At 47.3% G+C, this 410598-nt stretch overlaps 4 protein-coding genes and 2 long non-coding RNA genes across 9 annotated transcripts; 3 read left to right on the forward strand and 3 right to left on the reverse strand.

Annotated features, from left to right (window-relative positions):
• Positions 1 to 672: 672 nt before the first annotated feature.
• On the reverse strand, positions 673 to 10946 carry LOC149358300 (uncharacterized). Its single transcript, XM_089570336.1, has 3 exons — positions 10304 to 10946; positions 7191 to 7890; positions 673 to 1946 (listed from the first exon to the last, which is right to left on the reverse strand). Exons 1-3 carry the CDS (start codon positions 10489 to 10491, stop codon positions 1611 to 1613), a joined length of 1224 nt encoding a protein of 407 aa, XP_089426462.1. The 5' UTR covers positions 10492 to 10946; the 3' UTR covers positions 673 to 1610.
• Positions 10947 to 35056: 24110 nt separating this feature from the next.
• Positions 35057 to 345871, forward strand: LOC149358301 (uncharacterized). Of its 4 annotated transcripts, none has more exons than XM_089570340.1 (12): positions 35057 to 35850; positions 142077 to 142241; positions 306664 to 306791; positions 325759 to 325884; positions 328045 to 328230; positions 329708 to 329870; positions 331558 to 331729; positions 332913 to 333018; positions 335087 to 335312; positions 336223 to 336354; positions 336853 to 339541; positions 340269 to 345871. In XM_089570340.1, exons 1-11 carry the CDS (start codon positions 35583 to 35585, stop codon positions 339510 to 339512), a joined length of 4332 nt encoding a protein of 1443 aa, XP_089426466.1. In that variant the 5' UTR covers positions 35057 to 35582; the 3' UTR covers positions 339513 to 339541; positions 340269 to 345871. The 4 variants fall into 4 exon arrangements, with proteins under 4 accessions (XP_089426466.1, XP_089426467.1, XP_089426465.1 ...); XM_089570341.1 differs by having other exon boundaries at positions 332913 to 333015; positions 340286 to 345871; XM_089570339.1 differs by having other exon boundaries at positions 35058 to 35850; positions 340286 to 345871.
• On the forward strand, positions 68151 to 75598 carry LOC149358302 (uncharacterized). Its single transcript, XR_016288650.1, has 2 exons — positions 68151 to 68555; positions 69289 to 75598. It is a non-coding gene; the product is annotated as an uncharacterized LOC149358302 (long non-coding RNA).
• Positions 80790 to 98305, reverse strand: LOC149358303 (uncharacterized). The gene is made up of 3 exons (XR_016288651.1): positions 97965 to 98305; positions 82559 to 82631; positions 80790 to 81126 (listed from the first exon to the last, which is right to left on the reverse strand). It is a non-coding gene; the product is annotated as an uncharacterized LOC149358303 (long non-coding RNA).
• Positions 112775 to 127225, reverse strand: LOC149358304 (zinc finger BED domain-containing protein 4-like). The gene is made up of 4 exons (XM_089570338.1): positions 126825 to 127225; positions 123781 to 124140; positions 119798 to 120259; positions 112775 to 115492 (listed from the first exon to the last, which is right to left on the reverse strand). The coding sequence occupies exons 1-4, from the start codon at positions 126993 to 126995 to the stop codon at positions 114575 to 114577; spliced, it is 1911 nt and encodes a 636-aa protein (XP_089426464.1). The 5' UTR covers positions 126996 to 127225; the 3' UTR covers positions 112775 to 114574.
• A 58203-nt stretch (positions 345872 to 404074) lies between the features above and the next one.
• On the forward strand, positions 404075 to 405411 carry LOC149358305 (uncharacterized). Its single transcript, XM_089568815.1, has one exon. It carries the CDS (start codon positions 404083 to 404085, stop codon positions 405409 to 405411), a length of 1329 nt encoding a protein of 442 aa, XP_089424941.1. The 5' UTR covers positions 404075 to 404082.
• Positions 405412 to 410598: the final 5187 nt, after the last annotated feature.

Here is a 410598-nt window from a genome sequence, read left to right on the forward strand (position 1 = left end):
CATGTATAGTCGTATACAACTTAAGTCTGCAGTGAAGCTCCGCCCACATTCAGCCTCCGCACACAGAATTCTTACACGACGAAAAAGTAGTCCACTACTTAAACGTTTCTTGTTACCTAGACAAGAAGCTTATCACAAGAAAAAAATTATGAGCTGTAGAATTTCGATACGTGGATTGTTCTATATAGCCAAACATTAAAAAGCTGATTTCGTTTACTGTTGCTATTGAGCAGCGGAGTAATACAAGATGCCGCAGACTGCGGCCCAATGTTAGCAACTGCTGTTTCTTTAAGTTGTATCCTACTATAGGGCTCATAGGAAAATAAGGACATGCCTTTGCTTTGTTTGAGGACTACGCGCTCGGTTTACCGAAGCAGCAATCACTGACAGATTACATGTTTCAATGCTGTTGAATTCCATGCTTCATTTCCGTTTAGTGTCTGGGTAGAGCAACTGTTGTGGTAGGAAGCCACATGGACCCAAAAGCACCTCGCCTGCCTTTGTAAGTCACCATCTGCAGACAAAATCATCTATTCTCAAGGCTACATTTGTAAAAATGCTCTAACTCATACTTGCCGCGTCAAATTGCGAGAACTCTGGAACACATAGTACTATAACAACAAAACGAATTCTCACGGGTTATCAAAATACTGAATCATATGCAAAATGGAAAAAGAGGAGCACCAGGATATTTATTTTTTATGTCCAACAACCCAAAGAACTCCAAAGCAATTATTGCAGATTGCATTTGCTTTAGAAGCTTGAGCAACGTCTTATAAGATAGTAAAAATATAGGCATTAAAACGCTTCCACTGGATAAAATGAAATAAGTGAAGATACATGTACCTCCTTAAAACAATGCACTGAACTAACAGTTGTCACAAGCCTGCCTTTGTACGTTGACATAGATAAAGGGAAATGCATTGGTTTCATACTTGTCATTGGTGTCAATGGGAAATGCATTGGTTTCATACCTAGTTATGCACTAATGAGAAGTATGTCCGTAAGTGCTAAGTTAAAGGTGTCTATAAGATAGTAAAAATATAGGCATTAAAATGCTTCCAGTGGATAAAATGAAATAAGTGGAGATACACTGAAGCTCGTTAAAACAATGCACTGAATTAACAGTTATAGCAAGCATGCCTCTGTACATTGAAATAGATAAGGGGAAATGCATTGCTTTCGCACCTAGTCTTATGCACTCACGAGAAGTATGTCCCTAAGTGCCAAGTGTCTATAAGATAGTAAAAATATAGGCATTAGAATACTTCCATGTCAAATGGATGAAATGAAATAAGTAGAGATACAGTGAAGCTCATTAAAACAATGCACTGAATTAATAGTTGTCATAACAAGCATGCCTCTGCACATTGAAACAGATCAGAGGAAATGCATTAATTTCATATTGTTTATGATTTGGATCTCATGCTTGCAGTTTACTGGTCTGTCCATAGGTGCCAAGTTAAAAGGCATGATAATTTCAATGTAACGAACACTTGAAACTTCTGAAAACAAGCAATTATTAATACAGTGCATAGCTGCAGTAAAGCCAGCACTGGTGAGCTACAGTTTGTCAAGTCAATATGTGATAAAAATAAGTGATCGCGTCCCTAATCCAAAGAACGCTGCAAACTGCCGTAGGTTCTTATAACGTCTAGCAAAACAGCTAGGTCCCTATTCATGACAGTAACTCGCCGAGCAAATCGAGCCATCATGTTGGAGCCTTCCAAGAGAGCCACAATCACGGTTTCACTGGCCTCGTGAAGCGCCTGAAGGGCGAGCTTTTGCATCTTGAACTCTTCACCGGTGATTCTCCACAGTATCTCACGCACAACTCTAGCGAATGGCAGCCTTGGGATGATAATCTGCGTAGACTTCTGTTGACGGATAATATCTTGGAGCACTCTGTACCCTGTACGTTTCCTCACCGGTTTCTTCGACGCATCCTGCAAAAAGGGTAAATGAGTAAACACATGAGCACGAATCCTCCAAATTCCTCATGAATGTGAGAGCCAAAGAGTAAAATGCATTTATGACCTCTGGATCGCAGAACTTAAAGGTCAATTGGTGCGCGACACAACAGCAGAAAGAGGTAAAGAAGGTATATTGTGTGCTTACAATAGTTGGATTCTACCATGAGTCTGCTAAAGCATAGGGTGAGCTCATTTTAGGGCAGCATATTACCACTCCAGACTAGCATTTCCAGAACTGCAGGAAGCATTTCTTGTGAAATTCATGTTGTCTGCATTAATTGTAGTGTGCGTTTGGTTTAGTCAGGTGCAGACGTGTCATACCTTCTGGTTTTGGGGAGCTCACACTACTAAATTTCTGGCCAGCCGTCTTGAACTGCTACCCTTCTCATACATTCGTTGAGTATTCTTAGTCATCTTGGTAAACGAATGCCTGCATGAGCATGGACACCAACATAACCATGTACACACCTCTCAAAAGTTTACTTAACAAGATATGATTTGTTTGCGTTTGTTTTATGGGGTTGAATGTCTCAAAGCAACAGAGGCTATGAAGGATGCAATTGTGGAAAGCTCCGGATAATTTCGACGGCCTGAGTTCCTTTAATGTGCACTCACATCATACCGTACATGGGCCTCCAGCATTTCACTAAACAAGGTATGAGCACTAGAGAGGCATGCGGTGTGTGATATCACAAAAGAAACGAAAGCTTTAGGGCACTCTTTATAATGTGGGAGAAGTGAAACTTCAGCTGGTTTGCTAATGTGTGAATATACATAAGAAGTGCTGTTTGCCTACAAAAATTTATTAGGACAAAGGCAACTGCTAGTTCGTGTATGTGTCACTCGTGACCAGAAAGTGCATTTATTATTGTAATAAAGATTTGTGCTCAATTCTTTAGGCCTGCAGTTTGCAACTGTCTCGTCAATGTCATTCCATGACCTTCATCTTTACTTCATTCCCTGCATGTCTGCCTTCATTATACTTTTGTAATAATGCGTCAGTATTTATTGCAGACATTTTTATTCCATAATAATTTGTCAAGAAATTACATTAGAATGTTAGGAAAGGTTGTCCGTTGTAATGGTTTATGCTTTTTGGGGGTTTAATGTCCCAAAGTGTCTCGGGCTTTGAGGGATGCCATAGTGAAGGGCTCCGGAAATTTCGACCACCTGGGGTTCTGTAACGTGCACTGACATCGCACAGTACACGGGCTTCTAGAATATTGTTTGTGTATGTGCAGAGTATCCTTTACAGCAGAATACCAACACTGATCATGAAATAAAAAAATATTGGCTGTGGTTTACGAATGGCCATCCCGAGTAGAATTGTGGAAGCAACGGCGCGGCAATCGCAGCAGCGGTGGCATCTCAGGGGGGCACTTAGACTGTCTAAAGTGCGTAGCGACAAAAGCGTTTTCCACACCACTTTGACTGCCTCTGTGGCACTGGTGATGTCACCACTAGATGATGTCGCACACAATGAATGACAAATTACCAATTAATGGCTAATTACTGGTTAATTACTATATACTAATTAACTGCTAATTAATTGCGCTTAAGCTTCGCCTTTAGGAGTGGAACGTGACAGCGTGTTGTAGCGCTGCCGGGAGTCCACGGAACGCAACCACCCGTTCAGCGCGATGCCTTCCCCTTTGAATGCAACGCTTTTTGAGGAAAGGAAATGGCGCAGTAATTCTCTGTCATCTCAGTGCGCACCACAGGAGTGAAAGAAGAAAGAGTTCTCTGTCATCTCGGTGCGTACAGGAAGGGAGGAAGTCGGAGTGAAAGAAGAAAGAGGAGCACTCTGCGAAATCGCGCACACCCAGCGTAGTGTTGCTTCCACAACAAGAAGTTTGCAGTTCTTCAGAGGGAAGAGTGTTATCATAAGGAGTATAGAAATATATATCATACAAACACAGAAGCTTGCATAATAAGTATGTAGACAGACTAATGCTCCAAAACTAGGCAGCAATCAAGCAAGGCTATTTTTGTTCCACCTTAAGAGCAAAGTTGTGAATGATCAACAGAAAACTTTAACAAGTGAAAATTTAATGCAGTTGAGATTGAGTGAATTCAGGACAATTCAAATTTTTCACTAAAAAATTTTCCAGATTTTTCATGCAAATGATATGTGGCCTAAAAAACATGTTGCAGGTCAGTTAGACCACTGCAGGAAATTCTTGAGAGAGCAATTATGCTATGCCTGATTTTCTTCCCACAGAGTCGACTTTCATTGACACGTAGCAGAGGCATTTGTCGAGTTGTGTTGGGATGGGATGGGTTTAGTGGCGCATAAGCATCTAAGGCTATCATGCGCCAGGACAGGAAAATTATTTTGTGCAGAGTTTTATAAAAATGTGAAAAATATCGGTGGTATAGAGGACCTAAAAAGTTCATTCATACTACGTAGTAATCATGGGAAAGAAATTTTAGAAATGTCTAGAAGTGAAAGCTTTAAAAAGGTCAGGTAACCTCAGCGGCCATCCTTGACAGGGCAAGGATCCTGAGGCTTCCAAACAATTAAATAAAAACCTCAGCTTTCTCAGGAATGAGAAAGTGGCTGAGATGTATACAAAAAAAAAAAAAATCAAACGAAGCAGTGGGTCAGAAGAGGTTTTCAAGAAAACCTGCTTTTCTTAAGAAGCCTACAACACATGACACTTCAACATACGCATTATCACTTTAGAACAGTGATGAGAGAAAAGGAATGCATTCTTTATAAAACTGAGTAAAATGCTTAGTTTTTAAAGTTTCGCCCATGAGAATAAAATGTGATTAACTGTCAGCTCATGTCGACATTTTTCACAAACAGGCTTCTTTTGTTTTGCCAGTAGGAAGCTGTGTGTAAGGTGTGTGTCCAATGCAAAGAAGACTTAAAAAATTAATTCTATATAATGTTTCTGGCGCCTACAGGTCTTCCATTAACCCAAGACGGGCTTTACAAAGTGTAGCTTGTCATTAACTTCATTGTCCAATGAAGTCTGCTATTTTCCTCTCAGTGTATATTGCACAAACTTCAGTTTTTATGACGTACATTTACTTGTTTGTTACGGGCACGTGCGGTACATGCATCAGTGCTCTCGTTCCTGCCGATTCCCATGCTAGGGACCGAGCAGAACTTCGTTGTAAGTCCTTGTTGTTGTAAGCTTTTATTACATTATGTATTATGCCTCCTATTGTGGGTTTAACTGCATTTCTGGAGTTTAGTGATGTAACTACGCTGAAGGAGTCTGTGTAGATAACACATTTCTCAATGTTTTTCCTCATTATTTTTTCAATTGCAACAGCAATGGCATAACATTCTGCCATAAAACTGACAAGCACTGAGGTAGCCTGACTATTTTTTTCCATATCCGTCGCATTAAAGAACTCCCAATGCAGAATGCCATTTTAAAGTCATCTGTGTAAAAATTTGTTATTCTTGTATTTTCCTTCACTGCCAAAAACTCTTGCAGTATATATTTTTGTGGGGTTTGCTTTTTGTGAATGTGTGTCAACATAAAGTCGCATACAGAAGGGAAGATGTACAAAGGTGGCAGTGGGCAGGGTCTCTGGGAAATATAGGGCAGCGTGTTCAGGGTACCCAGTTCTTGGCATTCTTCTTCACAGTGGAGGAAGAGTGGTCAGATGCTTCGGGTTTGACATAACAGTTACGGGCACGTGCGGTACATGCATCAGTGCTCTCGTTCCTGCCGATTCCCATGCTAGGGACCGAGCAGAACTTCGTTGTAAGTCCTTGTTGTTGTAAGCTTTTATTACATTATGTATTATGCCTCCTATTGTGGGTTTAACTGCATTTCTGGAGTTTAGTGATGTTTAGTTGTTTGGACAGGCACTTGGTAGCTCTGGTGTAGCAGAGCTGTTTTGGTAGTGAACGGGTTTTTATGACCTATTGTGCGTGTTAGCATGGTTCTATCTGCGAGGGGTGGTTCATTGTATTCTACGTAGAGACTATTTGTGCGTGATGTTCTGTATGCTGCACCTGAAGGGCACAGACCTGAGTTAAGTACTGGGTCCAATCTCTCTAGGTAGGATGGCCTAGCGAAACCGTACACTATGCACCCATAATCTAGGCAGGACCATACTAGAACACAATAAATGAGCAAAAGGCATGTCCTATCAGGCCCCCACCATTTCCGTGAAAGAACCTTTAGGACATTTAAGGACCGAGAAGCTTTCTTCAAATTGTTTATGTGTGGAAGGAATAAGAGTTTTATCGAAAGTTGCACTCAGAAATTTGTGTTCCTCTTTTACTGGTAATACGGTTTCACCTAGGTGTAGGTTGGGAGTGTTCTGTAAGTCTCGTTCGAGGGAGAACGTAACGACCACTGTTTCCGTCGGAGAAAATTGGATGTGGATAACAGAGGCATTTTTCAACTCACGATAGTGTAGGGTACTTTAGAACATAGATATAACAAAATAATGCTTGTTTTTGGCTGCTGTCACTTCTCTAAAAGCACGAAAGAAAATAAATATTACAATACTGCATTTAACAACTATCATTTGTCACAGCATAAGAAGAAGATACGATGAACAAATTCCAGTTGTATTATAAATCAGCATATTTAAAAACTTTTCAAGACAACACCTCTGGATCAGTTACTACACGATGGCATAAGCATATGTTATGTATGGCTAGATTTCTTTTTCTTGCCACCCAAAGCCAGTGTGCATAGCATCCTTCCAATTATTGTGCTGTTCATGCCATGCAACCACAGCAAAAGCCAAGAGCCCACATATCCCCTCCTATACTGAACCAGAATAGCAGTCAAGCTGATCAGGGTTTTGATGTTCTTTGTTGTTTAGCACTTAAGTCAGTTCAAATTGTACTGATCCGTAAAACCTTCGTCGCATAAGGGTGCAAACATAGTTCGAAACAGAAGTGGTGGAGGTCCGTTTTGGTAACAGGTGAGCATTAGGACTATGACAGTTATCACGACACAAACTACAGCTATCAGCAACTGCTCTACATTTCGCTGTTCATATGCCCATCCACAAGCATGCAAACATCTAAGTGTCAGTGGAAGTTTCCAACCACAAAGCAATAACTTGTGCAGGAAGCACAAGTGCTGGCGTATAACGCAACACCACGACTCAGCATTTTAAAAATACTTTCTTGCTGAGCAGCAGAAGATGTACAACTGTTCATCTACTTCTTGTATTTCAAAGAGCCAGATTTTATCAGCCTGTCTGTGCAGTATAAACGTGTGTACTTGCCTGTTTTCTCGGGCTCTCAGCAGGTGCCCGGAAGCCATTAGTTTGGCGTTCCCGGCGCCTGCGAACAGACTCTGCTCTGGGTGCACTCCCTTCGACACCCTGAACACTCCGCGATGCTGCAGCCACTGAGGCACGAGTAATGCGACGAGGCACCGATGCTGCTTCTTCATGATGAGGAGACCCCTGAAGTTGTCTCTGAGGTGTTTCGGGTGACTGCAGACCCGAAGCATCGTGCCTTCTGGGCCCCTTGGGTGACTCTGGCTCACGTGCACTCTTGTCGACACCATGCTCCGATGTCGGCACAGGTGAGGCAGACGTTCTTTCACGAAGGTCTGCAGTGCTTCGTTCACGACGCAGGGACTTCTGTGGCGACTTACCAGGTGTTGCAGTTGGCTGCAAGCCGGAAACATCGACGTGCCTGTCAGGAGACCGTGCCTTCAGTGAACTCTCCCAGGGATTGCGAAGCCATAGACTGGTGCCTTCAAGACCAGGTGCCTGCCGAGGTGTTCCTGTGGCACTGCCAATAGGGGTGCTGTAATCTGATTCTGTTGAACTCCGTGACCGTGCCTTTTCTTCAGACCTGCCAGGAAAAGCCTTCTTTGCAGGCACTTCTTGGGAAGAGCTCACTTCCGGCGGTTGTTTCCTCTTTGTGCTCTCAGTGGATGGCTCAGGTTCCTTGCGGCTTCTCGCCCAGAAACTTCTGCATGTGAAAAATATGAATTGTGTATATTCTCGCGTGAAATTAAAAAGCAGCTACAAAAGTATTGTACCCATCATAATGCATGCCTTAATTTTACAGGGCTGCTCAGGGGCAGATTTATTGATTACTTTTGGAGAGGGCAGTTGGGCGGGGGCCCCATTTGAACCAAGTATTTCTTCAACTTCTTTCATTAAAAAAATGGAGTTCTGCATGGTTTCCCTACGTAAAATTTCTTGTTTCGGGGTGCACAAATGCGCCCTTGGGGCTGCTGGTGCTTGCAATGCATCACAAGCTCATGGACCCAAAGTTTTAAAACTCAGATTTATACTACATGGTATGAGCCTGCGAAAACAACACAAACAAATGAAAAAGATCCGACAACTGAGCGATGGGAAGAAATACTGTCCAGCTCGGACCTAAAAGTTCAGCAGAAACTGAACAAAGAGGCTAAAGTGGCTGCAAGATCCAATGGACTCTTCGACTGGGATGGACCAACCACCAATTTTCGTCCAAATTAAATGGTTTCATCAGCATCATCATTGCAGAGGTGGAATTTAGCAGTAATTTTTGTTTTATATGTTTTATTGAGCACTTGCCTGCATCGGCAAGAAATTATCGTGTGCTGCGATGCAGGACTAAAAAAGGTGGTTTTGCAAACGATGTACTGGCAGCGCCAGCTATTGACAGTGGCAGAATAATAAAAGCAGACGAATGCGAGACGTAAAACTAAGAGTGCTCACCAACCTTTCGGTGGCAAAAGATGGCGCCACTAGTACAGCTGCTGCGCAGCAGTCTTCTTTGGTTTGGTGGGGTTTAACGTCCCAAAGCGACTCAGGCTTGGTCCACCACCGGCAGATATGATGCAGACTTTCGATTAACTCTCACCAATTCAGGCAAGTGCCCAATCAAAATGTAGTATAAAATAAAATTGCAAATGCCACCTGCAGATCTGCGCGAAATTTTAGCACGAACAAGCCAGCGGTTCAGCCGGGAGAATTTTTCTAAGATTTTCTCTAACCAACGCAACACCACAGCTAGAGGAAGCAGCAGTAAACTGCTTGAAGACCAGCCGTCCAAGAATAGTCAAGCTGCGACAAGCTATCAGAGGTCACTTGCACACCTCTCCACTATTTCTGCAACCCATGCATGCCGACAAGCCTGAGACTAATATATGTTACTTCAGATGAAATAATGCAGTCTGCATGATACATGCTAATAAATAACTAGGCAAGTGCCCCAGAGCATCTCCAATAATCGTGCATTGTTCAACCTCTGCCTCTGACCTGCTATCGAAACACATGGCGAACAAATGAGTTTATAAACCGTGTTTTTTGTGCCGCTGTCCGATACAAAAGCACTGCAGACATCGGTATACAAAAAAAAAAAAGTTAGGCTGCAATTCGACTTGGCCGAACCAAGTTAACTGTAGCAAGCTGCGGCGCGAAGCTCTCGGTTATATACAACTCTCGACGCTGACGTCACACCCACACCATCACGCCACAATCACGTGGTATCACGCGAAGGTCACGTGACTTCTTCCACGCCACCACACCAACTGTAAGGTCAAAGGGCATGGGTCAAAGTCAAAGGGTGGTCCACTGAAAGGACCACACATGGCAAGGCATTCAAGCTCGGCGGCTAGGCACGCGAAGTGTGAGTTGGGTATCTTAGTGTAACTTAATTTCGCTTCAAAAAACATAAAAATGCGTTCGATGTATAGAGCTGATTGGCAGTTGGGTATCTTAGTGTAGTTTAATTTCGCTTCAAAAAACAAAAATGCGTTCGATGTATAGAGCTGATTGGCAGTAAGTACGACAGACGCCGCTGTATATAAGGGTGCAGACTGTGCACGGATGAAGACGCCCAAAGATGCGCGCCATGCATGCTGTTCGCTGCAAAGGTGAGCGAATTCGCAGTCGCCGCGCGCCCTTCCACAGGAACAGTGACGGCGCAAGGGGGAGGCGAGCTAGGGGTGGCGTTCGTTACCCCGAAAACTGCCCAGCCGCACCACATCCACTGAGGCACCATGCCTGCTTAACATTTAATTCGTAACCCGCCCCCTGCACTACACATTCTTCTCCACGCCACCCCAGTACAAATTTTCTGGCGCCGTTCTTGCACACGAAGCATATGCATGCAGTTGCGCGCCATATTCGTGACTTTCAAAGAGCTACAAGCACGCTGCCATAAAGCAATGCGTCTCCTAGTGCCCATGCATCATTAGTAGCCGCGTAGCCGCTATTTCCGTTCGCTGCTGCCCTACTGCGAGGCAGGAGCGCCAGAGGTATCGTTTTTTCGTGCCTCAGTCTGACATTATACGCAATGGCAACAGAAAGAGTTCTCGAACGTCGCAATTGCGACAATGGGCGTTTCAGACGGGCACAAACGCGTTCAATCAGCGCACGGTGCTTACCCCGTTCTTACAGGTTGTTCGTGAGGCGGCTCCTCAGCGCGACGACGGGACTGGTCACTGAGGCTGCCTCTCAAAAAGTTCGAGCCAAGGGACGAGCCAGACGACGTCGAATACTGTCTAGTCCTCGCCCATGCTGTGAGCGGACGCCACTGATTTGGCGGGCTCGACGACGTGGAGCTCGAGCTCATGGCGCCGCTGTCGCGCCCGCGCACGGCTGGGATGGCTTCGCTGCTTTACCGCCGTACTGTCCCGCAGTAGTACGCACATCAAGCTCTCATATCGGAGCACACGAACCGTCACCACAGCACCACATATAGTATTGCAGTCTCACCGGTGTCGCAGTCACTACATCTATTCAAAGCGGCGCGGGCAGCGCGGGATCAGCACAGAATGACGACCCCGGATTGGCTCTCTAAAGCTAGACGTCACGATAACCGCACTTTTTCAAAACAGAGTATTGATTTTAGCTTGTTACTTCTAACTAACTATTTTTGAACAGAAAAATTGACAATCGCTGTTAAAAAAAAAAGGCAGCCACTGCAACGGCAACTGGGCCGCACACGAGTTCGCCTGTGTGCAAGTGGCGCCGCCGTGACCATGAGCTGATTAACGGGTCACTCTTGCAGGAGCGGTTAGGCGGGCGGGCAGGGGATGACTGTGGTGGTGGAGTGATATTTATGCAGCGCCACGTTCTTGAAAAAAAAATCTTGCATTAGTGATAGCGTTCTTCGGCAAACAAGAAGGAAGAGACACAAACTATGACCATCAAATTAGAAACTGCTAGGTTGTAAAGGAGAGAACGGTTATAGGTTATAGGTTGTAAAGGAGAGAACGAAGGCGGAACGCAATAATAAAAACGGTCGATTGGATGTATCTATCGGTAAAAAAAATTGGCTTGGGCTTAGCTGAGGTTAAGCCTGGATATCTCGAAGCGAAAAGCTGCGGTGATGCTTATGGTTTAGCTTATAGTTATGCTTTATGATTTAGCCTATGGATATGCTTACGGTTCAGCTTATGGTGATGCTTTATGGTTTATGAGTAGTAGCAAGATGATCAGCCATAAACATTGCGATTGTCTTTGCTGCGTCGTTTAGCGAGACGTTCTTCTCGTTGTTAGGACAGGCCCATACCTCCAAGGCTACGGCCGCTTATCTGTTTTTTTTTTTAAAGCCAGCTTCCGCTCCGGCGGACGCGGTTGTTGCGACGCGCGTCTTTTCTCTCTTTTCTCTTTCGTCTTATCTTTCAACTCTCTTCTATCTGCACGTGGCAGCGGTGGTGGCTCGGCTTGAGCCGGTCGGCAGGCCCGTGCCTTTTCCTTTTCATCCTTCTCTCAGTCGAAACAATGGGTGTCTCGGACGCTCGTTGAGCTTTCAGCCTTTCATTTCTTCGCTCCTTTTCAGCCAACTATAAATTCCCGTGGTATCACTTCTGTATCGGTACTATCAATCTCTTCTCCTTCCATGTTGAATGCGCACGCCTATTCTCTGGCAAGCGGTTATATAGCTGGCCTCCGCAATGAACACGCGATTGCAGCGAACGTTAAACGATGGCGCATAGCGCGCGGCAGCGGGCACCTGTTCTGTTGTGTGTTGTTGCGACTGAGAGAAGGATGAAAAGGAAATTGCACGGGCCTGCCTACTGGCTCGAGCCAAGCCACCACCGCTGCCACGTGCAGATAGAGGAGAGTTAAGAGATCAGAGGAAAGAGAAAAAGGAAAGAAAAGACGCGCGTCGCAGCAACAACTGCGTCCGCCGGAGCGGACGCTGCTGAAAAAACAGATAAGCGGCCGAAGCCGCGCTCGCCGAAGCGAGGACAGTACATGTGCAGTTCAGTCTGGGGGTCACTGGGGAGGGGCTTCAGCTGCAGGAGTTCTGATTTATTTGGAGAGCAACGGAGGTCTGTGTTTGCTAAATGAGTGGCGGTGATGTCTATGGCAGATTGCAGGATATCCTGGGCTGTTCCAAGGGATCTTCCCGTTGTCCAGAGGGTTATATCATCTGCGTATATGGCTGTGTGGAGCCCTGGGATAGCAGCAAGGGCCTTTGCCAGTGGCGCTAGGGAAATGTTAAAAAGTAAGGGTGACAGAACCGCCCCTTGTGGGGTACCCCGGTTAGGCAGGGGGAAAGGCTCGGAGGCAATATCCCCAAGGTGGAGTTCTGCCGTGCGTCCCTGAAGGAAGGCCCGAATATACTGCCATATGCGGGTGCCGCATCCCGTGGTGGCTACTGTCGTGAGGATATGGTCATGGCTTATTGTGTCGAAAGCCTTATGAATATCCAGGGCCAGTATGGCTCGCGTACTGGCTGTACGGCGCTTGGTGCAAAAGAAGGACTCTTTAAGGGCAAGAAGTACGTCTTGCGCCGAGATTGTTGGGCGGAAGCCGAATTGAACGTTGGAGAGAAAGCCTGTTGTTTCTAGAAACGGTTGCAGGCGATTCAGAATGACATGCTCGAAGAGCTTGCCGATACAGCTCGTTAAGGAGATGGGGCGCAAATTTTGAAGGTTGAGGGGTTTGCCCGGTTTGGGTATAAATCGCATGCTGGCATGGGTCCAGGCTGATGGGAGCGTCCCAGCTTGCCAGTGGTTATTAAAGAGCTCCGTGAGTTCCTGGAGGGAGACTTCGTCCAGATTGAGTAGTGCCTTGTACGTTATGCCATCCGGCCCCGGCGCTGTAGAGCGACGAATACTGAAGAGTGCTCGGCGGATTTCGTTTAAGGTGATGTCGGCATCAAGTTCTGGGTTAGGTGGAGGTAGATTGGGTGGATCTGCTGACTGAAGGAGTGTGAGTATATAAGTGTCCCGTAGTTGGCCAATTACGTCGGTGCCTTTTTGGAGCTCTAGTTGTATTAGAAGTTGTGTGTTTACTTGCGTCTGAGATTTAGTGGTTCTTGGATCTAAGAGAGCGCGTAGGAGGGACCACGTGCGTTTTGTGCTTAATGTACCCTTGAGATCGTTACAAAAGGTTGCCCAGTTTGCGCGGGCTAGCGTGTTCGCGTATTATCCTGCCTCGCGAGTGAGAGCGGCTATGTGGAGTCTCAATTTGCGATTGTGTCGCTGGTGACGCCAACGCTTGAGAAGTCCCTGTCGGGCCTCCCATAGATGAGCCAGATGCGGATCAACCTGCGGTGCCTTAAGGGTATTTTTAATGCTTTTGCTGTTCGCCTGGATGACCTTCACCAGACGGTCTGTCCAGTCAGTGACAGTACGGAGTTCTGTAGAATCAGATGCCAAGTATGAGCGCAAATTTGTCCCAGTCAGTGAGAAGCTGCGAACGAGGGTTGAAAAGCTTGGAATTATAAGCAATAATAGTGGAGACTGGAAAGTGGTCACTTCCAAGGCTGTCTTGGAACACCGTGTGAGACTTAACGATTATGTTCGGTGTGGCCCATGTGAGATCGGGTGTGGTATCGCGGATGACACTTGTGCCAATGCGAGTAGGTACGGTGGGGTTTGTGATCAGGCTAAGGTTGTAATCAGCCATTGCGGTAGAAATGAGGTTACCTTTGGGGGTATCCGATGTGTATCCCCAGGGCGTGTGACGTGCATTAAAATCACCCACCACAAGGAGCTTTGAGGAACGAAAGGAGCCCAGGATGCCCGGAATAACTCTGCCTTTATCTTTAGGATTGCTGTATATGTGAGGCCATATATGTGTGTCCTAGTGAGCTGAGCTCTGTCGCGGTATATTGAGTGCCCTTGCTGTCGGGCGTGTTTGTCGGTGTGCGGTCAAGCACCAGCATGGATGCGAGTGTCAGGATTGCCGTACGTGGTGTAAGGGCTGCCGTGGGATAACTGCGGATATGAATGCGATTTATTTCCGTCTCTTGCAGAGCAATGACATGGGGGGAGGGGGATTTGGGGAGTTTGCGATGTATGAGGCTAGTTGTGTTTGTTTTCGGCGTATGCTGCGACAGTTCCATTGCCACACAATTGTTTCTGTTGGTGTAGTAGATTGACGTCGCCGCCGACCTTTTCGCGTGCTATTGTTCTGTGCCATGTTGCTGGCATGGAGAGACTGGATGAGGACAGGCAGCGGGTTGAACTGCGCGCTGCTTGCGAGGCAATTCCTGATGAGGTACAAGTTCGAAAAGCTTGTTGATGCCGGCTTCATGTTTTTCCAAGCGTGTGCTAATTGTAGCTTCTATCCTGTCAGTCATGGTCTGTATCAACTGTGCCTGGGCTAGTATGAGCTGTTGCTGCATCGCTCCGAGTTGTTCAGCAGCTATAGTGTTGATTATGCTAGTGATTTCTGAGCGAAATTCAGCGGAACGTATGTACTGCTTTCCCGCCTCTTGAGGTGTAATGGGGGGGTCAGTGGTTGGATAAGAGGTAGGAGTGGAGGCTGCTTGGACGGACAACTCACCCTTTTCAGCAGGGCTGGCTCCTTTCTCGGGTGTAGCGTTCCGGAGTGACTGCGTCTCCTGGGTGTCCTGCATGGATGTGGGCTGCGCAATCACTGGCTTTCGATGTACTACAGGCCCGTGGCTCGGTGGCGTCTATCTTGGTACCACTGGGCCCCCGAAGAGGTTGAAGTTGTGCGAAATCGCGTTCTAAATTCTTATGTCCGGCGTTCACGGAGTCCACTGTGTGCTTTTCCGTGTGGTTTTTCGTATCTTGTTTGTCCGATGGTTCTGGGCTCTCGGTCTCCATGGCCTGCTAAAAAGGTGTCTGGGCAGTCGTGGTGGCCACTGGGTTTTCATTCCTCAATGGTGCGAGGGGTGGCCATTGTTCTGTGTTTCGGTTCCAAGGTTTCCTTGGATGGACGGTGAGTGCCTTGTTTGGACCGTTGTTCTGATTCCATTTCGTGGGCAGTGTTGTGCTGCTGCTATATCCTTGAGGTTCTCCCGGCTGGTCGACGGGTTTGGTTCACTTTGGGCCGATGCTCATTCCTGGGTCGATGTTCAGTCTTGTGCTCGTGCTCAGTCTTGTTCTTGTGCGCCGTCTTTTGCTCCTGGTCAGTCCGTTGGCTCTTCTGAACATCTAGAAGAGTGCGCTGTGCAGCAATGTCTCCATAAGGATGGCGTCGGTTTACGGCTTCATCAGCTTTGCTTGTCTTTTCTCCTCTTTTGGTGTAGTTCTGTCTTGCCGGACAGTTCGTGTCAATGGTGGAGTGGTTCGATGTGTCGCAGACGATGCAGTACTTTTTGAAATCGACATGTCCTGGTGGAGGATTGCGTACTCCGCAATTGTAGCACGGTGTCCTGTTTTCAAGCAGCATCCGCAAACCTGCATCACTGGTCGGAATGGTTTGCACCTGTATTCTATGCCGCTGAGGTAGACAAACCGTGGTACTACTTTGCCTTCAAAGGTATATAGGCATGCCCCCTTTGTGCCGAAAGGCCTTGCTTGAATGATGTTTATTGTTTGGGGATACGTTTCCGTGCAGTTTAGTAATTCCTCTTCTGATGGTATCGGTAAGGCGCCGGTAATGATGTCTTTACATGAGTTGTCTGGTGAGGCTGCATAAGCGTTCATTGAATATTCTTTTCCTCCTAGATTGATTGCCTGGATGTTGCATATCTGTTCAGTGAGGTCCGGATCCGGGGTGCTCAGAATTGCGATGTTTTGCTCCGGCTTGATCCTGACCCTGGCCTTATGGGTTAATTGGCGGCTGAGCTTGAATTGCAAAGCAGCAAGAAGTGACCTACCGGAGTTGTTATGCAGCGTCACCCCTCCACGTAGACGTATTACCACCTTGCAGTCATCATGCGGCAGCCTCGGCAATTTGATGGGGCGTGCGGGTCGTGATCTTTCCGCAGGTGTGTGTGCTTCTGCCTCCGTTACAGGTTTGAATCGATTTTTGCGTGCGTCCATCATCCTGAACCATGGCGTAGCCTTCGGGTAAGCATCAGTCATGTCTCGTGTCGTCGAGTTGGAATACGATTTGGAGTACGGGTCCTCCTGAGGCGTCCCGTGCGGTAGGCTCCCCTCCGTTATGTCGGCAGTAGAAATTCCGGGCATGGCGTCCTGGGTTTCCATGTCGACAATTTCGTGGATTCCCTCCGTTGACGTGGACAGCTAGCACGATCCGCTGTGGCTATTGTTGGGTTTTGGCATCCCACCGCTGCCACCACTGTTGGGACTGGGAGTCCGAGCCAGGAAACGGTCGAGGCGACGGTGAGTCAAATGAACTTTATGTACAGTATGTACAAGGGCTTTTACATGATACAAGGGCCAAGAGCACCACGGGCGAGCACAAAGAAGGGCGGCCCCGGCGGCGAGCGTAGCTCCGGCGTGATGGCTCTTCTGCTGCCCGTCTGCTGCTCGGGTTCAGCGCGGCTCCGTTTTTATAGCCGCTGGTAACGGTTACGGCAGCCAGCCGTTCAAATCCTCCAATCACTGGCCACCGTTCAAATTAGACCAATGGTCGAGAGCCGGCGAGCGTCGGAGGAATTCGCACCGACGGAGAGGAGGAGAGGAGGAAGGGTCCGTGTCGGCGCCGCGGCGGCGGGTTGAGTCACGCTGCATGTCGCGACTTGTCTGAGAAAGTCTGGGCCTGCTTTGAGCGTCGGCGAGCGCGCAGCGCTTGTTTAGACAGGCCCGCCAGCGAAATGTGGGCGCCGGCACGACACTGGATGGGAAGGCAGCGGCGTCGGCCATATGATGCGTTGACGTGGAACGCCGCTCCGCCGTGCGCCGCCGAGGGGGGTTAGGCTTAGTGCGGCGACTCCACCTCGGAGGTCTTCGTAAGGTGCTTGTGCAAAATACAGGGTAATCACGGACAAAGGAGTCCTCGTCAAGGTCCCTTGGTTGTTCACCAATGCCGGAGGTAGGAATTTAGGTGATATGAAGGGTAATAGGGAAAATAAAGCCGGACGTTCACAGCGCCCATGTGAAGCGCGTCCGCTTCCAACGTGGTGGTCCCGATGACAAGTGATGGAATCAAGGCGTCCACTGTTCCAGGGGGCCAGTTATGCGCTTTTCCTTTGCTTTCGAAGCTCCTGCTCTTCATCGGTTTCGTAGCTTAAAGCGCGTCTTAGGTGTCTACTGTCCCAGGGGGGAGGGGGGGGCAGTTATCCACCTTTCATTTCCTTTGGTTTATCTGTTGGCAACGTGGCATGGTCTTTGGTTATGAAGATCATTTGAAGGGCAAACTTTCGGCCGCGGTGAAACTGGCTTTACGTAGCGTAGTGCAGCTTTCGCTTCAAAACAATATGCCGCCGGCGGGATCCGAACCCGCCACATCCCGGGTGCAACAAACATGTCTTGCTCCTGCGAACACAAGTGAATGTATGTAGCATGACCGGCCATATGCCTGTTGTAATTCGCGTACCCACTTTTGGCGCTGTTACAGCTGGCGATAGGTACCTGGTACACTAATCGGTTTGTTCTAAGATGATATATACATGGTCTGTTCTGAAAGTAGTAGGACTCATTTTTTTGAACAAAATTTATTCAAGAGAATAGTACAAACGATTACAATTTTTCAACGTAGCACCCTTCCGCGCCTGCACTCTGCTGCCAATGAGTTTTACAGTTTTCGTGCGCCTCCAGGAACGCCTGGACCGGAATGCTGTATAGCTCCCTCGTCACGGCCTGTTGAACCGTGCATGTGTTGTCGTCTTCGTTGTGTCCTCGTCTCGAGCGCTACAGTTTTTCATCATGAGCAACCAACTCGCCCAAACATCCACCCGCCTCTACCGATCCGTGATGTTCCCCCTTGAGCGTCGATTTTATTCTCGGGAATAGAAAAAAGTCTGGCGGGGCCAAGTCGAGGCTGTAGGGGGACTGAGGCAGCGTTGCCGCCATGTGCTGGGCAAAAAATCGTGGTCCTCATTCACATGATGAAGAAGATCCAACCGGTTGGCCTTTTCCTCCTCTGACAACACTCCCGGCACCAACTTCGCGCACGCTTTCCTCATGGATAAGTTTTCGGTCACGATCTAGAAACTTGGATTTGAGGAATGCTCAAGTCATCAGCAATCATTCAGATACTTATTCTACGATCGCTATTACGTAAATGTTTCACTCGCTACACATTTTCGTTGGTCTTGCTGCTCGAAGGGAGTCTGGAGTGGTCGTCTTCCTCCACTCTTTCCTTACCTTCTCAGAACAGCTTGTGCCACTCAAAAAACACCTGATCTACCCATGGAAGCGTCACTGTAGGCCTCCTTAATCATGTTGTGAGTCTCTTTGCCCGTTTTACCAAGATTTACTCAAAATTTTATCGCGTATCGCTGATCCAGTAAACGCACGATGATTCTGCGTGACGAGACGTTTTGACAGGGGTTCACAGTACAAGCGACCTCCTCTCTTCAACAGCCGAGAGCCGACTGCCCATTTTCCCCAGCATTTCCAATATCGCCCTTCAACGATCCTGCACGCGCAAAACCACCTCTCGTCCGCCCGTTCGCCCAGGAAAAAAGCAGTCCTACTACTTTCAGAACAGACCCTGTATGGTGTGTGTGACCCGATGTCACAAAATTCGGCGCATTTTAGGAACAAACAAAGAAAACCGCCGCGCGCACGGCGTCTCGCCGGCGCGAGCCCGACGGGGGTGAGGGAAAGCCCCGCCGAGCGCGTGCCTCTCTCTCCACCGCCGTGGCGTGCGCCGAGGAAATGAGTCATCCCCGCCGAATTCTCTGGAACAGACGAGTCGGTTCTACAGCTGACGGGGGGAAAGGGCGTAGCCTTGCGTGCACTAAGACACGTCCCCCTCGCCAGTCGGCGTCGGCGCCGCTCAAGAACACGCTCGAAACTTCGAGATGCGACCCCCGACCTCTGACCAATGGGGACGCGCGGCCGGTGTGAAGAGGAAAGGGAGACAGCACTGCCAATGCTGCGTGTATGTGCGCGCCTACTCGGGCGCGAACAACAAACAGACGGGAGAGCGAGCCTATAAAAGAAGGCGTTGACCGCTATCAGTCAGTCCGGACCGCCGTTTCAGCTTCGAAGAAGCGCGCCCGTTCGACTCCCGGGAAAACACCACTCGGCCAGCATCGGACCAACGAGGCAACGGTCGCCGGTCTGCGGGACGGCATCGTCATGGAACTCTGGTCGTCGGACTGCCGCAGTGCCCGGTGAACAAATTGTGTTTTGTTTGTTTACCTCTCTCTCTTGCGTTAGTGCACTTTAGGTACAATATTGCCTTTGTATTGCATTCTCTCTCGAGTTTAACTTTGCACGCATTGCATTATTTTATTAATCACTTTGTATGTGTCTGTACTAGTGATTGTGAAACCCTCTGTATCGTCTCAATTGCTGTATAAACTTTGTTTTGTTTTGTAAACCTCTGGCTCCGACCCATTCTCTGGCTTGCGACCAGCGAAAGCTGGGCACCGAACGCCCAAAAACCTCTTGTCACTTGGTAGCTGGTCTCCGCTGAGTTTGCCACGCTGAGTCGAGGGCATCTCCTTCGAGTCCGAGACCGCTACCCCCACACGCTCTAAGGGTGTCTGGGAGCTTCCCACGTAAAGGTGCGCGAAGACTGGGTGACAATATATTCTGGCGTCCACGACAGGACGTTTGGTGTTTGCAAGCACAGAGAACGGAGAAAGAGTCGGAAGGAGTTTACGAATCGTAAACGAGTGTTAGCAGCAGAGCGATATTGTGAGGTGCCGCGCCGAAGCGGTTAGTGATGTTCACCGTGTAGAGGTATTCATTGCCTTGAATGTAGAGTTCGGTCTCCAAATATGAGCTTTAAGGAGCTAAAGGAGCTAGTAGAGGCCGGTCTCCAGATGGGGATGACCGGAGCCGAACTGCGAGAATGGGTGGACCAGGAAAGAGAGAGAGCTCGAGAAGAGAGAGAGAAAGAGAGACAAAGGAAACGTGAAGAAGAACAGAGAGAGCGGAAAAGGCGAGAGGAAGAGGCCGAAAGGGCTTTTGAAAGAGAGATGGCAATCATTCAGAGGAAGATTGCTGAAATGCGGCGTTTGAGGAACGTCAGGGATCCAGTGGAGCCTAACCCCGGAGAGGCCGGGTGGAAGACTAACGAGTCTAATTTGTGGACAACCACGGAAGAGGTTGTATCCAGCTCCACAGGTCAGAATGAGGTTGTGGAACAGCCTATTCCTGCAACTGAAACCACCGAGAGTGAAGAACAGACCAGTGTACCGCTTCCTCAGGAAATTGAAAGTGTAGCAACTGCTGAGGTAGTAAGCACTGAGGACAAGGCCATTCTGACGCTTCATTCGGAGTGCACCTTAAAGAAGTCGCCTGAAGACGACGAAAGAAGTTCGAGCTCTAGCGACAAATCACTGAGCTGCACTCCTGAGGGTGGCAGTAGGGACCGTGAGGAAGAGCGGTCAAATGTCGAAGAGAACGAATGCTCCGACGTAATCATAGCTGAGGAGAGCGCACTCAGAGAAAACACGGAAACCGTTCCGAGTGAACCCTCGAGCAGCGAGGAGAGCTTTCCCGATGAGGAAGGCGAGGATATTTCTGCCTATGAGGAAGACGAGGAAATTCTTCCCGCTGAGGAAGGAGAATGTGCAGTACAAGGAAAGGAACAGACTGGGGAAAAGTCTGCTCACGACTGCACTGCAAGTAACCAACTGATGGAAGGAATCAGTGAGGAGAATGATTCTCCAAACAATCCTGAGCCGAGTTTCGAGTACTGTGCACGAAGCAAGGTCAAGAAGAGAGAAAAGAAGAAAAGAAAAAAGGATTTGGAAGAAGAAAGCTCAGCCCTCGAAGAACAAAAGAGAGCTGAACCAGTGGCTTCATCGCGAGAGAACACCGCGTATAACGCAATTGACAGTGAACCGGGCTTGACCCGAAGGAGAATTCGGAAGGAAGTAAAAAGAAAGAGAAACGAGTCGGACACCACCAAAGCAGGTGAAACCGAAAAGCAGAAGCCCTGGAGAAAATTCAGGAAGAAAATGAACAGAGGCAGAACCAAGCTGAAGACAGCCGAGCCGAATGGGAGCGAGCTGCCCGAACATCGCAGCAAAGTCAGAAAGAAGCTCAGAGGAACGAGCCCAGCCTACAGCAAGGACTCAGTGTGGAGGCGCAAACGAAAACAGAAGAGCGCACACGGAAAAGAGAGCAAACACCTGAAGCGCAGCCGTCGTAAGCGAACTGGCGTTAAATTTGCTCGCAACAGACGCGCTGGCCACAGGAAAAGAAGGGCTCGAAGACTGGCCGCAGAACCAGAGAGGAGTACGAGCAGGAAGCGGAGCCAAAACCGCGTTCGGAAGAGAAGCCTCAGCATGAGGCGGAAGAAGAGTAGAATTCGTGACAGGAGGAAAGGTCAGAGTCGCGTAAGAAAGAGAATTGAAAGTGCGACTGAAAGATTGAAGGAAGCAATCCTGCTCCGAGCCCGCTGTGTCAGCCAAACTTGGAAATATAGGCGAAAGTGTGCCTTGTACTTGCGTGCTCCATGTTTGTAGCCTTGTCTTAATGTATGGCCCGTATCGCGGCGTTCTTTGAAGTGCATTGGAACACTGCATTTTGTTGCGTATGTGAAAACCATCATGGTATTGATATGTATATTCTCACATCTAGTTTGTGAGCGCATGCATGTGCGCGCGAATTGTACCGCCGAAATGTGGCGTGTTTTGGAGTGCAATCTGTCTATTGCACTGTGTTATGTATGTGAAAACATCAAGGTATTGATGTATGTATTTTGGCATTCGCCACTGACTTTGTGAGCGCATGCATGGGCGCGCGAATTTTGTGGTTTGTGAATATTGTTACACAATATTCTTAAAGTAAGGGGCAGTGTCACAAAATTCGGCGCATTTTAGGAACAAACAAAGAAAACCGCCGCGCGCACGGCGTCTCGCCGGCGCGAGCCCGACGGGGGTGAGGGAAAGCCCCGCCGAGCGCGTGCCTCTCTCTCCACCGCCGTGGCGTGCGCCGAGGAAATGAGTCATCCCCGCCGAATTCTCTGGAACAGACGAGTCGGTTCTACAGCTGACGGGGGGAAAGGGCGTAGCCTTGCGTGCACTAAGACACGTCCCCCTCGCCAGTCGGCGTCGGCGCCGCTCAAGAACACGCTCGAAACTTCGAGATGCGACCCCCGACCTCTGACCAATGGGGACGCGCGGCCGGTGTGAAGAGGAAAGGGAGACAGCACTGCCAATGCTGCGTGTATGTGCGCGCCTACTCGGGCGCGAACAACAAACAGACGGGAGAGCGAGCCTATAAAAGAAGGCGTTGACCGCTATCAGTCAGTCCGGACCGCCGTTTCAGCTTCGAAGAAGCGCGCCCGTTCGACTCCCGGGAAAACACCACTCGGCCAGCATCGGACCAACGAGGCAACGGTCGCCGGTCTGCGGGACAGCATCGTCATGGAACTCTGGTCGTCGGACTGCCGCAGTGCCCGGTGAACAAATTGTGTTTTGTTTGTTTACCTCTCTCTCTTGCGTTAGTGCACTTTAGGTACAATATTGCCTTTGTATTGCATTCTCTCTCGAGTTTAACTTTGCACGAATTGCATTGTTTGTTAATCACTTGGTATGTGTTTGTACTAGTGATTGTGTAATCCTCTGTATCGTCTCTTTGCTGTATAAACTTTGTTTTGTTCTGTGAACCTTTGGCTCCGACCCATTCTCTGGCTTGCGACCAGCGAAAGCTGGGCACCGAACGCCCAAAAACCTCTTGTCACTTGGTAGCTGGTCTCCGCTGAGATTGCCACGCTGAGTCGAGGGCATCTCCTTCGAGTCCGAGACCGCTACCCCCACACGCTCTAAGGGTGTCTGGGAGCTTCCCACTTAAAAGTGCGCGAAGTCTGGGTGACACCCGATAGGGAGTGAAATGTGCATGTCGGGATTGGTCCGATGCTTACCATTTATGATGACAAGTTCCGCTTTCTAAGGGGAAAGTTGTAGACCTATTTCGGCAACGGTGGTCTCCAGACTGAATTGCTGTGTAAGCCGTAATGCCGTGTAAGCGAATTGGCCGGGCTACAGGCAAATTTCTAATCCAATTCTGGGCACGCTGACTTAGTTAGCTCTTCGAGGATAACACTGTGGCGAACGGTATCGAACGCTTTGTGCATATCGACGTCCAGTAATACTATTTAGGTAGTGCAGTGCATGCCCTGCGATTCCTGACACACCGCATCAGCCATGATGTAATCGCGAGTGGCTAGGTTAAGGCGAATGACCGCTAGGGCCAGATGGTAACCCGGCCGAACATTTTGTAGCGAAAGCTACACTGGCCACGAACTTGCGATTTCGTTGTGGCGGTGCTCCGAGGAGGCACAGAGACCGACCTTGAGCCGTTGCCTAGCAACCGCCGCAGATGGCGGACGCCGCACGCTCACCGCGCCATCTGGCATGACGTCACACCGCGCGCCTCGACGCAGAGCCGCCGCCGCCGTTTGGTATGACGTCACACTGCTTGCCTCGTCGTTGCGCTCGCCTCCGCTCGCTTCGCCAGCTGTGTCGCATGCCTGCTTTCGCTACGTATATCCTGGCATAGCCGAGCTAAGCTAAGCCTCTGCCACTTCGAGAAGTTTACATAGAGTACAGGTCAGAGAGCCTGGTCGGAGATCGCTAGGAAGATTCGGGGCTTTTCTGGGTTTCGACACTGGGTAAATGATAGAGAGTTTGAGTCCATCAGGAGTATTTTAATGACCTCAATTTGAGGAAGAAATCTGAGCTTCCGCTTCAAAACTCCCCTTCCCTTCTTTGCTTACTTCCTGCCACGTTACTCGATCGTGGTCAGGTGCAGAGCGACAGCAACCCCTGTTTGATAGCAGCGAGCATTAAACTCATGTTGAAAGGGCAACCGAGGTCAAACAGTGGAATGACGTGATGGTTTGTAGGTGTGGACGTTGGGGAAGAAAGGTCAAATGATCCCATTCTCTGCAGGCCGGGGCCAGCTTTCATGTTTATGGTTTAAAGTTTATGTTTAGGGCTCACTCAGGGGTGGGAGACTTTTCCCTTGCCCCTGAGGCTAGGAAAGATGCGCCATAGTCTCTGGAGTCCCGGGATGGTCGCGAGTAGAATGCCAGGCCTCGCCCTGAAGTTGCAGCTGGTAGCCGCGTATTAATTTGAACTAACGCTTGGCTATTTCATGAGATCAAAATGGCGCTTGCCGTGCGACCGGTACCTTTGTAGCAGACGAACCGCTTTTTTGCAGAGACTGGACAAATGTTTGTCCTTTAGCTGAGTAGTGTCATCATACGGGACTGTCTCTTGCACGAGGGTGTGAGCCTGTTTCAGTATATTCAGTAGGCAACCGACTGAGACAAAGGCCATGGTTTTAACACGGAGACGTTTGCGATTAAGCGCCACAAGTATTGGAAGATCACTGCCCCGCAATTGATTGTAGGCTTTCCAGTGTCGATGCAGATGTGTCTTTTTGTGCGTTGTGTAGGCTACAGCCTGACAAGCCTAGCACTCCCCGCCAGCCGTTCCGTCCCACCCTCTTTTCTCCTTATTTATTTATTTATTTATTTATCATCATACCCACAGCGCCATTGGCTGGCATTACAGTGGGGGGGTAGAAGAAAAAGTACACAAATGCCACCGCGTGCAGGTGGTTACAAAAAAAGAAGATAACAATGAGATAGAAAGAACACGGAATTATTATACACAAACAAATGTCACAGCATGGAAGAAAATGAATCATTTGATAATATGGACACTACTTCCTCAGGCAGCTTGTTCCATTCCGAAACCGTTTTGGGGAAAAAAGACATTTTAAAAAGGTCAGTCCGGCACCTGTATTCTTTAACTTTAAGTGAATGATCTCTACGTAAAGACACGTAATCAGGGTTGGCTATATATTTGGTTCTGTCTATTCCAGTTCTAGAATGAAATATATTATGAAATAATTTTAAACGCAGTACTTTCCTACGTTTTTGAAGTGAGTCCCAACCCAAAGATTTTTTCGCGCTCGTTACACTAAAATAACGCCCATAGTTATTGAAAACAAAACGAACGGCCAAATTCTGAACTCTTTCTAGCTTTTGAACGTCAAGCAAGGTTTTCGGATCCCAGACTGTGCAAGCATACTCAAGTATGCTTCTAACATTTGTATTATACAGCAGTTCTTTAGTCTTTAAAGGGAAAAGTTTAGCGTTACGTCGCAGGAAACCTAAAACACGACAGGCTTTGGCAGTAACGAAATCCACGTGACGATGCCAAGACATTGAACTTGTTAAATATACACCAAGATATTTAAATTCCAACACTGAAAGCAGTCTGCTATTATTTATGTTATAAGTGAAAATATGGGGAACCTTCTTTTTAGTGAAACACATATGTACAGATTTTTGTAAGTTAATATGCATTCTCCAGTTCTCACACCACTGGGCCACTTTACACAAATCCTGTTGTAATGCATCGCAGTCACTTTGATCGTTAATAATTCTATACAATACACAATCGTCCGCAAAAAGACGCATGTATGAAGAAATACCTGAAAAGATGTCATTCATGTAAATTATGAACAGTAATGGGCCCAAGACGGATCCCTGAGGCACCCCTGATGTTACAGCCACCTCATGCGATTGTTTCCCGTTGACAACAACACATTGACGCCTAAAGCTCAAATATTCCTTTATCCACCTAATAACGTTCTCATTTATGTTGTACCAGTATAATTTTTGTATTAATAAGGAATGTGATACAACGTCAAAGGCCTTCTTAAAATCTAGAAAAATACAGTCAACAGAATATCCCTTATCTAAAGCACTTGACAGGTCATGTACAAATTCGGTAAGCTGGGTGACACACGAGTAACCACTGCGAAAGCCATGTTGATTAGTATTTAATAATGAATGTATACTAAGATGATTCATAATACTAGTATAAAACACATGCTCTAAAACTTTGCATAATACACTGGTCAAGGACACTGGTCGATAATTTGAAACAACATTCCTAGGTCCCGATTTATGTATAGGTACAACATTAGCAAGCCTCCATTCATCAGGCAAGGAGCCTTCCTGTAATGACTTTGTGAAAAGAATTTGAAGGTACCTTGACAACGCAAAAGCGCAAGAAGAGAGCAGGATCGTGGGTAAGCCGTCCGGACCGGTGGCACTGTTATCTTTTAAGCGTTCTAAGAGCGACACAATTCCTCGCTGATCAAATTCAATGTTCTCCATGGGTTCCGTACAGTTCAAGGCAAGGCGAAAATCGGCAGGGCTATTGCTGTCCTCAGCAGAAAAAACTGAGCTGAAAAATGTGTTAAAGCACTTGGCTTTCTCCAGATTATCATGAACGATACTTCCGTTGTGATCGAGTGGCGGGATAGACAATTCATCCTTTCTGTTTCTTTTTATGTACTGCCAAAATTCTTTAGGGCGATCCTGGATACGCATGTCGAAAGACTGAAAGTAGGTAAATTTAGCCTCTTTGACCGAAGCATTCATATCCTTTGTAATCTTTTTTAACTGATCCATGTTATCTTCCGACGGATTTCTTTTGAAGCGCGCATATAGTTGTTGCCTTTTTTCAACGACTCTGCGCAGCGCTTTTGTGAACCATGGCTTGCTTTTGCTGCGACGTTTCGTCATCACCCATGACGGCACATGCTGCTCACGCAAATCAAATAGTTTGGCTGTCAGTATGCGCCACAGCTCATCAACGCTGAGTGAATCAGACAATGTTTCGTACACATCGACATAGGATTCAAGTGCCCAGGCTATCTCGGGGAAATTTGCCTTTCGGTAACTGTAAATGCGCCGATTGCCACAGTCTTCAAGTTTAACATACTGAAAGTTCATTTCCGCTAAAACACAACTGTGATCACTGATACCGGGCACTACAAGGGTAGAACAAGCTGCCGATGGTTGGTTAGTGAATAATAAATCCAAAACATTGTTGCCACGGGTTGGCTGCAGCACTAATTGGGATAAGCTGAATGAATTGCACAGATTTAACAATTCTTTGCCTACTGCGGAATTGGCTCTAGACGGAAGACATCCTGAGCTCCAGTCTAATTCAGGAATGTTAAAGTCACCTCCAACAACTAAACAGTCAGTTTTAACAGTTTCAATCATATCAGTTAGGTCGCTGATGGGTTCAAGCTGATTTCCAGGTGGCCTGTAAAACGAGCAAACTGATAGTAATTTACCATTTAAAAGTCTAATTTGAGCCCATACTGCCTCACATGTCCCAACATCAATTTCCATCTTACGAGAACTAACTAAGACGTCCACCAGTAAAAATACGCCTCCTCCGTGCCTGTCTCGATCTTTTCGATAGCTGATATAGTTACTCGGAAAAACTTCGCTATCGCTAACATCCCCATCCAGCCATGATTCACATCCGATCACAACGGAAGGTCTCGCCATGTCAATTAGACCATGTAGCTTGTCCACTTTATTCTTAATACTTCTGCAGTTTAGTACTAGAATCGACAAAACAGAGTGATCCGGCTTAACTTGTCAAGAGGCTCGAACTACCTGCCCCTGAGATTCGTCGTAAATGTACTTGACATTATTCAAGTAAAGGACATCGTATTTCAGATGTGCTTTGCCATTGGGTCCCTTGCGAGGTTTGGCGTAGTCCCAAAGCATTTTCCTCTTGTTTCGTACTGGTTCAGAGAAGTCCTCTGAAATGCTAGTAGAACTTCCTTTCAATTTCTTCGCATTTGACAGAACAGCCTCTTTCTCTTTGAATGAACTAAAATTAACAATTATTGGGCGAGTTCCTTCTGAACGGAACCGTCCGAGGCGATGAGCTCTTTCGATTCTGGGGTCTATTCCCAGAGTAGATCTACACAAATCTAGGACAAGTTTTTCAGAAATTGGTTGTGACTCGCGTTCATCCTCGTCCTTAATTCCATAAAAGAGCAGATTGCACCGTCGAGATCGATTTTCAAGATCGTCCACTTTCTTCATCAGAGTCTGCCACTCGGAACGCTGTCTTTCACTACTCGCCCTACAGTCCTCGACAGCAGCCCTCATTTCCTCAAGACCTGCAATCTTTGCTTCTAAATTGGCCATACGGGCATTCAGATCCGACATAGCTGTTTTGTTTTCATCCTGATAACTCTCGATAGTTGCAAGTTTTTCCTTAATTTCTGTCTGGCCTTGCAAAAGCTGCTGCAGGATTGCATCGCTAGGTCCTGGGTTAACTTCTATGTCGCCGCACAAAACCAGAAGCAAAAGGTAAAACGCAGCTCTTCGAAATAAAGAAAAACGACACCTTCTGCGTAACATGGGTCTGTGTGCTACAGAATGAGAAGAAACGCATGCATACAATACAGGGGGTGGAACCGGCAAAGCATACACTAAACATATATTGAAATATGTGTCACTAACCTGCGTGAAAAGCAGTAAATGCGTGAGCGGCAACGCCATTTCGGTATCGCCGGTTCCACGCCCCAACGATGAAGTGACGATTCCCGCCTTTTGCAGAGTGTAGTGGCACGGGCTGTAAAACCATGGTGGGTTGACTGGCACCGCACAATGTCCAAAATCGGCTGCGAGGCACACACAATCGTTGAAGTCGACCGTGGTTAGCACAGGTGAAAGCTTGATGAAGGAACCAGTATCCAGCGTAGACGAATCATGCACAGCAGACAATTCCTCGGCATGAAAGCAGTGACTTGAATAACCAGCGATGAATACCTGCGTGAAAAGCAGTAAATGCGCGAGCGGCAACGCCATTTCGGTATCGCCGGTTCCACGCCCCAACGATGAAGTGACGATTCCCGCCTTTTGTAGAGTGTAGTGGCACGGGCTGTAAAACCATGGTGGGTTGACTGGCACCGCACAATGTCCAAAATCGGCTGCGAGGCACACACAATCGTTGAAGTCGACCGTGGTTAGCACAGGTGAAAGCTTGATGAAGGAACCAGTATCCAGCGTAGACGAATCATGCACAGCAGACAATTCCTCGGCATGAAAGCAGTGACTTGAATAACCAGCGATGAATACCTGCGTGAAAAGCAGTAAATGCGTGAGCGGCAACGCCATTTCGGTATCGCCGGTTCCACGCCCCAACGATGAAGTGACGATTCCCGCCTTTTGTAGAGTGTAGTGGCACGGGCTGTAAAACCATGGTGGGTTGACTGGCACCGCACAATGTCCAAAATCGGCTGCGAGGCACACACAATCGTTGAAGTCGACCGTGGTTAGCACAGGTGAAAGCTTGATGAAGGAACCAGTATCCAGCGTAGACGAATCATGCACAGCAGACAATTCCTCGGCATGAAAGCAGTGACTTGAATAACCAGCGATGAATACCTGCGTGAAAAGCAGTAAATGCGTGAGCGGCAACGCCATTTCGGTATCGCCGGTTCCACGCCCCTCTTACCTCTCCTTGCCCGTCGACTTCCCTCTCCTCGCTTTGCTACCTGCCAACCGAGGCTTCAAACGAACGGACGGTTGTTGTAGCAATAGCTTTACTACGCCAGCCGCTTCGCGAGGTCAGCGTGGTTGCGCGCTGAGCCGTGGCACCACCGCTCCGCCAGCTGTGCGCATGCGCGGAGTGACGTCATAGGCGACAGCTGGTGTGCGCGCCGCTCGCGTCGCCGCTGCGCCGGCGGTGGAGCCAGTGCTGCCAATCCTAGGGATTTTTCTCTAGATCTAGAGAATTCGGGCGTCATTTAGGGGAAAAGGGATTTTTTGTATAATCTAGGGAAATTTCGTTTGCTCGGAGAGTTCTTTTTTTCTCTATCTCAATACAAACTTTTCGTTGTTTTTACTCTACAACTGACGGAGACCCGCACAACACTGCCGCGCGCTCGAGTAAAGCCTGTTTCACATGCAAGTGATAACGCTTTGTTGCTGCGCCGAAAAAGCTTTCGGAGCCATCGCGGCGGCTCCAGCAGTCAGAGCGGCGATGTTCCAACAAGTTAAAAAATTTTCGCCGCGCTGTGCTGCTCAATTTTCAGTTGCTTGCATGCATGTGAACCAGCCTTTACACGGACGTAGTCGGACGTGTATGGTCCCTGACGTGGCCAGTGGCAACTGCTGCTGAGATCTGGCGCGCCACCGCCTTCCCTCAACACGCACGCCCCTTCCTCACGCAGTATTTGGAGCTCGCTGCACGACGTGAAATTCCTATTTAGTAAGCATATCTGCGTGTTTATTTTGATAATTAGGAAAGAACAAGGGTGCCATTTCTTTGATAAAGGAGCTCCAGGTTGGAAATCTTAGCTAGTCTAACTAGGGGAACAATTCCCAGTTCATGCGCCTCGGGGGCTCGGTGGTTATGGCGCTGGGCTGCTGACCCGAAAGACGAGGCTTCGATCCCGGCCTCGGCGGTCGAATTTCGATGGAGGAAAAATTCTAGGGGCCCGTGCACTGTGTGATGTGAGTGCACGTCAAAGAACCCTAGGTGTTCGAAATTTCTGGATCCCTTCACTACGGCATCCCTCATAGCCTGAGTCGCTTTGGGATGTTAATAAACCAAACCAATCAAACTGTTACGTCAGCCACCCTCTAGAGAAATCGCAGTAAATGAACAAGCAGCTTTTATTTCGCAGTTTCTGTACACTCCTCAAGCGACCTCCAGGCATTTTGTACGTGGTATTCTTCGGCTGAAGTCTAAGCCGACTCACCGTGAGGGAAAAAAATTCAGTTAATTCCGCATGCCGATGCATGTTTACCAATATCTTGCGTACAGTGAAAAAAAAAACATACACGATATAGAGCGTTTAATTTGCAATTTCCAAAGAGCGCTACAGTTTGTAGCTTCATTTAGGTTCTTCATTTCAGATCCTTCATTTCAAATTTACAGCTGATTTGCTTACCGACGTCTGGTAATAGGGTAGCTGCATGATAAAACTTGGTACTGAACTACGCATAAATATATATATTATTTATTCACAAAGGAAAATTGGGTCACTGACCAAGTCAAAAAATGAAAAATGACGTTTCGGGTCCCATACGGGGCCCTTGTTCACAATAAGGCTGTCACAGAAGAAGGGATGGTTATATACGCTTCAGAATCTTCTGCAAACTTTTCACGTAGATATGATGTAGCGTGCCCTGATTCTTGTTTAGCGTGTTGGCCGTTGTCTGGATGATTAGGGATTCTAGATGTAGTCTTGCAAATAGGTTTCTTTCCGTCGCCAGGATTTCCACCTCATCCCAGCCTATCTCGTGGCCAGTGGACAGCACGTGCTCTGCAACTGCATTTTTTGCAGCGCGCTTGTTTCTGACGTCGGCCTGGTGCTCCTTAATGCGCCGCTGGAAGTTCCCGGTTTCCCCGATGTAGACGGAGGGGCAGTCGCTGCAAGGTATCCGATAAACAACGCCAGGGAACTTGGGACGTGGTAGCGGGTCCTTCACGTTGACCACATCGGCTCGAAGCTTGCTGGTTGGCACGTGTGCGATGTGCACTCCGTGTTTACGGAAAATCCTAGAAAGGGCCTCGCTGATCTGACGCACGTAGGGAATCGCAGCACGTTTTATCTTTCTTGTCAGCTCTTGTGCTCCTCGTGTGTAGGTGACTTTCTTGGTCACTTTGCTGATAAAATTTCTGGGGTAGCCATTTCGCTCAAGATCCTTCTGAATAAGCGCCATCTCGTTGCCAAGGCTGACCGGGTCGGAACAGATGTTTTTAGCACGGTTGACAAGGGACGCAACCACTGAACGCTTGTGAGCCGTAGGATGAGCGGAGTCAAAATCCAGGTATCTTCCCGTGTGCGTTGCTTTTCGGAAGACGCTGAAGGCTAAGCGATGCGCATCACGTTTGACGAGCACATCCAAGAACGGTATCATGCCGTTCGCTTCCTCTTCCAAAGTGAAATTTATGGATGGCTCTACGGCATTCAGGTGTTCAAGAAAGCTGTGAATATGCTGCTTGTTTAAAATGCAAAAGCAGTCATCAACATACCTCAGAAACACCTTTGGGCGATGAGTGAACGAGTTCAGGGCTTTCTGTTCAATAGACTCCATTGTCAGGTTGGCAGCCGTGACTGAAATTGACGCTCCCATTGCGGTTCCGAAGATCTGCTTGTACACTGTTCCGTTGTACGTAAAGTACGTGTTGGCTAAGCAGAAATGAAGCAATTCGCTGATCTCGCTGACGTTCAACGGCGTGCGATCGGGAAAAGAGGGGTCGTTTTTTAGGAGCTCTTTGCAGGTTTCCACAGCAAGATCGACCGGGACGCTTGTGAACAGGGAACATACATCAAAGGACACGAGCACATCGCTTTCTTCGAGGACGATATCCTTGACTTTTTCAATAAAGTCTTGCGAATTCTTGATGTGCGTCGCTGTTTGTCCCACCAACGGAGCCAACACTTTGTGCAGATATCCAGACAGACGGAAAAGAGGCGACCTGGTGAAATCCACGATTGGCCTTAGCGGAGTTCCACTTTTGTGAATTTTCGGCAAGCCATATATTGCGGGAGCGGATCCATTAGTGCAAAGAACAAGGGCCCCGTATGGGACCCGAAACGTCATTTTTTTTTCATTTTTTGACTTGGTCAGTGACCCAATTTTCCTTTGTGAATAAATAATGCTTCACCCTGACCAGACGGTGTTCCGTCGAACCTTGGACTATGTAAATATATATATTTTTTTCACAATTGAACACTCTGTTTTGTATCTAGGGAAATATATAGGGATTTTTTGTTTGCAAATTTGGGGAGTGCACCCACCCTAGTTAACACTAATTACGGATGAAAATTTCTTCAACACAGCGTCGATGCGCTTTGGCGTCTTATCACTAGATGGCGCTACCGCTACCGCGTGCACGCGTGCCCCTGAGGGACGCTACGGCACAGCCAACCAAAAGTGTCGTGCTTACACTTGTTTCGTTTACCTGACTTTTATGTTACTTTCTCTCCCCCCCCCCCCCCCCACACACACACACACTTTAATGCCATGGCGCTGTGGGTACTGTGATAAATTATGTATGCATGGTTATCGCGTTCGGCTATTGGTCCGAAGGTCACGAGATCGAATCACGGCCGCATTTTGATGGAAGAGAAATGCGAAAATACCCGTGTCCCGTGCGACGTCTTTGCACGTTAAATTACACCGGATAACCGAAGTTTATCCGGAACCGACCACCGCACGCGGCACCGCCACTTATATCCAGTATGCGGATTCGGGATGTTAAACTCCACATACCAACCAGGATCAAAGTGGGATTGTTGGTTTAACATGCACCCGTCCAGCTGGAAGAAATGTGCGCTAAGGTGAAAAAGGAAGAATTGAGCAGAACTTGCGGCAACAAACGCAAACTCATCAGATGCTACTAGTAGACCGGAACACTGTCGACAAGATTCCGTTATCGCGTACGCCGGGAAGAACGGTCGATGCGTGGACGGACGACTGAGCGCGAGAGAGCACGATTACGCACGCAAAACCAAGACCTACTAAACTACAGACCTGCACATATGGCGGGGTCCTATGGAGCAGCGTGTGCCAACTTTCGTTAGCTTATTGCCCGTTGAGGGCGCTCGGTTGACCTGTTCGTCTGCTATCATCATCATCATTGTTTGCCAATTTGAGCAAGATATTTAATACATTTGTTTCGTCTTCCTCTGCTATCTCAACATCAGCATTAAAAATATCCATAATAACGACTTTTTTTGCTCTGGAAGAGTATAAAAAACGTCTTCCTTTTTATCCGCTTTCTTTTCGTCAGCACCACCGTGCCTAGCATAGATAAATGGATGATAATGATTACGTGGACAAACGACAAAACTGCAATGTTTGAAATAAAATGCTGGAGGAGGCCATTTTCTCAACAGGTAAATATTAGCGCCACGCCGCCCGTAATGTTTCTACCCTAGCGGCAAAAGGCATGAACTAGAACATGCGCGCTGGAGAAGGGCCAAGTGTGCAGGTCTGTAGTTCAGTAGGTCTTGCGCAAAACGACCCTGGCAGCAGCAAACTTTCAGCCCACATTCAGCCTTCGCGCATAGAATTCCTCCCCAACGAAAAAGTAGTCCGCTGTTTAAACGTTTTCTGTCACGTAAACAAGAAGCTATCAAAAAAAAATTGAGCTCTAGAATTTTGAAACATGGATTGTTTGATATAGTCAAACATTAAAAAGCTTATTTCGTTTACAGTTGCAACTGACCAGCGGAGTAATACAGGACGCCGTGGACCGCGGCCCAGTGTTAGCAACTGCTCTTTTTTTCTTTTAGGTTGTATCCTACTAGAAAGTAAAATAGATGATCGAAGCATTCCACACGACATCAGGATATTACGTAAAGTAAGCCCGCCAGCACAGAAGAAGGTGAAATAACAACGCAGTCATTTTAACGCGACTGCATTAAAAGCTTTATCGGGAACAAAAAAATGTCGTCATTCATAAGATTCGCCCGTTGGTTGGAGGGAAGTGAGATAAGCGAAGCGGAATGACAGCACATGAATGCACAAACAGCGGCTAATGCTATCACCGAACATATAAGATAATTAGGTGTTCCTGTGAATTTCTTGTGATGTATCAGTTGGCCCGCAGCAACAACCTGTTCAACTACCATCATCGTGACCCTTACCCTAAGCGTGAGCGAGAACTCGCCTTCCTGTTAGCCGCTTCTTTTCATCTCTTAGCACTAACTTAATAGATTACCAAAACATGACCCTGTGGGTTTTCAGGGCTCATATTCCGCGGAGGGTCCTCTGCAGACACAGCTAAGATAGCTACCGAGTGGCGCTCACACATGCGCTCACAAAAGCAACACAAGCGTGGCCGCCGCCTTCATTTGTCTGCAGCGGCGTACGCAAGCCACTGCCGGCCGCTTTGAGCGACGTATAATTTGCTCACGTCAAGAGCGGCGCGCCGCGCACCGGCGAGTCCCGAGTTCTTTCGCTCGCGCACACATACGGCCACAGGCTCCCACTTCGCACAAAACCTTCGTTGAACGTGCACGCAACACTCACAGAAGCGCTCGCGCACGACGCTGGGGCTCGAAAAGAACGAGATCCGGAGCCTATTCGTCGGAGAGCCCACCCGGCTTCACGCCGGTTCGGGCGACAGCAGCTCCGATCTAACGAGCGGGCCGGACCCGCACGTCACCGTACTGTACACCCAACAAAGCGGCAGTTGCGCCGGGTCCCTGCCCTAACGCGAGCGACGACGCAGCAGCGGTTTGAACACGTGAGAGGGCGAGCTGCTGCGACGATGCAGCGCCCCGCTTGTTCCTTCCGGAGCCGGCGCGCGAACGGCGCGCTATCGAAACACCTGCTGCTGCTGCTGCTGCCGCGCTTGTTTCTGCTGTTGCGGCGGCGGCGAACCCAGGCCCGTGTCTCACTCTGTGCGAGGTTGGCTGCGGCAGCGCTTGCGCATTGAACGCCCGGAATACACACGACCAGCACAACTTCTAGGCTACTGTGCTGTGCCTTGCGACGACGAACGTTGCTGTCGACGTCGTCGCGGAGAGAGCGAAGAGAGCCAGCCGCGAGCGGCTGCTCCATGCGTCGTCGGTCGCGCTGGTCCGCCGCTTGCCTGCAGGCAGGATGTGCGACGAAGCCGCCGCCGAGGAGCCCGAGCAGCCTCGACCATCGCAGGAAGATCGGAAACCGCCCCCGCCGCTGTCGCGGGCGCACTCGATCGTCGACGAACTGCTGGACGAGATCAACGTGGGCCTGCAGCAGCAGCAGCACCGGCCAGCGCGCCGCTTCAGCGCCGACAGCGACGCCTGCACCACCGACTGCTCGGTGTTCAGCGCGACCAGCGCCGCGGCCGAAGTCAGGCGCTACTCGAGACAGCAGCTCGCCGCCAAAGGTGAAGTTTGACACCTCCTTTCCTTATCTCCCTTCTTCCTTCGTCTCTGCCACCGGCTTTGATGGTTGCGTTGGAGCTGCGCGATGCGCATATGGTGCCATCTGCTCCGGTTTCGTCTGGTTTGTGCCTGTAATAAAACGCGTAGTGTCACTCGCCCTTTCGTCTTCAAAGAATTTAGGCTTTGAGCAGCGATGATTGTGGTATCGTTGTAGAAGGACCGTTAGATGCACTGCGCTTTCGTGTGGTGTATGTGTGTTTTTGTAGTCGCACTACAACACGTGAGTGCACACGGTAACACGTGCGCTATAGGGTTCCGTCAGTGCGCACAATGTTCTTCCGGCTGTGTGTCCGAGCGCCTAGAGCTCACCCTTCAGTTGGACACTGTCCGTCTGGCTCGTTTTCCGGGTCCTATGGCAGTGTCCCGCGACCCTGCACGCACAGGTATCCCGCAGAGTATTACGGAGAGACGTAGTACGTGATTCGTCTAGCGTACAACGGAAAACTGGCACAACTCGTCGGCTTACGCTGTCAGTGGAGCATTTGTCATTCGCGCTGTTCGCTCTCGCGCGAGCTTGCCGGCCTGTCTGCCATTCGTAGTATACACGTTGCCGCCTGTGTGCGCCACAGCTGGCGAGCGAGGATTTGTTCTTGTTGTCGTGGCTGTTGTTTCAGAGTGATGAATTAAGGTCTTCTGCGGTGGCGACTGAGAGGGCAAGAACGGGGGCCCGACCATCTATGGCTGTCTCCGCGTTAAATCAACACCGATTATTAAAAGAGAGGGGAATTCATGAAAAGTACGCGCTAGGTACTGGTACATGTGCGAGGGGACATGTTGCAGATCCGGGAGCACTACAGGAAAAGAGCGCTTTGACACGGGTCACAAAAAGGCGACACTAATGCAGGGTACTCCGTGTTGTGTTTTATCGCCTGTGGTGCCGCGTGTCAACGTGTTCTTTTCGCATCGTACTCACGAATCTGCGCCAACTAGCACAAAAACACATCGTTGTGAAGTGCGTAAGTGGTTCTCCTTTTTGGCCGGTTATACAGCTATTTCCTTACCCGAGCTTCTATGCATTTCGTCCCTTCTGATACTCGTGTCGTGCGATACTCCGTAACGCGCCGCTGGGGATGTTATGAGAGGTTGGGGTTGTGTGTGGAGAAGTGGTTAGAGGAGCATTAGGAATGACAGCGATGTGGTAACCGTCAGGAAACTTTCGAGCATTATTCAGGGAACCTGTTCCACGCTGCATACTGCATGGTGAGTTGAGGAGAAGGATCTTACGAGAATACGTGTAACAGTCATATAAGAAGCCAGTTTGACTGTTCATACGCTTGATCCGAATCCAATTCGACAAACGCAAGAGAATCTAGCTTCTACCGAAATGTTGAGGAGGATCTCGTTCGTAGGAGGTATACCAGACTGCGTGCATCCGTTACAGGGGTCTTCCTGCTTCCATATCACAGTTCCAGTGAGATGGAAGACGGGTGATGCTCGGTGATACACTCTAGACAGAAAGGAGTAAAGAGAGAGTAAAATGTCCTCTAGCGCACTTCTTTTATAAAAGGAAGTCCGCTAGAGGATAGTTTAGTTTACCCTTTTTGACTCCAAAATAGGCTTATTCGTGTTTAGAGTGTAGATGGGACAGAAACGCTGAGATGGAAGATAGGATGTCAGAGGCCCTCCTGCACTGACGCGTTACCGAGTTCTCCGCAGGGCGTGCACAGGAACGAAACCTATTCTCTTCGGTTTCGGGGGAAACCACGGTCCTGTGAGGGACGCTGTGGAATAGGCCAGACACGCATACTACATGAACTGTTCAGCATATTGAGGCGCACATTATTACCCTTCCAGCGTGAAAGGTAATAACTGTCGACATCGAATGAAACTGAGATACATGGCTTTGTTTTTGAAGGCACCTGTCAATGCTGTACTGGACTGCTCTGGTATACATATCGTCTGGCGCATCACTGTATTGCCGCGAACATTTGTTCTTTTAATGCTCTCATACGCGGACCCTTGCCACGCGAGGCAAGTTACCGTCCGTATGTCACATGACAGATAAGTATGGGACACTCTAAACACGAATTACCCTATATAGGGGTAAAAAAGTGAGTAAGCTGTCCTCTAGCGCAGTCCCTTTTAGAAGCAGGGTATGCTGCCCGAGCCCAATAGAGTAGATCTCCATCACTAATAGTGCGGAATACATGAGGTTGGCTGCGGAAACAAATTGCCTCTTCAAAACATACAAAGTTCTAACAGTTACAAAGATTTTAATCGAAGCTTCAGTTTCCTCTCTCTGCTAACCTCAAGACCTCCGGTGCCGCGTTTAAAGGCTTTCTCCCACTGCGAACAGAATCAAGTTGTTATGCTTTGCACTGAGAATATGCCTTCGGTGCCAAGGGCAAGCATTCCGTATATTTAGTGATCGATTAATCTACTTCGGAAATTGGGCAGCATACCCTGCCCGTAGAAGGGAGTGAGCTAGAGAACAGCTTACTCCCTCAATAGGCTTATTCCTGTTTGGAGTGAAGGAGCTTTGTTCTCAGCCACTGAAAAAAAATTAAAAAAAATGGAGGGGACACTTAAACTCCATCTGAAGGGTATGACGGCATAGCTTTAATGGGTGTAATTCCCATATATGCAGAATTGGTCATTCTCTACTTCACATTCACAGTTCTCTGGGAGTCCTCATACCCCTCCTGGCGCAGTGGTGCAACGGTTAAGCGATGCAGCAATGTCTTGCGGTGGCAGGGGCTCCCAGCGGTAGGCAGGAGCCCAGGTCATTAATTTAACTGGCGTCTGCCCCGATGGCGAGTTTGCTCACAATCCGGTGGGCAGGCTGTGATGACGCCGCAAGGTCACGTGACCTAGGTGACCCACCTGCCTTCTAGGTTGCTTGTCTGGGGATTTTTCGCTTACGGTCAACGACGCCGACGGCTGTCGGTATTTGTTAGCCTCCTAATCTGCATATACGTACAGTCATTATACCTTGAACGGGATGAAAGAAAGCTTTGCCTATTATTTATTTTTAGAGCCCTGAACCACGGCTTATAGACTATAGTACAGTCGAACCTCATTATAACGAAACGGTTTATAACGAAATAATGGATATACCGAAGGAATGATGATTCCTCTTGGCGGTGGCGAAACGCATTTATCATCCATTAAATTGTTACAGAGAGGTGATTGGGGCTGGGCCCTACTGGCCCTTTCCTCTCACAATACTAGGTGGAGCCCCTATTCCGGGGCCCCATTGGCAAGCAACGCCGCCCGCGTCCGTTGAACCAAGGCCTTTTGGGTCTGGAGGTCTTTACAGCAGGTAAGGGTTGCCTTCTAGTCCTCTCTGGTGGAGCTGGTGGGGGGGGGGGGGGGGATATAGCTGGGTCTGACAGGCACGCCCAGACCACGTGGAAGGTGTCAGCCCCCTCCCCACAGAACTGGCACGTGCCATCAAAGGATGTATTGAAATGCTTAATCATCGCACAGTACAGTGTTGGTGAGAATTTTGATGAGGATGCGCTCGTCAGCGCGATCCAGTTCCTTACAAGGGGCCGGGTAGAGCCAGTGCTCCGCCTTGTAGTAATGGGTGATGTATTTGAATGTTAAGGGCCAGATTGTCCTCCTCTTGGAAGCTCGGTCAACACGGGCTGTAACGAAATTACCTCTGTAATAAAGTAACCGCCGGGTACCTTCAACTTCATTATAACGAGGTTCAACTGTATTTGAAGGGCGACAGAGGGTGCTGGGTTCTAATTCCTGTATGGCCTCGAACAAATGGCGAGTTCCACCGCGATTCGAACCCAGTACCTCTTTGCATCAAAGGTGGACACGGTCTCCCGCACATATACCATGATCATGGTTTCGGGACAACTTATAGGATCGACACGTGTACGGCGCGCACCTCCTCTGCGGCCCTGCGTGCCTGCGCCGTCGCTGAAAGAGGTGCGCGCATAAAACGCGTGCGCCGGGAGTCACCTCATTTACCCACTGTCAGCGGGGCAGCGCGCCGTTCTTGTTAGCGCAGCTGCCGGTGACGAGTTGTGCGCGGGCTTTCTCCGAAGAGGCGCCAGGCAGTGCTTCCCGAGCGCCGTGAGATGAAACGCGCGCAGTGTTTGCGGGTTCGGTCTTGTGGGCTGCACCTGAGTGCGCAGTTTTGCAGCGGTGCCCGTCTACGACGCCTTCGCCAAAGTAAGCAAGCGTCCCCGTCACACGCGAAGCTGAATATTTCGTGACGACGCATTGGCCGATGAGGTGCCGTCGTGGCGAAGTGGGCTTGTACCGAATACGCGGTTTGTGTGGTCATACCAACAATGTAGGTTTCCTGAGGACACAGGAATGGGGGCTGTCATGTGGGTCCGTGATGTGGGAACCCTGTGTAGAGGACGTGCGTTGTGTGGTTGTTCTGTGGAGATATAAAGCGGATTTTCTTGCCGTGTGCGGCGAGAAATGGGCGACCGGGAGGGGGACTCTGCGGCGTCTGCAGACAGGAACTCTTCTCTGTCCTGCCATCGCCAAACACTTCGATCCGAACACAGATGGGCGCTGCCCGCACTGTGGAGAGACCTGCGATATCTTTCACATGGTGTGGGCACGTACTCAGATCCTCACCTTCCCCCTTCCCCCACTTCCACCCGAGAGGCATGGGAGACTGCCCTCCTCAACTGCTCCACACTGGAGTCCCAAAGGGCTCTAGTAAAGCGGGCGCGAGACGGGGCCTCGTCGTGCGGTGTCCCGGACTAAGGATACCGACCATGTAGCGGGGTCTTCTGACCCCAAAACTCTCTTTGAGTATTAAAAAAGTTTTTCACCATCACCACCTATGCTGGCCGAAGAGTGATAGAATTGGATTTAAGTGGGCCTAGAAAAATTTCTGGCTCAGTTCAGAAATGTTCTATTGAAGGATCACATCGAAATCTTGCCCCCCTTTTTCCGCGAATAAGGTTTTTAAAAAAAATGCGTGGTGTATATGGGACGGTCTTCCTAGTCGTCCCCTTTAATACTTGCTTCGAGTCAGGATAACTCAGTACAATATTTGTTCGCAAAAATTGATCGTACTTCTCTACGTTCATGGTTGCTCGGCAGCAAGAGACACATTTATTTCCGGCACCCGATTCAGCCTCGTGACGTCAAGAGCGGAAATGACTCCGTGTTCACTGTTTGGAAGTGAATGGCAGCGTATCCTCGCCTAAGAGATCCGAGAAAAAAGAAACAGCTGTCTAGACGCACCGCAGCTTGCTTGCGAGAATGGATTGTGATGCAGGTATCTGTATTTTATATTTTTACCTTTTCTAGCTTGTATGAATGAATGAAAAGCTTTATTATCGGCAAAAACTGTTTGCGTTAAAGCTTTACATTAAAGGCCTGTTTACATTAAAGGTAGCCTCTTTGCCATTAGAATGCGTTAATCTCTCGATGCAGGCCAACTTCAGTTTCTTTCCTCAGTGTCCCTTTTAACCTGCGCCCCTGAAGTTTAGGTGATTTCATGGATGATTTTAAGCTGCCGCTTTCACCTCGCCCCGAAATCTGATAGGATTTTTTTCCCGGAACTATCTTTCGGATGTTAACGTATCTCACTGGCGGAGCACGCAGCGAATTTTTATAGTTCTTTGCGATTTTTAACAGCATCAATACATTCAGCAAGAAGTGCTTACAGGCGGCGTTTGAAAGAGATCTCAGCCTAGGTTGATCCCAACACTCCACATTCCTTCGAATGTCTGTGCCAAAAACGGTACGTCACAGCTCGTTAGGCACAATAAAGCCAAGGAAATCATACACAGCTATGCGATCTAGTCAAAAAAATTCTAAGCACGATTACGGTTCTCTCTAATGGGAAACTTGATCGCAGCTCTGTCGGTGCCCCAGGCGCATTGTTTTGCTTTCCTGGGTCGTCGGCACGTCTGGCGACCACATTAGAGATATTTAGCATACCGGAGACGTACTAGCGGAGACGTATATAACGGATTTAAGTACGGGAGTTGCGCGTGCGCAGTGACAAGGGCGTGGCCGAACCCACGGACAGGCAAACTGGCACTAAAGAGCTGCGCTCTAAAATCAAACCTTCATACTAACCGCACTATATTTCCGTCACTGCGATTTAGCTACAAGCTTCGAGTTGCATATTTCCGGATAGTTGTAAAGCTAGGAAGAAAGCCATTTTCTTCTCTTTTCTTCTTCCAGGAATATATGAAATTTTAGAAAATAACTACAGCGGGCAGTGTAATGAATCACTTTTAGCAAGGAATTATACCTTTGCACGAAAGAAAAATTCCAGAAAACCTTTTCAAGAAGACTAGTGACATTTCGCATGCAGCATCGACCGACACAAACCTTTGCATAAGTCTGACTCTTCACATTCATCACTGCTGGGAAGGAAAATGCTTGCTTGCGCACCTTTTCTCACGTTCAAGTTCGAGTGGACGTACTCAAGTTCTTGCACGCGCTGTCTCGTAAGCCTGTTGCGCAGCTTAGTATGCACATTTCCCTACTGCGACCAGATTGGTTTGCATTATGCTGGAGGTGAGTGAATTCGTAGTCGCGCCCACACGCTATGAAAATGCCGGATCGTTGGACGCCGTCATCATGTGAACGCCTCCATATGCCTTCTTCTTCATCATCATCATCATCAGCCTAGCTAAGCCCACTGAAGGGCAACGGTCTTTCCTATGTCTGTCCAATTAACCCTGTCCTTTGCCAGCTGCGGCGACCGTATCCCTGCAAACTTCTTAATCTCATCCGCCCACCTAAATTTCTGCCGTTTGCTTTCTCTTGGAATCCACCCCATTACCCTAAAGGACCAGCGATTATCTTGCCTTCGCATTACTTGCCTTGCCCAAGCCCGTTTCGTTCTCTTGAATTCGACTAGGATGTCATTAACCCGCGTTTGTTCTCTCCCCCACTCTGCCCGCTTCCGGTATCTTAACGTTTCACCTATCATTTTTCTTTCCATAGCTCACTGTGTTGTCCTTATCTTAAGCTGAACCCTTTTCGTTAGCCTTTAGGTTTCTGTCCCTTAGGTGAGTACCGGTAGGGTACAGCTGTTGTATACTTTTCTCTTGAGGGATATTGGTAAACTGCCGTTTATGATCTGAGAGAGCCTGTCATATGCGCCCCGGCCGATTCTTATTCTTCTAGTTATTTCCCTCTCATGATCCGGCCCTAAGTACACGTATTCCCTTACCACTTCTAGCACCTCGCTACCAACTGTGAACTGCTGTTTCCTTGCGAGACTGTTGAAAATTACTTTGGTCTTCTGCCTGTTAATTTTAAGACCTACCGTTCTGCTCTGCTTGTCTAACCAAGTCGAGTATACCCTTAGAGTATTGGATTCGCTGAACGAATCAAATAGTGCATGTTCGAAATTATTCCAAACGAATCGAATAGTTCTGGTGTGATTGGCACGAAGTTCGAATAGGCCTCAATTCGTTCGACCCGGAATTTCTGACACTTAATAGCTTTATGAGCACGACTTTGCCTATATAGTATCCTGACATCCATGCCACTGACGCCGAACACGGATAACCGTGGTCAGTCCTTGTCTCTAATGCTGTAGCTGATCATCGTACTACGCTTCTACGACGCGGGTGCATTTAAGGCCTTCACTGGAAACCTGAGCAGCGTTTAATGGCCTACCGTTTGCCGAGTTGCGGAGCGCGCATCTCATAGCTGGCTAACCTCGAGCTCGCTATTTACCCGTGTGGTGAAGTTTCCGGCAGCATACTATGTTGAGCAATGCGAACATCTGTGCTGCATGCATCAGTGGCTTTAGGTGCGCAGTACCCTTTCAGACACGACCCTGATATGCCGACGAAACGCGTGGTTTCGCTCGTACCGCGGAAGGGATATTTGCATTCGGCGGAAGAGCATGGTTTTCAAGCGCGTTTACAGTTACGGCTCCCAGCTTGCTTCGTAACCGTAAGCGACATTCGCTACGAAGACCGTTTACTACCAAGGGCAGCGCTACAGCAGTGGTGCGGGCGAAGGCCTTTCTCTCTAGGCTCCGTTTTACTGCATGTCTATTTGGACAATAAGGGTCATAACTATACCACTATTACCAGCCTTTGCCACTTTACGTCGGAGGCCGGGCCGCACCTCCAGACAAAGGCCCGAGGAGGAAGAAGAAATCAAGCACCATCTAATACGGATACTCCTTCCCTATCCTGAATCCTGTTCTTAGGCAAGACACCTCCAGCTAGGTCACCTCTAAATTTGTACAGAATAAACAGCGCATGACCGACCGCCATCGCCTCACGCAGTTCACTATGCATGCTTGATTAGCCCTTCCCACTTTGTCTTTTGCTAATCCTGCACCATGCAGTCTTTTCATGAAGCGGCACAGGCAGACAGAATGAATTTGCAAAGTTCCCGTTTCTGATTTTCTATTCCTCATGTGTAATTTATTGTGGGGATATACCACCAGGGTCAAATGACATGCGAACAGGACAACTGATACGCGAAGTACACATCACGAGCTAGTTGGTTTTCCATCACACGAAAACAGCGCAAACTACACAAAGGACGCAGAACAGAGGACGCAGAAACGCGAACAGAGTCAGACTGATGCAAAGGTTTGAGTCCGATGCTGATGCATGCGAAATGTCACTACTCTATTCTTTTTTTGCTCAGTTGTATAAGTCCTGACCCTTTTTATTTTAATAATTACAAGTGCTAATCACATCGCGCGCTGCACTTATTTTTCAAATTTTCACATTTTTCCGAAAAAAAAAAACACGGTCTGCACAGTAATTCCCGGAAATGTGAGACTCTAAACTTGTGGCTTCCTGGAAAACGAACCATCCGACATCTTGGGAAACAAGCTGGCAGCCAGCCTCATCCATGAATCGCTGTCTGCTGAACCACCAAGAAAAGTCCGTCAAGGTGCCGAGTGATCCTTCAAAAGGACGGTGCTCATTTCAGATGCTTGTAGTTCGGTTTGGCTTTATGAGATTTAACGTCCCAAAGTGACTCAGGCCACGAGGGATGCCGCAGTGTAGGGCTCCAGAATAATTTCGACCTCCTGGGGTTCTTTAACGTGCACTGACATCGCACAGTACACGGGCCTCTAGAATTCCGGCTCCATCGAAATGCCACTGCTGCTGCCAGGATCGAACCCGCATCTGTAGGGTCAAGATTCCTGCGGTTGCGCCCAATCCTGTGACCAATCGTTTAAATAGGCCTGCGGTTTCTGACCGTACTCCATCGTGGATGCTTAAGGCAGGTCTGGCATCGTCCCCAGTGTGTTCTTCGAGTGGCGTGTGCGGCGATTAAGACCATTGTCTTGTGTGCTGCCAACGCGGAGAGTTGTGCAAGAATGCCACAGGGTTCTTTGCAAGGCTTTGTTTGCCCACTCCGTAAACGGACGCATAGAAGAAGAGGGAGGTGGGCTTCCCACTATCTTCTGAAGTTCCTTCCTTCAGTACAGTACACCGAAGTGGACTTTAAACGGTGACGGTTACACCCCACGACTATTGCGGGTGCTTGATGCATGATGGCAGAGATCAGCTAGGTCACAGTGTGCTTCCACCTGTCGTATTTAATCAATGTTTAAGTGTCGCTATACGGTGGAGCAACTGCTGGCAGGAAAATTGCAAGGTCCCCCTCCCCCGCGTGGCTTCAGTCCCGTATTTCGTTCCGTTGTGCGCTGTATCCCGTCGCCTACAATGTTTCACTAGCTCGCCGAAAAGAATATTTTGTAGGATATGTTTTTGTTGGAAAAAACGAGGTCAATGAAACCGCAGATATAATTGAGCTGTTACAAATTGTTTTTCGACGCAATTCACGCGTTGGTGCAGTTGTTATCCAGTGCATTGTGCAAGACAGCGACGGATAGCTCTCACTTGCAGCTGTACCTCCAACTGTGCCTTCGCATCATGAAAAAGAGAAAAGGCCGCAAAATAGCATGCTAAAGTGTTTTGCAGTTTCGTAGCCGCTTTTATTGGGAACCATCTCATCGATGCTATCTCGTGGGCCGGCTGTTTTTTAGGGTTCTTAAAACCATGGCAGTTCAAAAGCATGGTCGGTTTCATTCTCCATTTGCAAGGTTGCCACGTCACCCGTGGCAGTTCAATATTCTGCGTGTCACCTTCCTCTTTTTTAAATCCAGTTTGTAGAACCGAAATGCTCTTCGTTCCAGTTTGTGTCTGCATCGATTTATGCAGAACGATTCAGTTCCAGTTCAGCTGTGGAGTGAAATGCCAAATGCACTTCGAACGGATACATGTTCGTATATGTTTACGTACCACATATAACGAATACAATATGATCTGATCAGTTTATCTCGACAAAGAAAGCTCACCACAAAAAGTGACAAATATATACAGCGATCGGTTTGTTCGGGGTCGGTTAATACATAGCTTGGTCCCAAGAATAAAGCCCGGGATCACTGAAAGGGAAATCCAACCTGTATAAGCTTGCCGTGCTCGGATCACAAGTGTGAAGTAAAAACCAGTTAGATCGCAGTGATTGAAAAAGGCAAGAACGAACTGGTACGAGAAATTAAGGAAGCGCTGGCGATTGACAATTGTGTACAGGCGTGAGTCAGTGCGCCTTCAGTGAATTTGACGAAGACAACGAATTGTTGCCCAGAACATAGACGCAGCAGATTATCATCTTTCTTTAGAAACTTCTTTTTGTCATGTCCCCCTTATGAGCGCTGTCGTTCACGTCAATAAAACTGTTTATAGCGTCAGCGTTGTCCTACGTCCCCTGACATGAGTTTTCGTCTATTTTGTTTCAAGTGCACTAACATGGCATAGTACAACTAGCGCCATCTATTCTCGAGCCAACGCCACGCATGTATAGACGCCGCCAGTTGTACTGTGCGATGTTAGTGTTACCTGTAACATAGTGTTAGTGTATGTTAGCAAAACCTGGCATACCGGCAGTAAATGCGCGGTTTTTCAGTTCATCTCTTGATAACAGCCCGGAAGGACGACGGACAAGGTATCAGAAGGAAACAGGAAGGATGCCGAGCTTATGAGTGGGTGCTGTACTGGCCCTACGAGAGGTGTGTAGGAAGGTGAGCGTGTTATATCGCGCGTGCTTCTTCCGGTGCTAGCATCGAAAGCGATCCTCAACACTCTTCGCGTGTGCTGTAAGAGATGAAGCGTTCTTTTGTTGACATTGTCAAGAGGCCACCAGGCATGTTAACCAGGTCGCGTCACAAAGAGAGATTATATCCCGTTCGAGCGGGATTTTTGTCGCGGAACATCTGCGCTAGCCGCGAATATGTGTTGGTCTAAGTTTGGAAACTGATCTGTTGCAGCAAGCGTAAAAGATCAGAGCGGTTGCTGTGGTGTCAGTGCTGGACCGCACATGCGCGATGATTGTACTATAAATCTCGATCGAAGTAATCCACGTGATCTCGGACACCATTTTGTGGTACAGCGGGTAGCTTCAGCAGTGCGTACCGGATCAGGTGCCGATAATCCTATTCACTCTAAACAGAAAGGAGTAAAAAGGGAGATCCGTATTTTACTCCCGTATAGGCATAATCGCGGTTAGGGAGCCGCCGCGGTGGCTCAGTGGTTACGGCGCTTGGCTGCTGACCCGAAAGACGCGGGTTCAATCCCGGCCGCGGTGGCCGAATTTCGATGAAGGCGAAATTCCAGAGGCCCCTGTGCTGTGCGATGTCAGTGCACGTTAAAGAACCCCAGGTGGTCGAAATTTCCGGAGCCCTCCACTACGGCGTCCCTCATAGCCTAAGTTGCTTTGGGACGTTAAACCCCAGTAAACCAATAAACCAAACTGATGCTCCGCGGCAGGTTGACGATGCACCAAACGGCTGCAGGACGCATTTCGATCCAGCGGATGGATAGTGCACCACTCGTTATTTAGTCGACATTCGCGATAATAAGAAATGGATTGAACGAACTCGCGTCTTTCTGCATCGTGCCCCGATTGCACCAAAATGGCGGCCGTGATGACGTAATTCCAAGCAGTTCAGCAAAACTTGGGCTAGATGGGGCATAACTTTCTTTAGAATTAAATAATAGCGCAGAAAAAAGACACTCACGAAAAAGCAGAGAAAGACAAGGACGCGCTCTAACTCTCATCTGTTGAGAGTTAGCGCGTGTGCTTCTCTTTCTCGGCCATTTCGTGTCTTTTTCTGCGCTATTATTTCATTTCAAGGAGTTCGTTCAGAGCGATGGACAGCACAGGTGAGGCGGTACCGAAAATGCGTCTGATTAAAAAAAAAACTATACCTCGCGTGATGCACCTCATTATGCATTTCCGTTTCCCGAATCTGTTTTCTTCCGCCTGCGGATGTGTGCAAGGTCATCACTCCCGCAAGGGCTGGCTCGCCTTGTGATGGTGGTATACGCGAAACAAGTCGCAGTGCCTCGACTGCTCCATCGTTTGCTGCGATGTGCTCCTGCTTCGAGACAGTCACGTTACGCCCCTTGAGCGCACTTATACCGCAGGTAGCTCACTCTTCAGAGTTCTGGGACGTGCACCAGCCAGGAACATTCACGAGACGCGTGCGCTCGTTAAGAAATCTATTGGTTTGTTTTAATTTATTGGGTTTAAAGTCCCAAAGTGGCTCAGGCTATGAGAGTCGCCGTAGTGAACGGCTCCGGAAATTTCGACCACAGGGGTTCTTCAACGTGCGCTGACGTAGCGCAGCACACGGGCCTCTAGAATTTCGCCTCCATCTAAATTCAACCACCGCGCCCGGGATCGAACCCGCGTCTTTCGGGCCAGCAGCCGTGCACCATAACCACCGAGCCACCGCGGCATTGTGGCTCTCGCGACCCGGCTGCCTGGTATGAGTGTCGCTTGCTGTGTTTTTTGAGCAAAACCGTTTCCAAACTTTTTAATTTCTTTCCCTCGTTTTCTCCTTCCTTTGCACAACATAAGTGGGGCGTAGCGATAGAACTCCCCCTACGCACTTGCGCAAAATTGCTCGCGGGACGTCGTGACCAGACGCGGTGGCTCAGTGGTTATCTTTTGTATTGAGCCTCGAGAGATACGACCACGCGACCTTGGGCTCGGGATCGTACCCCTCGAGGCTAAATAGAAAATCGTCCGTGTGTTGTGCAACATCAGTGCATGCTGCATTGCTGCACTGATGTTGCTTTTGATGCTGCACTGATGCTGCCCTATGTGGTAGAAGTTAGCCACCATGTCGACCCTATGTGGTGGAAGTTAGTCTCCAGCCTTCCACTACGGCGTCCCTGATAACCTACATGCAACTTCGGGACGTTAAGCCCCACATAGTGTATCATTGGTTCGTCCTGTACTGTGTACTTTGCGATGGCAATGCACGTTAAAGACCCAGGTGGTCGAAATTATCCGGAGTCCTCCTCTATACGGCGCCCCTCATAGCCTGAGTTACTTTGGGACGCTGAACCCCATAAACCTAAATATAAACCGATTCGTCCTGAAATGAGCGTTGTTCTGTGCGTCGAAAACAAAAGCGTCGTGCTACATTGCAAATGACACTATACCCTCATTAGTGGCGTACATAGTGTTTGTGAAGCTGTTTTGTCCGTTTAATGTGTGGTTTGTAGATATACGTGTCTGTATAATGTGAAAAAAAAAGGTATGACGTTAAAGGAAATGCGACGAGCTGGAAGACCTTTATCGCGTCGCCATAAAATCGCTTGCGTTTCCGTAAACTTTACTGCGGTCCATACAAGACGGAAATTTCTTTCCACGTCAGACCTCGGTCATATGTCATTACACCGCCGTTATCAGTCACGCAAGTTGAACAAATAGCAAGTGTCGTTCGCTTCTGTACGCAAGGTCATTCGAAATACAGACGCGCTATAAAGTGCACTGGAATAATGTACCGTATACCGCACATAGCGCGACCGAAAGAAATAACAACAAAAGCCAAAAGTTCGCGTGCCCCGAATAGGAAGTTTGTTATTTTACTGTTTCTTTTTCTTGGTGGTGTGGGGGGGGGGGGGGGGAGGCCTTGCTCGATATTTTATTTTTTCATAACACACGTTTGCACCCTTATTATCTAAGTTCATGACATGTTTATACTGTTTAGCGTCCAAATAAAATTTGACTAGCCTTTCACTCATTCATCGGTTGCGTAGGCTTGCACTCAGTTCAGAAAGTATTAGAACCACGCACGTGGGACAGAACTGAAATATTTCAGGTGTACTTGCTGAAGTAAACTGGTCGTCTTGCGACACGCACTCTGTACGTGCCCAGCTTAACTTAGAGACGATCGCTGCACCGTACGAGTACGGCAGACCGTCTTTAGCCTTGCCTGCTGAGTGAGCTGAAAATTATTGGACAGTGGCCATCGCGACCGCCAGCTATAAAAGCTTGTGTAGTCGACCTTTGCAGAAAGCACTTCCTGTGGAGGCGACACCATATTACTCGCTGGACTGTTGTGTGCGCCTGGTGCTAGCACGGTGGAAGCGGCAGAGCATTCTAAACCGGTTTGAAACAGTCCAGGGAGGAGGTGTCTTGACACCCGATGGAAAGGTGTCCACTTCCTGATGGCGTCGTGCCTTCTCGATAGACCGACTGCCGCACACATGCCCTCACCTCAATCGTTTATTGTTATTAACTCGCCCGTCTTTTCTTCTTCCCAGCCGCCGCGGTAGCTCAGTGGTTATGGTGCTCGGCTGCTGACCTGAAACACGCGTGTTCTAACCCGGCCGCGGCAGTCGCATTTCTATGCAGTCGAAATGCCAGAGGCCTGTGTGCTGTCACCCTAGGCGGTCGAAATTCCCGGAGTCCTCCACTACGGCGTCCCTCATAGCATGAGTCGCTTTGGGACGTTAAACCCCTTCAAATCAAATTTCCCTCTCTTACCTGTTCCGGCAGCACAGAGTTGAAACGCTTGTTGCCAGTCGTTCCAGTTACGATGCACATATATCGTCACAGAGGCATATGCAGGACTATATGAGAGTCACGGCTTTCACAGCTGCCGCTGTGTCTGGCTGACATGTATAGTCATTGACTTGAGACATCGAGCTCTGTAATAAAACCTGGCGAAACGTGGTGCTCGATCCACCGACCTCCCGGTACCATTCGCTCAGCTCATTACTTTGGCCTGCGTTATCGAACCGCATTTCTATTTGCTCGTCAATTTACGTGTGGATTTGAATCTTGTTTGCAAATCACTCACCGTTTATTGGACTCTCGGAGGAGAGAGAAAGGAGAACGTAAATGTAGTCACGCGAGGTGATGAATATAAATCAATGGCAATTACGTGCGTAGTAATGAGGATAATGGGCGCTAGCTATGCAGAGAGAGAGTAAACTTTTATTGACTTCAGAAGAATGGTCTGAGGTTGGGCGAGTTGGTGCGTGATGAAACGAACGGCAGCGCAACAAAGACACTGCGCATGTGGTGTCCCTTTCTTGTTAGTGTCCTTGTTGCGCCGCCGTTCATTTCATTTTATTGACTTCAAGGCAGCAAGCTGCCGGGCTAGTTGGCGTTGCATGTTGTGAAGATGTCAGGGAAAAAAAGGGATGAGGGACAGAAGAGAGGACACATAAGACGTTCGCGAGTGCTGCTACCAACTGTTTGTATATAAGCACTGACCTCGAGAGATGGCCAAGCAGAGTGGGCAATATAACAACAGCCAAAGATCACCACAGCAAACTTCAAACGAAAAGAAAAGAGAAAACAGACAAACACTACAAAACACCTGTACGATGAACATAAAGGCAGTCAGAAGTAAAAGGTTGCTGTATGAACAACATTGTCAAAAAGAAAAAAACAGGAAGAAATATTATAAAACACCAGGCGTAGGATTCCAAACAAAGCTCAGATGAGACGGAACAAGCGTTCTTCAAAATCATCAACATCATGCGCGGAAAAGACGAGAGCTGGCAAGCTGCTCCACTGAGTGATGGTGCGAACAAAAAAAAAAAGAGTTTTTAAAGAGGTTTGTACGGGAAAAGTACGGCGTAAGGCTGTGGTCATGAACGTTCCTAGTATACCGGGTTAAGCGTGGGTGCAGGTAGTCCTTGGAAGAGAAATTAAACTGTTGGTGATAAAGTGAAAAAAGAAATTTTAACGTAGCGAGTGCTGTTCTTTTTTCTAAGGATGGAATATTATTTACAGACATGATGGCGGACGGTGAAGCATCCTATGATAACTGTTGAAAATGAACCGGATTGTTTTTCTATGTATCATCTCTAGTGAATGTATATCTTTTTTGAGAAATGGATCCCATGCCACACTAGCATATTCAAGTTTAGGTCGAATGTGTGTGTTGTATGCTAATAGCTTCACGGACTGCGGGGAAGACTAATTTGTGGCGGAGAAAGCCAAGTTTCCTGGCAGTAGCAGCGCAAATTTTGTCGACGTGACTAGTCCAACTAAGGTGCTTAATGTGCTAAGGTGCTTGCCTATAGGCTGTTCTTTTTTATTCGTCCATAGAGAGTTTATAGACTTTATAGACAGAAGTCTGTAAAGTATAGATTATAGTCTATAAAGTATAGTATAGCCTATAAAGTATAGCATTTGTATTGCCTATAGACTGCTCTTTTGGATTTGTCCATAGAGAGTCTGTAGACATTATAGACAGAAGTCTATGGAAAGTCTAAGGACTGTCTAAAAAACTTTTATAACTGGACATGGAGAAAGAAAGGCGGATTTGAGTTCGGGCTTCGTACGTGGCATTCTGTCGCCGCTTTGCTTTTGGCGCAGCGCAACCGCCCGGATATATACGGCTCTTTTCTCGCAGGAGACGTCATCACTGACGTCAAGCAAAGCACCCCTCCGTGCCGCGTACGGTAGTTTCGTTTTTGAGTTCGACGTTTTTGCTTATTTAAAATTATTGTTTGAATATTTTAAAATCTGAAGTTGCATATCATCATCATCATAATCACCATCATCATCCTGACTACGCCCACTGCAGGGCAAAGGCCTCTCCCATGTCTCTTCAATTAACCCTGCCCTTTGCCAGGTGCAGCCACCGTATCCCCGCAAACTTCTTAACTTCTTAATCATAGTCGCATATACTGTGATGAAAAACCCATAAGAAATATAAATGAACTACTAACTGTACGGTAAAAAAGGTGCTGGAGTTTCCCTTTAACGTTCCCTGGAGTTCGTTCAAGTGATATTTGACTGGACTTTTCGGGCCTGAAATGTGCTCGGGCTTGAGACGGGCTTGAGGCCGCACATACAGTGTGTTTCAGGGAAAACTTTAAGTAGTGTTAAAAAATAGGCTTTGGGGGGTGAAAATATGGCTTTTACGGCATAGTATTACTCGTGTTGGTGGACACTGGAAATCCAATGAATTTAAGTAGTAAGCTGGTTAACTAATTTCTGATAACTGACTTTTTAACACTGTTACAGCTAGGCAAATGGTTGCAATTAGAGATTTTTGTAGCCGGTAACTACTAATAACCATATCAGTTTCTAGAATTTTTTAAACGCAGTTATCTTCGTAGCTGTGGCTCGACAAAATTTGGCTACATCGTGCCAAAATACATGCGCTCTCGAAAAGCATGCAGGCAAAGCAACCTTTCCAGTGCACGTAACCATTCAAAAAAGCCCAATTTTGTGGAGTCACAGCACCAAGGGTAATCGCAATTTCGGAATTCTAAAAACTGTGGCTATTAATAACGACCGGCTACAAATCTCTAATTGCAACTAGGCGCCTAGCTTTGATAGTTAAGAAGTTGATTACCAGAAATTAGTTAACCAGCTTACTACTTAAGATGAAAAAATCATATTTCAACCTCAGAAAACCTAGTTTTAAGAATTACTTAGCCTTCCCTGGAACACTCTGTATACGGGCCTACGCCGGGCCGATGTCTAAGAAGCTTGCTTGAGGTATTTTCGCGACAAAGTTGGCGAGAAATATGAAACGGAGCCAGTAACATTGTCAAAAAAAAAAAATGTCTATATAGTGTCCCTTAAAAAAAAATAAAAATTGGTGTCTGCTAGTTGTCTCGTTCCTTCTCTGGGAAAAGGACGAACACATTCGCGGGTTCTCTGGCCTGTCGTCCAAAATGCTATAAAAAGAAAGAAAAAAATCTCGGCGCTGAAAACCGGTCACGAGGGTTCTTGCTTGAACGGAGAAGAACTTCTTAAACTGGTTTTAAACGGCGTTATTTGCCGACAGTACAAAGGCCAACTGAACATGGCATAAGCACGCCTCGCCACGCGGCACTTTGAAGGGGAGCAAGTCTAATGAAGCTTTCCAGCGGTAAAACAGCAGTGCAAAAATTAAAGGTGCACTTAAAGGTGCCCTGAAGAGGAATCTGAACTCGTCTTTTTGCCGCGGGAACTCAATCTGCACGTTCCTAGCATTCTTAGAAGCTTCGATTTATTGCCCTGTGTGGCCGATTTTCCTAATTAAATCGAATTAACGTCCGGCTTCCGCCTTTTTTTTTTTTGAATTCTGCCTCGTACGATGGGCGGAGTCGACCAATGCATGGAGTGCCTTTCACCCAGTCCCGTGGCGGCTTGCCGCTCTGCCATCGGGGGAGTAATACGTAGTAGTCCGTAGTAGGAAATAGTCCGCGCCGATTTTTATTTCTGCGGGCTTATTTTGCGGCTATATTATCTGCGAATGAAACTATTTATTCATGGAAACCTAAAAAAGAAAAAGCGAAAGCAAAGCCTCCACGGAGCTGGCTGAAAGGCACTTCACGCGTTGGTCGACTCCGCCCACCGTACGAGGGAGAATTAAAAAAATGAAGGCGGGAGCCGGACGTTAATTCGATTTAATTAGGGAAATCGGCCACACAGGGCAATAAGTCGCAGTTTCTAAGAATGCTAGGAACGTGTAGATCGAGTTCCCGCGGCAAAAAGACGAGTTCAGAATCCTCTTCAGTGCACCTTTAAGTCTCTACGTGCAAAAGTGCGAAAGCATTTCGAGTTCTGTTGCCTCCTCTGTTACTTAGTAATGTAATTAATCATTAGGGTAATTATTTATCTAGTTAATTAACAAATGAATCAACGAACTAATTAATTATTGGCTAAGTAGTAATTAATTTATCAATATCAATCAATTATTTTCATTACAATTTTACTGTTCTTTCAATTCTATATAAATTGCTACTAATTGACGAATTTTATGAGTTACTTGGAGTGATAAACGTAATTAATTGTCTGGCTATTTAATTAATTACTCCATTCAGTAATTCGGTCACTTAAACTTGCTATTCAAACATTATTAATCTTTACAAATCGTAATTACACTCTTACTGGATGATCGACAATTCATGAGGTCACGCTCTGTCCACACTACGTGTCCAGAGCCCGTGGTGACACATCCTGTCCCACGCCACTCGTGAGGCAAGAAATGCTTTCGCAATAAAACTGCCCTTGTCGTACCCTTAGCGTTGAATCGAGCAGTGTGTCTGTAGCACTGCGAAGGCTGTCAGTAAATGACGTTCCTTGGTGAGATGTTACATTTTGAGAGAAAATGTTTCACTCTTCTCTGCCCAGGCCACAAAATTGTGTTTCGAACGCTTTATAAAACGTCGCTTGCATCAAAACGTGCCTGTTTTCCATGCGTTATCCGACCGAATCAGCAGAAAGCAAGTACGGTGCTTGTGACCTGATATATGAAAGATAGAGCTATCTTTTTTTAATTCGAACACTTGCCATAGGCGTATACTGTGTAGGCAATTTTCATGCAGGAACCCGAGCTGGCTCCTGCTCTTATTGTCCGCCAGCCACTTGGAGAAGTCTTCCTCCCTTGTGCGAGTCCGCGATTCACACTTCCTGTAATGCTGGCGACGCAATATAGTTGAAATCAAGAAAAATGAAAAGACAGGATGCAGGCATATTGGGTTAGGGAATGAACGCGATTGAATTATATGCCCTGTAGTTGAAGTCAAGAAGAGGAAATGGACGTTGCCAGGGTATGTAACGCGAAGCACAGGTTACCGATGGTCCGCGAGAGTAACGGAGAGGATTCCACGAGAAGCCAAACGTAGCAGGAGTCGGGTGGGTAGATGAGAGTGGAAAGTTTACGGGGACATACACGGTGGCTGCAACTGGCGCATTGCTGGATTAATTGGAGAAATGTGAGAGAGGCCTCTGTCCTGCAGAGAACATATATGCATATAGATAGACTCAAGGGCGTCCGCAGAATTTTTTGCAGGGGGGGGGCCCCATTGGTTGTTGGCGCCGGAGGGGGGGGGGGGGGGGCATGTTCGTAGCAAAAAGGCACTATTTGCGGTATGAATTTATTTATTTATATATAAATAAAAAATAAGTGAAATACACACATGAAATAAAAATTACAAACTGCAAATTAAAGTGTGGCTAGGAGAGATACATTGCAGTTTATCAACGAAGAAACAATTAAAATTAATAAAAAATCCAAAAATATACTGTCACTTCGTGGAGAAGAGTGCTCAGTATTGCTGCATACGGGTTCTCGACTCACCCGGATTGATGACCAGCACACAGCACAATATGGTCACAAACACGCAACTACAGTCACTCAGTCAGTCTTCCTTGAACAGCAACTGTAGACTCCACGGATTTTTCTGGGCGAATTGCGTGATTACACGGGTTATAAATTCATTTCTGTGCTTCATTACACGCTCTCGGTGCACACTCGTCACACACATTGATTGGAAAAACGGTTGAACGCGCACGTTGAAAACAAAAGATGTCTATACATACAACGAAAACTTATTTACAAGATAAATGCACGCTCGCAGCTTCATACACCTCGCTCCATCTTCCTCGCGCATCCGCACAGTCGAGCAACCGCACGCACACTGCTCGCCGCTCGTAGTTTTCTCGTCCACTGTCTTGGTTGTTCTCAGCTTCGTTGACAAACGGCCACTAAAAACACCGAAGCACAAATACAGAGGCGCGCACACGTGCAAGGGCTTACTTCCGTGCGACTTCCAAGGGGAAGGGACACTCGCCACTCCGGTAGGAAAATTTGTTTTGTGTGTTTTTATGGGGTTCAGAGCCCCAAAACGACTCAGGTTATGAGGAACGGAGTAGTACAGAGCTCCGGATAATGTCGACCACCTGGGTCTCTTTACCGGGCACTGACCTCGCACAGTACACGGGCGCTGTTGTCATTTGAGGCCCAGCCAGAGGTGACAGGCGAGCCAGGCAGGCGCCATCGGGCTGCGTTGACCAAAGGCGCTGGTTTTCGGAGAAGACGCAAGGGACGCTGGTGTGGGGGCGCCTCTGGAGACTGCGTCGCCGTGAACAAAAGATGCTAATCTCCTTTGCCGAAGATTCTGATAGCGGCGCTTCTACCGCACTGCGCTCTCCCGTGGATCGGAGGCACAGCGAGCGGCGGCGGCGCCAACTGATCGCCCGCTTGCCCATGAGCAGCCCGACAAAGCGGGGGTGGACACGGCTGATTTGTCTTTCCCTCCTGAAGAATTCATCGGTGGCCGGCATAACGAAGGCGAAAACAAGATGCACTGTGCACTGTCTGCCTCCGTGTCGCTATCTGTCTAGAGATCAAAGAAACAGGCACCCATTTCAAGACGGCTTGAAACACATGCTCGCCGGTGCCGCTGTATGTCTGCAACAGGTCGGCCTTCAACAGAGCTAACGATGGCGTGGTTTGAAAACGACATAAAGACGCGTGCCCGGACGCGGCATTTCGCAGATGTGACTCAAAGCGTGGAAGCGGAGCTGCTTTTACCCTTTTGGCTGAGCCCACCACGGCCCCTGGCGTGCGGCCATCACTCACGGTTCGAGGGAGTGATTTTCCAGGGGGGTGCAGCCGCCCCCCCTTGCCCCCCCCCCCTCCGGACGCCCATGGATAGACTCATGATGACGACGAGTGCTGTCCCCCAAGGTTTTATGTTTCGATAAAATGGCATTCGGTCAAATTGTTTCGATGAAGCGGACTTCGATGCGCAAGAAGCCATCCGAACCCGCAACGCAGCCTCGGTTGGCAGCGGGAACTGGAGCGAGTAAGCTTGGTTGGCCTGGGTCGCTTTTCATCGCTTAAATTATCTATCTAGTGAAGCGGCGCAACGGCACAAGGTCAAAGGAAGAGAGGGACAAACACAGCGCTGAACCGACAACAAATGCTTATTCCGGATGCCATCAGCATATATATATATATACTTTAGCACGTTAGAAAAAAACAAAAGAAATAGAGAGGAGCGGAAAGTTTCAAACCCAGTCACTATGCGCATGCAGCTGTATCGCGTGTACATCGATCATATGATATCAGATAGTTGTGCTCTTTCATGTTCATGTTATACAATCTCTCTCTGTTTCTTTTGTTTTCTCTATGGTGCTAAAGTATATATATGCTGATGGCATCCGGAATAAACATTTGTTGTCAGTTCAGCTTTGTGTATGTCCTTTTCTTCCTTGGCCCTGTGCCGTTGCGCTGCTTCACCAGATATGTCAGACCAATTCGCCCACCAGTTCATGTTGTATACAGCTTAAATTGTAACACGAACCACCAGAAAGCACACGCGTGCGTTTCTTTTCCCGGTGCCTGTTTCTCGGCGAACCACAGTAACGAAGGGCACTGTTCCTTCTTGCGGTACATCCTCTTGCATTGCCCAGGGGGCGCTGCGAAAATGGCGCTAAAGAGCGCCCTCTGCCCTCGGCTGGGTAGTACCGGGCTCTGGCGTCTGCTTCGGAAAGCACGTTGGCAGTATGGACCCGCGACTTTCGCTTGTGCTGTGCCATGGCTTACAGCGAATATCGGGCGCCGAAGATTTTTTCAGGGCTGGCGCGCTGTGTAAAGGGAAGAAATTATGCGACGCCAAGTACGTGTACTCTGTTCAAGAAATAAGCGGCGAAGTTTCAGCGCGGTGTCATTCGCAAGTGAAGAGAGTCGCGTACGATGTTGAACTTCAGATAAGGTCTGCACGCTTCGAGATTTAAGCGCACCAACGCGATGAAATACTTGCAATATATGAATTCGCAGCAGCGCTAAACAGACATGTATACGGGACTGCTCGAGCGCACGACAGTACACGCCGCGCCAGCAGCGGTCTTTCTGCATGCCACGAAACGGTGGGCCTCCTGCAGTCTTTGTTCACTGCATCTCGCTAAAGAAGTAGTCATGCCTGCTTTGTAGTGGCCTTCCTTCATTAAATGCTAACATGATGCAATGCATATATGAGCAGCTCGCAGCCGAATAACGCTGCAGCGCTAGCTCGTGCGCTGCGCGCTTCATGTCGCTTTCTTGATGTAGCTTTTCATCCTTAAAACGACATCGCTCGAACACGTTCGCTGTTATCAGTGATGCCGCGCTGCCACATACGTGCTGGTTTGAGGTCGACAATGTGCACATTTCACTCTCGACGCTGGGCTGCTCGTAGTGCGCAGCGAATTCGCACCTAATCAACCCGCCCATTTGTGGTCATTTGCACGCACCTGGCCACATCACCACGTTGCACCGGTCGAATTGTCAATTGTCTCAGTGGCCGGGTCTCTAGTCGTGAACCACCAGCCATGCCTGCTGATATGCCGATTTGCCTTAATAGTGATTATCTGAAGTGAGATGTTGACATGACATATGAATTATACCATCCATTTTTTTGTGCTCTTTGCTGTGTTGTGCATTCCCTTGATATGATATCTGAATTATGCTGTTCGTTTCTCGCCTTTTGCTGCTTGCTCTGTTGCGCATTCCCTACTGTTTGGTGATTGTCATGGTACACTTTTTGCTGCTTGCTTGGTCCAACTGCCTATGTAGGGATGTACTAAACAAGTTGTGTTGTAGAATGCATAAATTCTCATTCGACGCCTGCATATGCGGCTGCTCCCTACATATACATTTTTTGAGAGAGGTAGGCGCCAAAAGAAGACGAACACAAGGAGGATGAGGCCGGCTGTAGACTGCGGGGAAGATTAATTGTAGGTACATATGCGGGATGACTGGCCGAATTGTTTTTCTCGTTACCCACAAAGTGGTGACTGCATATCCTGATGTTCGGCACTGCATCCCACGGTTTGCCGTCCGGACTGCATGTGCAAAAAGAACGAATTTCAGCAACGCGGATAACCAAACAAACATCAAGGCAGGCGAAGCAGCCAGCACAACGCGAAGGTTCGCTTACTCAGTGCGTCGAACTGCAGCTATCCAGCGCGCCCGGCGCTCCGCTTCGTGAGACCTTGAAGGAAAACGGTGGAATTTGATATTGGGATTCAGATCTTCTTGCTCGTGGCAGCCCACGACACAGCAGTAACGACGGTGACGCTTTTTCGAGACTGAGCGAAGTCTCTCGGGCGGATCGGCGTCGCAGATTCCTTCTGCTGCCTGCATTTCGCCCTAAGGCACACGGAGCGTCGGTTTTCTAAAATCTAAGCCACGGCCAGGCCGCGGCGTGGTTGGTCACAAGTGACGAGCCTCGTCGCACTCACATCAGTGCAGAAAAACGTACGAATCGACGCAAAACGCAGGCTAGAAAGGTACGCCGCCACAGCCAGCGCTCACTACTACCCAACCTGGTACTACCCAGCCAGCTTTTCCTTGCTGCCACCAGGCGCCGCCACGTTACCTCAAACTCCAGCGCAAGAGGCCTTGGAGTCCATGGCGCATTGTGAAAACGAGTGGAGGAGGCCTATATTCATGGAGGTAAAAAAACTAGGAGGGAGTGCGCTCAGCCTCTGCAAGCCATCCTCCTCTGACGCCGCTGCCGAGGGCCCTTTTGCGCACTGACTCATGGGAAATAGGCCCTCCTCCACAGTTACCAGACTGCCAGCCAGCGGTGCTTTTTAGTGAACGTCCGTGCTCCGAAGTAGCGCAGCGCAGCGCTGTGGCGGAATGCGTACCGAGCTCGAGGTTGTCTGAAGGCTCCGCGTCTCTGTTGATTACACTCTTGAGTTTTTGGGTGCACTGTAGAAAACTGCGGGTAAACTTTTCATCAAAGGGTGCGGCCGCGACCTCGTCACTGTTCAACTGTGGTTCATAAAGAGAATGGAAAGGAATTCCTTTCGTCGTTATACACACATACGGAGCGTTTATTTCAGCGCATGCTATGGGCGGAGAACTCGAGAGTAGGCGAAGAAACGAGCCTCTAAAAAAGGGTGCAGCGACTTCCAGAGCGCTCACGGCGGACGGACGTGTTGAACGAGCGCTCCGGCGCGCTGCGCAAGATTCTATTTCTCGGGCAGGCGGACTTCGGCCCGCCCATGGGCCCGCCGTTCTCTGCTATTCTCAAGGCACAAGTCGCGCCGAATACGCTCGCGCACATACGCGGTTCCGAGGTGAAATGCAGCAGTGAAGTATTTCTCTCGCTGTCGAGAGAGAGTGCCGGCGGCTTTACGTCTGCCCCTGCGCGGGGTCTCCCAGCCACTGCGCACAATCACTTACAAAAAGAAGTAAACTGTATGTATACATAGCCGCGCGCTTGTAGCGTCCTGTCTCGGACTAATCGCGCGCGCGGCATACTGCACTAGCGGCCGGGGTGGGGCGCCCGGCCGCGTATACCGTCGGAGGTAGCACCCACGGAGCGTTCGTGTCACGCGTGCACTACCTGGCGAAGAGCGAGCGGGAAGTCAAGCCCGCCTGTTCGATGAACGCACAGAGGCTCACCACTGTTCTGTCACGGGTATAGAGGCTAGAATATCACGGGTGCGCGCAGTGCCGCGCGGCCACAGGAGCGCTTCGAGACTGTCCGGGATGATTCCCAGCGCCCTGCAGGCCGCGAGAATCTCGCGACGCGGCACTGCAGAAGCGGCACAGCGAAGGAGCATGTGCTCCAAGTGTCTCCACTGCGCCGCAGTCAGCGCACGCGTCGCTCGGGGATGGTGGCCGCTGCGGCGAGCGAGCAGTTTGCGCTCACCACGGAGCCGTCACTGAACGCAAGCAGATGGTCGCGTAGTTGCTCGTACAGCGAGAGAGCGAAACCGAAATCCAGCTAAGAGCTACCACTGCCTTGTCACGTGAGGGCCTATTTCCCATGATGCTTTCCATTATATTTTTTATGACTAGGCTTCAAGATTGTGACGTCATGGTCCCTCCTAGTTTTTCTTCCTCCATGCCTATATTGCTTCGCATGTACGGGGCATGCGTCTGATCCTTCGGTTTTATTCCCGACTTTCGGTGATGAGCAAATCGCAGTTCTTTCTTGCTTCGTTTAGATGAGTGGCGTTGTAGTCCCTCAATAAAGAAGACATGATGTCCTTTTGCAACAATTAATTTAAGATGTATTCTGTCACATCCGCCATTTCCTTGTGCAGAATGCACATACTCGAACAGAATGCACAACTGACTGCTTGCACAGCTGCCAGGACCGTGCCCATAGGCACGGGACAGGCACGGGCTGGGTCGGGCTCGGGCCTCAAGCCGAGCTTAACGTGTCGTGCAATGCCGGGCTTTATACGAATATAACTTCGCGGGCCTGGGCAGAACTCCGGTTCCGAGCCCCTGCCCGGGTCACTGAATGAGGTCGGGCGATCGTCGCAGGCCAGTACTGCGCATGCTCCGTAACCATGGCAACCGGTCTACACAGGCCATCGTGACTGCAGTGTTTCCGCGCGAACGAGGTGTTTACAGTGCAACGGCATCTGAAATTTCTCGCCCAGAATGTTGTACAACTTCATGCTACCAAGTGCTGCGCGCGGGGCTCCAGTAGGCTTTCGAAAGACCTTGCGCGGTGGTGGTGGTGGTGAAAAACTTTAATCAAAGAGAGCTTGAGGGTTAAAAAAAAAATAACCCTGCTGCATGGTCGGTATCCTTAGTCCGGGACACCGCATGACGAGGCCCCGTCTAGCGCCCGCTTGACCAGAGCCCTTTGGGACTCCAGTGTGGAGCAGTTGAGGAGGGCAATCTCCCATGCCTCTCGGGTGGGGGTGGGGGAGGGGGGAAGGTGAGGATTCTGAGTACATGCCCACACCATGTGAAAGATATCGCAGATCTCTCCACAGTGCGGGCAGCGCCCATCTGTGTTCGGATCGAAGTGTTTTGCTATTGCAGGACAGAGAAGGGTTCCTGTCTGCAGGCGCCGCAGAGTTCGCTCCTCCGCCTTACTCAACCCCTTGGCATGTGCCGGGTAGAGACGGTGGCTGTCGCAATAATAAATTAGGATTTCGCGGAACCGCAGAAGCGGTTTATGAGCTTCTGAGCCATGAGAGCTAGGATGAGGAGCCCGGTGTGTGAGCGCTCGGGCGGCCGCATCAGCGGCCTCATTGCCTCGTAGACCCTGGTGTGGCAGGAGCCCAGATCACTTTTGTGCGAGTTGGATCGGCAGGCCTCACCTCACATGCGTACCTTGCGCGGCGGCCAGTTGAAGGGCCAGGATAATTTGTCACGGAAAACATTTTTCAAGCCGCATGGCATTAAAGCCTCATTGATTATCGACTCCCTCATGCGTTAATCACGCGGTATACGTCTCTCGAACAGCTGCCGTTAACCAGGCTTCGAGCTTCTCTCGCGTGCGCGGTCTCGCCTGAAACAGCTCTGTCGCTGGTAATCAGACGATAAAGCGTGCACTCCGAGCCAGAAAGGGCGAAATGCTATTGCATGCTAAGCACGAATACGCCTGTGTGGGAGTGAAAAAGGAGAGTAAGCTGCCCTCTAGCGCACACCCTTTTTATAAAAGAGAGTGCGCTTGAGGAATTCTTTTTTTACTCCTTTCTGTTTAAAGTATGGGGTTAGCTGTTCGGGGCCTGAATGCGCTGCCACAACCACTAGAGCTTATAAGAGCAACCATTGGTATTGAGCCAATGATGCTGGCGTCGCATGTACGGGGCATGTCAGAGGACTTAGGTATCACACGCAGACATGGGCGTCCGGAGGGGGGGGGGGGCAAGGGGGGGCGGTTGCACCCCCCTGGAAAATCACTCACTCGAACCGTGAGTGATGGCCGCACGCCAGGGGCGGTGGTGCGCTCAGTCAAAAGGGTAAAAGCAGCCCCGCATGGTCACATCTGCGAAATGCCGCGTCCGGGCGCAAGGGCGTCCGCAGAATTTTTTTCAGGGGGGGGGGCCCCATTGGTTGTTGGCGCCGGAGGGGGGGGGGGGGGGTATATTCGTAGCAAAAAGGCACTATTTGCGGAGTAAATTTATTTATTTATATATAAATAAAAAATAAGTAAAATACGCACATGAAAGAAAAATTACAAACAGCAAATTAAAGCGCGGCTAGGAGAGATACATTAAAGTTTATCAACGAAAAAACAATTAAAATTAATAAAAAATACAAAAAGATACTATCACTTCGTGGAGAAGAGTGCTCAGTCTTGCTGCATACGGGTTCTCGACTCACCCGGATTGATGACCAGCACACAGCACAATATGTTCACAAACACGCAACTACAGTCACTCAGTCAGTCTTCCTTGAACAGCAACTGTAGGCGCTTCGGATTTTTCTGGGCGAATTGTGTAATTACACGGGTGATAAATTCATTTTTGTGCTTCACTACACGCTCTCGGTGCATACTCATCATACACATTGAATGGAAAAACGGTTGAACGCGTACGTTGAAAACAAAAGACAACTATATATACAACAAAAACTTCTTTACAAGATAAATGCACGCTCGCCGCTTCATACACCTCGCTCCATCTTGCTCGCGCATCCGCACAGTCGAGCAACCGCACACACACTGCTCGCCGCTCGTCGTTTTCTCGTCCGCTGTCTTGGTTGTTCTGACCTTCGTTGACAACCGGCCACTAAAAACACCGAAGCACAAACACAGAGGCGCGCACACGTGCAAGGGCTTACTTGCCGCAATATCCCCGAATGCGCACTTTGGGGGGTGAAAGGAACGCCGCGCGACTTCCGACGGGAAGGAACACTCGCCACTCCGGTCGGAAAATTTGTTGTTGTGTTTTTATGGGGTTCAGAGCCCCAAAACGCATCAGGCTATGAGGGACGGAGTAGTACAGAGTTCCGGATAATGTCAACCACCTGGGTCTGGGTCTCTTTACCGTGCACTGACACGCACAGTACATGGGCGCTGTTGTGATTTGAGACCCAGCCAGAGGTTACAGGCGAGCCAGGCAGGCGCCATCGGTCTGCGTTGACCAAAGGCGCTGGTTTTCGGAGAAGACGCAAGAAACGCTGGTGTGGGGGCGCCTCTGGAGACTGCGTCACCGTGAACAAAAGCAGCTAATCCCCTTTGCCGAAGATTCTGAAAGCGGCGCTTCTACCGAACTGCGCTCTCCCGTGGATCGGAGGAGACAGCGAGCGGCGGCTGCGGCGCCAACCCACCGCCCGCTTGACCCTGAGCAGCCCGACAAAGCGGGGGTGGATACGGCTGATTTGTCCTTCCCTCCTGAAGAATTCATCGGTGGCCGGCGTACGAACGTATCCTGATTATAGCGAGCGACGAAGGCGAAAACAAGATGCTCTGTGCACTGTCTGCCTCCGTGCCGCTATCTCTCTAGAGATCAAAGAAACAGACACCGATCGTAAGAAGGCTCAAACACATGCTCGCCGGTGCCGCTGTATGTCTGCAACAGGTCGCCTTTTAGTAGAGCTAACGATGGCGTGGTTTGAAAACGGCGGAACGACGCCCGCCCGGACGCGGCATTTCGCAGATGTGACCCAAAGCGTGGAAGCGGGGCTGCTTTTACCCTTTTGGCTGAGCGCACCACCGCCCCTGGCGTTCGGCCATCACTCACGGTTCGAGTGAGTGATTTTCCAGGGGGGTGCAGCCGCCCCCCCTTGCCCCCCCCTCCGGACGCCCATGTCCGGGCGTGCGTCGTTCCGCCGTTTTCAAACCACGCCATCGTTAGCTCTACTGAAGGGCGACCTGTTCCAGACATACAGCGGCACCGGCGAGCATGTGTTTCGAGCCGCCTTGAGATGGGTGTCTGTTTCTTTGATCTCTAGAGAGATAGCGACACGGAGGCAGACAGTGCACGGGGCATCTTGTTTTCGCCTATCGTTACGCCGGTCACCGATGAATTCTTAAGGAGGGAAGGACAAATCAGCCGTGTCCACCCCCGCTTTGTCCGGCTGCTCAGGGGCAAGCGGGCGATGAGTTGGCGCCGCCGCCGCTCGCTGTCTCCTCCGATCCACGGGTAGTGCAGTTCGGTAGAAGCGCCGCTTTCAGAATCTCCGGCAAAGGGGATTAGCTGCTTTTGTTCACGGCGACGCAGTCTCCCAAGGCGCCCCCACACCAGCGTTCTTTGCGGCTTCTGCGAAAACCAGCGCCTTTGGTCAACGCAGCCCGATGGCGCCTGCCTGGCTCGCCTGTCACCTCTGGCTGGGCCTCAAATCACAACAGCGCCCATGTACTGTGCGTGTCAGTGCATGGTAAAGAGACCCAGGTGGTCGACATTACCCGGAACTCTGTACTACTCCATCCCTCATAGCCTGAGTCGTTTTGGGGCTCTGAACCCCATAAAAACACAAAAACAAATTTTCCGACCGGAGTGGCGAGTGTCCCTTCCCCTCGGAAGTGGCGCGGCATTCCTTTCACCCCCAAAGTGCGCATTCGGGGATACTGCGGCAAGTAAGCCCTCGCACGTGTGCGCGCCTCTGTGTTTGTGCTTGGGTGTTTTTAGTGGCCGGTTGTCAGCGAAGCTGAGAACAACCAAGACAGCGGACGAGAAAATGACGAGCGGCGAGCAGTGTGTGTGGGGTTGCTCGACTGTGCGGATGCGCAAGCAAGATGGAGCGAGGTGTATGAAGCTGCGAGCGTGCATTTATCTTGTAAATAAGTTTTCGTTGTATATATAGTCATCTTTTGTTTTCAACGTACGCGTTCAACAGTTTTTCCAATCAATGTGTATGATGAGTGTGCACCGAGAGCGTGTAATGAAGCACAGAAGTGAATTTATCACACGTGTAATTACGCAATTCGCCCAGAAAAATCCGAGGCGCCTACAGTTGCTGTTCAAGGAAGACTGACTGAGTGACTGTAGTTGCGTGTTTGCGAACATATTGTGCTGTGTGCTGGTCATCAATCCGGGTGAGTCGAGAACCTGTATGCAGGAAGACTAAGCACTCTTCTCCACGAAGTGATATAGCAGGTATTCACTGAGGCCGCGCTACCAGACGGCGCCAGCGTCGTCGCGGCAGGCGCGCCATGTTTGCGGTCGTTTCAGGCCAGCTCGCGCAGTGTCACGGTGCGCCGTGAGGTACCCGGCCTGAACTGTTAGTGATCCGTAACATATTTGTACGTTGTTGAATACGTCAGCGACCACTTATCTTTGTGGAGCGCGTATTGTGCATGAAGTTTGCAGCAGAATTCTTCTGCGTCGTGATATAACCGAGTTGCCTCAACTCGGCAGCAAAACTGGCTGGCTGCGCTGCACGCAAGAACGTACACGACTTGCAGCTTTTAATATCAGTTGATAACTGTCAGCTAGCCATGCAGGGCACATCGTGGATAAACAGCACGATTAATTACCTAAATTCCAGAACTGCCACCGCAGAAATTGATAATTCAAGCGCCTAGCTGTAGTACGCGAACTGCTGACGCTTCTCAGACGTACGGTCTTTCAGCAGAAAGGCAAAGCGTCATAGCTGCCTTATTTACCCGTTAGAACGGCCAAACAAATACTGCCATGCGCTCGCAGCACGAACGGCAGACACAGCCAGAATGTTTTGCAGTTTTGATTGTAGCTACGTAGCGCTGCTTCGTATGCACAAGACCGTTTTCGCAGCAACGCAGTGTGCAGCCATTCCGCTAGATTCAGTTGTAACACGTCACTTTCAGCAGGTAGAGATGACAAGTTAAGCTACAGCTAAGTGAACAGACCCTTCGAATTACTCACCTCTTCAAAAACGGCATTTCGGCCGTCGGCACCGCGGACGTCGGCACCCACAGCACGGCTCTTGGACTCACCCGCTTGTCAAGTAATTGCAACCTCTCATAGGTTTATATCCTTTAATTCCTTGGCCTGCCAGCAAACTTAAGCCGTGCACAAGGTGGGCCTCGATACCGGTGAATTCAACGCGCGGCAGCAGTCTTGTCTACATCGCACACCATACCGGTGCCTCCGCATTCCTACGGGGGGTCGACCTTTTCACGAAGTAGAACCTTCTGAGCGTGCCCGCTCTTTTCTGCTTAGCACAGTTCACGGAATATTCACTCAGTCACGCGGCGGCACGGGTCGGACAGAAATTACGTGCGGCGAGACGCGAAATACACTCACATTTCAGCCATCACCAGCTATTCAAATGCTGCGGCTGGCTGCGGCGGCCGCGCGCGCGACCACCAACATGGCGAATGCCGCGCTGGCCGCTAGCGCCCCTTGCGGATGACGTCATGTGAATACCTCCTATAGCATCTTTTTGCATTTTTTATTAATTTTAGTTGTTTCTTCGTTGATAAACTCCAATGTACCTCTCCTAGCCGCGCTTTAATTTGCTGTTTGTAATTTTTCTTTCATGTGTGCATTTTGTTTAATTTTTATTTATATATAAATAAATAAATTTACTCCGCAAATAGCGCCTTTTTGCTACGAACATACCCCCCCCCCCCCCCCCCCCCCGGGCGCGTGTTTCCGTTTGCTAGCCGCTACAGACAAACGCAATGTTGCCCACACCAACGCGCGCGCGGAGGACCTGTTGCCATGACAACTATGAACACGCCAATGTTGCCTACGCCAACGCGCGCGCGGAGCAGCTGTTGCTACGACAACTCAGGCAAGAAAATGCGACGCTGGTAATTGCAAATGGCGGCGCCCTGCCGCCTTCCGGTTTTCGTGCCTTTAGGATAAAAAGTTGTCCAGCTTTTCGACAACGCAGGTAAATTTATTTAACGCCGGTGAGGCGGTGATTATCAGGAGCGACGATGTGTGCCGTTTGGGCAAGCTTAGGGCGTATCGATGCCCACCAGTTCGGAAGCAACGATGTCTGCCGCTTGCGGTGACCATCACAGTGCCGTTTGGACAAGCTTAATTCAAGGTGAGTAATTTATTCGCTTTCATGCTTTTCGATGGCAGCTTGTCGTGCTTTTCGATAACGCAGGTAATCTATTTTATGCCGGTGAGTAATTTTACACGCCATTTGAGAAGCAACGATGTCTGCCGCTTGGGATAAGTTTAATGCAGGAAAATAAAACCATATTCATTTTATATTTCTCTCTTGAAGTGTAACAGTTTACTCTCACATCTATTTTTCCACTTGCTCAACATTGTACAGCAGTTGTTATAGTTGAGGAACTCGGACTTGAATAAGTAGCATTTTTCACCACGGTGACTGCATGAAATACATGACTAACTTTACGAACTTTACGCATGATTTTACAAATGTGTGAAATTATGACTTTGTGAGCCGCATATAGAGGTATGTTTTTTTTTAGTGCTTCTTTTGTTGTGCATCTTGTCACCTCTGTCACAAAATCGTCCTTCATACTGTGAACAAATGTATGGCCGAAATGAACTAAACATCTTGTTTTAAAAGGGGAGATTTGGTATAAAAAAAAATTGTGTAATTAGTTTGCGGTGCCCCACATTTAATCTCCTTCAAGGTAACGCCCATTTGATCCAATGCTCTGCTGTGAAATTTGTTTTTCACTTTTTTGAACCAGTCCAGAAATTCTTGCGAGAAGTGGGGTCTTTCAGTGGCTGCACCTTTTTTTCTCTCTACCTCTTTCACGACCACAGAATACTTTACCCTGTGGACTTTCTTCTTTCAGGGAACAGAAAGAAGTTGTGAAGAACAAGGTGATGTGAATGGTAGAGGTAAATATTCTAGGTAATGCTGTTTTTGGTTCACTCACAGGCAGCTTTGTGTGCTGGTGTGTTGTCGGGGTGAAGCCACTATTGTCCACTTCCCACAACTTGGGCTATTTTCATCTTGTTCAGTCATGCAAATGTTTTAGAATCTTCTGGTATTTTCGAGTTTTTTTTTTTGATATGCTGAAGTTTGTCCGGCAAACGCTAATTATGGCTGAGGAATTTGAATTTAAAAATTTCCCCGCCCCATGAGTCACACCATAGCCTCCTTTATACTCTATGGTCACACTCATGATATCCGAACTGAGAAGGTCGGGTTACCGCTGTTTTGAAGTGAATGGCAGTGTTGCATAGCCTTTGCAATCCACACCCAAAAATTTGGTGCTTACGCACGCAGTTTACTTTCAAAATCAGCTGGTGATGACAACACCTGTAGTTCGACTTTTGGTGTTTTTCATCTTATTAAAGCTCAGTTTTTGGCGAGAGCAGTTCCTTTGTCATTAAAATATCATAGTCTGTCGAAAAGCAGGTCAACTTTAATTTATCCTCAGTGTCCTTTTAATTTTTGTCTGATTTATGGGGTTTAACGTCCCAAAGCGACTTAAGCTGTGAGGGATGCTGTAATAGAGGGTTCCAGATAATATTGACTACCTGGGGTTCCTTTAAGTGCACTGACATCACACAGAACATTGGTCTGCAGCATTTCACCACCATCGAAATGCGACTGCCACTGCCAAGATCCAACTGGCGTCTTTCAGGTCAGAAGCCGAGCACCATAACCAATGAGCCATAGCGGCGGCTTCCCTTTTAAGATCAGTTGGTTGTCCAGTGATAACTGAAGCTTAAGTTGTGTGTAGTTGCGTGCAGCTTTCTTTAAAATTACTTTAAAAAGTGCACTTTCTCTTTAAATAATTTACTGTTAACATGAAGTTCACGATTGCTATGCATTGAGAGAGCAATAAAACCTGCTCATAACTGCACGTTGTACAAAGATTACTTTTAGATATCCAGTCTAAAGCTGTGTAAGTGAGGTTGTGTAATGATTAATAATAAGCTTGTCCATCTAAAAACAGATCTTTCATATGTGCAATTTCATATTCCAGACAGCTGTGGTGTACAAAGTTGCTGAATGGCAAACACTGAAATATACACCTCATTAGTGTTGCACCCAGCTGCAGTGTATGTTGACTCGGGATAGATTGCTCGATATGTAGGTGCATGAAACTATATCTCAAGGGAATTTAGTGAGGAAATCACTGCCAGTCCTCAACAATTCAAACGGTCATACACATAGTGTAACACTGGACAAACTTGCAAAGGCTCTTAGTCCCATTTTGAGCTCTGCTAATTTTGCTAGCAATTCTACATACACGAACTTATATGCATTTAAAAAAAAAGAAGAGGCCAGGCGCGGTGTCAATGAGGTCATTAATTGCTTCATTCTTACTGAAGTGGCCGCTTGTGCTGCCAGCCAGCTAATTTCTCCCACTGTTACGAATTGCAAACATGCTCCTGACAGAAGATGGCACATTTTGTAGGTGCCAATCCGAGTTGTGTCATATATTGCACAGTTAGTGTACCTTATTACATAGATAAGCTTCATGCAGTTACTATCATCTGAACTGCATGAAAAGGTTGATGAATTATGAACACGGTCCTAACATGGTTAAACAAGGATAAAGGGAGGTCGCAGTGAATGTCATACTGTCACTCACTTTTGGAAATGACACCTAGTTTTTGTTGCATGTTGTTTTCTCTGTAGTGAAGCACACAATATTAGAATACATGGATCACCACATGGTATTTAGCTACAACTGCTAAATAATTTGAAATTCAATTTATTTTCTTGTGCTGTTTTTGAACAGTTTAGACAGCCAGACAATCACTATGACATCAAAGGTCAATATAGGTGACTGCTTCTTCATTTGTAGTCACTATCGCTCTTGAGACAGGCTGGTTTTAGCATTGCACTTAATGGAAACAAAGAAGGAGCAATTATATTGCAGTTTTTTTTTATGCCGCATGTGGAGTACGCAGACCTTTGATGTCACAACCATCCCAGCCGCTGGAACCGAAAGAGCACCAAGATGAAATTCGATTGTAAATTATTTAGCAGTCCTGGCATACACGGGGTGATCCATATATACTAATATCTTAAGGCATCGTTTCAAACAAGAAAACATGCAAGAAAATATTTAGTGGCTATATATTCCTTTTAAAAAAAACTGCGTGAAAAAGCAAGGACGAAGGAAGGAGGAGAAATGAGAACTACACACACACACACACACACCATTTGAAGGGCAAGGAAGAGAGGAAGCAAGTGTGTTCTGTGCATTACCTGCATTACGTTTCCCACAACGTCAAGAAAGTTGCAGGCAGGTAACGAGTAAGCCTGTTTTTGATGCCATTTATGCAAGGAGGTCCAATTTTTGTGAACTTTGGCAATACATGAATGTTCTGTCTTGTCAAGCTTACAGTGGTGTTTCTACGTCGTTTTTGAACCATAACTGCTTCATGGTGCTTTTCCAAATACACATACTGACTATAAATATGAGAAAAAAGTGGAGATGGTACAAAGACAACAGCGGCATTCTTGAAAGAACAAAAATGAACAAAGATACTGTACCATTTTCACTGTGGTCTCAGGCCCACCTATTGACTTTTCGAGCTACAACAGCATCTTTGGAGTGAAGATTCATCTAGGACCACTGTTTATTTCCACAAATGAGACCACTGCCACTGGGAACAGTGAATTGCAAAAGTCACAAAGGAATGATTTCAAAGCATATTAGGAAAAATAAATCTGTTACAAGAAAAAACGCACTGACATCAGTGGCAAATACGTTGAAAATGTTTGCATGAATACACTCTTTTGGTACAACCCTTGTCCTTCGTTCCATCAGCTAAAGGCCAAAAATTTGAGACCTCTTCTCGTAAGCTTGCTGAGGTGTACCCAAGGTTGACCAAAAGATTAATAGCTGAAAGAGTTAAAAAAAAGAGACATCAGCAAACACAATATGCCTCATGGCCATCAACGAGGACCTGTATTCCAACTTGCGGCTCATTCAAAAACATCCCATTCAGTAATACATGCTGGGGGGGCTAGTTGGTGCATGGTTTTGAAAACAGACGTGCAAAACAGACAATGCAGGAGGAAGACAGACGAAACAAGTGCAACTGTTTATTCACCTAGGGAGCGAGTGAATATATAGGCAAACAGGCAAAACCAGAGAGGACCCACACATGCGCACAAGTAGAAACAAAAAGATAACAAAAGGCTCAAGGAAAAAAATGTGTCTCAGCACATATCTAAAAAGACACCTTCTCTTTTGTAAATTGTAAGACAGGGCGTGCTTACATGGGCTGTGGTGTCTTTGCCCCTGCGTAGAATTTTTGTTTCCTTCAGCTTCGCCTGAAATTTTTTCTCTTTTTCCCCGCAGGCTTTACAATTACGTGGTAAGAGAATACCCGAGCCTTTCTTTAACGCGCGATTATGGTCAGCAAGGCAATCATTAATTAATATATCAGCCCGTTTGGCCAATGTAAGATTTCCCACACGTTGGCGGGATCTGATAAACTATGCCCACTGCACATTTTACAAGCGGCATCACATGCTTTTTCTGGCATTCTGCTTTTTTCAGTTTGTTGGGATCCATTTTGCCACACAAAGAGAACAACTTCTTGCGGGTGGAAAAAACTACAGGAACATTAAACTTTCTCTCAACATGTTTCAGATTGTGTGCCATCTTATGAATATAAGCAATTATCACAAGTTTCTGTTTGGTAACATCGTTTTTTGCACTGTTATTGCACTTACTTTTTCACCTTTTTCAGTAATGCTTCGGCAACTGAGCTTATCAGCAAAGTAGGATAGCCAGCTTGCTGAAGCCTGCTCTTGCCTTTTATTCACTCGCTTAAGTGGATAAACAGTTGCAAAGTTGCGCGTGTTTCGCCTGTCTTTCTCCTGTGTTGTCTGTTTTGCGCATCATCTTTTTTCAAAATTCCATTCGGTGACAACTGATTGGCCCAAATGGCGGAAGTGAATGCACATCTGCTTCTGGCATTTTGGCCAATCAGGTATCGCTGAAAGGGATGTTTTCAAAGGGGACATACATTGGAATGCAGGCCGAGATTCGCCTACCATGTGGGAGTATGCCCATTTGGCAATGCACTGTAGTAAGTGCAAGAAGCATGGCTGCTGCCCTGTCCTTGAAAACACAGTGTTCTTTGCAAAGGCAAGAGGTAAAACTGAAAGGAAGGTAACTGAGACTTTCATGTCGCCAAGAATGCCGACAAAAGTATATGAGCACGCCGTCTATCTTCTGCATGATTATCATCATCAGCCTGACTGTGTGTAATGCAAGGCAAAGGCATCTCCCATGTCTCTCCAATTAAGTGTCCCTCGTCAGCTGCGGCTTCTTTATCCCCGTAAACTTCTTAATCTCATTTGCCCACCTAACTTTCCGCCGCCTCCTGCTATGCTTGCCTTCTCTTGGGACCCACTCCGTTACCATTAAGGACCAGCGGTTATGTCGCCTTCACATTACATGCCCTGCCCAAGCCCATTCCTTCCTCTTCATTTCGACTAAGATGTCATTAACTCACATTTGTTCCCTCACCCACTCCGCCCACTTCCATTACACCTATCATTTTCCTTTCCATAGCTCGCTGCGTTGTCCTTAACTTAAGCTGAACCCTCTTTGTGAGCCTCCACGTTTCTGCCCCATAGGTGAGTAACGGCAAGATACAGCTGTTGTATACTTTTCTCTTGAGGGATATTGGTAAACTGCCATTCATTATCTGAGAGAACCTGCCATATGCCTCCACCCCATTCTTATTCTTCTAGTTATTTCCCTGCCATAATACAGATCAGTGGTCACTACAGCCCTAAGTAGACATATTGCCCTACCAATTCTAGCATCTGCTACCAACTGCGAACTGCTGTTCCCTTGCGAGACAGTTCAACATTACTTTGGTTTTCTGCGTGTTATATTTTAGGTAAGTCATTGATGATGATGTGCAATTCATCTCTTGAGTGACTTAGCAAGGCAATATCATCAGTGAATCGCAGATCATTAAGTCATTCTCCATTGACTCTTATCCCCAACTGTTCCCAATCCAGTCCTCTGAATGCCTCCTTTAAAGAGGCGATGCCAGCCTGAGCACTTCGAATGCCACCTCGACGTCAGCTACCTAGATGCCCCTGACTGGACCCATGCAACGCTTCATCAGCACCAAACCATGAGCACGAACGCCGAACGCTAGTTGCTGACTGGGTGTTCCCGGGTCGTGTGTATTGGTAGTCTTTGTGTTTTGTATTAGTTTTGTGTGCTAGTGTTTGTGTCATGTAGGGTGTATTAAATGTGCGTCTGTGGGGGTACACCTTTCGCCTAGTCCATTCTTTCGGCCCGAGTGTTCTCGGGGGATCCGTGACATTGTAGCGATGTTGAAGCAAATCCTGGCCCGACTGAAAAACAAATGCTATTGGAATTGCTAGAAGGCCAGAGCAAGATTAATTTGACAATGTAGGGCTTGCAGGCATCTGAAAACATAATTGAGAACAAACTTTCCAATTTAACTGAGCATTCGTAATTGATGGTATTGAGAAACTGCTGTAGAGCCTAAATGTCTTAGCCACGAAGGTAAAAGACATAGAATCGGCAATATTGGAACTTCGGGAGCGGCTCAGTACAGTTAGGAACCTCTGTTTAGGAAACAGAGGCAGCAGAAATAACCTGGTCATTTACAGTGTAAAAGAGCTAAGCGAGGAGACTAGTGACGACCTGGAAAAGGAAGTAATTGATGGTGTTTTTATGGAAAGGCTAGGGTTAACAGTGAGTGGTGTCAAAAGATGCCTCAGGATGAGTTAAAAGGAAACAAACAAGACACAACCACTCATTTTGAAACTCTTCGACTTGCGTGAAAAAATGTCAATATTACGATCATGCCATTAACTCAAACGCAGCCAAATCCTGTTCTGGTGAGGGAGTGCGTTGTTGGTTCTGGTCACCGGTTACGCAATTCTCCACCGGGTTAAAACAAAAAAACATGTTGATCGAATTTCACAACCAGGCCTGGTTGTGCAATTCGATCGACATGGTTTTTTGTTTTAACCTGGTGGAGAATTGCGTAACACCGAAATTCGAACCCGGTCATCTTGCACGTGAGGCAGATGCTCTACTGCTATGCTATCACTGCCTTCATTAATGTGCCTTCATTCACTGTATCTTTAAAATGCACGGTATAGTAAATATATGTTTTTGATACGGATACTCTGATTCTTTCATTTTTGGCAAGCGATACCTAATATCGATACATAAAATAGTATAGAAGATATATGTATCTTCAATACTGCCCATGCCTGTTGCTAGATGAAATGATGGTGATGCTATGCCATAAAACTATGGGTGAGCAAACGTTTAAAAAATTGTTATAGCGAATCATCATGTTATTCAATACTCTGAATGCCTTCAATAGTACACATTCAAAATTATGTGAAATGGTTCGAATATGCTCTTTTGTTCTCAAATAGTTTCTGTATAATGGGCATGAAGCTTGAATCAGGCACACCACAGTTTTCATAGTTTTCTTTGATGACCGTTTTAAAAACAGCATTCACTACAACACCACACAGCATTTTGCTGGTACTGGTCTGCATGAGATAGAGGTTTCAGTTTCGTGACGGCATCCATTTGTGTGGTGGGGTTCACAATGCTCACTCATGGCCACCAAGACTGGGCGACGCAACAGTGTTCTGGCAGGTTTACCAAATGGCCCTGATCTCTGAGGCCATACTTATAGGTATTTCTTGCCTCTCATGTGTTTATCGACGCAGGGCGTTGGTGTATTTGCTGTTGCAATCAATAGTAAGTAGTTTTATTAAACATGGTAAATGGAAGGAAAAAGATTTTTGCTCGCCTTGGCATCTGCCATTGCTGCTGGAAGCATCTGAGCTGGGGCAGCTGAAATAAAGGATAGCAGGCGTGTGTAGAAAGGAATTGAAAGAGGTGAGGGGAAAGTAGAAAGGACAGGGGAGAGGTACACTGGCAACTAATCTATTTACATATTAACATAATAACATATATACAAGTCGCACGCGCATGAAGGTCTTGCAGAGCATAGTGCAATCAATAGCAAATGTAATTTTTTCTATACATTGGACATGATAGTCAGAGTTTATATTCTTAGTGCTGCATAGCGCCTAGCTGAGGTCACCACTGCTGTTTTTTGACAGCTGTAGCTAAAAATTGATAAATTATAGCATAGCAGCGTGCTACAATGCCACCACTTTCGCTTCACTGTTTTACATCATACTTGTTTCATACAAATATTCGCTCAAGTGGTGAAACAGTGAATATTTGTAAAGCTATCCTATTCATATTCTAGCCACTTTCCAGCTTTACTTCCGTATTTGATTCGGTTTTGAAAAATTGCTAACGCACACCCTTGCATAGAAAGCAGCTAGCAGTATTTTTTGTTTGGCAGTCTTTCAGCAACTCACTTATTGAATTGTTCCTGATGCTCCTATTATGAGATGAAAAGAGCTTTTGTTGAGTGCACCGAAATTGTCACTAGTGGCAGTCTGCGGAGGTCAAGGGACTGTGCCTGTCATTACACATTTTTAATTTCTAGGATATTACAGTTACAAGTGAAAGTTCGGCAAGTTGGTGCATTTTTGTTTTTGAGTATACTCAGCTGACTTACCGCAGAAGACAAAAGAATAAGCAGTCAATGGTACACATGCTGAACTTGCTACGAGTTTGTTCTTTGCCTCTGTTCGGTTTATTGCGGTTTAACGCCCCAAAGCAACTCAGGCTATGAGGGACGCCGTTCTTTGCCCCTGTATCAGCCTCTATTCAGTCTTCCTAAACTGAATGATATTTGAAAATTCTGCACTGCAGAGTACTGTCTGCACCTCTTCCAGCGTATGTAATAGGTGTACAAGAGCCCAATTTGCAAACTTGTTTGGGAAATCCAGCATTAGGGGCGTGCGAACAGCGGTATTTTGAAATTGAATCTAATACAAGCAGGCCAGCTTTGCGAATAAAACATGAATAATGTAGTTAAAAACCAAATCGAACAGGAATCAAACAGTGAAAGGACCGAATGAAATATGAATTGAATATATGTGCGATTATTTGCAGCTTTGAAGTTGCTTGTGCAGACTTATACGAATATTAGTGCAAAACAAATGTTTAAGTGAAACAAGGAATCACCAATGGCTACGCTATAAGTCATGAAATTGCAGCTGTAGCAATCGAAAGACGCAGCACCGATGTCCTCCAGGGGACATGCAACACGAAGTCTATGTTACCACTATGATCTTTAGGAAATTTGCATAGGGCAATTACCTTTTGCTACCGATGATGACAGCATACAAACTAATGCAATATCTCGGTTGATGAGAGGAACGACAGTTTAGGCCATGACCTCAGAGACTGGGCAAAACGGCAGTGTTTGCTAAACCAGGTTCAACTCTGCAGCATCGCACCATCTTGAAGGCGATATATGAGCATTATGAATGCCGTCTCACGAATTAACTGCGTCGTGGTGCTGGACCCTCCTTTCTGCACAGAGGGATAGCTACAACATGTTGTGCAATGCCAGAGCAGGTTCTGCTTGACGTGCTCTATTCGAACTTGCTTATGATTAGCAAACTTGAGAACAGATTCAGTTCATTCCAAATAATTTTAAACATACGCTGTTTCATTCATTCACCAAATAAAATACCAGGATATTTGATTCGGTATTTAAAAATTTTCAGTATTCACAGAAGAGACCTACATGATGTTATAATCCTTTTTTTGTTGTTGTTGTACTATGCAATCTCCCCTTCATATTTTGTGTATATACAGGGCATCCTGTTTAATTCAATACAAATGGTCTATTAAACATTGCATGTATTCGCTATACACCATAGCTTTGGAAGTTGAATAATCTGACAGGCTGATGCCTCAGTCAAGTCAAATGTAAATAATAAATGCTTATCCATCTAACCCGTTCAGACTGGCTTTTTAAATCCTGCGTTTAGGTCAGATCTATAGGGAATAACATGGCAAACCCTGTATACCATGAGTATTCTGCCTAAACATATTCTTTAAAGATAACTGAAACAGTGCAGTGGCTTCTCACAGTATGTCCAAATGCTAATGGCAGCTACTAGAGTTTAGCGAGGCTGGAAATAAAAGCAGTGTTTTACCGTACCATAACAGATGCTGGCACCACATTCTGCAACTCCTTTTTAAAAATTTATTTCTCACCAACAAAAAATACTTTTCTAGTTTTTTTTATATGTGAAACTAATTGAATGGGTTGACCATTTGGATTTTTTTTTTGTCTAGCACCGTTGCGCACTTAGAGCTTTCTGGTCCACAATGTGGCCGTTTTCGGAGAAATCGATATACTTTTAATTAAATTACAGAACAACGCAAGGTTCAACTTTAATGCAAACAGTGCTATTTCAAGGTTTCAGGCAAAACTGCAAAAAAGTTTGCTTAAATTTAGACTCCAAGTTTAGTTCAAAAAATGCGGAAATCTTCACTTCCATTTTAAACCATGTTAAGCACTTCCATTTGAAACCAAAATGGCATCATCCACGGTTTATTTTTTGAGGCATGACAGGGCATCTCAATACCAGACTACATGCGGAGAGAAACTTTGCCGGCAGAACGGTTCCTGAACAATAATTTTCACAAAATGCCCACATGAAGGGGATTTCTTGCACTTTGGAGCATGATATTTGGAGAAAATTTTTTTTTCTTCGAAAGGTCTCTACACTTCTGTTGGGACTGGTCTTAACTGGCATGAATTTCCTCAGCCAAATCTAAAATGTCAAAAATTTGGCGCATCTCCTTTCGCGTGGAATGACCCTCCTGTCCCCAAAATTTATTTCTGAAATCAACTGGGAAGTACTGTAAAAAAATTGTTTCGTGAACCTCGGCGGCTGTGAATTGTGACGAAACATTCAAGAAACGGGCAATTTTCTCTGTTAAGGTTTTCTGCCTAGATGCTGCCTCCTGGAGCATACTTCTTCACAACAGTTTTATCTTTTTTGGAGCACTTCTTTTGTTGCACTCCTAGGACCACAGCGGCAGGTCTAGGCAACCTTTGTTTTTCAAATTTAAGAATTTTAAACTTCGTGTATGAAATTGTCTTCTAACTTGAATATGTCAACAAACACTGAATCTCAAAAATTCAAAACAAAAATTTGACCTTTGCAAAACAAAAAAAAATTACATGACTTCACCCTGCAAGAGCAATGAATGCTGAACTAGCCTTCAGCCACATTTTCTTAGCTTTGCAGCCTTTTCATAAGATTTAGGAAAAATATATATCAGAAAATAATTTTCTGCACATAAAACAGTGACATTTGATGAGTAAAATTATTTTTAAATTGCTAAAAAAAATTCATGTAGATACAGCTAGAAGGGTCAGGGTTCGGGCTAGTGGGTAGTCAACATGAGGATCCATAGCGCACAAAATTGAAGTGACACAACACAAGCTCTAGTCTCATTCGAAGTGTTGTGTCCCTTCAATTTTGTGCGCTATGGATCCTCATACTGCTAGAAATAAAGTAAATTTTGCTGAAAGCTTTGTCCCTTCAAATGGAGATGTGGTACAGACTGCTGGGCACATTACGTTGACTTGAAATCCTATCATTTACATCAAGTGCTGTACTGCTTGCTACTTTGCCTTTCTGACTGGTTCTCACATTTCCTTGTCAAGTGCGAGTGAACTTTTAAAATGAGCAAGGTGCCACCTCTTTTTGACACTAGAGTGGTACGTGACCAGAAATGTAGTTTGAAGCAGCAGTCATATTCATTGCAGTCACTAAACGGCGACACACTGGTTGGAAATATGCAGAAATCAAGCCTCTCGGCACTTCAGCAGCCGACTGTGATGCAGGAACACCTTTACTGTGAGGCTGTTTATTGGCATGGGTGCACTCCAGAAATGCCACCTTCTAGCCCTCTTAAATAGCCACTGTCTGCAAGTTACTGCATCTGTTCTACCATGGCCAAAATAAAGGTGACCCCCTGCCATCATTGGTATCCTGAGAGTCTTCCTATACATTGCTCCCACTATAGTGGCAGTGTTTATCGTGCTGTTCATCCTTTGATACAGGCAGAGCAGTAGAAGATGCATGCAAAGTTAGTGGGCTTCCTCATAACAGGAGCATTGAAAGGACTCTGAAAATGAGCACCAACACTTGTTTGGCTGGCTGCTGTTTACTTCAGAAAGTTTTGCATAATACCTTTTCTGTGAGCTCAACTAACTGCTCTACCATTTTTGCATTTGTTTTGTCATAGCAGGGACGAGGGATGTTTCTTAGGAAGGCCATACATATTATGCAAAACCAGGTGGCGTTTTTTGGATACTGTATGGTTATACAGGCGTGCCTCGTTAATTATGGTACATTGGTCCTCCATCAAAACTGTCCATAACAAATTGGGAAGAAAAATAAAACAAACACACATTTATTCAGATATATACACTAAGATTACAGTATGCTTTTCTGCATAACAGCAAGCAGTGAATTCCAAATTATAATCTTGGAAACTTGAACATTTTCCTGGTCACAAAAATTGCACTGCAGTGCGAAATGCCTCCCAGGCCTTGAGAGACATGTCAGGATTAGCACTGGGTGTCCGATTCTGCGTTTGCTGTTGTATTCACAATAGCCCTGTAGATGACTTGTTGTTCACCACTTCCTGGGTCTACTGCATCAGCTGCAGGCATTCCTGAAGACTTGCAAGGAGGATGTCATTGATGCGCACATTCATTTGCCTGTGACCTTCCTGCAAAGAATGCGATTTCTTGGCTGATCTGTGACAACGATGGTGAGCCAATGTATAGGTGGGCTTTGTTGGCTTTGCGGAATCCTTCTAGGTTTGTGTGTGCATTTGCACCTTTTGTACTGGAGTCATAGATTCGCTGGTACACCTATTTGTTTGCATATGGTTCTCTGTTCATGACAGCACCATCTGCATGTTCCCTGACCAAATCCCAATTCTGATGTTGCTCCACAATGACAGACACTGCACTGCTGAGTTGAGCAGTTCCCCAGTCCAGCAGTATCGATGCTAGAGTGTGTGTCAAAGCTGAGGTCAAGCGTGGGACCTGTCTAACTCCCAAAGTTTAATTTCAGTTTCATCCCTCATTGGTTGGACTAAAATTGTTCCTGCTGCTTATACGTATAAATTTAGAGCTTCGAACTGCTGTTAAGCTGAGTTCTTCTGCGCTTAACTTCAGTCATATCTCAATACCAAACATTGCTTAATTTGCAACGCAGGTTGGCGCAACAAAGGTTGAGGAAGCTTCCATTCTTTTCTTACAATGTTTAAACGTTTATGGAGGTGGCCATTTGAACATTTATCTTCACATCCTGCAGCCTCAGGTGAAACTGTGGCATGAGGAGATGAAAGAAAAAATATACCCCAGTGTGCCCTTCTAAACACCTGCCCAATGACAGCAGAATCTAATATACAATGAATATTGTGCAGTGAAGATTTTTTCCCTTCCATGTATCTTTGAACATTTTTTTTTCCAGAAGTGGTTGCCCCCGTCATCCAACAAAGTACTGCAGCTTGTGCTATGCACGAAAAAACCACTGACATTATTTCGCTGTCTGATTTTCTTCAAGCTATGCGACAGCTAAGGTGCCCTGGAGACTATATCAGTGAAGCCTTCAGCAACATTGGCCAAAATGTAGTTAAGGTACTGTGCTTCTGCTAAGTGTGCATTGTTTGAGGACCTGATGCCAACATGGTGTGAACATGACATTCAAGAGCTGTCTTCACGATAGCTGTCTTGACAAGTTTACGGTGGAATGAATTGTACAGAAGCAGTCCTTTATTAAGGCACTATCTCCTCATTGCTCATCAGAGCAACCAAACTGCCATATATATATAGCCAAGAGAAAATCGGACAGTGATGCAATGTCAAAGTGGTTGTTTTCTGTGCCAGACGAGCTGCAATCGTTATGCCAGATGACTAGGCCAGCCATTTCTTGCATGAAAAGAATGTGAAAAAACAAACAAACATAATATCAGATTTGTTCAGTGCGCAGGATTCACTGTACATTGGATCCCGCTGTCTTAGGTACGGTTTCTTCAACGGCAGACTGGGGTACATTAAAATGACTGTTTTCATGAGCATTGCAAAAATGTCAAAGTCACAGAATGGTGGTTTCCTCAACTTTCGTTGCAGAGTATGCAGATGCCAACATACCTTTGATATATTGTCACGGGAAGAAGCATTTCTGATAAACCGAGAAATTGTCTGAGCAGAAATAATTCCTAGTCTGAAAAGAAAAAAATGCACATCTACTCCATCCGACATTTTACTGCAAAAACCTGCAGTCATGATGATGCTTATGCATTCACAGTGCCAGCACTCTTTACTGCACAAGTCTGTGCAAGAGTGCGAACAGTAAATGGCAAGCAGCAGCAGCAGTGTGTCATCCTTTCCTCTGTCTTCATTGTCTGTGTACTTAACCAAAAATAAAAATTACTAGTACTGATGCTGCGAGACCAGACCCCTTCTCAACGAACAAGACATTTCCTACAATGTACTTCGCACCAAGGCACTGCGAGTTCTCTGTTCGAAACATAAGTTAAGGAACTGGACAACTCTTCTGCACAGTGCGGATGTTAAACGAGTGATGTATTCCTTCCAGTCCTCATAAACTGGCAGTCAAACGACACTCTCAGTCACATGCAGCGCCACACTGATTTAGATGTTAGCACACACACGAAAACAGCGCGAACTTCACGAAGGACGCAGAAAGGGGAGACGAGACACATGTTAGTTTCCTGTACACTAACATAAGAAGCGTTCCATCTGAAAATAAGGCTCTTTCTTCACTAATTGATTCATGCAGTTTGTCTATCATCGCACTTACCGAGACCTGGTTAAATGACATGGTTCCTGACAATTGCATTTTCCTCTGCGACTCCGAATTTAACATACTTCATTGTGACCGCGTAAGCCGTAGGGGTGTACTTCTTGCCATTACAAAAAGAAGTCACTGCTGTGCTTATTGAGGTCATATCATGCCTCGAGCCAGTGTGGGTTCGCGCGAAATGTGACTCTACGGATGTCATTATTGGTGTTTACCACCCTTCTGACATGAACATTTAATCTTATGTGAATTCTGTAAAATGTTAAGGGAAGTTACTGTTCAATTTCCTAATTCAGGCTTACTATTGATAGGTGATTTTAACTTTCCAGCAATTAGTTGGTCCTCACTAACAGCTCCAGCTAATGATCCTGAAGCTCAGACTTTCCTCCAGTCTTGCCTTGTTTTTTTATTGCAACAACATATTTCTGAACCCACGCGTCGTTCTACCACAGTTCGTGATCTTATCCTAACCAGTAAACCTTTGTTCCAATATTACACTTTTAGAAGGCCTTACTAATTGTTCCATAATCACGGGAAATCTCAATTTCGAGCCCCACAAAAAAGCAACTCGCAACAAACAAATCAAGTGCTATAACCGAGCAAACTTCGCCAAAATAAATGCTGAGTTGACAGTTTTTTCTGAGCACTTTCTTCTCAGTTTTTGAACACGTTCAGTGGAGGTCAACTGGAACCTGTTCAGTAATAAACATGCTGCTCTTATTGACAGATTCATGCACTAACACTGCGCATTGGTATAATCGGCACTTACTTCGCCTAAACAAAAACAAAGAAAGCCTTTACAGACAGGCTGACAAAAACAGGCATTGAAACGCTACAAAGCATGTGATAAGAATTATCAGTTCATGACTAATTTGCTCACTAAAATGGTGTCATTGCATGGCGTCAATTTTGAGAAGGAAGCATTCGAGTATTTTTTATTTACTTACACATACTGCTGTCTCTTCTGTTAGAGGCATAACAGGGATGGGTTACACAGCATTTGATTACAGCAATGTCAAAGAAATGGTATGGCAGTTCTCTTTGAAACTGATTATTCGGCAATGCACACAGAGAACCATCCAAGTTATTCCATAATTTAACATTCAGTGGACCATGATATGCCAGCGTGAGCCAGTTTTGCAAGCCACCCAAGAGAAACACATTAGGTAAAAAATGGTGAGGCATAGTAGTGATATCATTGTTAAACAGTGCGGAAAGAGGGGACACATGAAAGGAAGACAAGCAACACAACTGCTTAAGAAAATGGATCATTACCAACTCGCCCAAACAGAATTAGTGCTGCTATGTTCACTTTGTTTCAAGAACTGGTGAGCGGTTTCGGCAGCTTTGCCTTGTACCATTCTTTTTAGTTTTCATTTACCCACTGCAGTACATTTTTCACATTCACACTGCTCTGATGTAATAACCACCAGCCCTTCTGACATGTATGATCTTGACAAAACCCAACGAAATTTGGGTGCGCAGAAAAACCCATATACATGCGCCATAACCCATAGCAACATTTGCAAGGCAATCATGAGAGAACATGCACGCTCCATTCACTGGTGTAATGCCAGGAAACTGGTACACAAGGCACAGCAATGAAGTTTTTCCTATACAGCCACATTCCGCAAACTTTTGAGGCTGACAAAATAGAAGATAGTAGTGCAGCACAAGGTCATGACTGTGACTCAAGATTTCTGGATGATAAAATAAAAGTAAATGATAAAATAAAAGTGACCATAAGGTACCTCAACCGATGTTTTCTCATAAATTAGTACAGTACCAAAGAAGGCCGTGTAGGCAGCTGCGCAGCACGGAGAGCTCACCTGAACTGGTTCCAACGTGTCATACTTGAACACTGCAGGATGACTTTTTGTTTACGCTTAAAAATGCACTTAGTGTTACAACTGCACAATAAACAAGCTGGAACGTACACGACCGCAACAAAAACACGAACAGCACCAATCCAGCCACAGATATAAACAACCCGCGGCACGCAGAGAATGATGCTGATGTCGATAGGCAGGCCGTCCCAGGCAGATGGCGCTGCTGCGCCACCTACGAAATGCAATTTTTTTGCAACTGATGCGAAATGCGCTGGAAGCATGGCTCAAAATTCGTAAGAAACGACACCACAATAGCACTATAAAAATAATGAGAGCTGTCAGCAAAAATAACGAAAGAATAGATTTTACACAAAACTGCCAACCATGAAATCAAAACCGAAACTCGGCAAGCGACTTTGGTTTCTTTTTTTTTTTTTTGCCATTGAAACGCTGTTATTCCTGAAAACGGCACAATTATTTTTTCTGTATGAGTCGCGTCTGCGTCACGGCAGCGGCAATTCTGCCAGGCATGAGTAATATTTCAAGCAGAACTTTAGAAGCTGTATATGTATATCGGAGGTCTAGAAATGCTGTCTCTTACTGGTTGGTGACATTTGTCGTCATCTTGCCGCGCCTCAACAGAGCTTATCAACATTATGTTAGATTTTAATTTCTTTCAGGTGATTAACCAACCCACTCGCGGTTCAAACATTTTAGATTTAGCTTTCTGCAATGCGCCCGAAACGATTAACGAAGTGTTACTCCTTGACGGTTTTAGTGACCATAAGCTCATTCATCTACGACTTAATGTCCCATTAGCGTTTCAAGGTCTTACATCCAGGAAAATTCGCGATTACAGTAGAGCTAATTATAGAGATATGAATATTGCACTTAATGATTTTTTTATTCAAACGTTCTTGCCCTTATTTGCAGACAGGTCCGTCGATCAGAACTGGGTACTTTATAAGATCATGAAGATCATGATGTCCAATCTAGTTTACAAATATGTTCCCTTGGTTTCAATTTCAAACGACAAATCTAATCCATGGTTCAATAGATCTCTCCGCCGTCATCGAAACAAAAAAAAGCGTTTGTACAGAAAAGCTCGGTTGGTATATCTACATCGGATGCTTGGAAAAAATACGATTGTCTGAAATCTCACTGTTCGGCCCTCCGGGCATCAAAGAAAAAATATTTTTCTCATGATCTACCCGCCCTCCTAAAATCTAATCCCAAAAAGCTCTGGCGTGTGATATCTCCCGACAGTACTAGCAACCAATTTTCATTGTACAGCGACGATCACGTGCAGCTTTCGGAGAGTGAATGTCCCCAAGCATTTAACAGATATTTTGCGTCAGTGTTCACTCGGGAAGATCATTCCAACATATACATTGTTCCTGATCGTGATTACCAATATATGGCCCCTATTACCATTACCGCTGAAGGTATCGCTCGTCTCATTGCAAATCTTAAGGTTTCCTCATCAGCTGGTGTTGACAACATAAATTCTAAAATATTGAAAAACACTGTATCAATCTCCAGTGAAATTCTATGCCTCATCTATCAGCAATCATTATCATCTGGTTTACTTCCTACAGATTGGAAAATTGCTAAGATCATTCCAGTGTTCAAAAGTGGAAACAGAAATTCACCAGAAAACTACCACCCCATTTCGCTAACCTGCATTTGCTGTGAATTACTCGAGCATGTTGTCGCTTCCCACATTTACTGCCATCTGGAACTTAATTCTTTCTTTTTTCCTAATCAGCACGGCTTCCGGAAAGGTTTTTCTTGTGACACCCAACTGCTAGAATTTACAACTGACTTGGATTTCAACATGGATGCTAACCTTCAAAGTGACTGTATCTTTTTAGATTTTGCTAAAGCCTTCGACCGTGTTGCACATTCCCGCTTGTTCTCAAAATTGTCTGCTCTGTGCCTAGATTCTTTAACCCTGTCATGGCTACGTAACTTTCTTTCATTTCGCCAGCAGTTCACTACAGTAAACAATTTCACCTCCCCACTAAGTGATGTAGAGTCTGGTGTACCCCAAGGCAGTGTTCTTGGCCCCTTATTGTTTCTAATATACATTAACGACTTGGCCACAGACATATCTTCTTCTGTACGACTCTTTGCTGACGACTGCATCATTTACCGGCCCATTAATTCTATGGATGATCACCTTGCTCTCCAAACTGACCTGAACTTAATTTCAAATTGGTGTAGCAAATGGCAAATGATGCTCAACTCATCTAAATGCAAGGTTATCTCTTTCACCTGCAAGCGTACTAATTCTAATTTCTCGTACTCCATTGAAGGTACTGTAGTGTCTCGGGCATCATCTTATAAGTATTTAGGTATTCACCTCACGGATAATCTTTTATGGGCCACGCACATTCAATCCATCTGTGCCAAAGCTTCAAGATCAGTTGGGTACCTGCGGCGAAACTTGCGAAACACCCCTAATAACGTGAGAAAAGTCGCTTACTTAACAATCGTGCGTCCTCAACTAGAATTTTCTTCACCTACGTGGTCTCCTTATCAAAATTACCTAATCAACATGCTTGAACCCGTACAAAATAGAGCCGCTCGTTTCATCACACAAAAGTACCACCCCCGTCCAGCATCACTAAGATCAAACTTGATATCTCCCTCGAACCATTACATATTCGCCTTTCCATCGCTCTTTTATGCTTACTTCATAAATATCGTCACAGCACCAGGCCATCTCCCTTGCCCCTCGAAGAGCCTTCACGCATTTCACACCGCCTACATAATCAGTACAGCATTAAACGCATTTACGGAAGAACCCTAGCCTTCAATTCATCTGCACTTCCACGTGCCATTATTCTTTGGAATGATCTTCCCAACTGTATCGCATCTATCGGCAACCACCAATCATTTCAAGACCAGCTGCACAAACATTTTCTTTAACGACATTGTGTCTTGTTTCAGGTTGTTCTGTGTCCTTGGTTCCCTTTTCTTCTCGTTGGTATAGTATTAAGTTTTGGTTTCTTGTGCAATTTCAACCATTAGTATATTTTTTATGGCTACTGCTTTTTCTTTCGATGCGGTGATGTATGTCTTGTAGTTACGTTTTGCCCTGTATATTTATAATTTCGTTTACTTTTTGCCTTGTATCACGCGTTGTTTTTAACTCATTGTTCCTATTTGCTTAATCTATTGTTTTTGCCCCCTTACTCAATGCCCTTCTGGGCCCTGTAAGGTATTTTGAATAAATAAATAAATAAATAAATAAATAAACAGGATTGATTTCGGTTCCTCAGCGTGCACTGCATCGGACAGTACACGGGCCTCTAGCATTAACGCCTCCATCGAAATACGACAGCTGCCGGGGTCGAACCCGCGTCTTTCGGGTCAGAAGCCGAACACAATAACCACAGCAGTGGCTGAATGGATGTGCTACCATTCATGGAGGTTCACGGAATATGTGGCGAAGCTATTAATTTTGCAGTCTCAATCCCTTTTCTCAAGGCGTCGTATTGCGTTTCACAAGGACGGGTAAAGAATGCAGGCCAAGATAAGCCACGTGTACAAAAATGCAGCAGTGCCGCACCGTATATTTCGCGGACGCGACACGCCACTGTTCACATATGTACTATCGGGGACAAAAGTTTGCTGGACGAGAGTTCTTGGAAAAACGTCCATTGTAGCTCCACCTCGCTAGTCAGTTGCCTTTTGCCGCTCCTTGCGAAAAGTGACGCCCCCACTTTCTGGATTCTCGTTGTGAACCGCAAGCGCGCAGGCTACAGCGCCATTAGCGACGTGCACAGCTCGCGTCGTTATTCAGGAGTTCCCCTACATGATTGAATTCATCATTCTGCCAAACTGTTCTCATGAAATCATCTTGGGTTTGGACTTCCTATTGCGCCAAAACGCAGTCATCGATGGTGCTCGGGCTGAACTCGAGTTCTTTTTGCTCTCAGCGGTTCTTTGTCGCCCGATGCCCCTTGCCCCTTCTGCTGCTCCTGCCAAAGCCGTCACTGCTGAAGACACTCAACTGCCTCCCTGTTCTTCTGTTCTTGTGCCCATCGCTTCTGACTTTGTTCGCGACGGCAACATACTTTTTACACCATCGCCTCTTTCTGTGCCACAAGTACATGCCCATACCTTACGCCGTCCTCACCCTGTCAGCTGGCCTTAGCGCATTGTTCATGACCAGTCTGTTTACATATGCTTCCGTTGTGTGTCGCGGTGAGTGCCTTGGTACCGTCCAGATCATTGATTTCATTCTCTATTGCGATGAGACTGACGCTTTGCTGTCCCTCGACGTAGATGCCCTCCACACTTCGCTCGACACTTCACCTCCAGACGTTTTCCTTCCCTCCATCAACGCCTCTCTCCCTGCACCTCAACGCACTCAACTTCTCGCACTGCTTCATCACTTTCGTTCCTCCTTCGATTTACACCAACCCACTTTGACCTGCACGTTGACTGTCGCCCACTACATCGACACCAGTGACCACGCCCCTCTGCGTCAGCACCCATATTGTGTCTCCGCCAGTGAGCGCTAAGTTATTCAACAACAAGTTGACACCATGCTTCAGAGCGGCGTGATTCAGGCCTCACACAGTCCCTGGGCCTCACCCGTGGTACTCGAGAAGAAGAAAGATGGCTCTATTCGCTTCTGCATTGATTACTGCCACCTGAATCACGCAAAAGGATGTTTACCCTCTTCCCCGCATTGATGATGCTCTGGACTGCTTTCAAGGAGCGGAACCTTTCTCTTCTCTCGATATATGCTCTGGCTACTGGCAGGTCACCATGGCAGCCAACGATCGCCCTAAAACCGCATTTGTGACCCCTGATGGCCTGTATGAATTTAATGTCATGCCTTTTGGCCTCTGTAATGCTCCAGCTATTTTGAGCGCATGATGGACACCATTCTGTGCGGCCTGAAGTGGAAGTTGTGCCTCCGTTATCTCGACGACATCGTGATCTTTTCGCCCGACTTTGCGACTCATCAGTCCTGGCTGAAGCACGTCTTAACCTGCCTTACGGATGCCGGCCTTCAGCTGAACTTAAAGAAGTGTCGATTTGCTGCTCGTGAACTGAAAATTTTAGGCCACGCTGTGTGTCAAAAGGGGGCGTCTGCCCCGACCCCGCCAAACTTCATGCTGTGACTGCATTTCCAAAACCTACTTGCATTAAGGAACTGCGCAGCTTCCTAGGCCTCTGTTCCTATTTTAGTCGCAACTTTGTGGCCATTGTTGCCCCTTTAACTCAGCTTCTCGGCAGCAACGTGGATTTTTTCGAGTTGGTCGCCTTCCTGTGACAACGCCTACAACACCTTGCGAAGTCTCCTCATGGCACCACCCATCTTGCATCACTTCGACCCGCAAAGCTCCAACCACACACGGACGCCAGTGGCATTGGCCTCAGGGCTGTGCTCACCCAACGCAAGTCTGGCTTCGAACAATGTGTCATTGCTTACGCCAGTCGCACCATCATGAAAGCCGGATCCAGCTACTCCGTGACAGAAAAAGAGTGCTTGGCCATTGCCTGGGCCCTTGGCAAGTTTAGACTTTATCTCTATGGGCGTCATTTTCACGTGATCACCAACCACCATGCCCTATGTTGGCTTTCTTCGCTCCGGCGGCCTTGCTCGATGGGCTTTCCGTCTACAAGAATAAAACATATGTGTCGTTTATTGGTCGGGCCGCAAGCACCCGGACACTGATGCCCTGTCCCGCTCCCGGCCGAGCTTGCCAGCCTCTCCGCCCTCCACTCCGCTGTGCCTTCACTCACCACCTGCGCCATGCCTCGTGAGCAGCGTAAAGATCAATGGATTGCCTCTCTTCACGACTGTCTCTCCGCCCCATCTATGGCTCCAGCATCCCGCACGTGAAAAAAATTGTAAATTGTACGGTTTAACATCCCAAAAGAACCCACTGGCTACAAGGGTCGTCTTAGTGGAGGGCTCCGGATTAATTTAAAGCATCTAAAGAAGACTGAAGAGACATACACTTAATGCAATGTGACCATGCTGCCTCGAGAACTTTTGCATAGGCTGTCAGAAGCAAAAGGCCAAGGGCTATCACCAACTATTTCCTGCACAGTGTCTCATGGTGTCAGAAGCTTCACACCATTTAGATAAAGAGAGCTAATTGATCAACAACTCAGAGCGAGACTAACACCGTTCTTGCTTTGGGTTGCTGATCAATTCGGCCTCACCATGGCATCTGCTAGGCATCCTGGTTAGCTTAAATGTAGAGTGACTGCCCAGGCAGGCAGTGGTCCCTGGCTCTATCGCCAGACTAAGACGGATTTCCCTTCAGCTGCAAAGGTTCTGAGAAAGCTGTTTAGCTTTGCTCTACAACCGTATAATTGCGGTCAAGTACAAACTCATGAGTAATTACTGCCTAATTGAAATGTACTTCACCTTGGGTGTTTCCCTTAATGGACTACATTTTGAATGTGCACTCCAAGGGCATCTTCCATTCCCCAACATTCTCCTTGCCCCAAAACAGATAGCGATCTGAAACTCAAAACAAAACAAGAGGCTCCATGCTGACACTGTCAACAGGAATTTTCTATTCAGTCTTTGAGAATATATGCATCCTGTTGTAACGATACTTTTGATACAGCATTGTGTACACAGACTTAGGACATAAATCAATCACACTCTCACTTTACAGTTCTTCCATTCAGTGACTCTCACGATGAATGTTCATGTTTACTGTTTGGTTATGGGAGGGTTTCTGCTGTAGTGCTGGCTGCATTACCTACCCCTTTCCAATTTCCTATTTTTCTTTTGCCAAGGCTGTGAAGTCTGACTGCACCTGTTTCAATTAATAGGTACATTTAGCAGGCTAGTAGCTGCAGTCCACAGAGTGTTCGAAGTTACTTTCTTTGCAATGGAATAAAATGTAGCAGGAAGCTTTAAGATACCTGGATTCTTATGCTGCAAACCTGTTGGACCTAACATGGGCCTTCTGGCAGTTTCTAGGGGTCATCTTTCTGCATTTATGGAGTACACAGAAACTTAGGATAGATAATGCTTTGTGCAACATGCATGGAAGCAACTTCACATTTTTTCTGCTGTGGCTGCAATCCTAGCAGGATGACCTAGAGGATTAACTAACACATGCTGACATTTGAGTTTAGGTTCCCTCTTGGGCTTTCTAGAAAGTATATGCTTGCTGCACCAATCAAACATAATCTGATCTTGGGCCTCAAGATCACCTTGTAAGCATTCCCATCGAGCAACTCTGTCAGAACAGCCATTGGTAAAGCAGCCCAGTCAGTGTTTTTGCCCCTTGTGTGTTAAAACGCTTCAGTAAGTTTCCTCTTTGAGACAGTTCTGTGCATTTGTGAAAGGCAGGCTTGATTCTGCATTTTTAACTAAAACATACATATACATACATACATACATACATACATACATACATACATACATACATACATACATACATACATACATACATACATACATACATACATACATACATACATACATACATACATACATACATACATACATACATACATACATACATACATACATACATACATACATACATACATACATACATACATACATACATACATACATACATACATACATACATACATACATACATACATACATACATACATACATACATACATACATACATACATACATACATACATACATACATACATACATACATACATACATACATACATACATACATACATACATACATACATACATACATACATACATACATACATACATACATACATACATACATACATACATACATACATACATACATACATACATACATACATACATACATACATACATACATACATACATACATACATACATACATACATACATACATACATACATACATACATACATACATACATACATACATACATACATACATACATACATACATACATACATACATACATACATACATACATACATACATACATACATACATACATACATACATACATACATACATACATACATACATACATACATACATACATACATACATACATACATACATACATACATACATACATACATACATACATACATACATACATACATACATACATACATACATACATACATACATACATCTTTATGAACTCTCACAAGGTTACATTAGTAACAGAGGAGAGAGGACGCAAGGCAAAAAGCTGCGTTGGTGCAGCTTGAGGGCCACCCTGCGCCCTCTGCCGGCGGTATCGCCAGGCAGCTAATCACAACAGCAGTGGAAGAGCGCACTCGCAAGCACAAAAGAAAATACAGCCACAAAATATATACATTAACATTTGCATGATGTTATGCCTCTATTATCACTCGACATTATTTGACAAAAGAAACTGCTCAAAATATTTATGTACAGGAAACGCATTTATAATCAACCGAGATACAAATCAAGTAGAAAGAAGATACACAAAGCTATATGTATATGTTCTAATCATGACGTCAAAAATTATGCACATTGAAACAAAGGAATAAGTGTTATTAATTTATGCCGTGAAGTCTTTTCAAGTATGATGTTGTTCTTGTGCACAATATTGAGGTAATGTGGTAGACTGTATGTCGGTGACTGCTTACCGTATGTAGTGCGGCAGAAAGGTACGGACCATAACATTTTGTTCCGTGTGTTATAAGATGGAATCGAACGAATGAGGTTGAAACTTGATAAGAGGAAATCTTTCTGAGTTGAAACAGCATTTTTATACATAGAGATTAACTTGAATGGGAATAACTCAGAGATTTTCATTATACTGAACCTTACAAAGTAGGAACCCGTATGAGTACACCACAGCACATTAGCTATTAATCTAATTGCTCGTTTTTGCGCCATTAGAATTTTCATTTGCTTTTGCTTGGTTGTTGTCCCCCAGACCATGAGACAATAAGTTATATGTGGCAATATTAATGCATTGTAAATTAATACTTTAACTCTAGGCGGAAGTGTATGCCTCTGGCGGCATAGGATGCCATTAATCTTGTTTATTTTAGCGCAGATATTCTCAGTATGTTTATCCCAATTAAGTGATTCGGTCCAAACAACACCAAGACATTTCACAGCTGGCACGACATCAATTTTTTTGTTTGCTAACCAAAGGTCAAAATTTGCACGCATCATTCTGTTTTTAGCTCAGAATGTTATTGCTTTGGTCTTCGTGATGTTTACCCTTAGGTAGTTCTTAAAGGACCCCTGACACAGGAATTCTAAGAACTTATTGACGTGTTCTAGCAGGTCTGTTTCTGTGTTACCTGAAGAAAGCATTTTGAGGTCGTCTGCATACGCTATTATGTTGAGAGGAAGGGGAGCAGAAAATATATCATTAATGTAAATACTAAATAATAGGGGGCCCAGAATGCTGCCTTGTGGTACACCAGAGAGGATAGCTTGCAAGGTTGATTTGTTTACGATATTTCAGATATGATTCAATTAAAGATAAGCTGTTACCTCTAATTCCATAGTTATTGAGTTTATGTACCAGTAAAGCATGATTAAGCAGGTCAAATGCTTTGGAAAAATCAACAAATATTCCTAGTACAAGGAGCTTTTCCTCAAACGCATTTATTATTATTTCTTTTTGCTTAATTAGTGCCGTTTCCGTGGACCTTTGTTTTCTGAAATCAAACTGACTGTCTGATAGAACTGAATGTTTGGCTAGAAAAGTATTGATTCTCACATAAATAATCTTTTCCAGACCTTTGGATAATATCGGAAGAATGGAAATAGGCCTGTAGTTAGCCATATCTGAGGTAGCACCACCTTTGTGAATGACAGCCACTTTTGCTACCTGCATTTCTTTTGGAAACACACCAGATTCTATCGCTAGATTATAGATATGCATTAGTATTGGAGCTAGTATGTCAACTACAAATTTGAAGGGTTTGATCTGAAAGCCATCTTTATCTTCAGCTCTGCTATTTCTTAGATTTCTAAACACTGTCACTGTTTCACCTTCATCAGTGGGATACATGAACAGGGATTCAGGAATGCATGGTGTATTATACGCGTAACCCACAGGTGTGTCAGAGGGACAGCATAATGTTTTGGTTATGTTAACAAAGTAATTATTACATTCATTACACAGTTCCTCCCCACCTCTTGGTATACCATCTTTCACTATTGTCGTAATAGTTGTATACCATCTTTCACTATTGTCGTAATAGTTGTTTTTGAGGTGCGATTTAGTAATTTGTGCAGTTGGTCCCACTGGTTGTGAACACTTCTATTGGACCCCACTGAAAATGCATTACTAAAATAGCTTAGCTTAGTAGTTCGCAATTCTCTATTCAGCTGGTTTCGGTATTTCTTATATTTCTCAAGCTTGGAAGGCTCCCGTGATTTCATGAATTGCGCAAACATTTTCTCTTTGGTCCTCATTTTGCGCAGCAGTTCTTGCGTAACCCACGGCTTCTTTCGATTGCGTTTGCGCGGACGGGCTAGTGGAAAACATTTATCATATACAGTTTTAACTTTGAACAAAAAAGCATTATATGCGTCATTCACGTCTTTTAAAGACAGCACATCGTCCCAACTAGTTTCATATAACATCGAACGAAAATGGACAAGTGTGCTGCATGCAGAGCTGCTACAACTAACATATCCAAATTTTCTTTTTTTTCCCCGCACCATTACCGAGTGGAATCAGCTACCACCATCATCATTGAATTGCTTTTGTTTCATGACTTGACTTGTACAAATTTGTTTTGTGCTTATTGTGCCCCTCCTGCCAGGGCCCTTCACTGGAACTGCAGTATGCTCTAAATAAATAAATAAATAAATTGCAGAGAAAGTGTTTCAAATATGCAATGCTTCTGTCCTGGCAAGAGTTTATTCTCTAGGCAAGCTTGAGATAAACTACGGTTCAGTGCTGACTTAGGAACCCTTATGCAAAGTTAGCAGTAAGTGTACCAAAAGTACAAGGCATTTAATTCCCCGGAGTAATTGGAATACGTGAGAGATATTGGTGAGGACAACAGCCCTATACCTGGCTTGAAAAATGATGATATTTCGTTTTTATTCATTATTCATTTTGTTCATTTATGTTTTATTAATTTGTGTCTGGAACTCACTGCTAACAATCATCAAATCATCGAGTACAGAAGCATCATTCCATAAAAACTTGAAAAAGTGTGTACTTTTTAAATACCTTCATTTGCCATGCCAATGAACCCTGTGTTTATTGTGTACGGCTTTTATTGCTTGAGTGCTTTTATATAGTATTGTGTTCTCTTTTTGCCATGTTCCTTAATACGTTTGTAAAATTGAGCATGCTTAATAAAATGTTTTGTTATGATTGCTTATTCCCACTGCACCTTTTTCCGGTATGCAGTTGCTATCTACCATATTTTATCATGCGTCATATACGAGGTGCCCCAGCTAATAGGCTCCCGTGATTGCTTATTCCCACTGCACCTTTTTCCGGTATGCAGTTGCTATCTACCATATTTTATCATGCGTCATATACGAGGTGCCCCAGCTAAAAGTATCCAAGCTTTTAAAAAACACAGAATGTCCTAGCTGCGTGAGACCAACTGAGGGTAGTTCAGAGTCATGTGACCTAGTCATACCTCGGCACCATGGGGGGTGTCTCAATAACATTCGCACTCACAGCCACTCACCCTCACATCCACTCACTCGTACTCACACTCATGTGCACTCACACTCGTAACCAATCACTCGCATTCACACTCATGTCAACTCACACTCGTAACCACTCGCATTCTCAACCACTCACTCACACTCGTACTCATGTCTACTCACGCTCTTAACCACTCGCACTCACGACTTACTCTCACACTCATGACCACTTGCATTCACAACGATCACTCACTAGCAATCACAACTTCTCACTCACACTCACGTCCACTCATTCGCACTCACACCCATCACCACCCACACTCACTCGCACTCGCGTCCACTCACACGCACGACCACTCACTCACATGTGAGCTGATATGAGTGCACTCAAGAGTGAGTGTGCCGACCTATGGACCTAGTCTGCAGTTTTTTTTTTCGTGCTTCAAAGTTAATTAATTAGTTCAGCATAATTAGCTAACTTTTTCATTATTGAATTGAGGAACAAAGTGCCAATGTAGAAGTTGTAAATTGTCTAAAAAAATCGCTAGCAGCGCTGTTTCCATCAAGGTACGATTTACACCAAAAGAGTCATTATGCATTGGAGAAAAGGAGCAAGCACATATGCCAAGCATGGAAAGCTGGTCTCTAGATGAGAGACGCTTGCACTTTCAGATCATCTATGCTTAGGAACTACCAACAAAATCACAGATTGCAGAAAATATGTGGCTGCCACATCCATCTCAGATTACACACAGAGCAGTGGGTGCAATATTACTAACGCCTACTGTTTGCACTCGGAACCGTTTAACACTAGTACTTTGTGTGGACGTATCATCATTCCTGTGTCCAATATAAGATAAGACAACAGGTATATGCCATCATGAAACTGTTTGCAACAATGTCTAAAGGAAATGATCTTACAGCCCAATGCACTCTTCTAGGTTACCTGACTCCAGCTCCCTTATTTCAGTTTTGCGACAACGTCATCCGTAACTGCAGCTTTCATGAGAGGTGTGAGATAGATATGAGTTTGACGATTCAGCAATTTGAAAAAATTGTGCCACAATCTAAGACGAAGAACGGGCACAATGAGTACGGGCTGTCACGACCATTTTTGCAGTAAACCACGAAAATATACGCTCAAAACCTACATCATACAAAAACCACTCCGCCGTGGACTTTACACGAAACCCGCTAGGAGAAAAGACTAAAAAAAGCGACAGTTACACAGTCAAATCACCGACAATCAAAACAAGTGCCACCAATGCTGGCTTGAAAGGCCAGGAATCTCACTCTACCGCTGAACCACTCACCGATAATTTTCGCACATATGCAGGCCAGGCAAACGTTGCTACAATACACTTGGGCCAGGAAAGACGCGGCGCTGCATTTCTGCATTCACTAGAGAGCCTACATGTAAAAAGACGGTGGCGCGCAACATGTAGGCTCCCTAGCATTTACCCATCGGGGCGTCTGTTTGGGCGTCATGGCAACAGCAGACAACACCTTGGCAACATTGCATTTGTTGGGAACGGGCGTGAGCAACACTGAACTTGGCTGCAGCGTCTGTTTTGGCAACATTGCACTTGTCGGGAACGGGCGTGGCCAACATTGGGCTTGTCTGTAGCGGCTAGCAAACGGAAACACGCCCCCCGGGCACCAACGGGGCCCCCCCCTGCAAAAAATTCTGCGGACGCCCTTGCACGCAGAGAGACGGCGATGGTGGCCTTTCAGCCACCATAACTTTAACTCTATTGCTAACTATATTTGCATAACTATATTGCTATAAGCATTCACCTGCGAAACTGCGGACAGTGTAGTTCCGAAACTGTGCCTGCTACACGGGCGTTTCGAATGCCTTCCAACCGAACGTCATTCGACTCGACTGCCAAACGTGCGCTGCTACACGACGTTTTTGAACGGCATTCGGTTGGAATGACTTTCCAGTCGAAGGAGCTCCGCGGAGACATTCCAGATTTTGGAATGCCTTCGAAACGCGACACAGCCCGAACCAACCAATAGCCGTCGCCGCCTCCGTCGCTTCGCCCCGCCCACCGCCGCGCGACTGCTTTCGGCTCTGGGGCTGTTCATTTCGATACCCGCTACTCGCTTTTTTCTGCTGTTTGTTTAGCAAATTGTTCGTGTTCCGTCTAAGTGAGTGCTTGCAGATAATAGTACACCAATGAACATTTACCGCGTGTGCATGAAATTTCCCCAGGAGTGCGCCGATGAGGACGACTGCAGTCATACTACTGTTTACATTGGTTTACATCGCTTCGTATGAACAGCTTGTGCTCGTTTGCAAGACACAAAACGAAATATGCGCTTTAGTTCTATTAAATAATCTCTTCTCTTCTGTACCAGCTGTACCCGTGCTTGTTTACGCAGTGCGACAATCTGTGGGAAGCGCCGACGCGATCGCTCGCCTGAGAAACACTTGACAGCCGGGTTGTTGACATCGGATGATCGGCGCTTCTCGCTAATTTTCCCGGCTTCCTCCGACATGCCCAGTACTTTATTTTAAACTACTTTATCCAGAAGTATGTTTGGTGACCGTTCGCGCTAACTGATATGGCCTAACTTGTTAGTCACAAGCTAGCGACGGCGACGACTGCTGCTGGCCGTAAAGCACTGCTCGGCAGCTCGAGTCACACCGCCGCTTCCCGTTCATCGTATGCGCGTCCTGCGATGTAAGCAATAGTTGATTTCATGTCACTGTTGTCAAAACTACACTCGTTGACCATTTGCATTCGCTAAAACTTGTGAATTCGTTCTTCACAACCACCGCAATCACCGATCCAACTTTGCGGACTCGCTAGGCCTAGTCGTCGCTGAAGGGAACGGAGTCGTCGTCGGCTGAAATTGATTTGGCAAGTGGTTATCGCTATTGAGTGTCCAAGTGTGCACATGTGAAATATAGCCGTTCGTTTCACTTACTTCCAATACGGATAATGTATAAGCGCGCATGTATTCGCACTGTCCCCTCATCAGCGTGTTTTCGCTCAGCCGCCGAACTCCCGAGGGCATGAAGGCTGACCGTCCGCCGATCGGATTCGTCGGTGTCGTTTAGCCAAAAAACTTGTCCCACTACAATCATGTTATAGTAAACTAGATAGTTCACTATAATCACATGATGCTGTACACCGTGATAGTGCCGTTGTCAGACTAGTGTGACCGTCGCCGTCGTTGTACACTGAAAACGAGCTGAGAATTTCGAATGCGTTTGGAAACTGCCGTGTAGCACCGCGGGAGTCCGTCGAGTTCGAATGCCATTCCAAGTCTCGAATGCCATTCGACTCAGATGTCATTCGAAAGTACCCGAATGCATTCACAGTGAACAATCTGGATAACACTGCACCTTTCGGAGAACGTGCAGGATATGACTTTAACGTTGGGAAGTGTGCAACATTTGACTTACGACTCGAGAAATAGTAACCTCACAGCAGTGGAGTAGCCAGAAATATTTTTCGGGGGGTGTTGTACGCTGCCGGTAAAAGAAAAAATGAAAAGAAAGACAGCCTGCGCTTAAACAATATCTAAGTAATTTTGCTTATTTAATAATGCAGAAGGGCTAGCTTCGTTCGCTGTAATATCTACGTAAAAATATGAGTGCACACAGGATCCCAAGGACTTCATTCCTAACGAACATTTATTTTCTCACAAAAAAAAAAAACACTCGTACAAAAAATCGTGACTATTTACAATATTTTCACATCATATACAACAACACAAAAGCTTCTGCTCTACAACAATGTCATCAACTGCGAACGAATGGCATTTGTCAAAACTTCTATCCCACGCATGCGAATCTGCGCCCGGTCGCAGAGGCGGTTTAAAAAAAAAAGCACTTTTTATTTTCGCGACAGTTTACGATCATTTGAAGACTATGCAAAGGATGAAAAAGTAGGCTGACGTGAAAAGGTAAGTTTAATTGGGTGAACCGTGCCTATATGTTTAAAAGCAGTGCCATACGTCGTGCGATGGCGAAGAAGAACGACTCTTTTCTGCAATAACTTCCGCTAGCCGCGACTGCGTACATCAATATTTTCGAGAATAAACCTACTCTCTTATTTTCGTTCCTACATTCTGTTGTACCGCTGTGGTGTGCAAATAACATGCGCGAAAAAAGGCGGAAAGGAGACGGAGAGGGGAGGGATGCAGCTCTGAGAAAATTTCGGGGGGTGTTCTGACACCCCCCCCCCCCCCCCACCTCCCCGGCTACGCCCTTGCCTCACAGTCTCAGAAAAAAGTGAAGGAAGAACCTGTTTTGGAAGAAAATGACGAGATAATTTCCGCAAGATAGGCAGTGTTTCTGAAGAAGTTGAAAGCCTTTACTGTCCAGCGGGCGCCTACAACAAAAGGTGAACAAAAATACCGACAAACTCGCCCAGCTTACTGCGATTGGTGTATTGCGTTCGAAAGTTTAGAAGAAAACTCTTGCTAACAATGCTAGGTAACAATTAACAATGCTAGGTATGCAATATATGCGTGGAGTTTTCAGTTTTGTGAAAGAAATGCATTTAAGAACCATTTGCGTGCTTGATATTTACTTCGATTCATAAAACCAAGCCGCAGCGTGCTCGTTTAGTTGAGTGAACTTTCACCGAAGCAAATGTTTACTGACTGTTCCCGGCAAATAGTTCAAATGGTATTTTAATGTATACCGGCCAATGCCCCACTCAGTAATTCAGTCTGCAGCGTGTGAGCGACGTTTCACGAAGTGCGGTGCATGCCGGCTTCACCTCGATGTTGCGTGCCCGACTAATGGCGGAGCAGCACATTTTTCAAACAGCGTACAGTGGACACTGGATAAACTGAACTCGAAGAAGGGGTTCCAAAATTTATTTGAAATATGCGGAGTTCGAATTAAGAGGAGCCCTACTAAACAATGCGCTTAATTTTGAAGGGACAAAAACGTCGACTGTTCAGCAGCCAGAAAAGAGCGCTGGAACTTAACCGACATTTCAAAGCAAGCATCCATATAATTAAGAAATAAAGTCGCCATCAAACTTAGCAAAATCACGAGCGCCGATAAGGAGAACGACAAACGCCAAAGACCTGCGAAGCAGGCAACCCGGCGGTAAAGGGAGCGTATTATACGGTGAAGACAAGGAATTTTCTTACTTTTCACAGATTTAGAGCATCAGGGAATCCATAGGTGCCCCACTATACGCGACTGAAATGCAGACCACGCAGCACGAAGACTTTAGGCCTCAGGTGTACGTGTACAGTCTTGGTCAAAAGTCTTAAGGCCAAAGGCTTTTCGCTTCAGCCCCATAATAGAGCTATTGCGGCACTATTAAAGACTGAAGGACCATGGCATGCTAGCAGAAGGTTTCTTCTGGCTGTAGAGAAACTTCCTGCTTGACTTGTGTTTTGAATGATACGCCACACGAAACATTCTAGGGACATTCATTTCGCTGCAGGTGAACGCTGTGGCCTAGGACTTATGATCAAGGTTGCCATGTGTAGTTACGTTTTGCGGTGGTAACTGTATTTGTGTTTCGGGGGCGAAAAACCAACACAAATTCAGGATTCAGCGAAACGCAAGAGGCGCCCGTGCGCTGTGCGATGTCAGTGCACGTTAAAGATCCCCAGGTGGTCGAAATTATTCCGGAGACCTCCTCTACGGCACCTCTTTCTTCTTTCACTCCTACCTTCCACCCTTCCCTTACGGCGCGGTTGAGGTGTCCGCCGAGATATGTGAGACAGATACTGCGCCATTTCCTTTCCTCAAAAGCCAATTTATTTATTCATTATCAACTTACCTTTGCCAATCTCTGCTAACACTTGTTTCACCTTGTCTAAAAATCTTTCTCTTTAAATAGGAAAAGAGATGTGTGTGTGTGTGTGTGAGAGAGAGAGAGAGAGAGTTGAAATAAAACTAGCGAATGACGACGAAAGTGGTGCTTACTTGCGAGACACTTAAATGCCAAACGTCTTTCTGATCTATGCCCTTTGAATACACTGCTCCGAAACTGCGAGCCTTATATACATATGCTCATTGGGATGCTTTGTAAAAACTTGAGAGAAACGAATGCACACGCAGACAAAAAGCTTGTTTGAGTGTTTGTCTTCTGCGCGAGGCAGCTGTGTCGTCCACCTGCGCTTTTTTCTCATCTTTCGCCGCGCCAGATTGATGACCCGCACAGCAGAGCAGCTTAGTCGACTTGTGACATATATCCACCCACCATCACCGTCCGCGCTCGCATGATGAAGTCGAGTTAATCCGATTTTTTGTGCACTCTAAGGATACGGACTCCGTCATCATCCTACTTCACTGTCCAGACAAAAAAAAAATACATAAAGAAACGTTGCCTACCCTCCTTGATGTATATTGCGCTACACTACCTCACAATTTTGAAGCACCTCTGAAAAAAATTTTTGTATCTTTTTCTTTCGCACTAGTGAGGTCCTCCAGATCTAGCAGGTACCTGAACGTTAATGAGCACAGCAGGCGGAGAATACCTAATTTGTCATCGTCATTATTAAGTACACATTATGTTCGGGTGTGTATACGCAAAAAGTCAAGCCATGACGGCGCTACGCTACGAAACTTTCAATTACCCTTTAAAAAAGTCATTTTCTTTGTGTTTCGCCTGTTTAGGCAACGTTACAGTTTCGTCAGAACGCAGTTTCCATTTTCGCCTGAGATGAAAAAAAAAAGGGGGGGGGGGGAGAGAGAGAGAGAAAGAGAGAGAGAACCGCGCGAGATAGTCTTCGCGTTCGCATACACTGACGCAGACCGATTGCGCGTATGATTTACAAGGCGAGCGTTTTGACTCACCGAATAGGGACCCCTTTTGACAGCGAGCAGCAGCTGCACGGGGCTTTCTTTCGACTCGTAGGGGCGCGGTGACCCCGAACTGCGCATGCGCACGGCCCGCGAAGCCGCAGCGTACGTACTGTATTCTATGGTGCGTACGTTTACGGAGAGATTTCACGCCTGCGCACAGCGCACCTTCGGTTCTACCCAACGTTACTAGACAGAAAACACCAGTACCTGCCACTAGTTTTATACAGTAACGCTTCTGATTGGTGCATACCCGCACTCTTAATCAATGAAATCATGACGTAAAGGTAGGAAATTTGGCGTCTGTCCCGTGGATGGTTGCATGAAAAATATTCAAGGTTGGCCGTTCAATCAGGGTCGCGCAAGCGCAAAAGCACCAAAAGGAGGTTAGGTCTCTCCGAAGGAGAACGCGGATACTCCGGCTTCGAACGCGACCGCGGCGGCAGCTTATCGATGGAGGCGAAACGCAAAAGGGCGCCCGTGTGCTGTGCGATGTCAGTGCACGTTAAAAATCCCCTGGTGGTCGAAATTATTCCGCAGCTCTCTTTCAAGTCACTTTTACTCGACCTTGAGCGCATGATTTACCGAAAGCGAATAGCGCCTGCACTGTCGCAGTTCATCCGCTTGCGACAGTGCAATGTGCGTCATTGGGACGAGTGTATCTTGCATGCCAAGCCGGCTGATGCCGCAGCGATTTCCCTGCAGAGTATACGCATTCCAAAAGGAAAATTAGCGATGTCTACGGATGCAGCGACACATAACGGAGCGGTACCGCGCGATGTTGAGGCGGGCGACACAAAAGTTCGAATCGGATAGGTGGCATGACATAACAGTATATGCTCACATATGAAAGGCGCTTGCAATGTAGAGGTAACATTAAAAGAAACACACACACGTGCTTGCACGCAGCGAATTTGACTGTTGAAGTGATTAATCAGTCGGTGAAATAAATCCAATGCAGCTGCGCTCCACAAAGTAGCTATATTTCATTCTCGTCTGGGGGGGGGGGGGGGGGGGGGTCACACAGCTGGCAGATGGCTGAAACTTCATGAACATGCTGTGCTCGCTTTTACACCAGGGCGAATCTGTTCTAAAGCTTGCCACAAGGAAAGAAATCGACAGGAACCCAGAAAACGAAAAATCCGTCAATAACCTTGCCCTACCAGTTGTATTTAACACAGATGCTCTTATTAATCCGAACTTAACATGGTTCGCAACGAATAATTTCCTACCACCAGCTGTTCGCACATATTACGTACAGCACACCGCCATTTACTCGCCGCGGTGGCTCAGTGGTTAGGGGGGAAGATGGGGTGAAAGAAGTGCCATAGTGGAGATCTCGAGAATAATTTCGACCACGGATCTTTAACGTGCACCGACATATCACAGCACACGGGTGCCTTTTGCGTTTCTCATTTTTCAGCCTCTCAGCAGCGGGCGAGAGGATTGGGCGAGTGAAACGCGTTATCGTCTGATCTTTTTATTTTGAATTTTCTTAGTGGAATAGCTTTCGTTTGCATGCTCCGATTTCAATAATTCTTTTTGCACTGGTCTCCGGAACGCAAGCGGAATCCACTTAACCAGATTACTCGGCATTGTGGAAAACATCGCGGTGCCCGCTTTTTAAAAGAAACAGCAGCTGGTAACAATGGCCTATACTTGTATTACTCCGTTGACCAATCACAACAGCAAACGAAATCAGCTTTTTAATGTTTGACAATGTGAAGCGAGCAAGAGGCATCAAAATTATTGACATTATAATTTCGTCTGGCGGTTAGCTTCTTTAGACAACAAGAAAAGCGTTAACAACGGACTACTTTTTGTCACGGAGGATTTCTGTGTGGATGTTACTATATAGTAGGATACTACTTAAAAGCCAGCCAGGTCCTGCATTTCTCCACTTACCAATCATGACAGCAAATGAAATCAGCTTTTTAATGTTTGTCTATATCAAACAAGCCAGAGGCATGAACATTTTTGAGCTTATAATTCGGTCTTGTGTTATGCTTCTTGTTCAGGTCACAAGAAAAACTTCAACAACGGACTACTTTTTGTCGTGGAAGAATTATGTACAGGGGTTTCAAATTTGGAACGAACTTCACTGCAGACTTCGGTTGTATCAGACTATAGTAGAAGCATAACTGTGCTTTTAGAGACACCATTCGTTCATATCCCAAAAAACTGCCTAGAACGTGGCCCTTAACTGCAACAGAGGAAAAGCAATTACAGAACGGGATATAATCAAGCGTCACTGGGCGGAGCTCCAGCATAGCGCAGGATGAATGACTGATGAAACACTGCAGCGTCATTGAGGAGCAAGTTTTTTACCACTGGAAACAGCTTTGGTATCATATGGCGTTCCATTATGTTCAACAGGTTTTGCTATGTAAAATAAAGTTTTTCATGGCCTCGCAAGTTTAGGACAACTTTGCCCTCCATGACTCCTGAATCAGCAGTAGTTGGAAACTTGTGTGGCTGCTTTCCAAGGCTCAGACTCGCCTCATGCGCTCTTCTCACATACAGTGCCATGCTATTGTCCTCATATAGAAGACTTTGGTCCTGCGACAGGCGTTTCCAAATGACTTGCCGCATTTTAGTTCACACATGTGCAGGAATCGTTCTGGACGTATTTCAGCAGAATGAAACCTATGTTTCGTTTTTAATATATATATATATGTAGTATACTGTATTTTTGGAAGCAATGAAAGCACTGCCAGGGGCTTTGTGGCAATCGTTTGCTAACAACATTCCTGCCCTTGTCTCACCCACGACTACACATAACAGCAAGGAAATTAGTTCTGTGCTGCATGCGATGTCGCTCAGTACAATGGAATTTCAGAATATAACAGAATGTCACGTTTTGGCCGAACCACAAATCGCCCACCAGCACATAAGCTCTCACTGTAAAGCTGCTTCTAAAATCTAAGAAAATGCACCAACTACAGTAATTGGCTAAGAGCTGTGCAAAATAGTTACTGCCTTCAAACTGAAGTCTACCAGAAAATAGATATTGCGAGTGTTTGGTCAACGTGGTGGCTCAGTAGTTATGGCGCTCGGCTGCTGACTCGAACGACACAGGTTCAATCCTGGCTGCTGTGCTCGAATTTTGACGAAAGTGAAGTTCTAGAGGCCCTTGTACTGTCGGATGTCAGTGCACATTGAAGAAACTCCAGGTGGTCGAAATTTCCGGAGCCCTTCACTATGGCGTCCCTCATACCCCGAGTCGCTTTGGGACGTTAAACCTATAAACTAGAAACCACAAAAACTGCCTCACGGTCTGCAGTCTGGATATTATAGAACAATCTGGAATGCAATTAAGGGAGTGGCCTTTGTGGCAAAAAGCTAGAGTGCATGAGTGGCTTATTACACAGTTTCATAGCACAGCTGTAGCAAACTGTTGGCCCTGAAGTCCAATTCCTGGAGTGGGCAAGCCAGAAGCCTTTTTGTATGTTCCACAAAAAACAAAACAATAACTGATGCCATCTGTGTAACAGCTGAAAAACGGAAAAACAAATGTAAATAGGTCGGACTTGACATGTGCACTATGTATCCAATAGAGACCATTACTCAGAAAGCTGATGTGACCCTCTTTATAAGGGCTGGTTGTTAAGCTCGGTTAAATGGGAACTTTTTAGAGTGCAGTTTTATTTTATATTTAATAGCATAGAATAGCTATTAAAGTCTGGCCGCCCTTGACTGTTGCAGCTTGTGAAGGCATAGCAAGAATAAAGGAGAGCTTGGAATGGTGTTCTACTGCACTCGTGTATTACCCAACTAAATTGGACAGATTTACAGTACACGACTTGGTTTCTCTTACATACTCAATTGTGCACAAAGGCAACAAAGCACCCAATTTCAGCTCTTTAATGCAAGAGAAGATTGACTGGCATACCAGAATAAGCAAGCATAGCAGGGGGCAGAAGAAAGTTAGGTGGGTGGATGAGATTACGAAGTTTGCGGGGATACGGTGGCTGCAACTGGCGAAGGACAGGGTTAATTAGAGAGACATGGGAGAGGCCTTTTCCCTGCAGCGGGCATAGTCAGGCTGATGATGATGATGAAAATATGAGATAATTTATCACGGCAGTGTCCAGCCAAGTAGAAAGCTTAGCTGTGTGCGGTGGCACACTGCAGAAATGACGGAGACTTAAAATCAAAGTTTTTCTTCTTTCTCATTTATTTGTCAGAGTCAGACTCCACGTTACGCCTTCTCTTCTTTGCATGTGTATACGTAAAAAATGTACAAGAGACTTCAGCACACTGGCAAAACAAAAAGGACTCGATCACAAAATGCTTGCTGCTTCGGTATAGACACTGCTATCCACCAGCACACAACCTCCACACACACAACCTACAGCAAAAGGCTTGCAGGCCACACATCACTATCATGTGCTGAGTATATCGCTTAAAATGCAAATAAATAACATAGGGGCGCTTCTTAAATGCCCACTCACTGGTAGCAAGCAACGGCACATAGACGCAAAGCCATGGTATCATTGATAAGGGCCAACCACACAGGGCAATAAATGTGTTGTGCTAGTATATCTCCATGTCACACCATAAACAATGCAGACCTAGTTGGGAGAATCAACCTCCAACAAACAGAAAAATTCGTATATAAGGTTACTCGGTGCATGCAACATGGTAGGGCTCATCCTCCCCAGTGGTGATGGTCGTATCCTCAAGAATTTTGCAATGTTATTCTGATGAAATGCAAATGATGACATTCAGACAAGAAAATGTGCATGTCGCTTTGCTATTAAATGCACACTTAAAATGGCCTTTAATGTTTCTATTAGCGCTGCTATGGCTGTGGAATTGCCACCGTAGAATTAATCACATAATAATGAAACTTTTCCACAAGCCAAGAACTGCAAGCAAAATTGGGCTGGTAAGCTTTAGTCAGTGGACAAAATGAAGTGATTATTAGCCTGTTCTAAACAGCATGACGATGGCAGGAAATGGGAATGAAGGAGCATTAAAACAGCCAAAAAAATACTGATGTCAGAAACTGCAATAAGAATGATGACACTTGAGTCCGGGCGGAATGGTGACTAAGGGTGTTTTAGTGCCCAAGAGAGAGATAAAACTTGCTGTCAAAAGCTTTATGAAAGAGCACAGGTGCTCATTCTGTGTTTCAAGTACTCACGCAAGAGGCATATGTGTGTGGACTGCTCAGAAAGCAGCTCGCCACATTTTTTTTCCACAAAACTGCATTCAAGCTGCTGGAAATTCATGCGGAGAACCACTGCCACTATGTGAGCACATAATTTCCTATGTAATTCCTGTCAAAATCTCTATCTCAAGAAAAAACAAGTGCATTGCGCACCTTCCGTATACCAATTCCACTCTGACCACCTGTAGCCATCAGCTTCCTCAGTGCATGATTCAGGGTACCCTTGCAACATTCAAGCACTGTTATTGCACTAAACCTTCCAATGGTCCATAAAGATGAAACCCGATATTGGACACTGGGTCACAATTACATGCTGGCAGAAGGAGCACAGCCTAGTCAAATTTGGCAACTGCCAGCCCTGGAATGAAATTAGTCAAGCTGCGAAATGCCAGTAATGTTGCTGCAGCTTTTGAAATGGCTTAGTGTATGTGTCTCAATTTATGGCTTTGCTTGCGGGAATCACATGCACTAAAAGTTACTCCTTCAGTGACCCAGAGGTACAAGAGCTGATTACACCATGTGCCTCTGTTCCTCTACTTTCTGATGCTACAATACTTGCAAACCCAGCATCCAGTGGCCCCTGCTGGTGACATACACACATTAATTCCGTACAGAATATAGTATTGTATTTAAATGTCCTTACCATTCCATTTTTTGTCACAGGCATTACAATCACAGCTCCTTATTTGCGATTCCTGCGATGAATGTACGCCACTGCTGCGGATTGGCGCAGCAATTTCTTCACTGCACACATGTGCAGAAAATATCAGCAAGGCAACCAGGGATTTTCGACAGTGCAACCTTTGTTTAAGGATGAAAAAAACACAAAAAAAAAAACGCAAAAAAACCTTGGGCAAATTTTGCAATGGGGCAACCGTAGTACAACGAAGGGTGTCACGAGTGAAGGGTCATGTAAAGAAATAGTACTGCTACATGAATGCAATGAGCACTTAGTACAATATATAATGTCATCGCTGTACAGTTTGCAATCGAAACAAAAAAAAAAAAAAGAGGGGGGGGGGGAGGGGAACCGTGGCATAAAAATTGCATTACTGTGCGCCCTAGTTCAAAGTGCTCAGCACTTTCATGGCATCTGCTATCTCAGTGCGCTCCTTTTGTTCAAAACTAACCATTCCGTTTTACCAACTAGCTGTCCACATATAACTTCTTGTTGCACACACATACAGCAATGAACAAATAATGCAGCTTTTCCCCAAGTACATACAGCTGTGTATCATTTTGTCGACAAAATGCTTGGCTCCACATCCAATGAAAGTAATGAAACCTGCTCCTCAACATGCACACTGGACTCCGTACACTGCCACAAACCTTTACAGGAGACGGCAGCATGCAATGTGCTGAGCAGTGCCACTAAAGTAAGCCACCATTGGCTGCAAATGTTCTCCATGGGGGCTATATCAATACCAGGGAGCTATATCAATAACAGGTGCAAGCCTATGTCGCAAAGCCACGTCAGACATCCTTGCACTGAATACTTTGTGCATTTTTTATTTTGCATTATGAAAATATCCATGAAGCTGGTTGGAATTTACTCCAAAAGCTCTCACTCAGTGGACAGCAGCAATGCCCCGGTCACATTGCATCCTTGACTGCTTTTGCATATAAAACTGGCCTCAGACAAACAACGAAAATGAGGGGAAAACCAAAAACCTTGGCTCCTCCAGTCTCACTGTGCCATCCTTCCTTTTGTGCACACAGTTACTTGGCCTTGTTTTTGCCACAAAATAAAATTATGCGCAATCTGCAACCATGCGCAAGCACATGTTTTGCACTATCTGCAACATGCCCAATGGTCCACAATGGCTGTTTGCCACATTTCCGAACGGTGATTTGTTCATTTATGTCTCAATGGGGAACATTTTGACAAAGTCTCCCTTTCGCATGATCAAGCTTGTTTCCAGTATTCAGAGGTGATAAGGAGTGCTTTTTAACACAGCACCATTCATAGAATCTTTTTCTTTTCAAGCGAAACAAGAAGCACGGCAAGCAGTAATTTCCTAAACTCTCAAAGAGCATCTACTATATAGATTAGGTGCAAGCAGAAAAAAAAAAAAAAAATGTGCCTTAGATATGCTGCTGCTAATCTGCACCACTGTTCATGTACTGCCCAGCCAAGCAGTCTGCATTATTTCCATAGTCTGTGCTGGGTGCTGTGACTAAAAATAGGGCACGGCATGCACCATATACCACCAAACTGCGCTGCCAGGTGAACTTTCAAACAGTTCGGTCAGTAAAATCTGAGGACTAGAATGAATGTGAAATATGGGAAAAGGCAAGTCAAACCAATAGGATCCTGATTGAGTTATTAAGCACAATATCAATGAGAGGCGCATTCATTTCTTGCAGCCACTGTGACATCGGATACGTGACATGCGACCTGCTTTCAGCTCTAGCACATCTGGTACAATGAAAGCTACACATAGCAAAAAGTTCAACCACAGAGTATCTTCCCAGAGCTTCATGTGTATGCTGAAAAATGGTGACGCACTCACGTCAGATAGATATTGATCGATTTAGAATTTGCCTCTTTGATGAGTCATCACAGCGGAGCAGAACTGACCTGTCAAACAATACGTCTTGTTTCCCAACAGCCTGCCCACTAATGAGGTTGATCTTTTCTCACCATTGTCATCCTGGCTAACTAACTGCATTTATGCAGAGAATACCTTATTAGGCACTCAAAGAATGCTGCACCAGTTCCCACAGAAGCTGGCGCTAAAAGTGGTCACAATGAGTTGAGCCCAGAAAGTGACATCAATGCCAAGGTGGAAGGTGAATGGCTGCTTGATACCAGAGAAACACAATGGACGTTCGTAACACAAAGGAGCTTCATTAAAGACTGTGCCTCTGAAAAATCCTCGTTAGCATTCTTCCTCATGCCAAGGTCACTGGGTCTAGTGTTGGCAGGCAGCAGGAATGAAACACATAAGCACTTGGTTCAATAAACATTTTAGAAAAATCAATACATGTTTAACCACCACTACCATTTCATGGTGAACAAATGTGTGTACTTTTACAACACAGCAATGATAACAGCAATGCAAGCGTCCAATAAGGAACCAGTCACAGCTGATGTGCCATGGAGCTATTTGGAAACTCCAACGCAGTATCCGCTTGTTTTCCCTTTGGCAGAAAAGTCTTATTCTTCTAGCAACTGTCCGAAAGACATTTTTCTTTTTGCTGCGAACTGAATGCCTAGTATAACAGTTTGTGATGCCACTGGTTGCATGCCTGCACACACTAAATCAGGAGAAACATGATGCGACACAACTCCACACTGTGCTGTACTGACTAAATATTAAACGTACAGAAACAAAACACTCTTGAGAAGGGCACACTTTGCGCATCAAAAGAATTCTTCAGGGGAGATGAATGTGCATACTGATGCGCTATATACAAGTGGTGACAAGTGAGATGATGATAGAGAGAGACGCATCTGCAAAGATGCCACGCAACACACTTCGGTCATTAGACAAGTCGTCCTGCAGCCGGGCTGCTTTGCCAATGAGGTCCATAGCTCGACGAGTTTCTGCTCTAAGAGAGAGAGTTCATCTTTCTACTAAGCTCAAGTTCAAAGTGGGGAAACTTTCTCTAGGTTCAAGGTTGCTGCTCTCTCGCAGGAATGTCGGTTACCTTGGTTGTTGTCTTTTTCTCCAGCTATCAGTTGTTTGATCCACAATGAGAAAGCCCAGGCTTACACGATTGGTCAAAGTGATAGGATACGGTTTCAGCTGGGCAAGTTGGTACATGTTCAAGTGCGAAAAGTGAGCGAAAAAGGATGCAGGACCAGGTGAAGACGCACACAGGTTGTCACCGGACTTACAACTAATTTGTTATTGGTTCAGCCATGTATTTAAAGCCACTTGTGTAAGTGCACATGCAGGCCACATTTATCAAAGTCCGGACGGCAATACAACTCTGATAAAAATTGCCACTCTTTGTCAGTGATGACAACAGACAGGTTGTTATCATCACTGACAAAGAGTGGCAATTTTTATCAGAGTTGTAATGACGTCCAGCCTTTGATAAATGTGGCGTGCATGTGTGCTTGCACAAGTGGCTTTAAATACATGGCTGAACCAATAACAAATTAGTTGTAAGTCTGGTGACAACCTGCGTGTGTCTTCACCTGGTCCTGCGTCCTTTTTCGCTCACTTTTCGCACTTGATAGGATAGGACCACACGATTTATCGATGATCAGACATAATGAAGAAGCACCCCCCTGACGACTGTCACGTGACTGAAGCACAACACTCTTCCACGCACTGCAGGCCTGTTTTGACATCCCTCTATGTACAGGTGCACGACACAGCACAATGTGTGCATGCTCTGAATACTGGCCATGGCAAAGAAAAGTACAAAAAGGAAGTAGAGTGCATAAAAAGGCGCGTACCTTCGCACTACCAGTGCTGGTAACGAATGCATTCTGTTTCTTGCATCAGTTGCCCCTGGCACGTCTTACAGGGAAGCTCTCGACACAGCACTGCGCTTTGTCACGCCGGTCTGCAAGCGTGTGGCACTTGAGATTCTCTAACCTGGTCCCCTCACCTCGACTATCTGCCGCCCTGGTAAAGCCTCGGGGGGCACTATATGAACAGGGACACCTCCCACGTAACATGGGGAGATGACTGCCTTTCTCGCAGGAAGCGCACGAAACCTTGGCAAACTCTGCACACGCAGTCACTGCCATTCCACAACTGCACTCGTTCATTCTCACCAACTACAATAACGAAGCCTCTCCGCTCTAAGGGGCTTAAATGGGAGAAGGTGCGCTTGAGGCAATAAAAGGGTAAAGAAGTGAGACAGGAGATGAAAGCGGTGACGTGGCATGCAAAATGATTTGGCATAAAAAAAAAGGTGTCACTAGCAATGCCATTCACACTCGGCGCAATCGGGCAATGTGAGGTGGCAAGATATTCTTGTGCCGTACAGCCACAGGTATTGGGCCCAGACTTATTGGGCCCAGACTTATTGGGCCCAGACTTATTGGGCCCAGACTTATTGGGCCCAGACTTATTGGGCCCGACTTCTCAAGGTGCCTTGTTGAACTGCAATGACTGCAGCGGCTGCCCCTCGGTAATTGTGACAGTCTATCAGCATTTAGGGGCTTGTATCTAATGCCCTTTTAGAAAAATAAAAGAAAGGAAGAAGGGATATAGACACGATTTCACACAAACTCGGCATGGTGTGCCACAAGTTCCCGTCATCTGGCACCTCCAGTTTTGAGTATATAGATAATTTTCATCTGTACTTGCATATGATGGATATAAGAAAATCTAGTTATGCAGTTTCCCTGCATAATGGCAAACTGCATGCCTCAATCACAGCGCTTGCGCAGCCAACGCAGTCAAGACAATATACAGTAGACTCTCGTTAAAACGAACTTGGTTAAGCTGCACTCCCATGTAAGAAAGTTTGGTTGGTTTTCCACAGACTCGATGCAGCAATCATCTGCCGAAAACTACCATTTTCATTCGTGTGTGTCGATTAAGACAAACTTTTGCAATAGCTGCAAACCGTGGCAACTACACTGCTTGTGCAAGAGTCATTCCAATATTGCCTTTTAACCACGTGCAGTGCAATAAATACCCTGCGTGTAATTATCGTCCCACTGCAAGGCCACTCCATTCATCATTATCATTTCAGACATCAGGATGCACCTGGCGTGCTGACTTTTTTTTTTTTTTTTTTTGAGGTGGGGACACTTTATGATTAGCCAAAATTTTGATGGCCGCTTCAGGTTCGTGTTAAAGGGAGCCTACCGTAGCTGACTGTGCACAACATCAGAGACACAGCCAAAGGTATGAAGACAGTGCAGCTACCGGAGCTGGGCCACTGTCATCAGCTTGAACACCTGCCTTCAGCATACTCATCAGGATAAACCCCGTGTCACTTAGAAGGTGCCCAGGGATAAATTCGAGGGAGCTGCCGGACTACCTGAGCCCCTGGTTACACTTGATAAACATGAGATTCTCGAAGGTGACTCCATTGAGGCGGAAGTCGGCCGGGTTGGCCACCTTGCCGCCAACGCGGCACATGCGGAGGATGTGCGCTGCTGTGGCTGGCACGCTCAGGAGGCGGCAGGCTAGCTGGGCCAGCTTCGGGTACTGACCCTGGTGCTGGCGCCAGAAGTCGAGGGGGCATCCTGTCTCGGGCAGGCAGGGCGTCGCCAGGTAGCTGCTCACCTCCCAGCACTGGGGTGTCGCCTGGTGCTGCGGCCCTTCAGTGGCACCCCCTACGCCCCCAGGGCTCATGTAGCGGAACAGCTTGCTCTGCCGGCGCTCACACGGTGGCTCGTCGCACTGGGGTGGCGACGTTGTGTCTCGGTCCCCGTCCGCCTCTTGAATCTTGGTACTCAGCAGTGCTGTCAACCTCTGCCGCTCTTCTTCCTCCTGTGCGCACCAGCGGAGTTTGAACCGAGGGTCCAACATCGAGCACAGGGCAAAAGTTTCGCTCCCTTCGAACTTGGCTAGGTGCGTGGCGAGGGCAGTGGCGAGATGGCCCGCGGCTGACACGAGCCGGAAAGGCCGAGCCACCTCGAGATGTGCCCGGAGCCCTCGGATACAGGGCACCACATAGCTCGCAGTGATGCGGCCTTCCCCGCGGCTGAGGTGAAAGGCCTCCTCGAAAGGCTCCATGAGCTCGGAGAGCTCTCGAAGAGTCTCGAGGTCATCGGGGGTGAAGCCCAGGGCGGGTGCAGCTCCTTGTAACACTTCAAGCGGCGAGCCAGCGGTAGCCCGGACCACCCGCAGTTGCCCGTGCCAGGTGGAGCAGCCAGATTCGACTGCCTGGCGGACCGAATCCAGAGTTCCCTGGGGCAAGCCTCGAGCCAAATCGACAAGCCCACTGACCTGGGTAGACACAAACACAAAAGAGAACATTTAACACCCAAAGTAGATTCAGTACTGTACTTAAAAAAATGTAAAGCAGGCTTTTATCGTCACTTCATCGGTATTGGATGCATGTTGCGTTACATTCGGAGCTAAAGCACGCATATAATGAAATATTTTTTTTTTTTTTTGCTGCTCCTTAAAGGGACACTGGGGAGAAACTGAAGTTCGCTTGTATCGATAGAATACCAACTCCTAATCACAAAAAAAGACCACTCTTTCTGAAAACAAATCTCTTGTGAGGTAGAAAAGAGCAAGAACTAAACTACAGGTATTGCAGCCACGGGCAAATTATGCAAGTACAAGCATGATGACGAAAACGCCAAAACATCATGGATCCCTGAGGATGACAAATAAATATTAAAGTAAGTTTTGTTTGAAAACTGCTAGTGCACTTTATCATACAATGAAGACTGAAAAAAAAAGTCACCCTAAATACTGGAAGCTAAAGAAAACCTGTATACTTTGTGGTGCCACAGGTGGCCAGTTCCGTTTCGGTATGTTTCACGCCTTGCGGCTGCCTGCTTTGTGTGCACGCGTGCTCATTTTTTACGCGCCTCGATTTACAAGTGTGGAGCAGCAGAGGAAATTGAAGTGCCTCTCTAAATGCTTCTCAGTTGAAGTTGATGCCTCGGCATGTGCCTGCGATGCCTTTTTGTTTTGTTGGCTTTTATCGCAGTCTGCTCTACGCTAGACCGCTGCACGCTACTTCATGCCTCCGTGTACGCCACTCACAGCTAAGGTTTGCAGACGTATTGCGAGTTGATTTTCCTTTTGACTGACAACAACTCAGTGCTGTAAATAGCAACAAAGATGGAGGCTGCTACAAAGGAAAAGGTCAAACAATGTGAAGTTGGTAGGTTGTCCCATCAGCTAGGCCAAGTTACAGCAGGGCAGCAGCATTGTAGTGGCATGGTGTATTATAGAGTGCCACCAGATGAGCCACGGCGGACTTAGTTGAATGCTATGCCGCTATGAAAAGTGAAAGGGAAGGTATCACAAACACACAAGTTCACTGTCTGCAATTTCGTCCTGAAGACTACTTGCTCAATACATCCTTAAGTCAGTCTTTTCGAATTCCCTGCAAGCTCTGCAATATATCCCCATGCGTGGTTCCATCCATACTTCCAGCAACAAGTGCATAACGGCCCTCACTGGAGCGTGACGACAGCAGTTCTGGTAGCATTCTACCTACTCTAGCAACAGAATAACGCCCTCTAGTAAAATAATGGACGTCAAAACGCCAACATTCCGATGATGCGACTTATTGGCTAGCTTTCCTCTGCTATGTATTCATAATAGTCATAACATTTTTCATAACGTGTGCTTTGATGTCTGAAATAATGTTCATAGTGAGGAGTGCAGGTAGCAAGTTTAATACATTTATGGCCACAGTTCCTAAGCTGAATGCGTTGTCAGCGAAATCAGGTGGTGTCAGTAAACTTGGCTTGCATCCAGCTGGCCAACGCGCACGGTGATTTGTCATCACCGCTACTATTTAAGACAGCACTCCATTTTTGGTTAACGACAGCTGCTGCCAGGTTTTGAACATTTCTTTTGTGCATGCATGTTGTGGTCACGTTCCAAAGAAGGCAGAGGAAGACTACCTGCGGCTCGCTAATGTTGCACAGCATGCACACCACTCGGCGCATTTGCTTTATGGCTGCTGGACTGCATAACCAGAGCTGCATAACCAGTAACAGTCTCTTCTCATGAGTCGTGACGGTGGCTTGGCGTTGGCAGTTCCCACACCTGTCGCTTCGCTTGCAGCTAACACTGCCGAATCATCAGTACTAGGATATTCTTGGTACCCAGCTAATCCAGCTACCAGGCCCTCAAAGCATCGCATGCTTTGTGGAGCTGAGGCTGCTAAAGTGCTGGCCAGAGTTCTTCGTTGTCGGTATCAGGAACGGGGTTCACAGCAAGGCAGATGCGAACAAAGCGATAGCTGATAAAATAGGCTGGCAATGCCCGGCTAGTGGTAGCTTTCAATCTGGCTGTTGCTAGATTGAACCGTTTGCCGCCAGCAATTGTGGAGTTTGCAATTATGTCAGTTTTTGGTGGTCCCTAGTTTGAATCTGAGCAGCAGGAAAGACTTCAAATTTCAACTCTGAATCCAAATCTCTCAGCAATAAATGCGTCTTTCGCTGCCGCCGGACAAGCGACAACAAGCCACGAAATACTGCACAATCGGACTTTGCTAATAACAAAAATTTCGTAGAGTTGTCTTCAGTGTCCCTTTAAGATTAGTTAGGTAGTGAGAACCAAGAAAAAATAACAAAAATAAAAATTGCTCTGCTTGCACCGCCTCCTTCACCATCAAACTCACGAGCTGCTAAGAGAAGCCCACTTTTCGAAAACCATGGGGCTACGCTGCGCAGGGGCACAAGAGAGGGTGCCCAAGAAGGTTGAAAGAAGGCAGTGCAAGCCGCTGAGAAAGAGAAGGCACTGAAGCAGTTGAATGGAGTTGGGGCAGGAAACAAGGGTGAACAGGCACAGGGAGTAGACAGCATGAAATGCTGAATGGCTCTCGCACGGTGATCATGGCATCTGCTGCCGCTCAGTGGGGGGATGGCATGTGCATAGTCGGAGGCTTTGCTGCAGTTGATGCTTCTCAAATAACATTGACATATCTGTTGCTTCGGTATTTCCGCATACAGTAGAACCCCGTTCATACATTTTTCACTGGACCGGAAAAAAACAACAACGAAAAGTTGGGAAAACGCAACAGTGAGGAAAGCTCCAAAAATGAATGAAAACAGTGCAGCTTTGACTTCAAACAATTTATTTCCGCAAAGTGAGCTTAGGACTTTAAAAAATCAAGAATTGTGGGTTGCAATTTCTTTTGCTCGCTGGAAAGCACTACATGTTTCTCAATAGCCTGGAAGCCCGCACTGCTGTCAGTGTTGCTTTGAGGTGCGGCATACATACCCGCGGAGGAGGTCCACAGCCGTGACAGCTTCTCCAAAAATCAGATCTGCGAACTCCCAGGAATCATGCAGCTCGTGCTCCTCATTGTCATTGCAGTCAGTGGCTTCACTCGCAACTGAGTTTGCAACGATCTCGGTGATGCTTTGGCAGTCCGACGTCACGACGGCAGCATCCACGGCGATGTAGTCGCCGCATGTGACTCCTGTGGCACCCAGCGCATTCATAGCCTCAGTTAGCTCTTGATCACAAGAGGCTGCTTACGACTCTTCAGTTTCCATGGCAGTTTCCACTTCCATGCGAAAGCCACACTGCGCGCAGCAGTGCTGTGCAGTTGACGCGCTCACTGCAGTCCACGGTGAAGTGACGTAGTGCACAGCGTCAAGTACAGAAATGGTCGTAGGCTGCTCTCCGCGCTGCTCCGTGTAGGCCATGCTGGCTGCCTGTTGACTGCGTTTAGTACGTCCAGCGTTTCCTAAAGGGGATGCGCCTTCCGCTTGCGCGACGCCATGATGCCACCAAAGCACGACAAAGACCGCGGCATCAGGGGATCGCGGTTACAAATTCCGACGTTCACGAGGCGAGGCAGATGGCCATGTAGTGGAAGCCTCTCCAACTTGCATGCGGCTTCCTGCAGCAAGTTCCGTAGCCAAGCCAGGCCAAGACTCGTAAAAAATCAAAATGGCGGTTGGCGTGCATTGCCGGGCGGGGTACCCGGTTGCGACGTATCATGTGGAAACGTTTCCACAGCTACAACGTAACAGCGGAGCTCCCAATACATTAGATCCTATGGGAGCTATGCCGCGACCCGAAGAAAATGACACAACAGCCGAGAAAACGCAGCAGTGAGGAACGTAACAGCGGGGTTCTACTGTACTACCTCCTTTTCTTCCGAGCCCTTAGCTGTAACTGGCATGAACAAACAGTGATTGTGTTATGATTTCTTTTTCATTTTGTGAGGTCTCAAACTTCCCCTTGCGTACCTAATGTTTAGTGGGGAGGTTAGCCACGAAACCAATGTCGCAGGATACAATGTAGTTGAATGTGACACACAGATATGCAGGCACACACATACGTGTGCACTACACCCCCCCCCCCCCCCACACACACACACACACATTCAAAAGATAGTCACAAGGCCTTGGCTCGTCTCTAATGGAAACCTACTTTAAGAGACTGCTCAACACTCTTGAACAGCAAGCAAACATCTCTGCTACAGTCTCCGACAACACATACACATAACTGCCTTCAGAGCCAACTGCAGCGAATGCAGTATGCGCACGATCTGCAACATCACGAACGACCTCCGAGAAACTCAGGTTCCATGAGTCCACCCACCTTATTGACTGCCGCTTCGAGATGGAGGTCATCACGGAGGCCCTCAGCCACACAAGTCTGCAGCGCCTCCGCAAAGCAGCCCAGCCCTTCCACAAAAAGCGGCCCAAGGTCCTTGGAATCCAGAGTAAGCAGACTGCCAGGTAGGGGCCTCCAGTCTCCCTCGCTGGCCCCGGGCAGGGCCCCAGCCGACCCAGGCAGGGCAGCGCCCTCCTCACATGCCGAGAAGCCCGGCAGGCACGTCTGGAAGCTGCGGACAACACCTGCCGCAGTGTACACCGCAGCATGTGCCACTTTCTCGCCCAGCCCGTACTGTGCCAGAGCCTCGGCCATCAGCTGCTGCACGCTCTCGGCGGGGTCGGCATCAACAAAGTAGCGGCCGGCCAAGAACACCGTACGCAGGCGCCAGTTGAGGATGAAGTGTGCGCACACGCTCACACATGATGTGGACCCAAGCCAGACGTCCTGGATGAGCGGCACAACAGTAATGGAGAGACTGTCAATCAGGGCCGACTCCATTCCGAAGATAAAAATAAGCAATGCCATGTGTAGCTTGCTAGTAGTTGTGCAAGGAAGTGTCCTTCGCAGTATACTAATGCTTTCAGATGGAAAAAATATCTACTTGCACAAATATGCCTATGTGCTCTTACTCGCTGAACGAATCCCAAGAGGGCCTTGCAGTCAGTTTAACAGTTCAAGACACTAAGCTAAGGGTGGCTAGCCTCAAGGGCAACATTCAGAGGGGGTCACAATCATACAATGCGCCTCTGGTAATAAAAAAAAATATCAAGGTCTCTTCAGTTTTCCAAGGGAAGTCAAGCTATTAAGAGTTGGGGACGGAGTCGGCAGTTGTGTGCCTCAGGCAAAAATGCAATACAGTGTAATGACACTGAAGTGTCCAATGCAGTGAACACAAGGGCAGCACTATGGTGCCTTCCAAAATGCTGCAGACACTATGTTAGCTGTTCTGCAAAAGGACACACAGAAATTGTAAGGGCTTCATTTGAAGCCAACACACAGTGACATGTTGTGAATAGAATGCTCCTTTGCACCCAAGCTGTGATGGACAAAGGGTCTTTCAAGGTATGGCAGAAGAGCGCAAATGGTTATGTATCTACGCTATGAACTGCCAGCTTCTCTCAAACTTGGCAGTGCATTGTGCCTTGAATAGAGATAGCCTCAGTGTACTTGCATCAGTACTGCAGAAACCAATTCTTTTTACCTTTTGTAAAGTAATTTGTCACCTGTCATAGTCAAGGTGCCTCAGCCTTGCAAAAATTACAACTGCACTTTTATTGAACATTCTGCAAAAGCACTCTAAAAAATTTGTTGCTGTGTCTCTCCTAAGCGCTTCTTTCAGGACATCCACTAAATCAGATTGTCTGATACTGGTGCTTGTAGACTTCTGCTTTTCAGAGCACTGTGCGATTTTTCTACATGTACACTCCTGTGGAAATTTACCTGGCATCTCCCTGATGCATGGACTGTAAAATCCTGTAAAAGTTATTGGGTATACCAGCAGCTGATTGCTCAGAAAGTCTAATGTATAGCAGTGCAACAGCTGATGAAATTACTGATTGCAGAAAGACCAGCTGAAGAACTGACAGGGGCATGTAAAACTGAACACCATGTATGCAAAAAAATGACAGTATATCTGTCGTTGAGAGCACACGTAAGCACGAAATCAACTGCAGGAAGGGCTTAGTGCATCTGGGACGGCTTATAGGTGGTGGCAGCCACACAATGGTGTACTAGGTGCTAGGGCCTCTAGCTGCTGAATGTGCTCCTGTCTTTGCCCCTTCTGTTCTTCGAGCTAAGCAATGTGTATGGTCTCCCTCATTGCTTCGCGACTTGAGGAGACAGAGGTTTCATTCTTTTCTTTTTTTTTTTAATTTTAAGGTAACATCTTTCTTTTCTTCCCCTACTTCCACTGATCTCAGTTCGGTAGGCAGCGTCAGCTGTTCTTTCGTGCAGCAAACGCAGAGCAAGTGACACTATTTGTTCATCTCTGCGCTTGTTTACTTCGAATTAAACCTAAAATTCCCCTTTAATTATACTGTCTCTTCCATGGAAGTCATGCCACATGTTTATCTGTGACCTAGTTTAGTCAGTTTAGCCTCGAAATCAGCCGGAGATGGCAACACCTGCATTTAGTTTTTAGAGTGCAGCCCTTAGGTTCCCGTTCCCAGGATGACGGGGGTGCCTTGCTGCCGTTGATGTAACTGAATGCGGAGGATGAGAGGCGGCGGTAGCAAAGAGCGCGCGAAGAGGAATGTGGAGGAGGAGGGTAGGGTGATAGCATGAAGAAGAGCTCCGCGGCAGTGACCCGCTAAGAGATGGCACCAGAGTAGCGCGCATCGTTGTTTGGCCACCCAAAGAGAGGCTCAGTGGCAGCAAATCACTGTGCTGCTCAGGACAAAACCCAGAGCCGCCTTCGTTCAGCACTGTGTGTTCCGTCTGCAGTCACCCACTATTCAAATACCGCAGCAGCTGCACTCAAACATCGCATTATCGAGAAGCGTAATCGTCATTCTAGCTTATAACACCTCTGCTATCGGTGAGAGTAGCTTCTTGGTGATCAGAATGCAACACCCCGTCAATACAGGTCAACTTCTACTTGTCCTCAGTATCCCTTTAAGTACTCATGCCAGCAGCTATACAGTCGAGCCCAGATATTTTGAACCCGGATGTTTTGAATAATTGGATATAATGAACACACAGATTATCCCTTTGAAAATCCCGCATAAAAGTACAGTAAAGTCTCTCAGCATATCAAACTCTAATTTCACCAGTCATTCGAAATAGTCTTGCAGGGCTCAATAGGCAAAGCATGAAAGTTTGTCTCATGGCTGAGAGATTGGCACTGCCTTTTCAAACTGCTCCCATCTTTATTTCGCCAATGCTGGTTGCCAAAGGCGTGAGTCTCTCTGTGGTCAACTTTGGTTCTGTTCCATTTGCCGCTTAAAGCATGCGGAATATGGCTGATCATATCATAATTTAAGGAGCACTTGGACAAATTGGAGTTGGTTTGGTCTGACGCGTTCCCACTCCCTACTTGAAACATTGAAAAATGGAGCTCGAAAAAGCTAAAAAATGGAGAGAAACAAAACACATGTACTACCACGGCCAGCCGTTTCTAATTTGTGGTGACGTCAGGTGGGAACTTTTTCTCGTAACAAATCTAAAAACAAGACTAAGCACTCAAGCATAAAGCAACTTCTGCAAGGCTGCCGCTGCTGTACTTTTGTGGCACAAGGATGATGAAAACAAGTACTGAGCATGAAAAATTGACTGAACCAATCCCCCAATGCTTGATGTCATCAGCTATGTCACGAGTTCAAATCAGAGCAGCAGCAAAAGATACTCCTGCTTTATTTTTCAGTAATAAAAGCCTTTCAGCCTTTTCAGCCTTTTGCTAACAAGCAATCACCTGCGACTCAGGCACAAAAGGTCCAGCTATACTGGATTTTACTAAAAAAAAACTTCACCGCATTTGTCATCAAGTGTCCCTTTAAAACCGAACTCTACAACTGTATCTTACCGGTACTCACCTATGGGGCAGAAACGTGGAAGCTAATGCAAAAGGTTCAGATTAAGTTAAGGACAACGCAGCGAGCTGTAGAAAGAAAAATGATAGGTGTAACGTTAAGAGATCGGAAGCGGGCGGAGTGGGTGAGGAAGCAAACGCGGGTTAATGACATTCTAGTCGAAATCAAGAGGAAGAAATGGGCTTGGGCAAGGCATGTAATGCGAAGGCAAGATAACCGCTGGTCCTCAAGGGTAATGGAGTAGATTCCAAGAGAAGGCAAGCTTGGCAGGGGGCGGCACAAAGTTAGGTGGGTGGCGCGGTGAGATTAACAAGTTTGCAGGGACACAGTGGGCGCAGTTGGCAGAGGACAGGGTTAACTGGAGAGACATGGGAGAGGCCTCTGCCCTGCAGTGGGCGTAGGCAGGCTGATGATGATAACTGGGCACTGCCTCCTCACCTGCGTGAGGGCTACACTCTGCGCTGTCTCCAGCAGCAGCATGGCGCGCTGCTGCAGGCCCCACCGGCGGCCAGGTAGAAGTCCGTAGACCAGCTGCGATGCCGTTGGCGCCTCGTAACTCGAGTCCAGCAAGCCCAACAGGCGCCGGAACTCGCGCGTGTCCACAATGCCTGGATCCAGCAGGCTGCCCGCCAGCAGGCTCACCAGTGCGTCCGTCACCTGCTGCTGCCGCTGGTCCACGTACTGCTGCACTGAGCCCAGCTGGCTGCTGCCACCACCACCCATTGGCTGGGGCATGCTTGCCACATCCACCAATCGGCCAGCACTGCCATTGTCGTGGTACACACCAGGATGCTTGCGCTGTGTAAGAAACAGTTGCCACACATTATCTAATCAGCAGCTGGTTCCCAATAATACACGTTACTATGTTTATTACCGAACATATGGCATAGGTGAAGTGTACGGACATGCAAGTCTGAGCTGCCTGTGCCAGTACAAAAGATGGCGCCTTGCTATCCTACTTCTTTGCCGTTATGTGTCATTTCAAATGCACTGTCCATACAGGACCCACGGGATCCTGTATGCCAGCTTGAGAATATAAAATACACATGTCCCTCCCTGGGACATGTTTCTGACTATACTGTCTACTGTAACATGCGACAGGCCAGCTATGTATTTGGGTGCACAATACCTACAACACTGCTGCTACCCACCACAGTGACTCAGTGGTTGAGGCGCTTGTCTACCGAGCCGGAGTACCTGGGTTTGAACCCGACTGCGGCGGCCATGTTTCGATGGGGGCGGAACGCAAAAGGCGCCCATGTGCTGTGAGATGTCAGTGCATGTTAAAGATCCCCAGGTGGTAGAAATTATTCCGAACACCTCTACTATGACACCACTTTCTCTCTTTCTTCTTTCACTCCCACCTTCCTCTTTTCCCTTACAGCACTGTCAACCGAGATATGTGAGACAGATACTGCTGCCATTTCCTTTCCTCAAAATCCAATTTACTGCAGGCACTCTAGGCCAGGCAGTGCATGACATGAAATGATACATATAGCTAAGTGGCAACATGTATATGTTTCCAAGGCTATGACAACCTCTCAAGACACAAATATTAGCAGTGATTAAATCAGCAAGCACACAAGGTATGGGAGTTGTGCAACCATGCTGGTAATAATGTTATAGGCTACCTGTCTGCACATTTTGTAATGTTTAACTCCTGTCTAAGCTAAAATATAGGTTTTAACACGGTAGCATTAAGCAGTTTGTGTGGCAGAAAAGACAGAGTCGTTGTCGATGGCGTTGAACCCGAGTAAATGATCCACGAAAAATCCCCAGAGAAGCAGCCCACCATGACAGGTGGCAGTTAAATTAATCATTAGTTGCTAGAGGTTGCTCGGGAAGAGCAATGTGGGCTGCACAAGCTACACCGGTGGCTACATTTGCCATCGCAGGGGAGTGGCGCATCGCTTGACCGCTGCACCACTGTGCCAGGAGTAGTATGAGGACTTCCAGGGATCTGTGAATGTAAAGTCGAGAATGAACAATTCCAGATATATCAATGCTATCGCCTCCTCCCCTTAAGGCGGCGCTTAAATGTCCTCTCTAGTTAAAAGAATCTGTGCACATGTACGCATTGTGAAAACCAGTTAAATGCTCCAATAGTTTAGCAGTTCTGTGCCTCTAATCTTCTGCCTTTTGACTATGGCATTCATTTGAAGTCTAGACAGCTCTGAGTTACATAGTAGTATAACTGTTTTCTGTGCTTCACTGCTCACCTACAGTACCACTTACAAAGAGCGATGTTCTACAAATTGAAGTTTTGTTACGTGCATCCATTCAAAACCAAATGAACTCCATTTTTATTCAGCAATTAAGTGCACTGTTCCAGCATTCAGGAAAAGTTTCAGGTTCGCTGAGCAGCAGTTACAGCATGCCTGCTATCAAAAATGCACTCAGTTGAAACCTACAGTTACTGTCAGCAGTGAAGAATGCAAGCAATGCACTCAGGAATAGTGTGACTCTCTTGCAGCCATGAGCTACACTGGTACAAACTTATACTGTTCTTTCAACGTATAAAATTACCATCGCTTTTATTATCAGCATGCCACGTTCCTAAAGCTGTCAGGACAGGCAGTGCAGAACAGGGATGCTTATACTTAAAAGATAGTAACATTAGTTACTATCTTTTTCCGACACTTGGGAAGACAACGTAACGACAAGAAGTGCTGCTAGTAAACAAAGAACAAGTAGAGAACACATACCTTCGTGACAGCTAGCACTGAGCAAATTACAAGCGCCCGATGCAATTAACTTGCTTCGTAATTAATACCGGCGTTCGATGTGCGGCGCAGGGAGGGAGAATAATTAGGCAAAACTAATTAAAACCACACCATCGATTGAGAAGCCGAACGTCGAGGTACACAACAGCACCTACCCATGCAGGCGCCAACATAAGTGCGCTTTGGAGGTACCCTACGGTAGTCCGTTATCTCAGCACATTCGGCTTTTTAAAGCGCCTGCAGGTTCGGCCTTCAACGAATGAACAAGCGGCGACCATCTGCTTTGCCCAGCGCGAAACGCGAACGTCTCTACTTCCAAGTCTCAAAAGAAACCTGGAACATTACAACATGCCTCCATGCAGTAAAGGTGCGCGACCGAGATATCCCCGCAGACGCGGCTGGAAGCCGCATGAAAATAAAAGCTACGAGAGCTATGAATAACAGACAAAGAGGAATCAATTGAGACCATTGTAGAGGCCTCTAAGTGTTTATGCTGACGCCCGCCGAAGCTCGGTTCCTGCAGGCTCGCGAGGCGCGGGCGAACCGTCAAGACTCGAGACAACACAGCGACAGAATGCTAGCCTCAGCCTGCCAGATGTCTGACGCGCGAGCCAGATGCAGGGGGAACCATGTCATTATTTATACAAGCAGCTTTTCAGCGACGCTCCCTGGCTGCGCTACGAGCTGACGATCGGGCGCGCGGCGCCGACACTTCTTGCAGCCAACTTTGTCGGACGTTGCATGCAACAATAGACTCGCCTTCATGTGCGATATCAGGTTGGATGTGGCCCGGCGGGATGCACTGATGGAGGTGTTGCAAACTTTGCATATCGCCCTGAAGTTGCCTTCTTCCGGCAGCGGGAACTCGGTGACATAAAACTCGAAGATGGGCGGCCGGCCGCCGCACCGGTTCCAGCTGCCTAGGGCCATGACGCTCACGTTCCTAGCGCCGGTTGCATACGCCCGACGCTGGCCGACGCTGCAGAGAACGGTTCGGAGCGGTGCCGGCAGCTTGTGTCCTCCCGACTGTCATTATTGCGTTAGGTTTAGGGGCAGCAATGAAGAAGCCATCATCAAATTTCCCTTACGCGACCTCATTGGCTGTTCACGGGAAAATAGCGTTGCTCAATGCAAACGCCTGACAGGACGCTAGCTTGGAAATAACGACCGGCGGGTGGACGTCATCCGCGCTGTGCGGCTTATGCGCGGGGGCGGGCAGGTGGGATGATTGACACCAAATCGCGAATACGAGCATGTATATCGACAATAAAAGCTTTTCTATAGCGCGACTTCCAAATTTCCGAACCGAAGAATGTTTCTTAGCCCACATTAACGGAGCCAGCTTGACCTGGAAAAGCTAAGGCACGCAGGGCTCAGGACTTCCTAACGTCGATGCTTTGTCGCGTCTTCAAAGGGCGCCCTCAGCATTTCAGCCCCGCTGCAGTTTTGTGCGCAGTTTTTGTTCCTCTTAACAAGCGTTATTCATGCTTGCAGGGGAATACGCCCAGAGGGCCAAATCCCATTCATGTGCACCTGCGTCCGTGCCAAATGTATACCGCCTTGATGCATACTTTTGTTTCCTTCGAACCTCCATTTTTACAGCACTAGCTTTCCTAGCCCCCTCCCCCCTCCCCGGGCTTCGCACAGCCGTCGGCATCGGCAGTGTCCCGTGTTGTTGTCGTTATTGTTGTTGTTGTTAGCCTTTCAATGCACAGGTTCTCCCGCGATCACATGCGCTTGCCTAGCGCCTCTTGCAAGCTCCTCCTCGTCTGGTTGGACGTGTGGTCATGGGCGTCCGGAGGGGGGGGGGGCAAGGGGGGGCGGCTGCACCCCCCTGGAAAATCACTCCCTCGAACCATGAGTGATGGCCGCACGCCAGGGGCCGTGGTGGGCTCAGCCAAAAGGGTAAAAGCAGCCCCGCTTCCACGCTTTGGGTCACATCTGCGAAATGCCGCGTCCGGGCACGCGTCTTTATGCCGTTTTCAAACCACGCCATCGTTAGCTCTGTTGAAGGCCGACCTGTTGCAGACATACAGCGGCACCGGCGAGCATGTGTTTCAAGCCGTCTTGAAATGGGTGCCTGTTTCTTTGATCTCTAGACAGATAGCGACACGGAGGCAGACAGTGCACAGTGCATCTTGTTTTCGCCTTCGTTATGCCGGCCACCGATGAATTCTTCAGGAGGGAAAGACAAATCAGCCGTGTCCACCCCCGCTTTGTCGGGCTGCTCATGGGCAAGCGGGCGATCAGTTGGCGCCGCCGCCGCTCGCTGTGCCTCCGATCCACGGGAGAGCGCAGTGCGGTAGAAGCGCCGCTATCAGAATCTTCGGCAAAGGAGATTAGCATCTTTTGTTCACGGCGACGCAGTCTCCAGAGGCGCCCCCATACCAGCGTCCCTTGCGTCTTCTCCGAAAACCAGCGCCTTTGGTCAACGCAGCCCGATGGCGCCTGCCTGGCTCGCCTGTCACCTCTGGCTGGGCCTCAAATGACAACAGCGCCCGTGTACTGTGCGAGGTCAGTGCCCGGTAAAGAGACCCAGGTGGTCGACATTATCCGGAGCTCTGTACTACTCCGTTCCTCATAACCTGAGTCGTTTTGGGGCTCTGAACCCCATAAAAACACACAAAACAAATTTTCCTACCGGAGTGGCGAGTGTCTCTTCCCCTTGGAAGTCGCACGGAAGTAAGCCCTTGCACGTGTGCGCGCCTCTGTATTTGTGCTTCGGTGTTTTTAGTGGCCGTTTGTCAACGAAGCTGAGAACAACCAAGACAGTGGACGAGAAAACTACGAGCGGCGAGCAGTGTGCGTGCGGTTGCTCGACTGTGCGGATGCGCGAGCAAGATGGAGCGAGGTGTATGAAGCTGCGAGCGTGCATTTATCTTGTAAATAAGTTTTCGTTGTATGTATAGACATCTTTTGTTTTCAACGTACGCGTTCAACCGTTTTTCCAATCAATGTGTGTGACGAGTGTACACCGAGAGCGTGTAATGAAGCACAGAAATGAATTTATCACCCGTGTAATCACGCAATTCGCCCAGAAAAATCCGTGGAGTCTACAGTTGCTGTTCAAGGAAGACTGACTGAGTGACTGTAGTTGCGTGTTTGTGACCATATTGTGCTGTGTGCTGGTCATCAATCCGGGTGAGTCGAGAACCCGTATGCAGCAATACTGAGCACTCTTCTCCACGAAGTGACAGTATATTTTTGGATTTTTTATTAATTTTAATTGTTTCTTCGTTGATAAACTGCAATGTATCTCTCCTAGCCACACTTTAATTTGCTGTTTGTAATTTTTATTTCATGTGTGTATTTCACTTATTTTTTATTTATATATAAATAAATAAATTCATACCGCAAATAGTGCCTTTTTGCTACGAACATGCCCCCCCCCCCCCCCCCCCCCCCCCCCCCTCCGGCGCCAACAACCAATGGGGCCCCCCCCTGCAAAAAATTCTGCGGACGCCCTTGCGTGTGGTGTCAATGAGACGCCACCAAACGCCTCGAAATGTCCGTCACTGGACCTTCAGGAAAATAATTTGAAATTTGTCATAGACGTCGCATCAGGGACTTTGCTCCCGAGACCAACCACGCACCAATCACGCAAGACATCACGCACCACGTGCATCGATCTGGAATTCAGTGTTTACGCCGATTCAGTGTTTACGCCGATATGCACGCATTTTTTTTTCTCCCTTACTACAAGCCGTCCGCAGAAGTTGCGTGGAGGCAACTCCAAACGAACACCTTCCCCAACCCCGCGATATATGCCCGCATATACCCGGGGGTCTACTCCCCTTCCTGTAAAATGTGTGGCCAACATGCCACTCTATCCCACATACTCTGGGCTTGCCCTCGGGACTACCCCCCTAGAGGCTTGCAGCTCTCGAATCCAGACCAGTGGGAGGCCGCATTGCTCAGCTCCGACTCGGACACACAGATCCGGGTTGTGACAAGAGCCCTAGAAGTCGCCGAACGCCACGGGCTCATGGCCACTTGATGGGGCTATAACCCCACACCGTCAGATACATCTGTCGACGAAAATAAAGTTTATCCTCCTCCTCCTCCCTTACTACAAGGAATGCACTATCGGTTTGCCAGAAAAGGAGACGACACACAGTAAACGCTCATAAACCCACCATCACAAAAAACTTCACCAAACTGGTTAGGCACTGCGTCGTCAATACTTGAATTATTTCAAGAACGAGCTAGCGCTCAGCGCCTGGAGTAACTCATCGACGAGCGCAGTGACGTCACCAAACGGATGACGGGTTACCGAGATATGTGAGACAGTTACTGCGTAATTTCCTTTCCTCAAATACAATTTCCATTTTCTTCATTACTGTCCCTCTTTCTTTTTCTTCTTTCACTCCCACTTCCTCCCTTCCTCTACAATCGGATGACGGGTGTGCACCGAGATATGTGAAACAGTTACTGCGTAATTTCCTTTCCTCGAATACAATTTTCATTTTCTTCATTAGGGCCCCTTTCTTCTTTCACTCCAACTTCCTCCCTTCCTCTACAGACGGATGACGGGTGTCCACCGAGATATGTGAGACAGTGACAGTTACTGCGTAATTTCCTTTCCTCGAATACAATTTTCATTTTCTTCATTACGGCCCCTCTTTCTTCTTTCACTCCCACTTCCTCCCTTCCTGTGCGGTGCGGTTCGGGTGTGCACCGAGATGACAGAGAATTACAGCGCCATTTCCTTTCCTCAAAAAGCGTTGTGTTTAAAGGTGTTTCCAACCGGCAAAGCATCGCGCCGAACGGGTGGTGGCGTTCCGTGGTGGTGGTGGTAGCGGTTTATTTTAAAAGAAAAAAGAAAAAAAAATTATAGCTGAGGCTTAGCTAAGGTTAAGCCTAGTCAGATGCGAAGCATATTGGTGGCTAGGCTTGGTAATACATGGCTTTCCTTGGTTGCATACTTGGCCATTTTAATACAACCACTAGAAGCCTTCGTCGTGGGGGAAGACAACGGCATGGCTACAGCGGAACGCCGACTAACCCCGAGACGCGCGTTGCCTGGATTGCCACGGAAGCCGCGTCTGCCTGCCCGGTAGAGCGAGCGTTTCACCTACACCGAGTGTGAACGCTCGTTCGAAATGCGTGGGAATGCCGCTCGAGGACATTCCGGCGTCTGTGCGATGGCATCGTCACGACGACGTCACGGTGTCACGTGGCGTGACGGCTAGGGGTCCCACGGCGACGGCGCGAGGTGGAGGCCGCCTCTCTCATCCGATGTCACGTGGTGTGACGTCACGGTGTCACGTGCTGTGACGTCACGGTGTCACGTGGTGTGACGTCAAGATGTCACGTGGTGTGACGTCTAGGGGTCCCACGCCGACGGCGTGAGTGGTAGCTCTAGCAATATGCTTCGCATAAAAAAGTGAAGCAAAAGAGAGTTGCCGGCCGCGGCAATTGCTATCTAATTTAATCTTAAGCACCCTAGCTGCAGCCGGCGGAAATGAAAGGGAAAGGGAGAGGATAGTGAGGACCTGGGCTGGTATTCTGCCCAGCATCTTTTTGGTGGGATGCTTTAAGCACCCTTGCTTGAAGCTTTTGTATACTGTAAGATAAGCGTCACTGCCAACAACTGGCACAGGACAGCTGGGGTGGTATTCTGCCGGTGTCGCCTTTTGCGACATGTCGCATATGGGCGGGGCCTAAAAAAGTGCTTACAGATGCTCGAAGAAACGGAAAAAAATTAGGAGTCACTTTGGTGACTAAAGTGGTGCAAGGCGAAAGCCTGAGTACAGCATTCTGCCACGAATGTGGTTGTGAATGATGATTCAAGTGCTGCCAGGGAATGACGCGTCCATTGGCTGTCTGCGTGTGTTACTGATGTGTGGTTAACATGTTACGCTTCGCCTGTAAGAGTGGAACGCGACAGCGTCTTGCAACGCTGCCAGGGAGTCCACAGAACGCCATCGCCAATTCGGCTGTACGCCTTGCTGCACGGTAAATTTATTTTTTGAGGAAAGGAAATGTATCTCTCTCGCATATCTGGGTGGACACCTGCACCTCGCCGTAAGGGAAAGGGGGAAGATGGGAGTGAACGAAGACGCCGTATTAGCTAGACGCGCCTTTGTTCATTCCAAAACCATTCAGCTGGCATTACGGAGTGGCTAGCGTGCTCGTATCGCACTCCGGAGACCCCGGTTCGATTCCCCAATTCGACCAATTTCGTTCTCGGTTTTATTGATTTATGCGGTCTAACTAGAAAGGTTAATTAGGCTATTTCATATTTATATTACTATATTTCTGTCTATCGTGTTCTGTCATTCACCTGTCAAATGTTGGAACTGTCTAGGATGTTCGACACAACGTATCTGAAACGAGCAACGTCGAACTGAGTGGGGAAGTGCGTGGTGGTGGAGCGAACGCGGCTTCGTACTTATCTGTTTTCTCAGCTGTGCCTTCTTGCCCGTACGCTGTTGTCGCTGCGACGCGCGTCTTTTCCTCTTTCTTCATTCTCCTCTATCTTGATTAGGCTAATTGATTAATTAAGCAATTAACTAAACTCAGTCCCACTTAGTTGGAGCATCACTGTACGATCCCTTTGATTGGTTGCATGGTTACTAGCCAAAGTACAATTGGCCCCATTTCAAATTCGCGCACTGTGACGTCACGAGCATTTCGACCAATTGAAAAGCGTGACATTTTCTGTCGACAACTCCTGCTTACAACGATGAGGCATTAAAGGCTTCCGCCTTAAAAGCCGCGGCACTTTCGTCTGCGGTGCATTCATTCACTCCGAGAAGCGACAATTTACCACTGCTGATCCACTAGCAGCAGTAGTTTCGTATCTTTTATAGCAAGAATATTTGCCATCACATGACGTCTAATGTTCAAAAAAACATTTGCAAATTTAATATAAACTCGCTTTACTTCATTTAAGTCTATAAAACACCGCGAAAAAGCTCCAAATCTATTTTTCTTTCGTTCCGGATGGTTGTGCTAGGTTTCGGCTGCGTTTCGGGCAGTTGCAGACGGTAGCAGCGTAGCTGGAGGTCCCATTAGGCTTGCGCGCTCCAGAATCGAGAGCGTATCTAAAAAACTAGGCTGAATTGCAGCTTAAACTTTATCGTCGAAGCAAGGTAAGTCATAGCGAAAAGTAACAACACCAGTAGTTGCCGGTAAACATGCCGACCGGAATCGCAAGGACAGGACTGCTGAATTGGCTGAAGCGGGCGGCTCTCGCTTGAAAGGACGTCGCCATGTTTTCACGCCAAGGGCGCAAAAGCCGCAACTGCCGATTGCGTTCGTACGCTAACGGTAGCCCGTCGCCCGCGCGAATCGCTTCAGCGCATTCCGTTGTTCGACTAAGCGTAGTAAATTGGGGCGACGTCACGATGACGTAGCAGGAAGGCGGATCCGTGTCGTCACGCCGCCGTCACCGCGGCTCGAGCCAATCAGCGAAGAGCGAATGCGACATGTCGCAAAAGGCGACACCGGGAGAATACCACCCCTGCTAGCCCTGTCGCGTTCCACTCTTAAAGGCGAAGCTTAAGCATAATTAATTAGCCGTTAATTAGCGTTTAGGCATTAGTTATTAGGCATTAAATAGTAATTAGCCCTTACTTAGTAATTAGCCATTAATTATGTTTGACATCATCCAATTGTGACGTCACCAGTGCCACAGAGGCAGTCAAAGTGGTGCAGAAAACGCTTTCGCCTCTACGCACTTTAGGCAGTCAAAGTGCCCCCTGAATTTTTTTAATTCGAGAGCATTAAAAGATTCCTTGAAGGGAAAAAAAATGTGTCGGTAATGAAATTCGCTCATTGGCTGGAGAGAATTGAAGTCACCAAACCGGATAATTCTTATTGGCTCGAGGAAGTGATGCCCTTTCCGGTAAAGGCAACAGCTCCTATGCTATTGCAATTGCCAACACATACGGTAATTAGGTGTCCCTGTGAATTGTTTTTTTCGCTCGGAAAACTTTCGTTTTGCCATTTTCGTTTGTTTTAGCGACTTCTGAATTTTGATAGGGGTGACATGGAAAAACGTCCACTTCCTATGAGATAGGCGGTCTAAATTAATCCGGAGTCCTCCACTCCGGTGTCCCTCATAGCCCTAAATACGCGTTACCACGTTATTTATCGACTTCTATCGTGTTTCTTTTTTGCTGTACGTGTATGTAAAAACTTCCTCCTTATGCCGCTATGTATCCTTATAAAACACCCGTTTGCGGAACCGTCAAATATTGTACATTATAAGCGCTATTTATCCTATTTTCGATACAAATCAATACCGCTACGTGATTTTTATTTCATGTATGACTCGCGCTGCCATTTGGAAGCATTTCGCTTTGAAGTATTGTTTACGGGATCGGTTTTGACTGGCAAACTGAACATTTGTGCAGCACGCCGGCACAAAGCTATGAAGTGGAGTGGAATGGTTTCGTGCGGATTGGAGTGAAGCAGAGAGTGCAGTAGTGTAGAGCAGAGCAGGGTAGAGCAGAGCAGAGCAAAGCAAAGCAAAGCAAAGCAGAGCAGAGTAGAGTAGAGTAGAGTAGAGTAGAGTAGAGTAGAGCAGAGCAGAGCAGAGTAGAGTAGAGTGGAGCACAGTTGAGCAGAGTAAAGCAGAGTGGAGCCGAGTAAAGCAGAGCAGAGTAGAATAGAGTAGAGCAGAGTAAAGCAGAGCAGCGTAGAGTAGAGCAGATTAAAGCAGAGCAGAGTAGAGTAGAGTGGAGCAGAGTAGAGCAGAGTAGAGTGGAGCAAAGTAAAGTAGAGTACAGTAGAGTAGAATAGAGTGGAGGAGAGTAAAGCAGAGCAGAGTAGAGTAGAGCAGAGTGAAGCAGAGCAGAGTAGAGTGGAGCATAGTAGAGCAGAGTAAAGCAGAGTACAGTATAGAGTAGAGAGGAGAAGAGTAGAGCAGAGTAGACTAGAGTGGAGTTCCGCGGTGTGTAGTGTATGGTACATTATCTTACCGTATAGCACATTATAATATAACATAACACAGTACGATGCAGTGTGGTGCAGTGCGCTAGACGCAGAGAAGCACCCGGTACAGCTGCAGTCGATGGAGCGCGGTTTTCTGGTCAATACAAATAACTCACATTACACAGGAAGCATGCATGAACAGTACTATATAATAGGCTACAGCTGGTTAATAAAGAAGAACGAGGCGTACCGTTTCAGAGCTGTTAAACCGAGATTTTCGTGTGACTGTCGCACTGGAATCTCTCGTCTTAACTCTTGCAATTAAGCAGCGTAGTACTTGCAGTTCACACGTCATTATGCCTGAGGAAGCCTAGCTCGCAACACGAAGTGCTCAAGCATCGCATCGTTAGTGGTGAGCAGCGTGAGGCTTAATAAAGGGCTAAAGAAACCTTTACAGGGCGCTCATGTTCAGGGTGGCTGCGGGTGGGTGGTGTTTCTGGAGGGTGGAGATTCCTCTCTTGGGCTGGAGGCTTCACTTCAACAGACGTCATGGGTGTGGAGTAGCACTGCTTCCGCAGTAAATCTTGTAATATCGACAGCTCATATATACAAAGTGGCAACCCGGTGACGTCCCTTCCCCCTCCTTTAGTTGATTCTTGAGGTTTCGGACTCTTTTAACGCGATAGCCTTAAAGGCCCCGGTCGCCAGAAAATCCGGCGCCGGCGTTGTGAGCTAAGAGTCACGGGCATGCATGGCTCTGACAGGTGGTCTCCTGCGAGCAACCTAGGAGGCAGGCCGGCCACCTAGGTCACGTGACCTTGCGGCGCCATCACAACCTGGCCACCTTGTTGTAGTGGACAAATGCCCATCATGGCAGGTGGCAGTTAAATTAAACATTGGTCGCTCGGGAAGAGCAACCTGGGCCACACAAGGCCCACCATTTGGAGCACCTGCCATCGCAGGGCAGCGGCCCACCGCTGCATCAGGAGTGGTACGAGGACTCACAGGGACCTATGAATGTAAAGTAGAGAATGCCTCCCTGCATATATGGGTATTATCTAGTTATGCTATCAAGTGTCCCCTTCAGTTTTTTTTATAGCTTTGATCACAACAATTAAAGTAGGATACGACTTAACAGCAGTTGGCAACAGTGGACGAAGGACCGCAGTGTTTTTTTACTCCGCTAGCAGCAGTAAATGTAATCAACGTTTTAACGTTTGACTATGTTAAGCAGTGCAGAGGCATCTCAATTCTTGAGGTTATAATTTCGTCTTATGATTATCTTCTGTTTAGGTAACAAGAAAAGCTTTAACAACCAGCGCTACTTTTTTTTTTATCGCGGACTAATTGCGTGCGCCGGTCATGAATGTGGGTGGACTTCACTGCAGGATTAAACTGAATGCGACCGTGAAATTTCCGTAAGTGAGCATTTCATGCGGACAGGGAAATCGCGAATGCGTGTTCAAACACTAAACATAACTCGAACGCTTTAGTGAAACACTGAACTGCGCTGATGGACCTGTACACGGGTAACGAAAATGCATCTTCAAGACGTCCAGCTCGAGACATATTTTCACGAGTATGATGACGTCAAGAATTGGTCCGCCGGCCAGTGCGAACTAGCCCTAGAGAATTGCAAAAATAAACCGCAGATGGCGGCTTCGTATGCAGCATTTCTGAGCAATCCAGTTGTCATGTCAGTCTCAGCTCGTCATGGCTCTGTCACATTTCCCTACGACACAGAAAGAGCGGCACGACTGAGCAATGTAAATTGAAATTGGAGCTGAAGGAGCAATGCGCCGTGTTACTGCTATGCAGTTGTAGAAGAAATAATATTAGTGCCTTCCACATGCTGCACAGCAGCCACCGCCATAAATAATGCACGCGTTTCTGAGCGGAAATGAATTCAAGAGTCCTTGCGTAACCTCTCATTAAAGGCATTTGTTAGAAGCGCTCCGTCTAGTAATGACGCGGTTGCCATCCAGATGGCAGTAGTAGTCTGAAGTTTATAAAGTCAAAGGGCTTTAGACGTTTTCGTGTATTGAGATGACCATTTCAAATTGCAGATCTGATTGGATGCTCTGGACTGCATTAGTTGAAACTGTGTAACCGCTGTATTTTGTTTTGTTATTGTGTCGGCCTAATATACATAAGAGCTCATTGCATAGTACGCTGGACATGTTTTTTTTTTGTGCCGTCGCTGGTTCGCCAATTTATTTGCGGATAATATTTAGTTATACCCTCGTTCCAGACAATGAGGTCACTGTGCGTGTTCCAGTGCACGTGCACAGTTGGTAGACTCTACCTAGAAGGGATTGAGGGAATAATAAATGGGTCCCATTTATCCGTTTCTTGAATTCATATTTCTTGTTGAAATTTTCGTATCTTTCATGTCACTGTTTCTGAGATCTTGACATGCCATATTAAGCACGGAATTGTTTTACAGTTTTTGCTCTTACTCCGTCAGAGAAATTTAGGCGTTCCAAATTATCAAACAGTTGGCGGGAAGCTGACGCGACTCTAAAGAAAAGAAATAATAAAATTACCAGCGGCAATCGTAAAGTTGCTGCGGAGGTCAGGGATTGCGCTGGAATTCACAGCGCTGGCATTCGCAGCATCTTTGGGATGGTCGTTGGTAAAAGTTTGTATAGTGGGTTCATGCTTAACTATTAAATGACGATAAAGCATATTATTACGTTTGCCATTTTCGTTTACTGGTTGAGCATCGTTTCCATTTCTTGCACCCTGCCTATATGCTTTTACTGTGGTCGAGGAAATGGGTGACTTATAAGCGTGGTTGCTTTTACACCGCATTGCCTGCTGAACACTAGATCGACGCACGTGTTTCGTGAAAATGACTGCTTTTGATTTGTTTTGAGAGTGAAGTCATCTGATGCGAAGTCGACGACGCATTAATTGCGCTTCACGACGTAGACGTTGAAGTCGCCAGCGAGCTAGGACAATTGGCGGAGGGAGCACTTTACGGTTTTTTAGGATGAACAGCGTATCGAGGCTTTTGACAGTGTCTTGTTGCGACCGTGCGCTCTTTACCCAGAGACGTCCAAGGCAGCTCGAGGTACCCGCCGGTGTTCCCCCTTTCGCACTCCTCTCCTTCTCCTCCGCGGAAGATTGCTATCAGTATACGGTACTACTAGTCGTTTTGCTGAAGGACTCTGGCATGATCTTGGAAAAAGTTATTTAGCCTTTGATTGCAGCCTAATCTGCCTGAGAATGGATTTAGGCTAGCCATAACCCCCCAAAAAAAGGGTAAGATGCATACATGTTCACGTATATAGTTCAGTAATACAGACATGCGGATTAGTTAATGTGGTAGGACTTCAGCATGAGCAGCAATTTGGACAATGACAGATAACACCGGCTCAGGAATCACCGACTTCTTGTCGCCCCGCAGAATGCGCGAAAATTCATTCGGATACAATTCAAGAACGCAGCGACAAATGCCATTGAAAGGAGGCTCTCCATCCAATGGCGTCGACGGATTTCGGTGGCCCCGAGGTTAATCCGATTAAGCCGTGGTTATTCCCCTTTCATCTGCCGCACCATTCGGTCTCGCGCTACTAGATTAAAGGGGAATAACCACGACTTCTTGAGCATCGGTCGACGCCATAGGCCGGAGGACCTTATTTGACGGGCATCTGTCGCTTCGTTCGTGAATCAGCGCGACGCTCAACAGCCGGTTTCACTCGGATAAAACGCCTTCTTTAGAAACCTTGGTAACTTTTAGTCGCATTGTAAGATATATAGGTGGCGACACAGTAGCCCGCGGCGTTGGAAGATAAAGTCATCTAGTTCCTCTAGACGCCACGAGATGACTCTTCGCTAAGCGTCCCGTTCTGGCGCGTTATTTGAACTTATTACGCAAGTAAGAACGGGCGCCTTGATGTAAAATCAGTAACTCTCGCCGGGCGTTCCCTCGTTCTGTCGTTTGTTCTCTTGATCGTTGGCTCGTTCGTTCGTCGTCGTCACTTGCGTTCGACACTGCGCGCCCGGTCTAGTGGCCGCGTAAAAAAAAAAAAAAAAAAAAGAGACGCTGGCCAAACGCAGAGAAACAAGCGCCGCACGATAGCATTGTGTTTCAATCGTGGTTTCAATTTTAACGAGACAGTTAATGTATGTTTTTATTTCTACCGCCGAAATTCCATGGCTTTAGCCTTAGAAGACGCTTTGATCGCAGGCCCGATTCGGAGGTGCGTAAGTGGTGCAGTATCTGGCCACTGGCGCCCAGTATGCTTCGCTTGTTGTGGCCTCAGCTTACACCGTGTTTTTAGGTGGGACACCCAGCATAGATGCGAATGCTGGTGCATCCGAGATATATAAGCCGGCCGCAGAGTCTACAGGACACGTCCAAAAGGGAAGCCAGATTGAAACGTAACCAGGCCGTTGCTTTGAAAACTGTACAACTGAGTTGTCGCAACGGACCGCACTAAAATTGTTCCATTTGTAAACTGTGCATAAAAGAGGGTGAAAAGCGTTGTTGCGGGTGTGAAAGCCTACGTGCAACTGCAGCTGCAATGTTCAAGAAGTTCGTAACCACACGAGATACAAATGACGAGAAGATATTTAAATGGCACAGAAATAAATCCAGTATTTTCCTGCGAATCAAGAAACGAGAATACCTTATGGTCTTTTTCAACCAGATTTCAACTCTAAGGCGAATGCTTTCTGGAAAGAACATAAAAGTGATTTTAAACCATTCCTCTAGTAGTCACAGCCATAATGAATTAAGACTACATAATTCCCTGCTCTTTGCCATTGGGTTGGTGTGAGCTTTCAGCAGTTTTTGTTTTGTGAATTTTGTTTATAGTTAACTTCATCCGGAGGCTGTTGATGAAATCAACAAAAATGGCGACAGTTTGTACTTCGGCACAACAAATGACAGCAAAGTTTATGCAGCATTCAGTTCTTGCATGGTTCGCGATATCGACAATACATAAATTAATCACGCTGAAAGTTCTTTAATTTCTCGTTTACATGCAGTTAGGTCCTTTCTACAGGAAACTTTCCCTGAAGAATGCAGGCATCAAAAGTAGTAGTATTGTACAAGGGGAGCGATAAAAATAAATTAACTAGCGCCTAATCTCTGTACTACCTGTTTTTTTCAAAGTGTTTAGAAAAATTAATGCAGGCTCGAATCATAAAATTTGCAGATAAATACAATTTACAATATAGCTTCCGTAAAAGCAGATCCTCCGAATTGGCACTCTGAACTCAAAAGGATTTATTTATTCTACAAAGCTTTCAAATCAGGGACATTGTAGCTGGAATAAGTATTATCTACTTTAAACCGTTCGATCGCATAAATCACTTGTTTGCTCCAAAAATTATAAATATATGGAATTCGAGGCATACCCTCTAGCCCTAATACTGTCATACGTGAACAGCGCACGCAAAGAGTTGTTAAAAGCGAAAATCTATCTGACTCGAGAGGCGTTACTGTGGTTGTATCTCAAGAAAGCATTCTGGGGTCCCGATTATTTAGCTTTTATGTTAATGACATTGTAAATATATGTGCAAAGCCAGAATACATAATGTATGCTGCTGGCACGACGCTGGTATTTTGAAATAGTAGTTATTAAAGGCTTGTAAATCGCATGAGTCAATCGCTAGATAATTTGAACACATAAGTTAACTTAGTTCTCTAGAAATAAATGTAGCGAAAACAAAAGCCATGATTTTTTCTGCAAGGCAGTCACCGATGCCGTTACACAGTAGTCTAACTTTTGGTCTTGCTCTTATTGAAATTGTTGATAAAGGAAAAACATTTGGCGTTTATTTAAAAAAAAATATGTCGCGGCATACTCACGTCGTAAGCGAAATAATAACACATCTGTCAAAAGCTGTAGGCATAGTGGTAAAATTTCATTTCTTTTTGCCGCCCAAAGTTGAGCTACAACTCTTTGTACTTTTTTCCAATAGACTACTTTTTCTTGTTTACGCAAACTAGTTTAAATCCACTTTAGAGAAAGGCTTTTCGCCATATAGGAGGACAACACTAGATGCTTATACCATGCTGCTTTTTAAAGAATTTTAGCGTAATACATGCCCGTTATTTCTGCTGATATAATTTAGCAGTTCGCTACAAGCAGCACATAATTACCTCTGACACAGTCATCTCAAATGGTAATTTAGAACTTACACAAATATATGCTTTACGACCAACAAGTATCTGGACAGTACATTTCTCAAGCAGGACATTCGACCAGCAAACGGTAGCATATGCTCTGCATTCTGTATTGGTCTATTTACGCCAGAACAAAATAGATATCGAAAATGTTAATAAGAATTAATTTTTGGTCATGCAAATATTGCATTCTGTTTATTTAGCTCTGTTGTAGCTACTGCATTTCGTGAATTTTATGCTGTTTATTTGGTATCAATCGATGTTCATATTTCTCTATCTTTCGTATGTTAATACCTTTAAAATTTCTACAGGACAGAGCTATGCATTGAAAATGCAATCTTAGTAACTGTGCTATGTAATAATTGCTGTCTGTATTGAAGGTGCATTGAATTTTGTATCGAATTTTTACGGCCTGAGCACCGGCAAGTGAATTAACATTCACTTTTTTGTTTCGTGTCTTTAATTTCTTATAGAAATGGAAATAAGCTAGAAATTTCGAAATGCATTTTCTTTGAATGCCCAGATAAGTTTGTGCATTCTATCGACGATATCTTCTTCATAGTCTGCTGCTTCCTTGTCTTCCGGGACCACCTGAATAACATACTGACCTATCTTCCTGCCTACAGAGCTATACACATGCAATCTACGCTACGGGGCCATGTCTTTATAAAAGCGTACTGTGTATGCATTTAAAGGGACGTGCACTGAGGACAACTGTATCTAATTATTTCTCTCACTAAGAATTGATTCATTGAGCCTTTCTGACTATGTCGACGTTTGTACTGCAGCAAAATACGTATTTATCATTGAAAATCTTCGAGCTAGTCGATTTAAATTAGTGACATCTTTACCGAAAAGCACGGTAACTTGCCTCTCAAGGTAACTTGCCACTCCAGAAATGGCTGGAAGAGAACAGTGTCCACTCTAGAGGGATACACGTAAAGCAGCAACACTTAATCGTTCCTAATTTTCCCACTGCTTTGCAGATGAGTCCGAGCTCCGGCGGCTCGCCAAGCACCTGCAGGAGGTCATCATGAAGCTCAACTCGACACTGGTGACCCTCCTGCGCCAGCGAGACCGGCAGCTGACCCGCAGGGGTCACCACTACGACCTCATAACGGCCGTTCTCCAGGCGGTTTCGCTCAAAAGACGTGAGCGACTCCCTTTTCTTACTGCCAGACGCGCGCTACACCCTAAAAAGTTGAAAAGCCCCGGGAATTTCTTCTCAGGAAGAGTAAACACCAGTCTTGAAGTTCACTCCCTTTTCCAAGAGTTGCCGCACACCTTAAGAAGCCAGAGTAAGTCGGCGGAGTAACGCCCTTTTTGCAGGAGTAAAATTACTCCCTCAGTCAGGGAGTTAAAGATAACTGCGGTCAAGGGAGGAAACGAATCGCGGAGCTGCCGGTCGGGAATGGTGGAGAGTAAGAAAAAAGTCGGATTGAACAAGATGTTACGAGCTTGCATAGTTCTCTCCTCCCCCGAACAATCGCATGTTCTATTAAAAACTCTATCACGCGATCTGGTCGTAACTTCACAGAGTGTTGCGGCTAGAGGGCTGTGCCAGCCTTGTAGCGGTGTGACATACAAGCCCGCAGAAAGGGGTTAACGACTACCTGACTGGTTAAAATTCAAGCGTTGACAGAGGCCTGAGTGGAACCTGCATGCGTGTGTGAACGGGCTATAGCCAGTGCGTGAAAGAGAGGGGTCGTGAGTGAGAGAAAGGGGCGGATGGTGACTCATGTACCTACCCGAAAGCTCAGGTGGCTATGAGTAGACGTATCTTAGTTATGAGTTCTCGGAAGGCTCACTGAAGCGGCATGGGTGTTTCTTCAAAGCGACCGCCGCCGCTACAGGCGCATCGAATGCGCCTTGGCTCTAGACTATACTGCTGCTTCGCTTTGTAGCCAGGGCGCAAGGCCGCCTCACAGTACACTCCAAACAGAAAGGAGTGAAAAGGGAGTAAATTTGACAGCATACTCTCTTTTTACTCCCATATAGGGGTATCTGTGTTTAGAGTGCAGAGTGCGGTGTGGAGACTGTGGTAAGCTTCTGCGGTGTTATCGTGGTAACCCCTAGAAACTTGCCCAAAAAGCGGTACAAAATTAACTTGTTGCCTCAGCAAGCGTTGAAGCCTGATCCAATACAATATTTTCGTACCTCTAAGCTCCTTGACCTTAATTAAGAGTGCTTAGTAATGCTGTCTGAAAGTTTCGGTTTCATAATGCCGACCATCGTGGTACCGGCGGGAATGACGTTATCCGAAAAGATCACCGTTTCCAAATTAGTGCACTTTGTATTTAATCGCCACTGCCACAATGCCACCGTGGTTAGCAAAGACGTGGAGAGGGTGGGCGTGGAAGTTCGGACGGCGCTGTCGTACTGCCGGTTTCTCTCAACGGCTCTGTAGAAGAATGAGTAACCTGATAGCGCCCGGATGTGCGCGTTCTCAGCGGCTCAGAAAATAGTCCCGGGCTTTTGCAAATTAGTCTTGTGGGAGCAAAGCTTATAACGCCCCATATTCCTTCTCGGTTTCTGATGTACTGTGTATACCCACGGATACTGGAGCGAACGTTAATCCGGTGTTGCGGACTCCCTCGGTTTTATGCGAGGCATACTAGCCGCACAACCGAGCTCTTCCTTGTTGCGCCGCACGCGGCCGCGTAGCTACCACTTGACCTACATCGGCGCACCACGTGATATGACGTCACAACAGCTGTGAAAGCTGGGGCTCAACTCCTCCGCTCGCTTGCAGACGCGCAGCCTCCACCGGCGGCCTAACTCCCGCTCCTTCCGCTAGGGGCGCTGACGTCACAACAGCTGTGAAAGCTGGGGCTCAAATCGTGCGCTCGCTTGCGGACGCGCAGCCTCCGCCGGCGGTATGCTTCGCATCCTAGGCTTATTTAAGTTCGATTTTAATTTAATTTCATTTCATTTATTGGTTTTGTTTGGCCAGTACAGAGACTGCAAACAAGGGAGAGCAAGCTAAAGGCGCCTAGTAGCGCCTGACAGAGGCTTGCCCTCCCCATATAAAAAAAAAGTGGCAATTGGCAATGGTACAAAATTTCCATAAGTAACAGAAACTAGAAAAGCAGCGGATATATTGACAACGAAACAGAGATCAGTCATGCATAGTTCTAAGCACAACAAAACTAAGAGAAAAACATAAAGACAAAACTGATTAGGTAAAAACACACAACTATAAATATAACAAAATATTCATGAACAGTTTTCCTAAATCTGACCTCGGACATATTTTGTAGTGACAATTCTGTTAAGTATGGATAGGTGTTTAATGTATGAGGAATTATGTGAGTTAGTTTTTGGAACCCATAGCTTGTACGGGATTTGGATGCATGGTATTTAGGGTGCCTAAGACTTCGGTTTCTAAACTCGATCATTTACTCCCAGGCTTCGTCACAACGTAGTTCCAACGATAAAAATGTAAAAAGGAAGTACTTCTTCAGTGATTGTGCGTATTTTACGCTTTCCGGCAATAAAGATGATGGAATTCCACAACTTTCTGGGCAATTAGCACAGAAAACAAATTCACAGCGTTGAGTGCAGCCCCTGTTTAAGATAATAACGCTTCCAGATGGCGCTGGATTTCTTGTGTTAGCGGTGTATGATTACACAAAAAATTCTTTACTCCGTTCTCGGTGGATCGTGAATAAAAAAAAATACCCGAGGAAAATAAAACAAAAAGTTAAAGGAGTACAGATACCCAATTTTAGTTGCGGGCTCGTTTTTAGTTTTGCAATGAAGTTCAAGTTGAGCTTTTATTTAGACAACAAAATAGTTTTCAAGCAAAAGGAAATAACATGCCTGACTAGCGTCGACTTCCTGTAACGTGTGACACATCGTACAGAGCATGGCAAAAAAGTCACAGAGTATACATTCGGGTACATCTGCATACATACTCACTATTTACAGGGCGTATATAATTCAGGTTTACAGGATTTTCAAGGGATCACTTAATTGCAAGCGCTTCGGGCACGAAATGGTCGTTCAAAAAGGGACGGTACATATCGATCTAGACGCTTAATAAGCGTTACTGCAGACTTGGCTGAATTTCAATACACATAATTGTAAGACGGTTATCAAGGAGGTCTGCTATGTGATTGTCTAGCTTCTGTGTGCCATAATGATTGCGCATTTTTCTTTTCCGTATTTTATGTGGCGAAAGTCGTAATTGGGTTTCCTCGCAAGGTATTGTTGTGTAAAGGCATTCGAATCTCGTTTTACTTGTTCATGAGTAACCGCTGACAATGTTTTCACAGTACGTTCTCCAGGGTTATTATTTGGTGTTTTTTGAAGAGAGATTGGTTGTGACTTTAATTCGGAGCATTTTCAGTAAGGCTTTGAATTCTTTTTTTGAGTAAACACAAACTTATTACGTTAGCTTGTGTCATGGTTTCTTGAATGAGTAAAAGTAGTAAAGTTGTGAATGGACGAGAGTGCAGTATGACCGCGTCTTTAACCAGGTGGGCACTAAATCTGTAAATTTCCATACAGCACCAAATGACAGCGATATTTCGCATCGAATCTTTTGTACATGAGATGACCAATTGAGATTTCCCCGAAAAATAACTCCAAGAAAACTGCGTGGGTACTCGCTCTATGATGTCATCATGAAATTTAACAGACATATAGTGATCAAGGTGTTTGTTACATGGATGAAAAGAAAATACATTTGGTCTTTTTAACGTCCATCTTGTTTGTCTCTAGCGTCTCTAGCGCGAGACGGTCTGTGCCAGAAAAGAATATATTTGTGTCAGGGGCTTATGGTACAATTCATGATGTGCCTGATATGTGGAATATGTTGTTAATGGGAACTCAAAATACAGGCCGGCCAAGGATTGAAGGCTGTCGGCGCCGCATTCTGTGTGCTACGTCTAATTTACCATGGCTCATATTTGTATAGTGGGATCCCAGGTTGGTTAAGTTATTTTTAAAAACGTTCAAAGATACCTTTATCTCGAGTATTACATAATTTAATCAGTAGCTTATCGTGTTTAATAGTGTCAAACGTTTTTCTAAAGTCAAGAAATAACCCAAGTGTGTATACTTCCAGTTCATAATTCTTGATTATTTTATCTTTAATTCTTAGCAGTACTTGCTCAGAAGATTTGTACTCATAAAGACCGTAGTGTTTTCTGTAATATTTTTGTTAGCGTTACAAAAGCTTGGCAGTCTGGTGTTTATGACCTGCTCGAAAACTTAGGATAAATCAGCAAGGCAGGAATCGGTCTGTATTTGCATCTTCTTTTTCTAAACTTCTGATGCCCTCACGTTTTTTTGACTGATCCGGAAAAACACCTCTAGATAAGATTAAATCTCATATGTGACAAAGAAGTTTGGAGTCTATATGGACAACTGATTTAATCGGCGATGTTTTTATTACGCTACCGCTGAATGCGCTGTAGAGTTTTAGGTTAGTTATTAATTTCCAATTCGGTTGAGGGCGACAGGAATATTGAATTAGTGTTTTTGGCGGGATAGAAACTGCAGTCAGAAGCAATTGTATTGAAAGCACTGGAGCCTCCACAGTGTAAAGTGCTCGTTGATGGTATTGGCGGGATTAGCACCTGTGTACGGCCTGCCTTCTATTGTGAGTTCAGAAACTACACTCTTTTCATTTCTTAGAGTTATAGCATTAAATGCTTGCCGTACGTTCTTAGAGTCACGGGCGTGTTTGGGAAATTTTTCTTCATAGTAGATTGCGCGTGCTTACTTAAGGAGGAGGGGGGTGGCGTGGGGGCGGGGTTGTAGTGTTAACTTTTGAACCGCTGTGAAGATTTAGATTCAAGCTTTAGAGACGATTTGTCCTTATGCAATTAGAACACAGCGAAACTTAAGTCTTGTATCTAGAGCGTGGAAGAAGTTGTTGGCATCAAAATCAATCAGTGAGAGTGTCAGTTTAGAAAAACTGTTATTGAAAAAATATTCCTAATTTGTTCTTTCCGTCACCATAGACGACCACAAGGAAGTGCCTCGTACAACATAACATACAAATGAATATTGTGTTATAACTACTCTTTCTGAAAATCACACCGCTTAAAAGCTGCTTTTTTTTTCTTTTACTGGCATTTAAAAACGCGTCTTTCTTTGTCATAACCACCAAACAGTTAATCATGAGGTGTACTTTACCTTATTCCCCACAAAACGTCGGTCCAGAAAGTGCTTTCAAAGTAAAGTTTGTGTGTGTAGCATAAAACTGAGAGTTTTTCTGAAAGTGCAGTTTCGCCGAAAAGTGCGAAGTGCGAAAAACGGCTTCAAAGATTCAGACATCGGTTAGTCTGTTTGGCGGGATTCTTTTTTCTCAATTAAAAGCCCTTGATGCGTAGCTAGAACTCTATTCTTGATGCGATGGTGCTGAGTAGCGATTGCTTGCAGTTTTTGTTCCTATTTTTAATGTTTTTGAACTATGAAGCGATTTCGTTTACGCTCGGAAATTCGAGAAAATAAGCTTAGCAGTAAAGTTCGTCAGAAAAATAAAGGTAAGAAATTTGTCCGGAAAGGTCATGTGACGCATTTCTGCTGATAACTCAGTTTCGTTTCTCCTACCAATTACTGCACTCAAGGCGGGAATTATATCGTTCCCTTTGCTTTAGGTTTCAATGCGTTTCTGCTGCACTGTACACCAAATACCTGAAAAAGCCAGAAAGGTCAAACGTCAGCTGTGGTGTGCTCGTTTGCCACTGCGCCTCTCGTTGGGGACGCTGTTTTTTGGAGCCGCCGCCGAAACATCGCGGGCCACGTCGCGGAGAAAATGCTTCATCGTCTGAATTTATACTGCAAATATTATGATCAAACTTGGAAGACACGTTGGTTATTAGTGTATGAACCATCATCATCATCATCATCATCATCATCATCATCATCATCATCATCATCATCATCATAATTTATTTTACCCTTAAAGGCCTCTGTTGAGGCATTACATAAGGGGGGGGGGGCAAAGCAAATGCAACTGGGAATAATGCGTTAATACAACAAAACATAATGCAATACAATAAAATGGAAAACGATACATCACAATACAACGTTGGTCAATAATGAAGGGCCAGAGGCTGAATTAGGCGGCAACAACAACAACAACAAGAAAAAGAATAAGTGTAACTAGGTGAAATTTGAGACAAATGGGCAATATCTTTTATTCAGTACAGTGATTAATTAATGCCTGTCGAAATTTAGTAGCGTCGCGCTCGTTAACAATGTAGTCGGGTAGCAGGTTCCAATTTTCTAATAAGGGAGTAATTACTTTCTATTGCAGTTGGAAGAAAAGATTTATTAAATGCCAAGGTCGATCCATGTATACGTTGAATGCTGAGGAGGTTAAACAGGCGGCGTGATGTTCTGATGGGAGCTAGTAATAATGTGTCACGAAGATCAGGAAAATTGTAATATAATTTATGAAAGAGGCAGAGTCGTGCGATTTTCCGTCGGAGCTCTAGTGGCTGGATGTTAAGTGCAGATTTAATCCTGGTGATACTGCTGTGTCTATTGTAATTTGAGGATATAAGACGGGCTGCTCGGTTTTGAATGGCTTCTAAGGTGTTAATTAAGTACGCTTGGTGAGGATTCCATATAGCCGCTGCATATTCAAGTATGGTACGGGTGAATGTTTCGTATGCTAATTTTCGAACAGAAGGAGGGGCTAGGTACAGGGATCTTCGGATGAGGCCAAGTGATTTTGATGCTCTAGATGCTAGATATAAGATGTGTTCCGACCAGGTCAGTTTGCTGGAGATAGTGATTCCAAGGTACCGATATGATTGGACTTGGATTACCGTGTTTGACAGGAGGGAATATGCGGATCTGATTTTAGAACGTTTTCGAGATACTTGCATGAATTGGCACTTTGAGACATTCAGTCGGAACACCACCGTTCTATTATGTGTAGGCCATTTTGAAGCGATAGTTGATTCCTGTTAGTGACAATGCGACGATAAAGGATGCAATCATCCGCAAAAAGCCGAATAGTGGATGAAACACCGGAAGGAAGGTCATTAATGAAGATTAGAAAAAGAAGTGGGCCAAGAACGGAACCTTGGGCAACGCCAGAGATAACGTTAGTAGTGCCTGAATGATGATTGTCGATTACTGTGTATTGGGAGCGACCTGTTATAACCTTGTATAACCGTATTCTAGAAATGGAGTTTGCAGTGAAAATCACGTTTTTTTTCGCCGCATTCCCTAAATATTTATTGACCCGCCGCGGTGGCTCAGTGGTTGCGGCACTCGGCTGCTGACCCGAAAGACGCGGGTTCGATCTCGGCCGCTGCGGCGAATTTCGATGGAGGCGAAATTCTGGAGACCCGCGTACTGTCCGATGCCAGTGCACGTTGAAGAACCCCAGGTGGTCGAAATTTCCGGAGCCCTTCACTACGGCGTCCCTCATAGCCTGAGTCGCTTTGGGACGTTGAACCCCAATAAATAAAAATAAATAAATATTTATTTCTGATTTTTAAAATTCAACTTATTGTTCTGGGTTCCTGGTTTTTATAAAATAAAGCGAAAATATTTTCTCGATGCCTGATTATTTTTCGTCGCTAAGTATATATGCATGACACTGACCAGAGACCGGTAATATATATATAATTGATTTTTTTTTTCTCTAATGTTGTTTCGGCTTTTGTTTCAACGAATCAACAATGGCTATACAGTCAGAATGTGTTTAGTTCTCGGGAGGCATGAAAATACTGCAATGTAATCGCTTCTTCTTTATGATCCCAGCTTTGAATAAGGCTGGCTTGAACACGTTAGGAACCAATGAACCAGCGATCATATCGCGTTTTTTATGTCTCACTTGACCTGCACTGAACTTTGACGTCATAGTCATCGCTATGCAGTTGAAATCGAAACTGATAGGGCAGTAGAGGAAAGATTTAAATTATGAATTAATTACAAAACGTAGGCAAATACAACATTGCGATCCATGCATACTAATGGCTGGTTTGTTTGGTTTATGGGGTTTAACGTCCCAAAGCGACTAAGGCTATGAGAGACGCCGTAGTGAAGGGCTCCGGAAATTTCGACTACCTGGGGTTCTTTAACGTGCACTGACATCGCACAGTACACGGGCCTCTAGAATTTCTCCTCCAAAGAAATTCAGCCGCCGCCGCGGCCGGGATCGAACCCGCGTCTTTCGGGCCGGCAGCCGAGCACCACAGCCACTGAGCCACCGCGGCGGCCGATGTCTTAGGCATCATTACAAAGAAGAAAACACGCACTAGGGAAATTTTTTGTTTATACTGTTTTAGACGTCATTGGAAGAAGATGAGGCTGGATATTAAGTGCTTTACATTTGACAAACATTGCCCATCATTCTTTTTTAATGTTGTTTTGGAAGAGAGATTGTTACGATTTTGACGCCATCTTGCGCTGTTAGAGGAGTCGGCCTGTATAGGTAGAATACCGTGTTATAATGGCCGAAAGGATTGGCTGAATGAAAAGTAAGCTAAAAATGGTAAAAAAGATGAAATACAGGTGTCGCTTCCACCGTCATTCGCCTCCAAACGGCGATCACGGAGTCGTTTTCGGTGACGGCGTCTCGAGTTTTAATCGAGTAGTGGGGATAGCTTTAAATACGGTTTTCTTAGCAAATGCGAAATTATTTTGGAGTCTTTGGTGGTCGGACCAACATCAACATAGCCGGAAAGAGCCATATCATCAATTTTTCCTTGGCTCAAACTTGAACGGAGTTGTCCTCATTGTCCTTTAACGCTTGATTGCGGTGGCTGGCCTGCAGGGTTTTTATGGTCAGTAATCACACCACATAACCTCGAACGCCTTGCTGTCATTTTCCTACGACCTAGTTCGATATTACTTACAACCGATTCATGATTACGCATCGTCTATATCAGCGCGTGTTTTTTTTTAAGGTCGTCAATTATTCGACACAGTTTTTCTGATTTTATTGTTTTTTTAGAAGAAACGGCCGCAGTAATATTAATGCCCGCAGCTTTCTTCCTAATATTGTTCGCGCGCGCAAAAAAAAAAGAAGCAGATGTACACGGTGGTATAACTAGGGAGCTCCGGTTGCAGCCATGGAAGCGCTGATTGTGGGCTGCGCAAGTTGCCGTTCTTTCTTTCCCATTGAGCAGCGATGTCGTAACCAAAAATCCTTGCTTATCAGAAATTCTACCAGTGCGGGGCGTGATGTGGGCTGTTTCGTGACATATATGCAGTAATGTGATCTATATGGGGATCCTCGTTTAATTGTGATTTCACAGTCGATAGCCATTAAGCAGAGACGTGATTCGCTGTCTTTCGGGCTCACTACTTCTGTGCTCCTCAACGTCGAAATTATTAAGAATGGAAAATAAACAACTCAGAGCACCCAACCAGAGCCGAGAAATTATGAAGCAACCTTTCAAGACCGCCCCCTGGGACGGAGAAATTTTTTAGACACAGACGGTTGTGAGCACCTCCTGGGCAGATCCCAGATGTCCCGGTGAGATGTTATTGGGACATTATGAGGAGGTATTGAGTTTAATGGGAAGCCACCGTTCCTTTTGAAGTGGCACCACAGCGTGGCCTGTAAACTAGCAGAGGCCTTCAAAGGGATTGCCAGCGTGAAGCAAGCGGCATGATAGCGTTGAAATTGAGGAGTCTTTAGCCTGTGCTGCCATTGTCGAAGCGGCGCCAGGCCCAGGCAGCGCCTCCTCTATACTTTCTGGCCCAGGTCGCTGAGGGTTACATTAGAACGCGCCTGAGTTGCCGCCATGGGTATTACTGTCATGATGAAAGAAAAAAAAAAACGCGTTCTCCGGAGAAAGAGAGAAAAGAGGAGGAAGCCCGGGCTACCTTTTTTTTTGTTTAGCAGTTTTAGGCAACTGACACCGACAGCGGCGTCTCGTGATCAAAGAAATAATCTGTCTGGATTAGTTAGGTGGAAAAGGAAGAGAGCGTATAACTATGCCAACATTGGAAAAGGCAGATCAGGAAGAAATCATTCTATGATAACTCAAGAGGCAGTGCCCTACTCTTTGAAATTACGTCAGGGTGTCTTAGACCGCGCAGCTACAAAAAAAAATTAACGATGACGATGACACGTGTGCTGTGTGTGTGGTAGATCTGTAGAAACCATTAAACATCTAGCACTCGAATGTGATGGTACCCATCCGGATGTCGATGCAGGCACAGTCACTATTCTTGAGCCCCTAGGGTTTAGAGATAACAATGGTTTGGTTTGGTTGATTAGGCTTAACGTCCCAAAGCGACTCAGGTTATTAGAGACGCTGTCGTGAATCTCGGGAAATTTCTACCACCTGGGGTTCTTTATCGTGCACTGACATCGCACAGTACACGGGCCTCTAGAATTTCGCCTCCATCGAAATTTGAGCGCCGCGGCCGGTATCGAACCCGCGTCTTTCAGGCCAGCAGCCGAACACCTAACCACTGAGCCACCGCGGTGGTGCTAGAGGTAACAATGGTCATGTGAATGAATCTGCGGGGAAAGTTAGCAAACAGCGAAGGGAAGGTTGGCGGTTCAAAAGCAGGGAGGTGTCATGATGTTGGAAGTGTAGGAATACAAATGTATTTAAAGAAAATGGCGAATATATAGACATATTTAAAACGTGGGGTAGTGGCAACTGCCGCCACCCCGTTTCAAAGGAGACGCTCCTATCTTCCATCCAATCGATCCATCGGAAGGAGGCGACCACAGCTGTTTGAGATTAAGCGTTTCCTTCATGCATTGCTTACGTATGTTTATCTCTTGATACTGCGTTCTCATTTGATGACTATGTGCTCCTTCATTCTTCATTTACACCTCTGAGTGATTTGTTTTCGATTTTTTTCTATGTTCACCAGCACTTCTTCAGCCCTTTCACTTGATAATAAACGAACTGTTAAATTAATTTGTATTTTTCAGAAAAATTAATGATGCACTTGGATCACCGGCTATGGCCTCTTTTTTTGTAAGAAACAACTCACCCTCGAATACGGCTGAAAGGCATTTTTATTGCATTAAAAAATGTCGACTGCGAATTTAAATTCAATTCCGACACTTTTGCGACCGTGTACCGCAGGCGATGCGTTGACTGAAATAATTTTTGAGTGTTTCGCCATTTAAGCAATGACATAGAAGTGAAGGGACAAGTTCTGTAATAATTGCTTCGTATTTCCGCGTATTTATACTTTGGTCGTGTACGCAAGTGCCACTGGAAAGCCGAGTTAAAAGTGCAATAAATATGGTTATTTTTGTTCGTCTGAAAGTGTGTCTGCATCTTGACAGCTTGGCGCAGAAATTTGCCATGGGAACACTGACAAAAAATTTTGAGGTCACTGCGTCGACCCGCATTGGAGAAGTGCGAACGCATACGATGTTGTGTCGACGTCCACGCCTATTCTGACGTTCAAGTGCTATGTCGACGCCAGTGCCTATTATGACGCCCAAGTGTTATTCCGACGTTCATGGCTATTCTGACGTCCAAATGCTATATCGACGTTCATGGCTATTCTGACGTCCATGTGCTATAGCGACGTTCATTGCTTTTCTGACGTTCAAGTGCTATGTCGACGCCAGTGCCTATTATGACGCCCAAGTGCTATTCCGACGTTCATGGCTATTCTGACGTCCAAATGCTATATATCGACGTCCATGGCTATTCTGACGTCCATGTGCTATAGCGACGTCCATGCCTATTCTGACGTTCAAGTGCTATGTAGACGCCAGTGACTATTATGACGCTCAAGTGCTATTCTGACGTTCATGGCTATTCTTACGTCCAAATGCTATATCGACGGCCCTGGCTATTGCGACGTCCAAGCGTGTTTGTGGCGTTTAACTTAATAACTAATTGCACCACATCAATCAAATTTGAAATCTAGCGAGATTTTTTCACCTACTACCTAATGCAATCGAATTTTTAAAATATATATATTTATAGAACGACATGAACGTGTGAACAAAATTTGTGGACTATTTTTGGTGAGGCGTACATAGCCATATAATGCTTTTGCATGAATAAGAAAACCCTGTCGGCAGTAAGGGTGTGGTGTGAACCGGTGCGTGCACACTTGCATGACCGTATGTTGTCAAAGCTTTTGTAAGCGCACTGGAGGCGTGTCTTCTACAGAAAGGAGACTTCAGGCCACTGAAACAAATGTTTACCACGCGAAGCAAGAAGAAAAAAACAGCCCCCCCCCCTCCCCTCTCTTCCTTTTCCGCAACCCTTTTCGTGAGCTATGTGACAGCGCTGCAAGTGTCAGTAATGAGAAGTAACGGTTGCTGTGCGCGCTCTACCAATGGCCCTGTCGGCATCGCAGACCCATTCTCGTGCAAAGTGATATTGACTGCATCAGGAGCTGCAGTTATTTTCGTTTTCCTCTGCACTCAAACGGCTATTTCTTTGCTCCGAAAGGGACATCTCACGCTTTCGGTGAAAACATCTGAATACCCTTCGAATTTGACCACCGTGACACCACAGTGTGCTTTAAATGACTAGCGTGACGCATTCATGGCGATGTCGCTATTTCACTGCATTTTTAACTCTCCTTCGGAAGTATATGTGCCTTTTCAGAGCTTCCATTCACCGCGTCTTTAGCGCCCTGGTGTCCGATGACAAAATCGAGTGCGTTATGTTGTTCTGTGGCTGAAATCTCCGGCCCATCTGTGATTTCGCACTGTTCAAAGATTAGTTCACTCTTGTTCGCATGATCGCATCCACGTAGCGAGAGTTTTGAGCTACCATTTCTTGTGCTTTGTGCGCTGTTGTCGCACCTGTACTTTGGAGACAGGCAGAAAAGGCTTCAAGCAGGAAGACAAAAATTTCAGACGCATCCGCGAAACACAGCGCCCAACTGCGGCATGAATGCGTTCCCATCGTTCGCGATTGAATTGCTGGCGGTGTGATCGGCCCCGGCTTTCCTGTCTCCTGTTCTCTTTACAGTATTTTATCTGCTCTTTAAGTGTACTATACGGGAAAGAACTAACTAACTAACTAACTAACTAACTAACTAACTAACTAACTAACTAACTAACTAACTAACTAACTAACTAACTAACTAACTAACTAACTAACTAACTAACTAACTAACTAACTAACTAACTAACTAACTAACTAACTAACTAACTAATTAACTAATTAACTAACTAACTAACTAACTAACTAACTAACTAACTAAGGTAACAAATTAACCTAACTAACTAACTGACTGACTGGCTGAGTAAATAAATAAATAAATAAATAAATAAATAAATAAAGAACAAAACCATTCTCGAAGTATTACCTTTTTTTTTTTTTGACGTTAGCTTCACCTTTAGGCTTTCTTGTGCGTGGAAAAGCACGCTTTCAAGGCGGGCAGCGGAGGCTTGGCTCGCAATCAAATATCTCCTCATAACGGGGTGCGCTCATTAGGCATTCTTACCTATCGAAGCAGGTGCGAAATAATGAGAATAATGAGCCTTAGCCTTGCGAATTTAGTCTGAACGTGACGCCTGCCTGCTGCAGCTTTTATGCTTTTGCTAACGTAGTGGCTGAAAAGAGCAATCAGCGGCGACGAGACGGCCCCGGCCTTTGTCGGCCACAAAAGGGGGCCCCGCGCATTGTCGAAGAAACAGAGCAGGCACTCGCCGCGTGGGGCGTCTCTAATTAAGAAGCGCAACGCGCAAACGCGGGCCGAGAGAGAAAGAGAGAGGTGATGGGTGCCTTCCTTTTACCCCGCGCCAACGGTCTGGTTTTGACGCCTGTGTTTGTTCGTGCGTCGCCAGCAGTCGCGGCGTTGACGAGAGGATGTTGTGTGAAGGAAGAAAGGGGGCGCGCCTCTCGCATTGCTAGGGACACACGGGCTGATAATAAATATGGAAACTAGGGAAAGAGGAAAGCTAACAGGGAGGAGTGAGAGGAAGTGCATAACAGACGAGAGGGTTGAGAGAGAGAAAGGTGAGGGCGCCATTTGTTTCATTGAAGCTGGTTTGGCGTTTGAAGAGTACGTGCTTTTGGGAAATAGCTGTGTATCCGCAGGCGTATGCCGGCTTTTCTCGTTCGTTACTGGCTTTAGAGTCGAGCAGAACATGTCAAGAAGTCAGTCGAAGTTTCTCTTGAGAATTTGTGTTTTCTAAATTCGCCCATGCTGCGCTCCTGTTACTAATTCTGCCCGTTTTATGTGGAGCTTTGGCGTAACATGGTATGTTATGAATATATGCGTTCCCTGTTAACATAATAGCTCTTGTGAAGACAATATGCACAGCGATGGAAATCAGTGAGCCTTGTACCATGTGCAGGCTTTCACGAGTAAGACTGTTGCTGACTCAAATAGCATTAGTACTACAAAACGCACGATTTACTCCAAAAGCACAATTATTTTGCTACCACATGTAAATTCTCAGATATTTTATTAGTTTTTCTATCGGGCCTGTTGTTCCCTAAACTTTCTATTTGCTTCTGTTTTTGTGTTATGTCTGGCGTTGAATTAATTTGTCAATAACTGAATTCATCAAAGACGGGACGAAAAAAAAAAAGGAATTCAGACTAGGAGGTCAAGCAGGTACGGCAATGTGCGCTCCGTGCTAGCCAGCCAAAAAAATCTCGAACCTATACTGTTGAACCTCTGCAGACAGAACACGCTCTGTGTTGTTTGCGCGCCTATGTTGCTTTCTATCCCGGCGCCGTTACCACTCGCTCTTTAGCCGCCTCGCAATGCTCCCGATCAATCTCGCGGTGGTCGGGAGAGAGGCGGCACGCACAGACGACTAATGAAAAAAAAAGCTTGTAGTGCGGGTGAGGGAAAATGGGACAGTTGGGGAGAAGGGCACGACTCTCACCGCTCTGCTTTAGGGACTGCTCCCGCATGCAGTAGGGAGGGAGGTTTTGGGGGAAAAGGGATGTCGGTGGAGGAGGTGGCTGAGGGGAAGGAGGCCCTTCACACGACGTCAGCAGACGGAAGTGACGCCGCAGAGATCGGCGCCGCTGGTGGCGCTAGCTTCCGTTCCACTGGCGCCGTTGCCGTCGTCCGCGGGCGGCGTCCGGTCAGCGCGCGCGCGGAGGCGCTCCAGCAGCCCGTCACGCAGCCCCGTCTCGTCCCATTTCCCGCGCGGGCGGCGGAGGGCTCCGAGCAGCGGAGCGCTGTTTGTTCCTCCATGTGGCGACGGCGCCAGCGGCTCGGAACCCGTACTCGCCGCTAGGCCTACTGGCGTTGACCGCTCCTCCTCGGACGGGAGTAGTCCCGCTGGTCCCTTGCCTCCCCCACTTCCCATTTCGCTAAGCCCGGGACTGCGAGGAATACCGGCGCGCTTTGTGGTTGTGCCTCTAGCGCCGAGAACTTCGGGCCTCGGAGAATTGTGAGACTGCCTTCCCGTTTGGTCGCCACGAGTGGCCGGGACTGGTTTCCCCGATGGGCTGAGGAGCGCGGAGTCGCTCCTTGGGCCGCGGTGGGGGTGGTGGAGGTGGTGTCGGCCGCGGTGCTTGCAGCGGCCCAAGCAGCTGCTGCTGATCTGGCTCGGGCGCCGTCTCGGAAAACGAAGAGAACCAGGCCGCGGGATCCTTCCGCGCAACGATGAGCGGTTTCCTTATGTCGCTGCTAAAGAGCGTCTGCAAGAGGAGTTCCACTCCCACCAACAGGTCTTCTTCCAGTGGTGAGTGTGCGACTGGTTCGCTTCTTGCGGCGCACGGTTCTGCAGGACCTCGATAAAGTGTGCGTGATTTTGGCCTGCTGTAACGCAGAAAAAGAAATGTCCGCGTGTTTTTGGTCACGAAAGAACGCTGTGTGGACGTGGACAGACGCAGAACTATACAGATATGTCACTTTTTTCCAAGTTTCAAATGCATAGTTCTGACTCTGTCTTCTTCATTGCCACTTTCCCTAATTACTATCGAATAAATCAACTAGCCCGTACCACTACACTTGTCTATGTGTATCTGTTTATCTCGACTGCCATGTTTGTTGGCGTGTTTAGGGAAGTGCAGCTAAGAGAGATGCAGTTACCATGGGTTACACGTAATTAATCACTGCCAGCGCCAGACGCGAGCTTATCTCGAACTGCGCACCGTTCCTGGTAAGGTAATTAAACACCGCAGATATGCAGAGGCAGACTGAGCCTTTCTTGAGAGTGCGTAACAGCGGGAGAGCTTGAAACCTACATGCGATGAAGTTCTGTCCACTGTGAAACATGCGGCTTTGTGTTCGAACAACCAGCGTTCAAAAGTTCCGCGCGGTGCAGGTGTGTGCGGGTTGTCGTTGCGATTGCTCCTGGTTTGTTTGAAGCTGTCTCCACCACGTTTTCTCAGTGGAAGGTGTCTGATACTCGAATTGGCCGCGATGGTTAGCCGTTTTTTCCTCGTGTAACAATATAGAATGATGGATCTTTAGGTATGTTTTTTTTTACATCACCTTCTTATTACACATGAGTCCACCATTGAGGGCAGAGAAAAAATTGCGATACATTGAATATATAAAGGTAGGGTGTAAGTGCGAAACAGGAAAATGCGCGTACGAATTTGATCTGTAAGTACAAAGGAGCATATGATGCCGCTAAGTAAGTGTCGTCATGCAGAACATTACATAGCTTGCGTTATGAGAGATTTCGTGTCCAAGTTCTTATTTCTTTGCGAATTGCTAATGTTTCGTGAATTCAATTCTTTCTGGTCGACCCGTTGAAAACGGTCGTTATGCAATTCTAACCAAAGTTTCTGCGAAGTTATTAGCTCAGCCCGTTTTGAAAGCCATTTAATTCATTATCGTATTGAGTGGGGCTAGTTACACTTGATGTGAAGCTGGAACGCGGTTCTGGTGTTTGCAGTTTGTCGAAAAAAAAAACGTGAATTACGAATCCGAATATTAGTAATAGCGCTCGCGTGAGCTTGCTTGGAATGCTCCTCCCTCTTGCATACATGGGCACAATATCAGGCTGTGCGGCGCACTTTGCATCGCATGCGTTGAGCTCGCTCAGGTAGCGAGTATGTGTGCCGTGGTAGTGGTTATTCTAGTGGTGGTTGCACACATCGATAGACGGGGCGCTGGTTTCGCGTTCATTGTTGATGCGCACGCGATATGGGCTGGCAAAAAGAGTGGAGCAATTTATATGAGTGCTGTCTGCGGCGGCACCCTGTCGCGGGCCTTGTTCACCAAGGTCGCTGGGAGCGCGGTTTCGGGAACGGGGGTTTTCGCACGCACTTCTACACTAAATGAGCGATTCATTTGTAGGTGTGCATACACTACGTTTCCTGGAGGTAAATGGTTTAGCGTGAAACCAAAGATGTTTGGTTTGGTTTGGTTTATGGGGTGTAACGTCCCAAAGCGACTAAGGCTATGAGAGACGCCGTGGTGGAGGGCTCCGGAAATTTCGACCACCTGGGGTTCTTTAACGTGCACTGACATCGCACAGTACACAGGCCTCTAGAATTTCTACTCCAAAGAAATTCCAGCCGCCGCGGCCGGGATCGAACCCGCGTCTTTCGGGTTAGTAGCCGAGCACCATAACCACTGAGCCACCGCGGCGGCGAAACCAAAGATGTGTTTGCCATATCTTAAATACTCACTGAAGTTACGACGTGACATTTTACATTGGCAGCGTCGGTGGTTGGTGATGCTGGTCGAAAGGAATGAAATAAAGAACTGGTTTTATTAAAATTGAGCACTAAGACGGCGACCCATTTTGCAATTGTGCGTCGCAGAAAGGCACTTTTATTGCTAGTTTAGTTTATGAAACACTGCAGACATGTATAAGCCCCAGGAAGCCGTGGGAAAAGCGTACAAAATACCCCTCGTTGCACAATGCTAAATCTGCGCTTTAGTACGGCAACAGAGATGTGCACAGCAGACTAAAGTGACAAAGGCCTAGAGAATTAACAAAAGCTAAAATCCAAAAGCTCTTTAGTCACTGAAAGCACTTCTTTGGTCGTAAATGCAAGAGCAGATCGGTAGTTCAATTATATAATGGTCCCTGAAAGAAAAAAAACATTTAAAGTTATTAGTATGAGGAATAGAGGAATTAGGTAATAAGTATGGTGATGCCTTGGGAATCGGGAGGAAGGTGGCTGAAAGTCAATTCAGAGGTTAAGGTGAAGCTGCTCCTAGTTAAGCACCCGTATAGTTAAAGGTCGCTGAAGAGAAATTGAACTTTACCCGTAACGATAGACAATATAATGACAAAGAGACAACTCTTAACAAAAACAGAGCATTTTTAAGCTGCAGAGGTCCTGATACACCGTTCACTCTAAAACGGCGGCAACGTCTCATTGTCGATGAGGACGTAACTAATTTGAATTTTTTAAAATTTCGGGCCGCCAGGTTTAATTTTCTCGACCGTAAATGGATTTTTTTTTTTGCGGCCGGACAAAAGTCAGCAGAGACAGAAAGATCCAAGGAATAAATTTTTACCGAGAACAGTAATTGGACGACATTGTACTCAATGTTTCTGAAGTTCTGACTAAGCACCCGTGAAACTTTCAGTTAAAGGGCAGCTGCACCACTTTTTCAGAATTTTGCGATATTCAAGGATTCAAATCTATATAGGCTGTAGGTAAAGCATGCCAAGTTTTTTTTTTTGCACTAGCATTTAAAATATTCATGTAATAGGCAATTGAAATTTGTGCTTCTCCTCAAAACACTGGAGGAATGCAGGGAAGTTTAGTGTGACGTCACGAAAGGTATGATTTCAAATTATCGCTGCCATCACCGACACCCTGCAGTGCCTTGTTGGATGCTGCCGAACAACGTCTGGCGAGCTTTGCCTTCGGTGGTGCTGGTTTTTTTTTCCTTCAAAGCAGGAGTTTATGCGTTGGAACTGTACCCATACCTTCGATGGCGTCATCATGCGTCCCCCCACTTGGCATTGTGCGCTGCGGAGAAGCTTGAAGGCCGTCGCGATTTTAACCGGCGATTACGTCACCATTTCAAATGCTAGCCCAAAAGAACTTCGCCTGCTTTACCTGGAAGTTTCACACATTGGACCCTTTTAAGCTCATCGCTTTCTAAAACCTATGCAGTTTCCCTTTAATGGTGTCCTCGCTGTTTATTTGCTTGTTATCAAGAACCTCCTTGGCGCGCACGAAAGGCTCAACACAATCGACATGCGCGGTAGTATACAGTGTCCGCGTGTACGTGTGTGGTTTTTAGTCAATACCGAATAACCAGTGTTGCATTCGCATTTGTAGGCTTTGGTTAGCCTTATTAACCACCTTCAGGAAAGAAAACTGCATATTAAAAAAACACTCTGCGTATACTCAAGCCCACGAAACGTGCGAGAACATTTAGCGTTGACGTGTACAGCATTTTTGGACAAAATTTTTGAATATTGCAAAAATGTACGGTACTGTTATGGAAATACTGATGTTCATGGTCCATTTTTCAGATGTGTACCAATATCTTTCTTTTCAAGTTTTTTCGTCGCTCGCATGGGGCAGTTAAGACTGCCATAGAAAACCAAAGGGAAAGCATCGCAAAAACGTCAATAGCAAAAAAAAAAAAAAAATGCAAGCCTGTCGACGGGAGATCTGCGAATATATTGATTGTTATAGTGAAATCTTATATTATATATAAAAAAATTCGTTCATAAACTCTTTCCTGTTCAAAAATGCTATGGTGCAGAATTGTTGGGTATGACAATACCGCATTCTGAGACCAGGGGATAATTCCGAGATGTTTGGCGGCCACGGCGTGTCCTGCTCGGTCCTTGTTCAGCCGTCTCCCATGCAGAATCTGCGGTAGCCGTTGCAGTCATTGTAATGCGCCGGGCTTTATGACGAAAGAATTTCACTCCCTGAAGTGACACAAAGATGCCCGAAAGCTGACCGTTGCGTATGAGCTGTGCTTGCGCAAGGCGCCAGGAACTCGCCCACAACGCAGGCGCCACCGATGATCCGCTTATCCATGGTACATAATGTAATTCCGTCCTTTAGTGCACCATAATTCACTGTTATTACTAAAGAGCATTTGCGAGCACGTACAAACCGTATTAGATGTGTGCATGTGTGTGCGTGCACGTGTGGCTGCCGTCATCAGCAAAGTTTCTGGGGAATGTCTTCGCGTTTTGGTCTTGAGCACATTGATTACGTTAGTCAAAAGCGGTTTTCGTTGTGATGTAAATCTGCGTGAATCTCGTTGGCTACAGCTCTGGATGGATGTCAGACGACGTACAGTTAGCATTGGTTTGATACGGGGGCTGTACTCAGTATCTACTTCGTTTAACAACAGTGTCGTCTTTTGTTGACTGAAACGGTAATCCTTGAACCTGCCGAAAGAATATTTTGTGAGAAGGCACAGAGTTTTTGTGGTGCTATGTAGAGAACACGTACGTGAACGTGTCACGTTTCCATCAACTTGAACAATGTTCTTTGCGGATACTCGGCTTCCAGACCTGAAAAAAAAAAAAAATCACTCCTGTTGTAAAAAACACCCATGATGCATGTTACATAGTTCTTACGATTCTTCTGCACCAATCTGTGAGCAACCGCCTATGTAATGCAGCGCTGCCATGATGCTAGGAAACTACACGCGACTTCAGGTATGGGGATCTTTTAATCTCGAAATCAGCGCAGAAAGAATGCCTCTGGGAGCCAATGCAGTGACGTAACACCTTTGCTTTTTTTATCTTTTCAAAACCTAATGATGCAGGTCACCTCGCGCACACGGAATCAGAGTTTGTTCTCTTGCTTTTGGCTTGGTTTACTTAACTTGCCTGGCGCTCAAGAGGATCAGCGTCAAGGCAAGCCAAGCCATGCAAGGAAGGCAACTACAACAGGCTTAAGTTACACTACGACTCAGGATGGAACCCCATTAACGGCTCTCGCCGTAAAAGCAAATCGACGTGAATTTTTAAAAATGGTTTTGTGAAAGAACCCACGCGCTCAGTGCCGAAATCCTCATTATTTGGGAGCTGAGGAATGAAAATATCGCTTTTACGAGTACGTAAGCAAAAGAAAAAGGCATGACAGTGTCACGTTGTGCGGCACTGCCCAGGTGGCGCTGCTGTTGTTTTACTGCGCAACTAAAAATTTTCGCCGACAACCACTTGAGTTGCAGCAAAAACGAAGCCACATTCTAAACTTCAGTACATTGTATTCTGGGCTACTCGTATAACAGATGAGTCATACTTGGAAGCGTTCCTCGTTTCGGTTCGTCCAACTCTGCCGGGGAACGTAAACGCGTACATGTGGCTTCAGCCGAGTTCGGACGTTCGTGCCCTGAGATATGCTCGGGCAGGTGGGGTCGCGAAAGCGCTTTCAGATCAAAGCGTCTTCCTCTGCTCACCGGGCTGTGTTTTACGGCGTTGCAATTAGCACGGAAGCGTGAGTGCGGGTTTTAAGGCGAAAGCCTTTAATGGCTCATACTCTCGTCCGTCCGTTAGCAAAGCTTGTCACACGCGTTTAAGTTGGAAACTAAAAAAACATAGAACAAAACCAATGGTTGCTTCAGATAGAGGAGGAAAAAATGAACCTAGAAGCCTAGTTTGATGACTCTAGAATAATTAGTTAATTAATTATAGGCAGAAATGTCGAAATTGCGTCGAAATAGCGCGGGCGTCGATATAGCCACGGGAATGGTGTGACGTCACATCCACCGGAAGTCGTCACGGCATAGTAAAAATTGTCACAGAGTGGTTGGAAAAACGTCGGATTTGTGCTAAATTAGATGGAAAAATGTGTAATTAAGCGTAATTATCACTTAAGATTACCGAAAGATGTATAATTTGGGTATCGATATAGCCACGGGAATGGTGCGACGTCACATCCACCGGAAGTAGTCATGGTATAGTGTCTTTGGCTTTCGCTTCTCAGCACTTTAGTTGCCAAAGTGTCTTCGCAATTTTTTGTTGACTGCAATGACTTCGCACGTTTTGAAGAGGGAATGTGCTTCCGTGGCCAACATTAAGTATTCCGCTTTTTCAGTGATGGAAATCTACCTCGGGGCTTGGGCAGCTGTGTTTACAGTGTTTACAACGTGTTTACAACGTGTTTACAGTGTGTGCGTGTACGTGTGTGCATACAGATGTGTGCGTGTACGTGTGCATACAGTGTGCATACAGATTATAAATCTGTCGTTCGTAGTAAGTTGGAATATGCTGCGTCCATTTGGGATCCCTTCACGGAAAACCTGATCAGTTCCCTCGAAATAATTCAGAATAACTCGGCACGTTTCATCCTTCAGAACTATAACCGTATCGCTAGCGCAACATCTATGGATAATACATTACAGTTACCATCTCTTGCTAGCCGTCGAAATCACGCTCGCCTTTGCTTAATTCATAAAATAATGTATCATAACCCCAGACTGCACCGCGATCTTATACTTCCTCCGTCATATCATCACGAGTTGATCATGCTCATAAAATCGGCCTTCCTTTCTTTAAAACAAAATACGCAGCTGAGTCTCCTTCCACGAACAGCAAAGGACTGGAACCACCTTCCCGGAAGTACAGCCTCCATCATCGACCATCAGCGTTTTTGTTCCGCCTTAGCTAACATATATATATTACCGAAACGAAACCTTAAAGCAGTCGTTGTTTACTCCTCCGGTGCACATATCGTCCCGCAGAGATCATCACCTAAAGGTGCACATTCCACAGTGCAGGACTGTCCAATATCTTAATTCCTTCGTCCCCAGAACAGCCTCGGACTGGAATCACCTGCCCTCCACCGTCGTCGTCATCAAGGATTCTCAGAAATTCAAGGATACTGTTAATGCTTATGATTTGTAACTGTTTATTTTTTTGTTTCTTTGTATTTTTTTTGCCTACTCCTCTCTGTAACGCCTGACCGGCCTTGAGAGTAATAAAATGAAATTAAATGAAATTGTATAATTAGAAATGAAACGCCCTGTACTAAACCACTGTATACAACCCCTCCCCTCTTCAATGCCCTCGGGCCTTGTGGGTAGAATAAATGAAATGAAAGGTAAGAGAGCGGTCAGCGGACTTTTTCGACGCCTCGAGTTAAGTGCATAGGGTACAGATCGCGTGGGCATTGGATAGACGCGCACATTGGTCGGGTGATGATGATGATGATGATGATGATGATGTCCTCGGGCTGAATGGCACATACCCACGGCGGGGAATTGGCCAGGGTGCATATCGGGTCGCTCTGTTGTCGCGCTTCCTTCTCTTTCACCGCCCTTATTTGCGCCGGCCTGTGCCCGTTTCTGCTGTCGCGTGTTTCCTTTCTAAAACGGGTTGATTGAGTGCCGCCGAGGCCTGCGGACTGCGTGGAGAATGCCGCAGCTTTGCTTCTTTCATGCGCGAAACATCGACGTCGACTTCGCGCGGACGCGACGAAACAGTTGTCTTTTCGCCCGCTTGCTTCCGGCTTTACTTTAAAACGCGGCTGCTAACGGCCTGTTTCTCTTCTCTGCCTGGATTTCGTTTTTCGTTTTAGCGTCCTGTCATCGGCAGGAAAGAAAGAAAGGAAGGAAAAATAATAAAGATGAAGATTGAAAGAGGAATGAAAGAAGAAAAGAAAGCCTTGTATCCGGCTTTCTCGTAACTCCTAGCAACGGGGGTTCCGGATGTGCAGTGTCGGGGCCGGTCATTGGGAAAGGAGTGAAGAAAATGAAATAGGGAGGTTCAAGGGGGTTGGGAAAGGGTGGCCCGTCTCGTTGTTGCTGTTTTTTGTTTGATCGCTTTTTACGTGGTTGTGGGACACGGCTTATCAGCGCGAAACATGGCTAGCACAAAGAGGGAGTGCGGGGCGGTGGGGGGTATGTTCCTTTAGATTCTTTAGATAAATATATTATCCTAGCCTGCACCGCAGGAAGCAGGCTACTAGGAATACGATATCGGCGCGCTAATATCGCGAGTAACAGTTTTTCCATCAAATACTTTTGGATTGAACGCATGGAAAGAAGCAAACGCAAACGCAACACACTATAAGCACGCACCGTTTGTCGATAAAGAAGGAATAAAATTTGGGATATAACGTTGTAAACGAGCTGCAAAAAAGTAAGGAGGCGCAGCCACCGGGTTGTGCATCATTTACTCTAGTTGCCCTACGTATCATATCAACACCTTCACGCTCCGTGCAGTACATATTCTATGCACATTTAGGGAACTGCGTGCATTCAGCACATGTACCGCGAAACCAACTGAAGTTTGAATACATTTGCTTGTACTCTTGAAACATTGCTGAAACGATCAAAGTCAGTCTTTTTGTGTGTTAGAAGCGTTATTGTTCTTTTATTTTTAGCTGCTGCTATTATGATACATTCTTCTAGCCGCTGGTTATGATATAAAGCTCCATCACTGTTCAATAAGAGTTAAAATAATTGAATTTCGTAATGACTGTATTCATTCGCGCATAAGACGCAGGCTCGCTGCGCTCAGGTTTCGAGCTGCTGTTTGTTGGCTTTAGCTTTTCCTTAACTTCATAGCAAAAAATAAAAAAAAGTAAGTATGTTAGATAACTGTCGCATCCACCAGGTGCCGTGCCGTTGCTGTTACGGTGCATGCTACTATGATCAGTAAGAACAGGTGCATGACCAAAGGTAGAAACTTGCAAGGTGCTTTGCTAGGCAGTGCCGACTTCTAGACTTCAACGTTTCTCGAAAATTATGAAATAAGCCGTTTCTTTTTTGTTTGCCTGTCTCCTACCCTCTCTGAAGTGCCAAGAAACGGGCACCTAATCACCCGCGAAAAAATCCGGCGAGAAAGAAACGAGTACGCAGGGAATCAACCATACAAGTGCGTTGTGGCAAGTTACCTGGAGTTACAGCTGCTCCCCTGTGTGGCTCTCTTCTTGCGTACGCATCTCATTCCCCTGGGTCTCCCGTGGGCATAAAGTGCGTCATGGAACGCAGCAGGTCGCAATTTTTCAATATAACTTTGGTATTTTTTTTGCTTGCTATTGCGTAATTGCCTTTAATAACTGCTTGTGACATGAGAACATTGCTTGTGCATTATGCATGTTCTTGGTTGGTACCACCATCAGTAGTTAAGAACTCTTCTGGTGGTACTTTGGATACCATTATCGATGACTGTGCCGCTAGCGTACGCCTTTGCTTGCATTCGTTATTAGGGTAGGCACTTATATATTGGCCATACCCCGCAATTAGCTGTTTTGTGTTTGTCTGAAGCCTGCTTTGTGGCAAGCTTCCCACCTGCCCAGGTGTGTACCTATATATCTATGCACCTGGCAGCCTGCCCACAGGATTGTGGACAAACTACCCATCGTGGCAGGTGTCGGTCCAAGTAATGATTGATCGCGAGAGGTTGCTCGGGAAGAGCAGTCCGGGACTCACAAGCCCCACCGGGGGCAGCACCTGCCATCGCAGGTGCACCACTGCGCCAGGAGCGGTGTGAGGACTCCCGGGGATCTATGAGTGTAGAGAATGACTAATTCCGCGTGTATTGGTATCCCACTGTCGTTATCCGAACAACGTTTGTGCGTGAGCAATGGATCCGAGCACCAGAGCCGATTTGCTAGCGCCTTTGTCGTAACTACGCAAATCGTCCGTCATTTTTTCTTTACGTCCGAAAAGCAAAAACTTCAGTAAGGGTTACTCTCCCAGTCCCTCATACTGTGAACAGGAATACGCCTATATAGGTGTAAAAAGGGAATAAGCTGCTCTATACCGTTCTCCATTATAGAATACTGAGTGCGCTAGAGGACAGCTTACTCCCATTTTACTACCTTCTGTTTAGAGGGTAGTTACTCGCACAGTGAAGTTTTGAAAAAAGACACTCAGAAGGGTTGTTGGGGAGTAGGGGGTTTAAAAAGACCGGCTCAAGAAGCTCGTAAGGAAACGAACGGGTTGGCTTCGCATGGCGGAAAGACAAAAAAAAAAGTAACGAGTGGTGAAGCCTCTGTGAACAAGGCGGTTGCCATGGTAACCAAAGCGATATATACACCTGCGAAATTTGCGGTTGATAAGCTCGGGCGCCAGCTGCGGTGCGTCAACCGACCGGAGCTTGGCGCAGACCGATACCCTGACATTTCACTTATTGCTTTCATCGTCGCCACGCCCTCTCTCTCCTCCCCTGCTCTACCTCTCACCTCGCCCGAAGCCGTTTTCCGCACTCTGTGCGGTCGGTTGCGCTGATCTGCGCGATTTCCGGCGAAAGCCGAGTCGCTCTGCTTTGAAAAGTCGGGCGCTAACCCTCTGACGCGTGGCCTGTTATGTGTGCACTGAAATTTGTTGGTGCTCGCAAAACTATGGTAAATTCTCAGAGTATTTCACAAGCCGAATTTCTAATCATTATCCAACCAAAGTAAAACGACAAAGTTTCGACTTTCAGTAATGCAGGACGCCTGCCTGTAAGGTCACTCATAGCGGAGGATAACCCTGCCGCCAAAACAACCTGAGAATTTGTCGGGCTTACTGCTATATCAGCAAATGATGAGAAAACCTTGAATTCTGCGGGTCGATTTATTGCACGTGGCTCAGCTTGTGTGCGCAGTTTTGCTGTTCTAAGGCGTTCATAAATCATGCTAATTTGCTGTTATTAGCTGTGGAGTAGTGTTATCATATTTTCTCCCTAAATCTAGCCGCCTGCCCCTCCCCCCACGCACACTTCTTCCTTCTATGTCTTGCAGTGTAAGGGTGACATGCTGGAAGTTCGCAACTTTAGAGACAGGGAGAGAGCAGAGTCGCAAAAAGGGATTTATGAGAAAGAAGCTCTTCAAGTAAGTACCCTGCTGCGATACCCAAATTCCTAAAGTATCCAATAAAAAAGAAAATAATAGAAAAATGTTGGCATGGCAAAATGAGGCTCATATACTGCTGCCGCCGGCTTGGAAAAAATATTTCAGAAGGCATAGGGCCTCCACTTTCATGTAATTTACTTCGCAGTGAGAGTGGAACTGTATTGACACTCAGGGATCAAATGGGGACAGGCATATCAAACTGAGAGGGTAGCATCGATGTATCCGCTACAACCGTAAGCGCTGATTCCTGCGCATCCTTCGGCCCTATAGCTCGCTCGCACTTGCCTTCATTCTAACGGCGGCCCATCTCCTTCCAGAATCCTGTCCATTACATTTATTGAATTTTAATCTCACTTTATCGACACTGCGTCTAGTAACGGCTGCGAGTGGTAGCAATGTTCTGGCCGCGCTTCATAAAACTCGTCCAGTATTCAGCTTCCGCTGTGTCTCCGTTCTTCTTCCGCGTTCCTGTACTTCCAGCACTGCTCCCTGTGTAAAACCATGCGTAAAATATGAAAAAGAAATCGCCAGTTCGTACTTAAAATAACCAAATTAACTTTTACTACGTCCGTATCGAAGTTCCGAAGGCATTCAATGCAAAATGAATCATACGTCCAGAGGGAACGTATTCGCCAAAAGGCGTGCTCCTCGCTCACACCTCGGGAATAACGGTTGACTCGGATGATAAAGCGTTCCATTCAAATCGCGTCGATCTGTGCACATAGCATCTACATTTTCGCTCAGTCGCAGGCTAGACACGGTCCAGCTGCTGGCCGACTCGCAAATTTATGAATCGCTATGTATTTATGGATCGCTCCGCCGAGTCACCAGCAGGAAACAAATTATTCGTCAAAAATAAAAGGGATGGTGGTCTTATTTCAGTTGAACGTGGATAAGAACGCAAGCTGGATCCACGCACTGCGCTTGTGTGCGTGGAGCGTGCCTCCCACATGTCCGCCATGGTCTCAAGTTTTGTTCGTGCCTTGGGCGCATCAGCTATTCCAGTGAATGTATTTCCGGCGTGCTGCCTTTATGCAAAATTAGCTGAAAAAAACGGGGCGTGCGGAAGAGAACAGACAACACGAGCTCTCGTGTTGTCTACTCTCCTCTGCACGTCCCTTTTCAAGCGCTAATTTTGTAGTCGTAGAAAGCCAACCAGCCCAGCTTGACGCCATACTCTTTTTTTTTTCTCGTCTGGTGTTCATGTCTGCCTGTTGGTCTGCTCGACAGCTTTTCCCTTCTTTCCATCGTCCGTCTCTTTCTGCTTCCTTACAACTCCTTGCTTCTTTACAAGTTCTTTCTCTCTTTCTTTCTTTCTTTCTTTCTTTCTTTCTTCCTTTCTTTCTTTCTTTCTTTCTTTCTTTCTTTCTTTCTTTCTTTCTTTCTTTCTTTCTTTCTTTCTTTCTTTCTTTCTTTCTTTCTTTCTTTCTTTCCTTCTTTCCTTCTTTCCTTCTTTCCTTCTTTCTTTCTTTCTTTCTTTCTTTCCTTTCTTTCTTTCTTTCTTTCCTTCTCCATTGTTTCCATTTCTTTCTTTCTTTCTTTCTTTCTTTCTTTCTTTCTTTCTTTCTTTCTTTCTTTCTTTCTTTCTTTCTTTCTTTCTTTCTTTCTCCATTGTTTCCATTTCTTTCCTTCTTTCTTTCCTTCTTTCTTTCTTTCTTTCTTTCTTTCTTTCTTTCTTTCTTTCTTTCTTTCTTTCTTTCTTTCTTTCTTTCTTTCTTTCTTTCTTTCCTTCTCCATTGTTTCCATTTCTTTCTTTTCTCTCTCTTCTTTCCCTCTTCTTTGTTTCTGTGCACGCCATGACATTATCCGCACAATCGGCGGCGGCAGCTCTCTCTGCTCAAGCGCAAAAGCCAATGTATAATACAGGCCGAGTGTCGGGGGCCTTGAATCACGTCCTATAATACGCACACACACTCCAGCGACCAGTCTACTACCCCGTCGGCACTTCGGCCGCCTCTCTCGGGCGGTGGGCGCGCCCTTTCGCTTCTTCCAGATCAAAGAGACGTCCCTACTCGTCTCCAGCGTTAATGCACGCGACGACTGTCTGCCCTTTGGACGCTCGATGGCGAGAATAGCGCAGCCCCCTTCTGGGTCCGCGCACCGAATGAGATGCGAATCAAATTTTCCTTCCATATCTGGCCTGAACTTCTTCCATATTTGGACCGAACTTGTTGCCGTTCTTTTTCTTCTTCTGTCCATCTTGAAGAGATGCAATCTCGCTCAAATTACTCGTTCCTTACCTGTGTCGCCTGCTTCCTTCGTGTGTGTGTCGCGAAAGTTTGAGAAAAAAAAAAGAAAAAAGGTAATGGAAGTGAAGTAAAGCCAACGTAGTGTTCCGGCATTTCGAACGTTGAGTTCATCCTTTCTCTCTCTGGGTCTTAATTCAATTCTATCGATACCCTCACTGATTGGTCTTGAGGTTGAGAGCGGCATCAGCTGCCTGGGTGTGGTCAGAAAATGGTATTTCCGAAATACCTTTTGGCCGAGTTTTTAGTAAACTTGACTGCGGAGAGATTGAATGGATCGTTTCGAAAGGAAGTCGTTATGAACCAGGGCAAAGACGGCAACGAGATTAAGAATGCCTCTAACGCCGCTTACGTGCGTTTCGCTCTATGTGGAGGAGCCGTGTGGAATACAAAAAAAAATAATAAACGCAGAAAACTGGGCTTGGCGGTTAACTCTCGTGCCTGAACATAGAGCGCGACAAAACGGTGAAGGACATATACGCTGCGCTCGGACGCAACTGAAGTTTATTGCACGAACGTGTGGGCTACTAAAATAAAATGAAAATGGAAACACAGTGGTGAAGGTGGTACACGCAGGCGCTTTTGTGGCGAACAGTTGATGGTGACATAGATAAGTTTTAGTTTAAAAAATTTGTGAGGTTTTAATGTAGTTAAACCGAGTAGACGTGCGAAGGCATGTGTTCATTCTTCGCCTCTTTTTTCTGGTATCTGTATGTGCACGAAACCGCATTTCTCGTTTTACATATGCACACCCTATCTCCATTCGACGGCAGATGGTGCGACGTCCTCCTCTCATTGGCTACAACTGGCGCCATGCTCTTCCGAACTTACCCGAGGTTTTTCCCATTGGCTGCAGCCTGCGCGGCGCTCTTTCGAACTTACCCGAGTTTCTTCTTATTGGCTGCAGCTTGCACGACGCTCCTCCCAACTAGCCCGAGCTTAACCGAGTCACTCCGAGCTTCACACAAGGTTCTTGGTTGGGATCGCGTTAAGTTGTGCTTTCGCACGAATACAGTTTATTTCGTGTTCAGAGAATAATTCCTGGATGCAATCCCTGCTACCTTTGTAGCAATGTGGTAGGTTTCTTGTAGCTCCATGCTAAGGAATGCAGGCATGCGGATATCTTCCTGGATACAAAAAAATTATTTAGAAACTCGTACGAACTTACCATTGTGTGTTGTGTGTTTAGTGCAGTTAATTTAGTTGTGAGTGAGCGCTGTGTGTGCTTTCCTGCGTCGTTGTAACGCCCTGTACATCCAAGTATGAATCCTGAGTGACGTCATTGGGAAGAATGATTTCAATGCAGTTTTAGTGCTCACAGTATGTTCACAGATTGCGAACGAAGCCGTTATTTTAGGTTTCTTTCATCAGATGTCGCTAGTGGTTCGGTGGATGAAGGTTTTGCCGCGAAAATGCGTCCCTAAGGGGAGCTGCTATCCTTTGCACAGAGCAACTATCGCAGCTAATCACCATAACCGATCGGCTCGATCGGCTCCTATATATTAGACGTGGTGGCATTTCGAAAATAAAGTTGCAAGTTAGCGCCTATCCTGTCCACTTCTGTGTCATACGTGTCCTTTTTTTGCGCTATGTTTTCGAAGAACTGTTACCAACTAGCCCAAACCAAGCTACTGCTAATCACGAAACTTAAAAAAAAAAAAAAATCCGCCGTGGTCTCACTGGTTATGGTGCTCGGCTGCCGACTCGAAAGGCGCGCGTGTTCGATCCCGGCCGCGGCGGTCGCATTTCGATGGAGGCAAAATGCTAGAGGCCCGTGTACTGTGCGATGCCAGTGCATGCTAAAGAACCCCAGGTAGACAAAATTTTCCGTAGCCGTCCACTGCGGCGTCCCTCATAGTCTGAGTCGCTTTGGGACGCTAAACCCCATGAGCCAGAAACCATAAACTTAATAAAAAATGTCCAGCGTTTCACACCAGGGCATCTGCCCTTATAAAAATGGTCTATAGACAGTCTATAGATTTCTTATAGACTCTATTGCCTTCCTACAGATATTTATTTTTGTGTATTCTTAGTCTATAGACTGTCTACCGACAAAAGCCTACTAAAAAAGCATGGCCATAAATCTATAGATTGTCTAGAGACTGTCTATAGGATGATTTGTATTGCCTATAGACTGTTCTCTAGGGTTAGTCTTTAGAGAGTTTATAGACTTTATATACAGAAGTCTATGGGAAGTCTATAGGTTGTCTAAACAAATTTTTATAAGGGTGTGTACGAGCACTTATTCAGGATATGCAAACTAATGGATGCGCTTCAAGGTTTGATAGGAAGCAAGTTGCTACCACCGTTCGCAGTAAGCCATGACGTTCTGAACATAAATGCACTAAGGAGATGTTGTGTTATTCATCATCGCAGTTTCGCTTCCACGTACACATTTCCATCGAGCGTGGAACGACTGGCGGGAGAAAGACCTACGCCTGTTCCAGAGAGCGGAATTATCCTCTCATGGCATATCGGTCTCAGTATTAGCACTTTTGTGCGACGAAGAAAAACTGCGAAAAGCGAAAAGATAATGAAGGAGGCGAATACAAACGCGGTTCTCTTCATCGTTTAATCAGCCAAAGCACAAATCGTCATTCCGTGCTGCTCGCAAAACTTGGGCAAACAACAAACAGTAAACTTTGTTGCAGCTTGGTATAGCCGCACAACAGACCGTATTTCCACACTGCCAGCACTAAGCCCGCGCCGTGGCTGTGAAATCATGAATAAATGCGCCGAGCACGGAAGGGCGCCTTATTGCGTACTCACATTTTCAAAAGAGTCACGGGTGCTGTCTATACAGAAGCGATTCTATACCGAGGCTGAGGCAGCGGGGGAGGGTCTCCTTTCAGGCTCCCTCTGATAACAAACTCGAATCTGCCGTGACAAAGTAGAAGCGCGCGAAGCTACCGCTGTAGGAGTGAAATAAAAGTAGATTAAGGAATGAAAATACTTAAATACAACCTCAGAAACGAAGCGAATCGGAGAAGAACGTAGGCGATTTCTTCTCCGCAACAAATCACTGACAGATGGAGCGCCCTCTATACCAACGCTGTCGCCAGGAATCTCCTTGCTTTACAGCTTTGCCTTCAGCCGCGTCCTCCTCCTCGTCTTACCGTTCCTTCTCCTTCACGTCCTCTTCATCCCAATTTCTCCATTTGAAAAGGGCGAGCTTTTCTATCATCCACCCTTTTGAAAAAGCCCTTTGCGCCCCGGAGGAGATTCTCTTCGTTTCGGCGCTGAACGAGAAGAAGAATATATAGAGAAGCCTGCCTTGCGAAACACTTCAACTCTGAAAGCTCTGCGCGCGTGACGTGTGAGGCTTTTTTTTTGATGCTCTTCAACAGTGCCAAGGTTGCCAGCCGACGCTCATCTTTTCATCCTCTCTGTAGTGTTTCTCGACGCCTTTCACCGCGCCCTAGTCTGATAAAGTGGCAAGGTAGCACTAGACCCCCCCCCCCCCCCCCTTCTCCCCGACCCCCGGCCTTTCCTGAGACAGAACGCGCTGAAGAGCGGGCTGGGTGTCACGAAAAGAGAACGCGCACCTGGGAGAGAACAATGGTGGACGGAGCTTTATCCGATTCAGTTCTGGAGGGGGCAAGTGTGCACTATGTGTGCCTGTAGGCGTCCCAGGCAGAAAAGCAAATCAACATTTACTGTAGCCCGTGCCACGGACAGGGTGTTCTGTCGGACGTCTGTCGAAGAACTCAGAACGCTCCGTAGTAACACACTCCTGTTGCGCATACTCCGTTGGCACATTGCTTTATTTTTTACCTCAGCTGAGCCACCAAAGTGTGCCCTTGTTTTTAGGTTGTCCATGTGCTTCAGCGCCAGATTAGAAAATACATCTATGTAGCGCACTGGTTTACACAAAACTTGCGCTTCTCTCGTGGAATGAGGAATGAGACATCACTATCTCCGCAATGTATCCAGAAAGCAGCCGTCAGGTACTTGTAAACTCCAAAAGCTAGGCTGCACATCTAGCAAAATAACTTACGTCGTTTCAAAATTAACTAAGAACACTAACGAGAAATAGCACTATTTAAACGTATAATCTTTTTTTTTCCCCATTTCGTACGATGTATCGTGTTTATAAAAGGAAGACGTGCTTTAGGAGACCTTTTCTTTCTTTCGAAACAAAAGGAGCATCCTGCCTCAGGTCGCACTTCATTTGGAGGGCATGCTCTTTAAGAATCCTGCCGTTTTGAAAGTGCGAAATCAGAGAAAGAATTTTTTTGATCAACTTTGTCTCCCCCCTCTTAAACACTTTATAACGCAGTTCGTGCACACTGATGCCACTTAAAAGTTTTACAATCAGTATCAGTGGTCACTCGTCAGCATCTTCAGAGACTATAGTAGACTTGGTTGGAAGGCCGCGATTTGCGGCCTCGTCTCAGTGGCTAAGGCAGTTCACTGTGTGGTAAATCAAGTATAATTCAAGTGGAATTTTTATTTCTAGAGTGTATTCCTTGTCGAGGGAGCGCGGAGGTTGAATTCGATACGCGATGTGCTGCGCTATATCAACCAAACAACGCTCGATTTTTCTTCTGCGCGGCAATTCTTTTGTCAATATTCGTTCTTATTTGCCTTTAACGCAAGCTACTTGCATCGCGTTGTACCCGGTTCTCGCGTTATTCGAAGCTATGTCCTGCTTTGCTTTTGACTGCTTATCTCTTCTTCCTTTTTGCCCACCAGCTGCGCTTTTGAGATTTCGAGATAAGAGCTATTCATGGAAGCGAAGAACGCGCGTACACTCTGATTGATGTGGAACCTCCAAGCTGGCGCCGAGGCCCGTGTAAAGGGTCATCGTCGACGTCCGGTCATAAATTTTTGAGAGGGGTGCGCTTTTTCTCGACGTATAACCGGCATCCCCGACGTACCCTTACCACTTCCCTCTTGGCCCAACTGCGAGATTTATGCCATCAAGGATGGTTAGTATGTATGTATATATAGGCAGGGTAGCTTCCTTATCAGCTGTGGCACATTAATGTCCGTTTCATAATTTCTTCTTTTCTGATTGGTGCCATAGTGCAACCGCGGGCAAATCCAGGGTCCCCTGTAGATGGCACAAAGTATAAAGGAGGCACTAGCTAGGGGCGTAGCCGTTGTCGATCGCCTCTTATTTTAACCCTGCCATTGATGCTCAGTAAAAATTAAAAGTCACTAATAAAAATATCTGTTTAAGACTGCATTAAAGAATCATAGAGCTAGCAGGTAGATTTAATAGTAAAAGTAATGCAAGAAAACCCTACCAGTGCAGAGAATGTCTGTGACGACATGGAAGCCTGCACGCACTTGAAAATTTTCTCTTTAAGGTTCAGTGGGAACTGGCGTAGGATTTGTGCTGGTGTACTGTAGAAATTTGGCGAAAGCCTCCGTGATTGAAGGATGGGAATGAGGGACATTTGGTTCACGAAACAAAGGACCGTGGGTTATATTGGAAACGATGGGTGGATATTTATCTTTTGGAGGCATCGCTGGCTAGACTGCTAGTTGAGCGTGCGTGCCGACGTCTTCTGTACTGTGGTGTGATGTCATTTGCAAAAAGGGAGGCAGGGGCATCATTGTGGCGCATGATTTTACTATTTTGACCTCTACCTTCACACGCGCTTCAGATAAACGCATAGTAAAGAGGACAGTAACAGAAGGGTGCCACAGAAAGCAACGGCAAAAGTAAATGTGAAACAAATAACAAATAAGAAAGCTAGGCGAAAGCGGGCGGAGTGGATGAGGGAATAAACGCGGGTTATGGACATCCTAGTCGAAGTCAAGAGGAAGAAATGGGCTTGGGCAGGACATGTACTGGGAAGGCAAGATAACAGCTGGTCCTTAAGGGTAACGAAGTGGATTCCAAGAGAAGGCAAGCGTAGCAGGGAGCGGCAGAAACTTAGGTGGGCGGATGAGAGTCTGTAGGTATACGGTGGGCGCTGCTGGCAAAGGACAGGGTTAATTGGAGATACATGGGAGAGGCCTTTGCCATGCAGTGGGCGTAGTCAGGCTGATGATGCTGATAACATTAACTGATAAAATTGTATTTAACATACGAACACTTACTTGTCTTAAGTGAAGAACTCAACGTTCTCTGCTCAAGTGTCGCTGTTTTGGTAGAGAGTGAGTGTTTCAGAAATTAATTGCGGAATAGGAGCGACCGCGGTATTTTCTCAAAATTTCGTGGAAACATTTTATTATTTCAACCTCGTTGGAGTAAGCCTCGGCAAGGAAAGGGCATTTTTTCTGCTGGTCAAACTCCCGGGAGCAGTGTCACGAAAGGTTAAGCTATCGAATTTTGCTGAGACCGAGAAAATCCTCGGGCGTCTGTCCTCAGTGTCCCATGAAGTTCATCGTCGACAATTCTCAGGAACCATTATCGCCGTTATCTCGCTATAACGTGTCGGTGCGAGGCCGAAGCGCGAGGTGCTAACAGCGCCCGCCGATTGAATGTCGTCGAGTTCCCGCAGCCAGGTAAGAGCAGTGTCGGTCGGGTTCGGTAATTGCTGTCGGCATTCGCTCTCGCCATGCTTGCATCGCCAGTGCACGGGTCGGGTGGCGTGGACGCTTGCAACGTGACTGAGTGCGCGCTTTGCGAGGCTGGAACTCTTGCTGTTGCGCTGTTCGACCTCTCTTCGGGCAGATCGGGCGGCCCAAAAGGTCGCGTCTTCCGTTTCGTCGTTACGAAACGGATTTGCTTCGCCAGGGCTCTGCGCTCCGGGGACATCGAAGCGCGAAGACTGCTTTAGTGGTGGACCGCGTTCGTGCGATGACGGCCTGAGTTTGTCCCGGTCCTGTCTTTCCTAATGGGCTTTTAGTTGCTACGAAATGGTCGATGGCGAAGGCTTAACGGCTGGTTGGTTCGTTGTTTTACCTCAGGCTAGTTTTTATTTTATTTTTTTCACCCCAGCATGCATGTTGTATACGGCTCGGTGACCCAATTCCGCAGCTCTCCGCTTGAGTGGTAAGCATTATTATTGTTATTTTATTATTATCTTTTATTGAAATAAATGCAGTGCTTTTCAGAGGTGGGTGAACGACCTAGTGAAATTGACTAATTATTCTCGCGTTTCATATGAACCAGTGTAGCAAGTTACACCGCCGCTGTTGTTTATACTTAAGTGCAGCCCTGATCTTTTCATCAAAGGTGTGGTTTTCTAGAAGGAAGAAAATTGTAGAGGGAGATGGAGTGGGAAAAAAAGAAAGAGAGAAAGGAAGAAGGGAAAGAAGAAGCGATAGGAGAGGTCGAGAGGTTAAACCCGGCGTATGTCCGGTCCGTTACTGCGCAATGAAGAAGAGGGATAAAGGGATAGAAATAAGGAAATGAGAGAGAGAGAGAGAGAGAGAGAGAGAGATGCACCACGGCTAAAAGTGCATGCGCAGAAGGGTGCACCAATAAAGGTCGGCTTGAATGGGCTGACTTGAGTACAGCAGCAGCAGTCGACTGGCTTTGTGCACCATCGAACGGTGAGTGCGGTAGAAAATTAAACTTCCCAAAGTAGCGTAGACACGTTCGCGCAAAGGTCCTGCGAACACCTCCTGTTTCATCTCTCAGGTGAAAGGTGATAGCGAAAAAAAATGACACGCACACTGGCAGATGTGTGCGGTGAGCCGATAAATTGATTTGGAGAGTCGAAAAGGGAGCAGCTGAGGAGGAATATTTTCCGAGTTCTGTTCCTGGATAGGCAAGGCTGAGGTGGGAAAGGGAAGAGGGTGGATGCGAAGGGAAGTTCAATCAATATCGTCGGAAGGCCTGAGTAATTTCCTATGCTCGATGCGTTGGTGGCCACGGTTATCTGCAATGGTTTCTTTCGGTTACATTTACTATACTTTTTCCATTTCCTATTTTTTTTTTGGCACCCTTTCATTCGCCCTAATTCGGTGAAAAATAGAAAGAATGCTTGGACGACTGATAAATGCAATACGCTATGTTATGTATGTATATTATGACGAGCGACCCGATACGCCTGAATGGAACAGGAAAAGATTCAGGTTGCCCTGGGGGACTCCGTAATGCATTTTGTTTATATTATTTTCCTTGTTTTCCGCTTGGAAGCGTTAAATCTTGCACGTTAACAGAGCAGTGTTATTGGCTTCGGCGTAAATTATCAGCAGCGGATGGAAGAAAGGCTAATCAAAAGGAAACACAATACGGCAACGAAAGCATGTACTGCAAATCATAGAAACTGCTTATTGGACTCAAAGTTATGTTTTGTCATATGGTTGAATTTGTACAGAGTGATTGCACGTATAAATTTGATATTGAACTTTTGTGACGTTTCTATTAAGGAGTATTAGAAGAAACTGTCTACCTTTTTGTGTCACGACCACCACAACGGTGGCCTTGTGGTTTGATCATCTGCCTCGCATGCGTAAGGTGCGGGGTTCGATCACCAGTGCCTCCGGTTACCCACTGGTGGTACAATGGGTGCGTGTTTTCCCCTGGCCTGGTGCTCGCGGCTTATTCAGGGTGAAATGCTTGGGAAATGGGTCGTTGACCCCGCCTTGAGGAGGAGAACAATACCTTTTTCCATGGCGCTCTTTAGCCCCAGATTCTCTTGCGCCATAAAAAAATCACAATGATCATCATTTTTGTGCCATAAGCATTAAATTTAAGAAGGAGGAGATACACGTCTTTGTCTCGAGTCCTTGTTTTGGTAGTTTCTGACAAAAGTATGCAATATAATTCCACGCGGCACTGTTGGACAAAACTTGCTTGCTTGCCTTGATTTGGTTTTGATGCTTACCCCCCCCCCCCCCCCCCCCCGCCAAAAAAAATAAAAATGAAATAAAACCGAGTGTTCTGAAAATGAAAGGATGCGTTGAAAGCAACTGAAATGTTGCATTGTTCATCTCAAGGATATTAATTTTGATGGACAGGGAGCGTTAATGCAGCTATGAAGTGCTCTGTGTCCGTAATAATAATAATAGTAATATGCAAGCGCAATAAAACATAGCGAGGCGCATGAGAGCCTCGTGAACGTACTATGGTAGGTTCGCTTTGTTGTTAATCTTACTCAGGTATATAAAGCGGAAAAATTTTTATTACACGTGAGGTTAAAAGGATCAGCTCAAGAATTTCACAGAGACGCCAAGACTTTCTCTGGGGTTTGTGGAATCGTCGTGGCTTGCCATTCTTTGCTGGAAAACGAAAATGTCAGTAGGTGGTCTTAGGCAATGGTGATATAGAACCTCCTTAGGAACGTCAGGCGGGTATGAACGAATGGTTTTACTACAGGAGAAAGCAAGGCCTTAAGCAGACGGATAAATTCCAATGTTTAGAATCATTTTCTAGCAGACGGTTACACTGCGAGCAGAAGCTAAAGTTACCGTTAAGGGCAACTGAAGCGATTTTAGAATTCGATGAGTTTAAGGCCTCCGAATGCGAGATGTGTGTAGGTAAAGCCTGCGAAATCGTTTTGCTCTGACTTTTGAAATGGCGGCGTAATCGCCGAATAAAGTCATCGTCCGCGTTCAGGCTTCTCTGAAGTACACAGCGGCGGGCAGAGGCCCCGATAATGATGTCACGTATGACGGCACTACGTTTCCAGCGAAGAAACGGTTATTCCATGGAAGAAAACCGACGCCATCGAAGGTGAAGCTCACGGTGCACTGTTTGGCGCCATCTGACGACGCGCAGCAGCATGAAATTTCGACGATAATGACGTCACTGCCGAGTTTCCTCGCACTCCTCCAACGTAGTGAGGAGAAGCCTAAACATCGTCGTGGTTTTAATCGATGATTATGTCACCATTTTAAATGCTAGTGCAAAAATACTTTGCATGCTTTATCTAGAAGCTTGATAGATTGTAATTCTTGAATAACCTCGAATTCTCAAAAAACCATTTCAGCTTCCCTTTAAGGCACCCCGCATCCTATAGCCATAATTGAAGAGTGCGCAATAACCCAAGAAAACATAAACTTAAGTCAGTGTGACTTCGAGAGCTATGTGAGAGACTGCGCGCCATAATTGTTGGTATTGTCCTTACAGCTTAAGCAGTCTTTTTGCGTCGGTCACGAGCATTAATACGCGGTGACGCGCAGAGGGACGCTGCCTGATGTTGTGTGACGCTTAGAATCATGCCTAAAGCTCAGTATACCTACCTGATGTGCCTCCTTTCCGGGTGAGCGACAAAGCTTGGGTCAACTATGGCATTCGGTCAAAATTAGCGAAGAGGCTGCTTCTCTGCGCCATGAGTGTCCCATAACAATCGATTCCGTTTTGCTCTCAAAAACTCACGCATTGGCATGCCGAGAAATCGTGCCGTGACGCCACATGAACTCGCGAGGTGTGTTTGGCTGACCTGCGTCGCAGGTTTGATTCCCAGCCGTGGCAGTCGAATGTTTTTTTTTTTTGAGCTGAAGTGAAAAAAAATTGGCTGTGGTTTAGCTCTGGTTAAACATGGAGTGACGCGAGAGCTCCGCCGAGGCGCCTACTTATGCAGCTCCCCTCTCTACTCCCCCCCCCCTCCTCCCCACTCGGCATGGGGCATGCGCACAGCTGTTGCAGCTCGGTCGCCGCTGGCAGAAGCAGCTGCTCAGCACCACGTGACCGACCGGCTCAAGGCCACGGCGCCGCCACGGAGCTCAAGGGGCGCCACGCTGAAGGCTGGAAGAGCTGGCGTAGTGTAGCTCTCGCTACAAAAATGGCATGTGAACTAAGATTTCAGTGCACGCGAAACAACCCGAGGTGTTCAAAGTTAACTTTGAGCACTTCTCATAGCCCGCTGCGTTTGTTGCCTTCTCCCGTAAAAATCCACTACTGTCGAAGACAAATCCAGACGAAGACAAGTCCTCTTGTCGAAACGTTGGCTCAAGCAACCTGAGGTTTTCCCCTCCCCTGTTCATTTTGTGATCGCCAAGGACCATCTACCACACCCTCTCTCTACCATGGACTACTGTCGAAAGTTCACTTCACTTCGCCTCACTCCATGATAAACAGCAGGCTAAATATAAAACGCGAAAGGCGGCGAGTGTCTCGTCAACTTTCCACTTGTGTACGGAATGCCCGCGGAAGTCTTCGGAGCACGGAAGCTGCGGTAAAGCTTGGCGTCTTGGCAGTCTAAGGGTATAGCCACAAACTAAATTGCGTGCTCTGCTTTTCTGTGCGCGACATGCACAGTGAACCGCTCAGTGTCAGTGCGCGAACGCAAGCAGAAAGCCCTTCCTTAACCCTCGTGCTCTGAAAACCTCTGCTTGCTCCAGCAATTCACTTGAATGAAGATCTTGCGAGGATTCTCACCGCACACGGCGAGAATCGGCCGCTTGCTTTGAGGTATCGAGTCTTGATGCTGAATGCCCCATAAGCTTCCCTCGGAATGATAACTAAAGGTGCAATTTTGGTCGCGTGCTTGGTTTAGGACATCTGACAGGTTCATTTAATGTCACATTATACTTGACACTAAGTGGATGTAACAGAGAACATCGCACGTCATCGAGCAAAGCGCCGCAGCATAAACTTAACAAAGCATAACGTCCATATAATAGCAGAGCGTATACCGTGATGCCGCAACACAGCACAAAGCAACGAGACAATGCGACAACAAGGAAACACACTTTCTAACCTAATTATGTCAGCTCCAGTGAGCAATAATGAATGAAGCGTCGAGTTTCGGTGCCGCTGCGTAATTGTAAACGTCAGGAGACGGCGGCGAACGAGTTGTGCCTTGACAGCGATTGCTGTATTATTAATAAACGGAGTATTGCTTCGTTCCTCGTTCTCATTCACTTTAATGGTTAACGTGCGGGTCCAGGGAACGTGCGAAAGAGGCTGGCACGTCTGGAGTAATTGCTTTGCCACACACACGCACGCGTACACCCACTCTCACGCACAGGGCGAAGATTGGAGGCACGTCCAACCGTCAGCCCGACAGCATCGAGCGGGGCCTATAAGCATGCCGCTGCCGACGTGCGGCGCGCGCGTCTGTAGCGTGCTGGACGCATACGGTATGTTTACCTCACCTTTTCTCAGGACCCTGCGTTTGTTGCGCGTTTGTTGCACAGTGTCTTGACGCGAGACTGAAAGAACGTTAACATCTTCCGAGGGGAATCTGTTATATTTCCTGCCGGGAAGGAGAACGGATTAATGTTCGCGTGACGAGTGTGTCGTTTCGGCAGGAAATAGTATTTTAGCCTGCAGCGCACCTAGCGCCACCGTATGCCACTACCATCCGCCGCTGAAGACATCCGCCGCAGATGGCCTCGAGCATGCCTCGAGGGGCCTGGTGCGCCCGCACATAGGTCAGATCTGGCTTTTCCGAGACATCTGCGCATGCGCCGTTGGCGGATGGCGGCAGACTTTGCGCACACGTACTGTTGCGCCTACAGTACACAGATTGAAGGTGCACAGTTCCAGTGGCGACATCTTGTGAGGCTTTCGGCTGTATGTTGTATGGAGGCATGTATTGGGTAATCATTCTTTACAGTAACGTGAAAATGAACTCAAGCCGTTTTTAACTAAAGGGGAAATAACTCCTATCGTGGTGAACACGAGTTATGCTTTTCTCGCGGTTTGATGGTTTTGTTGCTGGTTCAGGCATCAGTTCATTTTCTCTTGCCCATTTTCCTCTTACAGTTTTCCCATAGTGCGGTAGTGAATTAAATTTATAAAGGTCAAAGAATACCCCAAAGTATTTTCCGTACCGCTGCGCCTCTTCTTTACGTCTCGGCATAAGGAATTACAGGGGCGACTGTAGTATGCGAACGCGCGGATAGGACTTTACTAGGGAGTTTTAGCGTAGCGCAAAATACGAAATACCGCTGACACTAACGACTTGTTTTTATATACCCGGTGCAGAACTTGCTTGCCCCTCCTCGCGTTTTAAGTGTACGTTACATACAGCGCGCGAAAAAAAAATACAGTTCCCAGTCACTACGTAATGGCGTAATTGTCTCTAATGTCTCTGTGCGTTGCGCCGTCTCTTATGTAGGATGTTGCGCCAGCAGATGCGAGCGAATTCGCTGGATATGGATCGCATCATTGTCAGCATGAAAAACGCAAACACAAAAACAAAGCAAACCATCAAAACCTGCAACTGAGGGTTAATGATGCGGGGAGACCGTTAGTGAAACCGAATGTGGTACGGTAATATACAGCTGTCTGTTTTCTAGCCATTTTTTCCCCGGTGCATAATGCACATTGCGCAGCTGCGCAACCAGCCACTGGGACAAAGTCGCCCCCCGCGCCCCCCCCCCCCCCCGCGCGCACTCACTCACTCACTCACTCACTCACTCACTCACTCACTCACTCACTCACTCACTCACTCACTCACTCACTCACTCACTCACTCACTCACTCACTCACTCACTCACTCACTCACTCACTCACTCACTCACTCACTCACTCACTCACTCACTCACTCACTCACTCACTAACTCACTCACTCACTCACTCACACACACACACACACACACGCGCACACGCACACGCACACACACGCACACACACACACACGCACACACACACACACACTTGGAGGAGAAATTCTAGAGACCCGTGTACTGTGCGATGTCAGTGCACGTTAAAGAACCCCAGGTGGTCGAAATTTCCGGAGCCCTCCACTACGGCGTCTCTCATAGCCTTAGTCGCTTTGGGACGTTAAACCCCACAAACCAAACCAAACCAAACCAAACCAAACCAAACACACACACACACACACACACACACACACACACACACACACACACACACACACACACACACACACACACACACACACACACACACACACACACACACACACACACACACACACACACACACACACACACACACGCACACACGCACGCACGCACGCACGCACGCACGCACGCACACACACACACACACACACACACACACACACATCGTGACATCGTTTCAATGAGTGCGATGTGCGAAAAATCCCCGAGTGATCAAGATTTCGTACAGCGCTCAGCGGTGCCACTGATTATATTGCCCTATATTTCACACGTAGGGAAGAGTCTCAGAGGGTTCAAGAGTATCGTTACATGTGGTTCTGCAGTGTATACATCTAATAGTCGAGTAAACGACAGGAGTCACTGCTATCATAGATACTGTGACAAGTGCTCGCTGCTTGAATCGAGAGGCGTGGAACTGACACGCCTGGAGACTATATAGACACAGTCTTTGGTAAGAATACGTACACACTGCAGAGTAATCAGAGCCGGCGGGTCATCATACGGCTCGCAGTGACATATTGTCACATCCCGAAGCCCCGTTGAGCTAGCAGTGCCGCACTTCCCAATCTGTAGGGCTTCGGAACTGTGGGCTACTTGTACAGTTGAGTTCCTGCGTCGTGGCCAGCCGCAGCCATGTGTACTCGTGCGCCGGCCTGGACATCACAGCTCAAACTGCGCGCAGGAAGGCGTCTTGTAAACATGGATGTCAATTGCGTTGAAAGTGTAGTGCCCGGCCTCAGTGCTTACACCATAGCTGTCTAATCCCGCGTCGATACTACAAGTGTCCTCTTCGGCAATCGCGCACCTGGAAAAATCGTCGCCTATTTTCGGACGCACGGACACTGACCGCGCGGAACACGCTTGAAGCGTTGCCGAGACAGCGGCTTGCCATCCATTTGGGAGGACGAACACCGCGCGGAGGTCGTCCCATGGGAGACCGCTCTTCTGAAACCTGCCGGAGCGTGTGAGGGAGCTTGATAGGGCTCACCGAAGCGAGGCATACTCTCGTCTATACGAAAGAAGGCGGCACGCTCCGGCATTGTATTGGAGACCGTAGAGAGTGGCCGGCATTGTCTGCCTTCATTAACGTGATTGCCTGCGTAGTGATGCATAGGCACGCGGAGGGCCCTCAATGTATATACGGCTGCCCGTGAGGCGCTTTCGCGTTGATTGCGGGTGATCGGCGCCGCTGGCGTGACGTGGGCTACGCCGACTTTCTTTAGACGTGAAATGGGCCTTGCTGATTTTCTTTTGAGTGTGACATGGTCATCGTTGACTTTCTTCGGAGCGTGAATCTGGCCCTACCGACTTTAGGTTTGAAATGAACCATCCCGACCTTCTTTGGGTGTGACGCGGCCATTGCGGACTTTCGAGCGTTATTTAGGCCTTGCCGGCTCTCTTCGTCTAGGCGAGAAATGCACTTTGCTGGCTTTATTTTCAGCATGACACAGTCATTGGTGACTTTCTTTTGAGCATGAATGGGGCCTTACCGACTTTCTTTAGGCATGAGATGGATCTTGCTGACGTTCTTTTGAGTGTGAAATGGTCATTGCTGACTGTCTTTTGAGCGTGAAGTGGGTTTTGCCGAATTTTATCTGAGCGTGATATCGGTCTTGCGGGCTTCTATTAAGCGTGATTTACTACGTCAACGGAGAATAAGTCCACGGGACAGCCGATTCAAAAGACAGGAATTCAGACCCTGCGCCGATGCCTGTTGAAGTACATGATAGTAAAGGCTCGATCCTCGCGGGGAACCACCGCAGCAGAAACAAAAACAACAATTCAAACAAAATAAACAAGAACAACAACGTCGAGAGCGAAAGAAAAAAAAAACCGGAACTGAACAATATAGAGACGATAGCTTCGCGGTAGGAAAGGTGACGACAGGGATGATGATGAGAACTTTGTGTATGGGTTTATATTTAATGAATGACGACCGCCGCTGTCAGCCTAATCAGCTTCATGCTGTGTTCCATAACTTCGAGCAACGGGAAGAGCTCTGCTAGTTTTTTTTCGTTACTTGATTAAAAAATTACCTCGCGCGGAGTTACTCAGCGTGCTTGGTTAGAAGAGTGCGTCATTTACTTCAGCGCCGAACCATGGGTCCTCGGTCTTGAAAGGCGGCTTAATCCGGATTACGGTGCCCTAGGAATGAACCTCCTGTTTTTGAGCAGAGGACGAGGAGGAAAATAAAAAAAGAGGGGGGGGGAGGGGAAGCAAGACAGGGCAGGCTTATATTGTTGGAAATTTCTGATTGTGCAAGCTTCCATGCGTGAAATAATGGCGGTATAACGTCGCGGACCTGTTTCCAGATCGGTATAAATTACCGGCGATCATCGCGCTGAGTGCACGTTCGTTGTAGTAGGGTTAGGCTGTGATCAAAAGAGATGAACTATGGCGCTCGCACCACACGGCTGCGGGATAAGCTGCTGATGCGGAAAGAACAGCTTATTCTGTTCAGTAAAACAATAACAACAACAAGATTGTTAAAGAAAATTAATTTCTCTATATACCGGCCAAGTGAGTGGAAAGTTTTTTAGCCTTAAGATATGGTGACGCGTTTTTCAGAGAAAGTTGAATAATTTAGTGCTCTCCCTTCGGCGGTGTTGTTCGTTAGAAATGCAAGAGTTTCTGAGTGAAGTGAAAAATATTTCTTGGGAAGAATATAATTTTCGTCGAGACAAAAGAAAGAGTAAAATACAAAAGACAAAAAGAATGTTGTGCATGTTTTACACGTAAGAGAAGAGGAACGACAGGTTGTAGAAAAAAAATCATTGCGGAAAGGCCCTGTTACGCCCTTTAAAAGACGCCTGGAACGGAGAGCTGCTTTCGTTAAGAGACCATGGCGCCTATTTGTTTAAGAATTCTTTGCACTCATGAAGCGGCAAAAGCTAATGTCTTTTGATAGTAATATTTGCGTGTACGCTGTTATTTGCTGTAATTTTAAGAGTGCTGATATTCACTAAGTTTCACTATTTTGGAATCTAAATTCCTGAATTATGTTCGCCTATAACAAAACTGTTGTTAAAACTGAATCAGACCCATCGGAGTGTTTAATGCACTGGAAATTGACATTCTAATTTACGTGATTAAGTTTACTAGCTGCAAAGGTAATGCTGATGTTGAAGTTTAATATCCGGAATCAAAATGTAACTTATCGGTAAAGTTAAAATCCTTGATTTTTCGCATTAAACGTTCCGACTTATGTTCGTAGAACATTTGTTCTCATACCTTAGATAGAGGTTTGCAAAACAGAATTTCAAAATCTCGGAAACAAGTAATTTGTGCCAGAGGTATTTTTCACTAAGGAGCGTGAAGTGAAACTCATGCTTTCAATGTCCAATAGGTTTTAACTTGCTCGTTTGTATGCAGTTAGTTTCGTTTAAATAGATTCTACGGATGCCAAGCAATTTCTGGATTTCCGTCTATTCAAATAAGAGTCCCCGCTGTGAAGCTTAAGGTCGTCAATGTTTATAAGATGCAATAATAAAAAATGTGCTGCTTATTGCCAACACAAAATAGAAATACAGGGTGTTACAGGCCAGTCAATGCATACAAGACAATGGCAGGAACTTGCTGGTACGTTGGTATGCTCTTCAAATAAGAAACGACGACGACGACGACGACGACGACGACGACGACAACAACAACAACAACAACAACAACAACAACAACAACAACAACAACAACAACAACAACAACAACAACAACAACAACAACAACAACAACAACAACAACAACAACAACAACAACAACAACAACAACAACAACAACAACAACAACAACAACAACAAGAACAAGAATAATGCTGCCAAGCATATGCGCAGTTTAACAGTTTATACGCCTAAACATTAATGTCTAAATCTAGTCCGATAAAAAAAAAAACAAAGTCCTTTACTGCGTGCCTGCTTTAATGGGCACCCAACTAGCCGATTAACCTGCTCATTTGTTTGCTTTTGACAGAGAGAGAGAGAGCAAGAGAGAGACAGAGGAACGGAAAGGCAGGGAGGTTAACTACGCGACACCCGGTACACTACCCTCTGTGCTGCCAACCTCCAGAGCCGCTTCTAACCCAAATTGCAACCGAAAATTCCCTAGATTTCCCTAAATACAAAAAATAGTGTTAAATTATGACAAAAATGTATATTTATGCGTAGTTAAGTAGCAAGTTTTATCATGCAGCTACCCTATTACCAGACGACGGTAAGCAAATTAGCTGTAAATTTGAAATGAAGGATCTGAAACGAAGAACTTCTAAATGAGGCTACAAGATAAACCTTAGCACTCTTGTGAAGTTACAAATTAAACGCTCTATATATATCGCGTATGTTTTTTTTTTCACTGTACGCAAGATATCAGTAAACATGCATCGACATGTGGAATTAACTGATTTTTTTTCCCTCATGTTATGTCGGTTTCGACTTCAGCCGAAGAATACTACGTAAAAAATGCCTGGAGGTCGCTTGGGGAGTGAACGGAAACTGTGATATGAAATCTGCTTCTCCATTTGCTGCGATTGCTCTAGAGGGTGGCTGACGTAACGGTTTGAGTCAATTAAAACAATGAAGCAGTGATTGTTACAGCTTTTGTATGCCTCATGTGACCTCAACTCACTTTGTTCGTCGTGGTGGAAATGGGAATTATGGTTTATGATTTTGGAGAGTCTAACGTCCCAAAGCGACCCAGGCTATGAGGGATGAACTAGTGAAAGGCTCCGGAAATTTCGACCACCTGGGGTTCTTTAACGTGCACTCACATCGCACAGTTGGGCCTCTAATATTTCGCCTCTATCGAAATTCGACCGCCGAGGCCGGGATCGAAGCCTCGTTTTTAGGGTCAGCAGCCGAGCGCTACAACCACTCAGCTACCGGGGCAGGTGAGCTGGGAATTGTTCCCTTAGTTAGACTAGCTAAGTTTTCCAACACGGCGCTCCTTTATAAAAAAAAAATGGCGCCCTTGTTCTTCCCTAGTTATCAAAACAAACATGCAGATATGCTTACTAAATAGGAATTTCACGTCGTGCAGCGAGATCCAAATACAGTGTGAGGAAGGGGCGCGCGTGTTGAGGGAAGACGGTGGCGTGCCAGATCACAGCAGCGGATGGCACTGGCCACGTCAGAGACCATACACGTGCGACTACGTCCTTGTGAATGCTGGTTTACATGCATGCAAGCGATTGAAAATTGAGCAGCGCAGCGCGGCGAAAAAATTTTAACTCGTTGGAACATCACCGCTCTGACTGCTCACCATGATGGCTCCGAAAAGCTTTTGCGCCGCATCAACAAAGCGTTTTCACTTCCATGTGAAACAGGCTTTACTCGAGCGAGCGGCGGTTTGTGGCGGCCTCCGTCAGTTGTAGAGCAAAAGAAACGAAAACTGGTACTGTCTTCACAATTTCAGAGGGAAAAAAAAGAACTCTCCGAGCAAATAAAATTTCCCTTGATTATACAAAAAATCTCTTTTCCCCTAAATTACGTCCAAATTCCCTAGATCTAGGAGAAAATCCCTAGGGCTGGCAGCACTGACTACCCTACTCGGGGGGAAGGGGAGCAATGAAATAAAAACAAAAGAAAAAGAGGAGAGAGAGAGAGACAGAGAGAGGGAAAGGCAGGGATGTTAACCAGAAAGGATTCCGGTTGGCTACCCTGCACAGGGGAAGGGAATGAGGGGAATTAAAGAGGAAAGAGAGAAGTAACGGGAAATAATCACAGTCTGTCAATCAAGGCAGTCGCTCTCAAAAAGCGAAAAAGTGCCTTGTAAGCCTTGATGGCAGTTGACTGTTGTGGCCACGGACCGAGGATCTTGGCCTCTGTGAAAGGGCGAGGGTCCAGGCGGTCCAGAGCACATCGCAGCTTATGTCTTTCGGCTGCAAAGGCAGGGCACTCACACAAGATATGGGTGATTGTCTCATCACAGGCGGAGTTCACACAAGAAGGGCTGTCGGCCATCGCGATCCGGAAAGCATACTTATTCGTGAAGGCAACACCAAGCCACAGACGACACAGTAGTGTTGCTTCACGACGCGCTACATTACACGGAAGACGGAGGCGCAGTCCAGGGTCCAAAGTCCTGAGGCGACGGTTGCACAAATGGATGATCAGAAGGGTATAGAGGGTAGGTTACACATGGCGCACACTGAAAGTTTGCAGTTTGGAACTCAAACCTGAGTCCCTGAGTTCCTGAGTTTGCTTTTGAGACTTTTTTCGTTCGTAGTATCACCAGCATGCCGAAGCCACCAGGGCGCTCAGGATGAACTTCGCAAACCGTTCAGAGGTTCAGTTATCCTTCACCAAACAACTGTGGCGCCACCATCGCCGCTAATAGTTTTGCGTGTTGAAAGGCACTCGCACCGAATGTTTAACGTAGCAGTACTGAAAAACAGTTTGTTTTTATTATGCAGTTATTTTGAATGCTTATGAAATCAACGTCCCTCTCCCAATGACGCTATAGTTATACTCGTGTACGTTGAAGCTGTGAGCTTCCGCGTGTTTTGTATGTCTAACAGCACTGGAATTCTGGCATTCTTGTGATTTTGATTTGACTATGCTTAATAAGTTCCCTACTAGTTAAATAACTCGTTGACGATAACATCGCTTTAGTTATTATCTTGCATTGTGTAACCGTGAGCTCACCGGGTTCTAGAGTGCTTCCTGCTGCCGTTCCAAGACCTTCTTAAACACGACAGAGTTCCGCGCTTTGTCTGTTAAATCGATCGACTATCGACTCGGAAAAAAAAAAAAACCTTCAAAAGGCTACTCTGACCTCTAAGGCTATAAAAGACGCTTGTCGGTGGCAGAATGCAAAACAACTTGAATGCTTTGATTTCATGTTTTACTTAAAATGGGAAGTATTCTCTGGAAAGAGTTAAACTGATACAAGTGTATCTTTACCATTGTATCTTTTTCCATTGTAACTTTATATTGTAAACCATTGTATCTTTTGGAGTAGTACCTGCGTAGCAGTTATGCACTTGGTGGTTTCATCTCAGCCGTCCATCATCATCCACTAAGCTGCGCCGCTGGCACTTTGTCTTATTTAATTTTCTTTAATATTTACATAAAATGCCCTGTTTTAGTCGACCTAGTTACAATAATCTAAATGAATCTGCCCACGTTTCAACGGGGTAAGCATAATTTCAAGTGAATTAAGCTTCCCGTCGAATTATGTATCACAAGAAAGAGCATATGTGCATGGTAACGTCCGTGCCGATGCCCGAAGAATATTTCGGAACAAGAAAGCCTCTGTGTACTTCCTCGCACGGCTTGAAGCACCAAGAAAAATTCTTTTTTTGTTGTTGTTGTGGTCTCCGTGTTGCGATATTTTTCACGGATTTATGAACTTACGTACAGCCTTTGCCGAAAGTTTAGAGAGTCCAAGGAGGTGTTTGCGTCCTTTCCGTGCCGTGTGGCTCGCTATGCATCACCAAGTTCCAAATCTCTTGCAGGTGAGAGTAATCCGCTTCTTCACCCCTGCAACGCCAGGGCTGCCACAGACGCCACCGTTAGGGCTGTCTTAAAAGCACCCCACTGCAAAGCTTAGAAACTAACCATTTTGGCTCCTTACTTTTGTCAAACGCTGTACATCTATGTACAGGGTCCGTCAAAACTTCCAAGGCCACAGGGTTTGCTTTTGAGCAGCAAAGTCGGCCTGTTGAGATACCCTCGAAGCTCAAAATATCTGTAGAGAATAGAAGAAGGATCGTTCTACCATCTGAGAACCTCGATAGCTCTATCGGAATCTTAAGTGCCAGGACATACCGATGAAAAGCGAACCATGTGGCCTGGGAACTTTTGACTGACCCTGTACATTTACAGTACCTGTCATACTTACGGGGAACACGGCAATGCGTGGCCGCCGCGTTTGCGAAGCGTTGCCGCCGACAGCCGGCGAGAATCAGCGGCAAAGGCGTATGCGCAGTAAGCGTGGCCGGCTACTCTTTCCGCGCATGCGCCTGGCGCTGCCCATTCTCGCCGGCTGTCGGTCGCAGCGCGTCGCGAAGCGCATCGGCTAGGCGCTGCCGTGTTCCCCGTAAGTATGGGACGTACTGCACACCCTTGGTCAAAGCTTGCCAGGTCACATGATTTGCTCTTGAAGCATGTAGTGGGGCACTTAACGCAGCCATGATTCTACAAATTTGCGGAGGATGAGGAGTGCGCTCCTCCGCACTCCTTCGAACCTTCCAAACTTTCGGGGCCCCCAGTGATGGTTCGACGGCACATCTTGCGGCTTGGAAACTTCTGAGTTGAGGCCCATGTGCACACGCATATTTATTGTCAGAAATGCACACGGGAACAAGGTTTGTTGCATGACCGCGTTGTGGGGCTGTTTCGGCTTTTCTACAGAAGTCCTAAGCTTTGGAGGGGCGATGACAATAGTTTCCTTCAACTTTGTGCGATTCCATGCGTCAGCGGAGCTAAACGAGCCATGCTTTACGGTGCAACATTTAACGCGGTGGCCTGTATATTTTTACGAAAGCTGTGAAACGTACGCATAGCGCGGACGTTCAAACCATCTGAATACTGACATATTTAAATGACCCCGGACATATCCAAGCCATTCCTTTGATCACTATTGAATGAAGACATAAAGCCAAAACTCTTTAATAACAAAAACTTCGCCAAAACTTCTGTACCAAGAATAACTAGTGTATAATGTTCAACTAAGATTATGTAAATGCTTCCGACATCTTGCAAAGCCCATAACTATTGCGTGATCAAATAATCATAGTCAATGTACTGTATGTCACATTTATTACCATTTTTATTCAATAACTACGTATAACTATGTATGTATAGCGCCATAACTACTTTATAATCAAATAGGCAAATTGGGCACATTTTAAATTTTTCTGAGCATTTTAGTTTAATATTCCTACTTTGTATTTAGTTCAACAAGAATTTCGATTTTTTTATTTAAATAAACTACAAGTGCGAGTTTAAGAATTCTGTGAACGCCCTCCAACCTGGCCCTTCCTCGGCAGCTAGCGCTGAAATAATCACCTTTTTTCCTCAATCAGTCAAATCAGTTTGATTCAGACGGGTAGTAAAAAATACATGCGAATCATCCGGGCCCTTAGCCTTCTCGGCTAGACTTGGGCCCATGCAGGAAATGAAAAGATAATTATTGTGAGACAACTTAGTATTGTACATCAAATTCATGTACAACAGTTATGCAGTAGTTATATACAAAGAAAAGCAAAATACTCAAGAGATTATACAACAGTTACAAGAACAAAAACTGATATGCATGTACGAAAACCGTGTTTAAAGTCATTAAAACCCCTGGATCTTTTAAAGGGTAGCTTAAAAGGGCTACTGGCTACTGTTAATCTGCAGCAGATTGATACAGCGCGAGCGAGTCGGTCCGCAAGTTCTTCAATCGGAGCCGAAGACAGGACATTACGACCTTGTTTGCTGGCTGACGCGTGAACAAGGATGACTGCATATCAGAAGCGTATTTCGAATTTTGGATGTGTTCGCTAAATGTTGAATATAGAAGTACGTTCCTTGATTGGTGACTGCATCGCTACCTCGTAAATACGAGGTAATTTTGTTTTAAATAAAGGAAAGAAACACAGCCACTTGACCAGGCAATGATCTACTGCGCATAAATACGAAAAAAAAAACTGCCGAACATTTTCGAAATTAACGAGGAATAACAATTAATACAATAATACAAAAAATGACTGTGCAAATCAAAGACGCATGCTGATTTCATTGCGAAAGCAACACTACGCGATTCGCCGAGCATTTTCGCGAAGCTGACGAGAGGCCATACTGCGCATGCGCGAGGAGCAGTGACGTCACATGGCGCACAGCTGGCGCGCCGCCGCCGTCGCTGCGCGGGTGACTCAGAGGTGCCGCCGCCGCGCTCGCCAGTTGCGCATGCGCAGTAGCGGCGCATAGCTAGCTGTGCCGGGGCCGCCGCCGCTGCCGCGCGCTCTCCATCGCCTCTCTCTCTCTCCTCGTTGCTTTCGAAATCCTCCAGATTTAACCAGAGCTAAACCACTGCCAGTTTTTATTTTAGTGTGTGCACTAATCGTGCAAGTTCCGTTACAGCAAGAGCTTCCTCGTTCAAACCGCGTTACCGGATGTCAAAAGAAATGCGAACGTGAGCCTCCGCGAACGATCCTTATGGTCGGTGACATTTTGCCGAGTTGCGCTCGTTCGTAGCTCACATTCTGAGCTTGCCTGGCACTGAAGGCTCGTACACTATTCGGGTATCGGGAGGGGAAAATTGCCTAGTTCACCGCGGGCTACGCGTGCATATTTGCATCGTCGTTAGGGCGGCATTATTCGCTGGTTACACCGACGTTTTCTTCAACCACACGCGCACACCGCAACATCTTCGCTAACCCGCGACGCGCTCTAACTCGCTTACTCAGGATGGGATGATGCGTACGAATCGCATAAAAGGCGGCGGTCGGCTTCGAAGATTTTGTACTGATCAGCAAATATCGTCTTATACAGGAAGCGCAACGTACTGGATGCGCTCGTCCAGAACAAAAAGAAAAGGGAGAAAGGAAAACGCTCGAATATATGCTAAAAGAAAAAGGAGTCGCGACATCATTAAGCCTCCGAGAACGCTGACGCAACGCGAGTGAAGCATAGCATGCACGATGCAAAATGTGCAGAATTCGGTTTCACGTACTCGCCGGAGCGAGCGCTAAACTGAAAGGCTGCCCGGAAAAGGTTCGTTTTCATTCCGGAAATCATACTTCTGCGTTATCCGTTCTCATAAACCGGTTTCAGGGATGCTTCTTTAGGTATACCATGTAGGAATAGCCTGTGCGAGGGTACTTTTCGTAGAAAACGGCGATGAAATGCGTTGAGGTATAAAGAACAAAAGGCTGAAAATTGAGTGCAAAAAGAGGGATAAGTCGGAGCCTGGTTGTATGGAAGGGACCCTTCCGAAAGCCCTGTAGATTTTCTTTTTTATTAAATGTAAGTTACTGGCTTTCTTTTATTAGTTACGCGTATGAAAAATTGTAGTCGGGTCTAATCATTGCTCGCGTACTGTTAATCTTTAGTCGTTGTTTTTTTTCCTTCGCTCTACGAAATCTTGTGTAGCCAAACGCAGCGCAAAATGAAGATCGTGAACACATTCACACCTTCTGAATGAAATTACTGGCTTCCGCTGTAATGCATTAGTATTGGTCTACGAGTTCACCGCTGGTCTAGTCGTTTTGCCAGAACACCTCCAACTTGTACGTGAAGGCGCACCGACAACTGCGGAGTAAATAGTTAAGCGTAGTTACGAGCTGCCTCGTTCATGGCACAGATGAGCCTTATTTTACCGGCTAACCCGATAAAAATCGTGCTTCATTAACGTTAGGCCTAGTCTCATGTCTGACTTAGGCCTAACCGTTAGGCTTAGCTTCGTGAAGCCTCAATAGGCTGCTACAGCGGTCGCGCAGTCTCTTCACAAAGGGCTTCTGTTGTGCAAGCTTTGTTCTCTTGGCACTAACAAGCTGCACGTGCTGCGAACCATGCCATCCACCTTGTGCTTTGTCTCAGGTCCGCCTTCAGTAGCACGTTTTTTTTGTTCATACGCGCGAGAAATTAAGTAAGGAGAGGGTAGCTGTACAATTCCGATTGTCGAATCATGAGAGGGCTTCCTTGTTAAAGCATCCCCGCTCGTTCACTGTCGCGGAATCCTGCATACCGCGTCGTCTGTATTCCCTCTATTCATCTGGCCTTGTTATCGGCACTAATTCGGCCTAATTTGGTGGACCGTAGCAATCTTCCTGCATGTCCCCCTTTTCCCCTGCTCGCTGGGCGAATTAATTAGGTCCTCGGCCGATTCCGCGGGAGAAACTTGCTACGCGAAAGTCTCGCGTGTTCCCGAGCACTTAGGCGTTATTGGAGGGGGTGCCGGAAATTGGTTTCTGCCTTGTACCTTTCTTCGTCATAATTCCAGCGGCCGTGTGTTATTTTTGTGCATCGGTTCGGTTTCCGCTTGATTGTATTTCGCGGAGGCTAGTCTTTTTGCCATTGCCGCGACGTGTGCGGCGCGAGGTAAAAACAGCGCCATGGGCCGCGCAGTCCCCCCCCCCCCCCTTCCTTTCTTCCACTCTCTAGTTTTGCACTTACGGTGATTCCGCTTTGTTGTCTTCTTATAAGTGCCCTTTTCACAAGGGGTACCGGTATATGAAAGGATCAGACCGATAGAGAAAAGGAAGCGCACCAGCGAGTAATTTTCTATGATTATCTCTGGCGTTACTGTTACTTCTCGTGCTGATTAGCTGACAGGCTGACTCACTTGTCATCCTGCGAACACCGTGTTAGCTTTCGCGCCCAGTCGTCGGCTCCGTTGGGTTCATTACAGGAAAGTGGTTAGCTGTGCCTGCTTTGCTTTCAAGTTTACGTAGACCGGGACAAGCGTTTCTCTTGCAATCTCCGGATTAGCAGGAAAGTACACTCCATTTTTTGAAAGGGAGTGCGATAGGGAACACCTTAGTCCCTTTTTACTCCTTCCTGTTCAGAGTGTAGCCTACTCCGCTGCACAGGACCTTTACCTCCTGCCATGGAATCTGAGTGATATGCGAGCAAAATAATAGACACCTTTAGCATACCGTGTACCGTGTTACCGCTACCGTTACCGGAGTACCGGGAACCCGCCCACCGGCGGTGATTACGCGCTGATTGGTTCCGACGCTGCGGGCGTGAGCACAGCTGCCGGGTATGTGGCGCCACCTAGCGCCGTCAAGGCGATCTGCGCATGCGCATTGGCTGCGCGTTGGCTTCCGGTACTCCGGTATCGGTAACGCTAACACGGTACGCGGTATGCTAAAGGTGTGTAATAACGTGTTTAGGAGTAGCAATCATTTTTACCTCACTGCGAGACGAAATGAGAACGAAATGGAATCGGAATGAAATCCTTAACGAAATGCGGAATGAAATCCCTCGGTCTGTGTGGATAACGGAGCCGCACATCACCACACACACATGCTGTAATAAGGCCTACAATTACAGACGAAGTCACGCTCAAATCTCTTCGTGCGATCATGTGTGCTCGGCGATGTGTGTTAACAAACGGCGCTTTGTATTCACATGGACTCTTTTACTTTGAAGAGATAATCTTATAGGCTCGCTACACTGTTGTGGTCCTTCAAGCGTTTCATGACAGCGTGGAAAACTGCTATTCCCATGCGCACTGTGTATTGTTGGCACCGGAAAACTCAAGCAAAGGCACGTGTCTCGTTATAGTGAAAACATCCATGTGACAGTCCTCGTAAGATATATTTTTACACCAAAACTCCGGTAACAATGCCTGAATGTGCCGGCGAGCCGCCTACGCAACGGAGCGAAGCGTGATCTTGCGCCTGCAGACTATTTTTACTACTGGTTCGCGGCCCCGCCGCAGCGTGGCGTCGATTCCGTGAAAATTGCCAACACGAGGTCTCTTCTGTATGTTATCAGTACAGGCTGGTAAAACATGCAGCTGTCTTAATATGTGTGCATGTGGTTCCTCAAGTCGTGAATCCAGAAATCCGCGTTGCTAGCTGATTCTTCAGCCGTTCTAGCTATTCCGCCGATTTAGTTCAGTCTTAATGCTTCTCTTTATAATTAATTAGCTGAACGCCATCCTCATGCTCGTCCGCCATTATTCGCCAGCTAGATCGCTCATAAACCAGCTCATATGTGCATTCGTGCACTCATACCTTCATCTCACGATCCGGTAACGATAGATGAGGTCCCTAGCTGTGCAGTTTCTCAAATCTTATTCACATGGTTAATAGCTCAGGCCTTTTATCCCATCGTCTCAGTTCCTTAAGTTCCTCATTGACTTCCTCAATGACCACAGGCCGCCTGTGCGCAAGCATCGCTATCGTCTCTTTGGGGAGTTCCTCGTGTTAGAAGCGGCGTCTGGTCGCATCCTTGAACGTGGCGGTTGTCTTCTAAAGGTCTCTATGGGCTTCTCACTTCGAGTGTCACGTGGCTGATGATATAGCGCCTGTACAAACAACGATTCGCACGTTGAAGAGACAATAAATAAGGCGGAGGCGACAACCACCGGCAGCTTAGGTGTGCGGAAAGAAACCACGCAGTCTTTATGTTCTTGATGTACTACTGCGGCCTGGGATGCATAGAAGCGCCGCCTGTATGGGTCTTTTGGAACATGCACCTGTTCAGGTCGTCACGACGCTAGCGACACGGGAAAGCGCGCCACGGCGTGTGTACCGCGCCGAGGATGAAGTTCTCTTCACCCAGCGTGAAGAGCGAGAGAGACCTTTGTGAAGGAGGGAAGACGCTTCATTCACTTCCCTTTGCTGCTGTTGCTTGTAGTCCATCAACACTACTATAATTCTTTATGAGACAAGGAGTTGTCTTTTGGCTTATCTTGTCTTGGATTCATTTGAAAGAGAGCCCAAGTGGCCGGACGTATGGAGGGAGGAGAGAAAGAAGGAAGGGAGGGAAATAGAGGGAGCTGAACAGGAGCCGTTTTTCCTCACACCGGCAATAACGAAAAGGTGCTTTCTTCTTTCTTTCAGACATATACCCCCTCTCCACTCTCGTCCTTTATGTATATGTTTATTCAGTTTTGTGAGCGGGCGGGCCTCGTGAATGTGGAAAGAAAAAAAAAAGGTTGCGGCAAAGTGCCTATTCAGCCCTCACGTGACGGACATAAATCACGCGCTTGTACGAACGACGAGGCTGACAGACGCCGGCATAACACAAACGTGAGCACGCCAGCGCTCCCCCGTGACAGCTTGGGCTCCGAGAAACAGAGCGAATAAGTAAGTGAGCGCGCTGGAAAAATAGCGCGGGAAAGTAGAGGTGGCTTCTAATTTTATTTTTCTGCACTTTGTTTTTTTTTCCTGCCTTTGACGCGCCAAGGATAAAGCGGTAAATGGCTGCAGCGGCATTCTCTTCAGTCTCTCACGCACGCCGCTTTGGTGGTTCACCGTATACAGGGTACGCGAACTTAATAGCAGCAGCGGCGGTATAAGCGCGCTTCCTTTCTCCGTACCGCGCACTTGTCAGCACCCTCGAGGAACGGCCTGCCTGGCTGTGCAGACCGGGAGGTCTTGAAACATTGTTTCTTTTCCTGCAAAAGCTTTGCACGTCGTGGTATCAGCTGGGAAATGAGTGCACTCGCTGGCGCTGACTTGGAGAATAACGCTGAGTGGGAGTTTAGCTTCTGCTTGGCGATTCCGTGAAGTCATCCGTGACCGGAAACAGATCAGTTCGGTCCTCCGGAGGTGGATTAAGCGAACGCCGTTCACAATGAGAGCAGTATGCTGTCTGTTGACATGGTCGGACATCATCATCATCATCATCGTTGTCATCATCATCATCAGCCTGACTACGCCTCCTGCAGGGCAAAGGACTCTCCCATGTCTCTCTAATTAACCCTGTCCTTTGCCAGTTGCGGCCTCCGTATCCCCGCAAACTTCTTAATCTCATCGGCCCACCTAACTTTCTGCCGACCCCTGCTACGCTTGCGTTCTCTTGCAATCTACTCCGTTACCCTTAAGGCCATGGCCGGACGTCTGATGACAAGTACTGTACGACGTGTTGTACGGAGAACGGATAAAGGGCGCTTAATTACGGTAGTAGAATGGGTTTCGAGAAAAGGAAAGTGAAACAGGGCAAGAGACAGTCATGTGGAAAAGTGAAGATGAGAAACTTACAGGTATATAATTTCCGCAGAATTAATGTTTTCAGCGCGAAATGCACAGGACAAAGAAAGCAGATACACGCAGGACGAACGGACTAAGACCAACTGGCCCATCTTTCCACTTTAACAAGTCACATTTTTGTTGCTTGCACAAGTCGGGGCTATTTGGATATTTGTGGTCTTGTCGAGTGGTATTGTAAAAAAAAAAAAAAAACGAAAGGAAGCTTTCCAGCTTTTGTAGGGCGTCGACCGTTGTAACCGTATGAACTTGTTCACGCAGAATGAACCGCGTCCGCCCAAAATCGTACTCATCGCAATAGGGAACAAGAACCGCAGACGCCTGTACTCATCTGGGAAGCTTCACCGAAAGTGCAAAGTCCAAAGCAACAAATGGGGGAAAACAGAAGAGACGATTGGAAAGGAGGCCAAAGAAAGGGTGGTAGTTGTTGGTCTGGCGTACCCATTCTTCACAAGACACTGCTGCAATGCGGTGAAGCCGGCCTAATATTGGACACTGTTGTAACCGAAAGGGAGATGGGAGGGTGGTTGCAAACGAAGTCATCCCAGTTCTTCCTTGCACTTGGTCGCTGCAACAAAGAGCAACAGTGGGCAGCGCAAAAGCGAGCCGCCGCTCAGTGGCGCCATCGGTGGAAAAGAACAGAACTTCAAGAACAGCAAAACGCGGCGCGCCGCGGCACAGCTCTCAAGGCCGAGGACGCATTCGAAGCGGATTCCGAGGCCAGACAGAATATTCATTTGAACTCTCCCTCTTCGCAGCCTTTTGTCGTAGTCGCCTCGCTGCGTGCCCGAGAGTCAAACTGGTTACAAAGAGGCCAAAAACGAAGAGCCTGCATGCGAAACAATTTTGAAGCGCAAAGCGCATCTGTACGAGAGCGTTGAAGCGAGCGGATAAACACGGGAGCAGCTCGACTTTCTCGATTGTCGCTCGTTACGGCTTCACGAAGTCCTCGCGAACAAATCTAGTCCCCCCCCCCCCCCCCCCGCTTTGTATTGATTTCTTTGTTCCTTTTTTTTCTGAAGCAAAGCGAAGGAAAGGGTGTTTCCATGCGGAGAGCAGTTTGCGCGCTGGAAAAATAAATAAATAAAGAGGGCCGAGATAATGGCGGGAGAACGCGTGACCTGCTTCCCTGAAATGTGCGCGAGCCCGGATGCTGCCACGGTTGGCGCAGGTCTCAGTGTTCAATTTTGTTTTTTGAGCGCGATGTAACGATGTTCTTACTAGCCTGCTTTGCTTCCTTTCTTGTCGCCTGTGAGTGCGCACGTGAACAGAGAAACAGTATTCGAAACGAAACGAAAATAATCGCCCCCACTTGTCCTCTGTTTACAAAATAAAAAAAGTGCATGCTTTCATTTCTTTTTTTCCCATCGTGGTCGCTGCTAGAGCTAAGCCTCGGGGGCACGCAGATGCCGAGAGATCCAACTGACTATTCTGTGCTGCGTGCTGTTATTCTTTACAGCTCTGTCTATACAGTCGAGTACCGAAGTTGGAAATAGTTGTCGTGTCCTTCCATGCGGTATGCACAGTATACGCTGCTTGCTTCTCTACTTTTAGTTTTCGAAAAATCAAATATTTGCGTTTTTTTGAGAGGAGTACTCGTAAAAGTGAACTGAACTAAACGAGCATGAGCTTCAAAGGATTTGTGAACTGCTGGTTTCGCTTCTTTTTGTGCTGCCTTTAAGCTCAGCGGCTTAAAGTCATAGTCACGCTGTTTTTGTTTTCTTGTGTTTCGTACTGGTGACGGGTGAATAAAATGTAACAGTTTGGTGGCATTCGGTTTTTACTTAGTTATTCAGGTGAAGTTCAATTGAAGTATTTTTAGTTCTGCGTGGAAATCGAAAAAAATTTAGGAGGCCATTTTGCGAGAAGAAATATATTTAGTAAAAATCGGAACCTTTGTTTTTTGTCCTTTTATTCCGGATGTAATTGTCAGTTACGTCGAAATCAGGCGTTCCGTTCCATGTTGATTTGTCCTACACATGTGGCAGAGATCTGCACAGGATGTCCTGCTACAACTCAATCGGGCTGTCCTTGACCCCGTCGAATGCGCTCACAATGACAAGGTCGTACTCGCCTTGGATTTGAAGGGAGCATTCGACAACGTTACCCACGAGATCATTCTCACCCACCTTTCTCAAACTAACTGCGGCAGAAACGCCTTTCAATACATTCGGCAATTTTTGACAGACAGACAATCTTACATTCGAATTCAGGATAAGGAACATGGCCCTTTTCATTTAGGAACCAGGGGTACACCACAGGGCGCGGTGCTCTCTCCCCTTTTATTCAATCTGGCTATGATGCGCCTACCGGCCCAGCTGGGCGCTGTCACCGGTGTACAGCATGCGCTGTACGCCGATGACATCACCCTGTGGGCCACACAGGGTTGCCTTGGAGACATTGAGGCCAATCTGCAGGAGGCGGCGACCATAGTGGACCGTTATGCTCGCCGCTGCGGCCTCCAATGCTCCACCCAAAAGTCTGAATTTGTGCACATACGCCCCTCACCAAAGTGCACAGCCAAAATTTCATTGTCTCTTGAGACAGGTCCAATCCCTGAAAAAATCGAAGTCCGGGTACTGGGGCTCTTTATACATCAAGACAGACGGTCAGAAACAACATTGGCCAAACTCCGTCAGGTGGGGGACCAGGTGGGCCGCTTAGTCCGCCGGGTTTCTAACAAGCGCGGGGGGTTACGATGTAAGGACGCCTTGCGGCTGGCGCATGCATTTGTAACCAGTCAAATTCTATATTCGACTCCATACCTCCACCTGCGGAAGCAAGACGAGGATTCACTCGAAGTCATCCTCCGCAAAATTATTAAGCGGGCTCTGGACCTCCCCGTGACCACCTCCAACAAACGCCTCCTGGGGCTGGGCATGGTGAACACATTTCGGGAGCTCCGGGAAGCTCACTTGACCAACCAATACACACGTCTCTCGAAGACATCGTCGGGTCGCCGCCTTCTTGCCCGACTACACATCCAACACACCACTCTCATGGAAGAGCGCGTACGTATTCCATCCCAGTGGAGATGCGCCCTCCACGTGCGCCCTCTTCCCGCGAACATGAACCGTGAGGACCATAATGGCCGGCGCCTGGCGCGGGCGGAAGCCCTGGCCCGCCACTATGGATCGAAACCCGGCGTATTCTACGTGGATGCCTCCGGCCCCCACCATGGGGGATGGTTCACGGCCGCAGTCGTCCACGAATCCAAAACAGTGAACGGCCTTACTTTCCGAGCCCGTGACATAACACACGCGGAGGAGGTCGCCATTGCTTTGGCTGCATCTCATTCCAATTCAAAAACAATTATTTCCGACTCGCGAGGGGCATGTCGGAACGTCGAGCAGGGCTGGGTACCGTATCTAGCCTACCGCATTCTCCAAAACAGCGTCTATACCGGGGACCCCGCTCACCGGCGTATCGTTTGGGCTCCTGCTCACATGGGCCTTGAGGGAAATGAGGCAGCTGACGCCGCCGCCCGCGCGCTCTCTCACCGGACATTCCCCTCCGACCCCGACGATCAGGAACTCGAATTCTCTCCAGCTTACTCGTTTAAAGAGATTTCTTTACTCTATCAATCTGGCCATGGTCTTTATCCCCGCCCGTGTAAAGGTCTCTCAAAGGCGGAGGAGCGGCTTCTGCTTCGCCTATATACAAATACTTTGCTGTGCCCGGCAGCTCTAAAACACTTTGACCCTTCTTTCTCTGGCAGCTGTCCGCACTGTGCGGAGAAGTCTTCGGACATCTACCACATGGTGTGGGCCTGCCCCTCCAACCCTGCTATCCCCCCTCACCCCAACCCAACCCGGGAGGACTGGGAGGCGACCCTGCTCGGCTGCTCTGACCTGCAGGCCCAACGGGCCCTGGTCGCGGGAGCCCGGGCAGCGGCCGACGCCACTGGGGTCCCGAACTAGGGACCTCCACCTAGTACTTGTGAGGGCTGGCCCCCTTTGGGTCAGCTCATACCTCACCTCCCGAAGTTTATCTGTAAATAAATGTTTTCCACCACCACCAGTGCCATGAAACCTGCAGTTCTCCTCTGTTACACAGATGTGAAATGCACGAGCGTCACAAGAATTACTAGAAAAAAAAGAGCAAAATGCTGAGGCAGCGTATGAGTATCGATCGGTAGCAATATCTTTCGAATACTGCGAGATTATTAGCCATCTTCGCTATATCCGGTACAAATTTTTCCTTACATCCGGATATCTATTTTTTTTATCCCACCATATACAGCGCAAGAATAAAAATCGTTTGACACCACTTCGAATGCCCTGCGTCGATTAGTTTGGCCGTAATGGACGTTTAAAGTTTCAAGAAGTCATGGTTTGGGGAACCAAAGGTCGTCGGTGCGAATCCCTGTGGTGCGCTACGCTTTGATTCGACTAGTAATCTTATGCTCCGTAACGCTCCGAATCGTTCAATGCCACTCCAAAGAATCTACGCCAATTAGGTGGTCCAAAATCTGTGTACCGATGGTACCGCACACTGGTCCCACTTGAATGACCTTGTGTCTCATACTAACGCGGTAATGCGAGTAGAGCACGCGCTTTAAAACGTTTCAGTGCATTTCTCTTTGCGAGGTTGCCGTTTGATCATATTTGACTCAACTTGCACAATGGCGTCTTCTCGACGTGGGGAAATGTCGTCAGAAGCTGGACCGATCATAACATGACGAACTTTATTAGCGCCTTGCGCGCTGAACAACGATAATCTGCTGGGGATTATTTCACTTTGTACATTGCATTACTCGGTCATACTTGGTGCGTGACAGCTTAATGGTTGTTTTGAGTTTATTTCGGGGTTTGAAATACAACCTTGTGGATATAGGTTGTTATTAATTTCTTTACCCGCTTTGAAAATATTCGCCTAGTGCTCCTCTTTTAAGGGGTGTCTTTTTCTCTAATCCTCTGTTGTAAAGACGGACGGCGCTACCGTCTCTTCTCTCTTAGTATACGTATAACAACTTTCTCAAGCTTATATGTCTCCGACTGTCGTGCAAAGACATATTTCTTTTATTGGGATAATCCTTAAGTCTGTACTGTATGTCTGCTGAATATTTCTGTATTATTGTATCGTAAAAGTGCCCTAAAGACAAATACAGAAAAGCGGACACACAGCGCACTCGTGTGTCCGTCTCTGTCTTTCACGATCCTGTAATGCACAACCAACTATAGCCGGATACAGCTCAAGAACGAAGCGGCTCTTCCCCGTCACAGGACCCCCTCCCTCCAGCCAATGGCGTCGGCCGATTCTCATGACCCTGCTAGCGTGAAAATGCAGGCAAGGGACTATCCTCTACCGTGGAGGGAGGGGACTACCCTCTTTTATCTGCCACTCCCTGCTTTGTACGCCTCGCTAGCAGGCTCATGAGAATCACCCGACGCCACTGGCTGGAAGGGGGCCCTTTTACGGGGAAAAGCTTGTAAGTTGCATCAGACTACAGAGCAAACACTGTCACTGCTGAATATTTATGATACGAATAATTGTGTCTTCTCATCTCGTTCCTGAGACGGAGAAAACTATCAGCCTGTTTATTTGCCAAACTTTATTAAACTGTATTTCTCGCGAGAGATCAAAGACCAAGACGCATTCGAGCGCTCGTTTTTACTGCTGCAGTGCTTTGCCGCTGTAAAGAACGCCTTAGAATCTCATTTGTCATCCGAACCGCTTTCAAATAGTATTTCTTTTTAAATTTCTTGTTACTGTTCACATTCAGTGCATATTCCATTATAATAAAAACTGCTGGATCCTGTGTTGAGTTCATCATCGTGGGACACCTTAAGCCTGAAATGGTTTGAAGCGCTTGCATTCTCTACTATGTCTTCATCTTTTATCGAGGCCTCGGGTATTGCTTCAACTCTTCCCTTATTTTGTGCTCCGTTTTGTTCGGCACCAGCATCAATGGTTTGGCTCGGAATGATCGCTTTCGCTTACGTTTGTTACCGTATCGAGACCTTTTGATTCCACCCAGGCTCAAAAATCTGTTCCTCAAGGTCTTTTATTCTTATTTTTTCATTTTTCCTTTGAGACGAGGGAGCTGTTTGTTGACAGGCGACGAAGGACGTTAGGCGCGTTAGGCGAACAAGGTGTTCGCTTTGTTTAGCCGTCTTTTGTGTGCGTGTTCTCAGTACGGAGCCGCCGTTCTTGTTTCAACGAAGCGTGCGAAGCTGAAATCGAATTCTTTCCCTTCCAAGGGAATAGAATAAATAAACCAGCGTGCGCAAATGCAGGGCAAAGCGTCGCGATGCAGTGGAACCGTTTTCCTCTCTCTTTTACCCCTGTACGTTTGTAACGGCGCTCTGAAGCGTTCATTTAGGCTGTCCTTTTCATAGCATCGGTTGTTCAGATGTACAAGTGAGAGACGATTCTCGTGAATAAAAGGGACTTTCATGGGCTTGTCCACGTTTGATCTAAGGATGGGGAAAGAGGGGATGGCATGACGGAGGTAGCTATACACACTAAGATCAAAGGGTGGCATTGAGCAGTAGTAACAAGGCTGTCAGGCATTTTGTGGGTGGACTTGTTAGGTGCGTCTGACTGATTCAATGAAAGAAGGAGATGAAGAGAGTTGGAGAGAGTGAACAACGATACAGTCGATGGACAAGCGAGCTTTCATCTAGCGCCGTGCATACACTGTTTTGTTTTTTGTTTTTTTTACGTTGAGTTTGTGGATTGAGGACACGTTCAGGATTGCCCCAGGGCATAAAAGGAACGAATTATCTAAAAAGCCGTCAGATTTGCCAAATGAATAAAGTTAAGTTTAGTTTAGTTTATATTGCTTAACGTCCCAAAGCGACTCAGGCTATGAGAGACGCCGTAGTGAAGGGCTCCGGAAATTTCGACCACCTGGGGTTCTTTAACGTGCACTGACATCGCACAGTACACGGGCCTCTAGAATTTCTCCTCCAAAGAAATTCCAGCCGCCGCGGCCGGGATCGAACCCGCGTCTTCCGGGTCAGCAGCCGAGCACCATAACCACTGAGCCACCGCGGCGGCAAATGAATAAAGTGAAGAGCGATAATGGGATCCCAGTTAGCACTTGTACCTGCCTGCTTATTTATTATGTTGCCGTTGCATGCCAGTAAACCATGTGCACCTGGTCACGTGAGTTAAATTCTCTGTGGCCGACGCGCCTTGCAGTTGGTACTTTTAACTTGAACGCAACAAAAAACGACGCATGCGTGTGCCGCTATTATTACACCTGCTTGATTGTGTGCAGTCAGCGCTTGCGAGAATATGTGGGGATAAGTCTGTGATGGCGATGGCGATGGGCTCTTATTTTACGCACTAAGCCCCCCCCCCCCCCCCCCCCCCCCCGCTCCCGCCCCCTGTTTTTTTTTTTTTGAGTGGCTCTAAATTCATTGCGGTGTTAGGCTCTGCAAGGCTCGCATACTGGTGCCTGTCGTCGTTCCCAGATTGCACTACTCAGGCTTCTATTTTTGCATAGATGTCTATTATTATCAGCGCTCGTTGCAGGGTCAAGGCTGCTCCTCTAATTTTCTTTCGTTCTTTTTTTTTTTACTTTTAGAGTGCAAGAAAATCGACCCAGGAGGCGATATTTTCGCCAACCCGCCGCATGGACATTACAGCCAGTGAACAATGTTTCGAAAGCTTAGTTTTTTCTCAGAAACCTTATTGTATTTCATTCTTTCATAGATATTTTTGATTGCGTCTGAAATGTATTGCAGTGAAGTACGGTGTAGCGTCGCTTTAATGATAATAATAAAATAAAATAAAATAAAATAAGGAAGTGAGAAAAAGAAAGGAATAAAGAGGTGCCGTAGTGGACATCTCCGTAATAATTTCGACCACCTATAGATCTTTATCGTGCAATCTGTAATTTTTGTTTGAAACAGCTATTAACGTTACTCTCCTAAAGAATATTCCAAGCGTCAGTAAAATCTCGTTACCGTTTTCTTCTTTTCTTTAAGCGTACGTATTCTAAAGCACCCACGCGTTCTTACGGTCTCCAGTAATATGTGACCCGACATTTACGCAACTCCGAGCCACCAAGTGCGGCGGGAAGGGGATGGTGTTTGTTTAGCTCTAGGTGTGCTCGCCTACGCGCCTGATGGAAGTCGTAAATGCACCGGTTACCACACTCTGTCTCTGTTAAATTCGTCGGCAGCTCTCGGCATGCCTTTACGCGGCATAGTTCACTACCGAGCGCTCTGTCTTGTTTGTATTAGACGGTGTTTTGGGCCGCTAAAGGGCTTACGGTTGTTTTTACTTAAACCAGGCGCGGCAACGCAACCGCGCTCGTGACCTTTGTGAAAGGCTTCTTCACTGCACCGTGTCCCCATAGCCTGCGGCTGGCTTCCGCGGGCTTGTACGCTGCCTCCTTTTTGTCCCGTCGATGTCCCCGGTGACGCGTGGGACGCGCGGATTTTCGCGTCCCGCTTATAAGCGACTCGCGCTGCGCATTACGCCCACGCAAGAGTAAGGTAATGTTTTGGTTCGCCTCTTGCTTCTTGCATTTGAACGCCAAAACCCTTTGTCGTTTTTTTTTAAAGCGAAAGCTTTACTACTTGCACTTTCAAGCCTTTGCCGTGACGCGGCGGTGCCACCATTGATTGAACTTTCGCATGACCTGTGTGACGTCACGCCGAAGAGCTGGGCGACCATCTCGCGCCGTCTGCGAGTAGTGGCGGTGCCACCACCGGCGGCCTTATATTAGATTGGATTAGATTATATTACATTATATTAAATTAGATTGGATTAGATTGGATTAAATTGGATTGAATTGGAGTGGAGTGGACTGGATTGGAATGGATTCGATTGGATTGGATTATATTATATTATATTATATTACATTAAATTAGATTAGATTGCATTAGATTAGATTACATTAGATTAGATTAGATTACATTGGATTAGATTGGATTGGATTGTATAACCGATGCATCACCACAAGTCTAACCACAAGCACCACCACCAGCTACACTACCAGCTGTACCATGGCGTAGGTACGGATATTGCTTTCGCTACCAAAATTATATCCGATTCGCAAACAGCAATCCTAAATTATAGCACTGGTCGTATCTCTCGGCAAGCCAGCAGCATACTCCGACGCTGGAATCCCTCCAGAACCGTAACGCTCATCTGGGCGCCAGCACATGCCGGACTACCCGGAAACGAGGAGGCGCATGCCCTCGCCCGAGATCTTACCCTCCGGGCGGGTGAGCACACCGCCTCCTCCATCGAAGGGGAGTGCCTGTTACATTTCAGTGACATCCTACAACACTATCGTTCCAACAGACAGATATACGCACCTCCTCACCCTTCGCTATCAACCACGCAATCAACTTTCTGGCGCAGGCTTCAAACTCGCACACTCCCATACCCGATAGTCATGCACGGACGCTTCCCTGACCTATTCTCCTCCTCCTGTCGACTATGCGGCAAACCAGGCGACTTTCTGCATGTTCTGCTCACCTGTTCCACTTACCCGCACCCCCCTCCCCCAGACGTGGCACTCACTTACTGGGAACAGCTGATGTCCACTTCAGCACTCCAAGACCAACGACTCGCCATCACCAGTGCCTCTAACAGGCTGGCCCTCCAGGGTCTGGCACACCATTTGTAAGGGAGGAACCCACTGTGTGGACCCCTCCCGCAGGCCATGAGGGGGGCTCTGCCCCCCACCTGTAATTTGTCATGGCCAATAAAGTTTACACCACCACCACCCTTGCTTTCGCAATTACCGGGCTTAACCAAGCTAAGCCACAGCGAATTTTTTTTTCTTGTCGTTGATGCTTTGCTTCGGCGGGCGATTATTATTCAAACCTTCCTCATCGTTGCCCGGCTGCGTGATTAACAATATCCGCGGCCAAAAAATTGTGGCGCCCACTGTTAAATGTTTTCCCCCGAAAGTTCTCTCGCTCATACTCCGACCACACGATATCGCGCAGACCACGCAGATACTAGTTCCAACCAGACTGAGGGATCAAGGTCCCGCATTTGACATGTAATTTTTACCAAGAACAGAGCTTAAACAAGCCTGACTAAAAGGGGGAAGGGGAAGCAGATAATGAGACGGGTGAGTGAGATTACGAAGCATGCGGGGATAAGGTAGCCACAGCTGTCGTGACATAGGGTTTACTGGAGGTCACTGGCAGGGGCCTTTGGATCAGAAGGCCACACAAGTCGCTACAAACATGCGATGATGATGAAAACAAGAAGCTGCGAAAAAACGCATTCACTTACAATTTTTTTGTTTTGCAGAACATACATATGGTACAGAGAATTGCACTTTTTGGAGCAGGGCGTTGAATCCGCGCCACAGTGACGGAATCGCTCTTGAGCCACTCAAAATTGGGAATGAATTCACGCGCGCGTACGTATGTGTTCATACCTCTGGCGCGAATAGTTGCATTCTGCATCGTTGATGTAGCCATGGATTTTTGTCATTTTGGGAGAGGGTCCAGGAAACATTTATTTTTTAATAATCATTTATACGGCGCGTGCTAACGTTTTGTTAGTCTTACTGATGCTGCTCTTTAAAGTACTTCAAGCGCTGTCCGAACTGATCAAAGTGAGTAGTGTAGCTGACGATAATGTTGATGGATTTTTATGGCACAGTTGAGTGCCGTGGTACAATGTATTTACCGCTACGCAAGAAGGGTGGGGGGGGGGGGGGGGAGAGGGGGGTCATTTCCCAAGCATTTCACCCCACCTAAGCCGAGCATTAGCCCAGGGGAAAGCTTGTACCCACTGTATTACCGGTGGGCGCCAGGAGGCGCTGGGATCAAACCCCGTACCTCCCGCATGCGAGGCGGCTGCTCAAACCACCAGGGTACCGTTGCGGTAAGAGACGTACAGTGGTGAGCAGCCTTGTCTAGAGCGCTTGAGCAGTGCGCACTTGGTAACAAAAACCGAAATTAGAGAGCAGCCCCTCATTACAGGGCAAAGTTTTCGTGCCTGCTTTGTTTACGAGGCTATCTGGCGCTACTTCCGTGCAAGCGTTGCAGCTGGACCCCAGAGGCTACCACAAAATCTGGATTTGTTTGCAGGGAAGTGCACCGCCCGAGCGCTCTAGACAAGGCTGCTCACCACTGTACATTTACTCGATCTGTCAAGACCGTATCAGTAGCAATGTAAACAACCGACTGTGGTTATCTAGCGATGTCACAAACTGCAATAAAAACGGCAAACTAGGCGTGGGCTGCTCAAAAAAGTCAGCACCACATCCTCCGGTTATGCACATCCTTCGGTTGTGGCTATGAATACAGATAACTAAGGAAGTTGGTAAACATTCATTGTGAATAACACGAGTGCTGCGAACACAAAACGGTGTGTTCCCCTTTGTGTCTGTGTTTGTAGTGCTCGTGTTATGTATGGTTATGAACTCTTGAACATAAGTTCATTGTACACAGAACTGTGGAGAGTTACGCTGTTGCTCATTCTGATCCAAGAGCATGAGATCGTCGAGTGGGCATTCAGCACGAATCGTCGATTTACTGTAGAAAACGGGAAAGGAATTTCTTCCATGTCACAGCGGATTTTGTGTGATGCTGTGAACGGAGCAGATGCCATCATTAATGCAGATCACTAAGGAGTTGCGGTCGTCCGTTACTGCTGCAATGCAGCGTTAACGTGCTTTTTTGGAGGCTGTCAAGAAAGGTGAATGCCGTAAACTCATAGCTGAAGATGCGTAAAAAGAGCGGTTTTTGTGAAGAAATTGAACGTTTGAGAAGGGAAAAATGCACAGGTGCTCATATGATATGTGACGCGACAAGTCCATGACATACTGAGCGATGAAAAGACAGTCATGTGCCCCCAGACTTCACTGGTGCAGAAGGACCGAATGGGGCCAGTTTTATTCGACCTGCCGCGGTGGCTCAGACAATAAAGAAAAAAAAGCCGCGGTGGCTCAGTGGTAAGGCGCTCGTCTACCGAGCCGGAGTAGCTGGGTTCGAACCCGGCCGCGGTGGCCGCGTTTCGATGGAGGCGAAACGCGAGAGGCGCCTGTGTGCTGTGCGATGTCAGCGCACGTTAAAGATCCCCAGGTGGTCGAAATTATTCCGGAGACCTCCACTACGGCACCTCTTTCTCTCTTCCTTCTTTCACTCCTACCTTCCTCTCTTCTCTTAAGGCACGGTTCAGGTGTCCGCCGATATATGTGACAGATACTGCGCGATTTCCTTTCCTCAAAAACCAATTTACCAATTTATATTTATTTTATTCGTTTAAGAGTGACGATAACGTCATCTTTGCTCTTTTTCATCTCTATACCGCGCATTCGCATTCGCTGCACCGCGTATAAGCTGACATCTTATGAAATTATATCTCAATAAAATAAAAGCGAAAAAGTCATCATCAAGGAAATCAAATCAAAATAGTGTTAGCGCTACTCAAATGGGGTTTGGGGCTAGAGGGTGGGAGGGGGGGGGGGATTCTTTCACCGAAACACTCTGCTCTCAGAACAAGCGGATTGTCTTCCAGCGCGACAAAATCGTTGTACCGGATAGAACCGGACCTGGGAGGGACAGAGGAGTCCGGACAATGCCTATAGATTTCAGCGGGATGAGGCCGATAACAGAGGCCGCAAGCAGGCTCCATTGGTGGCCCGCTGAGAACATACAGCACACACACAGCCCCGTGAAGAGGCCAAGCACAGCGCAGGGCATCCTCAATAGTTCATCGGTACCGCGCACACAGAACACAAGAGCTGAGATTCTCAGGCCTCCACCGGGCGCCATGCTCAGTAGCGATTCCTTCCTATCTATTCTCTAGGCGCGCCATCATCAAAATCTGTCTGTGCCCGCGCGTCGGAATGGCATTGCCATCGCTTGCGTCCCGCTGAGATAGCGTTGAAAGAGCGTTGTTTCTGTTGTTGCTTGACGTTGATTATTTGCTGCGGCGTTTATTCGCTGCTGGTATGTTTATTCGTTCCCGGTATGCTTATTCGTTCCTGGCGTCCTCTACTCTTCCCCCCGCCTTCGTCGGTGCAAGCAGGGCAGTGTCGTCCCGGATGAGTACTAGATGCAAAGGTCCCGCAGAAACCTTAATTTCCGCGCTCGCCGGAATCTCGCGTAAGGGGCGTGCATTCGTAAGAAAGGCCTCCGTAATAAGCTCCTTCTAGTGAATAACGTGCTGCGCGTGTTCAAGTTAGTTTTTTTTTATCCTTTCCCTTTTCTGTTCTGTCTCGTTACTTTACATCGCCTATATCGTGCCTCCTCTCTTCTGGGTTAATTAACTTTCTGTGTGGATAGCTGGGACTCGCATTCACCCTCAGTTTTTTTCGTGAAGCTTTCTGCCCCGCGGAGATCGTTCCTTGGAGCTGAAGGAATAACGATGTGGCCTGATTGAAAACAACCCCCAAGCTACGTGCTCAGCCCGCTAGGTAGCGCTGTGTATAAACACAGTTAAACAAACAGAAAGGAAAAAAAGCCGAGCATGGTGGCAATTGCCACCACCCCGTTTCAAAGGGGACTCTCCTATCTTCCATCCATCCATCCATGCCGAAAGCTGCATCCTGATGAAGTTTCAGCTGACCTCGATGTTGCGAGCGCTTTGCAAGGAAATGGGCAACCGCAGTACTGACGAAAAAGCTATAGGTTCGTAGATGGATCGGTGCTCAATGTATTACTGGCGCACAAACGTTTGCGTGGGTAATCCTCCGCCTCTTACCACGGTACGCAGCCAGTTCGCACGTAGCCTAGTGTTATTTTCGCGTTTACCATCTTTGTAATCCTCTGCTTTTATTATTTTGCGCTACCCTTTCTTACGTTATCTGTCCCGTCCTGCCACCTTATTTCAGTCAGGTCTTTTCCTTTTTAGGTTGCGGGAAATAGTTTAGAGAACAAACATTGCAAACAAGATTCACCAACGCCCATGCTAAAGAGAGAGAGAGAAAGAGAAATGGACGGAATGGCAGGGAGGTTAACCAGGCGATGCCCAGTAGGCTACCCTAAACTTGGGGAGGGGAACAAAGGGGGAAAAGGGAGCAAGAGCAGCAATGAAATTAGTTTTCCAAGTGTCCAGCGACCACTGTGTCACGGGGACAGTGGGCGCGTACTGAAAACTTAAAGATTATAGACGGGAACACAACCCCGAGTTCATGCTAAAGATGCTGCGGAAGTCAGGGCCATCTCTTTGTGCGCAATGTTTAACCAAAACTAGCGGTACCGAGCGTAGCCTACGTTTCCATTTCGAGGTTTTCGTATTTGAGCTGCGTCGCAGGCACGCCCGATGTCTTTCTTTTTCGTCTGCTAGTGTGGAAAGGCCCCGTCATGCTGTTACACCACTTTCTCCGAGTCTTAGTCGAAGATGCGTCTTCTGCGCAGCACCTGTAATTGGTCGAGATGCTGCTGAAGTTTTTTGACGTCATGCGCCGCACAGAATCTCTCTGCTGCTCCTCTCCAGCATCGCACTTGTGGCGGTGGTCACGTGACTTGACGCCATGCTAGTCCGGGCGCAGACGATACGAATTAGGCGCACCGATTGAGAAATGCGTCATTAACAGTTGGCGCTGGAAAACAACATAAACGAGATACAGTCTTTTGTAGACGTAGAAGGTGTCGTTATTAGGAGTCGAAACTTGCGAATGATTAGAGCAATTCTGATTTCACCCCATCGTATTTGACCTTGCTGACCGCCTGCGTGGCGGTGGGGCGGGGAGGCCAGGCGGGCAGACGATGCACCAGGCGCTACCACGGACAGCTTTTTCACGCAGGCTCAGGCGGTGGCGTTGGCACTGGTGGTGTTTTCACGGCGGACTAAAGGCGGCACGCTTTTAGCGCAGCAGGCAGCGGCCATTCAATTTAGCGCTTGGCCGCCGATCGGCGCTGCGAGCAGGACCCCCACCCACGCCCGGGTGCCTCGCGGGTCAACGCTCTCAGAGAAGACAAGCCGGCCCGTTGCCGCTACACGTACAACACTCAGCCAGTGGTTCTAGCCAGGCGAGTGGTCCGGGTTTCCCGCAGACTCCCGTGGTGTTCCTTTCTCCGAACGACGAAGATAAGAACGGAACAAGGAAAAGGGAAAACAAGCAAAGTAAACAAAGAAGAGAACATGTGAAAAGCAAGGAAGGCGAAAAAAGAAAGCCTGTAAGGAGGCACTGGGGAAACGGGAGGTATACAGTTTGAGCTGGGATTTAGTGCCTTAGTTCGAGGCTAGGCTTTTGTATCCATTGATTTTTTTCACCCCGTCTCTCCTGTTTTACGGTTCCTATTCCGAGCCACAGCGGAGGAGAGAATGCGAGCTTTCCTTCTTTGGAAGCGTGTGGCGCACGGGGAGACATGTTTCTCGCGAGCTCCGCTCGACGCATCGATTTTGGTCGACGGTCGATCTGGCTGTTTTGTACTTTCGACGGGTCCATTGAGTAACGGTATGGCGTTTAAGTGCGCCTCTTTAGCATCGGTTTCTGCACAGAGGCACCTTGAACCTCTTAGCGTAGTCGAGGTTTAGGATGAAAAAGTATAGGAAACAGTCTGCAATGGGCACGGTTCTTGGATAAGCGAGACTTCCCTGAAGGTGTGTAAGACTTCCGAGAGCTTAATGGTTTGAGTCCAGAATCTGGCAGGCTAACTCATTTTCGAGGCGAGTATAGTAGCTTCAATAACTTTTCTAGGTGCAGCATTTTTTATGTTCAGGGTGGTGGAGCAGCGTTTTTGTTTAAAGCAAAAAACCACAAAATTTTCGAAGTGAGCACATCGGTTTCAGACAAAGGGCGATTTGGCAACCTTGAAACATGTGCTTTGTGCAAAGCAAAGCTCTGGTCTTATCCCATCAGAAATTTGCGGGAAAGAGTTATAAACCTGGGGAGGAAGTATTTGACGGACCACTTCATTTCTTCCATGCCGTACTAAACAAAAAAGGCTGCCAAAAGAAAAAGAAACCGTTGAGATTTTTCTGAGGCTATGTCATACTGCGGAAGTACAACAGGGACATCAACGAAACACGTTCGCTACCGAACTATGAACAAGCTGCCGAACCATCTTGTTCCCCAGCAGCTTGTCACATTGCACTAAAGGGTCGGAAACAAGACAGATTGCTGCAGTCTTGCCTCGATACGACAGTCTTCGGCAACAAGAACTAGACGAACACCGCTGGTCAATATGGTTTGGCCTGTTCGCCGGGTTGTCGCCAGGAAATTCACTGGCCGGGCGAATTTCCTGGTGACAACATAGCAACCAAAGCACGCACTCTGCGGTGATTGACCGCTTTCGTGACTTTAGTGCTTGCGAACATCGATTGCTGACCGTTTCCTTTTGTCACAGTTTTGGGTGCGGCAGTACTTCGTCTTGCAGGCGGGCAGTGTGCCGTTCACACCAGCCTCTGGCGGTTGCGGTCGCCGTGGAGAAGCATTCCCCTCCTATCCCCGTCCCATAATTGTGCTCAAATTAGCGCGCACTCCAGGCGATCGCGACTTTCCAAAAGGCCCCTTTATTTACTGGCTTGACCTCTTGATCTCCCGTGTCTGTAGCGTATGTCCCGTCTTCTGCGGTTTGATCGGTAGCCGCGCGGCGCTGGGCGCGACATCTAGGAACGATTCTGCACGGGTGCCGGCAGACGAGTCTTTGAGTTTCTTGTACAAACATGCTGCCGTCTTTGTCAAATGGTCAAGAAAGTGAGCTTGGCGCGATGCTTGACGAGAAGCAATTTTTATGGGACGTAACGGATTCGAGATATCATCGGCGTGAGCTTAAAGGTGCACTGAAGAGGAATCTCAACTCGTCTTTTTGTCGCGGGAACTCGATCTGCACGTTCCGAGCATTCTTAGAAACTCCGATTTACTGCCCTGTGTGGCCGATTTCCCTAATTAAATCGAATTAACGCCCGGCTCCCGCCTTTTTTTTTCAATTCTGCCTCGTACGGTGGGCGGAGTCGACCAACGCGGGGAGTGCCTTTCACCCAGCCCCGTGGCGGCTTGCCGCTCTGCCATCGGCGGAGTAATACGTAGTAGTCCGTAGAAGCAAATAGTCCGCGCGTATTTTTATTTCTGCGGGCTTATTTTGCGGTTATATTATCTGCAAATGAAACTATTTATTCACGGAAACCTAAAAAGCAAAATGAAGCGAAAGCAAAGCCTCCACGGAGCTGGCTGAAAGGCACTCCCCACGTTGGTCGACTCCGCCCACCGTACGAGGCAGAATTCAAAAAGAGAGGCGGGAGCCGTGCGTTAATTCGATTTAATTACGGAAATCGGCCACACAGGGCAATAAGTCGCAGTTTCTGAGAATGCTAAGAACGTGTAGATCGAGTTCCCGCGGCAAAAAGACGAGTTCAGATTCCTCTTCAGTGCACCTTTAAGGATAGGGCTGTATGTCGTCCTTCGGCTGCCGTCTTCCGCAGGTACCAGAAACGTATGGGCTCCCGTGTAGACAGGACCTAAAACGTTCAGGACGGCAGCAGCTTATTACCTCCGCTACTCGCCCGTAATTAGTGACAGCGCTGGCTCAGTCCATTGTGGTGGCAGTTTTGACTCTATGGAGCCCAGAAAACGTTAGCTGAACCCAATGACACACGGCCCGGACTACGCATGGTTTCTGTCTGAGCATTCTTTCTTTTTCTTTTCTTTTTCATCGTGTCTCCTCCTACCACGCTAGAATCGTTCAGTCTGACTGAGATAGCTAGGGCGTGGGGGAGCGGTACTCAGGAGGAGGAGGAGGAGGCTGGAAAGGAAGGAAAGCGTGGTGTTTTTCACTCACTCTGGGTCAACATCTGAGCCGCGCCGGGATGTCGGTGATAACGGGGTTGAAGGGGTAAGGAGAGAAAGTGCACACAGGTACATACCACGCACTAAGTGGAGGGTATAGGGAGCAACCCGCTCTCGATATACATCCGCGCACTGCTGAGGTTACTGAGGGCAAATGGAGTCCTCGACGGACCTAGCTACCGCGCCTTTTTTTGTTCTCGCAGCCTCTTCTGTATATACCTGTGACATTTAAAAGGACGCTGATCTTTGGCATAATGGGCAGAGGACACAAACGGACAGCGAACTGACTTCACCATTTTGAGCTGACCTTTAAGAGAACGCTGTAGGCCAGACAAAGAGTTCGCATTGTGTTACCGTTGCCGCAGCGCTGCAGCAGCACGGCGGGAAATCATATACCCCCGCCAAGCAACAGGAGCAGCAGTGTTCCACCGACAACGGAGGGCCGGCGTTTCGTTCCGAGCCAAGCCAAGCCAGCCCACACTCCGAAATCGATCGGGAGCCAAGCTGCACGCGATCCGCCGTTTATTTACGGAACGTGGCGACCGTTGCTGAATTTCGCTGTCGTCGCAGTCTGCCACTCACCGCCCAGCTGAACCGACGCAATTCTCTTTCTTTCTTTCTTTCTTTCTTTCTTTCTTTCTTTCTTTCTTTCTTTCTTTCTTTCTTTCTTTCTTTCTTTCTTTCTTTCTTTCTTTCTTTCTTTCTTTCTTTCCTTCTTTCTTTCTTTCTTTCTTTCCTTCTTTCTTTCCTTCTTTCTTTCTTTCTTTCTTTCTTTCTTTCTTTCTTTCCTTCTTTCTTTCTTTCTTTCTTTCCTTCTTTCTTTCTTTCCTTCTTTCTTTCCTTCTTTCTTTCTTTCTCTCTTTCTTTCTTTCTTTCCTTTCGTTCTTTCCTTCTTTCTTTCTTCCTTTCTTTCTTCCTTTCCTTCTTTCTTTCTTTCTTTCTTTCTTTCTTTCTTTCTTTCTTTCTTTCTTTCTTTCTTCCTTCCTTTCTTTCTTTCTTTCTTTCTTTCTTTCTCACTCTCTTTCTTTCTTTCTCTCTTTCCTTATTTCTTTCTCCCTTTCCTTCTTTCTTTCTTTCTTTCTTCCTTTCTTTCTTTCCTTCTTTCTTCCTTCCTTTCTTTCTTTCTTTCATTCTTTCTTCCTTCCTTTCTTTCTTTTTTTCCTTCTTTCTTTCTTTCTTTCTTTCTTTCTTTTTTCCTTTCGTTCTTTCCTTCTTTCTTTCTTTCTTTCTTTCTTTCTTTCTTCCTTTCTTCCTTTCTTTCCTTCTTTCTTTCTTTCTTTCTTTCTTTCTTCCTTTCTTTCTTTCTTTCGCTCGTTCGTTCTTTCTCTCTCTCTCACTTTCTAACTTTTCTCGTTTATTTCTTCATTTGTTTCTTTCTTCCATTCCTTGATTCTACTATATCGGTCCCATCCTTTCAGTTTCTTCGTTATTTCTTTCTATTTCCTTCTTCATTTCTCTCTCTTATCTCCCTCCCTCTTTCTTTCCCAACTCCGCTCCTCCTCCCTTTCTGTTTTGTCGTCTTCCCCCTATCCCTTATCCCTTGCGGATGCAAGCCCCGTGCATAGTGCTTGCGAAGCAACTCGACGTTGCGGCCTGCGGCTGGGTTGTCGTGACCGGCACCCGTACCGCATGGGTGAAGTCATTCGAGAAACCGGGGAGGAGATGCATTTCGGCCCCCAGTCCTTTCTCGTTTCCCCGACCTGCACGCTCAGCATGTGCATGAGGCGTGCAGACCGGGCGGCGAGTGTTCGTGCTAAGAAACTTTGCTGTAGTTTGTTGCGCTTGCTTTCTGATGGTTCGCGAGTGCAACGCGCATTCGTTCTTCTTCTACTAATCCGCTAAGCGAAAACATGAGGTTTTGGTGGCTGCTCTTTGATTTCGCGGTGTCGATTTATTTAGACCCAGCTATGTTTTTATGTTTTTTTTATCGTGCTTACTAGCATTTTTTTCTCCACAATTACTCACTGGATCAGGATGCAACGAGAAGAAAATTCTTTAGCTAAACTATACACTCTAAACACCATTACGCCTATATGAAAGTAAAGAAGGAGTAAGCTCTCCTTTAGGGCACTGCTTTTAATATATTGGTTTATTGGGAGGTTTAACGTCCCAAAGCAACTCAGGCTATGAGGGACGCCGTAGTGAAGGGCTCCGGAAATTTCGACCACCTGGGGTCCTTTAACGTGCACTGACATCGCACAGTACACGGCCTCTAGAATTTCGCCTCCATCGAAATTCAGCCGCCGCGGCCGGGATCGAACCCGCGTCTTTCGGGTCAGCAGCCGGGTGCCGTAACCACTGAGCCACCGCGGCGGGGCTTGGCAGAGCGCTAGAGAAAAGCTTGCTCCCTTTTTTTTTTAAAGTTCCGTTAACAGTGTAACTTGGTCCCAACAAAGAATACTTTATCAGTTGGATGATATAGCAATCCCTTTTCACTCCTTTCTGTTTAGAGTGTAGCTTGGTCCCAACAAAGAATACTCTATCAGATTCATGATATCGCTGTCGTCATCATCATCAACAGCTACCGCAGCGATGTCCTAGTGGTCTGAGCATCCGCCGCGCATGCGGGAGGTGCGGGGTTCGATTCCCACTGCCGCCGAGTACCCACCAGTGATGCAATGGGTACAAGTTTTCCCTGGCCTGTTGGTCGGCTTATCTAGGGTGAAGAAAAATGGGTCGTTGACCCCATTTTGTGTTAAGGCTAATACCGCCTTACATGGCCGCCGTTGGACACAGCTACCCTGGCGCCATAAATATTCAGCATCATAATCAACAGCATCATAATCAACAGCATCATAATCAACAGCATCATAATCAACAGCATCATAATCAACAGCCCGGGTAAATTCACTACAAGACAAAGAGGTATTTCTCGCTGGCCCTGAACTAGTCCTACCTTGTGCTAACTGGGCCATGTTTACATCCAAAAATTTCTTAATCTCACTTACCCACCTGACTCTTCCATTCCTTGCTACGATTTTCTTATCTCGGTATCTACTTCGCAGGCTTAACGGAACATCGATTTATCGGCTGCCCACATTGTATTCCTAGCTCCTGCCCATATTCTCTTCTTGAGTTCAGCTAGCCTGCGTATACGGGACAACAATATCGGTCCCCAGTTATTTACAAGAGAGCGAAATTCACTTCCAAGGCTCATAACGGTGGGTATAAGTTGACTATAAACGCCTGAGGAAATCCAGGGGAACTGCTGTGCTTTACTCTGCGCTCGCACATCACGGGTAATCTGCCAGCAGTCATTTAGCGCGATTCATGCATTCGCGTGGACGGAGAATACTCTGGAAATGAGCCTGGTCGCAGGAGTACATCATCGTGCTCTGCATGCGACGTTGTTGTGGTAATGTGTGCGAGTGGACGTGGAGACGACGGAGGAGCGGTACGAGAACGGCAAGGGGGTGAGGAGGTGTGATGAAAGGGTTCCAGGAAATCGCCCGGGAAATGAAGAAAAGGGCGCGCGATATGCCGGCGAGGTCTCCCAGCGGGACGGCAATTCTCAGCCGGAACTCATTCCGCATGCGCGTCCCCCAGGCCCCGGAAACGCGAACGGCTGTTGCCAAGTTTGGCTTGCCGCCTGCTTGGAAGCTGTGTCTCCGACACGTTTTCTCTCACTGATTAATTTATTTCTCGATATTTCTTGCGGGTCGACTTATGCTCGCTCTTCGCCTCGCGACTTATGCTCGCTCTTCGCCTCACTCACTCACTCACTCACTCACTCACTCACTCACTCACTCACTCACTCACTCACTCACTCACTCACTCACTCACTCACTCACTCACTCATTCACTCACTCACTCACTCACTCACTCACTCACTCACTCACTCACTCACTCACTCACTCACTCACTCACTCACTCACTCACTCACTCACTCACTCACTCACTCACTCACTCACTCACTGTCACTCACTCACTCACTCACTCACTCACTCACTCACTCACTCACTCGCACTCCACTCGCATTCTCAGTCACTCTCACTCACTCACTCGCACTCTCACTCACTCACTCACTCACTCGTACTCTCACTCACTCACTCACTCACTCACTCACTCACTCACTCACTCACTCACTCACTCACTCACTCACTCACTCACTCACTCACTCACTCACTCACTCACTCACTCACTCGCATTCTCACTCACTCGAATTCTCACTCACTCTCACTCTCACTCACTCACTCACTCACTCACTCACTCACTCACTCGCACTCTCACTCACTCACTCACTCACTCACTCGCACTCTCACTCACTCACTCACTCACTCACTCACTCACTCACTCACTCACTCACTCACTCACTCACTCACTCACTCACTCACTCACTCACTCACTCACTCACTCACTCACTCACTCACTCACTCACTCGCACTCTCACTCACTCACTCTCACTCACTCGCATTCTCACTCACTCTCACTCACTCACTCACTCACTCACTCACTCACTCACTCACTCACTCACTCACTCACTCACTCACTCACTTTTTATTCCTGTATCCTCACATTTTTCACCACAATGGGAGCCTGTCCCACTAGGCAGAATTTAAAGTGAATGAAATGGCTTTACGACGTAGATGAGTGAGCCGTTTTATATCTTGCGCCGTTATCTTGAGACATAGCCGCCATGCGTCGATATCCTGTTCTGAAAGAAGCTAGCCGAGATGGCTGATGCTATCATGGGTAAAGGCGGACGTGCCACTGCGGACGCCGCCAGAACTTCCTGTCCCCGAAGCTTTCTTCTTCTTGTGTCGCTTGGATCAGAGAACCTACGAAAGCGCACTTAACAGCTTTCTCATCTCGTTGCAGAATACAAGAATCCGCGCAACAGCACCATTTTTTAAGGTTTATTTTCACCGTGAACCTCCGTCGACGACATCCGCGCACGGAGAAGCGGACGACGCTATTCGCTCGCGCCTGACCTCCTCCTAACGGTTTGCGGCTCGGCCGCTGTGCGGCGCCCTCATCGTGCGAGTTGCGAATAGAACGCGATCATGGCCATCGACACGAAGCGTTCAGCGGTCGCTTAAAAGGAAATAGAAAGCGAAGAGGCCAGCGAGTGCGAGTCATCAATTCAAATAGAGAAAAAAGTTCGAGGAGGTGCAAAAAATAGACATACGTTAGAGCGGACAATGGGGAGCGCAATGGAAGGGGTGTAGCCGGGGTACACATTTATTTGTCATAGCATCGTGACAGCGCCATGGCGTCTGCGTGGTCGCGCTCCGTCCACTCGGCATCAAATATTCACGACACCGTCGCGTGCCTACCCTCCAATCTTGTTTTCGCATGTTTTTCTAGCTCGCTTTGCTCCGCTGGCGACTGTGCGTTGACCCGCTTTGCCTCGAAGAGCTGTCTTGATAGGCACGCGTCCTGTTGCCTTGTCCTCGCCTTTGCGATGCGTGAATCATCATCATAATCAGTTGATTCTTAACATTCCGCATTTTGCAGCGCTAACTGTAAGGGACGTTGAACCAGCTTCGTGATGTCAGACGTCCGCACAGATGTGCAGATGCTGCGCTGGTGTGTGCTGTGTTGTGTAATAAGGGGAGGTGTCCCCCTCCGCAGTTGCTCGTGTTTCTCCGGACAGCTGGGACTCAGGTTCAATCGCAATCAGAGTCTGATCGTGCAACAAGTGACTTCATTGCTGACGTCAGCTGGCATTGCGCAATGGAGCAAGAATTCCGCTTGGAAGCGAAAGCAAAAATTTAAACTCTGGGGGTGAACGTGCCGAAGCAACACGTGGGAATGAAGGGGAGGCCGTAGTGGAGGGCTCCGGATTAATTTAGACCATCTGGGGTTGTGTAAGGCGCGCTGACATTGCGCAGTGGACGAGCGTTTTTGTGTTTCGCCTTCATCGAAATACGGCCGCCGTGGCTGGAATTGAGCCCCTGACCTCTGGATCAGCCAAAGCCACCGAGCCATCGTGTTGGGTGCTTGAAACGAACCCTTCCAGCCAGAATACTAACGCGAGCATGAAAGCCAGCGATAAAATGCGCAGGATCATTGATGGTTGCCTCAACTTTCTTTCTCAATTTTCTCTCTCTTGGAAGTACGCTTGCTGGGTTGTGTTTGCATTGAGGTGGTATCGATGCTCCTTACGACAACAGCTGTCTGTAAAGCGCCGAAGGCAAATCCCATGAAAGATTCGCTTCGCACTGCTGCACCAAGTACTTAGCGCCTGCGTTAGGCAGATAACGCGCGCAGACTGCGTGCTGAACACGCTTTACTATGCTTTTTTTTTCTTCGCGACTGCGTCGCTTTGCGTGCTCTGAAAAGTAACCAATAGTTCGTTACGTGGAGGAAATTGTTGCCGCTTATTGGTGGAGCGTACAAAATGAGAAACTTGCGTTGCTATGCACTTCTTCGCCGGATGTGTGCAGTGCGAAAACAAGAAAAATGCACAGGGATGTTTGACTTAATAATGCTTTGGCAGTGAGATAGCATTAGTGCCTATTGACGCGTTTACCAATAATGATGTCACTTCCGGCACTGCTCACATCCAGCGAAGTGCATAGCAACGCAAGTTTCTCATTTTGTCCGCTGCCCCACTAAACGACAACGATTTCCTCCAAGCGGCCAACTATTCGCGGCCGTGCAGATTACGCGAAGCGACGCAGTCGGGAAGAAAAAGCTTAATACTTCTGGTCTGATGACGTCACTTTCCTTCATCCAATCGGAATACTGCTGCCTAGTTACGTCACTTCCCGTCTGGTGACACCATTGGCCTGCAGCCAATGGGAATACTCCGGTCTGCCGACCTTACTTCCCCCCATCCAGTCTGCTAATTCAGCCTCCGACGACATATTTTTCGCGGTGAGACGTGTGATGCTAGTGTGTTAAAAAAGAATCTTCCATTTTTCCCAGACGAACAAAATAATTACATGTATAGCGACCTAAATACATGCATACAGGAATGCTTGTTCGAAATTAAAGAAATGTAGAATTATATTAGCGCAACATATGTAGAAATTATATGAAAACAGTATATAGAAATTATAAATGACCAATTACGAGGCGGGGAAAGAAATGTGCTGAAAAGTAGAAGGAAGGGATGTGCACCTGCGTAAGTATAGTTTCAGTCAGTGCCCACCCTCTCACCTGTGTTTTTGTGCCCGCCCGTTGCAAGTAGCGCTGGATTTCTTCTCTTTGAAACATTGTTAACTGATTAACGCTGCGCGTTTCATTACACATCACTGCACGAACTCGTGTATGTATGCACTCACACAAAGGAATCCTTTTTTCGTAGTGCTCCAGCAGTTATTTTGTTGAACTTTGTTTTCTCCTTTGTAAGAACAAAAACAAACAAACATACAAGCATGCAAAAAAACAAGGTAATCCTTAATACATGAAAAAAAAATGACTGTGGCTTAGCTTGGTTAAGCCCGGTAATTGCGAAAACAATATCCGTAGCTACGCCATGGTTCAGCTGGTAGTGTAGCTGGTGGTGGTGCTTGTAGTTAGACTTGTGGGGATGCATCGGTTATACAATCCAATCCAATCCAATCTAATCCAATCCAATCCAATCGAATCCAATCCAATATGCTAATATGGTAGCTACCGGCCTCGCTACGCGACGGGCTGAAAGTGCAATCCAATACAATCCAAATACAATCCAATACAATATTCTAATATGGTAGCTACCGGCCTCGCTACGCGACGGGCTGAAAGCGCAACTAGTATTGCTTTCGAAATAAAACAAACAAATAAACTACGCGCACAGAAATGTGTACATCACATGCTTTCGTATGCATGCACTCTTAGCCGGGTTCACACATGTTAACATAGCTGCGTGCCTAAGCGTACTCGCATTACTACATTCATACCGACATATTTAAAGTGTGCCTGTATGTGGGCATGCTTGTATGTGGACTGTATGTGGGCAGAGCGTGTTTGGTGCGCTTGCGGCCTAGGATTTCGATACTGCGTGGGCCAGATCCTTGCATAGAGACAATTATTGCTCCGCACTGCAGCCTTCGTTGCAAACTTTTGGGCGGCACTCACGTAGCGCGCAAATGACAGTTACTTAACTGCGGCATTTCAGCGTTATGCATCTGACAAAGGAAAGCGCGTGCTGGAGTGGAATTCATTTGAAAGAAACTTGCTACAAGCTCAGGATCCGAGCTTAGCAGGCGCGCATTTAACGGGCTTAGTCAGGGCGGAGTTGTTTGCTTCGCGCTGCGGGAGTTTCGTAATGGGCCTCTTGTGATCGCAGAAAGCCGCTGAAACGGACCGTATTGTTCATCGCAGCTATGCTTGTATTTATCTTCCCATGGCCATTGCTCGCATTCTTGCATGCTGGAAAAGGAGGGCGCTCGCACTGAATATTAACGAATTCATATTCTTCGGCTCTAGTCCGGGGATGGCCAACTCGTTGCTTCGCGCGCCGACGACGACTGGGAATTTAAACTTATGCTTAGGAGTTACAAAACAACGTTGGCTATGTATCGCGGAGGTTTGTTGAGAAGATTGTGTAAGGATGCTGTTAAAGGGCTTAAGCGCTCACGTGTTGTGTGGTTTGGTTGGCGCCGTTCCCTCGTTTTATGAGGCCCTGGTTAAGCTATGCGCATGATTGCTCTCGTGGAGAGGGTTCCCTGTAGGGAAATTTAACGATGCCCTTTAGCTGCGGGCTTTGGGCAACGGACGCAGGAGCGGTGACGTAGGAGGTGAAAGAAAATTGTTGGGGCAAGGCGGCCATTAAGAGCCGGAGGAAAGTGATAAAAGCAGGCTCAAGCCTAGGCCACAGAGAGAAGCTGTGGTGTGTCCCTTGTCCGAAGTTGTTGATAGCTTCACTAACTTTGGTTTTCAAATTCGTGTGAAGATGTAATGAACAAGGACAGAGTTGCTAAACGTATAATTGATTCCCGCAAATGACGCCGTTCAAGTCTATTTGTTACAGTATTTCATTACTTCCCGCACTTATACTTCCAAATTAGGGTGTTGCTGCTCGTCTGTTCCAATTCTGGCACTATTTCGCTTGTTATTTTTTCGTACATGGAGTTGAAGATTTTAAAACCTGCGTTGATGTGAAGCACAAAAAAAACACAAAAAGTTCTCGGTCGTCTTTGCTATTGACAGCCGTCCACGATTTTCATCTTTCGCATCTTCTGCATTCTCCTATTTCTGCGAATACCTCTCGTGACGAAAGTTTGTGCAAGTTTTAGAACCTCCAAGAAAAGGAAACTGAGACAGGGAAGGAAGTCTTTCAACACCATGTTTTATGTCCCAAGACGCAACCGCTACTAAGAGCATAGTAACCAAGTGCTCCGGACTCCTGGAGAATTGTGGGCCTTTCCTGCCTTGCAGCGACACCTACGGAATTTTTAGAAACGTCGAGACAGTGTTGTTGCTTCACCACTGTCTGCCGTGGTAGCGAACTTCGCGCGAACGCCGTCGTTGACAGGCGTGTGAGAAAAAAAAATGCTTACATTTGCATTGGATATGATCGACGCTGACCTGTCCCCTTTTGTTCCGCTTGACATTTATTCTTCTCGGAATTCGGTGGTAGTGTTGTTTCTAAGGGGAGGCAACATCTCGACGCTGCTTTCCAAGGAGTTCGCTTAAACAAATAAGATGCTACACGCGGCTGTCTCGAAAAGGAAATTGAGTTTTTTTTTATTGTGTTCGTCGGCGCCGCAGAGTTGGGAAATTCGCCAGTTGGCCCACGTGGAATAGTTGAGGCGAGCGTTTCTTTGGGAACGAGTATTTGCATCCTGACAGGATGAACCATGAAAGCTATGCTATTCATGTCCGCAATGTTGTGTGATAAGTAAAGGCACGGTTCAGCGTCGAATGTTATTATATTATTTTTCTGTTGGCTTCCCACCGCTAACACCAATTATTGGCCTAGGGGGGAATGTGAAGTGCTGTCAAAAAGGTGTTATTTTGTAGAAAGATGAGTGTTTTACTTTTTTCCAATACGGAAAGTCAGACCAAGGAATGCGATGAACACACATGCGCTCATTATCTGTGTCATGCTTGCAGTGCAAGGCGCAGAACGCACAATAAGCGAGTGAGGGTATAGCGCCCGGCGACGCTATAAAGCGCTGGCGCTGAGATTGGCGTTCCCGCGATACAGGAAAATAAAGGCGAACAGCGCGTGCTCGGAGCGCACGCCCGGCACGGGCTGTTCGGAACTAGAAGCCTGCCACGCTGGTCATCTTGTTCTGGTGCTCTGCTGCGATCCCGCAAATCTTCAACAAGGGATTCAATGGAGGAAAAATGAGTCTGCTGTGGCTTTGTGAACTGAGCTGGATAGCTGAAGCTCGCGAAAGTAAGAATGTTAGCTGAACTACGCTACTGCATTTCACTCACTCACTCACTCACTCACTCACTCACTCACTCACTCACTCACTCACTCACTCACTCACTCACTCACTCACTCACTCACTCACTCACTCACTCACTCACTCACTCACTCACTCACTCACTCACTCACTCACTCACTCACACTCACTCACTCACTCACTCACTCACTCACTCACTCACTCACTCACTCACTCACTCACTCACTCACTCACTCACTCACTCACTCACTCACTCACTCACTCACTCACTCACTCACTCACTCACTCACTCACTCACTCACTCACTCACTCACTCACTCACTCACTCACTCACTCACTCACTCACTCACTCACTCACTCACTCACTCACTCACTCACTCACTCACTCACTCACTCACTCACTCACTCACTCACTCACTCACTCACTCACTCACTCACTCACTCACTCACTCACTCACTCACTCACTCACTCACTCACTCACTCACTCACTCACTCACTCACTCACTCACTCACTCACTCACTCACTCACTCACTCACTCACTCACTCACTCACTCACTCACTCACTCACTCACTCACTCACTCACTCACTCACTCACTCACTCACTCACTCACTCACTCACTCACTCACTCACTCACTCACTCACTCACTCACTCACTCACTCACTCACTCACTCACTCACTCACTCACTCACTCACTCACTCACTCACTCACTCACTCACTCACTCACTCACTCACTCACTCACTCACTCACTCACTCACTCACTCACTCACTCACTCACTCACTCACTCACTCACTCACTCACTCACTCACTCACTCACTCACTCACTCACTCACTCACTCACTCACTCACTCACTCACTCACTCACTCACTCACTCACTCACTCACTCACTCACTCACTCACTCACTCACTCACTCACTCACTCACTCACTCACTCACTCACTCACTCACTCACTCACTCACTCACTCACTCACTCACTCACTCACTCACTCACTCACTCACTCACTCACTCACTCACTCACTCACTCACTCACTCACTCACTCACTCACTCACTAACAGTGGTCTCGTATGAAGGAATTACCGCCGTTCCTCTCTCAGCTTGTAATTTTTCTGTCGCACTATTTTTAGTACTCAGTGCTGTATTCGGTGTTTAGCAAAAAACTTTCCTTCATTTTCGTACCGCTTAACCCTGCCGTGTTCCGCTGCTCCCTCTTGCTTTACTATCTTTATCTGCAAAAAAAAAAAACAATCCAAGCACGCGGAGGAAATTGCAGGTCTAGCTCCTCTCATACTCAGCTAGAAGGAAAGTCTAGGCATTCGCCCTTCCGCTGTCTTTCTTGCCGTAGGTGCTTCAAGCTCGGCGTCTTGGCTCTGTGTGCAATGCTGCTGGGAATTTCTGGAGGAAATCGCGTTACGCGGGCTTCTTCGCACGAGACCGCCTTTTCTGCCGACGTTGCGACCGTGATATTCTGGGAGAGAATCACGCTTGTTTGTTTTTTACTGCGTATGATGGCGTATGCGTTGCGGTGACAAAGGTGCCGATGATTAAGACGCCGAGAAGAACAGAGGATAAAAATGGCTTAGCTTAGGTTAAGCCTAGTCAGATGCGAAGCATATTGTCGCCGAGTTGCATATCGAGCACGCCGCTTGGCTAGACGTTCTTCACACTCTTCATCAGTCTCTGTAGCACGCCGCAACTTTTGCTTCTCATTCCAACGAGCAGCCTTGTCTCCAGGAGGCATCTCTATCCCGTGGACGCCTAGCAGAGGCAGGCGTACCCCCTTGTATACCGCCGCTCCAGCATCACGTGTTCACTACAGCGCACCTAGCGGCAGAAGCAGGAAACACATTGGTCGCGACGCCTCGCGCGACGGCGCGAGCTGGGGCCCCGTTTCTCCTATGTCGTTACGTCACGCATCACGTGGTCCTCCTTGGTCGCGACGCCTCGCGCGACGGCGCGAGCTGGGCCCCCGTTTCTCATCTGCTGTGACGTCATGCACCACGTGGTCATCCTTGGTCACGACGCCTCGCGCGACGGCGCGAGTTGGGCCCCCGTTTTTCATCTGCTGTGACGTCACGCATCACGTGGTATGACATGGAGGTCACGAAAGGTCAATGGTAACGACACCGCCGCGCTCGAGGAGCTGGGTTGGGCTATTTTTGTATGCTCCGCATAAAATAAGTGGCGTGCGGGTATTATGCACTAACCGGCACTCTTACCCTCTTACCTTCGACTCCATTCAATACTTCTTATTCCTCTGCTGGGGATAGCGGCGAAACGGGTCTCACGGGCCCACGCTCTCAGCAGGGTTTAGCGGGAACGCCGACCTCTGAGCGCTTCTTCAAAGTTAAGTTTGCGTTATTTAGTGCTCTTAAGAAAAAGTTTTTTTAGTCCGTTTATTCCGGTCACTTGTGGTTGCTTGCATGTTCTTTCTTTCTTTCTTTCTTTCTTTCTTTCTTTCTTTCTTTCTTTCTTTCTTTCTTTCTTTCTTTCTTTCTTTCTTTCTTTCTTTCTTTCTTTCTTTCTTTCTTTCTTTCTTTCTTTCTTTCTTTCTTTCTTTCTTTCTTTCTTTCTTTCTTTCTTTCTTTCTTTCTTTCTTTCTTTCTTTCTTTCTTTCTTTCTTTCTTTCTTTCTTTCTTTCTTTATTTCTTTCTTTCGTTCTTTCTTTGTCTCTTCCGTTCTTTCTTTCCTTCTTTCTCTCATTCTTTCTTTCTTCGTTTCTTTCTTTCTTATGATCCTCGTTTCGCGCCACTATAATTTCTCGTTCTATGAAGCCAACATAATCTTCATTGTAGGGCGCGCAACATTTGAAGCTAAATTATCGGACATTACCTCAGAGTCCTTACCTCAGCCTTGGGAATCATCTAATCGTAGAGTTTCTAAGTATTACCTATAAGGAGAGCTGGCGCCTCCGACTATGCGAGTTTCTTAAAGAGCCATTCTTCCACTGTGGGAATGCCGGGAAGGCAGCGTGGGCGTACTTGGCTTGGCCATAAAACATAACTGCTACTGCAAATTTTCTCAAAACATACAGTGCAAGGAAGCGTTATTTTGCAATGAATATGTCCTGTAATAAGATATGCTTACTGTACATTGCAATAAATGGGTAGAAAAGCACATAGGAGTAAAGATCACTGAATTTGCTCATGGCGAGAGCGGGCTTTCTCTTCATGCCGCCAAATATAGCTGACCGCAGGATATAATTTCTTGCGGTTAACAGGCACACTTTAATGAGCGAATATTCTTTAAATAAAATTGTCAGTGCTTAAAATACTGCACTTTACAAGCTTTCATTTTCGCACTGTGAAAACTATGAACTTGCCATTGGCGTAGTGTGATATTGCGGGACGCGCCCTATGTCCGTGGATAGGTTATGTTCTTGCCGTGAGCAACTTGTCCGAGCCCTTGCTTTTCTATGAGGGGTGGGTTTGGGTTTATGGGGTTTAACGTCCCAAAGCGACTAAGGGTATGAGAGACGCCGTAGTGAAAAGGGCTCCGGAAATTTCGACCACCTGGGGTTCTTTAACGTGCTTTATGTCTAGCTGGCACCCCACAATATATGCTTACCTCACTTTGAGTCAAACGCCTTCGGATGCTTCGGATCTCAGATGGAATGCATGCGTAGCTGCACTGCACACTCACAAAGCGCACAAAACATCGCTATAGTGCCTATATATTCTAGGCACTATAACATCGCTAAAAACTGCGCTGGTGAAATCTAAACTAAACAACCAACAAAATACAATCCGCAGCACAATCAACGAGCCACCAAATGTCAATCCGAAGTCCTGTCTTCCCGGCATGCTCCAGGCGTCCATGGCGGATGAAGTGCAGAGTGTTGTGAACGTGAATTTCAACACCGGAACGCTCCCAAGGATGGCGTCCAGGCCTGCGTCTCAACGAGCCTGCGCGTCGTCTTTGTGGAGAGTGTTGCGCGTTCGGCCGGTCAGCTACAGAGACGCTCCCCAAGGACGGCGTCTAAGCCTGCGTCTCTCCGAGCCCGCGCGTCATCATCGTGGAGCGCGTTGTGCGTTCGGGCCGGACAGCTACCGGAACGCTACCCGGGTTGGCGTTCAAGCCTTGCAGGCTAATCAACCACCAGGACGCTCCTGATTGGACGAAAAGGGGCTTGAGTGTGTGCCGACTCTATTTAAGGGCTCCCGTCTCCTTTGTCTGTGTCATTTCTTGATGTGTTGCATCGTGCGATGTATCGTGCTTGCTTATCGCTGCTTGTAAATATGTAAATACATACACCTTTTTTTCACGCTGCTCCTTATCAAACCCCCGTCTCTTCATTGCTCCGGCCGGTCGGCGACAGGGGACCCACGTCCCGACGGCAACTGACAACCCGCGTCTCAACAAGAGCCGCCAGCTTTCCCTTTAGTGAATAGTAAGAAACTCTGTGGACGTAATTGTGCGCTCAATACTGTATAATAAACGCGTGATGATAATAATGATATGACGGTGAAATGTTATGTAAGGCTTACGATGGAGAAGTGGAATGAAGCTGATGTACAAAACTCAGGTCCGAAGCTCCACAGTCAGGGACAAGCTCAGTGGCTGTGACTTGCGTCCCTCTAGGCGCAAAAATAACGTCTCTCCACAGCCGCTGGTCACGCACACATGTCCACACAGCGCAGTTACCGCATTTAGCTCTACTTTTACCCCGTGTACAGCCGTGGCGGTGAATCGAAGGCAGGCAGGCAAGCTGCCAACGGGGGTCTCTTAACCGCCTCCCCTCTGCACCGAGCAGTTGTCATCGCAAGGCCACGTTTGTTCTTTATGTAGGCCGTATAGCTCTCAGAGATACCGTTCTATTCTCCGGTATGAACAGGAACACCAGAAATAGCTAGTTGCGTCCGAAACACGCTCGGGGTAAGCTGATTGGGCGCTGACGACGACTCCGTTGCTTTATGCGTGACGTCAGTTGGTCGGTGCCCCGTGGCCAGCCTGTGCGCGCAAAGTTACCAGGCTGCTGATTGCAAAACCTTACCTTCCAAGATCGCCTCGCGCGAACGGGAAACGAATCGAGAGAAGTGAAAGGCGAGCCGCGGCCGATGTACTCATCGCAAGGGCGTCCGGTGCCTGTTGCAGGGGTTGCAGCATCGGGCTTGCGCAATCGGATCAGGTCTGGGAGGACTCCGCATAGCGCGCCTGCTTTTTTATTCATTCCGGAAAGGTCCGTTGTGTCCAGTTCTGCTCATTCCTTTTTACGCGAGTGACCCGGGACTGCCAGAACGCCAGGGCTTAGCAGGCTGTATTTTTAGACCTCATGTCTTGCCAGTTTCAGTCCTAGAGCACATGTTCAGTCAATGAGTGGCGATATGTTTAATGCTGGTTGGAAAATTCGCGATACCATTAGAACCCCCATGTTGGAAAAACCTATCCGTCCATCCGTACGGCTGAAGCCTTCGTTGGCAGGTGAAAAAGCGGGCAGAGGGAAGTTTCCCTGTTAACTTTCTGAGGAGAGAGAAATTGAGAGAGGGAACACGAACAGAGGATGAGAGGCGACCAGGGGGGGGGGGGGGGGGGGGGGCAATGTACGATGCGTCACATCAGGGTGTTGTGCCTTGGAGATGGTCACGTAGCGCTCGCCACCCGTTTCGTGACTGAGCGTTGCCAGCTCTCTTGACGGTAGCGAGGACTCCGCGTCAGACGTCGGTGAAATTAACAGAAGGCGTTTTATACACTATTTACAGGGCATTGCACAGAACAAGATCGGCATGGGGGCCGAGAGGTACTAGCAAACGCGACTGTCCTCGCAAAACTACGACCGGCGAGGCTCCATCGCGTGACACCATCTAACTTCCGTCTTGGGCAGCACTCCAATGACGGTGTGTAGGTTTCCTCCTCGAAGCGGCATTATAAAGCCCGAGAAACCGTTGTCACTCACAGTTCAATCCGAAGGTAGCTCTTACCGACGTGCCGAGAGGTCTAACCAGCGGGCGCGCTGGCCACCCGCTTCAAATCGGCCGCGCGCAGTGAGTTTCCGCGGCAGTGGAACTGGCGCCTCGGTGTCTCGCAGCTCGCTGCACAATTGGACACGTCGTTTGCCGATGCCTTTTCACAGTGCGCCGCTGTTCAGCGGTGCAGCACCTGCGTTTGACAAGGGAGCGTTCGCCCGAGAAATTTGGCGTCCGGCAGAATTGAAATCCGGGCGTGTTGCCCGGGCATAACAATGGACATTTAGAATGGGGTGACCCTATTGATTAGGGGCATGCGAATACAGGAAAAAAAAAAACGCAAGATGCGCTATTTACGGTAACCAGGTGGGCCCCGCGTAATAATGTTCTAGTTAATATTTACATGTACGAAATGATGGTTTGGTTTGGTTTATGGGGTTTAACGTCCCAAAGCGACTAAGGCTATGAGAGACGCCTTAGTGGAGGGCTCCGGAAATTTCGACCACCTGGGGTTCTTTAACGTGCACTGACATCGCACAGTACACGGGCCTCTAGAATTTCTCCTCCAAAGAAATTCAACCGCCGCGGCCGGGATCGGACCCGCTTCTTTCGGGTCAGCAGCCGAGCACCATAACCACTGAGCCACCGCGGCGGCTACATGTACGAAATGAATTTTTATGTTTCAGCATGGCTAGTAAAGGCAGTGAATGTATCTTCCAGCATAAAAAGCCTGACATTTAGCTTACTGTTCGAAATTCCCTGCCTGGAAATAACTACGCAAACTAAATGCCGAGCTAAAGTGGCTGTTAGGGCTTATTGGTCTGTGATAATTGGTAATGACTGCAGCATGACAAAAACGAGGACAAACGAAGAAGTCAGCGCCTTTCCTTCAACTTCTTCGTTTCTCCTCATTTTTGTCGCGCTGCATTCTTCAACCATAAATTCAGACAGCTGTTTTCCTGTAAAGCGTGCTCTGTTGCATATACATCAGTTTTGAGGTGAAGACATGTTTTAAAGAAAGATACTTTTTTTTTTTTTTTTTCAATTTGAAGGAGTGTTTTGCGAGCATATGCATTTCTCTAGGTCATTTAGGTACTGACGGAGGGAATACACCACTTTTATAGATGTTCTGTCCCGTAAGTGTTACCGCGAATGTGTGCGTAGAGTGTAAACAGTTCCGGGCTGCAGGCCGGTGCTAACCCCTGGGATATACTTAACGGCTTCTGTGACCTTCTCGCAAAAGCGTGGGGTGTGCACCCTTGTCCTTAGACCTACCGCGCTGTGCTCTACTGTCGGAGTAGCAAAGCGGTCACGGTGCCCGGAAGCAACTACTTTTCCAAGCTGCGTCGGCAGTGTGTACCGTCTTTTCCTGAGCAGAGATCTTCCCCCGAGTCAAACTGCGAACTATTGCGGTCGTATTCCAACTCGTAGGAACAGGAAAAAAGTCCTGAGCTAAATGAAACCGGGTGAGCTTTTTAGTTTACGACAGCTCTCGCGAGAACAACCTGGTGTCGCGAGGGTTTAGCACTGCTTTCCGGTGGTCGTGGCCGGAATGGCGTTAGGTCACTGCGCAAAGCTGGTATGGCCTCTAGAAAAATTGCAGAAGATGCGCGAGATCTTCACCAAATGTCAGAGAGTGGAGGAGGAGGGAGTTAGCAAATAATGAAATGTGCAGTAAATGTATCACTCGGGGTGGGGGGCTGAATCGCGCTATGAGGAAGGGACGTAGGAGCGGTGAAAGAAGGAAGAGATTACGACGTGCAGGCACATAGCGCGTACGCCACACGTAATCATGTCTGCGCTTATTTTGTACTTTATTGATTGCTCCCCCTCTCAGTCCCCCCTCGTGTAATGCTTTGTTATGGGCCTTAAGGTAAACAAATGCAATGAAATGAAAACTGGGCCCACAGATTACCTCTCTGCCATATTTTAGGCTATTGGGCATGGATACATTGCATAACAAAAAAAAAAAACGAAAATAACCGTAGGTAACGAAGCCGTAAGCGAAAGGACATCAAGCTGTTCTACCATGAACCACTCCGTACTCTTACCCCCGGCGCTTCTTGAAGAAATGGAAAAGATTAAGCAAGACCGGGCTGCTCACAAAAAAAAGAAAGAAAAGAAACCAATGCAGGAAGTGTAAAAATAAGACAGAACGTGATTTTTGTTTTGTGTGTGTATGGTGATCTTAAAATAATGGAATGTGAAAGACCTCTTTCCGCGTATTTGAACAGGAGGGTTTGGCGGATTCTAAAGATGGCATCTATCCCAGGGAACCTAGCTGGCTTCTCGCGTGCTCCTTCGTTGCATTTCTATGGCACGCCTGCATTTGAATTCTCGCCCCACGGTTCGCTTCCACGAAAGATCGATACACCTGGAAGGTAAGGTGTGAGTCTGAGTAACGACCATAAATAAAAAAAAAGGAAGCCTTAGCCGCGAATGCGATTATCTCAGAAAACGTCGCCCGTTCCGCTTGAGAGACCTAGCGTATCGGGCTGTTTTGCGTAGGTAGAATCGCTCTATCAATACAAGAATCTTACGGACAGGTTTTAACAGCGTACGTTGGATGCATGCCTCATCCTTTTGTAAATCGTGAACGAGAGACGTGTTAAAACCTCGTGTCTTACCGCAACAGGAAGCCGACTGTTTTTCTGGGAAAACAAAACCAAAATAACCGTGTCTGCTTGATGGATAGAGATGGATAACGGTCTCACTGAAAGCGAAGTTACAGGCGTTCTGAGTGAATGAAAAAAAAAAAAACGGAATGACGTGTTACTCGGTTACCGCGTCGTATGTGAAGCCAAACTGACCGGACAATATTTGATGAATTAGTACGTCTGTTTTTGATTAAAAGGCGAGTGAACTACCGAAATGCCTGTGACTGTGGGCCGCGGTACTTGGCTGGTGTTAACCAGCGTTGACCGTGTTGACCCAAACGGAGGAGACGTGGAAAATTGTGAAACTTCCAGTATTGCATCACAATTGGAACCTTGATTGCAGAAGCATGCAAATCTGGCAAATGTTTTGAAAAATACGATTTCTTCATTATCGAAATTCGCGAATCATAGATAATTTTTGAGCGTGCATAAACGATAAATCTGGCCGTAAATATACTCAAGCGTATGCAATAGATCAAAATGAACGTTAAAACTATTCCACCTCCTAGCAATTTAGCGGCATGGCCATGGAAATCATCGACTGTTTCGCCTCTTGAGTTAGGTTTCGCGCTGAGCTATATTATAAGGTCTCGTCTGTATTTTTGGTGGCTGGCAGTTTTAGTTTGCTTCGATAGGTATTTTGGGGAAAGCTATTTCAATACGCAATAATGTGAGGAAATGTTTCACGTCCGGCAGCATAATTGAAAACTACCCACATTTTTACAGTCGGTGTGGTATGTTATACGACTGAAATTACAGGGGTTTAGGCTTGCCCTTTTCCCTGGGTTAAGAGTTACATTAAACGGCAATGCCACATGCCCACTTCGAGAAAGAACGGCGCAGACAGTCAGGCTGCGACTAAAAAAAATCATAAAAAGATTGCCCTTGAAGCACGTCTGCGCACTAATCCTTTTCTTTTTCTCTTTTCGTTCTGTTTTCCTTGCTGTGCCCCCCCCCCCCCCCCGCCACACACAGACACGCACACATCATTTCCTGGCACAGGCACCAAACTGGATGACCATGTCGTTAACCTCTCTGTCTCGTTTTTTCTCATTCACTCTTTCATTCTACCTGTCTATCGGCAGTGTTCCGGCTTGGAATGACTTGTGCCGGTGAATGGTGTGGGCGGTACTAAGAATGGAAATCACCAGTCTGCGAAAGATACAGAAAGAGGTTGAAACAGCTCAACGTCGCGGATAGAGGATTTAAAAGAAGACTGTGAGCGCATATTTACAGCGACGCATCAGGCGTAGTACGCTCAATGTCAGGATTTTGAAATGGACGGCAAATATGCGGTATTGGCTCATTAAAAAATAAAAACTGTAAGCCACAAGTAACGTAGAATCATTCTCACGCACCACATAATATGTACGAGCTAAGATCGTAAAACGACTGTTAACGTTTCTTGATAATGTCAAGTATACAGGAGACGGAGCTCCCAAAAGTTGTAGCCGTCGTAGTTGGGACTTTTACAGCTTACCACTGCTTGGTTTTGCGGATGAGGGCACCTCGGTGCATGTCTTCTCGTCAAATATCTTGCTTTTTCTTTCTCTCTTTGTTCATTACCGCTAGCGCTTTCCTCCTTTCATTTTGCGCTTGATATAGACAAGCCAAGTCAGTGCTGTGTGCGTTTATCCTTTCTGTCTCTCCGTGTTCTGCGCCGCTTTCAAAGAACCCAAATAAACAAAAGGAAACATAGCACATCTACAGGCTTGTGGACGTCTTTGATCGAAGGGAACGGATGAATAAAAAGAAAGAAACGCGAATAAGGTGGGAATAAAGAAAGACAACAAAAAAGCAAAGGAGCCAGGAAGCTCATGCAAAGGGCACATAAGACAGGAAAAGAGAAGAAATAAAAATAAGAAGCGAATAGAAGAAGAAAGATAAAGTAGAAAAAGAGAAGGAAAGAAAGGAAGGACGGAGGGAGGAAGGGAGGGAGGGAGAAAGAAAGAAAGGGAAGGAAGGAAGAAAGAAAGAAAAGAAAGAAGGGAAGAAAGAAAGAAGGAAAGAAAGAAGGAAAGAAAGAAGGAAGGAAAGAAGGAAGAAAAGAAAGAAAGAAAGAAGGAAGGAAGGAAAGAAGGAAAGAAAGAATGAAAGAAAGAAGGAAAGAAAGAAAGAAGGGAGGAAAGAAGGAAAGAAAGAAAGAAGGGAATAAAGAAGGAAAGAAGGGAAGAAGGAAAGAAAGAGAAAAGGAAGCAAGTCATAACGGAAGCAAGCAAATGAATCTTGCAATTCGTTTGCGCATATTTTCTCCATATATCGGCACGTGGACGTTCTAGTGAGCACGCCAACTTTCTCTCTCTCTCTTTCAGTCCCTCCGCCGCCGCAGCGCTGCGTATTATTAGCTGGCCGACGAGGCTCGGCTGGGCTTCGTGCATTTCCCAGGTGGGCCAAGGCCTCTTCTCGACCACTTTATACGGTTCGGCACACCGCCCGGTCCCCCGTTTCGTTTCAATATGCGCGGCTCAGGCGCGCAGGTCCCGAGGGAAAGTATTAAGAGTCGAGTGAAGAAAGGAGCTCGGGATCTGGAACGCCAATAACGGCAGTTTTTGGGAAATAGGCTTTTCCTTACCGCTGCTAAGGGAGTCCTGCTCATTGCGAAGCGGCGAGTGAGTGCGTGATTGAGCGAGCGTGGTAGTAAGGGAGCATTTTGTGCAGGCCAAGTTCATCGTATTTCATACCTTGCACAATATTTGTTTTTCTCTTTCTTTTTTATAGACTCTCGTATCACGTATCTCGCCTTTCATCTCTTCATCTTGTGTTGTTTTTCGCATTTGCTTAAGAATGTCCTTCCTTTTTGCCTTCCAGTGTTCTTTTTTTATCCTGATGTTGGTCTTCATTCGTGCTCTTTCTTTCTATCCTTTCCCATCTCCTACCACGGCGCCTGCCTATGGAGCTTTACTTTCCAGCTCTGGGCTGTTTGAGCTCAGTCGCTTCCGGCGTCGAATTTAGATGAGAGCGAGATGCTAAAACACCCGTGTGACAAGATTTCTGTAGTAAAATAAAAAAGAAAAGGAAAGTATCAAGTGTAAATTGATTGATTGTAAAACATTTTATTCGCCGGAAAGGGCTTGGCAAGAGGTTGCGTTAAGTGGTCGAGAGTACGCAGCCCTCGACGACTTTGTCAGCCCACTCCACCGCCAAAACTTGCGTTCTGGGGTTAGAGCTAGCCAGCACGGTCTCCCACCGCTCGAGAGAAGGAGCAGTAACTAGATCACCCGGAGGTGGCTCTATTTTGCAGTCCCACAGGATGTGATCATAGGTGGCTCGTTGGCCACAGTGTTTACAATTTGGGTTGTAGAGATCTGGATAAATGTGCGCGAGGAGTGATGGCGTGCGTATCGATCTCGTCTGCAGACGACGCCACGTAACCTCTTGTTCTTTAGTCAGGCTTTTGTCCGGAGGGGGGAAAATTCTCCTCTCTAGTTTAAAATGATTGGTGAGGTCATGATATGTGATCATGAAGTCCTTCGGGAAATTCAGGGAGCCAGACTCATCCATTGCCCGGTCGACGAAACCTCGGGCTTTATTGTGGGCTGCCTCGTTCCCCGGATTCCCCGAATGGGCTGGGACGCATATCAATTCGGAATAATTTGGTGAGAATTTGGTTGCGTTAAGGATTCTAAGGGAGGTGTTTGTAATTCGCCCTTATGCGAAATTATTGATACCCATTTTGGAATCACTCAGGATGATGCTCGCTTGGGTATGCGCTAGGGCGAGGGCTATAGCCGCCTCTTCTGCCGTTTCAGAGGATTTCGTTTTGATTGTTGCCGAGACGATGTGGTCACCATTCTCGTTCACAGCCACAATTGCAAAGGCATTGGTATGTTTGTATTCTGCCGCATCTACATAAAGTGTTCCAGCGCACTGTCTGTATTTATTATGTAAGGCTTTGGCTTGTGCTTGTCTTCTACCCTCATGGTGTAAGGCATGCATGTTTTTGGGGAAGATGTCGTGCGCTTAAATTTAATCCCAATCCTCTGCTGCGTCTCGCACCGAAAGAGAGGATTTGAGATATGAGGTCCCTTACCACACTTCATCTTTAACCTTTATTCCGCACGTTTTTCACTAATACTTCTTGTTTTTCACCAAAATGAGAATATAAACATATAGAGAAGAGAACTGAATAGAAGAATTCACAGGTACATCTAATTACGTCATGTGTTGGCGATGCGATAACACTAGAAGGTGATATTGCCTTTACCGGAAGGGACAATGTTTCTGGTTTAGTGAGGTCACTTTCCTCTAGCCAATGGAAATTACCCGGTCTGGTGAATTCACTTCGTTCCAGTCAATTGGTGAATTTATGAGTGACATGTTTCTTTTTTTTCTTGTGGAGACGGAACAGAGCCGAACAGGCCTTCAGAGCCGACAATCGTTGCGGACACAGTCCGAGAATCCATCTTTTGAAGCGGTAGCTCCACTACTAGAGGTATCGGGCTGAGATCGCTGTGCGTTGTCGATGCACTTAAAGGCTCAGCCAAGGTCAAAACTTCAGTTTATAAGTTTGGAGAACCGGTGGATGGTCAGTGGTCAGACCAATGGTTAAGCAGTTGGACAGTTCAAGGGTCAAGGTCATTTCAAGGCCAAGTCAAGGTCAAGCCGGGGACGTGAAGGTTACGTCAAGGTCAACAAAAATTTGGTCACGGGATCGACTTTGGGCTCGCCGAGGAGCCTAAACGCAGCTTTTACGTGAAAGGGCATCGCGTCACTCCATCTTTAACCGAGTACATGACGGAAGGAGCGCCGGCGCGCCTAGGAAAAAAATAAGGGTGCTTTAGCTTTAGTTGAACCTGATGAGAAGCGGTAGTTTCACGATGGTTTATCCTGGAAAATACCAAGGAAACGCTCAACGAACAGCACAACAAGACTTTGCCAGGCTAAACAATCGTGAAGCTTCCGCTTCTCACTTGGTTTAACCAAAGCTAAAGCACCGTTAATTTTTGTCAGTGGGCAGGGATCAAGAAGGCGCCGTGCAAGTTACAGGGATTGTACTTCAGGGCTAAATGCAGGACATGCACAGATAATGTGCTGTGTCGTCTCATCACATGTGCAGCTATCGCACTCAGGGCTATCAGCTATACAGATAACAAAGTAGTAGTGGTTAGAGAAGCTATTCTACTGTCATGCAGGAGTTACGGAATCAAGGCGTAGAGCCATATCTAAAAATACTGGAAGACATCTGTTGCGGATGAACATTCAGCATAGTCCTCCGTAAAGACAGCAATTATAATTAGAAACGATGTCAGGCATGGAGACACGATCTCTACAGTGTTGTTCACGGCATGTCTACAAGAGTTATTAAGAAACCTGGATTGGGAGCAGTTGGGGATAAGAGTTAATCGAGAGTACTTTAGTAACCTTCAATTCACTGGTAACATTTCTTTCGTAAATAACTCAGTGGAAAAGTTGGAAAGCATGATCAGTGACTTACACAGGCGGAGCAGGAAGGTGGGTCCAAAAAATGAATATGCAGAAAATTAAGGTAACTTTGAACAGTCTCAGAAAAGAACAGCAGTTTGCGGAAGGTAGTCACGTGCTGGAAGTGGTTAGGGAATATGTCTACTTAGGATAGGTAGTGACCGCAGATCAGGACCACTAAGATGAAATAGATAGAATAATGAGAATCGGATAGAGCGCATTTAGCAGGTACTCACCTATCATGAATGGCAGTTTACCTACATCCCTCATGAGGAAAGTATATAACAGGTGCATCTTACTGGTACTCACCCAAGGGGCAGAAACGTGGAGGCTAAAGAAAACGGTTCTACTTAAATTGAGGACAACGCAGTGAGATACAGGAAGGAATGATAGGTGTAATTTTAAGAGCAAAGTGGATCGGGGCACAAGCGTGAATTAATGACATCCTAGCCGAAATTGAGAAGAAGAAATGGACTTAGGCAGGGCATGTTTTGCGAAGGAAGGGAACCGATGGCCGTTAAGGGCAACTGACTTGGTTCTAACTGAAGGCAAGCGTAGCAAGGGGCGTCAAAATTAGGATGATGAAATTAGGAAGTTTGCCAGGGTAAGGTGGCCGGAGCAGGCACAGAATCGGATTAATTGGAGAAATATTGGAAGGGTCTTTGTCCTGCAGTGGGCATAGTTATGCTGATGATGTTGATTACTGATTCGCGAACTCAACGCCAAACTAAATATGACAGAAAAAAACTTCTTCATGTCGTGGCACGCAGGGTGGTAGTAGAAGCTTCAGGTAAGCGTTTGGAGAACGCAGAGGTAAGTTCAAAAACTGGCTCGAATTCTACGAAGAATGGGTGATCTCCCGTGCATGCATTCTAAGTCCAACAACTGCATTATCCACTCTAAAAGTTTGGATTAATACACATACACAGTCATCGTGGGAAGATGTGGCGGCCCCATCTCAGTAGAGATTTTTTTTGTCATTGCGCAGTGTACGTGTCCTTTATTGTTGGCAGAGGGACTTAGGCCTAGGATTTCCGTGAACAGTTGTTCATAGGATCCGCGAGGAAGAGCAGATTGAAAGCATGGGCGATTGATTTTGAGTCGGAGAAAAAAACCAGTACTGAGGGCTTTCATGATTTATAAGTTCGACGGCGGATAGAAGAGCTGCTAGTTCTGCACCCGTCAAAGAACTCAAGCGATATGTTTTTACCTTCACTGCGGTCGTCTTTACGGGGTGCGGAGTCTTTACGGGAAAGAACTAGTGGAGTTCACTAAGCCGTCTGTGCAGACGTGCTGTCGGAGTCCCTCGTTCTAATGCACGTATTAGAGCGTGACCTTTGCTGACGGCGAGAAATCTGCTTCCTTTTTTTCTGATAGAAAGACACACCAGATAGGACAACGGATAGGACAGTCTTGAGGAGGGTGTATACTGTGATGGCAGAAGGGCGCGATGAGCTTCAGTGACTTTGGCAGACTATGTACTATCAGCATCCAGTGAAACGCGAACATAATAGTTGTAACATGAGAAAAAGGGCACTGAAATATTACCTTGTGAAGTATATATACAGGCAAGGTACATGCTGACATTACGTGGCCTGGTAACAGGAAGGTGGTGGTGAAGGTGAAAACTTTTAATTGCTGAAATAGAGTTTGGGAGCCACGGAATGGCCCCGCTACATGGTCGGCGTCCCTAGTCCGGGACACCGCATGACAATGCCCCGTCTCTCGCCCGTTTCACCAGAGCCCTTTGAAACTCGAGCGAGGAGCAGTTGAGGAGGGCAGTCTCCCATGCCTCTCTGGAAGGGGTAGGGGAAGGGGGGAGGTGGGGATTTTGAGTACATGCCCACACCATGTGGAAGATATCACAGGTGTCCCCACAGTGCGGGCATCGCCCATCCGTGTTCGGATCGTAATGCTTTAAGATTGCAGGACAGAGTAGAGTACCTGTCTGCAAGCACCTTAAAGTTCGCTCCTCCGTCTTACTCAGCCCCTTTGCAGGGGCCGTGAAAAGGCGGTGGTTGTCGGTATAATGCGTTATTATTTCCCTGAATCGCAGCAGCGGCTGGTTAGTCTCCGAGCCAGAAGAGCTGGGATGAGGAGCCCGGTGAATAAGCGCTCGGGCAGCCGCGTCAGCGGCCTCATTACCTCGTAAGCCCTGATGGCCAGGAGCCCAAATGATTCTTTTCGGTGTTGGATCAGTGGCAGTCCGTCTTAAAATGCAAGCAGCTAAGGGGGAGATCTCCCCTGCCAAGTAACGATCACATGCTTTTCGGGAGTCCATAATGATGATTCTCGAATTGGCGTGGGCGGCAGAAAGCGCTATCGCTACTTCCTCGACTCGCATTGAATTCGGGGCTCGAAATAGAGTCCATCAACGTGCATTTCCTGGTGAACGACAGCGGCCGTGTAAAATCCCGTGGGCGATGGCCCTGCTACGTCTACATAATATACACCGGGTCGGGAGCCGTGTTGTCTCTCAAGAGCCCGAGCCCGCGCTTGTCGTCTGTTTTCGTGCATGTCGGTGTCCATGTTACGGGGGAGCGGGAAGACCCAGAGCATATGGCGCCACAGTACTGAGATACGCTCCGCCTCCTCTGGAGTGCAGTCGTGTTGGATGTGTAAGCGGTTTAGCAGACGGCGCCCTGGGGCCGTCTGCATGAGCCGCGTGTATTGGTTCACGAGGTGGGCCTCCCGCAGCTCCTTGTAGGAGTTTAGCACCCCCAATGCCTTGAGTTTGGCATTAGAGGTAGCCACCGGGAGATCCAGGGCTCGCTTAGTTGCCTTGCGGATGATGGCGAATATTCGCGCCTCGTCTTGCTTTAGTGCGGAGATATGGCACGGCGTAGAGGATCCGGCTAGTCACGAAGGCATATAGACGAGCCGAAGCGCTTCCTTGCCCCGCAGACCGCCCCGCTTGTTGGAAACGCGGCGGATCATGCGCCCTACCTGTTCGCGTACTCTCTTGAGTTTCACAATGGTGGAGTCCGGTCTGAGTCTGTGGTGAATGAAAAGGCCCAGAATACGGAGCTCCTCCACCTCTCTAATAGGACCTCCTGACAAAGAGATGTGAATTGCTGTCCTATCCTTTGGGTTCGTTCTGACATGCAGAAGCTCTGATTTCGCTGGAGCACAGGAAGGCTGTCGAAGTGGTGATGAGGGATCCGAGCGAGGTCTTGACTCTGTTTTCGCAAGGTGTAAACCGCAGTCCAGGTAGTGATGAGATGATTCTATCGAGAGTGGAAGTGAGAGCCTCGGAGGCAGATATCGGCAATCCTAACCACGTGCCTGATTTAGCCTGACCGCTCGAAGAATTTTCAGGATTTAAGCGAAGTATACGGCATGAACGCTGCTTGTATGGGCGCCGCTGAAAGCTGCCATGAAGGTGGGAGAGGTCAGCCAAATGAAGAGTCGAAAGAGGGAAGGACAAACAGTGGGAGAGAGTGAAAATGGGACTTGGTGATGTCATAATGCACTTAGCTACGCATGCCGCTTCCCATATAATGGTGACGTCCACGCACACATAGCTAGCACACGTGACAACGCGGCCTTTACACATGTGTGTTTGTCGAATACGGCGCGAAAAGAGACAAGGACGAAAAGCTAGATTACGCACACGAACGTATGCATCAGAGATCCGTGTCCAGGCTGGTCTCACACGCTGTTTATGGAGCACTGTACTGGCATGCACGTGCAAATCACACACATCCCTGCAGAAAAACACGATACACACTTATTGTTGTCATAGAAGGTTTTCTGCAGTAATAGAAGATTTTCTGCAGTAATTTTGGCCATCAGCTCATTAATACTCGGGTTCCAAGTTGAAAGTTGCGTTTTATGGTTGCTAGCATGCGGTTAGCTTTGTGGACAACGAATATGACCGCGCGAAGAATGCTCCGAGTCGAAGCGCAGAAACGAATATTCGGTTCCCAAGTTTAAAGTTGCGTTTTAAGGAATCGAAGCGCAGAATCGAATATTTGGGTCCCAAGTTTAAAGTTGCGTTTTAAGGATGCTAGCATGCAGTTAGCTTTGTGGTCAAAGAATATGACGTGAGTTTTCCAACTGAGGTTGGAAGTGATATCAATGCCCAGGTACTCGTATGACGCGACAGATTGAAGAGAGTTGTTGTTAAGCTGATAGTCGTTTGGTATATGCGCAAGAATTTCAATTTCTTAACTTTGAGCGTCATTGCCATATTTGACACCAGAAGGAGATATGGGTAATGCCAGTTGGAATTGCCCGTGCGTCAGCGTCGGTTATTTCGCAGAAAACAGCACAGTCATCTGCAAATAAGCGGTTGGATGAGATAACGCAGTTAGGCAGATCATAAATTACGGGTAAAAAGTAAAGGTTCAAGGATGGCGCCTCGCGGAACGCCAGAAAGAACGAAATGTCGACGAGAGTTGATACTGCTATGTGTTACAAACTGCTGAAGTCCCGTTAGGAACCACTCAAGCCATCTTAGTAGATTAGTACAAAGACCTATCATACGCAGCTTTAGCAACAAAAGACGATGGCGAACCTTATCGAACACCTTGGAGAACTCTAAAAAGATGCTTTCTTCAATGAAACGGTGATTGAGAATCACATGTAACCTTTGCACGAACAAAATGAGTAGTATCTCACATGAGTATGACTTGCGAAAGCCATGTTGAGCGTGATGGAAAAGTGAGTTCGACTTTAAAAAATTTACTATATGCGGAAATAGGACGTGCTCGGAAACCTTACAAGGGATGATGGTGATTAAAATAGGTGATAATTATGAGGTGAGTGCTTGATTCTAGATTGATGTGCTGGAATCGACCTTTCTTATAGTCTAGTCCTTTGGCACCCTGCCTATATGTGAGGGTTGCTAGAATATTTTAGAGAGAATAATCGAGAAATATATTTTAGTAGCTTTTAAAAAAATTCTGTTAGTGGAGTCAATGCAGGCGGCTGAAAATGATTTGAAGTTGTTAATAATTTTGGAGATTCCTTCTGGATTCACCGGTTCTGCATATAAAGTGGGCTTGAAGCTGTGAGTTGACAAACGCGACTTGTGCGTTTGTCAATGTGCGCGGAAAGGAAGGTGACGAAGTAAAATACGCCAAACCACCCACCAAACCACAAATGATAAAACGTGTTGGCTCCCATACAGGCATCTTGTTCACGATGAATCTCGCACCGTTATTTCGCTAAAGAGCTGTTCCAGCGACGATTTTCTCTTCTTGAATAAAGTAAAGCCCGTCGAGAGTGCTTATGCTATCCTTCAGAAAAGCTTGACTCTTTTTACGCAGTCAACTTTCACCTGGAAACCACGTCTACTGGTGACCGTGCGTGCTTTGCTATGCTACAGTAGCAGTTTACCTCCGGCCGCTCGGGAATACGGAAATCACCCGACACGCGCGCAAACTCTGGCGGACCGTGGGAACGTGTTATCGCGTGTTTGCCGAGAGACCGAGGAGATGGACGCGGGAGAGAAAAGGAAGATTGTGGAGGGGCGCCTATCTTGTTCTTCGAGGCGACTCAATTTCATTTTCCCTTCGAAGCCACTGGCTCCAATGGGGAGTCACTGCGGTAGAACGTCGTATGTAGTCGTCGTAGAAAGAATGAAAAGAAAGGTAAAAGAATTGACGATTCCTCTGCTGCCCTCAATGCATGTGCTTCGAGCGAGATTGGAAAGCGCGAGGAACAATGGCAAAAAAGGAGTCCTGCATGGAATCGGCCTCACGATCGAGCTGGAGAATTGGAAAACGAGCGCCTTGCTGGTTTCTAGCAGTAGTTCGGTGCACAGTGGCTGGAAGAAAACTCCGGTCAATCAATCAATCAATCAATCAATCAATCAATCAATCAATCAATCAATCAATCAATCAATCAATCAATCAATCAATCAATCAATCAATCAATCAATCAATCAATCAATCAATCAATCAATCAATCAATCAATCAATCAATCAATCAATCAATCAATCAATCTATCAATCAATCAATCACCGAGACAGTCGATCAATCAATCAATCAATCAATCAATCAATCAATCAATCAATCAATCAATCAATCACCGAGACAGTCGATCAAACAAATGACAATGCAGTCAAATAACTGATTAGAGTCGCCTTTCCTTGGGCGGTGGATTAAACACAGGACTAGCGGTTGTGTATAGTTCGTTGTTCTTATGTATTATTACTTCCCTGCGTCATCATTATTCCAAACAGTGTACAGAGTACGTGTTTGCAGCGATGGGAGATTAAAGCTTGATTTAGAGGCTTGCTGACGCTTTCATCTTCTATATTGATTCCACAAGTCGGTACAAAGTGATAAAAACACAAATACGCTTCATTACTGAGAAAGGTTGAACTATTTGACGTTCAAATAATAGAACTGTTATTGTAACAACGATCTGCCGATCAGCCGAACCCGATTGCGTTGTCCTTCTCCCGTAGCCACTCTGCCGCTCTAATGGACCGTCTGCAGTGAGATGTGCGCATTACACGCCTGTCCGTGTCTGCCCTTTTCATTTGGGTGGGAGTGGCTGTCTACCTCACCTGGGTGGCCAATTTCTGTTGTTTTCAGGGAGTGCCCTTATCGCTCTCCAGGGAGCTTTCCTGCGTCGTCGGCATTAAAGATAGACGGCAATGAACGCGCGAGAAGAAACGCTGTCAGGATTGTACGAAGCCACCTATTCTCTTGCGTGGTAAGGCGTTTCGACAGAGAGCCACTGAAAGGTGCGGACCCTGCACAGGGAAATAAATAAATGGGTACAGTGGAGTTTGCGATCACTGTTTTCTTATGCTGACTGAGGTGTATTCGTAAATATCAAATTTGTCCGAACAAGGAGATCCTGGTTTCTTTTGACAACTACTTTTTTATCTTATGTCGGATGTGTCCGCTTTGATGCCAGTAAGCCCCTTCCTTTACTATTTAACGCGGATGATCCCGCTGTCGATACTTCGTCTTTAATCGGAAGAAGATGAGCAGCGATATACACTTTTGCAAGTAGACGAATATGAGGCAAGAGAAGAGGCACCCTGTGGCTTATTTTATGATGATGAGGAGGTACTCTCGTCCTCCAGAAAACGAAGAGACTCCGTCCGGCGAAATCTCGAATGCCCAGTGGTGGCGGCCATGTCACCGTATAGGTTCCGGCGATGCCGGAAACCAGTCCCAGCAGATGTGTGGGACGATGGTACAAGGATTTCCCTCAGGTATGAGCTTCGAAGGTGAAATAACTTAAAATTTTGTTCTCAATTCCATTCCATTCTTATTCTTCTCCTCATTTATCACTGCTTCGAACAAAGATACTGCTCGCTACCGACACGACCTGCAAGTCGGCGCGGCGGGCGATAACTAAGGAATAGAAAGATTTGTTATATTTAGCATAATCGCCAGCACCGTAATCTTATTTTAATATTAGCAAGTAATAACTTAGTATTTAATACCGTTTATTAACCATCGTTACGTCATACTATCCTGCATCTAACGCTATGGTCAAGGGCGTCCGCAGAAATTTTTGCAGGGGGGGGCCCATTGGTTGTTGGCGCCGGAGGGGGGGGGGGGGTATATTCGTAGCAAAAAGGCACTATTTGCGGAATAAACTTATTTATTTGTATATAAATAAAAAATAAGTAAAATACACACATGAAAGAAAAAGTACAAACAGCAAACTAAAGCGCGGCTAGGAGAGATACATTGGAGTTTATCAACGAAGAAACCATTAAAACTAATAAAAAAATGCAAAAAGATACTATCACTTCGTGGAGAAGTGTGCTCAGTCTTGCTGCATACGGGTTCTCGACTCACCCGGATTGATGACCAGCACACAGCACAATATGTTCACAAACACGCAACTACAGTCACTCACTCACTCAGTCAGTCTTCCTTGAACAGCAACTGTAGGCGCCTCGGATTTTTCTGGGCGAATTGCGTAATTACACGGGTGATAAATTCATTTCAGTGCTTCATTACACGCTCTCGGTGCACACTCATCATACATATTGATTGGAAAAACGGTTGAACGCGTACGTCGAAAACAAAAGATGACTATATATACAACTAAAACTTATTTACAAGATAAATGCACGCTCGCAGCTTCATACACCTCGCTCCATCTTGCTCGCGCATCCGCACAGTCGGGCAACCGCACACACACTGCTCGCCGCTCGTCGTTTTCTCGTCCGCACAGGGCAGCTTGGTTGTTCTCAGCTTCGTTGACAACCGGCCACTAAAAACACCGAAGCACAAACACAGAGGCGCGCACACGTGCAAGGGCTTACTTGCCGCAATATCCCCGAATGCGCGCTCTGGGGGTGAAAGGAACGCCGCGCGACTTTCGAGGGGAAGGGACACTCGCCACTCCGGTCGTAAAATTTGTTTTTGTGTTTTTATGGGGTTCAGAGCCCCAAAACGACTCAGGCTATGAGGGACGGAGTATAGTACAGAGTTCCGGATAATGTCGACCACCTGGGTCTGTTTACCATGCACTGACATCGCACAGTACATGGGCGCTGTTGTGATTTGAGGCCCAGACAGAGGGGACAGGCGAGCCAGGCGGGCGCTATCGGGCCGCGTTGACCAAAGGCGCTGGTTTTCGGAGAAGACGTAAGGAACGCTGGTATGGGGCGCCTCTGGAGACTGCGTCGCCGTGAACAAAAGCAGCTAATCCCCTTTGCCGAAGATTCTGAAAGCGGCGCTTCTACCGAACTGCGCTCTCCCGAGGATCGGAGGAGACAGCGAGCGGCGGTGGCGCCGTCTGATCGCCCGCTTGCCCCTGAGTAGTCGGACAAAGCGGGGGTGGACACGGCTGATTTGTCCTTCCCTCCTGAAGGATTCATCGGTGACCGGCGTAACGAAGGCGAAAACAAGATGCCCTGTGCACTGTCTGCCTCCGTGTCGCTATCTCTCTAGAGATCAAAGAAACAGACACCCATCTCAAGACGGCTCGAAACACATGCTCGCTGGTGCCGCTGTATGTCTGCAACAGGTCGCCCTTCCGGACGCGGCATTTCGCAGATATGTGACCCAAAGCGTGGAAGCGGGGCTGCTTTTACCCTTTTGGCTGAGCGCACCACCGTCCCTGGCGTGCGGCCATCACTCGCGGTTCGAGTGAGTGATTTTCCAGGGGGGTGCAGCCGCCCCCCCTTGCCCCCCCCTCCGGACGCCCATGGCTATGGTGTCTGTTTCGGCCGGTCGGTCGGTCTTTGAGGTTATACATATGTGTTAAATACCGGAGGGCAAAACCGCGCTTAGGAAGTCAAAAGACGTCAACTTAGGCAGTACTGCGTGGAACTAAAGAGGTGCGCTGACGCTAGAGAAAACACGAGCAGCTCGATAGTCTGGGCAGTGACTGGAATCCCTCGGCTGGTATTCACGACGCAAAGCCATAAGATATGCGCATACGCCCGCACAGTGTGGGAGTAATACGCGCTGTCTAGACTCTGCGCTACTCCTCTAGCTGCGCCCGTCGCTCGATAACAACGTGTCACTCGATATAACGAACGCAGTGTGACACAGACCGCGTCCGTCTCCGACGCAGATCCGACGGGTTCTGGGATCTCCGCGCCCTGCATTATGCCTGCTGTCAGAAACACGGCGCGCGAGCGAAACGGAACGGAGGGCGAAAATTTTCTTTGTGTGCGAGATGTGTCGTGTAGCAAGGGCCGAAAGTGGTCATCGAGCGATTGAGCAAGTGTAGGGCCGTGCGGAAGACTTTGCGAACGTAGTTTCTTGCTTTCTGAGGAGACCGTGATAGGCACGTTGCGGGATCCGCGTGAGTAAAGAGACGGTACGGCAGTGCTCGAGTAAAACGTATTCATGCGCTGTGATGCGGCAGCTGTTGTTCAGGCAGGTGGAGGACAAGACCAGCGTGCTGTACCTCTGGCGATATTTGCTCACGCTTAAGAAGTCAGCATTAACCCTGCGATATCTAAGCAGTAAAAATGTCAGATAAAAGCTCGGAACTTCCGGAATTTCAGAAATGTAGGATAGAGAGCGATACTGCAGATTTACCGGAAAAGCTAATTTTGTTGTTTAACTTCAGTTTGCTTACAGAAGTTCGTCTGAGTCGTTGGCTGCTGGTCCTTCACTGTAATAAGGGAGTAATTACTCATTGACATCCGCCCAAGCGCAGCCATACGGCTACAAAGGAGAGCAATACACCTTTACTGGAGCCCCATGGATGCGATTGAGTAGACGTTAATGAGTAATTTCTCCCTAATTACAAATCTACTCCACCTTGCCGGATTTTTCTAAACATTTTACCGCCTTCAACTGCAATTTGAGAATATACTGAGAATTGCGATTTATGTAATCCTATAAGAGTTTTATGCTTTAGAGCACGCAAAAAATCAAAACTATTGCCCTTGTTAGAGCCTCTATCGTACATCACCTGGATGGCCTACGGAGCCAACAAAACCTAAAAAAGAAACAATGCTAAGTGGTCTGCTACCACAGATCTGATTGTTGTCTTGTAGCCATCGCGTTCTAGATTATGGCGCGAACCCAGTGTCTTTCGTTGCCATTTTTTCAAAAGCGATAGGTCAGTGACACAGTTTCAGTGATCATGAATTCCAGCGTGCGTCTAGCGGCTGCAAATAAAGACGTGCCAGTACTATTTTGTAGGTTAACAACGAGATGCTCTGTCCTGTTCGATAAGTACGCAGCGCTGTGCACACAAAAAGCTTTTCCTCAAGCTTTATTTTCAAGCCCACTTATGCAAAAGAAAAAAAAAAGGAAAAAAAGAGCGGCCGATCGCGTTGCAAGCAAAAGCGACGTATAAACAGGGAGAGAAAAAGCGTGAATAAAATCGCATCCATTAACAGCAATGTACAACACCTTACGAGGTCTCTCCTAGCTCCTTCTTGTTCACTCTCATGTTGGAGGGCGTTTTACCTCTCAAAAATGGTGTGCCCAGGGTGCACTTTAAATTGTCCTCTATTGCACTCCCTTTTATATAAGGGAGTACGTTGGAGCGCAGCTTACTTTCGTTTTACTCCCATGTAGGCGTATTGGTGTTTAGAATGTACGTCGCTTCAGCGCTTCTCGTGTCTCGTCCCGAAGTCGGTGACGTGTTTGCCGATGGGATCGGCGCGGTCGCTGCAGTGCGCGGTGCTCGGGCACCGTTCTGCAGCTGCCCGGTCGATTCACGGCCGGCAGCGCCCGTGCAGGTGTGGAGAAGGCGGAGGCAGTTTCGTCCCCCGGGAGCGACACGGCTTCGCCCCGGACCACCGCATTTACCCGTACATAAGCGTCTACGGCGCTGAGCATGACGACTCGTTCTACATGCTTCCTGTAAAAGGTACTGCAGATTTCTTGCTGAACGATGACAGGCTGTTGTTTTTAAAAGAGTCTTGCACTGGACGGCCGACTTTTGCTGGTACGGTTGTAGATGCGGTGCCAGAGACCTTACTGGAAATGCCTGAAAGAATATATGGGCAGTGGGTTCATGCAAGCGCATTAGGAACTCGAAAGTGCGTGACGTTCTGCAAGGGGAGAGAGTTACCGGCGGCTCTGACTGCTTCTCCTTTTGAGCTCTCCGGTTTTAGTCCATATTGGTGCATTAGAAAAAATTCAATCCCAGGCATTTTTTTCTAGTGGAAATGAACGCAGCGTGGAACGTATGCATGTACTCGCTAATATGTACACATGCAGTATAGTATAGAATGTGAAGTACAGTTCACGGCAATGAAAAATCTGTCTATGAGGTGCCTCCCTTCATATGAGGTGCCTCCCTACTTATTTCTGGAACAAACATAGATAATTTAATACTGAAATGTAACGAAGTACTTGAAAAACTGTCTGTTTGGTCCAAAGCAAACCTACTGAAGATAAATGCTGTCAAAACAAAAGCAACGATTTTTCGCGCCAGGAATAAAGAAGTTAAAACGAACCCTATAATTAAGTTCGAAACTCTAGAAATAGAAGTTGTTGACGACTGCAAAATTCTTGGAGTGTACTTCTCTTCTAGCTTAGGCTGGGATACTCATATCAATTATCTAAGTAGAAAACTGTCTTCAGTTACAGGAGCTGTAGCACACAGCCGCAGTATACTGCCTTTGAAAGCGAAACTTCAAATATATCAAGCGTTATTTAATTCTCATCTAAATTATTGTACTTTAGTATGGGGCATAACAACAAAGAGAAATTTAAACAGGCTTCTAGTAATACAAAAGCGAATAATTCGTCATATTGCGAATATGGAGTCAACGGCCACAACAACGAGTACCTTTAGGTCATTCGAAATACTTCGTATTGAGGATATTTATGAATTCCGACTATTGAAAACATTTTACTTTTCCTCCCTTACTACAATAAATCAACTAATGCCATTAGCATCACTGCAGCGCCGCGATGCTAACGTACCCACAAGAAACAAAGATTTGTGGGAAATCCCACGGTTCCGAACCTTTTATAAGTATCAAGCGTTATCACACAACCTCCCAATTATACTAGACAAAAATACTCACACTTTAGGTTTGAATAGAAGAGGTTTGAGGTCTCGTTTTTTGTAATTGCTCTCCCCTGGTAATACTTTGTATTGTTATACTGTGTTTTGTTGCACATTGTTCTTTTTTTCTTTTTTTTTCTTGTTCTGTTCTTGTGCTTTGTTTCATGTAAATCAATTGTACAATATTTCTTGCCACGTTTCTTGAAATGTGTTTTTTGTGTGTTTTGTTTGATGTCTGACTTGTGTTATTTCCATGGTATAATTTCAGTGCTCCGAATGTTGTACAAAATTTGAATTTACTGTTGCAAATTAGTGGTAAAATGTCTGTTTTAATTATAATATGTTTTCACTGTAACTGCTATGTAAACGGTCTTCTTGGCCTTAGTCAAGCTGCGTGAGCAGCTTTTAGCCAAGGAGACCCTCCAGGCACTTTCTGGAAAAATAAACATTGAATTGAATTGAATTGATATGTGCATCCTCAATGAGGCAAGTACTCCAAGGCTTATTACGACGAGATGAGAGGTTCTAGCGAAAAAATTCGCTGTGTCTTAGCTTGGTTAAGCCCGGTAATTGCGAAAGCAATACCCTTACCTACGCCATGGTTCAGCTGGTAGTGTAGTGCTTGTGTTAGACTTGTGGTGATGCATCGGTTATACAATCCAATCCAATGTAATCTAATATATATATATATATATATATATATATATATATAAGCAAACAAGGGAAGGGGAATGAGGGGCTCGTTATAAATATGAAAGAAGCCAACAGCCACAGAAACCAAGGGGCACAGGGGATTTTTTAATTAATTTATTTATTTTGTGGTGTTGATCACTTCAGAATATTACTTAATATGTTATCGCTTAAAGCGAATTGATTAGAAAAGCAGAAGAAAAAACAACCACTGCCGCCGGTGGGATCCGAACCCACGACCTCCGAATTACGCGTCCGGTGCTCTACCTCTGAGCTACGGCGACGGCTGTCAAATCTTCTGCTTTCGGGGGTATTTATGTTCACAAGTAACCTAACTTTGAGAGTGTTCATCAGCGCCACCCACGTTCCTAAGCGGCGGACGTAGAACGTCCTGAGTTACCGCAGGTGTGACGTAGAATGTCATCGAACGGAGAGGGTGGAAGCTGCGTGTGAACCCTCTTATGCTCCCTATGGCGTCAAGGCTGCCAGAACCGAGGCCCTCGCTAAGCAATTAAGCAAACAAGGGAAGGGGAATGAGGGGCTCGTTATAAATATGAAAGAAGCCAACAGCCACAGAAACCAAGGGGCACAGGGGATTTTTTAATTAATTTATTTATTTTGTGGTGTTGATCACTTCAGAATATTACTTAATATGTTATCGCTTAAAGCGAATTGATTAGAAAAGCAGAAGAAAAAACAACCACTGCCGCCGGTGGGATCCGAACCCACGACCTCCGAATTACGCGTCCGGTGCTCTACCTCTGAGCTACGGCGACGGCTGTCAAATCTTCTGCTTTTGGGGGTATTTATGTTCACAAGTAACCTAACTTTGAGAGTGTTCATCAGCGCCACCCACGTTCCTAAGCGGCGGACGTAGAACGTCCTGAGTTACCGCAGGTGTGACGTAGAATGTCATCGAACGGAGAGGGTGGAAGCTGCGTGTGAACCCTCTTATGCTCCCTATGGCGTCAAGGCTGCCAGAACCGAGGCCCTCGCTAAGCAATTAAGCAAACAAGGGAAGGGGAATGAGGGGCTCGTTATAAATATGAAAGAAGCCAACAGCCACAGAAACCAAGGGGCACAGGGGATTTTTTAATTAATTTATTTATTTTGTGGTGTTGATCACTTCAGAATATTACTTAATATGTTATCGCTTAAAGCGAATTGATTAGAAAAGCAGAAGAAAAAACAACCACTGCCGCCGGTGGGATCCGAACCCACGACCTCCGAATTACGCGTCCGGTGCTCTACCTCTGAGCTACGGCGACGGCTGTCAAATCTTCTGCTTTTGGGGGTATTTATGTTCACAAGTAACCTAACTTTGAGAGTGTTCATCAGAGCCACCCACGTTCCTAAGCGGCGGACGTAGAACGTCCTGAGTTACCGCAGGTGTGACGTAGAATGTCATCGAACGGAGAGGGTGGAAGCTGCGTGTGAACCCTCTTATGCTCCCTATGGCGTCAAGGCTGCCAGAACCGAGGCCCTCGCTAAGCAATTAAGCAAACAAGGGAAGGGGAATGAGGGGCTCGTTATAAATATGAAAGAAGCCAACAGCCACAGAAACCAAGGGGCACAGGGGATTTTTTAATTAATTTATTTATTTTGTGGTGTTGATCACTTCAGAATATTACTTAATATGTTATCGCTTAAAGCGAATTGATTAGAAAAGCAGAAGAAAAAACAACCACTGCCGCCGGTGGGATCCGAACCCACGACCTCCGAATTACGCGTCCGGTGCTCTACCTCTGAGCTACGGCGACGGCTGTCAAATCTTCTGCTTTCGGGGGTATTTATGTTCACAAGTAACCTAACTTTGAGAGTGTTCATCAGCGCCACCCACTTTCCTAAGCGGCGGACGTAGAACGTCCTGAGTTACCGCAGGTGTGACGTAGAATGTCATCGAACGGAGAGGGTGGAAGCTGCGTGTGAACCCTCTTATGCTCCCTATGGCGTCAAGGCTGCCAGAACCGAGGCCCTCGCTAAGCAATTAAGCAAACAAGGGAAGGGGAATGAGGGGCTCGTTATAAATATGAAAGAAGCCAACAGCCACAGAAACCAAGGGGCACAGGGGATTTTTTAATTAATTTATTTATTTTGTGGTGTTGATCACTTCAGAATATTACTTAATATGTTATCGCTTAAAGCGAATTGATTAGAAAAGCAGAAGAAAAAACAACCACTGCCGCCGGTGGGATCCGAACCCACGACCTCCGAATTACGCGTCCGGTGCTCTACCTCTGAGCTACGGCGACGGCTGTCAAATCTTCTGCTTTTGGGGGTATTTATGTTCACAAGTAACCTAACTTTGAGAGTGTTCATCAGCGCCACCCACGTTCCTAAGCGGCGGACGTAGAACGTCCTGAGTTACCGCAGGTGTGACGTAGAATGTCATCGAACGGAGAGGGTGGAAGCTGCGTGTGAACCCTCTTATGCTCCCTATGGCGTCAAGGCTGCCAGAACCGAGGCCCTCGCTAAGCAATTAAGCAAACAAGGGAAGGGGAATGAGGGGCTCGTTATAAATATGAAAGAAGCCAACAGCCACAGAAACCAAGGGGCACAGGGGATTTTTTAATTAATTTATTTATTTTGTGGTGTTGATCACTTCAGAATATTACTTAATATGTTATCGCTTAAAGCGAATTGATTAGAAAAGCAGAAGAAAAAACAACCACTGCCGCCGGTGGGATCCGAACCCACGACCTCCGAATTACGCGTCCGGTGCTCTACCTCTGAGCTACGGCGACGGCTGTCAAATCTTCTGCTTTTGGGGGTATTTATGTTCACAAGTAACCTAACTTTGAGAGTGTTCATCAGCGCCACCCACGTTCCTAAGCGGCGGACGTAGAACGTCCTGAGTTACCGCAGGTGTGACGTAGAATGTCATCGAACGGAGAGGGTGGAAGCTGCGTGTGAACCCTCTTATGCTCCCTATGGCGTCAAGGCTGCCAGAACCGAGGCCCTCGCTAAGCAATTAAGCAAACAAGGGAAGGGGAATGAGGGGCTCGTTATAAATATGAAAGAAGCCAACAGCCACAGAAACCAAGGGGCACAGGGGATTTTTTAATTAATTTATTTATTTTGTGGTGTTGATCACTTCAGAATATTACTTAATATGTTATCGCTTAAAGCGAATTGATTAGAAAAGCAGAAGAAAAAACAACCACTGCCGCCGGTGGGATCCGAACCCACGACCTCCGAATTACGCGTCCGGTGCTCTACCTCTGAGCTACGGCGACGGCTGTCAAATCTTCTGCTTTTGGGGGTATTTATGTTCACAAGTAACCTAACTTTGAGAGTGTTCATCAGCGCCACCCACGTTCCTAAGCGGCGGACGTAGAACGTCCTGAGTTACCGCAGGTGTGACGTAGAATGTCATCGAACGGAGAGGGTGGAAGCTGCGTGTGAACCCTCTTATGCTCCCTATGGCGTCAAGGCTGCCAGAACCGAGGCCCTCGCTAAGCAATTAAGCAAACAAGGGAAGGGGAATGAGGGGCTCGTTATAAATATGAAAGAAGCCAACAGCCACAGAAACCAAGGGGCACAGGGGATTTTTTAATTAATTTATTTATTTTGTGGTGTTGATCACTTCAGAATATTACTTAATATGTTATCGCTTAAAGCGAATTGATTAGAAAAGCAGAAGAAAAAACAACCACTGCCGCCGGTGGGATCCGAACCCACGACCTCCGAATTACGCGTCCGGTGCTCTACCTCTGAGCTACGGCGACGGCTGTCAAATCTTCTGCTTTTGGGGGTATTTATGTTCACAAGTAACCTAACTTTGAGAGTGTTCATCAGAGCCACCCACGTTCCTAAGCGGCGGACGTAGAACGTCCTGAGTTACCGCAGGTGTGACGTAGAATGTCATCGAACGGAGAGGGTGGAAGCTGCGTGTGAACCCTCTTATGCTCCCTATGGCGTCAAGGCTGCCAGAACCGAGGCCCTCGCTAAGCAATTAAGCAAACAAGGGAAGGGGAATGAGGGGCTCGTTATAAATATGAAAGAAGCCAACAGCCACAGAAACCAAGGGGCACAGGGGATTTTTTAATTAATTTATTTATTTTGTGGTGTTGATCACTTCAGAATATTACTTAATATGTTATCGCTTAAAGCGAATTGATTAGAAAAGCAGAAGAAAAAACAACCACTGCCGCCGGTGGGATCCGAACCCACGACCTCCGAATTACGCGTCCGGTGCTCTACCTCTGAGCTACGGCGACGGCTGTCAAATCTTCTGCTTTCGGGGGTATTTATGTTCACAAGTAACCTAACTTTGAGAGTGTTCATCAGCGCCACCCACTTTCCTAAGCGGCGGACGTAGAACGTCCTGAGTTACCGCAGGTGTGACGTAGAATGTCATCGAACGGAGAGGGTGGAAGCTGCGTGTGAACCCTCTTATGCTCCCTATGGCGTCAAGGCTGCCAGAACCGAGGCCCTCGCTAAGCAATTAAGCAAACAAGGGAAGGGGAATGAGGGGCTCGTTATAAATATGAAAGAAGCCAACAGCCACAGAAACCAAGGGGCACAGGGGATTTTTTAATTAATTTATTTATTTTGTGGTGTTGATCACTTCAGAATATTACTTAATATGTTATCGCTTAAAGCGAATTGATTAGAAAAGCAGAAGAAAAAACAACCACTGCCGCCGGTGGGATCCGAACCCACGACCTCCGAATTACGCGTCCGGTGCTCTACCTCTGAGCTACGGCGACGGCTGTCAAATCTTCTGCTTTTGGGGGTATTTATGTTCACAAGTAACCTAACTTTGAGAGTGTTCATCAGAGCCACCCACGTTCCTAAGCGGCGGACGTAGAACGTCCTGAGTTACCGCAGGTGTGACGTAGAATGTCATCGAACGGAGAGGGTGGAAGCTGCGTGTGAACCCTCTTATGCTCCCTATGGCGTCAAGGCTGCCAGAACCGAGGCCCTCGCTAAGCAATTAAGCAAACAAGGGAAGGGGAATGAGGGGCTCGTTATAAATATGAAAGAAGCCAACAGCCACAGAAACTAAGGGGCACAGGGGATTTTTTAATTAATTTATTTATTTTGTGGTGTTGATCACTTCAGAATATTACTTAATATGTTATCGCTTAAAGCGAATTGATTAGAAAAGCAGAAGAAAAAACAACCACTGCCGCCGGTGGGATCCGAACCCACGACCTCCGAATTACGCGTCCGGTGCTCTACCTCTGAGCTACGGCGACGGCTGTCAAATCTTCTGCTTTCGGGGGTATTTATGTTCACAAGTAACCTAACTTTGAGAGTGTTCATCAGCGCCACCCACTTTCCTAAGCGGCGGACGTAGAACGTCCTGAGTTACCGCAGGTGTGACGTAGAATGTCATCGAACGGAGAGGGTGGAAGCTGCGTGTGAACCCTCTTATGCTCCCTATGGCGTCAAGGCTGCCAGAACCGAGGCCCTCGCTAAGCAATTAAGCAAACAAGGGAAGGGGAATGAGGGGCTCGTTATAAATATGAAAGAAGCCAACAGCCACAGAAACCAAGGGGCACAGGGGATTTTTTAATTAATTTATTTATTTTGTGGTGTTGATCACTTCAGAATATTACTTAATATGTTATCGCTTAAAGCGAATTGATTAGAAAAGCAGAAGAAAAACCAACCACTGCCGCCGGTGGGATCCGAACCCACGACCTCCGAATTACGCGTCCGGTGCTCTACCTCTGAGCTACGGCGACGGCTGTCAAATCTTCTGCTTTTGGGGGTATTTATGTTCACAAGTAACCTAACTTTGAGAGTGTTCATCAGCGCCACCCACGTTCCTAAGCGGCGGACGTAGAACGTCCTGAGTTACCGCAGGTGTGACGTAGAATGTCATCGAACGGAGAGGGTGGAAGCTGCGTGTGAACCCTCTTATGCTCCCTATGGCGTCAAGGCTGCCAGAACCGAGGCCCTCGCTAAGCAATTAAGCAAACAAGGGAAGGGGAATGAGGGGCTCGTTATAAATATGAAAGAAGCCAACAGCCACAGAAACCAAGGGGCACAGGGGATTTTTTAATTAATTTATTTATTTTGTGGTGTTGATCACTTCAGAATATTACTTAATATGTTATCGCTTAAAGCGAATTGATTAGAAAAGCAGAAGAAAAAACAACCACTGCCGCCGGTGGGATCCGAACCCACGACCTCCGAATTACGCGTCCGGTGCTCTACCTCTGAGCTACGGCGACGGCTGTCAAATCTTCTGCTTTCGGGGGTATTTATGTTCACAAGTAACCTAACTTTGAGAGTGTTCATCAGCGCCACCCACTTTCCTAAGCGGCGGACGTAGAACGTCCTGAGTTACCGCAGGTGTGACGTAGAATGTCATCGAACGGAGAGGGTGGAAGCTGCGTGTGAACCCTCTTATGCTCCCTATGGCGTCAAGGCTGCCAGAACCGAGGCCCTCGCTAAGCAATTAAGCAAACAAGGGAAGGGGAATGAGGGGCTCGTTATAAATATGAAAGAAGCCAACAGCCACAGAAACCAAGGGGCACAGGGGATTTTTTAATTAATTTATTTATTTTGTGGTGTTGATCACTTCAGAATATTACTTAATATGTTATCGCTTAAAGCGAATTGATTAGAAAAGCAGAAGAAAAAACAACCACTGCCGCCGGTGGGATCCGAACCCACGACCTCCGAATTACGCGTCCGGTGCTCTACCTCTGAGCTACGGCGACGGCTGTCAAATCTTCTGCTTTTGGGGGTATTTATGTTCACAAGTAACCTAACTTTGAGAGTGTTCATCAGAGCCACCCACGTTCCTAAGCGGCGGACGTAGAACGTCCTGAGTTACCGCAGGTGTGACGTAGAATGTCATCGAACGGAGAGGGTGGAAGCTGCGTGTGAACCCTCTTATGCTCCCTATGGCGTCAAGGCTGCCAGAACCGAGGCCCTCGCTAAGCAATTAAGCAAACAAGGGAAGGGGAATGAGGGGCTCGTTATAAATATGAAAGAAGCCAACAGCCACAGAAACCAAGGGGCACAGGGGATTTTTTAATTAATTTATTTATTTTGTGGTGTTGATCACTTCAGAATATTACTTAATATGTTATCGCTTAAAGCGAATTGATTAGAAAAGCAGAAGAAAAAACAACCACTGCCGCCGGTGGGATCCGAACCCACGACCTCCGAATTACGCGTCCGGTGCTCTACCTCTGAGCTACGGCGACGGCTGTCAAATCTTCTGCTTTCGGGGGTATTTATGTTCACAAGTAACCTAACTTTGAGAGTGTTCATCAGCGCCACCCACTTTCCTAAGCGGCGGACGTAGAACGTCCTGAGTTACCGCAGGTGTGACGTAGAATGTCATCGAACGGAGAGGGTGGAAGCTGCGTGTGAACCCTCTTATGCTCCCTATGGCGTCAAGGCTGCCAGAACCGAGGCCCTCGCTAAGCAATTAAGCAAACAAGGGAAGGGGAATGAGGGGCTCGTTATAAATATGAAAGAAGCCAACAGCCACAGAAACCAAGGGGCACAGGGGATTTTTTAATTAATTTATTTATTTTGTGGTGTTGATCACTTCAGAATATTACTTAATATGTTATCGCTTAAAGCGAATTGATTAGAAAAGCAGAAGAAAAACCAACCACTGCCGCCGGTGGGATCCGAACCCACGACCTCCGAATTACGCGTCCGGTGCTCTACCTCTGAGCTACGGCGACGGCTGTCAAATCTTCTGCTTTTGGGGGTATTTATGTTCACAAGTAACCTAACTTTGAGAGTGTTCATCAGCGCCACCCACGTTCCTAAGCGGCGGACGTAGAACGTCCTGAGTTACCGCAGGTGTGACGTAGAATGTCATCGAACGGAGAGGGTGGAAGCTGCGTGTGAACCCTCTTATGCTCCCTATGGCGTCAAGGCTGCCAGAACCGAGGCCCTCGCTAAGCAATTAAGCAAACAAGGGAAGGGGAATGAGGGGCTCGTTATAAATATGAAAGAAGCCAACAGCCACAGAAACCAAGGGGCACAGGGGATTTTTTAATTAATTTATTTATTTTGTGGTGTTGATCACTTCAGAATATTACTTAATATGTTATCGCTTAAAGCGAATTGATTAGAAAAGCAGAAGAAAAAACAACCACTGCCGCCGGTGGGATCCGAACCCACGACCTCCGAATTACGCGTCCGGTGCTCTACCTCTGAGCTACGGCGACGGCTGTCAAATCTTCTGCTTTTGGGGGTATTTATGTTCACAAGTAACCTAACTTTGAGAGTGTTCATCAGCGCCACCCACGTTCCTAAGCGGCGGACGTAGAACGTCCTGAGTTACCGCAGGTGTGACGTAGAATGTCATCGAACGGAGAGGGTGGAAGCTGCGTGTGAACCCTCTTATGCTCCCTATGGCGTCAAGGCTGCCAGAACCGAGGCCCTCGCTAAGCAATTAAGCAAACAAGGGAAGGGGAATGAGGGGCTCGTTATAAATATGAAAGAAGCCAACAGCCACAGAAACCAAGGGGCACAGGGGATTTTTTAATTAATTTATTTATTTTGTGGTGTTGATCACTTCAGAATATTACTTAATATGTTATCGCTTAAAGCGAATTGATTAGAAAAGCAGAAGAAAAAACAACCACTGCCGCCGGTGGGATCCGAACCCACGACCTCCGAATTACGCGTCCGGTGCTCTACCTCTGAGCTACGGCGACGGCTGTCAAATCTTCTGCTTTCGGGGGTATTTATGTTCACAAGTAACCTAACTTTGAGAGTGTTCATCAGCGCCACCCACGTTCCTAAGCGGCGGACGTAGAACGTCCTGAGTTACCGCAGGTGTGACGTAGAATGTCATCGAACGGAGAGGGTGGAAGCTGCGTGTGAACCCTCTTATGCTCCCTATGGCGTCAAGGCTGCCAGAACCGAGGCCCTCGCTAAGCAATTAAGCAAACAAGGGAAGGGGAATGAGGGGCTCGTTATAAATATGAAAGAAGCCAACAGCCACAGAAACCAAGGGGCACCGGGGATTTTTTAATTAATTTATTTATTTTGTGGTGTTGATCACTTCAGAATATTACTTAATATGTTATCGCTTAAAGCGAATTGATTAGAAAAGCAGAAGAAAAAACAACCACTGCCGCCGGTGGGATCCGAACCCACGACCTCCGAATTACGCGTCCGGTGCTCTACCTCTGAGCTACGGCGACGGCTGTCAAATCTTCTGCTTTTGGGGGTATTTATGTTCACAAGTAACCTAACTTTGAGAGTGTTCATCAGCGCCACCCACGTTCCTAAGCGGCGGACGTAGAACGTCCTGAGTTACCGCAGGTGTGACGTAGAATGTCATCGAACGGAGAGGGTGGAAGCTGCGTGTGAACCCTCTTATGCTCCCTATGGCGTCAAGGCTGCCAGAACCGAGGCCCTCGCTAAGCAATTAAGCAAACAAGGGAAGGGGAATGAGGGGCTCGTTATAAATATGAAAGAAGCCAACAGCCACAGAAACCAAGGGGCACAGGGGATTTTTTAATTAATTTATTTATTTTGTGGTGTTGATCACTTCAGAATATTACTTAATATGTTATCGCTTAAAGCGAATTGATTAGAAAAGCAGAAGAAAAAACAACCACTGCCGCCGGTGGGATCCGAACCCACGACCTCCGAATTACGCGTCCGGTGCTCTACCTCTGAGCTACGGCGACGGCTGTCAAATCTTCTGCTTTTGGGGGTATTTATGTTCACAAGTAACCTAACTTTGAGAGTGTTCATCAGCGCCACCCACGTTCCTAAGCGGCGGACGTAGAACGTCCTGAGTTACCGCAGGTGTGACGTAGAATGTCATCGAACGGAGAGGGTGGAAGCTGCGTGTGAACCCTCTTATGCTCCCTATGGCGTCAAGGCTGCCAGAACCGAGGCCCTCGCTAAGCAATTAAGCAAACAAGGGAAGGGGAATGAGGGGCTCGTTATAAATATGAAAGAAGCCAACAGCCACAGAAACCAAGGGGCACAGGGGATTTTTTAATTAATTTATTTATTTTGTGGTGTTGATCACTTCAGAATATTACTTAATATGTTATCGCTTAAAGCGAATTGATTAGAAAAGCAGAAGAAAAAACAACCACTGCCGCCGGTGGGATCCGAACCCACGACCTCCGAATTACGCGTCCGGTGCTCTACCTCTGAGCTACGGCGACGGCTGTCAAATCTTCTGCTTTCGGGGGTATTTATGTTCACAAGTAACCTAACTTTGAGAGTGTTCATCAGCGCCACCCACGTTCCTAAGCGGCGGACGTAGAACGTCCTGAGTTACCGCAGGTGTGACGTAGAATGTCATCGAACGGAGAGGGTGGAAGCTGCGTGTGAACCCTCTTATGCTCCCTATGGCGTCAAGGCTGCCAGAACCGAGGCCCTCGCTAAGCAATTAAGCAAACAAGGGAAGGGGAATGAGGGGCTCGTTATAAATATGAAAGAAGCCAACAGCCACAGAAACCAAGGGGCACAGGGGATTTTTTAATTAATTTATTTATTTTGTGGTGTTGATCACTTCAGAATATTACTTAATATGTTATCGCTTAAAGCGAATTGATTAGAAAAGCAGAAGAAAAAACAACCACTGCCGCCGGTGGGATCCGAACCCACGACCTCCGAATTACGCGTCCGGTGCTCTACCTCTGAGCTACGGCGACGGCTGTCAAATCTTCTGCTTTTGGGGGTATTTATGTTCACAAGTAACCTAACTTTGAGAGTGTTCATCAGCGCCACCCACGTTCCTAAGCGGCGGACGTAGAACGTCCTGAGTTACCGCAGGTGTGACGTAGAATGTCATCGAACGGAGAGGGTGGAAGCTGCGTGTGAACCCTCTTATGCTCCCTATGGCGTCAAGGCTGCCAGAACCGAGGCCCTCGCTAAGCAATTAAGCAAACAAGGGAAGGGGAATGAGGGGCTCGTTATAAATATGAAAGAAGCCAACAGCCACAGAAACCAAGGGGCACAGGGGATTTTTTAATTAATTTATTTATTTTGTGGTGTTGATCACTTCAGAATATTACTTAATATGTTATCGCTTAAAGCGAATTGATTAGAAAAGCAGAAGAAAAAACAACCACTGCCGCCGGTGGGATCCGAACCCACGACCTCCGAATTACGCGTCCGGTGCTCTACCTCTGAGCTACGGCGACGGCTGTCAAATCTTCTGCTTTTGGGGGTATTTATGTTCACAAGTAACCTAACTTTGAGAGTGTTCATCAGAGCCACCCACGTTCCTAAGCGGCGGACGTAGAACGTCCTGAGTTACCGCAGGTGTGACGTAGAATGTCATCGAACGGAGAGGGTGGAAGCTGCGTGTGAACCCTCTTATGCTCCCTATGGCGTCAAGGCTGCCAGAACCGAGGCCCTCGCTAAGCAATTAAGCAAACAAGGGAAGGGGAATGAGGGGCTCGTTATAAATATGAAAGAAGCCAACAGCCACAGAAACCAAGGGGCACAGGGGATTTTTTAATTAATTTATTTATTTTGTGGTGTTGATCACTTCAGAATATTACTTAATATGTTATCGCTTAAAGCGAATTGATTAGAAAAGCAGAAGAAAAAACAACCACTGCCGCCGGTGGGATCCGAACCCACGACCTCCGAATTACGCGTCCGGTGCTCTACCTCTGAGCTACGGCGACGGCTGTCAAATCTTCTGCTTTCGGGGGTATTTATGTTCACAAGTAACCTAACTTTGAGAGTGTTCATCAGCGCCACCCACTTTCCTAAGCGGCGGACGTAGAACGTCCTGAGTTACCGCAGGTGTGACGTAGAATGTCATCGAACGGAGAGGGTGGAAGCTGCGTGTGAACCCTCTTATGCTCCCTATGGCGTCAAGGCTGCCAGAACCGAGGCCCTCGCTAAGCAATTAAGCAAACAAGGGAAGGGGAATGAGGGGCTCGTTATAAATATGAAAGAAGCCAACAGCCACAGAAACCAAGGGGCACAGGGGATTTTTTAATTAATTTATTTATTTTGTGGTGTTGATCACTTCAGAATATTACTTAATATGTTATCGCTTAAAGCGAATTGATTAGAAAAGCAGAAGAAAAAACAACCACTGCCGCCGGTGGGATCCGAACCCACGACCTCCGAATTACGCGTCCGGTGCTCTACCTCTGAGCTACGGCGACGGCTGTCAAATCTTCTGCTTTTGGGGGTATTTATGTTCACAAGTAACCTAACTTTGAGAGTGTTCATCAGAGCCACCCACGTTCCTAAGCGGCGGACGTAGAACGTCCTGAGTTACCGCAGGTGTGACGTAGAATGTCATCGAACGGAGAGGGTGGAAGCTGCGTGTGAACCCTCTTATGCTCCCTATGGCGTCAAGGCTGCCAGAACCGAGGCCCTCGCTAAGCAATTAAGCAAACAAGGGAAGGGGAATGAGGGGCTCGTTATAAATATGAAAGAAGCCAACAGCCACAGAAACTAAGGGGCACAGGGGATTTTTTAATTAATTTATTTATTTTGTGGTGTTGATCACTTCAGAATATTACTTAATATGTTATCGCTTAAAGCGAATTGATTAGAAAAGCAGAAGAAAAAACAACCACTGCCGCCGGTGGGATCCGAACCCACGACCTCCGAATTACGCGTCCGGTGCTCTACCTCTGAGCTACGGCGACGGCTGTCAAATCTTCTGCTTTCGGGGGTATTTATGTTCACAAGTAACCTAACTTTGAGAGTGTTCATCAGCGCCACCCACTTTCCTAAGCGGCGGACGTAGAACGTCCTGAGTTACCGCAGGTGTGACGTAGAATGTCATCGAACGGAGAGGGTGGAAGCTGCGTGTGAACCCTCTTATGCTCCCTATGGCGTCAAGGCTGCCAGAACCGAGGCCCTCGCTAAGCAATTAAGCAAACAAGGGAAGGGGAATGAGGGGCTCGTTATAAATATGAAAGAAGCCAACAGCCACAGAAACCAAGGGGCACAGGGGATTTTTTAATTAATTTATTTATTTTGTGGTGTTGATCACTTCAGAATATTACTTAATATGTTATCGCTTAAAGCGAATTGATTAGAAAAGCAGAAGAAAAACCAACCACTGCCGCCGGTGGGATCCGAACCCACGACCTCCGAATTACGCGTCCGGTGCTCTACCTCTGAGCTACGGCGACGGCTGTCAAATCTTCTGCTTTTGGGGGTATTTATGTTCACAAGTAACCTAACTTTGAGAGTGTTCATCAGCGCCACCCACGTTCCTAAGCGGCGGACGTAGAACGTCCTGAGTTACCGCAGGTGTGACGTAGAATGTCATCGAACGGAGAGGGTGGAAGCTGCGTGTGAACCCTCTTATGCTCCCTATGGCGTCAAGGCTGCCAGAACCGAGGCCCTCGCTAAGCAATTAAGCAAACAAGGGAAGGGGAATGAGGGGCTCGTTATAAATATGAAAGAAGCCAACAGCCACAGAAACCAAGGGGCACAGGGGATTTTTTAATTAATTTATTTATTTTGTGGTGTTGATCACTTCAGAATATTACTTAATATGTTATCGCTTAAAGCGAATTGATTAGAAAAGCAGAAGAAAAAACAACCACTGCCGCCGGTGGGATCCGAACCCACGACCTCCGAATTACGCGTCCGGTGCTCTACCTCTGAGCTACGGCGACGGCTGTCAAATCTTCTGCTTTTGGGGGTATTTATGTTCACAAGTAACCTAACTTTGAGAGTGTTCATCAGCGCCACCCACGTTCCTAAGCGGCGGACGTAGAACGTCCTGAGTTACCGCAGGTGTGACGTAGAATGTCATCGAACGGAGAGGGTGGAAGCTGCGTGTGAACCCTCTTATGCTCCCTATGGCGTCAAGGCTGCCAGAACCGAGGCCCTCGCTAAGCAATTAAGCAAACAAGGGAAGGGGAATGAGGGGCTCGTTATAAATATGAAAGAAGCCAACAGCCACAGAAACCAAGGGGCACAGGGGATTTTTTAATTAATTTATTTATTTTGTGGTGTTGATCACTTCAGAATATTACTTAATATGTTATCGCTTAAAGCGAATTGATTAGAAAAGCAGAAGAAAAAACAACCACTGCCGCCGGTGGGATCCGAACCCACGACCTCCGAATTACGCGTCCGGTGCTCTACCTCTGAGCTACGGCGACGGCTGTCAAATCTTCTGCTTTCGGGGGTATTTATGTTCACAAGTAACCTAACTTTGAGAGTGTTCATCAGCGCCACCCACGTTCCTAAGCGGCGGACGTAGAACGTCCTGAGTTACCGCAGGTGTGACGTAGAATGTCATCGAACGGAGAGGGTGGAAGCTGCGTGTGAACCCTCTTATGCTCCCTATGGCGTCAAGGCTGCCAGAACCGAGGCCCTCGCTAAGCAATTAAGCAAACAAGGGAAGGGGAATGAGGGGCTCGTTATAAATATGAAAGAAGCCAACAGCCACAGAAACCAAGGGGCACAGGGGATTTTTTAATTAATTTATTTATTTTGTGGTGTTGATCACTTCAGAATATTACTTAATATGTTATCGCTTAAAGCGAATTGATTAGAAAAGCAGAAGAAAAAACAACCACTGCCGCCGGTGGGATCCGAACCCACGACCTCCGAATTACGCGTCCGGTGCTCTACCTCTGAGCTACGGCGACGGCTGTCAAATCTTCTGCTTTTGGGGGTATTTATGTTCACAAGTAACCTAACTTTGAGAGTGTTCATCAGCGCCACCCACGTTGCTAAGCGGCGGACGTAGAACGTCCTGAGTTACCGCAGGTGTGACGTAGAATGTCATCGAACGGAGAGGGTGGAAGCTGCGTGTGAACCCTCTTATGCTCCCTATGGCGTCAAGGCTGCCAGAACCGAGGCCCTCGCTAAGCAATTAAGCAAACAAGGGAAGGGGAATGAGGGGCTCGTTATAAATATGAAAGAAGCCAACAGCCACAGAAACCAAGGGGCACAGGGGATTTTTTAATTAATTTATTTATTTTGTGGTGTTGATCACTTCAGAATATTACTTAATATGTTATCGCTTAAAGCGAATTGATTAGAAAAGCAGAAGAAAAAACAACCACTGCCGCCGGTGGGATCCGAACCCACGACCTCCGAATTACGCGTCCGGTGCTCTACCTCTGAGCTACGGCGACGGCTGTCAAATCTTCTGCTTTTGGGGGTATTTATGTTCACAAGTAACCTAACTTTGAGAGTGTTCATCAGCGCCACCCACGTTCCTAAGCGGCGGACGTAGAACGTCCTGAGTTACCGCAGGTGTGACGTAGAATGTCATCGAACGGAGAGGGTGGAAGCTGCGTGTGAACCCTCTTATGCTCCCTATGGCGCCAAGGCTGCCAGAACCGAGGCCCTCGCTAAGCAATTAAGCAAACAAGGGAAGGGGAATGAGGGGCTCGTTATAAATATGAAAGAAGCCAACAGCCACAGAAACCAAGGGGCACAGGGGATTTTTTAATTAATTTATTTATTTTGTGGTGTTGATCACTTCAGAATATTACTTAATATGTTATCGCTTAAAGCGAATTGATTAGAAAAGCAGAAGAAAAAACAACCACTGCCGCCGGTGGGATCCGAACCCACGACCTCCGAATTACGCGTCCGGTGCTCTACCTCTGAGCTACGGCGACGGCTGTCAAATCTTCTGCTTTCGGGGGTATTTATGTTCACAAGTAACCTAACTTTGAGAGTGTTCATCAGCGCCACCCACGTTCCTAAGCGGCGGACGTAGAACGTCCTGAGTTACCGCAGGTGTGACGTAGAATGTCATCGAACGGAGAGGGTGGAAGCTGCGTGTGAACCCTCTTATGCTCCCTATGGCGTCAAGGCTGCCAGAACCGAGGCCCTCGCTAAGCAATTAAGCAAACAAGGGAAGGGGAATGAGGGGCTCGTTATAAATATGAAAGAAGCCAACAGCCACAGAAACCAAGGGGCACAGGGGATTTTTTAATTAATTTATTTATTTTGTGGTGTTGATCACTTCAGAATATTACTTAATATGTTATCGCTTAAAGCGAATTGATTAGAAAAGCAGAAGAAAAAACAACCACTGCCGCCGGTGGGATCCGAACCCACGACCTCCGAATTACGCGTCCGGTGCTCTACCTCTGAGCTACGGCGACGGCTGTCAAATCTTCTGCTTTTGGGGGTATTTATGTTCACAAGTAACCTAACTTTGAGAGTGTTCATCAGCGCCACCCACGTTCCTAAGCGGCGGACGTAGAACGTCCTGAGTTACCGCAGGTGTGACGTAGAATGTCATCGAACGGAGAGGGTGGAAGCTGCGTGTGAACCCTCTTATGCTCCCTATGGCGTCAAGGCTGCCAGAACCGAGGCCCTCGCTAAGCAATTAAGCAAACAAGGGAAGGGGAATGAGGGGCTCGTTATAAATATGAAAGAAGCCAACAGCCACAGAAACCAAGGGGCACAGGGGATTTTTTAATTAATTTATTTATTTTGTGGTGTTGATCACTTCAGAATATTACTTAATATGTTATCGCTTAAAGCGAATTGATTAGAAAAGCAGAAGAAAAAACAACCACTGCCGCCGGTGGGATCCGAACCCACGACCTCCGAATTACGCGTCCGGTGCTCTACCTCTGAGCTACGGCGACGGCTGTCAAATCTTCTGCTTTTGGGGGTATTTATGTTCACAAGTAACCTAACTTTGAGAGTGTTCATCAGCGCCACCCACGTTCCTAAGCGGCGGACGTAGAACGTCCTGAGTTACCGCAGGTGTGACGTAGAATGTCATCGAACGGAGAGGGTGGAAGCTGCGTGTGAACCCTCTTATGCTCCCTATGGCGTCAAGGCTGCCAGAACCGAGGCCCTCGCTAAGCAATTAAGCAAACAAGGGAAGGGGAATGAGGGGCTCGTTATAAATATGAAAGAAGCCAACAGCCACAGAAACCAAGGGGCACAGGGGATTTTTTAATTAATTTATTTATTTTGTGGTGTTGATCACTTCAGAATATTACTTAATATGTTATCGCTTAAAGCGAATTGATTAGAAAAGCAGAAGAAAAAACAACCACTGCCGCCGGTGGGATCCGAACCCACGACCTCCGAATTACGCGTCCGGTGCTCTACCTCTGAGCTACGGCGACGGCTGTCAAATCTTCTGCTTTCGGGGGTATTTATGTTCACAAGTAACCTAACTTTGAGAGTGTTCATCAGCGCCACCCACGTTCCTAAGCGGCGGACGTAGAACGTCCTGAGTTACCGCAGGTGTGACGTAGAATGTCATCGAACGGAGAGGGTGGAAGCTGCGTGTGAACCCTCTTATGCTCCCTATGGCGTCAAGGCTGCCAGAACCGAGGCCCTCGCTAAGCAATTAAGCAAACAAGGGAAGGGGAACGAGGGGCTCGTTATAAATATGAAAGAAGCCAACAGCCACAGAAACCAAGGGGCACAGGGGATTTTTTAATTAATTTATTTATTTTGTGGTGTTGATCACTTCAGAATATTACTTAATATGTTATCGCTTAAAGCGAATTGATTAGAAAAGCAGAAGAAAAAACAACCACTGCCGCCGGTGGGATCCGAACCCACGACCTCCGAATTACGCGTCCGGTGCTCTACCTCTGAGCTACGGCGACGGCTGTCAAATCTTCTGCTTTCGGGGGTATTTATGTTCACAAGTAACCTAACTTTGAGAGTGTTCATCAGCGCCACCCACGTTCCTAAGCGGCGGACGTAGAACGTCCTGAGTTACCGCAGGTGTGACGTAGAATGTCATCGAACGGAGAGGGTGGAAGCTGCGTGTGAACCCTCTTATGCTCCCTATGGCGTCAAGGCTGCCAGAACCGAGGCCCTCGCTAAGCAATTAAGCAAACAAGGGTGGCGCTGATGAACACTCTCAAAGTTAGGTTACTTGTGAACATAAATACCCCCGAAAGCAGAAGATTTGACAGCCGTCGCCGTAGCTCAGAGGTAGAGCACCGGACGCGTAATTCGGAGGTCGTGGGTTCGGATCCCACCGGCGGCAGTGGTTGTTTTTTCTTCTGCTTTTCTAATCAATTCGCTTTAAGCGATAACATATTAAGTAATATTCTGAAGTGATCAACACCACAAAATAAATAAATTAATTAAAAAATCCCCTGTGCCCCTTGGTTTCTGTGGCTGTTGGCTTCTTTCATATTTATAACGAGCCCCTCATTCCCCTTCCCTTGTTTGCTTAATTGCTTAGCGAGGGCCTCGGTTCTGGCAGCCTTGACGCCATAGGGAGCATAAGAGGGTTCACACGCAGCTTCCACCCTCTCCGTTCGATGACATTCTACGTCACACCTGCGGTAACTCAGGACGTTCTACGTCCGCCGCTTAGGAACGTGGGTGGCGCTGATGAACACTCTCAAAGTTAGGTTACTTGTGAACATAAATACCCCCAAAAGCAGAAGATTTGACAGCCGTCGCCGTAGCTCAGAGGTAGAGCACCGGACGCGTAATTCGGAGGTCGTGGGTTCGGATCCCACCGGCGGCAGTGGTTGTTTTTTCTTCTGCTTTTCTAATCAATTCGCTTTAAGCGATAACATATTAAGTAATATTCTGAAGTGATCAACACCACAAAATAAATAAATTAATTAAAAAATCCCCTGTGCCCCTTGGTTTCTGTGGCTGTTGGCTTCTTTCATATATATATATATATAGAGAGAGAGAGAGAGAGAGAGAGAGAAAAGGACGGAAAGGCAGGGAGGTTAACCAGGCGAAGCCCAGTTGGCTACCCTACACTTGGGGAGGGGAATAAAGGGGAAAAAATGAAAAAGAGCGGCAAGGAAATGAGTTGTCTAAGTGTCCAGCGACCACTATGTCACAGAGACAGAGGGCGCGCACTGAAAACTTAAAGATTATAGGCGGGAATGCAACCCCGAGTCCCTTAAGAAAGTCAGGAGCGCTTTCACCGCTTTCCGTTGTCTGGAAGGTTGTGTCCAAGGCCCCAGAGCGTTAGACTCTGTTAAAGGACGCGAGTCCAAGCGGAGCAGAGAAGCACTTAGGAAACCGCGCTCTCGCTCAAAACGAGGGCAGTCACAGAGGAGGTGGCTGATCGTTTCGTCACAACCGCACTGGTCACACGCAGGAGAGTCAGCCATTGCGATGAGATGGGAATAGGCGTTTGTGAACGCCACTCCCAGCCACAGGCGGCACAACAGCGTAGTATCACCGCGGGGGAGGCCGAATGGTATATGATGTTGGAGCAAGAGTTTGAAGTGATGCGAGCGGGGTGTCCAACCTCCAGGGGCAGACCACGACGTTACAGTCAGGTTTCGGGCGAGCAGTTGAAGGTGCCTTGCTGCGTCAGCTCTTGTCAGTGGTAATATAATATAATATAATATAATATAATATAATATAATATAATATAATATAATATAATATAATATAATATAATATAATATAATATAATATAATATAATATAATGTAATGTAATGTAATGTAATGTAATATAATATAATGTGATCTAATCCAATCCAATTTAATCCAATGTAATGTAATGTAATCCAATCTAATCCAATCTAATCTAAGGCCGCCGGTGGTGGCACCGAAGGAAAAAGCCACAGGAACAGCAGACGTCAGGCTATACCACGAAGCTTGAAGTATTTGTAGAGCAGATACACAGAAGGTGCGCTTAAACACGCTTTGCAGCCAGTTTTCGCAATCTGCGCATTTTCTTTCTAATTTCCTGTGGTTCATAAAGAAAGTGTTCTTACAAACAACGGGAGACTCCCGAACGTCACACTATGTACAGACGGGGCACTTTTTCATGAAGAATCGAAAAGAAGTAAAAATAGATGTTGCAGAAAGAAAAAAAAATGAGTAAGGACGAGAAAGAAAGAAAGAAAGGAAGAAAGAGAGAAATAAATAAATAAATAAATAAATAAATAAATAAAGAAAGAAAGAAAGAAAGAAAGAAAGAGAGAAAGAAAGAAAGAAAGAAAGAAAGAAAGAAAGAAAGAAAGAAAGAAAGAAAGAAAGAAAGAAAGGAAGGAAGAACGGCCAGAGCTGTCGAATGATAAAGCCTTTGTTCGAAATACCAACTGGCGCGCCTTCACACGTATCCAATTGTCACACCCCGTACTTTCCGTACGTGCGCTATGGTGCTTAACGAACCGTGCGAGCCGCACGCTAACAGCGCCCGGCACCTGAATAATACTCGCCCAAACACACACCACCGCTGCACGTTTCTCACGTCTCCTGGGCCTGTTTGATTTGTTCTTCTAGCCCCTGTAATCCTCCTGTACTCTCGCTGTCTCCGCTCCTCCAAATATATCCTCTCTTTCCAATGCTGCTTTACTTGTCATGTCAGAAATCACGCACAGATGATATTTACTCTCTTTCCATTGCCTTTCCACTGATTGTGCACTGGTTGCCCACCTGCCTCGTCGAGGAGACAAATGACACCGGCCAGGCTGCATAATCGACGTTGTTGTGTCGAGGCTAGCTGTCGCCATACGTTTGTCCTGACTACAATGACCTTTCGACGACGACGCGTCGCGTCAATATAACACCGTGTTCTGTTATTCGGGGCTGCATTGCGTGCCGCCTTTTGGCTCATGCAGGCTGGCGGTAAAGGAGTCTTTCTCTCCTGCGGAGACTTCCCGTCTCTGTCTGCGGCGACGAAAATACACTTGACTGATTTATCGATTGGCCCACCGGTCGATCGATCGATATAGTCGGGGTATCGGTGGATCCTCTTAGTTGTCGTTGGCGGTAAGCGTGCATAACGAGGGGAAAAGTAGATCCAAGGCGCAGTTCTCGCCGATCGCTGCTGCAGTTGCAACCTCGCGGTCTCTTGCACTTACAGGATGTATGCGAACTATCCGACAAAGCTGCAAAACTGTTTGTAAGTTTAACATCATTTGATGTTCATTCGAGGCTGCATTTTACACGCCATCGTCTAATCTGTTCACTTGCACCTATCGTATTTGACCATATATTTATTCAATTTATTCAAATACCCTAAGGGCCCACTGGGGGCATTACATAGGGGGCGGACAAATCAGAGCACAATTTTCCAAGACAAAAAAAGCACTTTAGGTGTTTAATACATCATGTTGAGAAAGAACATAACAACGTAAAAACTGTTACAAAAAATGCACAAATAACAAAGAAAGAGAACATACTAGTTTGCTAGTAAGTGATATGAAAACAAATCCGGTTACTGAACGCGCTGGGATTCCAGACATGTTAGCAATTCCGATTGAAATAAAGAAAACTGGGTTATGGTAGCGATACTGGAGGGCAACTCATTCCATTCTTTTATTGACAAGGTTAAAGGCGAATTCTGATACTTTTCCGTACGAGCGAAGATGGGGTTAACTTTGTAGATATGATCGATGCGACGTGAAGTATGAGGTGGCGGTAAGATGTGCGACCGAGAAAATGATGTACTGCTGTGAAAGAGAGTGTGAAAAAAAGATAATCTGGCAAATTTTCAAATACCGAAGGGATTTGAATATTAGTGCGAAAACACTATTCCGGTGGGTAAACTCCGAGCAAGATGTTGTGATGTAAGTGTGTTTGTGCCATGTAAATATATAAATAAAATAACTATTGCAGCGACTGGGTTCTGAACCCGTGGAGGCGCTCACAGATAAGCCGCGCTGGCCTGTGCACGAGAGCACTATGCTATCACCGCAGCCAGTCACGCCTCGTTTTAAACTACAACACATTCTGGTCCTGCGCATTGCAGGTCACCATCTTCGTTAACTAATACTACTATCGAACTAATATCGTCGCCAGGCGTACCGACGACCCAGCAAAGCAAAACCATGAGCCAACCAAGATAAACACGTGCATTCGCACGTCTACTCGGTTGAACGACGTTGAAACGCTACCACTTTTTCCTTATATAGGTGTGGAAGGATGAATGAATAAATGAATCGCTTGATTGAATCGATTGAATGAAGTGATGATTACGGCTTTCCGGCCGTAATCATCATTCTCCACCTCTATACTTAGCACATGCTTGTTGCGTTGGCTCAGTGTGAAGTTATGTCATACCAGCTTTCCACGTCCAACGTCCACCATCCTAGCGCTTAAATTCGAACGAACTGCCGCCTGAGAAGCCACGCAGGCAGCGTCAAGGCAAGATGCTCCCAAGACGTCGCGTCTGTTGCTGACTACACTCATTGTAGCTCCAATCGACCGCCGACCGCCCGCTCCCATCTCGACGTCGTTACCGTCTTGAGACTGCTAACCTCCCTGCGGCGCCACAGTGCTGGAGCCCAGACAGAGCCCGACGAAAACGTTTCGCGGAGCACCGCCAACCGTCGCGTCAATTTCTCGTTAGGGCGCCCTCTCCCCATTTCTTCCTCCGGCTCCATCCTCTCCCATTCTCTGTGCGCTGTCAGCGCACGCGTTTCTGGTTCGAAGAGGAACAAGGCGATGCGGTTGAAGTAAAAAAAAAAAAAAAACAACTACAAAAAACTCGAGATTGAGAAACACCGTAGCGGCTTTTTTTAAATTATTTTTTTATTCCATCAAGCTGGTAGTTTCAGTTTAGCATTAACCCGGGTGGGGTCGGACACGGAATAAGTCTATTGGGAGTAAAAAGATAGTAAGCTGTTCTCTAGCACACACTCCCTTTTGCAAAAGGGAGTGCGCTAAAGCACTGCTTGCTCCTTTTTTGCTCTCTTCGGTTTAGAGTGTAGAGCGCCGTCAATGCTGTTACTGGAGTGGGTAGGTCTAGTTTGAGCCCGTAACCTGCACGCCAAAATTTTTTAAGGCGGGAGCCATTAATGGCTCATACTGTCGTCCGTTAACAAAGCGTGTCACACGCGTTTAACTCGGGAACCAAAAAAAATAGAAGAAAACCAACGGTTGCTTCACATAGAGGGGGAAAAAATGAACCTATAAGCCAAGTTTGACGACTTTAGATTGATTAGTTAATTAATTACAGGCAAAAATGTCGAAATAGCGCGGACGTCGATATAGCCACGGGAACGGTGTGTCGTTACATCCACCGGAAGTCGTCACGGCATAGTGAAAATTGTCACAGAATGGTCGGAAAAACGTGGGATTTGTGTCAAATTAAATGGTAAAATCTGTAATTCAGCGTAATTAACTCTTAAGATCCCCGAAACATGTATATTTTGGGTATCGATATAGCCACGGGAACGGTGTGACGTCATATCCACCGGAAGTCGTCACGGCATAGTGTGCTCGGCTTTCGCCTCACAACACTTTAGTTGCCAAAGTGTCATCGCAATTTTTTACAATAGTTCACGAGCAGACAGAGTTTCGTCAAGCGATATAGACTAAGTATGCTTCGGTATGCTAGAAATAAAATAACGAGCACGCGCTGGCAAAGCATGCCGCGCTCAAGCTGCTGTCCCGGCGTGCCTTTCTGGTTCGTGGTCAGAGCTTTAAAAGGTGCTCCAATTCTCCCAAAATTGTTTCGTCAGGGCTGTCATCAGGGCTGCTGCAAGACATCTGTCAGCGCATCCTGGGGCAGATTTCTGTATTCCGCGTCGAACCCGCGGAGCGACGTCACAACCACGTGACCTGCTGCGCAGAATATCACGTAATCCCCGAGATGGCGTGGTCACCATCGGCTGAAAGACGATGTGCAATGCATAGCGCGGGAGTGCGTTAAGTTAAGCTGATCTAGGATAAGCTGATCTGTTCGCGCCGCCGTGGGTTCGAATCCCCATTTGCGGATATTTATTTGGTTCATTTTATTTATTATTACTCATAAACACCGCAAGATCTTGCTCGAGGTTTACCCATCGAAACAGTGCCTTCGCACTAAAAAATTCAGGGGGCACTTTAGCTCTCTAAAGTGCTGCAAGGCGAAAGCGTTTCCTGGTCACTGTTTGTTTTATATACTTTTTGTTTTTCATATTTTGTTTTTTATTTATTTTTGCTCCTTTTCTTAATTTTATTGTTTTTTATTTTTATTTATTTTCTTATTTTTATTTTTTATTTTCCTTTTCTTGACTTGACTCCTTTTATTTTATTTATGAAGCCCATGCATTCACTAGATGCGCCTTTATTCATGCTGGAACCTTGAGTCTTTTAAGCAGTGACACCGAAAGGCGGACGAATCTGCCGACGCGTCTGTCAACACTCCTGCCGACGCGTCTGTCGACACGGCTGCCGACGCGTCTGCTAACGACAGTATGAGGCATTAAGTGCTTTCGCACTAAAAATTGCCTTTTGCCGGGGATTGATGGCGGTCGAAGGGTGAGCGCTTTGGCAGTGTATCGATCGCGGAATACGCGATTTAAGAATACGCGGAAGCTTCAGAGCTCTCACTCGCATCTTGCCTAATTGAGCTTGTTTTAGAGCTTTCCCTCTGTTGAGTGTAAAGCACTGGCGAAGCTTCAGACACGCTGACTTTATGTTTTCGAAATTAAAAACGCGATGAACGCAGAAATGCTGTCATTAGGCAACGCGATTAGCGATCAGGTTCCCCGCATTTCGAAATAGAGTTTGTCTAATGACATATGGAAGGGGCATATTTATTTATACGCTTGCCTCATTGTTTTGTAAAAAAAAAATGACATTAGCAAAATTGGAAGATTTCAACAATGTCAAACTTTTTTTTACACAGCTCATTAGTTTAGTAATAAAAGCAAGCGTAGAATTTTGCAAGCTACACCCTTCGGAGCATCTAAAACGGAGTGGATTTCGCATCCATTGCTCCTTTCTTGCTGCTATTACATCATTTACCTCAACCTTGTAAAAGTATTGTTTTTGCAGTAATCATCATAAATAAATATATTAAACCTGAGACACCATTTTGCCCCTTTCAAAGCGTTTTGAGTGGTTTCCGTAATTGGTTTCATTACAGAGCTAAAGTAAACGCAAAAACAAATATTCAGACTTGCAGATATTTTGTGGTACTTGCTGTATATTAAAAATTTGATGGCCCATTTCCAAATACTGCTTATGAACACAGTACATTTTGTTTTCTTTCATTTCTTGAACGCCAAAAGTTCATTCGTATTAGTGTAGCCATTGTCTATGATGAGTGCTTTTCTACGCTCTGCGCCTATTAGAGCAGGAAAATCTGACCGATCGAGGCTCGACCTAAAGTCCTCTCCGAAAAAGAAAATAATGTGTTAGACGGAAATGGAACGAAGAATAATCAAATTCTTGTTCTAGACTAAAGGCGTAGCTGCGGGGTTGCGAGAAACGAAATCCGATATTAATTCCTCCGCCAAAAGTTTTCTTCTCTCATTACCTGCAGCGCTGTTTGCGCGGGATATCAATTTACAGCGCCGTCGTTGTTCTTTGTATACGCTGAATCAGTGGCATAATTGAGCGCAGAGCAAAAATCAGTAGGTGCTCGAATTGGTGATCGAATTGGTGGCTAGTTGGTGATCCATAACATATAAATACGAGCGCAAACCAGCAAGTCGCTTTGGGACGTTAGACCCCATAAACCAAACCAAACCAAACCAAACCAAACCAAACCAAACCAAACCAAACCAAACCAGAAAGACACACGGCGAAGAACGAGGACACACAAGCGCTTGTGTGTCCTCGTTCTTCGTCGTGTGTCCTGCTGTTTTGGTTTGGTATTCATATGCAACGCAAAAAGGCGTACTTTGCGAGCGAATGGGACGCCGTATTCGCTTCTGTTGGTTCATTCATTATGTTGAGCTGAATTCCGTCTCTTCATGGCGAATAAAAATTAACCCGACGTGATCGAGCATTGGTTAGCGTATTCTACTGCCGAGAACGAAGTCGCGGGTTCGATTCCTTGCCGTGGCGGCCGCATTTCCCAGAAAGATCTATGTACGCTCAGATTTGTGTGATATTTAAAGAACAGCTTAAAGGGTAGGAGCTAATCATGAGACTTCCAGTACAACGTACTTTAGAGTGATTTCAACAGCTTTGCCACATAAATCATATCAACTGTTATTACTATACTGTGCGGTTAACCTTCTCGCTCATTTTTGGATTTCAGAACAATTTATATTGATCGAACACAGAAGTTGTTATATAGCGTACTAAGCAGGCTTTATATCTGGCGAATTTTAAAGAAAAAAAAACATGTTGGTAACCTGGCAATTTTCACATGATAATGGGCGTGTTTTCAATGCCCGTGTTTTCCTTTTTCAGTTGCTTTAACGTGGGTGATATCACGTGATATCACGTGCTCTGTGATGAGATCGGCTGCTCTAGAGCAACGGCTTACGTTTTAATTCGTGCGCGGGCTCGATGACGTGAGACATCTGGGTTGCGCATTTTAGGTATTAGACTTAGAGTCATTTTCAAAACATCACAAGCAGTGAATTTAAGTGCAAACATCCACGATATCCAAACAGCCACCTGTTTACAATTTTACAAGACTGTTTAACACTCAGATATTTGCAATTGGCTCTCTTCAAACATTCAGGAACCGAATGTTTGAGGGCCACTCAGCAGACACACGAGACGGAAAACATGAACCCGTTCCATTCACTCACCTCATCATCATCATGATCCTGACTGCGCCCACTGCAGGGGCAAAGGCCTCTGCCACATTTCTCCAATTAACCCCGCCCTGTGCCACCTGCGGCCGCCCTGCCCGCGCAAACTTCTTGATCTCAACTCTCTCAACTTCGCTGAACTATCCGAACTCAACTTTCACTCGCTCCTTTATTCCATAGTTTCTCGATATTAGCTAGAGGGAGGGAAGGATGACGCCACTGTATTTGCAAGTTTCTAAAAGATCACCTGGTCCACCGTAGCAATGCCTCGAAGACGAGGTTTCGTATATGGTTTGCCCAGTGTTGCGCCGATAGCGTTGATTCTCCTCCTGAATCGGTAGGTGCGGCGCGACGCCGTATTCTATGCGCAAATTAAATTAATTCCGTGATGCATTTTTGACTTCCTCAATAAATTTGACGCACATGAAAATTCGGTGTAAAGCTGGTATGAAAACTTTCACCGCCTTCCTTCGAGACAGAGGGAGAGAGAGAAAAGGACGGAAAGGCAGGGAGGTTAACCAGGCGATGCCCAGTTGGCTACCCTACACTTGGGGAGGGGAACAAAGGGGAAAAAAGGAAAAAGAGCAGCAAGGAAATGAGTTTTCTAAGTGTCCAGCGACCACTATGTCACGGGGACAGAGGGCGCGCAATGAAAACTTGAAGATTATAGGCGGGAATGTAACCCTGAGTCCCTTAAGAAATTCAGGAGCGCGCTCTCTCTCTCTTCGAGGTTTGCCTCGAGAAGAGAGCCGTATTGTTACGGCTGAATCCAGGTTTTATGCCCGGCAATAGCCTAGCCAAACACGAAACATCATCTGCCCCGCATTATTGCGCCTATCCGTGGTGCATGAACTATCGCAGTGTCACTTTTCTCTGTAGGTAATATTGAGAAAGCCTCTCTTCCATTCCCATGCAGTAGGTAGCCAACCGGACATTCCCTGATTTAATTTTCTGCTTTTTATTCTTTGTCTATAGCGGGAACAACTCATGAACGAAGCGGCTTTTCCCCGTCGAATGGGCCCCTTCCAGCCAATAACGTCGGCCGTTTCTCATGGACCTGCTAGCGTGACAATGCAGGGAAGGAACTGTCCCGACCATGGAGGGGGGTGTTATCCCCCTTTCACATTGCACTCCCTGCATTGTCAGGGAGGGAACTATCCCCGACCATGGAGAGAGGGTACTTTGAACAAGAACAAGAACCAATTATTGTTTGTTTATTGGTCTTTCATTACATATAATGGAGGAGATAAGAAAAAAAGATAAGATAAGGAAATCCGCCACTCCCCGCATTGGCATGCTAGCAGGTTCTTGAGAATCGGCCGACGCCATTGGCTGGAAGGAGGGGGTCCTTTGTCGGAAGAAAAGCCGCTTCGTTCTTGAGTTGTATCTGACTATTGCTGTCTTTGAATAGTCAAGCTTAGGTCCGCTTAGCACTCAGCCTTAGTTCGTGGTCGGGAGTGTAGGCAAGGAAAAAAACCCGAACCAATTTCAGCAGGTGCGGAACGGCGATAACTCAGTGTGATTGCCCCGCTATGAAAGCAGCAGAAAGAAAGCATTTTTTTTTTCAGTCGTGGCCGGTTTTTGTGCTTTTATTTTTGTGCCAAACAGGACCCGGCCTTAACTCTGTCCTGCTCGAGAGAAGCGTTGTAGCCGTTCCACTGTCCACGTTGACGACTGGGCCCATTTCCGGTCCGCTTCCGCCGTCCAACCATGTCATCACATTTCCTGGCCGCAGTGCGGACACGCGCGTGGCTTGGAAGCGCAAACAGATGCAGCCCGTGGATTAGAAACAAAAAAAGGCCTAGCATCGCTTTCTTTTTTTCTCTCATTTTCAACCACGCTGAGCGACGAGTCAGGGTGGGAAAAACCAGGCAAATGCAGCACTCAAACCTCAAGCCTTGATTCACTGCTTCGACTTATGGCTGCAAGATCATTTCTGTGGCTCATTTTTTATAATTCATACTCATAAAAAGCAACGGAAATGAAATTTTAAGACCCAGAAAGCTTCAGCCTTTTTCCCTTGAGAGAAACTGTACCTGCATCCAAAAATCACGAGCCGCCCACCGAGTCTTTGTAGTTGTAATGCTTGTTGTAGGTATATCGTTTAACACCTCCTGACGTCATCAATCCATAATAATTGATCAATGAAATTTGAGTAATCTAATTGAGATATTGAATCAAAGAGCGCGAAAGACGGAGAAATTTCTCCAACATGGGGATTTCTAACAGCCGGATCAAAATAACAGGATCGTTATTTTGTGTGTAACGTGTAAGTGTGTAACGAGAATATCTGAGCGCTTGAGGTGCTTTGACGGTAAAGAAACAAACCGGGCGCCCGGGACAGGGGTCGCTTGTACCCATCCTTGTCCGGTGGTGGAGTTCGAATCAACCACATCTCGAAGCCGAGGCGGACGCACATCATTGGCAATAAACGTTTTCACCACCACCACCACCGCCGCCTCCCACCTCTCTCCATTTCCTCCCTTCCACTTCCCTCTCCCTCATCTCTCCTAAAAGCGGAGAGGGGAATTATCTTCCTTTTGGCGCCCGCCAACACAGGCAGGTGGCAGGCGCCGCGGCGGACGCCGACAACGGCGCGAAGCTGAAGAACAAACTTTTAAAAAGTGCTAACGCTCGTAAACGACTAGCGCAGACCCAGGGCCCAAGGAGGTGCGGCTACTAAGGCCATATTACTGAGACACTCTGCAGGGACAGAGAAGCGTATGTAGTACGCTGATTTACTCGGGTTGTCGTGGCGAGGTCGGAACAAAAGGGTGAAGGAAAAAATAAGTTTATTTGGGTAATTAGGCCAAATGCGGATATGTGCGCTAGCACGACGTCAATTGTCGTTTGGAGCTACGGCCTACTAGGTGGTACCAGGCTATCACCTGATTACCACCCCAACTTCTCCTTCCGTTTAGCTACTGGGCACCATTCGAATGACGTTCTCCTCCTAACCGCTGCTACTCATTCTGCTTAGCTCGACGCGCTTAAGGGTGGTGACGCCTAATTACCGCCCCAGGGTCTCGCCTGGTTATCACCGGCCACACCTTGGCAAGTAAGTCGCCCGATGAGCAGGTGAGCAGTGGCGCAGTGGCACAAGGCAGCTGCTGTGGCAGGTGTTGTCATCGATGGGACTTGGGTTGAGATAAAAAAGGCGAGAAAGAAAAGGTTGGCCACTTTTCCGCGTATGTGCTAGCGCACTAATAGTAGCAGAAGGTAACCTCCAAGAATGCATGGTGATCTTGGGAATTAACACCCGTAGGGTAAACTTCTAATTTCAGTGGTTTCGGCCCCAGTACTGGCAGAACCCAACTCTCACGTACTTTTCTGAAGGGGTATTGGCAAGTTAGAGCTCTCAACTCGCAACTTATGCTGCTATCCCAGTTGCTGTCGAAGATAACACGCATCTCCAGTCACACATGCTGTAACCATCTACAAGGAAAGATTTGCGAGTACAGAAAAGACAAATCACAGAAGAAAAAAAAAACAAGGCACAGAAAGTGCTAATAAAGCATCGTTGCTGGTGTAAAGATAAAAACCCGGAAAACCCTACCTTTCAAAATATCAGTGAATAGTAACGGTTGTACCTAAATTATGCAAAGTATGTTCTTTTTGAATTGGAAAGAATTCACGCTTCTGGAATTCTTCGCATTATTCGCCGGCATCCCCTTCATTTGCGCGGCTTCTTATTCACCTTGTTCTGCTCCCGAACACCGCAAGCAACTCTAGAACAGTTCGACCATTTCTCAACGGGTACATTTTAATTTCATTCCTAATCCCGAACATGCCTGCGACGTATTTTAATTTTTTTCTTTTTATAGAAGCGGCCTTCGTTTTAGACGTAGCTGTCAAGCTTGTCGTCGTTTTCTGTACTCGGAGAATTGAGTGGGAAGTACGTGGGACGTACAAGGGACGTAGAAGGGACGTACCGCGCGCCGCACAAACAGGCTTTCACATCAAGGGCACCCGCTGTCATCAGAGGCTAAATCTCTCGCGACAGTCGGCCGATTAACGGGAATTTCGCGACCCACGAAAAAATAGCGCTCGCTCGTACTGTGTTTCTCCGCTTGTCTCCTTGTCCTTAGTTTCAACGTAAGCGTTCGCTAATCTTCGTTCGCTTTTTTTTTTTCGCTTTGTCGTGACAAGTTACCGGTACTATCGGCGCTTGGCGGCGCATTCACCGAACTAGGCATTAAAACTGATTTCGGCGTACGCCCCCTCATACTAGATTAAAGCGCAAACTGTCACGTCTGGCATGTCATTTTAAAAGGGCTTGCGGTTTGACTGGAGATGTTAAACTAAGTACGCGAGCGAAACGCTAATGCGAAGAACCGGTTTATTGGTGGCTGTAATTATCAGTTAACGAAGTGCTCTACATGTGGTTTAATGCGTTGGAATGACATCAGTTTGCGTAGCTGCTCACAAGGGGACAAAAAAAAAAAAAGGTGAAACTTTTTAGAATTGTTCTTTGAAAAAAAGAAAAAAGAGCTTAAAAAGTACTTCAGTGGTTTGGTTGCCTGCTTGGAAAGACGGGAGTTTTTCAGGCGCGTATGCTGTTTCTTGGACAGAATAAGTCCGTTAAGCCTGTTACACTAAAACGGAAGTACTAGCCGCGTCTGAGCGGCTCTGAAGAATATGGGCTCCTTTTTTGTTATGCTCACTACGTCGACTGTGGATACATCGTGACATTTTCTTTTTTAGTTTTGTTCACTTCGAAAGCGTAATCAACGATATTGCTGTCACTGAAAAGAGTTGTCCAAGGAAAAACGGAAAAAAAAATAGGTTGCATGTCTCTGCGTTGTGATGCGGAATTGACAAGTGTGGTGCCCTTCATTTAGGCCAAGATAAAAATTACCGAAGACACTTTGAAAATTCTAAAGTGTGCTTGGCGAAAGCCTTGTGGTCAACCCACTGCCGCTTCCCCGAACCGCTTAGCGCGGAATCACTCGGCCGCTTCGTAGCCATGCGTCTGAAAACAATTTTCGAGCGTAAATAAACTAATGAGTGCTTTGCACACGGATCAACGCTACAGCTTTGGCCGCGACGAAAAACAATGTATTCATATACGAGAACATACCCGATAATTTTTGGTACTGTTTTTTCCATTAAAAAAAAATAACCAGAAAAATATGTTTCCGTTCTTGCCCCAAAACTGGACGAAGCTGCCACAGCGGCCCTTGACTACTCGTTCTTTTGTACTGTGCACACGATTACATTTATATGGGGGTAAAAAGGCAGTAAGTTTCCCTCCAGCGAACTCCTTTGTATAAAAGGAAGTGAGTTACTCTTTTTTACTGCATTCAAAAGGGCAAGAGGTGCGGGTACTCAGTAGAGATGCTCTGATCCACAGTCAGCATACAAGGGCGAAGACTTAAGTAAATGTCTTTTTATACTGTCAACGATCGTCAACAGCGCTTACGAACGGTATAGGGAATCTCGGAAACAACAGAGTAGTGAGCTATGTGTTCTTTTATCTGTTTTTTTTTTGTCATGGTCTGTTCTTGCTGCAAATTCGGACAGTGCCGAGCTTCAGTGTTTTTTCAACTGACGTATTTGTAAAAAGATGGTTACGTTAGTTTAGATGAACGGATCTTGTCGTAAATTATACAAATGCACCATCTTACTTGAAAATTCGGGTCTTTTCAATGTACACTTGAAGTTTCAATGTCCACTTGAAGTCCCCAATGGAGGGGGGGGGGGGAGGGGGGAGGGTTGTGGCGCTATATTTTGTCGCCGACAGCATTCATGACAGAAAATGTCCTCATACGGGTATCGGTATAAAAGCTTCTCTCTTCGTGCTCATATCACTCTGCTGAACGAGTTGCGTAAATAAATTGAATTAAAGGGAAACGTTCCTGGAAAGCTCACACTAATACGAAAAGCGCATCTGAAGGCAACGCTTTTATTCCTCTCTTCACTATGATCCGTACCCGATGGGTGCAATGCAGGCTCGCGGGTTTCGATGTTCCAGTGATGAGAATTTCAATACGCTGGCTTTAGTTTTCGTTCTTTATTCAAACGACCCAAGTAATAGCGCCACGTGCCGAATGGGAAGGCAGCATAATGGGAGTTATGAAAATACACCGCGGAATGCCAGTCTGTATTCGAGCATAAATCGCGAAAGGCACCGCGAATCTCGCTAACGAATACTCTGTTTCATCCCTTTTAATTTCTGAAAAGGTACGTGACGGCGGGCCAGCGCGATGGAGCAATTTCGATTAAAGAAACGTCTAGGTTTTCGCCACTGACTGCCTGCTCTGCGGCTTTGATTTGCGCAGTGTGGTGTTCTGTTTGCGACGCAAGTATTTTATCTTCGTTTCCAGACAGTTAAAGCTTTTCGTAACCTCTCTTCGAAATGAAAAAAAAAAAAAACAGGGAACCCTAATTCCGGAGTTGTACCGTTACTTAACGATCAGTAATGCGATGATCATATGCGTCTCTCGCATTCCGTGTGTTTTGCTCGTGCAGAGTGCTGTTATATATACTAATGAAGCATGAAGCGTGGCGGGTATTTGAAAGTTCCAAAGCTGAGTAGCTTAATTTTTCTGCTAGCCTTTTTTTTCTGTGCGTGGAAAATTAAGTCTTGCATTTGATTAGCGTATACCTTGGTAGCTTTAAAGCCGCCGCGATGGCTGAGTGGTTATGGTGCTCGGCTGCTGTCCCGAAAGACGCGGGTTCGATCCCGGCCGCGGCGGTTGAATTTCTTTGGAGGAGAAATTCGAGGCCCGTGTACTGTGCGATGTCAATGCACGTTAAAGAACCCCAGGTGGTCGAAATTTCCGGAGCCCTCCACTACGGCGTCTCTCATAGCCTTAGTCGCTTTGGGACGTTAAACCCTATAAACCAAACCAAACCAAACCTTGGTAGCTTTGTAGCCTGGAAACTGAACACTCTTCAGGAGCCGACAGAAATCCAAACAAATTTGAACCAAATGGAGGTAACAAGACGTCCCGTAGCAATGCGACAGTTCGCAGTAACTATTCAAGGAGACCTTGCACGGTCCAAACTCACTTGCATAATAAAGTTTTCCATCCATCCATCCATGATGCAAAAATTGCGGAGCACACCCTGCTAGCACACACATTCGCATTTTACCTAACTACGTAAATCGGCTGCCATTTTTTTTAGTTTAGTCGTTAAAATTTGAGGGCTACTGCTGACTGCTCAGAATTGCAGTTTCAAAGCTTCGGGAAAAAATCGCATGATATTTTTTCCTTGAAAACAGACAATTGACTGCCCTCATTTTTTTTTTAGCCCATTTCATGAAAGAACCTGCAGAATCTTGAAGCTTCCTTAATGAATTTTATGCTCCTTCCGTGCACGATTAGCGCCACCACTCTATTGTTAACTCGTGAACAGTTGTGATCACACTTCACGGGCGTGCTTAGAAAAGCACCTTCTCAAGATACTCACCATTAGCTTGTGTAGAAACTCCTTCCGCAAGCCTTATTGACGTGCGCATGCTTTAAATATTTGGGACGACAGCTTAATTGGAGTTAAGGGAACCGGGAGCGTTATTCCTACTCCTTCATGCTTTATCCGCTCGGCGAAAAGACCGCGCGCCGTTGACGAGAGGCAAACTTCCCGGGATAATCGGTCACCAAGCGCACTGTGTACGTGTATACGCCGCGCGATGGCGCTCCATCACCGAGAAGCTAGTCATTAACGCTTATGGAAGATGGCCCATCCCGTATTCAAGTCACTCGAGGCTACGAGCAAAGCCTTCGCTTGTCCCACCTCTTCCGACACCACCGAAGGGAGGGTTCCCTCGCGCGGTGTCTACGTGACTTTCCTTGCCCTTCTGTTTCTCTGCACTTTCTTTTATGCTTTGCTTTATTCTTTGTTGCCCGCTTCGGAGGCGAGGCTGTAGGCTTCCCTTGCACCGCTTCCATTCCTCATCATCACGCTGTAGCTCGCGCTCCTCGGTCGGGAGTCGGCTGGGACGATGAAGATGGATTTCACTCCCTCTCTTTCTGGCTTGCGGAAGCCAGACGAGAGATAAGCGGCAAGTGCTGCCGTTGGAGGGCGCTGCTCTGTAAGAGGCATTTTGTGGATATTAAGGAGTGATGAGAAGGAAGAAAGAATGATGAAGGAAACAAGCGAGGAAGATTTTTGCGTTACCGCTTATTTTCCTTTATTTTTCTCTCAAAATTTCTTTTTAAAATTAGTTACTGCGAGAGACGGGGCCTTTTCATGCGGTGTCCCGGACTAGGGACGCCGACCATGTAGCGGGGCCACTCTGTGGCTCCCAAACTCTATTTCGTCAAATAATAGTTTTCACCACCACCACCGCGGCGGGTAGCTCAAGAATAAATTATGGTTCATGGGGGTTTAACGTCCCAAAGCGACTAAGGCTATGAGAGACGCCGTAGTGGAGGGCTCCGGAAATTTCGACCACCTGGGGTTCTTTAACGTGCACTGACATCGCACAGCACACGGGCCTCTAGAATTTCTCCTCCAAAGAAATTCTAGCCGCCGCGGCTGGGATGGAACCCGCGTCTTTTGGGCCAGCAGCCGAGCGCCATAAACATTGAGCTAATTTCGATGGTCAGAAGCTGTGTACAGGCAGCTGACATTTTAAACTCGCATAACTCGCATTTTCGTGATGCATGAGCTAATATTGTATAACGAGAGGTCTGTTGCATTGGTGTGTGGATACTTACTGCACATACCTTTTCATACGAAACTTGCACCGTTGGACACACTTTAAATAGGTATTTTTCGTTTCGTTTGCCTCTTCACCCTCTCCTCTCTTCAATGCCTTTACTGACCATGAGCGTATAGCAAACAAATAAAACAAAGAAAATGAGCTGACATTGCATTAAGAGGCTGCGCGACTAGAGAAAAGTGGCAGATAACCTTCGCGTAAGAAGTATTCTGCAATACAGCAGAAAGTATTTACGCACTGAATTTTGGAGAAGGCACTGCGTCGTTGTGTGTCTCAACGAGAGAATGGAGTTGGCGGTGGCTGGAGTGTGAGTGGTTGGAGTCATCATTCAAAAGTGAACTTCAGTAGAGTTAGGTGCGCGTTCATCGTATTCAGTGAGCGTGCTTCCCCGCGATGCCTGGACATTATGGACCCTTTGAACATTTTGTGCTGTGAATGATTTTGTGTGAACGGCGGCAGCAGTCGCCGTCGTGTTCTTGTTTCATAGCTTTTTTGTACCGAGCGACACTAGTCGCTGCCTTGGTGTTTTTGTCTTTGTGAGGGACTATGGTCCCTTTGTATGAATAATCAGTCCAATAAACTTCTCTGCAAGGTGTAGAACTTCTCTTCAAGGTGTAGATATTGGCATGGAGTGCGGTGGAGTGAACTTAGCTGCTTTTCTACGCGCCCATTTTGCTGTGTAGGTCGTAGTCTGCGCGAATGACCTTGAACAGGAGGAGCGGAGCTGCGTAAGTAACCGCGTGAAGTAGCACGTGACTCGCAGCAGCAGCCGGAGCCGACGTCGTCGAGAGTGGGTACTCACACTCGTCGGGCCGAGTCTGATCATCCGCTTGACATTGCCAACCGCGCGATGATTTTAGCCACTGATAGGGAGCGTAAGGTGTCCACTATTCCCCGGGGAATAGTGGACACCTCAGTCGCGCTCCGAGCTACGTGGCGGCAGTGATAGATGTGCGCTGCATGAGTTGGCATTGACAACGTTGTGCCAGAAACGCGGCACTAAAGACATCGGTGCTGTGTTAACTGGCGTTGACAGCGTTCCAGACTCCGATGATTTTGAGGAAAGGAAGGCTCATAACAGGCTGCCAGGGTCAGTGGGCGCCTCAATTGCGCTTTGAGGTACGTCGGGTGGTGAGAGAGAGATGTGGGCTGCATGCCTTAGGGCTGACAACGTTGTGGCAGACACAGGACACTACAGTAATAGGCCGAAGAGTGACTTCACGCTGCAAGCGTGACTTTCGCTTGCATAACCAGTTTCAGCAGTAGTTGAACCGCAGCTAATTTTTTAAAGTGAATCTCGGAGTTGAGTTATCAGGACTAAAATGATGATGGCGCTGAACGTGTTGAAGTTCGAACTTTCCAGTTTAATTGACAATTATTAGTTTGCAGCTTTTTTTTTTTTTCTGGGATAGTCGACTTGTAACAGTTGACACGGCTGTATGAATAGCTGCTGATAATTCCAAGGGCAAATCGTGCACGCATGAGTGTTCCGCGTCCCATGGGTTTGGAATGAACGATATTGCTGAACATTCAGCAGATGATTGGAACTGTTCCAGGTGCTTGAAATCGCTTGCGATTTCTGTCCCCGAGGAGGAGACCGCTAGGGGGCCAGACGAAGAGAACGCCGTTCGCAAGTGCTCCTGCCTCGACGCCTCCTTACAACCGAAAAACATCAACGCAGTAGAAAATGGAGCACTCCATCGCTTTCTACTGATCAAGCGAAATCCGTGGATACCCGCTTTACATCCGTGAGTCCCGATTTCGCCATTTTCTGCCCGTCGGAAAATCCAAGGCAGAGAACGCCGCGCTAGGCCTAGGCGGCGTCGGGCCGTCGGCCCGAAGGAACGCTGCTACATCTCACGACGCACCCGTGAGGATGGCTGACGCTGATGCGGCGGCGTCGGCCGGAGCCACGACACCGCTCGAAGAGAATCTTCAAAGCGACGCCAACGCTACCGACAACGCTACCGACAACGCTACCGACAACGCTACCGACCACGCTAACGACAACGCTACGGACCTCTCGCAGAAGAGAACAATCGACAATGGGGGATGGTTCACTGCCAAATACCAGAACTCGAGACTGATTGCCGTTCCGGAGGCCGGGACAGACGCGGCGGACAATTCAGCGCTGAGCCAACCCAAACTCAAGTAGAATCCCGTTCGGCGAGAGAAGCTACCTCCTTTGCCAAAAAACGACTTCAAAGTCATACTTAGACCGAAGAATGGACTCAACATCAGCCAACTGAGCACGCATCAGATGGCCCGGGCTATAACTAAAGCATGCGGAAAACCGGACATCTGCAACGAAGGCCGCTTCCTTATACGGCTGCGCAACGGATCCAACATCGCTATACTCAGCACGCCAAGCATGGAGACTGCCAGTGCTGTGCAGTGTATTTCGAGTCTGCGCTTTGGTGCAAAGAACTATGCAGTGACAGCTTACGTGGCCGCGCCGGACAATTGATGCAAGGGTGTCATTCATGGAGTGGACGCCGGGACCACGCCAACTGAACTACTCTCACATCTTCGGGTACGTACCCAAGGTGTCAAAATACTTTATGCAAGAATGCTTGGCAAATCCCAAAGCGCGGTCATTACCTTCGAGGGAAAGATCGTTCCGCGCTACGTCTATTATTACGGCGGCGAGATACGTTGCTACCTCTATCGATCATCGCGGCAAGTTTGTTATACATGCTTAAAGGCCGGACATAGGGCGGACGTATGCCCGACACCTGACGTCGTCGTCTGCTCTAAATGCACCGAGCCAGTGATCGAGGACGGACACTCCTGCGAGCCCAGGTGTGTGCTATGCACGGAAGCGCATCCTACAGGGGCAAAGGAGTGCAAGGAGCGCCTCAGGAAACCGAGACCACGGACGAGAAAAAAAGAGGAACCAGGCGGCGGAGACAACGGCGGACGTGGCCGGGCCCGGAAGCGCTGGTTCAGCGAGGACTCCAGTTCGAGATCCACGTCCAAATCGGCATCGAGATCAGGTTCAAAGTCGAGATCGGCGTCCAGGACCCGGGAGGATCCAGAAACCAAAAAGAAGCAGCAGCAGAAGACCACACCAAAAAAGGAGGAAGCAACCAGGGTGAGCTGGAAAGAGCATCTTTTCCCTACCTCTCCCACTGCTCCAAAAAACACAAACACACAGAAAACAGTGATAGGCAACAACGCTAATGGGGAAGTTAACGCGGAAGTTCAAGAGCTAAGACAAATAATTCAGACGCTCAGGGCAGAAAACGCCGAGCTGAGGCAGAAACTAAACGATCTGATAGACGAACTAAAGGCCCAAAGAACAGGGCAGAACAACACTAACCCGCAAACAGATGAAGATCACGCGACAACTATAGGGCGCCAGGAATTTACAACTGCCATGGCTGCTGTTAACAATGCACTGGCAAATCTTAGCAACCTCATCTCCAACATCCAAGACGAGACGCGCAAGGATAGAGAGCGTCTAGTACAATTCACAGCCATGAAATCCAGAGGAAAACCCTATAACAGGCCATCTCAGTATGGCGAGCAACCGTAAACGCTCGGTCAAGTTGGAAACCCTCGAAATATGGCAGTGGAACTGCCGTGGGATCCGCCGAAAGCAGGGTCTTCTTAAACAACACATCACAAATTGCACCTCTCCGCCAGACATAATCGCCCTACAGGAAACCGGCTGCTCACTCACTCTCGCGGGGTACTCCGTCTACGAGGGGCAGGGGCAAAGCAAGGTCGCTACGCTGGTTGCGAAAGCAGTCACCGCAATCACACACGACATCGACGGAACGGACATTGACCACGTCCTTATAGAAATCATTACCCAAAAGAGAAGCCAAGAAAGCACCTTCCTACTTAACGTGTACAGCCCGCCAAGCCAGAGGAAAGCCAATTTCAGCTACCTGCTAGGCAAAGTAGAAGAAGCAGCAGGCAAGAACGGTATCGTTATTCTGGGGGACTTTAATGCCTGGCATAGAAGCTGGGGCTACGTTCGGGAAACCCAGAAAGGCAGGGATCTAGCCAGAGAAGCTGATCGTAGAAGGCTCACCCTCATCACTGACCACACCCAACCCACGCGAGTGGGGAACAGCATCAACCGAGATTCGTGCCCAGACTTATCATTTGTCAGAGGGGTAAGGCACGCAAGATGGGAAAACGACGGCGAAACTCTAGGCAGTGACCACTGCATCCTGCGCCTTCTTATAGAAACCCTCCCGATCAGGAGACAACATGGCCAGGCTAGACTGACAAACTGGGAAGCCTATAGGAAATCGAGGGCACAGTCTGAAGACGCTGAGATCACCGACATAAAAGGCTGGGTCGCAAGAATCAAGACAGACTGGCAAAAACTAACCCGAAAGGTCGCCCTCACTACCAACACGCCCGAGGTGGACAAACATCTCTTACACCTTTGGGACGCCAGACGGGGCCTACTAAAAAGGTGGAAAAGGCAAAAGCATAATAGGCGGCTCAAGCGTAAGATCGCTGAGGTCACCAGACAAGCCGAAGAATATGCGACGGAGCTCTCGAGGCGCGACTGGAACCAAAAGTGCAACGAACTTCAGGGGACTCTAGGTTGGGCCAAGACATGGGCTTTGCTCAGGGCTCTCATAGACTCAACCACGACAAAATCCGAAACTCGTAAGACGACCCAAAGGATCGCGCACCAGTTCCAAGGCACTGACGAGGAACTACTACAGAACATCAAGCAGCGTTATATCGGCAATGCAACACACGCCGACAGCAGCTTGGCATACACGGGCAAAGCGAATCCCGCTCTGGACGAACCCCTTACCATACAAGAAGTCAGACACGCTGTGATGTCCGCCACAAAGAACACAACACCAGGGAGGGATGGCATCACTAACGCCATGATAAGAAATTTGGATGACAATTCAATCAAAAGATTCACAGAATTCGTCAATAAACACTGGGAACAGGGGACCCTCCCGGACGACTGGCGACATGCGGAAATAGTAATGATTCCGAAGTCCGGAAAGACTCCAAACCTGGAAAATCTTAGACCAATTTCCTTAACATCATGCTTGGGAAAAGTGTACGAGAGAGTTGTGCATCACAGGTTGCAGACCCACCTTGAGGACAACGAACTCATGCCACACACTATGTTTGGATTTCGAAAATACCTATCGACACAAGACGTTCTCCTGCAGATCAAGGAGGAGGTGCTTACTACCGTTCCAAAATATGGAGAAAACATCTTGCTCGCTCTCGATCTTAAAGCGGCCTTTGACAACGTCAGTCATAGGGCTGTGCTGGAGGGGCTTAGCAAACTGGGTTGTGGGCAGAGAATATTCAACTATGTGAAAGCCTTTCTGACGAACCGAACCGCTACCATTGGAATAGGAGGCATCAGGACTGACACCTTCAACACCCCCGAAAAAGGAACACCGCAAGGCTCTGTGTTATCACCTATGCTTTTTAATATTGCAATGATTGGTTTAGCAAGGGCGCTTGAAGAAATTGAAGGAATCAGGCATGCCATCTACGCAGATGATGTCACAATCTGGGTGACAAGGGGATCCTTAGGAGAAAAACAAGAGCTTCTTCAGCGAGCAGCAGACACGGTCAACGCATACGCCCGACACTGTGGACTCGCATGCTCCCCTGAAAAATCCGAGGTGCTCAGAGTCTACAGACAAGGGTATGATCTGCAAAACTCCATAGATATCTACATAGGGGAAACGAAGGTTCCGGAAGTATCGAAAGTTAAGATCCTCGGCATGTGGATCCAAAGCAACCGTCGTATTGATCACACGGTCAGACAGCTAGCAAATACCACAGCACAGATCACCAGGATGATTGCAAGAATTTCCAACAGAAGAAGAGGTATGAAGGAGGAAGACACATGTCGGCTAGTACAGGCCCTCGTGGTCAGTAGGATCTTATACGGCGTCCCATACCAAACACCGCTCGAGCAAGAAAAGGAGCAGTTAGAGGCAATTCTTAGAAAAGCATACAAATGCGCTCTCGGACTGCCGGTCAACACTTCGACGGAGAAATTCCTTAAACTGGGCATAAACAACACAGTACAAGAACATATCGAGGCCCACCTTCTCGCGCAGAAAACAAGACTGGTACTGTCCGCAACAGGCCGAAACACGCTGCGGTTGCTCGGCATGAGGGACGCTTTGAAAGAAATCAATAGCACAGAGAGCGTTCCAAATGAAATCAGGAGGATCATTGAGATCAGCCCGATTCCTAAAAACATGCATCCCGATATACATAAGGCGAGAAGAAAGGCAAGATCTGAATTCCACGAAAGAAGCTTCGCCGGGGCAAAAAACGTATTATACGTTGACGCAACAACATACAGACACCGATACGGCTCGGTAGCCAGCGTGGTGGATCACCAGTTCAGGGAAATCAACTGCGCTTCGATAAAAACCAACAACATCCTCGAGGCTGAGGAAGCAGCAATTGCACTCGCCATCACCCAGCAGAGTGACGAGCCCCATGCACACATCATTACAGACTCGCAAGAGGCGTGCAGAAGATACAGCAGTGGACGCATATCCACTGCAGCCATTCACATACTCAAGGCGAGGACGATCACTTTTACGAGTTGCTTCATCACGTGGACACCAGGCCATGAGGCTGTCAAAGGGAACCAATGTGCGGACGCCAATGCCCGAGGATACGCCAACCGGGAGGCGCGCACCGAAGGGGAACTGGACGCAGTCACTAGACGGTATGGAGCCATCTTAGAACACCAACGAGCCCTCCGTAGGGCCTACCCTCCTCCCCACAAAGACCTTAGTAGAGAGCAGTCGGTTGCCTGGAGACAACTGCAGACTAATACATACCCCAATCTGAGTTTACTCAGCAAAATTTATGCTTCCACATATGCCAACAAATGCCCGCTATGCGGTGAACACCCAACGCTTTACCACGTTACATGGGCCTGTGAGAAAATGCAGGCAGTGCCGATAAACAACACACCAACACCGGAGCAGTGGGAGGCTGCGCTGTCCAGCTCGAAGCCTGAAGAGCAGCTCAAGCTGATCGACAGGGCTTGCAAGACTGCAAAGGCCGCTGGGGCCCTGGACTGAGGGCTCCACCTACTCTTCGATAAAGAACACTTGTTGTACAATAAAGTTTTTCATTCCAGGTGCTTCCGTTTAGCCTTCGAGCATAGCAGTCACTTCAATAAAAAATGTCATGTGAATACTTTTTTACGGGGAGGTGGAGGTTGTCACGGCTGGGACAGGAGCTGGCAACTGCATGCTCTGCAGCGGAACGCTACAGTAATGGCGCCACCGCTACGGCCCCCAGCGTGGGCACAAAAATCTTGAGGGGACATTTAATCTCCGCCTTAAGGGTGTGACGCGATAGCTTCAATTGGGGCCTTCAGAGGCCTAAGGTCCTCTTTGCGTTTCACTTCACAGCCACGGATACTGTTCTCTCTTCCACCCCCACATGAGGCTTAGCATTGGAGATCCCTTTCACTGAAGTACTCGTCGTTTATCGCCTAGGTTCTGCCTATATGCCCATATATTTGGAATTGCTCATTCTCTACTTTACATTCATAGATCACTAGGGGTGCTCGAACTACTCCTGGAGCGGTGGTCTAGCGGTTGTGCGATGTGCGAAGGCTCCGGCAGATGGCGGGGCTTGTAAGACCTAGGTTACTACTGCCGAGCAACCTCTGGCCTCCAATCATTAATTTAACTGCCACCTGTGCCGCGGTGCACAATTCGCTCTCACTCCTCTGTGCAATTCAATGCGAGCCGAGGAAGTAGCGATAGCGCTTGCTGTCGCCCACGCCAATTCGAGAATCATCATTACGGACTCCCGAAAAGCTTGTGATCACTACTTGGCAGGGGAGATCTCCCCCTTAGCTGCTTGCATTCTAAGACGGACTGCCACTGACCCAACACCGAAAATAATCAATTGGGCTCCTGGCCATCAGGGCTCACGAAGTAATGAGGCCGCTGACGCGGCTGCCCGAGCGCTTATTCACCGGGCTCCTCATCCCTGCTCTTCTGGCTCGGAGACTATCCAGCCGCTGCTGCGATTCAGGGAAATAATAACGCATTATAACGAAAACCACCGCCTTTTCCCGGCCCCTGCAAAGGGGCTGAGTAAGACGGAGGAGCGAACTTTAAGGCGCCTGCAGACAGGTACTCTACTCTGTCCTGCAATCTTAAAGCATTACGATCCTAACACGGATGGGCGATGCCCGCACTGTGGGGAGACCTGTGATATCTTCCACATGGTGTGGGCATGTACTCAAAATCCCCACCTCCCCCCTTCCCCTACCCCTTCCAGAGAGGCATGGGAGACTGCCCTCCTCAACTGCTCCTCGCTTGAGTCCCAAAGGGCTCTGGTGAAACGGGCGAGAGACGGGGCATTGTCATGCGGTGTCCCGGACTAGGGACGCCGACCATGTAGCGGGGCCACTCTGTGGCTCCCAAACTCTCAGCAATTAAAAGTTTTCACCACCACCACCTCTGTGCAGATTGCCACCTGCCACGATGGGCTGGTGCTGTTGACGTCACAAGGTGTGTGGCCTAGGTGGCAGGTGGGCTGCCTGCTTTTCTCTACCGCCAAAGCCACCGACGCTGGGTTTTCCTCTGAACAGGACTCTTTACGGTGTCACGTTAAAATGAAGTCAGGGATCGACGTAGATACCTAAGGATCGGCATAGATACCAGTCAAGTCAGTCCTAAGTGGTCTCCACTGCCTATTTATCAATGAGCAGTGGAGTTTCTTCCATGTTTCGCTGAAGGAGTGGGTCGACGGTGTATGATCCGTCTTTTTCAATGTACAAAATCGACTGGCGAGAAAGGCGAGTTCCTGATGTATTGGACCAGCGATAAGCATCCCTTGGACGCTGGACTCACTGCCGTGGCTCTGTGGCTACGACTATCGGCTGGTGAGCCCAAGGTCGCGGGATCGAATCCCGGGCGCGGAGGCTTCTTTCGAGGTGGCGAAATGCAGAGACGCCCTCGTGCTCTTCGGTGTTATTGCACGTTAACGAAAATCAGACGCACCGGAGTCTCTAAATCATAGCTGAACATGCAAGTTCGGGACTTTCCATTCCATCGGCCACTCCACGCTTGCGCTATGGGCAGGCTATGCGTACGCCCGATCAAACACGATCACTTTGGGCTGGGCGATCTTTCGCGCGCAGTGGCGAGTAGCGAAAGCACTACTTCGCTACCAAAGTTGAAAAACACGGGGTATGTGTGAAGCCTCAACCTTTGTCTAGGGTCCCTACTTTGACATTGACGGAGGGCCAGCGGCGGAGGCCTTGCCCAGGTGCTCCGTCAACGTGCGGAACCGGCCGTTCCATCCACCCTCCGCCACTCTCTCTCTCTCTCTCTCCCCCCCCCCCCCCCCCCCCTCCGCGCGCGGATGTGGATAGCGGCTGGCGATAAGCTCTTGCATGCGGTTGTCTTTGAGGCGGTCATGCCTGAAGTGCTTTCGCACGTCCCACTCGGTTTAACTATAGTTTAACTACGTTTAACTACGTTAAAACCCTACCGTTTCTTTTTTGCCTCCCTGATCAGCTATCCAAATTTTCGATTGCACGTGCGGAGGGGAGGGAGCTGGCAGAGCGGGGAACTTCTCTGCATTCCCTTTCGTCTACCTAGAGTGAGAGACAGGAGGAGAGGGAGAGTAGTGGATGTGGCGTATCTACGGAGACGAGCCAAAGCCCAGGTGGATTTGTCCGGGTTGAAAGGAGTGGCAGGATCGATCCGCCGCACGCGACGCACGGGCGGGCTTGTCAGGTGCAGGGACGGGATTTGTCGTCTGAGCGTAACCGCACAAATAATGCGTGCAGCATGCATTGGCAAGGGAATGCCGCTCGAAGTGGCCTACTTGCCAGTCACGCTGAAAAGAGGAATAGTCGTCCGGATCTTCTGCAGGCGACGGCGGAAACGCCCTAGGAATATTGCGTCAGGGTGGTTGAGTTTCTCGGCGTTCTAAATCCAACAATCCATTCTTTGGTGACCAGTGCGCTGTCTCCAGTAGCGAGGATTACCCGCTAGGCTCTTCGTGAGCTCTTTATTGGCGCCGCGGTCAGGAAAGCACGCAGAATATGGAGCCGAGCGATTATAGGATGGACGGAAATGGGATGAGGAGAAAACTTTTTTTTGGCGTTATGAGAAACCGAGTGTCCAGGACATTCGACGCGTTCTCTTTAGTTTTGGTGTAGCTGTAATGCTTGTCTTGTTGTGTTCTTACTAAAATTGATTGGTCTGCTGAAGTTGTAGCTGGAGTCAGCCACACAGTTCGGAAGGCAAGGAATGATCTATATTTTTGGCGATTAAATTTTTGGTTGTGGTCAATTTCATTAGATGCGAAAAATTTACATATTGACGGTTGACTCGGCGGAGAACTATAGATCTTGTGGTGGATGATTCGCGTACGGAAAGTTCTCTTTGTGCTCGTCTGAATAGTGAGCCTTGTTTTCTAGTGAGTAGTTTATGTGGCAAACCAAAATCACCTGAAAAAAATAAATCTTCTGTTCAGATATTGCATCGCTTTGAGTGGACTGCATTTCTGACGCGCTGTGTGCAAGTACCTCCCAGCAAGTTTGCTGTTTAGTTTCTAAGCATAAATGCAACCTGCTGAGTATGTACCAGACATGCCAATAGGGCGCCGGGATGGGCATTTAATTGAACATGTATTTTTATTTCGGTCTGTTTAAATTAAGAAAACTTTTATTTATGACTAACTTTCACTAAAAGTTTAATTCGAAAGTGTAATGTTTCATTTCCGTCTGACGGAAAATAGTTTGGTTTATTGAGGTTTAACGTCCCAAAGCAACTCAGTCTATGAGGGACGCCGTAGTGAAGAGCTCCGGAAGACCACCTGGGGTTTTTTAACGTGCACTTACATCGCACAGTACACGGGCCTCTGGAATTTCGCCTTCATCAAAATTCGGCCTCCGCGGCCGGGATCGAACCCGCGTTTTTGAGGTCAGCAGCCGAGCGCCGTATCCACTGAGCCACCGCGGCGGGGTGACGGAAGATGGACTTTATCGAGTGAGTGGAACAGGCCTATATAATTTCTATCTCCACTGATACAAGCTCCTTCTATGCCTAGAACGCAGCGTCATTTTCTATTACAACCCCCACCCCCTACCTTATAGCTACTCCCGAGTTTCTCTTCTGCATGCGTGATGGGCTCAGCGTAGGCACGTGATAATTTGCAATGATAACGGTGATATTTATTTTGCTCCACAAGAACGTCAGACTAACACGTGCGCAAGATGCGGGGGCGTCTTATCTGATTGCGTGGGAGATTTCAGGAATGATTAGCCGATAAGTAAGAAAAGGCTTTACACGAAAAATAATTACAATCGAGGCACGAAAAAAATGCCGAAGCTTTGGATTTTTTTTAAGTGCGCTGGCAAGGTTTGTTCTTTTGTGAGTGTCCTCATGCTTTTGTGGGCAATCAGGTTTGAGGAGATATTCGACGTTAATGGAAAATGTCCTTATAATTTTTTAATGTGGATAAATCTTACTCTATACAGCTGACGAGGAAGTGTCTTGGCGAAGATGATGCGGCTCTACCATATAGATTACCGGATCAAACACTGCTGCTGGTGCGAGAGATACACAACAGCCGAGAGGGCGAACCTTTCGAAAGCGATTCCTTTTTTGTTTCCTTTCCGATTCCTTCATTTATACTTTATCACCGCGTATTTATTCTACACTTCTTTCATGAGGGCCTTTCCCCTCTTGCCCGCTTTTCATCGGTCTTATCGAATCGACCAGTCCTTAGTCCTCGGCGCGCGCGCCCGAACACGATGAAGATGCGGAGAACAAAGAGAGGGCTAAGGCGGTGAGAGCTCTCCCGCCGAACACGCAACACCGCGCGGGAGGATTTACGGCGAAGGCAGTCTGCGCGCAGCCGGGGGCGCAGGTAATGATTGCTCGGCCGTCGGCCCGCGCGTGATTCCGAGAGAGCGGAACTTGTTTTATGGACGCCGCTCGGTGGCTCAGCCTTCGGACATTTCTCAGCCCTTCTGTGAACGAGTCGAAGCGGCTCTTCTTCCGACTCCAGCGGCGGGCCTTCGGTCGGCAATTCATTCGCCCAATGCTTCCGCAGGAGGCAGGGGATGAGTTGAGAGGTGGGTGGGATTCCGGCTCCCTGTCTTCGTGAGTTATGAACGTACTGTGCTGGATAGTTTTTTTGTTTGTTTGTTTTCCGGCCTCAAAGAAAACTGGGAAGGTGGGGAGAATTTCGGTCGTCTGTGGTGTTTGGTACATTGCATGTAAACAAAAACAGGGAGGAAGCGGAAAAGCTGGGAGGTTAACCAAAACATTGCTTCAGTTGGTTACTCTGCACTTAACAGGGAAAACGGTATGTGGAAGAGAGAGAAAGGGAAGAGGAAGTAAAGCGCGAGGAGGTTAGCTAAAGAGGTGAGTTTGCAAAGTCGCAACCTTTCGCACAAGTGCAACGCGCTCTCAGGACAAGACAGGAGGAACACGACTCTGAAAAGGAGGAGGTAAAAGTTTCTTTTCGAAGCTATATTAGCTCGCCTCCACCCCCCCCCCCCCCCCCCCCCCCCGCTCACACACACACACACGAACGCAAGCATGCGCGGAGAAGAGAAAGAGAGAAAAACACTACGGTTATGCGCTAGTTCGCGAAATATAGCCTGTTATTACGAGGAAACCAAAGAAAAAGCTAACTTGAAGAAAAAGTTTCAACAAATATTACATCTAGCTATAGGCTTGAAAAATTGCTTCAACTCAAGTTTCCATTGGTAATGGATGTTTAGAACTTGTTTTCCAGGGATATCTTGTATGTAGCGCGCATATATACGTAGCCGAACTGAAACGAAGCCCATCAAGACGTGCCTCGCAGCGGGCGGCAAACTAATTTGTGGAACACTTGCACAGAATTATGTAGGCGGAAGCGTGTGGTGGGAGTCATGTGAAGCTTCGGCGTCAGGTCATCGCCAACCCGCGTCCTTCAGAAGCCCAGGCTATAACTATTTTTTATTTTTTTTAACTGTTATAGATACGGCTAGACGACGCAAAAAAGGCCTACCTTTATATTGCCCTCTCCTGAATGCTTCATTATAGCTGCGCGCTTCTTCATTTAAGCAAACAATAGGAAAAAATTCTTCTCACGGTCACCAACTTCCGCCTACGTTGCAAATAGCTCATCGTGGGGTTTATTTTAGGACTCTCGTGTTTTATCTAGTACATCAAAGACGAGCGTGTTCCGTGTCTCCAACTGGGTTAAATTAAAAAGCCGATAAAAACGCTATCCCCAATTGACTTGTCCGCGTAGCTCCCTTTGACGTCGGAGCCCGGACTGTTTACAGTGAGTGGTGCCGCCGCTGCGACGTTTGTGTGAATGGGAGTCCTTCGAATGCCGGCCGCACTTCAAAGGTTCTGCCCCCGTTCCTTCATTTTCTGTTTGCAAGAAAATGACGAGAGGAAAACCGGAAATGAAGATAAATAAAGATGTTTTCTCGCGGGTGGAGTGGAGAGTGGTTGGGGAGGGGGGGGGGGGGGGGGGCTCTTTTTCTGCTGCGGACTGAGGAAGTGGTACTTGAGCAGCGCTAAACAGGCACAGACGCCGACATGAGTGCCTTCAGTCCACCCACGCATGGGCGTGGAAACGGCTGCGCAGCTTGTTGGCAGTTTATGGTCGTGATTGCGGAACGTTGGCATGGAGTCCGTTTTCAAAGAGCCTGATGACTGCCGCGCTGACCGTTGAAAGGAGCGGCGGACCGTCTGTGAATGCGCACTTGGTGACGCCGACACATGTTTTGAGTTTTTTTGTTGTGTGGAGCGTTAGTGGTTTCTTTATGAACACGAAAAACATCCGTCCGAGTGTATCTGTTAGTTTGACTTGAGGATGTGCAGTGCAGATAGCGAAGATTATTCACATACACCAGAGCATTCACGTGAAACCTGTAAAAAGAGATTCAGTAAGAAAATAAAGCGAATAATAGTTTAAGCCCCGCCTGTTATGTTGCAGCGCACGCTATTCACTTTCATCTCATTATAATTAACTGACTGCCATATTTGTTCTTCTTAATTTTGACTAGGATGTCACAAACGCGGGCTAATGGCATCCTAGTTGAAGTCATGAAAAAGGAGCCGACTTTTGCAGGGAATTTAATGCGAAGGCGAGGTAACCGATGGTCGTTAAGGGTAACGGACTGTATACCAAGAGAAGGCAAGCGTAGCTAGGGGTAGCAGAAAGTTAGCTCTGCGGATCATATTACGAAGTTTGCGGTGATAAGGTGGTCGCAGTAGGCACAGGACAGGGCTAATGAAGAGGTACGGGAGAGGTCTTTGTCCTGCGGATGAGGGATTGGAGGGGGTGATGGGGGGGACGCAGTAGCACTACTGTTTGCCTATATCACGCAGTAGCAATACAGGCAAACACCTGCCAAAACCTCTACAGATAGAGTACGATGCAGCCAACAACATATCGCAGCACTTTTCCCCGGTTTGGAGGCCATCCCACACTCTTTCACATTTCATGAAGATGCGGGAGCAAGCCTGAAAACTTAAAGATGCAGTGCACACCACTTGAGCGGTGGGAGGTACGGTTGACCGGCGATACCCTGGCTAGTCAAGAAGCGCTAGTTCAGCAAGTTCGTCGGGCGGCCAAGCCCAGTGGAGACCTCGAATAAGAACCCATCTGCCAAGCTCAAGAGCAATTTTCTCTTATGGTTTCAATAAATGTTTTTCCTCTTCCTCTCGGAGGGTCCCAAACAAGGGAAACGAGAGCAGATGGCCGCCATCCTTTTCAGGCGGTGTCTAGAGGATTTCCTGCTTTGTGCTACGCGCCCCTTTTTGAAGGTCTTGTGCGTCAGCCATGCTGTGCTTCACACCATTTTCGCCTCCGCTTTCGAGGTTGACTGCGGGAGTTGAAGCGTGAGCCGGATAATCATACACCAGTACTGTAGACCTGCCGTTATCCGTCTTAATATCAGGCGTGCAGTAAATGAACATTGCATACCTGAGTTCTTCAGTTCAAGAGTGCAAACTCTGAGTGAGTACGAATGGCGAATAATTAGGAAGAGCGAGAAAAAAAAATGCAGACGTCAGTTTCCCATTTTAAATGTTTTATTTCAGACTTCAAGTGGCTCTCACAGCGTGCTGGGCGGCCTGGCTTACAACGCGAATGCGTTAGCCATCTGGTGTGTGCTGCCATTATTAGGTATATCGTTTTAGCAGCTTAACTTGATAATATTGTTACGTGACGGCAAGCCGAAAAACTAGTCGTGATGACAGATGGCGATGGTATGATTTAATGGCTACCGACATAGCACGAGCACTCATGTTTGGGCAACTGCCCGATTCATCGTGTTCTAGTCCGTCACAATATTTTGCATTCCCTTCTGGTGGCATTTCCAGAATGCGGCCAATGCGCTGCGCTAAAGCGGAAGTAATTTTTTGGTCTTCTCCTTCGGTGAGTCGCTAACCCTGATCGCCATCACCGCCAATCACCAAGGGCATATTTTTACCTGCTGATCACTCAAGGAACGCAGCGGTAAAACGGACTTGTTGGTAATAACATAAAGCCGAAAAAGAAGCAGCTCCGTCCACATGTGAAGGCGGTAAACGGAGATCTGTTCTTCAGCTCGAATAAATTGCCGGGCACTGTTTGAAAACGTCATGCTGGGCTACCACAGTGCTGTGCGGGTGGGGCCTTGGTTTTTTCCCCCCCAAGTTTTACGCGCCCTTTCTTGTTTGCATCATATCCATCATAGTTCCCTTTCAGAGCGTTAGTATGAAACACAAGGTCATTCGTCTAAAATGGCGCTGGTGCACCACCACCATCAGATGGCAACCAAGCGACGCCACTTTACCCAATCGGTCGTTCCCTATAGAGTATATTCCAGTGTGTGTGGAGTTCAAGTGCGACCAGTGGGTGGCATCATTGGTACACCGATTGTGGACCACTCAATTGCATAGAACGTTCGGAGTGGTGCCAAACGATTCAGCGCGTTACGGAGCACACGAGCATAAGCATATCATAGCATATCATAAGGATTCGCACCGACGACGTTTGGTTTCCCAAACCATGACTTCTTGGAACTTTAAACGCCCAATACTGCCAAACTAATTGACGTAGGACACTCGGAGTGGTGTCAAACGATATATTTTTTTGGGCTGTATACGTTGGAGCCAAAAAGTACATATCCGCATATAACGAAGAATTTGTACCGGATGTAGCGAAGATGGCTAATGACGCAATATTCGTTCGATATTGCTGACGCTCGATGCTCATACGCTGCCTCGGCGTTTTTTCGTCGATTTTTCCTTTACCTTTAGCAGTGCAGAGTGGCAGGCTTGAGCGAGCACACTGGCTCGCGCCGACCTCTTCGCACAACATTCCTCATTGGGTGAATTCTCTTCGTCTCCCTTGTGGTGCGCAGGCGTGGACACCCGATTACGCTTCAGCCTGGAGCCGGGGCGCGGGGAATCCGGATTCGCGCAGTGGATGGACGCCACCAAGGTCGTGGTCCGGCTGCCCGATGGAATTCCGGCGGACTTCCGCAAGAAGGTGAGTTTCGCTTGCGACCGTATATTTTTTATTAAATGCTATACTGTCGAGCTGAAGAGTTCACTAAATTACGTCGTTTAAGATCGGTGAGATAAGTCGCCACTTTGCTCGTGTTATTCCTGACGTGAGCCGTGGTAGCTGAGTGAGCTGACGTCATTTGTTATAAGCTTCCACGAAGTAAATAGTCTATTCCCCAGTGTTGTCTTAGCCGCCGCGGTGGCTCAGTGGTTATGGCGCTCGGCTGCTGACCCGAAAGACGCGGGTTTGACCCCGGCCGCGGCGGTCGACTTTCCATGGAGGCGAAATTCTAGAGGCCCGTGTTCTGTGCGATGTCAGTGCACGTTAAAGAACCCCAGGTGGTCGAAATTTCCGGAGCCCTTCACTACGTCGTCCCTCATAGCCTGAGTCACTTTTGGATGTTAAACCCCATAAACTAAACTAAACTAAACTGGGTTTGATTGGGACTGGGTTTGATTGGGACACCCAAACCATAGGGAAGGTGCCAGCCACCTCCCCACAGAAGTGGTACGTGCCATCAAAGGATGTGTTGAAATGCTTAAGCACCGCCGGGCACTGTACAGCGCACGCTGAAGAACGCCAGGTGGTCGAAATGTCTGAAGCCCTCCACTACAGTGGCCCTTTTTCTCTTCCTTCTTTCGCTCACTGAAAAGCCCTCCACTTGAATTTTCAAAGTTCAATTTCGCCTCGCCGCGGTCGCGTTTCGATGCAGGCGAAACGCAAAAGGTGCCCGTTTGCTGTGCGATGGGAGTGCACATTAGTGGTAGTAAAACTTTCCACATTAAAGATCTGTAGGTGGTCGAAATTATTCCGGAGCCCTCCACCGCGGCACCTTTATCTCCCTTTCTTTTTGAACTCCCTTCTCCGTCCCTTCCCTCACGGCGCGGTTGAGGTGTCCACCGAAAAGTGAGACCGCTACTGTGCCTTTTCCTTTCTCAGTTTTAACCAATTTTCATCGTTTGTGTGCATGGTCATGAGACCTATGTGGGTTTAGCCCATGTTGGCATGGGAATGGAAGCTGTCATTGGGAGGGGGTTTCTTTGTAGAGTTTGAACGCATGAAGCACGCGAGCGTTATATCTGCGATTTCGAAGCTATCGCTTATATTTCAGCGCTATATTTCATGCGTTATATTTCATGATCCCAAAGCCCTCCCCACCGAAATCCTTACTTGGCAGCGTAAGTGCCTAATACTATTTTATGGCTTTTTTGGCGTGCGTATGCGCATGTGTGTGTGTGTGTGTGTGTGAGAGAGAGAGGGAGGGAGGAAGGAGCGCGGAAGCGTGCACATCGCACTTCGCGGCGGATATGTTGCATTCCTTCGAAATAACGCATGTTAGAAAAGCTGCCGTGGTTCATGTTAGGAACCGCGTAACCGGGTTAGGACTGCGATTATAGTCCCGGTGAGTATTTGGGATAACTTTAAGTGTGTGCGTCTTGAAGTTTTGCTTGTGCTTTGCTTCATTTGTTCGCATTAATCCTTTCGAGCGGCGCGCTATTTCTGAACCGAGGCTTTCACCTGCAGCTGTCATCTAAGTCCCGTCTTTCTTTCTTTATCGCTGCTCGAAGTGTCGCAAGACATCCCGATGAGGTATTGCGAGATCGGTTGCGGCTCGCCGAAGTAATTTCGCGTGCTGCCACGTACGCAGCTTTCGGAGCCTTAATTAGTCCTGGCCGTATCTGTCAGAGGGGAAAATGAGAGAAAGAAGGAGCGAAACAAGTCAGATGAAAAGAAGTACGAAAATAGTAGTCGTACACGACGCAGATGCGGGGCTAAAGCGTGGAAGCGCTTGTAAGTAAAAATATAAACAAAATGAACCCTAGTATCACTTTTGCAACTTGCACTATGGAAACGAAAGCGAAGAAAACTTAATTAAATAATGAGGAGAGCAGATAAAGAGGAAGGGACCTCTGCGAACGATTTTTCCGGGCTGTATACTCGTAATGCAGTCATCCAGATAGAGCGCGAATAGGTTTGTTTAGTGGCTCTCTGGCGCACCTTCATCATCATCATCATCATGATCATCATCATCGCGAACTAGATTAAGTTCACTGCAGAAAAAGTGCCTCTCACAGTGTTTCCTCGACTGCCGCCATCTTGCCTCTCCGAGTACCGCCTAACCGAAGGTAACCTAACCTAACCAAACCTATAGTTCAATATCGTGACTCTGCCTCGTCGACTGCGTTCGACTTCTCTGTTGCTAGTCGTTCAATAACGACTCCAGTCATCAAACTGTTCAAAAATTTGGTTCATGCGAACTAAGCAAGGGGTCACCAAATGTATTTCTAGGATAATAACGGGCAATTATTGGAAGTATTTTTTTTCTCTTCGATTTTTTTTTTTTCACATTATTATCAGGGTATTTTTTGTAAAGTGTGCTCGCACGTGGCGCAAAGAACTGACTTTTCATTTATTAAACGAGATTCATGCCGCAGCTAATGCTCTTTACCTAGTCCCGCTTAATAGCAATTACGTGTATTAATGGAGGGGTTTCGCTACGGTATGCAAATATTTTCGGAGAGTAGGCAACTTGCAGCTACTTACCTACGTTTTAGCAGATTAGTAAGTTATATAATCTCCGTTTTGTGGGCCCAGGGAAGTGGTCCCTATTCATAGTTTAAATAAAATTGCTGGTCGCTGATGAAGATTATTTTGTTTTCATAATGCCCTTGCTCTGTGCGCATGACAACATCCTATTAATGAGAGTCGGCGGCCGCGAATCCGCAGTCTTGAAGTAATGAAACGTGTCCACTCTGAAGCACTAGGTTCTCGAAGCCCTGGAGGAACCCAGGGCCGGCATAAATTTATTTATTTTTTCGTGCTATCACCCCGTGATGACAGTAGTTAGAGGCTGGAAAATTTTTTTTGAGAAAACGGTTCAGATTAATTTAAAACAGAGGGCTCGAATGATTCACTGAAACGGCCCGATGACAGCCGCATTTTCGCAGATCCGTCTCGACGCGGAATCCAAATGTTTGAACGTAACTTTTATCAATAGCATTATTTTGCATGTTATTCCACAATTCACGAATGAAAAATGCTATATAAAGTACAAGAGAGTAGTATGAAATAAGATAAGGTATGGTTGGTTTATGGGGTTTAACGTCCCAAAGCGACTAAGGCTATGAGAGACGCCGTAGTGGAGGGCTCCGGAAATTTCGACCACCTGGGGTTCTTTAACGTGCACTGACATCGCACAGTACACGGGCCTCTAGAATTTCTCCTCCAAAGAAATTCTAGCCGCCGCGGCCGGGATCGAACCCGCGTCTTTTGGGTCAGCAGCCGAGCACCATAACCGCTGAGCCACCGCGGCGGCTAAGATAAGGTATGATGAAGTATAATATGAAGACTGGTTTTTTTCGATTCGATTCCAATCTTTTCGTCCGCCACGCCGGTTGAAGTAACCATACGATAACTGAGGCATGGCGTCGCCTTAATAAGCGGCGAAGAGAATTTAAATAGAATACAATATAAATACAGTCGTCATATTATCCGGGCCTAGCCTTTTATTGCTCAGCCTGCGCTAATGTCCGCCCGGCTGCCGCGCTCCTTTCGTCCCTTGCGTCCTTCCAAACCACGAGAGGCTGTACATAGCGACGCGCGTTCGTACATCAGGCCAGCCGAGCAGGAGGAGTCCGATCCCTGCTGCTTTTATCTAGTCTTGCTTTATCCGTTCTCTTGCTTTTCGGACTACGGCTGATACTCGACGTGGGCTCCAAAGAAGGCGTTTGTTTGGCAGGCTTCCCTGTATCTTCTCTCCGGCGCCTCAGCGCCCCGAACAGCCGCTCCTTACTAAGCTCCGGAACTGCTACTTCAGGTCTTAGAGCGAACTCGGGAACTCCTGGCTCACGCTCGGGAGGGGGCCGCCGTTAATAATGCAACGCCTAGGATTCGCCTGCAGCCTTCGTCGCCGTTTCGCCAACAAAGCCGCAAACGCTGTCGAAATTGTTGCGTGCAGTTTAGATAACTTGATCAACTCTGCCGCGGATCAGGCGGAAGGAGGGATTGGGTCTGTTTACCGCGGAAACTTAAGATGGTCGCTGTTCCAGTTGTTGAAGCGTTTTTGAGATCGCGGAAATTTACGATGGCAGTGCGCCGAAGATGCAGCGGAAGGCTTAAGATTAAATGGGAGGAAAGAAGTCCCCAGTCGTTGGTTTTGCTAAGGCTGTCTTTGTGTATGTATGATATATTATGTATAATTCTTTCTCTGTGGCCAGCGTCAAGTATTCTTGTCCCAATACTAGGTGCATATAATGCAACTTTGGTGTTTGCTAAATTGATTGATAGTTTTGACTTAAGTGAAGCGAGAGAGAGGGCCGAAAATGTTGAGGACATGTTGCAAACAGTCTCCCCAAATAGAAATCATAGCATGGGGATACTTTGCATTACGTGCTGCACCGTACTAGAAAACTTTATGGGCTCGAAACGCAGCTGCTAAGTACCAACAACCACAATTTTCTTACGCGAGGAGATAACTGCACTAGCTTCTTCGCATCGTAAATTGTTTACTCGTTTTCAGTGTGCCGAGAATGTTTATCACGGCCGTCAGGCTTCGCGGGTTTTGCTGCAGAAAGAGAGAAAAACAGTTTTCCGCTAACGATTTCAGCCTTCCGTCCGGTGGCTGAGCGTGTTGCAGTCCAGGCGCTCGGTCCTCACGGAGGACGAGGGAATGCGGCGAGGTATCATGCGTGAAATTGTGCTCGTGCGCACACGTTAACGTGTGCACACGTTAACGTGTGCGTGCGCAACGACGTATGTGCCTACCAGAAACGCTCTTGAGCTTCTCCTTTTCCGCCGGGAAAGGTCTTCGCTTTCTTCAGTGCACACATTGGAGCCAATGCTGCACGCAACAGACATAACAGGACGCACTTCTTGAGATCCACGGAGAGGATACAGGTGGGCTTGTTTCTCTCGTGGCAGGCGTCCTTAATAAGGCTTCGTGCGTAAGCCTCGCCGGTGTATTTAGGCCTCTTGCTGCGGACTTGCTGCGCCTCAACAAAAGAGCTAAGATCTCGGCTCGTGGTAAGGAATATTTGGGGCACCTCATTTACAATTCGCATAAATGAGCCCGCTGGTGTGTTCGTGGGGACCACTTTTAGCGAGAATGCAGGGAGATCGTCGGGCTATAAAAATCGGCTCCGGTTTATGTGTTGTTTCTGATCTGTCCCGTGTGGCTTCTGTGAGGTCTCGCCGCCACACATGCGAAGGCAGCTCTCGCAAGTCGTTGTGACAAAACTTGTGCCCTGCACACTGGAAACACTCGAGCGCATTGCTGGCAGTAGCGGCTCCTCGCGTAATATGCTCTTCTAGAATCGCAGCGTAATCGAAATTGCGAAGAGTGAGAGCGAGGGAGCACAAATAACGGAGCCTCGAGCGGTGCTGTCGGCTCTAGTTGATTCAGTTCAAACGTGTCATATACTGAGCGAAAATAAAATAAAGGAAAGCTGACAGCGAACGACAAGTGTCCGTGGGCTTCCGGAGATGATTGGACATCGTTCTCTCTTGAGACTGCTCGGAGAGGAATGAGTGCTGTCTTACGATTGAAGCTCGATCGTCGCGGGTGCGGGGTTGCTGGAACTTCTGGGCGATTGGCAATCAACTCGTTTCTGTCACTTGCTTGGTAGATCACGTCCGGAAGTTTTCTGTCAGAAGTGTCCCTTCGCGATTACTCGTTCATGATTTTTGTTTTCAGCAAAGGGGAGGATTAGATAGGATTCGAAATGGAAGCTGGACATTCCGGTTCAATCCAGTCAGAACGCGACTTGTATGCTGCTGCTCCAGATCTCAAACGAGAGTGGAGTGGCCTGTGTGGGCGCTGGTTTGTTTGTCGATGCGTGCACATACAAAGCACAGCACATGATGTTTGCTGAGCCTGGTTATCTCGTTGAGGGCTCTCTCTTTCGAAGAAAGAAAGAGAGAGTAGCTTCATAACGTGCGACGCATAGACGGCTCTCACTCGTGTGATTAGAGCTCCTCGCTCCTTATGCGCTGTCTTGGCCCAAAACCGACGCAGTTGTACAACTGAGAGAGCAGCTCAAATGTCCATTGTCATGTCGTGCTCCGCACATTGGATATGGAAGTTTAAGCGAGAATCGATCTGCGTAAGCAAAATCGAAGCGGATCTCGTGAGAGATCCCAGATAGCCCCCTCTATATTGATCTCCGTCACAGACCGAAGTGCGTTAGAATTTCACAGTATCACACACATCTTGAGCCATATACATAAGTAGTGCCTTTTACTGCTGCTCCTTCCTCTTGTTATTCAAGTTTACAGTAATACGCACCTCATCTGCATAATGTTCTGTTTGGTAGTTTAAAAGGAAAAGAAAAACCTTCCGTCGTAAATTTACTGAAGGAACCGCTCGGCACCACACAACAGGTTTTCTTAAGATAATGCTAATTATTCTAGAGTAACAGTGTTTGTTTCAACAAATGGCGACGTCTGGGCAGGCTCTGTCTCCCCAAAGCACTGTTGCGTTGTACCCGAATCATCTTGGGGAGACGGACGCAGTATATTTTGTAGCTATAATGTGCGACTCCATAGCGCCAGCGACGGGACATTCGCGGCGTGCTCTGCCTATTTGTGCGCATGCATCCTTATTCGCTTGTCGACCCTCGCAGAGTCCTCGCTGCTGCTCTATATTAACTCTTCACTACAGCAACGGCGAACTTCAATATGATTTTATTTTGTCCTATTCCGTTCCTTGTGTGCATACTAGATGTAAAAGGCAGCTGCCTCAAGAAGAGGACCGCCGCGTTTTCAATGCTGGCCCCTGAAGTCGGAAAGCAAACGCAGATTTCTATCCCTCCCTCCCTCCCTCCCTATTTTTTTTTTTGCATAGTTCGGAACGGGCTGCTTCCAGATTGAATTCTGGCGTTGACGTGGAGTAGTTCTACGTGGTCTGCGTGAAGTTCAGGTTTTTTTATGCCGCTTCTAAGCAGGAAAAGACGGTTGTTTGGGAGCGGACTGAATTTCGAGCCTCTAGTTCTTTCTTGCCAGCCGCGACATCTCGACAGTGCCTCTTCCCAGCGTCGTGACGTTGTTCGTCCAAGCATCCTATTTCGCTACTGTGTGATTTCTTTTCGATGTAGCTTCGAAATTGTGTGTCCTGGAGCGTATTTTTGGTGAAAAACTTTTGTATCGCTGCATTACTTTGTTGGCTGTCCGTTGTGCGCGTGCCATTTAATGCTGCCCATCCGTTTCGACGTTTTCTTTAAAATTTTATATTTTACTCTGGTCTGTTGCGAATTCTGCCTTCTTCTAGCGCCTCCGTCCCCCCCGAGCACTTGAATGGCTCGTTCGTGCAAGCGGTTATTTCGAAGCCATTTTTATTTATTAACTCGCAAATATTTTTTTGAAAGAGCACAAAAGGCGCCGAAATTTTATATATAAAGATTTCTGCTTCAGCTTTTTTCGCTGAAAACCTAAATGAAAACTGCAAGGTCGTTCTACTTTGCTTTCACAGAAATACAAAATGTGGTTTCGTGGCTAATTTGTGGCATAAAATATATCTGAAATCAAGTATCAAGCAAAAATGGTGTATTTAGAATCGAGCCTGGTTCCGCCGACTGTTTCCTCGGGACACTCTTGTGTAGTCGGCTTTGCCTGTAAAAGGTTTTGCTAAGGGCAAAACACCTTTTACAGGAGCCAAAAGGTTTTTTTATTGCGTGAGATGAGTTTATTTTCAACACCTCGAAAAACGTTGACGGCGTGCCAGCAACAAATTCGTCATTACACCTTCACTAGGCCGGGGAGCCATTTGGGTAGCCTGCGTTTACTCGTTAGAACTGCATAGAAGCATCGCTAAAACGCTCACAGCAACTGTCTTTGTGGCTGAAGGAAGTCAATGCTGGTCTTTGGTTACGCCGAAAGAGACCACGCACTTATCTGATTACTTGTTGGGGTAATTGTACAGCGTCGGTCCCTCCCTGCGACTTCAGTCACCACTGAAACTTTCGCTCTTCGAAAAAGCATTGTTGTGTTGCCTGCAGTTGGAACTGGCCTTTAGTAAGGCTTACTCTTATCTAATTGGGATGGCTGCCCTGTCCAGCATGTGGTCCCTACAGGCACGGGGAAACAACTGGACGCCTACTTTGCCACTGTGTCCACTTGAACACCCAGCGACTGTCTATGCTGTCTATGGGGGCAGAATGTGTCGAGTTTCCGCTCACTCGACCACGGCGCCAGGATTCCAAAACCGTGGTCCTGACTCTCATTAGCGCAGATAAACACGAACGCGCTCCTACGCTATTTGGAAGCTCTAGCTTTAGGCGGCTACCTTCAGTCTCACTTTTGGCATCTTTGTTTGTCTTTTGGCCGCTCATGGTCACTGTGGGCTGCACATTTGTCTTCACCTTCGCTTCTGTTCTTTTGATCGCCCTCTTCATGCGTGGGGAAGCCAACACGAAATTGTGCCCGTTAAGCCTTCCTGCCCTTCCCTTCTACTTTTCCTTCTCTCTCTCTCTCTCTCTCTCTCCCCTGTTACGTTGATGAATAATGCACGCCACTTTGCTGCTCGTTAGACCTGCCATTATTTCCTATTATTATTGGCTGCCGATACGAGTAGATACCTTCAAAACCTCGAGGAGTGGCAACAATTGCAAAGCGATGGTGGTAAAATACGAAGCAAACCTAGTTACCTTAAGCGTGGGGCTGGCCACCGAACGAGCATGCATTTGCAACGAAATGAAGGTGCGTTTTTGATGACCCAGGGACAGTATCTATCGGCTTCGGTTCAGTGTAACTGACACTTAGCTTAAAATTATACCATAATTTATAGCAATAGAGTGTTTAGAATTGGAGGTGAATACAAATAACACACACTGATCGAGGCTGGAGGTGTGCTGCCGATTTGGTGCGCATTGATACAGTGAGAGCGTTTGCCGAAGAGAGGCAAAAAATAAAGAAAAACTGTACTTTTCAGCGTAATTCCTCGAAATTGCCGTTGTATACCCGAAACTTGATGAACTTGAAACTTTCGTGTTGTGTTTTAGTATCTGAAGCACCGTATTTAAAGATATAAACAACCTATACAATCCCTTACAGTGTTGGATTTCGCCGTGGTTTTTTGTATACATTTCTGACTGCAACTTTTGACTGAAACCTACTCACCAGGTCCGCGAGAACCACTGGTTCAATGAAACCGACGAGCTGCGCAGGATAACTTAGTTTACATATTGATTGGTGGAGAAATTATTCACGGTATGTTATTGCCTTCGCTTGGATGTAGCAATACTCCTAAAGTTCTACCGGTTCATACCACGGACACTTCTTGAAGCTGTGCAGAGCGATATAACGTGCCCCTGAATTTCCCCAGAAAGCTGCATAGTTGTTCTTGCTGACATCTGAAGAAATATTTCGAGCTTGTAGTATTCTACAGGCCCGTAATAATCAAAGAATGATTCTGACATGCTCGGTGTGATAATTTTTATTCAAGTTACGAGCTGCGAAAACCGCTGAAGATAAGTTTATAGTTTTATGGCGGTTTAACGTCCCAAAGCTGCTCAGGGTATGAGGGACGCCGTAGTGAAAGGCTCCCGAAATTTCGACCACAGGGGGTTCTTTAACGTGCACTGACGTCGCACAGTACATGGGATTCTGGAATTTCGCCTGCATCCAAATTCGACCGCCGTGGCCGGGATCGGACCCGCGTCTTTCGGGTCAGTAGCCGAGCGCCATAACCACTGAGCCACCGCGGTGGGTGAAGATAAGTTTAGTAATGACGGAGAGCCCATGCTTTAGCCCGACCGAACAAAAGCTCGTACTTCGAGTAGTAACATCTAAGGTCTATTTTCTAATTTTTTAACGTTTGCGTATGCGATAAAATTTATGTTAAGGATGACAATATTTCGAGCACGGATAAAGTTATAAAGCCTGTCCAAAATGAGAACAACTCTTTTTTCTCTTGGTAATGGCAGGACCTTTACACTTTCAGTAAGGTGCTTATCCTTTTTAACTGCTTAAACAATTAATCCTCCAGCATAAAGTTTGCTCTCCTGCGGCTATCTCAGTTTCAGTTTCAGTTCAGTTTCAGTTTATTTCCCACAACGAGTACAGGGCGTATACGAGGTGTGGCGAGGGTGACGGGATAAAAGCTGCGTCAAGGGCAGCTTGACTGGCCCCGTCTCCCCGAACAACATGGCAGCAAGCACGACAGTTCGGAAGTACATAAAATATATATGATGGGAAGAATAACAAGGAACAAACGAAAAAAATATACGAACAAGATAAGTGAGAATAGTATCGCTCTTTGAGGTTTAGTTGTCTTGCAGCGTGATCTGGGGTTTAATAATTGCACTTCTGAAGAGTAGAAAGTGGTCTTTTGTCTGTAGCAACAGTTTAAGCTGAAACAAGCTGTTATGCTTTATTTTTTTACACAGCATCATGGTAGCGCTCTTTGTTTCTTAAAAAAAAAACAAAAAAACAGGGGGCTTTGTTTCTTGAACTCAGTCCGTGGTCAGCCGTCCAGTCCTTTGATGTCTTGCATCATCTTCATGCTTATTTAATTCTGCCCGCAGTACCTATGAGCGGCGTATTTTGATGGGAAATGACCCAGATCGAATCCGCCGATGTAAGAGGCTTGCCTCATGCGCATGTTATCGCTCACCCGCATGTTTGCAACCGCGTGCAAGCTCCAACGAGCAATTAGCGTTCAGGCTTTAGGGGCGGTATATACCCGAGTGTTTTGAAAGCACTTTTCAGGAATGCCGCTAATTACGTCTTGAATACGCCCCGTCTGGCAGAGGAAGCGATTGTTTTCTGGGAAATTTTACAGACGCTAGATGTTTATCGAAAACAGGAGCTTTTGCGAAAGCCGTTACCGAAGCGCTGCAGTGCAGTTCTTCGTCCGAGCGTATGCCGCAACAGCTGGACTTGGTTATTCCGAAGATCGGTACTGTTTCTTCACTCGACGGAAAGGTTGGGGCGTGGCGCGACTGGATCGCGGCTTTTTATGCGTGTGAGGTGATGCGGCGTAAGTGATTGGCTCGGAACATAAAACGTGAGCACAGGCGAGCGGTAAATAAAACTGACACGATTCCCAAGATTATATACTGCTGCGTATAGAGCAGAGCTTTTTCCTGGGGAGGACTTGTTGCGTAAGCACTGAGATAGAAACGTGGCTTGATGGTTGAGTTGGTGCATTACGTTTCATGGGCGAAACCAGTGTAAGACAGCGCAGTACTACCCGCCGCGGTGGCTCCGTGATAAGACGCTCGTCTACCGAGCCGGAGTACCTGGGTTCGAACCCGACCGCGGCGGCCGCGTTTCGATGGAGGCGAAACGCAAGAGACGTCCGTGTGCTGTGCGGTCAGTGCACGTTAAAGATCCCCAGGTGGTCGAAATTATTCTGGTGCCCTCCACTACGGCACCTCTCTCTATCTTTCTTCTTTCACTCCTACCTTCCTCCCGCCGCCGCGGTGGCTCAGTGGCTATGGTGCTCGGCTGCTGGCCCGAAAGACGCGGGTTCAATCCCGGCCGCGGCGGCTGAATTTCTTTGGAGGAGAAATTCGAGGCCCGTGTACTGTGCGATGTCAGTGCACGTTAAAGAACCCCAGGTGGTCGAAATTTTCGGAGCCCTCCACTACGGCGTCTCTCATAGCCTTAGACGTCGCTTTGGGACGTTAAACCCCATAAACCAACCAACCAATCCTACCTTCCTCCCTTCCCTTATGGCACGGTTCAGGTGTCCGCCGGGATATGTGAGACAGATACTGTGCCATTTCCTTTCCTCAAAAACCAATTTACCAATTTAACAATTTTACGCAGTACTGGAGACAAAAGACGAACGACGGTGTTCGGCTCATCTGTGCGTTTTCTCCTGTAATGTGGCCTTTCATGCTGGTTTCTCCCAGCAAAGTACTGGGGTAGTCTTAAGATAATAAAAAAAAAACATACAGTGTGGTTTCAGACTTGTTGCGTAAGCAACCGGAAAAGCGCATACGCTCAGCGTTGGGCTCTGGAAACTCTCTTTTTTTTATGGCTGAGCAAAGGGTCAAGGATTGTGCCTCTAGCGTTGATGTCATACCGTAGAAATACATCTTTAACGAGACATTGAGGCCAGGGTGAAGTCGGCCTGTATCGATCGATTATCATGTTCTATTGGAGCTTTTCTAAGCAAGAACGAAATAAACAGTAGACGATAGATATTTGCCACCACAGGCCGTTTTCACTAGGAAGCTGTGAGGACACCTAGTGCATTTCAGTTGCGAATCTCTGTGGCTAGACCACACTGCCAGCCATTTTCAGACACTAATCACTTAGTTCATAAAAGTGCCATCAACATCGTTAGCTTGAATCGAGTGGCGTGAGAGAACATTCCACCTCCAACTGAAAATTTCTCAGGAATCAATGCGTGTTTGGGCTGCTGAACGATCAGCGACTAAGCCAGAAAAAGCTATACTTTAATGAAAGCGAAAATTCGATGGAGCGGTCCTTGTTACCCCTCTAAGCCGCGTCTTGAGCATCCCTCTGTTAAGTAGTTGCTGAAGCTTGTCGAAACTTCAGATAGACCTTTAAAATAAATGCTTCACTATTAGAAGTCTAGGTTTTGCTTGTTTCTGTCATTTTTCTTTTGTAGCACAAGCACTATAGTCGGATACAACTCAAGACCGAAGCAGCAAATGACGCTAAAAAGAGGCCCTTCAGGCAATGGCTTTGGCAGATTTCTCCCCTTGACCGATCCCCTTGGACCTGCTGGCGTGAAATAGCAGGGGCTGGCAGATGAACGGGGAATAACCACGGCTTAATCGGATTAGCCGCGGCGTCATGAAAATCAGTCGACGCCATTGGATGGAGGGGATTCTTTGACGGGCATTTCCCGCTTCTTTGTTGAGTTGTACTCAACTATAGATTTGCATGTGCAATCACAGCTTACCTTAATGTTTGCCTGCAAATTAAATTAGTTGCTAGTTTGTCGTTTCCGGTTGTCAATGCCTCTTGATAGGACACTTAGAGGCTCGGTTTAAACTACGGGTTTAGCATCTTATGTAATGGCGTCTTTGATTATGCGCTAAGCGTCCATAAAGCTGCAGCAAAATCGGGATATCATTCAAGTTGGTAGTTGTCACCATAATCACCAGACTAGGCTCCGCTGCAGGGCAAATCATTCTCAAGGTGTGCACCTGTTACAATCACCAGTGCGCCAGGTCACCAGCGCACCCAGCGGTTTCAGGGTGTCAACCACAGCCACCCTTTCGGTGCGATTTTCGTGTCATGGTGACTCCACTTGATTGTCTGCCGCCACGACTTCACTTGTCTTTGTATGGAGAGCCGCTTTACGTGTTTTTCGGATGGCGTGCCCTTTCCATATCTTCTTCATTGTCTTCGGACAAAATGCCATGAACTCCCACCTGTTGTCTGAGTAAGGCTGTTTTCTTTCTCATTGTACTATAGGCGATGCGGGCTGAGCATTGTTATTTTTATTTATTTTTATTTTTCGCACGACACTTTGTCTTTCAGGCTTTGTCGTTCGGCTGTATTAAGCGAAAGCGCGCGAATGCTTGAAAAGAAATAAAAAATGTTCAGATTTATCTTCGTTTTTTTTTCTATCAAAATAGTCAGAATAGTAGTTGCATCACACCACCTACAAGAGCGCCCAGTCCCAAACCCAAATGGATCGCAGAATCGCCCTTGATGTATCTCCCGCTACCAAACTACCTTGAAAGAAGCCTGAAAGAAGCTTAAATTAAGTTTTGAAAAGTTTAAGTAAACCTGTGAAAAGTCCTGAAGAAAATTGAATGAAACTTGAAAGAAACCCAAACACTAGAAGAAAGCATGAAAGGAACTTGAAAGAAATAACAAGAAACTGGAAATAAAGGTTATAGCAATTTCAAAGAAACTTGAAAGATGACTAATTAAATTCCTAGTGAATCGTTTGGTGAAAATAAATTTTAAAGAAAGGAATAAAGCTTGCAAGAAGATTGAAAGAACACTCCCGAACCAACATATGGCTCAAGCTCAGGTGGCTGACATTCTCATTCGCTTGCAGGCCACGGAGGCGTTTTCGATTCCGCGCTTACGACATACTACGTCAGTGGCGAAGGGGAAGCCGCTTATCCTTTCTTAAAATATTTTATCCAGCTCTCCTTGTAAAAACACTTCTAGAGTGTGAGAGCAGCCCGAAATGAACTCGCGCTAATGGTAAACACAAGTAAGAATCGATGTCCCGGCTTTGCGTGGTAGATTGCTGCCACCCGCGGAAACAAGCGTTTACCCAGTGGAACGAATTCCTCGTAATCTACCTAGCATCCGAAGAACATAGAAGAATGTTGAAAGCCAGCGACGGCCGTGTAAGACTCCTTGCGCAAACAGCCTCATAAAGCCGTTGCCTCAGCTTTTATGAGACCTGTAGGAGAAGCCGGAGCTCCTCCGAAACTGCTTCTTTTCCTCGTGCGCAGCATCATGACTTCGCTTAAACGTTTTATGAGTCCCCTTGGGCACGTGCGGCTGTTTTCCTACATGGAAAATTTACTCGATGTTACGGTGTTATCGACCTGAGAGAGCGGTGATCTCAAAGGTGACATACAGGGAGATCGTAGCGAAGGATGAGATTGATTGGGACGACATTATTCCACTAAACGCCTACCGTTACTCGTGAATTCTGGTCCTTGGGGACATGGCCTGCGATCTGCAGCATTGCTGCCTAAGTATACGTTCTCTAGACAGGCGGCGAAAACAGCGTGGTGAACTGGGGCAAGATTATAGCCCTTCGATGACAGGTCCTTGGGACCAGCTGAGGATTGTAAAAGCTCACAGCTTGTGTTTTATCTCATACTATAAAACACAATGTCCGGAGACAGAAATGAAAGATTATTGACGTCGGGAGGCATGGAGTGGGCGGCCATAGGAACGTGTTTCTGGCCCGCTACTCAACCCTGGAGAGTTTATGTGATTGTGTCATGCATGTGGCGTCCAAGACATGGTGCACAACCCCCACGCACATACGGGGAACCTCCCGTCTGTAAAAAAAAAATTTGAGATGACTGCGGCGACTCTCATTGGAGCAATGCTATATCAAAACGTCCACATATTACATCGACTTTCGTGGCTGTTCTGACGTCTACGTACTATATCAACGTCCATGGTTATTTTGACGCATAAGTGTATCTTTTGCGTTTAATTAATTAACTAATTACACCTCATCATCCAATTTTTTCCGCTGCAATATTTCGTCCACACTATCTACCACAATCACACTTTCACACATTTATCTTCACGGAACGACGTAATCGTGCGGCCAAAATTTGCGGACACGTTTTGTGGACACTTTTTGCTGACGCGACATAGCCATATAATGATTTCGCATCAATAACGACGTCAGGCGCACTTATCTATTACGTAACGCACAATGTACTTGCAGCTATACGCAAACGAAGCAGCATGTCACCCATAAACCTCAACGCTTATCCCAGAGGGCTGGTGACCAGACCGATCTCCCGTCCAGTGTCGGAGTGCGAGGACAAAATACGCGCACCAAAAAAAAAAAAAAAGTAGTGGTGGCCAAAACTTGCATGTGTATGCCTACCTGGCGCAAAGATGAGTTGAGTAGTGGATGTATATATCTGAGCATAACTAGTCCGTGATATTTTCGTTTAGATTATGGAGCTTTCGGAATCAGAGAATGCAAAAGAAGGACGCTGTACACTGCAGCGGCTGCGAGAGGGCGTATCTCAAAGTTGACAATGTTATCTTCTCCGGTGCGTCGTGCTGCTTGCATCGCTGATGTGTACGCATTCAATGCTACCTTGCTATAAACCGATACGAAGACGCTGTCGCTGACGGCGACAGCGACAACATCATGCCGTTTCAAGTAGCAGCCTTAGTTTTTTATTTAAAGGGCAGATGTTCGTTGGGGCCTTCTTTTAATATTGGTGGGAATGGCGGGGAATTACAGGCTGTTTCTTAAAAAGACGTACATTAGTCCTGCAGCAGTAACTTTCACGGATGCGGGAGGATGTCTTTGTATTTTTTTGTTTTACTTGGGCAACCAAACTATAGCCGGTCTACGAGCGGAGGCGAAATAAGAAGCGCACAAAAATAGAAAAAATATCTCAAGTCAAGGAACACAATGCCTTCGACCGTTCAAGAAAGTGGGGAGGATTAACCCAACAGTTGTTTCGCAACTCAACACCCAGAGCATAGAAGTTAGCTATACATAATTAGTCTATCCGCTGTTCCTTGTACTTAAGGCCCTTCTAAGCCCTGTCCTAATCACAGAGGTTAGATTGGGCTAATTAACAACAATTGCCCTGCCCGCACCGTCTTGCGACACAACAGGCTTGTTCTAGTCGCAGTCATGATCTAAATTCGGAACGTTTCTTTGCAGGCATTATAAGGGCTCGTGTGTAGGAACGCCCATCGATTCTATGCTCCTTGCACACACCTCTTCAATGACTTCTGTCGTGGTCAGCACCTTTTCTAAGAAAGTAGAACCTGAGATAGCGCTGATTACCTTCTGTAACTACGCTCTAAATACAAACGAGTAAAAAGAGCGAAAGCTTTCCTGTAGCGCACTCTCTTTTATGCAGGAGAGTGCGCTATAGGAGAGCCTATTCCCTTTTTACTCTTTTATAAGCATATTGTGTTTAGAGTGTATACCCTGTGCCTGCAAGAAAGACCTCTTGTTATTCCTGTTCATAGATCAAACCTACGGCTTTTTATGAAAGAAAACATTTCGCAAAACTTCTCGCGATTCGAGGTGAAGAAAGCCGAGTAGCGGCACTTCTTAACAAAGTTATTTTCTACAGCGCACGCTACAGAAGGGCGTAGTTCTTCGAAAGCGCCCGAACTACGAAAACGTGCTGGTCTTGAATGGTTTTCAGTGCAGTTTTGTGCGGTATTCCTCGAGTAGGCAAGTAGAAAAAAGAATAGTGTTACTTAGAGGCACCCGTATGGTTTCTTTGCAACTACCGCACCTCAAGGTTTAGTATTTCTTGTGTTGACGCAAAGCCAAATAAAGTTGAATCAAGCGAACTGTATTACATGTCGCGTTAGTGTGTCGCGATTCGCGAGTGGTTCGAAAGGACTGCTCGCTCTATAAATGCAGTCCTGTGAAAAAAGGAGTTGAGAGTGCTACTTCGTCTAGCATTCCTTTTCCTCATAACTTACAATTAAATTACTTTTTTTTTCTTGTTGGAAGCTTGATGTTTGAGGGAAAAAATTGCTGACGATTACGTTATTTCCTAATGCGAAATTTGAGCATAGCTCATCAGCTGTTTCAGCTTTTCGATAGATTGAGGCAAATAATGCGAGGAAGACATGTATGTACAATTACAGACAGCTTTTTATTTTTCAGACATATTCCTTCTTCAAGAAACACTCCACTAACAGTAAAGTTACACTTGAGAGAGATTACAATACAAAAGAATTATACCACTTAAAGTGCACTACCACAAGATAGAGAGGTAAACAAAAAAACACAATTTGTTCACTGAAGCTTAAACGGCGGTTCGGGTCGTCAACGCCCACGTCTGTCTGTTCTTCGCGCCAAGGCAGGCGTGCACATACACAGTGTCGGCTGTGCAGTCTCCTTCTCCTTACCGCGCCGGGCGCGCGTCCTCATTGGTCAAAGGCCGGGAGTGGCTTCGAGGAGCATTTGGATCTTTCTGTAGTGGAGCCGCCGCCGTCGCGCGAGTGAAGAGGTTGAGGGCATCTGTTAGCGCACGCAAGGCTATGCCCTTTCCGTCAACATCGCGTAGAAACGACTTGGACAGTCTAGAACAATAGACGGCAATCATCCGCGCGCCACGTCGGCGAGCGATGGGAGAAGGGGCAGCCACACACACAAGGCTAGTCGCTCTCAAGGGGTTCCTTCTTCCTCGTTTTACGACGCGCGCTGGCGAGAGCCGTCCGTGCGGCGCTGTTTTTTTTTTGTTTCTTGCTGAGGAGGGGAGGAGGTTGCGCTTTTACCCTCTCCTGGTTACATCTCACAACGACGACGGCGACGCCGCGAAACGAAGAAACGGGTGACCATGAGATGGGCTCTAAAAAATAGCACAATAATTATCTCACATCTCGGCGGACAGTTGAGCCGCTTGCTGGTTATTTCGCTGTTTATGAGACGATATCTACGCCGTAGAAAGAAAAGAAGACTCTGTTGATTCATCTCATGACCGCCAAATGTATTTCGATACGGAAGTGGGTGTTTTAGAGGTAGCAGCCTGTTGAGAGAGAGGAGGAAGCAGAGGGTAGATTTTCAGTATATCACCTCGTCTGGAGGCATGAAAAGATTGCGACTCCTAATCGAGCACGTCGCGGGAGTTCTTGGCCGGTGGTGGCGCGAGTTTTTTTTTCTTTTTCTGCCCTGACCATACATCTTCGTCTGTAAGTCACGCCTTCGATTATTCACTACGAGTCGTGGTTTTCTTTAAAGGGCTGCTGAAACGGCTTTAGAATTCGGTGAGTTTAAGGTTGCCGAATGTGCGAAACGTGCACGTAAAGCCTGCGAAATCGTTTTGCTCTAGCATATAAAATGGTGGCGTAATCGTCGTCGTCGGCGGCGTTCAGGCTTCTCTGAAGTGCACAGCGCCGGGGAGAGGCCCCGATAATGACGTCACGTATGACGGCTCTACGTTTCCAGCGAAGAAACGGTTATTCCAGGGAAGAAAACCGACGCCATCGAAGGTGAAGCTCATGATGCATTGTTTGGCGCCATCTGACGACACACAGCAGCATGCAGGCGTAAGCAGCGGACATCTGATATTTAGGCAACAATGACGTCACTGCCGAGTCTCCCCGCGCTCCTCCAACGTAGTGAGAGGAAGTCTAAACATCGTCGCTGTTTTAATCAATGATTATGACATCATTTTAAATGCTAGTGCAAGAATACTTTTCATGCTTTATCTGGAAGCTTGAAGATTCGTATTCTTGAGTAACCTCGAATTCTCAAAAAACCGTTTCAGCTTCCCCTTAACGCGCGCACGCGTATGTGTGTGTGTGTGCGGGTGTGCAGATGTGGCTGACGCTTGCGGAGCGCTACCTGGCGAGCCGGGAGCTGGACTGGGAGTCGACGGCGCGCTTCTGCTTCAACGAACGCTGCAACCCTGACGACGACAACCTTGGCGTGCAGATCGTCAAGGTGAGCAGCTTTGAGGTTGGGTGCTAGACCGCTGCACTGTGCCGGTGTTTTTGTCGCTTTTTGTTTTCGTGTTTTGACAGAGAGAAAAGAAGAAACACATTGTCAGATAAACAGTCTTTGACTGAGATTTTCGTCTAAATATAGTTTTAGTAGGAAATACTAGAAACAGAAATGCGTTATTAGCTTTCATTTTCCCTATAGGTGTCATAAACAGACGGTAGTAGTTCTCGCCCGTTGTCTCCACGCTTCTAAGTCTCCACGCTTCTAATTTGTGTATTCCAAGGCATCAACACTACCCTACTTATTTTTTCAGAAAATAAATAGAGCTTCATGCTTCATATGTGCGACCGCCTTTACGTGTGCAAGCACTATATACACTCTTTATAGAAGCAAAGGAATAAAAACGGAGTAAGCCATCCTCTGGCGTACTTCCTTCTCTAAAAGAGAGTGTGCTAGAGGACTGCTTACTCTCTTTCTACTCCCATATAGGCGCAAATGCAGCTTGTTCAAAGAGCGCCACAGTTAAAGCATTTCTTCCACTCACTCACCGCGTAATAAGATAGAAAAGTCCGACGACCGTACTTCGCCCAATTTTTGTCCTGTTTGGAAATTGACCGCAGTGCTGCAAGCCTTAGGAAGGAAAGTGATGAGGAAAAGCTCTATTTCTGTCTTAATAGGAATCGAAGCGAGGAGCGTAGGTTGAAGAGCAAACACGAGTTAATAATATGCTAGTGGAAATCAGACGCGTTGATAAGGTTAAAGGCACTCAGTGGGATGGCCTGGCCTCTTTGACAGTTTCAGATGGGAAGATTAGATTAGGAATTTGCTGGAATAAGTTTGCCGCAGCTGGCGCAGAAGAGAGCAAACAGAGGATCAATAGGCGATAAATTTGTCTTTCAGTTGATATAACCGAACTGATAAAACTGAGCAGGCGTGATTAAACATAGTGCAGTGACGTCAGACATGCAACGCCAGCTTCCAGACGAATGTTTAGCGCAGTTGAGTGAGAGTGTCTACGGAGCCACACATATTAAAGTGAATTCCTCTGCGCGCAAATTCGAGCCACCCTCGCACAATTCTCGTCTCCCTCCGCCGCCCCAGCTACCCCGCATATGCCAGGAAGCTCTAGTTAAGCACGGAAGACGTGTCCTAGCCTGTAAAGTGTTTCCAGTGTTTCAGTAAAGACGGTTACTCTGTCTGTCGCGCTCACAGGCGACTGCCTTAAAACCTTCTGTGATCGAGAGTGTAATCGAGAACTTGAGACGCACGCAAAGGTGCCGCACAATGTATGCACATAGCTCAGTGCGATGCGCAGCGCGCTTGCCTGATTGCACTGCGCGTAGTTTACTAAGAACAGAACGGTGCGCGCGCTTTGTTAAGAATGCACAGGCCACATAGTTTGCACCTCGGCCATGTAAAGTGGGACGCTTTGCAGTGTACTTAAATTATCTAAAGCATGAGGAGAAGTATGGTCCTCTCCCTCCTTCATTGCTAATGAGTTCTATGGGGTTGCTGCAGAGCCCCTTTGCACGGTACTGGAGCAGAGCTTCGGGCCTGAATTATTGTAATAACGCCCTTACATAAAAAGGTATGACATATGCAACTTTGTTTCATGCTATATCTATGTAGAAGCCTTTATGCCAGAAGCGTGACTGATGGTGTACGCATGAAGACGTCGTATACTCTTCCTTCCTAGACCAGACACGAACAATACAGACGATCCACTGAGCCTAAAGCTCGGCCTGCTTTTCACTCCACGGCAGTAAGAGCAAAAAAACACCGTATCATTTCCTCGGCCCTTTTTGGCAGGCTTCGCTCTCTTATTGTCATTATTTATGTAATGTGACACCAGGGATCGGGCTTCGCGAGAAGCGTGAGCCAGAAATTGTACTGGTCGTCTTCCTGAGGTTAGGTTAGGTTAGGTTAGGTTAGGTTAGATTAGGTTAGGTTAGGTTAGGTTAGGTTAGGTTAGGTTAGGTTAGGTTAGGTTAGGTTAGGTTAGGTTAGGTTAGGTTAGGTTAGGTTAGGTTAGGTTAGGTTAGGTTAGGTTAGGTTAGGCGCCTAGTCCTGCCCAATGCCTGTCATTAGCAGGGACCCAAAGGTGAGTGTCGTCGGGCTGCCGCTGCCAGTGAGACTACCCTCGGTGGCTTTCTGCTGCAGGACCTCCACCGTACGGGCTGCAGCCTGTTCAGCGGCGAGCAGGCGGAGCAGAACCAGGCGCTCCTCAAGCGGGTGCTGCTGGCGTACGCGCGCTGGAATAAGTCCGTGGGCTACTGCCAGGGCTTCAACCTCCTCGCCGCCTTCGTCCTCGAGGTGGTCGAGTGGTGCGACCAGGATGCCCTCAAGGTCTCTCTCTCTCTTCTCCGAGTTTGGATCGCAGACTTGTCCGCGAGTTGCTTACGCACGAGCAGTGCTGATTGGTTTAGCTTGTTTTGTTTGTTTTCACCGCCTTGGTGGCGGTGGCTGAGTGGTTATGGTGCTCGGCTGCAGACCCAAAAGACGCGGTTTCGATCCCGGCTCAGTGGTCGCATTTGGATGGATGCTCAATGCTAGAGGCCAGCGTCCTGTGCGATGTCAGTGCACGTTAAAGAACCCCAGGTGGTCGAAATTATCCGGAGCCCTCGACTGCGGCGTCCCTCACAGCTTGTGTTGCCTTGGGGCGTTAAACCCCCTTAAAACCAAACCAAAGTGACTTCTTCCTTTCTTTCTTTCTCTATTTCTTTCTTTCTTTCTTTCTTTCTTTCTTTCTTTCTTTCTTTCTTTCTTTCTTTCTTTCTTTCTTTCTTTCTTTCTTTCTTTCTTTCTTTCTTTCTTTCTTTCTTTCTTTCTTTCTTTCTTTCTTTCTTTCTTTCTTTCTTTCTTTCTTTCTTTCTTTCTTTCTTTCTTTCTTTCTTTCTCTATTTCTTTCTCTATTTCTTTCTTTCTTTCTTTCTTTCTTTCTTCCTTTCTTTCTTTCTCTCTTTCTTTCTTTCCTTCTTTCTTTCTTTCTTTCTCTCTTTCTTTCTTTCCTTCTTTCCTTCTTTCTTTCTTTCTTTCTTTCCTCCTTTCTTTCTATCTTTCTTTCCTTCTTTCCTTCTTTCTTTCCTTCTTTCCTTCTTCCTTTCTTTCTTTCCTTCTTTCTTTCTTTCCTTCTTTCTTCCCTTTCTTTCTTTCTATTTATTTCATTCTACATAACGGGGGAAGCCGAGATAAATCTGCTACGGTGAATCTTGACAGGCCCTCGACCCCCTTTACACGTGACAGCGCGGAGGAGCACTGCATACGAAGCACTACATACACAGGCCACCTCTCCTGGAAAAACAATCATCCAGGTATGCTTGCGATATAAGAAGGAAAAAAATTGGCAGAGGCTTAGCTTGGTTAAGCCCGGTAGGTTGCGAAAGCAAACGAGGCCTTGGTCGAAACACCATATATATACACATCCACACGTAATCTTCTCTCAGAGAGAGGAAGGGAAGGAGAGAGAGCGAGCAGCAGCGGCGTGGTTACCCTGGGACTGCGGCGCCGAGCCGAGCTGGTCTCCAGTTTTCTCTCCGCTTGGTGTGACGTCACCACAGCGAGCGCCTCCTCGCGGCTGCGGCGCGCCTTGGTTACCCTGGAACCGCGCCGACGAGCCGAGCTGGTCTCCAGTTTTTCCTCCGCTCGGTGTGACGTCACTACGGGGGTCGTCTAAAGGTCAAACGTGGTTACCGCCAGGACCACGCTGACGGCTCAAAACCAAGCGTAGTATTGCTTTCACAATAAAAAAATCTGTTACAACACACTACATAATCGCTCTGAAGTATACGAACTCAAGAACTTCATTTGCCCCTCCTCCCCGCAGATGATGATCTACCTCGTGGAGGGGGTGCTTCCCGAGGGCTACTTCGCCAACAACCTGCGCGGCCTCTCCGTGGACATGGCCGTGTTCCGGGAGCTCCTGCGGCTGCGCCACAGCAACCTGGCCACGCACCTCGACAGACTGCAGGCAGGCGAGAGCAAGGCCGGTCAGTGCAGCCATTGCATTTGCACGCTTTTGCTGTAAATGAAGTGAACGTTATAGCTCTAGTTAGAAAATCAGAAGCGGAGCTGTTCGCCTCTTCGAAATGGGAGCTCTGGCTTTGGGTGCGACCGGTCAGGCTATTACAGTTGCTGAACTCACGCCCGTTAGACAATGCCAAAACGTTGAAACGTGAGAAATGATTTGTTAGTTGCGCTCCATATATGCTGGCGCCAAACGTGGCTGCAACTTAAATGCGAACAAAGTGCGAGGCAGATGATGAAGGTCATACTATTGCTAATTTAAGTTCTCTGAAATCAAAACATCAAATCCAGTGGTAGAGCACAAAAGAAGTGGCATTTGCGGTTTATGCTTCCGAGCATGTTCGGAGGCCAGTGCCTGAATAAATGCAGACACGAATTGGGAGCATTACATATACGATGCGTCTACGAGATACGAATGCGTTTTAAATTTTTTTACATGCGAAAATTTATAAAGCATGCATTTCTCGAATACGTTTCTTTATGAAGTAACGTTGTAAGTTAAGAACGGCTGACTATCCAGCTGAGGTCACGTTTTCAACGCTGTGATCTCAGTGTGCTATGAAAAAAATATTTAGTGGACATCAAAATGAAATTGACTTCAAAAAATATAATAATCATGCCCTGCCCGCTTCACCGAAGCAGCTCAAGTTGCCAATTCTAAAGAATGAATTTTAGTACTGAGGCTAAACTGAGCAAAGTGTGGGAGAAAACAATCGATCTGCCTTATCAATCGTATTGTTACACTAGAAATTGGATTTACTTTCAGATGATTTGGAGGGGGACTTTGCGCAACAGCAACAAGGACATGAGAGGGACACAGGACGAGCCCTATCTTTGTCGCCCTTGTTTTTCTCGCGCTAAGCACCTTTCCAAATCATGCCCTACCAACTAGCCCAAACTTCCACTTTAATTATGGATGAAAATGACGGAAACTTGGGACACGGCTAGTACGAAGCTATGAATTATACCTGGCGCCCTTCAACCTCCGTTTATTCCCACTTAGGGGCTCTGCTGCGCGACAGTATTGTCATATAGTGGTGACTGCAGTTCGGCGAAGAGGAAACCAGCGAGAATGTCTTCGAAATAAAACTCTTTATTTGGGCTGACTTGCGCCCGCAAAGAACTGAATCACTCGGCGGCGGCGTAGCAACAAGCGTGCTCGGCGGTCGTCGAACGGAATGACCGCCGCTGTCGGCCGTGCTCTTTTTAAACCTGATAGCGAACATTAGAGATAAAGCTTGGGAAGTTACTAGAACATTCTGGCACAAAGTAGAATCGGCTCCGCCTGGATGCGATCAATCGAGATAAATCTAGGTGCGTTTTGCGTCACAAACGAAGCGATAAAGCGGCGTGCCGGCAGCCTTGAAGCATGAACAAATAAACACAACAAACAAACGCTGCAATCATTCGGGGCAGTATAGCGATAAAGATACGTGATATCCCATGTTTAGGGCCCAGTGTTCAATTCATTACTTTTCAGAGTAACCCGCTGTGTGTTTTTCTTTGACCTTGTCCTTGTTGTTTTCACTTCTTAATAACCGATATGAACTTGTTTGCTGCCACACCCTGGGCCAGGTTAGGGCTGTGTCGGGCACGTGTAAAGCGAGTTCATGTTCTTTTCTCTTTTTCCTTCCCGTCCTACGTGCGCAGGGATGAACTACGAGCCCCCGCTGACGAACGTGTTCACGATGCAGTGGTTCCTAACGCTGTTCACCACGTGCCTGCCGCGATCGCTGGTGGTGCGCGTCTGGGATCTCATCCTGCTCGAAGGGAATGAAGTGCTCCTGCGCACCGCCATCACCATCTGGGAAGGGCTCGCAGAGTGAGCATGCGCCTCTTTCCTTTTCCTCTTCCTCTTTCTTTCTTTCTTTCTTTCTTTCTTTCTTTCTTTCTTTCTTTCTTTCTTTCTTTCTTTCTTTCTTTCTTTCTTTCTTTCTTTCTTTCTTTCTTTCTTTCTTTCTTTCTTTCTTTCTTTCTTTCTTTCTTTCTACGACAAATGGAAAGCGTCCGCGCTCGTTTCCGTAAATGGAAGCTACTCCGATGGCCTCATGGTCTGTGGATTCAAAACAAAAAGTATACGCAAACGTAAACTAAACTGATTTCGGTTTGATCTAGTTTGATCGTTACCAGACACAATTGGCTGTTGCTAGACATACTAGACATAGTCGGTCGTTACCAAACGTATAGGAAGCTCGTCTTCTCTTGTGTGTTTCTCCCTCATTTCCTTGCGCCAGTTTGCGTTTCTGCAGCTATGTCTATTCTAACGAGCAAATACTAGAGTATTGAGCGAGAGCTTGGTAAAATTGTGCGTATATTTTCTGAGGCGAAATTAACAGTAAAAGTAACTTACCGCAAGTTTCGCCTGTTTTTGTTCCTCGTTCTCGAGGATTTACGACGAAGATCGTCCAGAAATCGCGGCGAAGTCGAGGTCTGCTTTCTATCAAAATTTTTAAATTTTGTGTCGGGACGTAAGTACGAGGAAAGGCCAGGACAGGGAAAAAAGAAAGCTGTCGTCATCGACAGGTTTTGCCGGAGTTCTCAAATGTTATGTGCACTGATGGAAATGTGTTTATCCATGGTATCCTGGTCTCTTCTGGACTGCGTCAACATCGTTCATGCCATAAACCAAGAAGTATGTTGCCCACTTCGCCGAAGGACGAATAAAATGCCGTGACATTGGTCTCCCACTATAACCTTTACTATAATCTTGCTTGGTTTCATTTATGGCTACGACATTGGAAGCGCCTTTTCTCGTCACCGAAAGAGTTGACATTACGGCCCTTCTGCAAAGGCACTGACGAAAAAGAGCCTTGCGGACAGGCTTTTATCATCACGCGCCAGGGAGGTATAATAAACTCTTTCGTATTTTGTGTCCGGTGTTGTTAGCACAATTTCGCATGGCTAACCTTGTTTGAAGACTGCCCCAAAAGGCGCTGTAACTTCGTCTTGGCGAGACGTCAGCAGGCAAGTGAGCGCAATTATTTGCGCGTATCTACCACTCGCAGCCGCATCATGACCGTGAGCAGCGCGGACGAGTTCTACAGCGTCATGGGCGTGCTGACCCGGGAAATGGTCGAGTTCGGCGTCAAGGACCCGCAAGAGTTCATCGTGGTGAGAGCGACTCCGTTTTGGTTCTAGATGAACATTGCAGAGTCACCCCCGAGGATTGAACTCAGTCCTACAGCCGTGTTCCTGCATGCTTGCAACGCATGTGCGTTACATGTGCTATGACTTCAGTCCTTTCCGCCCTGGGATCGTCGCCAACTGATTCATCGTAATAATTTACTACGTATCCACAGAATTCGGGAACGAGGTGAATTTAATTCATTAATGAACTGAATTTATTTAAACTTGTCATCGTAATAAACATTGCTATATGGCAGTCGTGGATGATCATGGCCTAATCGTGCGAGCTAAGTTTCGCAATATTTATAAGAATAGAGGGTTGCTCATTTATTAAGTTCTCAGCCACTTGGCCAAGAAGACTGCACTGAAGCTCGAACTGTTCTGATGAATCGCACTTGATAGTTCAAGCATTTATACCAGTAGGGTCAAAGGTTCCTGAACAACGATCTTTTCGCTATGTACTGGCTTTTATGCAAGGCAGCGCTTCAAATCTCTCCTAGGAGAAAATGATTTAGGCAGATAATTGTGAATGACGCCTGTACTGTCGGAGACCAATGAAACGCGAACTTGAAAATTCAGTCAAAGCGAAGATACGTAAATAAGTAGAGGAAAACAAATTACTGCGGTTATTTTTTTTTTCATTTTCGAAGACCTATTATCAGAGCTTAGAAGTAAAAATTAAGCACTACTGTGTAATCTCTCTCAACTAAAATTGGGTCATCACGCTGGTCAGGTTTCAGCGGCTTCTTTCATCTTTCATTTTAGGCCGATTACATATTGCTGCTTTAAAAAAGAAGTGTCGTTTATGACATTTCGGGCCAGTTAGTGGTTTTAGTTTCTTCACTGTTTTGCTGCTAGTGGCTACTGCTTATAAAAAATAAACACGAAAATGATGCCCTAGGCTGAAGCAATACGCACCGGCCAAACTGGTTCAGCAGCTGGGACGTTATGGTGTTGGAAAGGACATAACACGTTCATTTACCGGTTGCACTGACACTGAGTACAAAGATGATCGTGTCATCAGTTAGCGACTTGTTAGCAATAATGTCGGCAGCCTGCTTACGTGGCTGACGTCCGTTGAAGCATACATCAGAGCTGCACCAGGCTTAACAAAAGCTTACAGAATAAGAAGAATTTGTTTTACATAACTGGTGTCGTATGCCAAGGGGGTTCCACCCATTTACGCATGCTGTAGAACTGCATGATATCTGTTGGTGCTTTTTACTGTCTCGCTCCTTTTATACCTTTCGCCAATTCACGGGGCTCTTTACGCATCCATCCGAAATGGTACACCAACCGTGCTTGCTTATTTCCGCTCTTCATAACCTAAATTAAACTTACTATATATGTCAGTTTCATTTAAACACCCTAAGACGGTTCTGCATGTTTCCCGCTTTCCGTGCACCGATTTTTCTTGAGACATTTATTACTTCTTTGCATATCATCGAATGACGTTATGTTTTCCGTGTTGCGAATAACTGATCATGATAACCATGAGCCGTTTCATGGCCGTGTGCAATCGTCTTCCTGTACCTGCGTCTGAATATCGTTCTCTTTCTTCTTTCTTTTTCATGCCCTGGCCTTCCTGTCCTGGCACCCCCATTTCGGCGAATAACATTCACATCTACACTCCGGACATGCTCCCGCTTCCCGCCGACGTGATTCGCCTTCCCTTGTTTCGCTGGCGAACAACCACTGTGACGCCTCTATGAACTGACAATCACGTGGTTTGTGCACAACTGCGATCATCATCCGACTTTTCTGGCGTCCTGGTCGCGTGCTACTGGAACGAAATTGTGCCGACGACCCGTTAAATGTGGAACATATCGTCATGTCGACCACTGTGTGCTTCCTGTGCGAAAAACTCTCCTCAAAAACTGCGAAAACCCTCGATGCCTCGATGCAACCATGCGCTGACGTCACTTGTTCACCGCTGTGTTTTGCTGTCGTGATGAACCTGCACGTCCCTACTACGCCTTCATGTGCCGGTCTATGATGGCATCCTAATGATGGCATCCTCCTGACGACTCTGACGTGACGCTGTGCACCGCAGGCCATCTGCGACGTGTCGCGTGTGCCGATTCCGCAGCTGTCCGAATTGCGCGATCGCTACACGTACAACATCCGGCCTCTGCCGTCTACGTCGGCGCCGAGCCGTCACGGGCTCTGGCTCTTCCTGGGGGATGACGAAGACAACGACGCGGACTCCGACCACCAGATGGTGGTGGCGGCCGCCTTCTGCGGCATCTCAAATGCTTTTCTCGTCGCCAAGAACAGAGGTAAGCGGGGGCACGTGTTTCGCAACCACTCCTTTTGCCGTTCATTCCTTCGAGCCTCTGTGATTGGTCGGCCCCGGTTTCGTTAAAGAGAACGGCTCTGAATTCCGTATCTAGTTATACCCTCCCTCTTTTTTTTCTTTCAAGCAATTTAGAACTCGAACTACCCCCAGAGCCGGCGACAGAGTTTGATTGCTAGTTGTCAGTCCTGCCGTGGGAATGCGGCAGTTGCGAATGGTAGACAGGCCAAAAAGAAAATAAAATAAAAGGAATGTATCCAAAGGACCTCTACACAATTATTTACAGAAATTGTAGTGGGAACTTCAAAGGCACTGAAAACCAAAAAAGTTTCTAAAGTATAAATCGACGATATTTGAAATTGCAGAGATAGGGGGCCGTCGATCAGAGGAGAATTCACGATAGATCCTTGCAAGTCATGCAGTGGGAAGGCGGCGTGGTTGAGGAGGTTGGAGCATGCATAGGGAAGCTTTAGTGGAAGAAAAGACGGTTTCTGCAGCCAGACATCGGGGTATGAGAGGAAAGGAATGTGTCTTCAGTATGTCTAGAACTTTTATGGTCATGATTCTTCTTGCATCCTCTGTAGTTAAGCAGTCTATATAAATAAGTGACTCCGGTAGGGAGTTTAGGTTTCATGGAGCCTTGCGCGTAGATTGCTGTTACGCAGTGGGCGTGCTGCTTGGTCCCAAACTTAAAACATGATCATATTATTTTAATGCGACGTTGCAGCGGAGTATTTTTGCGTATTCGGCCTAATTAGATGCCACTAAGACAGCTTTAGGGAAGCAAAAATATGCTTCGCTGTTGAGCTGTCGCGTGGCCCGTCAAAGTTTCACGCTCTGCGGCACGTCGTGAACACGCAAGTATATACTCGCTCGGTTCTCGGAAACCGCAGGCCAAGGCGCCGTCCAAGCCTCGCTGCCGAGTCCATTGGACCCGAGTCGGATGACCCTGGACATATCAACCCTAAAGAGGCAGTACTCGAGGCTGAGACAGCGACAACGCCAAGCTCACATCATACTCACGGGTGAGCAAGTTAGAAATGGTATTTGCTTTTTTTTTTTTTCTGGCAGCTGCCTCTTCTTACTCATCCCGTTTCAATTTGGTGGGTGGTTGCTTGAGGTATTCAGTTTGCTTAACACACAGAACCTGCTCGCTTTAAAGAATATGCCAGAGGTAAGGCCATGTGTGATTTGAACAATTACGTAGAAGCTACAGTAACTTCCACAGCTTTTATTGCCAGCAGCCTTTCATCGTTAGCTGTAGTCCGAATACATTTCAGCTGTTAGAGCGCACTAACACAATTCTTGCGTACACAACCTGACAAATCTGCCGTTATGCTTTTAAGGTGGTTAGAAGATTTGATTTTTGAGTGCGCAGTACTAAAAAAAACATTGTGTCAAGTGTTCAACAAAACAGTGTCTACGGCAAAACAAAGATACGGAGTCTTTCGGTGTGAACTTTTTCAGTGCCTGTGCACTGCTTTCTGGTCACGAAGTCTTTCGCGCCACCATTCTGCTCGCAGGCAACCTCCAGGCTCCCGCGTTATCGCGTCCTCAAAGGGTCTCACCGGGGGTTCCCGTGAACAATCTCCTAGCCGGTCAAAGACCCATTGTGCGCAGGACTCGACCACCGCCTCCGACGCACGCTGTACCCAGTGGCCTTACAGTCAGCCATGCGACGACGTACGGAAGCGGGTCAGTCTCCACGAAACGAGTGTCCCCGCGCCTCGCTGCTCCAGTCACGACAACGACAACCTCAAGCACTTCGCCATCTACATCACCGGTGGCTAGCGCCGTCTCTACTTCACCAGCTGCACCCAGGGCCGCGAGGAAGGCATCGCCGCGAGTGACAACGAGGGACCCCATTCCAGTCGAGACTCTTTCGTGGGAGCAGGCCAAGAAGCTCAAGGCCGGACGACACGACGGTAGCAGCAGCTCGAGTTCTTCGTCCACGGAACTCTGCGATGATAACAACAACAGGTCCTCGTCGCCGGATGAAGTTCCGCCCGCCCGGAAGGAGAGTGTTGAGAAGTACGGTAATGACGCCGAGTCGCCGGCACTCCCGCCTTCTCTTCCGGACAAAAAGCCCCACCGAAGGCTAAAAAACGGAGCCCACGACTACTCATCCGACAGCTCACAGTCATCTTCGTCGTCGTCCGAAGAGGACGCGAGTCGCGACAGGCGGTCCAAACGTCGCCACGAAGACCACGATCCTGAGAAGACTCATCCGAAGCCTCCGCGGCGGCTGTCGGACGGATCTAAACCTGTCGCTGGCATTCCGACCCGTAAGTCCGGTGCCCGCGCTACCTTGGTGAGGCACAGAGAGCCAATAAGTCTAGACGATGACGAGGACGGTTCCTACAAGCCAGACGACGAGAGCGACGCTTCGAGAAACTCTTCGGCCGAAAGCCTGTCCTCGGAAGAAGAGGAGGAGGAGGAAAAGACGTCTTCGAAGCTCGAAACTATCAGCTCTCTTGCTGAAGTATCTTCAGCTGTGGATGAGACGTCGCACTCCCTGGAAGCGGATAAACCAGAGAAGCAGGTCATTGACTCTCTGAGCTCTGAGACAGAGAGTTCGCGAAACACATTCTCCAACATGGTACTGTCTGGTTCAGACAAGTATAACATTCGGACTTCCTCCGAGGCGTCCAGCTGGAAGTCGTCGAGCGACGCCGCCCTGACGACGTCCTCTTCGAGCGGACCACCGCCTCCAACAGAAGTCGGCAGCAGGAAGCCTTCCGATGAGCGGACGACACCACAGGGCAAACTCTCAGACGAAGAGTTCCAGAGGTTGTCCAGAAAGTTCAGCCAGTCAGCTCTGTCCGACAGGCAAGCTCAGCGAATGGCCCTGAGGAACGCCAATCGTCGAGGAACTGACGAACTGGGTACTCAGAAGCTCCCGCCCAACATCGACAGGTCGTCGTCGGAAGACACGGACAGGAAGCTGTCGCTGGGCTCTCCGCCCCGATGGACGCCTAAGCGCACAAACACATCGGACGACACAAGCGGCGACTCGCCTTCAACCGAACTTGACAGGTTTCGCAGGGATTCGAGCAAGCGAGGTTCGGCGAGTAGCGAATTCAGCGTGTCTTCGCGGGAGTTCAGAAAATGGTCGTACAAGTACGACAGCCGCAACACTTCTAACGACGTGAGTTGGCGATCTTCGGACACCGACTACCAAGCATCCCTGCGTTATGAAAGGTCCATATCTGAAGAGGCCGACGACGGCGACGCGGGATCCGCTGAAGACGGCGGGTCTCACAGGCCTCGTCTGTTGAGGGACGACAGAACGGGCTCCTTCAGGATCAGCCAAGAGTCCTTCGACGGCAGGTTGTTGCCTTACGACTCGACTTCTGGTCGCGAGTCCATTTTGCCTGGGGAGAAAAGACGTGGCTCTTCTTTGACGTGCAACACGCTCACGACCCTCAACGAAATGACTTTTGAAAAAGCGGAAGAAGAGCTTAGTCAGGAGGCTGGTCAAGACATTGTCAAGTGCAGCGAGTCAAGCACTTCAAGCTCGCATCTAATCTCACCCAACCAGGAACTACGCAGATCAGCGTTCTTGCTCGGGCAGAAGGTGTCGGCAGACTCCGGCATACACACTGTGGCCGAAGGTGAGGACAGAACCGGAGCGGATGTTACCGGCAACAACGACTCGGCGCAGCGGTCCTCCGGACAGACGCTGTCTCCCGGAGGCGCGTCCCGAAAATCCTCTCTCAAGTTCGACGCCTCCAAGTTCTTCGAGAGTCTGGCCCAAGCGGCGGCGGCCACTCGAGGTGCTCGCTGTGCGTCCGAAGGCTCAGCTACGGCGCTGGCGGCCCAGGAGTACTCTAGCGGCGCTGCGGCTAGGCCTAAGACCGCTCGGTCACAGAGCACGGACGCGACTATGACGTCGCGGGAGTCGCACGTCTCGGGTGTGGTCGGCGGAGACGGCACGGGTACGCTTCCGCTGATTCGACGACAAAGATGTCTTTCAGGAGACGTCGGCGATGGGAAATCTACTCCGCCGGGGTCTCCGAGGCGTTCACTGGCCGAGAACTACAACCCGTTCCCGACGCGAAGACCGTCTTTCACGGGCTGCATCAGCGACTTCAAGGTGAAGTTAGGATTGTACTCCTCGCAAGACAAGCCGGCTGTCACCTCCGCCTCCAATGGTTGCAAGGCAACCTCGGTGAAGAGGTAACCAACAGCCCAAGATGTACTCCTCTTCAGGTGCGTCAAGTTACTTCTCGGATTTATCACAATCGATGTAAAAGTATTCACAGTTTCTCTAAAGAGCATATCGTTTCTTTTCGGCTACTGATTCCTAGAGGTTTCCTATGATCTACAAAATTATCAAATGATGTTCCAACTTGCGTATATTTTGCTTTTAACTTGCTTTTAACACCGTACTTTTTAAGTTTATATTTGTTTTATGACTCACACATCATGATGGTTGTCTACAATGTTGATGTCATCGTTTCGTGTCCATACCAGTTCTTTATTTTCACCTCTAGTTTTAGCTTTCCCGGTATTAGTAAATTATTTGCTTTACCACTGACACCCTTTGCGAAATTTTGTTTATAAAATGTTTCAAATGTTAGTATGGGAATGCGAATCCATCGGCAAACTCATGTCCAACATTTCTGAACAAAAATTTGAATATTGGAGAATTCTAAGATACTGCTATGGAAATATTCTTCTCATGTGTAGCAAAATTTTTCAAATTTTTTCCATCGCTCGCATCGGGCAGTTAAGACTACCATAGGACACCAAAGGGGGACGCTTTTGATGGTAGAAAAAACTTTAATAGCAAAAATATGCGACCCTTCTGACAGGAGGTCTGCGGTTGTGTTGATTGTTATAGAGAAATTTTCTTTTGTCTGAAAAGTTTCCGTTCATAAACTCTTTCCCGTTCAAGAAGTCTTGTGTCGAGAATTGTTGGGTATTTTAACCGCAGGCTTTTACTTGTGTCAGATCATCAAGTTGGCCACACCCGAGGACGTCTACGTGGGTCCTCCCCTCTGGCGCCTCTCTGTAGTGGCCTGTCTCTTTCACTATACTGCCGTGTGGGAACCTTTCAAGCTACGACGCTGTGGGCGACCCAGAAAGAAAGAAGACGAAGAAAAAAAAAACTTGTGCTGAGAACTTGGCAACCAAGTTTGCGGCGAGTGCCTGGACGCGTCATCAGGGAACACCTGAATGCTTGTGTCCGCCTTTTGTCTGTGTTCTGGCTGCCTGCCTGTGGTACTTTTTTGCTTTTCCACTGTGTCCGCGATAACGCTGGTGCGATGTCTTCCGTAGGCACTGTTTGCCGCGGTGGATGACTGCTGCGATGCTAATTTCTACAGCCCTTAAGGATGGAAGCATCGAAACTTGTTTGGCATACTAACTCATATAAAGGAGCATGAAATGTGTATAAAAGCCATTTGTGAGAGGCAGTAATTCAGTGTCGTTTGTTTAAGTCTGGTTTCATAAACCTGAGAGCTGAACAAGCCTGGCCAGCTTAGCGCGGTACCATCATAGCAGCGTTTATGGCTGTGCATTCAATAACGCGTTCGTTGTTATGTTTGTTAATGAATCATTTTGTATCTTATAAGATATATCTACTCTGGCGCCCTTATCACGTGTTTGTCTGCGGGCATTTACCTAGTTCTTTCTGCTGCGACATTCCTGAAAGCACAAGTTTGTTTACAGAGTTGCTGACGCTCCATTATTCAACAGATTGAAGAGCAGTGAGATTGTGTTTGAAGTGATTGCCCGAGAAATATGGTATATTTGCTTAAGCATCTTAAGTACCGAGAGCATGCGTGTGGAGAAGTTTGTTACGTGAGCTATAGCTGTGAACAGGTTTGCCTAGCTGTCTGATCAGGTGCTCCGCGGAACAAAGGAAGGGAGTATTTAAACATCCTTGGTTTTCCTGTCAGTGCCTGTGACCTTCAACTGCACTGCAGGTTTACAAGGGACAAAGGCGCGACTACTGGTCCGTATCTGAACAACAGCGCTCAGATTTCGCTTACGTGTTCCTCAGTAGTTCGCTTCAGAACGCTATAAAAAGTCCTGCTCATATTTACAGGGTCTGCGTATTTATCTGTCCGGATTGTAAAAAATTCTCCTGCCCAACCCACTGGTATGTTTCTGCTCAAAAAGAGGTCACAAGGTAACTTGTAATATTCGGCGTTTTTCGACAAATCATTTAACATAGGACCTTGCTGGACTGCCCGCAGTCGGCGGGCAGAATTTTCATCGGGGCGCGCGAGATAGCCGATTTGAGAGGCTGCGCCACCTGGTGAACTGCGAGGCAACCAATATATTCCTATTGGGAACAAGGGTAGGTCTCGCAGTATCCCAGATGGCGCAGCCTGTCAAATCTGCTGCCACGCTCGTCTATACGAAAATTCTCCATGCAGGCGGCTACAGTTATTCGCCGTTTCTTGACAGTTCACACAAGTTCCGGTATTTAAATTACTTACTGAAAGACGCAGACTATCATAAGCTACCCTATGGTCCGTGTTTGGGCCCAAACAGGCAGGTAGTTTGCGCTGGAGAATTTTTGACAGCCCAGACAGATAAATGCAGAACACTCGGTATGGGTTTGTCATTAATCCTTCCTTTGATCATAATGTTCCTTAACCTTCCATAGGCTTTTGTTCGTTTCTGCCGCGACGTTACTCATTTTCTGCATGAAATAATAAGGTTAAGTTTTAAACTCAAACGCTCTAACCGTGTTTCCGTCAACCATAACACGTAAGTCCACTGAGGAGCAAGGAAAGAGCATCATTCCTTTGTTATCTATTCGTGCTGGCTAAGTATTTATAACTAGCTAGCAACAATATATGCGTCTATTCTGTGGTGTCGAACACAATCCTCTAGACGATCACTCATCGGCAGTTACAGGCTTCATTCTCTCAGTTCTCACAAAGTAATCCCTTTATTGCCAGCATCCGTATGCCGTATATCGACAGGAAAGCGACATCACCTCGATCTCACGGTACGAATCGCGACATCTTCAACACCTACTCAGAATTAAAGGAGGTGAGGTCATCGCTTCTCTCTACAGTCAACAGACGGCGAGATTTTTTTTGTTTGTTAAATTTACCATTCATGTTATTGGAGTATATAGAAGTTGACGTTTTCTCGTGGCCTGCACCAGTGAATATCTTTCATTAACTCATCTTTCTTGTTCACTCGCTTGTGAGTCTGCGAAATTAGTCATTTTGGGCGCTGTAAATAAAAGACGTATTACGAGACCGATGACGGACATATAGCTGTGGCCACAAAAAGTCAACGCACACGGAGGAACTGAAGCGTGCCTGGTGTTGATGTGCCGACACGTTCCCTCGGCCATATGACCAGGTCGAATGCTTGCTGCTTGAAACCTCTGACCACAACAACGTCTGCGGGCAGCGTCTCGGGTTTTCCAGATTGCCGAATGTCGCGAAACAGCATCTCGGCTAGTGCCGCCCCACGAGTTGTGGGCCACGAGTTGTGGGCCTCACAGGTACAAGGAAAGGCGTGCTGGTTTTGACGAGGTTGAGCCCACTCAGCACCTCCGTGCTCTTCAGAGATCGATCGCGGCTGTTTGTTTGATCTGATACGTCAATATACGACGCCAAAAGAGGAAAAATGTGTTGACAAGAGAGCATCTAGCTTTGTAAATACCAGCAGCTGTTGAGAGTAGTTCAGATGACGAGCTGAGATTCAAGAAATTTCTTTTGTATAGACGCATCCCTTGTTTGATTGGCACGCTAGCGCCGACCGGACGTGGCTGCGAACAAGGCACTTGCCAGCCATTCAAGTCATGTATCTCCTTAAAAAAAATTTCGCCGCCCCAAGTGTTCTTTATCATAATTGAATCTAAACTTACAGATTGAAGATACTGTGAATCTCTTCATACCCTAAGCGCTACTTTGGCTATTACGAAGTATCCGTGCTGTAGGCTCAGGGCTTAAAAACAAAGCAAGCTCATTATCTGCATCCCTTGCAAAAACTTGGAGCTGCTCATAGCTTGGCTGTTTGCCACCGCCGCTTGAAACATGACGATGCTGGTAGAAAAGTCATCTACATCATTTACGCATGTTGTATGGTGGGTTGTTTTTTTTTATAAACTTTTGTGTGGTAAACATATATTCTGGATTGAGCTTCCTTCCCCATTGTTTCAACCTTTGATTGATTGATTGTTTTGTGTCTCTGCTTGTTAGCATTACACCGAACGATTCGCGCATAGGTGACATTATTTACAGCAATTGGCTCACTGCTGACCAAAGCAGTTTATAGTGACGCTTTTTTTGCCTGCATTTACTTCTCCTCCAGTTATAGTTGTTTTTCATTTTATACGGAAAATTTATAGCAGGCGTCATTCAGTCACCTTGAACCTTGGAAGTTCTTTGCGTAAACTAAACGCGCAGAATTTTACTTCAGATACCGTTAGTTGACTGCTCACTAATACAATTCTGCCATGGGATGTGGCTGGTTAAATATTGTTGGCCTTACAACTGGCTATCTCGACGTACTGATCGGAACAAAGACTAAAACACTGCACTCCAAGCCAAAAGTGGGCAAAGTGGGAGTAACTGCACCCCTTAGCCCTGGAGACGAACAGTCAGTACGTAGAGATAACCTGGCTGGCTGATTCTTTTTGCAGTTAGTCTCTAAGGGAGTGATGAATGCTCTTTGAGGGTATAATAGTTGAGACCATGCCGTTACTCCCCAATGTACACCTTTTAGTCCGTTATGGCTTAGGGTGCCAGTCTGTACGCTCCCCTATTCAGTTTCGGCCTCTTTCGTTTCGTGCACGAAATTCAGCGCCTTTATAAGTGTATACATGTGTGTATGATTGAAAGCGTCTCATGAATACGGTGCACAAGTCCCGCGGAGTTAGCGAAACACGTTAATTACACTTGTCTCTATGTGCGTCGTCCTAGCGCTATGCAAATGTTCGCCAAAGCATTCCAGGCCTGTTTAGGCGCGTCATAAGTAGGCGCTCAGATTGATAGGTATCCTCGCCTTAATATAATGGCAGGAGCAAAAGTGTTACGACAGTGACTCCACAGAGTGTGTTACAACAGGCTTTTTTTTTTTCGGTCATGGCTAGTAATTGTGCGAAAATGGCCACTTTGTAAGAAAACACGTGCTGTGAAAAATATAAGTTAGTTGAAAGTGCCCCGAGCCTACACTTCAATTATCTCCCTCGTATTTCGTACTTGGTGTCTTTGAACGCTTACGATGTGAGATGTACGGGCTGAAGGAACGTAGAGCACAGGCCGCATTTTTATGGACGGCTTTTTCAGCCTATGGATCTTTGCTGGTTGTGACGGAAGGGTCGGAAGAGCCATACTAGGCAGAGTCAAGTAGCGGCAGGGCACAGACACACCCACATGCGCAATTTTGTTGTTTTTGTTTGTTTGTTTTTTCAAAATTGCGCTTTCAGAACAGCATAAAAATAACGCCCATTTTAAACATATAACGAGTCTGCACATAGTTTCTTGTTTGGTTTTATCCGACCTCATCACAAACGAACCACTTTAGGTATGCCAGAAAGTTGCTCGGAGCCAATCGGAGTTACTTTTTTTTCCCCAGTTTTCAACAAAAGTTTTTCATTTAAGGCGTTAATTTTCAATATATCGAATTCTTCGTTATACCGGGTCATGCCTCTGAGCTTAAGCATTTTTCTGAGGAGTTAAGGAGAAATTTTTTTGTCATTCCTCCTCTCAGACACTCCCTCCCCCCCACACCCCTGTTTAGTGATGTACGCGCGCCATCTTGTTTAGGGGTGGTTTTTTGAAAGCAACATTTTGTGCCAGTGTTCTGCACGTAAGCTCTCTTGCGTTTACCACACGAACAGAAGAAAACAACGCACGATAACTGAGGACATCTGTGCCCACCGGCAGTCCCCGCTTTTGCGACATTCACGCCAGCGTAAATGTACATAGTCATCCCTGTCTCCCTGGCAGTCTCCGACTTTTCGCTTTGTGCACCTGCTTTGAACCTACCGCCTCTTCCTCGGGCATCGAGACGCCATTCCCTCAAGCTCGCCTTTGCAGCCAGGGAACGCATCTTGTAACAGTTTTTCTTTCCCAGTTCATTCTTTTACCTCTTAAAGTGGAAACTATGATATCACACTAGAAAAATTACGTTGTTTATTAATTACCAGCTATGAGGCCACTAGTTGCACCTGCTATCGGCGGAGGAGTGAATGAACAGGGAAAGTATATTGTTACAGAACGCGACCCCGGAATAATATACAAGACCTCTCTCAATGTGATATTCACGAAACCTATTCGTTCTCTCGCTCTCTCTCTATTTCTCTTGCAGCACCCTAAGCACTCTCGGCCGAATCCCATTTTCCTCGCAGTTGCTCTGCGGAGCTTATGTGTCTCGCGAGTCGCCTTGAGAGTCTAGTTTGTAGCGAAAGAGACGTTCTTTTTTTTTAATGGCACACCGATAAAGAAAAATGCTTTGGGTAGATCAAGCACGTAAACGTAAGGACCTCATGTAGGCTCCTTGACGTCTTCCTATTTAGCGGCACCTAACGGTTACTACGGCTGGGAAAGGGGGGGGGGGGGGGGGGGGGGACAAGAAAAAACTACTACTGCTGATTTATCGCCCAACCTCCAGAGACATGCTTACAGCATAAAAATGACTTCATGAGAACAAAACAAAGACTCCTACCCAGCTTAGCGGCGGGAAGCTATAAGCGATCATGCTAGAAGCCTGAGAGCCCGATGTTTTGTGTGTTAGGGAAGGAACTTCTTTTCGTATTTCATATGGAGGTAGCGGAGAATTTAGGTGTACATAAAGAAAAAGCGAGCCTCACGTGTAATTTTGTGTAGGGCAAAGTTCGTGTTCCTTAGAGCGATTAGATTCGGGGAGAGTGTTTTTTTTTTTTTTTTGAGTATAGGGTGTTTCATCTGAGATGATTCACAATCAAAATGTGCAACGCGGAAGAAGTATATTGCGGACAAAACGCAGTTATCTGTCGGGAAGGGGCTGTTCTTTCGTGTTGACTGGCGAGAGAGAAAATGTCTCACTAATCACGGGGTCACGTCCGTGGTTTCGCTATTATTTCAAGACAGACTCTTGCGCATGTGCACATCTGGTCCGCGTCAAGGGAGCCTACTACCTTACAAGAATGATGTACACATAGCATTTTGTCTTGCGCGCTTACTGAGGTGTGTCCAACATATTTGCGTACGCTGGCGTAAGTTTGCATAGTGTCGACGAAGAATTTCTGCATTCGACACTCTTTCAATTTATGGCGGTCAGTGCTCCGTGAGTGTAGTACTACGCTTCATATGGACGCCATGCAGTGACTGCACTCCCAGCGGTGACTGCGTGTGTTGAAAGAGAAAGAAAAAAAAGTGTACGTGGTGTGGTGTACATATAGCGTATATATTTGTACATAAGCATACGCATATATTCTATTTTTCTTGTGCTTTGTTCGCTACTGTACATATACACGATCCGACAAAGCTCATGTGAACGAAGCTGGTTGCGTAAAAAAGGTGAATAAACCTGCCACATTTTCTTGTGATGTGTCCTATACATATATGCGTTGTATATCACTTTATATACGGAGCTGGTGCGCATGGTAATTTACAAAAAGTCATTCTATCGATTGATCGGCGGCATCTACTTTTTGCGTCACAAGATGGGAACAGAGGATCCTGCCATAAGTTCGTTCGTTTATGCGTGGTGGAACAGATGTATGGGATGCAATAATGTGCTCACCAAGAACTACTTCACTGCAAAACCTGAACACACAGCGGGGTCCAATGGAGCGACTGCGCCAATTTTCGTTAACTTTTTGTTCGCTAATGGCGCTAGGTTGCTCTATTCCTTGGCTATGATCGCCATCCACTTATCTCGACTAGGGTGCTAGATGTAGCATCGGGCGCCCAAGCGTGAAGGCAGCGGAAGCAAGCACCCTTGTATTATAGCGTCGTCTGCTCGCGAGTAGCACACCAGCGCCATTAACTCTATGCCAACGCCCCTTACGGCAGTTGAAATTTCCGGCTTCACGCCGCCTATGCGGCACAGCGCCTTCCTCTTCCACTACCCCTTCTTCTGATTCACTGTACACATAGTCTTTGATATGTGCGCTTTTGAGAACACTTACACGAAAGAGGGGAAAAACATAACACGGATAGCACGAAAAAAAAAAAACAACGGATAACATCGATAACTGTCTACTGACAAATTGTGCAACAGCGTACAGTTTGCGCATCCATGTTATGTGTTTTTTATTGCGAAAGCAACACTACTTGCACTTTCACGCCTTTGCCGTGCCGCGGGGGTGACCACCATTGACCTTCATTTGACCTTGAATGCATTAGATTGGATTAAATTGGATTGAATTGGACTGGATTGGACTGGACTGGACTGGATTGGTTGGATTGGATTGGATTAGATTAAATTAGATTAGATTAGATTACATCAGATTAGATTACATTACATTGGATTGGAGTGGATTGGATTGAATTGGATTGTATAACCGATGCATCACCACAAGTCTAACCACAAGCACCACCACCAGCTACACTACCAGCTGAACCATGGCGCAGGTACGGATATTGCTTTCGCAATTACCAGGCTTAACCAAGCTAAGCCACAGCGAATTTTTTTTCCTCTTGTGTTTAAGTTCTCAAAAGTGCAATAATGAAAGATCTTATTACAACAAACTAGCGCAGTTTAAAATTCAAGCCTCTCACCGTACACAGAATGAGACATAATCACGGCCTTTTGGTTCAATAGCTCTTTATTCACTTCGCAGTTCATCTTTTCGTCCTTCTCGTCTTTGTCCACGACACTGCCTACCTTCTGCGCCACCATTGCACGAGAGGACCAGAAAGACATTTCAGGAAGAAGTCTCCTATGCAGCCCAAATACAGGACGTTGCTGCACACTATACGAATTCAAGGGGACACAAGTGTCCAGGACGTGCGAGGGCCCGCAAAGTACCGCTGGCGGCAAAGTATATTTTTACCGTCGTGTCCGTTCCTGCTATAAAGGACAGTCGTCGAGTATGCCTTCGGAATGGCTTTCCAATCCGTCGGCTTGATACGCAAAGCAACGCTCCGACAGCCCGCAGCAGCAGGCTGCTGGTAAAGCGTTATCAGAGTGGCCACACACGCTGGGTAACACGCCAGCTTGTCGACTCATCGTTTCGGCTGCTTCTCAAGCCGAAGGCAATCTCAGCCGCCGCTTCCAGGCGGACACCCCTTGGCGCGCCAAATGGACGCGCCGTTCTCGGGCCGCGAGGTGACGCTGGTGACGCGCGTCCTGGGCCCTCTTGCCCCCGATAGCAGGTAGCCTTGCCTACTACTCTCGGTGACGTCCCATTGGGCTACGAAAGATCATGCTATATGAACCAACAAGCCTACCATAAAGTTTTGTTAAGTGTTTCTAGTTCTGCGCACTTTTTTGTCATACTGCTTGTGTGAAGTGCAGTCGCCAGGTTAACGACGAAGTAACGCTGGCTTTTGTTCTCAAGCACGTTTTCGAGCACTAAGCCAAAGTTATGCCATCCCTGGACGATGAGTTTCAGAAGGGGGAAGTGGAAACCTTATCCATACGGCCGACTTTGCAGAGATCACTTTACCGACTTGTGTTTCGATCGAACTGGAACGAGGCCGCGCCTACTACCTGCATGGTGTGGTGCCGACAGTGTTCTGGTTCACAGGAGCGCCTGCAAGAGGTATAGTGCTGCTTTTTCAACGCCGGGCATTTAGTACTGTTTCTTATTTTGTCAAACAAATTACAGTGCATAAATATGCTGTTGTTAGAGATGCTTGATGCAGTATAATTAAGTATAATTAGCACAGTTTTTCTCTTGAGTTCTTATTTCTCGTCGGCCAATTCTCCCGGGCTCTGCTAATCTAAATATGCTGATGATTAGCCCGAAAACTATTTTGCGCATTACTTGTAGATGCCGATGTAGAAGTGCGACTGAGCTGCGGAATTACGTCAAAAGCACGTATGGTAGGTAAACGATCTCGTATTGCAATAAAGATCTTCACCCAACGTCAACGCGACTAGACGTCGCCTGCCTCCAATTCAAAACTGCCGCTGAATACTCAGTCGAACGGCCGTTCGAGGGACGCGTGTCCGCATTTCCGTCGTTCTTCGCCCGAGTTCCTTGTCAAATTTCGGTTTTAAGAGGACCGAGGACCTTTAAGAGGACCTTTAACAGGTTTTAAGAAGACCGAGGACAAGTGCCCATTTACATTAGCACTTGTTAGGTGGGCGGATGAGATTAAGAAGTTTGCGGGGATACGGTGGCCGCAACTAGCAAAGGCCAGGGTTTATTGGAGAGACATGGGAGAGGCCTTTGCCCTGCAGTGGGCGTAGTTAGGCTGATGATGATGATGACATTAGCAAGACAAGAATGTAGTGCATTATGTATAGTATGTGTCATTTAGAGGGAACTCGAGAAATGGGTAAACAGGGTCAGAACTCGGGAAAATTACGGCGCCCCACGAAGGAAAAAAAAAAAAGAAGAGGCGCAGAAAGCTCGAGAAGAGGAGGCTAAGGTTGTGCTCTTGATTCACGCTGGTACCTACTTTTGCCTGCATTAAGAGTGGACTTTACCGTTCCGCCTGTTTTCTTTAAGTGCGGCACATACCCCTTCTTGGCGTACCCCTTTACCGCGTCACAGTGAAAGATCCACGGCTGTTTTCCTTGGTTTCTCTGAAAATACGGAGCTCTTCAAACGGTGCTCATATTTCTAGCCTTGAGCTTTCTTATTCCTTTGATACAGCAGTAGCTATTACATGAGAACGGCGCAAAAACTTCCAACGAAACGGTGAAAAATGTGGCTTTTTGCATTTAAAAGCACAGCAGACGTATGACTTCTGGGACAAGCTGTTTCACTTCCCGCGGCTTCGCGCGCGCTCCTCGAAAAGCGGGAATACGAAACACAAACGCAGACGTGTGCTGTGCGATGTCAGTGCACCAGTGCACGTTAAAGATCCCTAGGTGGCCGAAATTTTCCGGAGCCCTCGAACACGGCACCTCTTTCTCTCTTTCTTCTTTCACTCCCACTTCTTTCCTTCCCTTCTGATGCACCTGACAGACTGTGTACCTGCCCACCCTCCTAGCAACGTCCCCATCCATGCCCAGCCACTACACATGACTACGGGTCACCAAATTCATATTTAGTGGCTATCGTCCTAATCAGAGCATTCTGAGGGAAATTTAGCGCTCACTTGGTAAATGCTCAATGGTGTACTGTTATCTGCACTCAATTAGCCAGTAGTCATCTTGCCACTACAGGAGCTACTTCCCTAAAAAAGCAGCAGAGAAAAGCGCGAAGCAGACATCGAAATCAACAGCCACAGAGCCACAGCAGTCGCGCGGCATGGCTGTGGGCGGGGCGAAGCTATGGCGACGGCTATTGGTCAGTGCGGGCTGGGTTCGTAATCCGAAGCCGTCCGCCGACTGGCATGTCATCTAAACCGAATGACTTTGAAAAGCTTCGAGTAGCTGCGCATGTCCGGCAGTCGAGTCGGACGACATTCAATGGGAAGGCATTCGAGACGCCTCTGTAGAAGACGCATGAGACAGTCACTGTGTCTTTCGTTTCCTGAAAAGCAATGTTGTTTGATGCGTGAGCATTAGACCGCCCATCATAGCGAAAACTGTACGGCTGTGTCTTGCGGTCAAAGCTTCCGTGAAGATTGGCAATGTGGTGAGAAGGAATCCTCGGTTTATGGTTTATGGGTTTAAAAGCGACTCAGGCTATGAGGGACGACGTAGTGAAGGGCTCCGGAAATTTCGACCGCCTGGGGTTCTTTAACGTGCGCCGACATCGTACAGTACACGGACCTCAAAAATTTAGCCTCCATCGAAATCTTCGTCTCTCCTTTGACTGCTAAGCTTCTTGCGGACTTCTGGCCTGCACGATAGGTTGTGACTTCACCAAACGCTGACTTTTTAGAGTGATTTCAATTTTCTGTTACTCTCCTTTCTCTTTCTTATTTTTATACCCTCAATCCTTTCGCCCCGTGTAGGGTAGCAAACCGACTATTCTTCCGGTTAACCTCCCTGCCTTTCCTCTCCTATCTCCTCCTCCTCCTCCTTTCAGGGGAAGAAGGAAGAGGAAGACAAGGTGTGAGGCGACGGGTGACGGGAGGGAATAGTACGGTGTTAATTTTTAATTTCGGGAACAGCATGCTGTGCACCAGACATGGATGAGAAACGAGCTTGGAAATGAGTGGATGAAGGCCTGTAAAGCAGACATTTGAAATGTGATCGGAACCGTGAAACGCGACCGGCACGACCGAAACCTCGGTGGAGAAGAGCGTGAGGACATAGAGCCGTCTGACAAGGGCATCCAGTCGACCTTCTATGCTTGTAAGCTGGGAGGCATAGAGTTTCTTACTATTACCTAGAGGGAAAGCTGGCGGCGCTGCACTTCAGCCACCATGGACGCTCAAAGCATCATGGGGCGGTGAGCTACTTGTTGCGGCACAGTCGTAATTTTTCGGGAACACGGAGTGGCACTACTAACATGTTTCATTCCGAAAACGCTGTTCGTGTGTGCGCAGACGACTTTGGCGCAAACGCAGTGTGCAAAACTAATAGTAGTGAAAACGCGACGACACACGACGCCAATAAAAGGTTTCACTTTTCTGAAATGCCATCAAAAACCTCTTATAATGTTTAAGCAACAATATTTTTTTAAAACATATTTACTTTTGAAAGTGCGTCTGTTAATAACGAAATATTAGTTTTTATAGTGTTCATCACTTGGCCAATAGGAGAGCGAGTCGTCTCTTATTTTGGGCAAACTTTGCACTTAAATGCTTTTCTGCTCGTTTGTTGCAATCATTAGACAAAATATTGAATGTTAGGACGTTTGTAGGTATCAAACAGCTTTGTTTTTCTATTATTTTTTGGCCAAAACTTGCAGTTCCGCAACAAGTAGCTCACCGCCCCATGATGCTTTGAGCGCCCATGGTGGCTGAAGTGGTCTCGAGGGGTCGCCATGCAAACTCCCATAGACGGGCTGCCAGCTTTCCCTCTAGGTAATAGTAAGAAACTCTATGCTGGGAGGCTGCGAAATTAGCTGGAGGAGGAGTTGTAACGGTGGCACTGAAGCTGGGGTTCCACGAGTAATCCGCAACTCGGTGGCGCATCACCGGCGGACGAGAGGACGAAGGCCAGGTCCTGTGGGAGGCTTCGGAGAATCAACTCATTCATTCATGGCACTCATTCATGAGTGCCATGATGTGCGGTGAGGTCCCCAAGCAGCGAGAAAGAGGTGCCGCAGTGGAGGTGTCAGGAATATTTTCGACCATCTGGGGATCTTTAACGTTTACTGACATCGCACAGCACACGGGCCTCTAGAATTTCGCCTCCACTGAAACGAAGCCGCTGCGGTCGGATTCGATCCCGGGTACTCCGGCTCAGTAGACGAGCGCCTTAACCACTGAGCAACCGCGGCGGGTTCCCAGTAGGTAAAATATCAAAGGGGGATTGAGAGAAGAAGAGAGAAAGAAATACCATAGTAAATACATGGGCTTGTATCGTACCCTGAGGCTCCGCCGCGGTGGCTCAGTGGTTACGGTGCTCGGCTGCTGACCCGAAAGACGCGGGTTCGATCCCGGCCGCGGCGGCCGAATTTCGACGAAGGCGAAATTCTAGAGGCCCGTGTGCTGTGCGATGTCAGTGCACGTTAAAGAACCCCAGGTGGTCGAAATTTCCGGAGCCCTTCACTACGGCGTCCCTCATAGCCTGAGTTGCTTCGGGACGTTAAACCCCTATAAACCAAACCAAACCGTGCCCTAAGGAAAGGCGCTATCATCAGAGACCAATGACGATGTCGCATACGGCGTAATTTCAGTACTGTTAATAGCTGTACGAATTTCACGCGACCGTGAATACAGCTCGTTCGGTCGAAAAGCCGTGTCGTAGTAGTGGTAGTCGGCACCGCGTGTCGGACATAATTGCGCGATGCCAACCGTTTGCCGCAGAATGTTCCGGATACTGTCATACGATTCAACGTTTCGTGCAGCATAAACCTGCTAGTTAAGTTCGAGCCTAGCTCGCGGCAGCGATTCGAACCGGCGACCTATAATCGGGGCCTGCGTAAAAAAAAAAAATCGTATCATGCGCGCTTAGGGTGTCCACCAAGATAACTGAGTCTGTCACTGCATCATTTTCTTTCCTCGCGCATTAAGAAGCCCAGATTATAGGGTGCAAAAGGAACTGACCCAACTGCTGGCAGCTGCAGCATCACTTAAATTTAAGTGTTAGTCTAGTAGTAAATAAACCCATTACTCCTTTCCCAGAGGCCTGCGTGCCGTGCCGGAGAAGATAGGAAGGGGAGCCGGTTGAAAAAGAAAGTTATTCTGAACTGAACTGGAAAAACAATTTTCGATTTGTCTAACGGGCAAGGCGTCGCGCCGGACGGGCGATGCCGTTAGGTGGCTCCCTGACAGTGCTGTAACACGCTGTCGCGTTCCACTCAAAGGCGAAGCTTAAGGGTCCTCCAATTTTTTATTTCTTGTAACCTAGATAAAAACATACGACTCGGCTTTAATCAGACGGTAAAATTTTCATTTCTCTTGCAGCAACAACAGAGACATTGGCGCAGCAACTATTTTTTCTCATACCGCTCATTCGTTCTTTACTTTTCAGGTAAAACAGATACAGGATCTATTTCGTGCTAGCTACCTCTTCACGCATCCTCCCATCAAAGTCAGTTAAGGGAGTTGCACCCAGGCCACACGAACGGCAACAATAAACAACAAAAACAAAATAGGCGGGAATAGATGGCTTAGGTTCATTGCGCTATTAGTCCCACGAGATCTTGGCGTGTAGCAGCTTTCTGTATTTTACGGCCTTCCGGCCGCCTCACTTGTATACACCTCCTTGTTGGTTTGAAGACAGCTCCACGTACACAAAACTGCTACACTTAGGAAGATGAAGAATCGCCCCTGTGGACTATGTGCTGCGCACCCCTTCTCAGCTTAGATTACTTGAAACCTCTGGGAGCTGAGAAGGCAACAGCGCAGACCGGCATCGCTGCCGTGACTTTGGTTGCGAGGAAAGCGCAGTGTGGCAACGTGCGGCTATGAAGGCAGGCAATGATTGATGCCGTTCGCTTGGCTTTATTATGGGCGCCCCAGAGAGTGTATAGCGCTTAAATATTAACGTACATCCTCCCGTATTCAGTACCAGCGCTGCAGAAGCGGGAACCGTGAGGCAAGGTTGCAGAGCTTCCCGCCTACGTGGGGGCATTCTGTGATTACTGGGACATCCGGCCATGCGCGAACCTCTGATTTATTATAGATAACACGAATAGAGAATAATCGTGGCGACATAGTCGGTATTCGCGTAAACTTCTTGCGTTATGTAATAATGAATTGCGTTTCGTTTTAGTAAGGTTGGCTTAGCCGGTGACATCCGTTATTAGCTAAGCCAACGTAACCGAGCCGAGCGGATGGCTTATGTTGTAACAGGTCTCAGCCTGAAGTTTGTCCATTGGGGCGAGGTTCAGAACGGCATCCTGGATGACGCGACCAGTCGCGGTAACTGCACTGGAAGTCCAGGTTGCATGATTTGAAAGCGCTTTTGTCGTAAAAGAAGTTAGAGAGAGAGAAATCAGTTTACGCATGCGCGCCAGGCATTGCACGTGGTCTCAGTACCCTGACGTCCGGTAGGAAATGGCCGTGTGCCAAATGGTAATTAGCATCCCGCTATGGAGTGGTTAGCCAATTTAACATATATTTTGTGTGCAGCAATGAACAAAGAAAACCATCTGCTTGTACAGCCCACTGAACGAAGGGAAATCGATATCCTCCGCACAAGAAAACTTTGAACCAATTTCTTCGAAAGCTTCGCACAAAACTTTCCAGTTAATTCGCACTGCGCCTATATTACCCTGACGCATGTAATGATAGAATGAGAATATTTTGGTTTGGTTTATTGGGGTTCAACGTCCCGAATCAACTTAGGCTATGAGGGACGCCGTTGTGAAGGGCTCCGAAAATTTCGACCACCCGGGGTTCATTAACGTGCGCCGACATCGTACAGTACACGGGCCTCTAGAATTTCGCCTTCATCGAAATTCAGCCGCCGTGGCCGAGATCGAACCCGCGTCTTTCGGGCCAGCAGCCGAGCACCATAACCACTGAGCCACCGCGACGTGGCAGAATGATAATATTCCTTTGTGGACCTCCCATAAAGCTTCTTAAATACATCCGACTAACACCACTCACCTTCCCAGTTGCTCATCAATTCCCTCTCTACCGGCCTACTTCCACCCAACTTGGTTATCTTAGCCGCCACACCGACTGCTTGGGACAGGCGTTCGCGCCGGTTCGAGCCCCAAACGAGGACAGTCCACAGCGACTGATATTAGTGGCTCAAACCACGAGATCTTGGTCGCAGCAATGCCCGTATGCAAGCGCTGCTTCGAGAGTAAGTGCGCACAGACGGCTTACGCGTCCACCTTACACGGCAGGGCACGTGTAGGCTCGCATCAGCATGTGGTTGCCACGCTCCCACTGGCTGGATCTTTCGTTACTGCGTCACAGTAGTGGCGCAGAGCCGAAGGAAGGATATCACCAGATGAAACCCAGAATGGAGTGCTTGTCACGGTAGTTGCGATATGATGAGGAAGATGTGGCAAATGCGTAATCCAGCTGCGGTTGCTGTTGAGAAGGTTGTGTAGGTTTTGTCGGTAACCACATGACTTCACTCAGATGGGCACCAATGAATAAATACTCACTTTATGGTTTATGGTTTAAGGGGATTAACGTCCCAAAGAGACTCAGGCTGTGAGGGACATCATCATCATTATCATCAGCTTGGCTACGACCGTTGCAGGGCAAAGGCCTGCCCCGTGTTTCTCCAATTAACCCGGTCCTTTGCCAGTTGCGGCCATCCTATCCCCGCAAACTTCTTAATCTCATCCGCCCAGCTAACTTTCTGCCACTCCCTGCAACGCTTGCCTTATCTTGGAATCCACTCCGTTGCCCTTAAAGGGACTATGAAACAAATTAATTGAGATTACGTAAAGATAGGCAATCCATCACTCGTCACCCCAGCGAAAGAATTTTCGAGCTAGCATGAATAACAACGAAGATATAGACGATTAAAAATCACGCTCCTCCTCTCCCCCCTCAACTCATACGCGCGGAGCACCAAGAAAAAATAAAGAAAACAGCTCCGGGACTGGGCTCCGCCCATGAATACGTCATTCGCTGACGTTCGGTTTACGGCTTCCGGTTGTCGAACTCCCGAGGAGCAGCGTGCGTCGGCAGCGTCTCTCCGGTCTCGGCGCTTTCTTTGCTCCCGAACTCCTGGCAGAAAGAGGCGGCAGAGGTAAATTGGAAACATATGCGTGAAGGCAATGCCCTGGTCCGCGCTTGCCCGAGGGGGTCGCGCGGCGCCTCGAGCAGACGATTTTCACCGCTACCGGAAGTGTGCCCGTGACGTCGAAGCTGCCGCGGCTCGAGCGAATGACAGCGTGTGGTGGCCTACCGACGTCATGGGACTAGTGACGTCTGTTTTCCCGGTTTTGGTTTCAAAATAGCTCCCTACGAAGACACCAATCGGCCCGCGAATTTAAAAAAACGCGATTTTTAAAAAGCCATAATAAATTGCCGGCTCAGTTCCGAAGACTCATACTTGGTGTCAGTGCTTCTGAGCATAACTTCTAACATTTACAAGAGTCTTTTAATTCTTTTCATGGTCCCTTTTTAAAGACCAGCGGTTATCCTACCTTCGCTGGTCATAGAAGGTTGCGGCTAAGTACTGCGCCATGGTGGCCAAAAATCCTGTTTCCGGTGAGGGAGTACGTTGTCGGTTCTGGTCACCGAGATCAGGCCGCGCCCAAGGCTTGGTTGCTATGAGGGACGCCGTAGTGAAATCCTCCAGGGTGCAGTAAATTTCACTAAATACATTAAATTCATGGGATCGACGTTTGGTTTGATTTGGTTTATGGGGTTTAACGTCCAAAAGCGACTCAGGCTATGAGAGACGCCGTATTGAAGGGCTGCAGAAATTTTGACCACGTGGGGCTACGGTGCGATTCAGGTGTCCACCGAGATATGTGAGACAGATTCTGCGCCATTTCCTTCCCCCCCCCCCAAAAAAAAAAAAAAAACTATCTTTTGGAAGCTCCAGCGCCTGTATTCAGGACATTAAAACCGGAATTTTCGATCACTTTCAAAGAACAGCGCACTCAGGTTTTAACTGATGTCAAAATGCAAATAATAAATTGACGCTGGTTTTTGTGCATGATAGGTATACACCCTTTGTCGAAGTAGAGAGCCCAAGGAGTTTGCTTCTAATCCGTGCAGTGTATATTGATGTAGCAGCCTTAGAATTCCTACAATGCGGCGGGGTGAGGATCGTCGTTTCACCTTCAAGATAATTGGGTTGTCCGGAATTTGTTTTTGTAGAGGGACGGATGTCCCTTTTTGATCGAGAGTCCAAATAAACTTCTCTTATGGGTCCGGAATTTCACTTGCCGCAAGCAGGTGCTTAGTTTTTTCAGTAACAATCGCAAGCTATATTAAATAAAAATCATGGCCGGTTGTATTTTATGGAGTTTCGAATGCGAATCGTTCCACGCGGCTTAGTAATATTTTCTTGATCTCCGTCGAGAAGCATAACAGAAAATTACCTATCGTCACTACACATTTTTGTAAATGTTTTGCCTACGAATTTGTAGGAACGACAGAAATTTTGTAGCGAAAGCTACGCTACGCTACCCAGTCAAGCATTTCGTCGTCAGCCTGGGTAGACAGCTGTGCGCATGCGCGGCGACCGGAGAGGAGCAGCAGGTGCGCCGCGCGTGGCGTCAGATGTTCGCCGCCACGCGCCGACTCCACCTAACGTGCACTGACATCGCACAATACAAGGGCCTCTAAATTTCCCCTCCATCGAAATCCGGCCGCCGCGGCCGGGATCGAACCCTCGTCTTTCAGTTCAGCAGCCGAGCACCACACCCACTGAGCCACCGCGGCGGCTAGATTCACGGGATGTGAAACCCTAATTACAAACAGTACTATGAAGTGCAAGATGGCAATTACACTCAAAAGGTCGAGGGCTGGCATCTACGGACTCTTAACGCCGGACTTGCTCCGAGCACTCATCAATTGCCGGCCACAGAACACTACACTGCAGCAAGCAGTGACGCCGGTTAACCAAGGCGACAGGTGCCCCGGCTTAATAAGCAGCTCTCGGTGGATGTGGCGCGGGTTGGAAAGGAGCGTTGGGTCATTGGCCGGTATACGCATCCCGAAGAAGTGTGCGCCAGCCAGTGGATATCTGTTTGAGGCGAATGCATTGAGGTTGTCGGTGGGCCTCCACGAGTTCTCCTATGGTCTTGTGGAAGCCCAAGCCAAGCAGTCAGCCTGCAGGTGTGTTAAGGAGGGGTTTGAGCGCTACTTTGTACGCGTTGCGTATTGAGGCGTCCAAGGCATTAGTATCGTGTTTGGATTAGTTTAAGCATGGGGTGGTGTTAAGCACGCAGCATAGGACGAACGCATTGATGAGGCGATCAGGTCACGCTCTTTCATGCCTCTTTGGTGGCCTAAAATTTGGTGAATAAAGTGTGAAATCGCATCTGCAACCTGGTTTAGTTTCTTCAAGGTGGTGGTGTTTGGATCGCTTTAGATATGGATTCCCATTGTGCGGAGGGTTTCAACCTCCAGCACTGGGTCTCCATCCAGCTCGATGATAATTGGGGAGCGAGGGGAGTGGCGGTTAGTGGATCGGATTTCTCTGGACAGCAATAAAGTTCGATGTTCGCTGCAGAACTTTGGGTCGGGGTGGCTGCAGTTTGAAGCACGTCCTCTGTGCCGCCTCAAGTGCCTTTTGTAGTCCGCAGCGTAATGCCGTGGACATATACCAAAGTGGATCACAGCCGTGACGTCGGTGAGGAATGCTTGAATGTAGGTGTACGTACGTGCACTCACATTCAGTGGTGAGAGGAAAATCATGGCCGCTTGGTGTTCTGCGCGATCAAAGGCTTTGGAGAGATCCAAAGCCAAGACTGCTTTTGTGCGACCTGGGATAAGCGGGTACAAAATGTTGTGTGTTAGTTGTAGCATGTCATCCTGGGCAGATAAATCGGAGCAGAAACCAACCGTGCTATGGGGGTACAGGTCGGCGTCCGTCATGTGTTATGTGAGTCTCGCTAGTACTACATGACAAAAGTTTCCCGGGGGCATAAGGGCCGCGGTACGGCGGCGACTGCGTTCACGAAGTTAGCGCGCAGATGAGAAGGGGTGCGGGGACGTCGCGGCGACGGCTACGTAGAGCCATGCAGAGGTAGAGTTACCAGCCGCTTGGCGTCGGGTTGCATCACGCCACAGCGCCTGCCGACTGCATTAAAAAAATGGGCGCCTAGTCTTGCGCCTTCTCACGAGTAAGCATTCTTAAGTGTCTCTGCCGACCTTTTATGCGTAGCATATTGCAATCACTCAATTCAGCCCTTGGGCGCAGCCGGGCAGCCACCAAACCAAGTGAGAAAAAAAGAAAAGAAAAGAAAAAAAGAAAAAAAAAGAAAAAAAAAAGACGGCTGAGCATGGTGGCGGTTGCCACCGCCCCGTTTCAAAGGGGGCGCTCCTATCCATCCATCCATACGTCACGGAGGAAAAGCTGCTCAGAAAATCGAGTGCCGCCAAGCAATACCTCGCGCAAAAAGACCGCGCAATATGCAACGCATTCTTGGCTTAACGAAGCTAAGCCTGGGCATCTTTTTGTCTGTCTCTAAGGTCGCAGAGGAGTTGCGCGACCCGCTTGGTGAATAGTTTGCCAGCTATGCAATCGCATACCTGCCCCACTTGATAAGGGCAATGTACAGAAGGCCAAACAAAGAAAACAGTAATGTAAGCCATCCTGCCCTGAAATAGAGGACGCGCTGAGAAAGCGAGTGTAAATGCCAGGGTGCGTCCGTTACAAAACAAATAAACCAAGAATAACGCGCTGCAGGAGGGCAAACACAGAACGAGCAGGTTCGCCGGCGAAACCGTTCGGAACTCCAGAACATTTTTCAGTCTAGGATTAGGGGTGATATCGATCGCGCGCTTTCGCCGATGCAAGTGAAAAGTAAAAACAAGTCTTGCAGAGTTTTCAGTCAGAGTGGAACACCGATGAGAGGAATATTGCGAAAGCACGTATTCACTGTAAAGGAATGTATGAAATTAAAATGTGAACTCGGCATCGGCACTCATTTCAAAGATAATTGACGTGGCGTGTAGCGAGATCGGAGAATCGAGTCCTACATCAGCATTTGATAGAAATGAGAATTCGAAAAGGTTTTTGAGTATTAGCACCTGAAATATATACTATATATATAAACATATAATGCATCAGGTGCAGGAGGATAGAGAAGTTTAATAAGCCCACAGCAGTGGTAATTATGAAAGCTTGCTACAGTGAACTTACGCGCTGGGACCGAAATTATGACGACTATGATCAAAGTGTAAAGTTATGCATGACACAAATATGCATAAAAGAAACTGACCAGGCAAAACGAACATGAACAAAGGAATTAACGAGCATCGGTGCAACAGAGGTGTATAATTACGTCACCATCATATGGAGCTGCACTGCAGACGATTACTGCACGATTTCATGAACGGAACAAGAATGTCTGCTACAACTATGAATTAGGAATGATTGTTCTTGTGTTTTCGCCGAACACTTGCAAAATGTCTGTGAATCGGGTCTGCGAGAATATTCGTAGCGAATTGTTATCCTTCACACGACGCTAATGGTGCGATAGAGCAATAAACTGCCGCTTAAAGAAGAATGCACTGACCTTCACTTCAGACCAGCCGGGCAAAAGCGATTATGTAAACTGTGCAAACGAATAATCGCCTTACATGCGCTCCAGAGATCAAGCTGATACCATCGCAATAATTCATGGAGTCCTGAATGTGAAAAAAAAAAAAACATCATTTTTTTTTTTGGGGGCTGAATAGAAACACCAGCTTCCATAGAATTGCGCCGGAACGTCTACTACATCGCACTAGATGGCAATATCGGTCACGTGTGCATTATTGCGATAAAAAGAAAATTGGGATACTTGCAAAATTTTGAGTAGACCGCAGCAGGAACAATATAAGACCTAGAGCTACACGCAGCATAACCAGTGATTTGGAAAGGTCTTAAATACGGTCGATGAAGACAGAAAGCTGTTGAATTATTCGCCCTCGTCTGAGGAAAAGAAGTCCCAGCGATAGCGGTATAGTGAACACCCTCTCCCACCTTTCCATGAGAACGTCTAGAACACACGACCAAAAGGGCAAATTAGGAGGTGGAAGTAGCTGCTATTTCTTTTCGCTTCTCTTTTCAAGGAAGAGTCCGTAACGAACAGTTATGTAATAGCAGGTGTAACAGGCAAAGGGGGATGGGGGGAGGGGGGTACGAGGGGCTCGTCCTTCGAGCACCGTACGCGACATGCGGAGGTCGTGGACTCGGTTACCATCGATGGCGTGCGGTTATCTTCTAATTTTTATTTCTGTTAAATTATCTTCTATCTGAAAAATGACTGATTACACTCCTCATTTCCTACTTGGGATGAGGGGTAGAATGGGCTTGTTCGTGGACTCGGTTACCATCGATGGCGTGCGGTTATCGTCTAATTTTACTTTCTGTTAAATTATCTTCTATCTGAAAAATGACTGATTACAATCCTCATTTCCTACTTGGGATGAGGGGTACAATGGGCTTGTTCTTCAAACCCAGTACGCGACATGCGGAGGTCGTGGACTCGGTTACCATCGATAGCGTGCGGGGATCTTCTATTTTACTTTCTGTTATCTTCTATCTGAAAAATGATTGCCCTCCTCATTTTCCACTTGGGTCAAACCGCCATTTAAGGTAAAACAAAATATCCTCTTATGCTTGGTTTGAGTGGCTGCGGAGTTATTTCATTCAGTAGTAATATAGAAGTAGTGGGTCCTGGCGGCACTCCATTTGTAGAGACGCAAAACGGGCCACTTTCTCGAAGCGTAAGTCTTAGGGATGCTGGCTAGCGATTGAACAGAAAGCTGCAATCGGCCATAAAGACTGCATCTGAAGCCCTGTAAGTAATAGCAGCGTCGTGAGTAATAGCAAATGAACTCAGATAGTTTGTGCCTCACAAAACTGGAATGAAATAATAGCCCAGCTGCGCGCGTAAGCCAAAGGAAAACAAAAGAAAACAAAAACGTCCCATGCTTCTGGCTGCATACAATAAATTCTCTTACACCGCTATTGCACTAAATCGGTCTGTGAAGTGCCAAGAGAAGGAGTAAAAGTAGAACTCGTGGCAGTTTTTTTTTCTTTTGTCGTTGTTTACGCTGTCGCGTAAACAGCTCGTTCTATCGAAAAGCCGTCGGCGTTGTAGTAGTCGGCACCGCGTGTCGGAAATAATCCGGGGCTTAAAAAAAAATTCCATCACGGCAATTTGGGGTTCTAGTGATTGATGATTGGTGTATGATAGGCGATGACGCGTTAATGAAATCAATGCAATTGAATAATTGATTAAAAAATGAAAAATGAATATAATTGAAAAAGGGGGTTCAAAGGTGTCAAAATGCTCAGAAAGAAAAGCTAATGCTTGATAATGCTAATTAAGAAAATTGATCAATTAATTGAGAAATTGAACAAAAAATAAAGAAGCGTTAAAATGTGTCAAACCGCTCAGAATGGAAAGCCTAACCCACTAAGCTATCGCGTGATACCCTTAAGGCGGAGATTAAATGTCCTCTCAATTTTTTTTTTTTTTTTGCGTAATGTCTAATCTCCTTTCTCTTCAGCCTTGCTCTTAACAAAAATTCAAGACAGCTGCACAGCAGCAGCCTCCTGTCAGCCGGCCCCTCATCGTTGCTTCTGCCACTTCTTCTACGCGACACATCCATCTACGTCGTCCCAATAAGCGACGGCGGCCGTCTCTCGATATGGTACTCTTGATGGCGCCATCAAGTGCGAGCAACGGACCGAGGTCGCTGCGATGATGAGGAACGATGCGAGGCAGCCAGTGGATCTCGCCCCTCCGATGACACAACACTGCACGAAGCAGCAGCACCACCGTCAGCTGTACCGGCAGAAGCGGTGCAAGGCAAGGCGAGATGCGTGGACCAGCTCGGAGCAAATGCGCTCCGGTCCACTCCGGAGCGCGCCCATGAAGCAGCCAGAGATCTGCTTAGTGTAAATGGCTTCATTGCACGGAAGTCTTCCCATAAACGTTAATTACGGGACAGCGTGCGAGAAGGGAGACGAACACGTGTGCGCTGTTGGTGAGGGAAGGCGGGAGCCGCCATTAGGCCGTGATTTAGCCGTCCGGCAACGGACGTGTTCCGCGTTTCTTTATTTTTTATTTTTCTCGAAAACTTTGCCCGACTAGTCGAACTGGTGTGTCTGTATGTGTGCGAGCGAACGCGTGGACAAACTGCCCATGGGCTAAAACATTTGTTGGGGGGGGGGGGGGGGGGAGTCTGCTGATCGTGCTATTGAAGCACTTTTCTTTTTAACTTTGTTTGGAGATGCAGCGAAAGCCTGCAGTGAGATCATGAAAAGCGAACTATACTAGTGCTCAAACACTAGCTCATTCAGATAGAGAGAGGCACATGTGACTACGAGTTGTTGGAAGAGGGAAAAAAATCAGGAAAAGCAAGAACAAAAGCAGTAAAGACAAGGAGGTGTGAAAGGAAGATATCTCGAAAAAAGATTCAAGTAAACGTGCGTATAAAATATAAAAGCGGCAATGAAATTCGAACAATGTAAGCTAACGAATATAATGTTACACTAAAAAAAGAAAAATGTGGCCTGGATGTGGATATAATGGCTAGTCTGCAGTGCTTTTGCAGGAACTCAGTTGGGTATGCCCCTGGATGCTCGATTTATGAAAAACTTTTTTCTCCTTTTTCAAGACGAAAACGCCGTCGTCCTTGTGTGGTCGTTCCGATCTCGAAATTGTTGACAGTGAAGTTAAGGTTTCCGCATAAGAACTCAGACCACTCAGACGAGGCAAAGGTTTGGTTTGGTTTGGTTCATGGGGGTTTAACGTAGGTGGTGTCGCCCAAACCGACTGAGGCTATGAGGGACGCCGTAGTAGAGGGCGGCGGAATAATTTATACCACCTGGGGTTCTTTAACCTGCACTGACATCGCCCAGTACACGGGCCTCTAGGATTTCGCCTCCATAGAAATTCGACCGCCGCGGCCGGGATCGAACCCGCGTCTACATTAGCGACATTTTTCGCCATAAACGACTTCAGTGTAGTCTGTCGTAGCTGAAAATTGGTAAATTCCATAGCCGGTGAAAAGAAATGTTACCCAGGGAAGACTGAGCCGTTAGGTACATTTGGGCCATGGTTATTTTCGGTCTGGGGGGGGGGGGGGGGGGGGGGGGGGTATAGTAAAGCAGCTACCGGCAAGAGAAAATTCGGAAATCTTTTCTTTGCTTTGACTTTCCGCAAAATGCATTCAGGCTGCATAGATGGTTAAGTGTGCCTTAGAGCTGCAATAATCACTGCGGATGCGTCAGTGTTCAAAAGTGGCAAGTACCCAGGATTCTTCTTCTTGCTGCTCCACTCACAACAAGTCTACTTTTTTATGGTTACGAACGGGTCAGTGCTAACACACCAAATCTTTCTTTGCCACTAGGGAACACATTTGGATCCTTCGCCGATCCTTCTAGGGCTAAGACCACCTGCACCTTAACATCGCCACCCTTATCACCGGGCGCTCGTTGGCGTCAGGCGCAAGCAAACATCCCCTAAGCTTGACCGCAAAGCATGCCTGCTTACCGACACTATGAGCGTTGTGGCTGATTTACATAAGACCAGAGCGAGAGACCGTCTATTTTCGGCACTGCATGTCCTCGTGCTGGCTTATGAGGACAGGAAACAATATACAGGCAGTGTCCCCAGTCTATTCAACCTAAATAATTGCGCTGACCTGCCTCTTGCATGCTCTGCCTTTGTACTGCGTCATTATTCTCAATAAGCAATAAGGGACGCTGGGCAGGCACACAGCTAGCCCGCGATTTCGTAACAACACGGGCCTGCGTTGCGGCAAAGTAATAATAATAATAATAAAGTGTGCACGGCGAAAGATCTCAAGCTTAGGCCGTGCACCTGCAGGAGGGTATTGTTTCGTAATCACTGTAAATTGGTACTGGTAGAAATCGAGGAAAATGCTCGACCAGTACGTTGCGTTTATTTTTCAACGGCAGCAAGGAAGATTCTGAAAACGAGCTGGGATATTTTTGTTGCAGAGAGTATTTCGTTACTTCATTCGAGAGAGGATTTATATTTTACCTTTAGGGATGGTTCATTAAAACTACTCTTGTTATTTTTTAGCTTGTTAGATGCGCCGTTGGTGAAAGATGTGTAGTATCTGTGCCGTCAACGTTTCTTCGTAAAAGCTGGCTTAAGCAGCGCGGGAATATTTTACGCTTAGAAATACTGCTGTCTCAATCTCAGACATTGTTGAAGGGGGTACAGAAGCTCGAACTGCAAAATAGTTACACGTAGCACGTTTACGCAACCCCCTCAAAAAAAACTTCAAACTAAATAGCCAAAAAATTGGCAGTGGCTTAGCTCTGGTTAAGCCTGGATATACAAGCGAAAAGCTGCAGTTATGCTTTGTTTGACGTCATAGCTGTCGCAGTTCGCGCACAATGCAGTGGGAGCACCACGATAACGGTGTAGATTAAGAGCCAACTCCCTCGCTACCACTTCTGGGTCTTCTTTTCTTCCTTCCATGGAGAATGCATGCGCCTCTTCTACGGCCGCCGCTCACGCGTGCGTTCTCGCAACGCCTTGTGAAAGAGCCTTCTCTCGGGACGGAGACCGCCGTCCCAACCGTCCCAAGCGGTTAACCGATGGCGAGGAGAAGTAACGACGGAGCGCGCGCCTCGGTGCGCGGCCGCTTTTATGTCCGCCGCCGCCGCTCGGGCGTTATCGCAACGCCTTGCGATAACGCGATAAGAACCGCTAGCAGCGGCGAAGGGTAGACAGGTGGCGAGGAGGAGAAGGGAGGGGGTGGCGGGGAGGACGAAGGGCGCGCCGCGGCGGCGCCAAGAGGTGGCCCACGCGAAGCGCGGTGTTGACGAGCCTAGTGAAGCTTTTCGCTTCAAAAGCACCCGTCAAATATATTGCAGTGAATTATGATGAACGCGCCTGAACTATGATGAATGCGCCTCATGTTGCCTCGATGGCAGACGAAGAAGTTGACGACGAAGTGCCGGTGCGCAGCTCCAGCTCTCTGGCTGTCTAGACTGACCGTGATTCTACTGCCGGACGCTCAGCTGTTTTGTGAACTGTGTCGCCGATTTCACTAGTACACGAACCCCCTTTCATTTGGTGGAGGTTGCGATCGTCTGACGCCCTGGACCTTCGCAGCCGCTTTTGTTACCCCTGGCGGCCTTTACTACGAGTTCACCGTTATGCCATTCGGCCTGTACAACGCGCCAGCCACATTCGAAATAATGATGGATAACGTCTTAAGCAAGCTGAAGTGGCATACGTGCCTCTGTTAGTTGGACGATATCGTTGTCTTTTCGGCAGATTTTTCCACTCACCTCACTCGCCTGCAGCAGGTTCTGACTTGCTTCACCGACGCCGGCCTGCAGCTTAATTTGAAGAAGTGCCACTTCGGCGCACGGCAGCTAACCATCTTGGGTCACATTGTATCTAAGGAAGGCGTTCTCCCTGACCCGGCCGAACTCCGCGCTATTGCGGAGTTTCCTAAGCCGGCAGCAATCAAGCAGCTTCGGAGCTTTATCGGTCTGTGCTCCTACTTTCGGCGCTTCGTCCGCAATTTTGCGTCGATCATTGTGCCACTCACGAAATTGCTTGCAACCGACAACCACCTGTTCGCTTGGTCACCCGAATGCGAAGACGCGTTCACCACGCTGCGCCGTCTTCTCACCTCGCCGCCCATACTTCGCCACGACCCGACAGCTCCTGCCGAGGTACATACGGATGCAAGTGGCATCGGCCTCGCAGCTGTCCTGACTCAGCGGAAGGATGGGTTTGAGGAATACGTCGTTTCGTATGCGAGTCGGGTGCGCAGCAAGGCTGAATGCAATTGTTTCGTTACGGAGAAGGAATGTTTAGCGATCGTCTGGGCGCTCACGAAATTTCGACCCTATCTGTACGGCCGCCAGTTTGATGTCGTCACGTACTATCACGCGCTTTGCTGGTTGTCTTTTCTTAAAGCCCAGGCCGGCCGCCTCGCCAGATGTGCTCTCCGCCTTCAGCAGTTCGACATCCGCGTTGTATATCGCTCTGGCCGCAGGCACATAGACGCCGACGCTCTATCTCCATCTCCTCTGCCCAACGCCGCTGCGTGCTCATCGGTGCCAGAACCTGTCCTCTCACCTCTTACCGCCTCTGATATGCTTGCGGAAGAGCGAAAGCATATCATCGACGTCGTGACGAAAGCTCACATTGCTGTGCCTTCACGCACTCTCCGCCGCCAAACTCTCGACTTTTGACCCTTGACCTTTGAATTTAGATGGCTTGGATACGATATGGCCAGAGGAAGGTCACATGGTACGAAATTTTAAGAGAAATTGTCATGAAGATGTGTTGGTTAAGGCAAAGTTTACGCAATAGTCAAGCCAATTCGAAACCAAGTGCTTTCGCACGTCATACTCCTTTTAGCGGTGTTAAAGTTATGTCATTTTTTCTTTAACATGCCAGCTTTTCCATGCCGACTGGTTAAAACTGATGCGTCTTTGTGAGGATTGTTGGTAGTTATCAGCGCTAATTGCGTTTTATCAGCCATGTCTCAATCGTGTCTAACTAGAAGGGCGAGTCGGGTTTCCGATTACCGCAACCATATACAGCGCAACAGCCGTAGAGGCGGCAAAAAAGGAAAACGCAACACAACACTGTGCTGTGTCTTCTGCATGTATAATAATCACAAAGCATATTCCATGAATTAAATCATTATTGTTTTTATCCGGGACGAAGACTATTTCCTGACAAGCCAGCTTGACAATGATTGAAGATGATTCATTTGCGATTAATTCGAGAAATGCTGATAAAGAGCCACTTCCAGGAGCGGACAACTGAAAGAATCTACTCGTTAGGCCCGCTATGAACCCGCCGCGATGTCCCACCAGCCACAGAATCTCGCCGCTGACCGTGAGGTCGCGGTATCAATACACAACTGTGGATATTCTTTATATCGGTGGATTTGTACTTTTCTTTTTTTGTATTCATTCAGAAGCACTGGTACAGGACCTGTTTGCTAAAGCATACATTTTTTCCCGCCCTCAGGGGTAGTGCGAGGAAGTTTCAAGTGCTAATAAAATACGGCCGTAGCAACTTGTAACATTTTCAAGAGACAACAAACACACAGCAGGTCAGTGGGTTGCTCAAGCCATGAAAGAAGTCTTGAAAGGAAAGGTAAGAAACATCGGTTCAACCACACAGAAATCACAGCAGTGGCTCTATCGGTCTTCCCCAGCCTCACCGACACCCCCTTTCCCGATCCTGCCACGCCCATATAGCCTACAAGATCCCGTTCCACCAGTGCCATATCCATATCGAACAGCACATGACCGCGCCCTCTTTCAGGTAACTTCATCCAGCGCCGACAACGGAAGACACGCAATTTTTGTATACGTTTTTTTCTTTGGAGTGACGCGCTGGACAATGCTATAGATGAGTCACGACGTGAAATTTACCTACGACAGCTGAACATTTTATAATACATTTTTTTCTTGTATTATTTTGGTTACGGTTTCGAAAGCAGAACGGCGGCTTTGACGTACAGTGGTGAGCAGCCTTGTCTAGAGCGCTTGAGCAGTGCGCACTTGGTAACAAAAAGCGAAATTAGAGAGCAGCCCCTCATTACAGGGCAAAGTTTTCGTGCCTGCTTTGTTTACGAGGCTATCTGGCGCTACTTCCGTGCAAGCGTTGCAGCTGGACCCTAGAGGCTGCCACAAAATCTGGATTTGTTTGCAAGGAAGTGCACCGCCCGAGCGCTCTAGACAAGGCTGCTCACCACTGTACAATACAAGTTCAGGTCATGTGATACATCCAAGAAACTTCGATATAATCGGCGCTTGTTCATTCTTTGTCCCCCAACTCTTTAGCAGGCTTCAGTGAGGGTTGATCTGAATTAAAACGAAGCAAGCATACTGGAGTTTTTGTGCTCGTCACGTGAACTGAACGCGTATTGTTCCTCAGTGCCGTTGTTTGGTTGCGTAAACCGTAAACGAAAAAGCATCAGAGAAAAGAAATCAATTACAAATTCCTTACCTCCTGTTGGCGCAATGCATGTGGCATTCGTTGTGCTGCACATCATTGTGGAGAGAGAATACACAAATAAAATTTCGTGTGTCGACTCCTTTAAACCCTTACACAGGTATTGCCGAGTACTAACCAAGCAGAAAAAAAAGGCTGCGCATAACAATGACTTCACGTTCATTTATTTCGGTTTGCACTACATCTGATCCCGGCCGCGGCGGTTGAATTTCTTTGCAGGAGAAATTCTAGAGGCCCGTGCACTGTGCAATGTCATTGCACGTTAAAGAACCCCAGGTGGTCGAAATTTCCGGAGCCCTCCACTACGGCGTCTCTCATAGCCTTAGTCGCTTTGGGACGTTAAACCCCATAAACCAACCAACCAACCAACTACATCTGCCTCGCTGTATACGATTTACACTAATTCAAAGTAGATCAGCCCGTTGGAAGGTTGAGTAGCGCTTGTGCATACCTTCCATATTGTTAAGGACGAGGTAGCAGCATCCCACCGCTGCCACCAGTTTGTTAAAGACGAGGTAGCATGGTCGTGTGCCGGAGAGGGAATGAGGGACGTCGGAGACGAGGCTAACGGAAAAAGACAATGAGAGAGGACTTTATACAGGAATTTACATATTTACAAGTGATCTCTGTAACAAGACGCTCACTGCAGGAACGCTGCCTGACGACAGCTCATGAGGAGACCGATGAAAAAGAGCTCCCTCGGCCGTGCCGCTGCCGAGGTTTCAAAGAGTTCCCCTTCCCTATTGTCCCTAGATGGGGGCCGGGATTGCAGGGGAAGGAAGTTCTCACTGGCACCAATCACAGACACACACGCACTCACTCACTCCCGAGAGATCACTCCGCCGTCGCGCGCTGGGAGATGGGGGAACGATGCCATCACCGTAGCGCAGACGCCGGAATGTCCATGAGCGGCGTTCCCGCGCATTACGAACGCGCGTTCACACTCGGTGTAGGGGAAACGCTCGCTCCACCGGGCAGGCAGACGCGGCTTCCGAGGCAATTCAGGCGCTCACCCAACGCGCGTCTCGGGGTTTGTCGGCGTTTCGCTGCTGCCATGTCGTTGTCTTCCCCACGACGAAGGCGAGACGTAACAATATATACAAGGCTCAAAATATTCAGAGTGCAAGGAGCCTCTCCTATACCTTTGCATATGTTCACTTCTTCACAAAAGAAGCAACTACATTGTACTGGAAAATATCTCTCTGGTTCAGTGCTCTGCTAAGTTCGCAACCGTATCTATTGAAGAATACCTTACGATCCTAGCAAGCCCAACATGCTGCACTTAAGCATGCAAATAAATTCCGATGCCATTTCTCCACCTTTTCTTCCCTTTCTCTCTATCTTCACCTCGTGTCGCTATGCCGATTCCCACGACGGTCCGTTTGTCTGCGGCCCGCGCATTGCGTGTTTATGCGTCACCACATTGAGAGGCGCGCTGTCGGCCCACGGTCTGGTCAAGCAAGGAAGCACAGGTGCCTCTCCCCTCGAGGGAATTGGCGGCGGCCCGCGAAGATGCGTGTACTAGCTCTGGCAACTGGGCTTGCAAGACGGCCCAGGCCATTGAGGAATTGGACAAAGGGTCGCACCCACTCTGCAGGACTTTCTCTGCAGTTTTTCTTTCATTCAATCGCACATTCATGGGTAGGGAGGAAGAACTAGTTCGACCAGCCTTGCCAAACACTTTGAAATAACCTGGCAACTGTGGTACACCCAGCGCGTCGTCTGCTCTTTTATTCCGTCGCGTCCGCTTGACGTCTTGGGATCGCAGGCCGTGTTTAGTGGCGTATGAACACACGTCGTGATGCGCGGGCCGCGGGCGAACGGACCGTAGTGTTAATCGGCCTTTAGTGCCGGCTGCAGCGTGGCTACATGGCTGCTTTCTTTCGAGAGAAAAAACTGAAACACTCGTGAATGATTGTGGAAATCATGCATATCATGATGCATTAGAAAGATGGGATGCGCATATGGAACAATCACAAGAAAAAAGACGGGAGGGGCGCAATCCATCTTTCTAATGCAATATGAATCAACTTGCCCAACAACGCATCCTGCTGAACTACATATCATGGTGGCTCTAGCTCTTTCTCTCTGCAACGTCTTTTTATACAGTTCCCTTACCGCAAAACAAACTGCATTTGTTTTAATCTTTCAAAAGCGATAATTTCAGACCATCTGTGAAGCGTAAAACCCGAAATGAAAAATAATAGCTTACGGTACGAAAAATTTGAATCCTCAGATTAACTCCTGGCCCCTAGGGAACTAAATGTATATCGACTGACACAGAACTGCGGCTCATGAAAGCTTTGAAGGAACGGACGGAGACAGGTGAGAGTAATTGAGCACATTGAAAGCAGGCTGCTAAGAACGACGCTTTGTGAGTGAAATCAGCCCATTAAGCTTCCTATGAGATTGCTTTCCCATATGCTAACAAGCCCATAACTATTCAGGGGCTTTTAAAAATATACTGTTGTTGACGCGATTCGAGACTACTTCGCATGCAAGTTTTGCATAGAAAGAAGAGTGTAAGTCATTCTTTTTAGCTGCCTATGTGATGAGAACCCTTAGAAGGTCTGCAAGAAGAAAAAAATGACTTAGAGTGCGGGTAATTTTATCTCAGTATAGCCTTATCGCACGCGATGAAAGCCCCGTCGTAAAAAGTGGTGCTTAAACACGCTTAATGAAAGGGGATAGGCATAATGCAACAGAGACATCAAGGTGTCCATAACTTAAATTACGAAGCGAGTGATTACCCTAAATTTGCATCAATTAAGCGTCTTCTGGCCCCGCTGAAGGTTTCAGCGATAAGGTCATTAATACGACGGCAACGCTCGCTGCATCGATTTAAAACAAAATTCATAATTTAATTTTTTAAGTGCCGAGGGATATGGAGAAAGAGATGAGGACACGGAGCCGAGTTGTTGCTAATATTCAGTAATGGAAAGATAAGATGAATGCCCGCAGAAAACGCGACCTTTTCGCTAGCAAGCCTCGACTGTGAAGAGGCTTTCGAGTCGCTCCAGGCACAGATCTGTTTTTACGTGTTGAGCTAAACACGTCAATGCGGCTCCGCACCGTCTAAACGGCCTGCCCTACTACGAGAAGGACGCGCCGTTAAGGGAAGCACATGAGAGAGGGAAGAAGATGGGAAGGAGAATGGGCCACCCGTGACAGCAACGGCTATAAAGATGGCGGCGCAGCCGGGGAAACGAGCCGTTATGCTGGACGCTGATGCCCACGCGTAAGAGCCTCCAGGACGTTTTGTTCACGACCCGCAAGCCTACATTTAACGCCTCGGCCTTCGCTCCAAAGCAAACATCCAAGCCAACGTACGCCGTTCCTTGCGACTTAACGTGCCCGCACTGCTGAATCTTCGATGCATAGCGCTGTTGCCGGCTGCCTCGGCGAAAACATATGAGACTGCCAAGGATATGCGGGGGCGAGCCAAGCATACCGGAAAGCGAGTCTGTGCACGAGAACGGGGTCGCTGAGAAAGGACGCGTCTGGCGTTGCCTTTTGACAGCGTTAGGGTCCATTCAGGCCTTCAGGCTAAGAGAACTAGAGACCTTTCATCTCTTGAACACAGTCCCTGAAAATGTTGCATACATGAAATAAGTGTGATGACAGTTTTACGTTCTGCTTCTGGGTGCATCTATTTTTTTCCTTTTTGTCTTGTTCGGTCTGCAGATTTTCGGGAAATTGAGTAGCCGAGACTCGCACTGCCTTTACTTCTGATTTGTCTACAGTTCTCTACTTCTAGCATCAAGTATCAAGTTACTTAATGCACAGAAAGAATCGATAAAACCATACGGTGCTGCGAGAACATAACCATTACCAAGAATTCAGGACAAGCGCTTCTATTTTCCCTGTCTGCCACTGCGTGGCGCATCGCTTTGAACGTTAAATACTAGCACGTTGACGTCACCCGTGACGTAAGAAAGAGAGTGACGAAGTGGCTGAAGAACAGAACAGAACATGCCGCTAGGCAGGGCGCTGTCCCGAATTCCTGGTATTCCTGGAGTCACCTTCCGAGAGCACGGAACCATGTATATGACAGCCAATACTTTAGCCAGTCGTGAGCTCGTTTTGATGAGGAAAGCTTAAACCAGCTTCAACCTCCAGAACCCTTGTACTTTTGATAAGAGGATGTACAGAAGAAGGGGACTGACTCAGGATGGTTCATATTCGGTACAAAGGCGGGAAACAGTGCTAAGGAACGGGAAAAAAGAAAACGACAGACGATGGCGCTGACGACTGTTGTATTTTCTGATGTCCCTTTTCTTCGCGCTGTTTATCACTTTAAACTCACCATGAAAAAGCCTCTTGCCGTCTGTGCTGGGCTGAAGCATCGCCGTGTTCAGGCAACCTGGTTAATAATTGGTGCAGGCCTCATGTCTGCGCCTTCGAGCGCAACCGTCGGACGTCCGTGACGGCTGTAGCTGAGGCGTTTAGAGTAAAAGTTAAAAGTCGAGGGCTAGACGGAACACCGCCTGGTCTCAGTGAAGCATATTGTGAAAAAATCCATGTAACGGTCTCTGCACAAAGCCGAACGAGAACAATTCACGTTTCGCGCTCCATACGGAAACCTTGTTCATAATTCTGGCTATATAGCTTTCATAATTTGCCGTAGTGATCTGGTGTACATCTAGTAGAAATATCTCTTTTTCCGATTAGGGGTGTGAGCTGTCTGGATGATCACGGACTGGTCACGAAGGCGTGCTGACGAGTTGAGTTCTGTTGTGTCTGTCGCTGCCTCTTGCCACCATATTTCGTGTCAGCCTTCTTGCACGTGCTCAGCGACTGCATTCGGCGTTGAGATGGCACTCTTCATCTCGTTCTGGTGCTCTTTAATTCCGAATGTGGAAGTGCTGTATGAAAGACGAAAAGTCATTTATTTTTGTTTGACTATGGTCAGTGAACTTTATATGCATTTTTAAGAGTAAGACTACGAATGCGGCTAGTTTTTATAGTACACGTATTTACTATGACTGCGCCTTGAGGTTATTTAGAACAGAGATTCCATCAGACCCGTACGAGACGTCCCGTCCAGTTCTTTCGCGTGTTACGTGCCCTTTAAATATTCTCAGTAACTACAAAAGGCAATGCAAAAACAAAAACGTTACAGATCGCTCCGGCGACCCGCACTGAGGGAATGCGAAAGCATTAACGCTTGTTCCACACTTGTCGCCTCACTGCTTCACTGAGGGAATGCGAAAGCATTAACGCTTGTTCCAAACTTGTCGCCTCACTTCGCTTCACTGAGGGAATGCGAAAGCATTAACGCTTGTTCCACACTTGTCGCCTCACTTCTCTTCACTGAGGGAATGCGAAAGCATTAACGCTTGTTCCACACTTGTCGCCTCACTTTGCTTCACTGAGGGAATGCGAAAGCATTGACGCTTGTTCCACACTTGTCGCCTCACTTTGCTTCACTGAGGGAATGCGAAAGAATTGACGCTTGTTCCACACTTGTCGCCTCACTTCGCTTCACTAAGGGAATGCGAAAGCATTAACGCTTGTTCCACACTTGTCGCCTCACTTTGCTTCACTGAGGGAATGCGAAAGCATTGACGCTTGTTCCACACTTGTCGCCTCACTTTGCTTCACTGAGGGAATGCGAAAGCATTGACGCTTGTTCCACACTTGTCGCCTCACTTTGCTTCACTGAGGGATTGCGAAAGCATTGACGCTTGTTCCACACTTGTCGCCTCACTTTGCTTCACTGAGGGAATGCGAAAGCATTGGCGCTTGTTCCACACTTGTCGCCTCACTTTGCTTCACTGAGGGAATGCGAAAGCATTGACGCTTGTTCCGCACTTGTCGGCTCACGTTGCTTCACTTGGGACTCTTTGCCTCCTTTACTATTTTTGAACTAACGTCTTCTCGTTATATAGGCGTCCAAGCCTATTGTGACGTCTAAGCGATTTTTTTTCGTTTGTTTGTTTTAGCATTTTTCAGGTTACTTATCATTTTCGTTTTTACTTTTACGCCAAATAACTCTTTTTAACCTGGTTTACTCTTTTTTAACCTCTGTTTATTTTAGTTTTATACTATTTCGACTTCCGAAGCTGTTTTGACGTCTTCCCACTAATCGACGTCAGTGGCTATTTTGACAGCTAATTGACTTTTCGCCTCTAGTTACTTCACATCAGCAGTAGCTTTTTTTGTTTGCTTAATGAACCTTAATTATTCACCTTTTAATCTATTTGAAAACTTCATCCGGCTTGGTTGCATATTCTTCCACAATTTCGACGTCCAAGGCTGTTTTGACGTCCACCCACTATATCAACGTCCGTGGCTATTTGGGCGGCTGCTTTACTTTTTTTCGCTCCTAATTATTATTATTCCACATCAACATTATCCACATCAACATCACATAAACGATTATTCCACATCAACAAAATTCGGCGAGCACCGACATTTTCTAATCCTCTATTTCATATAATCTTTCTTTTACACCTAACTCTATCGAACGACGCAAGGCCTGCGGACATGTTTTGCGTCCGCTTTCATCTGACATAGTCAAGTAATGCTTTCGCATTAATAAGTTACACAATGCGTCTCGCGTTACCAATAACCAATTATCTTGTCGCGCCTGGTTACGCCTCCAGAATACCGCCGTGAAAAGGGAACGCAATTTATAGCGCACGCTACCCTGGGCAACGTGATACGCTAACCGCACGCGAACGCTTTCAAGGGGGGCTATCTCCGGCCACAAATCTCCAAACGTTTGCCCCCCGCCAGCCTTACGCAACGTGTTTATAATAGAGCGCATAAACTAGGGCGGGCATAGATATCCTTTCCAAATAACGCTCCCATGTATGCACGCGGACTGCCGTCGCGGATAGGATGACACGTTGTTATCGGAAAACGAGATGGACCCCAGAGCGGAATTTAGGGGCTCGCGGGCACGCGGTTTGACTCGTGGGAGTATGCGCATATTTTAAGGCTTTGGAGCGTAAACACCGCGACCTGCATTCTCGAGAAGATACGCGCTTTCGGCGCGTGCTTGCATGCGCTCGCAATTGCTCCTCGCATAGTTGCGAGCATCACTGGGTGAGCCATGCGCGCGAAAGGTGGTGCTGCGCCCTAGCCTTGCTAGCCGTGCCAGCTCTGCCCTAAGCACTGCTTCTCTAGCGGCGCTTTGTTCGATCTTCGCCGTTTTGTTTCGATAACAAGCAGCCCATTTTCTTTCATAGCCTGAACTTTTCGGCTTCATGACATTATTCTGAAAGGCCGTATTTACGACGGCCACGCAGAATATTCCGATTTCAGGTGGTAAGCAAGAAGGTTCGCGGCCATAGCGGGGGACTATGCACCTATTGTGAACAAAAAAATGGCCGCAAGGCCGCACGGCCATCTTCTCACTGCAAGATGGTCGTCACACCGTAAATGGAGGCGCCAGCGTGGAGGCACCTTACCGTATAGCAACTGAGTAGCGCTGCGGTCGAATGGGTATGCGGATAGAGGGCTCCACAGTGGCGGTTAATTATCTTCACCATCATCTTCATTTCTATAATCGGTTTGACTACGGCCACTGCAACACAAAGGCATCTCCCATGTCACTCCAGTTGACCTTGTCCTGTGCCAGCTGCGGCTATTACCGTGTACTTCCTCATCTTATCTCCTCCCCTTCGAGCCGCCGCGGTGGCTCAGTGCCTATGGTGCTCGGCTGCTGACCCGAAAGACGCGGGTTCGATCCCGGCCGCGGCGGTTGAATTTCTTTGGGGGAGAAATTCTAGAGGCCCGTGTACTGTGCGATGACAGTGCACGTTAAAGAACCCCAGGTGGTCGAAATTTCCGGAGCCCTCCACTACGGCGTCTCTCATAGCCTTAGTCGCTTTGGGACGTTAAACCCCATAAACCAAACCAAACCAAACCAAACCTTCGATTCCCTGCCGCCCACTGCTATGCTTGCCTTGTCTTTGCTTTTCCTTCTCCGATTGTGCATGCAGTGATATTTGAATCAGGGTAACTGCCACTGCCTCCACTAGGATAGAAAAAGAACGCAGTGACGGTTAGCCTGATTTAAATATCACTGCATGCACAATCAGAGAAGAAAATATGCAGGACGCGTGAGTCCCAGACCTTGTTAGCCCATGCCTCGATATCACACTTCTGTAGCTGCACTTGTTCTGTTGCTGCTGTGGTAAAGAAATGAGTTGGTCGCTGAAAAACAATGCATATATATGAATATATGCGCCAGAATTCATTTCCCCGCCGTTACCAGGAGTTTGTAATAGCACCCAGCCTGTGCCGCTAAGCCTAGTGGCCTATAGCACTTCGACGGCAGGCCACTCGGTCATTCGATTTTTTCGTTACGTCCCGGATGACATCAAAGCGCAGTTTTTTTTTGTTTTTTTGTAATATTCAAGGCTTGTCCCAAACTCCTGGTAGTAATCCTAGAGACTTTTCTCCTCTATAGTACGTCGAACTTGATCGATCAAAGGAAGGTAGCTACGGCTTCTATTGGACAAAAAGAAGCACGAAAGCGTCTGACGTGGCGACTGCCCCCCCCCCCCCTCCCCCTTCCCTCTTCAGAAGGTGCAGCGAGAGCTGTCTATCACAACTGACGTTCTCTATAATCGCGTCACCTTCCATGGTACAGTCAGGGACAAAAGTCTCCGGACCACGTGTTCCTCTAACGAAGCCAATAGCTCTGCTATTAGTCGGCGGCTGGAGACCACACTTGTGGAGGTAAAAGTTAAATTTTTGTTCTTTCATCCACAAGTGCGGTCTCCAGCCGCTGTGTGATAGTAGAGCTATAAGCTTCGTTTGAGGAACACGGGGTCCGGAGACTTTTGTCCCCGACTGTACATTCTCTAAAACGCACGCAGCTCTATCCACCTGTCCTGCGGATTGAGCCTGAAAAGGTAATCGCCTGTTTGGGCAAAAAGAGAAGTTGGCAATTTTCCGGCTACGACATACGACGCCGACAGCGTCTTTGAAGCCAGCCATGGCGAGCGCTGCAGAAGCAGCACGAACCACTCACTGACCGGGATCAAAAGACCTGAAAGAAACACGGAAGGCGGCATTGAAGAAAATTATGCGGCATTTTTTAGGTGTAAATAATAACAAAGAACCTCCCTTCCAGCGTCAGCGTGGCATGAACACAAGATGAAAGAAGAGGTTCAAAACGACGGAGCGTCCATCTGTTTATTTCTTGCACAGTGCTTTAAACAACATACACCGATCTAGGTCGTCGCACGCGTTTCGCGTCAACCTAGCTCAATAAATCATTCCGACAGCAATAACGAAAATAAGCGTCAGTTTTATGGGCTGTCGGCGCGTGTTAGCACCGATTATACTTCGTTGCCCGCTTCGACGCTGTCGCTTTTACCGAGCACTTTCTTTTTTTTTCCCCCGAACTGCGTCATCTCTCGCGTACGTGACGCGTTTTATACACGGTTCTTGCACGCATTATGCAGCCCGTAATGCATGCCTACGAAATTATTTCCGGTGCGCGCTGCCTTTTAGCGCCACCTTTGACTGGTTACGGTAAAGGGCCCGTCGCGTTTCCTGCTACGTTTTCTTGCAATACCACTTGGATTTTTCGTTGCATTTCTTTTGGTATCGCTGACCTTAGCAGCCTTCTACATCATGTTACAGTCGGTGCGCCTCTAGGATTTCAGTAAAACGTTGAGTTGGGCTAGTTGGATGATTTTTAGTCTTTTCTGTTTTCAAGCCTTTTTCTGTGTTCATATACCGAGTCTCCCAGCTAAATGTAACCAAACTTTTAAAAAAGGCGAAGTGTCCGAGCCCAGTGAAACCAACTCAGGGTCGTTCATAGTCGCGTGGCCTAGTCTTGAGTATTTTTTTCGCGCTTCAAAGTTAATTAGTTTAGTTTAATGAGCTAACTTTTTAATTATTGACTTCAGGAAGAAAGTGTCTATGCAAAAGTTTTAGATCACCTCGAAAAACCGCTAGTGCTGTTTCCGCCAAGTTACGATTTACGTAGCTTCATTTATTGGCCTTAAAAGAAAGTTGTCACGTGGCCAGCTGCTCGTTCACTTCTCTGCCCCAATGTGCACCCAAAGTCTCATCGAGGAGAGGACTTCAGAAAAAATGGATTTTATTTTTTAGGGCGCGTCTTGGGATGTTGTAGTGGCACAGTTGTCAAGTGGAAGCTTTTTCTTATTGTGCGGCTTATGTTTAAAGGCCGGTAAAAACACTACTTTACGTATATATAACTTTGCTGCAAATGTCTCAGTAAGCTATTTCTCAAAGCTATCTACAACTTTTCCATTGACACTTTGTTCATCAAGTCAATAATTAAAAAGTTAGTTAATTAAGCTTGGCTAATTAGTCAACCTTGAAGAATAAAAAAATACTGCAGACTAGGTCACACGACTCTAAACAACCCTCATTTGGTTTCAGACGGCGAGGACATGCCGTGTTTTTTAAAAGCTTGGTTACATTTAGCTGGGACACCTGGTATATATGAGAGTTTAAAGAACAAAACCTTTAGTGGCGAGTTAGCGCTCGTCTTGTGTTCTCTTTTCTGTGGTCCGTCGTCTTTTGCGCTGTTTTATTATGAATCCTCTAGGATTTGTTTGTTTTCTAGGAGTTGCTCTTAACATCTCTTTCCCATGTGAGGGGAAAAAAAAATGAGTAGGTTACATGCACTGAAGAGCGCATAAAAACGGTAAACATAATACAGGCATTGACAAAGAGTGAGATTGGAGTGGGAGCGGTATACGCGTCTTGTCAGTTCACAGCAACTTTTCGGCTTTTGAAAGGGAAACTGAAACGACACGTGAAAAAAGCTTCGATTACAAATTATTCAGCCCCGTTGGTCAATTCCATGCGAGGAGGCGGTGACGAATCGTGGCTTCGGCCGCTTATCTGTTTTTTCAGCCAGCGTCCGCTTCGGCGGACGCGGTTGTTGCTGAGACGCGCGTCTTTTCTCTTCTTTCACTTTTTCCTCTTATCTTTTAACTCTCCTCTTTCTGCACGAGGCAGCGGTGGCGGCTCGGCTGGAGCCAGTAGGCAGGCCCGTGCAATTTTCTTTTCATCCTTCTCTCAGTCGCAACAACAACAACGGTCAATTCCATGCGGTGACTAATGTATACCATTATCCAGCGCGTCAGTCAAATTGAAAAAATATGGATCCAAAAATTTGTTGTCCCTGTCCTTTACAAACCAGCGTATAACTTATTACCTAACAAGAGGAGTTATACACTAACAAAACGAGGCGCGACGCCGAATAAGTGGCGGAACAGGCTCCGACTTGCAGAGGAAGAAATTATTTAGGAAAAAAAAAATATGTGTATGTTTCATCAAGCGCGTCTACGGGGTCTCATGGTGGACACCCATATATTTGCGCCCAACATTACGCTCACCGTATGCAGCGTGAATTTCCTTGACGCAGATGCGTAACGTACGGTTCGCTGGTTTTAGAAACAAAAATCTTCTATTTCGAGGTGATGCTGCTTCGTCCCCTAGCTAGCGGTGTCGTGCATCGTATTCTTTACTTCTGTTTTTGAAAACTTGTTTAATCCACCCCATCAACTCTTGCCTCTCATTAATCTTGCTACTTGCTCGTCGTCCTGCAGTCATATAGCATTCTGCTTATGGTCATAATTCACGTGCCTCATAACGAACAAGCAATTGCTTGGTGTGCATTAGGCGGTTAATGGTGTGTTAAAATGGACTCGAATGAGTATAGTCGGAAATTATATGACAGAACATACGGGGACTACTAAATTACAACTTCTAGAGTTTTTCAAAACAGACAGTGAGCAGCGCACGAAAGCTGTTTTCGCACGATGGATATGCATTTAGATGGAGACAAGTGAGATGATAGTCGTCGCTGGGGATCTCCTAACTAGCTTGAGTTAAAAAACTTGTATTCACTGTAACTATTGTGCCTCTTTATGCTGGAGACTTAGAAAGGATCGTATTGTTAGTCTTTGATTTAGTCCGCGTAATTAAGTGAGAGACGGCGGAAAACGTCAAGCCCGACGCAGCTATTGGAAATTTTTACCATAAGGGAGACGCATCAGTGGGGACGTATACAGTATAACGCATACGTTAATCGGGTATACGCCGCTAATACATCTCCCCTGTGTTAAAACTTTTTAATAATTGCGTATGGCACGTCGTCTGCCTGCGGCGAAGAGGCGCAGCTAACAACTGTTTTCTTATCCCTTTTGGCAAACGAAATCGAAGAAACTTGACACGCAACAGCTGCGTCCCACCAGCGACAAATTTCATGCTAATCCGCGAATAATTACGTGGAATGAGTTGAAAATTTGGGTGTGGACATCTCGGAACACGTGTGCTACGAGACCCATACAAAATGAAGTATTATTGCAATACTGCTGGCAAATTTTGAATATAAACCCGCATGCTGCCTCCGGTGACTAATAAGCTTAATCGTTGATTTTAAGCAATTAATAGATACACGTAGATGATTATCGTCTCACGTTTTGTCGGCCTGGTCACATACCCTACGTGGAGAGACAACTTTAGCGTTCTGCGCGGTGCCGTTTTTTTTTTTAAATGCCAAAGCCTATTTTTGAGCACCCTTTATATAAAGCGATGGCAAAGTCACTTCTATATCCGTCTTGGACCGCGTCTTGGCGTGGTGCTGGATTAGCAATAGGCTTTAACACTGTTACCGAAGCCAAGCCCGCCATTAGTGACGGAGCAGGGACCGTGTCCCCAGTGTCCTAGCCTTTCGTTGGTCGAGCACAAGCCCAGGATACGGTGCGTGCCCAAGAGGATCAAGTTATTGCAGTACTGAAGACACGTGTGAACGCCCTGCGTACGTTGCTGTCTAGCCTGCGCACGCCAGTGGCACGAAATGCACTACAGGAGCTATAGACGTTCCCAGCATGGTCCTTGCTGCACTTCAGTAGAGAGCACAATGGCCTCATCGGTCCGGGAAGAAGTAGGGGGCGTGTTAAGTTTTCATCCACCATTTTTACCGTAACGTGAAGCACCTCTGTTTCACGGTGGCCCATCAGCCGTGTGAATGCACCGTGTTTGGCGAACAACGGATCCTTTGCTGCACTGTGGCCGCAATGATCGGCGGCCCTCGAGGCGTGCAGGACACCCATACGAACATTTATTTAGAAGTCTATAGACCGTCCACAGCCTTTTGTCGATAAAGTCTGCAGACTTTCTATAAACGAATCCTGTCGAATTGTCTATAACAGTACAAATACTATACAGAGTCTAGAGACTATAGATTTATGGCCATACACTTTTAATGGACTTTCGTCTCTAAACAGTTTATACACTATGAATAGACAAAAGGAAAAACCTATACGACGGACCAGTTGGCTTTGGCGACCCTGGCCCAGGACATCCTTAACGCTTAACATTGCGTTCAAATAAAGTTTTCTCTCCCTCTTCTATAGAATTATTCTAATGGTAGCCATTAGAAAACTGCACATCATTGATCAGTTTTTTTTTTAGCATGAGTGGGCAGTATTGAGCAACCAAAAGCAGTTTCTCCACTAATGCTGATAGGTGGACCTCAATAGAGAGAGAGAGGAAATTAAATTCAAAGAGAAGAAAGGTGGAGAAGTCGGTCGGATGTATCATAACCCTGGCCTGCTACTTCACGGGACAGAAAGGGAAGCGAAGGAAATGGAGAAGTAGAGTGCGAGTCGAAGGTGATTATGGACCTCGAAGTTAAAATTCCATAAGACATGCCACGCAGCTTTGTATCCAAGCTCTTTTTAACTGAGAAGCGAAACACGGGGTGAAGTTGCTACTGTTCACGGAGAGTGCAACTGAAATGCTAAGCTCTGACTTCGAACGCAGGCAGCAGCAGGCTAAACATGCGACAAAACATTTCACATACTGTCTGCCATGTATCACTCATCGCTGTCCGGTTACTATTATTACGGGCGTAAAGCAAACATTGACACGCCGTTGTGGTGTCGTGAGCAGCTTCAAGTAGGCTTGCGCTCGGATACTGAGCCGGAGTCTCCATGCACGCATTCCAAGGAAATACAACGCAGTTGGCACAGGCACTCCGGGATCGCTACCTGTGCACAACGCAGGACGCCCGCAGATCGGCCTACTCCTACGCCGGCAGGGAAAACTCGGAGTTGGACAAGCCTTTCCAGCTTCACGATCTGCGGGCGGGTCTGGCCAAAATGAAGAGGGGCACCACGCCGGGCCGGGACAAGGTCACCGTCAAACTTTTGGCGAACCTTCCTGAATCAGCGTACCAGTGCCTTCTAGAATACATCAATGCGATCTGGACGGGGGAAACTCCGCTCCCCATAGACTGGAAGACGGCTCTTGTCACCTTCATCCCGAAGGCCGGCAAACCGATCGACACGGACAACCTCCGCCCCATCTCTCTCACCTCGTGTGTGGGAAAATTGATGGAGACGATGGTGCGGGATCGGCTGTCCGAGTACCTCGAACAACACAACACCTTCGCGGACACCATGTTCGGATTTTGCCCACATAGATCCGCACAGGATGTCCTGCTCCAACTCGACCGCGAAATCTTGAACCCCATTACACACCCCCACAACGATAAAATTGTCCTTGCGCTCGACCTGAAAGGAGCGTTCGATAACGTAACTCACGAGGTCATACTCACACATTTGAGTCAAACTCACTGCGGCACCAATACCTTCAATTACGTTAAACAATTTCTCACGGACAGACTGTCCTACATCAGAATACAGGACGAAGAGCACGGACCTTTCTTGCTCGGAACGAGGGGGACTCCACAAGGCGCGGTGCTGTCCCCTCTGTTATTCAACATTGCCATGATGCGCCTACCCGCCCTGCTTGGTGCGGTCGAAGGGGTCCAGCACGCGCTATACGCCGACGACATCACCATCTGGGCTACGCAAGGACGCCTGGGGGATATGGAGACTAGCCTGCAAACGGCCGCCAGCATAGTGGATCGCTATGCTCGAGACTGTGGTCTGCAATGCTCCCCACAGAAATCGGAATTCGTGCATTTACGTCCCTCGCGCACATGCTCGACCCAAATCAATCTCTCGTTGCAAAGCGGTCCCATTCGCGAATCCAAGGAAATCAGAGTCCTTGGACTCTTCATACACAACCAGCGACGCTGCGACACAACACTCGCCAAGCTCCGGCAGGTGGGGGACCAGGTGGGCCGCATGGTCCGCCGGGTTTCCAACAAGCGCGGTGGGTTACGATGCAAAGACGCCTTGCGGCTGGCGAACGCATTCGTGACCAGTCGAATCTTGCATTCGACTCCCTACCTCCACCTGCGGAAACAGGAGGAGGATTCCCTCGAGGTCATCCTCCGCAAAATCATGAAACGAGCGCTGGACCTCCCAGTTTCTACCTCTACCAGCCGCCTTATGGCACTGGGAATGGTGAACACTTTTAGGGAGCTTCGGGAGGCCCACCTCAACAACCAATACACTCGTCTCACAAAGACAGGGTCGGGTCGCCGCCTTTTAGCCCGACTACACATCCAGCACACTCAATTCACAGAGGAGAGATGCCGCCTTCCCGTACACTGGAGACGCGCCCTCCACGTGCGGCCTCTCCCCACCAATATGTCCAAAGAGGATCATAATGGCAGGCGCCTGGCGCGGGCGGAAGCCTTGGACCGCCATTTTCGGAGCAAACCAGGAGTCTTCTACGTGGACGCGTCCGGCCCGGACTCTAGGGGATGGTACACGGCCGCGGTCGTCCACGAGGGTAAAACAGTAGACGCCCTTACTTTCAAGGCCCAGTCAGCAATTCACGCAGAAGAGGTTGCCATCGCTTTGGCAGCCTCTGACACCTCCTCCAAATACATAATCACCGACTCACGAGGAGCTTGTCGAAACGTCACGCAAGGGTGGGTTACTCCCCTAGCTTATCGTATTTACCAAAATTGTAGCCGAGACTCGGATCCCGCGCACCGATCTATCGTTTGGGCTCCAGGTCACCAAGGCGTCCACGGAAATGAGGCAGCCGACGCCGCCGCCCGCGCGCTCTCTCTCCGGGCATTTCCCACGGGACCCGACGCCGACCAGGACTTTCATTTCAATCCGATTTACACTTTTAAGGAAATATGCGATTATTACAAATCCACGCACCAAACTCTTCCCACCCCGTGCAAAGGGCTGGGGAAGGACAACGAGCGGGTACTCCTGCGCCTGCTCACCAACACGATGTTGTGCCCGGCAATTCTAAAGCATTTCGATCCTAAATTCGTCGGGCGGTGCTCACACTGTGGGGAGGTGTCTGACACCTACCACATGGTGTGGGCCTGCCAGCAGAACCCATCCCTACCCCCTATCCCGAACCCCACCCGAGAAGACTGGGAGGCGACCCTGTCCGGTTGCTGCACCCTCGAGGCCCAAAGGGCCTTAACGCAGCGCGCCCGGGCTGCGGCAAACGCCAATGGTGTGCCTGACTAGGCATCCCACCTAGTGGTTGTAAGGGCGTGACCCTTCAGGTCACGACCCCCAACACCTCTCTCTATGATTAATAAATGTTTTCACCACCACCACCCCGTGTTAGAACCTGGCCGCGGCGGCCTCCACTAGGGCACCTCTTTCTCTCGTTCTTCTTTCACTCCCACCTTCCTCCCTTCTAGCGCGGCGCGGTTGAGGTATCCATCTAGATATAAGACAGTCGCTGCGTCATTTCCTTTCCTCCAAAACAATTTAATTGGCAGTCGGCTTGGCGTGGCTTGAATGTCCAACGAGTGTGAGGCATTATTCCTCATTCCCTTCCCTCATTACCAATTTAAGACGGTTCATACACCCTGCTGGTGTCCTCAGTAAAGGCCTTGGGGCCTTGGCCTCATTAGCCAATGGCGTCGATAGCTCCGCGATTTCCTCTAGCGCTACTTGAAGTCTAGAGGTTTAACGGTCCACTTATGGTTTGTGTGTATGAACTCTTCTATATGCATATGATTTCTCTGCTGTCCGTCTCTCATTTCTTTCCCCCATTTTGTCTCCTTTGCTCCTTACCCATGAGTATCGTTTGAAACCGGTAACATCTGTTCAGTCCTTTCCTAAGTATGCGTGTGCGTGTGTCTGCATTGTAACAAGCCATTAAGCGACTACTATGCAGAAAGAAATCAACGAACGAACGCATGAAAGAACGAACAGAGCGCAAGCACTCCCGAGGGAGGGGGTCTCTTCTGATTGAGCGGCTTGTTGCGACATTGGCGGTTCAGACAACGGCTCTGGACATTTCCAACGGTCTTTCTTTCTCTTCGCGCAGGGCCTCGTTGCTCTGTTCGTGTTTACGCATTAGCCTCGACGCGAGAGCATTGTACTGGGCGACCAGACGGCGTACGTAGCAAAGTGGGACCGCTGGCACTGCGCCAGCAGAGTCATCCCAATGCCCGGGGTCGACGACGCTTAAGCAGATTATACCGCTTAATGTTGTAGTGTTTTTTTTCCTGCATTTATGTTTGCAGATAAAAAGCCTTCAGAATAGCACTGTACATCTCCGCTACAAGTGCGCGTGCTTTTGCTGTGGCACCTTTTTGGCACAGAGCTACAGTCAGTGACCGCTATCGGTGCCGATTGAGACGTTACACTGCTCCACGTCATACGAGGGGTACCCAAAAGAAACCGAACTTATTTTTGTTTCAACTTATTTGTTCACATTTTAAGCACAGACCTTCAATCTCCTTCAAAGTATTCTCCACTTGCAACCATACGCTTGTCGAATCTTTCATTCCATTTTTCAAAACATTGTTTAAATTCATCTTTTGTGATGCTTGACAGTGCCTCCGTCGTTTTTTTCTTCACCTCAGATATATCAGCGAAACGCTTTCCATTCACCTGTCTTTTCATTCTAGGAAACAAAGAAAATAGCACGGGGCATGGTCGGGTGAGTATGAGGGTCGAGGAACAGAGGTCATGCAATTTTTGGTCCAAAATTGTCGTAGAGAAAGGGTTGTGTGAGCAGGGGCATTGCCATGATGAAAAAACCAGTCACCCGACTGCCACAAATCAGGCCGCTTCCACCGCACACTGTTGCCCAATCTTTTCAAAACATCCAAGTAGCAAGCCTGGTTAACTGTCTGACCCTGCGGAACAAATTCTGAATAGACGACTCCTCTCACGTCGAAAAAACAAATCAGCATTGTTTCGAGGTTTGGTTTCACCTGACGAGCTTTCTTGAGGCGAGGTGAATTTGAAGTTTTCCATTGGTGTGATTGTTGCTTTGATTCAGGATTTGATTCAGGAACTCTTGAGTTGTCCCCATAGCATCGTCCTTGTACGTCCTTCTTAATATTTCAAGAGTTACCGTTCCATTTTTTCCTAGCAAAAATCAGAATTTCACCGGCGCACTCTGTTCACGAAAATCAGCCATTGCAAAAACGACATTCACACAAAACAGTCGTCACTCTGAAACTGTGCCTAAACTAGTCTGACCACCTTCAGCGACGGCACTCGGCTTACTGACTCTGGAATGTTCGTTCTATGCACTCCTAGTGGCAAAACGCGGTACCACAGAAGCTTTGCCGACCAAAAAAATTATTTCGGATTCTTTTGGGTACCCCCTCGTATACAGAGGCCCAACAAACACAGCCGTGGTCTTATTAATGCTCTGATATTTGAGCCCATTCTCCGTACGCATATTCACGTTCTTTGATTGAATTATTTACTTTCCAATGACCGGCACTTATACTGACTTCAAATGCGTATCACTTCAGTGGTGCAGCATATTTTACCAGCTACATGCCGAAATCTACACTTTCTCTATGTGGGTGCGGTGTTCCTGGGATCACGGCGAAATAGCGAGGCTTGCATGGTCCATTTCTGGAAGAAAGGGGCTCGAGCTACTCAGTGCCTACGATTGATGCTAAATAAGGCATTCTCAGCCTTTGTTCTCGCATGCTAAAACTATTGCGAACCAGTGTTGAGACAGAAAAATCATGTCACAGGTTTAGCACAGCGCGATTCGGTTTCACGAGGCACCATCGGCGCATGCGCACCTCCGTGCGGTGCCTTCTGCATGCGGTGCCTTCTGCGCATGCGCAAATGACCTCGAGGTGCGAGCCGATCATATGGCAGCGGATCGCTTATTTCGCTGTGCCTAAGCTCTCTGTTGTCCGACGAAAAGAGATTAGGACCTCAAAATTTACTGGGCTTCCCTTATCAATGTAAGTCCGAGATTAGGCTTCTCCGCGGAATAAACCAAGTGTTCCAGGAAATCGGAGGAACGTTTGGGTAGAAGGAGGCGGCCAGAGCAGCTCCGCATGTGATATTGGTTGGTTGGTTTACGGGGTTTAACGTCCCAAAGCGACTAAGGCTATGAGAGACGCCGTAGTGGAGGGCTCCGGAAATTTCGACCACCTGGGGTTCTTTAACGTGCACTGACATCGCACAGTACACGGGTCTCGAATTTCTCCTCCAAAGAAATTCAACCGCCGCGGCCGGGATCGAACCCGCGTCTTTCGGGCCAGCAGCCGAGCACCATAGCCACTGAGCCACCACGGCGGCGCGCATGTGATATTGCCCAGGGCTGATAAATATATTGCGGAGGTGCACATCACGTGCAGCTTTGATTACAATCTATTCAAGTAGGAAAATTACATTATATATAGACCAGCCTCAACCTTCTCGTAAAAACTACGTTAATTAAAAAAAAACTCAAACCAATCCAAAACCTAGCTAGAACCGCGGTACGTTTTTGCAACCTGGGAAATTCTTTGTATAACTGTTCCAATGTGTTGTCCTGTCAAGAAACAGCCTGATTACTGATTACAGTGTGTTTAGATAGTAACAGTAGTACTTATTATCATTTCGCATAACAGATGGTACTTTAGCGACATGGATATGTGGCCAAGTCAACTGGGAAACTAGTGGTTAGAAATTAAATACAGTCAAACCTGTATCGCAGTTTTCAGAACGGATGGTAATCTGTGCATAGCGGACAATTATTATCTCCTGCCCTAGGACCACGCAAACGAGCTCCTGGACGTGCTTATTGTGATAGTGGAATCTTATGCGCACCCAAGGGACAACTTATCTTTGGTTTTACATACACTATAAACAGAAATGTGTAAAAAGGAAGTAAACTGTCCTCTAGCGCACACCCTTTTATAAAAAGGTGTGCACTAGAGGTCAGTTGACTCCGTTTTTTACTCCTGTAAAGGCGTGTTAATGTTTAAAGTGTACGGTAGTGGCCTGGGGCACCAGTTATGTAGGTATGCAAGCGGCCGAACCCGTACCGACCTATACCTACAAAGGGCCCTGATTTTAGCCCCCGTTCACCGCCATCGTTTACCTTATGCATGGAACCCTTGCACGAGGCAAAACGATTTGATTAAGAATGTATTAATCTCCAAACATGGCCGACTAGATGGCCATGATACCCCCGGCGGAGGAAAAACGAGTTTGACCCAAGATAAAGTATTTCACTTACCTTAAAATATTCAGGGAATAAATGTTACATTAACGGTAGCAAACAGCTAGTTCTGACGTCGCATGCATTAGGAAGACGACGCCACGGATAAGGACCACTTTTCGAAGCAAAAATAGGTAAAAGGGGGATTAAAAGAGGTCAGGAGAAAAGTATAACATGACAACAAGCAGCTTGCACTCCGTATTGCGCATCAGAGTAATGCGCACGCAAAGGATTACTAGGGCTCGTGCATATTCATGAGGAAAGAACGCGCGCGGGTATGTTTTTCCGAGCCGAAGGCGTTCTTCCGCGTATGGCCCTCTTGCTGACTTTCCGCTAATGTCAACGAATGGAAGCGCTTGCCTCACAACACAAAGAAGGCTAAGATTGTGAGGTGGTGACATTCGTTTCTATTTTTTCCTCTTTCGGTAAGAGCGGGAGGAGCTTAAATAGACTTAAAATCTTAGCTAAGAAGAGATGATATGTGCATCATATCAGGAGGAGCTTATTCCTCTCCACAGCGCCGAAATTGCACTCGGAAACTGAACATCTAGGAACGCGAAACTTATACGCAGCCGTAAGTCATATCGCACTGTAAAGCTAGGTATAGTCTAAAGGTCATGCAAAAACTCTCTTTTCTTGCTTCTAGTTTACTCACACATGCGATATCTGTGCGGGAACCCATTTATACAGCAGCAGACTGCATCAATTTAGTGGTAAAGATGAGGTCTCCCTTCTTCGACCTCGCACTACAACCTAGCTCTCTCAATCACTAGATCATTCAGACTACACTAAAAGAGCAGTTGGTACACTTACTGGCGGGAATTGGAAATGGTAAGGCACGACGATCCTCTTTCCTTTTGTTGTTTTCTTGCTTTTCGGGCTTACTTCAACCAGTTTTATTGAATATGCTTGGGTACCCCTGTTTCCGTGTGGATGTCGGTCGGTCGGTCGGTCGGTCGGTCGGTCGGTCGGTCGGTCGGTCGGTCGGTCGGTCGGTCGGTCGGTCGGTCGGTCGGTCGGTCGGTCGGTCGGTCGGTCGGTCGGTCGGTCGGTCGGTCGGTCGGTCGGTCGGTCGGTCGGTCGGTCGGTCGGTCGGTCGGTCGGTCGGTCGGTCGGTCGGTCGGTCGGTCGGTCGGTCGGTCGGTCGGTCGGTCGGTCGGTCGGTCGGTCGGTCGGTCGGTCGGTCGGTCGGTCGGTCGGTCGGTCGGTCGGTCGGTCGGTCGGTCGGTCGGTCGGTCGGTCGGTCGGTCGGTCGGTCGGTCGGTCGGTCGGTCGGTCGGTCGGTCGGTCGGTCGGTCGGTCGGTCGGTCGGTCGGTCGGTCGGTCGGTCGGTCGGTCGGTCGGTCGGTCGGTCGGTCGGTCGGTCGGTCGGTCGGTCGGTCGGTCGGTCGGTCGGTCGGTCGGTCGGTCGGTCGGTCGGTCGGTCGGTCGGTCGGTCGGTCGGTCGGTCGGTCGGTCGGTCGGTCGGTCGGTCGGTCGGTCGGTCGGTCGGTCGGTCGGTCGGTCGGTCGGTCGGTCGGTCGGTCGGTCGGTCGGTCGGTCGGTCGGTCGGTCGGTCGGTCGGTCGGTCGGTCGGTCGGTCGGTCGGTCGGTCGGTCGGTCGGTCGGTCGGTCGGTCGGTCGGTCGGTCGGTCGGTCGGTCGGTCGGTCGGTCGGTCGGTCGGTCGGTCGGTCGGTCGGTCGGTCGGTCGGTCGGTCGGTCGGTCGGTCGGTCGGTCGGTCGGTCGGTCGGTCGGTCGGTCGGTCGGTCGGTCGGTCGGTCGGTCGGTCGGTCGGTCGGTCGGTCGGTCGGTCGGTCGGTCGGTCGGTCGGTCGGTCGGTCGGTCGGTCGGTCGGTCGGTCGGTCGGTCGGTCGGTCGGTCGGTCGGTCGGTCGGTCGGTCGGTCGGTCGGTCGGTCGGTCGGTCGGTCGGTCGGTCGGTCGGTCGGTCGGTCGGTCGGTCGGTCGGTCGGTCGGTCGGTCGGTCGGTCGGTCGGTCGGTCGGTCGGTCGGTCGGTCGGTCGGTCGGTCGGTCGGTCGGTCGGTCGGTCGGTCGGTCGGTCGGTCGGTCGGTCTCCTTACTGTTCTGATTGCGATCTTGCCATTTGTATGCATCTGAGACAAGCATACAGCTTAATTGAACCTCATAAAAGGATAAGGGATTAGAGGTAGACACACCACTGTTCCCTGCTCACTTGACAGAAATGTCAAGCCTGTTCTCGTCCGAAGCAGGCCCACTTCGGAGTCTGCAGAGAAATATCAGACGCGTCGCAGTCTCCATCCATGCATTATGCTGCAAAAAGGGTCCTTGCGAAAGGTCAAGTGAATAATTCACCATCTTGTTTCTCCGCCAACCTGGCCGGTGATCCTCCGAGTGAGTTTCTGTATCCTAAGTGTACTCCGGTTGCCCCTTACATGTAGGCGCAAGCCACGCTGAAAGCCGGTTGCCCATAACGGAGCGCTCGGGGATGCAATTATGCCTAGTGCGCGCAGGCGCTTCATTATAGCCTCAAAAGCATAAAATCTTAAGAGACGGTACGGAGTTAAGCTCAGCTCTGTTTCCATTATTAGCACAGTTCCCGTGTGGATGTACTTAGTTCCTAATTTATTTGCTATGGGCACAGGTCTGAGCTCGTTGCGAAACACGCTATAGAGTTTGTTGTGGGCATACCTCGGCGGCTATTGTGCAGCACACCTCTCTAGTTTAGCGTTGTTGAAACGCGCTGTCGTACACCCTGTATAACTGAATACGGATGTGAAGGACCTTATTGTTGGTTTCTAGCTTTTTATTGGGCTCAACGTGTGTTCAAAAATTAACACCCATAAACTACTTTTCGTTCAATTCAGCTGTCCCGTTATTATATTTACAGCACCGGGAGACTCGGACATATGCCATTATCGTAACCTTGTCCCGCTTTGTGGTGGCGTTGCGTAACTGTATAAGAGCCCATCTCTGATGCCGAAATTACTCCAAAGACCTGCAGGGGTGGCTCAGTGGTTAGGGCAGTCAGATACTGAGCCGGAGCACCCGGGTTCGAACCCGTCCGCGGCGGCCACGTTTCGATGGAGGCGAAATGCAAAAGGCGTCCGTGTGCTGTGCGACGTCAGTGCACGTCAAAGATCCCCAGGTGGTCGAAATAATTCCCGAGCCCTCCACTACGGCACCTTTTATTTCACTCCAACCTTCCTTTCCTTCTCTTACGGAGCGGTTGAGGTGTCCACCGAATAGTGAAACAGTTACTGCGCCATTACCTTTCCTTAAGTTACCCTCTGGGCCAAGAGGGTGACTTGAAAGAAATAAGTAAATAAAAAACACTAAAAAGCCACCCCCTATTTTTTTTCTCCTCAGAAAATTGAGCATTATAAGGTGATCTGTGCTCCTTCCTAGCAAAGTGTTCAAGCCATTCATGATTTGCATCAGTTCAAATAGTGTTCTCCTAGGTAGAGTTACACTGAATAACAATGCGCTTTTCTTAAATATTTAATTTAGGACCACTGACAAACATCGAACTATTACTAAGTGAAAGGGAAAGCACGTGCTTTCGTACCTGAATATGTGCAAAAATTTTGAACTCTTGGCGTTTCCTTCATCACACGGAGAAATAAATGTGAAGCAGTAACTTTGCCGAAAATCATTCAGCGTATATGACGCGTCCTTTTCGTACAAATAAGGGACATTTCAAATGCAAGTAAAGTGTATTGCCGTTATCCAAATCAAACCCAACATTTTGGTAACAAATGACACTGCTCACGCGATCACACTCATTGTGCATGCGAGCGACATTTGAACTGTCTCGTGTTACGCAAGAAAGCCTTAAGTGCGGATCATCTGCAACATCTTCTTTGGTAGAACATGCCCATTACATAGGAATACCTTTGTTTTGTGCGAGCACTGTATTAACTTTACATACTTGATACTTTACTTTTGCATATTTTCAGTACTTTGCTTATTTTGATACGCTCTGAGGCCGTAGCATTATAGATCGAGGGATAACTCTTGAAGAACACATGAATAACAACAACAAAAAAACACAGCAGTCGGTACAAATTAGATTTGGTTTCCTTCAAGTTGTGTGGTATTACCTAAGGCAGTGTTACGTGAAGTATCTGAAGTGTACATAATTTCCTTACAGAAGCTGAAAAGTGTTCATGAACTCAAGCCCAAGCTTTGTGCATGATGAATACAGCATGTAAAACAGCCTCATGTCGCAAAGAAAGGCTATGTGAAAATTCGAGGCATTTATTAATGATGGGTTACGCCTTCCTCATTCGAGCCGAGCAAAGACGTTCAGGTTCAGGTCCGTATGCGGAGGGGTAAATGATGTTCACCTCTCCTGGGCTCGATGAAGCTTTCTTATGACGGAAAGCTCTCATAAGGCTGGCTCACTGAGTGTGAATAAATATTTACCACTAATGCTGGGTATACAGAGGTGATCGCATTATATAAAATATTTGGTGACCTCTTTAGTAAACAAAGCAGTACTTCACCTACCCTGCTTCATTCAAATTGAATTTCGTCGCTTCGCTCTTCCTCTTACACTTTCTTCCACTTTTTTAATTTTTTCTTCTCTTCCGAAAACCAAGTCTTCTCAGCTCAACGAGTCGGGGCGAAAGTATTCATTCGATTCAGCGTACACAAAACGGCGACACGGACAGATTCATAGTGAATAATTCAATATGCAGCCTCACAGATTGAACGTGGGACCTCCTACCCGAATTGTGTGATACAATCCCGCTTAAGAGAAGCGTGACCCAGCTGCCGGATATTTTCATATGCATTACATCTGCGACTTCTTAAAGAGGAACGTCGTAGGAAATCTGTTTAAAATTTTTCTCCTGCAAGATAAAAACAAAATAAAGTAGCAGATAGGGCCTGGAAACATAAAGTGAACGGTGTATTTTACGTGCTGTTCTTTTTAGAACACCCACTGAACCGGATTGTGAGAGCTCTTTTGTATGTGCCTACATTCAATTCGATTACTTTTTACTTCTAATGCTTTGTTTATCGTTTTCTTTCTTAATATGAAAAGCGAGTGCTGCTGGCATTTCGCGAAAAGGGTTTGTTAGAGTTCCGGGCAATACTGATTTGACCTCTTGCACCTACTCTGTCTATTTTTCTTTCTTTTTTTCATCTTCGCGACCATCCAAGCTTCTAATCTTAGAAATGGTTCAAAAAGTTCTTCATATTTTTTTGATAACCGTCTCATACTGGTACCCGTGCTATATTTTTGACCGCTAACTGAAAGAACATATCTTCTAAATCGGGTTTGGATTTCATCTGGGATCGTTTTCAGAGCCGCACATAACCAACTGCACGATGGAAAATGGTACAGTGGAGTCACCCGTACACTTAACTGGAACACAAGTTCAAAGAACCTTTTCACTAATGTCTTTCATAACGCCCGATTCTTATGCTTCCAGCGCCTAAAACTTGCTAACCACGAAAGTGATAAACAAAATATTTATTGTGAAAGACAAACTCATGATCTCGCGACGCGTATGTGGTCGGAAGTCACAACTGCGCGTTCGTCTCATTACAGCTGCCACTAATCACAGACCATGCGACACCCTAATCATTCGGCAGTTTTTGCAGGAGAGAATTTTATTACCTCTACGCGGGACAAGCACTCGTCGCCTTTTCATCTGAAACTTGTCATTCTCTACGCACCTTACCTCTCGTGTGCCCATTCACCGTAGAGGTAGCCCTGTAATTATTCCAGCATCCGCCTCCCACGCTGGAGGAGTGTTGTTTGATCTCCTGTGCCGCCGGATACTCACCAGTGATAGTGTGGGTATAAGATTGACCCTGGCCTTGTGCTCGGCTTATCTGGGGTGAAATGTTTAGGAAATGGGTCTCTGACCCCACCTTGAGCAAACGGAAATACCTTGTGCTGTGGTGCTCTTTCACTAAAACTGCCCTTGCGCCAATAAACTCTATCATAATCATCATCATTAGTCGCCCTTACACACCCTTCATACATTTTACCACCTAATGAAGCCACATTAACTCAGTGTCTGTGGCGTTGGGATGCTGAGATCACGGGACTTCGGTCGCAGCTGCCGCATCTCCGTCGAGGCTAATTGTAAAACCCACCTGTGTTCTCACACGGCGACAGTGCACGTTGAAGGACGGCATGTTGTCTAAATTAATCAAGAGCCTTCCACTCTAGCATATCTCATGGACAGCGGGCAGCTTCGAGACGTTGAGCCCTGCAAACATATGCAACCATTTCCTTCTTCGTGTACAGGACATTACACATTACTGCTAAATATAGTTAGTTGAAACTGACATGCGCACTCGCTGCTCGCTGAACCCTGCAGTCGTACTCTTAAGAACGCGAAAACTCTGAAAGCAGATAATACGGCTCATTAGGTACTGGCCAAAATATCCAATTTAAAGTGTTGTATACTCTTCCCTAAAAAAAATAAGGCTAGATACTGTGGAAGACACAACTAAAGGAAGTAAGTCAGGGACTGTATTATGGGGAAAACAGCTGGATGGCACAACAGCGCTCTCTTGGTGAGCGGCCATAGCCTATCACAGAAGGAAGGAAGGAAGGAAGGAAGGAAGGAAGGAAGGAAGGAAGGAAGGAAGGAAGGAAGGAAGAAAGGAAGGAAGGAAGGAAGGAAGGAAGGACGGACGGAAGGAAGGAAGGAAGGAAGGAAGGAAGGAAGGAAGGAAGGAAGGAAGGAAGGAAGGAAGGAAGGAAGGAAGGAAGGAACGAAGGAAGGAAGGAAGGAAAATCGCGTTGTCAGTGAGGTTCTTCATCGCGCACTGACATCGAATAGCAGGGCCTCTTGTCATTTAGCACCTGAGGCGGGTAAAATTTCATAAAGAAACAGGTTTGGTTTGGTTTATGGGGTTTAACGTCCCAAAGCGACTGAGGCTATGAGAGACGCCGTAGTGGAGGGCTCCGGAAATTTCGACCACCTGGGGTTCTTTAACGTGCACTGACATCGCACAGTACACGGGCCTCTAGAATTTCTCCTCCAAAGAAATTCTAGCCGCCGCGGCCGGGATCGAACCCGCGTCTTTTGGGTCAGCAGCCGAGCACCATAACCGCTGAGCCACCGCGGCGGCGTTTCATAAAGAAACAGTACAAAAGAACTCTTACTGCTGTCATCAAAACCTTGACCTTGAATATCCTACCGTAGAGCCCAAAAACCTTATCAAAAGCAGTTACCTTCCATCTGACAAGTTTATTTCGTTTCTTGGAGAACGAGCGACCGGCATTCGCACTTCGATGTCACAGCCGGGCCCGGTACACGCTCTCTGCTTTCTTGAGAGGACCTGAACAATAGAAGCCCTCGGGGCGAGGTCGACCAGAAGAAAGAACACACAACGCAATGAGGCACAGCACAAAGATGCCGGAGGAGTGCGCGACGGCACAGAGTGTCGCTTTCGCTTCGGCCGCCGCGTTATCCGAGCCAGCGGGCCGCGAATCGAGCAAGAGGACGCCGGCGGCAATTACTGATCGCGGCGTCCTACTTACCTGCGCCCCGTTGCCAAGAAGAGCGCGTCCGAAGACGATAAGGGACGCCGTTAGCGCGCGGCGCGCTCCATGGCCTCGGGGCAGTGCCTTTCAGCGCGCCAATCGGAAAGCACAGAAATAAAGAAAATATAATGTAAAACAACGAGGAGGCGATGACTAGCCCTACGCTCTGCTTCTGTTGCTGCTTCTGCTGCTGCTTCTGCTGCTGCTGTTTTCCTGAAGGTCTCGTTAGTGTCTCCAAGACAGATTTACGCAGCCATTTCTTCATGCAGGTGGTTAAGTGGTGGTTAAATTGAACCTTAACATGCACCGACATCGTACAGCACACGGGGGCCTTCTGCGTTTAGCCTCCATCAAAACGCAGCCGCCGCGGTCGGGTGCAAACCCGGACCGCAAAAGTAGGCAAGGACAGAAACGAAACAATGTCATTGAAACTTTACGGTATATTTAAGGCGGCCCAGATTTGTTCCTTATCCTCTCGTTTTTTTTTTTAACAATTGCCTCACGGGAAATGGTAAAGGGCGCAGGAGCTGCCGGCTTCATCTCCGTCATTCTACTTTAAATAATTCAGGGGGCACTTTGGCTCTCTAAAGTGCTGCAAGGCGAAAGCGTTTCCTGGCCAGTTTTTTTATTTACTTTTTATTTTTCATATTTTTTATTTTTTTTGCTCCTTTTCTTGTTTATTGTTTTTTATTTTTATTCTCACATCTAATTTTTATTTTGTTATTTTCTTATTTTTATTTTTATTTTCCTTTCCTTGACTTTACTCCTTTTATTTCATTTATGAAGCCCATGCATTCACTAGATGCGCCTTTATTCATGCTGCAACCTTGAGCCTTTTAAGCAGTGAGGCCGAAAGGCGAACGAATCTGCCGACGCGTCTGTCGACACTCCTGCCGACGCGTCTGTCGACACGGCTGCTGACGCGTCTGTCGACACTTCTGCCGACGCGTCTGTCGAAACGGCTGCCGACGCGTCTGTCGACACTCCTGCCGACGCGTCTGTCGACGCGGCTGCTGACGCGTCTGTCGACACTTCTGCCGACGCGTCTGTCGACACTCCTGCCGACGCGTCTGCTAACGACAGTATGAGGCATTAAAGGCTTTCGCCTTAATAAAGGTTTCAACAGCGTCACCAGCAAAAACAAAATTAAGCTCGGGTCAACTATATAGCGCGACCGACACCAAGTCCTTCAAGACGCCGAGTCAAGCCCCCAAACGCACTTTTCAAGTCTTTGTATCGCACGTTCGCTCGTAAGTGCGGTGCTGAAGCGCCAAACAATACTAGGAAGAGGATGGTCATTGAAACCACGCGCATTGAAAGCCACACACCCCCCCAAGCGTGGCACGTGAACAACATGCACAAGCTTGTCTGAAAACATGGACACAGGCCTTGAGTCCGAGGCCGCTGCTAACTGATGATAACAGGAAGAGCAACACCTCCTAAGCCATTAAACTTCGTCTAGAGAGTGATCTATCTCTGTGTTACCGCTCTTTCAAGACTTCCTTCATGCAGTTTTTTACTACCGACTGCACTTTTCTTGATATTTTTTAATAACCTTATCACAAAGCTACCGACAACGAAAAGCATACTCGGGAATGCAAAGGTACGACCTCTCGCGGTCATTAAAATGACTGAGGGAGGTAGGCTTGACTGCTCGTAGTAACCACTCTTCGCATAAATCACGACATACACCCAGAACTAGACAGTGAGAGAGGTTGCCTTTGCGCGGGCACCAACACCGCCTCTGCTCAAGAAATATATGACCTCGCGTCGATCGGCGAACCTCGTGCAATCTGCGCTCCAGCCCGGCGTTTCGACATCAATCTTGGCTCTGGACGTGCGCAACCCATGTGCATAGGTCTTATCGAAAAAGAGCAAATCGCAGTAAAAAGATAACACACCGAGCGCGTCAGGACAGCCTCAGGGCGGCCCCGCCAGCGATTAACTGGTCAAGCTAGGCGGAAGGTTTCATATATAAGTGTCTACGAGTGAGGAAGTAACCAGTAATCTGTTTCTCCATCTTTTAATAACCGTTTCTAATCAATGTTTGCCTGTAGTGTGACCACGTATCACAGCAATGCCACTACTCTGTTCAGTTATGAAATTGCGACCTTGAGCGGAATCAGGAAATGCGCCTGTGGTGTTGGTGTGTGTTCTCTCCCCTTGTGTCCGTCGTCCTGGTTTAGCGCTACTCTTATGTTATGTTCAGGAAATGACGCTTATGTTATCTGTATTTCTTTCCCTGAAAACAAAATTCTGAGAACACTGCTCGAACAAACAGTGAGACGAAATCTTTACCCGCCAGTAACGCTTCGAGAAACACGAGATAATGAATACGGATGTCAATCTGCACAGAGACACGTCTAGTCTTTTTCTTTTCTTCCTTTCATGTCATTTCATTTTAGAAGTCGTGCTCGACTTAAAGCCGTTAAACCGCCGGGTTATCGTGCTACCTCAACGACTCACACACGGCCTGAGCCGATCTTCAATATTAAGATCATTGTCAATGCCGCCTACATGCCAACATCATCCATAGCCTGACCGGCACACGCTGGCATCATGGGGACACCGTAGCCGTTGTCATGAAGTGCCTTTACTGCGGTCGTTTATGCCGTGCTGATCTGTACCACCTACCTTGGCATTGCTCAGACTTCCACGAAGGACGCGAAAACTCGTCGTCAAGCATTGTTTTTCCATCGATGGCAAGGAATATCGTGCATTGGTCAGAGCCGGAGCTCACGGCATCTGAGTCGATATCGGCAAATGTGCAAGATATGTGGCCTCTACAAAGCAGCGTAGCTCGTGGCTCGACCACTAAAGGTGTCTTCCCATGTATTTCATAATTCCCTAGTTTTGTAAGTGCACGTTAAAGAACACCATGTTGTCGAAATTTCCGGAGCCCTTCACTACGGCGTCCCTCATAGCCTGAGTAGCTTTGGGACGTTAAATTCTCATAAAACATAAACCAAGCCTACTTTTCCCTTCCTTAACAAAACCAATTCCCCAGCAAACGGCCTCGAGCCTCCCTTTTTAAATAAACAGCTTATTTCTTCAATCATTTATTTTCTCGTCCTGGTTTCGATGGAAACGACAGCCCGTGTGCGGCTGGATGTCAGGGCACGTTAATGCTCCCCAGATGGTAAAAATTATTCCGGAGCCGTCACTGCAGCCCTCTTTTTCTCTTGATTATTTCATTTCCTCCGTTGTGCCATCCCTCACGGTACAGTTTAAGTGTCCACCGAGAAGTCACAGTTACTGTGTCATATACTTTCCTCCTCAAGCCCAATATTAATTTCAAGTGGTTTTGAGGAGGAAAGGAAGTGGCGTAGTAACTGTCTCACATCTCGATGGACACCTCAACTACGCCGCAGGGGAAGTAATAAAGGAGGAAGTGAAAGAAGAAATGGAGAAAGGGGTGCCGTAGTGGAGGAACCCGGAATAATTTCACGGACCTGGGGATAATTTCACGGAACTTGCGCTGACGTCATACAGGCCACGGGCGCCGACCAAGTGAAGCGCTGTCATTCTCTTTTCTTTCAACAGCAAGGAAGATGAAGATGTCGGTGCGAAAAAAAAAAAATGTGAATCTGTTCTGGTCCCTTCAGTTTTATTTTATTTGCTTGATGGAACTTGAGGAAGCGAAATTCAGACGTTAGTTTATACTGCAGCGGTGAGGAACATTTTGCGAGGAAAAAAATTAAAGGCTATAATCCTATGGCCTCGTGAGCTGGCACCCGTAGCGCGTGAACTTCTTTTTCCTGCCGTGGAAGCTTGCGCCAGGAGCTTCCAGAAGCTCTCCGCTGCGGCCGGTTCGACCTTTTCCATGGAACACCGCTGTCATTAGTAAGTGGCGCTGATGAGATTCCTGTTCGCTTTCGTCTGGTTAACTTGACAGACGTTCGCAAGATGGTTTTTTGACTGACTGGGTATTTTTACGGCTTTCTCGTTCTCGGGAAGCCTTGCCTGATGGTTGGCTTAGGCTTAGACGAACGGGATAGACTGATTGCACGTTGTAACCTCAATGAGGGGGGACGTTTCTCAAGACACTCGATAAGTGCGTGGCACAAAGCTTTAGAACTTTACCGCGGGCATTCGCCTTATCCTTTATTTAACCACATTTAGATAGAGGGGAATTTAGGCGTACCAAGGGTTCGGTCCACGCTTGTCCCGATGTGTGCGTACTTAACGTATGTGATTTCTCGCCATTTTACATTACGCCCACTTCGGAGGCGTCTCGCTACCTGCAACAGCTCTTGTAATCGCATCCGCGTAGTGTGCTGACAACTTCGCCATGTGAGATATTACGTCGTGTGTGCTCTGGTTTTTCGTCGAGTTTTCATTGACCTGTTTCCAGTTGTATTTATCGGCGTCGAAAGTTAAAACTTGCGTGCAGAGGCAGCGCCTTCTCATCGAAATTTATTGCATTTGCCTAGTATACTAAATGCCACCGTGCATTGCCTGTTTATAACTAGAGATTCGCAAATGTTCAGCTTATAAACGCGTCTCTCGCTTCCCCTTTTTATTTTTTTTATACCGAAGCAAGATTTTATAACCCGCCACGGAGGCTCACCGTTTCAGCGACAACTGTCACTAATCCAAAAAAAAAAAAACAGCGCGAACAAACGGGGACGAGACGAAGAATGTACAGGAACAACAGCGCACAGGAATGCACAGGAAAACAGTCACGCAGGAGCAGGGATGGTTTGCTGACACACAATCTTGCTTTCTTTGCCATGTTGTAGGCCTCGATAATTTCCCTGGTCAACTGGTCGGGGTGTTTGTACAAAATGTCAGTAAAATGTAAGGACGGAAAACATGATTGACACTCTCGGCAATGATCAATGTTTTCGGTCCTTACATTTTACTGACATTTTGTACAAACACCCCGACCAGTTGACCAGGGAAATTATCGAGGCGTACAACATGGCAAAGAAAGCAAGATTGTGTGCCAGCAAACCATCCCTGCTCCTGCGTGACTGTAGGTTGCACATCTGGACATCACATAGTAACACATGCGTTCTGATTTTGGTGTTTTTTTTGTTTTCTGTTCCCTTTTATAAGCGTGTTTCCTGTGATTAAACTTTAGTTGAGAGTCAGCGCTTGTTCCTGTGCATTCTTCGTCTCGTCCCCGTTTGTTCGCGCTGTTTGTTTTTTTTTTGCATTATGTATCACCAACTCGCCCGCTTATGCATCCTGCCACTAATCCACGGCGGTAGATGAGGACACATTTGCTCATGAATTTGCGTCTACATTTAATGTAAAGAGAAATGGAAGAACCTACGTGTACTAATATCTCGTCACGCGTAACAATTTCAGAAGGCTGACACTAATACGGAGTCCTCCACTGCACGGCATCCTTCGCTGCGTATGGTGCTTCAGAGCGCAGATTGCTTATTACCCGGATTCGGACGGCGCCATACTGTCACGTGTTAATTCGTTTTCCAGTATTAGTTATAAATTCCTGCCCTCCCCTAGTAAGGGACACGTCACACCTCAGCACTCAACGTAGCTAGAGTCACGCCCTGCCGCGGTGGCTGAGTGTTTCGGGTGATCTGCTGGTGAGCACGAGAATGCGGATTCAGTCCCGGCCGCGGCGGGGGTGGTTTTTTTGACAGGAAATGCAATGGCTCCCTTGTGCTGCTCGTTGTCAGTGCTCGTTAAAGGCGCTGTGAAATGGTTTTGATCGTCATATTCTAATGCAGCATATCTGTAGAGGTGGCTTTGGAAAGTATCCGAGTAAGATTTAAAAGCTCTGCGTGGACGTTGTGATTTACACGTTTTTTTTTTTAATTATTGCTCGCAGTCTATTAGGGCGATACCTCAACACGAGTTCTCAGCCTCTACTGCCCGTCTTACGTACAGCGGAGAATCAGGGCGAGCTTCACAATGCGCCCGGCCAAGTGACGCAGTATCTACCTGTTTATTTTTTTTTATTTCTGGCCCGTCGGCGCGTATGAAGACTATTGCTTTTGATCCCTGATGTCTTGGGTACTGGCGGCCGCGTTTCGAAGGAGGCGACACGCAAAAGGAGACCGTATGCCGTGCGATGTCAGTACACGTTAAAGATCCACAGGTTGCCGAAATTAATCCCGAGCCCTCCACTACGGCACCTCTTTCTTCTTTCACTCCTACCTTCCTCCCTTCCCCCATGGCGCGGTTGAGGTGTCTACCAAGATGTGCGACATTTACTGCGCTGTTTTCGTTCTTAAAAAAAACGCGAAATTTTTTTACTGATGAAACTTCTTTAAAAATTTTCTGCTGCGGGGACGAGTGATGGACTTACTGTCGCTCTTGCGCTTTCCTAACCTTAGTAAATATCGTTTAATGGCCCCTTTAAAGGTAGCAGAAGCTATTCCAGGGCTCTCTACGGCGGCACGTCTTTCTGTCTTCCTTCTTTCTTCCCTCTATTTTTTCTCTAACGTCGCGGTTGAGGTGTTCACTGAAAAATAAGACAGTTACTGCGTCTCTCCCCATGTCCAAAGAAACAACCCAGGACGTGACATTTTATGCATCAATCCTGCTCCTTGTTGATTATTTCGAACCACTACCATTTGTTTCCATCACCCGTGATGTAAAAGCTGTTTGGTAGCAAGCAACGTTTGTCGCCGGCTGTGGTACTAAAGCAAGCGCCGACGCGCAAAAAACTGCAGAAAACAACCGCGACAAAACTTGGACCCCGCTTTCTTTGCCGCAGGCTCCGCGAACGTGTGCCGTAGGCGCCACGGATCACACCCGCGATGGCCACCGGTCAGCGTTGCCCCGCCGACGGTAGCCCTGGGGGGCGCCCTGACCAGCAGCAGCCAAGAGCGGAGCCGCGAACCCGAAGCGGATATGGCCAGAGAAACCAAGAACAAGATGACCGGGATGGCGCTGAAAGCGGTTTCGAAGCGGACCTCGTGACGCGGCGCACCCCAGTACCGCCTTTTTTTCACCCGCAGCCACAGCCGCCCATTTTTCCGGAACTGTCCTCTCCGCTCAGTTCAAGCGCTTCCTCTGACGAAGACGAAGGCTTCGACCTTTCCTCTGATGTCGGATATGGCGACGACAGCGACTTCGATCTGCAGGACGAACGTGCGATTTACGACTTGGCTAACGAAATGCTCCAGCAGCTGGAGTACTTCCGGATGATGGAGTCCTTCGCTGAACCCAACGAAGAAAGGAGTGGCACGGGTGATCCGCAAGGGGCCGTCGGGGGCGCCGTCGAAGATAACCCGCTGCCGCCGCTGTACGGGATGCGTGCTGATGGCAGCGGCGATGCGCAGACGGAACTGGCGGCCGCTGAGCCGGACCTGTGGCAGCACCTGCAGGCGCACGATCCGTGGGAAGAAGACGCCCCCTTCTACGGACCCGTGGTCTCAAGCTCCGCCACGGTGTCCGTCCTGCTCAGACACCGCGTACGCGTGGACATATCAGTAGAGGGCGCCGTCCGCGTGGTGAACTTCGCGGCGCACTGCACAGCTGCCTTAGGAAGGCAGGGTGACCGCAGCTGCGTGTGCCACCCTTGCGGACGCGTGGTCCAGGAGGGCGATGACGTGGACATGGCTACAGGCTCGAGGCTTGCCAAGATCTCAAGCCGCGGAATCACTTTCACGAACATCAACCACGGCCTCGTGTACCTCGTGGACACCTCCGGAACTAAGTCGACGGCGGAGAGGTTCGAGGATCTAAGCTACGATCTCCCGTCAACCGTGTTCCACTTGGAGACGGAGCCTGGCGTCGATTCGTTCAACGAATGCTTCCGGATTGTCTCCCAGGCGAGGCATAGGACTGCGGGAAACGGGGACGAGATTTGGACGGTCGGCGGCGTGCGGGTTAAGCAGACCGTGCAAGGCGATGTCGAAGTGTCCCTCGACTCGGGAAGGCTGGTAGTTCTGACGTCACCGACTGCTGGAAGCATGTCGCTGACCACTCCGCTCGTTGAGGTAACCCTCAGCTGCGACCCGCGAAATTTTTTTTCCGTCAGGGTTGGTCAGAAAAAGCTGTGCGCGAACGAAGACGGCTTCATGGTCAGGAACGGCAGCCAGAGGGCGGGCTTTGACAGTCACGGCCGCATAGTTCTTCCTTGACTCCTGCACAGTGTCACAGCGTTGACAAAGAACAAAATCACAAAATCCTGCCTGTCCGTCATGCTTGCTGCAACGTTGTGCTTCAATTCGCAAGATGTGAAAAAAAATTACCAGCGCTTTTTCAAGCTCTAGAGAAACTTGATGGCTAATGATCTACCATCAAGAATCAGCAGAACTTTGTGGCTTTGCACGGCGTGCGGCACGGCGAATCTGTGAACAGGAATTGACTGGCAAGTGTTAGGCAGGACGATAAGAAGAGCTGTGCTGTGCGGGCATTCCGGAGCAATCTTTGCGTACTCAAGATATGCGACCGGGCGGACTACGTAGCCGGAGGTAACAGCTGGCTGTTACAGACACCTAAAGCTGACCATCAGCCCCTATAGAGTAAGCCACCTCAATAAAGCACACCGCGTACACCGTGCGCTTGGCCCAACCGAAAGGCAGTGTGAATAACTCTCATGTCTTGTGCGTTTTGTGAGCGTTGCATGCGCATTAATTTAGCCATCTCCAAAAACAAAATCGGCATTTAAAGATATCAGCAGTTTTTACGAATGCAGTTGTAATGCTTAAATAGCCAGCATAGAGAAGCCATACTGTTCTGTTCCCTAGTGTGAACTGTGAATCGAGCATATCGGCGGGTAAAATTAATAGGGTATTTTGATGTCTCCATTTAATACCTGTATACTATAATAACAAGAAACTTACTTAGGCGATTTAAACGAAAACATTTCTCGATACGCCAGATCTATTGAAATGGTGGCTGTTCTAAAACACAGCCCAATTATTTACAGAAATTATTTACTGAACACTGAATAACATAATTAATTACATCCTAACAATAGTGCTCTGGGCATACTATAGCACTTTATCACGATCACGTCAGTCTGCGTATTCTGCCTTTTTTCTGAGCCTATTTAAGCACTGTAGTGCTAACTTGATCATTAGAATTGGTGTATATTGCAAAGAAAAGGCATAAAAAGCCATTAGTCATGCCTACACCTATGCCACCATCAACTACCACTGGCATTCCTCACCACTTAACGAGTAACTTTTTCAACGCCATAACAGTACTAAGATACGCTGCACTCAGGCTTGGCAGTGTTACGTGGACGCCGCATCGTTTCATTTTGTAGCACATGCGTGAAGATAAAAACTCGCGCCTGCTACATTATTCCTGTTCAGTCAATACATGATACAAACCCTAAATTGTTCCTGTCAATGAAAATATGTGCGCTTTATTTATTTTTATTTATTTTTTTCATAATACTCCGCTTTACTGCATCTCCTTGTTTCTTCGGTCTGTACGGTGTGTGCCCTATGTCATGGTGGCCAAGGGGAGGGGAGGTTCGAGGAGACACTGAGTAGAAGAATGGATGAAACGGTTCGTTATTGTATAGCATAGAATTTGTGTCGGTGCGAGTCGCGCATGGGTAAGCTGGTCAAGAGCACAACTGTAACTGTTTGTTTAAGTCTAAGGTTCGGCTTCTGTGACGTGGGTGGCGCTAGGTGTGGGCGCTGTAGGCTATCGCTAAGACAGCGGTGAATTGAATCTTTAGAAGAGCGTAGACAATGCTGTCATGTGTGCTGGAACTTCTTTCGGGAGCTAGAAAAAGAAGTAGCTACTACTAACATCATTTGAGTAACCGATAGCAGCTACGTCTCGCTTGCAACCGTTCTTTCTTGTGTTCGATGAAAGGAAATCTAATTTCCCTTCATGGCAGACGCCGCTTCGCTCTCTCGGACGTCCGCGCAGCACCAGGAGGGCCTTGAGTTGATAAGGTCACGCATTTCGCCTCACCCGAATATGTCAGTTTGAGCTTGAGTTGATTGACATCCTCAGAGTGTGGGCCTCTTTGGGTGGCAAGAGAAAGTGAGAATGTGAGGTCCCCTGTGTGTGTGAGGGCGAGTTAGGCCAGGATGCGCGGCCCTCTATGGACCCAAAATGCGTGTGTCCACTAACACATCATATTGTTGTGGGTGTGAATGGATGATATGCGTGAAAGTGGATCGGCGGATGACGAACATGTGCGTGCGACAGCGTGAGTGAGCCACCCTTCGTGTTGCCGAGATATTGCGTCATACGTGCAGCGATATCATTTTAATAAAAATTTGATGAACACGAAGGCTTACTTATAGATGAAAATGTTTTTTGCCACTCTGCTTCCGTGACATGGTTGGACAAAAATCCGCCGCTCCGCTGTTAAGTTTATTTCTACCCAAACACACAGCAATCAGGTTCGTAGGCCAGTATTTTCGTGTACGTAAGCTCTAACGTACCAATGTAGAACGCACAAAGCACAAATTCTCCTTTGCTGTTTTTTGCCCCCCCCCCCCCCCCCCTACCTTTTGTTTTTTATCAATCTCTTATACTTAAGGGATACACTTCGAATAAAAGCCTCAGCGATAACTTTTCGCCCTATCTTATATATTTTCAATACTTGATGTCATTAGCGGTCATTTTAAAATATCGCGGCAAACTTCTATAGGCCAAGGCTGAGAACGTTAAATTTATCTTCAGACTTCCGCTGCTGCATTTAAGAACAACCACAGCGGTGGCTTATTCGCTGGAGCATCCGTCTCCGAGGCGGGAGTTGCGGGGTTCAATCTCCAGGGCCGCCGGGTACCCACCGGGGATACAGTGGGCATAAGCTTTCCCCTGGCCTGTTGCTCGAATTCTCCGAGTTGAAATGCTTACGAAATGGGTCAGACCTTGAGCAGACCAGCGTACCTTGTGCCTTGGAGCTCTTTGTCTAAAGCTGCCTTTGCATTATTAAAAACTAGATCATGATCATTAAATCATCTTTAAAAACAAGGCAATAATTAAGTATAATTAATACAAGAAAATATCCACCAGTACAAAATAGCAGAAATAACATCAGAAATTCGGGGAGCTTACGGGCGTAAGGGTGGCATTCATGTACTCAATTTGTAGATCAAATAAGAGGCTAGATGATTCATGGAGGAAAAAAAATATCAACAGCGGTCTGAACGAAAATACAAAGCTGAAATAAAATGCCTACATTTATTGCAAATGTTACAACTGCTTCTGCATTGATACGAAAGAGAAGCTAATAAATATTGCTCTCCCTGTCTTTAGCTAGGGTGACATAATTTAGTTGGACATTCCCTCCCCTTGCTTGGCCTATTTATCTCCTGAAAAGCTAGCTTCCCTCGCCACTTAAAAAGAACAGTTTTCTCTTCGTGGAAACTCTTCTTCTGGGATGATAACATAACTGAATTCTTATCAACCGCATTTCGTATAAAAAAGTTAAGTAGCGGTTCAACTCTGCCGAACCTAGTTTCACGTAGCGAAAGCTACTTAAGCATGATTGGTTTGTGTCTCGTACATCTTTTATTGTTTCTTAATTACCCTCACCATTTCACAGCCCCTTATGTTTCTTCATTGATTGGCTTGGTGGAGACAAAGACTGATCGATGGTCAGGCCCATGCCAAAGACTAAGATATTGACGTCGTTACCACAGCCTGACGAAGGGAGCGTGAATGGTTGCACACGTAGGATTCTTAAGAGCAAACATCAGTTTCAAAGGTCAATGTCAAAAGTCAAGATCAAAGTCAAATGTCGAAGTTCAAGGTCAAAGTTCGAGTGGACCACGCATGGTTAGGTATATTTGCATAGCAACACTAGCCATGACGTAACTCAAGGTCGTTTCAAGGTTATTGGGAGGCTCACGGCGAAACGTGTTCCAGCTCTAGTAGTGTAGTGTAGCTAGTAGTGTAGCTTTCGTTACAAAAGATAAAGAAAAATCTGGACAGTGGCAAGACTACGTATGCTCCTTTCATGCAGCAGTGCTTCCTTTTCTAAAAATGTCTTTTTATGGTGGGCTTGAATAGCTCTTTTCGCTTGCTTATTCGTTTCATCAGGAAGCTAGGCGACCCTTTTTGCTCAGCTTATATAATGACCACATGATAAAAGCTCGACGCGTGAGTATAAAACTTGACACAAAAGCTGCTTTTCATTTCATGCATAATAGGCAAACCTTCGATCTCTTTTTTTTATTTTAGCTCTTTGCACTCGACCACTGAAGGGCAGCAGTGTTTCCGCGCGCTGGCAAGATTTGCTGTTCGCTGGCCATCGCTTTGGGAAAGTCTGCCGCTGGTTTCAAAGAATCCATCATGTGTGACAGCGCTAAACTTTAGCGCGCATGTGTACGCAAGAGGAGGCGGGTATTAGAGCTCGGTTTTGGGCGGTCAGCATTTTCTCCTCACATTCTCCGCAATTTTCGTTCCCTTGGGCACTTTACATTGCTGATCTTAGTGTTCTTTCTATTCAAAAGCGTAAATTTCATCTGAGCTGTCGTGTTCGCACTCGTTATCAATGCAAGCGGCTTCTCCCTTTGAGGTACGACAGTCCGACAACGACACAACTTTCCTGTTGTGCTCTTCCTCTATGCCGCTGCGAAAACAACTTTTCAGTTTAAATAACGTGCTGTCCACTACATGTGTGTGCGTGCGTGTGCGTGTGTGCGCGCGCGTGTGTGCGTGTGCGCGCGCGCGCGTGTGTGTGTGTGTGTGTGTGTGTGTGTGTGTGTGTGTGTGTGTGTGTGTGTGTGTGTGTGTGTGTGTGTGTGTGTGTGTGTGTGTGTGTGCATGTGCGTGTGTGTGTGCGTGTGCGTGCATGCGTGCGTGCGTGTATGCGTGCGTGCGTGCGTGCGTGCGTGCGCAATCAATGAAGTGCTCTGCAAGGCCATGTGGCTTATATTTAGGTGTGTCTTTGCATTCGTCTGCTTGGTGTTATCCTTGCATTGAACGTGCTGCAATCACTCCGCCTGTGTCGCACAGTCTGAACAAGATATAACTCGCTATAACCAGAAGACCAGTGCGGTAAGTCCGCGAATGGTCACTGTCTGGAATGTGCCCCATGCGGTCATGTGGTCCCGATAACAATATCCTTGTCCATGGGGAAAGTAGGGCTAATGAAGTGGTCACGTGCGCGGCAAAGAGGTGCGCGTCACGAGGGGTGACGTTATTCGGTGGGCCTCCAGTGGACGCTCTAGTGGAAGAGGGGGATGCGGCAAAGCTGTAGTCACCTCTTTACTGCGCCGGAAAAAAGCGAAGAGTCCTGCAGTGTTATAGAGTTCCAGCAGTTGGCCCCCGGTGCGTAATTCAAAACAAAATTGCGTCATTGTCACGTGGCCAGGGGCGCAGCTGTGGCGGCGGTTGTGACG

Source organism: Amblyomma mixtum, chromosome 2, assembly GCF_055824585.1.
Source record: "Amblyomma mixtum isolate Tamu chromosome 2, ASM5582458v1, whole genome shotgun sequence".
Classification (NCBI taxonomy): Eukaryota; Metazoa; Arthropoda; class Arachnida; order Ixodida; family Ixodidae; genus Amblyomma; species Amblyomma mixtum.

Bases quoted from the DNA above. Each gene is read 5' to 3' on its own strand.
- LOC149358300 (XM_089570336.1), bottom strand. From the start codon at position 10,491: ATGAGCTCGAGCTCCACGTCGTCGAGCCCGCCAAATCAGTGGCGTCCG. The intron at 7,891-10,303 runs GTAAGCACCGTG...TTTCACATGCAG, and splicing joins GAACAACCTGTAAGAACGGG to AAGTTTCTGGGCGAGAAGCC. The intron at 1,947-7,190 runs GCAAGTACACAC...CCCTTTTTGCAG, and splicing joins CTGAGAGCCCGAGAAAACAG to GATGCGTCGAAGAAACCGGT.
- LOC149358301 (XM_089570340.1), top strand. From the start codon at position 35,583: ATGTGCGACGAAGCCGCCGCCGAGGAGCCCGAGCAGCCTCGACCATCG. The intron at 306,792-325,758 runs GTGAGTTTCGCT...GCGGGTGTGCAG, and splicing joins CGGCGGACTTCCGCAAGAAG to ATGTGGCTGACGCTTGCGGA. The intron at 325,885-328,044 runs GTGAGCAGCTTT...TTTCTGCTGCAG, and splicing joins TTGGCGTGCAGATCGTCAAG to GACCTCCACCGTACGGGCTG.
- LOC149358304 (XM_089570338.1), bottom strand. From the start codon at position 126,995: ATGGCCCTAGGCAGCTGGAACCGGTGCGGCGGCCGGCCGCCCATCTTC. The intron at 124,141-126,824 runs GCGAGTCTATTG...TTTCTTACACAG, and splicing joins ACCTGATATCGCACATGAAG to CGCAAGCATCCTGGTGTGTA. The intron at 120,260-123,780 runs GTGAGGAGGCAG...CCGCTCATCCAG, and splicing joins AGAGTGTAGCCCTCACGCAG to GACGTCTGGCTTGGGTCCAC.
- LOC149358305 (XM_089568815.1), top strand. From the start codon at position 404,083: ATGGCCACCGGTCAGCGTTGCCCCGCCGACGGTAGCCCTGGGGGGCGC.